This window comes from Dermacentor andersoni, chromosome 11 (genome assembly GCF_023375885.2).
Source record: "Dermacentor andersoni chromosome 11, qqDerAnde1_hic_scaffold, whole genome shotgun sequence".
Classification (NCBI taxonomy): domain Eukaryota; kingdom Metazoa; phylum Arthropoda; class Arachnida; order Ixodida; family Ixodidae; genus Dermacentor; species Dermacentor andersoni.
In genome coordinates, this window is record NC_092824.1 from 126,370,015 (window position 1) to 126,946,730 (window position 576,716).

Genomic DNA, 576,716 nt, shown 5'->3' on the forward strand with positions numbered 1-576,716 from the left:
GTTGTGCTACGCACATCGCTGCGATAATTTCGTTCCGGGAGGGCCGAAATGCCTTGTTGCTGTGCGGTTGGGTGCAGGAACCGGACGAACGATGGCAAGAAGTTATTTTGCATCGCGCGCGGCAACCAGAACCTAACCAGACGAAAAGTATGGTTACATAGAATTGCACGGACGGACTTTGAACCGTCGGTAACAGCACGACTATGCGAGTCAAGTAACATACAACGATACAAAGGTGCGATAGAAAGTATACACGTGCGTGTGTCGAGCGGTGATAGTATTTCACTCGCGTGCATGAATGTTGAGGGCCGAAGTTTGTGGAGATTATTTATTTTAGTTCGCTGTGAGCCCGCTGAATAGATCGGTATGACCTAGGATGCGGAGGACCGAAATGCCTTGTTGCTGTGCGGATGGGTGCCGAGATCAGACGGAGGACGACAAGAAGTTATTTTGCATCCCGCGCAGCAAACAAAACCTAACCAGATCGGATCGGAAAACATTTATTGGGCTCTAGAAAAGAGATCTTCGCGGCTTCAGACGGTCAGACGGCCTCTTCCATTTTCTGATGGATTCTTCTGTCTGCAATCACAGGGTTGGTGCCCTAGTCCAAGGCTCCACTGAGTATGGCCAACCCGCGAGCTCGCTCTACTAGGCGCTTTTGGCCGTTCAAGCTTACGCTGGAAAGCATACTCTCCCACTGTTCCACACTCGGGTTTTTAGTTTTATAGATAGTTGGGGACTCAATATTTTGACAGGCCCATGATATGTGGTATAGATACTGCACAATACCTTCAGTGAACTAAGAGAAGCACTACTATGCTCTCAGGCACGTAGGTTGATGCAGACCCCCACGGGAAGGGTGCTCCTGCTAAGATACGGCGGCGGCAACATGATCCAAGAGATCGAACGTACCGAGGCCATTCCGGACAAGTATCGCAGTACACTGCGAGTCGCACCGATACGCAAGAATATGGACCGGAACCTGCACAAGGCGCGTAGAGAAACAAGAGCGGAGTACGTGCAGAGAACCTTGGCGAACAAGGACAACACAAGGTATACGGACGCGGCAACGTTCGTCAAAGGCGGAAGACAAAACAGCAGAGCAGTGGCGTCGGTGGTTAATTCGGACCTCAAGGAGATCACCAGCGCATCACTAGAGGACTGCACGGTAGTCGAGGCCGAAGAGGCAGCTGTGGCTCTGGCAGCACTGGAGGGCTATCGATCTGGCAGGTCCCTAACAATAATAACAGACTCTCAAGCAGCATGCCGTAATTATACAAACGGCAGAATTGGGCGCAGAGCACGCCACATACTCTGCTCATGCGACCCGGGAAACAAAGTTCAGCATACCATAATCTGGGTACCAGGGCACACTGGCATAACAGGGAACCAAGAGGCGGATAGCATAGCTCGAGGCATACCAACCAGGCGTCCGAGACATCCAGCCTTGAGGAACCCGAGTCAGTACCCATGGGCTACTCAGATATCCTAAATTATTATAAAGGGGTCAGACTGAAGTACCCACCCCCAGATAAGGATCTAAGCAGAGAGTATGCTGTTGCATGGCGACAACTGCAGACGGGTACTTTCCCGAATCTAAACCTTCTGAGAAAAATTTTTCCTACACAGTATGAGGCTAAGTGCCCATGGTGCGGAGAGAAACCTAACCAGAAGGTGATTCTGGTTGCATAGAAATGGACGGAAAGACTGAACCGTCGGCAACTGCACGACTATGCGAGGAAAATAACGTAGAGCGATACGAAGGTGCGAGTGAAAGTATACACCTGTGTGTGCAGAGCTGCAGTATTATTTCATTCGCGCGCATGAATGTTGACGGCCGAAGTTCGTGGAGATTACTGATTTTAGTGCATTACGAGCCCGTTGACTTAGCAAGTGCAGTATGACCTAGCATGCAAGTAAATAGTGGGGCTGTTTAAGGCTAGTAGCGCCGCTCAGGACGAGCAAAAAAGGACAGAGGTAGGGGTAATCAAAGGGAGCGGAAAACAGGGTGAGCGCTAACTTCCAACTGAGGTTTATTTCGTGACACAAGACTACTTATACATTCGCAAACCATGTGACATCAACAAAGAAAACCAAGCAAGAAAACCGATAGCAACCAGGTGGCAACACATTCATACAGCCTGTGACTGCAGTCGGAGATACGCCAATTCACTTCTTGATAATGATAATGAGGGTGAGCTAACACATGCATGGCCCAGACCAATGATAGCCTTTGCTTCGACGATTTCTCTTGTGAGCTGATTACGACTGCGACCAAGAATGACGCATTCCTCTAAGATAGGTTCGCAACCACACGTTTTGCAGTGCTGCGCGAGAAACCCCCCAGCTGTAATACAATTCTTGGCATTGTAACCATGCTCGCGCAGCCTGTCATTCAGGCATCGGCCAGTTTGTCCAACGTAACGTTTTCCGCACTTGAGTGGAAAAGAATAAACAACACAATGTGCGCAATTAACAAACTTATTTTTGTGGTTCTTGTCGCAGGAAAGAGGAGCTACCTTATTCGGATTAGTGAGTTTGCAAATCCTCATGAGCTTATTGGGGCAGAAAATACTACACGAACGTTCGCTCGCTGGGCGATTTTCTTAAGACTGTGTGAGACGGTGTGAATATAAGGGATGACGCTAGTCCTACCCCGAGTGGTTACAGGATTATGTGCGTGCTGGTTGTCTTTTCTACACTGTCTAAGAATTCGTTCTGCTATTGACACTTGTAGGGACACGGGATAACCAGCCTGCGAAAGCCGTTCGCACTGAGAGGCAAAGCTAGACGAAACACTATGGTGGCACGACTTTTTCAGAGCATTATTAAGGCAAAGGTTAGCAATGCCTCTCTTCACCAACTTAGAATGGGCGGAATGGAACGGAAGAAGTGGTTTGTTAGCGCGAGGTTCATAGTACCAACATGTATGACTATCAGAACAAGATAAGCGTAAATCCAAAAACCGGATCTTATGATTCTGTGGGAGTTCGTAGGTAACGTCGAGGGGCGCAAGGCATTCTTGGATTATTGGCATAACCGAGGCAACCTCAGTCTCAAGGTCAGCCGGTGAACACTGAACACAAAACAAAAAATCGTCCACGTAACGAAATATTTTAAAAATGTTAGTCTGATAAAGGTTGACTGACATGGCGACGTCTAGGCGTGCTAAAAATAAATCACTGAGGAGCGGGGCAATGCAGGAACCAATGCATACTCCGTTTTTCTGCAAATAGATGGTGTCATTCCAAGTAATGAACGTAGACGACAAATAAAAGCTCAAAAGTTTTAAAAAGTGATCACTAGACAGCCCAGCACTATTTTGAAAACGGGTGACGCCAAATTCATCAATTGTCTGCGAAATAGCTGACATCAGGTCATTGTGAGGAATAGAATAGTAGAGGTCCTTGACATCGACAGAGAAGACACGAAAGCCTCGATCAGAGTTGTCCTTTAAAAATTCAATTACTTCATCGGAGTTGCGTATTAACAACGGGTCATTCACGGGTAAAATGGCTAGCTTGGCCTGCAGAAACAGTGTGACAGACTTCTGCCACGTGTCCTTTTCTGAAACAATAACCCTCAACGGGACGTCAGGTTTGTGCGTTTTCGCGCTAAAGAACACCTCCAGGTGATCTCGTTTGCTGCTGGCAATGTTTCTCAACACTTTGTCCAAGTTGCATTCCCTGCAAAGTTTCTTAGCCTTAGCTTTTACCTTGCTTAAGGACACTGTATCCTGACGGTTAAAAACCGCGGAAATTGCCAGACCAGCTTTTGCGTGAAAATTCCCTTCTGAGAGTACACAGAACCCGCCTTCTTTATCTGCCGGTAACACGCAAATCGAATTGTCACGCAGATAGTTAGCTACACGTCTCAACGAAACCTTCGGAAGTGCCTGTCTAGAGCGGGATATGGCCCCTACACCTTCGGAAATAACGCGCGAAACATCCTCTTCCGCCGCGAACTTGGAAATCTGCCTCACCATTGAAAGCATCTCTTCCGGTAGTTTACTAGACTCCACCGCGAACTTAGGTCCCAACGCCAAAACGTTGTGAATGTGTTCTGGTAGGTCCAAGTTTTCCGGCGAGTGAACAGTGTTTCCAGGAGTCGCTCTTCTCCCGGAACAACGGCCACGAAGCTCACGCAACTGGCACTGCCACAAGCACTCGGTTTTCTGGTCAGCGAAGCGTAGAAATTTCCGCAGTGTCAGACCCAGCGAAGAAGGTTCCGTAGAAGCCTTGAGCTGAGTGGAGAGCACCTGGCGGTAGAGCCGAGCCTGCCTGTGCATCTCGGATTTGAGAATCTTGCAGATTCTGCTGGAATGTCCGGATGAGGGAATGAATCCACCAAACAGGGAACCTACTTCCAGTGGGATAATCTTGCGGCGAGCACAAAAGGCCAAGGTACGGGCTTTGCACACGGTAGCCGCGATGAGCGAAACAGTAGCATACGGGTCACGAGTAGTAGCAAGAGAGGGGCCCGTTGAACTAGAAATGAAGGTCAAAAGCGTGGCAGTTTGGGCGAGTTGGTATGTCATAACTGTTTAAGGCTAGTAGCGCCGCTCAGGACGAGCAAAAAAGGACAGAGGTAGGGGTAATCAAAGGGAGCGGAAAACAGGGTGAGCGCTAACTTCCAACTGAGGTTTATTTCGTGACACAAGACTACTTATACATTCGCAAACCATGTGACATCAACAAAGAAAACCAAGCAAGAAAACCGATAGCAACCAGGTGGCAACACATTCATACAGCCTGTGGCTGCAGTCGGAGATACGCCGATTCACTTCTTGATAATGATAATGAGGGTGAGCTGACACATGCATGGCCCAGACCAATGATAGCCTTTGCTTCGACGATTTCTCTTGTGAGCTGATTACGACTGCGACCAAGAATGACGCATTCCTCTAAGATAGGTTCGCAACCACACGTTTTGCAGTGCTGCGCGAGAAACCCCCCAGCTGTAATACAATTCTTGGCATTGTAACCATGCTCGCGCAGCCTGTCATTCAGGCATCGGCCAGTATGTCTGTATGTATAGTGGGGCAGAAACACACTAACTCGCTGACAAATATCCGCATTGCGTTACCTGCGATAAAAAATAAAATTCAGCAGCGAATTCTACTTTTACACTTTCCTGTGTTTGTGCGCGCGTTGTTAACTGCGCTTTACAACATGTCCAAAAAATAATTTCCAATATCCTAATCGTATTTTGTGCATTGCATATGTGAATATATTGCTAAGTGCCTGCATTACTCTGTTTTTAAAAATGAATACTGCATAGCCACAGCTACTGGCCGTCAAATAATAAACCGTAATACAGTATATCAAAGTACATTACATACAGCTGCGAGCTCGTTCCTTCCAATTTTCCCTTACACTCGAAGATGTTTCAGTAATCGGCAATGCCATTTTACTGATGAAAAACACACAATTGCAAATGAACATAAGAAAAACGCCACAAGCGATACACGGATTGCCAGCAAAACACAGTGCAGTAATAGCTGGGCCAATCCGCGTGCGTTTCGTATAAGGGCCCTCTAATTCTTACGGGGCTTTAGCGGTGCACGGAGGCGAAAAGGGATAAACACAACAATGCGCGTCATGATTCGAGTTTACGCGGCGACGTCGCACGGTTCACGAGAACAGTCAACCGCATTCACACACGCGCACACACTACGCTTGATATTGGTGTGCCGCGAGATCAGATCGCGCTGGCAGCCCGATAACGCTCGGGAGACACGCTGACACGATCCATACCGCCTCTTCATCATGTCACGACAGTTGCACTGGCTCGTAGCATTGAACCACAAGACGCAGCAGTCGTCGTGTAATCGCTACACGAAGACACACTCAGCGGCTAGAAGACAGTTGGCGCACTCGTTTCCACACACACACAGGGTGTTGTTTAGTTGCCGTGAGGGTCACGCGCTTTGAGAATCGCACGTTTGAGCGACGTTATGTCCAAAGTTTTTCGGTCTAAGCGACTGTCAGCCTTCATTTTTACACGACTTCTTCGTTCAATGCAACCGCTATGTGTACGCAGCACACTTACATGCAAATGATTTCACAGAGCATACGGGATTAAGCGCAAGCAATCACCAAGGCTCGCGCGGTGATTGAGCGCAAACGAACGAAATGTAAACATGCGGAATCGAGGCGATCAAGCCCTCATTACGCTCTCTTGGGCTATTTTCTTGGAGCGCTCATTTGAAATTAAAGGACTAAATTTAGCAGTTGGGGTCCTTCTTTCGTTTTTCGCCACAGTCAGGCACCAGTAGGTTTTATTTCCGCGTGTATGCAGATATTTTTTCACCTCACGAATGCCGCGGTTTAGCGTGGGCGCCGTCTGCTACAGGAACTTCCTAGGTTGCGCGCGCGGCAGATGTCGCTACCTTGAAAATTATAGAGGGACCTTAAAGCGATCTAGAGTCACTGGAAAAAATGTGACTCTAAAAGCGATCGTGTCACAAGCGCCACCGGTGTCGGATTCGATGGACCAGCGAGCTATGCCTGCCGGCTCCTGGCCATCGGCGGCTGTCAACGGATCCGATACTGCTAACGCGGCCTTGCGGAAAGACGTCTACAGTGTTCGCATAGCCGTGTTTATATTGTCATCGTTTGTTTCAAACAAGATATACATACGGTTGCTTTCACTTTCTGTTCGAAGTTACGCAGCATTCCTAACTTCCACGCAGGGGCGCCGGTTCTGGGCGGAGCTACCCGTCGCTCGCTCATTCGTACTATGTGTCCCGAATCGCCGCATGCGGCAAGTCGCACACGACGCGCCGTACGACAGATCGCACGGAAAGTCGCACCATGTGTCTTGCGGAACAGGTTGCGATCGCTGTTGCGCTCACCGACGACAATCTTTCTCACATCTACAGCGACTCCATAGCCGCTATCAGGTTTGTTCGATTCAGAAAAAGGTGCACGGAACCTCAAACGAAAAAGTGCAGGGGGTGCCGGGCTGCACCCACTCGCTGCAAGGTTCAAGGGTGCAGTGCACCGCGGCGGCACCTTGCCTTGCACCCCTTTCAATCGAGCACGGGAGTGCAGGGTGCACTGCTGCACCTCGGGCAATCGAGGGTCTAGGTGCAGTGCACCGTGAATAGGTGCAGAAGGTGCAGAGAAACTTGGCTGAATCGAATAGACCTATCATAGCTTTCCAAAAGGGCATGGTCTGCGCAAAGGCTCTCAGAATTGTCGCAAAGAAATAGATCAAGAATCACGTCATATACTGGTTCCCGGCACACTTAGGACCACGCGGCTTCACCCGACCACTCGGAGAACAAGGACGCCCCCACTACATACAATAAAATCGCTAAACACTACTACCTACAACGTAGAGAGTATAGCACGCCACATCGTACGCTCACTCGAGCTCAAGCGGTTACACTCAGAATGCTACAGACAGACACATATCCCACGCAAAACAGACTACACCACTACATGCCTGAGCTCTACGACAAGTCTTATTGCACCAATTGCAATACATCCCTTAACGTCTACCATTTACTCTGGCCGTGCTCGCAAGCTCACATAAACTCCGAACCGGACAAGCGCAACTTTGAAGAAGCAATGCGGAGCGATCGAAGAACTCGCTCCCCAACTCTGGGCTGTCCAGCAGGTCCACGACGCCGCCAGGAAACTCAACCTCCCGGTTCCGTCGTGGGAGACGCCCACTCCACGAGAGCCCAAAGCTCTCGTGGCCTGCAGGACCTTGAATAAAGTGTATTTCCTTCCTTCATACTCCCTTAAACAATGGCTCATACCACCGTAAACGCGGCCTGCCCATTACGACGACAGAATTGAAATTCTACGCTGGAATGATGAACGGCAACGCAGTCATCTGTGGATGGTGGTGGTGAAAAGCATTTATTGGGCTATATATACACAGAGAGGTGCTCGGGGAGAGACCTCTAGTTGGTCGCGCCCCTTGCAATACTGGGCGGAGTCTCTAGTTCCGGGACCCCGTTGGTCTTGACCGCTACGCAGGTCCGCCGAACTAGGGCTTTTTGGGCCGATAGTTCCTGGCAGCCGAGTAGGGCCGCGTCCCAGTCCTCTCGGGAAGGGGTGATGGGGGGGAGAGAAGGATTTCGCCTGCATGCCCAAACCATGTTGAAGGTGTCGGCCACCTCCCCACAGAAAGAGCAGCGGCCGTCAAAAGAACCTGGGTCAAAGTGCTTGAGAACCGCCGGGCACAGCAGGGTGTTTGTAAAGAGCCTAAGGAGAGTTCGTTCGCCAGCTTTACCCAGTCCCTTCATAGGAACCGGGTAACGGCGGTGTTCGGCACGATAGTGCTCAGTAATGTCTTTAAAAGATTAAAGAAGAGGGTTGTGATCTGGGTCAAGGTCCTCCCAAGTGATGCCTGGTGCCCGGTAAGCGAGTGCGCGGGCTGCCTCATGGGCGGCTTCGTTACCTGGCATGCCTTGGTGGCCGGGGACCCATATTATTGAGCGATGAGTTGGATCGCAGTCGCGAATACAGCGGCGAAGAATTTTGTCAGCGAGAGGAGTGATCCATCCCAATTGAAAGTTACGACAGGCTCCACGGGAGTCTGTGAGGATGAATTTAGAGTCGGGATGGGAGGCTGCGAGGGGGATCGCCACCTCCTCCGCATGCGTTGAGCTGTGTGCTTTGAACGAGAGGCCGTCCACTTGCCTTTCCTCGTGTATGATTGCAGCCGCGTACCATCCCCTCCTGGAGTGGTTGGGGCCTGCAATATCGACGTAGAAGACGTGTTTCTTAGAGCCATAGTGGCGGTGCAGGGCATCCGCCCGCGCCTGGCGCCGGCCATTATGGTCCTCCTTGTTCATCTTAGTTGGAAGGGGACGAACGTAGAGGGCGCGTCTCCACAATTCGGGCACTCGAACCCTTTCCATCGTATGGTGGTCATGTTTAATATGTAACCGGTCTAAGAGGCGGCGACCGGACACGGTCTGGGCGAGACGCGTGTATTGGTTAACGAGATGCGCCTCGCGAAGTTCCCGATAGGTGTTTACCACCCCCAACGCGAGAAGACGCGCGTTGAAAGTGGAGATCGGGAGGTCGAGGGCTCTCTTGAACATTTTGCGGAGTACTACCTCCAAGCAATCTTTGTCATGTTTCCGTAAGCGTAGGTATGGGGTCGAGTACAGTACTCTACTAGTTACGAAGGCATGTGCGAGCCGCACCGCATCCTTACTTCGCAACCCTCCTCGCTTGTTGGAAACGCGGCGAACCATCCGGCCCACCTGGTCGCCGACCTTGCGGTGTTGATCAATGAAGAGACCGAGTATTCGAATCTCCTCCACTTCTCGGATGGGGCCACTGGCGAGAGAAAGCTGAATTAAGATTTGCATTTCGGGCAAGTTCGAATATGCACAAATTGAGACTTGGACGGGGAGCATTAGAGGCCGCAGTACGTAGCATAGTGGTCTACTATGCTCGCCGCTGCTTGCAGGCACTCCTCCATCTCTCCTATTTTTCCCGTAGCGGCCCAGATGGTGATGTCGTCGGCGTACAGCGCATGCTGAACACCATCGACACCCGCCAGCTGTGCCGGGAGGTGTGCCATGGCAATGTTAAAAGAAGCGGGGACAACACAGCGCCTTGTGGTGTGCCCCGTGTTCCCATCTCAAATGGGCCGTACTCGGTCTCTTGTAGGCGTATATATGCCAAGCGGTCCGTTAAGAAATGTTTGATATAGTTGAATGTACGAGCGCCGCAGTTGGTCTCGCTAAGGTGCTTTAGTATGACGGCTTGCTTAACATTATCAACGTCACCCTTGAGATCGAGTGCTAGAACTATCTTGTCGTTATGTGAGTGTTCTGTGGGTTGGAGGATCTCGTGATGAAGCTGTCATCTGTGGAAGACGACGACGACGAACGCGGGAGCAGTGGCACGAGCGCGTGCCGTGGATTTCACAGAGAGTTCCCGGTCGGCACGATGAATCGCTGTTCCACGCCTAGCGAAGCGTCGCATTGCTGGGAGCACAGAAAAACTTGCGCGCCGAACTGTCGTCATCGTTCCTATAGCCGCCTATGCAGCCAGGTACGCAGCACGTCGGCATCTTCTGCTGATATTCTTAACAAACTCGGCGAAGGCTAGTTTCGCGGATGACATGCTTGCTGAAATGCGCCGTCAAGAATACACCACCACTACTAGCCACCCTACCACCACTGCACCGCATGCATAGTCCGGCCCGCCCGCGTAGCCGGCTATTGAGGAGGTGAAGCCGGGCGCGACTGCAGCGCCACGAAAGCGCGGGCGGGTGGCGGTTCCGCAAAACGGCGCCGAGTTTGAAAACTGAAGCTAGTCTAGTAACGTTGTGCGGTCCGGTTCCTTCGTCCTCTCGCTCCCGGTCTCTCTCCAGATTCACCTACGCAACATCCCTGGAGCTCCGCTCGGGTCGCCGCTTCTACCAACTGCACTCAACCATGTCGCAAGACCAGCAGACCAATACCACTACATCCACCTTGCCTGCTCCTGCGGGAAGCGCTTCCCATGGACAGTCGCCACTCCCCAGAAGGACCCACCGGTGTTTGCTGGGCTTCCAGGTGACGACGTTGAAGACTGGTTGGAGCTATACGAGCGCGTGAGTGACTTTAACCGCTGGAACGAATCAGCAAAACTTGCTCTTGTTGCCTTCTACCTAACCGGCGTTGCGAAAACATGGTTTTACAATCATGAGCTCGATTTCGTCAACTGGAGCACCTTTAAACACCACCTACGCCAGATTTTCGCGAACTCGTCTGTCCGCTCCGATATCGCCAAGAAGAAGCTTGCTGAGCGTGTTCAGCACTCGGGCGAGTCGTACCCTTCGTACATAGAAGACGTCCTCGCCCTTTGCCGGTGCGTGAACACCTCGATTGCAGAGAGTGCCCGTATACGCCACCTGCTCAAGGTGGCGTACACGGGCATTCAATGCTCTTGTAGTGCTAATCCCACTACCGTCGCAGACATAATCAGTACATATCAGCGTCACGATGAGTTTTTCATATGCTCCGCCTGCACCCTGACACATCTGATTTCAAGGCGTCCAACGACAGCGAGCTCCGTGCCTTGATTCGCTCCATCGTCCGTGAGGAACTGCACGCCCAAGCTTCGTCAACCCCTGCTGAGGTCCATCTGATGCCTCCTGGTGGCGGCCTACGCCATATTGTGAGGGAAGAGATAGCTGCTGTGACCTGCCCGCAAGTCCCGATCCCGCACCCTATCCCTACACCAACATATGCTCAGGTTGCCTCTATAGTGCCACCCTCCCAGCAGCCACCACAACAGGCACCTGCACCGCACGTGTCCCTGAATACTGTCACTACAAGACCACCAGCTGTTTCGTCTTACAACGCATGGAGCCCACCTCGACCGGTTTGCTACTACTGCGGCATCCGTGGCTACATTTCAAGGTTTTGCCGACGCCGTCAGCAAGATGAAAGACGTGGCTATGACGAGTTTAAAAGGGATGAGTTTTCGGGCCCTGTACCACAACGTCGGCGTCTTTATACGATTACTATCCACGACGTTCCCCATCTCCACAGGACTTCAACACTGCCGGTTCATTGCGTTTCCCGCGTCGTCGCTCTCCATCACCGATGCGGCGCTCCTCTTCTCTTCTTCGACCGGCTACTTTGTCCTCCGATCACCGCCCGAAAAACTAAATGTTGCAGCTTCAGGAAGGAAAGCTGCATCCTTTGGACAACGTGAAACTCCTCCGGAGCGCCCGTCAAATGCAATTTTGGTGTGTGTTGAAGGTGTCCGAATCGAAGCCCTGGTTGACACAGGTGCATCGCGTTCCGTTATTAGTACTGACTTGTGTTCTCGATTGCGAAAAGTGAAGACGCCGTGTAATGGCCCTCCCCTTCTTTGTGCTAATGCAGTTCTTGTTCAGCCCTCCGGTATTTGCACTGCGCGTGTTTTCATTGATGGCATCCTTCACCACATTCACTTCGTCGTGCTGTCTTCGTGTACCTGCGTGATGATTTTGGGATGGGACTTCTTGTCCTCCGCCTCAGCTTTCATCTCTTGCCGTCAGCGAACTATTCATCTGACGGACACTGAATCTTCATCCCCTATCGATGCTCATAGCCTACGTTTCGTCACGTCTACCGACTGTTTCATTCCCGCGGGCAATGAGCATATTCTCACACTGACTTCCGCCACTATTCTTTCTTTATGGTGATGTGTTCCTTGCGCCGAGCGGTCACTGCATATCTGCAAACCATATATATATATATATATATATATGTGTGTGTGTGTGTATGTGTGTGTGTGTGTGTGTGTGTGTGTGTGTGTGTGTGTGTTAGCGTTTATCTAAGCTTACAGTACCATTTTTTTGCTCGTCTTTTTTTGAGTAATTAGCCGAGATAAATTAATCAGCTTTTTAAATATAGCTTAAAACGTTCAGGCGTCAATAGAAAAGTTGTGGAGCTCCACAAATATTGCCCAACCCAGGCACTTCCAACGAGATGGACTTAGCGTGGCCGTTTTTACTCGGGAGAAACGAAAGCCCGGGGAGTTTTAAAAAATACCACGTGACAGCGCACTCTGTGCGCCCGAATGCGCTGCGATTACATCGCTCGCTTTGCGCTTTTCGTGCAGCCCACGACCGAGCTTCGCGTTCTGCTTGGTTCCTAGATAAACGCCAGTGGGTTCGCACGGCAGTTGAAATACAGCGCGGCTCCCGTTTCTGCGGCGATAATAGCAGTCTCACGCTAGCAGAATGCATGCGGAGGAAAAATGACAAGGTCATGAGTTCGAATTTGGGAGCGAGATCCCAACAAGCATACACGTATTATAACAAGCTTGATAACGTCGTGTGAATTACGCTGGTTGTCACAAAAGGAAAAAGTGTAAACTGACACGGAAGGTTGCTTTTTAGCTTCCTGTGCATTCCTTGTCGGCAGAGAATTTGTAATTTCATATTACTTACGTGCCTTTTCCACGTCGTACAAAGGCCTCACACAGATGGCTCTTTTCGTGGATAACGGTTGTAGAGATTTATTCGTTGTGATGTCTGTCTAAAGAATGTGTTCAACCAAGTCGCCCTCTGCCATAATGCAGTATTGGCACCTTTTCAGTACGTCTGATGTAGCTTTTTGATGACAAAAACGGTATCTCGCTGCAGACCTCAGCAATCTCTTTCTTTAGCGCATGTGGTGTAGTTGTAGGTTTGCGGTACACTCGGTCTTTCACATGTCCCCACAAGAAGTCGAGAGGTGTCAAGTCCGGTGACCTTGCAGGCCATGCCACTGGTCCATGCCGCCCGACCCACTGGCGTTTGAAGGCTTCGTCAAGCCAGGCTCGAGCAAGGCTGCTACTGTGGGCTGGTGCACCGTCGTGCTGATACCAAGTTCGCTTTAAAAACGCAAAACGAAGATCACAGCGAAAATTTTCGACTGTGCCTTCCAAGATGTCGTTCACGTACCACTGAGCAGTGAGCATGTCGTAAAAAAATATGGGGCCAATAATTCTTCCGTCAAAGATACTGCACCACACACTGAATGACCATTGGAACTGGTGTCTGGTCTGCGTCACCCAATGCGGGTTCGTATCGCTCCAGTAATGCGCATTATGGATGTTGACTTGAGAATTTCTGGAGACGATTGCCTCATCTGTCTAGGGCACTTTGTCAACAAAATCCGGCATTTCGTCGCTGTTCACAAGGATCCGATTTGAGAAATCGAGCTGCCATTGAAAGTCGCTTTCTTGCAGCTTTTGATGCAGTTGGAGGTGATACAAATGCATATCAGCCTTCTTAAGAACTCTTGACACTGAAGACTCGCACGCTGGAATGAGGGTTTGCAGTCATGAAAGCCAAAATGGCTCCTTCGGCCTCTTCACTGATGGTTCCCTTTCTGCGCCGCGTCTTCTTTAAGCTACCTGTTTCTTTCAGCGTCAAGTAACTCCTCATAATTGTGTTCGTGCTATGTCTCCCCCCATATTGCCAATTTTTGTATACCTTGGCAGCTTTCCTCTTGTTGCCCCGTGCCGCTCCCAAAGCTAAGACCATGTTCGCCTTCTTATCGCTTGAGTACGGCATGCTTTAGACTCTGCAAACAAATTTTTTGAAATGGTTACGCTGCACGACAGTAATAGACGGTCGAGCTCACATGCATCTAGCCGCTGGCACAGCTTGGAAGAAAAGCGGCGTTGTAACAAATGATGCTCTCTCTCGCACAGGTTCCAGATGTATGATGCATGTATTGTGTGTATTTTTTTCTATTCCGCATCGACATGAACGCTGGAAAAAAAATGGCTCTTCTCGTCATATCGGTCATAACGTCATCTCGTCATAACGAAAACTGCCAAAATATACTTGTAAACTATAGTTCGCCAGTCAACAGAATGCCAATCCGAAGCCTGTACTTCCCATCATTCCCATGGTGGTTGAACGATCGCAGCGCCAGATTTCCCCCTAGGTATACTAATATGAAACTCTATGATGGGAATGATGGGAAGTACAGGCTACGGATTGGCATTCTGTTGACTGGCAAACTAGTCTGCAAGTATTTTTTGTCAGTTTTGGTACAGTGGCTAGAATAGGGAAGTGTGACGACCGCCGAGCCAATGTTACTAGATTACCTCTAGTAACGGTGCGCCGAGCTGACTGGGTTCTGTCATGGAGCGAGCAAAAGAAAAGCTCACGGAAAATGCCCACGTGCGCAACCTTGTCGTAGTAGCAGGTGGGCTAAATGACGTCCTGAACAGGAAAGGGCCAGGACTAGCCCAGCGCTTGGCGAAGGGGGTGGACGACTTGCGCGAGCTATCCCCTCAGGTGCAGATCGTGGTTTGCACGGTGCCGGAGGTGCCTGTGCGTGACAGTCACGTACAAAGAGCCGTAATGGCTGCCAATGAGGCAATATGGAAAATGAGCCGAGAGAAAGGCTTTGAGGTTGTCGAAGTAAACAGGGAAGTGAGAAGTTGTGGTGGTTTTAAACGAGATGGGATCCACTTCAATTACAGGCTAGCACGAGAAGTGGGCTGGCGACTTGGGGGTCGCGCTGTTGCTTTTTTAGGGGGCCCGCGGGCGCTCAGGAGGTCAGAGTAGGTAGTAATAAAGAAGGTCCCCTAGGGGAACATCAGAAGAGCATCGCCGTCGATAACAGAAAAAGGAGGAAAGCAAGAACAAGAGCTCGCCATGCAATAGGCTACATAAACATGCAGGGCGGCAGAAGAAAGGAAAAGTGGGCAGAGATTGAGGAGCAGTTACATAGAGAACAAATAGGGGTGTATGCGGTTACAGAAACGCACCTTAGAGACTCAGAAGAGCCGCCAGTTATTGAGAATTATGTATGGGAAGGGTGCAACAGAACTAAGTCGGAAAGAAAGGGAGGGGGAGTCGGAATGCTCATCCATCAGGGAGCCAAATGGAAAAGAGTAAATTCACAATGTCAAGAGCATCTTTGGTTATCAGGTACAATGAGTGGGAAAGAAACTTGGCTTGGAGTTACGTATTTGTGGACCGGAATAAATTGCACAGAGAAGAATAAAGAGTTAGTGGAATGCATAAGCGCTGATATTAGGGGTTTCGGGAATGGTGCTGAGATTGTCCTATTAGGTGACATGAATGCCCACATACAGGATTTAGATGGCTATACCGACAATAACGGGAAGTCAATGCTAGACCTTTGTGAGCAACATAACCTCGTGATCGTGAATACACGGCCTAAGTGTGAAGGACAGATCACGTGGGAAGTGGGAAACCGGCAATCGACCATTGATTACTGTCTGATGACAGAAGGAATTCATGATAAGTTGAGAGAAATGGTCATCGATGAGGAAGGGTTTAGCAGCATAGGGAGTGACCATAAACGCATCATTTTGAAAATGGGATATGTAGTTGGGAAAGAGAGCAACGAAAGCAAAATGGCCAGTCCAAATTTGAACGCTGAACAAATAGCAAATATAGTCACTAGAGTGGAGGAAGAAATTGGCAAGTCTCCAAGTAAGGGGTGGGAATATGGTGAGCTTCTAAGTGTAGTAACGACAGAAATACGGAAAGAGAAACAACATGTTCATTGGAAAGGAAAAAAGAAACCGAAAAGCTGGTGGAACAAGGAGATACGAGAAGCCATCGCCGAACGACAGAAAGCATCTCGAGAGCACAGGCAGGCAAAGAAGGCGCAGTTGCCACAGGATGAAGTAACCAGTAAATGGGAAATATACCGGGAGAAAAAGTCTATGGTTCAAATACTGGTGCAAACAAAATTAAAAGGTGAAAGTGAACGTTGGTTGTCAGAAATACGTGAGAAAAAGAAGGCCGCTCCTAGAATATTTTGGAATCACATAAAATTATTAGGCAGGAAGGCAACAACAATACAACAACATATCCTAGACGAAGATGAAAACAGACTGGAAGGAGAAGCAGCAATAAATTACATCCAAAAAGTAACAGCCGAATCCTTCCAAGGCAAGGACAAGGTTGTACTTGAGGAAAAAAAGAGCATGAAAGAGACCCAAGGGGGAAAGGAGCTAGTGCTTACAAATTTAAACTGGAAGAAAGCGGAAGAGAAAATTCCTAAGCGCACAGCCACAGGGCTAGACGAGGTTCCCGTTAGGCTGATAAATGAACTGGGACCAAAAAGTAAGGAAGCTCTCGTGAAAGCAGTTGAAAAAACTTTAAAAGATAGACGAATACCAGACAGTTGGCGACAAAGTAGAATGAATTTAATTTATAAAGGTAAGGGGGAGAAAGACAGAATTCACTCGTATAGACCGTTGACCATTACATCGGTAATATACAGGCTAGCAATGCAGGCAATCAAATTAAAGCTTCAAGCATGGGCAGAAAATAATGGCATTTTGGGAGAGCTTCAGAATGGCTTTAGAATAGGTAGGCGTTTGGATGATAACTTGTTTGTTCTTACTCAGTGTATTGAAATATCAAAAGCAGAAAGCAGACCGTTGTATGTGGCCTTTTTGGACATTACAGGAGCATACGACAACGTAGACCGCAGCATTTTGTGGGATATTCTGGAAGGGGAAGGCTTAGGTAACGATTGTATACAGCTTTTGAGAGAGATCTACCTAGAAAATACTGTTTGCGTTGAATGGGAAGGGATGAGGAGCGCGGAGAAAGTTCATATCAACAAGGGACTGAGGCAGGGGTGCCCTTTATCCCCGCTGCTGTTTATGATGTACATGGTGAGGATGGAGAGGGCGCTAGAAGGAAGTAATATCGGGTTTAATCTCTCATACAAACAGGCAGGTACAGTAATAGAGCAGCAACTCCCAGGTTTATTTTATGCGGACGACATTGTGTTGCTCGCAAACAAGCAAAGTGATTTGCAACGTCTGGCTAATATCTGTGGACAGGAAGGCAACAATTTAGGTTTGAAATTTAGTGTTAGAAAATCAGGTGTTATTGTATTCAATGAAAACAGTGAACAGACAGTGGAGATACAGGGCCAAGAAATACCTCGGGTAACAGAATATAAATACCTTGGTATATGGATAAACGAAGGCAACGGATATATGGAAACACAGGAAAAAACCATAACAGTCAAGGGGAAGAGAAATGCAGCCATAATGAAGCACAGAGCGCTATGGGGATACAATAGGTACGAGGTCCTCCGAGGTATGTGGAAAGGGGTAATGGTTCCAGGACTTACTTTTGGAAATGCGGTTGTTTGCTTTAAATCAGGGGTACAATCAGGACTCGACGGGAACCAAAGGTCAGTGGGTCGCCTCGCATTGGGCGCGCACGGGAAGACTACAAATGAAGCTGTGCAAGGGGATATGGGCTGGACTAGTTTTGAAGTGAGGGAAGCTCGCAGTAAAATTGAGTATGAAGAACGGCTGAGGAATATGGAGGAAAGTAAATGGGCTGGGAGAGTGCACGTTCAGGTATCTGTACAGGCAAAACATTGATTCACAGTGGAGGAAAAGAACTAGGAAGCTTACCAGCAAGTATGTGGCCTGTGGGGTGGGCAACACAGCAACAAAGGTCAAGCGGAAAGTCAGAGAGGCTGAATTAATCTCATGGGTGGCGGCAATGGAAAAGAAACCTGCCATGAGTAACTACTTAAGGGGAAAAAACGAAATTAGGAAAGAAACCATTTATGATAACTCAAAGGGAAGCTCATTACTTTTCGAAGCGAGATCGGGATGCCTTAGAACACGCACCTATAAAGCAAGATATAAGAAGGAAGAAGAAGCATGTGCTTGCTGCGGTAAAGCTAGGGAAACGACGGAGCATATTTTATTAGAATGTGAAGACGTCTATCCAGCGGTCGATTTAGGCACTGGCCTCCTTGAAGCCCTTGGGTTCAGCGGGAGCAGTGGTAAAGCAAACAGGTCCGCAATAGACATCAGTAAGAGGCGATTGGAGGATTGGTGGAAGAAAAGTAGGGAAACGACAAAAGACGGAGACGTACAAAAGCACAGTTCGCAATAGGGTATCAGAAAATTTGGACGTGGTAGTTCATAGTGGGGTTTTTTTGTTTTTTCATTGGTTAACCTAGGTAGGATATTAAGCAGCATAGTAGCAAGAGCTTGGTGGCGCAAGCCACCGCCCCGTTCCAAAGGGGACGCTCATAACATCCATCCATCCATCCGCCTGTTTCGATAGCGTCGTGTGCGCGCAGTTTTCGTGTCAAGTGCACGGTCATTATGTTTCAACCATTGAGAGGTTCTTGGCACCAAGTACTGGGTTGTTTCGCTTCCAGGGAAAATGTGAAGGCTGCACTGCTTTGGAAGATCATAATGGAAGCCGTGCTGCTTACAGAGAAAGCCGGCCTCATGGTGGATTTTATCACCTCTGATGGAGCCTCGTAAAATTGATCCATGTGGCGCAAGTTTGGGATATCGGGGACCTCATCCTCGATAAAGTCATCCGAGCCACATCCCGTCGAGATAGGGAGGCGCCTTTTTTCATTTTTGATTTTCTACATTTGGTGAAATGTGTCAGGAATGGTTTTATTAATGCTCCCTACAAAACACCAGATGGTGCTATTTACATGGAGCACATCAAGGCGGCGTACGATGAAGATAAATGCTCTGTAACATTGAAAGTGATGCCTAAAATCACGATGTCGCACATTCTCCCCAACAACTTTGAAAAGATGAAAGTAAACTTCGCATTCCACCTGTTCAGTGCTGAAGTTCTCCGTGGGGTATTCTTCAACAACAGTGAGATATCTAAGCATTGGGGTAAACTGGCACCAACACAAGCATTTGTGCTCATGAAGGTAAAATTAATTGAGGCCATGACAGCACGCATCCCATCAAAAGGGCTGAAAGTTGGTTCTCCCCAGGAAAAGAACATAACCGATTTTCAAGAGTACCTAAATAAATGGGAAGCTTCCTTGGGCAGTTCCAAGCTTGGATTCATTTCCGCAAGCAACCCTGAGGGACTGAGAGTTACCTTGGATGCTACTCTGGGCCTTCTAAAGTACCTCAATGAGAAACTTTTGTTTCAAGTACGTCCTCACAAGCCGACTCAGCCAAGACTGCATAGAAAAGTTGTTTGGCATTATCCGTCAGTTTTCAGGATGCAACGATCACCCGACAGCTACCCAATTTTTAATCACAGTGAACTGCCTAAGCTTCTGTGATCTGGTAAAGGCACCAAGCAGCGGGAACTGTGCAGGAGGCTTGCTTACCTCTCTGTTAGCCGATGGAAGTGAGGCCAAACAAGTAGATTCACTGCTTGACAAAGGCAAGCTCGAAGAAGCTTAAGTTCTGAGGTTCTCAAGAAATCAAAGATCATTCCTGATCATGTGTATACCGAAAATAGAAGCGATGCCCGACTTGTCTTTTACATAGCAGGGTATATGCTGCCAGGAAAACGATAGTAAAAAGCGGCTGCAGCGACTGCTTTAAAGAGCTTCTCGTATCACCGCAGAAGGCGAACAGAAATCTCGCTGTGCTTACAGATTTTTTGATAATGGCGGCCTCCTTTACCCTTCGGAGAAGCTCTTCGCCTTTGTGGATGCCCTTCAGATCACCTTCACGACATGGTTCAGCTACAATGAACTACACCAAGACAGTATGGATGAGCTGACCTCCTGCCTGCAGAAAAATTCTGTCGTGGTCGGCTGTGCACGCCATGGTATCATTCTTACGAACCAGTTTATAAAGTTCTTTTTCATCACACGCCTTCACTTCTTCACGAAGTCCCTGAACAAGGAACGCGCATCTTCTCGCGAGAAAAAATAAAGCCTCTGAAGCTCAGTCGTCTTACATGAGCATTCAGTTGAAAAGGACTGCTTCGCGTCTGTATTTCTATATTGTGAGCCGGAAATTTAGTCTTGTTATGGCAATAAAAGTATTTGTGGCCCTCACTCTTTTCTTTAGGGCACTGCTTAAGATCCAGGGCGAACGGAAACGCCATAATCGTGAGTATGCGACTGCCCGTACGTCGCTTGGATTCCGTTAAATGCATGCCGCATTCGTTAGCTTAAAAACTTCTGCGGAAGATTTTGCCACTTCCTTGCGCTACACCATGTTATTTTAGGCTGTGTAGCAGCATGAACGCGAAATCGAATAAAGAAATGCAACCAGGCGCAGCCTAGGTATAGTGAACTAGAAGACCATAGCCTAGGCAACGCTTCTCCAAGCGCCTGACGTGTAAGTAGGGTGCCTCGATGTCCTCCTCGCCCGCCGCGGCGGGCGAGGAGGACATCGAGGCACCCTACGTGTAAGCGGGTTACAGCGCCACCTGTCCCGTTCCCTGCAAAGCGTCACGACGAAGCAGGCGCGCTCACCACACTTCTCCTATTCTAGCCACTGTAGTTTTGGTATAGTGCCTAGAATATACTGGCTAGTGTGCCGTCCGCGGCCTCCCGGGTGGCACCCATGGTGGCACCGGATACAATGAATGCCGATGGCTGCCGCTAGGAGCGCTGCAGTGCAGGTGGGTGCCGCGGCACCATCCGGTCTTCGTAGCCCGCCGTGTTTCCACTGCATCGGCAAGCGGGCTGTTTCAAATGTGGGCAGCTGATTATTGATTAGGGTTTGTTTTAATTACAACAGGCTTCTTTAGCGCTTGCGCGAAAAGCTTGTGCTACCTCAGCTCGGCTTCGGGCTGGGAACCTCATGTAAGACGTAATTTTTAAGGCAGAATTAAGCCTTAGATCTCCATGTTTCAAGGTCGTGTTGTGAGGTACAGAACATATCACACGATCCAAGGAAGGCCAGAAGCGAACCAAAGCATGTCCAGCCGTGTATAAGAGATGATTAATGATTAGCAAATTTAATTATTGATTAGTGATTGGATTAAGGTGAATTAGGGGGATTAAGGTGGATGAAGGAGGATTAGGGTGGATTACAGTAGGCTTTACCAGGCGTTCGCCTTCGTGTCTCTTAGGCGATAGGTAAGGACGATAGGTAAGGTTTTTTTATTCTAGCGATGATGGCAGCGAAATTTTTTTAAAGGGCCCCTGAAACGGTTCGGACAAATTTTGTAGACGCATAGGGTACAGCTTAAGTAGAACATTCACACCACAATTTAAGTGAAGCGTTACGTATTAATGGAGCTACAAGCGATTAGAAGTTACCCTCCTTCCTAGTCATGCTTTTCCTCCTCAACTCGTTCGCCGAGCGATCGGGGCTAAGCTCCGTCTTCACTGGTTACGCGTCACGATGCGACGTCACATCGTCCACTTCCGGTTGTTTTGGAGCCCGCCCCCGCCCGCGTGAAACCTCTCCGCTAGCCGCTTGGCCGTCGACCCCAAGCGAGAGCTATCGAAGCAGCGTGCGCTGCGAGCATTCTGTCGTAGCGCCGAACGTGTTCTGTCGTAGCGCCGAACCACAGACAAGCTGGTCATTTCGGCAAATGACTGGAGGCATAAACTCAAGCTGATGAAGGAACTTTGGCCACAGAACACCTATACAAACTTAGAGAAGGGAAACTGTACCTTCCACAGTGCTACGGAAATAAGCGTAGCGGTGGCGTCGTGAACTAAAGTATGTGACCACGGGTGGCGCTGTACAACAGGAAACGGAAACGGGGTTTTGCACACGCTTCACCAGGTTTGCACACGCTTTACCAGGTGTTCTGTGGCTTTACTGGGTTTCTGGCTGCTGCGCCTCGATCGTGCTCCCGCCAGTTTAGTTGCTGTGTAGCAAACGTAGCGCCTACATGTTTATGTAGGCGCTACGTTTGCCACACAGCAACCAAACTGGCGGGAGCACGATCGAGGCGCAGCAGAATACATGTAGCGCTGAGTCATATCGAGTTAAGGCACACTCTGAACTGACTTTTAAGGGCATTCCGAGCGGTTTTTCGTTTATTACGCCGCCGTTACGGCGAGTTGTGCCGCCGCGCTCCAGCTGTTGCATTTCGTGTAGGGCTACTGACAGAATGCGGTTTCCAGGTGGCACGATGGCCTCGACTGGAATAAACGCACACGACACCAAAGATTGAGTAAGCCTGAAAATATTTTATTTGCATTTTACAAGTGCAACAAAAAGCACACGTCTACGCATCCACACAAACGCGGTTACATAGTCAAGAACATAGTCAAGAGATGGCTCATTAATAAGGGTAGCACAAACGCACAAGAAAGAAGACCTAAGCTACAAAACGTACGGTCGGCTGCTAAGTATATTAATTTCCCTGTCACCGCGTGTCACTTTTATACAGCATCTTTACAGCACTACCAGGCCGGGTAGTTTGGCGGAAAGAACGCAACAGCTTATACGGCCGTCAGCTGCCTCTTCCTTACGGGTGTCATAATTATCCTAATCTCCGCATCAACGTCGTGCAAGTTCGCATACAGGTATCTGTATCTGAACCACATGTGCCAGCTTAATACACGTGTAGTGAAATTATGATAACCACTGCGTCTTATCAAACGTATTGGTTTTGCAAATGCGCATTACAGCTGACGGAACGACATACTGTAAGTGAAGCACAAGAGAACAAGGACAAAAGGAGGATACAACACTTGAAGAAATGAAGAATTAGTAGGCATACAGCAAACAAGCGATGACGGAGAACACACAATGATGCATCGGGTGTTCTGCGACATCGGTTTGCGTACTTACGGTGTTATGGAGATCAACGGCAGAAAAACGTACCTTCAAGCGTACTCCCTCAACCTCCGCCGCATTCATTATGATAGTCAACGCCTAAACAAAATGAGGCACTATTCTTTGCCAAGAGTAGACCTTCTTACAGCAAGTCTATGTAATGACTCGCAGACGAAACCAGCATGCTTTCGAAAATGTTTTACCGCCGTAGTATTCGAACGCCAACGGCCAGGAAACACATCGATACCAATAGGCTGTCGGGGGTTAATCGAGCACAAAAACCTTGACGCTATGACTAAAAAGCAGCTTCAACAATCAAATTAAAAGAAAATCAACTGCCTATTTGCCTGAGGTAAAAAAGCATCCTTAGACACCTCGATTGTTCATGTCAATGGTTTGTGTAAATTAAAAAATTCAGCATGTTCAGCGCCCCTAGCAGAGAAAGCACAAATTAAAGTATTCGACCAAATTACAGTAGCTCCACTTGCGCGCTTATGCTGAAACGCGCCTCGATTGATTTTTCGCCCTCTGTGGCCATTTGTTGAACTTGAGAGTGTGCGGGGCCTGCTTTGGCGTAGACGTACGTGCGGCCTGATCGGTTTGCACGGTCCAGCCACTTGTTGGCGCAGCGCTTAACCAGCCAAACAAAGCGCTAATATTGCTCTAACCAAGTGTAAAACATTTTAAACATTTATAAAAACAAAGTGTTGATGATTACACTCCTGCGAAAAATACACACCAGCAGCCAAAGAAGAATACACTTCGTTACTGCTACTGTGTATGGTTGAGCTCTATGCCACCAGGTGGCTGCACCGTGCAGACCATTCGCATTTGCGATTCTGCTCATCCCATGGCTCATCCCGTTACGGCACAGTCAAGCGGCCAGACCCTGTCCCCTTGCGCTTGCATTTGCCCTAATACCGGACTTGCGAAACGCTATTGCGTTAGTAATTTTCCGGTGTAAAGTGACGGCCACAAACGCGCAAACCCTGGCGCCGATCGGATAGCGGCAGTCCGATGCGCAGCAGCCAGCTCGCTCGTATGCTGCCTTGCAGAGGGACACGATGTCGCAGCTTGACATATTGCCAGTCGCTACGTTTGCAGTCCACAAAGCAACAAAGTCGAATCATAGTGCTCGCGAAAAGACTGAGACCGACTCTGACCGCGGAGCTCTCGTCAAAATGGAGTACGTTGTAACACAAGCAGACGACACTTGCTGTGCGCCGGAAGTGCTTAATTGTATTGAAAAGTCGCTCTTGTGCATTCTCTTTATGTTACTTTCTGTTTATAAAAACAAATGAACTAACATTGCAACTATTACGAAGATCATTTGTTTACCATAAAGTTGGAAAAATTATTGATCACGCGCCCTGGTCAGCCAATCGGATAGCTCGCCCCACTGACGTCATATGGGTGATTTTCGTCATATGGGTAGGGGCGGCTTAAAATTCCGCCGAGCAGCATGCTCCGATCAGCAGCGATGTGCATTTTTCAAATCTTATAATAAATTACACGCTTTACGCGGAGCACTTAGATGTGTCAATTAATGATCAGAAGGACCTACTCTAACGACTCAGTACGCTTGTAGAAAATCGTCAAAATCGTTTCAGGGTCCCTTTAAGGGTAAGGTTTAGATTGCATTTTTTATTATAATAAAGTAAAAGAACTTTAAGGTTACGTTACTGTTCTATTAATGTTATATTAATGCATAACCATTCGAGGCCGTTGTAACCGATCATCTTCTGAAATGACTCGAATTTCGCTGTTCTTTCTTTTTATTTTGTTTGCTGCTGTTTCTGCCTATTTATCTTACTGTTGTCCTCATAGGCTTGAATGTTTTTGATTGTTTGTAAATAATGTACCCATCCCCTCATAATGCCCATTGGGCCCCGAGGGTATGTTAATGAGTAAATAAATTAGCCTGTAAAATGAACTGTGGTGTTCTGTGTACTATACATTTTTTATACTAGGTAAATACGTGCAGATTTCTTTTTATTTCTGATATACGTGAACAAAAATAATGAACATATCTTTTATTTGAGCGTAACAGATTTTATTCAAGCGTAACAACAATCAAGCGCGGGCACAGGACAGCACTAGATATGAGATTAATATAATGTACACATACATAAAGAAGGTAGATCTAGTGGCAGTGACGCAGTTTAAGGAGCTTCTGCCGTTGCCTTTGCGTTTTCCTCTCTTATATATATAGTTGATGCCTTCTACTAAAACCGAAACCTCAAGAAAACATAGAACTTTACAACTGCTGTCAAAGCTGGTTTTTCATGCTCTGGGCACCCTAGTCGTGAAAAGGCCAGTGTCTGGAGCTGACCTGAAAAATCGGCTAGACTCGCTACATGTAACTTGTTTTTGTTAACAGTAAAAGCACCTTCCATGGCCCTCACAGCGGTTGACAAGATCTAAGATAGACAACGTCTCCATTGACAAAATCGGTAGTGCAATATATGAAGCAGCGTTGGCACTAGCTTCAGCTTTACTTACGCAAAGGAATTAAGCTTGCACACTGTGGGGTCAAGAACTTTTGGCAGTGATCTTTCGTGCAACATAACCTGCAGTATAGTAGTTCAAAGCACTGCTGCTCCTTCTTGTTTTTTTTTTTCCTGGCACTCGCAAGGTACATGCTTAGGATACTCAGGAAATATCGTTGGTATGGCGTAGGGTTTCAGGCGTGTTTTATCGCTGGGAATATCGTGGACAACGCCGTTCACGGTGATAGAGAACACACGCTGGACTAAACTGTTTTCTAAATGTTTTTCACAAACCAGAGCAGTTGGTGCCATCCTTCTGTCCGTTCTCCTGGTCATTCTTGCCCATTCTGCTACCGATTCGTATCAGGTGGTGGAGTGAACAATGATACACGCCCGTTGTTCGAGCGGTAACCGTTTCTACACAACGGCACAAAGCAGGTCCTCTTCTTGCACTCTAGCTTCGTCATTTTTTCACCGCCGCCGCATAGTTCTCGTAATGACAAGCACACGAATACAGCAGCGACGCACTCACTGTTTGACAACACCAAGAACAAACACGCAACGCTGTAATAACACTGAAAACGCAAACATAGAAACCGACGCAACCGCTGCGAAACAGATGTGCGAAGCAGACGACACGCGCAGTCTGCACCCACCCGTATGGCAGCGACATCTGCCGGCCACTGTGGGCATTCATTGCAGCCTGCGCCACGTTCCTCCATTGAAAAGAGCGCGTGCACGGCACACTAGCCAGTATATTCTAGGCACTAAAGTTTTGGTTTCGCTCCAAGCGTAATTCCTGTAACCTGCAGTGGGACAGCGCAACGCAAAGCTATCTGCCTTTGTTCGGTTGCCCGAAGTGGCGATAGCGCGCTGGGCCAGCGGCTGGGACGATGTTGGTATCGCGGTATGGTGTCCAAGCCCTGACGAGAAAGCGACGGCGTCGTAAACGTTGAAAGAACGCATTTTGGCCGTTTTGACCTTGGTTTAATTTGTTGAGAGTGTTAGGTTGGCGCTGTAGCGTTGCGTGCTTTATGAAACTTCAGAATATGAAAAAGAAGGCACTACTGATACAAGGCATAGGCAGTTATACTTCTAGTGGCTTGACAATCAAATTTTATGGAGGGCTTTATTTTGGATTGCTCGTTTATGTGCTCATTGAAATGCGTGTTTTAGTAATTGAGAACACAAACTTACTTGTGGTAGGAAAGGTTGCTGCTTCATGGCTGTAGTCTGTCGCAAAATGAGTAAGTGCAAAGCCACGCCATAATGCTTTGGAAGCGGTACGTCAATATAAAATATAATGAAGCATACTCGTAGGAGGCCACAAGCGTCCTGGCTAGCACTTCAGCAGATGTACTTAAATGTACTTGATGACGTTCAGTAATCGTGACAGCCGACGCAGCCTTTCGAAAGAGCGAGATTTCGCAAGTGCCTGTCGTCGGCGAGAAAAGTCTCGCGTTTGCAGCGAGCAGTCTTGTTGCGAAGGTTACGCCTCCGTGTCGCCCTCACCCCTGCGGTAACCTGGTCGTGGTCGGCACAGACCATGCCTCCATCAGCGATTCCTGCCCCTTCTGTCCCGCTCCTGTCTGCGAGGTGGACACTGGGCACCTCCTCTGGACTTGCCCTTCTCTACATGCCCTCCGCCAGAAACACCTGCTTCGATGTGGACCACCCCCAGGTGGGCCGCCAGATGTAGAAAGTTGGATCTTGGGGCCCCACCACCGGACATTGCTGGACTTCCTCCGCGAATCCGGAGTGTATCTACACGTTTAAATACTTCTTTATGCGAAAAAGCACGCTGTCGCAAAAAAAAAGAAAGAAAAAAAAAGGTGTCGTAGCAGACGACACTTGTAGCATTCCTCTCAAGGGCGCAAACATTTTTATTTCCATAATTACTTGATGAGTATGTTTATATAAGTACATGCACGGTTGTTATTGCTGTTGTAAAAATAAATGAATAATTATTCTCGGGCGCCTAATCGGGAAGAGAATCGCAGAAAAATGCGTACCCTGGTGTGCCCTGGTGGCAAAGCATAGTCATACAAAGTTTATGTAACGTGTTGTACATCACATAATGTACTGTAGAAATAAAATCAGATTTTGCGCGATAATATTTGAGCTTACATCTCCGCAAGCAAACACCACTAGTCTAAAGATCGAAGTCAATCCGAAGCCTGTACTTCCCATCATTCCCATGTAGGTTGAGGCCAAGTTGAGGCAACGTTCATGAGAGCCCTCGTAGATACTAGCGCCACATTTCCCTCTAGGGTATTTATTTAAAACTCTATGGTTCCATCTCCCTAGCAGAGCTGTGAAATTGAAGCACTGAAGTCTGTTTATCAAACTATAGTCACTATAGTGTTATCAGGAGTGGACTGCGTGGAGTCTGTGGGGTACCGTCTTCTACTGGTGTGATTTGAGTCAACGTCGACTTTTAAATGCACCTTAAGTATAACTACTGGCGTGCGTTGCAGATATAGTGCCATCTTTAAAGTATTGTGGTTTCAGCAAAGAAAGCAGTGCGTGAACATAATGCGTAGTGACGACGACAGGTGCAGTGACAGGCCTCGGTCGTCGAGCCACTCGAAAAAGTTCCGCATGAATGAAGGAGATTGGCTTTGCGTCGATTCGCAGTAAGTGGCATCGCTCGCAGTTGATGCTTTTGCGATGCTTGCCTTCCGCCTTTGCACGGCAAGTGCTTACACTGTTGACAAGGCTGGAACTCGGTGTTTACTACACGACCTTCTCTGTCCGCGTTGATGTTGTTTAGGACAGCAAAAAAAAACATTTGTTGTTTGTTTTAAATGCGCAGATGTTGAGATCTCCCAGTGTGCCACATTAAACTGGATGGAATGGAACTGTCTCACAGGCCCAGAACTTGCGGTTCAGCCTGTCTCGTTGTGGTGATGACTTCGGAGAAGAGCACGTCGTTGTCCCCAATCAGCACAACGCTAAGGGGAGGCGCTCCTCGAAAATAATATTTGTACTAGAGATTTGAAAGTACACCCACCTTTCAAACATCACAAATATGTCATTAGCTTTTGTGTAGCTGCTGTAGTTCGTTTGTTACGTCTTACACAATGGCAAAATATTTGATTTTGCGCACACTTTATTGTGCAATAAGTTTTCGTAAAAAGCTTTAACTCTGTAGACCGCAAAGTGCCGTTGGCTATCCAAACGGCGTGTACAAATTACTCGGAACTATGAAAAAAAAAAAAAAAAAAGACACTTTAACTAATTTTTTTTCTTCATAATTTCATGAAAGTAGCCTTGTACTCTTATAATTATACAAAATTTGGCGTTTGCTTTTGAATGTGTGTATAGTGCTTATACCTACTTGAAATTGCGAAATCTCCAAGTAGCACTGTCGAAAGCACAAGGTTATATTTCAGGGAACTGTGAAAGAAATTAGTTGAAATGTTCAAATTATTTTGCATGGTTCCAGCAATTGTACATACTGTTTGGCTAGACATCTGCACTGTGCGATCTACAAAGAGCTAAACAAGCCGTAGCATGTTTTTTTTTTTTTTTCTGAAAATTTAATGCATAATAGAGTACCCTGAAAGAGAACTATGTTTTGCCATTCGGCATCACATAAATAAACACTATTAACAGCTACACAAAAACTAATGACATATTTGAACTATATTCTGCCATTGTGCATCACATAAATAAAAAAAGAAACTTGACAGCTACTCAAAAACTATTGGCATATTTGAAATGGGCATCAAAAACTATATTTGGCTGAATTGTGAAACCTCTAGCACAAGTAATAAAAAAGTTGTTTTGAGGAGCGTCCCCTTATGGCACAGCATAAGCCTAGTAGGGTTTCTAATAGTTGGTCTCTCTTCACTCCTATATTTAAGCAAGCATAGCTAGGTATTTACTAGCTAACTCATTAACCTGGTATTGTGCTTTATGTAAGTATGAGAAGGATGCTAGGAGAAGGGTCACTGAACATTTGCACCATCATAGCTTAAGTAGCTGCAAATATAGAAAGAACATTCAGTGGAGAACTGGAATAGTTATAGTTATATGTGACTTCATTTCTGATGTGGTCATATGTCCTTGAGCCCTTTACAAAGAAACCTGCGAGTGAGAAATTATGTCCTACATGCAGTATGTCCTCCATGCAGCACTCGTAGCAGCCAGAGTATGCTGCATTGTTGTGAAGAAAGTGAGATGGAAAAATCAGTGTGGCAGAATCAAGGAGCTGCTCGCATTGCTATTAACAATTAGCTTTGAATTGCAACACTCAGTATAAGCTTAGGCTGCATGGGCATAAAAGGTAGACTTTCTGTATTGCATGTGCCCCAGTAAAGGTGCCTCAAGGTATTTTTCTGCCCAGATCCACTTAGCCAACACAAATTATGGTGCTACTAATGATGATGATGACGATTTCTGTACAGACATTGCTTTTGAAATGTGGCGGTGACAAATAGTCAAGTAGCCTGCTTGAACTAATAAGTTTACTACATCTATTGAATCCTAGCATTTTGCCTATCACTCCTTGATCTTATCTTTCCTAATTAAAACTCTACATTGTACAGTTACATATTCCTGTAACTACCCTGGTTGGCTCTATCAATATTTCCAGTGCTGACCACTTAATGCTTCCATCTGCTTTGATTCCCAGTGCTTCTTGGAAGTTGCTTACAGGTCTTGCTTGGTGAATATCTTGGCATCAGGACGTGCTGAGTTGTTTCTAGACTTTGCTACAGCATACACAATCCTCAACCTGTTGTGAATATTTGCTCTGGTATGCTTCTGTCTTCAGGTAGCCAGCTCGGGCCTCAAATAGCAAGGCACTGCCCCTTGTGCTATCGTGCATATTTTCCTTCCCGATTTCTTTCTTGCCATATTTGTAAATCTGCCATGAACTTTTTCTTTCCATCCTTTGCATCCAGTTTACCATCTCAGTTTCTCTCACTTTTTTATTGATAATTCCAGATTGTCTATTTCTGTGTTCTAATACTGTGTACTTGATTGACCTTGCCGGGAACCAAGGGGTCTCAGTGGAATGCCAGAACAAGAGGACCAGTGCAGCAGGCTTTATAACAGAACTACGCTTGCCGTGCTTGCGCATCAAGCATGAGCCGCCTATCTTTATTTTCCTCGTCTTTCACAGCCGGCACCAAGGCACCGGCTGAGAGCGCCAGCCTTAGCATTCCCGCATTGCAGAGTCAGCGGGCGCTACAGGGCCCCCTACCCAGACGGAAAGGGAAAATGTACGTGGGGACGAGGTGGAGATGGGACTATCTTGGTGTCATGAGAATCGCTGGATACGCCAGTGATATCTGCGGTGAGCTCCATGGGAGGTGTCTCGAGGTAGGCTGGTTTGAGGCGGTCTAATGGGGCAATTAATAGGATGATGGCAGACTTCGACGTATTGTGGAGGATCCGCTTGCTATTCGGGAGTCTTCCATCTGCACCTGACCTAGACATTCCCAGCCCACAGCAAATGTAGAAGTGCCAAGGGAGGTGATGTTTAAAAGTGCGTCAGCTGCCTCGTTGTCGGTGCCTTTGATGCGTCAGATATCGTTTATGAACTCTGATATATAGGCCATTTGGGAAAGTTCACATGCGACGTACTTGGAAGAGCTCCTGCGGAAAATGTACACCATAGGCTTGGGATTGGTTAGAATGTAAAATGGCTGGCCCTTCGAAAAGTGCCAGAAGTGCTGGATGGTGCAGTAGATGGTGAGCAGCTCGCGGCCAAAAATGCTGTAGTGAGTCTCGGCAGGTTGGAGCTTTCAAGAAACCCAATGGATGCCACTCAGAATCAATTTTTTGTTGGAGAACAGCGCCGATGGTTGTGCTGGTATCATCCACTTGATGCGAGTGGGCACATTAGTCCTAGGGCGGATGAGGAGTATTGAATCGGCGATGTCTTGTTTAGCAGCCCTGTAAGCAGCTTGAGCTTCTGGAGACCAGGAAATCATGGATAAGGAGCTTTTGCTTGTGAAAAAACGGTCAGCAAGTGGGTGCAGAAGCTTGGCGCAGTGCAGAATAAAGCAACATGAGAAATTCACTAGGCCCAAGAACACACATAGCTGGTGAAGGATAAAGGGTGTCTGAAAGTCTTTCACGGCCTGGACTGAACGTGAGAGGGGAATGGATGAATTCCCAGCTCCAAGATGTGGTGGCCCAGGAACTCGAGCTCGGAAGACACGAAGACTCATTTCTAGGGGTTGACAACCAGGCTAAATAGTTAAAGGTGTTGAAAGAGTTCCCGGAGGTGATGCTCATGATCGTGTGGAACAATACTCAAAATGAGGATGTCGTCAGTGTAGGCGAATACAGCAGGGAGGCTGCGTGTTACCTTGGTAATGAATCTTTGGAATGTTTGAGCTGCGTTGGGTAGCACAAAGGGCATGTGCACATACTAAAATAGGCCAAAGGGTGTGGTAATGGCTGTATTCAGGATGTTGACAGGCTCAGCGGGGATTTGGTGATATGCCTTGACAAGGTCCACTTCGCTAAAGATCTTGCATCCTTCCGAGTGGCCTGTAAAATCTTGGCTGTGTGGAAGGGGATAGCTATTGTGGACCGTGTCAGCACTGAGTGTCCAGCAGGCGCCGCATGAATGCCGGTCACCCGGTTCTTCCTTGGGCACCAGATGGAGTGGGGAGGCCCAAGCGCTAGACAAACGACAAATAATACCCAGCTGGAGCATGTGATCGAATTCCCATTTAGCAATCACTAACGCTCACAAAGAGGTGACGGGTGGACCACGCATGACAATGTGGTGGGTTATGCTGGGCTTGAGTGGCTGATTTAAATTACTGGGCCTCGTGACCTCGCCAATGTCTTCAAGGATTCTAGTATAGGAGCATGGTGGGATCAGCATGCGGATGCCAGGGATGGAGAAGTGTGTCTTGCTGTCAATCATGTGATGGCAGCGCATGCTTACGTTTACGTCGAAATAGGTCAGGCAGTCACAGCAGAGGATGGGTTGATTGACGTTGGATACGATGAGTACCCATTAGAACGTGCGCCATAGGCCAAGGTCAAGAGTGAGGCAGTGCAGACCATACATGGCAATAGAGGTAGAGTTCACTGCACGAAGCGTAGGTCTAGGACACTTAGAAGTGCTGTCACCTCTTGGGGATGGCAGTATGCTGACCTCAGCACCCGTGTCTACGAGAAAGCACAAGCTGGAAATGCAATTCATGACTTAGAAAAGGCGGCCAGATTGTAAGGCGAGGTCACATGCCACCGTCAGTTATCTTGCGGCGTGTTTCCTGACTAGTTGCATGGGGACTTGCACTGGAAGGCACGGTGCTGGAAAGTGTGATGATACCAGCAGACATGTGAGCTTCGAGGACTGCGGGAGCAGGCAAGATGAGCAGCGGCAAGATGTGAGGCAAGTCATGCTGATCATGAGAGGACATATGTAGGGCATTGATGGAAACAGCGAGCTGTTTGATCTAGGACTCACAACATGACTGAGGACTTTGACATTGAAAAGAGGACAGCGACCGAAGGCGAAGTTGCATCTATGGACTTGACCAGCAAACTGAGTGAGGCGGTCGAGGGTTAAGTCCCCTGCAGTGGCCGAGACAAGGTGGGTGCACTGCGGCAAGCGCTGTTGGAGAAACTTCCTCAACAGCGCACTGTTCCAGTCGACATTGCTTGTGCCCAGGATCTGCTGCATGCTATAGCAGCTGGGAGGGGCGGCAATCTCCAAGCTCCTCGGAGGTGAGCAGGTGCTGGAGGCGCGCTCTCTCGGATGCCGTGGTGCGGTCCGAAATATTCTGCTTAAGTTGCTGGTATGAGGCATAGCCAAAGGTGCAGTGATGATGTCTGCCACCTCTTGAGACGCCTCGGGAGACAGGTTGCAAAGTAAGTGGCAAAACCGAGAAGTCTCCGAGGTGATGTGAGGCAGATCCAACATGACTTTGACCTGGGTGAACCAAACCTGTGGGTTCTTGGGCCAGAATGTGGGCAGGCGGAGCTGGAGAGCTTGAGAGGTGGTGTCAGGCAGAAGATTGCTTGAGGTTAGTAGGTTGCTGTTGTCAGTCATCTCTTAGGCAGGAGTCACCACTGTCGGTAACTGAGGGGTCGCAGCGGTGCACCAGAACAAGAGGACCAGCAACAGAGGACCGCAATTTTAGAACACAACTGCCCGTGCTGTGCTTGTACATAAAGCACGCACCAGCCATCTTTATTTTCTTCGTCCTTTGAAGCCGGCACCAAGGCGCCAGCTGAGAGCTTTGACCTTACGGTCCCAGCGTTGCAGTGTCGGTGGTTGCTACAACCTTCTTGACCTTGTCCTCCATTCCATGTCCGTGCTTTTGAGGTACAGGTATTGGTGCTATTTAGCCACCATTTTGTTTCATCCATGTTCCTGTGTCTGTCTTCAAAGCTAATTTTGCTTTGCGTTTCCCCGACTTGAAAAGAGGTCCAACCCATGCCACCCTGCACTCGCTGATTTGTGGTTTTGCCAAGGCCAATCTGCCCACCGAGCTTTGGTTAACATTCAAACCCAACAAGATCTCTGGATTTATGCACAGAATAGCATTTGCGAACGTTAATGCTGGAACTATTCCTCGTTTCCAAATTACTTGCACCACCTCATATGTATTATAGTCCTAAAGTGCTCCATGTTTCATTATACAGTATTGGCAGCATTTTCCTTCCCCTTCATCCTCAGATGATCCTAGTGGAATTTTGAGTAGGCTTTTCGTTTTTCCTTTGGTAATGTATTAACCCAGAAATTCCTTTTATATAGATATTACTTGCTGTTGAATTGATACCACATCATTACTCATCTCTTCACTAAAAACAATAATTCCCAATTTCTCTGTGCTAAAATTAAGGTAGAGATATATTGCTTCATTGCCACACATGTTTCCAAGTCTCCATAAGCCCTTTGCATTGTCTGCTAATTGAAATAGGTCGTCCACATAGATCAGGGGGGGGGGGGGGGGGTATTTTGTAAGAGTCCACCTAGTGGACTGTCCCTGTCAGCCGCTGCTGATTGGCTAGGGCCGCTCGCTCCTCTCCTCCTGTCTCGTACAGCTGCATCCAATCAGCAGCGGCCGAAATGGACAGTTCACTAGTTGGACTCTTACAATATACCCCCCCCAGCTCAGAAACCCTTTGTTGCACCCTGTGCGCATTGCAGATGTAAGATAAATGAAAACCTAATTTACCGTTTTCCAGTTATCTTTGTATACTGTTAGCATAAAGTGTGAACAGTAATGGGACAGAGCTAATTCTTGCTTCATTATATAGTGAATTTCTACTAGTTCTTTGCATTTCTGGTCTTCCCATAATATTTGTGTACATTTGAACAGTCATCATTAAAATGAAAGGGCGCATCTAATTTTTTTTCTAACGCCCTTAGGGTCTAAACACGTATGCCCTCCGTGAAAGTGTTCTGTGGTATTGTCATTAAAAAAAAAAAAAATTTCTGTTCCATTTAATATTGATGACGACTGTACCTATGGGTGATTCCACAGGAGATGAAACATGCATGTCCGTTTGATATTTTTTTCTGGTCTGTTTTCTTTTTGTCATGTAGCAATATTCAAACTGCACGGAAACAAATATTTTATTCCCTGAAAGCGTTCCCAGCAAGGCAAAAAAATATTTGAAGGTGGTGGCGCTGAGTCCTCCTATTGCTTACCAAAATATTTTCCAATATCACGGCCAAATTAAATGCAGACTAAAAACGCTGCGTCGAAAATTTTTTGTGCTCATATTGATACGCTTCACAGTAAATTAGTTCCATGCATTATTTTATGTTCACAAACTAAGATTTCGTAAAAAAATTCCAAACATGGCCCAAATCAGAAAAATTTTGTAAGTTTGATGTGTTTTGGCGCGATTTCTATTTCACACAGAAACTTGAAAAACTTCCCAAACATAAGCGTTCTCTTTGCAACATTTATGCAAGATATTGTACGATGGGGTGTGTTTATTTAAAGATGAATTGATTAAAAGGGGCCACGCCGACACCGAGTCGCTGCAGAGACACACGCACTTTGTTCTCCTCTTCCTCTGTTCTTCCTGTAGCTTTAGCGTAACACTTCTCCCTTCACAGACGAGGCTCGCTGGGCGAGTATTGCGTATACTCGGAGTCACGGGGATGACAGCGTTTAAGGCGTGCGACGTGAACAAGCTGCGTCTTCTTAGACCGGTAGCCATTAGAAACGAGACAAGCAATCGAATAGGTCACATCACTTAAGTGATTGGTGATGGCGAAAGGTCTGGTGTAACGAGCCAGAAATTTCTGGCACAGGCTGCGCTTGCCAAGTGGTGTTTAAAGCCATACAAGTGTTGTGCTAAAGCTACAGGAAGAATGGAGGAAGCTTGAAACATCAAGAGCCGTGGCCGTTGGCATCACTGCGGTTTCAGCATAACGTGTCAGATGGTCGACACAGGCTATAATCTAATGGTTGTTGTTAGTTGAGCATGGGAATGGACCGAGAAGGTCCACCCCGACCATTTCAAAAGGAAATGGCGGCACCACAGGGTGAAGGAGTCTGACCGGAGCAGTATTAGGACACTCGAATTGCTGGCACTTGTTTTAACTGGCTACATACTTTTCTATATCCCGTCGCATACTAGTCCAGTAGAATCGGTCCTGAATGCAGTGGTATGTTCTGGTGAAACCTAAGTGCCCAGCGGTTGAGTTGTGCATAGCACGGAGCATGTGGGTTCTCAAATTCTCAGGGACCACTAAGAGGAGGCGGGCGCATCAGCTGCATAATTCTTCTTGTAGAGTGGGCCATCTTGGATGACAAGGCCATTATTAGTTGAGCACCTGAGGCGAAGAGGGCATCCAGGTTGCGGTCGTCATGCTGCTCTTCCCGGAAAGGGGCCAGGTTGGGAAAAAGAATGTCGTCGATGGCGGCCAGAAACGCATCGAAATTGTCGGCGTCACATGCACTTGTTGGTAGAGGGAGACTTGAAAGATAGTCGGCATCTGCATGATGTCGGCCACTCTTGTAACGGACTGCAAAGTCAAATTCTTGCAAATGTAGCGCCCATCGAGCAAGGCGGTCAAACGGGTCGCGGAGACCAACCAACCAACATAGTGAATGGTGATCAGTAATGATCGTGAAGCGGCGCCTGTAGAGATATGGGCGGAACTTCTGGACTGCAAAGATGACAGCGAGACACTCTTGCTCAGTGATGGCGTAATTCTGTTTGGCCTTGCTCAATGAACGGCTGGCATAGGCAATGGCATGCTTGGCGTCGCCAAAACACTGGACGAGGACTGTTAATTATTACAAGGTTCTGCTCCTTTTACTGATCCAGCACTTGAGAACTACTGTAATTCAATATATCTGACATGATTTTCCATGTGTGCATCCATATCTCTAACTAATATTACCTGACTGGTTTTCTGAAGTCATTATTATAACTTATAATACAGTCAATCAATTCTTTATTTTGATCTCCGTTATCACTAGTTGTTTGTATGTAAGCCTCTGTCAGCTTCGTCCTTTTTTCTGCAAACATATAGCCAATCCATAAATGCTCCCTGCATGTCTTGATCTTAATCTATGCTTCTTCTTCTCCCGGCCGCGGCAGCCGCATTTCGATGGGGGCGAAATGCAAAAACACCCGTGTACTTAGATTTAGGCGCACGTTAAAGAACCCCAGCTGGTCGAAATTTCCGGAGTCTTCCACTACGGCGTGCCTCATAATCAGAGAGCGGTTTTGGCATGTAAAACCCCATAATTTAATTTTTTTCTATACTTCTTCATACCTCATCTATAGCTTCATCTAATGAGCATGCCTAAGCCTTTGCCTTTCCTCCACCCAGTCATTCTGTTGCACCCCTCTCATACGAAACCATCCATAAGAAGTGGCTGCTCAAAATCTCATAGGTGCATTTCAATCAAGGCATTCATGTTAACAACTTCATCATTCAGCTGCATTTGAGTTTCTAGCCATTTATCGTGCTTTCAAACACCCAGCATGCTTATGTAACAATTTGTACGATCCCTTTACTTATTCTTTGTGCGTTGTTTTTTAGCTCTTTGCACTGACAGCTGTATAACAGTATAACAGCTGTGTCTTTCCAGTACTCGCATACGGGGCAGAAACCTGGAGGCTTACTAAAAGGGTTCTACATTAATTGAGGGCGACACAGTGAGCTATGGAAAGAAGAACGATAGGTGTAACGTTAAGGGATAAGGAAAGAGCAGATTGGGTGAGGGAACAAATGTGAGTTAATGACATCTTAGTTGAAATGAAGAAAAAGAAATGGGCATGGGCAGGACATGTAATGAGGAGGGAAGATAACCGATGGTCATTAAGGGTTACGGACTGGATTCCAAGGGAAGGGAAGCGTAGCAGGGGACGGCAGAAAGTTAGGTGGGCGGATGAGATTAAGAAGTTTGCAGGGACAACATGGCCACAATTAGTACATGACCGGGGTAGTTGGAGATGCATGGGAGAGGCCTTTGCCCTGCAGTGGGCGTAACCAGGCTGCTGCTGCTGATGATGATGACTTTAATTGTGCTCCTGACTGGTGTCATTTAATAATTAATCTTCCTTTCTTTGTGCCTGGGGCCTGCCCAAAAAAGCTACTGCCCATACTGTCAATCGACCTCCAAGTGGTGCAGCTACATGCTTGCTAAAATATATCCCGTCATGCACAAAAGCACTGTTGCGGCACAATCGGTGCACTTCCTGGGTCATGTCAATGATGTCAGTGCCATGACAATTAGTGCCACCTGTGGCAGAGTTGGGTGCATTCTGATCTGCAGTGCACCCAGATGGAAGCCTTAGTCACAAGCAAGGGATGTAAAATTTACCGGCTGAATATGTTGCTTGAACAGCTAGTGCGTGTAGCAAGCATAAATGGAAGGTTGCCATTTGTAATTTGGCTTTAAAAGGGAATGAGAGGTTATGGTTCTTTCAGCACCTGTCATGCATTGGGCCCTGTTCATTCAGAACATTCAGTGATAGCACTTAAATAATAATTATAGGGACACTCAAGGCATCATCACACTGTTGATGCTGCTGTCGTGTGGTCCTAATATCAACGGCACTTGCACAGTCTGCGTGTTGAGGGTTAGAAAGCCTCCAGAGACGTGTAGTGTGTTTGACTGCAATAACGGCAAAAACAAGTGGATGGAAGGTCATGCTCCACTCAATTGGCACTGCCAGAGCCAGGGCATTGTGCTGGCTTCTGTTGCTGGCATAGGGGTTGTGTTCAAGTACATTAGCGCGCCCAAGCAGCTGTGTGTATACCACACCTTAGTGCACACTCTGGTCTGAGTTAGACCGACAGTAAACATCAAGCCAAATCTGTTTGATAATTTCATTGGGTGCTGAAAAATGCAGAGGGTTTTTTGTCGGTCTCATCTTGTGGACCATTGAGGTGCAACACCTGAAATTCTGCTGCCTGCATTCATTATCATTACACCAGCATCGTGACAAACCTGGTATCTGCCAAAGCACAGCTCCTGCTATGGAGCAGCAGTTGTCTTGTGTGCTGCGTTGTGCCATGTTGTCTCTACGCAGTGTTACTACAACACTGTGTGACGAGCTTGAGTGCAGCATCAAACCTTGTTATTTCTTTCAGTGCTTCATCTTCAAGCAAAACTGCCATTTCACTTTTTTTTTTCTAACACATTATATCAGTGTTCTGGGCATCCCTTCAAAATTTATAGTTTCACCATGTTGCCAGTATTCCAATTCGCAAAAGGACTATTGTCAAAAAACACCCGTGCACTTTTCTTTGTGATGCTTCTCTCTCACATTTGCAAGTTCTCTTTCAATTTTCTTAGTTGGCATTGACTAAAAAAGAGCACACATAACAGCTGCAGAAAGAGATCCAGCCTCATGTCTTCTTTTCAAGTCATTGCCAATGTAAATGACTGATGTCATGCTTAGGGAAGATGCTGCCCTTAAAGGTAAACTTTTGAGCCAGTGTGCTGATTTTGATGAAATTTTCCAGGATGAATAAACACTGCCATTGTAATATATTTGAAATTTTATTGCTGCAGTACACATGAAAAAGAAGTAATGTTCGTCAAATTGTACAACTAAGCATGTGAGCTTAGAAAAACTATCACTTCTAAAGTGATCAAGATATACTTAATCTTTTTTTCTTAATGAATACTTTATGGATGTCCTATAATACAGGGTAAGGGCACCATCTTGCCATTTTATGTATTTTTTGTAAACATTGCATCATTTAAAAACTGCTGTTTCTAGTGTATGTCAGAAATTACTTTTTTTTTCTGTTGGAAGCACTTTATAAATTTAATATGTACGCAGGCTTCTTCCTTATATAATTTGTCTTGAAACCACCTTGCAAGCTTGTTTTGGTAACACAGTTTAGAAAGGATAGTTGCCCTGGATTCTAAGTTTCAGGTAAAAGTTCAAACTGAGAGAAAGACCTTTCAAAGTTGTAAAGCATGCTACTTTATTTCCTGAGTGGCGCTCTACCTTTTCTATCATTGTTCTTTCTCTACACCTCTTTTCTTTTTTTCTCATGTGCTGGAACATGTTCACCAAAGACCTGTTACCCATCATTGCTCAGCAGCAGCTGCTTCAATCATTCTCCTGTTTTGCTCAGTTTTACAGCTGCCAGAAGCCCTTAACTGCTGTTGTGAGATGCTCCCCTTAGTGGCTTGCTCAAAGTGCTTCCTTGTCTGTGCTCCATATTCCAGTTCCAGCTTCTTGAAAACTCTGTCAGAAAACTGTCAGAAAACTCTGTCAATGTTACCTGCACCCTTGCTGAACTCAAAGGATCGCTAAAGCCACATCATAAATCAAGTTAAAGTGGTTAAAAAAATACTCAGAAATGTTTAAGGCACCAATATAATCGATAACGGAGCTTTAGTAAGCAAGAAATTGAGGTTAATGTAAAACACCATTTGAGACTACTGGAATATTCTAGTGCTAGCCCAATCTAGTGCTAGCCCAGTGAAATAGCAACTCCTCATTATAATTATGCCACTTGTACTCAACCACGGAAAATAAAAATATTGTTGCATTGCATTATAAGACGGAAGAAAATGCTAGTTGTCCAATTCTATTCAGTTCTTAGAAAAAAACCTCATTGATATTACTACTTAACGTCATGGCGGATGATCAAAAGGTTTAGTTCTAGCTCGACCCCATGCCGCCCGCACTCACAAATTTTGGTAGTTTGGGTATCGAGTAGTGCTGCACTTGTTTTGCTGTCTTGCAAAGCTCACACTAAAGAGTCAACCACATGAACGCAGTATTCAAGCGACACAACAGACAGACCATATAGCGCTGTCGCATCTTGCTGTGGGTCAAAATACATGAGTGTGACAGTGTGAAAAAAATGTAGCGGCAAACTTTCATTGCTGTCTGAATACATTGCACACAAGTAAAAAAAAAATCCAAGACATGCTGCGAGGCCAACATTCTAACCACGCTAAAGCATGCATGTGTACATTGTCTTTTTGTTGCACTAATTTTCCTCATCAGCAGGAGAAGGTAGACGGTTGTGTGTTTTTGCTTGGTTTGAGTATGTTGTCCTGTGTAGTGGGTTCAGTTCTTTCATTGTTTTTCACAATCTGTTGCACCAGGCATAACTTTAAAGTGCCTGGATAAGTGCTTTTCAAGCGTGCTAGACATGAAATAGCTTAAGTTCTCATATCTGATAATCATGTGAGTTTTTGCATGGAATCTGCATTCTCTGAAGTTCACGAAACACACTGAAAAATTGAAAATTCTTAATCTTTTCTGGAGCTGTATGCTTTTTATGATTCTCAAGCTGCATGCAATGCAGTGAAAGTAAGTTTTCAATCAACAAAATTGATTGGTGCCTGAAAGAGTTAACCACAATGCAACTTCCATTTATGGTTGCTGCAAGCTGTTGTGAAGTCAGGTGTCCGAGGGCCACGAAGGTTCCATGGCTGGTGCCGTGCCAGGTGCTGGGAGAAAGAGAGGTCCAGAACGATGTCCGAGCAATGAGAAAAAGGGTTTTGCACAGTGTATCTACCCAATTTCAAGACTGGCAAGACTGTAAGATAAGCTGTGGAGCCATTAAGCGGGTATTGTGTGTAGGTTTTAGTGCCGAGTGCATTGTGCATTGTGTGAAGAATTCACGAATTTATGTTCCAAATTTTGTGAGTTACAGTGATTTCAGTGAGCTATGTTTGTTTGTTTGTCATGGATAGTAAAGTTCAGTAGAGAGTAGCCATTAAGTTTTGTGTAAAACTTGGCGAAACAGCCACGGAGGCCATGAACATGATTCAAACAGTTTACAACAATGATGCTTTCTTCATCGAATGTTTTCGTATGGCATCGTCATTTTCGTGAAGGTCGGGAGGCGGTCACAGACAAGCACAGACCTGGCTATGTGGTGACTGTTCAGACTGACAAAAATGTTGAAAAAGTGCAGGAAAAGCTGGCTGAAAATCACTTTCAGTTCTTCAGGATGGTTGTGGCGGACCTGAACATTGGCAATGATACTACAAATATTCAGAAGATCGTGGAACAAGATCTACAGAAGAGGAAGATTTGTTCCAGATTTGTGCCTCACAGTGTGACAGCAGAGCAAAAATACCGGATGTCTTCGTGTCAGGAGGGGGTCCAAATGGCTGAAAATGAGCCAGAATGGTCTAAGAAAATCATAACTGGTGATGAATCACTCTTCCACACATATAATCCTGCCACAAAGAGAATTCCCCACTACCAAAAAAAAATGGATCCGCATCCATAAGTCAAGTGTGAAGACAATGCTAGTGGTGTTTTTCGACTGGCAAGGTGTTGTGCATAAAGAGTTCATTCCAGAAGGCCAAACTGTGAACGCTACGATGTACAGAGACATTTTAGCATGCATACTGTAGAGAATGCAACAGATTCGTTCGGAAATTGTTCATTCAGGTGACTGGCTCTTGTTGCACAACTATGTATCATGCCACAAAGCCATTGAAGTAGAGACATTTTTGGCAAAAAAACAGGTGCCGTGTTTCAACCATCTGCCCTACTCTCCTGACCGGGCGCCAGCAGACTTTTTTTCTTTCCGAAGGTTCAAATGACATTGAAAGGAAAACATTTTGACTCAATTTCGGACATTCAATGGGCAGCACTTCCAGAGAAGAGGACTTCCAGAAAGGAATTCAGAAACTATGCAGCCTTGCAATTGCTTCTGTATAACAAGGAGGGTCATATATTGAAGATTAGCAGCCAATCAAGGCAACTGTCTTCTGCATTATTTTCTGGTAATGCCAGGCTTGAAATTTAGTAGATAGACTGTGTATGTACAAATTTACATGATAATCATTTACAAGAACAGCTCCATGATTTTCTGAGCCCACTACGTGCTAACATCTTTGCATGTCCGAAGCACCCTCTTCCACACTCCAGCTCCCATTTTTTACCAGTTCGTTTCCCCCTTTCACTCGTTGAGGGAATTCAGTGTCCTTCTTCTCTGCCAATTGTAACTGTCACACAGTCTGCATAATCACACCCTTGGTGTCGCACCACCCCACTGGACTCTGCCTCTGGTGGCCTGCCCTAGATGCAATGAAGATGCAATGTCATGTGAAACCGGCTTCGACACTGTTCCCACAAAGTCGACAGTGTAGGCTCTATGCATGTAGCACATGACCGATGACCCACTAGAGTTCGGGTTCTCAGAACTCGTCTCGTTCGTCAGCTCTGGTTCCTCAAACAGACGAAGATGAGACACATAATCACCGTCAATTAGCTTCAGGCGACGCTGGTTTTGTCGCCAGCTCTTTGGTGTCAAAAGACGAAGCCTGTATGGCATTGCATAGCTGCAAGTTTGCCAGTGAAGCATCCTTTGTCCATATGGGCTGCCATACACAACAATGCGCTATCTATTCAAGCATAGATAATCAGCTGCCAATTTTGTTTCTTTATAGTGATGAAGGCTTCCATATGGAAGTCAAAACTGCATATTGTCAGCGTTCATTTTTACCTTTGGCGACACACATGCCATTATGATTAATCCCAAACAGATGAGTTAATAATTATCAAACCTTTTACTTCATGTAGCTCCTAGAAGCTTTAAATCTACAAATTGACCACTTGGTGATTCTTTATTCTGCACCCAAAGCACAATACACAAGCATTCTTGCTTTAATTTGGAGCTCTCCACTCTGGAGTCCCTCAAAACCCAATGAGCAGTTTTGGGACATCAAGCCCTGCAATTAAATTTAATTAAAGATCTGGTATTATTGAGGAAAGCTGATCCTTTTTGGCACTGTCACTTGGGCCATTGTGACATACACTTCCATAAGTATGCACTTAATGTATAGTGCTGCCACGTGTTCCTTGATTTAGAGCCACTGTGGTTAGGAGATGAACAAGAAGAAAGGTAACTGAGGGGCCCAATTTTTATTAATCATATAATAAGAAGCCAACAAACAAAGATACCGAGGACAACATAGGGGAAATTACTTGTACTTACTAATGGAAATAAGGAAATGATATATTAATGGAAATGAAAGTGGATGAAAAAACAACTGGCCGCAGGTGGTGTTTCGTTTTCGTGTGCAACGAACAGACTGGACAGCTGGGTTGTCAAGAAGCAAAATCACCCACGCCTTTATTCTGCATCATTATTTATAGTCGAAGGTAGAAAGGGTTAGTAACAGTGAGGGGCAGGTATATGCACGTGGCAATCAAGCATGTAGATAGCACATGAGCTTTCATCAGATACGATACATCCTCTTTCCAAACAGTAATTACATGACGAAATTAATACCACTGGCTCGTCTGCTGGAACTGCTGGTCATAACCCAGACGCTCTGGCTGCTGCGTCTGTCGTTGGCTGCGTCGCAATGGTTGAGGCGACGGCTGTTGAGCTACCACGGGCGAGGCTGCAATAGTAGTTGACGCCACACCTTGAAATGGGGTCTGGTTGTCGGTCATATGTCGTCTGATGAGCCAGCCTCATATGATTCCTTTGTCGCCAGAAGATGCGGACGGTTGCGTCTCAGCAGAGTATTGCTCTCTATGCGCACATAGAAGGATCGTGGGCCGGCCGATCCGACCACCTTGGCTTTCCTGGCCCATGATGTTCCATTCAAGCGTACCGCATCATTGTTGCTGAGGCCTGGTAAGGTGCGCCTATGACGACTTCTCTGCCGGTGTTTCTTGACGAGAGTCGCCGACATTGGATTGAAGTCCGGCAATGGTGTGCGCAGCCGCCTTCCTTGCAGCAGTTCCCCAGGAGACCGGCCATCTTCAACAGGACTCGCCCTGTAATTTAACAAGCCCAGCCAAAAACACTCTCCTGAAGCTTTCGTTTTCTTTAGAATACATTTTGGCCAATAGACCATTTGCCTTGCTCTAGCTTTGCACTTTACCTGGCCCAGATGGCCTGTGTGGATCCATTTCAATATGTCGCCGCGCATGCTTGCCGGTATGACTACTTTCGTCCCTTTCAATAATATGCCGTTTACTACGGACAGCTCGGCGGCCACTGGTTTCAGGAGGCCATCGACAGGTTCTCCCTTCGCAAGCTTTCTTAACGCAGTGCCAAGATGTGGATCAAAAGCCGTTTCCTGTGCAAGTTTTCTAGCTGTCATTTCACTTGCGAGTGCTTATAAGACCGTGATGGCATGGATCTCGATGTCACTCGTGTCTGAAGCTGCCTTGAGTCCTGGAACAGGAGATCGGGACAGCATATCAGCAAGGGCCATTTGTTTGCCAGGAATAAATGTTAGCGTGTAGTCATATTTCATCAGTCTCAAGAAAAATTGTTGCACTCTGGGTGGCATATCACTTATGCCTTTCTTTGATATGTTTATCAGCGGACTGTGGTCACTCTCGAGGATGAGGGGGCGGCCATAAACAAAATGATTGAATTTTTCGCAACCGATAGCTAAAGCCAACGCCTCTTTTTCAATCTGCGAATATCTTTGCTTCGATTCTGTCAAAGCTCTTGACGCGTAGGCGACTGGCTGCCAGCAGTCCCCATGATGTTGCAGGAGCGCCGCACCAACACCACTCTGAGAGGCATCTGCTGTTACTTTTGTCTCCAGACTCGGATCAAATATAGCAAGCAATGGTGCATTACTTAAATTTCGACATAGCCTGCCATTCTTTTTCATGGGTTGGTGTCCAATCGAAGATGCTGCCTTGTTTGACTAGTGATCGTAAAGTATATGTACGCTGCTAGAGTGACGGTAGGTACTTGCTGAAGTAGTTAACGACTCCCAGTAGTCTTTGTACCGCCAATTTGTCCCGAGGTTTTGGCATTTTTAAAAGACTGTCAACGAGATCTGGGTTTGGCCTAATGCCCTTGTCGCTAATGATGTCACCCAGGAACAGTACGGTCTTGCAGGCCAAAGCGACACTTGCATGCATTGAAGGTAAGGCCTGCTTTTTCAGCTGCTTCTAATGCTCTGCGCAGCCTCTCGTCGTGTTCGGCCCTGGTCCCTCCCCAGATTAACACATCGTCTATGTACATGCGCACACCGGGCAGGCCATCAAAAACCTCGTTAAGGGCTTTTTGAAACACTTCGCTAGCCGAAGCTATACCGAACGGTAGTCGAAAAAAGCGATAGTGGCCGAAGGGCGCCGCGAATGTGCATATCTTCGATGACTGTTCGTCTAATACGATTTGATGAAATCCTGCATTTGCGTCGAGACGCAAAAAAAACTTTGCGCCTGCTAAGTCTGCCATGGTCCCAAAGTTGCAGTGCTGCGCTTGTTTTTTCAACTCGCGTAGAAACTGCTCAAAAGGCTCCGCCTCGCCTATCCCAGGTACCATTTGCTTGAGCTGGTAGCCTTGCATCCTACTTCTGACACCATGTTTCGTTCTCGTGTGCAACAGACTGGACAGCTGGGTTGTCAAGAAGCAAAATCACCCACGCCTTTATTCTGCATCGTTATTTATTGTCGAAGGTGGAAAGGGTTAGTAACAGTGAGGGGCAGGTATATGCACGTGGCAATCGTGCATGTAGATAGCACATGCGCTTTCATCAGATACGATAAAGGTGGGATACGAACCCACATCTTTACATGACGCGTGCGATGCTCTTACCAATTGAGCTACTGCGGCACCATTTCCCCGTCTACTTTCTGGGGTATTTATGTTTTGCTGCTAGAACTAATCCTGGGAGTGTTGGGCAGCACCACCACTCAGTTGTTTTTTCATCCACTTTCATTTCCATTAATGTACTGTTTCTTTATTTCATTTAGCAAGTACAAGTAATTTCCCCTATGTTGTCTTTGTTATCTTTGTTTGTTGGCTTCTTAATATGTGGTTATGGGAGTAATTCAAGGTAGCTCTGTCTATATTCTATTCATTTCTTGTCCTCGTGTGCATATTTTGGGCTGATAGCTGTCATGGATTTACAATTCCAACTAACCCAGATCAACATCTTATCATGGGAATAAAAATTATCCACAAGGACTGTGGAATATCATAAGTACCTTTGTAGTTAGTTGCCAGCTCTTGTCATGCTGCCGGTACTCTCTTGCTGTGTGTAACCATCCCACTTGATTGTTGTCATCTGCAGTGGAAGGTGCGACAAGTTCAGGCTAGTACTCATTATGTTTCTGCTGCAGGTGTGGCAACGTCAACTTTGCACGCAGGACCAGCTGCAATCGTTGTGGTAAAGGTGGGTGGCCTGAAGTACACTCATAGTGAATGCACATCTGCTAGCTATGTGTGCACTTGACACTGTAGAGTCTGTGTCTTTGGTATTGCCTCAGAGGTGATCGCGTGCTGCTGAGCACATCATAGGTTTTATTTTAATGTGAAGCATTCTTTGCTTCATTCCAGGCACTTTGTGGTAGATGGGTACTTCCTGTGTCGCCACACTTCAGACTTCTGTAATAAAAAATATGCATGACCGACAGTGGAATTGAACCTCGGCCTCCGAGAACGGCAGACCAATTTTCTAACTACAGGCCACGATCACACGCATACTCCTCCTGTGCAAAAGCCGACTTGCTCTTTGGGATGTTAGACGCTTGCATCACATGCCAGTTCCTCGTGTTCTTTTTTCATGACAGCTCATGCTTTGAGATGCTGTGTTATACTGCACCATCTCCGGGATTGGCTGACGTGTTACCACAAGAGGTTGTTCATTGTATGACCCTTGATCCTTTTTTGACTAAGCTGTCTGATCATATCTTTGTTACTGCGGGATGAACTGTGGTTTTTACATTGTGTTCTATTGTCGCCAAGGAGTGCATTGTCTATATCGCTGTACGTGTGTATGAATAAGCTTGTTTTTAAACCAAAGCCAAGACCTCTTGTAAACGATTATCGTTGAACCCTGTGTGAATGATGATGTATTTTTCCCTTTTATGAATGCACCCTTTCCTACCAAAGCCTTCGTTAAGGCTAGCAGTATGTCCCAAACAAGTAAACAAACATTCCCCAGTACTTCCCTTTTCACAGCAGCTATCACTATGTAGAAACTGTGCAGCGCTGTGCTTCCCTCATGTTTCTTTCTTAATGTTTCCTAATGTTTCATCGTAGTGAAAATGTCCTCATCTTTTTAACATACATCATAAGGCATAGCCATAGGTATGTATGATTGTATAACGTGTAGTAGCTGATGACGTCACAATCCATGTTTCTGTCACTTAAACTCATCTTGTACTTATGTAGAACCCAACTAGTGATGTGTCCTAAGCTCGCGTCGAATGGCCGGAGTACAAAATCATGCCGTTGGTGTCACGCAATCATCACCATCGCCTTGCTGCTGTCGTCACGCACATGCTTGAGTCGGACAAATAGCTGTTCATCTTACACAAACACATTGGCCCACCCAGTAACGCTTGGTGTAATTCTGAATGATTCTGGGTAACCATCTGCCAGCGAAATGCTTTGCATAACATTGATTCCTGCAGTGCATGGTGTCTGGTTAACGTTTTTTTCAGTCACAGTTGCATTCTAGTGGATATGTAAAAGTGCTCATTTACACGGATTTAGGCGTGTTTAAAATGCGCTAAAAAACACGGTGAAAATTATACAAGTGCCCTCAACTAATGTGTCGCTTATAGCTTTGGTACTTCGCCAGTCCAATTTGAGGGGTGTAGTTGAATACCGAGTAACTTGTCAAATTGTACACACTTGTCTAGTAGGTGCTGTGCGGAAGCATTGAAAGAATTATGTTAAGATGCCCAGATATCCAGGGAAAACACGGGGAAGGCGGGAGATGGAAATTCACAAGAATAAGCAGAAATGGCATATAAGGACATCAAGAGAACAAGCTATAAGCATGGTGCACCATTTGCTTCGATATCACACTTGCATGGCCACTTGCTGATATTGTTAAGTTAAGGTGCTTGTGCAAGCAAAGGCCCTAGGCCGTCATGGTAATATCTTGTGTGGCTGAGGAACAAGTAGCAATGCCAAGTTGTCGGAGGAGGGAATGCTGGCTGTAGAGGTCAAGCATTTAAAGGAGCCCTGAAACACTTTCAATAATCATAAAATGGTCTCACTATTACTAGCGCTCTAGGAGCTACACAGCAGAGAAGCCAAGAGGGCAAAGCTTCGGCCAAAAGAGTGTCACGGCGACAAAAGTGCGGGCTGTGGAACCTGGTGGTGGCTACGGCAGGCTGCGCTGTGCAGCGTGTCGCTGTCATCTTGGAGGCCAAGCGCAGCAGACGCAGCTATACGCAGTACAAAGATGAAATGAGTTTTTATGTCTTTGAGATCACAGACCCATGCATTTTTTATTTATTTGACTAAAATTTAGCAATTAAGTATTACTGAGAATGTTCTTGGGATCACAAAATCAGCCACTGGCGTTTTTTCGCCAACTGCTTATGATGATTACATTACAGATGCGAGAGCAAGCAACCATTCACTGCTTTTGACGTGAGATTGTTAATTTCCTGCTGCATGCAATGCAATAATATTTGGGTCACATGTTCCCAGAAGCCTCGCTAACAGAAAATTTTTTTGCTATGTTAAAAAAAATTGCGGCACAACTATCTCACAATGTCTGTTGATGGTAATGCGTTAACATTGAATCAGTTTAGCAACACAACGTGTTGTCTCCATCGCAACGAGTTATGTATGAGGCATGTACTGCAGTGCGACGCCTCTTTCGTGCTTCCCTAAGAAGACTTCACACCTTCTAGAGCCACCGCCACAAAGCCTGCGAGTAGCCTCCGAAATGCATGGTGCGCTGGTGCATGCGAACGCTCAGAAACGTGTCATACGGCAACTGAACTCCTCTCCCCCGCTTCATTCTGGACTTGGCTGACCCCGTTCGAAATTTTAAAAAATGCATGCGATTTTCCAGGTGCTATAGAAAGTGTTTGATATATGCAATAATTCGGTATATCGAGGTTTGACTGTATATATAGCAGTGATGCTACCGCTGCGCCAATTGTGCCGAACTACACCGAGAGGCAAACTCTGCTACATCCTGCTACAGTTCAGCAAAATGTTAGAAATCTATGCCCACTCTGCTCCGAAAAACTTGCTGTTGCCTTAAAAAAAAAAAAAAAATATATGGAACTATGCCCTCAAGTGCCCTTTTACCGCACCAGCTAACGTGGCTGCATTAGCTCTGCGGTTGGCCAAGTCAAGGGATTGTATTGATCTTTCTTCCGTGGGTTGCTGTCTATATTCAATACCTTACAAGCCGACGTGTGCGGATTGCTTTGGTAACTGGACAACCTCAATTTTCTAAAGGCAGCAAGCGGTCGTGTTGACGCCAAGCCAGACCCTGCGCTCCTGTTTGACCAGTGTAAAACAGCGACCAAAGTTTCGGATGCTGTATGGTGTCTCGCTCGATTTTCCTGCTCATTGGGACAGGCATGGCGGCCGTGAACAACTTTTCCACTATTCAATTTGTCGCCTATCCCCCACTTTTCCTGGCATAGTGATTTCATGGCCTAAGAATGACTTTTGGCTGCTACCAAGAACTTGGTCGACTTGGCATTAAACAGCAAATTTCGCCATTGGATACTCAAGAAGCACCACCGGTTAAACCTTGCTGTATCGTATATGGCCCTGACAAAATCTGCTGCCAGCTGACATGGTGGCAGGCAGGTCATTGTGGTGAAATGGCCTCTAAAATGTGTTTGGACCAGTAAACTGCTTCTTTGATTGGGCATGAGATCTCGGGCTTGACTAGTGGCCAGAAACCGAGATTCGGTCCGCAGGTGACATACCGGCATCTATGGCGAATGCTTTTGCAAGTTTGCTTTTGCGCTTACTGGGCGGGAGGGCGAAAGCTTGCATGTAAGCAGAAAGCTCCAAGCTGAATTCGCTGATCACAGCCTAATCCGACAGCATTACATGTGCACAGTCAAGGGTCACATGCGTATATCTGCACTTTGTGACGGTGCATGACGCACATCGAGCTGCATGACAAGCGAAAGCGAACTGCTCCAGCAGTGTCGACCATCGTAGTATTTCATGTAGTTGGTTGTCAGTGATTCACAGAACAGGGAGAAACAAGTAACTATTTCATACCGCTGGCGGTGCCCTTGCTCAAAAGAGTGCTCCATCTTAAAGAATACATTTATAGGAATAAGATAGCGCTGAATTCTGCATGTAGCAGAATTCAGAAGTGTTGGTTCTGGTTGCAATCACTTTCAAGTTGCAATCACTTTCATTAAAGGGAAGCTGAAGAGTCTGTCGAATTCAATAAGACACTCATATACGGATGCAGGAACCTTATAACCATGCACGTAAAATTTCGGGCGGAATTTTTCACTTAGGAACGACGTAATCGCCGGTTGAAATTGCGCTGCCGCTCCGCCCCCCGTCGAGCCCCGCGCTCTGCTGCTGACGCTGACTATGTGAGCGGAGACTGGATACCGCAGCATAGTGACGTCAGCACTGGTGTTCCGCTCCTTCGCAGTCTCCGCGACCGTGTCTGACCACGCTTGTTTCTGCGTGCGTGCCGTCATAATCTCCCTCGCTCGAGCCTGCATTCCTTTGATTGTGTGTATGTAGAGTGGTAGTTGACGTGCGCAGCATCAATTGAAGTGGTGGGCCGATCATGTCGGCATTCTGTGCAGCCTACGGTTGCACGAACACCAGCGGCCGCGACAATGTTCCATTACTTCCCACAAGACAAGAAGCTTGCAGCTAAGTGGGAAGTTGCTGTGAATCGAAAGAATTTCAAGCGCTCAAGAACAACAGGGCTGTGCTCTAACCACTTCCGCGACGATGATTCCTACCAGAGTTTATCAATAATGTGTGAATGAGTGAGAGTACAACTTTCTGCTAGCAGGCTTTCTAAACGCAGCGCGAAAAGGTCGGGGCAAGGAACACACAAAGGCGGGACGGGTGCGGGCGGATGGATGGTAACTGGTCTTGGAAGACCTTATGAATACACGAACTCGTCCAAACCTGGATTTTGATTTATTGCTAGCTCCTTCATGTTAGCATGCTGAACGGAAGGTACATGTTCATCTCCCACCCTTGACGCAGGTTTCGTCGCAAACCGCCGTTAATTTTCTATTCGCTTGTGTGTTGTGAAACAGCCAACATGCAGCTACCATATGTGGGAGATACGGGGTTCTCCTCCGTACTCTTGGGACAAAGGAACGACAACACACAGTAGTGCAAACAGTCACAAGGGCATTTATTGCACCTTTCATAGATCAATGCCTGCTAGCCGAGTTGCTATCCCCAAAACATGCCGATGGGCGCGCGACAAATCTAGAAGTCCGATCGACTTACCGCGACCGCATTGCGAGCGAATATGTTCGCCCCATGCTGGATCCCAACGCCTGGTCGTTCGCGTGTACGGTCACGCGAATGGTGTCCAAGGCAGCCACGCGAGACGGTCTCGCAGAAGCATGGGTCGGCGCGGCATGGCACGTCCGTCCCGCTTCCTTCCCGAACCCAAAGAGACCAAGCGCCTTCCCTTTCGGCGCCCAAGTAACCCCGCAGCAGCGCGACACTCTCGCCATCTCCCGCACTGCGCCTCAACCACTCCGACCGCCGCGGGCGAAGCCGCCCTGCTGGAGACAAGCTATGCGGGAAAACTAGATCTCAGGGGAGGCGTGAGTCACGCATCCCCACATCCCCCCAACCTTAAATCACTACATATTCCGGCGAAACATTTCACACAGTCTAACATCAACATGTGCTTCGCGAACAAGGTGGTACATGCAACAGTGGCCGCGCCGGGGAAATGTCCACACGCTGTCCATAACATGCGAGCCGACTGTCCTTGGGGTACACCGCTGGCGTCCGCCGGTCACAGCAGCAGCTTTGCGACTCGACGGCACGATCCCAGGCCAGGACTCCGGAGACGACGACGCAGAAGTCAGTACGAGCAAGTGTCGCTCGCGCCGACGCGCCCTGCTGTCGAGAGCCGCAGTAGCTGTCGGTGACCGCCGGCTCTTTTGTCCGCCGCCGAGGGTTGTGAGCTGGATACAGGAGGCCGCCGAAGTCGCTGCGCCGAACTGTCCACAGCATCACCATGCTGGATCCCAACGCCTGGTCGTTCGCGTGTACGGTCACGCGAGTGGTGTCCAAGGCAGCCACGCGAGACGGTCTCGCAGAAGCATGGGTCGGCGCGGCACGGCACGTCCGTCCCGCTTCCTTCCCGAACCCAAAGAGACCAAGCGCCTTCCCTTTCGGCGCCCAAGTAACCCCGCAGCAGCGCGACACTCGCGCCATCTCCCGCACTGCGCCTCAACCACTCCAACCGCCGCGGGCGAAGCCGCCCTGCAGGAGACGAGCTATGCGGGAAAACTAGATCTCAGGGGAGGCGTGAGTCACGCATCCCCACACATAATGCAGTGCAAGTGTAAAATTTTCATGTGTTTGAAAGCCGGCGTACGCCAGGACGCTGCGCTGCCCCTCGCGCACAGAGAGAAAGCGGCTGTCTCGCGTAGCCGACGGAATTCGCCGCCTTTACGGCTCCGGTTACAATTAGCGTGCGGACGGTGCGCTGATGAAGGCCACTACACGTGCTACAAGAGCCGGAAAACTTTGAGCCGCATGTAAACCGTCTGTGTAGATTTCCGACAGCTTTGGGGCAGCGCACAAATGCCGACGATCGCATCCCTCCTTACGTTCCACAAGGAGGCGTGCAGGAACATAACAGTACAGTTGTTTGCCGGGAAATGAACTCACTGGATCGCTGAATACAGCTTTGCAAAAGACATACTCACCAAAGAACATTTCTAACACGAGGAGATGCTAACACTTCGCTTTCGTTCGCGTCGAAAGTACTGCTTGCTACCAGCATCTTTTGCTTCTTGGAGAGGCCGGCTACGTATACATGTAGGGAACAACGCCGAACTCCTCAGAGAAACGCAAGCTCTCGAAATTTACCATTACCGTCTCACCAGACCACAGCGCCAAACCATCTTGCACCGTGCTTCATGTGTGGCGGCAGCGGCCGGTCCGGACGGACACCAATGTTTACGTCACGAGGCGCCCGACCAATCACAGGCGGAAACGAGGCACGCGAGCTGCTTAGTCTGCTGCTGCACTTTTCATCGAAATAAAATCTCTTTGCACTTTCTTTCGCTCAATTTCGATGCGATGTTCGAATTCGGAGGGTTGAAAACCATTACGTACAGCTCCTCACTCATTTTTTCTGGAAAACTCTTCAGCTTCCCTTTAACCTGCTCCGAAAGTCCATTTTACTCCTCCAATATGCATTTTTTGGCTGCTCCAAAAGCTGCTCCGCAATGGGTTGGGCCAGCAGCATCACCGATATAGGTACGGTTTATCTAACGGAGAGAGAGGGTAAGGCAGGTCTACACGACTACACGGTTCTGCGCCTCCAGCTCTTGGAGTTCTGCACGTCCCGATGGTCATTTTCCTTAACATCATTGCAGCTTTGGACTGTTTTTCACCCTGCCATTCTCGCAGCTTTGGCTAGCCTTGGGCTCAAAGGAAAGCTATACAAGTGGATAGAAGACTATTTAACAGAGCTGAAAATATTTATGAGTACTTTGAACGGACCTGCACAGTCTCACGCACTGGAGAAGGGCGTACCCCAGGGTGCTGTGCTTAGCCTGCTCCTATTCGATCTCACCATGATACACATAACAAGTAACCTGCCGCGAGAAGTACACATCACAATCTATGCCGATGATATCCGCATCTGGGGTACATCACGTTCACGCTATATCACTCATAATGACTTCAAAAAGCTATCCATGTATTTGGCTCCCCAATGGTCTTCACCTCTCGCCAGAAAAAAGCACAGCCATGGCTTTCACAAGAAATAAAATGACCAAATATTCTCTCTTACCCAGTGGATGACCGCTGCCACATGTACGTTCTCAGCGATTCCTTGGAATTGTGTTAGACAGAAATCTCTCTTGGTCACCTCGGATAAAAAAATTACGTACGAGAATCGCTGCAGCATCACAAGTTTTCAAATTCATGGCGGGAACCTGATGGGGCTGCAACTGCTGCTCAATGGTACTACTTGAAAAAGCCTATATTGAAGGCACATTGTGCTATTGCCTACCGGTGCTTCAGAGATTATTACTGGCCAACAAGAGGACTCTGGAAGTCACGCGGAACAACTGCCTGCAGATTTGCCTGGGCCTCCCGAACGGCTCTTCAGTGTCGGGAAGAGTAGCGGAAGCAGGATGTCTACCGCTAAATGTCATCGCTTCCCAAGAAACAATGAGTACCCATCTTTTGCATGTTCTCCAAGGGAAGAAGCACTTCATTTACCGTGTCCACATAACCCACAGTAAGTCTGGCTTTTGCCAAGCTGTGCAGCTCTTGCACCTTCCTCCGATTATTCAGCCACAGAAATTACTGCCTCCGACTTTTCCTCCCTGGACACTTTCACCTCTAGATATAAACCAGTTTATACCCGGCATAAATGGGACAAAGAGTCGCATGTCACAGGCCACGCTGCAGCAGACCACTCTTCTCTACTTAGCCGAGAATTATACTCAGCACACCCACATCTACATTGATGCCTCAACCACTCGGGAGACTTCATCCTGTGGTCTTTATGTGCCCTCAACAAGACAAATGCTTTCTTATCAGCTGCAGCAGAGGACATCCTCAAATGACAGCAGAGCTTTGCGGAATCAAAGAAGCTGTCCTCTATATTTTGCGCCGAGCCGTGATCAATGGGCAATTTTCACTGAGTCTATAGGAGCACTACAAACATTGTGCAGTCTGTTAAAAAAACAATCATTAGCCTGTTTCTTTCGACATTGCGTACTTGCATCACTTGGCCATTGCATCAGGCCACTGTATCAAATTTCAGTGGATACCTGCTCATTGTGGTATTCTGGCCAACGAAAAAGCAGATGAAGAGGCACGCAAAGGTCTTCAGCACCAAAACTATAAGCGCATTTATTTCACTAGATCTGATGCTTCTCAACTAGCTAAAAGATTTGCTTCTGAAGAGAAGGACCGACTGTGGAGCTTGCCAACCCAAAATTACCCTTTCCTTTGCTCAATCAACCCAAATCTCAGATCCAGACTCCCGTCCAGCATTCCTTGCCATTTGGAAACTCTATACAGTATCATCATCTTCACCTGAACTCCGCCTATGGAAACGGCTTACGGTACCGCTTCGCTCAAGTGACAAGTCCACACTGCAACAACTGTGGCTCAAGTGAAACCGTGGAGCATATCCTGTTTGAGTGTCGAGCGTATGCCGACGAGCGTGCATTCTATGAACATTTCATGCATTCGCTTACACAGGGACCTTTGTCATTTGACTGTGTCCTAGGCCCTTCAGAATTTCTCGCACAACAGAGGCATGCGATGACCTTTTTATTCATATACTTAGGAAACATTGGTCACCTCGACAAACTGTAGTTCTCCTCTGTCACCCTTACGTACCTTTCATGCAGTGAATTCTGTCACCTCATTGTAGGACGATGCACACACTGAAGGACTTTACCATAGCACGCCGTTGCCCATGAGTCAGAAAACTCAGTGCCCACTTTTTTTTTAACCTATTCCTTTTTTTTTGCTCCTCTCTCTCTCCCCGATTCCCTTCCCCATGCAGAGTAGCATGTCAGCGATGTCTGTACACCGGCTAAAATCTCTGCCTTTCATTAAAGGGTTCTCTCTCTCTCTAGCTCTTAAAGCTTCAAGTCAAATGCACCAAGTCAACACTGTTGATAACAACGCACCTGTAGATGTGTTTGACATGTGGCCAGTCGACACCGTGGTGCCTTTGCTGCCCTTCACCGTGATCGTCAGTGTTTGCAGCAACTGCTCCGTATGGAGTTGGACACCGGTGTGAGCGTTTCTGTCATTGCAAAAAAACGTCTTCAGGAGCTGCTACTGTCAGTGACTGCCATGCCATCAGATGTGCTCCTATGGAGCTACTCGGGTGAGCTCACACAAGTCCAAGGCAAAGCAGATGTTGCAATAGAGTCATGACAGAAAAGCTGTCCTACCTTTATTCCTGACTGGGCAAGGTTCACCAACACTGCTAAGTTGCAATCGGATTCGAGAACGGGGCGTTGACATTGCTGTCTGGGAAGCAGATGTTCATGCGGTTTCTGATTTTAAGGATGGTATTCAAGCATTTCCTGAGGTATTTGAACGGAGCCTTGGAACTTTCAAGGGCACAAAACCACAATTGATGTTCCTTTCTACTTTGATGATCGCGAAACTTCAGAATACGTTCAAAAATTAACGCCTGGTGGGGAAAAAGTGAACTGCTTAGAGAAAAAAAAATATATAGTTCTCCTTCACCTCTGATAGCGCAGTGTGTCTGTGAGCAGTGCGGAAGGTTTTGAAAGTGGCATCTCAAACCATTGTTAGCAGGCTAATGATGCCCAATGGGCACCGTATGGAAAGTATTAATATTCGTTAAAAAACTGGACAATTTTGGCTTCAGAGGTCTTTCTCGCATTTTTTAAAGAATTACTTATCCAATGGCACTCTGTACGTTAGAATAGATGATTACTTGCAGTGTGCCCCAGGGATCAGTGCTGGGGCCATTATTGTTTGACATCTACATCAATGATTTGACATGATTGCCCATGAAATCTTTTTGTATGCTGATAATACTGTGCTTGTTTTACCGTGTACAAATTATGATGTAGGAGCTCATGCTTTACAGCAGGATATTATGTGCTTGTTAGATTGGTTTAAAGAAACTCAAATATTTATCAGCTAACACAAAATTTAACCTACTATGTTTCCATAGTTCTTACAAAGCATTAACGTCTTGACATCCTATTTTCCTGCATGACCCCAGGGGTGGCTTTCACGAACATTTAATAACGAAAATACTAAGGAATTTAAGAATGTGTTCTCAAATGTTCCATAGACAACACCCAGTCCGCATAAGAATGCATTCTTAAATTAGTTACTATTCTCGTGCAAGCCGCCCCAGCTACCAGAATTGTTATTGCCCTCCCATCATTTTAATGCCCAGTGCTAAATATCTGGGTCTTCATTTGAATGACACTCTATCCTGCAATACCCACATTGAATACGTAGCAAAATGTTTAGTTTGTCTTTACATGTATAACTTAAGATCTATTTGTAATGTCCCTCTGAGGAAGGCTGTTTATAAGGCTTTTTGAGGATATGTTATTATGTATGGTTTAACAATTTACGGTTCTGCATCTTCTTACGAATTCAACTCATTAAATTCTAGTCTGCAGAAAATAGGGGTTCTCCTGGCATATGGCACATATTGTAGAGAAGATCCATTAGACATTATGCACTACTTCAGCATGCGTGATGTACAAAGACAATTGGCATTCATTGCTATTGCTAAAGCTACTACTCTACTACTTTCAATATTGAAACTATTCAATTTGAAAGTCGCATCTTTGGAGAGGCTTGCTGCTTATAGGACACCGTGGCATGCACTGCAAACATAACGCATTATAGTTGCAGCCAATGTTCCATGAGGGTTGTGGTGCAGGTGTTTTTCTGAAGGCCACACAGTTTTCCATAGTGCTCCTGGAATTCCACACTGTGGGTACTGGAGCACTTCCTGCTTTTTTTTTCCCTTTTTCTGTAGAGCTCAAGGTACATGTGGCTATGCATATCGCACATCTTTGAGCTTTTCCATTATTTTCTTTTTCAGACACTTTACTACTTGTACGTGAAGGACTCATGCTCAAGTAATTTGTGATGCTCTTCACTGACTCCATACATTGTCTTTTCAGCAGCACAAGCCATTTCCAGCAGCAGAAGTTTCATCTATAAAATTCTGGCACTCAGATGGAAAGCTGTAGATTTTGGTCCCAGCTTAACATCCAACATGAATTTTGCCTTGCATATGTGATAATTGGATGTGCATCATTTTTCGGCGAGGCTTGGAGATACTAGCATGAAAGCTTGATGTCAGCCCCAACACCACTCGTACCCATTGTAGTTTTGATATGTGCCTGGTGGTTAGAGCCACAGTAAAGGCAGTTCAGTTCAGTGTGATGTCGCACGGCGCACACTGCTACGGTGGCGAAAAGAGGATGCTCTAGTGTCTAGTATCCAACACAGTCAGCGTGACTGGCAGTGCACAGCACACTTTGATGTGGCTGGCATGGGAATAAAACATGTCCTATCAGGCCGGAGCAGCTAGACCATATTGCATTGCATGCTAGCTTCGCTGACTGGCAGCATGCCAGTCTACAGTTAGGGGGGGGGGGGGCATTGCTGGCATGACGCATCTGATTTTGGCGGCAGCTACCTGGCATGCTGGAAACACCAAACTATATCCATGCGTTAAATCTGTATGGTGCATGTTTCAGAAAAACTGGATCTGGCATCTAAGCGGCAGCTGGGTCACGAGATTGGCAAGGCAGCAGCCGAGAAAAGTCGTGGTCTGTTCAGTGCTGACGACTGGCAATGTGGCCGCTGTGGCAACGTGAACTGGGCTCGCCGTCAGTCATGCAACATGTGCAATGCTCCCAAGTTTGGCGAAGTGGAGGAACGCACAGGTAACAGTGCTTTGTGCAAGAGTTGTAATGCAATGTCTAAGGTACCATTCTCTTCATGTTGCAGGCCTTGGAGGGGGCTACAACGAGCGTGAGAATGTCGAGTATGTGGATCGGGAGGAATCAGATAGCGAGTATGATGATGTGAGTGTTTTCCACCAATCCACATTCACTGTTAGTTTTCTATCAATGGCATTCAGCTGTTCTGAAAACTACATGTGTGTAGTTGTATGTTGTAAACTTGGCAAATTTGTACTGGCAGTGCGGGCATAGCTGTATTGTGTACTCATCACTGTGATGACCTCTTGAAATTGACTCGCTTAGGGAGATTTGGACACGATTCATATATGATGCTTTTTTGTTAGGTACCAAGACTGTCTCATTGCAAAGCTCATGGCCCTTCTACAGTGTTTTAATTGGAGTATTCATGACTTTTTGAAAAGCCTTGTCTAGCATCCCTAACTTCTTGGTTACTGGGCCATAGGAAATCAGTTCAGTAAAGTTTTGTTTACACATCTGTAAACATTGCCATCATAACAGTTTTATGAGCTGTGCCATGCAACATACGAAATTAAGATTGCACTTCAACGGTCGGTTGACACTCGGGAGTGTATTCTTCTGGAATAAAAGTTCGACAGGAGGTAATATCATCAAAACTGGCCTCCAGTGATGTCTGTGCTGCTTTAACAATGGCTTAAACATTGACCCTAGGATCAAAGATAATCTGAGAATAGTTGGTGGGAGTGCCCTTGCTCTGTCTTGGACTGAAATTCAAGATGTCAGAAGAGCAGTTGTGACCAGAAAAACACATCATAGCCATCCTTTTACTTAAAAGTTTTGTTTAATGTGCATTTGCTGTTTTTGCACACAACAAATCCACACTGGCAACCGACGCATCTGACTTTAGTCAGATGCGTCTGACAAAAGCTGACAAAAGCTGTGCAAAGAGATACCTGGGCATGGTGGCACCACTACAGGGCTAGACAGAAGTGCTGCTAAAGAATAAATATCCCGTCGTCAGTAAATTGCATTGTTTTCTGTAATATAAATAATAAAGAAGACAAAAGAAAAGAGCCTGAAGTCAGTGAAGATGTCTGAAGCAGTGAACAAGGCACAGTTGTCGGAAATTTCGAATCACTAAAAAAGTTGAGGGGGTGGGGTGCTTACTCATAATTTTACGGTAGTACCCATGCACATTGAGGACTAAATAGTGAATTTACCAGCGTGGTACAGAGGACTTTTATTTTACTTTACTAACGTGCACTCTCGTTATAATGAAACTGGATATAGTGAAATAATGAATATAACGAAGTAAATGAAGTTCCCCTTAAAATCCCCATTGAGATCCATGTATTTAAAACCTCGTTTTAATGAAGTGAAATTGTCCTGCCAATAGATATAATGAACTACATTCCTCCTCGCAACCAAAAAATACCTGACCGTTGCGCGCCATATACATTGCTTTTTGCGAGATTTGGCACTTGTTTGCCATGGCAGTTCAAAACTCCCGCCTCCCCATGTCGAATATGCCATTGAGCAATACTGGTCTTTCTCACTGCACACATACACACTCGGTTTGTATTATGCCTCCAAATTTTCTAGGCTTTCATGCTGTGAAAGCAGAATTGAATTATGCCACACAATCTTGGATGACATTGTTTACATGGCAATGGTAAATCCGTGACCTTTATGCAGTTCAGGTACTACGTTGTAGCCCCTTGATTCTCCTGAATGCTGTGTGCAGTGCAGTGTGCAAGACTTGTTTCAGTAGGTTGGCACTGGCTATTGTGCAGGGGATGAGGTTCTAGAATGGGTTTCCATGGTCCATTGTTTAGGAGATGTGAGATGTTTGTGGGTGTGTGTAATGGTGGTGCAGGTGTAGCGACGTGGCAGACAGCTCGAGAGAAGCTGTGCATGCGCCTGTGGAGTCTCTGTGTGTGTTTGAGCAGTGTCTTTCACTCTCATTGCTGGGATGGAAGGTGCGGAAGCACGTACGGTGGTGATACGCATAACTGTGATGCGTACTGATTGCCGAAAAGCAATTTGCATGGCACCCGTGTCGTCACCGCTGATTTACCAGCACTTTTGTGTGTGAGGTAGTTCAACGCATGCTGATAGTAACGAGTGCATGGCCAACTGCACACCATGTGCAGTGCAGTGTGGAAGGGTGCACAAAAGTGTTCCGTCAGGCCAACAAAACCTGTTTTGAGTATGTGACCTGGTAAGCTGGTGCGAGGTGCATCAGTACCAGCAGACAGTGGGCGAAAGGGTGCCTTGGAAACACTTGCACCTGCATGGCTGGGGCACCTGTAGCCTGGGACAAGGAGCAAAGGTAGTTGAATGCTGGGGTGTAAGGTAGATGCCGAGTGCAGTGATGTCTGTGACCAAGTGTTGGATGCGTTGCTGGCTGAGGGCAGCAGCACGCAGGCTGCTACGGCAGTGCCATTGAGAGTGGTTCGTGTGCAGCTTGGTAGCATGCCCTGTGCTTAGTGTCGTCCGCAGCAGGCTCATGTTGGGCGCACATCGGGGACAACAGAAGACAAACTCAGATGCCTTTGAGGAGCTGAAAGTGCACATGTCTTCATTTATGTGCTCTGAGTGACCCGGGCAGGAGAAGGTGCAGAAGAGTCGGTCAGGTTGTCTGTCTGTAATGTCAATGCTGCAGAAACTGGCAGTGTCCACCTTGGTAGACCAGATGGGCTGAACTGACACATGAACTGACACAAGAGGTTGGCACTTGGCTGGTGGTGGATGACACTCTAGAGGGTAACAAAACGCTTATGATGCTGCGTGTAATTGCAGTGGACTCGAATGGTGCCATGCAGACTTGATAGTGTTCAGACAAGGAGTCACTATGCACCAGAACCACCACGCTTGCCTATGTTTCGTATGGCATCCGTGGCACAATCGAAGGTGGGATGTCGAACGGCGAACACTTCGATGGTTCAGGAGCAAGTACCGCAACGAAAGCAGCAGGTGTTGGAGGGCTGGTTCAGGAGTTTGGCATGCCGAAGTAGGTCGGGATGTGTCCCATTTCAGGTGGTCATAAGGTGTTGTGCTCGGAAATCGTACTGGCAGGAGGCAAAAGATGTCAGCTGGGAAGACGAATGCAGGAACCTCATACTTAAATGGCTGGATTATAATCAGGTTCTGAGCCAGAACAGCCTCTACTGCAGTGAACCAGCTGCTGACATTCTCAGGTTAGAACTGGTTATGCAGTGGGGTTGGCCAGCCTGCCATCGACGTGTCATCAGGAAGAAAGCGAATCATGTCACATCCGCATCATGTCCGCAAGTCACCAGTTGTTAGCGGCTGGTAGATGTGGGCCGTTACCTTTATTTGTAAGCGGCGGCGATGTACAGCAGCGGCTGGCCAATGGAGCAGCAGCATGGCATCATCCTGGACAGGTCAACGGGAACGCTCTTCAGTCTGAAGCTCATGCTTACCCAATCACCCTCTTTGTTGGAGGCCACCACGAGCAGCTGTTGGGGCGCTGCTACATGTCCTATTATTCACCTGCTGCATTCTAAACCTTACTATAAAATTCATTGCAGTAAGTTTTGGTACTTACTGCTACTCTTCCAAACGTCCGCAAATTGAATGTATTTAGTGAAACTACAGCACTTACAGCATTATTACATATTCTATGGGGTTTTATGAGGAATAAATAAAAAAAAATGCATTTGTGAGTACAATGTGACACCTCTGCCTCAGCACAATTAACCGTAGCATATGACCTCTGTGATTGCAGACAACTATTGATTCATCACAGTCACAAAGACCATGCCCTGTACAGGCAACTTCGGCCATCCTTTTGTAGCTCTGAATAATAGTGTTTCTTAAGCAACTTTCGTAGCTTCAATGTCACTAAAATGTTGCCAATTTTTCTGTTGATTTCAGCCGCCCATGTTGTCATGAAAAACTTGTTGATTGCTAAATAGAAAAATTTGTTGCCAAACAGACCAAAAAGTAGCTAAATGTTGTTGCAATATTGCTAGAATGGCAGCACTGTTCAGGATTGTTTGTTGCTTTGATTGTTACGTCTAAATTTGACATAATAGTTCTGCAGAAACCCGGAAGGGGAAGAGAAGTAATTAATTAAGGGAAAATGAGACATCCACCCAATCGTAGCAATTGCTACAAAGGAAACCCATGCGGGTTCCTAAAAAGAAAAGCCTCACAGTTGAAGAAAAATTCGTCCTGGTCCGGGACTCAAACCCGGGACCACCGCAGCAGAAGGAACCCGTATTTTGGGGGGGAACCCGTATGGGTTTCCTTTGTAGCAATTGCTACGATTGGGTGGATGTCTCACTTTCTCTTAATTAATTACTTCTCTCCACCTTGCAGGTTTCCGCAGAACTATTCCGTCAAACTCTTGCCTTTGCTTCGAGTTGTTGACAAATTCGACTTTACCCTGCCATCTGCTAGCCGCCTGGTTAGCTCAGATGGTAGAGCAGCTGCCCCAGAAAGGCAGTAGTCTCGGGTTCGAGTCCCTGACCACGATGGATTTTTCTTCAACTGCGAGGCTTTTCTTTCGAGGAACCTGTATAGGTTTCCTTTGTAGCAATTGCTACGAGTGGGTGGATGTCTTATGTTCCCATAATTAGTTATGTTTGAATAATATGAAGGGCAACTTCTTTTTTTCCCTAGTAGGCTGCTTTTATATCCATTAGTGTTTTCTACCATATACAGTAAAACCTCATTAAACCGTACCTGCTTAAGCAGTAGTTTCGTTTTAAAAGTAGGAAAGTCAAATCCCCGACACAGTGGTCATTGAATATAATGTGTTTTGTATCTGCATAAACCGTACCAGCTTATTGCGTACGTATCGGTTAGCACGTAGTATTTCCACTTTTTGTCGCATAAACATAGCAGTGCATCATCTCCATCTCCATCAGGCGGCCCGCCAGAACAACAAGCCTCAGAGATCAGAACAACGGCCTCCAAGCGCCCTGTGCGTTTGCGTATGAAGCCACATCAACATCAACATCATTTTGGCGCCGTGCCAGAGAGCGTTGTGGCGTCGTGCAAGCATGTACTCGCGTCATTGCCGAAACTTGGATTAAAAGACTCCGGATGCTCAGCATAGAAGAAAAATTAGGCATTGTTCGTGCTATCGAAAGTGACACAAAGAAGTCTATGCTGGCACGCGGCAGGGATCTGCTGTCGACTACGGTGTGTGGCATTTGGAATGCAAGAAGTTGCTTGGCAGCACTGCTGCGACCACGAAGAGATGTCGGCTATGAGGTTCGACTTTTCACCATCGTTGCCTCTGTTGTTGCCGAACTGTCACCTAGCAACAGTGATGAGAACGACACAGAAAGCGACAGCATGGATGATTCAGGCCCGACAGGGGCAGAAGTTGCGCGTTACGTCAGCCTCATGACTGCAGTCATCGCGACGAGAACAGCACCCCGCAATGAAAAAGGCACCCCGCAACTTCTGCGACGCTACTGCGCCCATGCACAGAGAATATGCAACGCCAACAAGGAATCTGCCATGCGAGTGTTTACCGAGGGGGCTGGCTGAAATGCTCGCTCACAGCTTCTGAGGCCACTGTCATCGCTACTAGGCCGCCAGGGCATCAAACGAAAATAACACTTTTGTCGTGCGAAGTGAATAAATACACGGCATGTTTTATCCCCTTTCATCGCGCTTGCTCTGAGTTCCATTTTTGACAGGTAAGTGGGCGATCTCATGCTATTTCGGATAGACAGCACTACCATTTAGTACGTACTTTTTCCAAGCTCTGGCCAACTACAGTTTAACGAGGTTTCACGTATATATATATATATCTTGTTACGGAGGGATGAGACAAGAGAGAGGAAGATTGGAGACACTGGCTGCTGCGTGTTGTTGGTGGTCAGCCATCTTAGTTGTTCTGACTCATCCTGTATATATTGACACGTGCACTTGTTTGTCTTTATCGGGCGACACGTCTCACCACCTAACAAATTTTATCGCACAGCACGGGACGCGCCTGCATGTATCAGAAGTTATCGATGTTATCGATGCTTCTATCCGCCGTCTGTTGCCGCCGAACCTTGTGTTACTTGATTTCATCGTGTGACGCGAATGGTGTAGAACTTTTTGGAAGACACGCGGGTCCCAGCGATTAGTCTGGAACATTGTATAACTGCATTGTATTACTGCTGTATAAAAGCCGACGTGCTTGGCTCGCTGATCAGACTTTCGCCGATTGCCGAGTGTATTCGCTGCTATCGTTCTTTGAGTGTAGCCTGCTTTTGAGGGCACAAGTTTGCCCAATGAAATGCTAGTTTCATTAATCACAGTTTTGCTGCCTTATTCACCGTCACTACCACGTGACATCTGGTGGAGGTGCTTTACGTTCATGTACTGGACGCCCCCGACAAGCCATAATCCAAGCCCGGACCGCAAAGACAACACCAACATCGTCCTGGAACATTGAGCAAGCCGCCGGCTACAGCAGCTGCCCCCGGAACACGGTCTTCTACCAGATACGACCAAAAAGGCATCCAGAATGGCAGCCGTAGCGGCCCCAATAATTCTGCAGCAGCCCAGGGAACCACCGATGTTCCGCGGTTCCACATTTGAGGACCCGGAAAGCTTGCTGGAGGCGTATGAGAGGGTCGGTATGTTAACAGCTGGGACAGCGACGACAAGCTGTGACATGTCTATTTCGCATTGGAGTACGGCGCCAGGACGTGGTTCGAGAATCGAGAAGCCACCTTGACGACGTGGGACCTGTTCTAAAGTGGCTTCCTGCAAACATTTACAAGCGTCGTGAGAAAAGAGCGAGCCCAAGTTCTACTGGAGACAAGACCACAGCTGCCGATTGAGACGATCGCGATCTTCACAGAGGAAATGAGCTGTCTATTCCGCCACGCCGACCCAGAAATGTCCAAAGAGAAGAAAGTCCGCCTACTGATACGTGGAGTAAAGGAGGAACTTTTCGCTGGAATGGTAAGAAGCCCTCCGAAGACCGTCGACGAGTTTCTTCGTGAGGCGACGAGCATCAAGAAGACACTGGAAATGCGGAACCGGCAATTCGACTGCCGCACCAAGTCAACAAACTACACCGGAGTTCAATCACTGGCCACGGACGACCTGCGCAAGACTATTACGGCAGTCGTACGAGAGGAGCTTCACAAGATCTTCTCTTCACCGCAACCTCAAGTGGCCTCCATCGCCAAATTGTCAAAGTAGTAGTCCAGCGATTGCTTGGAGTTCTCGAGGTGCAACCACAATCATCGCAGCCCCAGCCAGAAGCGATGACCTACGCCGCCGTTGCCCGCCGTCAAGGTCCCCCTCCGTGACCGCGCCAGGGCTGTGTAACGCCACAATTCCGTCGACTACCGTCGCTGCCGCCAGCATGCCCACCCGTCACCCAGCGCAGCTATCCGAGGAAGACAGACGTTTGGCGTGCTCCTGACCACCGCCTGCTCTGCTACCACTGTAGAGAAGCGGGTCACGTCTACCGACGATGCCTATACCGGGAGATGGGACTGTGAGGGTTCGCCGTCAACGCTCCGCGCCCGCTGCAAGGTGAACGCCCTCGCAATATCACCGACTACCTCGCCACTACGCAATGAAGCTCTCAACGACCGTCTAGTTCGCCATCACTAGGCCGCTACCTGTCGCCGCAGCGCCGACCATACACTGGCCCAGCCCGGGGCCGGTCAACGAGCCCATATCCCGAAAACTGAAAGCAGCAACCGATGGAGGTGTGGTTGCACTGCACGGCAAGAATTACTGTTCATGACCGGACTTACCCTGCCACCTTCGTTATCCTCCAACAGTGTTCACGAGACGTCATTCTCGGCATGGACTTCCTGAACCAACGCGACGCAATCATCGACCTGAAGTCAAAGTCGATAACGCTGTCGGAAGATCGAGCGATACCGCCGGAGAGCTCTCGTAGTCACCACGCCTTAAGCGTGCTTGAAAGTCAAGTCAGCATCCCGCCTTGCTCCAGCATTGTCATTTCCATTCAGTTCAGTTCAGTTCAGTTTTATTTCCTTAAAGACCCCTGTGCTAGGGGTATTACATAAGGGGTGGGTACAGTTGATAATGCAAATATAAACACAGGTATACAGAAAAAATTGTACATGGAAGCTACATTTTCGCAAGTGCATAAAAACAAATAACAACACGTGAAAAAAGCAGGTTATTGATTAGCCAACAAGGACACATTTTCGAGAAACGATGTCGGGCAAGTGATAGCAGCTACGTGGTGGGGAAGGGCGTTCCAATCTGATGCTGTGCGGGAAAAAAAAGACGAGGAAAAAGTAGTTGTGTGGGAGCGTGGGCGTAAGACTTGTAATGGGTGCCTAGTTCGTAGCGATATGCGTGCGGGTGGTGTGATATAAGGCTCGTGAAATAAGGAACTGTAAAAAAACTTATGAAAGAGGCAAAGGCTAGCAGTAGCGCGGCGACGTGCAAGGGGCTGTAGATCAGATTTTGCTCTTAAGGATGATACGCTTACGTCGTATGAGTAGGATGAATGGATGTATCTGACGACGCGGTTTTGAAAGGACTCGAGCTCATTAACTAGATAGACTTGATATGGATTCCAGATGGGTGATGCGTATTCAACTTTCGGTCTGATAAGGGATTTGAAAGCTAGGAGTTTTACGTTCTGCGGGGCGTCACGCAGGTGTCGTCTCATGAAGCCAAAAGTTCGGTTAGCTGATGAAAGTATGTTAGAAATATGCGTACTCCAACTGAGATCACGAGAAAGTGTGACGCCCAAGTACTTAAACGATTCTACTGATTCTAAGGGAACGTTTACTATAGTATAAGAGGACAGGAAAGGGTTACGGCGACGGGTAAAAGATATATGTTTACATTTGTTGGGATTAAGAGTCATCAGCCAATTTTCACTCCAAGACTGCACGTTGTTAAGATTTTGTTGTAAGGTGTTTTCGTCAGTAGCATTAGAAACTGGATGGTAAATCACGCAGTCATCGGCGAAAATTCGTATCTTACAAGATACGTGTTGGGGTAAATCATTAATGTAAATTAAAAAAAGAAGAGGACCGAGAACTGATCCCTGAGGGACTCCAGAAGTTACAGGGAGAAGAGTGGATGATTTGTCATTTACAGAAACGAATTGGTAGTGATCAGTAAGGAATGCTTCGAGCCATTGGAGTACGTCACTGTGTAAGTTCAAAGAAGAAAGCTTTAGTAGTAAGTGGCGGTGAGAAACTTTGTCAAAAGCCTTTTCATAGTCCAGAAAAATAGCGTCAGTTTGTTGGTTAGAGTCAAGGTTTACATGTAAGTCGTGTAGAAACAGAGCTAGTTGCGTTTCGGTAGAGAAACCTTTGCGGAACCCGTGCTGTGCCGAATGAAAAAATTGATTTGCGTCCAAATGATTTATGATCAGGGAGTAGATGACGTGTTCCATGATTTTGCAAGGAAGACTAGTTAGAGAAATGGGTCGATAATTTAGCGGTGTGTTCTTATTACCAGACTTGTAGATGGGAATGACCTTCCCCACCTTCCAGTCGTGAGGCATGGAACCTGTAGAAAGTGACTGCGAGAATATAAGACACAAAAATGATGAAGAAATATATTTTGTATTTTTTAGCAGTTTAGAGTTTATACCATCTATACCTGCTGAGGATGAAAGTTTAAGGTTTTCAATTATGCGCAAAACACCATCAGGATAAAACACCACGCTCGGCATGCTAGAAACTATGTTGCAGGGGACATTAGTCAATGGAACGTTATTATCATTAGAAAATACTGACGAAAATGCGTTGTTAAATATGAGTGCGCACTCAGTTTCAGGCACGATTTCACCCATATCATCAACAAGAGTTACAGTGCGTGTGTTACTTGGGTTGATAACTTTCCAAAATTTCTTGGGGTTGTCTGTTAACATTTTAGGTAAGTCATTATTGAAAAAAGACCATTTGGCATTGCGGACAGCACGTAAGTATTCACTCTCAGCGGCGTAATATTTATCCCACCAAAACACCTGCCGACGTAGAAGGTGTCATCGAGGGTGACCAACGTCTATTGCTAAACCGTGCAATTTATGTCGCGAGAGGGATCTCTCAACTGCACGAAGGAAAAACTAAACGGTTGGTGACAAACTTCAGCCAGGAGTTCAAACACATCAACAAGGGCACTACGTTCGCATACATCGAGGTAATTCTGGAAACCAGTAATGCATTTGTCCTCTTGGATTCTGCCGCATCTACCCCGACGACCATAATTCCCGAACCAGACTACGACATTAATCCAAGTCTCCCCGTGATTAAGCAACAGCAGCTCAGAAGTCTGCTCCGACGATACAAACGCTGCTTTTCGACGTAATCGAGGATTCGACAAACACCAGTCGCAAAGCATCGCATAATCACCAAAGAGTGCACTCGACCCCTCTGCCAGAGCCCTTACCAAGTTTCGACGCGAGAACGTGAAGCTATAAGAGAACAAGTCGACGATATGCTGCGCGACGTCATCCAGCTGTCGAAAAGCCCGTGGGCATCTCCTGTAGTCTTGGTAAAGAAAAAGAACGGAAGCCTACGTTTCTGCGTCGATTGTCGTCGACTTAACAAGATCACGAAGAAGGACGTATACCCCTTTCCACGGATAGACAATGCATTAGATCGACTCTGCAACGCAAAATACTTCTCGTCGATGGATCTCAAGTCTGGCTACTGGCAAATATAAGTAGACGAGAGAGATCGCGAAAAGACCGCCTTCATCACGCCAGACGGCCTCTATGAGTTCAAGGTCATGCCATTCGGACTGTGCTCGGTGCCTGCAACGTTCCAGCACGTCATAGACACGGTGTTAGTAGGATTGAAGTGGCAGAGCTGTCATTTTTACTTGGATGACGCCCTCGTCTTCGCCAGAAATTTCGACGATCACCTTAGGCGGCTTGTGACAGTACTAGTGGCCATCAAGTCATCAGGGCTCACTCTGAAGCCAGAAAAGCTCCGCTTCGCTTACGATGAGCTTCTGTTCCTAAGCCACGTCATCAGCAAGTTCGGACTCCGCCCTGACCCGGAGAAGACTGCTGCCATCGCAAAGTTCCCACAGCCCATCGACAAGAAGGCTGTGCGTCGATTCCTTTGCATGTGTGCCTACTACAGGCGCTTAGTCAAGGACTTTTCACGCATTGCTGAGCCGCTGACACATCTAACAAAATGTGATGTTTTTTCAAGTGAGAAACGCCGCAATGCATTTGAAGAATTCAAACGACGCATGCAGTCCTTGCGCACTTCGACGAGGACGCCGGTACTGAAATCCACACTGACGCCAGTAGCCTAGGCCTCGGTGCCGTCCTAGCTCAGAGAAAGGACAGACGAACACGTGATAGCTTGCACAAGCCAGTCGTTGTCAAAAGCGGAAGGCAGTTATTCTACAACTTAAAAGGAATGCCTCGCCATAGTTTGGGGCTACAGCGAAATTTCGCCCTTACCTATATGGCAGGCCATTCAATGTCGTCAGCGACCATCACGCCTTGAGTTGGCTAGCGAATTTAGAGGACCCTTCAGGACGGCTGGCGCAATGGCACCTATGACTGCAAGAATATGATATCACTGTAACCTACAGGTCCGGACGAAAACACTCTGATGCCGATTGCCTATCACGTGCATTGACTCGCCGTCGCAAGATGATGAGGATGACGCCTTCCTCTGCATATTAAGTGCGGGAGACTTCGCTGAACAGCAACGAGCAGACCTGGAGCTGAAAAACCTCGTCAAGTATTTGGAAGGGCACACCGACGTTGTCCCTATGACATTCAGGCGAGAATTGTCTTCGTTCTCGCTTCAAAACAACCTACTCGTTAAGAAGAACTTCTCACCAGTTTGCGCCAACTACCTTCTTGTTGTTCCCTCAGGGCTGTGTCCAAAAGTATTGCACGCCCTACATGACGATCCAACAGCTGGACACCTTGGATTCTCCCGGACACTATCGAGGATACAGGAAAGGTATTATTGGCCGCGCCTGACCGCTGACGTCGCCCGTTATGTAAGAACATGCCGAGACTGTCCGCGACGCAAGACACCACCGACAAGGCCAGCGGGATTACTACAGCCAATCGAGCCTCCTTGCCGACCATTTCAGCAGATCGGTATGGACTTTTTGGGACCCTTTCCGACGTCCACAACCTGAAATAAGTTAATCGTCGTGGCGACGGACTACTTCACCCGCTTCGCTGAAACGAAAGCACTGCCGAAAGGTAGCACAGCCGAAGTGGCGAAATTCTTTGTCGAGAACATCCTGCTGCGACATGGCGCCCCAGAAGTCCTCATCACTGACAGAGGAATGGCCTTTACAGCCGAGCTCACCCAAGTCATTCTGCAGTACAGTCAGACAAAACACAGGAGGACAACTGCCTACTACCCACAGACGAATGGTCTTATGGAGCGGCTGAATAAGACCCTCGTCGACATGCTAGCAATGTACGTCGACGTTGAACACAAGACCTGGGATGCCATCCTGCCATATGTAACATTCGCTTACAACACGGCGGTGCAAGAAACAACACAGATCATGCTGTTTAAGCTGGTTTACGGCAGGAACCCGACAACGACGCTCGACGCCATGCTGCCGCCCATCACCGACGAAGAGAACCTTGACGTCGCCACCTATCTCCAGCGCGCCAAAGAAGCCTGACAGCTCGCCTGCCTACGGATCAAGAACCAGCAGCGTACCGACAGCCGACACTACAACCTCTGACGACGCTTCGTCGAGTACCAGCTCGGCGACCGTGTTTGGGTTTGGACCCCGATACGCCGATGAGGACTGAGTGAGAAACTATTGCGACGCTATTTCAGACCCTACAAGGTCGTTCGACATACTGGCGCACTGGACTATGAGGTCGTGCCAGACAGCATTTCACATTCACAGCTGCGCCGCGCACGATCTGAAGTGGTCCACGTGGTGCATCTTAAACCATTTTACGGACGCTGACGAACTTCCTTATTTTGTTGTTCTCTTTGCTACGGATATTTTTCTTTAATACTTTTGTTTGCAGCATCGGGTCGATGCTTTTTAAGAGGGGGGTATTGACATGTGTACTTGTTTGTCTTTATCGGGCGACACGTCTCACCGCCTAACAAATGTTATCACACAGCGTGGGACGTGCCTGCATATATCAGAAGTTTCTGGAATGTTATCGATGCTTCTAACCGCTGTCTGTTGTCGGTGAACCTTGTGCTATCTGATTTCATCGCGTGACACAAATGGTGTAGAACTTTGTGGAAGACACGCGGGTCCCAGCGATTAGTCTGGAACATTGTATAACTGCATTGTATTACTGCTGCATAAAAGGTGACGCTCTTGACCCGTTGATCAGATTTTCGCCCATCGCCGAATGTATTCGCCGCTATTGTTGTTTAAGTTTAGCCTGCTTTTGAGGGCACAAGTTTGCCCAATAAAACACTAGTTTTGTTAATCACAGTTTTGCTGCCTTCTTCACCGTCACTACCACGTGACAATATATTGTAAATATAGTTTTTATATACTCGCAACACACACACACACAGATATATATATATGGGCACGTTCAGATAAGAACGGTAATCGAGGACCCATGACCATTTTTTGTTTTCAATGAAATTTGTATATGTGATGGGTAAATGTGTCCACACAAAGGAATGAACCTTAGTTTTGCAAGAAACTTCGTAGTTTTCTTGGAAAAAAATTGTATGTCACAAGAGGTGGAGAATGTCGTTTTTGCCACTTCGCAAAGTTGCAAGTTTGGAGCCTCACTGCATGCACAACAAATTTTTTCCGCCCATAAGTATTTTTTCGTTACCTCTTTGCAACTTGTTCTATACGAGCAAATAAAAAACATTTTCTTGCTGTGTCAATCTTCTAAATAAAAAATGGCAAACTTCGCTTCCGGAGCTATGCGGTGAAATAAAGGCACTTTCCAGGGCAGCCGTAGGGCAAGATGCGTAAAGATGTCCACACTGAATCTCTTTCTCAATATTTTTCAGCTACTTTTACTCACTTTAGGCAAGTTTTGTAGCTCTACACGTGACAGATATTTTTTAATATGGCCTCAAAATTGGCCGAAGTTCAAGAACATTAAAAAAGTGACAACTTTGACTTGGATTAAAAAAAAAACAATAAAAAACATCATCATCGAATTTTATTGAAATGTGCCTGAATAATCCTCAATACTCGATAATTATAAGGCACAGAAAAGTGTTGCATTATATTGTTTTAAAGTATGAAAATGAATACAAAACTGAGTTCATGTTGTTGTTATCTAGAGTTGCTTATTACTGCCTCTTAGAAATAGTAACTGTCAGAAATTTGTTTTAGCACTCATTGAACTTGGTTTCTTGCAAAACTAAGGTTCATTCCTTTGTGTGGACACATTTACCCATCACATATAAAAATTTAATAGCAAAAATTCCACTTACATCCAACAAAAATAGCAGCGACTCCCGATATATCGAACGTCAAGTGGCGGAAAAATCCCCCAAGAAGTTGGCTATCCCTCGCCGTTGTGGGGAAACCCGGCGGCGCGGCTCCATCCAACTGCTCTCCCTACCGTGCCCGCGCTGCATTGAGCGAGTCGTCAACACCCCCCTGCAAAAAATAATCCTGGCCCACACGCAGTGCTTGCTCAGATAGCCAATCAGAGGCTCTTGTGCTCTCGTCGTGCAAGATGGCGAAAGTGCAAGTTGTCTTGCTGCTTTTCTGGTTCATTGTGTATGCGTCTTGTGGGCCTTCTCCCGCATTGTTGCCGTGATGAAGTGGCAGAATTCGCCTTTCATCGTGAAGCTCGAAATCATAAATCGGGTCGAACGCTGTGATAAGTCGGATGTCCCCGCAGTGTGCAAGATTCCAAGGAACACTCACAGCACGATCTTGAAGAATAAGGGGGAGATTCGGGTTAAAGCGGCCAAACTCTCGACCCAGTGCCCGTGGCACCCGACGCGTACGCACGGCCGTGTACGAGTGGTTCATTCGAAATCCGCCTCTTTCATGGCGCGACGGCGTATGCGCCCTGCCCTAGCGGATTAGTCGCGAAACGTTTTGAAAGGGTCGCACGCCAGGAAGTCCCCCGCCAAAAAAAAAAGAGCCCTCGGACGCGTGCTGCTGCAAAAACACTTGTGCCGTGTACCGCGTTGGAAGTCTACTGGTATCTCGATGTCAGTGCAGTGCCGAAAACGTGCATAGCGTAAGACCGCAACTCCACTTTAAAAGAGAAACCGGCCAGGGCATCATCCAAGTTGTCTGGACTACACCGTGAGCCACCTTTATTGAATGGCACGCTAATTTAACTAAAAAAACTGTGCGTTACACTTGGGCGACACATTATTATTAAGTAGATCACGTTGCTGACGAAGTCTTTTTGCAGCATCGGTCCTCACTTGCTGGTCGTAGCAGCGCGTTCAATACTGCACGTACTCGTAAGGCCCGGCAACACTGGGTCGATACAAGACCGAGAAAACGCTCACACCCATGGAGGAAGGAAAGTGAGGAGAGGGCCTACCCCCCTCCGCACGTTAGGAGAAAAGTGTGGAGGAAATGACGTAGTAGGTTCTCCTTTTTTGCTGTTTTTTTATTTCTTTGCTGTAGCGGCCACGCCTTTCGGGCCACAATGGCGGCTTTGTTATGGTTCTGTGCACTCACACGTGTTGCTCCGTAGGTTTTGTACCGTGGCAAAGGCACCATGCGGGTAAGTTTGCGTTGGTCTCCGTGTTTTGTTGCGCTGCGTTATCTGGACCGTGCTCTACGGTATGTTGCTGTGGCCAGGTGGGACAGGAGGAACTAAAGTTCGTGAAATGAATACGCATGCAACACTGTACATAATGTACCACGGCACAGCAATTGCAACGGACGAAGGAATATCCGCGGGAAATTTTGCACTCTTTGGCGGAATCAGGCCAACGTGCCATGGCAAGCCGAAACCGATGCGTTTCAGAATCTGTACAATGAACGCCTTGCAGGTCAATGATTCCTGCTTTTGACAGCGCATATCGTGCATTTGCTGCATGTAGAACGTACGTTATGAATGCATAGTTCGTGTTCAGTAACAACTTGCATTTGTGCATGTTAAAACACATGTTGCTTAACTGTTGCTTGTTCCTCGCAGTACTCGCGACAGCACGAAGACTTTTAAGCAGAGGGCGTTCGAGGTTCATGCACACCTGCACAGGTGTACCTCAATACATGCACTGATAGAGCGTTAAGCAGAATATGTGAATTTTGCTGTCCTCGGCACCGTGCGCCTGCCAGCCGACGCTTCATCCTGGAAGATGGGAAAGAAGCAGCTGCTTTGACTGAAGGAACGAATCCTCCCTATCACAGGCGTATCTTATCTGTGCGCGCGAGAAGCGCAGGGAAGTGAAGGTTAGCGGATGCGCTGCAAGAGTCGTCAAGGCTCCACAGAACGTACGCCTGCGAACACATCAAACGGCTGTTCCATGGTCGCACGTAGGTCGGTTCTACGCGCGTACTGTTCTGCACCGTGCGCTGGCTCTCGCAAAACTTTGGTTCCGTGAAGCTTCACTTGCCGTGGTAAGAAGGCACATCAGGCCGCAGTCAATGAATCTAAACGCAGAGTCAGAAATAACATTCTGCCTCCTCGCCGGCGCGCTGTCGTAGTGATGCGCGGCCACCCGAATTTTGTTCAATAAAGCACGACGATTCCTCAAGTGAGAATGTGTTTGTGCTCATAAACTCCAAAAATGGGTCGGTGTGTCGTACGTGTCTCCAGTGCATTCTTCCAGTGCAGTGAGAATGCGTACATTTTTTTTTTTCATATCGCCACACGTCTAGCTCGCAAGTCCGTCTGAGAGCCCCAGGATGCCTAAGCAGAGAAAAGCAACTAGAAGGCAGGGATAGGTGACCTTTCTTTAAATGGGCAAGAACTGGGCAGCAGCCGGTACCTGCGGCTGATAAGAACAGTTCAGTTCGCTGGCCTTTTAAGGCATGTTTATTTTCATAAAAGCCGGTAAAAGCAGCCGATTCGACCTCATGGCCCAATTTGCGAAGTTAATTATGAACTTCTTTTACCATGACTTCGGCAATGGCAAAGCAATAAGACATCGCGATTGTTTAGTATTGCTGCGGAGCGCGTGTCCGAGCAGCCTGGTTGCGCGCAGCGCGGTGTGGTTTCGCGAGAAATGTAAACATGAGAGGAGAGCTGGCCCGATAGGCGGAGCAACGCCATGAGCAACGCCAACTTCCGGCTTCACTTTAGCTTCACAAAGAGACGTCAGGGCCTCTCCTGAGTTTCCTTCCTCCGTGGTCACACCAATGATTGACCGACTATTGTGTGTCACTGGAACCTTTGTATCATACCAGGTCAACAACGACGCAACCGACGAGTGCAAGTTGTACTGCGACAGGCTTTCTTGTCGAAGGCACCTGCAAAATCAGCGTGCCCACCATCGTTCGATTGAACCCAGGGCGATCGGCTGTCGAACCAACAACGCAATAGCAACAGCGTCTTCACTTGTACGTATATATAATTAATCGTGCTCAAGATTAGTCAAGCACACCTACCAAGTTGAAATGCACAAGCTTTAACCCTCTCAAGCCGTTCCCACAAAGGTTGAGCTAATGTCGATCCTGTTCAGTGAAGGTTAACCTGATGCCGTCGAGTTCGTGCACTCGCTACCGGCGGACCTGAACGGAAATGTAAGCAGTTAGGTCGAACGAAACTGCTTTTATAGTTCAATTCTGGCTTTAGCAATTTGAAATCAGCTACACGTCCCTTCGCACGGCGCATACACAATAAGCTGTAAGCGGCGACACAGCGCTGTGCCAATATCTGTACGTCACCATACCTGTAGGCTGTCGGCCGGATTCGCTACGTATATGGGTGGGCCTGTACGTGTTGCTTTGCCGACACATTTCTCAATTTCGGAGATGCACTGTTTGCCTCTGCGCCAAGTGGCAAACAAGAGACTGTGTATTCGGTATACAGCAGCATGAACAACCGCCTCGCTCATTTATACCAACACTGTGTGACCGATGCCATCCATGCGTTTTCGTGAGAGAACAACATGGCCTACAAATGAGCACTTATGCGAGCACAGTTTTCTCCAATAATGCTCTATGTCACGCTAAATCTGTAAGTATCAAGGAGGTAAAAAAAGCAACAATAAGTTAACAGCCCGTAATATATGTATCTGGATCACATTTGCCGTTGTTTAAGTGGTTCAGCCACTCATATTGACGTGTCTCAGGGTGTAACAACATGGCACGTATGCGCAGATATGCATTTTTTGCTACATTTTGACACTATTTCATATCAGCAATGGACCTTTTCCACAATATTTGACAATGACAACGACCTGCGGCTGTAGATGTCGATGTAAACAAGTGCATTGCTTTAATAAATCTGACGCAGAAGGCTGCGCTCGAAGATTTTTTGAATATGTGAAACATCTAAATAATGTGTAAAAAGAATACAATAGGTGATGTCCAAGTGCCATTCTCCCAGACGGCGGAAGGACATCATTCCTGAGTACTACGCATAATTTCATCAGCAGCCACCAGCGCTATTTATGTACGGAAGCCAGCACTCTAGTAATGGAACTTCAAGCCATCCACGACGCTGTGCAAGATGTGACATCTAAGCTGCCTACCATCAAGCAACTAGATAACTTCACTGATTCTTTAGTGGCTATTCAGGAACTCAAGAAGGTTGATAAGGCGATGGAAATCTGCGAGACAATACACACTATGAATAGTAAAACAGCTACTTGCGTCAAGGTACAGTGGATTCAAGGCCATTCAGCGAACCCTCACAACATTGCTGCTGACCAGCAGGCACACTGCCCTCCTAATCCTGATCTTCCGCCTATTCCCCTCCCATCTCAACCCCTTAACTCGCTCCGAGCCCATAAAAATTTTCTCCGGCAGGACACACACGCTCTTATCCCACCGTGTGTCTGCTCCCTCCCCCTTCACCTTACTAGGGCGGAGGAAGTTATGCTTAGGAGGCTTTGGGCCGGGGTGGCCCTTACACCGGCTGTTATCTCAAGGTGGAACTGGTCTACGTGTCTGGGTGCTACGTGTCCATACTGCTCCGTTCCTGTGATGGAAGCAGATGCATACCACCTAATATGGACATGTACTGGTTTAAAATCGGAACGCTCGCGTCTCCTACTGCAAGCTGGCCTCTGCTACAGTGTGACAACCAGCTATGACCGCTGGATACATGACAACAGATTCCACAAAACACTGCTTCAATTCATACACAACACAGGCCTCACAGCACACATATAATACACTTATACGCACCAAGAATTATGCCTTAAGGGCAAGTCTTTATCGCAATAAAAAAAAAGAAAGTGCAGAAATCAGTGACAAATCCCAAGGCAGCCGTGCCACCAAACGGAACTCAGCGTGCCTCTATCGGCCGCACTGTTTGCAGAACAGCGCACTCAGGCCTGCTCACCCAGTAGTCATTGAGTGCTACATGGCTTCAGGAACAACATGCTGTCCCGACGAAGCAATTAATGATGACTCGCGATCCACGAAACGCACAACCGATGCGCATTCAACGTGGGCGCAGGTACACAAATCAACCGGCGAAAGCCCCGGGACCCTTCCAAAACGTTTTCAGCAGCGTGCGGCAGAGGGAAGCACAGGAAAATGAAAGAGGCGGATTGTTTCAGCCGTGCCAGCTTCCGCGTACTTGGTGATGACTGTAAATTCTGATGAATGCAACGAAATCATTGCCGATGTTGCCGAACTTTGGAGCGAGCTGTCAGAATTTCCGGAAGATGTTGGCGAATCAACGGTGGACGAGTTCGTGAGTGCAAATGATGTTGTCGAGACCACGGCAGAGCCCGAAAACGAAGACTACATTGCCGACATCGTACCGAGCACAAGTGAAATTGGGCACAATGAGGAAAGCAGTGATGGTCCTTTGCCCACATCCTCTGAAGTGATTGGTGCGCTCACACTAGTCCGGTGCTTCTGCGGGAATGCGGAGGGTTGCGGCCTCAGCTGCTCCGACTCCTTAGACAATGTGGAGAAGTGCGTGCGTCACAGGCAGCGAAATTGCCGAAGCAGAAAAAAATGCAGGACTATTTCATGCGAAATTAAGCTAATTCCACCAATAAAGTGATTTTATAAATGGTATGTGCTTTTATGACATCCAATTATTTAGCAGGCTTATATCAAATTATGCTCTATATTGAACTGATGGGCGTTTTTTTGCGAGTTCGATATAGCCGGGTTCGACTGTACATTATCCAGGGTGTCTACCAACCAGGAAAACCGGGAATTCTCAGGGATTTTGAGTAGTCTGGAAAAAATCAGGGAATTTGTGCCTCTATCAGGGAATATTAGTTGTAATTTTATTGAAAGGGTCGAAAGTCTTAGTGATGCTGGCTCGAGTAACTGTCAGCAATCGTCATGAATCGTTTTTGACGCCCTGTCGTCGGCTGGAGGAGTTGCCAGTGTAGAGTCGACCGACTTTCCGGATTCTCGATAATTTGGACGGCTTCGTGGCACCAATTCATTCATTCATTCATTCACCACGTACCCCGTGGAGTCAATATATCAGAACATCTGAAATTTCGGACGCAAGAACTCTTCGCCGTCCGATTTTCTGAACATTTTGCCGTGATCGCAGGTCTGAAACGGCATTAATCAAGCCACCACCACTGCCATTTTCATTACCTCGCCATCACAAACCAGCGCTCTAGCACGCAGATCCGCTGGCAGCCGTAGCCACCACTGCGGCAACGCTAGGCCTAGCTGCTTCGACGTTTGCTATGAAGCTCCTTGCTGTTGGGTGCCATGCTTTTTATTGGAAGAATATACTGCTGGTCAGCAATGGCACGGACTCCGCCGTTTTGGTCCTCGCAATTGGCTTAGAAGCTTGGAAAGCACAGTGCGTTGCATAATGCCGGTTCCCAAAAGTCAGCTTCGCCTCTGTACAGAAATGTTACTTGGTGAAGCATATGCAAAAGTATTGCAATGAAGCATAACAAGCGTGGGAAGGGGCTATTGCCACGGGACACAGTATGTATTCCTTAATTATACACGTGTGCACCCGGTATTGCTTGTCACAGCACAGTATTGCCTGTCACAGTACTTCAGAGTGTTTTCAAATGTGCCTGTGGCGGTTTGAGCCCCTAAGGGCAGTAAATGACATTCATTTATTTTTTCCAACTGGCCGATTTTTGTAACGTTTTCGCAGCCCCTAGGGAGTTTGAAAAATTGGCTGTTGGCTGTGCAACTGACTAAGAAGATGCTTTAAATGGTTAGTGGGGCGAACGAGTGGTGGAAGGAGGACAAGAACAGAAAGTACCTGCGCATTGAGGAATGAACGGGAAAGGAAGCCTGCTGGCGCCGTTTTGAAGGAGCTTCAGCTCAAAAAACAAAGTGTTTGCTGATGCCGAGATGCAGGTGTCCCTCATCTAAGCCAAAATAAGCTCTTTAAAGCAGTGAAACACAACACTGAGGCATTGTGTGGACAGTTGTCAGGTCAGGACAGTTGAGATTGGCTTACGAGCAGTTGAGAGAGAATCTCAATTGTAACTAAGTTCGGGCCTTGTACCACTGAGCTTGCTATCAATTGATAGAAATAGTTCATATTCGAAAATAATTGCTTCTGTATGCATCTCCTTTTTATTTGTGTTTGAGAATGTCCGACTCCATTTGCAATTTTCTTCGAAGACATTTTATTTGCTGTGCATTTTACTTCACTTCTATTTTCTTTTTGAATAACATAAACGCTTCTCCTTAGTATTCAAATTGGATTAGGTCGTGTTTAAAAATTTTTTTCATATGCTTACTAGAGAGTGACAGCATCGGGCAATATGGTTTCATCCCATCTTGACATAGAACATAGTTCTTCGTCACTCAGGGAATTTCGCTAAGGCACTCAGGGAAAACCTGGAAAACTCAGGGAATTTGGAAATGCCAACTTGGTAGACACCCTGTTATCATCAGCACCGAAATTGTCGAAATTAATTTCTAAATAGTCCAAGATGCTCGTATCATCTGCTAGGTTGAAGTCTTTCACAAAAATAGAGTCCTTCTTTGCTTTAGCTATTTTTTTTTATTATTTAATTGTTGCAAACACGAGTTTATGGTCAGAGATTCCATCCATAACAGTGACCTCAAAACACTCTATTTTAAGAGTTTAAAAATAAGTCGAGAATGTGGCTTGATGTGGCAGGAACTCTAGTAGGCGTATTAACAAACTTGTTCACGTCACATAAGAACGCAGTATTAATTAATAATTCTGAGTGTTTGTTATGACCGCCAGTAGCTACATATTGGTCCGGTCAATGTTAGGCAGGTTGAAGTCCCCACCCAAAATAAATTTGCCTTGATCACCCTTGAAGTGCTGTACATAGTCGCAAAGTTCCTCAAGGAAAGCAAGATCAGCATTCGGAGGCCGATACCCCACACCAACACAACCCTATTACCAAGAAATTCGGCCTTGCAGAACAAGCTTTCATGGGCCGGTATGCCTGGCAATAAGGTTGTTTTTATGTGTTTTTTAACCACTATCGCAACTCCACTGCCACGAGTTTGTCGATCACATCTAAAAATTTTGTATGATGGGGGCACAATTTCGCTGTCCTTGACATCAGCATGTAGCTAAGTCTCGGTAAGCAATGCTATGTGAGGATCGAGGTCGAAAAGGAGGGTTTCAAAATCGGTCACCTTGTTGACAATACTTTGGTAATTTAAGGATACAAGCCGTAATGGAACAACTGTTTAGGTTTGTCACTTAGGTGCGTTGGCGCCTTTACGCCTAGTGGCTACTCTGCTTTCCTTCTGGATGCCAGAATCAACCAGGACACTCGAAGCGGTATATATAAATATACACAGGGTGTTTCCGCTAACTTTAGCCAGAGTTTTAAAATATGCTGATGCACTCTAAGACAATGCGACCAAATGCATGTTGCTCACTTTTGTACGTAGTGTGTCACGCTACATTTTGTATTTTGCTTAATTATATAATTCGTCAGATTAATTAACCAACTTCTGAAGCAATGAACCTAGGAAAAAAATTCCAGTCAGAAAGTTGCAGAGCAGTTTGCAAAATGTCAGAATAAACAGTTTGTGTCTTTCTATCTGTTAAGTATTAGTATTTTTCAGCTTACTGATGATGCCCATGAAATACAAGAGAACACCACATGACATGCCCGCTTGCACGTCATGATTGCACTGCTTCCAAACGTTCCATACACAAACAGCCATAGGCTGCTACCGCTTAAAAGGTGATGGGGCAGCAACGTAGGCGTTGGCTGTGCCATTTACGCGTGATGTGCTCCCTTCCCGACAGTTCGTTATAGTGATAAGCAGATGCAGCGGTTATCGCTTGTGCTGTCAGAAGCAACAGGTCCATCATTTCGTGATAGCTGTAAGCAAATTGAACATCCCTAAATAAACTCAGTTTCCAGAAGGCTGAAAATGGTAGAATAACAGTATCCTAAATGGCCAGGTGCAGTCTTTCATTGAATTTACGTTTATTTTGCATGCACTTTCACAGCAAGGGCTCGAAGAGGTCACCTTCTTCAGTGATGCAACACTGGGATCTTCTGAGAAGGTTTGCTGTCACTGCCTTGAGCACCGTCGGTAAAATGCTGCAACACAGTTATCTTCTCCTGTAAGGCTTCTGGACTTGTTTTTATCGGGTAAACGTGATCCTTTATATAGCCCACAAGAAATAAGTCAATAGGTTAAACATGATTACAAAGACGGCGCCGAATAAAACAACACACGAAGAAGGGGGACACGAGACAGCACGTAGGCGCACTAACAACTGAGTGTTTTATTTCTTGACATAGTAATATATAGCTGCTGTCAAGGATCAAAACAACAAGAATAAACAGGGCAGTCATCTGCATCGCACAAGGAAGCCAAGATACAGAATAACCTTTAAGTGTCACTCTCAAGATACGCCACTTCCTTTGTCGAAAGCGAAACTGAGGCTTCACTGATACAATCAACACTGCGCTTTTTTATCTCAAGCGCTTCCAATATCTCCCTAGTCAATTGATGGTCAGCTCTGTACAGAACACTGGTTCTATCGAAATCTGGGATGCACTTGTGAGCCTTACAATGCACACTTATATGACCGGAGAGCTGGTTTTCCATCTTATATCTATGCTCATGTAATCTGTCATTCAGACATCTGCCCAATTGGCCTACATATGAAGAACCGTACGACAAGGGGACCGAATAAACTACTTTCTGTACACATCCTACATGTTTCTGACTCAGTTGTTAGTGCACCTACGTGCTGTCTCGTGTCCCCCTTCTTCGTGTGTTGTTTTATTCGGCGCCGTCTTTGTAATCATGCTTAACCAACTAGCCCACCAACACATGCTCAAGTCAATAGGGTTGAGGTAGGGTGACCTTGCCGGTCACAGGACTGGCCTGTTTCTCCCTATTCATTGCCCTGGGAACGTAACATCAAGCCAGGCTCGTGCTTGACTGCAGCTGTGGGCTGGGGCCCTGTTGTGCTGATACCACATTGCATCAAGCCAGGCTAGTGGCATGTTGCAGCAGAAGTCTTCAACCGGCCCTTTGAGGAACTCGTATACCTCTTGCTGGTCGGAGTGTTGGTAAAAAACACTGGGCCAATGATTGTGCTGTCATAAATTCTGCACCAAACATTAAAGAACCGCTGATATTGGTGGCAGGATCTTTCTAGCCAGTATGGATTTTGCTCATTCCAATAGTGTGTGTTGTGGATAGTATGTATTTACTTTGCAATTTCTGGAAAAGTTCGCCTCGTCAGTCCAGAGTACCTTTGTGAGAAAGTCAGAATCCTGCTCTGTCTGAATCAAAACCCAGTTCGTAAATTCGAGTCTCTTTTGGAGGTCCCTTGACTCCAGGCATTGATGCAACTGTAGATGATAGTGGCACAGTCCCGAGTAATCCATCAATTTCCAGGAAATGAGGCGGACCTCCTTTTGACTCTCAAAGCTCAGTACTTCCCCACACAGCCATCGGAGCCTCTGCCACCCTACACAGGCACCCCAAATGAGCTCCTATATGAGGACATTCATCTACATGAAGTAACAGCGGCGATAATGGGCTTGAGACGCCACACAGCCCTGGGAATGGACCAAATCACCAATAAGGCACATGTCGATCTTGAAAACCCCTCGCTACTAGAGCTTACCGCTCATCTTAACGAAGTATGGAGGGAAGGAAACCTTCCCGAGGACTGGAAAATGGCCTAGGTTTGTCTGATACTGAAGCCAGGCAAGCCACCAGCCATTGAGAGCCTACGACCAATCTCCCTCACTTCGTGCACATCGTTCGTGCACATCTTAGAGCACATCGTTCTCAACCGACTACAACATTCCTGGAGGACTCGGGGAAGCTTCCAACAATGATGATAGGTTTCTGTCCACACCTCTCGACTCAAGACACCCTACTTCAGCTGAAAGAGGATGTGATTGTACCAACGACACGCAACTCCCCCACGGCTATCCTCACCTTAGATCTTAAAAAGGCGTTCGATAACGTCAAGCATACAGCAATCTTACAGAGGCTAAACATGCTGGGCTGTGGGGCCAGGATGTATTCCTATATCAGAGATTTCCTTTCAGATAGAAAAGCCATCCTAAAGGTCGGGGACCAAGCCACAAGCCCCTTCCTACTGGGTGGGCATGGCACACCACAGGGCGCAGTGTTATCCCCTCTCCTTTTCAATATCGCCCTAATAGGCCTTCTGCCGCTCCTCGATAACATCCTGGGGATCAGGCATGGCCTATGTGCCTACGACATTACCATCTTGTCGTCCAGAGGGTCCATCGGGGTAATGAAGAGCCGCTAGCAGGAAGTGGCAGATGTGGTGAGCGACTATGCTAAGTCATGTGGCCTCAGCTGCGCTCCCCAAAATTCGAGCTACTCCTGGTCTCACCGCGAAAGAAGCCTGCATCCGACTCGCCCACTATCAACATACAACTGGAGGGACACACCAGCATTCTGTTTCAGAGCGTAAAAATATTGGGAATGGTTTTCCAGTCGGATCGCACCAACACAATATTAATTTACAAACTTAAGAATACAACAGCCCAAGTTATCCACATGATCCGGCCAGTTACAACCAAGGCAAGAGGCATGGGGGAGGTGGACACGCTTCAGCTTGTCCAAGCCTTCGTCGTGTCTCGAATAACCTACGCTATTCCATACGCACTACTTAATGCAACGGAATTCAAGAAAATCAACACAGTGATCAGAAAAGCATATAAGCAGGCGATGGGCCTGCCGATCAGTACCTCCACAGAAGGCCTACTACGACTAGGAGTGCACAACACGGCTGTTGGTAACGGAAGCGGGGAGGTCCATCCTCTTACGCCTGGAGCCTCTCTGCCCCTCTCAGCCATCTGCCGCCTCAGACTGCGAGCTTACACCTTGCAATCCGGAGCAACATCACCATATGTCCTCTACCTCGCAACATGCATCCAGTGCACCACGCACAGCAAAGAGAGGCCCAGGCCCTGGCCATACACAACCAATACAGTACTTTGCCCTCTACAGCCTACATGGATGTGGGGTCTTACCCCAGACGTGCAGCCACAACAGCCACCGTAGTCGTCAACAAAGAACATCGGAGCAGCATTTCGCTCACCCGAAACAATCCCCTCCAAGCCGAGGAAGTGGCCATAGCCCTCACGCGCTCCTAAACAGAGGTTGAGGTCATAGTGACCGACTCCCAACAGACGTGCCGCCACTTTGCTAGCGGCAGAATTCATACCACTAAGCTCCAGATCATCAATCAATAGCCAATAACGAGATCAGTCATGATCATCTGGGTGCGAGCTCATCACGGCATTCCTGGCAACGAGGTCGCCAACCACGTGGTTGCCACGTATATACGTGACAATATTTGACCCACCGAGCCGATGCCGAGGAATCTGAACCCGAGCGCATGCACGCTCCACTCTCGTACCAAGACATCACACAACACTACAAGCTAACTCACAGAACATATGCACCCCCACACAAGTCGCTACCTAGAGAGCAGGAGCAATTCCTCTGAGCTCTACAGGTTAATACATTCACCCAGCCAACCAGAAATCACCTCATAGCCCCTACACAATTCTCTCCGCAATGCCGCGTCTGCGGAGAGCCCGGGTTTCTCAGGCACATAGTAGGGGGTTGCAGAGCGGCACCATTAAATCCTCCGAACCCTTACCACACCAATAAGCTTTGGGAGGGAGCCTTGGCCAGCTCCGACCTCAAGGATTAGCAATGGCTGATTGCGAGGGCCCAGGACGCAGCCCAAGCTCAAGGCATTCTGGAATGAGGACACCTCTCCAAAGTGTCATTTACCTAATAAAAATGTCTATTCTTTCTCTCTCTGACGTAGTAGTTCTGCGGAAACCCGCAAGGTGGAGAGAAGTAATGAATAAAGGGAAAATCGGACATCCACCCGTTCGTAGCAATTGGGTTTCCTTTGTAGCAGTTGCTACGAACGGGTGGATGTCTGGTTTTCCCTTTATTCTTTCTCGCTCTCCAGCTGTTTACAAAATCCTCCAGGCAGTTGAGTTGGACACACCGATCTGTGCGCTCATGCTACGCGTGCTAGCGTGTGGATTAGCCGCCATGAATGGCAAAACGTTGTAGCAAACCTCATCATTTCTGACAAGCTCTCTGCCTCTTTCTTGTGAAGCTGCCGGTTTGCTTCAGCGACTCGTAGCTGTTGAATATTGTCATTGGGCTCGATCGCGTACCCAGGCACCAGCTTCGAAATATTCTTGCAGCCTGCAGTCTTTGTCTGCCTGTAGCTCCTAGGGCAAGGTTCATGTCTGCTTGTTCCTCGTTGGAAAAAGGCATCACAAAATTGCTGGCGCTTTAACAGCTGATGTATGATAGTCTGTTTATCACTGTCTGGAACTACCAGCACCACTACCTCCATCAGTGGCTTATGCAGCGCAAGCGATAATGGTTGCTAGCTTAAATCAAACAGCCAATGCTTGCATCTTTGCCCTGTCGCTTTTCAAGCGGCAGTGCACCTATGGCTGTTTCTGCATGGAATGTTTGAAAGCAGTGCAATCACGGCACGCAAGTGGGCATGTCACATGGTGTTTTTTTTTGTATTTCGCAGGCATCCGCAGTAAGCTGAAAAACACTAACACTTAAGGGGACCCTGAAACGATTTTTACGATTTTGTACAAACATAGCGAGTCGTTAGAATAGGTCCTTCTGATCATACATTGACACATCTAAGTGCTCCACTTAAAGCGTGTAATTTATTATAATGTTTTAAAGATGTACATCGCTGCCGATCGCAGCACACTGCTCGGCAGAATTTTCAGCCGCTCCTACCCATATGACGTAAATCACCCAATAGACATCAGTATGGCGAGCTATCCGATTGGCTGCCCAGGGTGCATCATCGATAATTTTTTCCCCTTTATGGTGAAGAAGTTATGTTCGTAATAGTTGGACTGTTGGTTAATTTGTTTCTATAAAAGGAAAGTAACAAAAAGAGAACGCACAAGAACAATTTCTCACTACACTTATTAAGCACTTTCGGCACACAGTAAGCATCGTCTGCTTGTGTTGCAACGTGCTCCATTTTGGCGAGAGCTCCGTGGTCAAGAGTCTGTCTCAGTCTTTTCGCGAGCACTATGATTCAACTTTGTTGTGTTGTGGACTACAAATGTAGTGACATTGTATCCCTCTGCAAGGCTGCAGACGTGCAGACTGGCTGCAGCGCATTGGACTGCCGCTATCCGATCGGCGCCAGGATTTGTGCGTTTACGGCTGTCACTTTACACCGGAAGATTACTAACGCAATAGCATTTCGAGAGTCCGGTATTAGGGTAAACGCAAGCGCAAGGGAACAGGGCCTGGCAGACACCATGCAGACGATGTGAATGGTCTGCACGGTGCAGCCATCTGGTATCACAGAGTTCAACCACACACAGTAGCAGTAACGAAATGTATTCTTCTTTGCTTCTGGTGTAAATTTTTCGCAGGAGTGTAATCATTAATACATTATTTTTGTGAATGTTTAAGATGTTTTATACTTAATTAGAGCAATATTAGCTCTTTGTTTGGCTGGTGAAGCTCTGCGCCAATGGGTGGCTGGACCGTGGAGACTGATCAGGCAGCTCACGTACATCTATGCTAAAGTTCCTTCATCACCTTGAGTTTATGCCTCCACCGTTCCGTCGAAATGCCCAGCTCGCCTGTGGTTACCAGAATTTCAGACACGTTTGGCGCTGCGACAGAATGCTCGCAATGCACGCTGCTTCTATAGCTCTCGCTTGGGGTCGACTGCCAGGAAGCTGGTGGAGAGTTTGAAGAGGCTTCGCGCGCGCACTCCTACAGAATGGGAAGTCGACGACATGACATGCCATCATGACGCAGAGCCAGTGAAGGTGGAGATTAGCCCCAATCACTCGGCGAACGAGTTGAGGAGAAAATGCATGACTGTGGAGGAGGGTAACTTGTAATCGTCCGTAGCTCTCTTAATATGAGACGTTTCACACAAATTGTTGTGCAAATGATTAACCTTAGCTGTACCCTACGCATTTACAAAATTTGTCCGAACTGTTTCAGGGGCCCTTTAATAGATAAAAAGACAAACTGTTTATTCGGGCGTTTTGCAAACCACTCTGCAACTTTCTATTTGGAATTTTTTTCCTAACTTCGTTGCTTCGGAAAATAGTTAATTAATCTTGATTAATTATCTAATTAAGCAAGATATAAGAAATAGTGTGACACACTACATACAAAAGTGAGCAACATGCATTTGGTCGCATCTTCTTAGAGTGCATTGGCATATTTTTAAACTGGTTAAAGTTAGCTGAAACGCCCTGTATACAGTGTTTTATGAGAAACCCTTCTCATTGTATGAAATTTTCACTCGCCCAAGACCATGCACTCCATTTCAGACCAATCTTTCACAGCAGCTTGAGTGCTGTCTGATCTCTTGAGTTTTTGAAGACCATCTGTGCAAATACACTCGTTCATTATTGTAAAATGCTGTACACTATCATACTGTGTTGTATGGTATTTTATTTGCATTGTATGTTACATTACTGTGAAGTACTGTACAAGTACTGGTGCGTGATTTTGTAGTGAAGCCATTTCCCGATGATAATGCATTTTGGCATTTTTCACGTTTGTGAGTGGCCGCGTTTGACACTCTGCCCACGGCCAGAGCGGAGAGTTTCTTGACAGCTCAAATACGCGAAAAGAATCGAAAGGCATTAGCTTTGGCAAAGGCATCACTACAGAATCGCGGCCCTGTACAAGTACTGTACAAAGCATGCGAGGGCTCCACAGTTCAAGATACATGACTAGGCAAACTTGCTTACAGAATGAAGCTGATCGAGCATGACAATCAACTGCTAGCTTGGATGTTTTCTAACCTGACAAACATTGCTTTAGGAGCCTAAGAATGCAGCAAGATAGGAAATATGCACTTGCTGCAAGGAGTCAAAATAAATTATCCCTGTACCATAGGCAGATGCTCATTTTCACATTTGCAAAACTACAGCTTTCCTGCATTGTATGGGAATCACCATGGTTAATAATATGTGGCTAGAACGAACAAGGCTTTTATACAGCAGCCAGAACAGCTTGAAATAATTCATCATACTTTGGTAACATCGCAAATAGACACGGACAAAAGGAAGAAACACGACAACACAAGCACTGCATTTCTTCCTTTTGTCTGTGTCCATTTGTGCATTTGCCACAAGTACGATTAATCCTAACCAACTTGCCCACCTTGCTATCTTGCTTCAGCATCTTGAAAGATCGGATCCTATTCTTTTTGGTTGGCATTTTCACCATTTGTTTCCTTCAATGTGCTTTCTCCCTACCAGACGAGATGTCATCAAAACAAATATTTTATGGCTAATATTTATGCCACTAAATCTGAATTTTTTGATTTGGTCAAATTTAACAAAATGTCACCAATTATTATTTTCATTCACACTTTTTGGAAGTTTTATTGAAATTTCACATAAGAATTTTCGAAAATTTAGTGCATTTATGTCTGCTTTAATTCTATTTAAAACACCTACAATTAGGCTGCAATGTTATGTATTGGGGTATATGTTATGGCTAATATGTCTTGAAATAAAACAATAGGAGTACCAAAAATAAGCATATTTATGGCAGCAAGGAAAGGGGAGGTTTAAAGGAGCACTGTCACACATTTTTGAAGTAGTAGAAGCTCCAATAGACATTTCTGACACAAATTACACTTGGCAAATAAGTTTCAGGTTGGGAAAAACAATTTCTTAATTTGATGCTAAGGTTGTTTGTGAGATGTTGGAACTAGTGTCTTCGAGGTTCAAAAGGTTTCCTTATGCCCAAGGTATGTTTGCACTTTTTGCTGTCTGAGTCTCGTTATTGTTTGTTTTGTTCTTTCTTGAAATTGCAAAGTAGTTCACTGCTAGAATTTTTTCCTGTTTTCTTGAGTCATCTTATTAGGGCCCTGTTTCCTGTTCTCGTGTGTGATGACGTCATGTAGTAGAGTGAAGTTGTGGTTCTCAATGTCTGCTTTGCACTGTAGTAATATTGTAGCCTCATAAAATGTCATGACTGTTAAAGCCTCGTGCAAGTATTTTATTTGTATTATTGTCATTTTTACATATAGAGTATAGCCATTGTTTTCTGGTTGGGCTGTGTCCTTGGTTTCAGTGTGAGTTTGTCACTTTGAGCTAGATGCACATGAAATTTTAACTGTGACATTTTTGGCTTGTTATTGCATCCAAGCATTTTGTAATACTCCCACGTGTCTAGCAATTTAACGGTCATTGTGGGTGCTGCCAGTTATTGATTGCTCTTTCTGCTTGTGTCCCGCTAGATTGATAGTTCTAATCGAAGGTGTGTTAAAACCAAACAAATGTCCTCAACAAACATCTTGACTGAGCATATTTCGGAAAAGCATGGTTCATCCCATTTCTTGTAGTGGAACCTAACACTAGTATATAGAGAACCTATTTTGGTTGCACCACAGATGTTGTCAGATGAAATTGAAAGTGTGGCACAGATCTCTTTACTTAAATGGAGCTCAAAGATACTTCAACATGTGGAAAACAGTCTACATATCTGAGAACGTGTGATAAAATGCCTTATGTTTTTCCTGTAGTCGCCCTTGCCTTGTCGCTGCTGTGCTTACTGTCATCAGCCCATATGTCTGGTGCTCATGCAGTCTTTGTCCGTGTTGTCTGGCCTGGCTCTTTACTCATTTTTCTCATCGCCAGTTTGGCCGCCGAAAGAAGCGGGCTCGACGAGATGATGACCGGGCAGCCAGTCCCCCCTCCCGGCGATCAGAAAGGGAGGATGAAGAAAAGGAGAATGATGACAATGATAAGGAAGAGAAGGAGGAGGAGGAGGAGGAGGAGGAGGATGATGATGATGGCGGAGGTGATCTTTCCAAGTATGACCTGAGTGGCTGGGATTCTCCTCACAGGTGAGGGGCTGTAAATTGCAGCCTTGGCTGCTTGACATGGGATGCACCTTGCCAGGCAGGCAGTTTCACCTTTACTCAGAACAGCTGTCAGGATATGAAGATGTTTTGACAGGTCCATAAGTTCCCCACATCGATGTGCATTTGGTGGTGACACTACAGCAGAGAGAAGTTTAGGCAGTCAAGCAAACAAGAGTATGGTGACATGTCCTTGCCTTGACTGAAGGGCGTGTGAAGGTTCAAGTGTGCTCTACTGCTCGACAGCCTGTGTTCAGCTACCCAAAGTACATTACTTTAATCACAAAAGGTCTTAGAATGTTTTCAGAGATAATTAAAAAAATTGAGGAGCCATACCACTCTGTGAAGGTTGATCACCAGCGAAGCTATAGCACATCACACAGGGTAAAACAATGGTACATGTATTTATTTTCATCATTTGGTAATGATAGTGATGACAGCTTTCTGATTACTGCATCGTAATGCATCTTGATTTATTATTATTATTATTATTATTATTATTATTATTATTATTATTATTATTATTATTATTGGCGGAGTGCTTGAAGCCTGCTCCACCTCCACTATGAGTCGGCCCGGCATTGCACTACCTCCAGGATTGGCCCACATTTTTGCCTACGAACAAGACAAATGCATTGCGGGGTAGAGTAATACAGCCTCGCTGTAAAGCTGATGTGTGTTAGACTTGCCACTCATTTCGTGGCTAACATAAGTTTTGAAAGGTAAGTGTTAAGGTAAGGGTTGACGAAAGTAGGTAAAGGTACTTCAACTCAAAGAGCAGTTGAATCTCGTTGCAATGAAATTGTTTGTACCTGCAAAATAATTTCCTGTAGTGGGAATTTGTATTGAAAGTGGTAATAAATAGTCATGAAAAGGGGAAAAAAAGAAGTCCAGACGTTAGGATGGATAGTTGGGCGTGTTGGTTAAGCATGATCTGAAGCGAAGGCGCTAAAACGACGGAGGACAAAGAAGAAACACACACACACACACAGTTGGAAGTGGCGCCCTGTGTGTGTGTGTTTCTTCTTTGTCCTCCGTCGTTTTAGCGCCTTCGCTTCAGATCAAGTCCAGACGAGTACAAATTTAACGCGATAGCGTTAAGCGCCCTGTGTTGCAGAAAGTGTAGTGTCGGCACTGACATTGGCGTCCTGTGAGCGAAAATTACCATATATATATTATATGGCACTAACATTCTTCTTCTATCACAAAAGTTGCTCATACCTTGTCTTGCATTCTTTTCAATGTTATTCCTCAGAATTTTGAGCATGACAACCCACACACGTCATGAAACAAAATACTGGCAGCGCATGTCTTTTATGTTAAATCTTCTCAGACCGAAATATTGAAAGTGCGAAGCAATAACAGATCGACCCATGCGGGAGGCCACATTCCTACCAGAAAGCTTGCCTTTGTGCATAGTGTTCACCGCCAGCGTTTCCCAGTAATCACAGGTGGCTGATTATATAGCCATGAGGAGAGGGGAACGAAAAAAGAGGGGCACTGAATATGTGAATGCGCACGTGCGAGAACACTGAGGATAAAGGGAATCACGCTTAATCTAAATGTAAAACTTATCTAAAACCATGCTTTCATTCGTGTATATATTCAACGACGAGGTACTGACACAGTTGTCCCCTCTTTTCTTAATCTCGTTGGCCTCCAACAATTCATGCGCAACAGAATCTTTACTTTTATACATGATCGTCGTATCATGAAGCCTTGCTTTACATATGTACTTGTTCATCCTCATTCCCGCAGGCCTTGCAATGAAGCGGCAAGTTTGAACCATATCCATTTTTCAATGAAAGCTTATGCTCCCGCAGGCGTTCATTAATACATCAGCCAGTTTGGCCGATATACTCTTTTCCACACTTCAGTGGTATGTGGTATGCTACCCCTTCTTCACACTTAACAAAAGGGTTTGTATGTTTAATAGAACACCCTATTTTTTTAGAGTCATCCGGACCAATCAGGCAGCACAAAGTAGCAAGTTCTCGCGGCGCGGAAAAAACCACAGGAATTTTGTATTTCACGGCGACGTGTTTCAGATTATGCGCCACTTTATGAGAATATGGTATCACCACCGCTTTTGCTTTCTTTTCGACTGTTTGACCTTCTTCACTTCTCTTTCTTTCTTTTTTCAGTTTTTTTCAATAACACCTCCGAAACTGCGCTTAAAACCAAGCAAGGAAAGCCAGCCTTCCTCTACTCCAAAATCTGGTCGTCAAAGCTTGCTTGTGCCTTATGACAGCACAATTTTTTCAGCGCAGATTCGAGGCGCATAGTGGCAACTGCTCGTTTAACCCTTTCGCTGTCGGACCTTTCTGGCCGTGACGCACCCCCAGTGTCGGCTTGGTTTCAGGGAACGAGCATAACAGGGAATGAACATAGCAATTTATTTTTCATTATGATTGGTATACAAATAACATAGTCAATGCAATATGCACATTTCAGTGTTCTGCAGCTGTTGTTAGTAAACATCATCATCATCATCAGGCTGACTATAAAATCTGTTCAACATCCGAATCTGACGATGCGGAACGCTCTTCCTCGCATGCGACTCTGTCCGAGTCCGAATACGAGCTCGGCTTGTATTCTGAATCGGAATTGAGCCACCGCTCCAATGAGCAGACGAAGGTCCCACGCGCCGAGCCACCTGAAAGTAACCACGCGCAGGGACGATGCGCTTTCAGTCGCCCGCACAACGGAGAGAAATGGGACGTTGCGTGATCAAGAAGACGGAGGGAGATGGAAAAAGGCTAAATAAAGTTCGAAGGGCTTTACGTTTACTGCTGCAAGTCGGAAGCGAGGGTGCGGCGAGAGAGCGAAAGCAGCAATCGAATCACCTTTTTTGGAGAGGCAACGGCACGTGCGCCTGAACTTGACGCGCCGTAGCAGACACACCAACAGAACAAAAATAAGAACCTTCAAACCAGCGGAGATGGCAGAACAACCCTTGAACCCATACCCACACGCGCGCGACGCATGATCCAGCGAACGCAGAGCCACCGCGCCACTCAGCAAAGAGAAAGTGGGGAGTGGCAGTCGCGCCGTACTCTTCAATACATGGATTAACACAGGTCGGGGCGAATGTACGAACTTGTAGAAAGAGTCAACAGATGGCGTGGCCAATTCCAGGAGCGCCAGCTTTGCGCTCAGGCGCGAAATTTTGAACGCACGATAGAGAACGTACCGGTACGTCAGTGACACTGTGGGCGGGAAGCGCGATGACGTACCGGTACGTCCGTGACAGCGAAAGGGTTAACAGTCTTGGAGTGTGTAGACTCATACGGCAACAATTCGTTGCGTGCACGGGGTCGGTACATCCAGCAGGAGCCTTCGTCAGTAAGGGTTATGTCAAGATCTAAAAACTGCAAGCTGTTATCCTTGGCTAGTTCGAAAGTAAAATCTAAGCCTTTTCCTTGCTGTTTAAAATCAGTTAAAATGCCCTAGTATGCGAGTAAGTCATGGGAGATTGTTCCGTCAGTAAAATTAAAAAATCGTCAACATACCTAAAAACCTTGAGCACTTTGCCTCCGTCGAACACCTTCGATAGCGCTCTGTCGATGCCCGCAAGGAAAATGTTGCAAAGTACGGGAGCCACGCACGAGCCAATACAAATTCTATTCTTTTGCACATAAAAGTGGCCTTGAAAACACACAGCTGTTGAGCACAAACAAAACTCCAAGAGTGCCATGAGGTTATCCACGGAAATTCCTGCAGTATTCTGAAAGGATACCTGCCCATTCATCTCAATGCAGCTCAGGATGGCAGCTAACAATTCTTTTTGCGGAATAGAATAAAAAAGGTCAACAACATCTATTGAAAACAAGCATCCTATCGATTGGGACTCAGGTAAAAAGGCTATGATATCAAAACTATTCTTTACCATGAATGGGTCATCTATAACGAACGTGTTAAGCTGCTTTAGAAGGTAGCGGCTAACGTTGTTTTGCCAGGAAGCTCTTCCTGTCTGTATTTCTTCTTGTGTGTCGTCACTTCAGCGCTTCACCTATTGAAAGCTATGCACCAACTAGCCCCTCAACGTGTTTTGCTGCAGTACCTTTCCCAGTAAACATTATGGTTACATAAGCTGCAGTTGCCGAGAGTCGTGAGAAGCAGTCGGGGATCTTTGAATGCTATCATGTTCCACTCTTAATGGCGAAGCTTAAGCATCCTCCAGATTATTTTCTTCAACTGCGAAGCTTTCTTTCTGAGAAACTCATATGGGTTTCCTTTGTAGCTTTGTGCTACAGTCAGATGGACGACAACTTTCCCTTTCATTTTATCCACCTTGCGGGTTTCAACAAAACTGATTTGCCAAAACTGGTAAAAGAAAAAAAAAAAACGCAAATCTTGGCCAGTGCTGCATGGAAAGATTTGTTTACACAGGTGAGCCAGTGCTCACTCCTTTCTATTTTGTGGCTGAGGCACTGCGGTGCAGTTCTTAAAAGAAGCTTTAGCTCAGGGGCTCCTAAGTATGAGGGAGAGAAATCCTTTTTCTTGGCAACCACTGCACCCAATTTGATGAGGTTTGTGCCATTTAAAAAAAGAAAGTTAAAATCTGGTGATTGTTGGCAGCTATTCTTTATTTTGGCCATCAATTCTGAATAACAATTTTTGAATATCATAAATTTTCAGAAAACAAAAGAATCAAGTGCACAACTCTATAACTCAGCAATAATAAATATCACAATATTGTATAATGCTACGAAGAGTACATCTAAACCACACAAAATTCATGAAGTATATGTGGTTCTTAAGTACACTACTAATATGTGAGAACTGTTACAAAACCCTTGTAAACATTGTAATGAATTCCTCTAAGATATAAATTAATATTGCTATGTGCTACTCAAAGAAGATGATGTCAACCCTTGGATTTGGCGGGACATAACCATAAGCGGCCACTGCCTGATCTGATGATGACAATGTGGCTTCCTTCATTGTTGGCCAGTGCTTGCTACCCTTATAAATACACTCTGTAAATAGTTTCCCTACTTTTCTTCCACATAACATTTATTTGCTGGAGGTGCGGTGTACTTCTGATGTCGGAGCTTCGCAGACGACGCCACCTCAAATCTATTGCCATGCCGCCAGGTGAGAGACACGCCGCCACCAGCTACACCTGCGACCACTGCCCAGTTTATTGCCCTCTCACAGCCCCACGATCCCAGGACCTTTTCCGGGGCAAACAGCATTGATGTGGTTTAGTAGCTTAGCATGTATGAGTGTGTCAGCCAACAGAATGGCTGGGATCCAACTACAACGCTGGTAAACATCATATTGTTTTGGATCCATGAGGACAATCTCACCAGCTTTGACACGTTCAAGCAGCAGCTCCGGGACCTTTTTATCAACCCGTTTAGTCGACAGTCTGCTGCTAAGAAACAACTGGCGGTGGTGCGTACCCAGACGTCAACTGACCCAGCCTTACTTGCACATACAGGACGTGCCGGCCTCATGTCTACTAGCTGACCAGAATATGTCCGACGCTGACAAGATCACCCACGTTTTGAAGGGTATCGCGACGACATGCTCAATCAACTTGTCTTCACCAACGAGACCGCCATTGACAGTGTGACGAAAGTGTGTCATCATCTAGAGCAAATGAAATGCTGGCACATCTTGCTTCAGTTTGAGCGTCTGCCAAATAACGCTGCAACATTTTCCTGCGAAGGAACTTCTTGTCAACCATTCACATCAGACGACATGACTTGCATCGTCTGACGCAAACTCAAGGCTGCCTATCCGGCTTCATGGGTTCTCTGCTAAATGGGTTTCAGTGGTATACATGCTTGTGTTACTTAGACGACATAATGGTGTTTTTGCCTACGTTTGATAACACACCTCGAATGCCTCTCAGCGATTCTTGACGTGATCCACTGTGCCGGACTTCAGCAGAACTCATTGAAGTGCCATTTTGGCCATCGCCACATTACGATCATTTTCCATATTGAAGATGCTACCGGTGTGCAGCCTCACCCAGAGAAAATTCAAGCCGTGAAAGACTTCACTGTGCCCAAGTCTGCCAAATATGTTCACAGATTTGTGGGGCTCTGCTCTGATTTTCTCCGGTTTTTTAAGAAAATTGTGGTGATTGCGAAACCGCTCACAGATCTTCTTAAACAAGACGCCCGTTTTACCCGGGGTCCTCCAGAAGCCGCGGCTTTCTCCAAGTTAACCTCACTCCTCACAACTTCTTCAATGTTGGCCCACTTCGACCCATCAGCCCAAACTGAAGTCTGCACTGACATGAGTGATTACGGAATGCAGTTGAACTTTGCAATAATGAAATCAATTAATCAATTAATCAATATTTATTTTTGACAAAACAAATACAAGATGGGTATAAGTACACATTCGGAGGTCCCGAAGTAACAACTGTCGGGGGGACCTCCTAACAAAACATGAAAAGGGGATAGTAAGATCGTGGCAAACAGTGAGTCAATGTCATATATTATACAGTTTCTACATCGGAAATAAACGATAAGATAGGAAAAAAATCTGTTAGCAATATCACAGGTATATTCACATAGTTAAAAAGAAGAAAAATAATTGAATAAATCTTAAAAATAACATGCAACAATTCAAACGAGGATAAATGGCACGTAACGCTAACAACGAGGAGAAGTATCAATTAAGGCAAAATTTAGTAACACGGTAATTGAAAAGTACATTGCGTAATGTTAAAGTGAACAACATACTAATTAATTCAAGGTTTGTTAAGTTATGCTACGCGTCAGTTAAAGTGTTCATGAAATGCTCCTTCGTTCTACGCTTGAATGATAATAATGTAGATGTCTTCATGTCAGATGGTATAGAATTCCAAACAGAAATGCCTGAAAACGCGACGGTAAATTTCCCATAGTTAGTTCTTGCTTTTGGAAGAAGAAGATTGAGTTGAGCTGAAAATCTTGTGTTGTTATAATTGATAAGGCTAGAGCGATTAAAACCTGGAATATTAAACTCGGTATTTATAAGACGAAACATAAGTAGCGACAGCTTATGATTGAATAACATGCGTAAAGGTAAAACATTTAGGGAACGGAATATTGGAGCAGAGGGATATGTATGCGATTGGAATGCAATTAATCGTAATGCCTGCTTTTGCAAAACTTCTAACTGATGAAGATGTGTGGTATATGTATTACCCCAAGATGACAGGCAGTATGAGAGATGACTGTGTATATACGCGTAATATAAAGACATGAGAATGGTTTGCTGGAAAAAAGAGCGAGTTTTTATTATGATGTGAATACCAAATGAGATTTTTTGAATAAGTGATTGAATATGGCACTGGAACTTTAGGTTTTCATCTAGTACTACACCAAGAAATTTAGTAGACGTGGATCTTGCAAATACATTATTATTTAGAGGCACTACAATAGAGTCAATGTGCAAAGATTTAGAAGAATGGAATACCATAAATGTTGTCTTAGATGGGTTGATGGTTAGCTTGTGTTTTACACACCATGAATGAACATTCGTTAGGTCGGCGTTAAGTTTATCCTGCAATGCAAATAAATTTTTATCAGATGCGAAAATGGTGGTGTCATCAGCGTAAAGAAGGCAGTGCGCATGTGTTAATATTTCTGGCAAGTCATTAATGAATATGAGAAATAAAAGTGGCCCAAGTATTGATCCCTGAGGGACACCTGTATTTACAGTTTTTGATGAGGACAAGACACCATTAAGTTCGACTATATATTGTCGGTCAATTAGGTAGTTGCGAATTATTTGTAAAGGCGGTCCAGAAATGCCATATGATTCAAGTTTACTTAAAAGAATACGATGGTTAATTGTATCAAACGCCTTGGTGAAATCAATAAAGAGAGCACCAACTAAGAGGCCTTGATCGATGGCTAATTTGACCCTCTCAGTAAATGTAATAAGCGCTAATTCAGTTGAAAAATTGTCACGAAAACCAAATTGATCAGGAGTTAAAAGATTAAATTTGGATAAGTATTTAGTTAAGCGATTATGTATAAGTTTTTCAATGACCTTACTAAAGAAAGACAAAATGCAGATAGGACGATAATTGCTCGTGCACTTATGGTCACCTTTTTTAAATACTGGGATTCAACGAGGAACGTGAAAAAATTCGCTTTCGCAAGAATTTCGTTGTTGCAAAATTAGACAGCACAGGTAGGTAATGCGTCACAGAAGGAAACTTTACTGTCAAGATTCCGTTAGCCTACTTTGGCAAGCTTGCAAGAATGAAGAACCACATCGCCTACAGTATAAAGTGCGCTGCATGCGTCGATCAGCAATGGCAGCACTGCCATGGAGCAGTATACTCGGTCAATTGCTTTTGGAGAGACGATCACTTTTGCGAGATCTTGTGTAACTCGGCACCGGACGCTGAGCAACAGCGCTGCACGCATGCAGCAGCATTTCTTCAGTGCACGCTGTCGCATGTAAGCACTGACGCATCTGGTGCCGAGCGCGAAAGTGATCGTATCTCGTATACCTGAAGGCAGTCGTTGGAGATTCTGGCCCCTTCACGCAAATCTACGTCAGTTGCCGAATCTGCATGAGATGCCTGTCGAGTGGCACCAAAATCAGCATTCTTGAAGCAAGGAATGCGTATTCTCAGACGATCGCTCAATCACAGCCCGATGCATGGCACTTCATGCTGCAGCTGCCATATCGAGCGCCGTGAATAATTCCAAGTCGGTGGGGCGTTGAATTGCTTGTTTTTGTGGCATTTTCCTTGCCGAGGCACGCATTATAGGTGTGCAAAAAACGTCGTCGCATGTCGGTAGCAACATGCTGCTCTTCAAACGAGTGATAAAAAAAAACAAGATGGCGGCCATGACGTATTTCTGGTGCGATTGCTTCCGGCACTTGGTTGTTGTTGTAAACAAACATGGCGACACATGCGTGTAATGTGGTGGTATTTTACGCCGTTTTAGTGCAAAGCAACCACATTTGAGCACATTTTAGAGCCTGTTAGCCTTTCGCGAGTAGGTAATATGCGGGGTTACGATCTGACAAATTTCGTTGATGTGAAATTGTAGTATAGCGACATTTCGTTGTCGAGAGACACGAAATGCATTGAATCCTATGGCCATTTGCCTGGGATACAAAAATATTTCGTTTTCGCGAGAATTGTGTTATCATGGGTTTCGACTGTAGTTCATGCCTTTGCCTAGCGCTAACGTGGAGCGAACTGTATCATCGCTTATGCCAGGAGGCTGCTGTCTGCACCGAAGTGAAATTGCTCAATTACAGAACGTGACTGCCTCTCTCTTGTATGGTCATATCATATTGACCGCTAATAAAGACGACGACAGGGGAAAAGAACACAAAATGATGACATGGGCGGTAACTTTCAACTGGCACACACACACACACACACACACACACACAGTAAAACATTGTTAATTCGAAGTCATCGGGACCGCAAAAGATCTTCGAATTAAACGGGTTTTCAGATTACCCGAACACAAAAAAAAATGCAACCCAGGCAAAAAATTGCACTGCAGGAATGTGCTACGTTTATTCGGTGATTTTTGGATTAAATAAAGTAATCAAAGATGCTGGTTTGCCACGTCCTGTAGTTCGAGGCTCCTAGGGTTATGTTTTCTAGTTGGCCAACTACGTGCAGCATTTGAGAATTTCCACCGTGGCACTCAATAAAACTGCGGATAACGTTCAGCGATCCTATAACTTCCCCGAGAGTGGCTGCTCGGGAGGGCTCGATAGCATCGTCATCATCGCTGTCATTGCATATGGTCGCATCAGTAGTAGCTTCACTCTCCAAGTCTGACTAGCATGTTTGTTGATCATTTTCAAAGTTCAGATACTCAGCGAAGCCAAGTGCACGGGATTCGCTATCCTTTGCGCAGAGTGCATTGATGCAGTTGCAATACTTGGCTCCTTCTTCATCAAGTGCACATGAATAATTAGCATCGATGGTGCTTTGCTTCGAGAAGCTAGCGTGTTCAAAACACTGCATGGTCAAGGTGGGTTCCACTTGCTTCCATGCATACACAATAAGACATATGGCCCCGAGGAGGTCGATGGAGTACTCCTTGCCATTGTCGTAGCAAAGGAGCATGCGCTTGAGCAGGTGGTGGCAGTAAATCTTCCTCGTGTGGTGAATGACGTCATGGTCCATTGGCTGCGAGATCGACGTGGTGTTCAGAGGAAGAAATACCATCCTGATAGCTTTCAGGTGTGGGATGTCACCATGCGCCGGGCAATTATCAACAACGAAGAGTACATTCCTGCCTATGGCCGCAAACTTGAGGTCAAGCTGCGGAACGTAATCTTCAAATATTGTGCTTGTGATCCAGGCTTTCTTGTTGTGCCGGTAGATAAGCTCATCCCGTGGCGACAGATGTGCATTTTTAAAGCAGCGAGGCTTCCCACTCTTTCCAACTACGAGTAGCGGCAGCTTGTGTTTACCGCACATGTTCGAGCCAAACAGAACGGTAATTCTTTCCTTGCCCTGCTTTCGACCCTTGACCGCGATGTCCTTCGCTGCCTACATTTTTGTGGGCAGCATCTTGTAAAAAAGGGCTGCCTCATCAAGGTTGTACACATCGTCTGCACCGTACTCGCTAAGCAACGGAGGCAACGTGTGTTTCTTCTAGTCATCGACGACGCTCTCGTTTGCGCTGCCGCTCTTGCCACAGACTGCTACGAAGGTCAAATTATTGTGCTCTTTAAAAAGGCTGAACCATCCATTTCTACACTTGAACTCTTCGTCCCCAAGTTGTAGAGCCAAGTCGTTGGCCTTTTCCCGCAGTATCGCTCCATTGACGGGAAGGTGGGCTGCGTTTGCCTTCTGCAGCCAGCAAAGTGAAGCTGATTCCACATCTTGGTACATGGAAGCCCGTACTCATGACCACTTCGAAGAATATGACTTGTTGTAGGCCTCCAGTACCTTCGACTTGTTCTTCAATATTGTGGACGACGTCCAGAGGGGCACGCTGTGCCTTTCAGCCAACTCGGTCTTGGAACACATGTTATTACCTGCTTCTTGGATCAAGCAGAACTTCTGCTGCAGCATTAAAGTCTGATACTTTGGCATCTTCGCTCACTGGCACTTCTGCACAGTTCAGAAAAAAAAAAAACACCACGCTAGCTGCAACACTCCTAACCACCGTACACAAAGAAACGGCACAGACCGGCGTTGCACGCACACACATCGCTGCAGGCACGGAGGGAGAATGGGCGAACAGCAGCCAGTGGCAGTGGCACGGAACATGCTCTGACATTGCGACCTCTGCGACTGCAAGGAGCGTGCAGAATGGGGGACGAGAGCACGTGACAAAAACCGGTATGCCCTCTGTGTTGCAGTGAAGCACGTCTTCTCATCTGCAGGCGTGCGTTTTGACGGTGTTTGGGGCGTACCGTGGACTGATTTTTGTGCTAGCAGTACTACGAGTCAGGCGCTTTGTCTATGAATAATCGCGATTACTATGTGGCATCGCCTCGCGGCTCCAAATGGCCTTCGTTTCGTCGGGTTTGCGGTGAAATGGGAATCGGAAATTGCTGCATAGCACCCCAAATCTTCGATTTAACCGGGTTGGCCTAGGTCACCGGTTCGAATTATCCGATCAGATTTACATTGGAAAATACAGACCGCCAAAAACCTTCGAATTTTCAGGATTTCGAGTTAACCAAGTTCGAATTAACAAGGTTTTGCTGTACATGAAGTAAACAACTAGGCCAAACTGGAGTTCTTCTGAAGCTTGTATGGTGAATTGCAAAATTTTGCCCATATCTATTCGGCCGACAGTTCACAGTAGTTTCCGACCACCATGCCCTTTGTTGGCTCACCTCTTTGAAACATCCTACAGGTAGAATCGCTTAATGGGCACTGTACCTGAAAGTGTAGACCTACACGGTCATATAGAAGGCGCACAAAGGTGCTGGTTGTTTGTCCCACTACCTTTTGGCCGGCTGTGACTCTGCATGCACTGAATCCCTTGATTGCATCTTTTCCATGAGCCAGTTCCTTAACTTCACCAACGAACACCGTCGGGATGCGTACTTCAGAGAAATAATCCAGCACCTGTCATCCTCTCCCAGCAACGCCTCTTTGTGCATGTTCACCCTGAAGGATGCTACCTTATAGTAATAATAACAATAAATAAATTCTTTATTTGTGAATTTACAGGGTACAAATAAGTGTTAACGTGTAGATATCTCCATAACGAGTACCCTGACGGTCCTGATCTTCTCCTAGTTATACCATCCCACCTGTGCTCTACAGTTTTTCGTGATCTTCACGACGCCCCAACCGCTGGCCACCTTGGTGTTTCTCGCACACATGGCCTCATGTGCCGTCGCTTCTATTGGCCTGGCCTAGCTCGCTCGGTGTAGCGTTATGTCAGCACCTGCAAGCTCTGTCAGTGCCGAAGGAAACCGTCTGCGCTTCCTGCTGAGTTTTTTTACCCCATCGACTTGCCACCTGAGCCCTTCTGATGTGTTGGTTTGGACCTTCTCATACCCTTTGCTACATCTGCTTCAGGGAACAAATGGATTGCCCTCACTACCGATTACACGACGTGCTATGCAGTGACACAAGTGCTGGTAACCAGGTGTGTTACAGACGTGGCAGACTTTCTGCTCCATGATGTAGTTTTAGTACACGGTACCCCACGTCAATTGCCGACTGACCGAGGCCGTACCTTTCTTTCTAAAGTCTTTGATGATGTCCTGCACTGCTTTTCCATGCACACAGCATCACCACATCTAACCAGCTCAGATGAATTGGCTCACAGAGTGCTTGAATTGGACCTTAACAGACATGCTTTCAAAGTACATGTCGGCTGACCACTGTATCTGTATCTGTATCTTGAGAGCAATCTGCGTTGGGGGCAGAGTCTAGTTGCATCGGCGGCTCGTAGCTTTGTGCATGCTGTGTGTTCTCAATGCTCACTTTGCGCAGAAGCAATAGACAGCATGAATGTCACTTTGCTCGCTGCTGTTGCTGCATTTCCTCACGCCAGTGTTTTGACAGTGCGTGTCCATAGTCATCGGGTGTGATGTGTTTATGTTTGCTGTGCGTGCTGACACCATGCTTACTTAGTATTTTAGTTAGCAAGCGAATGTTTACAAGTTGATACGACCGATAAAAGTACTATCTTTGCTTCATACGGCTGTCTGATAATTTGCTATCACAATCGATGCTTCGCATTTTGGGCGAAACTGCATCTTTTCTTTTTAATTTTTTCTTTTTTTGTGTTACATCTTGGAGGCTATGCTCTTTATCTACGAGGTGTTCTGCCGAGAAGCGCCACCAGGTAATGTCTAACATGGTGGCCGGGACGCGTATCGGCACACAAAGTGCCAAAAAGCATAGCCTTTCAGATTCGTGGCTATTACTGAAAGGAAAGCATCGCTGGGATACGTGTTTGGGCGCCACCTTATGCGTATAGTGAAACTCAGCAGCGTGCAGGCGGTGCATCTACGAAAGTACAACGGAGACCAACGTCGCAGCAGGTTCTGATGTGTTTCGAGAGTGCATTTTAGAGTGCAGCTCTAGTTCCTGCAGCGAGCGCCGCTGCATGCGGCCCGTCACGCTATGGCGCTTGTGCTGCGCCAGCTGAAATGCCGTCTCCTCTATAGTTGGTTACAACTCAAGTCTGCAGTGAAGCCCCGCCCACGCCCTCATAACTGCCAGCCACTGTTCCTCTGCGAGTCTGAAAATATTTTGTACAAACTTTCCCTGTTACCTAAATAAGGCGGTAACGACAAAAATGAAATTATAAGCGCGTAATTTTGTACGTTTTCATTCGTCTGTTATAGTGTAACGGTGAAAGCCTAACTGTTTAGTGAACTGAAATGAAACGCTTGCTTTGCTGCAACTATTTATTGCCAAGTTTCGCTTCAGTTGGCAGTGAAATTTCATAGCTAAAATGGGGTCAGCAGGGAAATTAACTGTACCACGTACTTTTGAAGAGTGAAACGCTCAGACTCCATACACTCTGGCCACGTCTGTTGCACACCTTATAACTTCCACCGATGAAAAGACTCTTCAAGAACAGCAGACGCTCCAGAGGTATCAGGTATGACACCATATTTAAATGGTCACATGACGGCGATTTTGTTTGCGTCTGTAATTGGCTGGCGGAGAAACAACCCTGTGCGGTCTGTGTGCCTTGGTTGCCAACTGCTGCTTTTTTTAAAGTTGTATCCTACTATAGCATAGATTTCCTTACAATATACTAGAGGGAATTCTGACACTGAAGTCGTTGACCCATCATGGGAGTGATAGGAAGTACATAGATTTCTCTGATCTTCGTGCTTGTGGATTCAGACGTTCTTTTGGCTTTGTGTATTAGGTTTTATATGCCTTCATTGTCATAAATTTCAGAGCAATCTATATTCTTCGAAGTGCAGAATATGCTGTGAACACGCACAGTCACTACTGATTGCAACAATTGAGATTGTCGGGCATTTCACATTCCTTGTCGGTGCATGCATCCATGGCCTAATGGTTACAATATCAGGCCTCTGTGCTAGAGGTCCTGTACTCGAATCCTGCCGTCGGACAGTTTTAACAATGTTTATTTAATTATTTATTACGCAGTACATTGTTGAAAATGACTAGTTCACAAAGTCGCAAAGTTGTTTGTAGCCAGCAGGACGAAGTTTAGGCAAATCCATGTACTCCCCATAATTCCCATGCTAGTGCAACCGCTCCCATTGCAGCTCCCATAGACACAAGCGCCAGAGTTCCCTCTAGTAATTATTGTATGCAACTGTATACGCTCTGGACCTCGATGCATGCGCCGTCGGCTGTTCTTCTCGAAGCATGCGCAGAACAATCCCCAACCCGCATGCCGCCTTGAATGGCTGCCTGCAACTATTCCGATGCGGCGCTGGCACTTTTTGTGGGTCGGCGCAGTCGGCGTGATGAATGCGCGGATGGAACAAGAGCCATTTGAACTTCGGGCCACGTTGGCCACGCCCGGTTATGTTGGCTGCGCCAGTGCTTAGAACTATAGACATTGTTCTTGCCAACATGGCGTAGTGTGTGCGCGCACGCACTCACGCTACATCGAACTACATATGCGCCTTAATTGAGAGATTTTTTTCTCTGACTTTCATTAGATCGAATTTTGTATAATTCGAATTTTTGTAGCATCCCTGTGGAATTCGAATTGATGAGCTTTTACTGTACTTTGGTCCCCCTATTGATGTGTGGACCTTGCTGAAAAGCTCCTTTTGTGAAGCAAGGATGATATTCCATGTCTTTAGCTTGCCGGAAGGTGACACTAGAAAATACGAGGTCATCAAAGGCAAGTTTGACAAGCACTCCATGGCTGCTTGCAACGTCGTTTATGAAAGCACTTGCTTTCACCGCAGAAGCCAGGATCCAGGCGAGTCCGTCGACGACTTCGTCACAGCTATGTACACGCTTGCAGGCAGGTGCGACTTCGGCACTTTAAAAGAGAGAATGCTTCGCGACTGCTTTGTCGTTGGCTTCAAGGATGCGAAGCTCTCCGAAGCACTGCAAATCGATGCCAACCGCACGCTGGCAAGCGCCATTGCCAAGGCCTGTCTCAAAGAAACAGTACACGAGCAACAACAGCGGTTGCAAAACAACGATGGTTTGTCCGTTACGACAATGGAAATGGACATGGGCACTATCGGAAAGATGAGTGCATCTTCGCAACCTCTTCGAAAGGAGCATCTCGCGCATTATGTAGGGGGCATGGCAACTCAAAAAAAGCTTAGTGGTGCATTGAGTGCATTGATGTTGCCGAATGACTTCAATTTTAAAAAAGAAGAAAAGAAAGGGAAGATGTGGTGTTGCATCGAATGCAGCCAGTGCTCCAATGAATGTGCACCAGAATGCATCAAAGTACTCCATCGTGCCACGAAGCGACGCCTGCATTCCAACACTGCTCCAGCATGTAAGCTTGCCGGTGACATCGCCACCCACCAGGATATATAAAGGGTTCGCTAAAAATAAACGGGGGCTTCTTGCTTTGGGGCTTGGACTGTTGTCTGTTGTGTTCTTCCAACAGTGCGTCTGCCCCGACATGGTGGCAGTAACGCTACACTCTTCGGCATGTCTGGCTGTGACAGAAATAGGCACATCCTCAGATGCATCCGGCTTGTATGCAAGGATTGTGTCGATTGTGTGTGACGGGTGGTGGCGAACCAATAAGAAAGGAAAAAGGGTGAAAAGCCAGTGATGCTCTGAGTAGCGGTATTGTATGCGTAGGTTGTGAAGGGTAGGATGACATCCCAATTTGTGTGGTCAAAGGCTACGTACATCGCGAGCATGTCGCCAAGCGTACAGTTAAAGTGTTCTGTGAGGCCATTGGTCTGTGGATGGCAAGCAGTAGTTGTGTGGTGCACAATATTGAGGCTGGCTCTTTGAGGATGGCTTCGACAACTTCTGACAAGAAGCCACATCTGCGATCACAGAGCAACTCCTGTGGTGGACCATGACGCAGTATGAATTGGCAAAGCAGAAAGGAGGCCATAACGTGCACTGTTGCCACTGGGAGGGCGGCAGTTTCGGTGTATCCTGTGAGGGGGTCAGCAGCCATGATGGCCCAGCGATTACCAGCAGATGTCAGGGGAAGTGGCCCATACAAATCGATGCCAACGGACCCAAACGGCTGGGTAGGGCAAGGTAACGGTTGCATACCGACTGGCGAGAGGTGTGGTGAAGATTTCCGGCACTCACAATCAGAACACAAGCGAACATACTTCTGAACATAACTGTACATCCCGTGCCAGTGGTATCACTACTGTTGAATGTGCTGGTAACTTTTGAACACGCCCGAGTGTGCACACTGTGGATCAGAGTGAAATGACGCACATATTTCAGAACACAGACTGCTGTGTACTACTAGTAACCACTGGTGGCCATCGGCGTTGTAATTGCGTCGATGGATTAGGTCATCAGGAATGGCAAAATGGTGTGCTTGACGACGCAAAGCGCAAGTGGGTGGTTGCGTCGATGGATCGGAGAGCAAGTCTATCAGCAAGGCGATCGAGTGGTCCTTGCGCTGTTCGAAAGTTATGGTGCGAGGGTCGATGGAATAAACGTGAAGCTGCGATGTGGAGCAGCGGGCATTGTCATTGGCCAAGACAGAGCGTGAGAGAGCATTAGTGTCAGAGTGCTGGTGGCCACTACAATAGAGTACGCGAATATCATAGCACTGCAGGCAAAGTACCCAACGGGCAAGGTGGCCTGAGGGGTCCTTCAGTGACAATAACCAACAAAGTGCGGGGTGGTCCGTGGTGAAGTCAAATGGCCAGTCATACAAATATGGCCAGACCTTAGCAACAGCCCAGATGATTGCCAAACATTCTTTTTCTGTCACGGTGTAGTTACTCTCAGCTTTCATAAGCATGCAACTTGCATAAGCCACAACATATTTGGAAAACCCATGTTTGAGCTGCACAAGAACTGTGCACAAGAACTGTGTGCACCTCTGTAGGGGCCGTTGGGTTGCAGTGGCGCAAAATTGGAGGTGATGTCAGGAAACGGCACAGGATTGCAATCGCCTCGGACAACCACGAAGTGAGGAGTCCGCTGCCTCCAAGGAGCTTCGTCAGGGGCGATATGATGGTGGTGAAGTTTCGAATTAAGCATCTAAAGTAGAAGCACAGACCTAAAACACTGCGCAGGTCTTTGACAGATGTAGGTTTAGGGAATTCGGCAACAGCCCGGAGTTTGGCTGGATCAGGGAGAATACATAACCTAGTATGGTCAGCTGCCTTGCTGCAAATCAGCACTTCCTTAAATTTAGTTGTAGGCCGGCATTTCTCAAGCGCATAAAAACACGCCGGAGGCATTGAAAGTGCATGGGGACATCCAGAGCAAAAACAATGTCGTCGTCAAGGTAGCACAAGCATGTATGCCATTTCAAGTTGCGCAGAATGGTATCCATCATGCACTTAAAAAAGTTGTGGGTGCATTACAAAGCACAAAGTCCAAACGGCATGATGTTAAATTCATACAAGCCATCAGGCGTGAGAAAAGCTGTCTTCAGTCAATAGTCATCTGCCATAAGTACCTGCCAATACCCTGAGTGCAGATCGAAAAATGAAAAGAATTCTGCTCCTTGTAAGGTATCAGTGATGTAATCAATTCGTGGTAGCAGGTAAACGTCCTTGCGAGTAATCTTGTTGAGGCACTGCAAGTCTGTACAGAACTGTGTTTTTTCGCAACAAGGCTGACAGGTGATAACCATGGACTGTTTGAAGGTCAAATCACTTCGTGTCGAAACGTGTAGTCGACTGGCTCGTTAATTATACGATGTTCTGCGGGAGACATGCGATACGGGTGTTGCCACAGTGGCGGTTGGGAACCAATGTCGATGCGATGTATAACAGTGGATGTCCGGTTCAGGGAAGGTTGCCTGGCATCGAAAGAAGAACAGAATTCTTCTAACAGGCACAGAAGCTGGGAACGTTGGGCCGGCATAAGGTTATCAGCAATGGAGGAACTGAATACATCACAGGGTGATGGAGCAGACATAGAAATAGCACTGAGCATACTGTAAGTGGCGCACTGCGTGTCACCGAGCCCGTCCATAACTTGTGCGGCTTCGATGGCTTCCACGCTGCCAAGACATCCCCCTCGCAGCAGCCTCACAGTGTATGGGGACGGGTTACTAACAAAGATAGTGCTGGATCTCTCAGTGATTTCTATGGTCACAAAAGGTAACAGCAGACCCTTTCGGGTGCAAAAGTGGTAAGATGGAGAAAAATGTGCAACAGTGTCGGAGATGCTGCTGCATAGACAGACACAACAGTTGACAAGTTCGGGGGAACTATGGTGTCTTTGATGAGTAGCTTGTTCAAAGCCGAAGGACTGTTGGCCAGTGTCAAGTCTGACAACGGCGAGAGTTCTATTTTGGTGCGTGCTCAATAAATCGCAGCATTGTGGTGGGAGAGAAAATCCCAGCCTCAGGGGAGGTCATGCGAGCATGAGGAAATTATGATGAATTCAGCGGTGTTTAGAACGTCCGCAATGACGACACGAGCGGTGCAAGCCGCTATGATGTGAATACACTGGGCGCTGGCTGTATGGAGGGATAGTCCAGAAGAGAAATCGTCACTTTTCGAAGCAAACAGCTAAGTTTCAAGGTCATAACAGATACGGCAGCTCCAGTGTCCACAAGCGCAGATACGTAAACACCATCTACAAACACATCTATCACGTTCGATGGGCTTCATTGAGGGCTTTCAGATTTCGATAGCGTCGCAGCCCGTGCCTTGTGTACTGCAATGACCAGTTTTCCTCTTCTCAAATGAAGGGACAAAGCTGCATCGGCGATAGTGAGCGACGACATGGAGAAGGCGAATGGCAAGTGATGGGCCTCGAGTGTGCAGATGGCAATGAGTCTGAAGGCGGGTCATCATCACATAAGCAGGGAGAACTGACAAGATTACTTGTCGGGTATGATGCAGCGCTAGAAGGCTGCACACGATTGCAAAAGCATACCACATGGCCAGCTTAGCCACACGCAAAGCATATTGGTCGATTGTCCGAAGTGTCCCACCTATTCACTGTAGCAGGTCCCATCCATGGCACAGGAGGTGCTGTACAGTGCGGCTGATATAATGGTTGTGCAGCGGGCTGCCGTCGGGCTCTAGACACGACGTTGGCAAAGCTGAGAGGCGCACATAGCGAAAGTGATTGGGGCCAGGCGGTGATATCAGCGTAGCTGAGTGGTGCAGGTGCACGAATCTGAGGGGGCCAAGCGACGGCGTCTGCAGAGCTGAGAGGTGCAGCCACAGGAACATTTTGGTGGAGCTCAGGCAAAGTGGCATTGATCTCGTGCTCAATGGCGTGGCGGAGTGGAGGCATAACACGCGAGGTGGGATCCTGCATATGATGTGGCTGCGCAAAAGTCGGCAATCATAGTTGGCTGGCAATCTCCTCACAGAAAAACGCCTTTATTTCCTCTAGCAATGCAGACTGGTCTGAAATTGTAACCAAACCAGTGAGGGGTTCGTCGTCAAGCGAGGAAGAGCGACGGGTCAACAACCCTTGCCTCCGTAACTTTTTATGGCTTGTTAGGAATGGTCGTACGGGGTGGCAACGTGCCAGCTATTTCAGCCCGCTGCACGTGTTCCAATCCAACCAGACGGGGCGCACTTCAGAGAACTGCGAATAACCGGCAGCCACGTGGCGCAGGGTCAGCTCAGGAATGTGCTACCCGCCAGCGCCACCCTTGACGGAGCAGAGTTCTACAAAGCCCTCTGACGTCGGCTCCGGACCTTTACACCTGTGTGTGTGTGTAACACAAGTATGTAAGCCCGCTTCCTCCAAAAGGGCGGGTCATCTTCGGTGATGTCGAACGGTGATGTCGAACGATGACTGGACGGACGTTTCCGTTCGCTTGGAATCAGTGGGGGGGGGGGCAAGTGCTTATAAGCAGCGGTTGTCGGCTGCGTGAGTGTGCTCGTTGTCGTGCTAAAAATGTACTTGCGAGCTGTGTGCTCGTTGTCATGCTCGAGATGTACTAGTGAGCTGAGTGCTCGTCGTAGTGAGCTGTGTGCTCATTGTCATGCTCGAAATGTACTCGTGAGCTGTGTGCTCGTAAGCTGTTTGCTGTATGCGTCATCTTGCGGGCTCCATATGGGAGTCACGCTAGACTGTCGATATATGTCTTGTTTTAAATGTAAATCCTGCAAATAAAGCCTGCTCGCCTAGTCCTGTCGCCCCAAGGTCCTCCCTACAACTACGACCGCTCCAACTCCTACAAGCTTTGGCACCATGTGATGATTTCGGCCACAGAGCGAGGATTCTTGGCGAGCAGCATGTGAAAGGCATCGTCTTCTATAGCTTTCAGCACATTACTGATCTGATGAGACTCCACCATGGATGAGTTCGCTTTCTTGCATAAGTCCAGAATGTTTTCAGTATAACTAGTGGATGATTCACCCGGCTGCTGAGATCGGGCCTGCAAATGCTGCTCGGCACGCAGCTTACAAGAAGCAGGGCAACCAAATACATCGACAAGGACAGTCTTGAAGGCAGACCAGGTCAGGAAATCTGCTTCTTGGTTGTGATGCCGTAGGCTGGCGACACCTGCGAGGTAGAACGGCACGTTGTTCAGTTTTGCTCGTTCATCCCACTTGTTATGCGTGCTGGCCCCCTCATATGTAGTGAGGCAGTCCGCCACATCGTTGTCAGCCGCGCCAATGAAAATGGCAGGGTCACAGTGACGGTGCACATCAGGACACACAGTCGGTACAGGAGGAGGTGGTTGCTGGGAGGCATCCTGAGGCATGGTAGATGGCACGGTACGAGATCGATGTTCCAGGGTGAGAGTTTTGAGAGCACGGCACTCTCCGCCAAATGTTAAGGTAAGGCTCAGACTGTCGCCGCTGTGCTGCTCCTTGTCCGATCAAATAAACACCTTAATATTTGGTAAAAGTGCAGGGTACGGACTCGTGAGTGCGAGCAGCATTCCCGAGCAAAAGCACGGAGAGGACAACTAACTATACCGTTACAATCCTTCCCTACACTTTATTGGATAGCTCTCGACTCACTAAGTATGTTGTCATGCTGCACGACACAGCCGAAGGAAGAGAAGGTAGAGGTGTGCACGAGGAGCTGGCCGCTGCCTGTCGGCCTTGCATTACGGTCCTGTCCCTTGCTCTACGCTATCTATCATCTTGTAAATAAACCCATCCCATCCGTAACAATTTTGGTGGAGGTGCGGGGTAGATCATACTGGACGGCTGAGCTGTGCTACCCCTTCGACGCAGCAAATGGTTGGCCGGAGCTGCCACCAGGAGACGCTGACATGAGTGATTCGGATGGAGGCGACATTCGCGAAGAAACCACGGCAGAAAGCATTCGCCCAAGGCAAGCTGGCTACTGGACACCTTATCGAGAAGCACGCACATTCTCAGGCAAAGCAAATGAAGACGTTGAAGACTGGTTGAGACACTACCAGAGGGTGAGCCGCCACAATGAATGGAGTGCATCGGCGCAGCTCTCTAACGTTGCCTTTTTCTTTGCCGGAACTGCCCTGATGTGGTTCGACAATAACAAGGGCTCACTCATAACTTGGGACAGCTTCGCCGAAGAGATAACGAAATGCTTTGGTGATTTGCTTTCGAAAAAGAAAAGGGCTGAGCAGACACTTTCACGACGAGCACAGTTACCAGGAGAGACATGCACTACCTACATTGAGGAAGTTGTGAAGCTTTGCGGAATTGTGAACGCATGTATGTCGGACGAGGATAAGGTTGGACACCTACTCAAGGGAGTTGCCGAAGATGTATATAAATTTTTTATCTCCAAGGATGACCTCACTACCTCTTCCGACTTAAGGTGTCACTGTCGTACGTTCGAGGTGCTTAAAACACGCCTCATTCTTCCCAAGTTTGATCGGCTGGACAACGTGACCAACGTAGCAAGTGTAGACGTATCTGTCTCTGACGGCCTTGCAGCTTTAGTACGACGAGTTATCAGAGATGAGCTGGCTCATTTTCAAGGCCCAGACGCCAACCATGTGTGCCACCAATGCTCCGTTGAAGAGCGCTACTGCGAGGCACCGGCAGCCTGGCCACAACCTGCCTACAGCGACCATCTCGTTTACGACAACACCCATGCCCAGAGCACCATGGTCCAGCCGCAGCCTACGAGTTTTGAACGTCGACACGACAGACTGCCACGATGTGCATCTCCAGCCCACAACACACCTTGGAGATTTGTGCCCAACTTCAATGAAAATTGCAGGCCGCCTGTTTGCTACAGCTGCAGGGCTTAGGGACACATCGTGAGGTATTGCAGCCATCGCCCACAGCGTGATTCGCAAGATCGTGCATATTCACCCCGCAGGCAAGAAGCTGCATGCTGGCAACCATTTGTCCCTTTTCATCAGCTACCTTGAGAGTACACGCCAAGGAATGACACCCCATTATCTGACCACAGCCCGACTGACATGTCGATCGCCATCTCTGCCTCGCCACTCAGCTACGCCGCCCGAGCTGGGAAAGTAGTTGGTGCGACTGATGAGGTGAGGTCACGGGACGGTCATTTTTTCAAATGCCTCCACCTATCGTGATGCTAAAAAACTATGTGTGTGTTTGTGCCGATGGTGTAAATACTGTGGCTTTGGTAGATACTGGTGCTTCCGTGTTTGTGATGTGTCCTTCTTTCAAGAATCGCCTAGGACCGAAAGTGATGTTAGCTTGGGACGTAAATAGTACCATGTTTTGTGGAGTTGGCAGTGAACTGTTATGTCCTGTTGGAGTGTGTTGAGTTGTCATAACCATTGGTGTAAAGGCATTTCGAAAGGAACTTACTGTACTCGCATGGGCCACGCATGATGTAATTCTTGGCATTGACTTTTTATGGGAATCTGGAGTAACATTAGACTCTAGGGCTGGTGGAATTTCACTCAGCAGCGATGTCAGACCACCAACGCTCGATGACGTTCCATCCGATTGTCAAACAGTATTTTCTGTGTCCACTGATGTACGTGTGCCTGCGCAGAAGGCAGTGTTCAACCCAGTGACCTCGTCGCGCAGCGCGTGTTGGTTTTTTGCTGTGGATTAGTTGAACCCGAATACGTCAACACGCTAAAGAAGAATGTACTTGTCCCTCGCTCACTTACCGAAGTTGTAGAAGGTTGTGCTCACATGTGGACTATGAATGTGTCCTCTGACTCAGTTATTTTGCCTGCAGGACTGAAAGTAGCACGCTTCGAGGAAGATGGTATTGTGAGCATCCGTGCAGTTGCTACTTCCATGGATGCAAGCTCGTCGCTCAGCGACCACTCTTCAAAATTTAAGAGCATGATTAATAAATCGCTTCCCTCTTCTGACCAACAAGCGCTCCAAGAGCTCTTTGCCCGCATGCTTCAGTGTTTGACTTTGCACAAGAGCGTCTACATTCACCACCGCATCAATACTGGAACAGCGTTGCCAATACGACAGAAGTTGTACCGCATTTCCTCAGCTGGAATGCAAAGTGATCGCCGAACAAGTTATAGACATGCTACAGAAAGGTGTGATCCAGGAGTCCAATAGCCCATGGGCGGCTCCAGTTATATTTGTCAAGAAGCAAGATGACTCCTGGCGATCCTGCGTTGACTACAGGCACTTTAACGCAGTGACAAAGAAGGATGTGTATCCTCTCCCATGTATAGATGATGCCATTGACTGTTTACATTCTGCCTCGTACTTCTCCTCTGTTGATCTGCGCTCAGGCTACTGGCAGATACCTATGCACCCCCCAGACTAGGAGAAGACTACCTTTTATAACATTGGATGGACTCTTCGAGTTTAACGTAAGGCCCTTTGGTTTGTGTAATGCTCTGGCAACATTCGAACGATTTATGGACACGATTCTGCACGGACTTTGATGGGAAATATGCATGTGTTACCTGGACGACGTCATTTACGGCAAGACATTTCACAAGCACAACCAATGACTGGAAGTTGTCGTTGACTGCCTGTGGCAAGCTGGACTGATATTAAACTCCAAAAAGTGCCATTTTGGCAAGTGTCAAACCCTTGTTTTGGGTTTCCTCATCGACAAAGAAGGCATCCGCCCAGGCCCGCAGAAGCTTCCAGCCATTCGCGACTTCCACCAGCCGAAGACGGCGAAAGACCTCCACATTTTTCTGGAATTATGTTCTTACTTTTGCCGTTTTATTAAGCACTTTGCCCGGCTAGCTCAGCCACTCACGGCACTCCTTCACAAGGACACACCGTTTACGTGGACTACTGAGTGTGTCTTCATTCCGTCAGCTAAAATTTCTGCTCACCTCAGCTTCAATTTTGCGCTTTGCACTTTGATCCTGAGGCTCCAACTGAGCTTCACACTGATGCTAGTGGTCTGGGTGTTGGAGCAGTACTCTTACAGATACATGACGGATGCCAGCTTGCCTACGCAAGCCGTACTCTTACCAAGGCTGAGCGGAATTATACCGTAACCGAATTGGAATGCCTCACGGTAGTCTTTGCCACCCACAAGTTTCGACCATTCTTGCATGGCCGCCACTTCATGATAGTGACAGACCACCATTCTCTTTGTTGGTTGGTTGGACTACGCAATCCATCTAGCCAATTAGCTCAGTGGTCATTACGGCTTCAAGAATACGACTTTTCCATCACTTACAAGAGTGGTCGCAGTCACACCGATGCGGACTGTTTATCTCGCCTTCTGTCAGCAAGCATGCAAGATACGGACGATGACTTAGATGAATACCTTCTTACCATCTCTGAACAGTTTCCTGATGCGACTGCCTTCAAGCGTGAGCAAAAGCATGACCCTTCCATTTGTGGGGATGCGCGACTCTCGCGCGTCCCCTGATGTTTTTCCCGCATAGCGCGCCTCCTGTAGTGCGGCTTCGCCGCATGGCCCGCGTGATGCCCGCGGCGGTCGATGTGGTCGGGGAGCGGTGCGAGAGAAGGCGCGAGTGTAGCGCTGCTAACGCCGCCGACAGGCGGGGCGACTTGGGCGCCGGGAGACAAGGCGCTTCCTCTTTCCCGGCGGGTCGGGGGACAGCGTGGACGTCCCGCATGCGCGCCGACCCATGCTTCTGCGAGACCGTCTCGCGTGGCCGCCTTCGAACGTGCCACCATTCGCGTGACCGTACACGCGAACGACCAGGCGTTGGGATCCAGCATGGGGCGAACATATTCGCTCGCTATCCGGTCGCTCGGTGAGTCGGACTTCTAGATTTGTCGCGCGCCCATCGGCATGTTTTGTGGATAGCAACTCGGCTAGCTGGCATTGATCTATGAAAGGTGCAATAAATGCCCTTGTGATTGTTTGCACTACTGTACTGTCGTTCCTTTGTCCCAAGAGTACGGAGGAGAACCCCATATCTCCCACGCATTAGACCTATTCTTGACGCCACTTGGTCACCAGCACGGGGCTCACCTTTCATTATTATTGATGGCTTATTGTATAAGACGAATTATTCGGCTGACTGCGCTCCACTTCATCTCATGGTTCCCCAAACATTGAGACCTATAATCCTTCAGGCCACGCACAATGACATCACGTCAGGCCACCTTGGCTTTGCTCGGATGCTCCACCGACTGCGCAACCGTTTCTATTGGCCCAAGCTCTGGAAGACAGCGAAGCAGTACGTTTCCAGCTGTGCAATTTGCCAATGACATAAGCAGTTAACAATGAAGCGGTATGACCTTCGAATAGAAGATGAAGAAGTGTGGGAACCGGGGGACAGAAGAAGAGAAGAGAGAAGTGAGAAATAAATGTAAACGAGATGGACGCCAGTTCCACAGCAATGCTTTACGTCTACTGTGTCGTTTAACTAGGAACGCTACATTATTTTGGCGCAGCCGACAACTCACTCCAACACGTGGGTGACATTTTTCCTCGAGGAGACCTCCACAGAGAAGATCATCTTTTCGAGATACCAAGCTCAAAACGAACCAGCACTGGAACTACCTAGCGAACTCAACTCGGCAGAACTCGTGAACCTGGTTTTAGAGAAGGCTTCCATGGACATTGCTGAACTACATCGGAAGGGTGTGGTGAAAGTGAACTTGCGTCTGGCGATCTTCGACGAATTAGTTCTTCAACCGATGCGTCGAAAGGACTCTGGATCACGGTCTTCGACAGAAGAGGTGAGCCTCGTTTTGAAAGCTCTTCAGCTACAACAAGAACAGATTGCGCAACAAAACCAACTGGTGACGTCACTTATAAGCTCTCTAAATGCTGAGAAGCCGGCGACTAATTTTGTAGAACCCGATGCGTTCGACGGCATGTCTTCAAGCCCAGAAAGTTGGCTTGAATTCTATGAATATGCCGCTGGGAAGAACAAATGGCACTCTAATGAGGACAAGATTACCAACATGCGTAGTTATTTAAGAGGTGTTGCACGGAAGTGGTACGATCTGCACATTATTGAAGATGTTGGCAACTCTTGGAACCAGTGGAAGGAAAAATTCTTGACGACATTCCGAAGCAACCCAGTGCAAAGATGGGACGCCGCGCTTAATTTCAAATTCAAGCAGGGCTCCCCCGTCGAGTATTTCTTTGAAAAACACCTCCTTTTAAAGCTGGCCGAGCCTATGCTTCTTCCTTCTGCCATAGTAGCACTAATAATGCACGGATTGCCCGCAGAAGTCCTGAAGCTAGTGCAAGCACGATCACCTAAAACTATGGACGGGCTCCTGGAGTGCCTTCACGACATACCATCTACTTCAGAAGAAAATATAACCGCTGGCTCAAGCAGTCGCTTCAGACGGACCGGCACGGATTGGTCAAGCCGTAATCCGCGAGAACCGAGCCGCCTTGCAGGCAGTACAGAGAACTTGGGTTGGCGTGCTCCCAGAGGTCGAGTGAATAACGTCAACGACGACCCTGTCCCTCTACTTTCAGACGCTCAAGAGTCTCCGGCGACAAAAAACTAATAAACAAGGGTGATCAGTCCGACCCGATGATCACAACTGAGACTGTTTATTTAACTTGCTCTAGCCTACTTCACATTTCTGTCAAAGTGGGAAATAGACATATGATGGCTTTGGTTGACAGCGGTGCATCTGTGTCTACAATAAACGCCAAGCTGGTAGATTCAAGTCACCTGCATATTGGAAGAGTACTACAGGTGCAAGGGTAAGATGGAAAAGTGACAATGCATAATCAGTGGGCCTCAGTAAACATCGAGTTCCAAGGTGATGGAATAGAGAGTGAAGTGCTGGTGATAACGGGGGTGATGTACGACTTTCTGCTATCCAGACCAGATATAAAGAAACTAAAAATCAATGTATACTGGGACAATGCAGTTTTAGTGGAAGGACTATCAAGGGAAGAGACACAGCAAGATAGAAAAGATAACCTGCGAATTGTCAAGTGCGTGGAGGATATTGCAACGACCTACCCTGAACTTGTATGCATAGGAAGCTATCCACAAGCGATGAAGTCACACAAGGTGCCTTTCGAACTAACTGACAAGACCGTCATCCGAAAATCACCTTATAACATGTCAAGAGAACGCAAGATATGGTTGAAGAAAGAATTGCAGGAGATGCTAGACGCCGATATAATCCGGCCTTCGGTGTCACCCTTTGCTTCTCCCATAACTATTGCGCCTGTGCACAGATTACAGACTGTGCACAGATTGTGCACAGATTACAGGGTTCTCAATCGCCAGACAGAACTTATACCATTTCCCATGCCGAACATAGACACGATTATAGATGAGACAGGTGGTTGCCGGAGTTTTTCACGCACTGACTTGTGCAAAGGTTTCTGGCAGATCCCGCTAACTGAAGAAACAAAAATGTACACTGCTTTTATCACGCCCTTTGATCTGTACGAGTATAACCGGCTTGCTTTCGGCTGGAAAAACTCGCCAGCATGGTTCTAGAAGATTATGAACGAAGTCCTGAAGCCTTTCCTAGGTGTCTTTTGTAACGTGTACATAGACAATATTATCGTCTTCTCCAAAACAGAGGCTGAACATCAGGAACACCTTTCTCAGGTATTAAATGCCTTGAGCTTGGCACAATTCAAGGTTAATTTTAAGAAAAGTGCATTCTTTCAAAGAAAAGTTGTGTTTCTTGGAAGAGTATTTGATGGGACTACCAAAAGCACGAAACAAGAGTCCGTCGAGAGAATATCCCAACTGGTGAAACCATATGACGTCCACTCATTGCGTGTGTTTTTGGGATTAGCAGGACATTTCAGACCTTTCATAAAAGACTTTGCTATAAAAACAAGATGCCTCACACGCCTAAGGCAGAAAGAAGTTCCATTTGAGTGGGATGAGGAACGTGAGAGAGTCTACCGTGATCTGGTGCACAGACTCTCTGCTGACCCTATTCTACGCATACCAGATTTCACTTTACCCTTTGAACTGAATACCGACGCCTCACATTATGGAACAGGTGCAGTCTTGTACCAGAAATGTCCAGAAGCATCTGGCCGAGAAAAGCGACATGTAGTAGGCTACTACAGCTACACCCTCAAGCCACCTGAAGTCAACTACACCACTACTGAAAAGGAAGCTCTTGCTGTCCTAAAGCAATTCAGTACTTCCGTATGTACCTAGAAGGTGCGAAGTTTACTTTGCTCACGGATCACCAGGCACTCACTCATCTCTTGAATATGACCCAACCTAAGGGATGTATCGCCAGATGGGTGAACTACATGCAGCAGTTTGATTTCACCATCTCCCACAGACCTAGACCCCTTTTGACTGATGCAGATGCATTGTCTAGACTGATGATACAGGCCAAAAAAGAACAATCGGAAGAAATCAATGAAGTAAAATTGTGGGAAGGCACTGAACAATTAATTTTTATGGCAGGTCGCTATCAAGTCCCGCCAACGCTGGTTCCCAGGGTGCTTTATTTGTACCACGATAGCCCAGAATCTGGAGGACACGACGGATTTTGGCGCACCTACAACAAACTAGTCAAGAGATTTACGTGGCCTCACATGAAAGAAGACGTCAATCAATACTTTCGTTCATGCCACATTTGTCAAGTCAACAAAGTGAAATATAAGCAGCCTACCGACGCCATGATAATACCTTGCCACTCGAACGTGTCTTTTGAAGTTAAATAAGAAACAAGAAGGAGTCCGAAAAACGCAAGCTTTTCTTCTGGCCATAGATGAGTGCACCAGGATGGTCGCGGCACGGGCAGGAAAAGAAGATGCGAATAGTGTCATCGCCCTCCTCCAACGGGATATGTTTAGGACAACCAGGAAGACCGTATGTGACAACGGTCCAGCGTTCAAGAGTGAAAAACTAGCAAGATGGGCTCGAGACCACATTATATCAATCAAATTCTGTGCGCCATACCATCCCGCGGCGAATGGGCTTGCAGAGCGTGCTATACGAGATGTGAAACAATACATCAGGATGTACGATAGTTTCCCGGGTGGATGGAAATGCTCTTTAGAAGCAGCTGTAAGACATCACAATCGCTCCTACACCAGTGGCTTGGGATGCAGCCCGCAGTTCGCTTCTTCAGGAGAGACCCCTATTCTTCAGGCTGACCGGGAACTGGGGCTGTTAGAAAATCTCAGGATCATCGAGGAGAGAAAACAAAAATCGCAGGAGGAGAGGTACCGTAAACGAATCAAAAAAAAATTTTGACAAGAGACATTGCTCAGATATCCCAGACATTCAAGTCACCGACCTCATTCTAGTTAGGAAAGGAGTAAGAGAATCCAGTGCCAAATTTTATGGTCCTTACTCTGTGACAAAGACAGCCACTCAGAAAGGAATATTGAAGACTGTGTGGTACATTGGTGAACGGGGCTCAGTTGAATGTGCTTCGATTGGAAACGTTTTCAAGTATTACCCCAGGAGGGGTTAGCAAAAGAAACCTGGAAGGGTGAAGCGGTATGAGCCTTCGAATAGAAGATGGAAGAAGCGCAGGAACCGGGGGACAGAAGAAGAGAAGAGAGAAGTGAGAAATACATGTAGACGAGATGGACGCCAGTTCCACAGCAATGCTTTACGTCTACTGTGTGCTTTAACTAGGAACACTACAAACGACACCTTCTGCGAGTACCCTGCAGCCAGTTAAGCTGCCGGCCTTGCCATTTGAAAAAGTTGGTGTCGACTTGCTGGGTCCCTTCCCCAAGTCTACTACCGGACGTCGCTGGATTATTGTGTGTGTGGACTATTTGACCCGGTATACCGAGACGGTAGCACTTGCTTCGGCTACAGCAGCCGACATTTCATCTTTCCTGCTGTACTCCGTGATTCTCCGTCACGGTGCTCCACGTGTTGTGATTAGTGATCGTGGACGGCAGTTTAGTGTGGACGTTGTTGAAAAACTACTACGTCTTTGTAGATGTGATTACCGGCACTCGACCCGTTACCACCCGCAAACAAACGGCCTTACTGAGTGCAAAAATCGTACCCTGACCAACACGCTTGCCATGTATGTCTTCACAAATCCCAAGAATTGGCATTCTATTTTACCATTTGTTACATACGCTTACAATACTGCCAAGCATGAAGTCATGGATTATACGCTTTTCTTTCTTCTGTATGCGCGCAACCCCCAAAGCTTTTTCAACACTATCCTTCCCTTGTCTCCACATGATGACTCTTCCATAGGCCAGACTTTATGTCATGCCGAAGAAGCCCGTCGACTGACCCGCCTCCGGACTCTCTCCTCTCAAGATCGTGTGAAGGTTCGTTATGACGCTCGACATGTGCTCATCACATTTGCTCCTGGGGACTTCGTTTGGCTTTGGACACCGGTACGGAAAAAGGGGCTGTACACAATATTTCTGTCCCGCTACACCAGCCCATATGCCGTACTGAAACGTTTGAGTGACGTGACATAATTGCAAGAGTGACTTCACACAACCGGCAGTCACGTAAAACGCAAGTCATGCACGTCGCCCGACTCAAACTGTACCACCATCGGGCTACATAACTCGCTCGGAGAGCTTTGTCTGCTCCCGGAGAAGCTGTCACGCTGCACAACACAGCCGAAAGAAGAGAAGGTAGAGGTGTGTGTGAGGAGCCTGTTGGTCTTGCATGACCGTCCTGTTCATTGCTCTACGCTATCATCTTGTAAATAAACCCATCCCATCCATAACAATATTATGAAGTCTCGATTCCCCGAGAGCACAGCACATATTTAATTACATTAACTTTTAGTACAGCCATTTCAAAACATGCGCCAAGAGCAGCACGCTTCGGATGTGAAAAAGGTTACGTATTTCGTTACCGAAACCTGTTGTGGCAGTCTATCATACCAGATGCCACTGACGCGCACACACATTCTTTGGCCATGGTGCCTAAAGCTGAGTCCATTCAGTACTCGATGGGACAATAGGGGGAAAAGCATCCCGAGTGTTTCCAAGAAAAGCGAACAATCGGAGGGGCCAGTTTTTCAGCCTTCGGTGACATGGTCATTGTGCACCCTTCAACCACCACACCCCGCCACCTCTGCATTCAGTGACACGAGCACTAGCCTTTTTCACGTCCATAGCCGTGCTGCACTTTACGACCATTTTGGGCAGGCCATGCAAAAGATGCTGTAATTATTCATAGGTGGTGCTCTCGAGGAATGGAAGCCTCGTATCATAACTACGGAGTCGACAGCTACCTAAAAAAGCAAGAAAAGGGGGACACCAAGTTTGCGTGTCAGTCCTCCCTTAAGCTCTGAGCACATTCGCGAGTGTGTGTGGCCATGAAGTGCATGTGCCATTCCTGAAAACAGCTGCGGCATATGCTGTGTTTATAGCTTGAAATATTTACCATGAGAATTTAACGGAACACTCATTGTGCAGTGCTTAACATCTTTTGTAGTTGGGTGCACAGGTACAGGGATGACTACTTTTGCTAGGTACTTCTATGCATGTGCATCACTGGTGCACAATTGCACAAATTTGTGCCATAGCCCTTTGCTCCTGTTACATTTCCTTTGCCTTGACTCACACCCTCTATCATGCAATCATGTTCATTGTGGGACACCGGCACTACACCAAAGTCACCATCAAACAATTCGATAAATGAAGACTTTTATCGCAATAGGGTTGGCAGCGACAGCTCTGGACGCAATGTGCTACGGCCCACTAGATTTACTAGTACTGGCGGAGGAAAAGGGCAGGCTTGTGCTGCGAGGAAGCTGCCATGGCGGGCGCCTACTGCTCTCGATCACGCGTGCCTCACTCCTTTTCTTATTTACACAGAACCTTGTTCATACGTTCTGGAAGAAAATGCAAGAAATACTTTACTAACCAGGCAAGCTACATCCAACGTAACTAAAGAATTTGGCAGCCTCAACTACAATCTACATCTACATAATTCGAGTTATATGAAGCATTGCGCCACGTAACGCCGACACATGCTGAGCTGGTAGGGCCAGCAATGCCTGAGACACACATTGTTCTTGCGACTTCGGCAAGCTTATGTTTGCACTCCTCAAAGTTGACCTGGGGCAACGGTCTCTTCTTTTGGGGCAGTTGGGCAGGAAGTTTTGATGTGCCCACTCGGTGAGAGATGCCGATGCGGAACGACCTAGTGGTGGTTGAGCAGCCTGAAAAGCACTTTGTCATTTTTCTATTGCATACTGTTTTAAGACAGCAACAGGAAACCAAATCAAAATTGAACTACGTTGCAATGCTACAATACGATTCCGTCAGAGCGAAACATGACGCTCACTTTGTGCTGCCTGCAGCAAGGAACGGCGGTACAGTTCGGTTATCGCCATTTAAAAGCATACGGTACGCTTCCATCGGCACTACACCAAAGTCACCATTAAACAATTCGATAAATGAAGACTTTTATCGCAATAGGGTTGGCAGCGACAGCTCTGGACGCAATGTGCTACGACCCACTAGATTTACTAGTACTGGCAGAGGAAAAGGGCAGGCTTGTGCTGCGAGGAAGCTGCCATGGCGGGCGCCTACTGCTCTCGATCACGCGTGCCTCACTCCTTTTCTTATTTACACAGAATCTAGCGACCAGATAACTTATCGCACAATGCAGTTTGGTGATGTACTGAACATTGGTGCTGAAAGATCATGTTTCCCAAGAACATATTCACTGCTAAAAAAGAAGTGTAACTGTATTGCGTCATTTTTTGTGTTCCCGATCACGAACGTTGGCACCGGGAAATCCTACTAAACAAGATTTTATCAACCAGGTTCTACTGTATTTGGTTCCCTGTTGATTTAGTTTGCTGCAGTTTGAATTTTGAATGTGGAATATACAATTAATCCTTGATGTAATGAAGTCTGTAAAATGGGCAGTTCGCTTCATTATCTCAAAATTTCATTATGGTGAAATTTGATCTTTTATGCAAATAAGTAAAGTCCCTGATGGATTTTTCTTATATGGAAGGGGCCGCAAGATTTTTCTTAATTATCGGGCAATAAGAGTGACTGATTTGGATCATTTTTTGTGTTGTTGATCGTGAATGTTGGCGCCAGGAAAGCTTACGTAACGGGATCGTATCAGCGAGGTTCTCCTTTATACAAGTGTATATATGGAAGCAGAATGCAAAAGCACTTGTATACCGAGCTTTGTATGCATGTTACGAAGCCTGAGATGGTTTAACTTAAAGGGACACTAAAGGAAAATATCAAGTCAAGCTAGATTAAAATATTAGGCTTATGTAGTAACAAATTTGTCATTCATAATGAAAATAGAGCTTTTGTAAGCGAAGAAATGAGGAAAATTAAAAATCTGGGTTATGCCATGTGTTGTCCACTATGGTACCTCTCATGTGCAACGTCAGAGCTTCACAATCACAGAGAGCGGCCACTATGTATTGCGTACCGCCACTGCAAGTGGCATCGCATTCCTCTGTTTTACAATTGCCGAGGCAGGCGGGCAATGTGTGGCAGCCACTTGTCCCACTCCGGCTGCAGAGGCTCATATGACCATATCCGCTATTCTGAACCAAAACAGAGCCCAGAGTGAATCACGCAAGCAAGCGGAACACCTGCTGCTGCCAAGCAGTACGCTTGGTATGTAAAGTAAATAAAGAGTTTACGAAAGACATAATGGCATAAACAGAGGTCATGGGGAGATGACGTGAAGTCCTCTGCTTTAGCACAGGTGGTTCAAATCGAGGGGCAGCAGCGAGACCTTCTATGGCAATTTCCAAGTGCAACAAGGCGATATGTTGGCATACAGAACACGATGATATATTTCTAGACGAATACTCTATGAATCTTATCTCGACTGAAAATTTTCTTTTAATGTCCGTTTAATCTGGAGTCTCCTACTAGGATTAGCTGCGAGCAAGGGCATGTAAAAGATGGCTTATATGGTTGTGCAGCAGCTGACTTGGTCATTGTGCAATGCAGCCCCGGCTCGAGTGGCAAGCCAGAAGAGGAACAGCTCCAGGAGGAAAAAGCAGCAGCTGGAGGAGCGTCCAGGTCCAGGTTTGCAGCAGCTGCGCTGGCTGGGAGCATGTGCAGCTGTTGCCTGCCACTCCAATCTGTAGCCCTAGTTGCATGTACACATTATATTCCGGCAGAATGTATCTTGCGATGAAGGTTGACGTTAATGCGATTAGCATTGAAACAGTGTAGCAACATCGTATTGCAGACGCCGTAACACGTCATGCATGCATCCTGTATGCAGCTGAGCTCCTCTCGCACTTCCGACCGAACATGCTGCATCATCTAGTTGTAGCACTGCAAAGTACATGCATGGCGCGTGTGTGAATATATATTCAGAGAAGATTGTCTAAATATAAATGGAGTGGGTTGGATTCTGCCCAGCACCTGAAAAATGTTCAAGGATCTTTCTTTTGATTGAAGAGCAGCACATACCCAGTGCTACATTTACAGTTACCCAAGTTCGTGTCAAATAGTTTTGTGGCGGAGCAGGAAAAGAATGCTGCCCGTTGAAATGCAAGAACTAACTACAGTCGCCGACGGACTTTTCGGACGCAAGACATTCGGACTTGATGGAACATCCGAACTTTGTAAATGCGCCATCAGGGTTCCCATAGAGCTAATGCATTTTCATGACCGGATTTTCGGACGACGTTAGGCCCCAAAGTTCTATTTTCTGGACTAAATCATTCATTCCAAGTAGAGTGCATTAGAATAGGGGAGTGGGTCCAACGGAGGCCACAGCAAGCGGCGAGATTGAAGCAAAAAACGTTGAAATTTGTGGCGGCGCTGCAGTCGCCTTTTTCTTGAAGCCCCTCCTTCCTCTGACGTTCCGGCCAATCCGGTGCTTTGGCAGCCCGGCAGAACTGCGCCTACCGACGGTGGTTACGCCGTCGTCGAGCTGTCATCTGCTCATCACGCTGTCATCTGCTCGACGCACCGTCGTGCTTATGTTTTTCTACGTGACTTTTTGTTCCTAGTGTGTGCAGAAAAAAAAGCATACAATAATATCACTGCTTTGCCATGAATTGAGGTTCCTCGCTTCCGTCAAACGATGCCGTCTGCACTATGTCTACGTGCGCAGACGGCCGTCGCATATGTCTCCGGTTTGTCTTGTAACTCGGTGACTTGGCAGAGTGTTCGAAGAATGAGAGGATGAGCACACCTCGATGAAAGAACTACTGTTGTGTAGTGGATTGCAAAACCATATACAGTAGATTGAAAGGTCAGGCCAAGGTCTCGCTCTTTGGAGTCCCCAAAGATGAAGAAAGGCAACGTGTGCGGGAGCACAATCTTCACCACACCGATTGGCCTTTTGGATGCCACTGATTCCATTTGATAGCTGCACTTTGATGCAAAGTACATACTTAGGCAATATGTGCATATCATTGAAGGCCAGGAAGTATCTACACAGCGTGGAAAGCCTGCGCTTCGGTCTGATGCGGTATCCATAATCTTTTGCTGTACTTTCCGGAGTATCTCTATGAACAGCCCACACCCGAGAAGCCCACACAAAAGAGAACGGCCTCATATGCAACAGATGGAGGCCAGTCATCAAAGTGCAGAGAGAAGTGCATTCTCAAAGAGAACGCTCCCGCTCTCAGTTGAACCATCATTGAGATTGGAGGCATGTGACAATGAAAACCTGCGCGAGCTCGAAGACATAGATAACCGGTAAAATGCTTCCTAATCCAAGCAAATATAAACAATGTGTTTTGCTTTATTCACCCAGGGGACCTGGGAAACCAGCTACATCTCGGGCATATGACGCATAAAAATAGGGAAGAAAACGGCTATTCCGTAAATATTTTCAAAACGCACAATTAACCTACAAAAAAAAATGTGCTCCAGGTAACGAATAATGTTGCCTACATTCTCCCTAAATGTCAAATTGCATGGTATGGTAAATGCGTGGTATGGTAGCTCGCCTGATGGTTGAACATAACCACTGAGGGGTTGTACACACGCTGGAGACCACTCGAGGCATACTTGGCCGTGCGTAAGTTGTCTTTGCACATGTGGCCGCCGTGACACGTTCATTACAGCAGCACCGGGTGTGATGTAGTTACTCGGCTTGTTGTGAATGAGTACTTTACTGGATGCTAGGAAAGGCGGCAATGACTGCAAAGGGTGGCTGATCCTCGTGACCTTCAGTCTCGCATTATGGCAGTCGGTTGAGCCGCTCTGCGGACTTTGGTTCTGGTCAGTGTATTGTCATCTTTACATGTGACATGAGGGTGGAGGTCGTGGTTTCACGGTGAGTCAACCAAATGACAGGACAGACACGGTGAATCATGGGCAGCCACTACTGCCATTCCGCTCACGCCAGTGTACAGTGAGTCAGTTTCAGCAACGCTGAAGCCACTGATAGGGCCCGAAGCTTGAGAGGGTTTGGCTTTTCACATTGCAAGTTCTGGGTGCTGAAGCGGGACACCTTGGAAGTCGGCTGTAATTGTGATGGGCTGAGTGTAAGGTGTGTCACCCTGGTGAAATGTCGACTGAGGCAGCTCGGGAGACTAGGGAAGTGCAGGAGAAGTGAGGACGGGACCTGGGCGCAGTTTTGGCTGACGCATTCTTGGAAGGTGATGCCGGGGAAACACTCGGAGCTGTACAAAAATCAGGTAGACTGTGGTAGAAGTGCCAGACCACGATGAGTAGTTGCCGTTGGGGTAGCACTCAACATAGCTGGCGCTTTGGTGGTCAAAAGTACCTGGAGTTGTGACTTCACAGCTGCGAGAATGTGTCGCGGCACTTCCCATTCTCGTAGGGCCAGCATGAAGGTCTGCAGCAAGTAGTAAGCCTGGGGCCCTGGACACGGGACATGTCGGTGCAGAACAGGCGGGAGCATAGCTACCAGTATTTGGTACTTGTCTTGCTGCGATGTGGTGCTATAAAGGTAGAAACTTACCCCCAGTTTGAAAAGCCAGATGATAAAGCTTCCAGGCCAGAACTTGGGGAGCTGCAGTGGTTCCAAGATGCAGTACACGGAGGTTTCTTGTGGTCAGAACGGCATAATAATAGATGGGTCCAGGTTTTTATTTATTTCAGTACGCTCAGGGCCAGAGGCATTACAGAGAGGAGGGGCATACAAAATCGGCAGCAGTTTTCTTAAATTTGTTGATATCGGTGATGGCAGCCATGAAGGCAGGGAGGTGGTTCCAGTCATTTCCAGTTCGAGGAATAAATGAATTTATGCAAAGGCTAGTTCGGCATTGCGGTATTCCTACCTTGAAGTTGTGGTCAGTACGTGAAGATATATAAGATGGAGAGAGGAGTAACTTATCTTTGAGAATGGGGTTGGTATAATAAATTCTGTGAAAAAGACATAAGCGAAAATATTTACGGCGCAGAGAAAGAACGGGAAGACCAAGTGCAGATTTCATTGCAGATACATTCTCTGTTCGGGAATAATTGAACCAATAAAACGGGCAGCGCGGTTTTGAACAGACTCTAAAGCGTTAATTAAGGTTATCTGATTAGGATCCCAAATGGAGCAAGCATATTCTAGTTTAGGTCTGATTAACGTCCTATATAGATGAAGCTTAACGGTGCTGTTAGAAGCTATGAAATGGCACCGTAGGAATCCGAGCGTGCGGTTAGCCTGGTTAAATATGTAGTTGACGTGCATTTTCCAGGACAGATTGTGTGTTAAGTGAATACCCAGGTATTTGTACGATGAGACAGAGATAACGGAGTGTTATTAAGAAGATAGCGAAAGTGTATTCAGGAGGATGGCTGGAGATACGCAGGTGTTTGCACTTAGTGGTGTTAAGTGTCATGAGCCATTCGCTGCACCATGAAGAAATTGCGTTCAAGTCCGATTGCAAACATGCTTCATCAGAGGGATTACTAATTGAACAATAAAGCACACAGTCATCTGCGAAAAGATTTATATGGGAGATTACGTTATCAGGAAGCTCATTAATGTAAATTAAAAACAGTAGAGGACCTAACACAGAACCTTGAGGTACTCCGGAAGTTGCGGAAACAAGAGGCGAGTCATAATCATTAACTGAGACATATTGACTATGGTTGGAAAGAAAACATTTAATCCAGCCTAATACCTGATCGTTAATATTAAGAGCACCGAGTGTAATTAATTATAGATTATGAGAAACAGCGTCAAACGCCTTAGCAAAGTCTAAAAAAACGCAATCCACAATAACGTTAGCATCCATAGCGCGAAATAAATCATTAGTGAAGGATAGGAGCTGTCTCGCACGAAAAAAATTTTCTGACGCCATGTTGACATGAATTGAAAAAGTTGTTAGATTCTTGGAAGGTAATAAGATGAGAATAAATAATGTGCTCAAGAAGTTTACAGGGAACGTTGGTTAATGAAATGGGCCGATAGTTTAGTATTGAAGCTTTACTACCTGATTTATGCAATGGAACCACCTTCCCCACCTTCCAATCAGGAGGGATGGTACACTTTGTAATGACTGTTGAAAGATTGCACAAAGAATCAATGGTGAGCAGGTAGATGTACTTTTCAAGAGCTTCGTTGTAATGCCGTCGATGCCTGAACAAGATGAAATCTTCTGTTTTTCAATTAAACATGTCAAGCCAAGAATCAATGAGTATTGGATCCATGGGTAAAAAGTCAGATGTACAAGGATGAGGGAAAACATTCGGCAAGGTAGAAGAAAAACACGAGGCAAAAAAATCATTTAACACTTTGCAGTAATCACTCTGGTGTATTGGAGTGTTGTGATCATTGCAAAGATCTATTGTATTCGGTTTATTCCCGCTGACCACTTCCAAAATTTCCTCGGATTACCTCTAAGAAGGAGCTGGAGTGTGTGCTGGTAGAAATTTTGTTTTGCTTCATACGAAGTTTGTTTATAATCCGTCTTAGCAGTGGCGTAAGTGTGCCAGCGTTCGGCCGTTTGAGTTGCCTTGGCCCGCAAGAATAGTCTTTTTTTCTTGTTCAGTAGGCGCCGCAGACGCACGTTAAACCACGGCACATGAGAGTTGGATATAATGTGTTTCTGAGGGATGAATTCATTAATTAAAAAATTGACTTTATCTTTGAATAAGGTCTAATTTTCATCAATGTTGCATGTGTGGACACTTGGAATGAAGTCAGTGACAAAATTCATTAGTTCGCGGTTTATAGACTCAAAGTCAGCGTTTTTATAGTCTCGGATAACTTTTGGCGTTTTGGTAGCGGGAACAGATATGCGCAGTTCAAAATAAATGAGGCAATATTCACTCAAACCAGGTAAATATCTTAAACATGAAACAAGCTGCGGTGTAGTAGTGAGAAGGAGGTCAAGAATGTTAGCAGATTGTTCAGTAGATCGTGTAGGCTGAAGGACAAGTTGCTTAAAATTAAAACCCATACAGAGGTTGATGAAGAGAGAGCACTCAGATGAGCAGTCAGATGAGGGAGGAGAGTCATGCCAGTTAATTGCTGGAAAATTGAAATCACCAAGAAGGAAGAGTGGACATGAGGGGAACCGGACAATTAACTCATTTAATACGTCATGTAAATCTGAATTAAATGTTAAGGGCGAAGTGGGCGGGCGATAGCACACACAAAAAATAACATCACGATATCCGTGAGTGACACGCGTGCACACGATTTCCAAACAAGTAGCAATATCTATAACACAACAACTCAAGCCGTCACGTACGGCGATAACACTCCGCCACCAGTACGCGAGATACGATCACAGCGAAAAAATTTGACAACTCTTTCACATTCAAAGATTTCATAGTCTGCAATATCGCTCGAGAGCCAAGTTTCAGTCAAGGTAACAACGTCAGCTAAACACGAGTCAATGGCTGAAGACAGGTCATCAGGTTTATTATGCACACTGCGCACATTGGAAAAAAGGAAGGAAATTCGTTTAGCCACGGGGTGAACAGATAGCTACAGCAACGAAGTATTAGCGGCGAACGAGGCATTCCCCATAGTATTCGTGGAAGCCGAAACAGACGTGCCTCTGTTCTCGCTGGAACGACTTTCGGAAATATCTACTTCACAAACGCGATCGGTGGTTGAACAACAGACGTAGCACTTTTTCTTGATGAACAATCGGTTCAACCGCAAGAGATACTTCTCTCCCGAAGCCTTACCAAAATCAGCCAACTTTTTGCGGGACTGGCGTGTGGCGCGCGAGAAGTCTTTACTAAATGATACTTTGGAATTTTTGAACTTTGTACGTTGCGATATAATCTTGTCTCTTAATTTGGGAGAACCGAATTTAACTATAATGGGTCAACATTTCTACGAGACGTACAAGCCCAGTCTGTGAGCACGATGAATACCTTCGTGGGGAAAAGATAGATCCAGCTTTTCTGAAAGAATTTTTCGAACGTGTTCTTCAGACTCTGCCCATGTTTCAGAGCTAGTGCCCGGGATACCGAAAAAAATCAGGTTATCTCGACGGGAGCGATCCTCGAGATCGTCTAGCCGTGAATTTATTGCACCTGACTCCGCACGAACTGCTTCGTATATAGCATCGTTGAGCTCAGGAACACGTTCACTGTCCAGCGACAGTACCTGGGATTCGACAGCCGCAAGCCTGTTAGTAAGGTCGCATACTTTCTGCTCTAGCTCAACTTGGTTCGCCTTAAGCTGTGTTAAAGTATCCATCAACTCACTGTGACGGGCATCCGATTTTTCAGACAGGGCAGCAATAGCAGCTAGCACATCGGCATTTGGATTAGTATCAGTTGGTCCCGGGTTTGACTCAGTGTCGCCTGCTAACATCAAAAGTTTAGCAACATGAATACAATCACATACTGTAGAAACTAACACTAGTGGGCAGGGGAAGAGCAGCGTACAAATGTTGCTGGTACATTTAGCGTGCAAGGAAGAACAGTCACCAACCTGTACAGCAAGGAAGCAGAACGGATTGTCAAGCGTGCGCATGGTAGTCGCTCTTTCCTGCCCACTGAAGAAGTCGTTGGAACTGCAGGCTTTTATATGTTCGGTTGACGCCGATGATGTGCCGGAGCCGCAAGGTGGCGTTGGTCGCAGTATAACGTTGGCGAGAGCGTTAAAATCTTTGGTACAATTTGCTGCCATAGAGCACGGTGATGTTGCAGCGACGTCGGCATATCCCCGGGCTGGTGCAGATAGCCACATGCCAAGAAGAACAGGAATCTGTACAGCAAGGAAGCAGAACGGATTGTCAAGCGTGCGCATGGTAGTCGCTCTTTCTTGCCCACTTACTTGGGCTTACTTGGTGCTTGTTGAGTGCCTGGTGCAATCTTCTGGAACGCATCTTTCCATGGTCCATTGTCACCACTGTGGCGGAGCAGCAAAAAGATGCTGCCACATTGAAATGCAAGTACGAAATACCTTTGTGGACTTTGTCGTCGTCGGAACGTCAGCACATTGGTGCCGCGACAGTTTCATTGATGAGCACCACATACCCAGTGCCACATACCCTGCAATCAAATTTGCCGTGAAAGAGGTTAATTGAGGAGCGGCACATACCCAGTGCCGCATATCCAGTGACCCAAGTTGGTCCGGTGGTTGGTTTCAAACTCGGTTTCCTCAGCACAGCAGCCCGATGCTCTCTCATTACACCACAGACTACCTAGTGACCCAAGTTGGTGTCATAGCAATTAGAGACGCAGATAGGAAGACTAATAGATAGCCAGTGAAAAATGGCCGAGGTATCTTAAGTATCATGATTACGTTGTGCTGAGTTTTACACTGGCAAAAAAAAATTTTTTTAAATAAGGAAACAAAGACGCAGGCGGATGAAGTGCAATGCTAATCACATTAAAAGGCACAAAGTAGGGTGACTGGCACTACTGAAGCATGCTGAAGCATGCCTTTGTGATGAATGGCAACAAAACTGCATATGTTTGGGGTGTGCCTCATGAATGACACGCAGCAGGCAGTGTCACGCAGTCGGGACCAAAGATGGCTGAACCAGGCTTACTGCGATGTGATATTGCCAATATCAAAGCTCCCTGGATGTTTGAAGGAACCACAGTTCCAGGTTTTGCATATAGAAATGATGCAGGCAGATGGCACAAGTGTTGACAAGTAGCCATTGAGAAAGGTCAACCCTGGAACTTGCAAGGGGAACTTCGTGGTGTTCCATTCTGGGTCACCAATGTGTAGAAAAAAAATTTGGAGGACACTTAAGCTTCGCCTGTGAAGAGTCGAACGCGATCGATTTCAAAGATACCTGACTGCTTGTCGCACTTCCTGGCAACCGCAGCTTTCTTGCAAATGCGCGGAGGCGAGCGTGATGGTGTTGTTGCAAGGAACCGAGCGGGCCGTGCCACTTGAAAAGGGGTTTGTGTTTGAGTTTCAGAATTACGTTTTCTAGTGTATTCAAATTAAACTCCGACGCTATGATGTCTGTAGGTTGTGTTTAGAACGTACAATTTTTCTGATGTATTTTACTTTGAGGAATCAATTAGTTCAGTAATGCCATGGTTGTGGTTCAGAATGATTTTTCGCCAAGCAATGTCCAACGCCAACATCGGATTTTTTGCAACACGAGGCCCGTAACGCCATCGCATTAAAATGATGAGACTCGTGGAGCGCTAGGCAAGAACTGATTTAGTGTTAACAGCGTGCACACTGTCGAGGTGTTCTCTTGTGCCATCCTCTTTGTCGTCGGTGCTGCGGTGCACCAGAGCCACCGCACCATCTTTACTTCTTATTCTGCTTGTATATTTGGGCACCTACCCAGTGGCACATAACTGGAGGTATAGCCAGGCATGTTCACATGCCCTACCCCAAGTTGTATAATCGGTAAACACACAAGCAAGATAATCATGTAATTGTATAATTGTAATCATATATATTATCAATAATATATACCATATTAACTCGATTTTTACGCAAATATTTTCCATAATTTGTTTTGCTTGGACTCAACCCTCATGTTATATTCGAATAATGGCAAAATTGACTCTTTTAAAACAAATATTCAAAATGTCGTGGTTTTTATCATTATGTTGGCAACCTGTACACCTTAATTCAATCCATAAACAAGTTCATCCAGGTCAAGAGTAGGTTTTTGTTGGAATTGACACCATTTTCACTGTGCTTGTGACTGGTGTTACAGTTATGGTGCTGCAGCACCCTGTGGCTTGTCGCACTTTGACTTCGTTTATTTGGGACATTATGGCAACATAGCGCATTCATTATGACGCCCACTTCGAGAGACGAGCAGTTTTGATGGCCGAGAGGGCGGGAAACTCCACCGTGGCTTGGCGGCTCGACATCGAGTGAATGATTCGCGGACAGAAAGACCAACCGGAGGCCCTCTTTATATCCGAGGCCAGTCGGAAGAGCTCTGTGCACCTCCTAGTGGCCTGATAGCATCCCCAAATGAAGTGGTTTTGTGGCCCTTTGATAAGTATTAAACAAGCTCGAAGATGTTTTTTTCGGGCGATCACTTTCGAAGATAGTTTCAATTTCGTGAGGCTTGGCTCGTCCCGCCACTGAACGCCTCGAAGTATACGGCTGACAGCGCTCTTGGCACTGATAGCAAGCTTGGCACAGTGCCAAAAACACTTGTCAGGGATGCTTTTGGTGCCAAGTCATGCGAGATTTCACGATGCTATCCCTCAAAGGGATTGCCCAAGAGAACTTGTTTCCAAATTGTGATTTCTTGAACAAAAATACCGTTCTTCCTTTCATCTCGCATTACATTCGCAGTATTTTTTTTTTTACTGAAAAGTCAACCCTCGCGTTACAATCGTGGTTGCATTACATTCGAGTAAGTACAGTAATAAGACATTAAGTACTTGTCCAATCGGCAAGACAGGCAAAGGAACACTCACTATAAAATAATTACAAATGTAAGTGCATTGTATACATAAAGAAGTAGCATTATCCACAGTGTGCCTGATTTGTATATTATTGGGTTTCTGCGATTTACGTACACTGTGTTAACATACTTAGTAAGTTTGATGTACCTAATCTTTAAATACACTAAGAAATATTGTCAAACATGGCGGTATCCACAGCTCCCGCTTCAGCGTGAATCCTCGTGATTGCTGTGCTCTCGCTATCGTTTGTTGCCAGTAACTGTTGGTTTGGGTGACCGTAGGCCTGACGAGGTGCATCGGCATAGAAATGACAGGCTGGTTGCAAATGAATAGATTGCTTTGCTTAAAAATGTATGACCCAAGGCACCAGATCGTACCTTATTGTTTAACATCTCCTTTATGTACGCATTCCTGTACATTAAAGGGGCCATGAAACACCTTTCTAACTAATCATAGAATTATATCACTATTAAATTACATCGCCTCATGAATCTCCTGCTGCAAAAAATTTTCGAATCCTTCATGCACAAGTGAAGTCAGATGTAATTATCAAACCAATCTGCAGCTTTCTGTTTCCTTTTGTTTCCGCTAGCATGCTGGAAGCTACACAGGGAAGAAAGGAAAGGGGTGGAAAGGAGCAATGCCCCTCTGGCCTTGATCAAAAAGTCTAATGCGAGACGGCTCGTGGAGGTACCCCATGGCAGCTGCGGTATCTACGCTACGCTTTTTATCTTCGAGGCCATGCATAGCAGACTCGGCAAGGTGCAACTGTCATGTTTAGACCGGCAGGGCAAAGATGAAATAATTTTCCCCCTTTTTGAAATTGCAGGCATATATACTTTATTTACAATAATTGTTTTATTGAGAACGCTCATGCGATCACGAAATCACCCAATAGCTGTTGTAGGTCCAGCTGCTTGCGATGGCTGCATGATGACAGTGCAGATGTGAGAACAAGTGATATTGCACTGCTGCATGCAGTGCAATAACAGTTGGCTCATATGTGCACAAGAACCTCTCTAACAGATTGCCAAATTTTTCTTACTGTTCACCAGGAACTACAGGTGGCAGCACCGTCGCCGCGTTAGTGTGGATAGGCGGTAGACGGCGCGCACTGAAATGTACATGGCGGCGTTCCGCTGTGAACCATGTGGCCCTGTTTTCTGGTAATGAAACGCGCTTACTGCAGTAAACTGATTTTGTATTACCCTCCGATGCCTCATTTTTGCACGAAAAGCGCAGAATGTTTCTATTTACTTAAAAGAAGTGCGAAATGTCATTGAGCAGGGAACTGGCACTTCATGAGGCAGCCTCTGCTTTGGCACTTGGGGCTTTTTGTGCAAGTTTTTTTTGCGTTCCACCTACTCTTAATATTTTTGCTCAAATTAATAATTGCCACATTCTCTGCGAATTTTTGCACTGGTTTAAAAATGTCTGTGTTTTTGTAAATAAAGGTAAATTAGCAAGTTAATGCACACTACATCACCAATTATACACATGTATCTTCATTTTTTTATTAGCTGTGAAATGCAAACAGTGAATGAGTTCAGGTAGGCAAGCTAGGCAACTGCAGTGAATGACAGTACGTTAATATCATCAGGTTCCTTCAGACAAAAATGTTTTTATTGCCATTGCATGATTACGCGCATGACAGCGATGCAACAAAGTTCTAATTATTTGAGGAGCTAGAATCATTAGGTTCGCCTATTTCAGCTACTAATGGCCACTCTTGTATCAAGCTACAATGAAGAGCAAGAGGAAATTATAATAGCCGCCTTTCAATTCGGTGTGTGGTATGACATCCTACGTCTGTAGACCGCCGTGCCACATATGATCATCATATACCTTATTTTAGCGTTGATTTTGTAGTAGAAAATAAGTACAAAAGCTAACAATTTAATTGCGAGGCAAAATGAAGTCACCGTAATGGCATCAGAACCACATATTATAAGAACATCTCTGGTTGCATACTCACTAAGCAAGAGTCATGCAGTTATCATAATGCAGTTATCGTAATATAAAGTGTACGATGTGGTAATCACATGAGTTCATGCTTACAATTGTTTTTTCTATTGCTGAGTGATGTTCACGCCATCCTGTTCATGCTTCGTGGTATCGCAGAGATTGTGGAGTATTCATCACATTGTGACAGCATGACTAAAGTGCGTTTCGGCATTCACGTCTCGTTGCTACCACTTCATCTGCCTAAAATGAGGTAAAATGCTCTTTGTGATGTACGTGAAGCGACAATAAAATTTATAGATTGCTGTGAGCAAAGGATGGAACAATCACACATTGTATGCTCTATGTGGGCAGTCACTGATCTTGCTACAGTGCAAGGATGATAGCACAAGGCAAAGTACATCCTCAGAAAATGAAAACTAGCATATATTACTGTGTTACAACCACAGAAGAAACAATCTTTAGAGATATTCACACCGTACATGCATATGTAACCATGTAGCGCCTAGCAGATGGTGCGCAGCGCAATCTGCATTATTTGTGCTTCAAGTGCCCACCAGGCGGCTACTCTGCTTGATCTCGCGAACAATCTTTCGAAAAGTGTTTCAAGGCCCCTTTAAGCTAATAGTGGTAAACGGATGTTCTGCAAAGGTGCTTGCGTTTAACATGCGTAAGGCATGAGACGCTGTTCTATATCTCTAGTTTCTGGACATCTAATCCTGTACTGTAGTAGCTGCGACTGCACACCTTTGTTGGAAAAAAAAATTTGCGTTCTGTGCAGATCTGCTGATGAGTTGACAAGAGAAATTATGGAAACTCTAGAGATGAGAAGATCTTGAGACTCTTGTGTCTGCGTGCCCTGTGTTATCAGCATGCATGTGCTTCTTATCGGAACCTGGCGTGAACGTGCTGTAGTTACGGCATTTCCTTCTCTTTATACCCATATGCAGCTGATGTGTTGATGTGTATCATCGCTTTATTGCATTTATTGTGTGCGATCAAGAAATAAACTCGTTTGCAAGCCGCGTGCATAATTTTCATGCCTGCAGAATTCCCTAGCAACTTCCCTAGCAACTTCCGTCAGTTCAATTCGGTTCTGCTAGCATTTGCATTTTTTTCTTTTCTTGCATTTCTGCATTACGAATTTTTGTAATGCTGTGCTAATTACCTTAAGTACCTACCATTCTGAAGCTCACATTCATTATCAAAATCACATTAAAAGGTCAATTTTGCATAGCATATCTGAAAATGGTACTTTCATTGATAATGGGGTAGTATAAGAATAGAATAAGTCTGTCATCCACTGGCCTGCAGAGGCAATCTGCATTACTGAAAAACTGAACAAAATCTGTATACTGAAAATAGCTTTACATAAATTTGCAAGGCAAAAAAAGGTTCATGAAAAAAAAATGAAATTTCCATCCCCTGATGAATGGCAGTAGTAGTACCGTTAATCAACAGGAATTGTACGGTGCTCTTACCATGACATCATCAAAATTAAAAAGAAGAATCGCCTTGTTTATATACGTAATGAAATTGTTGTATTTCTTACTTAAGCTTGTTACATGGTGTTGTTAAGAAAGTAAGGCAGGTGGGAAAATGGCCTCCTTAAAAAAGAAAAGGGGAAAGGCGGTGGCAATAGCGACTAAAGGCTTAGCTAATGCGATCCTGTGGTATATCCGTGTTTTATTGTAGCTGTGGTTGTAGCTCTACCATAGGGGCCTTTCTTGTGTGTGAAATTGCATAAAAATGTTTAGCTGAAGGTGGGGGTGGTCCTAAGATTTCAACGGGATCAAAAATGATAGCATACTTAGTTGCCATGCGAAAAGACTTAGATGGAGTAAAAAAATTGAACACCATGGCTGTCTCCACCATTTTGCACTGCAATGAAGTACATGTTCATGGCAGCTCGCCCAGATATGCATGCTGCAACAAAAATGCTGGGTCAGGCAGTTAATAGCATGGCACTTATGCCGAGCGATGCAGACACCTGGTATGGCAGGATGAGACCACGTGTGATGAGTGGTTGAGCATCGTTACTAGATTAGGTTGGTTTGAGGTGTTGTGAAGCCTTTCACACGCTGCTTTCAGTTCCTATTGTGTGAACTCTGCATGAAACATGTCGTTTTTCTTTTTTTCTTTTTTTTTGTCTGTTAAACGAAGGCCTTCGAGCTCAAAACACTTTAAAAAATACTGGCTGGCCTCAGAGCACCCTAAATAAGTTACTGTAATATTTTCTCTATGAGCCAGTGTCTATTTCGGCTGTGTGTATGACGTCAGGATGCAGACGGGGGTCACTTGGGAGCAGGAGATGGGCCCAGCAGCAGCACCGTAAATTTTACATCAAAATTTTATGTATAGCCATCGGATCTTTCTCAAAAATATATGGAATGAACTTCGGACATTCTCCATACGTAAATGCTGGGCATAAATGTTTGTTCTTGCATCATTGTTTAAAATTATTTATAATGTTACGATTGACAGGTAGCAACAAGGCGGCGTCCTTGCGGTTGTCACTTTCTTAGCCCAGCTTTTGCTAAAGAGTCAGTCAGATACTATCTCTATGGCCAAAATGCCACAATGTTCTGCTTCCATCTGAACTCCTCCTGCGTCATGACGCGCACACAACCTGGGAAACAAACTCAAAACTGGTTTGGATATAATAAAGTTATTGTAAATTATTTATGCGTGCTCTGGTGCTTCCCTTTATTTTTCAAGGCTTTTCAGATTGAGGACATTCCTTTGACGCAAAAAATGCCAAGTCTGAAACGTTATGTCAGTGCTTCTTTAATCTCGTCCACAGTGATGCTTTCCACTCATGCTTAACTTGTGTGCTTCTCGTCTTTAATGACGCGCGTGGCAGAATAATTGCGCGAAGATTGAGACACAGCTGCAGCGTCGGACGTCTGTTTTGTGCTGCTGGCGCAGGGACATCCGGGACTGAGGAGGCAGGAAATAAAAGCTGTGGCAGCAGAGACCCCCTGGTGGCTCGTTGAACAGTCCTGCTAACGGACGACGCTGAGGGTTCGCTCGGGCTGCTGGGCTGCCTCGAGCAACAGGCAGCACCCACACGAGCCGAACAAGTCGTGCAGGGCGGCCAGCCGCTGCCTGCAGTGATTTGCGCCATGTAATTGTGGTCGGACACACGCGCGCTCGCTGCTTCGATTATCCGTCCCTGACAGTCCCGGACTGCCTGACGATGCTTTCAGCCAATGGGCCTCTCGGGCAGTCCTGGACAGTCCAGACGCCAAATCGAAGAGGCCCGCTTTCTTACGTACATGGCGCCCGGCAGCGGGGGTAGGCCGGCCAGATACATGAGCGGTCCGTCTCCGCGGCCAACGCTGAACAGGGAGTCGGCCACCACTAGGAGGAGGCCGACTCCCCTGCCCCGGAGCATGGCGGGAGTCAGTAGCAGCATGTTGCACAGCGCGCTGCCGCAGTGCACCACCAACAGGGCGGCCGTGGTGGGCTCGCGCTGCTGCAGCGCGCACAGGGCGGCGGGCAGCGCGTGCCAGCTGGACCCGGCCACGGCGGCCACGCACAGCGGCCACGGTAGCGCGGCCAGCAACCGCTGCAGGTCGCGGCGTGATGCGGTGGCGCCCACCAGGACGGCCACTAGGAAGGCGTGCAGCGCCAGGCCCGCCGCTGCCAAAGAGGCACCGCCCCCCCACCACGCCGCCTCCTCGTCGGCCACTCGCAGCGCCAGTGACAGGGCGCCCAGAGGGCATGCCCTGCAGCAGTTGATTATGCGGTGTACAGGGCGTTTCCACGAAGATTATATGTAAAAATAGCTTTCAAAAGAAAGGTTACGGCGCCAAGCAGACGACGACCAAGTGAGAGCCAAACAGCGTATACGGGCGCCCGTAATGACGTTTGTGTCTCACTTCGTCCTCGGCTGCTTAGCGCCGTAACCTTTGTTTTGAAATCATGAATCAACTAGCTCAGCAACAAGTTTTGATAAAAACAGCCATTTAGAAAAGAAAAAAAAGACGACGGCGGTGGCGGCCATAGAGTGACGTGTAATACGAGGTATATAGTTGCTAATTAGCAGTATAAACCCCATGCAAGCGACCTTGCGTGCGATAGCGATGCGATGGAGATGGCAGTCGCGTTCGCTCGTCGCCTACAAGTCGTAGCCCATGCGAGCGACGATGTTGAGCGACGTCTCCCCGGTGTTGCCGGTATGAGGGCAGCAATATATGCGCCGAAACTGGCGTCACGTGTGCTTTATCAATTTAAGGTGATCCCCAGCAGCCGCGAAGTCCCCAGCAGCCGCGAAGCAACTGACCACGGCGGCGGTCAGATCTGTGACGCTGCAGAGGGTGCTAAGAATACCTGGCTCCGGACAGGCCGCCATTGGAATCTGAACCTGGCAACGTTTAACGTTAGAACGCTATCTAGTGAGGCGAGTCTAGCAGTGTTATTGGAGGAATTAGAGGGTAGTAAATGGGATATAATAGGGCTCAGTGAGGTTAGGAGGACAAAAGAAGCATATACAGTGCTAAAAAGCGGGCATGTACTGTGCTACCGGGGCCTAGCTGAGAGACGAGAACTAGGAGTCGGATTCCTGATTAATAAGGAAATAGCTGGTAACATACAGGAATTCTATAGCATTAACGAGAGGGTGGCATGTCTTGTTGTGAAACTTAATAAGAGGTACAAAATGAAGGTTGTTCAGGTCTACGCTCCTACATCTAGTCATGATGACCAGGAAGTCGAAAGCTTTTATGAAGACGTAGAATCGGCGATGGGTAAAGTCAAAACAAAATACACTATACTGATGGGCGACTTCAATGCCAGGGTAGGCAAGAAGCAGGCTGGAGACAAGTCAGTGGGGGAATATGGCATAGGCTCTAGGAATAGCAGAGGAGAATTATTAGTAGAGTTTGCAGAACAGAATAATATGCGTATAATGAATACCTTTTTCCGCAAGCGGGTTAGCCGAAAGTGGACGTGGAGGAGCCCGAATGGTGAGACTAGAAATGAAATCGACTTCATACTCTGCGCGAACCCTGGCATCATTCAAGATGTAGACGTGCTCGGCAAGGTACGCTGCAGTGACCACAGGATGGTAAGAACTCGAATTAGCCTAGACTTGAGGAGGGAACGAAAGAAACTGGTACACAAGAAGCCAATCAATGAGTTAGCGGTAAGAGGGAAACTAGAGGAATTCCGGATCAAACTACAGAACAGGTATTCGGCTTTAACTCGGGAAGAGGACCTTAGTGTTGAAGCAATGAACGACAATCTCATGGGCATCATTAAGGAGTGCGCAATAGAAGTCGGTGGTAACGCCGTTAGACAGGAAACCAGTAAGCTATCGCAGGAGACGAAAGATCTGATCAAGAAACGCCAATGTATGAAAGCCTCTAATCCTACAGCTAGAATAGAACTGGCAGAACTTTCTAAGTTAATCAACAAGCGTAAGACAGCGGACATCAGGAACTATAATATGGATAGAATTGAACAGGCTCTCAGGAACGGAGGAAGCCTAAAAACAGTGAAGAAGAAACTAGGAATAGGCAAGAATCAGATGTGTGCGTTAAGAGACAAAGCCGGCAATATCGTTACTAATATGGACGAGATAGTTCAAGTGGCTGAGGAGTTCTATAGAGATTTATACAGTACCAGTGGCACCCACGACGGTAGTGGAAGAGAGAATAGCCTAGAGGAATTCGAAATCCCACAGGTAACGCCAGAAGAAGTAAAGAAAGCCTTAGGAGCTATGCAAAAGGGGAAGGCAGCTGGGGAGGATCAGGTAACAGCAGATTTGTTGAAGGATGGTGGTCAGATTGTTCTAGAGAAACTGGCCACCCTGTATACGCAATGCCTCATAACCTCGAGCGTACCGGAATCTTGGAAGAACGCTAACATAATCCTAATCCATAAGAAAGGGGACGCCAAAGACTTGAAAAATTATAGACCGATCAGCTTACTGTCCGTTGCCTACAAAGTATTTACTAAGGTAATCGCAAATAGAATCAGGAACACCTTAGACTTCTGTCAGCCAAAGGACCAGGCAGGATTCCGTAAAGGCTACTCAACAATAGACCATATTCACACTATCAATCAAGTGATAGAGAAATGTGCAGAATATAACCAACCCTTATATATAGCTTTCATTGATTACGAGAAAGCGTTTGATTCAGTCGAAACCTCAGCAGTCATGGAGGCATTACGGAATCAGGGTGTAGATGAGCCATATGTAAAAATACTGGAAGATATCTATAGCGGCTCCACAGCCACCGTAGTCCTCCACAAAGAAAGCAACAAAATCCCTATAAAGAAAGGCGTCAGACAGGGAGATACGATATCTCCAATGCTATTCACAGCATGTTTACAGGAGGTATTCAGAGGCCTGGAGTGGGAAGAATTGGGGATAAAAGTCGATGGAGAATACCTTAGCAACTTGCGATTCGCTGATGATATTGCCTTGCTTAGTAACTCAGGAGACCAATTGCAATGCATGCTCACTGACCTGGAGAGGCAAAGCAGAAGGGTGGGTCTGAAAATTAATCTGCAGAAAACTAAAGTACTGTTTAACAGTCTCGGAAGAGAACAGCAGTTTACGATAGGTAGCGAAACACTGGAAGTGGTAAGGGAATACATCTACTTAGGGCAGGTAGTGACCACGGATCCGGATCATGAGACTGAAATAACCAGAAGAATAAGAATGGGTTGGGGTGCGTTTGGCAGGCATTCTCAAATCATGAACAGTAGGTTGCCACTATCCCTCAAAAGGAAAGTGTACAACAGCTGTGTGTTACCAGTACTCACATATGGGGCAGAAACCTGGAGGCTTACGAAAAGGGTTCTGCTGAAATTGAGAACGACGCAACAAGCTATGGAAAGAAGAATGATGGGTGTAACGTTAAGGGATAAGAAAAGAGCAGATTGGGTGAGGCAACAAACGCGGGTAAACGACATCTTAGTTGAAATCAAGAAAAAGAAATGGGCATGGGCCGGACATGTAATGAGGAGGGAAGATAACCGATGGTCACTAAGAGCTACGGACTGGATTCCAAGAGAAGGGAAGCGTAGCAGGGGGCGGCAGAGAGTTAGGTGGGCAGATGACATTAAGACGTTTGCAGGGACAACATGGCCACAATTAGTACATGACCGGGGTAGTTGGAGAAGTATGGGAGAGGCCTTTGCCCTGCAGTGGGCGTAACTAGGCTGATGATGATGATGATTTTACTGTAAAAAACAACATAAAATATTTGTGAGGGTCTTGCAGTAGGTTCTTATCCTTGCACGTATAAAAATTTAATCGTAAATTTGCTCCTTCCCTGCGACAATCTGTAGTATTTGAGGGATGTACATCCAGTTTCGGCTTCGCGTTGTTAAATAGTCGCTCATAGCACTTCTGGCCGACGAGCGACGAATTCGATTTCTAGAACCGTGCGATGGAGCGACAAGACCGAGCGATCCGTTCAAGCGAATTAAGGCCCGTTTTGTCGCTCGAAGCCGTCGCTCGTCGCGCTCAGAATCGCACTCGTGGGGTTTAGCCTTCAAACTTTATTTCAGTGGGCTCTTCGTAAAGAAAAAATTGAAGCGAGCTCTCCGTACAAGCTATATCAACTTTTGAATGTGGAAAGAGCGATTACCTGCGGAACTTTGGCACGGCGAATTTCGGCTATCGGAGCGCGCGAAACTGAAACTGATCGGAGGCTGCAGCGCACGCATAGCCGCGTCCCTCTAGGTCAGCAGTTCTGGGAACGTCCGCGGTTAAGCGCATTTTCTTTTTCAGGTCAGAAGTTCAAAGGTTAATTATATTTCTGTTAAATCGCAACTAATTACCCCATATCACCCCATGGTCGCCACCGCTGACGGCATGTACTTTTGGTACGAAACGGCTATTTTGAAATTTTTACTTTGTTTTCATAGAAACACCCAATATATAACGAGGTCGATAAGCGAAAAGAGCACCATGCGAGCAGGCCGTTGAGAAGCCGCGCCAGCGAGTCCCCCGTGTCGGCCAGCAGTGTGCGCAACGCCCGGTTTCCACGCTGGCGCGCCAGCGCACATCCCAGCAGCGCCGACGCCGACGCTACGCCCAGCAAGTTGCCGCGGTCGCCGCGCACCTCTGCCTGGTAGGTCGGGTTGCGGCCTGGCTCCCGCTGCCCCGCCTCGAGCACGAACGACTGCAGCAGGTTGTCGGGTACCGCATTCCTGCGCGGCGCATTTTAGAGCTGCGCGCTGCCCGCGGAACGGCCGCACCTAAACCAGTCGAGCGGCTCGACCCTTGGCTCGGCCGACCCGGTTGTCGATGGTGCCCAGCTGGCGAGCAGCAGGCCCATGATGCTGGCGGACAGCTGCAGGCCAACTGCAGCGGCCAGCAGCCGGCCGGCCGGCGGCACCAGCAGCAGCCGGCAGGCGAGCAGCGGCAGCGTGGCGGCGCCGGAGACCCGTAGCAGTAGCTCTCCCGGCACGGCCAGCTGCCGCCGGGCAGCGCGTGGGACCAGCAACACGCCGATCGCCGGGCCGACCACCGTCGCGGCCAGCGCCACGGTCTGCTGCTGTTGGTTGCGTCGGCACTTCTGGGCGCACGTCGCGGACGACACCATGTTCTGGCTGGTGTCTAGGCTGCTGCCGCTGGCCATGGGCCGCGTGCAGCCATACTGCGGAGCGCGCTTCGCGCCAATCGCAGTGCACGGCAGGCCTGTTACTTCGTCATCACAGACATACCCGGTATATAATGAAGTCAATAAGCGGAGAGAGGTGACGCGCCATGCGAGCACGCCGTCGAGCAGCCGCGTATCGGGTATGTTTCAAACCTCTTTCCTGGGTCTATCCCGCAGGCAGTGCATAGCCGCGCCAAAATAATGTGATCATTTTCAGGTTCGAGCTTTGTTATTGTTTCGAACTTTTAATTAAGCCTGGGAAGATTTGAGATAAAGTGCATCGTTGTGCACTCTTTACAAAATTACACCCTTTGGGTCGTATCTTGCCACAAAACGATAATCGTCATCTGTCTTGTCCGCGTTTCCATTCTTTAAAGCTGCGAGCCCGGTATTTCCAAGTCGCGAACGGCAGAGCATTCTCGATAGGAAAGTAGCGAGAGCAGCGTTTTCAAGAAAGGAACGCAAGCAAGACAGGACGATTATAGGTGTGTGGCAAATATACAACCCAAAGTGTGTACATTTGTTTAAGGGTGTGGGTGTTTTGTTTAATGGCATTTGTTCCTGGGCTGCTGGGCTGCCATTCTCAAAATTACGAGAAATAATTTTTTGTCATGAATGTGAGACCGGGGGGAGGGGGTATTCTGTAAGAGTCCACCTAGTGGTCTGTCCATATCGGCCGCTGCTGATTGGATGTAGCTGTATGAGCGAGGAGGAGACGAGTGGCCCTGGCCAATCAGGAACAACCGAAATGGACAGTCCACTTGGTGGACTCTTACAGAATACCTCCACTGGTATGAGCAACTTTAGTGATTGAATGGTGTGGCATTATAGCCCGCGTATATTGCATGGTGTATAACATACATACGCCGAAACATGCGGAACCTCACGGCGACGGCGACGACGACGGCAGAAATTCGCTTGCACTGTCCGTATAATCGCAATAAAAATGGTGCTGGGCAGGCCATGTAATGCGTAGTGCATATAACCGATGTTCCATTAGAGAATTGGTAATAAGGGAATTGGGAAGCGCTGTCGAGGACGGCGGTAAATTAAGTGGGTCGATGAAATTGGGGGAACTTGCGGGCGCAACTTGCAATCAGCTAGCGCAAGATAGAGGTGATGAGAGATCGCTGGGAGATGCCTTCATTCTGCAGTGGACCTAGAAATAGGCCGATGATGATTTAAACTATTGGCGAAGGGTGAGGGGGCCAGGATAAAGTATCGTAATCAGCCGCGACCAATGATCGCGTGCTTCACGGCATGAAACTGTTGGATTATCAAATATCGGAGCTATTGAATCGTCTAGAAGCTGTCGAATTTCATTCTGTAACAGCCCCCTCATCCCGACATGTTGGGGAAAACGACCTTCAGAAAGGCCAACAGCTGGGCGAGTCGATTTGTTGGCCAGTCCCCCATAGTGGATAGGAGCCACATATGTGATAGGAAGAAGACCAATCATTTTGGCAGTGGTTGTCGTGTGTGGTCTTCTCTTCTTTTTTTTTGTTTTTTGCCTCATACATCAAGAAAGAAAAATGGCATTGTCGAATGTGTAGAGACATTACAATCCCATTACAAAACTGCCCTGATTTTTTTCAATCTGCATGTGTCATTTCTAACGTCTGTCCATTTTATCTTAAGGATGTTTCGGCATAAAGCTGGAACCGCGTGGCGCGTTTGTGAATTGAATAGAATTTATTTCCATATTGAATGGGGGAAAGTCCGAACTAAAAAGTGAAAGTGAAGTTACGCCCGCACCACCGCTGACGCGACAGCACCCACACGAGCTAGAGCCCCGTGAACTTGGCACGGCGGGCGCGCAGGGGTGCGCCGCGTTTGCCGGGTGTTCCGCTGAGCTCTTCCGCGGAGATGCGCACTTGCGCTGCGCTCTCATTGGCGGGCGCGGCAACGCGACGCGGCGCGTCCTTTATTTTTTTGGTCATATGTACCGAAAGTTTGAACTCTGTAGCATGATCTTGGATTGTAGCGCGAAGTGACACGGACAAAGATTGGAGGAAGACAGGTCAGGCTGTCCGTGTCACTTCGCGCTACAATCCATGATCATGTTACCGTATCAACTCGCCCAACTTTCTATCCTTTTGAACTGTGTAGGTTATATGCTTTGAAAATATTGTTACGGGGTTAAAAACAGTCAGACGTCTATTTACAGGATATTTACAATAATCGTAGCGGCTGACAAGATGATAGACAGCGCGCAAAGTCCAGAGCGTCGTCGTCTTCCGACCAAGCTGACAACATATTCTTCGTCAGCGTGTCACATGACCCCCGGCGGCGGAAGCACCAGCTCGCTGCTGGTTAGGAGGCGGGCGAGTGATACAACTTAAAGGGAAGCTGAAACACTTTTCGAAAAAAAAAAAAAAGAGTTCTCTGCGGCATTCTACAGTTTTGAGTCCCCTGAACACGAATATCTGTTTCAAAAAGGGCGGAAACAAACGCAAGCGGCTGTTTTTCCAAGAAAACGCGCACCAGTGCCTCAGGGCATCGCGCGAACGCCGCTGTTGCCCGTGATTGGCCGGGGCCGCTGTGACGTCTTTCGCGGCATTCTCCGGTCGGCGCCGCCGTTTCAGAGCGTAGCACGCTGTTCTGTTCTGGCTTCATAGCTGAGTTGTAAGCATTATGGAACGTTCTCGCTGTCTCGGACAGCTTGTATTTTCGCCGTACATGTTCGAACCGACAGCCGATACGGAAAACGATGGCGGCAACGGCGGCAGCGGCGGCAACGACGATGTTGAGTGTGCCAACAGCGAGAGCGATATGTACACCTTCTCGCGCGTTGGAAATCTTAGTTGGTACGTATGTTCTTTTTTTTTTCATGTAGCTGCAGGTTCCAATGCCGGGAGAAAAAAGCGCTAAAGTGTCATTGGGGACTTGCTGCTGGAAGAATGCCGGAGCACTAACTTCTCATTAGATTGTAAACACGGGTGCAATTCCGCGATGTCAAGCACCTTGCCGCTGCTTGTCTAAAGTAGTCCCGTGGTTTTTTTAGTGTTGATACACGATCGCGAAAATAAGTGCCGCGTTTCAAAGCGCGCACATGCAGTGCTGCGGGGTACAGTCATGGAAGTTGCTTATCATACAAATCCAGGGATGGCCAGAGGTATTATATTGGCAATATTCATACTATGGTTCGACGACTTTGCGATTGTGGCTCGATCAAGAATCGGTATACGTGCTCCATGCTAGTGTTGACATAAAGATAGTAGGCAGTTTTAGCACCGCCATGTGGTAAACACGATAACTGCAACCGTACGTCGAATGTCACTAGGCAAGCCTATACTCCATTTCATACCTCAGGTGCAACGCTGTGGAAGCTACGCACGAAGTCCGGTCACCAAAATTTATTACTGCGCGCGTTTCCGTCTATGCTTCGCAGCGTGCCAGCGGCGTTTGCTCGCGCGAGCATGCACGTGAAGCTGCCGCGACGGGCTGCAATTAAAAAAATACCGAAAAGAAAATTGATTTAAAAGAACGTGTTAGCAGCCGTATAAGTACACGGATTGTTTCTATGGGTAAATTCTTTCTTTTTTTCATTCAGAACTGAGCTTATATATGGAAAATTTTCTCAAAAATCGGGTCAAGAAACACCGAACTTTTTCTAAGTGCGAACGCAGCCACTGCAAGAAGTATCTCAAGCCTCCACAGCGTTGCACCTGATGTATGAAACGGAGTATAGCAACGCTAGCAACAACGCATTTCCGCATTTGTCGTAAGGCTATCCGGCTACGCTAAAACTGTGTTACCAGACGTTAATGGCTGCGAATGTTCGCAATTCTCGAGTGCATCAATGTGGGCCTAATCAGGCTTTCATTAAACTAGGTGCACCTGCATGTGCTGCGTATTGATGGAAGATGAAGAGCTCAGCACAATTGATTTCATCGGCACGAACTTATCTCTCCTCACCGCACGGACCCACTGCGCTGCAAGCTTCTTGTCCTTCGGGAACCTGTGAAACACCACATCGTCTCGCCCGCCTGTGTTCGCGCAGCCGAATGCTGCACAGAACGAGGGCATGTTGGGTGCCCTTGGCTGTAGGCACTCACGCAGCACAGAAGGAAAGAACAGTTTACGAAAATCGCAAAAGAAAACAAACGTGAGCGGCGGCGGCGGCAGATCTCATAGCGTCGTTCAGTAAAGCGCAGGACGGAAAGAGGCATGCCAGCACATGCCAGCACGCCGGTCCGGCAGCTCGGTCCCCGACAGTGACGTCACTCTCGCCGGTTCTCTCTGGCAACCACCTCACCCGGCGCTCCGGGAAGCGATGGGGGCGTGTCCGCGGGGGTGATTTAGAAAGCGATTTCCGCCCCTTATATTAATAAAATGAAAAAAATTACGGAACCGTAAATTGTTAGGTCTGTTCTTCCCAATCCCAGCAATTCATGGAAGTTGAAAACCGTTTCAGCTTCCCTTTAACACGCGCGACATGGACCACGTCGGACGAGAACCGGCGTATTCAGCACGGTATGGCCGATGGCATGGACAACGTCGGAGCAATGCTGAGCCACGGTTGGCTCAAGAGGGGCGATTTCGCACGTGACGTCAGTTACTTTACGCAAGACACGGTAAGGGCCAGAGTAGCGTGAAAGTAACTTCTCCGAGAGGCCAACGCGTCGTGACGGCGACCAAAGGGGAACCAGGGTGCCCGGTGTGTAATGGACGTCACGATGGCGGGCGTCATATAAACGCCGCTGATTGTCCTGCGACTCCACAAGTCGACGTCGGGCAATATGGCGTGCTTCTTGAGCTTTGAGTATGTCTTCACGGGCGTACTCGGACGTGGAATTGAGGCTAGCAGGCAGAATGGTGTCGAAAAGTAGCGTAGGGTCGCGGCCAAACAAAAGGAAGAATGGAGAGAAGCCGGCGGTATCATGGCGCGACGAATTATAGGCGAAAGTATAAACGAACGGCAGCGCAACGTCCCAGTCGCGATGGTCAGTGGAGACATACACGGACATCATGTCAGTAAGGGTGCGGTTAAGGCGCTCGGTTAGACCGTTCGTTTGTTGATGGTAAGCAGTAGCAAGTTTGTATTTAGTCGCGCACGAGTGCAGAATGTCGTTGACAACTTTAGAAAGAAAGTAGCGGCCGCGGTCTGTGAGGAGCTGTCGAGGGGCGCCGTGGTGAAGGATGACGTTCTCTAGGAGGAAGTCGGTGACATCGGTTTCACAGCTTGTCGGAAGAGCCCGTGTGATTGCATATCGGGTGGCGTAGTCTGTTGCTACAGCAATCCACTTGTTTCCCGAATCAGACGTAGGAAAAGGGCCTACAAGATCAACACCTATACGGAAGAATGGTTCTGATGGTACGTCAAGTGGTTGAAGGCGACCAGCAGGGAGTTGTGGTCGGCTTTTTGCGTCGTTGACAGAGATCACACGCAGCGACATAACGGCAAACGTCACGGTATAGACCAGGCCAAAAGAAGCGCCTAGGTCCGTGACACGCCAAGGTGACCGGCAGTCGAGACATCATGAAGCTGGGCGAGAACAGTCTGACGCAGATGCTCAGGCACAACGAAGAGTCGGGCAGGGCCGTCCGGGTGCATGTTAGAGCGGTACAGTATACCATCTTGAAGTTCAAACATGCGAAGGGAAGGATCGGGCGTCGTTGAAGTGAGCCGTTGAATAAGGTCTTGTGATGAGGCGTCCCGACGTTGTTCGGCTCCAATATCGCGAAAAGCAGCCAGAGAGAGAACGGCGACAGGTATGCCGGCCGCAGAAACGTCAGGAGGGTCGACAGGGTGGCGCGACAAGCAGTCCGCATCTTGATGTAACCGGCCGGTCTTGTACACAAATGAATAGTTGTATTCTTGAAGGCGCAGAGCCCAGCGGCCAAGGCGCCCTGAAAGATCTTTGAGGGACGAAAGCCAACACAGAGCGTGGTGATCAGTGATGACTGTGAATTAGCGGCCGTACAAATAGGGGCGGAATTTACCCACTGCCCAAACGAGAGCCAGACACTCGCGTTCGGTGATGGAATAATTGCGCTCAGCAGAGGAAAGAAGGCGGCTGGCCTAGGCAATAACACGTTCTCGCCCTTGTTTCTGTGCCAAGATAGCGCCAATACCGTGGCCACTGGCATCGGTACGGACTTCTGTTGGAGCTGACGCATCAAAGTGAGCGAGAATGAGCGGGGACGTAAGCAGCCCAATCAGCTCGGTGAAAGCACTATAGCTTGCTCAGGGCCCCAAATGAATACGGCGTCTTTCTTGAGGAGCTGATTGAGAGGTCGCGCAACGTTCGCAAAATTTCGGACAAACCGACTGAAGTAGGAGCAAAGGCCCAAGAAGCTGCGAACTTCCTTGGCACATCTTGGCACGGGAAAGTCTTTCACTGCCCGTATTTTATCGGGATTAGGGCGTACACCAGAAGAATCGACGAGATGCCCGAGCACAGAGATTTCCCGACGACCGAAGTGGCACTTGGACGAATTTAATTGTAGCCCCGCCTGACGGAAAACAGATAGGATCGTCGATAGGCGTTCGAGGTGTGTCGCAAAAGTCGGAGTAAAAACGATCACGTCGTCCAGGTAACAGAGGCAGTGACCACTTGAAACCATGTAGGAGGGCGTCCATCATCCGTTCAAATGTGGCCGGGGCATTACATAAACCGAAGGGCATCACTTTGAACTGATACAGGCCATCGGGAGTAATAAATGCTGTCTTCTCGCGGTCCATGTCGTCGACGGCAATTTGCCAGTAGCCGGAGCGAAGGTCGATGGACGAAAAATATTGTGCTCCATGCAAGCAATCCAGGGCATCGTCAGTGCGTGGTAGCAGATAGACGTCTTTCTTTGTTACCTTGTTGAGGTGTCGATAATCGACGCAAGATCGCCAACTGTTGTCCTTCTTTTTAACTAGTACAACAGGGGATGCCCATGGGTTGCAAGAAGGTTCGATGATGTCTCGAGAAAGCATCTTGTCAACTTGTTGGATGATTTGTCGCTCAGTAGGTGAGACGCGGTAGGGTCGCCGATAGATCGGGCTCGCATCACCGGTGTTTATTCGATGTTTTACGACAGATGTTTGTCCTAGAGGGCGCTCTCCAAGGTCGAATATGTTCCAGTATGAGGCAAGGAGGCAACGTAGTTCATTAACACGCTGGGACGGAAGGTCGGGAGCAATCATTTTTGTTCGGGCATTCAAGTCTGAAGGGACGGGGGGCGAAGTAAGAGTTGAACACGAGGAGCTGTTACAAGTTAAAGTCGAAATGTTGTAGTCTCTGGCCGGCGTTTTTTGCGCCAGGGATATTCCGCGCGGGAGTACTTGTGTACAAAGTCCAAAGTTCACAAGTGGAAGGCAGGACGCGTTGTCCGAAATGGTAATGACAGTGTGAGGAAAAGCGACGTTATGCGAGAGCAGGACATCCGGATTAGGGGATACGATGTAGTCACCGTCTGGTATAGGTGGAACGGGGGAGACACCTATGTAGGTAAAGGCACGGTGTGGGAGGCGAATATGCTCTGTGGAACATAGCCGTATCGGAGCACTATCGGGAGGGTCAATAGCAGCAGGTAGAGCGAGTTGCACAACACCAGCAGAACAGTCTATCAAAGCGGAATGTGTAGACAGAAAGTCAAGGCCCAGAATGAGGTCGTGAGGGCAATGCTCTAGAACATAAAATAAAACAGAAGTATGATGTCCGGCGACACTCACGCGAGCCGGACACATGCCAATAACGGCTGGTGTCCACCGTCGGCGACTTGGACCACAGGCGACGGGGCAGGAGTCAGGACTTTCCTGAGACGATTCCGAAGCTGAGCATTCATCACAGATATGTGCGCGCCAGTGTCAATCAGTTTGTCGCTTGCTCTTGACGCCCGGGACGGTGATGTTTACGTCGAGGAGCGCGGAGGCGTGCGGCGAAGGCGGCAGGGGGAGGAGTTGAGGCAAAGAAGCTGTGCGAGTGCTGAACTCGGTGGCACGCTGGCCCATGCCCGAGCCCTCGAGGGTGTGGAGGCGGCACACGAGACGCTGACCCTGTGGCGACCGTTGCAGACGCTCGATGTGGTGAAGCGCTTGTTTCCGCGCGCGAAGTGAGGGCGGCCAGTTTCCCGCTTCGGCGAGAGTTGCCCCCACTTGCGAGAAGCGGGGAAGCGCGTACATTTGGCGAACTGCGTTGCGATGCTCGAGGTCGACGGCCTTCCAGTTGGCTGCACTGGCGTAGGTGAGTGGGAGCGCGTAGAGCGCTCGCGACGTTGCGATCGAGTTGTAAACTCGGAGCGCAAGATGCGGTGTGCAGCCGCGGCCTCGGGCGAGCAGGGAGCGTGCGGCGCCTGCGACTTTCCTGGAGTCCCTGCAGAGTTGTGTGGTGGCCGCGTTAAAGTTGAGGCGGCAGTCGATGTGGAGGCCGAGGTATCGGACTTTTCTCTGCCACGGGAGGGGGCTTCCGCGCAGCGAGAGAGTTGGCACTTCGAAGCGTGCACGGCTCGCACGGGGGTGAATTAGTAGCGCCTCGGTTTTTGACGCCTAGAGCTGAGGCCCTATGCTGCCGAGATATTCGTCCACGGCGTTGATCGCCGACTGAAGTGGTTGACGCACTTGGTAGCCATAGTCCGTGGGCCCGCAAGCAAAAAGAGCTATGTCGTCAGCGTAAATCGCCACACGGACTTCGAAGGCTGTCACCTTCGGTATGAAATAAGGGAGCCTTGCCAGCGCCAAGTTGAAGAGGAAAGGGCTGAGGACACTGCCCTGAGGAACACCAGAGGTCACGCTACGGGGGGTGCTGAGCGCGTCACCCACGCGCACTCTGAGCGTTCGGTCGTTAAGAAAGGCCGAGACATAGTCCAGTAGGCGGCCGGTGATACGCAGCTCGCGAAGCGCTTGTATGATGGTACCGGGCGGGAGGCCGTCGAACGCGCGTTCCACATCGAGCAGCACCAGGTATCCGGCTTCGTAGCGGCTTGCCGCGTCCTCGAGCGTAGCGACAACGTCCGCGAGGGAATCGAGCGCAGTTGGCGGAAGCCGCTTTGTTCAGGGCCAAAGGCGTCTAGGGCGGAGGCAATCCATTCAAGGTGGTGCAAAGCCATGGACTCCATTGTTTTGCCGGGTACCGAGGTAGCGAAACTGGGCGATAGGAGTTGATGTTCGAGGCTGGTTTGTCGCGCTTGAGAATGGGAACGACGATCGCCTCTTTCCAGTCGGCGGGAATGATGCCGCTGCGCCAGACCGAGTTGAAGACCTCGAGAAGTGACGGAAGCTGAGCTGCGTCAATGTTCCTCAGGACTTGATGAGTAACGCCGTCCAAACCGGGAGCGGAGCGACGTTTGCGTCTGTTCAAGACTATGCGCAACTCTCTGAGCGTGAACTCAGCAGAACACAGCACTTCTACATGCTCCAGAATTACGCTCGTTGGGATATAGCGCATAGGAGCGAGGCGTTCAACCATGTTGTGTGGCGGAAGTTCGACGGCGGCTGTGACAGGGCACACTGACGGCCGAGCGAACGTATCCGCGAAGAGTTCGGCTAATTGCTCGGCACTCAACCCCCGGGCCACTGCGATGGAGAGTGCAGGGCGGCGGGCGATCTTGGGACAAGTTGGGCGGCGAGAATGCGCCAGGGGCATGCTTTGTCGCGAGTGTCCTCCAAGGAGAGGCAGAGACTCTGCCAGCTCTGGTTGCGACGCTGCCTGGCATGACGACGGCACGCGGTATCAAGGCGGTTGTAAAGAGTCCAGTGCTCCACCTTGTCGCTTTTGATGGTGCGGCGTTCAGCTTGTCGGCGTGCCGCGCGTAAGTTCAAAAGTTTGATGTCGGGCGCCGGCGTTCCAGCGGGTACCGTACATGACTTGGTCGCGGCGACAACGCACCTCGAAATGTGCGCGAGGAAGTCGGTGTTCGCCGGAGGGGGCGGCACAGAGCGTCCTGAACAGAGACCAGTCGGTGATGCGATAGGTACAGGTCCGGTCGCGGCTCAGACCGAGCGGGTCAAGCGAGATCGGATAATGATCCGACCCCTGAGTGTCAGGGCTGCGTACCCACTCATAGTGGCACCGTTCGCTAACCAGCGATAAGTCTATCACACTCCCGCGCACCTTCCGACGCACGAAAGTGGGACTGCCGGTGTTGATGATCAGCAGACCAGAGGAGTGGATGGAGTTCAGCAGGTTCCTGCCATTAGGCTCACAGCGGCTGCTGCCCCATGCCGTGTGGTGAGAGTTAAAGTCGCCGCACACAACACAGTCACCGTTGATGCGCGCGGTAAGGCTCTCCACGAAACACTTATCCCATCGCTGCACGGGTTACACGTACACGCTGGCGACACAAGTGTCGGCTCCCCTAACGCGCACAGTCACAGCCACACACTCTACGGAGGTGGGAACGATGTCGGCCACACGAACGACGGCTTGGGCAAGGCGCGCACGGACGTAAATAGAGGCGCGGGAGCGACCGGGTGGATGGAGCGGATCACAGCACTGCACGTTGGCGCAAGTCACTGCACGTTGGCGCACTGCACGTTGGCCCAACTGCTTCCTGCCCTACTTGACTTTTGTTGCGAAACGCAGATGAGAACTCGGCTGTAAGCCCCGCATTGCTTCTTCAACCTTCTTGTTATTTTTTTCCCGCCTTCTTTTCCTTCTCTCCCTGATCTTTTTCTCCCCACTCCCCTTTCCCTGTGCAGTGCTGTTGAGGTGTCCTCCTCTGAGAGACAGTTTCGGCACTGCACTTCTCTCTTCCTCTCCTTCAAAAGTCACTACACACACAGTGTCAATCAGAGCCGTAGCAGGTACACCATCCACGTTCACTTTAATGAGGTTCCGATGTGTGGGCAAGGTCAGAAGAGTATTTTTGCGTCGGGTCGGTTTGGCAGCATAACCTCCAGGTGCTGCACCCTTTAGTTTTCCGGAAGGGTGCGCCGGAAGGAGCTGGGGGACAGTGATCGGCAAGATGGGGGCGATCGGGAGAAGCGGCGACGTGGCGAAGGAGAGCGGCTAGAGCGGGTAGGCAGAGAAGTGTCGCCAGAATGTACTGGCTGCGTTTGCGGGGGGAAGCGAGAAGCAGCACGAGAGCCGTGGGATGGGAGGTAGGGCCAGGGGGCCGAAATCCACGAAGACCGGCAGTGACGGGAAATATGGCCGATACGGCCACAAGTGAAGCATTCAGGCTTGTCGTCTGGAGTGCGCCATTCGGCCGGATTGCGATACCGCGTTGGAGCATTCAGGCTGCGGGTGCGTATGACGGTGCTGGACGGACTGTAGTCAGGTCGATAAACTGAGCAGACGTTGGTCAAGCCAATGTTGGCCAATTCCTGGCGCACGACGGACTGTATCAGTGAGACAGTCGCCTGAATATTGTCGGGGCCATGGGTTGGGGTTGTGACAGGAGATGCGGCTTCTATTTCACGTCGGATGATATGTAGGACGTCATCAGAGCGATCGGGCATGGGCGGACTGCGGAGGTCTTCGCAGGTGGACGTAGCAGCCGTGTTGGTAAGGCGGGGAAATGGCTGGGCAATGCGGCGACTCTTGGCTTCTTCAAACTGCCGGCATTTGGTAATAATGGCTTGCACAGTGCAATAATTCTTGAAAACAAGGAGGTGGAAGGCATCATGTGCTATGTCCTTAATAACGTGTGCAACTTTATCAGGTTCGGACATCTTCGGATCCACTTTGCGGCACAGAGCGAGCACGTCCTGGGTGTACGTGAGGTAGGATTCAGTGCACGTCTGGACACGCGAAGCCAGGTCTTCTTGGGCGGCGTGCTGACGTCCAACAGGCTTGCCAAACAAATCTTTCAGCTTCTGTTTACAAATGTCCCAGCTGGTAAGTTCCTCCTCGTGGGTCTGAAACCGTACGCGTGCCGTGCCCGCGAGGTAAAATATCAAATTAGCGAGCATGATGGTCTGATCCCAGTGGTTCCTGGAGCTCACCCGCTCATGTAGTTGAAGCCAGTCTTCAACATCAGTGTCGTCGGCGCCAGAAAATGTTCCTGGGTCGCGGGGTTGTGCTAGAATGACGGTGGGCGTGGGTGCCGTCGGGCCCGAAGCATCCTCGCCTTGTGCTGGCGTGGTGGTGGTGGTTGTGGTGGTGAATTGTAGCAACAGGCGGGTTTAGCCTGGCGAACAAGGCCGGCAATTGCTCCGCCCGAGCGTCTCGCACAATACCGCTGAAGGGTTTCACCATATGTCCATCAAACCAGTCTCTCTTCAGAATTCGATGAGGAGACGTGAAGTTTCTTTGCGGGCTATAACTGATCCCTCGGGAAATATAAGGTGTTGCAGGCGCGCATGCGGAAGGTCCTTGTTTTGCAGATTCTTCAGGAGAGCGTCCCTTTCATCTTGGAATTGCTGGCAGGACCACAAAAAGTACTCAATGTCTCCTGTCTCGTTGCATGCCGTACAGCTCGGAGAATTGATTCGTCCCGTCTTAAATAACCAGGCCGGTGTACTAGCAGATCCTGTCCTTGTTCGATATAGAAGTGAGGCTTCCTCTCGGTGCAATCTCTTGGTTACGCAGGGCATATGCGGTGGAACCCAAAGCGACGCAAAGTGATTTCGAATGTCAGATTTTTGCTATTGATTACTCTTTGGAGCCTTGATTTTGGGAGGATCATAGAGCGCTGCGTATGCAAGCGCATCAGCTTTTTCGTTTCCTGGGATACCAATGTGGGAGGGAATCCACTGAAACTTTACTGTGAAGCCTTTGTTGTTGAGTTCTTTCACGATGGCTAGGGATTTGCGTGGGAACTTGGATGGCAGACCACGGTATACTTGTTGTAACGCGGCCTTTGAGTCCGTGAGGACAACCACATTCTGCGGAGGCAAAGTCTTTAGTTTGCGCAGAGCAGAAGCTATTGCTACGCCTTCCACAACTGTCGACGAGGCTATACAGTCCAGACGGCCAGACCACGTATATCTTAGAGAGGGAATATAGAATGCAGCTGCGCAGCGGTCTTCGTCTGCCTTGACAGAGCCATCTGTGTATACCTGTAGGTGATTCGGGTAAGTCCTGTTCAGGTGTTCCAGGACTAATGTCTTGGCTTCTGCAGATGGAATGCAGCTCTTTGACAGCAATCGTGGTACACTTAAGTTGCATGTGATGTCCTCGAATGTCCAGGGTGGTTCTATCCTTTTCCTCGGTCTCGAGCAGCGCAATCCTAATACGCGAAGCGTGTTCAGTGCTGCATAAAAGTGTGAGCGCGGCCTGTTACCTATACGTCGTAAGACGGCTCTACCGGGCGTAGACTCACTCAATCGTAGTAGCTGGATCATAAGAGCCTGGGAAGCCTTAAGTCGTAGAGGGCGTGACTCAGCTTCGTAGAGCACTTTCTTGTTTGACGCTGGCTGAGGGACTCCAAGGCAAAGTCGGATACCTTTTCTGTGCATTGCTTCTAAGCGATCGTATTGGCTGTCTGAGGGTGACATCAGAGTTAGCTGATACAGGATTCGACTGGTAACCGACGCTGTATGTAGCCGTAGCATCGCCGTCGGGTGGTTGCCCCAGCGTATGCCAGCGACTCGCTTGAGCACATGTAGCCTGGGTGACGATGACGCCACAACGTGGTCAACACCGCGGCGCCAGAGTAGCCTGTGGTCTAAGGTAACGCCCAGAAATCGGACGTTGGTGACTTGTGGAATCTGGTATCCGTCCAAATTCAGCGTCAAGCGTGTAGATTTTCTTTTCACTCCAGGAAATAGTATGAATGATGATTTCTCTGCTGATAGTGATAATCCAATCGTTGCCAAGTGGCCCTGAATGGCTTTTACTGCTCCATGGGCTATTCGTGCGAGGCGGCGATGCTGGTAGCCGGAGACCCATATGCAGATATCATCGGCGTATATAGATATCTTCACTGGTGTTCGATAGTTTAGTGCTCTTGGGAGGCTACTGTTAAATAATAAGGGAGATAAAAACACTCCCCTGTGGCACACCGCGAAATATACGTATTTCATCGCTCAAAGTGTCGCCAAGACGAACTCTGATGCGACGGTCATTGAGGAACGTATGTATGAAACGCAAGAGATGACCCGTGACGCCTATAACTTGTAACTGGCTGATGATGGCTCTTTGAGACACGTAGTCGTAAGCCTTAGAAACATCCATGAAAACAGCAAGTGTCGACAGGCCATCCGCACTGTAATGTTCTATGTGGCTTAGCAGGTCCAGCACGTTGTCTTGAGCGCTTAGACGCTGCCGTAACCCAGTCATGCACGATGGTAGTTTTCGACCCTGCTCGACATACCAAGTGAGTCTTGTGCACGCAATCTTATCCATTAGCTTCGCTGCACACGAGGTCAGTGATACCGGTCTGTATGAGTCCAGAGCTGCAGGATTCTTTCCAGGCTTCAGAACCGGTACCACCCATGCTACCTTCCATAAATGTGCAATAGCCCCACTGGCCCAGACTTGGTTAAAAAATGCCAGCAAGTCACGCCGTCTCTCAACCGGTAGGTTAGTCAGCATCTGATTACTGATAAGGCCAGGTCCCACCGCACAGCGACATCGGAGGCTGCTCATAGCTAGTTCCGGCTCTGAGTGTGAAAGGAGCATCCATTAAAGACGACGGTAGCGGCGGAGGCGGGTTGGTTGTGCCGGCTGACCTGCCGGAAGATTATATTTCAGCGAAGGCATTCGCAAGACAAGCGAGTGTCTTGCCTAACTTCAATGCTAGGGCTTCAAATGGCTTGTTTGGTCGAAAGTTTCCAGCAAGGTTATTAACGACCCTCCATATCCTTGGAACTGGCGTGAAGACCGATAGGCTTGCACAAAATGATGCCCATTGATCTCTTCTTAGTTTCCTTGTATAACGTCGAATCACTGCGTTAATCCTGTTATATATAGTCTTCATTGGTGGGTCGCCCTTCGTCCTCATCAGCCTCCGTTCCGCTCTTCTACGGGCAGCGCATAGATTTTTGAGCTTTAGATCCGGATCGGGGAAGTTGTCGGGTAGCTTCAGCTCAGCGGTAGCTAATCTCTTGCTACGTAGCATGTCCGCGAACAGGTCTCCAGATGATTCGCTTAGGCCGTCCCTGTACGTATCCCAATGCGTCACAGGACAGGATCTTCGGCCGTTGGTTCTATATCCAGCAATGTTAACGAAGACAAGAAAATGATCACTGCCCATTATATCTTTACTGGTCGTTGACGATGCGAGGATGTCCGTTGATTGTAACGTCAAGTCAATGACACTGTAAGAGGCCGGTGGTCGAAAAAACGTTGACTGGTTGTCATTTGCCACGCAGAATCCCTCGGTACTTAAAGCACTAACAATCTGCTTTCCATGTGCATCAGTCGCCTTGTCGCCCCAGAGAGTATGGTGCGCGTTGAAGTCCCCACATATAATCCTCGGAGCTGGGCAGCGGCTGCAGAGGTCTCATAATTTCTCCCATCGAGACCTTCAGGCGAGAGCTCACACGGAGGCCACGCTGAGGCTTCGGTTTCCCAGCCGGACTTGTCCAGCAGTGACTTCCAAAGCACTGCTGCAAAGCTCTTGAACTGGTAGAACGTAATGTGGTATTTCACGTCTCACATATAGCATGGCGCTTCCGTTCGGAAATGTCGTAATACTTTGGCATTGTAGATGCAGCCAAGGAGCGCCCGCTGCGTAAATCCGGCCGTCTTGATAATGATCCCGCAACCTCCACCAAAAATGTTACGGGGTTAAAAACAGTCAGACATATATTTACAGAATATTTACAATAATCGTAGCGGCTGACAAGATGGTAGACAGCGCGCGAAGTCCAGAGCGTCGTCTTCTTCCGACCAAGCTGACATATTCTTGTTCAGCGTGTCGCAATATTTGCGAAGTACATGCTTTTTCCCCAACTTTTATGCGTTATACAAAGCATTTAGTTGCCTTTCGCGGTTTCCTCGGTAAACTATGCCAGGCACGGTGTTTATATTTCGTTGAAATAGGAACCGTGTCCTGAGTGACGAGCGATAAATGCTTAAGAGGAAGCTTTAGCTCGGGCCCAACTCCGACGCGGCCTATTCAAATACATGTAAAAACGCAAAAACGGTTTTCTGAGATAACCCCTGGACCGATTTTAATGAAATTTGTTGCTTTTGAGAGAGAAAGTTAAATTCTAGTGACTGTTGGAAGCGGAATTTTGATTTAGGGCTTGCATTTTGTTAAAGAGATTTACAAAATTTCAGAAGTTCGAAAAAAATAGAAGCACGAAGTTTACAAACTAATAGCTCTGCATCAAGAACAGATATCGCGGTTTTGTAAACGGCATCCATTAGATCATTCAAAGCGGACAAATTTCATATGTCATTTTACATCTTACGTGAGTTTGTTACGTTGTTTACGAGGGTTCTGCAAAAGTTGTAATTACATATTAATAATTTTTTTGAGATTCATGTATAAGATGTCAAATTTGTCCGCTTTAGATGTGCTATTAGGTACAATTCACAGAATTGCGGTATCGCCTATTCTTGCTGAGTTAGAGAGTTGTAAACTTGATAGTTTCGTTTTCTGAAAATTTGCGATTTTTGCCAATTTTTAATAAAAAATTGACGACCTAAATCGAAAATTCGAAACCAACCGTCACTAGATTTTAAGTTTTTCTTTTAAATGCAACAAATCCCGTCAAATTTGGTGCTGTGGTTGCCGAGAAAGACGAATTCTCCTTTTACATGTATTTAGATAGGAGCACCCGAGCTAAAGCTTCCTCTTAATCTGTGTGGGCTCATTGCGGCCCTTGTAGAATGTTACTTATTCAAGCGTTCCAAGGTGTCATACTGCCGTTATTCAAGATGTTTCCCCGATAAAACTTAGACCGCTGCTCTGACCTAATTACAATTACAACCGAGGTCAAATTTTGAGAACATGGGGGGAACGCTATGCCAAGTGTGTGTGCGATGTTAAATGCATGTTGATTGAATGCAGCTTTTGAAAAAAAAATCAAAAGCGTTCGAAAGTGTTGAGCTGCCGTTATCAGCTGCGTTTCCCAAATGTTCAAGAGAATTGCATTTCACATACTTTATATCTAGAAGGAATGGATGCAGCTTAAGTGCAATATATGCCGCGAAGTTTTAACGTTTCTGGTTTATTTAGAAGGGTTACAAATAATCATTGAACCCTCGGGTTTCCTTTCTTTTTTTAATGCGTATGCATATTGGGTTCGCCTGGTGTCCTCAGTGAACAAAGCAGCTTTGTGTTTGGTGACAGTATTAAAAAGCGATGCATGTAGGCAAAGTGGATAACTGTAGGAATAATTACGTGCGTTCTAGAGCGAGTATGTCTAACGAACGGGGCAGAATTTAGCCCGTTGCCCTGGCAGAAATACAAATGCCACCGATATCAAATTTAGCGAAAATGGGGGGAACACTATAAAAAAAATCTGCGAAGATAAACGAGTTAGATCAAACACACAAATTTTGTAGATGTCTTCAGTTTTAGAACGCGTGATACGGCCACTATCAGCTGTGTCTCGCATTGTCCCGATAGCTGTAGGTTACATGTTTAGATTTCGCGGAAATGGGAGGGATAGTGATGGTAAGTGCGATGTAGGACAGATGCTTTGCGTTCCTGGTTCAGTCAGAAGCTTTGCGAATAATTACAGTACCCTCGTGATCTTTTTCTATTTTCATGCATCATAAGACGTTGGTAATTGGTTTCTCCGAGGTCCTCAGTGAACTAATCAAGGCACCTTGGGAATATTTGGCAAAAATAAGGGGCGCGTTATGAGTAATGTGTAGGCTAAGATCAAAGTGAAGGGGCATAATGGCATTTTCAGTAAATTACGCATGCAAGCAATCAGGAGCTTTGTCAATGTGTTTTACGACTAAAGCACAATTTATGTCGCTGCTTTGGGAAAACTAGGAACGAACCGAGATCAAGGGCCCTATAAAGTAAAGCTGTTACAATGTGTTCATATGTTCATATTCCAATTTCCTGATGTCCAATTTACGTAACCACCGACGCAAGCATCGCGTGGTAGCCCGCGGCGTTGTTTTAAGCGCCCAGTCAAACGGCCTCCCCTCTCTCTCTCTCTCTCTCTCTCTCTCATGGGCGCCGCCATAATGTGTTTAATAATTCGTACGCAGTTGAGCCATCTGTGGGCATTTTGCATGCTGGCTTGGGCGGGCGTGCTGGGTTTCGCTCTCGCACAGTATGTTACGTGGCGTCTTTTACGTGGGAAATGGTTCTGTGAGACGCGCTCGAGTGATTGAAGTCTGCATGTTGGAGTTTTTGTTGGCGTTGAGGTGGATGGGGCACCCATCGCCATATGCGCATGCGTCTTTGAGCCTACAATAAGCCTTGGAGCTGAGCTACGCATTTTTAAAAATTTAGGTTCACGTATGTGACCTTACTGCTACATTCTCACTGTAACTACGAGCTGTGGTTTAGCAGCAGTGAATACCCGCCGTGGTTGCTTAGTGGCTATGGTGTTGGGCTGCTAAGCACGTGGTCGCGGGATGGAATCCCGGCCACGGCGGCCGCATTTCAATGGAGGCGAAATGCGAAAACACCAGTGAACTTAGATTTAGGTGCACGTTAGAGAACGCCAAATGGTCCAAATTTCTGGAGTCCCCCACTACGGCGTGCCTCGTAATCAGATCGTGCTTTTGGCCCGTAAAACCCCATAACTTAATTTTTAGGATTGAATAAAGGAACATACGCGACGATCGGAACAGCGTGAGTGCCTTTCTGCGACGGAATAAGTGCTGCTGTTTATACGTTTACAAGCCCGCAAGTTGTCATTTTAGACATAGCGCGACTACCTGGTTTGGTGGACGTCGTTTAGGCCCTCGAATAAAATAGATTTATTGCGATAGCAATTACATGGACACCCCGAGTGAATTTTTGCCGTCGGCGTCGGGGTGAAGTTTGGAATATATTTAAGTATGTGAGTGCTATATATGCCACGCCATTATGACATGCGGTATATACGGGTTATACTGCCACACCATTCTATCACTAAAGTTGCTTATATCAGGTCCTACATCCTTGACAAAATTGCTCCTCAGAATTTTGAGGATTGCAGCCCGCAAATAAATGTCGTGAAAGAAAACACTGACAGCCGCATGCATTTTATCTTAAATAATTTCAAACCCAAGTATTAAAAGTGCGATACAATAATAGAGGTCAAACCTGAACATGATGTATTTGTATTGGTGCGGCTGTGCATTACCTCGGAGATCGGCCCAGGAACGAGGTTTGAAACATACCCGATACGGAAAAGTGGTAGTAAAGTCGCAAAGAAAGACGTTGACTTTAATTAATAAACATAAATGAAGTTGTCCAATGGCAGGATTCAAACGCAGAAGCCCTAGCACAACAGCTCCTTTTTACTTACTCGGCTTACGTTTAGGCCAGTTCTGCCACTACAGCTACGAGTCTTACACTTAATGTAATATACTAGCATGTTGCTATCGCATTCATTTCTTCGCCCTTTGTCAAAACTGATATTTTTACTCGGTAATAACCACAAACCGTAGTGTGAATCACTCTTGTCGAGCGTTGAGTGGCCGGATGTGGACTGCCCCAGCATACGATGCAGTGGTAGAGGCTGGGTGGAGGATGCGGCTTGACCATGCCCATGTGCTTAAGAATTTGCAAGTCACAAGGGCATGAGAACCCACGTTTCTTTATTTTCGATCTTGTTAGTCTTGTCTACGACGCACTCGCCCGTTTTACGGAATTCTTATGCGATCCCCTTGGATACTGCTGCTTTAAAAGGCGAGGCTATGCCAACCTTGTGCAGTGATCCCTGTGTTGAACCACGCCATCTGCCTCATACCAGTGGCTGACGTAAACATAGCACTGTGATTTCAAGTCTGGTTGACTTAAAATACTTCAGAACAATGCCGGTGGCTGACCCTAATGTCGATGGAGTGTTTTAGTTTGGCGTGTTTCCGCTCCGCTCAGCAGCTGAGCTGAGCGGAGCGGAAGCGAGAATGCGCATGCGCCCCTCCGCTTAGCCGAAAGCGGGCTAGTGGAGCCACAAACACGATCCGCTTACAAGCTGCCTGAGCGGAGCGTGTTGCGCAGCGCATTCGCTAGCGTTGGCATCAGAAAGGATTGGATTGGATGCATAAGCAAGCTCGCTTGCTATCACGTGGGTTTCCTCAAGACGGCGCTTTATTTTCCACTGGATACGTGGAACGTAAATGCGGCTTGAGATTTTGTGGCGCATGGATGTGCTTTTCAGGGCTCCGCGGCGGCGATGAAATCAAGTTTTTGTGCACGCTTTGAGCTTGCTTCCGTTTTTGATTTGCTCATTTTTCTTAGCCTTTAAATAATAATTGGGTAGCTTTTTTTATCTCTCTCGTGTTTCCTGTATATTTGGTATTCCAGGATAGTCAGCGCGTCCTCTCGTGCCACGTGTTTCAACACGTGCAACCGGGTGGGACGTTGTCTTTATAGCCTTCAAATAGTAGCTTGAAAGTGACAGCACTAATAGTGCTGTCACTAATAGCTATTAGTAGTTTTAGTGTGTGCGTTTTGGTAGGAAAGTGAGAGTGGCCGCGTGGTTGAACACGTACGAAAGCGTGTCATACCTTAGCTCTGCGGCATTGATTGTTTTTAAAACGTTGGTCAGAATTAGTTTGCGACATTTTAAGGATTTAGATCCTGTGCATATCGGTTTTTCCTAGAAGGCACATGCTCTGCATTATAGCATAGCCATTTCTTTTGCGTGTTGGTAAACAAAGCATATTTAGCGCCAGCAAACAAAGACGGAAGGGAGACGACACCACAATGCATTGTGGTGTCTCCCTTCCGTCCTTGTTTGCTGGCGCTAAATATGCTTTCTGCATTAGAGTATTTGCATTAGAAAAAGCCGCGCAATATATGGCAAGAAAGCCAGGAAAGCGGGCGTTCTGCGGGCTGTCCCTCAAGGCAGATAAGGGGACGCATGAGAACGGAGAGGGAATCGAGTCAATCGGCACACACTGTGATGTCGATGCTAGGCTGAAGAAAATGGAGGCTTTCCAGGAAGAGCTTGTCAAACTGGTTGAAGAGCTCAAAAATGAGTTAAATAGGGAGCGTGACGCACGGAAGGTAGAGGAAAAAGGACGAAGTAGCCAAGGAAAAGCTGAAAAGGGCCGCCATTGTGTACGAGAATATGCGTGACAATGGAACGCAGACCCCCGACGCGACAGGCGAGGGGGGGGCGGTCAGCGAAATACGTGGAATGCATGCATAGTGATGAAGGGTTAGTTGGAAAGAGCGGCACCCACCTTGAGGCCGCAGCGCGAAAAAAGCAGGAGCGCAGGGGTAGGTGCCCCTTGTCGAGGCCGAATCGCGCGGAAACGGTCAAAGGGAAGCAGGAAGTAAAAAAAATGAAATTATGGGGTTTTATGTGCCAAAACCACTTTCTAATTATGAGGCACGCCGTAGTGGAGGACTCCAGAAATTTCGACCACCTGGGGTTCTATAATGTGTGCTGAAATCTAAGTACACGGGTGTTTTCGCATTTCGCCCCCATCGAAATGCGGCAGAGCCATGGCCGGGATGCGATTTCGCGACCTCATGCTCAGTGGCCCAACACCATAGCCATTGAGCAACCACGGCGGGTCAGGGAGAGGTAGGAGAGAGTGAAATGGTGATTATCGCCGGCGACTGAAATCTGGCTAGATGCTCAGAAGCAATTGTGGAGAGGGTGAAAGGCGATAAAAGAGTGGCGGTAGGGACATTTCCAGGGCGGACACTGGGTTCTGTCATGGAGCGAGTAGAAGCAAAGCTCGCGGAAAATGCCCACGTGCGTAACTTTGTCATAGTAGCAGGTGGGCTAAATGACGTCTTAAACAGGAAAAGGACAGGACTAACCCGGCGACAGCGCTCGGCGAAGGGGGTGGACGACTTGCGCGAGCTATCTCGTCGGGTGCAGATCGTGGTATACGGTGCTGGAGGTGCCTGTACGTGACAGTCGCGTACAAAGAGCCGTAGTGATTGCTAATCAGGCGAAATGGAAAATTAGCCGAGAGAAAGGCTTCGAAGTTGACGAAGTAAACGGAAGTGAGAAGGTGTGGTGCTTTTCAACGAGACGGGATCCACTTCAATTACAAGCTTGCACGAGAAGTGGGCTGGCGACTTGCTGGTCGCGCTGCTGCTTTTTTATGGGGCCCACGGGCGCTTAGGAGGCCACAGTAGGTAGCAATGAAGAAGGTCCCCTAAGGGAACCTCAGAATAGCATCGCCGTCAATAACAGAAAAAAAAAAGGAAAGCAAGAAAGAGAGCTCGCCATGCAATAGGCTACATAAACATGCAGGGCGGCAGAAAAAAGTAAAATTGGGCAGATATTGAGGAGCAGTTAAATAGAGAACAAATAGGGGTGTATGCTCTTACAGAAACGCACCTTAGAGACTCGGAAGAGCCGCCAGTTATTGAGAATTATGTATGGGAAAAGTGCAACAGAACTAAGTCGGAAAGAAAGGGAGGGGGAGTCGAAATGCTCATCCATCAGGGAGCCAATTACAGGGAAAAGAGTAAGCTAAAAATGTCAAGAGCATCTTTGGTTATCAGGTACAATGAGTGGGAAAGAAACTTGGCTGGGCGTTACGTATTTGTGGACCGGAAATAATTGCACAGAGAAGAATAAAGAATTAGTGGAATGCGTAAGTGCTGATATTAAGGGTTTCGGGAATGATGCTGAAATTATCCTATTAGGTGACATGAATGCCCACATGCAGGATTTAGATGACTATGCTTACAACAATGGAAAGTCATTACTAGACCTTTGTGAGCAACATTACCTCGTTATCGTGAATACGGGTAAGCGTGAAGGGCAGGTCACGTGGGAAGTGGGAAACCGGCAATCAACCATCAATTGCTGTCTGATGACAGAAGGAATTCATGACAAGTTGAGAGAAAAGGTCATTGATGGGGAAGGGTATTGCAGCATAGGGAGTTACCGTAAACGCATTATTTTGAAAATTGGATATGTAGTTGGGAAAGAATAAGGAGTGCAAAATGGCCAGTCCAGATTTGAACGCTGAACAAATAACAAATATAGTCACTAGAGTCAAGGAAAAACTTGGCAAATGGCCAAGAGTGGGAATATAGTGAGCTTCAAATTGCAGTAACGACAAAAATACGGAGAGAAACATGTTCGTTGGAAAGTAAAAAAAAAAAACGAAAAGCTGGTGGGACAGGTAGATACGAGAAGCGATTGCCGAACGACAGAAAGCATCCCGAGAGCACAGGCTGGCAAAGAAGGCGCAGTTGCCGCAGGATGAAGTAGCCAGTAAATGGGGAAATATACCGGGAGAAAGAGTCTATGGTTCAAATACTGGTGCAAGCAAAGATAAAAGGTGAAAGTGAACGTTGGTTGTCAGAAATACGTGAGAAAAAGAAGGCCGCACCTAGAATATTTTGGAACCACATAAAGTTATTAGACAGGAAGTCAACAACAACAACATATCCTAGACGAACATGGAAACAAATTGGAAGGGGAAGCGGCATTAAATTGCATCCGAAAAGTAACAGTCGAATCTTTCCAAGAAAATGACGAGGTTGTGTGTGAATAAAAAAGATCGTGAAAGAGAACCAGGTGGAAAAGGAGCTGGTGCTGACAAATTTCAACTGGAAGAAAGCCGAAGAGAAAATTCCTAAGCGCACAGCCACAGGGCTAGACGAGGTTCCCGTTAGGTTGGTTAATGAAAATGAACTAGGACCAAATAGTAAGGAAGCTCTTGTGAAAACAGTGGAAAGAACTTTTAAAAGATAGACGAATACCAGAAAGTTGGCGACAAAGTAGAATGAATTTAATTTATAAAGGTAAGGGGGAGAAAGATAGTATAGACCGTTGATCATTACATCGGTAATATACAGGCTAGCAATGCACATGTACTCATTCAAATTAAAGCTGAAGGCATGGGCAGAGAATAATGTCATTTTGGGTGAACTGAGAATGGCTTGAGAATAAGGCGTTTGGATGACAACCTATTTGTTCTTACTCAGTGTATTGGAATATTAAGAGTAGAAAGCAGACCGTTATATGTAGCCTTTTTAGACATTACAGGAGCGTATGACAACGTAGGCCGCAACATTTTATTGATTATTTAAAATACATTACAGGCCCTATGGGGGCATTTTGTAAGGTGGGTTACAAAATCAAGGCAAAAAAAGAAAGAGTAAGCAGCCTTCTAAAGTGTAATACAAGAGATACGCCTCAATGCAGGGCTCGTCAACATTACTACCAAGATCAAAACACGAAAAAGGAACAACTGAATTAATGAAAGGCCACAAAGGTACACTTAAGAAAATAACACGAGTAAAACTTAACGTAATGCAGTAATACTAGAAAGTAAGATACACGAAAAATGAACATATCAGGGAGTACAATTCTTGAAGGGATATTTAGGGAAAAGGACGCAAAAAAAGCAATAATATATACTGGGCATACAAGTGAACACGTGACGCAGCATAACATAGCAATTGATAAGAGCGAGATAGCAATGCATCAATATCAAGAAGTTCGAAGCACATTGTCAAGTGTAAGAAACAAGATAAAGTGATTTGTAAGTGCTATTATGAAAAATGCTCGTGCAGGAGATGACGAAATTTTTCCTGATCTGACTCGGAAGCAATGTGATCAGGCAGATTGTTCCACAAGCGAATGGCCGTAGGGAGTGCGTAAAAGTTAAAAGCATGGGTCGTACCGTACATGCGCGCAAAACTTAAGTGGTTATTTAATCGGCGAGACGCGTTCGAGGCGATCTGGATATGCAGTGTGGATTGTGTGGCATTATAAACATATTTGTGAAACAAGGAAAACAGAGCGATATTACGGCGAAGAACTAAAGGCTGTATGGAATGATCTAGTTTCATCTGCGTTACGCTGGAGTGATGGCTATAATTACACGAAATGAAACGGGCAGCTCGGTTCTGGACTGATTCAAGCATGTCGATTAAGTATGTAGGATGTGGGGACCAAATGGATGATGCATACTCGACCTGTGAACGAACAAATGTCTGATAGGCCAATTTGCAGATGTTGGAAGGTGAATTACCCAGATTACGACGTAGGTAACCTAATGTCCTTGAAGTTTTTGCGCAAACGGCTGCAATGTGGTTTGTCCAGGAGAGGTTCTCGGTTGGGTGAACACCCAAATATTTATACGATACTGTATGTAACAATTCTTTATTATTGATGTATAAAAAATGTGAGTTGTCACGCTCACGACTAAAAGAAATTACCTGACATTTTGATACATTTAAAGCCATTAACCAGGTGTTACACCAGTTATGAATTAGGCTAAGGTCATTTTGAAGGGCCAGGTGGTCGTCAGTACTGTTAATTGATCTATAAGTAATGCAGTCTTCAGCGAAAAATACGTAAGCGAGAAGAAACATTAAGTGGCAAATCATTTATGTAAATTAGGAAGAGTAAAGGGCCCAAAACACTGCCCTGAGGCACACCAGAAGTAACGTGAGTAGGAGACGAAGCAATATTATTAACTACTGTGTACTGTTGACGATTCGAAAGAAAATTACGAAGCCATGTTAAAGTGAAGGAGTCAATTCGAAGTGCAGTTAAATTTGCAATAAGGCGACAATGAGCTACACGATCAAATGCTTTGGAAAAGTCAAGGAAAATGCAATCGGTTTGCTGGTTATTGTTCATGTTAAGGTGCAGGTCAGTCGTGAATTCGAGTAACTGTGTCTCACATGATAATCCTTTCCTGAAACCATGTTGATGGCGAAAAAAGAAATTATTGGACTCTAGGTGATTATAAATATGAGAAGCAATTATATGTTCGAGCATCTTGCAGCAAATGCAGGTCAATGCAGGTCCAGGTTTTGTGCGATATTCTGGAAGGGGAAGGCTTAGGTGATGAGTGTCTACAGCTTTTGAGAGAGATTTACCTAGAAAATGCTGTTTTCGTTGAATGGGCAGGGATGAGGAGCGAGGAGAAAGTTGATATCAACAAGGGACTGAGGCAGGAGTGCCCTTTATCCCCACTGCTGTTTAGGGTGTACATGGTGAGGATGGCGAGGGCGCTAGAAGGAAGTAGTATCGGGTTTAATCTCTCACACAAACAGGCATCTGCAGTAGTAGAGCAGCAGCTTCCAGGTTTATTTTATGCGGACGACATTATGTTGCTAGCTAACAAGCAAAGTGATTTGCAACGTCTGGCTAATATCTGTGGACAGGAAGGCAAGAATTTATGTTTGAAATTTAGTGTTAGAAAATCAGGTGTTATGGCATTCGATGAAAACAGTGAACAGACAGTGGCAATACAGGGCCAGGAAGTACCTCGGGTAAGATAATATAAATGCCCTGGTATATGGATAAACGAAGGGAATAGATGTATGGAAACAGGAAAAAATAAGAGTAAAGGGGAAGAAAAATGCAGCCATAATGAAGCGCAGAGCGCTATGGGGATACAATAGGTACGAGGTGCTCCGGGGTATGTGGAAAGGTGTAATGGTTGCACGACTTACTTTTGGAAATGCGGTTGTTTGCTTGAAATCAGGGGTACAAGCACTACTCGATTGGACCAAAGGTCAGTGGGACACCTCGCATTGGTCACTCACAGGAAGACTAGAAATGAAGCTGTGCAGAGTGATATGGGCTGGACTAGTTTTGAAGTGAGGGAAGTCCGCAGTAAAATTGATTTTGAAGAACGACTGATGAATATGGAAGAAAGTAAATGGGCTGGGAGAGTGTTAAGGTATCTGTACAGGAAAAACAATGATTCACAGTGGAGAAAAAGAATTGGGAAGCTTACCAGCAAATATGCGGCCTGTAGGCTGAGCAACAAAGAACGCAAAGCGAGAAGTCGGAGATGCTGAAATAATCTCATGCGTCGTCTGCTAGCGAGCGCGCGTCCGTGGCGCGGACGCTGGCGGACGCCCAGTTTTTCTCGCAGAAAGCGTAAGAAATTCTGTGCAGTAACATTTTTTATGGTTTTACTTGCTTTGGTGCGCCCCCGACTCTTGTCGGTCGGTAGCAATTATAGTTTTAGCCAGGTGAACGGCTATTTTTAACACTGTTTTGTAAAGGTAACACGTAATTTTTGCCACAGCTATAAGCCGCCTATCTGCAACATGAAGATACGGAAGACAGTTTTATTGATATCGTGTCATTCTACGCGCGCTTCTTGTTGGTGGAAGATTGATCAGGGACAATGATCATATATAACAGTATTATTGTGAAGTAAACGAGGTTTATTAACTGTGTGGCGTGAAGAGATGCAGATGACCAATGCACTTGTAGGTAAATCTAAGTGTGCATAGACATACATATCCGCGACGTATATTTAAAAGAAAAAATATATATATACTAGATGCACTGGCTGAAGAAAAGAAGTCCATACCGAAGTAAGCATGTTTCTTTTAAAAGCTGCACCAGCCCCCAGGTGAACCAACAGACTTTCTGAGAAAAGGAATCTACAATTATAGCCACGTACAGACGAAACATCAACAAAATCTTGCATGCATATGACAAAACTGAAGAAGCCTTTATTGATGAGATAGTCGCAAGGTTAAGCCAGCAATTCACCCGGATTACACAGGTGCCAAAAACACAATTAGACGAAGAGATTAGCGAAGCGGAATTGAGAGCAACTCTACTTAGCACTACATTCGCGCCGGGACTGGACGGAATAATAGACAAGACAATCCGAAATCTCGATGATGCCGCTCTAGAACATCTTGCCAAGTATATAAACGAATGCTAGCAATCCGGTACAATATCACAACAATGAAAACGGCCCAGCTTATTCTAATACATAAACCAGGCAAGCGGCTACAGTTGGAGAACCTGAGACCCATTTCACTCACGTCCTGTGTGGGCAAACTCGTGGAGAACGTTGTCCTAACGAGACTGACCCACTATCTCGAAGATAACGACCTTCTCCCGCCTGCAATGTTGGGCTTCCGATGAAATTTGTCTACACAGGATGCAATGCTCCAGCTTAAGCATCGAATTATAGATAACACAAGTTGGAACACCCAAGCTATCCTCGGACTGGATCTAAAGAAAGCTTTTGACAGTTTTACCCACGAAACAATATTAAACAGAATAAATGAGCTAGGCAGGCTTAGACCAGCGAGTATGCAGTTATATACGAGACTTCCTTACTAACAGAAAAGCACACATTAATATACGCCCCAAGGTTCAGTAATATCGCCGATGCTGTTTAATCTGGCTCTTATCGGATTACCAGCAAAGCTACAGGAAAATGATGGCATCAACCATACCATCTACGCTGACGATATCACCCTCTGGGTGAGCGATGGCAACGATGGACAGGTTGAAAACACATTACAACGTGTAAAAGAAGGAGTTGAACAATACCTAGCAGGAACCAGACTGGCGTGCTCGGCAGAGAAATCTGAACTCATTTATGTACCATCGCGACGTGGCCGAAAACCACGCAACTACGAGGAACGCACGAAACAATCCGGAAATTCACCTAACTACGGCAGATGGTATGCCCATACCCAAGGTTCACAAGATCAGCGTATTGGGCCTCATCATTGAAACGGCTACAATGGAGAGACCATACGTAAATTAGACAATATAACATCTTAAGTCATGCGGCTACATAAACGAATAGCCAACAAACATAGTGGAAGGAAAGAAAGCAATCTGCTTAGACTAGTCCAAGCGTTTGTAATAAGCAGAATAGTATACGTGGCATCGTACCTACGATGGTACTCGTCAGAAAAATACAAATTGGACTGCTTAATCAGAAAAATCTGCAAGCAAGCAATCGGACTCGCCATCAAATGGCGGGCACTCAATAAAGTTATTTGAATTATTGGACGTTAAAGGAGTACTGACACAAAAATTTGAAGTCGCGATAACTTGTGAGATCGATTTAGTTTGTCACACACACATTGTCTATAAAATATCAGCGGCGAATATCGCTTAGAACATTATTAAAATCAATTTTGAAGTACGGGCGCGCAGCCAACCGCAAAACAGCACCTCGCGACATTGACATCAACCGGGATTGTAAATACAGCAGGAGGCGCTGGTAAATAGCCAAGAAAACACTACGTCATGTGGCTACGTCACGAATTTTCGTTGGCTGTCATGCGGCTTACATGTGCTCTTCTCTGCTGTTGGTTCTAGCTGTTGTAGTGGGACGCTCTCCGTGTCGCTGCAACTGCAGTTTTTGTCGTGTCCGTCGGATATTTCCCACACTATCAGCTTGACTGTGCTACCACAACGTTCAACGCCGATTTGTTGTGTCTTACCATTGATCGTGGCCGATGCAAGGGTTTTGTTGAGGTTCGTCCTCGCCATCGCCGGCCGCAATATCTCAGTCGCGAAGTGATTGGCGACGACTAAAGCGCGAGACACATGGGGCGATTTTCCGTGCGATCTGTCGTACGGCGCGTCGTGCGCGACTTGCCGCATGCGGCGATTCGGGACACGTGATACGAATGAGCGAGCGGCGGGTAGCTCCGCCCAGAACCGACGTCCCTGCGTGGAAGTTGGGAATGCTGTGTAACTTCGAACAGAAAGTGAAAGCAACCGCATTTGCACAGCTATCTTGTTTGAAACAAACGATGACAATATAAACACGCCTACGCGAGCTCTGTAGACGTGTTTCCGCAAGGCCGCGTTAGCAGTATATCGGATCCGTTGACAGCCGCCGATGGCCAGGAGCCGGCAGGCATAGCTCGCTGGGTCATCGAATCCGACACCGGTTGCGCTTGTGGCACGATCGCTTCCAGCTGGTATAACGAAGCGCCTATGTTAGTCGGCACAACGTGTACACAGTTATGTCACGCTTAAACTGCAGCACATTTGATTTCATTGGCGCCGACAGAAGCGAACGAGCATGCCAGGCGAGCTTGCGATCGCTGGGAGACGATGTAGGCCTATAGCTCGCCGGCCGTGTATCCGGGGCCGACGGTCCTTGCGATGCGTCCGCAGCTCGTAATAAAGCGCCTAAATTTGTCAGCACAATCAATGCATGAACATGTATGTTTCTCTTAAGTGAAAATACGGTTAGTTTTCCCGGTGCCGTTAGTAGCGATGAGTAAACAGGCCAGTCAGGCGAGCCGCTTCATATACAGACGATTGCTGGCGCGTCTGCGCTTACCGCGTCCGAGTAGAAATCACGCCAACGATTTACTATTTCGCCCAACGTTTTATAACTCGCACTCTTTCGAGGTCACTTTATTCTAGAAGTTATTTCGTGTCAGAAACAAATTGTAGCCCATTTATATGCCGCCGTCAGCGGCGAAAGAGGGCCGCGTTTCGACCAGGGAGAGAAAAAAAACCAGTCGGAGCTAGGGTGGCTCACCCTATCGGAGCGGCGAGGTGCCCGCTCGCCGGCTCCACCCCGCCGGGTCTACCACGTGGCCATGACGTTCACGCTACCGGCGCTGTCATTGGCTGCGGTCGTCCGACCGATGCGGCAGTCGCACGACAATATTCAGCAAGTTGGTCGCGCACGCTGGCTGCGCGTCAGAGCATACGTCATGGCTTTTTGCGAACAGCAGGTGACCACTTTGTTTACATTCCCGTTTGTCCCGTCTCGTTGCTCTCTGGAACCGAAACTTCGACTGGTCGCTACAAAAAAGACTGCAAATAATTACCTGTCACGCTCTGAAGTAAATGAGGTTTCGTGCCGTGATTACTGGGTCATTAACTACTTATTAAAGCAGAAAAGCCACGTGGATTTTTTTTTTTTGTGTCAGTACTCCTTTAATATGAACAACACTGCTACGAAAAAGATATTGCCCATGTACTCCGACTGAATCGTGGAGACTGGGAAGTCTTTACCATGTAATCACCGTGGCTTGTCTGGCGATCTCTTTCAGCGTGCCAGCAGGCGAAATGAATGATAAAAATAATAGTCCAGTGGAATGGCGTTTGGTATTCAGAATCCACTATTAAAAATATCCAATAGCCGTTTCCTTTCGAACGTAAGGCATAGCAACACTTGAATTCTCGAAGGTGAGGGGCCGATGTAAGTGGGGACTCATTCCGAATAATTGTGCTGCTAGAGAGTTGTCAGGAAGGAAGCGTGTACACCACGTCTCGAACAAGTAAGTAAGTTTATTGCCTCGCCTCGGCCTCCCCACCTCTCCGTATCCGTGATGATGATGTCGCTCTGTCCGATGGCGCCATCTTTCGGCCTTGCGGTGGTTGTCTTCGCCACACAGTCCTTACACGTATCCCCACCGTAGAACGTAAACCCGTCGCGGGCATGTCCAGTCGGGGTTCATAATACGCTGTCAGCTGGTCAGCATGGGCTATCCCGGGACGGCGCCCTGTCGTTGGGTCTCGGGATGAAGTCATTAGCACCGGCATTCTTTGTAATCCTATAAGGACCTGAACGTCTTGTTGCAGCTTCGATGACACGCCTGTTGCTGCATTACTTAAAGTATGGCTGTCCAGGAAAACAAGGTCGCCTGGTTTCAGGGTAACTGGCCGCCTGTGGTGGTCGTAATATGCCTTTTGTTTCGCCTGAGCGGCACTTTGCTGTCTGTGAGTAAATTCGAAGGCCTGGGCAAGGCACTGGCGAACTTCGGAAAAGGCATGGTAAGCCGCAGCAGGCGATTCAACGTTGTCCTTGGTGCCAGGTGGTTCCCGTGGAGTGCGCAGCTCTCGACCATAACACAAGAAGGCAGGCGCGTAGCCTGTCACAACACACTGCGGTGCGGAGAGCAAAGGCAATTTCGGGGATGCGAGAGACCCACTCCCTATGGTTTGCGGAGTAGGCCCGGTGGCATTCCTTAACTGTACCGTTATGGCGTTCTACCATTTGTTTAGCGGCGCGGTAAGGCACGGTATGACGGTCTTTTATGCCCCATTGCTTCAGGAGGCCCTGCCAAAGCGTACTGACAAATGGGCGCCCGTTGTCGCTGGAAATTTCTACTGGTACTCCATGCCGAGAGAAGGCTTGCCGCATACAGTCAACAATGTTTTGGCTGGTAGCGGCTCTTAGAGGAAACAATTCAGTGAACTTGTCAACCACCACCAGCAGGTACTGGTGGTGCCGTGGTGTGAATGGTAACGGTCCAATGACATCTACACTAAGTTCCTCCATCGGTGTAGTGGCCCACTGGCTGCTCATAAGGCCCGCTGGCTTTTGGCGATTTGCCTTGGAGCGCTGGCAAACTTTGCAGCGTCTGACATATTTAGATACATCTGCTCGCATACGCAGCCATACGAAACGCGAAGAAACACGCTCCAATGTTTTTAAAACCACATGTGCACTGGTGGGGTGGTCATGCGCCATGTTCAGCACCATAGTCCGCAAGCGCTCTGGTAGCCAATTAAGGCACCTTTCGGTTGCCGCTGTGCTGAACGAGCAACCCAGTGACTCCAGTTCTGTCGAAGCAGCTAAGTCCTTGATTAGGCGTGATTGTGGGTCGTTCTCTGGGAGCGTTGTACCTTGCATGACACTTTTCAACTTGGGGAACAGTGGATCACGACATTTCTCAAATCAGGCATTCTATATTTTTGAGGAGAGTCACATCGTCTGTGATAGACAAGGGGGCAACTGTCTCGAACGTAATGTGTTGCTCAGGGTCTTGAACGATAATCGGGAACAGAGTTTCGGGTAGAGTCTGGCTTGGGTTGTCTGGATAGTTCAAGGGGGCTCTGCTAAGGGCATCTTCTGGAATGTTGGCAAGTCCCCTTCTGTGTTTGATCTTGCAGTTAAAACCTTGCAGCCTAAGGACCCGCCACCTGACCCTTGATGAGGCTTGATTTGTCTGAAAAATCCATGAGAGCTAGAGAAGAATGGTCACAACGGATTTCGAATTCCGTGAATTCGACGTAAGGCCTGAATTTATCGACTGCCCAGACCACTGCCAAGGCCACTCCCATTCCTGAACAGAGTACTGTTTTTCTGCCTTGGTGAGCACCCTGTTTATAAACGACACGGGTCTGAGTTCCTCAGGGCTTGCCTGAAGTAGCACAGCAGCTATTCCGATACCACTGGCATCTGGTTCCACCACAAAGAGCTGGTTGAGGTCAGGGAGGTTTACCACGGCCTGTGGCCAGGGGGAGCGTGCGTACCTCTCTTTTGTGACTGGCTGGTATGGCTTCAGCGGCCGCCGTCGCTTGTCCCAGAAGGCTAACGCTGGATCCCGTGTCCACGAGCGCCTGAAATGTCGTTGCTCCGATAGGGATGTCGAGAAGGGGTTCCTTTCTGCCAGCAGTACGTGGCCGCAACCTGAGGCGCGCTGTCGTAGATGCCTGCCGGCGTAGCATCTACGAATGCATGTTTCCCGAGTACCGATTCTCTCTGCATTCGGCTGGCACGTGCCCCAGTTGATGGCACTGAAAACACCTGGGCGTCGCATTTTGCCTACCCGTGGCGCATTGGCGGGCAACATGGCCCATCCCTCCGCAGCGCTGGCAGCGGACTTGTCGCGTGTTGGGCCGCTGCCAACGAGCGGCCGGTGGCGAGGTATGGGCGATCGGCTGCGTCAGCGTAGGGACGGTAAGAGCGGTATGAATTTGATCACGGAGGTAGGACGGTTGGACTGCTGCGGGGTGTAGTGGCCAGTGGTACGCCGGAGACATTGTGGCTGACGTAGTGGTGCCCACGGTGGCAGTCGCCGAGATGGACCGCGGTCCGAAAGCGTTAGCGACTGCCCTGTGTGGTTGGAATGCCAAATCTCTTGCGACCTGATTTGTTGGTTGTGGTGGTGGTTTGTAGTGCCATCGCTGCCACGCTCTTTCCATCAAGCCATCCGGCTCCGTCGCGAGCTCCCTCAATGTTGTAAAGGTTGACCCTTCTGCGAGATCTTGCAAGTGCGGGTGTATTTGGCGGAGAACCCGCTGGACCTTTCCCTCTTCTGGTACGGTTTCACCGATGCGGTCGTAATATGCGTAATTGAACTCCTTCAGGTTCCCTGGGTGTTGGGTGCGTTATTGAAGTGAACTCCACGCGGAACGCATGTGTGAACTCTTCCCACGTGGCGAAAACGCCTACAAAGCGCCACCACAGCTTAGCGCTGCCCTCCAAGGCGGCCGGCACCACGTTACTAAGCCTTCTGGCAGAGTCAATACCAGACACGAGGCAAAAGTTTTCTAAACGTTCGAGGAACACCTCCGGCGACTGTAGGTTGCTGAATCCCGAGAACTTCGGCGGCTCTGTTGTCACGTATGGCGTGCAAGTCGCGGCAGGCGGCTGCAGCCACCGGCACCCCTAGGCCTACCGGCGCGGTAGTCACGGTCATCACTCGTTGCCGCAGCAGGGAGGCGACCTGTTCCCGCTGGATGGGCGAACCGTCTGTCTGATTGACGAAGTACTACACTACTTCCTCTGGAACGTTCACGCTATCCATTTCCAATCCTGGACGAGCCCCCACTTCTCAAGAAGGAAGCGTGCACACCACGTCTCGAACAAGTACAACCCTTTATTGCTTCGCCTCGGCTTCCCCACCCTTCCGTATCCGTGATGATGATGTAGCTCTGTCCGGTGGCGCCACCTCTCGGCCTTGCGGTGCTTTTTGGAAAGATTGGATGTGCTTTGTAGACGATCACAAGGAAGAAGATAGGCGCAAACTAACAACTGAGGTTTATTCGAGGGAAACACCTTTCCAAATACAATGAACCAACTTGCCCAACAACGCATCCTGCTAAATTGCGCTGGTCTTCGCCACAGTGTCCTTACAGAGTCGTGGCTGTTGCGCAGAGGCGCACCAGTTCCCGAGAACGCACTGATGCTAATCGGTTCTGCTAACAAATTCCTAGCTATTGGTTCAAAATAAACGCCCCGTTTCGGGGCAGCCTGTAAGTCTGCCAACTTGATTCAGGCAAGGGGAAAAAATTGGCAGTCTCGCCATGTCTGGGAGGAAGAAGAGGCCGAGGAGTGCGGACGTTTTCATGTCGGCTCCGGCTTTCTCAAATGTTTTCGCAGATTTTTTCTGTGATTAGCGACCTAAAGTTTTCACCAAACCATTCTTGAAGTTCTGCGGACTCTGTGGACACCTCGTCTTCAGGTGAGACTTTCCATTTTCCTGGGAACCGCACCTTTTGTCCACCCGCCACGTCGGCGCCGCGCTAATCCTAGCTCGTCGGCCGTTAGGCCTCCGACTGCGCCGGCTGCGTCTCGGCGGCGTGTCGCGCGTCGGCGCACACCGTTTACATCTCCCACCAGTGTGAGCCCGAACCTCTGTCTTCGCTATGGAGATCCAGGTCGCCGACCAGGATATTTCGCCAGGAGAAGTGACCGCCCAGTCTGGCTGGCTCTGTCCGATCCCGCCGCTCAAAACGCGGCACGGATAACTCGAGCTTGACCGATGAATCATCTGAAACCCCATGTAACTGGCCCCGCTCTCGGCCGAGGCAGCCCGTTAAAGCTCAAGTTTTGAAGGCGGGCCGCATGCCGCCGCTTCCGACGGAGGATATCAAGGTTGTCATCTTCCCCAAGGGCGCCCTTCATATAGCCAAGATCGGCAGTCCCATGGTGACCGCAGCCATTCTCGAAGCAGCCAAACTCGCGGACGAAGAAAGCTTATAGGACACCGTCTACCCGAATACGCAACACTTCATTGTCGTCAGCACACCTCACCGGAACCATGCAGATCGGTACGCTCGCATCCGCTCTATCCACTTACGAGGCCGAGGACGCAACCGTCATCCCACCGGCTAGCGGTTTCAAATTCCGGCAACGGCGCTCTATCCAAGTGAACGGCGTCACCCATGAGGTGAATGCCTACGAAACCGCAGCTGAGCACAGGACGAAGGGGGTCATCCGTGGGATCCCACTCACGGAGACCCCCCAGCAGATCCACAACAAAATTGTCACTGCCCGAAACCCGACAGCCTTGGCAGCCAAGCGCACCGCCTCTACTACAACAGTGATCATCGCTTTTGGCGGACTGCATGTGCCTTATCAGGTCCGCTACGGCTCCACGTTACCCCCATGTTCGCTATATCGGAAGCAAATTGACATTTGTTACCAGTGTGGCCGCCTCGGACACCGTATGGACGTTTGTCCCTACCCAAATAAGATATGCCGGGGCTGTGGTGTCCGCAAACTCCTCTCCCCCCCTACCACAACTGTAGCCCTAAGTGCTCGCTCTGTGGTTGTCCCCATCTCACCGCGGACAAAAGCTGTGCTGCTCGTTATAAAACCCCATACGTCATCCGCAAACGTATCGGCGAACGACGAGCAACCAGCCAAGCAACCTATAAACAAGCCGGCCCCTCCACCTTCAACACTAGAACCAGGCCACGCTCCCGCACACCGTCAAGGGGGAGCTGTTCCCGCTCCAGAACTCCATCTCGATCCAAGAAACGCTCAAGATCCCGGTCTGCATCGGCTTCACGCATCACGTCTACCAACAACAAGGTGAGCTTCGGAGAGGCCCTCAAGGGCACCTCGCGAGAGGGTCGTAAGATCACCAACACACAAGCCACCTCCCCTCCTCTTTCACCAGATAACCCAGAAATAGCTCAGCTTAAGCGCGAGAACGCCATCCTACGCGATCTCCTAACTAAACTCACACAGGAGGTTAGAGACCTCAAACACCAACAGTGGAGTTCGGCGTTGTTTGTGCGGACGGCTGCATGCAAGGGTCGCGCGGGGTGGTCAAAAGAGACGCGTGGTTCGACACCAAGACGGCGGCGATTTATAGCCATCGGGGGTGGGGGACCCGCGGTCTACGAAGAGCGCGTAAGCGGGGTGACTGTGTGTCGGGCTTCCGCCAGTCGGTTCGCGGAAGCAGTGCCCTGGCCTTGAAGTCAACCCCTCGTCGCTGAACCGCTCTAGGCCGAGACATTCGCAAACTGTCCAGATGCCCCAACGGAGCGTGGAAGTGCTTTCTTCGGGGAAGTGTGTCTTCGGGGAAGTGTGTCGGCCTGGACGTATTGGAACTCCCGATAGTGTCACCTTGGAGCCCCGTTGTGTGTACACTGCGCGCACCGCAGTGTGATTGGACGAACGATGGGGCGAGGGGGTTGCTGGGGAGGCTTTTATGTACGTGCGGGGCCGTTGGAAGGGATTCGGTGGAGATTCGGCTAAGAAAGAAGACCAAAATTCTAACCTTTCACTCGTAGTTTGATGTCCGTGTAAATACTTTCCTTTCTATCGCTTGCATATTCTATCTTAATAAACAGTTAACCTCATTGCAATCAGCGTCACTGGCTTGCCTACTGTAATGTGACTTCGCGACATCCACAACATCTTCAAGTTTCCCTCACTGACATCGAGGCGAACTTCAACTGGCGCAGTCGGCAGGATCGCGACGTCTTTCTACTGAAGGCAAGTGACGTGTTGGGTGCTTGGGCGAAGAGCAAGCAGGCGGGGGAGCATTTGGAAGCCCCAAGAAAGGACACGACATCAGCGTCGGAAGGACGGCGCAGAAAGCTACGAGCAAGGCTGCAAGCTGCACAGTCTGCAGCAGGCTCATTGTTGCTGAGCGGAGCTGCAGGAATCTCAGAGACGCACACCACAGTAATGCCGGAGATGCCACAGGTGGAATAGCGACGTAGCGCAGCTGAGTTCGAGTCAGCAAGACTGACAGGGTGAATCGCAGGAGCGCAGAAGACGTCAAGTGTTCCACAGCGACGCAGCGCCGCGTAGTTCGAGTCGGCAAGGCTGACGGGGTGAACCGCGGGAGCGCAGGTGACGTCACAGGTGGCACAGCGACGCAGCGACGCGGAGTTCGTGTCGGCAAGGCTGACGGGGAGAACCGCAGGAGCGCAGGTGATGTCGAGGGCGGCATAGCGACGGTGGCGACGTGGAGTTCGAGAGCAGTGAGCAGCCTGGAAAAAGGAACTGGAAGTTTGCGGAATAGTTTCGCACCGGACAACTATCAGCGGTTGCTGCGACAGAGAGCTGTCAGGAGCACCCAGGAGGGCCAACACCCCGGAGAGGCAGTCCAGGCGGCGGAGACAGGAATGGTCAAGGTAGGGCACTTTTCTGTTGTCTCTTGGTCCACCTTGTCGGGCTAGCGCCTAAGTGATATTCTCGAGTTAAAGGGAAGATTGTAGGACATCTCACGATGGCGGAGAGCGACATGGCTGCCGCAGGGGCTGGTCAAGAAGGGGAAAATGTACCCATTCGACAGGGTGAGCAATTGCTTACAAAAGAAGTGTTTGAGCTTGAGAAGCTCAGACTTATGCTAGAGATGGAAAAAATTAAGCTCGCTCAAATGCAGCTACAGCCGCTGGTGGATGCACAGCGCGGACAAAGGCAGTTGTCGGGTATCAAGCTGGGGGAGTATGCGAAAGAATTGAAGGCAGTTCTTGCTCCAATGCCAGAGGCGGATCCCACAGTGCCCGCATGGTTTAAAAGCGTGGACACTCTCTTTGAAACATTGCAAATCCCCGAGGATATTCGTGGAGTGATATTGCTGCCGTTCCTGAATGAGAAGATGAGAGCATTTGTAGCAAGCGAGTCGGACGGTAGCGTAATGCCATACCCTGAACTGAAAGAAAAAATTCTAAAGGAACTCAATATGACTCCTAATGAGTATCGGCGCTTATTCCTTTCTGTAAAGAAAGAACAGGATGACTCATGGCATCAGGTGGCGACCAGGTTAGAAACTTTGTTCTCATACTACCTAAAGAGTAGGGATGTCACAACCTTGAAGGATCTAAAAGATTTGGTTATCGCCGATAGGTTTAAACAAATATTATCAGAACAAGTAAGGACATACGTAATGCAGAATGAAGTCACGCACTGGCTTGTTGCTAGCGAAATTGCCGAGTTAGCCGAGACATATGAGGAAAGCAGACGTGTGGGCTGGACCCGAGAGCGTTCGGATAAGCCACTTTGTGAAGGAGACAGACGCGTGGGGAGGACGAGTGGCCAAACAGGGAATGCAGGCAAGAAACTTCGAACGGGAGCTATCCGATGCTTCCAATGCAAGAAATTTGGACACTACGCCAGCAATTGTCCAGACCCGCGGCACGGTTTCGAGAAGGTGCAGCCCGAGGAAGAGAACAGCAAAATCGTAGCGAGGGCGGGGATAATTGTATCTGACAGTTTGCAGCCGCAGGTGGAGCAGTGTGATAAGGTAAACCACCAAGCCGCGTCGGAGGTGTTAAACTGGGTCGATTTGGAAGTTGGGGGGAATTCCGTCAGGGCTTGTCGCGATTCAGGTGCAGAGATAACTGTGTTGAGGACAGAGACGGTACCCGAGGCTTGTAAGGGCAAGAGTTCAGGTAAAATTAAGTTAAGAGGAAGCTTTAGCTCGGGCCCAACTCCGACGCGGCCTATTCAAATACATGTAAAAACGCAAAAACGTTTTTCTGAGATAACCCCTGGACCGATTTTAATGAAATTTGTTGCTTTTGAGAAGGAAAGTTAAATTCTAGTGACTGTTGGAAGCGGAATTTTGATTTAGGGCTTGAATTTTGTTAAAGAGATTTACAAAATTTCAGAAGTTTGAAAAAAATAGAAGCACGAAGTTTACAAACTAATAGCTCTGCATCAAGAACAGATATCGCGGTTCTGTAAACGGCATCCATTAGATCATTCAAAGCGGACAAATTTCATTTGTCATTTTACATCTTACGTGAGTTTGTTACGTTGTTTACGAGGGTTCTGCAAAAGTTATAATTACATATTAATAAATTTTTGGAGATTCATGTATAAGATGTCAAATTTGTCCGCTTTAGATGTGCTATTAGGTACAATTCACAGAATCGCGATATCACCTATTCTTGCTGAGTTACAGAGTTGTAAACTTGATAGTTTCGTTTTCTGAAAATTTGCGATTTTCGCCAATTTTTAATAAAAAGTTGGCGACCTAAATCGAAAATGCGAAACCAACAGTCACTAGATTTTAAGTTTTTCTTTTAAATGCAACAAACCCCGTCAAATTTGGTGCTGTGGTTGCCGAGAAAAACGAATTCTCTTTTTACATGTATTTAGATAGGAGCACCCGAGCTAAAGCTTCCTCTTAAAGGGCGCATTTGGTCAGGTTGTTGACGCGGACCTGCTTTATCTACCACTATCCCTAGCCGGAGAGGATGGATGCAGACACCAACAGGTGCTGATTCTGTGTGCAGTCACTGATGTGTTGTCAAAAGGCATAGGTGCATTGTTAACGCCAGAGGCACACGAACTTCTGGAAAGTGCGAAAATGGAGCTGGATGAAGAAGCGCAGGATAGAGCGACTCTCGAGCAAGCGTTTATCACCACAGAAAATGCACTCGTAGACTGGCCAGAAGGGGGTCCAGAGCTCGATGACGACGAAGAGGCGGAGGAGGATGTTATGATTGCGTCCGTCGGCCTGGCTGGAAACGAAGCTATGGGTTCGGATGATGCATCTCCTGCTGCCAGCTTCAGGGTCGAGCAGAAAGAGGACAACTCGCTGTGTGAAGCATGGAAGCAAGCAGCAGACGGTACGCATGGAATGAAAGTACAAGATGGTATGCTTTTTCATGACGAGAGGATTAACGGCCAACTGCACAGGCAATTAGTGTTGCCCGAATCAAAAAGGAAAGAAGTTTTAGAGCTTGCGCATGATAGACCCAGTGGCGGCCACTTCTCTCAGAAAAAGACGAAGCAAAGGCTTAGGAGCGCATTCTTTTGGCCCACTATAGTTGCGGATGTAAAGCGCCACTGTCGAACTTGTCATACTTGCCAGACATTTGCACGACCGTCATTTAAAGACAACGTGCCTATCACCCCATTGACGAGGCCTGAGCGACCCTTTGAGGTTGTATACATTGACTGTATAGGGCCACTTGACCCGGCATCGATGCGCGGGCACCGCTATGCCTTGAGTGTGGTGGATTTATGCACAAGGTGGGCGGAAGTGATTCCCTTAAGGAGCCTCACTGCGAAAGTGAAGTGTCAGGCGTTGATAGAAGTGTTCTCGCGGTACGGGACGCCTGAACTGATTTGCTGTGATCAAGGCACCAACTTTGTGTCAAGGTTAACACAGGAACTCATGGAGCGGTTAGGGGTGAAGATGCGGTTTTCCACTCCAGAGCACCCGCAAAGCAACGGAATTGTTGAAAGGTGGAATGGCACCTTTAAGGCAATGCTCCGACACGTTGTCCATGATCACAAAGGGGACTGGGACCGCTACGTTCCGTGCGTGTTATGGGCGTATAGGGAAGTGCCTCATGATATAACAGGAATTTCGCCATTCGAATTGATGTTTGGCCGAGCACCGCGTGGGCCGCTTGACATCCTTCGGCAAACATGGACTGGAGAGTGGACACTACCTACGGGGTTGAACAAGCCAGCGGCGCAGTACTTGAGGGATCTCAGGACTAAGATGGCAGAAGCATCGGCTAAGGTTAATGAACATTCTGAGCCGATTCAAAGAAGGTACGCTGAGAAGTACAATTTGAGGGCGAGGGAAAAGCAATTTGTCATAGGTGATAAGGTTCTAGTGTTGGATGGTGGTCAAATAGGCAAACTGCAGCCAAAATGGAAAGGGCCAGCGGTAATAAAGGAGAAGAAGCGGGACAACAGTTACGTTGTACAGTTTGAAGAGGGAACGAAGTGGGTGCATGCGAATCGCCTGCGGCCATACATGGCGAGATCCTATAATGTAGGCGTAGTGTTTGAATCGGACGAAGAGTTCGGTGCAGTAACGCATGCCCCCTGTCCTGCAGTGAAGGAAGAAAACGTACAGTTCCAAGTGGAGAATGAGACATTAACGGCGCGACAGTGTGACGAGCTACTTAGAGTTTTAGGAGAAGCTCAGGAGGTATTCTCTCAACGACCAGGTAAATGCTTGGTAGGTTCACATAGAATTGCACTGCTTCCAAATGCAACACGGGAGAAAGCACACCTGTACAGGGTGCCAGTGGCATTCCGCAAGGAGATTGAGCGACAGGTTGCTGAACTGCAAGACTGGGGCTTCGTGTATCCGGTAGAGAGCTCCTTCGTACACCCAGTAGTGTGTGTAGCCAAGAAAGACGGCTCATTAAGGATGTGTGTTGACTACAGGAAATTAAATGCAGTGACAGAGCCTGACAGCTTTCCTATGTCGAATATGACTGAGTTGTTGTACGAGGTAGCGCGTGCCAGCTACATATCTGTGCTAGATATGACTAGGGGGTATTGGCAGATAGCCCTAGAGGAGGAGTCGCAGCGACTCACCGCTTTTGCTACACCTAAAGGTTTGTATGCTTGGAGAGTCATGCCGTACGGGTTGAGAAACTCGGCCGCAACTTTTCAGAGAATTATGAATGATGTCTTACGTGAGCATTCAGAATATGCCATGGCATATATTGACGACGTGGCTGTATTTTCTACAACCTGGGCAGACCACATGCTGCATTTGGGAAAGGTGTTGGCCACTCTCAGGCAGGTGGGTCTGACGGCGAATGCTAAGTGCAAGTTCGCACAGACAAAGGTGAAATACCTTGGTCATGTCGTCGGATCCGGGACGCATTCCCCCGATCCAGATAGGGTGAGTGCCATCTTCAAACTGCAGGCGCCGAAAACCAAGAGGGATCTTAGGAGTGTGCTGGGCCTTTTTAACTATTACCGTGAATATGTTCCCGAATATTCTAAGGTGGTGCGCCCGCTAACTGACTTGACAGGCCGTAGGATACCTAAGGTGATCCCGTGGAATGAGGAGGCAGAGAATGCATTTTGCGCTGTAAAGAACGTATTAGCATCACTGCCGCAGTTAGTGGCGCCTGATCATGATAATGAGTTTCTGTTGACAACCGATGCCTCCGAGATAGCGGTAGGGGCTTGCCTATCGCAGCTTGTGGAGGGAGAACAAAAGCCAGTCGCATTCTTGAGTAAAAAGCTAACAGCATCACAGGCAAAGTGGTCAGCCATAGAGAGAGAGGCCTTTGCGGTCGTGTGGGCGCTGGGGAGGCTGGACACCTGGCTATTTGGAGCAAAAATAAAGGTGGCCACCGACCATAATCCGCTAACGTTTCTGGCCGGCTCCGCATCCACCAGCCCAAGGCTGATGCGCTGGTCACTTGCGCTACAGAAGTATGAATTAGAGATAGTTCACATAAAAGGCACGGCAAATCGATGTGCAGATGCGCTGTCGCGATTAGATGACGGTGAGGGGGAGTAAAAGCCTGATACGGGAAGTGCGCAGCCACTGTGGCTTTGCTAAGTGCTTGTGTGTATAGGCTTGTGTGTATAGGCTTGTGTGTGAGTGCATGCGGGTTAGGACGCACGTGCCCAATTCTAGTGTTCGCGGGTGCTGCTGTCGACAGACCTCACGGTCGACAGCGAAGCTATTTTTGTTGTTTCTACCGCGGATGCATGGTGGACCTGACAGCAGATTTGTGCCCTTCCATTGTTAATTGCAAGGACCATTCGTGATGTGCTGTGTGGTGTGTGCGGGTGGTGTGTGTGTGAAATGTCACGCTGACAAGTATCCCCGTGACATTCTTGGTGGGGAGGAGTGGAGTTCGGCGTTGTTTGTGCGGACGGCTGCATGCAAGGGTCGTGCGGGGTGGTCAAAAGAGACGCGTGGTTCGACACCAAGACGGCGGCGATTTATAGCCATCGGGGGTGGGGGACCCGCGGTCTACGAAGAGCGCGTAAGCGGGGTGACTGTGTGTCGGGCTTCCGCCAGTCGGTTCGCGGAAGCAGTGCCCTGGCCTTGAAGTCAACCCCTCGTCGCTGAACCGCTCTAGACCGATACATTCGCAAACTGTCCAGATGCCCCAACGAAGCGTGGAAGTGCTTTCTTCGGGGAAGTGTGTCTTTTGCGAGCTTGTGAGACAAAAGGGGACTCGTTGCACTGCAAAGGATTTGTGGCAACGGCCTGGACGTATTGGAACTCCCGATAGTGTCACCTTGGAGCCCCGTTGTGTGTACACTGCGCGCACCGCAGTGTGATTGGACGAACGATGGGGAGAGGGGGTTGCTGGGGATGCTTTTATGTACGTGCGGGGCCGTTGGAAGGGATTCGGTGGAGATTCGGCTAAGAAAGAAGACCAAAATTCTAACCTTTCACTCGTAGTTTGATGTCCGTGTAAATACTTTCCTTTCTATCGCTTGCATATTCTATCTTAATAAACAGTTAACCTCATTGCAATCAGCGTCACTGGCTTGCCTACTGTAATGTGACTTCGCGACATCCACAACATCTTCAAGTTTCCCTCACTGACATCGAGGCGAACTTCAACTCCAACCCCTACACCTATCGCACAGAACGTCCCTGCCCCTAGTCAGGAGGCCCCCACGACTCCGGCCCCCAAGAAGAGTCCTGCAAGATGGAGCCACGGGCCAAGTCCGCTCTGAAGTTAGACATGCTCATCTCACTTCAAACAACTATTAGCACTTTCCAACATGCACTGGACTCCATCCAGCACGCCTTCATTGGTATTGTCCAACGAGTGAACAACCTGGAAACTCATATTCTCACGCCTCCTAGCCATGCCGCCCCCATCTGTGACCCTTCCGGGACCCGGTGGCGACATCCACCATCTCCCATCATGACTCACACTAATCAAGCCGCCCTCATTTGGCAGTGGAACTGCTGAGGCTTTCACCAGAAACAACCGGTACTCAATGAATACGTGCGCCTACATACCCGCCGCCCGGATGCTATCCTACTGCAAAAAAACAATGCCCCCACCACGCTCCCTGGTCATCAAACCTTCCATACCACCCACCCCCCTTCGCCGGGTCTCAACCCTAGTACGGCGTCATATCCCCGTTATTCAACATGATCTCAATATAGTCCTCACATCGAACATCTATTCCTCGAATTAATTCCCAATCGTAAACGGAAAGAATGCATCTTGCTTCTGAACATTTACAATAGCCCCAAGGACAAAGCAAAGTGTCGCTTTCTCACCCTCTTTAAGAAGGCTCTTCACGTAGCTGGAAGGCACCCCCTACTCATTGGCGGCGATTTCAACCTCGCCCATACAGGCTGGGGCTACGTTCGCACGGAAGCTGCAGCTCGCAACCTCTGGCAAGATTACCACGACTTAGGCCTCACGCTCATCACGGATCCCTCCTTTCCCACACACCTCGGTACCTCCACTACCCGGGACTGTAGTCCCGACTTCAACTTCATCAAACATATCGACAATGCACACTGGACCAATATCCAGCAAGACCTGGGCCTCGACAATTATATCCTTGCTATCTCTTTACCCCAACTCGCTGCCGCCCCTCCCCGCACTAAAGAATTTAACATTACCGGCTGGGATGTTTTTCGTAAGGTACGCATTGGTGCTACCTCAGCAGAAAACATTGCCGACATTAACACCTGGATGCAAGCGCTACGCACTGATGTTCAAACGGCCACTCTAGTGGTAACTACAGATGCACCACTTGAACGCATGGATAGCCACCTCGTCCATCTGGAGGCTAAGGCCTCCATTTTAGCTCGATGGAAGGGGCAGCGCCTAAACCGTCGCCTCAGGAGACCTCCAAACTCAATACCACCATCGAGGAGCATTGTCAAACCCTCAGCCAGCAACAATAGACTACGGAATTACAGGACCGTTTATTGAGTTTATCTATAAGTACGGTCATTGCGACAGACGCCTCACAGTGTGAAGAAAAATCTGGAATTGGCATTTTCTCTCCCGCTCTAGACTGGTCATTTGCAATCAGGATTCCGGACTTCTTTTCCGTATTTTTGGCTGAATTCATAGCTGTAGTTCTTGCCTTACGCAAACTAAATTCGTCAATATCGACGGTAGTAATAATAACAGATTCTTTATCCTTATGTTCCTCGCTCACAGCAAATGGTGTCACTAACCTTTTACGTACATTTCATTTTCTAGTGCCTGCCCACATAAATTTAATTAGATTGCTTTGGGTGCCTGGACATAAAAGATTAGTCATGAACGAAATGGCTGACAGTCTCGCGAGAGCGGCCCTCAGTGGCCCTGTATTACCATTACTTCCTCCAATAGCTTACATAACGACTACTAGATTCAGGAGATATACAATTATTCAAGACTTTCTGAACCCAGCTGTAGCTAATTTTTCAGAATATCGACACCTCCTATTCCCTTGGCCCAAAAATTCATTTCACACCAGAAAAACTGAAGTCATCTTCACCCGATTACTTTGTCGAATACCAAAATTAAACTTCTATCGTCACAGGGCTGGTCTGGTGACCTCCCCTCTGTGCCCATGGAGTCTGTGGAGAAGATGAAACAATAGATCATTTTTTCATATTCTGCCGCCGTTTTAATTCTTTAAGAAAAAATATTCTAGAATCAAGATTTACACTGCTTGGTTTAAGCTTTTCAATTATAAATATCCTTTCTCTAGGAGCCTCCTCTCTTGGAAAGTGCCACAGGGATATTTTATCAACCGTGGAGGAATTTATAATTGCTACAAAGAGATTGCCTTGGATTCTTAAACATTTTATTTTTGTTCGTTTCCTCCAGTTAGCTTTACCAATTTTAGTATTTCATAAAGATTGCCTAATTTCATCCTAACCTTGGCCAATCCCCCACAGTGGGTGTGCGCGATCGCATAAGGAATACCATACCATACCATACCATACCATCGCGCGTCGCCGCTTACGCTTTCGTAAAGTGCAACCGCTTGTATCTTCATTCAGCTTGTATACTCCAGCAGGGTATACGCGACAATTTGGTGGAGCTTGCTGGGTACGCTCAACTTATGCAGGAGACACCACTGCGCAGCAAGAACCTCGCCCCACAGTTGGAGTTCACTCCAGTTCACCACACAAGCCGGCGAATCCGAGGCCTCGCCCCAGAATTCGGAAACCTCCGGGAAAAAGTTATGACTGCGAACACTGCGACTTCTACGGAACGGGTGACACCGACTTACCTAACGCTGCTGAACCCCCAAGTGCCGACGGCCTTTCATGGCGACACATTTGAAGACGTTGAAGACTGGCTGGCGGAGTTCGAGCGCGTGGCTGCGTTTAACGAGTGGGACAACAACGCCAAACTCAGGAACGTCTACTTCAGCCTCCAGGATGGTGCTCGCATGTGGTTTATGAACCGCGAAAGTGTCCTGTCATCCTGGCCTAAATTCCAGCGCAAGCTACTGGATACTTACTCCAGCCCCGATCGCCGGGAAAAAGCAGAGCGGGCGCTTCAGTCACGCGTTCAAAAGCCCTATGAGAACGTCACGATGTACGTGGAGGACATGACGCGTCTCTTTCAGCGTGCCGATCCGACCATGTCGGAAGAGAAGGAGGTGCGTCATCTGATGAGAGGCGTAAAGGAGCAGCTCTTTGGCGGTCGTTTTCGGAATACGCCCAAGACTGTTGCGGAGTTCCTCACCGAAGCCACCGCGATAAAGAAAACCCTTCAGCAACGGTCGAACTTGTACAACCGACAAGTAAATGCCGCTTGTACTCCGGATACGCCGGTAGGCTTCGGGTGCGACATCGCCTTGCTTTGCGAGCTGATTCGCTCAGTGGTCCGCGACGAGCTGCAGAAGCACCACGGTACGTCGCCACCTCCAGTCAGCTCCCTCGCCAGCGTCGTACGCAACGAAGTACAGCAGGCACTGCAGGCATCTCTTTCTAGCAGTGAAGCACCACCTCTGCCAAGCGAATCCCGGCGCAAGACTTACGCAGAAACATTACTGAGCCCCGTCCAAGCTTTCGTACCTACTTATGTGGCGCCGCCAGTCGCGTTGCAATCGGCGCAAGCCGCTCCGACAACTCCGCTACCGTACTTCGACGATCGCCGAACACCCGCGAGGAAATCAGAGGTTTGGCGAGCACCCGATCTACGACCGCTCTGCTACCACTGCGGCGAAGCTGGTCATGTGTATCGGGAGTGACCCTACCGACGACTCGGACTGTGAGGTTTTTCTGTCGATTCACCTCGACCTAGGTTTGGCCAGAGGCCTCCTGACATCGCAGAATTCATCGAACAGCAGCGCAGGCCGGGTACACCGCAGCGGCAGTCACGCTCACCCTCATCGCGGCGATATTTCCCTGCTCGTGATACCACTTCGAGGACGACGCAAGGGAGATCACCAAGTCCACGCCGGGAAAACTGACGTCAGCGACCTTCCGAGGCGGGGCCGCTGATACTCGATGCGCTCAAGACCTCGTATCGTGCCGACCGCAGAACAACGAAAACACGATGACGCCAGAACCAGTTTCCGCGAACAAGATTTCACTGGACATACCTGTGTTGATCGATGGCAAAAAAATGAGTGCACTTGTAGATACCGGCGCCGATTACTCTATTATTAGTGGAAAACTGGCGAGCGTTCTGAAAAAAATGTTACGTTGCCCTCGAACGGGGCACCAGTTCGTACGGCAGGTGGCCACGTCGTCCACCGCTTGGCCTATGCACGGCCAGAGTAGAAATTCGCGGGGCTGCTTTTCTCGCCACTTGTCTAGTTCTACGCGAGTGTTCCCGCGATTTAATTCTTGGGATGGACTTTCTCCGGGAATATGGCACCATTATTGACCTCCGCCAGCGCTGCATCACTTTCTCGGCACAAAGGGCAACATAGACCGACGCCATTGGACACAGATCCGCACTTCGCTTTTCGGACGAGAGCATCACGATACCGCCGCGTGCGAGTGGTATGGTTCCGGTCAAGTCCGACGAGCTACAGGACGGTGAAGCCATTGTAGAAGGCAACATTTCTATGTTGCTGACACAAGGTATTTGTGTAGCGCGAAGCCTTGTGGAACTTCGTGATAGCCAGACAACGGTACTCGAGTACCGTTGTCTGGCTCGTTACCAACTTTACCTTTGAGCATCGGCACATTTTTCGTGGCACTGCCATCGCCTACGCCGAACCATCAGCGGACATCGTCGAGTGCTTTGCTTCTGAAGTGGACACAGAGGACGGTTCGCTCAGAGATATCGATGTAAACTCCGAGCTTATGGACGACCAAAAGAGCGCACTGCAGGAACTCTTGAACGAATTCCGTGCGTGCTTCGCTCGAGCTACTAAGGTGGGCCAAACGCCAACCACGAAGTACCGAATAACGACATCCGCCGCCGCACGTCCCAACAAACAACAGCCATATCGTGTCTCGCCGAAAGAACGTGAGGCAATTCAAGCCCAAGTCAAGGAGATGCTAGATGATGGTGTCATTCAGCCTTCGCACAGTCCGTGGTCCTGCCCGGTCGTCCTATTAAAAAAAAAAAAGAAAGAAAAAGAGAAAAAAAGACGGAACGCTTCGTTTCTGTGTTGATTATCGACGCCTCAACGATGTTACCAAGAAGGACGTGTACCCACTACCACGTATCGATGACTCTTTAGACAGGTTGCGGCGAGCTAAGTGTTTTTCGTCTCTCGATCTAAAGAGCGGTTACTGGCAAATTGAGGTCGATGAACGAGACCGCGAAAAAACTGCTTTCGTCACTCCAGATGGCCTTTACGAATTCAGAGTACTTCCTTTCGGTCTCTGTTCGGCACCAGCAACTTTCCAGCGAATGATGGACACCGTTCTCGCTGGTCTGAAGTGACAAAGCTGCCACGTCTATCTCGACGACGTGATTGTTTTTTCGGCGACATTTGACGACCACCTGAAACGACTGCGGCAAGTTCTCGAAGCCATCCGATCGGCTAACCTCACCCTTAAGCCTCAGAAGTGTCATTTCGGCTACAAGGAGCTGATGTTTCTCGGACACGTGGTCAGCGCGGAAGGCGTTAGCCCCGATCCTGCGAAAACTGCCGCTGTAGCCTCGTTTCCAACACCGACCGACAAGAAAAGTGTCCGACGCTTCCTGGGCCTTTGCGCATACTATACCGGCGTTTCATCGAAAATTTTTCGAAGATGGCGGAGCCGCTGACTCGCCTCACGAGGGACGATGTATCGTTCGTCTGGTCCTCAGAGCAAGACTGCTTTCACCAAGCTTCGACAGCGTCTGGTGTCAGCACCAGTTCTGGCCCACTTTGACGAGGAGGCGGACACGGAAGTTCATACAGACGCCAGTAACGTCGGTTTTGGTGCGGTGCTTGTACAACGGCAGGAAGGTATTGAAAGAGTGATTGCCTACACAAGTCGCACACTATCGCGTGCAGAGACCAACTACACCACTACGGAGAAAGAGTGTCTTGCCGTCGTATGGGCGCTGGCCATATTTCGACCTTACCTCTACGGCCGCCCATTCAAAGTCGTAACCGATCATCACTCGTTATGTTGGCTTGCAAATTTGCGGGACCCTTCTGGACGACTGGCACGGTGGAGTCTACGTTTGCAGGAGTACGACGTGACCATCGCGTACAAGTCGGGCCGCATACACGAAGACGCTGACGCACTCTCGCGCGCCCCTATCGACACTACCGACCACGACATTGAGGACGACGGCGCTTTCCTTGAGGCCGTAAGTGTTGCTGATTTGTCCACACGGCAGCGTGCAGACGACGCACTACGGCCTATATTCAAACATCTAGAAGGACGAAACCCATCAATACCCCGCCATATCGCTCGAGGATTGTCGTCTTTTTGTTTACGACATGGTGTCTTGTACAAGAACTCCGCTGCCACCAACAAGACCTACCTTTTGGTCGTTCCAGCAGACCTCCGTGCCGAAGTTTTGTTCGTCTGTCATGACGAGCCTCCGTCTGGCCATTTGGGTTTTACGCGAACGCTTGATAGAGTGCGCAAATTCTACTACTGGCCGAAACTCGCCGAGTGTGTTAAGTGGCACGTCCAAGCCTGCCGTGAATGCCAGCGCCGAAAGTCGCCAGCTGTGAAGCCTGCGGGATTGCTGAATCTGATTGACCCACCTGCCAAACCTTTCGACCAGATCGGCATGTATCTTCTGGGCACGTTTCCACTGTCATCTTCTGGCAACAGGTGGATAATCGTCGCCACGGACTATTTAACGCGGTATGCTGAGACAAAGGCGCTGCCTCGAAGCACAGCTTCCGAGGTTGCCCAGTTTTTCATACAGAGCATCGTCCTACGGCATGGCGCCCCATCGCACGTCATCACAGACCGAGGCAAAGCCTTTACAGCACAACTCATTGAAGACGTTTTTAAACTCAGCTGCACCACACATCGAAGGACAACTGCCTATCATCCGCAGACAAACGGCTTGACCGAACGACTGAACAAAACGATGACTGACATGCTGTCTATGTACGTAGACGTACAGCACAAAACGTGGGACGAGATACTCCCTTACTTAACGTTTGCCTATAATACTGCTACGCAAGAAACAACACGCTTCACGCCATTTTACCTCGTTTATGGCCGTGAAGTTCAGACTATGTTAGAAGCAATGCTGCCGTGCGCCAATATCGATCATCTCGACCTCGCCCAAGATGCCGAACTTTTCGTGCAACGCGCGGAAGAAGCCCGTCAGCTTGCCCGAGTGCACATGAAGCAACAACAGGGCATCGATGCGCACCGTTACAATCTCCGCCATCGATATGTCGAGTTCCAACCTGGTGATCAAGTTTTGGTCTGGACTCCCGCGCGCCGAAAAGGACTATCCGAGAAGCTTTTGAGTCGCTACTTCGGACCTTACAGAGTGTTGCAGCGAATTAGTGACGTGAATTATGAAGTCCTTCCTGACGGAAGCCAGCCTTCCCGACGTCGACAACCGCAATCTGAGATTGTGCACGTTGTGCGGTTGAAACCTTACTATAGCCCCTATTATTCGACGTTTTCAGCCGCTTCGGTTAGTTTTTGTTGTTGCTCGTCCATCAGTGCCTTGTGACTATATCGCACACCACATTGATTGTGACTATAGCCTTTGTGTTCGCCCTAGAGCATCTCGGCGCTCTCAGGTCAAGCCTATGTATGCTTTCTTCTTCTTTCTTTCTTTTTTTTTTGTTTTGAAGAGGGGGTAATGCCACATGGTGTGGCGGAGCAAGGGACTGAAGAAGAGGAGAACGAAGTTCGTCTCGGCATCGCGCGTCGCCGCTTACGCTTTCGTAAAGTGCAACCGCCTGTATCTTATTCAGCTTGTATACTCCAGCAGGGTATACGCGACAATATATTTGAAGTCCACTCATGTTATGTGGGAAGGGAATGTGTACCTCCAGAAACGCGACGTCTGTATAGGGTCATGTATTGCGCCAGCATTTAGCGATTTGTATCTTGCCTAGAAAGATAGATTACTTCAGAATGCCCTAACCAGAACAAGCGTCCGGAGTCTTTCGTTATGTTGACGATTACTTAGTTCTGTGTGATGGCTCTGGCGCGAATTCAGATGACGCAATTTCGGAGGCAGTAACATGCTTTAGTCATGCGCTTCAGCTGCTTGCTGTCACCCACGAGGTCCCCACGCAAGGTTCTTTGAGATTCCTTGATCTCAGACTCGAGCTCTCCAAGGGGAAGGTCTGCTGGGCCTATGAACCCAGAGGCGACAAGGCGCCACTGCCATTCCAATCAGCGCATTCAAAACTGATGAAGAGAGCAATTGCAAACTTTTGTCTAACAAATGAGCTAAAAAAATCATACATCCACGCAATGGAACAAAGTTTTCGTCGGCAGGTTGACCGCTTTACTAGGGCTGGTTACCCGTCGCACCTTCTTGTGTCTGTTGCAGAAAAATTAAGCAAGAACCTGAAGCTCGAGCGTTACGGCGGGGCTTTGCACTTACCCATTTTGTGACACTAGACTACAGCCAGGAAGCAGCACCCTTTCCTACCACAAGTAAGTTTGTGTTCTCAAACTCCTAAACACGCATTTCAATTAGCACATAAACGAGCAATGCATAATGAAGCCCTCAATGAAATTTGGTTGTCAAGCCACTAGAAGTACAACTGTCTTGTATCAGTAGTGCCCTATTTATAATATTCTGAAGTTTCATAAAGCACGTAACGCTACAGCGCCAACCTAACACACTTAACAAACCAAGGTCCGTACGCTCAAAACATGTTCTTTCAACGTTTACGATGCCGTCGCTTTCTCGTCAGGGCTTCGACACCACACCGCGACACAAACAATCTCAGCCGCTGGCCCAGCGTGCTATCGCCACTTCGAGCAACATAACAAAGGCAGAGAGCTTTGCGTCGCACTGTCCCACTGCAGCTATGCACTGCAGGTTATAGCAATTGCGCTTGGAGCGAAACCAAAACTGCGAAGAAATACTTGTAGACTAGTTTGCCAGTCAACAGAATGCCAATCCGAAGCCTGTACTTTCCATCATTTCCATCATGGTTGAGGTTGATAAAACCCCCCAATTTTTCAAAAGTAGCGCCATTCTTAGATCTTTCCGCCACCCGGCTCACCCTGGCTATGGTGGCTAGAGGGTGGTGGCTAGACAAGCCACCATACCCTGGCGCTTCCTCCTCCACGCTTCCTGTCTCCAGCCTCCTCTGCTCCCCCATTCGCCAATCTGTGTCACGTGGAAGCAGGCGCCGCGCTTTTGTATATTTTTTCTTTCCAGCGCGCTCCGACCTCCATTGTTGGGCCTGCGCGACGAAAGTACGGGAGGCGGACTGACGGAATACGTTAGCGTAATAGAATGTGTTAGGGACGAGAACATAATTGCGATGCCGTGCTGCTGCGCCTTCGGTTGCCGCAACAGACACAACGAGGGCAAAAAGAAAAATGTGGATTCACAGGATTGGGCGGGTTGACGTCGAGGAAGTGGCAAAGAACGCACGGCTTCGGGAAGTAAGTGCCACGGCTCCACACAACCTCTTCTTTTGAGCCTAGTTGACACCTTCCGCTTCGAAAAAGTGTATGTGTTCATGCTCTGCGTGGTTTTTAGCGCGTTGAAGTTGACTTCTTTTTCGAATGTGCTCTCTTCGTTTCACGTAGTTTCGTCTTGCGGTGAAAGTGCACGCACCTGCAGCTGGCCTGTGACATAGAAGCGACTTTATACTGGGTGTGTTTTGAGCTCCACCAGAAGTTAGCACATTCTCGATGCTTTCGCAAGGCTCACTATGACTTATGGATGCAGTCTTTTAGCTTCGAATGTACGCCAGCATGTATTGATTTGGTTTGTAATGATTAACGTTTTTAACGTCCCGAAGCGACTAAAGCTCTGATGGAGGTCGTGGTGCATGGCACCGGATAACTTTATCTAGGTCACCAGGGGATGTTTAACGTGCACTTTGATCGTAGAGTCGTACGTGGGCCGGTAAGTTCCTCGTTGGCGTTTCATAATTCTCGCGTGGGCGCACTAGCGCTGCTTTAGAAGTTGGCGCCTCAGCGCGATTGTATTTCTTCAATATATTTTATTTACTAGTTGTAACGACGTGTCATTATTTCGTACTATTGACGGCGCCTCCAAGGCACCAAAGCTGCAACGGGAGCACCAAAGCTAGAACCGGGGCTGGATGGGGCTCGCCGAAGCCTGTGCATGCCGAGCCAATTTTGTATGCGAACACTCCCTGTGCCGCCTGCTTTATTGTAATGTCACGTGCTCTTCAGAGGCCGCCGTTAGCCGTTACATGTGCCCTACTGGAGCAGTACTTGTAAAAAAAAAAAAATCTATCATCACGATTACCAAAGCACCCCGCAATGAAAAAAGCGGCCCTGTTGCCAAGCATCGCTGACCGCAGACAGTCGGAATCTCTCACGCGCCGCCGAACAAAAGTATCCTGCAGGTACGTAAATGAACCTACGAAACCACGTACCGATACTTTCACGCTGTCAAAATCTGAAACTTTGGTAATTACGCGCGTGTTTGAGCACACCGCGTGCTTGCGTCGTGTTTCAGCAACACGAACTCTCAACGTGCGCGCACTTTACGCCTTAAATACGCCTTGAATAATAGTCATTTTGTCTATTTCTTCCACAATTCTAACACGACATTTTTAAGGCCAGTTACCGACTGACGAAGCAACATCTGTATTAAACCAACTGCTCCGCAGGGCTCGAACAAGCTTTTCCGCGGATTTCTTCCCGTAGCGTGTTAGCCGTCGTCTGCTCTGCAGGCCCACTACCGGCGGCGCCACCGTCGAGGCAACGCCTCCTTTAAAAAGATGCCTGCCGCGTGCGCCGAAAACCTGCTGCCCTTACCTTTCCCCTTTTCCTCCTTTCTACTTGAAGTGGTAGCTAGTGATCGTTGCGGTGGTCGCTTGCAACACATGCGCGCATCACCGCATGGCAGCGCGGCCGCCACTACCGCCGCGACACCACACCGCCCCAGTCCCCTTGACGGAGATAGGGACGTAAGTGGCGCCATCTCTTGACTACTGACTGCAACCCAGGCGCGACGGCTACAATGGGTAAGCGAGCGACGCCGCAGGTATTACTATACTGCTGATCTTTCTAGAGGAGGCGCTGGTCGAGGCCGCGCCGAGCGGAGGAGGAGGGAAGTGAATGGCGCTACTCTAGTTCTACTAATGTCATAGAGTTTCTATAGTGAGAAACATAAAGTTTCCTACAAGAAATCCTACACAAATTTTTGTAGAAAACTCTATGGTGAGAAACTCTATGGCTAATTTGGTGGAATCTATGGAATAGGTGGTGCCCAAATCTACGGCTCATAAGGTAACGCTCTATGGATTAAACTTCTGATCTTAAAGGCTATGATTCTGTTGGTTTAACGCGCCTGACGCGATTTTTGGAGCCGAAAACACACGTGTATAACACATACACACGTCCTCTGGAATTTATTTGAAAGTCTTTGAGGCTATGCTTTTGCTCGTTGAAGGCACCGTACACGATTTTGTGAGCCGGAAATACGTCATAGACGTCAAGTTTTGGACAGCACCTGTAGCCTTTGAGATCTGTTCTCACTAATCATAGGTAGCCGTCAGGGAGCCATCGCTGGGGCGTGGATTTGGACATAGCGGCGCTAGCATGCGTGCATTGCATACATACAGTGATTGTTTGTGGTTCGAATGGTTCGATCATAATCCAGCAAAGACTCCCATCACTTGGAACGGTGCGTGAAGCGCTGTGACGTCTCGATAGTTGAGCGGGTGTCTCCACCGGTAGCTTCCATGTCGTCCCGTATGCCCTGTGTGTGCACGCCGAATACAGGGGTTCTCGTGGCGATTTGTTCAGGTGTGCACTGGCTTTCGGCAGTCCCGTCCACGGCTCAATCCGTCCCGTTCACGGCTCCATCCGCCCGCGTGAGCAGGGAACAAGCAGTCCGCAACACTTCCGTTGGTTGTCACCACTCGATCACCAGGTCAGCGTCACGCTGTCATATCATTTTTCATTTTTGAAAACCACGCTTGAAAGTGCAAAACTTGATCATTTCTAGCTTACTTGTACCATTCGATTTATTTCTAGGCTTGTGTTGTGTTTATGCAATATTTTGTATGTTTATATTTCGGTAATTTGCATTCAGAAGATTCAAATGAGTGTAGATTGTTAGGGTGTGGACATGACGTGAACAGCAAGTTTAATGTAAAGCTTCAATGGTGATCCCGGTCAGTGCTCTATAGTGTTTCCTACCCGCCGTGGTTGCTCAGTGGCTATGGCGTTGGGTTGCTCAGCACGAAGTCGCGGGATCGAATCCCGGCCACGGCGGCCGCATTTTGAATTGGGCGAAATGCGAAAACACCCGTGTACTTGGGTTTAGGTGCACGTTAAAGAACCCCAGGTGGTTCAAATTTCCCGAGTGCCTCACTACGGCGTGCCTCGTAATCAGATTATAATTTTGGCACTCAAAACCCCATCATTTAATTTTTAATTTCTGTATAGTGTTTCCCTGTACTCGGAGGCAGGCTTGCAGACGCTCATGGCAAGGGTTCCTACCCATCTGCTTTGATATTCAAGCCACCGAGCGCAGACTCGCCCGCGTGTAAAACAAATTATAGTTCGATGTGGAAAGCGAATTCGCCGCCGGGTTACACAAGAAATTTGTTCCTGGCTGCATCATCCATCAGTGCAATTGGTAGTCTGACGAGCTGGTATGAATGCAACTTTTAGTGTGCCTCGTGTTTTGCAACCTGTGTTCAATAAGTATGGTGAATAATTGATTTCATGATTAACTTGAGGAAAAGGCGGTACTTGTATGTAATACATCTCATTGTCTTTCAAAATGATAGCCTCCCATTGTTAGGCACTTTTGTGAACGCGTGTAGAGGCATCATATACTTTGGGTAAAGGTAACTTGCAGGACGCAGTTGAGTTCAGCGTTCACTGGCCTACCTGGCCATTGCATGGCTTTCATGCTGTCCCCACCATTATGGAAGCACTTGCACCACTCATGCAAAGTACACACACATTTAAAGCGAAGCTTTCATTTCCTCTTCTCCCTATTTTCTAGGCGCTGCTCTGATGGTCTTGCCATGCATGCCGCTGGCTTTCTTGCTACACCACCAGATGGCGTTCGCTTCCGCGCATCCCTCAGTCGGCATCGCTGCAGGCCGGAAGGCGTAGTTTCTGTGTATGGGACATGCTGTGCTCGCTTTTCTATTAGGACTATTAGACTTTTCTATGTGACAAAAATGGAGGTGTGGGGGTATGCAGGTCGCTTGCCAGGCTGGGATAGTGTAAACATTACAATCGTCCTGAAGAGAGCCTGAACAGAGCGCTTGGAGCTGGTGTCTTAACAGCGTGCTGGTCACGTATGCAGAAGGAGCTCATAAGCATACGCCAGCAAAATGGCTCCAAAGCATACACTCAGCGTCAAGGACACCCAGGCCTGAGAGAAGCATTGTGCGGAACCTGAGTGTCTTCGCTACGAAGCGAAATGTGGGGCAGACTGAATATGTATACAATGTATACATCATAATCAGATTATCTTGTGTCTATTGCAAGATGAAGGTCTCTCCCTGCGATATTTAATTAGCTCTGTCCTGTGCCAACTGATTCCAACTTGCGCCTGCGAATTTTCCAATTTCATCACCCCATCTTGTTTTCACTTCCCTTCTCTTGGCACCCATTCTGTAACTCTAATGGTCCACAGCTTATCTATCCTATGCATTACATGACCTGCCCAGCTCCATTTTTTTTCTCGTAATGTAAATTAGAATATTGGCTACTCCCGTTTGCTCTGTGATTCTTACCACTCTTTTCCTGTCTCTTAATGTTACGCCTAACTTTCTTCGTTCTATCGCCCTTTGCACGTTCCTTAACTTGTTCTCGAGCTTCTTCGTCAGTCTCGCAAGTTTCTGCCCCATATGTTAGCACTGGTAGAATGCACTGATTGTACACCTTCCTTTTCAATGATAATGGTAAGCTTCCAGTCAGGAGCTGCCAATTGCTGCCATATGCGATCCAAACCATTCTTATTCTATGAATTTCCTTCTCATGATCAGGTTCCTATGGGTGGGCAGCGCAACCCGGACGAAGGACGAGAGGCAGAACACAACACGAGCGCAGCGCATGTGGCGCTGTTCTGCCTCTCGTCCTTCGTCTGGGTTGCGCTGCCCACCCATAGGAACATGTTCAATCACCAACTCGCCCAGCTTGCCGTCTTAATTCATGATCAGGGTTCCCTGTGATTAATTGACCTAGGTAAACGTACTCCTTCACAGACTCTAGAGGCTGACTGGAGATCTTGAACTCTTGTTCCCTTGCCTACCTATTCATCATTGTCTTTGTCTTCTGCATATTAATCTTCAACCCCACTCTTACACTCTCTCTGTTAAGGTCCTCAATCATTTGTTGTAACTCGTCTCCAGTGTTGCTGAACAGGACAATGTCATTTGCAAACCTAAAATTGCCGAGATATCCGTCTTTGATCCTTACTCCTAAGCCTTCCCAGTTTAATAGCTTGAATACTTATTTCAAACTTGTAGTGAATAGCATTGGAGAAATTGTGCCTCCTTGTCTGACCCCTTTCTTTATAAGGATCTTCCTACTTTTCTTGTGTAGAATTAAGGCAGCTGTGGAATTTCTGTAGATATTTTCGAAGCTGTTAACCTAAGCAGCCTGTACTCCTTGATTATGTAATGCCTCTATGACTGCTGGTATCTCTACTGAAACAAATACCTATTTGTAATCTAGGAAAGCCATATAGGGAAGCTAATTGTACTCTGCAAATTTCAAGATAACCTGATCGATGACATGGATGTAATCCATTGTAGAGTATGCCTTCCCAAAGCTTGCCCGTTTTCTTAATTGACTGAAGTCAAGTGTTGCCCTTATATTATTGGAAATTATCTTGGTGAATATTTTGTACAATACTGAAAGTAAGCTAATGCACCTATAATTTTTCAATTCTTTAATGTCTACCTTTTTGTGGATTAGTTTAATGTTGGCATTCTTCCAGTTCTCTGGTATCCTTGAAGAGGATAGACAGTTCCTTGAAGTGGATAGACAGTTCGTATAAAGGGCCGCCAGTTTTCCAAGCATGAAGTCTTCTCCATGTTTGATTAAATTGACTGTTATTCCATCTTCTCCTGCCGCTTTCCCTTGTTTCATTTATTTATTTAATACATACTGCAGACCAATCTGGTCCAAGCAGGACGGGCAATACAATTTACAGAGTATCTGTTTTACACAAAAGGAGAACAACAAGAAAAGAAGCATGGTAGTACCAGAGGAAAGAACACAAAAAGACGAACATCTAGTCATATAGTGCGTCATAAGGTTCTGTTAGGCTATTCCAGTCGGACACAGAACGCGGAAAAAAGGAAAACTTATAAATGTCTGTTCTTGCGAAGTAAGAGGTTAGAAAGTGTGTTTCGTAATGTCGCATAGGTCTTGTGGCCAAAGGGGAAAGAAACTGTGTCTGATCAATAGCCATTTTACCGTTAAGAAGCAAGTTTAAGAAATTCAAACGACATTTTTTTCTTCTCAATTCAAGTAGCTCAATGTTGTTAGCTTTCATGAGCTCAGAAGGAGAATCAGTATACCTGAATTTGGAATAGATAAACCTGACAGCTTTTCGCTGAATCCTTTCTAACTTCTTAATGTTAAGCTTAGTATAAGGATCCCAAACAATAGAGCAATATTCAAGCTTAGGTCGAATGAATGTGAAATAACTAAGAAGTTTGACATCAGGAGGAGAATTACGAAGTTTATGTCTTAAGTAACAAAGTTTGCGGAAAGCTGAAGAGCAAATGTTATCAATGTGCAGATTCCAACATAGGTTATTAGTGATTGTCACTCCTAGGTACTTGTAACTGGTAACCTGTTTCAAAGGATGAGATGTCAGGTTATAAATATATTTTAGAGGAGTTTTCTTAAGCGTTACACAAAGATAAACAGTTTTATCGGTGTTAACAGTCATGCCAAAATCTGTGCACCACTTAGATACATTAATGAAATTAGAATTCAACTCAACCTGATCATGTACACCTCTGATTTCATGAAATAAGACATCTGCAAATAACCTAATTTGAGTTCCAGGAGTAATTACGGAGACAATGTCATTTATATATAAAAGAAACAGTAAGGGTCCCAGAACACTTCCTTGAGGCACACCTGATGTTACAGGAAGACTGATGGAATCAAAACCGTCAATTGAAACAAACTGCGTTCGGTTATGTAAGTAATCTGAAACCCAAGAGACCAAAATGTCAGGAAGGTTAATATTTACAAGTTTGTTGAGCAATTTATCATGAATAACTCTGTCAAATGCTTTACTAAAATCTAAGAACATTGCGTCAATTTGTCCACAATTATCTATGCATGCTGCAAATGAATGTACTACCGTGACCAATTGTGTTGCAGTAGAGAAATTTCTTCTAAATCCGTGTTGAAAGCTTGAGAGTATAGAGTTTTCCTCAACGAATTGAGTGATGCGTTTTGCTACAACGTGTTCCAACAATTTACAACAAGAAGATGTTAAGGATATTGGGCGATAATTTTCTAATAACAAACGGTCACCTTTTTTATAGACGGGTATAACTTGAGCTGTCTTCCATTCATCAGGTAGCCTCGCACTTAATAGTGAACATCGAAACAAGATCACAAGAAATTTAGCAATAGTTTCGGTATAACGACGAAGAAAAATATTGGGCAAACCATCAGGACCGCAAGTCGATTTTGTTTTCAGATTTAACAGCATTGCGACTACACCGTGATATGAAATAAAATCAACCTGGTATGCTGAAAAAGCCCCTTGCCGCAGATTCACGGTTGTACTTGCCTTTGAAAACACTCCAGTAAAATAAGTATTAAAATACTCGGTGATGACTTGTAGATCTGTAATAGAGATGCCATCAACCGAAACCTGCGTCATGTGCCTGTCAGCATCGCTCAAGTAATCCCAAAATTTTCTTGGTTCATTATTCATAAAGTTGGGCAAAGTTGTTGTGAAAAAGAAGTCCTTAGACTCGTGAATTGCACGTGTGAGATCGTTTTTGATACCATTAATGATAATAGGATTTGGAGTAGACCTTTTAGCCCGTTTTAGTTTCCGTTTCAGATGAATAATTTTTCGCGTTACCCAGGGTGTACATCTATGCACTTTCGCTTGTTTGGTACGAACGTATTCAAACAATAATTGCACATATCAGCAAACTTTTTCCATAGCAAACATACATTATGATGCTCTTCAGCAAAATCAATCAGGCAATTTTCCATATATGTAATCACAGAAGCATTGTTAGCTCTGTCGTAATCTCTAAAATAGCGTAAGCTACTAGTTTTATGAGAAGCAAATTTCACTAGGGGAATTGACATATATACAAGACAGTGGTCTGATAAACCTTCTTCAACTATGACGGTGTGTTCAGTAAAATCACGGTTGATAAAGGCCAAATCTAATATCGAGCAAGATGAACCCTGGATGCGAGTGAGCTGTTTGACAATTTGAACCAGGTCATGAGTGAGCATAATATCAAAGACAATATTCATATTTTTGTTGAAATTGCTAGTTCCTTTCAGTCGCTCCCAGTCGACGCTGGGCAAATTAAAATCACCCAGCAAAAAAACTTTCTTATTGCGACAGAAGTACATACACTCTCGCAATTTAATTAGGTAATCAGGAGTACAATCAGGTGGCCTGTAGCATGCTATCAGGATGAAGCTATGACCCCAGCAAGATATTTTTAAGCATAAACACTCAAGGTCGCGGAAGCAGTCGAGTACCACTGCCTCGATTGAAGATTTAACAAGGATTGCTACGCCCCCGCCCCTCGTTTCTCTGTCTCTTCAAAAAACTTTATAAGAAGAAGGAAAGACTAAGTCGTCTGCTATGTCGCTGTGCAACCAAGTTTCAGTAAGGACTGAAATGTGTGGGTCATGTTCAATTAACTTTAATTCCAGGATATCTTTCTTGTTAATAATGCTCCGGGCATTAATATTTAAAAGTCTCGGGTACTGTTTCTTTGGCTTAGCACGAGTAACATGACTAACGGTTTCATTGTAGAAGTGTGATGAAGTGCTGCTTTGGATACTACTGCTCAAGTTTTGTGCTGCATTTGCATGCAACTGCGCGTCAAAGGGCGATTTGGTTTGTTGTTTTTGTTTTTTTGCAGAAGTACTTTATCATTTTTGTTCTCATCCCACACATAGGCCACGTTATTGATATACAGTTTATCAAAAGCCAAAGAAACCTTATCATGCTTTTCACGGTTTGTTTTTGCACTTGCCCATAACTTTCTTCTGACCTCACGTACTCTAAGCGAGAAATCTTCACCAATAGAATATTCAGTATTTTTTAGTTTATAACCTTTCTTTAGAATTTTTACTTTATTACGCGAGTCCGTTAACTTGAGAATCACTGGCCTTAACTTTCTAGTGTTTGGTCGGCCCAACCTGCGAATGTGCTCTATATCAATGTCATTAATTTCAAGAATTTTCTTAAAGATACCTTCATTGACGGCCTTTTCAAGTGATTCGGTATCCTCTTTCTCAGATTCCGGAAGGCCATAAATGATTAAATTGGATCGTCTGCTATGGTTCTCTAAATCGTCAATTCGCGCCTCAAGTGACTGAATTGTGTTACTCATGTGTTCAATTTGATTCTGGCATGAAGAAACTTTCTCTTCCAAGGCAGCCAGAGCGTCCAATTTAACATCAATAGCGGATAATCTTATGTCTTTGATTTCTTTGATGTCGGACGCCATGAATTTCAGTTGATTCGCAATTTGTGATAGGTCAGGACCAGGATTCGACTCAATATCCCCTCCAAGTAACAACAGCAGTCGGAGTGAATACAGTACCACATGCGATGCAAAACTCATCAATGGGCACGGCAGCATCAGCAAACATGGGCTACTAGATCGAAAACATTTATCATGATGCCTTCTCACCTGCGTAAAGAAGAGAAGCGGATTGTGAAGCAGCCGCATGTTGTGGAAGCTGCCGTGCCCAGTGGCAAGGAAATTTGCTGGAAGTCCTTTTATAGCATCTCGGCACAGTGACGCCCCCTGCAGGTCCCACAGGAAGCGCTCAGTGCTTGCTGACCTGATGCGATGATACAGGTAATCCGTTGGCATCCATATCGGATTTTCATGCACGTGTCGTGGTGGGGCGTCGCGGTCATGCGCAAAGGCGGTGATCGCAATGACATCCCGGCAGTTGTCATACGGTTGCATCAGAAGGCCAAGAAACTGCGTAAAGAAGAGAAGCGGATTGTGAAGCAGCCGCATGTTGTGGAAGCTGCCGTGCGCAGTGTCTTGCAAGGCCCTTCTAACTTCATCTATAGTTATACGAGGAGTGTCTGCAACCTGTTCATTACTACTTAGAATGGAGGTATCGTGAGGAAAGCACAATTGGGTAGTACGTGTTGAGAAAGACATAGGGACAGTTTTGCAAAAATTTATGTTCATCTGCCACTCGTTACACAAAGTACAAAAGTTGGAAAATGCTTTATTCAGAACGACGCGATCTTCGTGACTAGTAATTGTGTTATAGATAATGCAGTCATCGGCGTAAAAATGGATTTTCGTTGATAGCACATTGTTAGGCTGGTCATTTACATACAGGAGGAAGAGAAGTGGGCCTAAAACTGCACCTTGCGGTACACCAGAGGTAATGGCCACCGTAGGTGATTTGGCAGAATTGAAACAAATGTATTGCGACCTATCTGAGAGAAAACTGGAGATTCAGGCAACTAGGCTACGGGTATTTAAAATAGTATTTTGTTTATGCAAAAGCTTGGAATATACAACTGTATCGAAAGCTTTGGAAAAGTCTGCAATTATGGTATCGATTTGAAGGCCTAGGTCAGGTGCATGGCAGATGTCATAAGCAAGTCCAGATGTTTGTGTAATGGTGCTTGGGCCACTACAAAATCCATGCTGAAAGACTGTTAAAATATTGTTGGCTTCAAGAAACTCAGTATGTTTGTAGATGACATGTTCTAAATGTTTACTGCAACTAGAGGCTAAGGAAATCAGCCTGTAGTTGGATAGATCTTGTTTACTCCCAGACTTGTGCAAAGGAATAACTTTTGCAACTTTCCATGCTGATGGAATGGTACTTGTTTCAAGGGATTTATTAAATGTCACTGCAAGAAACCCGCTGGACCAGAATGCATACCGTATGAGAAAGGAATTATGAATGTTACCAGAACCCCAACCCCTTTTTAGAATCTAACTTTAAAGCCATGTTTAGGACACCTGGCAAAAATACATTTAAGTTATTAATTGCAAGCCATGATTCTGAACTGAAAGGTGAGATTTCAAAGTTGTCTGCAGATAAGACTGACTGAAAATACGAGTTGAAATCTGTTGCAATAACACGACGATTAATAGTGGAAACATGGTTTATTCTGAAGGATTGAAACATTATTTACGAGGTGAAATCACACCCCAAAATTTTTTAGGATATTATTTTAGCAAAATAGGTAAGGTGATGGCATAAAAGAAATCTCTGGCGGTTTTAGTTTTTCGTCGAGGTTCATCGTTAACAGCTTTAAACCGTGTGGCTGCAAGAGTGTCGGCAGTGTATCTTTGTCGCCTAAGTCTAGCAAGGCGGCAGGAAAGGTGAAGGATATCTCTAGTCATCCATGGCACGTCAATGTTTTTTTTCTTGGTTTTAAGTGGAACAAAGCGGCTGACGCATGTGCATATAGCAGCATTGAAAAACTCAGCCAAACTATTTAGATCATGGTAGACACTGCGGCGCTCAAAATCTGCAAAACAATTGGCTAGAAAATTACTTATAGACTGGTCATCAGCTTGTGTGAAGTCACAAAAAGTATGAAGAACAAATTCAGGGTTAGGAATAAGAACATTGTTAGGAACTAGTACAGCTAAGGGGTCAACAATTAGATGCACGTCACATGTATAGCCATTTTCAACAAGATTTCTGCTAAGAAATACAAGGTCTGGAGAAGAGGGGCTTCTGCTATTCTCAATGGCAATTTGTTTTAAGTTACACGAGAGGGAAATCATTGTTCGTTCTTTACAGGATGAAGAATCATAGCCAGTGATAGACCAAGATTGCCTTGAAATGCATGGTGCATTAAAATCTTCCAGCGGAACTAAGTTGGAACATGACATGCATAAATGATGAAGAAATGCTCCTAAAGAGTTCAGTTGCTCAACATTAGACCCCAGAGGGGGATAAATTACACCAATAATGACAGAGCAGTTGCCATGTGACATGTTACACCACACAGATTCTACTTCATTAGGACAAAAAAAAAAAAAATCAGGATGGTAATATCAGACCACAAGAATAGATCTATGCCATCACCTCTTTCGTGTGTTCTGCTGCAGCGCACAACGATAAAGCCAGGCGAAGTAACTTCAGCATCGAAAATGTCGTGGTCAAACCACGTCTCGGTAACACCAATGATGTGAGGCGCATTAGAAGCGGTCAAGGAGACAAAGTCGGGAAACTTATTAACTAGGCTTCTGGCATTCACATTAAGAATTTTAAGGTCTTCATGCCATATCTTCTGTCGTCGCTTTGTACCATCCAAAGCAGACTTGGGGGAAGTATAAGAAGAACGAGTTGAAGCCATAACAACGGGATTAGTTTTGTGATCCCAGTCATAGCAGATGTCGATGAACACATGATCAAACCTTACACGTACAGCGTGACCATTTTTGCTGTGTGAGGCAGTGGAATCCCACAGTTTCCTGCAAATGGACCGTACACAAGCAGAAAAAGCTTCACCAATGCGCATGTCCGAGTTTGTAAGTTTGCGACCATTTCTTAATACTTCAATCTTATCGGGAAAGTCAAGCAACTTAAAAATGATTGGACGTGTGCGACCCTGCTGGAGTCTTCCAATTCTGTGGTATCTTTCAATCTTGGGACAACCGATCTGTAGTTTTTCTGTGAAAAATGCAGCAATACTGCTTAGCAATAAACTATTGGTTTCTTCAAGTTGTTCAGGAAGCCCGAACAAGATAAAATTATTTCTGTGCAAGTGGTTTTCAAGATCATTCTTATTCAACCGGGGGAGTAGTAACATCACTGGCTTTAAAGAACTGAGAAGATTCAAGAGAAGTCGTCTTAGTAACCAGGACACGTCACCTTGACTTCATTACTTGAGGAAGTTGTTTCTAAAGCGGCCACTTTAAATGATGACACATTAAGGCTCAACCAGACGTACGCGTTCCAATGCGCCGCACGCGTCGCACCACGCCTGGGCGCGTACGGCGTCAGGCGCGGAGGCTGTTTCGCGTGTCGGCGCGCGGCGGCGTGGAGACCTACAACCGCTAGAATTTTTGCGCCCGCGCCGGAAGCTGCCGCTCGCGTCAGTAGCATGACACACCTCACATGACCACGGCAAGCCAACGTCACTTCCGGAACGACTCTTCGCGCGACGTTCAGGCAAGCCCGGGTCACCCTAGCGTTGTTGCTGAGTTTGCGGAGCTTGCGGGAAACATGGCGGCGGTCCCGGCTGCCCGCTTCGAATTGAATTTGGCGTTGCTTTTGTAAAATGCACTTCGTTCGTAGCGAATGACTGTGTAAACGGCTTTCGCTTAGTCTCAGGCCGCTTCGACGACAGAGTATTATGGATAACCTCGTGGTGTTTTCGAGATCGCTTCTCGTTTCGAACGAGTCGAAGCCTAACGAAAGAAACATTCGAGATGTCAGCGCCACCTTTTGCTAATGGGACGAAATAGCCGGCATATGGCAACGGCATATGGCCTCTGAGATTCGAAGATATCGCCGGTCAACTAAAATTGTAGAAAACGTGCGCTGCTTAGCGTACGCTATATTATAGCGTATAGCGTACGCTATAGTTGCTGACGCTAAACTAAAACTGTCTAATATGTAACACATTGCTTAACGTGGCCGTTAAGCGAAGGCTAGACTGCCTTGAACATGGCAAGCTAGCAAGACTGCGCCGCCGCGACGAGACGCGCGGCAACTCGTGCATCGTTTGGGTGCACGCCCTCTTCCTCCGTCGGGCGCCACGCGACGTCGAGTCAGCGCGGCGTGTGCGGACGCATTGGAACGCGTACGTCTGGTTGAGCCTTTAGATCGAAAATTTTGTCAGTTAAAAATAAAAGGGAATATGCATTTGCCTGGGCATTGTCAAACTTGCATGTGCGTTCCTGACTTCCGAGAAATCAAGATCATGAGTGAAAGACGAGATACCACTGTCTGGGAGCTGATGGAAGCATTATATATATCTCTAAAAGGGAAAGCTTGCATAAATGACACATCTATTTCTTTAATGGATAGTGAGAAGTATTTTTTGCGTGGCTTGCTATATTCTGTCGTTGTGACAATGTGATTACATGTTCTCGCGCACGTGCGATTAAGGGCTTATATTCATGAATGACGAAAAATAAAGGTAGCTGAAAGTTAGTGCTTTCATGAGCCAATAAAGAAAGAAAGAAGAAGAAACAGCAGAAGACAAGAAGAGGACAAGAAATCTCGAGGAGTCGGTGGGAAAAAAGAAGTTAGAAAATAAGAGCGTCCCAATAAAAAGAATACAATATATGAAAGAAGAAGTGCGAAAGTGCACACAGAGCTACATGGCCAACAGGAAAAAGAGACACGTAGCCGAAGAGGGCAGCCCAACTACATTCTGGAATGATGAGGGGCAGAAGGAGCTGGAGGCCAGACAGGGCAGATGGAGCTTGAAGATGGCGGCAACCCAGTAGAAGCTGCTCTTCAGCTGCTGCGGCCGCGACTCGGGAGCTGTGCAGGCGCTCTACCGGAGACTGCACAGCCACAGGCTGATGGAGTCATTTCCCGGACTACCTGCAGCTACAACCCGCAGGCTAAGAGAAGTCGACCGGACGATCCAGGCGCATCGGTGGGCCCAACGACGTGTCGTCGGAAGCAGCGACAACTAGGTGATGCGGCTATGTCGATAGACTTGCTGTAAATATGTTGAACTTCATAACACATTATTTTTGAGGACTTCAGACATTCTCAATTAACTCGCCTTGTGGATAGTTTGTCGTGTGTTAGGTTTTTCCTATTTGGTTTGTAACGCGTGCTTTCTTGATATATGTATTTTTCTTATGCTCACGCCGCCCCGTAAAGGCTTTTCCTAACTCAAACGTTCTTTTCGTCGTGTTTACCACCATGAGACTTTGACACGTTTCCCTTACTATGTCACTGTGTTCAATTTTGTGCAGTACGTACATTTATTTTTTTTCGTTATGAACCAACTCACCCAACAAGCATTATTGAGCCTCCATTATTGAGCTGACTTTTTGGCCAGGGTGCATCATAAATATGGAACGAGCTACTGAAGTCTGCTGCTAAAGCACCCCTCATTGGGCCCTTAAAAAAGATACACTAGACCGTAAAAAGCTATTCGGTGAGCATTCTGCTACAAGAACATTTAAAAGGGGTTTAATTGTAGCCAAGGTAGAATCAGAGAAGTGCATAAACCATGGATGCGAGGAGCTGAATTGTTGGTGTTCGCATGCACTGGCGTGCCATGCAATTGCTCTGGACAGTGGCTTCGTGGCAGCAGTGTCGCTAGATGATGCCAAGTGTTGGGGAAGCGTGAAGGAGGAATCCTGCTGCCAGTACATAGCTATACATAACTCATTTTGATAGTGGCAATACATTGTGTTGCTATATTGAATCAATGCATTGCATTGCTAATGCTAATGCATTACCATTGACAGTCATCGGGAAATTTTTTTTACAGCCACCACCCCTGCAACCCCCACCTCCTCTATTTTCTTCTGCCTTCTTGCTGTGTGGTTCATTTTCAGAGGTGCTTCTGTGCTTTCTGTATTTCATATAAATTCCCCAGCTGTTCTCGCTGCTACTTTCCATTGGTGCATTGCGAGCGGCAAGTATGTGACGTGCAAACACCATGCGCATGATGTTGTCCAGCTTGCTCATAGCTGGAGTGGCTTTTTCAAGGAGAAGAGTGCAGGGCATTTGTTTAAATTTTTCACTCTTTTCGCGGCATAAATTGGTGTAGTATTGAGGGTGTGCAAATGTTTTTGTCGAAGTCACTTGCTACGTAAGTAGTACTTATAAATATCCCCTGCTTGGCCAGCAAGGATTGTCTATTGTGCCTTGCCGTGCTGTAGCAGATGACTCGCGGGATGCATCATACATGCTTGCATTACAGGGAAGCCTGGCGCTGGGCAGTTCCCTCCATAACAAGATTCATCTTATGCTTCTTACATCGTGCCGAGTTTTTTTGGACTGTCTAACCTTGTCCAATGTGCAGAGCCGTTACAATACTATTACAAGATCACTCACTTCAATTTTTTCTAATGGCGGGTGTCACTTCTGACGTTCTCATTTTATTTTTAGCCTGTTTCTACATAAGCGTTCCTCAAGCACATGGTCCTTGGCAGGAACAAGAATAGTAGAGATGTCATATTTAAAGAAAATTGAGGCCACATTTGGGTGATGTGTACTGAAAGCTTGAACTCTGTAGGTTACTTTTGTGATTTGAAAATAGTTACTCAGCACTGGCTTTCTACTCATTTTTATGTGTTATACAAGGCGTTTGGTTGCTTTTCCCCGGTATCCACGGTAAAATACGCCAGGCATGGTGTTTACTGATTGTTGAAGTAGGGAAGCAATATATGTTCTCAGTGATGAGCGATAGATGTTCATCCTGTGTAGGTTCATTATAGCATTTGTGGAAACTTCCTCATTCAAGCATTCCAGGGTTTTATATTTCTGTTATTTGAATTGTTTCGCAGACTCCTAAACCAACTGCACGAGATACAAACTTCAAGTTTCATGAAAATAGGGAGAAATTTAAGTGTAATAAGCGTATTTTTTATATTTTCGTGCATAATATGAGTTTCATAGTTTGATTCTTCGGTGAACTAAACAAAGCATGTTGTTCATATTTGGGGAATATTAGGAGCACAGTAAGGGTATTATGTAGGCAACAATCCAAATGGTTGGTTTAAATGCACCTTTTGCAATGGAGTATGTATGCAAGTGGTTCAGAGCATGTTTTGCTAGTTGTGTAAAACTTGGGACTGCTGCCCCATGGCATAATTACGACCTTAAAACTGAGGTCAAATTTGTCAAACATTGGGGGAATGCTATACGCAAAATTTGGGTGGGAAGTTAAATGCATGTTCAACAAATACAACTTTTTTAAAAACAATAAAATTCTTAGGCAAGTGTTTGGAAGTGTCACATTGCCGTTTATTAGCTGCGTTTCCCAAGGTTCCTAGAGAACTCTGCTTTTTGGAAATTTTATACTTAAAAGAAATGGGTGGCAGTTTAATTCTAATGTGTCACAATGTTGTAATGTTCCTGGCTCATTTAGGAGCTCTACAATTTTTTAACCCTGAATATTTATTTTTTCATGCATGATAGGTCCATGTGGTGTCTTCATTAAACTAAATGGGGCAGCTTCTTTATGTTTGATGTCAGTAAGGACCGGGTAATGAGTGATGTGTAGGCAATGCTCAAAATGGACGGGTAATTAAGGCTTTGGTTATAAGTTACATATGCAAGCACTCTGGAGCCTTAGAACCTCTCTTATGAATCACTGGCTTTTAAAAAATTCCTAATAAGTGTTTCAAGGTTTCAAATAGAACAGTCATATACACACACCACAACGACAGCATGAAGTAATTACAGGAAACTGAGTCTCTTTACAACTGCTCAAAAGAAACATCTTCGCTGGAAATTGGGTTGTAAAGTGCAAGGTCGCACACATCTGCTGTCTTTTTTCTTGTGAATATTGCAAGTCCTTTATGTTGATTATAGTTTGTTGTGTATGACCTCAACAATACTATTGCCTTAACTAGCGATAAATTTTTGCTCTAGACCTAATTGTCAAGTACTATCTTTTTAAAATTATTAAAGCTTTTTGTAGATAATGTGTATCTTTTGTATGCGCTGTACTGCTGCTGTGCAGGATACCACTCACCTTGTGAAGTGTACACAATGATGTCATAAGAATAGGGATGTAAATTCAACAGTGAAGTTTGACGCAAGCCTTGTAGCACTCTTGGCTGCTTCTTGGGGATGATTGTAGCAGTGTTCGCAGAGTTCATCATCTACTGGTGCTCTTCTGGGTCATACCTCGATATAACAAATTATTGGATATAACAAAGCAAATCTAACATGTTTCTCACTGATATCAGGTGTAACAATATTGGTTATAACGAAGGTATTTTTCTGTCATATGCAACTACGTTTTAATGAGGTACGACTGTACTTGCGCTAAGGAGCTTTACATTTCTTAACAGAATTCGGTGCTACAGTTTGTGGAGATGGGTTTGCACAAGGCTCACCCTATGAGTGACGGTCAAAAAAGGGCACGATGCTCCTCCACTCCGCAACGCGCATAGGTGCTACGGCAGGGTTCGTCGACTCTACGACACGGCACAGAGTAGGCTCCAGAGTCAGATCGCCAACAAACGTGGGTTTGTTCACCCAAGGTACAGCACAGTGTGACAGTCGCGGCGCTTATGGGCAAAAACTCACCGCAAGACAGATCCAGTACGCGCGCCCGCTGCGCTAGGCTTAACTGGTAAGCCAGTTAAGCCGAGAACGAGAAGTCGCAGAAGCAAGGGTCCCATGTAGCGAACTCGTTGTGAGCCTGTGAGCATCTCCCGCGGTAATAAAGCGCTCAGCAGAAGAGAGCTCGGGTGGAGAGGATGGCTTGGGCCGTCACTCGAGAGGCCAATCAGGGCGCGTCCCAGTGGTTCGAGCCGGGGAGAGAGAAGCATGGTTTACACAGGAAATTAGCTTCGGCGCGCTAGCCGTGTCCGCCATGTTGCTGTTACGGCGGCGGTTCCCAGATATCGAGCTAAGCACAATGCGCGAGTTGGGGGACGAGGCGCGGGAAGGCACCTCGATCCCCACAAGCTGTGGATAACGATAGCTGAAATTGCAGCTGTGATGCTTATATGTAGAAGAGTTATAGTTGAGTGCACAGGTGGCAGACAAGGTGTGCAATAAGGTGTATTCGGCTCACTGCTCATATTTTCTTGCAGTTGGCTACCAGCACATCTGCAACGCTGGCACCAGGAGAGAGGTGGCGAGCATGTTGGGTCGCAGCTGTCCTGAGGCTGTGGTGAGCTGGATTGTTTGATCTTGTAGCGATATGGAAAGCTTGAGACAGCTGTACTATAGGAAGAAAGTAAGTGCTTAATACTGTGGCTCTGACTGTTTCGTGACTTAATACTTTGTTTCTGACTGTTTCTGACTGTTTGTGCTACGTGGTGGGATAAGGAATGTGTGGCTGGGCCTGACATTCAGGAGACTTAAAATGCCTAAAAGGACTTCTTCTTGGGCAAGTTGGTGCTTAGATTTCCTAGGTATACTTTGTGGCACAAAATACATTTCTTGAAAAGGGACAGAAGAAAGGAACACAGTGAAGCGCCAAACTACCAACTGAAAAAACAGCCTGAAAAAACATATAGAAGAAAAGACAACTTCCGCTCATGCGCAGGGACCCAAGGTGTGACAGAACAACATGGTCATGATAACATACTTTGGATAAAGCACATTTCTGCGGAATATAATATGATAGATGTATTGCCGACACAACCAGACCCTTTCTTTTTAATTGTGAACGCTTCCAACAACTCCTTTGCAGTTTGGTCCCTACTTTTGCCAAGAATCAATGCTTGTTCAAAGCATGGCGTACAACAACAGGCTTTACAGTGTGTAGGAAGATGCGCCTTGTCACACTTACCGATACTATTAGCGTGCTCCCTCAGTCCGTCATTAATACAACATCCCGTTTGTCCAACGTATGACTTGCCGCAATCTAGGGGTATATTGTAGACCACCCCTTCAACAGAGTCCCTGAAATGTTTGGCATGCTGCTTCTGGCAGCCCCGCGGCCCCTCGCGTGTGATCCGGGGGCACAATTGACGTAACTTGTTGAGAGCTGAAAAGACAACCGGAATGCCATATCTGGTAGCTACCTTCTTGAGGTTGTGTCTCACACGGTGCGCATAAGGTACCACTTCTGGTTTTACTCGCTCCCTTTCGTTCGAGTGCGTTTTCCCACTCGCAGCGGTAGTTTTTAGCTTCTGCAGGAGGGACTTGACCACGGAATTTAAGACAGACTGAGGGTGGCCTGCTGTTAAAGTCCCTCAAGTTGATGGCAGAAACTCGCCTGCATCACACGCACACATGACTTGCGCAGAGCCAATTCCAGGCAAAGTAAGGCGATTCCACACTTTACAGTCTTAGAGTGTGCTGAGTCATATTGTAACAATTCTTTTTTACCTCGAGGGAAGTACGCACAGCAAACGTGATAAGTGTCACTCCGACGCGGCCTATTCAAATACATGTAAAACGCAGAAAGGCTTTTCCGAGATAACCCCTGGACCAATTTTAATGAAATTTGTTGCATTTCAGAGAGAAAGTTAAATTCTAGTGACCATTGGAAGCGGAATTTCGATTTCAGGCCTGAATGTTGTTGAAAGGATTTTATAAACTTTGCAAGTTTGAAAAAAATAGGAGCACGAAGTTTACAAATTACAAGCTCTCCGTCAAGAACAGATATTGCGGTTCTGTAAACGATATGGCAGGCATTCTCAGATCATGAACAGCAGGTTGCCATTATCCCTCAAGAGAAAAGTTTATAACAGCTGTGTCTTACCAGTACTCACGTACAGGGCAGAAACCTGGAGGCTTACGAAAAGGGTTCTACTTAAATTGAGGACGACGCAACGAGCTATGGAAAGAAGAATAATAGGTGTAACATTAAGGGATAAGAGAAGAGCAGATTGGGTGAGGGAACAAACGCGAGTTAATGATATCTTAGTTGAAATCAAGAAAAAAGAAATGGGCATGGGCAGGACACGTAATGAGGAGGGAAGATAACCGATGGTCATTAAGAGTTACGGAATGGATTCCAAGGGAAGGGAAGCGTAGCAGAGGGCGGCAGAAAGTTAGGTGGGCAGATGAGATTAAAAAGTTTGCAGGGACAACATGGCCACAATTAGTACATGACCGTGGTAGTTGGAGAAGTATGGGAGAGGCCTTTGCCCTGCAGTGGGCATAACCAGGCTGATGATGTTGATGATGAAACGATATCCATTAGATCATTCAAAGCAGACAAATTCGTTGTGTCAATTTATATGTTACGTGAATTTGTTACGTTGCATAGAAGCGTTTACAAAAGCTGTATTTACACATTATTAAATTTTTTGAAATTCAGGTGTAACATATAAATTTTCCACACTTTAGATGTACTGTGAGGTGCAATTCACGGAATTGGAATAGTATCATTTTTCATTGCTGAGTTACGGAGTTGTAAACTTGCTACGTAGTTTCGTTATCTGCAAACTTGCGATTTTTGCCAATATTTAGTAAATAATTGAGGACCTAGATAAAAAATCCAGACCAACAGTCACTAGATTTAAGTTTTTGTTTAAATGCAACAAACCTCATCATGTTTGGCACAGTGGTTGCCGAGAAAAACGTATTCTCCTTTTACATGTATTTAGATAGGAGCACCAGAGCTAAAGCTACCTCTTAAGCACTCCCCATACGTACGCCGGTCCCGAAGATAATGAAATGCCAGACTGACCCGTGGCGGAGGTGCAGTTCACCATTAAAGGACCCACATACACAGCTTCGTTGGTCATCCTTCTTCACAGAGTGGAAGGGCACTGAGTTTTTATTTTGAGATAAAGAGCTTAAATAAATACCAAACTGCACACACATGCACCGAACATTTCTTTTATGAAATAACAAAAGCCTTCATAAGAAACAACAATAACAAATAAAAAAACATCATTTCCATGATGATGCTTCTCACTTCGCACTAATATGCTTAGGTCTGCTAATCGAACAGATGCGTAGAAGACATGCGATCGAATGCATCTGCTGCTTCTCGGCGTGTGTTTCTAAGACTTGAGGTGCCTCAGAAAGACCGCTCCTGTGACCCTGAATAATGTAGGTTGCTGACAAGGCTTCTCTATCGTAACAGGAACATGTCACTGTTATGGCAGTCAGTGCTGGAATGGCAGGGGATGAGGCACTGAATATAAGGAAGGGCGTTATTACAACATACAGCCTCAGTTCATGCATTGTCGTTCCTGCGAATGAGGTTATTCATGAAACCCAGTTGTGAGGAATGAACCTCACATTTATCATTTAATTTTTATTTTTTACTTATGTGTGTGGACATTGTGTAATCAAAGAAAAAGGAAGAAGGTAAGCTGAGGGCAGGTGGCATGGACACGCATGAGCTCAGGAGAGAAAAAAGAAACCAGGAAGACATGCAAGTGAGCTCAAGCTCAGAAGCCTGAAGACCTGCAGAACCAGTGCATGGTCCCTGTTCAAGAGGTACTGCTTCCGTTCCTGTCGTGGGCCTACCGCCTGGTGCAGCTGCTGAGGGGTACCTGCTCTAGAGTTGTTGCGGAGGCCAGTGCTAAGGCCGAGGGCTAGGCCTACTGGAGCACCGTTGCTGAGGCCCGTCTCTGTGACGAGGCCTACCGAGGCACTGGCTGTGGGGTTTTTGTGTCTGGGTTCATATCAGCTCGAGGTGCTGCCACTGCCTAGGCTTATTGATAACAGCATGGTCGATGTGCTGCACACAGTATTGCAGCTGCGTGCCATAGTCTGCAAAGCTGCAAGAACTGAGCCACCGGTGCTTTTGTCCATGAGGGCGACGCGACGCCACCAGTCCCTGTAGTGATTTTTTTATTTTCAGATATGTCATTCCTCCAGGTTTCTGTGCTAACAAAGTTGCAACACAACCATGCATACATTCAGGGCCATAACTAGGGGGTGTTAGGGGGTCCTGTGCACTAGGGTCATCTGGCCGGCTCGGCTTGTTTCTTCCTTTGTATGTTGCGCTGTACCAGTTTTAGAATGCAGCTTTAGTAGGGGGTCCTGACTGCCGTGAAATTTTTGCGTGCTTTAACTTTATGGGTTATACTAAAATACTTACATGCCTTCACAGCGACTGCCAGTTGCCAAAATTTTTCATGCACTGTAGCTTTCCTAATATTACTTCCCTCTTCTTCCTTTTCTCAAGCCTTCCTTTTGACAAGACCACCTCAGCGCTTCCTTTCTCACCCACCCGCCTGCCTTGCTCAGCATTGCACTTCACCCTCTTGTTCCTTCGTGTCTCATTTTACAGCGTAAGCTGTTATGGGCTGTAATAGTATATCAAACTTTGTTGCTGGGCTAGTTGGTTCATGCTTAACTGAATAATGGTAAACACAATTCCAAGACAGGACAAAAGACAGACACACAAGAACAGGACAAGCGCTAACTAGCAACTAAATTTTATTCTGAAGACTAGCCTACTTAAAGGGACCCTGAAATGATGTTGACGATTTTCTACAAACATACTGAGTCGTTAGATTAGGTCCTTCTGATCATTAATTGACACATCGAAGTGCTCCGCGTAAAGCGTGTAATTTATTATAAGGTTTTAAAAATGCACATCGCTGCCGATCGCAGCACGCTGCTCGGCGGAATTTTAAGCCGCCCCTACCCATATGACGGAAATCACCCATATGACGTCAGTGGGGCGAGCTACCCAATTTGCTGACCAGGGCGCGTGATCGATAATTTTTCCAACTTTATGGTAAACAAATGATTTTCGTAATAGTTGGAATGTTAGTTAATTTGTTTTTTTAAAAAGAAAGTAACATAAAGGGAAGGCACAAGAACAATGTTTCAGTACACTTAAGCACTTCCGGCACACCCCAAGCGTCGTCTGCTTGTGTTACAACGTACTCCATTTTGACGAGAGCTCCGCGGTCAGAGTCGGTCTCAGTCTTTTCGCGAGCACTATGATTCGAACTTGTTGCCTTGTGGACTGCAAACCTAGCTACTGGCAATATGTCAAGCTGCGACATCGTGTCCCTCTACAAGGCAGCATACGAGCGAACTTGCTGCTGCGCATCGGACTGCCGCTATCCGATCGACGCCAGGAATTGCGCGTTTGTGGCCGTCACTTTACACCGGAAGATTACTAACGCAATAGCGTTTGGCGAGTCCGGTATTAGGGCAAACGCAAGCGCAAGGGGACAGGGTCTGGCCGCCTGACTGTGCTGGGATGAGCTATGAGATTAGCAGAAGAGCAAATGTAAATGGTCTGCACGGTGCAGCCACCTGGTGGCACAGAGCTCAACCATACACAGTAGCGGCAACAAAGTGTATTCTTCTTTGCTGCTGGTGTGGATTTTTCGCAGGAGTGTAATCATCCACACCTTGTCTTTATAAATGTTTAGAATGTTTTACACTTGGTTAGAGCAATATTAGCGCTTTGTTTGACTGGTTAAGCGCTGCGCCAACAAGTGTCTGGACCATGCTGACCGATCAGGCTGCTCACATATATCTACGCTAAAGTTCCTTCATCCGCTTGAGTTTATGCCTCCAGTCATTTGCCGAAATGACCAGCTTGCCTGTGGTTACCGGAATACGGGACACGTTCGGCGCTACAACAGAATGCTCGCAACGCATGCTGCTTCGATAGCTCTTGGTCGACGGCCAAGCGGCTAGCGGAGAGGTCTCGCGTGGGAGGGGGCGTGCTACAAAACAACCGGAAGTGGACAATGTGATGTCGCATCGTGACGCAGTACCAGTGAAGGCGGAGCTTAGCGCCGCTCGCTCGGTGAGCGAGTTGAGGAGGAAAAGCATGGCTAGGGAGGAGGGTAACTTCTAATCGCTTGTAGCTCCACTAATACGTAACGCTTCACTTAAATTGTGGTGCGAATGTTCTAGTTAAGCTGTACCCTACACGCCTACAAAATTTGTTCGAACCGTTTCAGGGGCCCTTTAAGTACACAGCAGACCAGGATCGTGCAAGTGCACTGCCCATCAAGTCAGCCAATGCATATCAAGAAGCGCATCAATTACAGCATAATTTCTAACTGCTTTTCCTTGTTACGCAAAACAACCAACATATCGCTAATACAGGCACTTTATTTCTTTCTAATATGATATGCCTCCATGATTTCTCTGGCCAGAGCATTGCCACTCCTGCCTAGCATTCGAATATCGGAAAAAAGGTAGTGCCATGTAGTGTCAATATGTACAAACTTTGCATTGCGATTCTGTTATATTCCACAAGGTGTCCTGACTTGTAGCAGTTGCATATAGCGGTTGCATGCAGCATGTGGCTGACCGTGGATGTAGCAGGCTAGGTGACTACTTGTCACCATTATCAACAGCAACGTACCATGCAACAGGTCAAGGGATTGTCACATGTGGGCCACATAGTTTGGATACCTGTTTTTACTCTTCGGCCCTTCCTCGAAAGGGACGAACCTGAAGAAGCCATTCATAGAGCTACGCATACAGCTGCAACCTAGCAACGGGCTCATCAGACCGCTGTGCAGAGAGCAGGACAACCCACAGCTCACCGTCAACGCCGAGCGGACAGTTCAGATCAATCTCATGAAAATGACACAAAAATACTTCGCCACAAATACCTGTAGGGAGTGGTGCCAAGAAAAGAGCTCCTATTTAGTTGCTCCTCCTGCTTACGCTGTGTCTGTGCTGTGTGTGCCAAGGGATGAACCTGAAGAAGCCATTCGTAGAGCTATGCGTACGGCTGCAACCTGGCAATATCGGGCTCATCAGACCGCTGTGCAGAGAGCAAGACAAGCCACAGCAGAGCCGTCAACGCCGAGTGGACAGTTCAGATCGTTCTCGTGAAAACAATGCAAAGATACTTCGCCACAAACACCTGAACAACTTATTGAAAGAATCCACACCTAGTTTTTGGCGCATGATAGCCTAAGCTGCTTATGTGCCATTAAACTCAGCTCAACTCAACTCAACTCAACCTGTAGTGGGTGGTGCCAAAACTAGAGCTCCTATTTAGCTGCTCCTCCAGCTTCCGCTGCGACTGTGTTGTGTGTGCCGTGTCGGCTTGTGACTGTCTTTTTTTTTTTCTTTTTTGTCTTCAACCCCATGGCAACTCCTTTATTGGCTCCCAATACTTTCCCTGTCCATTGTCGCTCGAGAAGTTCTTAGCCTGTGTGGACCATGCTTGCCAGCTTCGAGTCCCTGTGGAAAACGCATACGTTTCTTTCAATGGCAGTGGTGAGCCGCCTGCAGTCATTTGTGGAACAATGGCGCACCAATGCATGTCACTTCTCCCCGTTCCCTGGGTCCTACCACAGAAAAAAAACAAGCCTGAGCAAACATTGAAGGATAGCTGCGATTGTGGTGAGAGGAAGGTATTTCAAGCAATTCCACATGGCAGCGAGCACACACTGTCAAAGGATAATTGCTGCTGCTCGGTATGCACGGATATGAAGCACACAGTGAAAAATATGCGCCAACTGTTCCCACGCCATGTGTAGCAGTACGCAGTTCACATGAGTAGTTCAGGCTTTGCAGGTCTGTCGATAGATAGCAAGCACACAGCTCTGTCCATATGGGTGGCATGCGGAAAACAAAAAAGAAAGCCTGCAGGGCGGCATGAGGGGAGAAAGAAAAAGAAGGTGGCTTTTCCTTGCCTTCTATGTAAGATTAAAAACCATATAAGAGAAAAGAACAACCATAAACTTGCTGCAGTGAAGCCAACATTTCCCTTCCTCCTGGATTATTAAAAAAAAAAGACTAATAAAAGAGTAAAATGCGGAGCCCAAGGATATTCTGCAGTTTTAAGTGCAATACAAGCGCGGAGCAGGAGACAGTGTCTGGGGTAGATTTTTTGCGCGTTAACTCTCTCTATTTTCCCAACGTTTTCGTCAGGCAATTGCAAACGGGTCTCTTTGGAGTCGGCCACTTCTGTTTGCGTGCACAGGAAATTAGCAAAATGAAAAGGCCCACTGCAACCAAGCAAACAAAACTTGCCTCTTACTTCAAGAAAGTCCAAATAGATGAAACAGGCAGAGTAGAAGAGCTACCTCTGTCAATGTGCAAAACTGCCCCTTTCTCTGAACAGGCGGAAAGCCAGGCACGTCGGAATTTCTGTAGCGACTTGGGAAAACGGAGCATGTGAATGCTCACGAGAACGAATCACAGGAGGCCCTAAAGAATGACAAGCACGATAGCCACCGAAAAGTGATGGCCGCCGCCGTGCAGCTCCAAGTGACCTTTGTTCTGCTGTCAGTGACGGTGCGAAGTTAAGCCTTCACCACGAAGTAATACCGAAGCAAGGCGAGTGGCACAGCACCTACACATTCTGGTTCGCTTGCCCTCGGTGCAATGAGTGCAAATGCTTTTGACTTGGGGCTTTTTGTTTCAAAGACGAAGCATTTACTTGATCCAGAGATGATAGACAGGCTGCTGATTTATCTCTGGACCCTTTCAGCTAACTATGAATATTCAGAGAAGCTTCAGGGAGCATTATGCACATATTGCGTAGTCTTCACAGGTGAGTGTGTAGGAATACCAGCACTTGGGCTGCTTTGTAACTAATGCATTTACAATTGCAAGAAAGCCATGCACACGCCTTCAAGAGCCACGTATCCAGCAGTTGTCAGGCCATGTCATCAACGGTATCTGAGAACTTTCTAGCAATCCAATCTAGCTCAGAGCATGACATGTTAACATAACTTTACCATGGCCTTAAAAAGCAGGCAGAAGAAAACCCCAAGAACTTGCTACCAATAAAAGAAACAATCCTTTTTTTGTGTGTGGCAAGCAAGAAGTTCTGCTTAGCGGCACATACAACTCTGGTCCAATAAATATGTCTCAAGTGCTGCCATTGACAAACGACGGAAATTTCTGCACACTGCTTAGGTCAAGGGCCATATGTGGAGATGGCTCCATGAGAGCTTATATTGAATCATCTCCGGCGAGTAGCCTGTAAACAAGCCCAAAAATTCAAGATGAGTTCATTACCCTCTGTGGTAAAACCACACAGAGATAGTTGACAATGTCAACTCATGTTCATGTTTTTCAGTTCTAGCTGACGAGGCCACTGATATATTTCGCACTGCCCACATTTCCCTATGTGTGAGGTTTGTTCTTTCTAGAAAAAGGTCGAGTGCGGAAACAGAATTCAATATGAGTTTTCAGAAGTCGCTCTCTTTGCTGCAAATCACAAATGTTGAGATGGCCCTACTATGCATCACTGGAAGGCAGATACAAAGAAGCAACGTACCTTCTGCTACTAGCGAAAAACACCACCGGAGGAATGTGTATTCGTTTTTTCTGGCAGACTTCGAAAATAGATTAAGAGGCCGTTTCAATGCCGATAGAAAGGTTGTGGTTGGGCTTAACATGCTGCTGCCAAAATTTTTATCGGCTAGGCTTTCTGCTGTTGCTGACACAGTGAAGCTTTATCTTGGCGACATTCCTTCAGCTGATGCCATCGAAGCAGAGTTGATGCTGGGGATGAGAAAATGCTGCCAAATCGAAGAAAAGGATCACCCAGCTTGCGCTTTGCAGGCCTTGGGGACGTGTAACTACAACTTTTTTTCTTAATGTCTACAGCATGCTTTCTATCCTGGCAACCTGTGTCTACGTCGACCCCAGAATGGACTTTCTTGACACTGAAAAGGCTGAAGAGCTATCTCTGGAATCATATAAACCAAGACAGATCGACTGGGCTAGCATTGCTCAGTGTCCATCAAGAAATTCAAGTGACCATGGAACAGGTTCTCACAGACTTTTGCAAGTTGCCGAGAAGGAAGAACTTTCTCATTTAGACTGCTCTCAATATTTCAAGAGTCCATTACAAGCTAGCCCCGACTAGCCCAAGCTGCAACCCTTCTATGCTCTCTGCAATTCAGACGAATTTTCTCAGCAAGCGGAATGTGTGAATGGTAACAAAAGTTCTTAGTGTAGGGCTTACTTGTTTGTTTGCTTCTAAGCATTCATACCTTTCTTGTATCGTGGTTACATTGTTGTGATGGGTTAGGATCGTCACGTTGCAAAGCGTGTGACGCAAAGAAGATGGAGGAGACGTTGCATGATTAGCAAACACACGTCAATTATATTTAACGGCACATAAGCACGAAGAACACCTTCAACTAGAACCACGCATGTCAGGCTGTTCGTAAACAGGACAAAAAAAAAAGAAGAAATGTGGTCTCACGAGGTTGCGATTGAAGTCTAGAGCGTGGCGAGATTCCAAGAGTCTTTGAGGTGGAACACTCGCTGGTAGGATGATGACCGGCGTGGAAGAGCAGACGCAGCAGCACGGGTCGGAAAAGGTGGACGCGTCCCACAGCTCCGTAGACTGTAACAGTCCACTCCGAAGTCTCGAGCAAGAAGACGGCCCAAGGCACTCGTTTCGATGACGGACGCCCAGTCACCCGAACCTCGCGCGTAGAAGCGGGTTCCAAGATGTCAGCAGGCCGACCTGAGGCCTCGTGCAAGGCGACGACCCGAGGCGCTCCTCGCCTCGATGACGGACGCTCGCTCTTCCGAACCTCGCGCATAGATGCGGGTTCGAGGCTGCAGCAGGCCGTTCCGAGGTTTCGTGCTGTGCAACGACCCGAGGCGTTCCCTGTCCCGAAGACGGACGCCCAGTCAAGTGAACCTCACCGGTAGATGTGGGTTCCGTAGGCCCAGCGGCCCTAGTCATGCCGGCATTCCAACGATCTCCGTTGCGCAAGCTCCTTCTCATTCGCTGCACGAGCCTCCCTTGTCTTTCTTTTCCTCTTGTTGAGGATGGCTGCAATGGCGTCTGCTCTTGCACTCGGTACTTTGTGCGTACTTCTTCACAATCACCCCCTACTGAAGAAAGTTCTTTCGTTCAAAGAACTTGAGGGTACTTGATATCCATTGGTCTACCGTAGCACACACGCACCACAAAAGCATTAACACTGCACCATAGTTCCGAGCACCGCACACTCATTACGTTTGAATACACATAAAAATTACCACAGTGCTACAGTTTCGAGCACCGCACACTCGGCATAACGACAACATTTACAAGACACAACACCACGATATAGGGGGAAAAAAAAAGAATCCACGAAACTAACCTACCAGGAAATGTTGCTCGATATTATAGTTGCACCGGTTTGAAGTGCATGCTTTTACAACACCATCTTTTAACACCATGTTTAAAATACCCATGAGAGAGCAATTCCGACAGACTCACGTCGGCCGCCGATTCTTTTCCTTGAAAGGGTCTGCATGTTGATCGTCATTTTCGGTGTCATCAGTCTGACAAGCAGCTGACGCTTCCGGTAATGGCGGTCATATAGGTGGCTGTTCCTCATACTTTTTCAGTAGATTTATATGGAACAATGTTGTCCTTGTCCCGAGGTCAATAACGTAATCGACGTCACTTTTCCTCTCAATTACCGTGAATGGCCCTTTCCCCATTAGAACCAATTTGTTTTGTCCAAAGGGAGCAGTAGCAGAACCTTGTCTCCAACAGCTAAATGACGTGGTCTGGCCTTCAGGTCGTAGTGTTTCTTCTGTACAAGTTTTGCTTTTTGAAGCTCCTCCTTGGCTAAACAGCAAGCGTCTTCAAGACGCTTCCGTAGCTCAACTACATACCCGTATGAGGTTTTTGTGTCATCATCAAGATGATCACCTGTCCATAATTCTTTCAATATAGCCATGGGCTCTCTGATATAACGGCCATACAACAAGTCAGAAGATGCAAAACCCAGGCTTGACTGAGGAACTTCGCGATAAGCAAAGAGCAATGGTGCCAAGTACTGGTCCCATTTTTTCGGGCTCTCTTTACACATTCGTCTTATCATTTCTTTAAGGGTGCCGTTAAACCTCTCCACAAGGCCATTTGCCACCGGATGATATGGAGTTGTTGACAACTGCGTAAAAGAGATAAAAGAAAGAAGACGGCTTAGCTCCTTCATCAGGCGTGACAAGAATGATGTGCCTCTGTCACTGATTATCTCCTGTAGGATTCCTACACGAGAGAACATCTCCAGGAGTGCCTCAGCGATTTTTTCCGTTTCAATGCTAGGCAGTGCCACAGCATCAGGATACTGCGTTGCCATATTGACCATTGTCAGAACAGACTTATTCCCTTTCTCTGAAATGGGAGATAATGGTCCCACAACGTCAATGGCAACTCTCTTAAACGGGGTATAAATGACGGGAGTGTTTCCCAATGGTACTTGACCTATTATATGTTTGGGAAAGGTCCTCTGGCACGTATCACACGATTTAACAAACCGCATGATGTCTGATTGAACTCCAGGCCAGTAGAACTCTTCGCACACACGGTCTGTGGTTCGCTTTATCTCCTGATGTCCTGCAAGGATCCCTTCGTGAGCCATTGTCATTACAAAATGATGAAGGCTTCTGGGCACGACAAGCTGCTCCCTTTGTTTCTTTGACCGCAGTGTGTATTTTCGGTAAAGAATTCCCTCCTTTACAAATAATTGGACGTCGGCGAACCTAGTCTTCATCTCTTTGTCCACTGCTTCAAAGCATTTACATAGACTGCTGTCCTCCCTTTGTCTGGTTCTCAAGTCGATTGGGCTGATGTCTAGGAGGTTTATAGCTGGTACTGGTAACGAATGCGAACTTGATCTTGTCTGTCTGGTTGTCGCTGCCACCTCTGACTTGTCCCTGGTTTCTGTAGCAGCCACTGATAAAGTGTCAGCAGAGATGGATTCATTGGTAGAACAGTTTCCACCTTCTGCTCTAAATGATTCATCCGCAGCGCTCGGTGTATAAAGATGTCTTTTCCATTCATTGTCAGGATTGGAGGCATCCGTACACCTTTCACATTTCCCAGGACAATATCATATAAAGGATTGTTTATGCATAAAACCCGAGTCTTGCCTGTGAAGAACGGTGACGCGATCTCCACGGTTGCTTCAGGTAGCTTCAACAGTCTTCTATCCAGAAGACAGACCTAGGAAATTTTCCCTGTGAGCTTACTGTCTGGTACGAGGGACCTTTTGACAATAATAGAGTCGCATCCTGTATCTCGCAAGACAGTAGCGGGATGTCCTTCAAACACACCTTCGGCAGTAGGCATAGATTTTTCTTCTCGTTTATGCGTTTCCGTTCTCCCGTGTTCCAAACTTCCGGGAACTCGACGCAAGGTCTGCCTCTCTTCGGTTACTGCCTTGGACATGTCTACTTGCTGCATTGAGCACGAAGCCTTCTCGGTACTGTTGGGTTTTTTGGGGCAGTCACCTGTCTTATGCCCAGTGCGGCGGCACTTTTCACAGAAAGATGTATTTGTATTTGGACCCTTCGTATTGGTCCAGCAATCAGCAGCTCTGTGACCGTGTTTACCACAAAGAAAGCAGTGGGGTCTTTCCTTCTCTTCTTGTCGCTCAGGAGTTCGAGCTTGACCTGGTGGCTTGCTAGGTTCTCTCTCGTTTTTACCTTTGCCAAGGTTCACTAACCCCTGCATCTCCAGGTAATGATCAGTAGCTTCCGCTAGCTTGTCAAGTCCCTGACAGTTCCTTTCTCTCAAGAAGACTGCCAGTTTCTCATGGCAAGTCAACAGGAACTGTTCTGAGACAATCTTGTCCCGCAGAGCATCATATGTCCGGTCCGTATTGGCCATTTCTTGCCAGTGATCAAAATATCCCCATAGATGACCGGCAAGCTGTCTACCAGTTTCGGAATTATCGGGTTTCGCCGACATAAACTTGCTTCGGTAGCCTTCCTCCGTGAACCTGAAGCGTTGCAAAAGCATCTGTTTTAGTGTCTCATAGTCCATGGCATGATCCGGTGCCATCCTGCCAACAACACTTAGAGCTACGCCTGTCAAACAGAGGCTCAGCGATAGGGCCCATTTGTCTTGTGGCCAGCCCTGGCTCGTTGCAACGCGCTCAAATCTTTGAATGTATGCATCCAACTCATCGCATTCTTCGTTAAATGCTGGGATTAGTTTGTGCAGACTTTGGTAGCTCTCGGTAGCACCTGCATGCATGCTCTCTGTAAGCTGCCCAGTAGTCATGCTACCCGCTGTCGCATCTAACTCCCTCAACTTTAACTTGAGCTCGAGCACTTCCCTTTCTGCCTCTAATCTAGCTAGCGCTTCGGCATCAGCTTCTTTTGCTGCATTGCATTCAGCCAGACGTGCTTCACGCGCTTCTCTTTCGCGTGCGCGCTCTTTGTCTACCCATTGTTTCAGTGCTGGGCCAGTCAACTCCAGTTCTTTTCCAATTGCCGTAAGTTTGTCTGTCTCCATCGTCACCCGTCAGACACGCATATGCAATGTGCTGCTCTTCTTGATAGCGTTAACAGCGGTCCTGTCGCGGACGCCAGATATGTGATGGGTTAGGATCGTCAAGTTGCAAAGCATGTGACACGAGGAAGATGGAGGAGACGGTGCATGATTAGCAAACACACAACAATTATGTTTGACGGCACATAATCAAGAATACCTTCAACTAGAACCACGCATGTCAGGCTGTTCATAAACAGGACAAAAAAAAAAAAAGAGAAATGTAGTCTCACGAGGTTGCGATCACAAGTCCGGAGCGTGGTGAGATTCCAAGAGTCTTTGAGGTGGAACACTCACTGGTAGGATGATGACCTGTGTGGAAGAGCAGACGCAGCAGCACGGGGTCGGAAAAGGTGGACGTGTCCCACAGCTCCGTAGACGGTAGCAGTTCACTCCGAAGTCTCGAGCAAGAAGACGGCCCAAGGTACTCGTTTCGATGACGGACGCCCGGTCACCCGAACCTCGCGCATAGAAGTGGGTTCCAAGATGTCAGCAGGCCGACCTGAGGCCTCGTGCAAGGCGACGACCTGAGGCGCTCCTCGTCTCGATGACGGACGCTCGCTCTCCCGAACCTCGCGCGTAGATGTGGGTTCGAGGCTGCAGTAGGCCGTTCCGAGGTCACGTGCCGTGCAACGACCCGAGGAGTTCCCTGTCCCGAAGACGGACGCCCAGTCAAGTGAACCTCACTGGTAGATGTGGGTTCCGTAGGCCCGGCGACCCTAGTCGTGTCGGCGTTCCAACGATCTTCGTTGCGCAAGCCCCTTCTCATTCGCTGCACGAGCCTCCCTTGTCTTTCTTTTCCTATTGTTGAGGACGGCCGCAATGGCGTCTGTCTGCTCTTGCGCTCGGTAGTTTATGCGTACTTCTTCACAATTGTGTTATTATGTCAGGAGCCATTGGTAAACAGAGATTGGTATCTCGTCAAAAACAAGCAGAGACTTGCGAAACACTTACCATATGCACAAGTAATGGATCTGCACGCCCAGCAAGATGCAAATAAGATGTAATTAGATCTACCATCACCATTTGTGATAATTGCATGCATTCACCTGCATAGAAATTGCAGCTAGCTTTTGGAATTGCAGCGAATAACACATTTTGCTGACTGTGGAAAACTATTTCGCCCACAGCTTGCAGTATATAGGCATGGTGCACAGTAACGGCAGAGCAAAGGCCATATGTACAAGTAATGGGTCTGCACACCCAACAAGATGCAAATAAAATGTAATTAGATCTACCATCGCCATTTGTGATAATTGCATGCATTCACCTACATAGCAATTGCAACTAGCTTTTGGAACCGCAGCGAAAAACACATTTCACTGACTGTGGAAAACTATTTTGCGCACAGCTTGCGGTATATAGGCACGGGGCACAGTAACGGCAGAGCAAAGGCTGTTAGTTTTTGTTCATGAAACATAGGCTGTGGTGGCCCCGGCTTTGGTGGTATTATAGTTCAAACATTTATTTCTTGCTTTAACCAGAAGTTATGTTAAAACACCAATATCTTTTTACTTATTTAAGTGTAGCTCATTTAAAAGTACCCTTTAATTATTATATGTAAGTGACGTGCTTAATTGATGCTCAAAAATAAGCCATTATGACTCTTTCAAAATGGTAGCCATTCTACACACAACTCCCCCCCCTGAGAAAGGAATCCTGCGTACGGCCCTGCATACATTAAGAAACTGCTTTAACCTTCGATAGCATGCGTTTCCATGAATGACATTTGCTTTGCTCCTACCCGATGCAACCACGCACACAATTAGAGAGCCAAAAAGCACTTGTTGTGCATTACTCCCACGGAAAACAGCAGCGGCAATTGTTAACTTCGGCGGCTAGTTTTTCCCCGTTGTGTTCGGCATGGGGGGGACGTGGCAGGCTGCTCCAAAGAGCACGGGATCGAGCAGCCATGCTTTATCTGTCAATTCTAAAATACCTAAAATACCATGCACTTTGTTTTTTGACACTTTTATTTGCTGTACATAGGCTAAACTTAGACATCATTTTGAAAAATGTTGGTCACCCACACCTACCCAAAGCATGTGGCTGCGGTGGAGTGCATTCCAAGCAATAACACATTTAACTGCACTGGAAGATATCTTGCACAACATGTAGCCAATCGGAGTTTGGCTCATATACGCAGATGGAATGCTGGGTCGCTGTCTACCCCTACCAAGCACGGCGGCCTGATGAGCTGTCTGTGGCGGCTGGTGAGCGATTCCGTGTTTGGCCTCAGCAACAGCTGCAGCCAGGCTGGCTGCTGGGTTGCAGCCTGCGCACTGGGGCTCAAGGGTACCTGCCCGCTGCATATGCACGCCCCACAGGGGGGCTGGATGACAGCGGATATTCCGAGCAAGGTAGAGCTCACTCATTTGCCTTTTAATGTTATTAGCATTCTTTTGGAAATTCACCCAGTTTACAATATGTTGGTTTGCTAGGTAGTCACTGGGTAAACTCGGGTCACTGAGTAGTCCATGGTCAAATGAGTAGAGCACCGGACTGCTGAGCTGAGGGAAAAAGGTTCAAAACCAACCGTCAGACCAACTTGTGTCATTGGGTGTGTAACCCTGGAAATGTGGTGCCCTTCAATGAAGCTCTTTGATGCCAACTTGTGTCACTGAATATGGGCCACTGGGTACATGCTACTCTTCAATGAACCTCTTTGACACCAACTTAGGTCGCAGGGTATTTGCCACTAGGTATTTGCCCCTCTTCATAAAACCTCTTTGATGCCAACCTGGGTCACTGCATATGTGCATCATCTCATAATCATTATATAGAACATACCATGAACATTTACCTGCCAACCATAGCTGGATTGCTAATAGTATCGATGTACTACCATTGGATGGACCTCCACACTCACATTTGTGTATTAACCATTTCACGGGCGATGGAAGCATACCTTTAACCTGCTGTACGTGTGTAGCAAGGTTGTGGGAAGAATTATTGCCACCACAGGAATGTATCACGATCTTGCAGAAAATTTGTTTAGATTAAAACAAATGAAGTGGGGCTCTCTGTTGACGCAAAAGCATCTCATCTACAGCATTTCCTGCACTTCGAAACAATCTCAGTAATTCTGTCTGCTTGATCGTTTTGCACAACTTGCAGCTTTAAAAGGTGTCTCTTTGAAACAGTTTTCTTAGCAACAAAAAAAAAAGTCATTTGTTCTGAATTTTCTCAGTCTGCTTTGCTCTGATTATCTGCAACACTGCAGCATAGAAGCAGAGAAGTGGACATGGTACATTTGCCAGGGCTGTTCTGTGGCGCTTTTAAGAGAAGAACTTCAGAATAACTTCAGTTTGGCCTAGTTGGTGTTTACTGCATATCATATTGACCGCAAATAAAGACGGGGACAGCGGGAGAGAACACAAAAACGACAGGGGCGGTCCCCTGCTTTAGGCAATATTATGGAACGTTGTCACGAAATCACACAATAATCCTATACATGGATGAGTAATCCGTAGCCTGTCTACACATATACAGTTTAATTGCAATATAACAAAGTCGATAAAATTGGCAATTTACTCTATTATTTTGAAACATTGTTACAATGAAATTTGACCTTTCATGCAAATAAGTAGTTTCCGACAAATTTTTCTTACACAGAAGTGACTGCAAAATTTTCCAAATTATCGTGCGATCAAAAAAAGCAAACTTGAGTGAGAAAAAAAATTTGTTTTGTTGGATTTCAGAGTCGGCGACAAAAGATGTTGTTTCTTGCTGTGTCGATGATATCTTCACATAGCCTACACAAAGCGTAGCCAGCCACGTTCTCGCGTCCATTACCCCCCCCCCCCCCCTCGGGGCTGATAGTGTCGCCCGCAGTGGGACGATGCTGTCATGAAAAGTGCTGGCAGTAAGTGCTTCATCTGCCTCTTGCTTCAACGCCTATGCGAAATTCTAGATTATGCAACCTCCACTACTGAAGGCGTGAGAAGACAGTGCACATGGTTCCATCCATGCCATTTCAGCATGCCTGCTCTTTGCACATGTGGCAGATTACCACTAAAACAGGGTGCATGGGCTGTATATGCTGTCAGCTGCACTGACAGCTATGCCTAGCCACGGCTTAAAAAGATGTGCGCCAGCCTGCGCCCCACTAGAGTTACTGTAAAGGCTCCCTTTAGGGAGCTTAAAAAACACTAATTCGACCATTCGACCATCTGCATCCGCAGAAGTTTGCATGTATTGTCTAGGTACTATTACTTTGCCGTGATTTTTTGAATATGTGTCACAATGAACACGGCACATGGCGCTGCGGCTTTGCTGTCTAATGTTCTTTCAATCTTTCAATTTTTTCTTTTAATTATCTCGCAACCTCGGACCAGTGCTCTCGCTCGGCGATTCGCTAGCAGCCGTTGTAGTTATTTTCTGTTGTCTTTAGGCCTAGCTGCTTCGACGTTTGCTATGCTTCCTGCTGTTCTATGCTGTGTTTTTCATTTAAAGGATTCGCCACTGTTTGTAATGGCGCCGGCTCTGCTGTGGTCATCCTCGCCTGTGACATCGAAACGGGGAAAGCGCGGCAAGGTTCTAAAGGTTGTTTCACATGCTGCAACTGGAAGGACGAAAATTGGTCCAGTCGCACGCATCGCAATGCTATTTAGAGGGACCATTTCACATGATTGCGATTTCAACAATGTGACTGGTGCGACGCCAAGGGTTGCTTACTGCCAGGTTTTGTGGCACACATTGCATAATTCTTTTAATGTAATGGACAAAACTTGTGCATTACAATATTGTTGACCGGTCCTTATTGGGAGCAAATAATATGTGTGTTTTGTAATTTAAAAACATCTTGAAGTTTAAATTTGCTTTGGAGTGCGCAGCGGTGGTTTCTGTAGGTCAGTGCAAAGAGGCACGGCATACGTAAACAGCTAGTTGTTCAGCACTGCGTGTTGTCTCATCATGTGCCTTCTATATATGTCCATGTCATTCTGCCTGCCCTACAACAAATTACAAGGTGACCTATTAACAAGCCCATATAGCTACCCTCACCACATATGCAGTATTCGAAATCGGCTGCAGCGAAGTCGTTGTGTCAGCCCAAAGACATCCTCACACTACCCATCCTCAGCGTCAACTTCTGGAGAAATGATGTGTGTAAATTGCTCGTGATTGTGCATTGTGTTTCTAGTTCAGGTGCTCCTGAGGTTGTGTTTCTGAAGTGAGTGGTAGTCGTCTTTGCAGCTCTTGAGGCAAGGAATTTGTGCCATAGGCTGCACCTCTACTCTGTCTAGGTGCTTGTTTGTTTGCTCTTTCTCGTAGAGGTATTCAAGCTTTGTAAAATTGAAAAGACCTGTCGGTACCCATATGCCTGTGTTCGTTGAGGCTTCTTTTTTTTGTGCTGCTTGTAATTCATACTGTACAATACCTTGGACACAAGTACAGCACCTGCCATTTTCCATAGTAGTATGGGCTCATCAACCCCCATGATTTTGAGATTATTCTTTTCACCAGGTGTACAATTTGGGTCCAGGTGTGGCATAATTGTTTCACCCACGTGCTGGCTCTGCCGTCTTGGTCTTACACTAGCTGAGGACTCGGAGATGTTGACTTGTGGGCATATTTGTCCGGCTATGTAAAGCACAACATACAATTTGGCGTAGTTCTTGATTCTAGTCTTATTTCTGGCATTGATGTAAGCTAACTTATCAGAAATCTGGATATCAAACAGGCTAAGAAAGTCTGCAATGTTGTCGCGAGCTTGTTGAATCATTCTTGATTTCTGTATAAGATAGCTTTCCCATAGACTGTAGTACTCCATTGATTGTAGTATGTCTCGTAGTATGTCTTTATTGTTGGTATGGGTGGGCCAAATGTACTTCCAACTCTCACCTGAAATTTTCTGTCAAAAAGATATGGTTGAACTTGAGTGCCCTACCATGAATTTTCTTGCTCATCATTCTTCCTATTAGAGTAGCATGCGGTACTCCATTAAAAGCCTCTTCACTCTCTTCATTCTTTTGTAAGCAGTATTACACAATAACCTCTAATAGAGTTTCTGCTGGTTACCCCACACTCATATCTGCCAGAAGAGACTACTTTTGAAAAAGGTTTCTTTCTGCTGTGCGCATGATGTAGTATGAGCATTCTTGTCTTTTGACATTTATACATCTGTAGAACCAGCTACTTGATAGAGTACTTACTATGCCTGATCATGCTTATTTGTGCAGTGCTGTTGAACAATACATATTGACGCAATTAATGTTTTCCACATTTGAAGTATCGGAAAGATGCTTGTTTTACAATTGGGCCCTTTGCTTTCGGTTGTTCTTAGTATTGCTTGTTAGATTTTGCATATGCATGCCCCCCTTACACAATGACCTTTGGGTTAACTAAAGGGTGATGGATGAACTGAATCTTTGTGCAAGGGCTTTCTTTTTACCTGTGACTCGTATCGAAAGGAAACTGCCACAGCTGGCAATTCAACCTCTCACCTTATGTTAGCAGAATACCATAACCACAGTGGCAGCTAAATAAATTGAAAAACAATTTAATTGTTGAGAGAATGTGTGTTGTTATTTTTTTGCCAGTATGTAGGTAAAAATTGCAATAAATGTGTGTCATTGCAAAAAAGCTTTTTGTGGCCCTTTATTGAATAAACTGCATATTCTGTAAAGTTAAAATGCAGAATTGTCTTTTAGAATTCCAGGGTAATATGTCTTTGCGAGTAGCATAGTGCTTTATTACTTATAAAGGTAGTAATGACAGAGGATATTGTTATATGAGTTTACACACTAATAAATGTGATCACAAACTTATTAGAAACTGTTATTAGAACCATGTTTGGCACGGATATTACTGCACACTTGATTAGCTATGGATATGCAAGAACCATTTATACTTAAAGGATGCAATTATTCACAGGAAGAGATACAACTGGCTGACTTCACTGCACAGTTTTTATTTGCTTTTGTTTCACCTAAATAAGAACAGGCTGTTTGCCTGCTATTCGGATTGTTGCAAGAGTATTCCACAACATTGCAGGAGGGTGCATTGTCACTGTGCCACTATAGCAAGTCAATAATGTTACGTAAGTGTTTAATTACCATTACAGCAAAGGTTAATGCAGGTGCCATAAGGATGCAAAGTTTGCAACATATTCAAGGTTTATTGGTTCCTGTGCAGGAAAAAAAATTATCCATCACAGAAGAGATACAATTTAATCTGCATGAAATATTTGAAAACAAATTGACGATGCTCTTTATTCAAGCCATGGAGTTAAATATGTTATCGTAGAAAATTCATTACGATAGCCTCCATGTTAGGCATGTCAAATTTAATGAGCAAGTGACGTAAGATAACCTTTCAAGATGTATCGGCAAATTTACTCATGAAAAAACAAACAGGAAAAGAACACAATTAACGGTCGCACGTGCACTGCAATGTTGAAACTTCAGGTACTTTGCAATCTTGTCATTTGCCCTTGCTGAGGTTGCAATTATTATTATAAACTGCTCCATACGCACAATTATTGTGTGCTACTCAACGAAAGAAAATTGTGAAGACCCCAAAAGGCCATGTCGTCTCATGGGGACCATACATCTCGTAGTATTAGCAACTCGCAAAGGTGTGTGGCGCAAGAGAGTGCTACTTCTGTGGTTTCCGGTGCAGCAATGGCTTGAACAGAAAGAAGAGTTGTTGCATCCAGGAGCCATCGTCGCTTTGTCTTGACACAGAGGCCATGGTCAGTGAGAAAGTTGGTACTGATGGTGTAATTGACATCAGCAAACATGAAGAGGCACCGGAACGTTCTTCAGAGGCCCAGATTCAGCGTGAGAGACCATTTTATGGCTTGCAAGTGCAGGATTGGAGCACATATACAAACCGCTCTTCTAGCTGGCAGGATGCTGACCTGAACAGCTGTCACTGAGTAATTGCTGGTCGGTGACCTTGTCCATGACGTAGAAGAGACAACATAGAGCAGGGCTGTGCCTGCCGTCCCGTGGCTGTTAGCGGTCGGCTAGATTATTTCCTGACCACGCGCAAGGAGGAAGGCAGCGACGTGCCTCAGTGACGATGATACGAGCAGATGGCTGTCTGATGTCTGTCTTGGTAGTGCTGGCGCTTGCTAGATGAGCTGTGGTGAGGTGACTGTAGAAAACAGATTGATGGTAATGCTGCGAGATGACAAAAGAAGTGGTTGCCTTGAGCACGCTCTAATTTTTTCCTTGTTCTTGTTCCAAATAAACCAGAAACGTATTGGTTCTGTGGTCTTTCTGGTCCTTTTGAAACATAGTGCCGTGACCAGGACACCTGAAGACAGATGTGACTCCTTCAATCCCCTTCGCCTCAGCGAGTTCAAGGATGGGACAGCGATGTCTGGCTCAACACTGAACCATCACGGGGAGGACCATGACCCATGATCATTGGGAACCCAGCTACAGAGGCAAAAAATATCCTAACACGATTTTAAACATGAACAGAGAAGTTCTGTCAAAGAAGTGCAAGACGCTTAAAGCAAACGTGACCATCGCCAAGCCACCCACTTCGTGCTACGGGACGCCATCTTGTACCACCAAAACTATCAGCCAGACGGTCGCAAATGGCTGCTAGTCATCCCTCGCCATTTGCGTTCCGACGTATGCACGTATTTCCATGCAGACCCACAACAAGCTCATGCTGGCGTCCTGAAAACCTACGAGCGGCTCCGCCAGCGGTACTACTGGTGCGGCATGTATTCTTATGTCCACAAATACATTCGGTCATGTGCAGCCTGTCAGCGACGCAAGACATCTTCTCATACGACAGGCCCTCTGCAACCTTTATCGTGTCCTGCACGTCCTTTTGATCGGGTTGGCATTGACCTTTATGGGCCTCTTCCATGCAGTGCTAACGGAAATCATTGGATAATTGTTGCAGTAGACCACCTCACAAGATATGCTGAAATTGCTGCACTTGCTTCGGCTGCTGCTCGCGACGTCGCTGCATTCATCTTACGGCATTTCGTCTTACGGCACGGCGCACCGCGAGAACTGCTCAGTGACCGAGGCCGTGTCTTCTTGTCCGAAGTTATTAATGAGCTACTCGCCGAGTGCCGCGCTATTCACCGCACCACTACGGCGTATCACCCACAGACTAACGGTCTAACGGAACGATTCAACCGCACTCTTGGGGACATGCTCACCATGTATGTTGCATCTGATCATTCCAATTGGGACGATGTCCTCCCTTTTGTGACGTACGCATACAATACCGCCGTTCAGGCTACCACAGGCTCCTCACCATTTTTCCTTCTTTATGGATGTGAACCATCCACTACCCTCAACACCGTACTACCATATCACCCGGATGCCTCTGAATTCACCCCTCTTTCCGAAGTTGCTCGCCATGCTGAAGAGTGCCGCCAACTGGCTCGCTTGTTCACGTCGGATACCCAAGGTATCCACAAAAATCGCCACGACAACGATCAGCCCACACAGTCCTTCGCCGTGGACTCTCACGTCTGGCTTCGGCTGCCCTTCCAAGTTCTAGGCCTTAGCCCAAAGCTTGCTCCGAAATGTCAAGGTCCATACCGGATCGTCGTGTGTACTTCGCCTGTGAATTATGTGGTCGAACCGGTGACGCCATCTTCGGACAAATGCCGCCGTGGCCGCGAGACCGTTCACGTCAGCTGCCTGAAGCCGTACCACGACCCCCTTATCGTATCATCACCTTAGGTCACCAGAATGGCTCCTCTTCGCCACGGGGGAAGTTGTAGTGGGTAAAATGCATGTGGCACAGTGCAGACTGCCACCACTGCAGCGCGAGACCCGAGCTCGGGCTGTTGATGCGAAGTGCTAGGACCCGTGATCTAGAGCTACCTGTGATCCCTCGAACGAGCTGCAATAAACCCCATTTCAAAACATATAAAATGGAAGACTTCCCATACACTAACTGATACGTCGTCAGAAGACGACAACGCTGAAGTGCGCGTGTGAAGGCCCTGGCAGCTTTTGGCACGAGCGTGCCTCACGGAACGAACATCTCGCCAGTGCTGGCTCCTACGCCGGAAGTAGTGTCTGCTACTATGTGCCTTTTTCCATGACTTACTAAGTCGTCAGCAGTCAACCATGGCTGTACCAACGTAACAATTGGCGACGAGGAAGACTCTGGACTCACCGACACTTCACCGATGTCGAGGATCAACATGGCTACGCCTGACTTTGGTTGGCTACCCGAGTTCAGTGGCAGCTCCGGCTCCTGGAGATCCTGATATGGGAGGCTTCAATTCTTTTTCAAAGCTAACAAAATTACGGACGCTTCCAAGCAACGTGCTCATCTGCCATTGTTGTGCAGGGAACAGACTTGCGACGTTGTGTGCACTCTCGTACAACCCAAGCAGCCCAGCCAAGTGAATTATGAGAAAATAGTCGAGATGCTCACGCGAATTTTGATCCTCAACCTTCTGAAGTATTCAGCAGGGCACGCTTCCAGTGACGTGACCAACTGCACGGTGAAACAGTCAGTGATTACGCGGCAGCACTGAAGAAACTAGCAACTGATTGTAATTTTGGAACCAGCGTAGACACGGCTGTGAATCCCACAATGCCGCCTCTTGACTTAATGTTGCATGACCGTTTCCTTTGTGGTCTTCGGAACAAACAGGTCCAGCAATGGTTGTTTGCAGAAAAGGACTTGACATTCAAGAAAGCGTTTGACTTTGGACTGCGTGCTGAAAACGCCGTCGAAGATCAGAAAAACCTGAAGGCGGAATTTAAGGGCATTCACGAAACCAGCACAAGCATCTACAATAAAGAAAAGCAAGGTAGCTCCAGTACTACATATACCCAAATAAAGAATCAGCGCTGTTAGCGTTACGACGCACAACATGGTCTGGATACTTGCAAGTTTCGGACAGCTTCCTGCAACTACTGCAACAAATGCGGACACATTGAAAAAGCATGCATAACAAAGCGGTAAGAAGCAAGAACCAAGAGGAATAACAATATCGAAAATCCACTGTTAGATATGGAGCTGTTTCCTGCGCCTGCTTCGAGTTCCCCCGGACCACATCGAATCGCAGCACATTCCAGAGGATCGCTCGAGCCAACAAGTTCACGTGCCAACAAGTTCGTACGCCGCGGTAGCTATTCAATGCTTGAGTTTTCCAGAAAACGAAGGGATCGCCCGGCATTGTTGCAAGGAAAGTGGGTCCCGAAACAAGACGGCTGTGATGTTCCGGGAAGGCCTGGCAGCGTCGCACCGGTCGCCTTTGAAGAGGGCATTTGCCACCTCAGCGGGGCCGTACCACCGGGAGCAGGTGAGCCTCGGACAATGGAGCCCAATCGTGCCCCTTCTCCGCCTTTGAAGAGAGCATTGCATCACAGCAAGGCAAGACCGCGGGGAGCCGCCGGGTGTGACCTCACCGCACGGGTGCCTACCATTGGCCGAAGGTGGCGTCATCGGAGCGGACTCTCCCATTGGCCGAACTTGACGCGACTTCCAGTCCTCGAAGGGTTTAAAAGAAGCATTCCAGAGAGACCAGAGCATTCCCTGATTCCCCGATTTCACCTCTCTCGAACTTCTTGCGGCGGGCCGCAGCGTCCGAGTTGCTGCCGGCCCGTAATGACTGTACAACTGTTACTTGTCTCTCACCTCACTGTATATAATGTAAAATAAACCTCCCAAGTTTGGTTTTTCATCGCGAAGTCCGTCCTCAACCCCTACACCACGACAAGGAACTTCGACAACAGCCTCAGCACCAGACGTGGCACTTTATATGAACTGAACTCCTTAGGCGACGTGACCAGCACACAGAAGGTCATGGTGCAGCTATGCATACATGGCAAGTCCTTGGATATTGAGGCCGACACAGGTGCAGCCTGCACTCTCATCGGTGAAGCCACGTTCAAAGCCAAGTGGAAACGTGACCCACCACGGCTTCAGACAAACAACATTCTCCTACGCACATGGTCAGGTCATCCCCTTTGAGTTCTCGGGTGTGCAAGGGTGGAAGTAACGTACAGGGACAAGATATTTACATTGCCGCTTGTCATTGTCAAGGGAGCAGGGTGTAACCTCCTTGGACGAAATTGGTTTCCTCATCTGGGTACACAGATAGCAAGAGTCAATGACATACCAGACAACGAACTTGTTTCCAAGCTTCTGGACAAGTACCAGTCTGTGTTCGACGAGGACATCTCAGGACATGTTGGCCTTGCGGTACAAATCGAACTTGTGGAAGGAGCAACGCCAAAGTTTCTAAAAGCACGTCCGGCTCCCTTCGCGCTGCGGTCGGCTGTAGAGGTTGAATTGGATCAACAGCAAGATCAAGGCATAATCGAGCCTGTGCAGCGTTCGGATTGGGCAACGCCTCTCGGTACTCGTTCGAAAAAAGAATGGTTCATTACGAATTTGTGGTGACTACCGTTGTACAGTGAATCAGGTATAGAAGAAGGCAAATAATTCCCACAACAGATAAGGTCCTCAGCCATTTGAGGGGCAGCAAGGTCTTTAAGAGGAAGCTTTAGCTCGGGTGCTCCTATCTAAATACATTTAATAGGAGAATTCGTTTTTCTCAGCAACCACTGCACCAAATTTGATGAGGTTTTTTGCATTTAAAAGAAAAACTTAAAATCTAGTGACTGTTAGTTTCGAATTTTTGAGTTTGCTCGTCAATCTTTTATTAAAAATTGGCAAAAATCAAAAATTTTCAAAAAACGAAACTATGAAGTTTACAACTCTGTAACTCAACAACGAAAAACGGTACTACAATTCTGTGAGTTGCATCAAATAGTACATCTAAAGCGGACAAAATTGATATGTTAGACATGAATATAAAAAAATTTAATAATAGGGAAATACAACTTGTGCAAGACCCTTGTAAACAACGTAACAAATTCATGTAAGATGTAAAATGACATATTGAATTTGTCCGCTTTGAATGATCTAATGAATGCCGTTTACAGAACCGCGATATCAGTTCTTGATGCAGAGCTATGAATTTGTAAACTTCGTGCTTCTATTTTTTTCAAATGGTCAAATATTTGAAAATCGTTTTAAGAAAATTCAAGCCCTAAATCGAAATTCTGCTTCCAACAGTCACTAGAATTTAACTTTCTCTTTCCAATGCAACAAATTTCATTAAAATCGGTCCAGGGGTTATCTCATAAAAACGTTTTTGCGTTTTACATGTGTTTGAATAGGCCGCGTCGGAGTTGGGCCCGAGCTAAAGCTTCCTCTTAACACCCTGGATTTAGCACAAGCTTACCAGCAACTTCACGTGACACTACAGACAGCAGAGATATTGACCCTGAACATGCTGAAAGGGCTCTGCTAGGTCAAACGGTTGCCCTTTGGAATCTCTGTAGCACCAGCCATTTTTCAACGGTTTATGGAGGCTATGCTGTCTGGCATCACAGGCCTTTGTGCACTCTTAGATGACATGATCATCAGTGGAAACGACACCGTGCTAAAAGTGACGTGCTATTGTTTGAAGCATTGTCGAGACCACTATTTACAGCCACTGAGATAGCATGTCCGACACAACAAGACAGTATCCTGCAAAGGCTGTACAAGTCAGTACAGAATGGTACAGTGGAAAAACTCACTGGAGGTGACTTCACTCCTTACCGACAAAGAGTGACTGTACTGGCAGTTCGTCGTGACTGTCTCACGATTGGGTCACGGGTGATTATACCAAGCTCAGCGCGATCTCACGTTTTGGAACTTCTACATGCTGGTCACCGAGGAATGGTAGCCATGAAGAAGTGAGCAAGAAGCTACGCATCGTGGCCCAGAATCGACAAGGTTATCGAAGAAATGGTACGACAGTGCCGTGAATGCCAATCAATCCAGAAGAGTCCACCCAAAGTTCCTATTCCCACCTGGGACCGCCCCCAGACACTTTTGAATGCAGTGCACGTTGATTTCGCGGGGCCACTACACAGGCACACCGACTTAGTTGTTGTGGACACGTACACAAGGTGGATGGAAGTCAGTCACGTGACGCAACCAACATCCGCAGCTGTCATTGATGTACTCCGAAGTCTCTTTGCTGCTTTCGACATTCCCTGAAAAGTTGTCCTCGACAATGGAAGAGCCTTTATTTCTAGCAAGATAAAGCAGTTCCATGCGTCAAATGGCATACAGGCCATCACATCAGCAACGTATCACCCTGCGACAAATGGCCAGGCAGAACACTATGTGGCAGAACTGAAGAGAGCGCTCCAATGGATACAAAGTGGTCAGTACAGTGTCGACCTGTGAGGTTCCTGTATCGGCATCATACGACAGTTCATACAGTTACAGGAATGACACTTGCAAGAGCAATATTTGGACGAGAACTTTTGTGTCCTCTCAACCTACACAAGCCGGAGACGGAAATCCAGGTCCATGAACACCAGGAGACACTGAAGCAATCACGTTGCTTCTCAGTAGGGGAAAAAGTGCGGATCCGTCAGTTTTTAAAAAAGCCAGACTGAATTGAAGGTGAAACACTGCCCCGCATCAGGCCACAATCCTGGCTTATAAAGAGTGTCCTCGAAAAGTTTTGGCGTCACCTCAACCACATAAAAAGAAACGAATCAGACTAGGCAAGCAACCCAAGCGTCGACGGATTGAAGCATAGCAGACGAATTATCAGACGCTATGCCAAAAGTAACAAGTTCTGCTATTTCTCTGGTACCGGACGCACTCGATACAAAAGACATTTCCTCTCAACCATCGACCTTGACGTCAAGAGCAGCTAGAACGACGTGGCAACTGTGGCCACCAGAGGTTAGGCGGCCTCCAGACCACTATCGAGACTTCGTCTAAGGGGGGAAGAACTCATGTGTCGTCAGAAGACAACAGCGATGAAGTGCACGTGTGAAGGCGCTGGTGGTTTTTGGCACGAGCATGCCTCTTGGAATAAACGCCTTGCCAGTGCTGGCTTCTACGCCGGAAGTAGTGTCTGCTACTATGTGCCTGTTTTCTTGACTTAATAAATTGGTGGCAGTCAACCACGGCTGTACCGATTTAACACTAACATAGCTAATATTGTTAACCTAAATGTGTCTGAAAAAGGAGTGAGCATCTTTTTATTTTGGAAAAAAAAAGAAAAGAAGAAAAAGCACATACAGGGTGTTTAAGCGAACACTTTCAAAATTTTTTAAAGGTTGCCTGTGGCAGATACCTCAGTTCTAGTTTATGTACTCGAAGCGGCGGACACTACTTGCGGAAAAAATTGAAATGCAAAATTGACTAAATAACTTTTAGCTAGTTATCTTATGACCCATATTGCAATTTACAAATTCTAGCAGTGGACTTCGCAAGGCAGATCGATGTGGAACAAATTCTTAGGACGACACTAGTTTAGAGATCTGAATTCCCGAACTTTGCAGAGAAATGCATTGGTGTTCCAGTTACTTGTGTGTTTCAGTGCATGAAACGACGTTTTGTTAACAAATTAACTGGAACGCCAATGCAATTCTCCGCAGAGTTCGGGAATTTATATCTCGAAACTGGTGTCATTTTGAAAATTCGTTCGAAGTGGATCCGCCTTGTGAACTCCACGGCTAAAATTTGTAAATTGCAATATGGGCCATTATGTAATTAGTTAGAAAATTTATTAGTGAATTTTTCTTAATTAGTCGAATTTGGATCTCAATTTTTTTTGCAAGTATTGTCCGGCGCTTCGAGTAGACTAGCTCATGAACTAGAGTTGTTCATGAACTTTTAAATATTTTTGAAAGTGTTTGCTGAAACAGCTGAAATACCCTGTATACATATACTAACGGATACACATGTGTTTGCATACATGGGCACATCAGGAACAAACCAATTTCAAAAAGGCATTTATAAACAGGTTAGATCACTGAAAAAACAGTTCAGAAGAGACAACTTTTTATCAGTTTTGTTTAGCAAAATACTTCAAGTTTAGTGGTGAATACGTCTGTTGATGATAGACCCATGCACTCACGTGGTAGCTTATTCCGGAGTTCTATGGCAGATGGAAAAAAATATTTGAATGTGTCAACAGCTTGATAAAAAAGGCCTTATACACTTAGCATGGTTGGTTCTGCTTGAGTGTTGGTAAGTTGGTGTGAGGTAGTCGCTCTTGTTGATAGCTATGTCGTCATGATAAAGGGGCTATAAAAATTTCATAGCAGCAATACGTCGGCGGCTTTCCAGGGTTTGTATGGCGGCGCGGTTTCACAGTGCAGTTACGTTGTCACTCCGGGAGTACTTGGAATAAATGAAGCGAAGGGCCTTGTTTTGATTTCCTCTAAATGTTTGGTCAGATAAGCTTGATGTGGATTCCAGACACTATGTGGCTATATTCGAGGACGGGACGCACGAGAGATTTGTAGCTTGATCAGTTAATATTGGGTGGTGCTGTGGTTAGTTTTCTACAAAGGAAGCCTGTCTAAACGCCTTCTGGCATGTATCTTTAATATGTGTGTCCCATTTCAGCGTCACCGTTATTGTTACCCCCAAGTATTTAAACGATTTTGTGCAGGCAACAGCAGATCCCATGATATTATAGGGAAATTATAATGAGTGAGTGAGTGAAACAACTTTATTCGGTCCACAATAGACACGAGTAAACTCAACATCGCCTGGCTAGGGCCCACTCAGGGACCATCAGGTGAAACCTGACTGCCCTCTCGCGGGCCCTCTGGACTGCCAGGATTTGAGAGGTCTGGTCCTGGGCCCTAACAGGCTTTATCATTTCCTCTTGGGTAAAAGGGGGACTGGCAGAGGCGCAGCCCCGCAGGACATGCTCGAAGTTCGCACAACCACCACACAGGGGACAGTCTGGGCTTGGGAGCTGTTCGGAGTACATTGCGTGGAGTGCCACGGGGCTCAGGTAAGTGCTTGTTTTTAGAAGTCTGAGAGTGACTGCCTGGGCCCTGCACAGCAAGGAATGCAGCAAAGGTCTTCTTGTTGGATAATTATGCTTGAAGATCTCATTGTACAAGCAGACAGTCTCAGGTCGCCCAGGAGAGGACGCGTTACCCGGCGCTCGATCAGTCAAACCTCATGCAGCCAAGTGCGCCTCCTTGTTGGGGTTGAGCAAGGCACCCTCACTGGTTCCAAGGTGCGCAGGGAACCAGGCCAATGAGTGATGTGTGAGGTCTTTAGCATTTTAGATGATACATAGGGCCTGGGGAGCCACCATTCCCATCTGAAAGGCCTTGACCATGGCCTTGGAGTCTGAATAAATCTTGTCATTTACATTGTCCGTCAATACAAGAGCAATTGCAACCTGCTTTGCAACACTGGAACTAGAAGTGCGGATGGTAGCACAGCTGAGGACTTTGGAATCACAGTCGATGACCACTGAGGAGAAGGCTTCTTCTTGAGCGTACGAAGCAGCATCTACAAAGCATGTTCGATCCTTGTCCAAGCGGGCACTGGCGAGCAGAGCTTTACCCCTGGCTCGTCTTTGTCCTTCGTTGTAGGTCGGATGCATATTGCGTGGCATCCAGTGTATGAAAATCTTGGACCTAACATCGTTGGGTAGCTTCACAGCGTCGGGACCGACAACTGTGGGGTTATGTCCCGGCTTACCAAGTTTTGCTCGGCCCGCTGGGGTACCGAAGAGTCTAACGAACTGAGCAAATTCTTGGGCTTCAACAATTTCCTCGAACGTGTTGTGGATTCCCAACTTGAGGAGGAGGTCTTTCGTGTGCGTTCGGATGGGAAGGCCAAGGGCAAGCTTGAAGACTCTTCTGATTAGGGCGTTGATCTTGTTGCGCTCCGACATGAGCCAATTGTGCATAGCCACTGAATAAGCGAGGTGGCCTAGCACGAAGGCGTGGATAATCCGGACCAGATTGTCCTCCCTGATTCCATGGTACCTGTTGGCGATTCTTCGGGTCAGACCAAGGGCGCTTTCGGTCTTGGAACAAATGCATTTGAGGGCGGCTCCATTGGCCCCGTTCGACTCGATAAACATTCCTAGAACCCTGATAGTGTCCACCCGCGGAGCTGGGGAGCCATTATCGGTGAATAACGTAATGTGGCTCTCCGTTGCTGGCTTCCAGGACCAGTGAGAACCCTCTCTGGGCCTCTCCTTGTGGCGCAAGAGCTCGGATTTAGCGGGTGAGCACCTTAGCCCGGTGGGGATAAGCTACCGCTCCGTCATATCGATGGCCTCTTGCAAAGCACCCTCGACCTGACCCTTAAATCCGCTGGGGCACCAGTTGGTGATGTCGTCCGCGTAGATCATGTGGTTAATGCCGGTATCTTGTTCAAGGCCTTCGACAGGTTGATCAGGGAGATGTTGAACAGCGTCAGGGAGATCACTGCCCCCTGAGGTGTTCCCTTTGGCCCAAGCTGAATTTCGTGGGTCAAAAACTCGTCAATCTTGAGTGTAGTGGACCTCAAGGAAAAAGAGGAGCGCACGAAATTGTACGCCCGCTTGCCGACGTGAAACTCTGTCAGGCTCTTGAGAATAAAGGCGTGCAATATGTTGTCAAAAGCCTTTTCCAAATCCAAGCCGAGAATTGCCTTAGTGTTGGCAGAGGTGAAGTCACTGATCTGGTGCTTGATCAGCCTCATGGCGTCCTGAGTCGAAAGCCCTGACCGAAAGCCAATCATGTTGTGTGTATAGCATTCGTTAGATTAGAGGTGGTCAATGAGGCAGTTAAGCATGGTGTGCTCGGCCATCTTCCTGACGCACGACGTCAGGGAGATGGGCCTTAGATTGTCAATGCTTGGCACCTTACTTGGCTTGGGTATGAGTACTTGTAGGCTGCTTTCCAGCTCTTGGGAATGAAGCCACTGCACCAGATTTCGTTCGTCTTGTGTGTAAGAAACTCGATTGAGTCATCGTCAAGATGCTTGAGCATATTGTTGGTGACGCCGCTGGGCCCAGAGGCAGATCTGCTGTTGAGAGATGCGAGAACCTGCTTGACCTCAGCCACGGTAAAATTCTCGTCCATTGATGGCGCGGTGCGCACTTCGTACTCTGGAAACTGGAGGGGCACCGGATCTTCCGTGGCCACCAAGTACTTGTCTATGAGCTGCTCCATGACCACCTCATCTGGAGTCGAGTCGGTGGCCAAATAGACAGCTTTTGCCAAACCTCTCTTATGATTGGACTTGGTGTTACGATTGTGCAGTAGGTGCCTGAGGAGTCTCCAGCTTTTACCGGTCTTGAGCTGGCCCTCCACCGAGTCGCACAGCTCGTCCCATTGCTGCTTGCATAACACCTTGCTATGAACCTCTGTCGTCTTGCTCATTTCGGAAATTTTCTTGCGTAGTTTTCTGTTATGGCGCTGCGTCTTCCATTGTGCGAGCAGTGCCTGCTTGGCTTCCAACAGATGTGCGAGCCTACTGTCCATCCTGTCCACCTCCAGATCGGTTCTCACCTCTTTGGTGGCTCTAGCCACATACTCTTTTATCTTGTTGCACCAAGAGTCTACGTCCATATCCTGGTTGAGGACGCGCTCGGGGTGGTTGGCTTGGAACAAGTTCCAGTCAGTGAACTAAAAGTTCCTCGTCTTGTTACCGGCAGCCTTAGTGACCGCTTCGATGATGCACTGATGGCTACTGAGGTCCATGGCTATGTTGGTCCACTTGACGTTTTCCAGGTTTTTGACAAAGGTAAGATCTGACTTCCACCGTGTCCATGGCCGAAGGGCATGCGACAGGCTGAGAAGCCGGCGGTGTGAGCACCAATCTTTGTATTTTGGTCATCTCGGCGGCTAGCTGACTGATTTCCTGCTTGAACTGAGCGTTTTCTTTCCTAAGACTATCATTGGCACGCCAAAGCTCTTCGAGCTCGTTCATGAGACGCGGGTCGTGCGAGTCTTGGGAGTTGGACACCTGCGTTTGGTTGTCACGGGTCCTATCAGCCCACGTTAGAGAGGACTTGCCTTTACCGCCGGTGGGGGGTCTTCAATCGTGACCTGTTTGACGAATCGCTCCCGGTGCGGGACTTGGAGCGCACTGGAGAAGGTGATGTGAGTCGCGATCTTGAGGTAGAGCAACTTCTGGAGCCCTGTTGGCTAGTAGAACGGCCTCTCAAGCGCAAGCGTCTTCTGCCCCTAAGGCTGGTGCACGATGAGACTTGCAGATCGGAAGATCGAACGATCGACGGCGTGGGGAGGTGCTCTTGCTGCCTGCCATGCTCGAAGCGTCGTCGGCGAACGATGTATGGTGTCTTGAATCTATGCGCACATTCTTTACCGGCGGTAAGGTGCGGACCGCCGCAGATCTTGCATTTTGGGGTGCATTGGTGCTGCTCATTGGGGTTTGGCAGGCCGCATCCCCAACAGACGACGTCGCTCGGTGTTGGACAGACATCGGCATGATGCCCGAGTCTTCCGCAGGTATGGGATATGTCCACTTGCTTTCGATACAGAGAACATTTTATCAGGAGCATTCCGTACTTGACAAAATTCGGTGCCTGGTGCCTGTCAAAGGCGATGATGAGAGTCCCAGTCTGAGCGATTCTCTTGGCTGCTAGGGCAAGAGGGTTGTTCTGGTTAACAATCTTGCCATCCAACGTCGCTGGGTCGTCTTGTAACGGTATGCCACCTATGATCCCCTTGCACATGGAGTGCAGGGCTGTCTCTGATGCACAGAGTTCATGGATCTTGCCTGAGATACGAATTTGCTTGACGCGGCCATTGGTCTGCATTCTCCCGTCTGGGAGTGCTGGACATCATGATGTTTTATTGGATATTTTTTTTACGCCTTATCGACATACAGGCAGTCTTGCTTAAGTTGATGCCCATGCCTGATTTCTAGTACCAAATGGTGATACTAGACAATGAGGAATTTAAGTTTACTTGATTGGCCTGTGTTTGTATTGTTGTGTATATGATGGAGTCATCTGCAAAAAGACTTAATGTCACTCCCGGCTCAGTATGAAGGTGCAATTCACTGACATATATTAATAATAATGTAGGACCTAATACAGAACCCTGTGGAACCCCTGAAAGAACTTCTAAACATTCAGATTGTGCTCCTCCCTCTTTAACATACTGCAGTTGAAAAGGGATGCGCTTATCCATGATACTATTTTGTCTTTAATTCTGATGGAACTAAGTTTGTTAATTAACTTCGAATGCATTACCCTGTCAAACGCCTTCGAAAAGTCAATGAATATTGCATTATCTTGAACTTAATAGTTAATTGCAGCCGCAAAGTCGTGTACTATTTCTAGAAGTTGCATCACTGTAGAAACACCTTTGTGGAACCCATGTTGTTTGGAGTACAGTAAGTTGTGTTCCGATTCCAATGGCGGCCTGTCCGGATCCAGAGATTCTTAGCACCCTTTGCTACATCACAGGTCTGACCGCCACCTTGGTCAGTTGCTTCACAGCTGCTGGGGACTGTGGCCAAGTACTGCACCAGGGTGGCCAATGCTGCTCTGGTGAGGGATTGCGTTACCGGTTCTGGTCACTGGGATCAGGCTGCACTCCAGGCCTGTTTATGCAATTTTATCAACACGCAGATGTTTTCTTTTTCTTTAATCCAGTGGAAAATTGCGTGACACCGGGATTTGAACCACGGTCCTCTTGCATGCGAGGTGGATGCTCTACCTCTACGCCATCGCTGCATCCCTGGAATCTGAACCTGGCAACGTTTAACGCTAGAATGTTATCTAGTGAGGCAAATCTAGCAGTGCTTTTGGAGGAATTAGCGGGCATTAAATGGGGTATAATAGGGCTCAGTGAGGTCAGGAGGAAAAATGAAGCATATACAGTGCTAAAAAGCGGACACGTCCTGTGCTACCGGGGCTCAGCAGAGAGACGAGAACTAGGAGTCGGATTCCTGATTACTAAGGATATAGCTGGTAACATACAGGAAAATATATAGCATTAACGAGAGGGTGGCAGGTGTTGTGAAGCTTAATGAGAGGTACAAATTGAAAGTTGTACAGGTCTACACGCCTACATCCAGTCATGATGACCAGCAAGTCTAAAGCTTCTGGGTCTGTTCGATTCGCCTGCACCACTATGAACCAGTTCACAGTGGTTCACGAGTAGTTCAAAAATTGTGCAGCTCAATTCCTGAGGTGCAGACCCAGGGAAACACTCGAAACGAATGCAAAGGTGCAAACACGGTGCAGGCGTTATGTTATGTCAGACTAATGTGCACGAAGTGCACAAGTTTGAGAGGCCCTGAACTGCAGGTATGATCGGCTTGTGGGGCGCAAATACACACCACACTTGCGTAGACACATCAGACGTGCATAAGCATTGTTTTAACGGAGCTCGCGCCCGTGTGCTGTGTTGTCTGCTGCCCCGCTGCTTTGCACCTATATGCCTGCACCAAGTCGACAACGACAGTCAAGTGGGTGCAGCAAAATCATGAACCAGTCCTGCACCTTACCTGCACCTTTTGAAACGAATGTCGTGGTTCAGCGGGCGCCATTGCTGCACCGCTGAAATGAATGGCAGGGTGCAGCACCTCGTGAACTGGTTCAGGTGGTGTAGGCGAATCGAACATACCCTTTATGAAGACGTGGAATCGGCGATGGGTAAAGTCAACTGATGGGGGCGACCTCAATGCCAGGGTAGGTGAGAAGCAGGCTGGACACAAGTCAGTGGGGGAATGTGGCATAGGTAATAGGAATAGCAGGGGAGAGTTATTAGTAGAGTTTGCAGAACGGAATAATTTGCGGATAATGAATACCTTCTTCCGCAAGTGGGATAGCTGAAACTGGACCTGGAGGAGCCCGAATGGCTAGACTAGAAATGAAACAGACCTCCTACTCTGCGCTGACCCTGGCATCATACAATATGTAGACGTGCTCAGCAAGGTGCGCTGCAGGGGCCATAGGATCGTAAGATCTCGAATTAGCCTAGACTTGAGGAGGGAACGGAAGAAACTGGTACATAAGAAGCCGATCAATGAGTTAGCGGTAAAAGGGAAAATAGAGGAATTCTGCATCAAGCTACAGAACAGGTATTCGGCTTCTACAGAGATCTACAGAGATTCCACAGCCACCCTAATTCTACACAAGAAAAGTAGCAAGATACCTATAAAGAAAGGGGTCAGACAAGGAGACACAATCTCTTCAATGCTATTCACTGTGTGCTTGGAAGAAGCATTCAAGCTATTCAAGCAAACTGGGAAGGTTTAGTAGTAAGGATCGATGGTGAATACCTCAGCAACCTTCGGTTTGCCAATGATTGTTCTATTCAGCAACACTGCAGACGAGTTAAAACAAATTATTGAGGACCTTAACGGGGAGAGTGTAAGAGTGGGGTTGAAGATTAATATGCAGAAGACAAAAATAATGATAAATAACCGGGCAAGGGAACAAGAGTTCACGATCGCAAGTCAGCCTCTAGAGTCTGTGAAGGAGTATGTTTACCTAGGTCAACTAATCACAGGGAACCCTGACCATGAGAAGGAAGCTCACACAAGAATAAAAATGGGTTGGATTGCATACGGCAGACATCGTGAGCTCCTGACTGGGAGCTTACCGTTATCATTGAAAAGGCAAGTATACAACCAGTGCATTTTACCGGTGCTGACATATGGGGCAGAGACTTGGAGACTGACAAAGAAGCTTGAGAACAAGTTAAGGACTGCGCAGAGTCATGGAACGAAGAATGCTAGGCATAACTTTAAGAGACAGAAAGAGAGCGGTTTGGATCAGACAGCAAACTGGTATAGACGATGTTCTAATAGACATTAAGAGAAAAAAAATGGCGCTGGGCAGGTCATTTAATGCCCAGATTAAATAACCGTTGGACCATTAGGGTGACAGAATGGGTACCAAGAGAAAGGAAGTACACTAGAGGACAGCAGAAGACTAGGTGGTGCTATGAAATTAGGAAATTTGTGGGTGCTAGTTGGAAACGGTTGGTGCAGGACAGGGGTAATTGGAGATCACAGGGAGAGGCCTTCGTCCTGCAGTGGACATAAAATAGGCTGATGATGGTGATGACTGTATTTCCCTGATGAGATTTTCTGAGTTGAACAGTTCAGTTGGCAACAAATTCTAATCGGGAACAGTTCTGGGAAAGAAACTATGCTTAAACCCTTCAGTGGGTGCAAATATTGGAACTAGTAAGTGTCTGTGAAATCGCCTTGTTTTCATTCTAGTAACTGGCTTAATACAATCAGGTAAATCAACATTTGCCTTTCTTGAAGTAATTTTGTGCAAGAATGCTAGGCAAGCAGCTTTTCGGTGAGCCTCCAATGTAGAAATATTATGTTGTTGCATGAGTGAAGGTGACGAATCATACCTTTTATACCTTCCAAAAATAAATCTTGTGGCTTTCCTCTGAGCTCTTTCCAATTTTTCATAATCTTTTTTAGTGTGAGGATCCCAAATCACTACTGAATATACGGCCTTGGACCTAACACAAGCATTATAAGCTAACAATTTTGTACTTATGGGACCATTTTAGCTTTCTCTTCAGAGTCTGCAATTGCCTGAGGCACAGATGTACAAATGCTTGAAATAGACTAGACCATGTAAGTGTCTGTTAGAATGACACCCAGATATTTGTAGTTAATAATTTCGGACATGAATTGTTATGAAGACTGTATAAAAATGCAATTGGGGCCTTGTTTTTGTTATATATAAAAATACAGTTTTTTTCATGTTTAGTTGTATGCCCCACTCTTGGCACCAATCATCTATTGACTGCAAAGCCTTCTGTAGCAAAAATTGGTCGGTTCTAGACGACAGTTCTTTAAAAACTGCACAATCATCCACAAACAATCTGACACCCATTTCCTTTGGAATTACTTGAACTGTATCATTAATATAAACTAAAAACAACAGTATCCCTAAAACACTGTCTTGCAGAACACCAGTTATAAATCTCAACACATGAAGAAGCATCCACGCGCTTGAACGAATTCAGTTCTCTTATGCTATGATATCACAAGGTCATTTGCCTTGCTATGGTCGTGGCGCATTGACAGCGAATCCTCATAGTCCCATCTCTCAATTTGAGCACCGGTAGTAGACATGGCCCACTTCTCCACATTCATTGCGCAGCAGGCAGTGGTCAGGAGCACATCAAATGTCGGTCTTCCGGGGCAGTGGGTGGGCCGGCATGCGGGAGGTGTGACAGCAGCAGTGGTGTCTGGTTATAGAATTGCAGCGTCATGCAGCCTTGACGCGGGCGGCGGTGCCATAAGTCATTGTTTCCATCATAGACTGTGGCGGTTCAGAAACTTCCAGTGGCTGCTGTATCTCCTCTCAGGTGATGTCAGCAATTGAATTCACTTAGGGCTGTAACACTGGAAACATTTTACGTAGTTCCTTTATGCACAACTGCTCTTACCATTTCCTGCAGGTCATTGGAGCAGAGTGCTTGAACGTCTGCACTGTCTGACATCGAGTGGCAATTGTACTGTTTAGTAGACATTTCTAGTGTCTTCTGAATCGTCGTAGTCTCCATTAGAAATTCTGCATTAGAAATTGGGCGGGCTGTGGATAAATTCAGCAAAGAGGTCTTGTTTTACTCGATGGATGAGAAACTGAATTTTCTTGACCGGTATTTCCGGGTTGGCATGGCGCAAAAGTCAGGTGACGTTCTTGTCACGCAGCTGCACTCGTGCTTGCAGTAAACATTCGTTCCTTTCTCTACTGATGATGCTTGTGAATGTCTTTAGGAAATCGCTGCAAAACAGGTCCCATGTTGTCAACCAGGACTCTTGATTTTCTAACCAAGTTCCGGTGGCTTCTTCCAGGGAAAAATAGACCTGGTGCAACTTGTCTTCAGCGTTCAACTTATTTTTGGTTGACACTCTTTCTAATGTCTCTAGCCAGGTGTCCCAATCGTCTGATGAAGCTCCATAGAAAGCAGGAGTTTTCTGGGTTGTTGAATCACGATCAGTGTAGGCGGCACTGTGGCTATCATCGTGGCTGTTGACTTCACCTTGGTCTTTCTGGTTTTCTTGGGTAGAAGTTCATATTCCGAAGGCAAGTTTTGCAGCCTGAGGCTTGCTGAGGTCCGGGGCGGCGTTGATGTTCTCTCTGTGGTACAGGCTTAGACCACGGCTTTGATGGAACATCCAGTACATGAATGCACAAGTGCCTCGACCAGATGTCACATTGTAGTGACAGTGAAGAACACAGTAGTGAAACTGAATTGCAAAACTAACTCTTTATTGGGCGAACCTGTGCCCGCAAAAGCAGGTTGTACTCAAAGCACGAGGATAGCGACGAGCACAGTTGGTGATCGTTGAAATGTGAGGTATCTATGGGCTAGAAGTGTCAGCTATTTATACATGACTTGTCGGCAGGTATAGCATAATCTCTTGTGCTCACGTACCTTCCAGAAAACACCACACAATTCACATTGCATATACAATTTAATTACACAAGTTCCTGCAACAAAGCAGTTAGAATTGGCTACAACAATCACGAATGTTCCAATATGTACAGGCGCGTCTTGCGACACGCGATAGCATTTAACATTTGTTAGCTGGTGACAGGAAAATGATAAACATGGACACGCATCAACAAGGTCATAGACAAGCTAAAACTCATTATCCTTTCCTACATCCTTAGCTATTAGCCACAGTGTCTGCATCTTGGCGGGGCAAAAATGGGGTGTCATGCTCACAAAGTGTGAGGTGCCGTACTCAGTGCCATTTTGATTTGTGCATGTTGTTTTGCTGCTGCAGTGTCTTGCAGCCCACCAGTGACTGAAGACCCCTCGACGCATCTGCTGCAGGACCTGTTCCTAGTAACACCAGTACTGTGCAGCCACTGTGAGTTTTCCACCTCTGTGGGCTTGCTCTCACGAATTGGCATGCGGCTGTACTTCATTTGGTGCTTATCTGTAAAAATAATGGATGCACTTTGCCGGTGCATTCCCTCCCATGGCACATGCTGATTGCAGGGCACCTGTAACAGCCCTACCTTAGTAGAAAACACAGAAGGGGCTGCCAGCAGAGTAGGTTGGTGTTGGGTAGATCCACACACGTTTACACAAGCTTCTTTCACCAGGACAATGTGGGAAAGGATGATGAAAAGTGCTCTTTCTGTAGTGAAAAATAGCATGTTTATGAAAAATGGCATTATTAATAATAATTCATCACTTCCCGGCCCAACAAAGTTACTGGTTAGTTTGGGGTCCTTGTTTGAAATTAGTCAGTCTTGCCAATTGTGAAGAGGAACAGGAAAGTCTAAAACAATTGCTTTAGAAAACTATGAGTGGGATGGGCATGAAACGTTAAACCTTTAAAGAATATACAAAGATGTGGTTTAATTGGCAAAAGGTCATAAGTAATTGATCAAAGTTTCACTAATTGGAACACATGGCATAGATCAGAGAGAGCCTGAATAATGGTTATGGAAGGGGCCGTAACAATAGAGCTTATTAAACTGATATGAAGCTCAGGACATATTGTCAGTATTGATGTTATTCACTGCACTTGTATCTGAAAGGAAAAGGGGAACCACATAATACAAAGCCACCACTGTACTATACTCTTAAAATATGATGCCAAGATTGAAAAAAAAAATTTAGAATAAGAATATATAGAGTATCAGTCTATCTTATGGAAATTTTCTAGGCAAATGGAAGCGTTATAAGACCTGCAAACATCTTTATAATCTATTATTTAAAATTTTTTAAACAAATCTGGATCTCATGCCAGCACTTCCAACTTAAATTTAGCTCACCTTAACAAAACTATTGTTGGCAGTCACATAGGAGAGACATTGACCTCTGCAATGAAACAAGATTAATGAGAACTGAAGATTTCTGGAAGTGTAATCAAACAACAACAAAAAAATTCTCCTCTGATAGGTACTCCTTGCTTTAATATACAGCCATAATGCCGCAGAGAGCTCTCCACATGCCAGTTACGAGCACTCAGTGAGTGATTATGGGATTTCAATGATATTGCAAAAATTTCGCTTGATTTGCTTCCAGTGGTGAGCTGTTCCATAGGAGTGCTCCAGTGCTTTTTAACCTCCTCTTTCCATATACATTATGCATTTTTGGCAAAAGAAAATTTCCTTTAAGTGCGCTGTGTCTATTGCCTCTGGAGTATAAAAATATTGATGAACTCGAATGGCAGTTAGTGATTATGCTATTATGAGTACTTAATGTTATTTTAAAATTCAGTAGCAAATTAAAAGGCAGTATATTTAAACTTTATACAGCGGCATTGATTTAGCATTGTAATCCAAAAACGTCATAAATTGCAAGGTCCTTTTCTAAAAAAAAAAAAAACAGTAGGTTCTACACATAAAACGTACATCTTACCCCAAGATGCAATACAGTAGAATAGATGGCTATGGAATATGTTAAATTGCTCTCAGAGTGGCACTGTTGAAGTAATAACGGCATTTGTACAAAACAAGCTTTGCTTAACTTTTTACAGAGCAGTGCAATTTGAGGCTTCCAATGAAGATGCTTATCTAGTGTGACAACGGAGTATTGAATTTAACTCGCCCACTCAAGTATATTATGGTTTAGAGAAAGCGAGTGACATTCACTTAAAGGTGCTGTCCATGAAGAACTAAAGAGAATATATTTTCTTGGTATTCAGAGTTAGCTTATTTGACACGACCCACTGGTTGACACTTAGGAGTTCATTATAAGCCACTTGGAATGTTTTGTCCAGGGAGTCTAGGGCACAAAGTAACATAGTCTCGTCTGCATACATTGCAGCAGAGAAGTTTTCTAAGGCATTAGGAAGATAGTTTACAAATACAGAAAAAAAAATATTGGCCCCACTACTAAGCCTTGTGGGACACCTGTAACAATGTCAGAAACGTCGGATTCAATACCTGCAATGGCAATTAGTTGTTTTCTGCTATTGAGATAGCTGCGGAAAAATTCAAGAGTTATACCTCGAAAACTATAGCATTCTAACTTATTTAGCAGTATGTCATGATCCATAGTGTCAAATGCTTTTCGCACATCTAGAAGTATGCCTAGTACACTTTTGTTGTTCAAGTGAGAATTTATGCAGTCACACAAAGCTAATACCGCTGTATTTGTCTATCTTTTAGCTCAAAAATCATGGCGGCAATTAGACAAAATGGATTCACGTTCAAGAAATGAAGTGATTCATTGGGCGACAAGTTTTTCAAAGACAGTGTTTAGACAACCTAATACTGATATAGGATGGAGTTTTCTAACAAATTATGGTCCCCATTTTTGATAGCGTGCTGTCCCCAAAGCGTGCTGTGGACCATTGACCAGGATATTTTCCCTAGTCCCTTTAACCATACACTTCCCCCAGCTTTGTACTTTGTTCTTCTGGAAGTTTCTCTGTCGAGAAGCATCATTCGAATTATGGATGGTATACTCTTTACTCTCCCAATATTCTAATCGAAGTCGCAAGAAGCCTACATAAATCCTACAGTAAGTTAACAGCCCCTTAATACAATGGAATATACATGTACTGCGCGACAAACTAACATGCACAAATTATTGTTCTTTTTTTTTTCATCTTCATTGGAATCGTTAATTCCTTTCCCCCCTCCCTATGCAAGGTACCATGTCAGCGCAATTGTATAAACACCGGCGAAAATACCAGCCTTTATAATATATGGCCTCTCTCTCTCGCTCTCTCTTTGTGGAAAAATCGAAGCTGTCTATGCTGGTAAAACCAACATATGTTTTTATCAGCAACCTGAAGGAGCCTGAATGATGTTTTATGACCTCCTGATCAACTAACATTACATCAATTATGAAATAATTTTAATGGAAGAATTTACGGCAAGTAGGGTGTTTAGAACGCACGAGTAAAATGAATTCAAATTATTTGGGGCAAAATATCGCAATCAAATCTGCTGTTCGTGCTAAAAAAAAAAAACAGTCAAGGAAAAAGGAAACCACCGATGTGGCCTCACAATTTCTCTCCACAGTAAAGCCGCTCAGAAATACTGACAGAGAACTAAAGGTCATTTGGTGAAGCATTTTATCACGGTGTGGCCACTGAAATGAACCAGTGCGACCAGCCAGCACACAGTTAGGACAGTTTTGTTATAGAAGCAATCTGAGGAAGTCAGGTTACTCCAAGTTAAAAATGGCGCATCGCATGCAATTGAAAGTTATCTTCGAAAATGTGCTCAGATATACTGTTATACCAACATATTTGCCATAGATATAATCTATGTAAAGTTGGTTTGGTTATCAAGGCAATTTACTTAGGGACACAAATGTACTGGATGCTTATTTGAGATCCTCATCAACCTATTCATAGGGCTGCTAAGGTACAGTTAAGTTTCCTAGTTTCTCTCTTTAAAAATGTTTAATTGCTATATTATAGCTACGGCACCTGTGGATATGTCGAGCGTGAATAGTTAGCCTGCTAACAAGTATTATAAATATTCCTTTGAAATATTCTGGCCTAAAATTGCAGCAGCTTTATGTATCGATATCAAAAGAAATATAAGCGGGCACGCACCACACCTTCTTTCTTTGGAAACAAGCACCATTAATTTTAACAGCAAATGACAGGCTAGTTCCAGGCGCAGTCCAAAGCTTTATTGCGATAAAGGTATACCGCAATAACGACAACTAATTTGCAAGCTAGCATGAATGCATTTCTTCTTGCATTTAAAGATATACGCGGATGTCCACATAGGTGCGTTTTACGTAACATAAATGAAGGTCTTGCGGGTATTCGTGGATTCTAAATAATCCTGCAAGATTTTTTTTTTCTTACAAAGTTGTACTTAAAGCGCATATAATATTTTTTCTGGGTTAATTGGTTACGAAAGCGTGCATCACACATTGGATACACAGCATTGAGGGAGGTGGCATCTTCATGATGTCACTAAATAACTTTCAGGTTTAGTTATACATGCCCGAGGGGAGAACACGTCTAAGGTCCTCTACACGCACATTTTCTCAAAGTTTGTCGGGTAGACATGTTTCCGCATTGGGTTCCACAGAAGCTTGAATGAAGGTTTTTCTTCTGTTATATCCAGTAGCATTCTTAAATATTTGGGACTGTAGTGCTGTCCGCCGTTGCACGGCACTCTATTGGTGGACATCAACTGGTTGTGGAGGTTTTTTAGGATATGGCAGTGGTTGAAAGCGAGGAACAACTTCCGATTGATGTGCTTCAAAGAAATGAATCCGAAAGCCTTGACGGTGCTGTATGTGCTTTAGCAATATCTAAAGAGAAAACTATTTTTATCACGTGATTGTTCTACAAAGTAATGTTAAATAGTTTTCGGGCTCCCACACTCTAGCTGTCAAATTTTTCAGTTCACTAACACAAATGTAGATGCAGTCCGAAACTCTGGCGTGTAGATCGTAGTTTATTTCTAAGGTCATGAGACCAGCACTGCTTGTATTCTGAAGAGATTAATTTCTTAATTATATACTTGCACTTGTACAACATATGATACATGTGTGCTTTATATAAATGAATTACAGCTAATCTGCATAACTTTTCTATAATGCAAACTGAGCATCAGTGTGCGTTGACTTATATTTACAAATCTCCCAGACATTAATTACACTGAAACGTGAGCTACAAGCAAGTATACCGCATAACTTAGGGCACGACTGGAATTATTTGACCACTTCCATATATGGCAGACATCTTGCAGTTAGATGCGTGGTTGTCGGCTACAAGTCGGATAACTTGGAAACCTGCTTCTTTCAAGTGCTAGTCGGTGCAATTGATCCCCTTTTATAGACTGCATGAAGTAATATCTGACCGGGAGGCTGAAAAACATGAAGGCACAGGATATTTCGTTAAATCAGTATTGCACGCTAAATGTTCAGCTAGTTCTTTCCGAAATTTATGTTGTTGAAAGAAATTGAAATATTATGTTTTACATCATGATGGCTGTTCTATCGCAATAAAAGCCGTTGCAATTGTGCTAGTAAAAGTAATGGTCATCTTAGGTGTAGTGCGTCGACAGACCAGCGAACATAAAGGAGAAAAGGTGTGCACGTGGCCAGCTCACTTTCATTTATGAGTTCCTTCTCAAGACCTTCCATTTCAATTAGTCCATGAACCCTGTCTCCATTTTTTTCGTACGTCGCAGCCTGCTTTAGCGACATTTCATCCTCGACTAAGGAACCCATCTTTTCCTAAAAAAGCAAACCGCATTTCATTGCATCAGATACCTCGTCCAATAGGAACGTGATTGCGCACAATGCAAACAATGAAAGAAAGAAAGATAAGTAGGCATGACTGAGTCCCGTGCGTGCTAAATCATATATCAAATGGACAGGCTTGAAGCCTCCATTATCTTTTGTTTGATCAGTGCAAATAAGCACGTCATCGCAAACTGAAACTAAGCAATGTACAATCATGCTGAAAGGAAACTGGACCATCAGAAAGTACTTCACTAGCCGTTGTCTACATATAACATTGAGGTGGTTCACAGATGTCCAATGTACTGGGGCCAGAACGCCCTTAACGCCCGGCCATGTCCTCATTACATGTTTCACGTTGAAATAATCTGATTTAGCTAGTGCTTTCTTTCCCTTCCTGTTCACATTTCATTCTGCCGTGATAGCAGCGCATGGCTTAGGGTCAGTCAAGCACTATCACGTTAGGCACTTTCTTTGTTTTCTTGTATAATGTAATAGATTATATTCCTTTCTGGAAGTGACATACTCGTTTGGACAGGCATGCGCTTTGCTGGTGCAATCTTTGTTTCATTAGTGAAGAAACAACTTCTCCATTGCAGCACCCTACGTATCGCTTGAGTGCCGTATGGCTTGGAAGAGTGAGGCATCCTGACGCCCGCAACATTTCATAGCCGCATGGCGACTTTGCATGCCACAGTATTGCCTGTCGGATTGTGGCTTCTGTCCAGTGGTGGTTTTTCATTCAGGCTTTGCCTGTTCCTTTTAAAAATGGAGCTTTCTGATCGTTCTCGTCCAGCTTTTCCTGAAAATAAATGAAGTACTAGTCAAAAACGTGTAAAATGTTAAAGAACAAATAAAGTCATTTACTGTAAAACCTAATTTTGCGCTCCCATCTGTTCATGAATGATGGACTTAGGGCATATTCACGGCTACTAAACTTCGCTATTCTAAAGTGTAAGCGAAACTTGAGGTTTGTATCATACAGCTCAGTGGACCGCGAGAATTTCTTGTCGTTTCTTTTTAACCATTTCTGCCTTTCCGAAACAGTCCACTCTGTTTAGACTTGTACTTAAATTCAATAACACATGCTCTTTATGCGTCAATTCTCGTTCGACCAATATTTCAGGGTGCCTGCAGCTAGCACATCTAGCCAGCAATATAATTTTTAGTTTCCAATATAGTGTCCTTATTTCTTGCCAGAATTTCGCGTGCCCTTATATTTTGTGGTATTTTTCAATCGCGAAATTTTCGTAAATAAATAGCACGTGATTTTAAGAATTTTATAATATATACGACCCCAGGCATAGATTTATATACCTGTAGCCTGATCACGCCAGTCACTTTGGCAAGTGCATGGACCTTGTAGAATTCTTTCTTTAACTGCTTGAGCTGTGTCTTGAAATTATCATTTTTTCTTTCCAATTTATGACAGTTCCTGTGCAACGTCTTAGTAGCGGTTACTAGTGAACACATCTTCTTGCATCTGGTAGAGTGAATATACAGAAAATCTTGGGACGTTTCTGGTACGGATGCCACTGGTGCTACCTCGTCTGGTGATGGTGGTGCGCTGGGCTTTCTCCTGCAAATAATAACAAAAAATACTTGATTGATATATGTTCCACCTAAATGAAGAAATGAGAAATGCAAGCAATAATAAATTTAATCTTTGTAAAACTAATAATTCTGACTGACCTCTTGTTTTCATGGATTGGAGTCTGCACAGTTTGCACCTGCACCCGCTTTAGCGCACAGCGCTTTTTCCACAAGGCTGAAACATGACGAGGAGAAGGTGTAAAAATGGATGGCACTGCTCCAGGTTTCAATATTTTCCTCTCCAAGCCTGGTTTGTAGTCATCAGGCGTAAAGTGTAGGCTGCACACCTTTGAACGGTCACTGGTTTCCCAAACTTGACTGCCTGAACCTGAATATAGTTCTGGACTCTCTAAAATATCGTTATAAGCACTCATTTTTTATTGTTTTACGTGCAGTAACAAAAAACCAATCTCTCAGTCACACGTATTCACAGAGTTCGCAAATGTGAGAGTAGTTTCCTTTTCCGATTGGTAAAACTAGCTTTTTCACTTTCATTTTAAAAGAGGAAACTGCCGTCACGTTGAAAAGCAAAATAATCATTATTTATTTAAGCCCTTACGAGCTCATTGAGTGAATTATATATATATCTTCAGTTACACTTATCTTCTCCACAGCCATTACGTGGCCGCCGTGCCATTCGGAAAAGCCACCTTAGCAATGTAGGAAGAGTTTTAATCTTTGTATAGCGACATGAGCGTGCGTCACACAAAGCAGTAGTATTTTAAATCATTCGGTCACCTGTTGCAAGCCTTCGATTCCTTTCCATGTGAAACAACTCTGGAAAAAAAAAACAGAAATGAACTCGCCTTTCCTTCCGACTGCCTCAATCCATTTTTTGCTTACGTCCGTGGCAGGAAACTTGTGAGAACTGATGCTAGATCCTTTGCTTTGTTCATGTTTACATAATGGCACACAGCAGTATACCATAATGTGATCGTTACGTTATCCCATCCGTAATTAACTCAAGAAAGCTGCATGCAGGCAAGTCTGAAGCTACATGCCTTCTGCGGTGTCTGCATAATCTTGCAGTTTGTGTGTGGTCTGTGTATACATATTCTCTGCGTGATTCTTTTAAATTTTCTCGTTCATATTAAGTATATCAAATTCTGTATTATTGTATTTCATTATTACTTTGTTGCACCACATTTTATCCTTTGAATCTCTGTGTAATCAGATTATTTTTTTTATTCTTCAAAGGCGATGAAACGAAAAGTTACCATCTGCCGGCTGTACTCGTTTTCCTTTCTTGCACAGCTCTTTCTACTCTATCTCTTCATTGAAATGCAAAATACTCATTTGAAAATTTTGTTTTATTTCTTTATTTTCGTGAATTGGTGCATTTACAAACAATGTAGACACTTTGTGGCTGCCAATATAGAGGCGCGAGCACTGGAACAGATCGCAGAAGGAGACGTCAGCTAACAGGTTATAACTAGCATCACTCTACTCGTACGTTCTGTCCCTAGTGGCAAAAGGGGTGAATTAGACCAGGCTTGTTGGAGCAGGGAGATCTGTGTAGGTCTGGAGTTCCAGTAGGTCGTGGTTCCGAGCAACCGAAAGCACTGCCAAACGCTGCCGGACTACTTGGCGTGGTAACACATACGTAGCAGCCACGCGTTCGCAGCTTTCCCTTCATAGCCACAGGAGTAGCTACGAGTTTGCGGACAGCCCACGACTTCCGGTCTATGAAAAACTAATGCCATTTTCACAGCTCTCGGACTGGCGGGCAGAGCTTCCGAAGCTGTTTGAGAAAATAGAATGTGGGACAGCTGTCCCTAGCAGTCCAGGACTGTCAGGGACTTATAGTTGAAGAGCCCCAGTGTAGGCTAAGGTGTAGGCATCCGACAACAAACAAGCAGGCTGGGTTTGCAAAGGCGTAGCGCCATTTTGTTTGGGCTGTCGATGCTGATATTACAATGATAGGGAATATTCGCTACACTGACAATAACGAAGTGCTGGTGTCATCATGTGTCACAGAGGAAGTTGAGCTAATATTCCAAGAAGATAAAATTATCTTACTCACGCATGGAATTATCTTACTCACGCATGGTTCTGGCTGTTTCAGTCTCTGCACTGTATTATTTATGCCCACTATTCTTTTCTTTCTTACAAAAGTAATCCAGCGCTACATTTTTAGACTAGAAGACAGAAAGACATGTCAGGACGAGTGCTGACTCCAACTAAGTTTAATGAAAGAGACACACGTTACATTTATGAAGACTAAAGACACTGAAGCGCATGCGCATTCATAACTGCAGGAAAAAGCCTATAAACACGCCGACAAACAGTAGATTAAGCGGAACAGACTGCATATTATCTCCCTTTGTTTAATAATCTGAATTCACTGGCTCGCAGCAAGACTGATGTGGTGCTGACGCACGTGTCGCTTCTCTGCATTATAAAAAAGGCTTCTGAAGGTTCACAAGGTAATCTGACCTTACATAGTTAAAAAGTCTGCTCAGAAGACTGCCCGCAGTCTGCTCTGATTGGCTGCTCCGCCCGAGGCCTCGACCATGGCTGATACCGTGCGGCCGCGGAAGATGCGTGGGGTCTCTCGCCCGTTCATGTCGTTCTCCACCTTTCGTTGTTCCTTCCACCGTTTCGTCGACACGAAGCAAAGTGGCGCTTCGGAGCCGGATTGGAAGGCCCACGTAGCGACATGGCGGCGTGAAGGCAAACGGGAACCTGGCTGTGGAGACGCAGGCAACGACCGCACTTGGCAGGATGCGGAGGTGGTAGAAGCGCTAGATTGGACCACGGGTCGTGCTGTGGTCTCAGGAGCGAGTGCGACCGCAATGGCTTCCCGAACGGCTTACGACTGGAGGTGCATGCGGCGGCGGCGACGGCTCCCGTGAGACCTGGACGAGTCGGTCGACGTCTTCGAGGCGTGTTGGGATGGGTTCATTGTAGGCGTATATGTAGCACCAGCCTGACAATTAACACTTCACACAACTAATCCGCACTCCGATGATGATAACAACACACCCACAGCAAATCTCACAGTCCGACGACAATGTTCATACACAGAACACGAAGTTCACACTGCATCCCTCAGCTTGCCAATCATGCATCGTTCTGGCGCATTCACCTTTGCAGGCGGCTGCCAGAGGGAAGGAGGAGGCTCACGGAAAGGGGCATATTGGGCTTATGGTAGCCTCATGCGTCCCTCCGGCCAGCGCTGAAACGCTAACCGTGCCTTTCATGTCACTCGAGCTCCACTGGAGGATAAAGTTCCCCGGGCACGAGCAGTAAGGCAACCCCCCATTTTGGCTAGGTCCGCTTTCACAGCTCACACCGGCGGGCTCGCGGATCACTTTGGTTTTTGCACGGCCCTCAGCAGAAGCTGCGCACTACGAAAAAGCGTCTTATTCGGCTAATGAGTGCCTTTTTTTTTTTTTTTCGCTTTAACGCGTGCGTTCACGCTATAGCCACACCTCTCCGCTTGCCAGCTCGGCGGGCAATAAGGTTCCTCTGCCTACCAGCGAGAAGCGGCGACTAAGAGCGTTTTCGCAAGTTATACCGGCGAGTGCGCGGATTGAGATCCGCCGTCGTGCTCGGTTGCGCTTGCTGTGTCTCTTCCTCTTCCCGGTTGCTGCTGCTGGCAACGAAAGGTTTGAGCTCAGAAACGTTCACTGGACCGCCGGATGGTCTACCGTTTGAGTCCACCAGCTTATACACAAGAGGTGACATTTTGGTCTCCACTCGGTATAGGCCCGACCACTTGGCCGACAGAGAGACTGAGATGCCCATTGTTGCGTCACTCAGCACATGATTGCGCCTGAGGACGAGGTCACCTACTTGATAATGTACCTCTCTATGCTACCGGTCGTATTTTGCCTTTTGTCCAGCGCGTGCTTTCGCCAGGTTGGTGCGGGCATGAGAAAGGGCCTCGCTCATCCTAGCGCGCACTTGCACCGCGTAATTGGAGAGACCCGACTCAGCGGCGCTCGCCCCGCTGCCGGTTCGCAGAACGCGATGCATAGGGTTTGGCAGCTCTCTCCCGAAGTTGAGGAAAGCGGGCGTGTACCCAGTCGAACGGTTCACCGATGTGCGCTAAGAGACCTATCTCGCGGAGACAGGCGTCTCAGTCCCTATGTTGCCGGGCGAAGGCCGCGAGCAAGGGCTTCACATTTCGGTTCATACGCTCGGTGAGATTGGTCTGAGGGTGATAAGTCGTTGTTTTGCGGTGCTTTTTATGCCAAAGGCTGCACAGACATCGACGAACACCTTGGCTGTGAAATAGGACGCGTTGTCAGTGATCAACTCCGCCGGAAAGCCAAAGCGGGTGAATACCTCGAGCAACTTGTCCCATATGACGCGTGCCGTTAGCTTCCGAAGGGGAAAAAGTTCAACCCACTTCGTGAAATGATCTGTGACGGCCAGCGGGAATGTGTGACCTTGCCGGCTTCTTGGGAAAGGTCCCATAACGTCACAGGCCGCGATTTGCCAGGGTAGCTGGCTGTCGATCGGCTGCATGAGGCCGGGGGGTTTGCCACCACGGGGCTTCACACTCTGACACACGCGGCATGAGCGAGAATAATGAAGTACGTCACGCTTCATGCCTGGTCAGGTTGCGGAGCGGCACAACTTAAGATAAGTCTTACGGCCACTCGCGGTTGGCGTGTCCGGCCAACCGCGAGTCATGGAAATAGCTCAAAGTGGCCCTCCGTAGACTGCGGGGGATCACCACTTTAAAGGACTCATGAGGAGCCTCTTCAAATGGGATATAGCGCTGGAGCACTCCATCAGCATCCAGCAGATACGAATCCAACGTGCCTGCAGCAATACCAGCTGTCAATTTGCGCCCATGCATCGGCGTTGCCGCCTCGCTCCCTTTCGGAGTCGTGCTCTTTTTCGAGCTCGTCAGCGATTTGCTGACAAAATGGGTCTTTCCGCTGAGCGTCCAGCAGCTCCTGCCTGCGGAATGCGATACCCATGGACGTTACAGGGTCCAGCAGGTACTGTAGGAGTCGTCGGACGATCTCGCCGCTGCCACCATTTGAAGGAGTTGAAGGTCGTAGAGAGGAACTCGGTGAACAGGATTTATTTACATATTAACATTTTAGACAAGACATACATCGACAGTCTAGCGTGACTCCCATATGAAACACGCAAGACGACGCATACAGCAAACAGCTTACGAGCACACAGCTCACTAGTACATTTCTAGCATGACAACGAGCACTCAGCTCCCGACGACGAGCACACCCTAGCAGCCGACAATCGCTGCTTATAAGCTCTCTGCTCGACGTCATAGTTCGACGTCATTCAACATGACCCGCCTTTTTGGAGGATGAGGGCTGTCGACTTGGAGGAGGATGAGGGCTCACATACACGTGCCGCACATACACACAGGTGAAAAGGGCCGGAGCCGACGTCAGAGGGCTTCGTAGAACTCTGCTTTGTCCCGGGTGGCGCAGCCAAGTACCACATTCCTGAGCTGACCGCGCGCCACGTGGCTGCCGGCCATTCGCAGTTCTCCGAAGTGCGTCCCGTCCGGCCGGATTGGAACACGTGCAGCGGGCTGAAAGCTGGCACGTTGTCACCCCGTACGGCCATTCCTAACAGTACGCACTTTCGTCCGGCGACGGCGGCTTATAGGCCGCACTGCCGCCTGAACTCGCTCCTTTCGTGCCATTGGAGACAAGGGCTCCGGCTTCGTTCGGAAGCGTTGTCGCGGAGGGGTACCGGTCAAAAGTGTCCGGGTCTGAAACGGGGGCGCGCGACAAGGCGTCGGCCACCACGTTTGTGCTCCCCTTCCGATAGCGAACAACAAAGTTGTAGCGCTGTAACGTCAATGCCCAGCGCGCGAGGCGGCCTGAGGGCTCGTGCAAGCGCTTCAGCCAGGTGAGCGCCATGTGATCTGTTTCAACAACAAAAAGCACTTCGTCGACGTAGTGATCGAACTTACGCAGAGCGAACACTATCGCTAGACACTCACGTTCGGTCACGGAATAGTTACGCTCTGCGGGCGTCAACGACCGGCTGGCAAAGGCCACTGGCCGAAGAACGTCCTCATGTTCTTGGAGCAGCACCGCACCTATTCCCAGGTCGCTCGCGTCAGCTTGGACTACGAACTTCCTGTTCAGGTCGGGCATATTCAGCTCGGCTGTGTCCACAAGAGCTTTAGAGAGAGCCCTGAAGGCAACGTCTTGCTCCGGACCCCAGCTCCAGCTTGTAGACTTCCTCAACAACGAGGTCAAGGGAGCCTGTAGAGCGGCGCAGTTGGGCACAAATTGGCGGTAGTAATTCACCATGCCCAAAAAGCGTCTGAGGGCCTGTGTGTTCGCCGGCGTTGGGTACTCGAGGATAGCTCGGACCTTGTCCTCGCTCGGCAAAACACGGCCTCAATCTATTGTAAAGCCCAGCAGTGAGACACGGGTCTCTGCGATCTGAGCTTTCTTCGGGTTCCGAGTGATCGCGGCAGCGTGCAGCCTTCCGAGGATGTCCTCCAAGTGGCGGAGGTGTTCCTCAAAGGGGCGAGAGAAGAGAACAATATCGTCTAGGTAGGCTAGGACGTATTGCCATTTTGCCCTTCCCAGAACTCTGTCCATCAATCTCTGCAAAGTCGCTGCAGCGCCCGAGCAGCCAAAGGGCATGCGAGTGAACTCGTACAAGCCTCTATGTAAGGTGAAAGCGGTTTTCTCCGCGTCCCTTGGCTCCATCTGCACTTGCAGGTAACCTCGGCTAGCATCTAGAGTGGTAAAATAATGTGCACCACCTAGTCTCGCCACGATTGAGTCAATGCTCGGCATATGGTAAGCATCCTTCCGAGTGACTTCATTGAGTCGGCGGTAGTCCACGCAAAGACGAGAGGAGCCGTCTTTTTTCGGGACCAGCACTACCGGAGAACCCCACGCACTATTAGATCGGCGGATTACGCCAGTCTCGATCATTTCGTCCATTGCGAGGTCGATAGCTTTCCTTTTGGCCACACTCACGGGCCTAAGATTGCATTTCCACGGTAGCGCGTCGCCTGTGTCGATCCAGTTTCGCACAAGAGTGGTGCGTCCCGGCCGATCTGTAAACATCGCGTGAAATTGGTTCGGCAGCGATGACAGGCGCGCCTTCTCACGTCCCGACAAACTGCCAGGCAAAAGGCTGTTTCACATGGCGCGATTTTCAGTCGGCGACACAGCGAATTCCGTCGCTCAGCGACCGCCGCGACGTCGTGGGCTCAAGGCGGCAGCGAGCGGTTTGTTTCGCCGCGCGCGCTTGCGATCGTAGGATTACATGAAATCCTATCCGCTAGCGCTGCGCTCGGCTCGGGAGAATGAGTCTCGCAACGAGCTCTGCCCGCATCGCTGGCCGACGAGGGGCCGCGTACAGCGGGTTTTGTGACAGCCGGAGTCTGGGGGGTCAATGGGACTCGCCCCTCCTCCTACCGTGGTGTCGCGCCTGGGGTTCTAGGTGCCACCGAAGCGACAGTGAAATGCGCAAGAGGTTTCAGGGGCGCACAAGGGCCCTCCCTGTATCCTTTGTTCGCAATGTCTATCAGGATCCCGGTGCGGGCCAGAAAGTCTCGGCCTACTATTACGGGGACGGACAGACCAGGGAGGTACACGAACCTGTGACGGCGTACACGCTCCTCCCAGCGCACAACCAATCTCGCCGAGCCACACGAGGTAGCGGCACCGCTCGCGAGATGGAAGGCGGTGTTGCAGGCTCGCAGCCGGACTGAGTGCCGGCGTAAGTGAGCCAAAACTTCCTCCCCGAACAGCGAGGCTGTGGCGCCGCTGTCCAGTAGCGCTGCAAACGTTCGACCAGCGATCGTGAGCGCAAGGAAGGGGGCTGGCGACGGGTCATCAATTCCGAACCTACACGCCATCGGGCCTAAGGAACCCCTTGTTTCAGGCACCGCCGGCGAAGGCAGAGTCACCGGCGGCGCACGCCGTTTCCCGTCGGGCGATTGTGCCCTTCGTTAGTGCGTCGGTTTGTGCACTCCCGGGCAATGTGGCCCATCTCATTGCACTTGTAACAGACGACGCTGCGTGCAGGCGGAGCTGCTCGCGGCGCGCTGCGCGCCGGCGGTGGTTTCTGTTGCGCCGCGTGGGCATTGGTATCAGTTTCCACCGCCGGGCCGCTCCGGCGGTCCTAGTTTCGAGCTCGGCCGGGCTAGGCGACTGTGCGCGACCGCCTGGCATACGAGTACGGGTCAATAGCGCGGTCAGAAAGCTCCCACGCGCCTCGCTCCGTTTCTCCACCGAGGGCTGCCGTTGCGTCGGTTTGCCGGAAAGGGGCGGGCGTAAGCTCGTTGCCGCCGTTCCAAGCGGACCGGGGTTCAAGGGACAACGACGCTGGCGGCGGCGGGCGGTAGGCCCGCGCGGCCAGAAGGTCACCCTGAATACGCTTCGCTTCAGCGGCCAAATCGTCCAGGTCGTGGAACCGGCCGTTTCGAAGGTAAGCCGCGAAGGTTGGATGGGCTTGCCGAATCACCCGCTCCACCTTCTCAGAGTTCGACGCCGATCGAGTGCTCTGCTAGGAGATAAAGCTCCTGCATGGCTCTCACGTACTCGAGCAGAGATTCGTCCCTGTGTTGGGTTCGAAGCTCCAACTCGCGCCGCATGCGTCGCTCATAGTCAGGCGGGAGGAACTCATGGCTGAACAGCGCCCTAAACTCCTCCATGCTACGAGCGCGGTAGGCGACTCCGACTAGGCGGTACCACCGCGCAGCTTGGGCGGTCAGCGAGACAGGCAGTATGGTGCCTATAATCACGTTGTCTTCCAGCCTCATCGCTTTCTGGTATTGGCCTAGAGACTGCAGGTATTCCGTATCGCTCATGCGGTCTGAGTAACCGCTGTACGTCGGAATATGTACCTTGAAGTTGCTCGGCAGGGCAGGCCTAGTGGAACTAGGGTCCACCACGGGAGGCCTGACCCTAGCCTGAGATTGCGCCATTTCCACCAGCGATGATAGCAACTGCGCGGCTGCGTTGTGCAGCGGCGATTGGTCCGGGCGAGGCTCACAGGGTACCTGCCGGGATGTGCCCGCTCGTGGCCCTAAGGGACCGGCGAACGGCGGAGAAATGTCGTGCGGGCCTATGGGAGGCCGACGCTATGGGAGGCCGGCCGACGGTGCTGCGAAAAGGTTGCCCTCCAGGCCAACTGAGGCCGGATAGCGGATCGCAGTCGCCGGCGGAGCGGGATGGCTCCTGCTCGGCAGAACGCCGAAGTAGCTGAGCATTTAAAGGGTTCTCGCTGCTTGGACCGTAGGGTGCCGCTGGGCGAACGTACTGACCAATGGGCGTCCCTAGGGGCTCGCACTTGGCATCTGACAGCATGGGGTTGCCACGAAGAGCATCCCTGAAGCTTACAGCATTGTCCGCTGCCTCAAACGACAGAAGGTCCGCAACCAAGGACTCAGGCTGAGACGGGGGCCGCAAAGGGGCCTGCTCCGACGCCATGCCGGCCCCACGTTGGGCGCCAGATATGTGGGGCTTCGGGCTAACGTGCCCGGACCCGGCTAGCTAAGGTCTGAGGAGACACGTAGCTCGTCCCCACTCCGCAGCGCACGCAAAGGGGCGCCGCGGCGGGTTCGCTGACTCACCGGCAAGGCGTAGAGACTACTCCAGCCGTGGCACCAACGAATGGGGGTTTATATCCTGTTATGTACAAAATGCGCGTACAATACAGGAATACGGCACTGGGGTGGCAGTCGCAGACTACAGGTGAAAGCTCCCGGGAAGTCTACTCCGCCACGCTGGCTCATCCGAGCAGGTTCGCCACACAGAAGGGGCCGCATTGCTCAGAGGGACGCGGGACCAAGAGGGTCCGCACGCCCGACAGCCAAGAACACCGAAAGTCAATCTGTCCGGGCGAAAGCGCCCGCGCACCTCCGATGCTTAAGGAGAGAGAAGCCGAAGGGAGGGCGAGAGGGGCCCGCTCCTCAGGCACTGTTCTTACGCGCGGCGCACGGCGTAACGTGAGCCGCGCGTGCAAGCAGCAGGCTCCGCGTCGCGCCGGCGCCAACGGCCGCGGGGAATGTACGCTATCCAAAATAAGGCTTGGAACTGCGTGCCCCCAGCGATCGCGCGTGAACAGGAGACAGGGGTCCAAAACGTGACACATGTACACAGGCTCTAACTTGCAACAATCTTTATTTCGAGCAAGGGATCGATACATATATACAACTTTTTCGCGTACATCATCATACATGCGCTATTTGCAAAAGTTCCTTGCACACCATTGCGCAGGTAAGATAACTCTTTGCGGAAAAGGGCAATCGATGGTTTTGACACACAGTTATCCCCAAGCCTATCAATCATTTCTGCTTCTATAATTTCGCGAGTTATCCTACCTCGGGCTCTTCCCACAATGGAGCAGTCTCTGTATGCAGGAGCACACGTCGAGTGGTCACCATCATCCACCCCGGCAACAGCGCACTTGCAATGCCTGCAGTGAGCGTCAAGGAACCCACCCCGCTTTTCTGCTACATTATACAGGTGTTTCTTTAAACGCTCGTTGAGGCATCTTCCGCTTTGCCCCACGTCGTTCTTCCTACACTTTAAAGGAAGGTTGTAAACAACTGCTCCCACACATTCAACAAATGGTTCCTGGTGTTTCTTTTTGCACGTGCACTTGTCAGACAGGCCTGGTCTGGTTAGTCTGCACAGACATTACAATATTGTTGAAGCTGAAAACATAACCCTAACATTCGCATGTTGACCTAATTTCTTTAAACGATGCGATAGGCCGTGGATATATGGGACGACACCAACGCTCCTCTTATCTACATAAGGCAGGCTGGTGGAATTCTTTAATAGCTTCGACTTGAGCAGACCCTCAGCAACGCTAATAAGTACATGTGTAGGGTAACCTGCCAACCGAAGACGGAGGATCTGATCGTTGAAGCTTTCGGTCATCAGCTCCAAGCATGATTTACAAAATGCGTTTGATAAGCACGTCTTTGTGATTCCCCTCTTAACCAACTTAGAGCGTGCCGCAGGCACGTACCCAGGATTTTTTTTCGGGGGGGGGGCCCACCACCTCCATCATCATAATCATCATCATCATCATCGTCATCATCATCATCATCAGCCTGTTTAATGTGCACTGCAGGACGAAGGCCCTGCGATCTCCAATTACCCCTGTCCTGCGCCAACTGATTCCAACTAGCGCCCGCGAATTTCCTAATTTCATCGCTCGACCTAGTGTTTTGTCGTCCTCTATTGCGTTTCCCTTCTCTTCGAACCCATTCTGTAACCCTAATTGTCCAACGGTTATCTAACCGGCGCATTATATGACCTGCCCAGCTACATTTTTTCCTCTTGATTTCAATTTGAATATCGTCTATACCCGCTCGCTCTCTGATCCAAACCGCTACCTTTCTCTCTCTTAACGTTGTGCCTAGCAATCTTCGTTCGATCGCTCTTTGCGCTGTCCTTAACTTGCTCTCAAGTCTCTGCCCCATATGTCAGCACTGGCAAAATGCACTGATTGCACACCTTACTTTTAAATAATTATGGTAAGTTTCCAGTCAGGAGCTGGCAATGTCTGCGGTATGCGATCCAACCTATTTTTATTCTTCTGTGAATTTCCTTCTCATGATCAGGGTTCCCTGTGATTGATTGACCTAGGTAAACGTACTCCTTCACAGTCTCTAGTGGCCGACTGGCGATCCTGATCTCTTGTTCCTTTGGCCGGCTATTTATCATTATCTTCATCTTCTGCATATTAATATTCAACCCCACTCCTACACTCTCTCTGTTAAGGTCTCCAATCATTTGTTGTAACTCGTCTGCATTGTTGTTGAATAGAACAATGTCATCGGCAAACCGAAGGTTGCTGAGATATTTGCCGTCGATCTTTATTCCTAAGGCTTCCCAGTTTAATAGCTTGAATTTTTCTAAGCACGCAGTGAATAGCTTTGGAGAAATTGTATCTCCCTGTCTGACCCCTTTCTCTATAGGTATCTCCCCTGCTTTTCTTGTATAGAATTAAGGTAGCTGTAGAACCTCTGTAGATATTCTTCAGCGAAGGACGAGTCAGTAAGACGAGATACTATTTACAGATTATATTTACAACAACGTTTGCAGCGCTGACCGGTTAGATTCACAGCGCGAGCCCAGTTCGTTCTTCCTCCTCTTTTCTGGAGTGATGGCGCCCACGCGCATCGTTCAAACAAACAAATACCACACGCATGTAGCAATACTTTCCAAGCTTTTTACGTAAGCGTTCTGTACTCCTTGATTACGTAGTGCCTCTATGACTGCTGGTATCTCTACTGAATCAAATGCATTTTCGTAATCTATATAAGCCACATAGAGAGGCTTATTGTAATCTGCAGATTTCGCGATAAACTGATTGATCACATGGATGTGATCCATTGTAATGTATCTCTTCCTGAAGCCACCCTGTTCCCTTGGTTGATAAAATCCAGTGTTGCCCTTATTCTATTGGATATTATTTTGGCAAATATTTTATATAATACTGGGAGCAAGCTAATGATCCTATAATTTTTCAATTCTTTAACGTCTCCTTTTTTGTGGATTGGTATGTCTGCATTCTTCCTGTTTTCTGGGACCCTTGCAGTCGATAGACACTTCGTATAAAGAGCCGCCAGTTTTCCAAGCATTATGTCTCCTCCATCTTTGATTAAATCGACTGTTTTTCCACCTTTTCCTCCTGCTCTTCATCGTTTCATGTCTTGCAGGGCCCTTCTGACCTCATGGCTAGTTATAGGAGAGTTTCTGTATCCTGTTCATTACTGTTTCTAAGTGAGGTATCGTGACTCCTCTGGGTACTGTATACAGGTCAGCTTAGAATTTTTCCGCTGCTTTTACTATATCTTCGAGATTGCTGATGATATTATCCTTCTTATCTTTTAGTGCATACATCATGGTTTGTCCTATGCCAGGTATCTTTTTTACTGATTTCAGGCTGCGGTCATTTTTTACGGCTTCTTCAGTCTTTCTAATGTTATAGTTTTGAATATCAGTTATTTTCGGCTTGTTGATCAGTTTTGACAGTTCCGCGAACTGCGTAACGCTGTGCGGCCGCCAGTCCCATACAACCGCGTAGAGCGCAGGACTCTGCGATTCTAGACGTACTGCGCTCACCGCGATAGGTTAGAGAAACACCCACATAAGCACAGCAGAGAAGTGGCTACGTGAGGCGGTTCAACCGATAACTGTGGAAGCGTCATTCAAAACAAGTAAGTGTTTTCCACTTCTTGCGGCCATTTCTCTACTTCCTTTTTAAATAAAAAGATGTTGATGCATAAATATTCTTATAAACAACGGTTAACTTTTTTTATTATTCGCTTTTGCTTGCAGTTTGGTTGTTGCCTTGGCTCTCTCCCTTAGTAGATCGCTTAATTTCTCAACTCCTTGCGATTTTTTGTTTCCAGTTGCCAATTTTGCACGAAAAGTGCTATACAATTAGGGAAAAACAGACGAGGTAACGGGCGACAGTCATCTTGCTTATGGGTTTAAGGGTTATTGCAGGGTTTCATGATGGACGCTCTTGCACATTATCTTATTTCCCACCTTATCTAACCCATATCACGTGTATATGGTTCCGGGCATCTGCCAGCGTCGCGGCGAGCCCGGAACTCGAGGAAATAATGAAGCAAAGGGAAAAGTTAAACGCAATTGGCGTTTTTTCCGGCCGCAACTCGTTCCATGAGAGTACAGACCAGCTGAGTAACAGCCGCATCCCTCTCTTGGTCCCAGGATCAGCCTAAACAAAGAAGGTTCAACTAACAAAAGCAACAGCTATGCGCGTGACGGTTGAATAGATGGTGACAACTGAACGCATCTCGAGTTAATCACACGGGTGCGGAATCTATGAGAAAACTGTCCTTCACATTACAAGAGATGCCGATAACTACCGCCATCTAAAAGGAGTGAAAAAGGCAGCATAATGCTGACCGATGAACAGCTGCCAAGTATCAACATTGATCTGGCGGTGCTTTAGGAATGTGTGAGGAGTGGTGGCGTGGGTGGGGAGGGGGGGGGGGGTATGCCACTTGATTTCGGGGGCGGGCCCGGGCCCCCCCCGGGCCCCCCCTTGGGTACGTGCCTGGCGTGCCGACTGGTATGGGAGCAGTGGCTTGTTCACGCGAGGCTCGTACTTCCAGCGTACATAGTCGCTGAACGTCTGGTAGACAGTAAGTGTGAGAAGGTGAGCAGACGGGGCCAGTGCGAAAAGAGTCATCATCTGAAGAAGACATGCCTGTTCTTCCTTGAATATAGCCAAGGTTTCTTTACCATTAGTTAGTTTTGTCCCCGTGTGATTTATCCGCTGTTATTCGAGCCCTAAGGTTTAAAGTTGTAGCATCATCGTTCAATTCGAAAACTACTACAAGGTCATTTGTGTACAAAAGCAAAATTGTAGCAGCCGTCATCGCCTTCCATCGTTCCTACGCGCTTCGCCCTTCTTTCAAGCAGAATCAAAATGCTGCTTTCGTCTTTTATTTTTCGTGGCCTTAGACACTTCATCGCTTTGGCAACGCTCGGCCAGTAGCATGCATTTGCATAGTCATGCGATAAGAGCCGCATGCCCAGATACCTGCACCAGGCATAACGCCCTGTCGCGGGCCAGTCTCGCTGCAGCCTACCTTGTTCATCCATTGCGAGCGGGAGAGCAGCACAATAACAGATCGCAAGTGGCCCGTCACGGGGTATTTTTTTTTTTTTCATATTTCGCGGGCTTTCCTTGGAACGCGGAAAAAAGGACCACGTGAGATTTCCTAGGTATACTTTGTGGCGCAAAATACATTTCTTGAAAAGGGACAGAAGAAACGGAGACAGTGAAGCGCCAAAGACCCGGAGCCCACTGTACGAGAAAGATGTTCCAAAAGGACTTCTTCTTGGGCAAGTTGGTGCTTAGATTTCCTAGGTATACTTTGTGGCGCAAAATACATTTCTTGAAAAGGGACAGAAGAAAGGGAGACAGGGAAGCGCCAAACAATTGCCGGGGAAGAGAGATCCGGAGCCCACTGTACGAGAAAGATGTTTTAAAAGGACTTCTTCTTGGGCAAGTTGGTGCTTAGATTTCCTAGGTATACTTTGTGGCGCAAAATACATTTCTTGAAAAGGGACAGAAGAAAGGGAGACGCTTCACTGTCTCCCTTTCTTCTGACCATTGATTACTGTCTGATGACAGAAGGAATTCATGATAAGTTGAGAGAAATGGTCATCGATGAGGAAGGGTTTAGCAGCATAGGGAGTGACCATAAACGCATCATTTTGAAAATGGGATATGTAGTTGGGAAACAGAGCAAGGAAAGTAAAATGGCCAGTCCAAATTTGAACGCTGAACAAATAGCAAATATAGTCACTGGAGTTGAGGAAGAACTTGGCAAGTGGCCAAGTAAGGAGTGGGAATATGGTGAGCTTCGAAGTGTAATAACGACAGAAATACGGAAAGAGAAACAACATGTTCGTTGGAAAGGAAAAAAGAAACCGAAAAGCTGGCGGAACAAGGAGATACGAGAAGCGATCGCCGAACGACAGAAAGCATCTCGAGAGCACAGGCAGGCAAAGAAGGCGCAGTTGCCACAGGATGAAGTAACCAGTAAATGGGAAATATACCGGGAGAAAAAGTCTATGGTTCAAATACTGGTGCAAGCAAAATTAAAAGGTGAAAGTGAACGTTGGTTGTCAGAAATACGTGAGAAAAAGAAGGCCGCACCTAGAATATTTTGGAATCACATAAAATTATTAGGCAGGAAGTCAACAACAATACAACAACATATCCTAGACGAAGATGAAAACAGACTGGAAGGAGAAGAGGCAATAAATTACATCCAAAAAGTAACAGCCGAATCTTTCCAAGGCAAGGACGAGGTTGTATTTGAAGAAAAAAAGAGCATGAAAGAGACCCAAGTGGAAAAGGAGCTGGTGCTGACAAATTTAGACTGGAATAAAGCGGAAGAGAAAATTCCTAAGCGCACAGCCACAGTGCTAGACGAGGTTCCCTTTAGGCTGATAAATGAACTGGGACCAAAAAGTAAGGAAGCTCTGGTGAAAGCAGTGGAAAAAACTTTAAAAGATAGACGAATACCAGACAGTTGGCGACAAAGTAGAATGAATTTAATTTATAAAGGTAAGGGGGAGAAAGAATTCACTCGTATAGAAGGTTGACCATTACATCGGTAATGTACAGGCTAGCAATGCAGGCAATCAAATTAAAGCTTCAAGCATGGGCAGAGAATAATGGCATTTTGGGAGAGCTTCAGAATGGCTTTAGAATAGGTAGGCGTTTGGATGATAACTTGTTTGTTCTTACTCGATCAGTGTATTGAAATATCAAAAGCAGAAAGCAGACCGTTGTGTGTGGCCTTTTTGGACATTACAGGAGCCTACGACAACGTAGACCGCAACATTTTGTGGGATATTCTGGAAGGGGAAGGCTTAGGTAACGATTGTCTACAGCTTTTGAGAGAGATTTACCTAGAAAATACCGTTTGCGTTGAATGGGAAGGGATGAGGAGCGCGGAGAAAGTTGATATCAACAAGGGACTGAGGCAGGGGTGCCCTTTATCCCCGCTGCTGTTTATGATGTACATGGTGAGGATGGAGAGGGCGCTAGAAGGAAGTAATATCGGGTTTAATCTCTCATATAAACAGGAAGGTACAGTAATAGAGCAGTAACTCACAGGTTTATCTTATGCGGACGACATTGTGTTGCTCGCTAACAAGCAAAGTGATTTGCAACGTCTTACAAATATCTGTGGACAGGAAGACAACAATTTAGTAATACTTGTTGGGGGGGCTAGTTGGTGCATGTTTCCAGAAGAGGGTTATAGCGCCGAAAAAACAACACACAGCAAGCGAGACGGGACAGGCGCCCGTGAACTGTTGGAGGCTGTTGGAGACGGGACAGACAGCCCGTGAACTGTTGGAGGCCTACTATATTGAAAGAAACTGTAGCGATTGTGTTAGCGCCCCGTCTATCTCCATTTATAAGAATGAAACTGCCTTTTTAGATACACGGGCGTGAGATACGTGTGTACCTCACCTTTCTTTATCCGCTTTTTGTAAATGCCTCGTGCGCATGTGTGGTTCTTGCTACCCATCTTTGTTTGACCTTATATTCATTCGCATACGCGGTGAATAAACAGTTGGAAGGATGCGCCTGTCCCGTCTTGCTTGCTGTGTGTTGTGTTTTTTTCGGCGCTATAACCCTCTTCTGGAAGCAACAATTTAGGTTTGAAATTTAGTGTTAGAAAATCAGGTGTTATGGTATTCAATGAAAACAGTGAACAGACAGTGGAGATACAGGGCCAAGAAATACCTCGGGTAACAGAATATAAATACCTTGGTATATGGATAAACGAAGGCAACGGATATATGGAAACACAGGAAAAAACCATAACAGTCAAGGGGAAGAGAAATGCAGCCATAATGAAGCACAGAGCGCTATGGGGATACAATAGGTACGAGGTCCTCCGAGGTATGTGGAAAGAGGTAATGGTTCCAGGACTTACTTTTGGAAATGCGGTTGTTTGCTTTAAATCAGGAGTACAATCAGGACTCGACGGGAACCAAAGGTCAGTGGGTCGCCTCGCATTGGGCGCTCACGGGAAGACTACAAATGAAGCTGTGCAAGGGGATATGGGCTGGACTAGTTTTGAAGTGAGGGAAGCCCGCAGTAAAATTGAGTATGAAGAACGGCTGAGGAATATGGAGGAAAGTAAATGGGCTGGGAGAGTGTTCAGGTATCTGTACAGGCAAAACATTTATTCACAGTGGAGGAAAAGAACTAGGAAGCTTACCAGCAAGTATGCGGCCTGTGGGGTGGGCAACACAGCAACAAAGAAGGTCAAGCGGAAAGTCAGAGAGGCTGAAATAATCTCATGGGTGGCGGCAATGGAAGAGAAACCTGCCATGAGTAACTACTTAAGAGGAAAAAACGAAATCAGGAAAGAACCATTTATGATAACTCAAAGGGAAGCTCATTACTTTTCGAAGCGAGATCGGGATGCCTTAGAACACGCACCTATAAAGCGAGATATAAGAAGGAAGAAGAAGCATGTGCTTGCTGCAGTAAAGCTAGGGAAACGACGGAGCATGTTTTATTAGAATGTGAAGACGTCTACCCAGCGGTCGATTTAGGCACCACTGGCCTTTTTGAAGCCCTTGGGTTCAGCGGGAGCAGTGGTAAAGCAAACAGGTCCGCAGTAGACATTAGTAAGAGGCGATTGGAGGATTGGTGGAAGAAAAGTAGGGAAACGACAAGAGACGGAGACGTACAAAAGCACAGTTCGCAATATGAGATCAGAAAATTTGGACGTGATAGTCCATAGTTTTTTTTTTTTCATTGGTTAACCTAGGTAGGATATTAGACAGCATAGTAGCAAGAGCTTGGTGGCGCAACCCACCGCCCCGTTCCAAGGGGGACGCTCATGACATCCATCCATCCATTCATGCAGGCAGCGGCGGCGCTGTTGTCGCTCTTTAGATCGGTCGGCCGTGGCGGGCGCCCTGCGGCCGAGCCGGCCAGGTGCGCCGCAGCAGTTTCAAACAGTCTGCAGAGCTTCCAAACAGCTTGTTATAAGAGGAATCCGGCAGTTTGTCTAGCTAGCTACGGGGTGCTGTACACGGAGATATAAGCACAGAATGTAGCATGGCCATTGACTTATCTCTAGTGGCATTCAAACCGTGGAGGTAGCACCCAAGAGCCGGTTTACTTCGCGATCAGACCGCGCGTTAATCTTTATAAACCGTTTCAAACATAGTCGCAGGAGCGAGTATATGCTCACGTTTACAAACGGTTGCAACCCCCTTTTACGGTGTTAAAGCATATGCAGCACTTGTCATCCACAGTGTCATCCGCATAAAATAAACCTGGCAGCTGCTGCTCTACTACTGCACCCGCCTATTTGTATGAGAAATTAAAGCCGATATTCTATCTAGATGGATGGATGGAGGGTAGGAGCGTTCCTTTTGAAACGGGCTGATGGCAGTTGCCACCATGCTCAGCTTTTTATTTTTGTTTAACTGTTTTGTAAGTTATTAAAATTCGCCATTTTCTTTAAATACGTCTTCCTACACTTTTAACGTCGTCACCTCTCTGCTTTTGAGCCACCAATCCTCCAATGACATTTTGCTAATTTCCACCGCATATTTATTTACATTACTATTGTTATCCCTGAACCCTAGGGCCTCGGGAGACGTGACTGTGCCCCATCGACATCGGGATGGATACCATCACATTTTAGTATGAAGTGTTCTATTGTTTCTACAGATTTACCACACACATTACATGTATCTTCTTCATTAAATTTCTTTTTATAGCTCCGCCTTCTAAGACATCCTAACCTAGCTTCAAAGAGTAGGGCACTGCCTCTTGAGTTATCATAAAACGCTTCCTTCCTGATCTGCTGTTTCCAGTATCGATAGTGTTCCATACTATGCTTCTTGTCGATTGAATTTGTCCAATTTTTACCTTCCGCGTCTTTAACCTGTCGTTTAATGCTGTGTTTTTCTCCGTCGTCGTGTCTCGCATACTTACTGGTTAGCTTCCTTGTTCTTTTCCGTCATTGTGAGTCAATGCTCTTTCTGTATAGGTATTGAAGTACCACGTTAAAGTCCACCTGGGGTTCTTTAACGTGGACCTAAATCTAATTACACGGGTGTTCTGGTATTTCGACCCCATCGAAATTCGGCCGCCGTGGCCGGGATTTGATTCCGCGACCTAGTGGTTAGCAGCCCAACACCATAGCCACTAAGCAGAACCGCAGGTCGCGAAGTATTAGTCACAACAAAGCAAGCACGCTTACGGCGTCTAACTCAAAGTGAGTTAACAAATTATTATTTTATGCCACTTAAGTGAGCAAATACGGCCGTGGACGTCTTCCAACTGTCATTTGTCGCTTCAGTTACTTGGAGCGTGCCTTGCACCTCACAATTGTAGAGGTTTTTGCGAATAGGCAGGTAACTGCTTTTTTCTCCGTTGAAAAAGTGCGTCGAGCATATTCTGGTATTGTCATTCGGGCTCAAATGTGAGAGGGCATTACCGCGAAAGCATCATAGAGAGTAATCAGGTGAGATTAAACAACATCAAGACTGAACAAATATGCACTAGCGTGCACAAGAGAGATGCGAATACTCGACGTGGGCTGCAGTGTACTCCAACCTTAGTTCTGTTGTTCTAAGCGCGAGAAAACATCAGTATTAATGAGCTCGGTTCCAGCATTCGCATCTTGATCTTGGCGCAGGAAGAAGCACTGCGTACAAAGCTCCAGCACGGAGCGCTTACGAAGCTAGATTTGACAAGTAAAACCACTGCCCGTTCGTTTTGGAGCAAGACGAGCTAAACTACTATCTAAACTGATTTACAACAGCGGGAATCAGTTCACGCATTTATATTCAGTTGGCGCTTTATTGTGTGTTTTTACGGATGCCGCTGCTGGTCTGTTTTAATTTGTTTTTCTTGTTTTTGCATTTACGTCTTAGTACGTTTAACAGAAATTGGCAAGACTGACACGAACCGCGACGATCCACTTCAGCCGCCAGGTTGCTTCCCCCGGTTTTGAAGGGAAGCGGTACAATTTGATGCCGACATCCCCTTCGCGGTTTGTACAATCCTTAACGCATCAGTATCTGCGCTTGTTCTTTTTGTTCACACTTCTCACGAAGGAGTTGCCAAGAGGACGCGGTGATCCCATTGGAAAATTGGAAAAGCAGGCTTTCAGGCGGGCCTGAGCGCACTACGGGCAATGGTGAAATGACGGTGAGGGCCTACCCGCAGGTGCTCACCGCCGCTGTTAGGTGGCGCGACATGCACAGGCAAACTAAAGCCCCTTTAACTTCGTAAAGTACTGCCACGCTTTGAAGAATGCCGCCTCCTCGTCGCGCGCTCTGGCCTAGGCCGACGCCGCGTTGCTATTGGCCTAATAGCATCACGTGGGCCCTCGCGCTATGCATTAGCGCCATTTTTGCTTGAGAAGCGCCTACGGAGTGGCGAGGATCGCATGTTGGCGCCGTTGCTACACTCGAGCAGTGTAGGCGGCGCCACGGTCGAGGAGGTGTGAAGGCGGAGGAGGAGAGTGTCGCTACTTTACGAAGTTTAAGGGGCTTTAAGGCAAACTAAGGCCCCTTCAACTTCGTAAAGTAGCGACACTCTCCTCCTCTGCCTTCACTCCTCGTTTCTGCTCTCTTTCACGCTCCCTCCTCGACCGTGGCGCCACCTACACTGCTCGAGCGTAGCAACGGCGCCAACATGCGCTCCTCGCCACTCCGTAGACGCTTCTCGAGCAAAAATTGCGCGGAAGCAAGGCGCGAGGGCCCACGTGATGCTATTAGGTCAATAGCGACTCGGCGGCGGCCTCGGCCAGAGCGCGCGAGGAGGAGGCGGCATTCTTCAAAGCGTGGCACTACTTTACGAAGTTTAAGGGGCTTTAAGGCAAACTTCGTTGCAGGGTGCCGATTACTAAAGTGCCTTACCTATTACAACTCAAGTCTGCAGTGAAGCCCCACCCACGCCCTCATAACCGCCAGCCACTGTTCCTCCGCGAGGCTGCAGATAGTTTGTACTTCAAGCTTTCCCTGTTATCTAATAAGGCGGTAACAAAAATTAAATTATAAGTGCATAATTTTGTATGTTTTCACCTGTCTATTATAGCTGAACGGTGAAAGTCTAATCCTTTATTGAACTGAAATAAAACGCTTGCTTCATTGCAACTATTTATTGGCAAGCTTCATTTCAGTTGAAAATGAAGTTTCATGAGTAAAACGGGGTCAGCAGTGAAATGAACTTAACGCGGACTTTTGAAGAGTGAAATGCTCAGACTCCATATACTTTGCCCATATGTCTGTTGCATACCTCGTCGTTTCCACCGATGAAGACTCTTCAAGAACAGCAGAGGCTCCGGAGGTATCAAGTACGACACCGCTTTGAAATGGTCGCATGACGACCATTTGTCGAATGGACGAATGTGTCGCTTAGTAAACGAATCCCAGAAGAAGGCAGCCTGCAAAATAAAGCGCCCACGTTGAATGTGACGTCGGCGTTGTGTATAGTATACCCCTCGCCTGTGGGAAATACTATATTGGCCAAACCGGGTGCTGTCTGAATGAACGCTTGCTAGAGCATCGCAGGAATGCTACTTCACTAAGTGGCGCTGGTCATTTAGCTGAACACATTCGCCGTTGCTCGCACAAGCCAGCAGGCAAGGCGTTTTTCGAACAAACACGTGTGTTGCGCAAATATAGCAATCAGAAAAACCGGGAAATTTTTGAAGCATTTTGTATCTCCAATGAAAACGATTACTGTGTCAGTGCTCCTTCTGTTGTACTCGGGAAAAAAAGAACTTGATTATCTCAGGGCAAACGGGTGTGTCGAATCAGCTAGGTAGGGCGGGAGATGAGCAAGATTGTACTGAGTGATGTAAAAAAGAGGGGAATAAAAGAGAGGGAAAGGTTTTTCACCTTTTTTCACTTTTTGCTTTTATTCCTTTCTTCTTTTGGTTTGACACTTCTGATGACTGTTGCCTAGACCAAGGAAATATTCTTGGGTGGTCCTGCGCACTAGCAGCCCCCCCCCCCATTACCTCCCCCTGTGTACATAAAGCCCTGTATTCCTTGAATAAAATTCAGTTGAATCCGGCGTTCGTGTTGTCTTTCTCTTCTCTTCCTTGTTCAATTGTGCGCTGGAACGATGTTTCATATTGCTAATATTATTTCGTATAAACGCGTTCTTTTAAAAAATGATGGCCCCAAACACAAATGCCAACATCACCCGAGAGCGATGCAAATACTATGAGCACGCGTTATAAACAAAAGATTTTCATGGCGCCAAACGACGGGGGAAATGTGGCGATACGCATTCCTCTCGGCCGCCATTGCATATGGCTGCTCATTAGCATAATTCGCGCTGCTCGTCGCACCACAAATTATGGCGGAAAATCTCAGCAATGGCGACCCAGCGCAACGTCACGCATCGTCAAAATGACGTTTACAAAACAGCCCTTCCTGTGACGCTCCTCACGGGATATTCCTTCAGCCAATCAGCAAGCTGGGATGGCGCATATCTTGGATCGCCACCACATATTCGCGAAATTGCAGATGCATTGCACTGGCTTCGGTACGCTACCGCTCACATTCTTTTTGAAGCGCTAACGTCGCAATAAGCTGCCAAGGAAAAAAAATTTATTAGATCATAAAATTTGCAGCTCCACGTCACGTTTCGTCATCTTGATGAAAACGCAAAATTGCATTTTGCAATACTTCCGCTTCCCGGCACCAATTTCAAAGCACGTGACTTCTCGACAGCCAATCGGAGAGTAAACATGACGGATAATGGCGGCCGTGCTATGGTGGCTCTAGCCGTGCAGCCGCCATGCGTGTCGAGAATAGCGCCCTAGAAGGCTACTGCACTATACTCGTGTCCTAGACGACGCACGTTGCTCTGGCGGCTCTGGCGCCATTTCGTAGCCACCATCGCCGCTCTACGCTTTTCCTCCTGTTCCGCTTTCCTCCTCGTGTCTTTCATCCCCCCGCGGCGCTCCGCATTTGCTTTCATCTTACGCTGTGCTCGTTCGCGCGGTTGCGAGAGGCAGCGCCGGCGCTCGCCGCAGGAACGTACGCCTGATTATCCAACTTTTCAGTGGCCTACATAGAGCAGCAGCGAGAGCTTCAGGAGTGCGGTTGCTGTGGCAACGTTGATGTTCGGCACACCAGTTATAGTGTACTAGAATTATTCTAGTACACTATAGTCCCAGTGCTCTTTTGCGAAAAACACCACGTGACCTCCGCCACACACTCAACTGATGCGGGCTAGCCAGGTCCCCTCCTACGCTCATTTTTCTCCATGATGCGGTTCGCAGACATCGAGCTAAGCACAATGCGCCAGTTGTGGGACGAGGCGCGGGTAGGCACCTAGATCCCCACAAGCAGAATATAAATCATGTTTGCATACAACAATCGAAGATCTAATTTAGCTGCACATTGTAAGTACGTACACCACCTATATGTCATCCAAATTGGTGTCACCACGCGCGCACGCACGCACGCACGCACGCACGCACACACACACGATGCAAAATTGACTAATTGACAAGAATTCACAAACTTTTAGCCAGTTATCTTTTGACCCACATTGCGAACTCCACGGCTATAATTTGTAAATTGCAATATGGGCCATAATGTAATTAGCTAAAAACTTAATTAGTGAATTTTTTTAATTAGTCGATTTTGCATCTCAATCTTTTGTGCAAGTATTGTCCGCCGCTCCGAATAGCCCAGCTCATGAACTAGAATCGTTATATCTGCCACAGGCAACTTTTAAAGATTTTTGAGTGTTCGCTGTAGCGCTCGTCCTGTCGTCTTCTCTGTCTGTGTCCCTGTTATTTTGCGCTAGTTTTTTAATAATGATGACACACCAAGTAGCCCAGCTTTCTGCCTTGGTCGCTGAAACACCCTGTATATATAGAGGCAGCAGCCCGTCAAGCAAATGGAAAGCATGCATAGGGGTAATTAGCTGAGGTTGAAATTGAGATGTAGAAAATAATGAAGGGGTAATGAAAGTGGGCGAGAAGATTACTTGTTGCCGGTTGAGACCGAACCCGTAGCGTAATGCGAAGGTTGTGGGTTCGTTCCCGGTTTCCATCATCATCATCAGCCTATTCTATATATCTCCACTGCAGGACGAAGGCTTCGCCCAGCGGTCTCGCAATTACTCCTATCCTGCGTCAACTGATTCCAACTTGTGCCTGCGAATTTACTAATTTCATCACCCCACCTAGTTTTCTGCCGTCCTCGACTGCGCATCCCTTCTCTTGGCACCCATTCTGTAACTCTAATGGTCCACCGCTTATCTATCCCACGCATTGCATGGCCTGCACAGATCCATTTTTTTTTTATCTTGATGTCTATTAAAATATCGGCTATCCCCATTTGCTCTTTGATCCATACCGTTCTCTTCCCGTCTCTTAAAGTTCCGCCTAACATTTTTCGTTCCATCGCTCTTTGCACGGTCCTTAACTTGTTCTCGAGCTTCTTTGTCAACGTCCGAATTTCTGCCCCATATGTTAGCACCGGTAGGATGCATTGATAGTGCAGCTTTGTTTTCAATGATAGTGGTAAGCTTCCAGTCGGTATGTGGCAATGTCTGCCGTATGCAATCCAACCCATTTTTATTCTTCTGTAATGTTCCTTGTCGTGGTCAGGGTCCCCCGTGAGTAATTTACCTAGGTAAACATACGCCTTCACAGACTCTACAGGCTAACTGGCGATCTTGAACTTGTGTTCACTGGCCAGGCCATTGAGCTATGTCTTTGTCTTCTGCATATTAATATTCAACCTCACACTAACACTTTCTGTGTTGAGTTCCTCAATCACTTGTAGTAATTCGTCTTCAGTATTGCTCAACAGGACAGTGTGATCTGCAACCGAAGGTAGCTGAGATATTCGCCGTTGATCCTCACTCCTAAGCCTTCCCAGTTTAACAGCTTGAATACTTCTTCCAAGCACGCAGTGATAGCATTGGAGAGATTGTGTCTCCTTGTCTGACCCCTTTCTTTATAGGTATCTTCCTACTTTTCTTGTGTAGAATTAAGGTGGCTGTGGAATCTCTGTAGGTATTTTCTAGTGTATTTCACAGGTACGCCTGTGAGATACACCTCTCCTTTACTTGGCAAAAAAAAAAAGAACGCATCAAATGGACTCGCGCATAAAAGATGCGCAGGAAGAACACTGCCAAGAACAAATAAACAAGCGGAAGTGTAAAATAAGGATTTCTAATAGCGTTTCTTTTTAATTGGCTCTGGAAGAATTATACAGATATATATATATGTATATATATATATATATATATATATATATATATATATATATATATATCAGGGTGTAGACGAGCCGTATGTAAAAATACTGAAAGATATCTATAGCGGCTCCACAGCCACCGTAGTCCTCCATAAAGAAAGCAACAAAATCCCAATAAAGAAAGGCGTCAGGCAGGGAGATACGATCTCTCCGATGCTATTCACAGCGTGTTTACAGGAGGTATTCAGAGACCTGGATTGGGAAGAATTGGGGTTAAGAGTTAATGGGGAATACCTTAGTAACTTGCGATTCGCTGATATTGCCTTGCTTAGTAACTCAGGGCACCAACTGCAATGCATGCTCACTGACATGGAGAGGCAAAGCCGTAGGGTGGGTCTAAAAATTAATCTGCAGAAAACTAAAGTAATGTTTAACAGTCTCGGAAGGGAGCAGAAGTTTACAATAGGTAGTGAGGCACTGGAAGTGGTAAGGGAATACATCTACTTAGGACAGGTAGTGACCGCAGGTCCGGATAATGAGACTGAAATAATCAGAAGAATAAGAATGGGCTGGGGTGCGTTTGGCAGGCATTCTCAGATCATGAACAGCAGGTTGCCATTATCCCTCAAGAGAAAAGTGTATAACAGCTGTGTCTTACCAGTACTCACGTACGGGGCAGAAACCTGGAGGCTTACGAAAAGGGTTCTACTTAAATTGAGGACGACGCAACGAGCTATGGAAAGAAGAATGATATGTGTAACGTTAAGGGATAAGAAAAGAGCAGATTGGGTGTGGGAACAAACGCGAGTTAATGATATCTTAGTTGAAATCAAGAAAAAGAAATGGGCATGGGCAGGACACGTAATGAGGAGGGAAGATAACCGATGGTCATTAAGAGTTACGGAATGGATTCCAAGGGAAGGAAAGCGTAGCAGAGGGCGGCAGAAAGTTAGGTGGGCGGATGAGATAAGAAGTTTGCAGGGACAACATGGCCACAATTAGTACATTACCGGGGTAGTTGGAGAAGTATGGGAGAGGCCTTTGCCCTGCAGTGGGCATAACCAGGCTAATGATGATGATGATGATGATATTTGCCGAACAATCACAGTTGATTGATTGACTCTTCATGGTTTATCACATGTACATGTGATGGGAGGCGAAGGGAAAAGCCATTCAAGAATAGCTTGAGGGAGTCCTTCGCCCCCACGCTGGCAAAGACAACAGCAGAGGCACACACGTCCTGTTCACATGGTCGTACACTTTTACAAAACCATCATATTAAGCACAACATTGCCATAAACCTTGACAAAACCATAGAATTAAACACATTAGTTACTGTCCTACGTAGGGCATCATTCGTTAACATACTTTACTTCACCTCAGCATCGAATGACAGCACATTTCATAACAATGTACGCTTGGTAATAGTGACATTGAAACAATATAATTAAATAGCAATCGTAAACAGCTCTAGTGGTCAATGTTAGGCTAGAAAAAATGTGTACAAGTCAGATAATGTTGCTTCGCGAATATCGATTTGTTTTTTATTAAAATCATTTAGTAGTCGTGGAAGTTTGTTTTGGAGCATTTGCCGACCATAGCCAGTGTGACAATATGGAACATTCCATATTTCTGTTGTTCTAAAGGCTTATGATGCTTCCTTCAAATGGAGATTCACCAAACCCATGGAGATAGAATTATGACAGTCATAGTTAAGGCGATATTCACGCAACAATTTATGCTCATAGTCACTTTTCTTTTGGATCCCTCGTTTTCCGCTCTACCAAGTGCCAAAACCGACTCGTGTTGTTATTTGGAAAGTTGCGTAACGATGCATGGTCACCAGTCCCGTACAACCACGTAGAGCACAGGCCGCAGAGGTTCTAGACGTACTGCGCCCACGGCGGAAGGTTAGAAAAACATCCACATTAGCACAGCAGAGAAGTGGCTACGTCAGGCGGCTCGACTGATAACTGTAGAAGCGTTATTCAAAACACACGGAATTGTTCTCCGCTTCCGGTGGCGTTTTCTCTACTTCCTTTTTTTAATAAAAAGATGTTGATTCATAAATGTTTTCACAAACAACGGTTAAATTTGTTAATTTTCGCTTTTCCTTCCTGTTTGGCTGTTGCCTTGGCTCTCTCCATTAGTAGATCGCTTAATTTCTCAACTCCTTGTGACTCTTGTTTCCAGTTGCCAATTTTGCACGACAAGTGCTGTACAATTATGGAAAAGCCTGACGAGGTAACGGGTGATAGTCATATTGCTTATAGGTTTAATGGTTATTGCGGGGTCGGATGATGGGCGCAGTCTCGCATTATTTCATTTTCCACCTTATCTAAGCCACATCGCGGGTATATGGTTCCGAAGAACTGCCAGCGTAGCGGCTAGCCGTCACTCGAGGAAATAATGAAGCAAATTTAAACGCAAATGGCATTTTCTCGGGCCACAACTCGTTCCACGAGCATACAGACCAGCTGACTGCGAACCGAATCCCGTTTCTGCCCCTGGATCAATCAAAACAAAGAAGGTTGAATTAACGAAGCAACAACGATGCGCGTGATCGTTGAATAGATGGTGATACAAAATTGTGTTGGGCATTATAAATAAAATTAAATAATATAATATTAAAACACTAAGTTACGCCCTGTCTGCTGCAATAGATGGTGACATCTGAACTCATCTTGAGTTAATCGCGCGGGCACCGAATCGATGAGAAATCTGGTCCTCACACCCCAGGAGCTGTCCATAACTACCGCCATCCAAAAGGAGTGAAAAGATTGACAACCATTCCACTCTATGAAGCTAGAATGGCAGCGAAAGCTGACGACAGTCAAAGCTCTCAAACGAAAAGCAAAGTGCTTCACCTCCGCCGCAGTTCGGCTTAGATAGGTGCCTGGTAAGTAAGTAAGTAAGTAAGTAAGTAAGCGTATTTGGAAGAAGTATTCAAGCTATTAAACTGGGAAGACTTAGTAAGGATCGACGGCGAATATCTCGGCAACCTTCGGTTTGCCGATGACATTGTTCTATTCAGCAAGACTGCAGACTAGTTACAACAAATGATTGAGGACCCTAACAGAGAGAGTGTAAGAGTGGGGTTGAAGATTAATATGCAGAAGACAACGATAATGATGAATAGCCGGCCAAGGGAAAAAGAGTTCAGGATCGCCAGTTCGCCTCTAGAATCTGTGAAGGAGTACGTTTACCTAGGTCAATTAATCACAGGAAACCCGGTTCATAAGATGGAAATTCATAGAAGAATAAAAATGGGTTGGGTTGCATACGCCAGACATTGTCAGCTCCTGACTGGAAGCTTACCGCTATCATTGAAAAGGAAGGTGTACAATCAGTGCATTTTATCGAGGCTTACATATGGGGCAGAGACTTGGAGATTGACAAATAAGCTTGAGACCAAGTTAGGGACCGCGTAAAGAGGGATGGAACGGAGAATGCGAGGTATAACGTTAAGAGACAAAGAGAGCGGTTTGGATCAGAGAGCAAACGGGTATAGCCGATATTCTACTGGACATCAAGAAGAAGAAATGGAGCTGGGCAGGCCATGTAATGCGCAGGTTAGATAACCATTGGACCATTAGGGTTACAGAATGGGTACCAAGAGAAGGGAAGCGCAGTCGAGGACGGCAGAAAACTAGGTGGGGCGATTAAATTAGGAAATTCACGAGCGCTAGTTGGAATCTGTTGGCGCAGGACAGGGGTAATTGGAGATCGCAGGGAGATGTCTTCTTCCTGCAGTGGACATTAAATAGGCTGATGATGATGCTGAAAGTAAGCTAGTAAGCCTATAATTTTTCAATTTAACGTCTCCCTTTTTGTGTATTAGTGTAATGTTGGCATTCTTCCAGTTCTCTGGAACCCTTGAAGTCGTAAGACATTTCGTATAAACGGCCGCCAGCTTTTCAAGTGTGATTAAACCGACTGTTATTCCGTCTTTTCCTGCCTATTTACCCGGTTCATGTTTTACAAAGCCCTTCTAACTTCATCGCTAGTTATAGAAGGAGTCTCTGTACCCTGTTCATTACTACTTCGTATCGAGGTAGCGTGGCTGCTCTGGGTACTGGTGGTATCTAAATTCACGGTCTGTAGTGCAGCGCCCTCTGGATATAAAATGCGGATCTTAAGCGCTACGCTTTTGCAGGTTAAATGCGCCGTACGCGTTTGGGGAAGCCGGAAACACGTCATAGACACCGGGTTATGGACACCACTTATTTCTGACAGAGGCGACCTACAGGTTCAGCAATGGTGCCACATGCGCGTTTCGGTCTTCGAAGTCTTTTTTTCTTCTTTCTAGTCAGAGCAATGCGAGGGCCCATAACAATGCTGCTGGTACATTTGTTATATTACCCACCGTGGTTGCTTAGTGGCTACGATGTTGGGCTGCTAAGCACGAGGTCGCAGGATTGGATCCCGGTCACGGCTGTCGCGTTTCGATGGGGGCGGAATGCGAAAACACCCGTGTACTTAAATTTGGGTGCGCGCTAAAGAACCCTAGGTGGTCCAAATTCCCGGAGTCCTCCACTACGGCGTGCGTCATAATCAGATCGTGGTTCTGACTCGTAAAACCCCATAACTTAATTTTAACATTTGTTATCCTGTATAGGTAGTTACCAAAACCCGACGTCCATGACCTGTTTCCGGCTCCCAGAATCGCACCCGGCACATTCAACCAGGCATGATGATTATTATATTTAATAGCATCCCCTCTGAAACGGGGCAGTGACAGATAATCACGTAGCCTGGTTGAGATAATCAGGTATACTATTCGTGTTTATTTCTCTACCGTTTTTCTATACATCTCCTTAATCTTATTTTTTTTTCCTTCAAAATCTACCTTTACCGATAGCAGTGACTGCAAGAGATCCGGTCTTATCTTTTCCCTGCTTTTTTTTTTTTTTTTTCACCAATGCTTTAAACGTCTCTTGCTTGTCTCGACTGCTGACTCGTCGTCGCTTCCGTCCACATTAAAGACAAGCGCTTCTGGAAGGTGTACGTTATCTACGGTTCTCACTGGGTGAATCTGTTCGCATTCCATTAAAATGTTCCCAGTGGTCTCCGGATTTTTGCTGCAGCATACACAGGTCTGATCTAGTTGCGGATATTTGCTCCGGTATGTAGTCAACCGGTTCGAGTCTCGAATAGCAAGGCACTGCCCTTAGTGTTATGGTACAAATTTTCCCTTCCGATTTCTTTCGTCTCATTCTTCTAAATCTCCAAGGTTCTTTTTGTTTCTATTCTTTGCATCCAATTAACTGTCTCACTTTCTGATGATTCCTGGTCGTCTATTTACAGTTTCAACTACTCTGTACTTGGTTGCCAACTTTCTTGACCTCTTCCCTCATTCTCTGTCCACGCTTTTCAAGTACGTATACTTGTGCAATTTAGCTGCCCATGTATTTTCATCCGTGCTCCTGAGTCTTTCTTCAAAACTAATTGTGCTCTGTGCTTCTCTTACTTCAAAAGAGGTCCAAACCACGTAACCGTGCACTGCCTCATTTGTGATTTTACCGTGGTCTCCCAAAGTCAACCGGCCTACCGACCTTTGGTTCACTCTCAGCCCCGTCAAATAGCCGATTTTAAGCATAGAATGGCATTTGCGAACGTTAGCGCTGGCACCGTTACTCCTTTCCAGATTCCACGCACCACCTCATACTTATTATGGCGTCACATCTCTGTGTGTTTCATAATTGCAGCATTCCGCTTCCCCTTTATTTTCAGATTCTCTTGGTGGGTGCTTGAGTAAGTCTTTTATTCGTTTATGTGTACACGGAGGTATTTATATTGCTTGACTATGGATACAGCTTGCTGTTTAATTGACACCACGTGATAACACGTCTCTTCATTAAAGATCCTAATACCAGATTTCTCTGTGCTAAACTTGAGGCCTAGATTTGTTGCTGTGTTAACACATATATTCCCAGTGTCTGTAATTTTTTTTTTTTTTTTCCGCTAGTAGCGCTGTGTCGCCCGCATATATCAATCCAGGGAGCTTCTGTCGCACCGTTTGCCCATTACGCATGTAGGATAAATCAAACCCTAATTCGCGGTTTTCCAGTCGTCTTTCTATGCACTTAACATAAAGCGTGAACAACAATGGAGACAGATGGCATCCTTGCTTCAGTCCTTGGTGAATTCCCACCACTTCATTACGTATACCTTTCGACCTTCCCATACAACTTGTATTCAGTTGTCTCTATGTATCTCTCTCAGCAGCTGCACGAAGTCGTCATCTATGCCTTCGTGCTTAAAAGCATCCCCTAACAATTCCGTCTACGTTGTCATAGGCTCCTTTAATATTTAGAAATGCCGTCGATAAGTGTCCATTCTGAGCTACTGAACATCTTAAATCCAGAAAGCGCCACCCTGTGGAACGTGAATTTGAATACCAATTATTGAAAGAAACTTGTAAACCTTGATTTGCGTTCGCACACCGAAACACTGGAGGCGAAGAAAGCGATTGTAGTGGCATATTTCTAACCAAGTTTTCACAACAGCTAATTTTAATCCTTTTTGATTGTTTCATTGAAATTTATTTCGTACGACGTTCCCCCAGTTATGACGAAATCACTCGCGCCCATGAGCTCACGCATGCCGTCGTTAGTGCGCAGCGAAATGCGCTGCGCGCTTGCCTTAACCTGACTACCATCTCTGCTTGCGCGCAGGCGACGACTACATCTGGGGTCTCGGCTGCTTGGGCAAGCGCTGTCAGGGTGAGTGCAAAGGGGAAGGGGCCTAGCAACTGGGGCGCCAGGCCGCCGGTTGGTCGCCGGTCACCTGACCGGCCCGACGCTGGCGCCGCCGCCTTGGTGGGCCTTCTTCTCGCTCGCCGAATGGCGTTGGACGGCGGCGACTGAATTGTGCCGTGGGTGTGCTGTGCGTGCAGAGTGCGGGGCATCGTTCCACGCCGGTTGCTCGGGGTTCGCCGGGCTGCGTCCGTGCCTGCCTCCGAGGGATCCTGCTGCACGGCCTGTCTGTTGCCAGGGTTCCGTGGTGAGTTGCGCCGATGCAGTTACCGTGCACGCTGTCCGTGTCACGTAATCGAGGCCGGCAAGGTCGAGGCGCGCAGAGCTAACATTCGGAGGTGCTATCGTTTAGAACGGCCAGTCGGCCATGCTTTCACCTAATGGGAGCTATCCGTGGGTGATTTGATTCGGCCTGCATTCCTTGAAGCCGAACGGCTCAGTTGGAAAGACTTTCCGGGCTGCTCGCCACAAGGCGTTTTTGAGTCTGTTCTAAAGATCTTCGTTTTTGGACGATTGTGCTGCCCTCGAGGATGGTCCGATCGGATCACTTGCGCAACGCAGTCAGGGGCGAAAGCTCCGCGAGATCCACGGGAACGGCGACCGAAAAGCGCCTCCGCGCCGCCTGATGGCGCACTGTTGGGACCCGTTGTTGGCATGTGCCCTTTCGTGCTCGTATGGGCATGCTAATTCTCTTGCGTTCGTGAAGCACGTCTGGGTCGTTTTTGGTTACTGAGCAAATATGTGCAAGAACGTTACCGCAGCCGTCGTTATACGAGGCTCGCACTGTCAGCTGGCGCACACCAAAAGCCTACTGCCCGCTAAATTGGACCCTTGTGGTGCGTTCCTTGATGCACATGAAAGTACGGCAAAAGCTGTATACATACTCTCACTGGCAAAATTATTGTACAATGTATAGTGTCGGGCTACTCATTGCGAACCCCTTTTATAATATTAAGTGCTTTCTTCACTCATTTTCATTCGGTTTGACCCCCCTTTGCCCACCACATAGGGTTGTGAAAGGGTGCTGGCGACCTGCCATGCTATCTGCAAAGATGGTAGCAAAAGGTTGCAACCCTCATGGCTTTAAAGCAGTTTGATGGGCTTTCAGATGTATCAGGCGGTCCTATAATATAAAGTTCCTGGTGCTTAGTAATATTGCTGCCAGATAACACACGTGTACTTCAGTTTGCACGAGTATCGCTTGTCTTGACCAGAGGTATAGAGTTGTTGCCGGTTTAGACAGTTCTCACGATGCTGACCTTTGGAAATGCTTGAATTTTGGTATGTTGTTACCTCAGCGGATGTTGAGATTGTAGATCATGGCAGTTTGTGTGCAAATACTTAGGTAGAACTATATATATATATATATATATATATATATATATATATATATATATATCAGTTTAATGATTTCTTCCATATGCACTCTACTTTCATTTCTTGCCATTTTTACTTAGGCTAACCTAAATCAATCCTCACTGCTGTTTTGTCTTCTCAACCTTGTGGTGTACGCTAATAAATAAAAGTGACTTGCCATCCCGGCCCTGTGTAAGTAGATGTCCAGCGAACTTGTTGCAAAACCACCACTGCGACTGCTGAGGGGGGTATGCAATGCTTAAGTGATGGTTCGGATGCTTGTTTTGAGCTTGCTCTTTACTGAAACGTATGCTGTTTGGTGTGTTCTGTCGGTGATCTCTATGATTGTATGCACTGTTTGCTTCATTTTGCTGAGTGTTGTAGCCCCTGCATTACGAAGGGGATGAGCCATTGCGTTTTTGATTGCTTAAATGGGTGTATAAGCCATTGCCGATGAAGATAGTTTGGACACGAAAAATGCCAACCACGGAGAGGCTAACAGCTTCGCTGTAAAAAAAGTATGCAGATGTCGTGTGGGGCACTGTAGGAATCAATATTATGCAAAGCATTGTGCAGGTAGCCGCTGTCCAGCATTGTTTAGGGTTCTGCAATGCATTACCAGATGGACCGGCATGCTTGTCGTAGGGCTGGTTGCTAACTCATTTATTCCACTCATGTGCACCCACATGTGCGACATGTGTAAGGTGACCTTTATGTGTGTTTGGGATGACCAGAGTTGAAATTTCTGTAACATGCTCCAGTTTTGAAGAAATGTCCCGATGTCAAGTATCAGCTGCATTCATGCATCTACCAAATTCTTTGCACTTGGTTTTCACCAATGTTGTTGTTCTGGAATGTCGCAATTTACATTGGGTGTCCCAGGAAACGACAGATTTTCTTAGTTGTGCATGTTTTGCCGTAATGTTTCCAGTGATTTAATAGACGTGCTTGTTGCACTAATTTCACATTCAACAGCCGGTAATATTAGCCTTGTCAGGGAGCACTTGTGGGTACCTTGTGCCCATGGCATCCGAATCGCTTTGTACTGTGAACTGTCCAATTCCTTAAAAATTGCAACAACTGTGAAGGTACCATGTTCTTTCATTGCATCAGGTGTCATGCAGTGGCCCACCACATTGGAACTCGTAAAGATAAAGGTTGACCTTCTCGCAACTAAGTAGTTTAATTTTTATTCCAGGCACTCGGTTACAAATCTTCACTAAGCCCTAGGGCGCGGAATCAGATCCCGGCTGCGGTGGCCACAATCTGATGGCGTGAAATGCAAGAACACTTGTGTAGTGTGCATTGGGTGCATGTAAAAGAACCCCATGTGGTCAAAATTAATCCTGAGTCCATCACTACAGTGTGCCTCATACTCAAATTGCAGTTTTGGCACGTAAAACCCCGCAATGTAATTTTAGGTACAAATCGTCAAAGATTTGCCATTAGTCCATCGGACTATTGCATCTTGGCATGCAATACTTTGTGTCTTACGTGTACTGTAGAGTGTGGTGAACGGGGTTCTAGTATATCAAACTGTGAAGTTATTTAAGAGCTCTCGATGGGGCTGGCTATACAGTTCCTCAATTTAGCATATGCGGAGCCCGTTCAGACTTCTTAGCTCCTTCCCTCCGAGCATTATATGCATTTGACGTGCAGGCACACTTATGTGGTTTGAAGAACCATTTATAGGTATGCATTTATACTGGAGCAGAGCTCCTGTCTCCAGACAATTTTAAGAATACCTTGCAGGACAAGACACAGGTTGAGTGAGCAACCGCTTGAAATGTTCTTAATTTATTTCAATGTTAGTGAATAAAGCAGCATGTGTTTAGGTGGCCAGAACATAAACATTTTGATACCTATAAAAACAAAACGAATGTATCTTGGTGCTCCTTGTGCTGTCCCAGAACATGTCCCAATTATGTGAGGCTTTATGTCCAGATTTTAGTAATGTTGTCCAAGGTTTCCCAACTCTGGTGGTAACACCCTCGCCCTGTGAATATGTGCCACTCGTGGCTGAAAAGTGAAGCAGCTGCGGTAGTGGCGATCTTGCTCAGAAACCTGAGGTCTGTGTGCATGCAGTCCCTGAGCGAGTGGAGCAGTGAAAACGTACTGGAGTGGCTGGCAGCCGTCAACATGCTGTCTTGCGGTGGGGAGGCGCTGTGTGAGCTAAAAGGTGCTGACTTAGCCGGCTTGGATCGGGAGCGGCTGCGCAGCCTTGGTTGCAAAGAGGAGGCCACACAGGATGCCTTGTTGCGCTGTTTGGCAGAGCTCTGCCGACCGGCTCCTTCACCCCCAACACCCACTGCTGCTAGCCAGCTTCATCAGGTGTGTATTAGTCATGCAACATGCTCAGAGAAGTGGCTATCTTACTGCACGCTTCGTGCACTTTAATTTTAAGCCTTTGTTCAGTAGAGTGTAAGCGCTGTTCAATAATGCGGATCAGATGACTATACTCGCAGACAACTTTCTGTGAGAATGACGGGGAGGCTATGGGTGCGGACCTTTTGTATGCGTCACATTGCACCTAGTAGATGGGCAGCATTTGACAGCACCTTTAGTTTCTGCGAACATACTAAATCTATCAAGCTTCTGTGGCCCACCATGGTTGCTTAGTGGCTGTGGCATTGAGCTGCTAGCACGACGTTGCAGGATCGTATCCCAGCCATGGCAGCCGCATTTTGACGGGGACGAAATGGAAGAACACTCATGTACTTAGATTTAGGTGCATGTTAAAGAACAACTGGTGGTCCAAATGATTCCTATGGCATGCTTCATAATGAGATTGTGATTTTGGTACGTAAAACTCCATAATTTAATTAATTTTAATCAAGCTTTTGCACACGCAGTGAGTGATATTGCATTTGCCCAAAAGCGAAACAGATAAGCAGAAAAAAATGTCAGATTTAACACTCACTGGGGCATTTTGTCTTATATTAATATTGTCAATATAAGATGTTTATGTTTCAACTTTCCCATCTTAAACTAACACGCATGATCACTTTGCCTTTATAGCTTTCCCTTTATTGCCGCAGAAAGTTGTTCATGAGAAAAGACAGATCATGGAGCCATTTGAGAATTCATAGAGGCAGTAGTAGTCGGAATTGCTTCAGCTGCCATCTGTCTTCTTCTCAACAAAATAAATCCTGTTACTTTAGCAGTAGCTGCCTTTAACAGGCGCTTTTTCTGGAATGTAATTGTCATAAGGCTATGGTGCATCCTTCCGTGATCCTGATCAGGATATGTGCCAATAGAAATTTCATTATTCTTTATTCAAGAATTACCCCGCATTGCCCGAAGACGTTATAGCAGGGGGGTTACAGGAGGGAAAAAAACAAATCTTCATTCGTACAGCACACTTGCTCTTCACACAGCTGATTCCACTCCACAATAGTTTTGACAAAAAAGGAATCCGCAAACAAGTACGTCCTGGCACGGTACTCACGAATTTTAAGTGAATGGTCATTACGCCTAGAAATATAATGTGGTTCTTTCAAGTAGCTTTTACTGCTAATTCCAGTCTTATTATTAAATATGAGGTATAAAAACTTCAGTCTCAACTTTTTCCGCCGAGAGGAAAGCAGTTCCCAATTCAATTCGAGTTTCATTTCAGTACAACTTTCTCTCCGCCCATACCACCCCAGGACGAACCTAGCAGCTCGGTTTTGAATTCTTTCCAGTTTATCAATCAAGTTTTTTTTCGCGGGGTCCCAGACGGCACAGGTGTATTCTAAAATTGGTCTCACACATGTTAAGTAAGCACTTTTCTTTAGGTTCAGCTGTTAACATTTCAAGTTCCTCTGAATAAAATTGAGTACCCTACCAGCTTTTACAGTGACGTCATCCACATGAGCAGTCTGATGATAGCGTCACACCTAGATACTTGTATATAGGTTCGTTTTTTATCGGGGTATTATTTATCTGGTAAAGACTTACAATCCCTTTCTTCTTTCTTGTAAAACATACATGAACACACTTTTTTAAATTCAAATTCATCTTCCACGTGGAACACCAAGTATTATTACATTCTAGGTCAAATTGTAACGTTATCAGTGTTTGAAGAACATTTCGCATGCAGGATACAGCAACACGTTTCCTTCATTCAGCCAATGAATTCTCATTTGCTCAGGCACTCTGACGATTGCAATTTGTCTAATGTAAAATCAGTTTAAGGACAGGACTGCATCCCAGCTCCTAGAGGTACAGTCAACCACAAAATTTTACGCAACACGAGATCTGAGAATAAGCGGAACATCTGCACAGCTTCACAACGTAGCCTGTATTTGCATTTACAGCCTCTACTAGTTATGTGTGAACAAGAGTGTGCTGTTCGGTTTTACTGGTTATTCTTACATGCTGCTCGGATATTGAATGCCTTTTGAGATCCTGTGGTCCACAAACATATGTGGTTGACTGCACATATACTGTATTTACTCCATTATATCTAGTAAGTAACCCACCTTCTTTTTTCTTGGAAAATTTATTGAAGATGACACGCTTGTTAGACTTAAGTGTAAATGTAAATTTACAACAGTGACAGGTTTTCAACACTGACATCAAAAAATTTTCTGTAATCCAACTTTGTGCAAGCTTCCTATTAGAATACAGTACAATATTCTAGACACTATAGTTTGGCTGTCATTGTCTGCAAAGTGTTTAAAAAGGCATACAGTGAGAACTTGATCTAATGAAACCTGATTTTACAAAGTTCCCCATCTAACGAAGAAATTTCCATTCCCCAGCAGGTACCCATAGGGTTCAATATTGTCATCAACCCGAATTAATGAAACAAACTTTGCCGAACTCGATTTAGCAAAGTATTTCCTGAAATAAATTAGTTAAAAAAAGCAGTGATTTCTCATTTTGACACATACAGGTCATTTTTAAGCGTGCACTCTAAAGCTGGCGCTTTAAACTAGGCGCCCTAGTCATGGTTACAGCTTTATTTTTATAAGGCTACACGCTGCATCCATGCATGGAAAATCAGACGCAACACGCCTTGGTAGTGGCGGTTGCCTTCAATATTTCATGGTTTATTTATTATTTATGAATACTGCGATCTTGTACACAAGATCATAGCAGGTGGGAAACATTGTGTTAAGATACAGAATTACAGACACAAAGAAAACAAAATTGCACATAGAATTTCAACAAGAGAATACAGCGACAAGGTCAATTAACAACAATCAATTCAAATGCTCTTGAAATGAATGTAATGATGTCTGTCTGACAACATCATCCGTGAGGTTATTCCAATCACTGCTGGTCCTTGGAAAAAAGGAATATTTAAAACAATTAACTCGCGGATTTAATGGTGTTATAGAAAGAGAATGGCGATTTCTAGTTTGGTACCCCGAGGAATAGGTAAGGATATTGGAGGTGTCAACTTTGAGATTATTATTAATTAATTGATAGAAAATCTTTAAGCGACATATGCGATTTCTGTTAGGAATAGAGGGTAAACCGCTTTTTTTGAGGAGGTCACTGACTGATGCTCGCCCGTAAGTGTTATATATAAACCTTACTCCTTTCTTTTGGATTCTTTCAAGTTTATTTATGTTTACCTTTGTAAAAGGGTCCCAGATAATTACTGCATATTCTAAGATTGGTCTAATAATAGTGTTGTAGGCAAGGAGGCGTGTACCAGGGGTCGCTAGCTTAAGCGAGCGTCGTAAGAAAAAAAGCTTTCGGAGAGCGTTTGCTGAAACATAGTCGACATGCCTGGTCCAAGAAAGGTTATCAGAGATCCATAGACCTAGATACTTATATTCTGTGACTTCATGAAGAAAATTATTATTAGCAGTGTAGTAATATAGAAGAGGGATATTTTTAAGTGTTATTCTCATAAATACGGTTTTTTCAAAGTTAATTGACATTTGCCACTTCTCACACCAAGAAACTATTTTTGCAAAATCATTATTCAGCCTAATTTGATCATCAGTCGAACTTATTTTCTCATACAGCACGCAGTCGTCCGCATATAACTTAACACGTACTGACAGGTTTTTAACAATATCATTAATAAACATTAAAAACAGTAGGGGGCCGAGGACGGATCCCTGGGGAACACCAGAATCGACAGGAACGTAATTGGAGCAAGTTCTATGCAGTTCGACAAACTGACGGCGATCAGATAGGTACGATTGTATCCATGTTAATATCTGTTTATTATTTATAATAAAACTGAGTTTGTGAAGTAGTTTCTTGTGCGAAACCTTATCGAAAGCTTTTCGAAAGTCCATAAAGATAACATCAGTTTGTTTTCCTTCGTTGATTGCTGTCGCAAAATCATGGATTGTTTCGAACAGTTGAGTGCATGTGGAATACCCTCGCCTGAACCCGTGTTGAACAGCTGCCAGTACATTATGCTTGTCGAGGAAATTAGTTAGATGCTTATGAATGATGTGTTCCAATAATTTGCACGTTGTCGAAGTTAATGAAATAGGGCGATAATTTTCAATACACGTCTTCTCTCCACTTTTATGCAAAGGCTTAATTCTAGCAGTTTTCCAATCACACGGTAGAACACCTTCTTTTAATGATCGAGTGAATAGGACGCACAAATACTTTGAACACCACTCTGCATACTGTTTAAGGAAGGCATTCGGTATATCATCTGGTCCAGGTGATTTCTTAATATCCAGTTTTAATAATAGATTAAAGGGACATTAAAGGTTACCAGAAACTCAAGTGAAAGTGGTAGAGCAATGTTCTAGAACGTCTAAGGCGTCAATTTAATCGCGAACAGAGCTTTAGTAAGCGAGAAATTGAGGTAAATGCATGACACGATTTGAGACCCCCCAGCGACATTCCGGTACTAGCCCGATGACGAAAGGACTCCTCATAATTTGTGTCACTAATACTCAACTACTCGTATTAAAAATATCATTTCATTCGATTATAAGACGGAAAAAAATGCTACTTGTCTACGTCTGTTCGACTCTAAGAAAAAATAACATTTTGACGTTACCCTTCAGTAATATGGGTGTTCGAAAGGTTTCGTTTTCGCTCGACTCTGCGCGCTCGACTCTGCGCCGCGCACGCTTTGGAGTTTCAGTACTTTCGTTATCGCGTCGTGCTGTGAGGGTTCTGCTGGTTCGCGACACTTTCATTTGGAACAAGCAGCGAGAATGCCACGTCCATGTGATGTCGTGGGAAGCCCTCGTTGCTTTCCCGCTCCGGAGAGCCTGTGTCGAGGCCGCCGTCGTAGTACGCAACGACGCTGGCAGTGCGAGCCCTCAGCAGCAGGTCGCGCTCGTCGGTGCTCAAATCGCTGAAGTTGAGCCCACCATCGCGAGCCAATCTGTCGGTGTCAGGGTCCATTGCGACGAGCGTCGAAGTTTGCGCCATAGAATGAAGTACCAGCTTATGGGCGTCTTGCGCTGGAGTTTGAGGTATAGTAGCGGCGCCTGGTGGCGGTGCGGGAAACGACATCTGGGTCGCGCCAGCTTGGGTCGTATTGAGCCCTGGCCGTGGCGAAGCACGTTTCTAGGCCGAGTTTTGCGTCGATTCGCACTTTTTTATGCCCTGTTGCGAGTGCGAAAAGGCTCGTCACTTCTCACAGATCCCGCCGACCACGCTGTGAGCTCGCCGCAGCCTATAGTTTAACGAAAACGGACCCTCCGTGTGCCGTGGGACGTAATTCGTTTCTCCTTCCGCTAGCCACCATACTCCCGCTTTCGCTCGGCTGTCGGCTCTGTCTTGGCTCTGTTTCTGGCCGCGCGTTTGCGTTTTGCGCAGAAAAGCCGTAGCGCCGTCTGCGGACGCCGTTCTACTCACCGTTGGCGCAACGTCACTATGAGACCATGATGTCAGTACTCCTCGATCGGAGGGCGGGCGATTTGAACTGCGCTAGCGGTACGCGGACGCTTCAGAACGCATTTTCTCTTAAAATAAGTCTCTCCTTGGCACGAAACAAGCGTTTCGAGGTTTCTGTGATGGTATTTCAACAGTCCACGTTGACTTAATAGTAACCTTTAGTGTCCCTTTAAAAACACCCTCTTCAGAAATTATAACATCAGGCATGGAAGGAAGGGACATGCTAAAGGGTGGGAGATGCCCGTCATCTTTCGTGAAAACTTTCTTAAAGGTGTTATTAAATGCTGCTGAAACCTGGACATTGTCACTTACATGTTGTCCATTTATAATAAATGCATCGGTAGAACAAGAAACTGGTGCAATTGACCGCCAAAACTTTTCAGGTGCAGTTTTTATAAAATCCGGAAGTTGTTTATTGTAGTATTTTTCTTTATCTTTCAGAATGCACTGTTTTAATTTCTCTGAAACTTCATGAATTTTTGCCTCTAAAAAGGCTGAGCTTGATGTTTTTATTCTTTTCTTTAATCGCTTTAGCTTGCGCTGCAATTGCAAAGTTTCTCGCCTAATCCAAGGATTGTGATTGTCTGACTTCTTGCATATCACTGGTACAAAACGCTGAATGCAGTCACGAACAATGTTTTTTAAAACAAGCCACAGGTCATCCACGCTACAAGTGCTGTGCAGAAAACTATAATAATGAAGATCTAAGATATCAATAATCGATTCATTGTCAGCACGGGCAAAATTCGGAAAGTGTCGAATATCACCCCTTTGGTCCAATAATATGTCTTCTATTACCAAGATAACGGCTTGATGATCAGAAATACCGGCCACTACTTTACATGAAAGGTTTTCTTTGATATTGCCTCGTACCAAGAATAAATCCAATATTGATGAAGAATCTTGTTGGATTCTAGTAGGGTTCTTCACAATTTGTAAGAGATCGAAATGAAACATGATATCAAGCAGAGCATCTCCTACAGCGTGCGGAGATTGAACAGAAAAAGTAGCCCAGTTTATGTTTGGTAAGTTAAAATCTCCAGCTAAAATTAACTTATCGTCTGGTTTCGTGTAGCAATAAAGATATTTCTTAACTTCATCTAAGACAGCGACAGAGGAACCGGGAGGCCTATAAATAGCACCAAGGATATATCGGAAATTGTTAGCATATACTTTACAAAAGACAGCTTCAACTGTAGCAACATCAGGCAGTTTTAAAATCTGAAATGTGCTTTTGAACAGTATAGCCACTCCGCCACCTCTTCTGTCGCGGTCTTTCCGAAAGACTTTATAGTTTCTTGGCACAAACTCGGAATCAAATATTTCTTCATCTAACCATGTCTCTGTTAGCACAGCTATGTCCGGATTATGCGTTAACAGCATACCTTCCAGATGGGAGACTTTGTTCACAACGCTACGACAATTAATACTAATTATTGTTAATGTCCTCCTATTTTCCTTTTGTGGTCATTTCTTTCTTTAAGAAATTTTGTAGCGAGCATTGTTCGCTGAGTCCCAAGCAAACATCGTACCATCTACACACAGTTTGTTAAAAAAAAGCTTGACCTTAGCTCCGTTCGATCTCTCTTCCGCTGAGCTTTCCCACAACTTCTTTCTAATATTTCGAACGGCAAAAGAAAAGTCTTCCGTGATCGAAAATTCTGTTCCCTTGAGCTTATAGCAAGCTTTTAGGACGGAACCCTTTTCGCGGTAGTCTAAAAACTTAATGATTACTGGGCGACCATTCTTGCTCTTTCTTCCAAGCCTGTGGCATCTCTATGCCTTTAACAGTAACATCTAGTTTTTCTTGGAACAGCCTCTCGTTCACCTTCGTGATAAGAGATTCAGCAGTTTCATCGCTCTCTTCTTTTATTCCGAAAATAATCAAGTTATTCCTCCGGCTCCTGTTTTCTAGTTCATCAACCTTGTCTTGCAGGTATGTCACTTTATCTTCCAGCTCAGTCGTTGTTGATTTTAACTCGCAAATTCGCTCTTTTAGTTCATTCAAGGACGCCATCTGAACCTCTAACAACTTCATCTTTTCGTTCAGTCCTGCGATATCTGCTTCAATCTTTCCTTGATTTGTCAAAATGTTGTTGATGGAAGCTGTCATATTACTCTGGCCCGAAAGAATCATCTCCAACATTTCCTTATCAGTAGGACCTGGATTTGACTCGATGTCGCCACAGTTCAAAAGGCTCTTCCTAAATGAACACACATCCGAAAGTAAATTTCTTATACTAAGTGGGCAAGGCAGCAGCAGTAGGAAACGGTCATCACTGCGATAACATTTGGCATGTAAGTATGCACTAACCTGCACAACAAAGCAGAATGGTCGCAGATGGCTGGATTAGCAGCAAATACAATGTCACAGTAGGTTTTGTGTGTCGCTACATTACAATTTTATATTCCAAACGACCGAAACATTTACGAACTTCCCTATTTAACTAAATAATCCAACCGTGGTCATAACTTTGTTAAATTTAGTTTCAGCTGTATGTAACAGACATCACCAAAGATAGGATTTTCTTGGCTGAAATTGGGCATGGCACACAGATGACATGTACTGGTTGGGATGGTAAGCTCTGTGTGTCGATCATTTTCATTGACAAGTTCTGGCTGGATTAAAGCAATGTCGAAACAAGCAGTATGTTTCTACTGTATTTTCTGGACTACTAGTAGCACCTTTACATAAGGTGCACCCTCGACTTCACACGGGTTCTGAAGAAAAAATTTGTATAGAAGTTTTACCGGTGTGTAAATGCATCTATTTTAACTCTATTGGCATAATGAGATGCTATTATGCATGCTTGTACACTCATTGCAATACAGTAAAACCTTGCTAATTTGACCCTCGTTAGTTTGGAAAATCGGATAATTCGGACTCTTTCTTTGGTCCCAGCAGGCGTGTGCATTATTTAATTCAGTGAAAGTTTCGTTAATTTGGACGTATTTGGCCGCGCATCGGTTCATTCGGACAACTCTCAGAGCTCAGCTACTGCTAGAGCACTGCAAATGTGGGATGCGAGAGAGCAAAAATGGCGTTAATGTCCACCAAAACAAGTCCGCATCGCCATAGTCATCAGTGGAAATGGTACATGAATGGCAGCAACACAAGAAAGATTCGTGCCTGCCTATTTGTGCCCCTAAAGCCTTTATTCTTGCATTTACTGTCCCACATAGCACCGCATTGGCTGCCTTCATGGCTGTGTAGTTGCCGTACATGATCGCGTCGATGGCGACCATGGTTTGGAGCAAACAGTAGTTTTGCCTTTATGACTGCGTAGTCGCCATCCATGATCGCATCTATAGCGGTCGCTGTTTTATCCGCAGTTACATCAAACAGTACTTTAATTTTGACTCGGTGCATGCGTCGGCCACGTGCCTTCAGAACCGCAAGGTCGTCGTCCATGATTGCATTGACAGCAGCCATGGTTTCGTCCGCACCGGTTGCAGCAAACAGTTCCATTTTGACAAGCTTTCGAGGATGAAGAGCACCAGCTACATCGCGATGGATGGCAATCAGCTCACTGGCGAAAAAATAACCGGGATGTGCGCTCGGTAGTAAAAAAGCTTGTCTTAGGCCCTACCACTGGCATGCGTCAACACGCTTTAACATGCACTGACAAGCGAATGCGTTGCTTTGCATCAGTTGGAGGGAAAGGGCGTGCAACCACTGGCTGCAAGCTCTGACGTGCGCTGACGCTTGGTCCTCAGGTGCGGCGCACTGTTGCTGGATTGTTTTCTCTTCAACCATCCAAGTCCGGCCTAAAACAGCTTGCTTTAAACTAAGCTTGAAACAATAAGTTGATCTGTGTGCTCATTTAGATATAAAAAGCACGTTTGATTAAAGAATGTACTCCCGCCACAACTGTTTTTACCTTTGAAGTAACAATAGTGCACCAAATATTGACATCAACGCTCGCGCTGACGCATCGTCTGTCTACAAGATCACTTTGCAAACACCTGCACGACCATGCCATATCATATCAAAAGCTGTTGTACGGTTTCATTTTTGGTAACTCATTTGCACAGCCAGCTATGTATTGGTAGAAAAATTTTCACTGCGTTAAGGCCATGTTCTATTGTAACTGCTTTGAGTGAATGTGACGAAGCCGTTGCCGGTGTTGCCAAAGTTTGGAGCGAGCTGTCAGAATTTCCAGAAGCTGTTGATGAATCAACGGTCGATGAGTTTGCGAGTGCAGATGATGGTGTCGCGACCACGGAAGAGCCCGAAAATTGGGCGTGCAAAGTATAATTGAAAAATATGTGTTAGAAATATTGTCACGTAGTAGTGACAGTAAAAAATCATGCAGAGTCAGAACTGGGAGTTACAAATTTAACTCTTTATTAGGCAAACTTGTGCCCAGCAAAAGCAATGCTTAATCACAACAATAGTGGCGAGCAAAGTCTGCGGTCATCGAAAATCTCATCTGCGGGTCAAGCGCATCGGCTTTCATATATCAGCCTTTGAAAGTACCAGTGTATTCGCTGGTGCCCATGTGCCTTCCAGAAACTACTGCACAATTCATGTCATGTATGCAGTCAGTTATACATGGTTCGTCTCCAACAGACAACCAACAGAACCATCAATAACATTCACGAAACTTCCAATACATGCAGGCACGTCCTGCACCGAGCAATAATGTTTAACATTTGTTAGCCAGTGAGATATGGTTACCGGATGCAGATAAAGTATCCATGTAAGTATGATTATGCTTGTTGGTGCTTGAAAGAAAAGTGAAAAAGTGGGTTCTGAGAAAATCAGCAAAAAGAATTGAAACACCTGTAGAACTGACAAAAGAATATCTAGAATACCTAAAATTTACGTCAACATTACTAAAATATTAAGCATCAACACCGCATCGGGAGGCCTTCACATTGAGTGTATTGCTACAAAAATTTTTGCTGCGTTAAGGCCATGTTCTATTGTAACTACTTTGAGTGAATGCAACGAAGCCGTTGACGGTGTTGCCAAAGTTTGGAGCGAGCTGTCAGAATTTCCAGAAGCTGTTGACGAATCGACGGTCGATGAGTTTGCGAGTGCAGATGATGGTGTTGCGACCACGGAAGAGCCCGAAAACGAAGACTACATCGCCGACATCATACTGAGCACAAGTGAAAGTGGGCACAATGAAAAAAAGCAATGACAGTCCTTTACCCACATCCTCCGAGGTGATTGGTGCACTCGCACTAGTTTGGTGCTTCTGTGCGATTGCAGGAGGTTGCGGCCTCAACTGGTTCGACTCCTTAGACATGTGGAGAAGTGCGTGCATCGCAGGCAGCAAATTGCCCAAGCAGAAGAAAATACAGCACTATTTCATGGGAAACTAAGCTAGTTTCATCAATAAAGTAATTTTATAAATGGTATGTGCTTTTATAACATCAAACTCATTAGCAGGCTTATATCGAATTATGCTCTATATCGAAATGATAGGAGTCTTTTTTCTTTTCTTTTTTTTTTTTTTTCCAGAGTTCGATATAGCCGGTTTCGACTGTAGGTACATAAACAGGTTATTTTCACAACTTATGCGCTTCAAGTCACCACAGAAGAAATACCAGTTTATTGTTTTCAGCCTACTATGATGTTTTGACTGCGAAAGGCATTTCAGGGTGTCTACCAACTGGGAATACCAGGAATTCTCAGGATTTTTGAGTAGTCTGGAAAAACTCGGGGAAAACTCGGAGAATTTGTCCCTCTAGCAGGCAAAATTAGATGTCATTTTATTGAAAGGGTCGAAAGTCGCGGTAATGCTGGCTCGAGTAACAGACAGGAATCGTAATGAATCGTCTTTGACGTCCTGTCGTCAGCTGGAGGAGTTGCCAGTGTACCGACCTACTTTCTGGATTCCCGATAATTTGGACGGCTTCGTGGCACCACCACGTACCCCATAGAGTCAATATCGGAATGTCTGATATTTCGTACGCAGGAACTCTTCGCCGTCCGATTTTCTGGACGTTTTGCCATGACCGCAGGTCTGACACGGCATTAATAAAAGCCACCACTGCTGCCATTTTGATTACCTCGCTGCCTCAAACTGGTGCTCTCGCACACAGATCTGCTGGCAGCCATAGCCACCACTGCGGCAACGCTAGGCCCAGCTGTTTCGATGTTCGCTATGAAGCTTCTTGCCGTTGGGTGCCCTGTTTTTTATTGAAAGAATTCACTGCTGTCGGCAATGGCACGTACTCCGCCTTTGCAGTTCTCGCAGTTGGCTTAGAAGCTTGGAAAGCACGATGTGTTGCATAATGCCGGTTCCCGAAAGTCAGCTTTGTCTCTGTACAGAAATGTTACTTCGTGGAGCATACGCAAAAGTATTGCAGTGAAGCATAACAAGTGTGGCAAGGGGCTATTGCCACGGGACAGAGTGTGTATTCCTTAATTATACACAAGTGCACCTGGTATTTCCTGTCACAGTACGCGCACCGATATGCCTAATACGTGTACCGACAGGCCTTCAGAGAATTTTCGCATGTGCCTGTGGCGGTTTGAGCCTTTAAGGGCGGTAAATGACATGCATTTATTTTTTTCCAACTGGCCGATTTTTCGGACATTTTCGTGGCCCCTAAGAAGTTCGAAAACTCGGACGTGGACTGTGGAATTGACCAAGAAGATGCTTCAAATTGTCCGTGGGGCAAACAAGTGGCAGAAGGACAAGAACAGAAAGAACATTGAGGAATGAACAGGAAAGGAAGCATGCAGCGGCCGTTTTAAAGGAGCTTGAGCTCAAAAAACAGTGTTAGCTGATACCGAGATGCTAGTGTCCCTCATCCAAACCAAAATGCACTCTTTAAAGCAGTGAAACACAACACTGAGGCGTCGTGCACAGGCTGAAAGTATGTCAGGACAGTTGAGGTTGACTTACAAGCTGTTGAGAGAGAACCTCAATTGTGACAGTTCGGGCCTTATACCACTGAGCTCGTATTAAAAAATATTTGCTTTTGTATGCATCTCCTTTTTTATTCGTATTTGAGAATGTCCGACTCGGTTTGCAATTTTTGTTGAAGACATATTATTTGCTGTGCCATTTTACTAACCCCTCCCTTCTATTCTCTTTTTGAATAACATAAACACCACTCCTTAGTATTAAAATTGGATTAAGTTGTTTTTTTTTTTTTTTTTTTTTTTTCGTATGCTTACTAGAGAGTGACAGCATCAGGTGATATGGTTTCAGCTTGTCTTGATAAAAAACATAGTTCTGCATGGCTCAGGGGATCTTGCAAAGGCACTCAGGGAAAAACTCGGGGAATTTGGAAATGTCAATTTGGTAGACACGCTGCATTCAAGTTCTATGAGGCACGCAATAATTGCTGTGGCATATTATTTTATTGGACAACACTGGATACAGTAGGCAACCATTATAAAACTCGGAAGAAATTAATAAGGCAACATATATGATCAGGCACATAGCATTTTATTGCACTGTCTTAATTCATGCCTTTTTTTAATTGCAGGAAAGTTACTGCACTGATATAATATACTAGCACATACTTAAAAAGCACGATCTTGTATTACAATAATAATCAATCAATGAAATGTCTATTATAGTGCCCAGTAACAGCTGGAGAGCCTTTGTACTGGTGCACTTGAAAAGCAATATGTGAGACAAAACGTACAGAAAACATGAATGTGGTAGACAAAACAATGCAAGATAGAGAAACAAATAGCGAAAAAGAAAGCGAGAAAGGATAAAAAAGAGTTAATCATACCTGATTTTCTACAAATACACAAAACACAGGGAATGAACTCTGAAGTATGTCAATACAGGCACAATTCTTATTACTTTTTTTTTAGAGTTGAGCCATATATAAGACAGTCTTTAATTGCACAAGTCCGGGCTGAGAATGCATAATGCTGCCTGGTATTATTCTGGATGCATTAAAAAAAATTCTTTTAGGAGGTCGATGCTATTGTGAACACTGTTGAGTCTCAAATAGCTTTAAGTCGTTGGCACACAAAGCCATGCTGCTCATTTATTTAAATGTTCTTAACACTAAGAGAAAGCAAGGAATCCAATACCAATTGAAACACTTTGGACGCAGCGCAGAGGATAGATATAGGCCGGCAGTCAGTAACTGCACGTCTAGCACCCAACTTGTGCACACGCACTATTGAAGATGCTTGTGAGAACAGGGAACAAGTATGCTTCCATACATCTTAAATGCCACTTTGTCCCGTTGATTAAAAACTTGCTTTCACCGCATTTCTTGCATATTAAGAATTGCAGAAAGTTTCAGTATTCAGTTTTGTCAAGTTTACAGAATGCGAGCTCCGTGCGAAAACTCTCTACAGGTACCTCAAATATCAGAACACAAAACTGTTTCGTCTTTACAAAATCTTGAAGAGCACTTATCCAGCCTCTTGAAAATTATGCCCAGTGCATGACATTGTGAAAAACATACTGACACTGAGTAAAAACACCCAACCGTCTACCTTCCCACTCATTTTGCTAAAACATTGTGAACATTATTCAAAATTGTAGCACAGTTCTAATAATAAGTGTTTCAAGATGTATGCAGCGCATTTTAAATACCATTACTTTCATCAGTGCTTTTTCTGTTGATGCACTATCTTGCTGTAACTAAGCGAAAGCCGTTTACACAGTCATTTGCTTCAAATGAAGTGAATTTGGCAAAAGCAGCGACAACAGGGACTGCCACCATGTTTTACGTAAACTGCATAAACCATGCAAAGGTGGTAACACTAAATCTGAGAAATGGTGTGCGTACATTAAACACTATGAGTCGTTATTACACTTGTGCTAAACACGCTGAACTAAAAATGCCTATTGACAACTCACAGGGGGACCATGACCTGGAGTGTGGTAGCTTTCCCCCAGGACTCGAGCAATGTGACAGCTGCCGGCACTTGTTGCGTGGCCTGGCCCATCAGGGACTGCTGTGTCGTCAGTGCGGTTTAGTGTGCCACAGGGCATGTGCGGCTACTCGAGGCCTGCCTGCATGCCGGCCACCTGCGTCACGGCCCCGACAAGCCCTGCTGGCACTGTCTGCACTGTGGCGGGACTTGGGGGGTGACCACCCAGGCACTGAGGTGCCACCCGTGTTGTCCCGCTGCCTGCGTGAGGCTGAGGCCCTGTGTCAGCGGACAGGGGCCGACCTCTATGAGGTGTATGCGAGTTCAGGTGTGCCGGACCGTGTGCACGAGTTGGCCCTGCGGCTGGCCCAGGACCCCCATGCTGATCTGCCAGGTTACGACCTGGCCTGCTGGGTGGGAACCCTCAAGAAGTATCTGCGTGAGCTGGCCAGCCCTGTCATTCCGGTGCATTTCTACGAACGCTTGCTGGAAGCAGCCAGTGAGTGTGACAATGAAAACCCACTTGCATTTTTTTTTTTTAATGACTGGCATACAGTCCGAACGATTGCTAATGATAGAAATTAGATCTAGGTGTACATCTACACATCCAAGGTATATTGAATTGACAATTGTGTTGAAGGGCCCCTTACCAGCTCTGGCCATATTGAGCTGACAAGCGCAGTCCATATAGCGCACACTGGTGATCACGCTGCAAAGTATTACACTACTAAGTGCCACGTAAAGAGCTGAAATTTCAAACCAACGCCCTGTGCCCTTCACCTTGTGGGCACCGCACTCCCTGCCAGAGAATCGATGTCATCATCATCATTAAATCAGTTTATTGTTATTACATCGTATGTTAATTACAGCATATAAGATATACAGACGAGGGTCCCAAAGTACGAGACTGCAGCGGGACCCTCGTTGAAAATTACATTTAAATAACACAAGGATTAGCAGCAGTGCGAACAATAGATATATCAAGTAAAAAATAACAGTAAGCATAACTGAATAGAAAGCATAAATATGCATGATAGCAAAAAATGAAGAAATTTAGAAATAAATACTGTGCATAAAAACACAAATCTAGTACAACTCTACAAGTAAGATTACCAAAAATTTAGCAAATTTAATGGGATGTTGAATGAGATTAAAGAAACTTTGGATGTTAGAGACAAGGGTAAATGATTCCACACTGTGATCGTGCAGAAGGATGATTATTTACTGTAATTAGTTGAAACTTCGGGTCAATAACATAAGTGCGCCTATGTAAATTGCAGTGCTGTGACGCCACTCACAGTGACACAATGATTTTGATAATTATTCAAGGCAACATCAGTTATTTGTTTGATCCGTTGCATCAGTAGATGATCTAATGTTTAAAGCAATAATAACTACAAACCGAATGTCTGTGAGCCATTGTTTTACTCCATGCTATAGCAAGAGTTACATACTGCCGTTTCGTCTACTTGTTTCCACGTCATGCAGTCGCACGTGCAGAAAACAAAACTTATGTTCCATTTTCTACCAGATTACAATGCGCAATCATGCTTTTTGATTCACTTGTGTTTGCCTCAGTGCTCGTCACGAAATGCAAGAACACCCATGTCCCATGCATTGGGGGATCGTTAAAGATCCCCTGGTGGTCAAAATAAATAATAAACGCCGAGATGCAGGTGTCCCTTATACAAACCAAAATAAACCAAATAAAGCCGTCGTACGCGGGCTGATAGTATGTCAGGACAGTTGAGGTTAACTTACAAGCTGTTGAGGGAGAATCTCAATTATGACAAAAGTTCGGGCCTCATACCACTGAGCTTGCTATCAGTTGATAGAAATAGCTCATATTTCAAAATATTGGCTTCTGTATGCATCTCCTTTTTATTCATTTTTGAGAATGTCCGACTCGATTAGCAATTTTTTTCAAGGACATTTTATTTGCTGTGCATTTACTAACCCCTCCCTTCGATTCACATTTTGAATAAAATAAACACTACTCCTTAGTATTCAAACTGGATTAAGTCGGGTCTTTTTTTTTTTTTTTTTATATATACACATGCTTACTAGAGAGTGACAGCATCAGGCGACATGGTTTACCGTCTTGACATAAAACGTAGTTCTGCGTCGCTCAGGGAAATTTGCAAAGGCACTCAGGGTAAACGTAGGAAACTCGGGGAATTTGGAAATGTCAACTTGGTAGACACCTTGAATACTTTTTGTTGGCTTTTTAAAAAAAGTCTATTGTATGTGTTGCTGGATCACCTGGTGGAGTGGTTAGCCTAGGCATGGGCCACAAACCTGTTTGCGATTATTGCGGAGACGCTTCATAAATGCAGACTATCAAATGCACTGTGGACCATACGAAGGATGACATGTGGTTCCTAATAGACAGCGATAAAGTGATGATGATGGTACAGGGTGTCTACTAAACGGGAATCCAACAATAATTGAAAGTGAACAAGTCGCACTAATGCTGGCTCCAGTAACAAATGAATCTCAACAAATTGTATTTGACGCCATGTCGTCGGCTCGAGGAGTTTGCAGAGTACAGTTGATGACCAATTTTCCAGACTCCCGATTTTTCTGACATGCCCTATAATTCGCACAGCTTCGCAGCGCCACCACATACCCCATAGCGTCAATGTGTAAGAATGTCTGAAATTTCACATGCAAGAACACTTTGCCAACCAATATTTGGGACTTCTTGCCGGAACTGCAGGTCTGGAATGGCATTAATCAAAGCCACCACTGCCGCTATCTTGATTATCTCACCACCTTGAACCGGCGCTCCAGCAGGCAGATCCGCTGGCAGCCGTAGCCACCATTGTGGCAACGCCAGGCCTAGCGGCTTCTACGTAGGCTATTAAGCTTCTTGCCGTGCGGTGCCAAGTTTTTCATTGAAAGAATTCACCACTGTCGGCAATGGCACTGGCCCCGCCTCTGTAATCCTCGCGATTGGCTTCGAAGCTCAGAAAACAATGCATTGCATAATGCCAGTGCTTGACAGTCAGCTTCGCCTCAGTACAGCAGTGTTAGGCGGCAAAGCATCTGAAAAATATTTCGGTGAAGCTTAACAAGTGTGAAAAGGAGCAATTGTAACGGGACACAGTATGTATTTCTTAATTATACATGTGTGCATCCCCATCTCCTGTCTCACTATGAGCACCGATGTGCCTAATAAATCTACTGGAAGGTCTCCAGAGCTTTTTCGGACATCCATGTGGCGATTTGAGCCCTTAAGAGCAGTTTGACAGGCATCCCTCTTTCTTTCTTCCTTCCTTCCTTCTTTTTTTTTATTATTATTTTTTTATTATTATTATTATTTTGACGTTTTCACGGTCCTTTGGGAGTCCGAAAAATGGATGTTGACTGTACAACTGACCAAGAAGATGCTTCAAATGGTCCGTGGGGTGAAGGCGTGGTGGAAGGACGAGAACGGGACAGGATCCATGCATTGAAGAATTAACGGGAAAGGAAGCGTGCCACCGCCTTTTTGAAGAAGCTTGAACTCAAAAAACAGTGTTGGCTGACGCCGAAATGCAGGTGTCCCTCATCCTAACAAAAATAGACTTCAAAGCAGTGCAACCCAGCACTGAGTGTTGTGTTGTACAGGCTGAGAGTATGTTGGGGCAGTTGAGGTTGACTTTCCAGCTGCTGAGAGAGAATCTTCGTTCCGACAAAGTTCAGGCCTCATACCAAAGAGCTTGCTTTCAGTTGATATAAATAGCTCATATTCGTAAATATCTGCTTCTGTACGCATCTACTTTTCATTGGTATTTGAAAATGTTTACCTCGATTTGGAATGTGTTTTGCCTTTATTTTTATTTTTTCAAATATATTCAATAAGTCTTCAAGTACAGTGGCAAATAACTTCCAATAAACAGCAGTGTCTTTTGGCATTATTTCTGCCTCTTGTTTAATTCGACCAATTTGGTTTGACCCATCAAGATCGAATTAACGGAAGTCAGCTATTTTTATTTTTAACCTTAAGGAATTTGCAGTGTAGGTTTGTTCTATTTCATTCGTGTACTTGAATCGATACCAGGCCACTGGTGTAGAGTGATTTAGCTTTGCAAAATAAGACATCTAAAAAAAAAAGAAATGCAATCTCTGTAGCTGCTTACTGGGTGCAGTGCCGCATAGTCATAAAATAATCAATCTTGATCAACTGTACAGCAAAATACAAAATGTTGCGAAAGCCCACAACATAATAGCCGTGTTAATTCAAACACTTGTGCAAAAAAACATAGCTTCTAAGTTTCCGCCCTTGGAAATAATATAACTTACACGGGTATGGCATTGTTACAACTTGGTTGCAGACTGTACAGAACAGAACATCTTTTGTAAAGGCAACGCCTGTGACACAGGCATGAATCATTGTGAAGTTTAGTCTATCAGTCTCTCATTTGTCCCTTAACCTCAACAGGCCAGTTTCGCACAGGTGCAAGCCATCTTACATGCACAACTTAATAGAATGAAGTGTGTTTTCGAAGCATTGGGCACTGTGGGCCTTGGAAAACAAATCTCAGTGCACCTGCACGTGTCAGGTCACAGTGCATTCAATAGGTTGTGTAATTTGAGCGACACAGGAGATGCATCTGTTTGCATCATGTGAGGGTTGAAATGCACTATCTTTCACTCCAATAAATTAAATTAGTGTGTGAGGCTGAAAACTTTTTCTAAATCTCTTCATTCTCCTTTATTACAAGCTGTTATATTCTTTATTTAGGGCTCGGACTGAACCACAAAATATGCAGAAGTCTGTATCCAAACCCAACCCATAAGCTTTTTGGTTTGACTCCCTGCTGATAACCATTTTCTTGTTTAGGCTTGATCCCTTTAGACACTCTAGCTTTAACTGTTCATCATTCAAGCTAATTGATTCATGCTGCAGAGGCTGGTGACGAGGCAGGTGTAGTGCGGCTCGTCGGTCAGCTGCCTGCAGTGCACTGCCGAGCCCTGCGGGCGCTGATGGCCCACCTGTGCCGTATCTGCCGGCTGGCCCACAGCCGGGGCCGGTGTGAGCGTCCCCTGCGGCTGGCACATAGCTTGGCCTTTGTGGTTCTGCGACCACCCTGGGAGCAAGTGGTGGCCATGGCGCGCAATGCACGGTGGCATGGACGTGTACTTGAGATACTACTGCTGCGTGGGGACTGGGGAGAGCCTTTGCCTGTCTTCCAGAATGGTCGCACGCCTGGTGGGTTTTCACTCTTCGTAGGCCAGGACTATTTCCCTGGTACCAATGCTTTTGCCATGCAGTAGTAGAAGAGCTTCTGTAGCATAGTGCGATTTGTGTGCAGCGCTGCCACCTCGGCGGCCATCAAGGTCCAGCCAGCAGCCACCAGTGGACCGGAGCCTCCTGGAAGCCGAGTGGTATTGGGGTGACATATCCAGGTTGGTGCTTTAAAATTGTACACATTCATTGCATTCATTCAGTGCATGTCCAGTGTATTTCTTCTTTGTACCCATCTTTGTGAGCGCTGCTCATACCAAAAGATGGACAGTTGGTGCCCATTCGCTGTTGCTTACTACCTGTGTCTTGCAGGGAGGAGTGCTCCGAAAAGCTCAAGGATGCCGCTGACGGCACATTTCTGGTTCGGGATGCACTGGATCGGGGTTCGGGTGACTACACACTAACTCTGCGTGTGGGTGGCAGCAACAAGCTCATCAAGATTTATCAGCGGGCGGGCAAGTATGGCTTCTCCGAGCCTCTCACCTTCAATTCAGTGCCAGAGCTGATCAGCCACTACCGGCGCGAGTCCCTAGAACACTACAACAACTTCCTGAACGTGCGGCTGCTCTACCCGGTGTCGAAGTACCACCAGCCTGATGATGAGGACCAGCGCGAGTGGAATGTTGAACGTGTGGGCCAGCGTCTCATGGAGACCAACCGTGAGTTCCTGTCACGCAGCCGTCAGTTTGACCAGTTCCACGACCAGTTCAACAGGCTGAGTCAAGAGCTGCAGCTCAAGGGCCAGGCACTGCAATCATTTGATGAGGCGGCTGCCATGTTTGAGGAACAGGCAGACCTATTGCAACACTTTGGGCGGGACTGCTGCAGTGGCGAGCAGGAGCGCCGGGCTGTCGAGGAGAATGGAGCATTGCTACAGCGGCGACTGGCACTGTTGCGCGAGGCCCAGGGCCGGCTCGCTGATGAGGTGCGTGCCTCCCAGGCCTACTACAAGCAGCTGGAGCGCGAGATCAACGGCCTCAAGCTCGAGGTAGCTCAAGCAGCCAAGCAGCGCGAGAAGTGCCAGGCCTGGCTTCAGGCTCGTGGCGTGCCCAAGGACCGCATCAACAAGCTGCTGCAGGACTCTTCAGGGCAGCAGGAGACCTCAAGGTGAGAGTTCATGTTGGCTTCTTCATAGAAAGGCAGTACACAGAAAACCCAATGGGCAGTTCAAGAAAAATATGCCCTCTACAAACTGGTTTGAGCATTATGAGGGTGTGAGGACATACCATAGCACTGTCAGGCCGGCTGTAGTGATTACGTAAGAGGTTACAGTAAATTCTAATTACCGTATTTACTCGATTGTATCAAGAGTTCTTTTCTTTTTTTCATCATTTTCGTTGCTTGAACTCTACCCTCGCGTTGCATTCGAATAATGGTAAAATTTACTATTTTAAAACATGCGTTAGAGCCTCGTTCATGCATTTTCGAAAAGACTGGAGAAAAAATGTACGAACCCGGAAAACATACGATCCGAAGTACAGGATCCGAAATTCGACACTCGCCTATTGTTGACATTTACGTAATGCGAAGCGTTGCACGGATCGTTCTGGCAGGAAACTGAAACGTCGACACCCTTCGAGCTGGTGCTGCTCCGGCGGCCCCAGACACAATTTTTTGGTTTCCTATTGCATGGTGTTTTAAGAGGGTGACGAACTGAAGCGGCCAGACGCTGCCCAAGCGAAACGCCATGCCCACAGAACACCGCCTGCAGCAGAAAATGGCGGCACGTTTGAATTATCGCCTACTAATAGCGTACAGTGGCACTATGTACACACTGCACGCTGTGAAACAGATAGGTGAAGATACTTGTCGCAATGTGTTCGGCGGCGATAGCTGCGAATGCGCCGTGCAACAACCCGGGTAAAGATTTGCTGGTACCGGAATAAGAAACTGCGCGCGCCGTCGGTTTGAACGATGCTTTAGATTGCCAATTTCTACTTATTGGAGCCGTTTCTTATTCGTATGAAGCCATCCAGTAGTTAGTACAGACACTGCACTTTCAGAATCTGTTTTAAATTTTTGCACTTCGGCAATGTCGCGATTTCTTACGGACCTTTTTACGAACTAATGTGTGTATGTTGTAGCGAAAAGAGGCATGGCTGTCACCTTCTGCCGCGCTCGAGAAAAATGCACGCCGCTTACGATTACGCCGCACTAGCATCAAAATTTTGTAATCAAATGACTCCCAGCCCGTGACGAATTAAATTACATCGCCGGCTTCGCCGTCCGACAGTGCTGAGCGGTAATAATTAATCGAAAATGATGCCGCCTGTTCACTAGTGTGCTTTGGTTTGGAGACCGAGTTGTTTTATTCCACTAAAGTGTATTTCTGAAGGTCCACCGCATGTCCAACATGTGGACCCGGCTTTTGCAACCAGTTTGCAAGAGTTTCGGTGGCGCTTCTCTCGTAAAATCTTGGCAAGGGGCGCTGCAGGTGTCACTGCGCAATTATCGAAAGTTGCCCGCTTGGCGTCGTCCTGCACTGCTGTGTCACGAGAAAAGTGTTCTGCTCAAAACTACGCTGCACCCGCACCTGAATTTACTGGTGAGAACTCAAGTTATGATTCCAAAGATGACGGTGAAGCAGATTCAAGCTCTGACGGCGATGTTTTGAGTCGGCATGGGACATCCGCAGCTGTTCACCGGCGAGTTTCCTTAACGGCCTTGAATGGTCTCCTTCCTCGCGCGCGCTTATCTTCCTATCTTTTTTTCATCACCTGAGAGCTCTACTGATTATCTTCAAGGTGTATATTTCGCTTGGTTATGATGTGCTGCTATCGGCAGCAAAGAAACTTCCGTTCACGCCAAGAAAGCCGTCCATAGCACATCTCAGCCCAGCACTACGGATCGGCGCAAGACAGTTTACAATGCTGTGGGATATCTTTCTACTGTCTTTTTTTTTTTCTGCAGAGTTGATAAAGACAATGTGCAAAAATGCAAACAGATGTGCTTGAATGCATAATCTTGTAGTTGCCCAGCTTTGCTGAAAACGATCGGTCCTGGAAAAGGTGCACGACTATAGACAAACTAGTGAAGTACATTCTTTGGACTTCTCATCGGACCATCCTCAGAAGATGCCAAAAAGGCGGAACTGCAAAATGTGTTACGTGGACTACAAAGTTGAACAAAAACCATACATTTTCTGGAAAAATTGTGGAGGGCACCTATGCTTCACAATATCCAGGAACTGCTTCACTGCATGGCATGAGCAATGAACTGGTCTTAGTTTCTTTTTTGTATTCGAAGAACGGGGGTGTACTGAGCCTGTATTTTTTCAGGCACTATTTCTGGGTTATTTATCTTTGAAATATATATTCTGAATTTTCTTTGCTATTAATATTTTTGTAGATATCATTTTTTTATGTTTGTTTTTATCAACTGGCAGCAAAAATGGTGCTTTCTAAAATTTTTGTTTTTCCAAATAATTTTTTTTTTGCAACATGTTTTTTAGAAAGAGCATTTCATTATGCACAATATGCTATGCTGCAATGAGTGCTGGAATATTATTTTGTAGTGCTAAATAATTTTTTCACGAGACCTATAAAAAACTACCAATTTCTCGTGGTAACGAAAGAGTTAAGAGCGCGTTAATCCTGCTGGCGAAAATAAGCGGCTTATATCAAGCTGCTGCCAGGTCGCAAGCACCATCGGCCGTGAATGCGAGGGTCAGCAAGTTAGGCCTACTGCCTTGGTCGGCGGAGCCGTCGGAGAATGGCGCTTCTTTACGTAGACATGCTTTTATTGACCGTGTTCACGTAAAACGAAGTAGCATCATGCAAAAATGTTTTGTGTTGTACTTGACTGGGATACAAAGTCTTCTGAGCGTAAATGCGTTTCCAAATCTGAGTGGAGCGCACCTGCCACTCGCTCACATGCCCATTTTTATATTTGTATTGGCGATCATCATATGCATAGTACAGAGGCTCGCATGCAAAATCATACCGTGTGTTTCCAGTGGTGATTTCCCTCCTAATTATGTAATATACATATCTTCACTGTGTCACCGTGACCAGGTCTAGTGCATCGCCTCGCTGCCCGTGCCAGCACCTACCGGACACCCTAGCATCTGGAGCACCATCTCATTTGTTTGTAAAACTGTAGGAGGCCTATGTTTGCTTTAAAGGTCCGCTCACCAAGCCACATAGAAAATTTCGGTTATACGCTGGAAGTTGCGTTCCCTCGAGAGAGTGTTCCACTGCGTGAATTTTTCAACCCATGATTGCGAACTCACGATTTTAGGAAGCGAGCATCACCACCAGCATAACTCTCTCCACTTGCCCCATCTTGCCTCTGCAAGCAAAATTCCTTCGTTCCCTACATTCCTCCCGTGCCGAAGGTCAAGGATCACGTGATGCATAAATCACAGGCCCCGCCTTCCCTTTTTTCCCCCTCCCTTTATTTATTGCGCGGCGCATTTCCGCTGACAGTGTCGCACACAAGCTATTGCGTTAGTCTCTTTTCGCGCAGCGCACGATTTTGCGTGCTGTGCACAAAAACACCTGACTAGCGGTATAACACAACACGAGCGCAGTGTTGTGTTCTGCCTCTCGTCCTTCGTCCGGGTTGCGCTACCCACCCATAGGAACATGTTCAATCACCAACTCGCCCAGCTTGCCGTCTTAATTTAGCGGTATAAGTCAGTGCTGCACAAACACCGAGGCAAACACAATTGGGTCACAGAGTATGATCACGTGCTGGAACATGGTAGAAAATGACATAGTTTTGTTGTCGACACGCACGACTGAACAACGTGGAAACAAGCAGACGAAATGGAAGTACGATCGTGAGCAATATGAGCAGGAACACAACACGAACATGTGGCAAACAGCTTCAAAACCGAGTTAGCGCAATATGTGGATGGCTCTGTTGAAAACAGAGGGAGAAGGAGGCGCTCTTTCACTAACTCTTTGCACTCTCACCATGCTAGCATTGCTACGAAACGGCAGCTGATTTCGTTTCCCCGGCCGCTAACCATGATAAGCCTGCCTTGGTTGCTTAGTGGCTATGGTGTTGGGCTGCTAAGCACGAGATCGCAGGATTGAATCCTGGCCACGGCGGCCACGTTTCGATGGCGGCGAAATGTGAAAACACCCATGTACTTAGATTATATGAACGTTAAAGAACCCCAGGTGGCCCAAATTTCCAGTGTCCCTCACCAGGTTTTCACCAGGTTTCGCTCTTTCTGTACACCATTTTTTTCATGGGTGCCACCATATTGCTACTCAGTGGTGCCATCTATGGGCAGTCGGCATGCTGGCTTGGGCTAGCGCTCCGTCTCTCATGGCAGTTATACGCTCGGCGGTAGTTTCTGGCGTTTGTTTTCACGCTCATGCGGTCTATTTAGTATGACATGCTTCTTCTACGTGGTAAACGGTTCCGTGAGACGTACTGAAGCGGTTTAAGTCATTATGGCTGGACTTTCTGCTGGTGTTGAGGCAGACAGAGCATGCAGCGCAATGTGTGCATGCATACTTGAGCCTACAATTAGCCTCGGAGATCAATTGTGTATTTCTGAGTGTTCCATTCACTAATGTGACCTTATTGCAGTGCTATCGTCTAGTTCTAAGCTGCGGTTTAGGAGAAATGAAACATACGAGACGATCGTAACATCGTGGGTGCCGTTCTGCTACAAGAGAAGCTGTGCTGTTATACTTTGACAAGCGTTCTAACTGTTAGCTGCAGATTACATTGCGTGACTACTTGGTTCGGTGGATGAGGTTTCCAGCCATGAATAAAATAGTTTTGGTTAGAATAACAGCATACCTTACAGTGTGAATTAAGCTTGTCCAGAAAAGTGATAGCTGCTGGATTACAGATATCTTTGTTCTATACGACGCATGGTTCAAGCATACGACATCAACGTTTATAGATCTATAAACGTTGTGCGGCGTAACTATGAGAGGTCGTATTGCGGCATTAGCCCGTTTTCTTTTTTTGAAAAAGAGGATGACAACTGAATTTTTTTTTTTCGGTTGTGTTCGTTCCATTCTCTACGACGCACTCACATGTATTATGGAAATTTTGTCCTCAAAAATAGCCATTGCATTCTTTTTATGCGATCCCTTACAGATATCATGGTGTTCCAGGGCAAAAAAGGCAATGCCGAAGCACATAGCTTATATATGTATCATGCTGGTTCACCAACCGCAGTGATCGATGTGTTGAGCAGCACCATCGGCCTCATATGTAGTGATTTCAAGCCTACTAGACTTGAAATTCGTGAGAACGATGCCATTGTATCACAAACATTTGAAAGCACTTGCCGATTTTTATGTTTTAGTCCCTATGCCAAGCGATTGGATAGTGAGCAGATTTACCATTTCATGCTGGTAATAGAGAGACACCGGTTCTCTTCAGTGAATTAAAACCGATATATGTGAAATAGTTCACAACACATACACACTCCGGGACTGATAATGCGCGTTGCATCTTTGTGCCCCCAAGAGATATTTCTGCGTACTGTAGTTACTGATGCCTATATGAAACGGTAGTTATGACCTTATATGAACAAACATTGTGTAAATTTCACAAAGTACGATCTAAAACATCTCAAAATTGTTCTGCAGCACGCAATAGCAATACCTTCAAGCAGCGCTGCACTGGATCGCACAAGCCAGAGAGGAGGAAATGCTCGCTGCGCGCCCTTTCCTCCTCACCTGGTGAAAAGATCTTATAGCCACGTTTGTAAATTGTCTCCGTCACCCCCACTTCTATGGTTCTTCTCAGCCTTTTTGCTTTCATGAAGCCATTGCCTTATTTGTTGATCAGTGTGATATCCCCATTTGTTATGTTTTTTTTTTTTTTTGCCTTTTTTTCTTCACACGATTTTATGCCTTCCTCCTTTGCCTTTACACTGGTTTTCTGTTAAGGGGGGAGGTGGGTCTTAAAAATTTTTTTCTTATTTTTGGGTGAATCTTTAATAAACTCCACTGTCTGGGGTAATTTTTCATGCTGATTTCAGATCTGTAATTAGATTTCTGATAGCTGTAGCAGTTCAAAAAATATTGAGGTCTGAAGTCAAATTAATTTCAAACTCGTTACGGGGCTTTTTGATGATTCCGTCTTGCTAAACCAAAAACTAAATGCATGACACCATTGCTAAAGACCTACTGTAGGGGGTGATGCTATTTTTATTCATTTGGAAGCATTTTGCGGACAAGAAAACAACGTTGCATTTATTATGAAAATTTTTTTCTAATTAGCAGCGATTACTATACCTGAATGTAATTTTCATGACGGCGCAAAAGTAATAAAAGTAGCATCACCCCCCAGTTTATTTCAATACGAATAAAATGATACCACCCTTGTCATTTTTGGCCAAGAACAACCCAGAAAAAACCCCCGTAAGGCGGAGTACAGTGTGCAAAAACATCGAACTGAAATAATGCATTTGAAGTTTCAAACAAATGTAGCTTTTGCTGAAGTGAATCTACAGCAATACAAATGGCACCATTTTGAAGCTGTGTTTTGTAAGAATGGCCATACTAAATGTGTGACTGCACACTCTCAAAACAATAGCACACTGGCCACTGAACTAGCACAAGAAACTTTATTAGGCACCACGCTCTACAAAGAGCATGGTGCCTGGGTTTCAAACCGAAGTGTAGAACTCTGTGTGGGCATGAATATAGTTCCAGTGTTGTACATGCAGGCTGCCTGATTGATAGCAGTCTCCATTACAATCAGTGAGGCACTTTTTTTTTCATTTGGTAGAATTAACCATGTTACTGAATGAAGGCTCCGAGTGTAAGTAGCCTTCCAAGTCATCTTCACCTGACAGTGGCTGTGGAACTTAGGATCAGAGAGTCAGTGATAGATATGCAGCTGCTAGGTGCTTTCCAGAATTTTACTTTTGTATGATGCCTCGATCACTTCTGCAGCCAGGTGTGTACCAGCCCAAGGGGCCTAGTGAACAGAGCTCATGATGAGGTTCTCTTTATGAAGGGGTGGTATGATAGATATTGTTACGAGCTATCGTGACAATATGATAATAGAGTGAACGCGCAATGTGCTTGGTTGCGAGTCCGAAGTGCCGATGTGCGAAATGTATAGCTGCAGATACAAGGAGCCGACGCGCGATGTGCTCAGTTGCGCAGTTCAAGGTGCCGACGCGCGAAATGCCTAGTCGCGGGCTCGAGGACTCGACCCTCGATGCGCTTATTCGCGCAGTCCGAATTGCCGACGCGCGAAATGCCTAGTCGCGGGCTCGAGGACTCGACCCTCGATGCGCTTATTCGCGCAGTCCGAATTGCCGACGCGCGAAATGCCTAGTCGCGGGCTCGAGGAGTCGACACTCGACGCGCGAAATTCCTAGCCGCGGGCTCGAGGAGTCGACACTCGATGCGCTGGTTCGCGCAGTCGGAGGCGCCGATGCACAAAATGATTAGGTGACGGTCCGAGAAGTCCGCGCGCGATGTGCATGATCGCCGAGTCGGAGGCTCCCTATGCGCGAAATGTTTAGCCGCGTTTCCGAGGATTGCGCGCGCGATCACGAGTTTGTCACGAATTCGGAACACCGAGTGCTGAAAGGCTTAGCCGCATGTCCGAGGATTCCGCGCGTGAATCTTGGTCGCGAAGTCCGCGTCGCCGACGCTCGGAATGCTTAGCCGCGAGTCTGAAACGTCCACAAGCGTAGGGATCGGCCACGCTACTGCGATGTCCGCGTAGCGCCCGTTTTGACACGTCGAGATTACGGCGAGTGGAGACACCAAACTCGCGAGGTGCAAAGAGCCGAGCAGACGACGCGAGCGCCGGACCAATGGCGAACCGCGCTGGAGTCACGTGGCGGGCGCGGCCAATCGCAGACTCCGGCACGACCTTCAATCATTTGCTTTTTGTGCGCTTGTTTCTGTATGGAGGAGATCGCTGAAGCGGCAAATTTGAAGACGGAGAAATGCGCTTTCCAACGAGACCAAGATGGCGGCGCTCGGTCGCGCCGTTCCGGAGATATTGTGGCGTGAAAAACGCTGTTCTTTCTTGATTTCCGCGAGATTTTTCGCCACCTTCGCTAATGAAACGAATTTTTTAGAGTACTTCTAGGTGGTTTACAGGGATGATATTTGGGTATCGCACAGAAAAAGGGTTATAGAAACTGAAAATGTGATTTTCAAAAAATCGGTTTTCTGGCCATTTTTCGCGATCTAAAACCCGCGTCCCCCCTTAAGTGCCATATCCGTTTCTATCACATGCTCGCGGTCTCTTCCTGTATTCTCTTCTTATGTTAGCTCTCTCTTTTGATGATACTGTAAGAATGTCTCACAGTTATTTTGGTGATCGCTTGTCTCAATCTTGGTCTACACTGTTACCCAGCAGGTAACTTTTATGGTTTTATGTTTATCAGCACATGTGAGAGTGACAATGTGGACACATGTACAGGTTCCTGACTGAAATGTATGTATGTTGCTTGCTTATCAAAAAATAAACAGTTGGCAGTCAGCACTCGTGGTGTGGTGTGTGTTTCTTTCTTGTGTCCTCGTTTTTTCATGCTGCTAAAAAGAAACGTATAAAGGGCATTTTAAAATAACCGATCCAATCTTTTGTGGCAACGTACATGGTGCATGGTGATTTTTTGGCCGTATAAAGAAAGCCCATGAAATATAAAATAAAACCACATGACTGTGCTCGTGCGCTATCGTCTTGCACTCAACTGTGCGTTGAGCCTATCGCCTATCAGGGACGATGGTGCTACCTTTCCGTGTGCCACCATGAAAGATGCTGACGCACTGTTAAGCCAATGCCTAGAGCCTCGGCCGCTCACTTCACCATGGTCCGCATGCACGGTTCTTTCGCACGAAGTGCGGCTGATAGCGCTGCAGTACGGCAGCGCATGAGCGCAGTTGCGTAGTTTTTATTTCATATTTCGCTGACTTTCATTAAACGCCGGAAAAAATCGCCACGCAGCATTATGTTGCCACAAAAAATTGGATCGGTCGTTTTCGAATGCCCTCTACAACGTAACAAAATGCACTTGGCCCTGAAGTGCAATATAAAAAAAATAAAAACCTAAGGAGTGCCACAATATAAAACCCTAAGGAGTGCCACATGACGGCAAACCTATGTCGTTGCTTTCATTCAGTTGGGGTCAACCACTTTTTTTAAATCCTTGGTTCAAGTTACGTGAAACACTTCGTATATTCAAGACATGGGGAAGGGATAAGACATTAGTACTGTATGCCATAAAAATGTCTTAATACATTCTCTACATTAATGCAGGAGAGGTGCAAGTGGCAGCTTGGAAGAGGCGTCTTCTGACAGTAGCTGGTTTGTAGCCGACTGTGACCGAAGCCAAGCCATGCGCCTGCTTGAAGGTCGCTGCGATGGTACTTTCCTGGTGAGACCCAGCAAGAATCCAGGACAGTTTGCACTGTCCATTGTGGCTGAAGGCAAAGTCAACCACTGCCTAATTCTACGCACTGAGCGTGGGTATGGCTTTGCAGAGCCACTCACCACACATCCCACACTGCGTAGCCTGGTGCAGCACTATGCGCACAACTCACTCGAGGAGCACAACCCACTGCTCAAGACTACCATGGCCTACCCGGTGTTTGGCTCCAGCTGAGGCTGGCTCCCCTCTTGTACAGTACAGGACACCTGCTGCATAATGTGTACATAGCCTGCTTTTTTTATCACCAATGTTCTCTAGTCAAATAAAGACCGCTGTTTTCCTTACCTGCTTATTCATTCGCTCCAGTGTAGAAGTCCTCAACCAGGTACACATAGCTGCACAGGGCCCAAAGGCATTATACAGCTGTTACAAAAACTGCTGTACAATGTACAGGGAGTGTCGATCAGTGGCGCAGATCCACATACTCTCTCACCTGTAAACTGTTTACCTGATTAAAGGATCAGCTGAAACATGTGTACGCTATATGTCTACGGCTTGTCAAATATGACTGGCTCTATCTGAATGATGTAACTGTTCCAACCAATTTCTGGCATTTTGGGGCTCCATCAGACTTTTTACAGTCCGGTGGAGCATTTCATACAGCTCTTGGCATGTTTTTTTCTGATCTTAGCAACCTATGTCCAGTCCCTGCCTGCATACACAAAACTGCTGAATGGAAATCCTGTGCCGAAAATAAGACTTCGCACCAAAGCAGAGAACAGCTTGTCATGGAAGTTGTGAGCAGTAGTTACGGATATGGTGGCATTAAGCGGCACAAAAAGGATGGTGCATCAAAGGCCATGTTGTGGCCCTGGCACAGCATTGAACGTGGCTCTGACTGTGGTTTTTCTTGATCTTGGGTAAGAGGCCTTTTCCATTTCGCCATTCTGTGCTCCACTGGACTGCATTCCGTCTTACTTGGTGAATTATGGCTGTGCATAACTGTTTTTCTGTCAAACGAATTTTGGCAAGAACCAACAGTTTGACATGTAGGCTGCAGCGAGTGTTGTAACCTGTACCATATTGGGAACTGCTCGAGGTATTGAAGGTCATTTTGAAAAGTATAGTGTCAAGCATTTTATCGACGTAGGAATGTGATGAATGAAAGCAAAAAGAATTCCAAGAGTCTGATACCAGTGAGCATGAAATGGTTAGGGTAACTGCAAGTGAGCGAGATGATTTAAGCGCACAGGCCAACGATTTACCTAAGTGAAAAGCTTTTGCAGCATGAGTCAAGGCTGGAGAAAAAATAGATGAGCAGTGCAGTTTGACTGGAGTAATGAAAAAGGGAGTTGAAATGTTTTCTGCCAAGTACAACGAGCTTTTGGCAAAGTTGCTGATCATTGTGCAAATTAATGAACTGCCAAAAACAATGAGTTACCAGAAGAACTTCCCGGAACGAAAAGCAATATAGCTCAATTTAAAGACTCACTAAGCCATGAAAGCATGCTCGAGATGTAGAAATGTTGAAATTCATGGAATTCGTGAGGCGCCTAAGCAAGATTAATTTGCGCATTGATGGAACTTAGCTCGAGGCTACAATTATTGGCACCAAAACATGAGGAAAGGCTCTATTCTCGACACATGGCGGCCGCACGGCCGCCATTATCCGCGATGTTGGCACTCTACTGTCGAGAGATCATGTGTTTTGAAATATTTTGGAGGAAGTGGGAGTTCTGCAAAACGCTATTTTGTGTTTTCATCATGATCACTAAACCTGACATGGAAGTACAGCGAGGCATGGCACTTGCGGAGGCGCCGGATGTTTGCATGCATGCGTGAGTAATAGTGGGTGCGAGAGAGAAAATGTGGGGACTTTTGCTCCTTTTATATATGACTGCCTACGGCACTACAGAGGAGATTAGTGCGTGTTTGATGCATTTGTCCCTAGGCGTGCCGGCATGGCGGAGTGGGGTCGAGTTCGTTTACGCTCCGACGCTGACTGCCGGGCACGGTGAAACAGGTGGTAACATCGCAGATGTTTCTGCGGGAGCAGTAGGGACCGTGGGAGAGGCCGGTCCGCATATATTGAAAATCTAGAAGGCAGAGCGCCTTAGCAACCGCGGTTGAACGCGAGTGGCTGAAGGGCGCTGGTGATGCTCGACGCCCCTGCAACCGCTATGACAACACGGCATTGCCCCCCTTAACTGCTTCTCAAAAGTAGGCGGTTTTTCATGTGTTTAAGTGGCAGTAATTTGAAGTAAAGCTGATTGAGGCTTACAGCTGTTTGCAGAATACAAAAAGTAATTGGATAAACTTTATTAAACGTCCTGCAGGACGCGCGTCAGCGCGCAGTGGACGTCTCCCACGCAGGGACCAACAGAGAGTAAAAGTAATGCCAATATATGCAGGGTGTTTCAGCAAACACTTTGAAAATTTTTAGAGGTTGCCTGTGGCAGAGAGCTCAATTCTAGTTTATGAGCCGATCTACTCAAAGTGGGTGACACTACTTGCACAAAAAAAAAAAAAAAACGATATGCAAAATTGACTAATTAACAAGAATTCACTAATTATCTTTGTACCTAATTATCAACACCCATATTGCAATTTACAAGTTCTAGCAGTGGACTTCGCAAGGCGGATCCACTTGGAACGAACTCTCAAGACGACACCAGTCTCGAGATATAAATTCCCGAACTTTGCGGAGAAATGCATTGGCGTTCCGGTTACTTGTGTGCTTCAGTACATGAAACGACGTTTTATTAACAAATTAACTGGAACGCCAACGCATTTCTCCGCAAAGTTCGGGAATTTATATCTCGAAACTGGTGTAATCTTGAAAATTGGTTCCAAGTGGATCCGCCTTGCGAACTCAAGGCTAGAATACGTAAATTAGAATATGGGCCACAATGTAATTACTTAACTTAATTAGTGAATTCTTATTAGTCAATTTTTTATCTCAATATTTTGTGCAAGTATTGTCCGCCGTTTCGAATAGACCAGCTCATGAACTAGAATTTAGATATCTGCCACAGGCAACCCTGTGTATATATTTCCTTTTCCGTGCAACTCGCTTCAGAAATTAATTGGTGTTTGTTGCTTGAGGAATATACATAACGAATCTGTTCGGCGAACTGACACAGGCTGCTCGACCCAAATTTTTTTAGTGAAATATGCCTTCTGGACCGTATGGCTGCATCCAGAAAGGAGCCGAAGCGTCATTAGTAAGTATTATGGGACATATTGAAGATATAATTACCCAGTGGAGGTTCAAAAATCAAGTGAAATATCTAAGGCTTGTGGTGTTTTCCTTACGAAGATTTGCGAGGTTCTGTTTTATGTACAGATGAAGCGAATAGTTCTCAGTTTGTATATTTAACGCTGGATCGAGACATGGTGAGGCAGAAGGTGCTTGAATTTCCCGTTTCTAGGCACCCTAGGCTGCGCTGTAGTACCTCGAGTATACTTAAGGCATTGCAATTGGGGCTGTAAAAAGCTGCTTCATGGTTTCAATTCGAAATTGTAGTAAACTGATGGTTTTCGTGAACAATGCGTGCCTCGCCCATAACGACAGTCGGTTGCAACAGTTGACTGAAAGGTGTGCCATATTGCCGATAAAGTCTACTAAGGGCCACCATGAAGCATTTCATCGTTTGCAACTGATTGGCTCTCGATCTTAACCACGAAACTTTTCTTTTAGGTGATTGCTGCTATGGTGAACTAACTATGTAAATCAGGGGCGCAGCCGGAAGCGGGGGGGGGGGGGGCTTATGGCGCTTCAGCCCCCCCCCCCCCCCCGAAATATTTTAGTGCTGTCCATGCACCGCCGACCAAAGCAACCCCCTGTGCCGGAAATCATTCTGCATTTTGTCTAGAATGTGTTTTTCACGCTCGAAAAGACATTTCACCGTGAACATTGCGAAGTCGGGCTGGATTTCGCGGCAGCGCCAATGTACCGGGAGTCACGTAATGCTCAAGGAGCCCCATTTGAGCACAAAGTTTCAAGGGCTTTTTGATGGCAAACGGGCTCGCCGTGGCACCTCGCGGAGGCTGCGGAATCTACGGAGCGCATGTATGTCAATTCCAAAACTTTCTGGGTATAAATCTCAAACTTTGATGTGAAAGGTGCATTGACATTTCCAAAGTTGTGCTTTAGATTTCCAATTGAGGAACTTTGTGGGTTTAATGCTGTTATAAACATTTGACGACAAAGGGCATTGTCTTTTCTAAAGTCTTACATCGGAACATACAAAGAGACAAGCCAAATCAACACACTATCAGACAAGTTGACAAAGCACGCAGCGAGGTCCGATAAGACGAAGCGTTGTGGTGGATCATTTGTGCCGTCATGTCACATAAAAAAATGCCACCATTTCTTTCACCTACGCCAAAGCAACCATGTCAAGACGCTAAAGCCAGCCAAGGTAACTACGTACTTACTTATTTTTACTGCTTTGACAGTTAGCCGCGCGGACACATTGAGCCTCTTCAATTTTTTTGTTCTCGTTACCCTACCCGTGAGCAGCCAAAGCCAGCCAGATCGCATACGTTTTTCTCGTGTTGCCCCGACCACCGCGCGGCGCACTTCGGTGTACGTTCGGTTTGCTATGGCCGAGTGGATTTTCACCTGGCAGAGTTTTGGACGCTTAGTGGCTAGCAGACGAGAAAAAGAAACAATGGTTGCTCGCCGCCATCACTGTGGGGACTCGACGGATTGCACCGCGTTCGCTTGAGCGCAGCCTCTCCATTAAGTCTTGTCTCGCCGGTGTAGGATACTGAGCGGTATGCATATGGTTTCGGGTAGACCAAGCGTCTCACGTTTTCTTCGATATTCCTTCGTATTTGAAAAGATTGAATGCGCTTTGTAGACGATCACAAGAAAGAAGGCGGGACAGGCGCATCCTGCTAAGATATTCCTTCTGTAGCCACATTAGGTGCCCAAAGTAGGCATTCGATTGCAGCCAACATACTTTCCTTTGTGTTTCTTCATTTCGGTGCCCCCGCACCACAAAGGAAAAAAAAAACATTGTTGCGGCGCAGCGAATTGTCGCATGGTGAAAGTTTGATTTTGTTACTTCTTTTGCGGAAGGTAATGGGCCACGGGACGCTTCAGTTGCCGGATACTCTTATTATATTATTCCGACACCAATTATATGGACACGCCAGGCGCATTTCTGCCGTCGTCCTCATGTTTCATATAAAGTCCAAGGGCGATAACATCGTGACCGAGAACCGCATGATGTACACGGTCGTCCACTTCCAATTTGAACACGGCTCCGGGCGGCCGGCGGGGCCGGCGCTCCGCGGAGCGCCGCTCGTGGGCCACCCGGAGCCGTGTTCAAATTGGAAGTGGACGACCGTGTACGTACGAGTGAAAGCGTAAGGGTGGGGGAGGGGGGGTTGAATCAGTAAGCCGACGATGTTTACTCAGTCTTGTGTGCCCAAAGGAGAAAAGCGGGGAGCAAGCGCGTCGCGCGCGATACACACCCGAATACATACCCGGAAAAAAAAGAAAAGCGCACGGACGCTCACTGGATGGATGGATGGCGGCTACACCCTTTGTAACGGGCGGCGGCTGGCGCCACCTAGCCTTTTGCTCCCCCTCCTGTTTTCTTTCCTTTATATCCTCTTCTCCTTAGATTAGTTTTCACACCCCTCCTCCCCCTAAAATAACTATCTAAAAAAGTATAGGAAACATTATCTCCCCGATTTATGGTATTATCTCTCCCTTGACTTCCTCCACCAATACTCTAGCCTCCCCTTCGTTACTGCCACTCTTTTCTCGTCTATTTGCCCTCGTTCCCCGGGAAAACCTAATGCCCCTTCCATACCTGCCACTGTTCCCTCTGCCAGAGTCAGGCGAAGGTCTGTGCACCAAAGGTCCACGTCTTCAAATTTAGCCCTGTATGTTTTCGTTCTCAAAATGCCGGTCCTAGCTTCGAATAATAGTGAGCTGCCCCGCGGGTTATCAAATAAGAGCTCCCTCTTAATCTCCTGTTTTTGTGACCTATACATAGATAGCGCTGGCTTTCCGAGCATTCTGTCTTCCCACATTTTTCTTTCCGTCTCCTTGACCTCCTTTCCCACACTAGAACCACGTTGGACCCCCTCCCTCGGCTGTAGGTATCTATTCCTCAGCTTCCTCGTTCTGAGCGTCCACTTTGTGTTCAAATTTTTCATGTATAGATATTTGTACACTTTTCCTGCTCACCTTTTTTCCTCCAGTGCTGGGAGTCTGTGTTCATATTTCAGCTTATTTATTGCCTCTCTACCTTCGAATTACGTCCATCCCATGTCCCCCAGCACTCCCTCATTAGGGGTGTTCCCGTGCGCTCCTAAGGCCAACCTGCCTACACTTCTCTGACTCGTTTCCATGCATGCCTGAACTTCCGATTTCATGCACAGTACTGAATTTCCGAATGTGAGGCCAAGTACCATAACCCCTTTCCATACGCTCCTAACCACCTCGTACCTATTGTAGTTCCATAGTGCCTTGTGTTTCATTACAGCTGAGTTTCTTTTCACTTTTCCAATCAATAATTTTTTTCCTGTTCTTCCAAGTACTTTTTGCCCTCGTTTAGCCATATGCCCAAATACTTGTATTTTTCAACACGATCAATCTTGGTGCTTTGTATTTCCAATGGTTCCCCCCTTTCTTCATTGTATACTATTATCCCAGACTTCTCTCTACTGAATTGCAGTCCCAATTTTTATCCCTCCTCTCCACATATGCTCATTAGTTCCTGTAGCCCTACTCGGGTGTCAGCAAGCAGTACAATATCATCTGCATACATCAGTCCGGCTAGTACTTGAGCTACCTTCTGCCCTTCCAGCATATAGCTTATGTCGGTTCCTATTGTGCTCTGTTCTAGTCTATTTTCCATTTGGCTAATGTAAATCATAAAAAGCAGGGGCGACAATGGACAGCCCTGCCTGAGACCTCTTCTTATTGTAGCTGGCTTTGTAGTTTCCCCTCCCATGTTATCTCTACCTCATTATCTGTATAAACTTGTTGTAGGAACCCAATCATCTTTCTATCTAGACCATATTCCCTCAAGTGGCTCCATAACTTTTCTCGGTTTACATTATCATAGGCTCCTCTAATGTCTAAAAAAGCTATCCATAGCGGTTTCTGCCTGGCTGCCGCTTTCTCTATGCACTGTGTTATAACAAATAAATTATCATGTAGCCTAGCTTCTGTTCCTTCTAAATCCATTCTGCAGTTCTCCCAAGATCTCTTCACGTTCTGCCCATTCCTCCATTCTCTTTTTCACCATCTGCATTGCTACTCTGTATATGACTGATCTGACACTTATTGGCCTGTAGGATTTAATGTTGTCCTTGCTTCCCTTACCTTTGTAAACTATGTAAACTAGATGTCACGTGGTAGTGACGGTGAAGAAAGAAGCAGTACGGTGGAATACAAAACTAGCTTTTATTGGGCGAACCTGTGCCCACAAAACAGGCTACACTTATAGCACAACGAAAGCGGCGAACACAGTCGGCGATCGTCGAAAATCTGATCTGCGGGTCAAGCGGGTCGGCTTTTATAGAGCAGTCGTCGAATGTTCCAGACTAATCGTTCGGACCCGCGTGCCTTCCACAAAGTTCTACACCATTCGCGGCAGGTGATGAAATCTGATAACATAAGTCTCGGCGACAACAGACAGCGGATAGAAGCATCGATAACTTTCCAGAAACTTCGGATACATGCAGGCGTGTCCCATGCTGTGCGATTACATTTGTTAGGCGGCGAAACGTGGTTGCCCGATAAAGATAAGTACACGTGTCAATACCCCCCTCTTAAAAAAGCATCGTCCCGATGCTACAAATATAAGAGCGAAACACAAAAGGACACTTCTTAAACATAAGTAACAAAAAAGAAATAAAGTCCAAAGGTCAGTTATGCGAAGCCACAAAGTTCGTTAACGCTGGTAGTAGGGCTTGAGTCGCACAACGTGGACTATTTCAGGTCGCGAGCGGCGCCGCTGTGATAGCGAAATACCGTCTGGCACGACCTCATAGTCCAGTGCGCCAATACGTCGGATGATCTTGTACGGTCCGAAATAGCGACGCAAAAGCTTCTCGCTCAGTCCTCGTCGGCGTATAGGGGTCCAAACCCAAACACGGTCACCGGGCTGGTACTCCACGAAGCGTCGTCGGAGGTTGTAGTGTCGGCTGTCGGTCCTCTGCTGGTTCTTGATTCGCAGGCGGGCGAGCTGTCGGGCTTCTTCGGCGCACTGGAGGTAGGTACGGACGTCAAGGTTCTCCTCGTCCGTGACGTGAGGCAGCATGGCGTCGAGCGTCGTCGTCGGGTTCCTGCCGTAGACCAGCTTGAACGGCGTGATCTGTGTCGTTTCTTGTACCGCCGTGTTATAAGCGAATGTTACGTACGGCAGGACGGCATCCCAGGTCTTGTGTTCGACGTCGACGTACATCGCTAGCATGTCGGCGAGGGTCTTATTCAGCCGCTCCGTAAGACCATTCGTCTGCGGGTGGTAAGCCGTTGTCCTCCTGTGCCTTGTCTGACTGTATTTCAGAATGGCTTGGGTGAGCTCCGCTGTAAAGGCCGTTCCTCGGTCGGTGATGAGGACTTCTGGGGCGCCATGTCGCAGCAGAATGTTTTCGACAAAGAATTTCGCCACTTCGGCTGCGCTACCTTTCGGCAGTGCTTTTGTTTCAGCGAAGCGGGTGAGGTAGTCCGTCGCCACGACTATCCACTTATTTCCGGTTATTGACGTCGGAAAGGGTCCCAACAAGTCCATCCCGATCTGCTGGAATGGTCGGCAAGGAGGCTCGATTGGCTGTAGTAATCCGGCTGGCCTTGTCGGCGGTGTCTTGCGTCGCTGACAGTCTCGGCATGTTCTGACATAACGGGTGACGTCGGCGGTCAGGCGCGGCCAATAATACTTTTCTTGTACCCTCGATAGTGTCCGGGAAAATCCGAGGTGTCCAGCGGTCGGATCGTCATGTAGGGCGTGCAATACTTCTGGACGAAGTCCTGACGGGACAACAAGAAGGTAATTGGCGCGGACTGGTGAGAAGTTCTTCTTCACGAGTAGACTGTCTTGAAGCGTGAAGGAAGATAATCCGCGCTTAAATGCCCTGGGAACAACGTCGGTGTGCCTTTCCAAATAATCGACGAGGCCTTTAAGTTCCGGGTCCGCTCGTTGTTGTTCGGCGAAGTCTTCCGCGCTTATTATTCCAAGGAAGGCGTCGTCATCCTCGTCATCTTGCGGCGGCGGGTCAATGGGGGCGCGTGATAGGCAATCGGCGTCTGAGTGTTTTCGTCCGGACTTGTATGTTACAGTGATGTCGTATTCTTGTAGTCTCAGGCTCCACCGTGCCAGCCGTCCTGAGGGATCCTTTAAATTCGCTAGCCAACACAAGGCGTGATGGTCGCTGACGACTTTGAATGGCCTGCCATATAGGTAAGGGCGAAATTTCGCTGTAGCCCAAACGATGGCGAGGCATTCCTTTTCGGTTGTAGAATAATTGCCTTCCGCTTTTGACAACGACCGGCTAGCGTAAGCTATCACGTGTTCATGTCCATCTTTTCTCTGGACCAGGACGGCGCCGAGGCCTAGGCTACTGGCGTCAGTGTGGATTTCGGTATCGGCGTGCTCGTCGAAGTGCGCAAGTACGGGCGGCGACTGCATGCGTCGTTTGAGTTCTTGAAATGCGTCGGCCTGCGGCGTTTCCCACTTGAACTCGACGTCACATTTAGTTAGCTGCGTCAGCGGCTCAGCGATGCGTGAAAAGTTCTTGACAAATCGCCTGTAGTAGGCACACATGCCAAGAAATCTACGCACTGCCTTCTTGTCGATGGGCTGTGGGAACTTTGCTATGGCAGCTGTCTTCTGCGGGTCCGGGCGGACTCCAGATTTGCTGATGACGTGGCCTAAAAATAGAAGCTCCTCGTAAGCGAAGCGGCACTTTTCCGGCTTCAGAGTAAGTCCTGATGACCTGATGGCCTCTAGTACTGTTGCCAGCCGCCTAAGGTGAACGTCGAAATTTCCGGCGAAGACGACGACGTCATCCAAGTATACGAGACAGGTCTGCCACTTCAATCCTGCTAAAACCGTGTCCATTACGCGCTGGAACGTTGCAGGCGCCGAGCACAGTCCGAATGGCATAACCTTGAACTCGTAGAGGCCGTCTGGGGTGATGAAGGCGGTCTTTTCGCGATCTCTTTCGTCGACTTCTATTTGCCAATAGCCAGACTTGAGGTCCATGGACGAGAAGTATTTAGCGTTGCAGAGCCGATCCAATGCGTCGTCTATCCGTGGGAGGGGGTATACGTCCTTCTTCGTGATCTTGTTCAGACGACGATAATCGACGCAGAAACGTAGGGTTCCGTCCTTTTTCTTTACCAGAACAACAGGGGATGCCCACGGGCTTTTCGACGGCTGGATGATGTCGTCGCGCAACATTTCGTCGACTTGTTCTTTTATAGCTTCACGTTCTCGCGCCGAAACTCGGTAAGGGCTCTGACGGAGTGGTCGAGCGCATTCCTCGGTGATTATGCGATGCTTGGCGACTGGTGTTTGTCGAATCCTCGATGACGTCGAAAAGCAGCCTTTGTATCGTCGGAGCAGACTTCTGAGCTGCTGTTGCTTAATCATAGGGAGATTTGGATTAATGTCGTAGTCTGGTTCGGGAACCATGGTCGTCGGGGTAGATGCGGCGGGATCCGAGAGGACAAACGCATTACTTGTTTCCAGAATTTCCTCGATGTACGCGATCGTCGTGCCCTTGTTGATGTGCTTGAACTCCTGGCTGAAGTTTGTCAGCAACACTTCAGTTTTCCCTCCATGCAGTCGAGCGATCCCTCTTGCGACGCAAATTTCACGGTCTAGCAGTAGACGTTGGTCGCCTTCGATGACGCCTTCTACGTCAGCGGGTGTTTCGGTGCTGACCGAAATAACAATGCTGCAGCGAGGCGGGATGCTCACTTGATCTTCGAGCACACTCAAGGCGTGATGGCTACGAGGGCTCTCCGGCGGCATTGCTTTATCTTCCGACAGCGTTACTGACTTAGACTTCAGGTTGATGATTGCGCCGTGTTGGTCCAGGAAGTCCATACCGAGAATGACGTCTCGTGAACACTGTTGGAGGATAACGAAGGTGGCAGGGTAAGTCCGGTCATGAATGGTTATTCTTGCCGTGCAGATCCCAGTCGGCGTGATGAGGTGTCCTCCAGCGGTGCGAATCTGAGGGCCTTCCCATGCGGTCTTAACTTTCTTCAACTGGGCGGCGATGGGTCCACTCATGACGGAGTAATCAGCGCCTGTGTCCACTAAGGCGGTAACTGCGTGGCCGTCGAGAAGCACGTCGAGGTCGGTGGTTCTTTGTCTGGCGTTGCAGTTAGGTCTTGGCGTCGGATCGCGGCTGCGTCGTGTTGAACTGAAGCTGGAACGTCGCGTCGTCAAGTCGTCTTTCGTCGGTGTAGTCTTGGCTTCCTGACTGCGTCGGGACGGCGGCGGGTCGTTATTATGTCGTCGAGGTGGTCTCTTAGTCGTCTTCGTCGGCGGCGGAGGATCTTCGTCAGTTCGACGAACAGCAACCGCACCTCCATCGGTTGCTGCTTTTAGTTTTCCGGGTATGGGCTCGCAGAGCGGCCCCGGGCTGGGCCAGTGTATGGACGGCGCTGCGGCGACAGGTAGCGGCCTGGTGACGGCGAACGGGACGGTCGTCGAGAGTTCCACTGAGTGCCGGCTAGGTAATCGGCAATGTCACGTGGGCGCTCCCCAAGCTGTGGACGCGGCGCGTTGACGGCGAACCCTCTCAGTCCCATGTCGCGGTATGGGCATCGGCGGTACACATGGCCGGCTTCTCCGCAGTGATAGCAGAGCGGGCGGTGGTCGGGGGCTCGCCAAATGTCCGTCTTCCTCGCATAGGTGCGCTGGGCGACGGGTGGGCGCGCTGGCGGCGGCGGCGGACGACGGAATTGCGGTGTTGCAGGACCTTGGCGCGGTCGCGCAGGGGGGCCTTGACGGCGGGCGACGACGGCGGCGTAGGTCATTGCTTCCGGCTGCGGTGGTTCTGGTTGCACCTCAGGAACTCCAAGGGATCGGTGCACCTCTTCTTTCACGATGTCGGCGATAGAGGCCACTTGAGGCTGCGACGAAGGCAAGACCTTGCGCAGTTCTTCGCGCACAATGGCCCTGATGGTCTCGCGCAGATCGTCCGTGGCCAGTGATTGAATTCCTGCGTAGTGGGTAGAGCTTGTGCGGCGGTTGAATTGCCGGTTCCGCATTTCGAGTGTCTTCTCAATGCCGGTGGCCTCGCGAAGGAACTCTGCTACGGTCGTCGGTGGGCTTCGTACCATTGCGCCGAAAAGTTCTTCCTTCACACCACGCATGAGCAGGCGTACTTTCTTTTCCTCGGCCATATCCGGGTCGGCGTGGCGGAACAGACGGCTCATTTCTTCCGTAAAGATGGCAACGTTCTCATTTGGTAGCTGCACTCGGGCGTCCAGCATAGCTTCGGCCCTTTCCTTGCGCACGACGCTTGTAAAGGTGCGCAGGAAGCCGGTACGGAACAGGTCCCATGTTGTCAATGTCGACTCCCTGTTCTCGAACCACGTTCTCGCGGCGTCTTCTAGGGCGAAGTATACATGCCGCAACTTGTCGTCGGAGTCCCAGTTGTTGAAAGTCGCGATTCGCTCGTACGTCTCCAGCCAGGATTCCGGGTCTTCAGTTGCTGCTCCATGGAAGGTCGGTGGGTCCCGAGGTTGTTGCAGGACAACGGGGGTCGCTGGGGCAGCCATTGGGGTTGTCTTGGCCACGATCTTCTTGGTCTTCTCAGGTAGAAGTCCGTGTTCCGGGGGCAGCTGTTGTAGACGACGGCTTACTCGATGGTCCGTGACTACGTTGGTGCTCTCTTTACGGTCCGGGCTTGGATCACGGCTTGTCGGGGGCGTCCGGTACATGGACCAAAAGCACCTCCACCAGATGTCACGTGGTAGTGACGGTGAAGAAAGAAGCAGTACGGTGGAATACAAAACTAGCTTTTATTGGGCGAACCTGTGCCCACAAAACAGGCTACACTTATAGCACAACGAAAGCGGCGAACACAGTCGGCGATCGTCGAAAATCTGATCTGCGGGTCAAGCGGGTCGGCTTTTATAGAGCAGTCGTCGAATGTTCCAGACTAATCGTTCGGACCCGCGTGCCTTCCACAAAGTTCTACACCATTCGCGGCAGGTGATGAAATCTGATAACATAAGTCTCGGCGACAACAGACAGCGGATAGAAGCATCGATAACTTTCCAGAAACTTCGGATACATGCAGGCGTGTCCCATGCTGTGCGATTACATTTGTTAGGCGGCGAAACGTGGTTGCCCGATAAAGATAAGTACACGTGTCAATATCATTCTGCTTGATTTCCAGTCCTGTGGAACATCTCCCCCTACTACTATTTGTTCAATAAGTTGTCGTAATTTTAATTTACTTTTCTGGCCTAATATGCTTATCAATTTCATAGGTATGCCATCAGGTCCTGTCGCTGTTCCCACGGGGACCTTGTGTTCAATTCTGTCCCATTCCTTGTCATCCCTCTGTACTCCTCTAATTCTGTCCTGCTGTTGTCATTGTTCACCATTTCGCTACCCACTGGCTCTTCAAATGCTGCCTCTATTGTTAACCTAATATATTCCTGAGCTTCCTCTCCCTCTACCTTTGTTCCTTCTGGTGTGGTCAGTGAGTGCTGAACCACCTCTGTCTTCTTACTCTGTTGCCTTATGTGTTCCCAAAATTTCTTAGAGGCATTTCTGTCTTTTTTTCGTATCTCTAACAACCACTGTACCCCAACTTTTGCTATCTTGGCTTGAATTAATGCCAATGCTTCTCTTGTCATTGCAAGGTAATCCTCCCATTTTGTCTCCACCTCTTCTGGTGTGGCTCCCCTTTGCTGCTCTGTGTTTTCTGCACGCATCTTTGCGTTGCTCTGTGGCCTCCTTAACTTGGTCCCACCAGCTTTTCGATTTATGTTTTCCCTGCTTACTTCCTAGTTTCCTAATCTGTCCCTTCTCTAGCTCTCGTTTAAAAATACCTATTAACTCGTCGTATGTCCATGCCCTTTGCGGTTGCTTGGATACCATGCGTTCAATGTTTTTCGCCACTTCTTGTAGCTGCCTGTCATTCAATTTGCTCATACCTTTCCTTTCTTTAGTTTCTACCAGTGGTACTGTCCTTCCCAAACTGATTTTGATTCGTTCGTGATCACTCCCCAGGCTTTTTGTACCTTCCTTATCAATTTCCATACATCCCAACTGTTCATACAGCTTGTGGGACATTAGGCAGTAGTCGATTGTCGAGTGGGTGTTATTTCTTTCCCATGTTATTTTCCCGTCGCACTTAATTTCAGTATTAACTATCACAAAATCATGAGCCTCACAAAAATCTACTAACATCTGCCCTGTTGCATCTCTCGCCCCGTCGAAAGTATTCCAAATGTGCATTCATGTCGCCTAGGATGATTATCTCCCGTTTCATAGCTAACTCCCTGATGTCCTTGGCCATACATTTGAAATGTTTTGCATTGTCCTCTTTCGACTCATTCCCCGTTTTCAGATACACAACTCCCAGGATTGTCTCAACATTCCCTACGGTGCCCTTGAGCCACATGTGCTCACTGCAGCTCTCCCTTACCCTTTCCCAGTCCTGTCCCTTCACTAGCGCCCCAAGCCCTCCTCCTCTGCGTTCTTTCCTTTTTCTGTTGCACCCTACCCAGGTGTATCCTGCAATGAATGGTGGCTCTTCCTCATCTCTTAATGGGTTTCGGCAACTCCATATACCTGAAAATTTTCCGTTTGTAATTGTTCTTCTATTTCGCCCCACTTAATGCGATTTCTTCCCCCCTGCATGTTGATGAACCCCACATTTACTGCCTTCTTCTACTTGGTATGATTCGGAGGGTATCTAATAGAAACCGAGGCCTTAAAGAGGACGATGCCATGCGCCTGGTACGCGCGTTCGTCGTGTCGCGGGTTACCTACTCCGCACCGTATCTCCAGTTGACGAAGGCGAATAGGGACACCCTAAACACGATGCTTCGTAAGGCAACGAAACAAGCACTGGGCATGCCCATTTACTCGTCCACTCAAAAACTGCTAGACATGGGCGCCCACAACACGGTGGAGGAGCTCATCGAAGCCCACCTCTCTAATCAGAGAATCCGGCTCAGTCACACGGAACACGGACGAGCCGTCCTACGCAAAATAGGATGGCAGATCGAGCCAGTACCCATAAAGACGGCCCTTACGGAAGACTGGAAAACAATCATTCAGACAAAACCCCTTCCCCGGAACACGACGCCGGGCAAGGACGACGAGAGGCGCACCGCACGAGCTAGAGCCCTAGCCCGGAAGCTGGAAGAAAACCCCACGGTCCTCTACGCGGACGCCTCGCTCCGAAAACACAGTGACCGTGCAGCGGTGGTGGTTACATCAAAAGACAGGCTGATCGTCAGCGCGTTCCTGAAGACAACAGACCCCGCAGTTGCCGAAGAAGCGGCCGTGGCCCTCGCACTCGCACAGCCGAGCGTGGACACCGTAGTAACCGACTCACAGACAGCCTACAGAAGCTTCCGCAGGGGGGTAATCTCCTCCGCGGCCCGAGCCATTCTAGCCAAGCACAAGCGTCCGGGAAGAGCCATAGAGCTCGTGTGGGTCCCGGCTCACTCGCAGGTAGCAGGCAACACCATCTCCGACTACCATGCCCGAGAAATGTCAATCCGGGCCGAGCACGAGCCGGAAGAGCTACCGCACCCGGTTACCAGCTTTCGGGACATTACCCGGATGTACCGAGAGGAAAGGTGCAGACTGTCAGAACCGCACCCCAATCTCACCAGGCAACAACAGACGATCCTGCGTCGAGCGCAGGCGGGATCGCTTGCGCATCCCGTACTCATGAACCGCATGTACCCTGCGGAATACGATATCCTCTGTCCTTTTTGCAGAAGAGAAAAGGGCACCCTGCCGCACGTCTTGGCAGAGTGCACAGAACTCAAGACCCCCCCTCCTCCCCATCCCACCAACACCCCCAATCCCCAACCCCTTGAGCGATGGGAGACCTTGTTATCCAGCCCCGCCCTACCGATTCAGCTCGCACTGACGGACAGGGGCCAGGAGCTGCTGGAAACATATGGGTCCCGTAACTAGGGAACCACCCCGTCTGGTGCCTGCATGCACCACCGATTTATTTCGGGCCCAGCAAATGTTGCTTCATCATCATTCTTCCTCTTCCTCCTCCGTGCTCCTGTCCTGCCCCCCCTCCCCTGTCCTTTATCTTTTATGTTTTGGCATGCAGGGTCACCCTGCTTGCCTGCAAAAAAGCCTGAGCCCTACGACCCACCCTCGTTCCTACCTGCCATCCCGCTGGTGTAGCGTAGTGAATGCCATCCGGGCCGAAAGGGGGGGAAATTCCCCCCCCCCCCCGATCATTCTGTTCACATCCACATCACACCTGAGGGCTCGCCCTAACTCCCTAATCATTACATTGGCCGCCACTACCTGTTCTTCAATGAAAGGGCCCTGTCCCCTGACCTCTGGGACAGTACACAGGGCAATGTGCACCGCCTCAGAGGTCGCCCTTAAAGGGACACTAAAGGTTATTATTAAGTCAACGTGTACTGTTGAAATACCATCCCAGAAACCTCGAAGCGCTTGTTTTGTGCAAAGAAGAGACTTATTTTAGGAGAAAATGCGTTCTGAAGCGTCCGCGTACCTCCAGCGCAGTTCAAGTCACCCGCCCTCCGATCGAGGAGTATTGACGTCATGGTCTCATAGTGACGTTGCGCCGTCGGTGAGTAAAACGGCTCCCGCAGACGGCGCTACGGCTTTTCTGCACGAAACGCAAACGTGCGGCCAGAAAGAGCCAAGACAGAGCCGACAGCAGCGCGAAAGCGGAACTATGGTGGCTAGCGGAAGGGAAAGCGCACGACGATAAGCTGGTTTTTTATTTTATGACGCCAACTTCGACGCTCGTTACAATGGATGACCCTGACAACGACACATTAGCTCGCGATGCTGGGCTCGAGTTCAGCGATTTACGCACTGATGAACGTGACCTGCTGTTGAGGGCTAGCGCTGCCGGCGTCGTTGCGTACTACTACGACGACGGCCTGCTTTGGAAGGCACCTCACGCGACTTCAGTAAGTCGGCGTTGAACTCGTAATCCTTTGGACGAAAGTGCAGCGAGCACACTACGTGATTTTTCGGCTCCTTGCCAGCGCGCTGTGGCAGAGGTACGGCACTTCACCACTTCGAACGGAGAGGTTCACTCGTTGGCACACAGTGATAAGTAACGTTCTATTCGCCGCTGCAACTGCCCTTGGCCAAGTTCCGCGGACCGTTCGCGCATCCCACGACATCACATGGACGTGGCATTCTCGCTGCTTGTTCCAAATGCAAGTTTCGCGAGCCAGCAGGACAACCGCAGCACGACGCGATAAAGAAACAACTGAAACTCCAAAGCGCGCGCGGCGCAATGTCGTGCGCGCAAAGTCGTGCGCGCAGAGTCGAGCGGAAACGAAACCTTTCGATCACCCATACTACTCAAGGGTAACGTCAAAATGTTATTTTTTCTTAGAATCGAATAGACGTTCCTCCGTGGCAGACCTGAGCCCGGGTCGCGTGAAACCTTGCCGGACGTACAAGAAAGTTGTATCCATCCATCCATCGAATAGAAGTAGACAAGTAGCATTTTCTTTCTTCCGTCTTATAATTTAATGAAATGATCTTTTTAGTACGAGTAGTTGAGTACTAGTGACATGAATTATGATGAGGAGTGCTTTCGTCATCGGGCTAGTACCGGAATGTCGCTGGGGGGTCTCAAATCGTGTCATGCATTTACCTCAATTTCTCGGTTACTAAAGCTCTGTTCGCGATTATACTGACGCCTTAGACGTTCTAGAACATTGCTCTACCACTTTAACTTGACTTTCTGGTAACCTTTAGTGTCCCTTTAATAACTACACTTCACACGGCACGTACACGACAGGTGGCAAGCGGCGACACAGCGCTGTGCCAACATCTTGTACTTTGGTCGCCGTTCCCGAACGCTGCTGGTCGCATTCCCGTAGATGGTGGGTCAGTGCAATTGGTCAGTGTGTGTTGTTATGCTGACACATTGCTGTTATATTCAGTTTCGTTATTCATTTCAGTTCTTTATTCCCCAGGGGGCGCTTCTGTTCATTATATATATTGATTGTATATGTTAAATAAACGGCTTTTTTACATCGGGACGGCTGGAGTCTGACTTCCACCTTCGGTCAATACCACATTGGCAACGAAGATGTCGTGAACGTACCCCCAACCCCGCTGCGCCGTCCGTATCCGCCCACCATGAGCTTCACCGGGCTTGCTCCGCCACCGTTTTTCCTTCCGACGCCCGGCCGTCCGTCATTGCTATGGGAGCAGTGGGAGCAGATGTTCAACGTGTACTTGCTGGCATCCGGAGCCGCCACATTCAAGAAGGAGCAACGCAAGGCTATTCTTTTGCATTGTTTGCGGGCGGAGGGCCAGCGTATTTATCAGACGCTACATGCAGGGACCAGGGCCGCAGCACCGGCAGCGCCAAGTGCCGCAGAACTCGCCGATGACGTGTCTGTCGTGGCCCCTCCTGACGAATACGACTCTGCACTCGCCGCATTACTGCACCAGTTTTCGACGTCGCGCAACGTTATCATCGAGCGTCATCGCTTTCACCGCCGCAACCAACACACAGGCGAGTCCGTTCATGACTTTGTTGCCGCTCTACGGGAGCTAGCGTCACATTGTTCGTTTGCATCGCAAGATGATGCTCTGCGGGATCAATTCGTTGCCGGCGTAGCTTGCAATCGCGTACGTGAGCGGTTACTGCTCGAGGGTTCCACACTTCCATTCGAGAATTCAGTTCGAATTGCACTTCAGCATAGAGAAAGGGATTGAACAAGAGCGGACACTCGGCGAAAATTGGAAACAGGAAACACGTCACGCTATAGTATTAACATCGACGAATTGGGGCCGCGAGCATCGAAAAAAATTTGAAATGAGATTAACAGAAATTGTTTCATTTTTTTTTTGCTCTTTCCCGGAAAAATTAAAAATATCTGCGTATAAATTAAATTAAACTTTGCGGTTTACTTCCGTTGCCTAGCGACAGGCGAACCGGCGAATGACGAGCCAGATGTTTGCGTCATTCGTCAGACACACCGCCGAAGCGAGCGAGACCGGCTGCGCATCTGAGCGTTGGACTGTTCGGGTGCCCGTCTGCCTGTTTTTCTATTTTGGGATTTAGCCTGGTTTGGTGGCCTCCCGGCGAATTATTGCGTTCATTCGGAACTTCGACATGGCAGCACTGCACTATTGGACTACGGCAAGGTGAGAAACTTCGTTCGACAGTCTGCGACGCACTTCAAGCAATTAGGCTTACTGCCCGGCACCTAAGCTAGACTTGTGACGCAGTTAACGAAAAACAGCGTGGTCGTCGTGGAGCAGTTAATTTGAATTAAAGAATCGTACTGGGAGATGTTTGCGACGCTTCCTATAAGCCCCAATATTATTTTAACTAATTTCGGTAGTTTTTGGGCACGCTATTCGCACAGGGTGCTGTGACGCAGTTTCGCGTGTACTGAATTTTACTGCGACAAGTTTTGCCGCTTTCTCTGACTGCCAACATTATTGAAACTAATTTCATTACTTTTTGGGCTACCTTTCGAGCGCAGTAGGCGCGCCTGACGCTGTGACTCGGTTAGCGAAAATAAGCTCGGCCGTGGTGCGCGGTTTCGCGCTTTAATGCACTGACAAGTTCATGGCGCTTTTCTTTCTCTGACGCCCAACATTGTTGAAAATTATTTTCGATAGTTTTACGTTATGAGGCCCGCTCGCCGCGCCTGTTGTGACGCAGCGAAAAGCAGCTCTGCCGTGGTGACAGTTAGTTTGGCGCGTACTGAATCTTACTGCGACAAGTTAGTGGCAATCTTTATGTCCCCGCAACAATTTAAGCCTTCTTTCGGTACCCACGCTTGTCGAAAACGCGACGAGCAATCGTCAAGAGTGATAACACGGGAGTGCGTTGCTTGCGCCTGCAGAACGCACAAGAGATAAGCCAAGGAGCTCAAACGCCAGGAACTAGTAACTCGAAAATTCTGTCTTCTGAACGGCACCCACGCATTTTGTCTTGAGTGCGAGTATAAGGAATTCTGCGAGCGTCCAGCATGCTCTGGTTGAGAGCCTGTGTTGTGGCCACCTCTGTGTATTCGTAGCGTACTATCGCGTCGGTTGTAGCCAAGTTCGCGAAACGCCGCATTGCCCGCGCATTGATGCTATTAAAGTGCAGGAAATAAGTATTGGGAAGAGGGAAATGCTTGGAATTAGAATGTGTTTGTGGTATGTACGGTATTGCTTGGGATGAGTCGGGCATTTTCTATGCCGCGTGTGTAAATACGAACTGCTTTTGTTTGTAATGCCGCCCACTCACCACTTTCGCACGCTTCGCCTCTACAGGCATTATTCTTACATGTTAATACCAAAATAACGCTTGTAATTTTTTCAGCTCACGTCGTCTGGTGGAGCTTCCTGCGGAAACTACTGCTGCTTACCTTGTGCCACAATGCTGGATGAGTGCACAAAAAGCCCGCGACGAGCATTTACAAAAGAACAAAATAAACGTTAATTTTTCCTCATTTCACAAGGTGTCTTGCGTCTTTATGAAATTGCACGTGGCACATATTCAGTGGAGGCTTGTGAAGATCGTTCGGAATCAATTTTATTTAATAAAATGATTTGCAAATATTTAATAAATAAAAAAATAAATAAATATATATATATATATATATATATATATATATATATATATATATATATATATATATATATATATATATATATATATATTGCTGCGAAAGCAAAAAAAAAGCGGAGCCGGCGTGACGCGCACCAGCTAGTATTCAAAACGCGCGCGCACAAAACCGAAACCGGAAGTGTGCTTCAGGTTTTAACATCCACCATAGAGTTTCTAAAAATCCCCTAGAGGGAAATGTGGCGCTAGTGTCTAGGGGGGTTCTCATGCGCGTTGCCTCAACCTACATGGGAATGATGGGAAGTACAGGCTTCGGATTGACTTCGGTCTTTAGACTAGTGGCGTTTGTTTCTGGCGCAGTAAACAAAGCTATACTCAAATATTATCGCGTAAAATCTAATTCTATTTCGGGACCACGTCGCGTCAGCGCCGCAGTGGCCAGCGCATGGCAAGAATTGTCCGTTTTGCGGTCGCAAGGGCCACTTTCAAAGGGTATGCAACCGCAAGCTAACCCAAATGCAAGGCCGAGTCCGTGAAGTTGAATTTCATGAAGATGTTTCGTCATCTAACAGTGCTGAGCAAGTTTTGACTGTGCAACGTTCCGCGCGTAGCGGAATTCATATCCAAGTACAAGTCGCGAATGTCACCTTGAAATTCCTTGTAGATTCAGGGTCGTCTGTTTCAATCCTGTCGGAGCAAGTATTCAGTCGATATTTTCAGAGCATGTCGTGCCGCTCCTGCCTGCTCCGCATGTTACTCTGTTTGACTACTCTCAACGGCCGATTCCCGTGCTAGGTTGTTTCCAGGCAGACGTTCGGTTTAAAGGCCGCACCGCGTCGCTACATTTTTATGTTGTTCACCGAGGAACTTGTCTGATCGGTCTTGACGGCATTAAAGCCTTGGATCTTCGCATTGAGGGTTCTGCTCTCAAGTGCTTATACACGTCCGTTGCTCCGCAGCCGACTGTTGTTGACCCGCTATCCTGTGCTATTTCCACACCGTCAAGCACGCAGCCCCGTAACAAAGCGCTTCCGCCAGCCTTAGCACATGAGTTCAGTTCACTTTTCAGTCCAGAGTTGGGTCTTGCTAAGGGGTTCACGCATCGCATCAAGACACGGCAAGGCGTGCAGCCTGTAACTTCGAAGCTTCGCCGTCTGCCATATTCTCTCCGGTCACCAGTATCAAATGAGCTTCAGAGGTTGCTGAGCTTTGACATCATCGAGCGCATCGATGCTTCTGAATGGGTGTCCCCTATCGTTATTGTTAACAAGAAAGATGGTAGCATCAGGATATGTGTAGACCTTCGAGAGCCGAACTGTCAAAGATTGATGGTGGGGTAGTCGCACTCTCCGAACCGGAGGGGATGGGGCGACAACAAACCCACCCCGCGTGCGTTTAGTGAGGGTTCGACTGCTGACCGGCGATAAGGTCCACGCCTGATCGACCGTGAACCAGAGGCATGAGACGGGGGGCGACGTACCACTAACACATTCAATTTAATAAAATAAAATCATGGGCAAAACATAATAAAAGAATAAGAACATACAAATTACAAGCCGTGGGGCCTAGTTCGCGGAAGGCGTGCGGGTCACACAGCACACGCCCTGACGCCACTCGCGCGACACTAAGCCCACCACGTGGGAGCTCCTAACACTCGCGAATAAACAAAAAATACGCGACAGAAATAAAAAATACACGCGACAATAAATACGGCAAGCACTACACTAACAGAACATAAAAGAAGTAACACGCGATGGATAAATAAATGAAAGATTAAACGCGATTAGAAAAGAGAGTCCGGCGGAAAGTTCTGAGAGCGGGCTGGAACACGAGGCTTAACTGTGGCGTGCTTGCCGAGATCCCGGTCTGAAGAGCGTCGGGCTGCTGGTACCTCGCTGCCGAAGATCCTGACGGACTTGCACCGTCTGTCGGTCGAACGGCGAAGACTTCGGCCTGGAGGTTTCAGCCTGCCGACCACATCTTCAGCTGTCTCCCGGTGCACGACCACCCTGCTCCGTCTTCCAAGCCACTCTGCCGGCTCGCCGAGCCGCCTCGTCCCTCCGTCGCGCTCAGGCGACCCACGTGATCAACCCGTCGGGCGGGTTCAGGGACAATGGGGAGCGCTCTCCCTCATCGCCGTGCAAGCAGCGTTGCGGCTGCGGTGGCAATGTCGGCCCACTCGAGAGGGGCGCGGGCATGCAACTCTGTGACACCACCCCGACGACAAGAATGTTATTCTAATAACATTCGAACTAACACAGAGTCATGTACGCGCACCTTAAGGAGACCGCACTCCCCACGCACTCGAAGGTCACGCGCACAATCACGTCGTCGTGTGGGTCACGGCACTTCGCACAAGGCACCTGTCCGCGCACATCGCCGCCTCGCTCTCGGCCAGTCAGTGCAGTCCACAGCCCAACTCAAACGCAAAAGAACAGAAAACTAGTGATAAAATAATGGTCCCGAGAATCCCCAGCTCCAAAATACATGCGATAAGGTATTGTCCCCTTGGGCCCTGTGAGTGGCGCAACCCACGGCAGAGCCGGTACGCGCACTCTACAGGCAACACACATCACACACACAAAAGAAAACAAAAAAAAACAGAGATCGGTGAATGGAAGGGCAGAAAAATTAATTCGTTAACAAATGCAATCAAACATAAAAAAAGTTACGTGGCACTATCAACAAATCGAAACTGTCAACACAGTGCCGGCTGCCCTGCTTAATACCCCCTGCTCTTCAAACGGACTCGCTGCGGTCGCATTCCTGCCGTCCCCCGAGCTTTCCCGACGCATACGTGGGGAGACGCACTAGCCGCTCTACAGCGACATATCACCTCGCGCCCCGGTTGCCTGCTTTTGGCTCGGTGGTTGGGGTACACTGAACCTTGCTCGGTCCTCACCCACGCGCAGCGCTTGGCCAACCGGGTGCCACGAAGTGCGCGGCTTAGCAGCATCTGCCGCAGCGAATATATCGCTCGCGCTTTCTTTCGCGGCGACGAGCAACGCTTCGCGACCGCCAAGCTCCGTCGGCGCCTCCGTGACCTCTGCGCCGTTTTGCGCGGCCTCTTCCTCACCCTCTGCAATCTGCTAGCGGTCCGTACCTCGTACCTCCGCGGTGTGCGGCAACCCGCCAGCCTCCGCCGCGCCACACACTTCGCCGCCTCTCTCGGCCTGCGATGGCACAATTTGCCTGCGCGGCGGCTGACGTTTTTCGTGGTCGGCTTCTGACCATCGTTACCCGCCACACCGCCTGATTCTCGGAGCACCGGCCTCACGTTCGCTTCGAAGGCCCCGGCGCCCAAGGGCTGAGGCACGAGGTAGGATTCGGGCTGGGCACGAACCTGCGCAAGGCTCACTCCAGAGGGATGAGGTTGGTCAGCGGCGACGGTCGAGCCCGGCAGGCACTCTGTGTTCCGAATGCTCTCGTCACGGTCCCCCCTCGCGCGCAACAGCGCAATTTCCCTCTCTAACTCGAGGACGCGCTGGGAAGACCGTGCCGCATCGCACTCCTCCGCCTCGCGTTGTCGTAGCTCTCGCGCTTTCCTGCGCTCGCGACTATCCGCCTCTTCTTTGGAGCGCATGTCGCGCACAAACTCCCGGAGCGCTGGCCCCTCAAGGCCCATCTGCCTCCCGACGGCCACGATGCGCTCCAATTCCTCGAGGAGTCCATCAGCCATATCTCGGCCTTCTCCCGCTCGCGGCGATACGCGTATGTTCCGCCCGCTATACCTCGTGGTCACGGAAGATCGTGGTCAGCAAGTCCTGTCGCGCGGACGCCAGTTGTCAAAGATTGATGGTGGGGTAGTCGCACTCTCCGAACCGGAGGGGATGGGGCGACAACAAACCCACCCCGCGTGCGTTTAGTGAGGGTTCGACTGCTGACCGGCGATAAGGTCCACGCCTGATCGACCGTGAACCAGAGGCATGAGACGGGGGGCGACGTACCACTAACACATTCAATTTAATAAAATAAAATCATGGGCAAAACATAATAAAAGAATAAGAACATACAAATTACAAGCCGTGGGGCCTAGTTCGCGGAAGGCGTGCGGGTCACACAGCACACGCCCTGACGCCACTCGCGCGACACTAAGCCCACCACGTGGGAGCTCCTAACACTCGCGAATAAACAAAAAATACGCGACAGAAATAAAAAATACACGCGACAATAAATACGGCAAGCACTACACTAACAGAACATAAAAGAAGTAACACGCGATGGATAAATAAATGAAAGATTAAACGCGATTAGAAAAGAGAGTCCGGCGGAAAGTTCTGAGAGCGGGCTGGAACACGAGGCTTAACTGTGGCGTGCTTGCCGAGATCCCGGTCTGAAGAGCGTCGGGCTGCTGGTACCTCGCTGCCGAAGATCCTGACGGACTTGCACCGTCTGTCGGTCGAACGGCGAAGACTTCGGCCTGGAGGTTTCAGCCTGCCGACCACATCTTCAGCTGTCTCCCGGTGCACGACCACCCTGCTCCGTCTTCCAAGCCACTCTGCCGGCTCGCCGAGCCGCCTCGTCCCTCCGTCGCGCTCAGGCGACCCACGTGATCAACCCGTCGGGCGGGTTCAGGGACAATGGGGAGCGCTCTCCCTCATCGCCGTGCAAGCAGCGTTGCGGCTGCGGTGGCAATGTCGGCCCACTCGAGAGGGGCGCGGGCATGCAACTCTGTGACACGAACAAAGCTATTGTTGCAGACAGTTTCCCGTTGCCCCACACAGAGGAGCTGCTTCACGCTTTGGTAGGCGCTACACATTTCTCCAAACTTGACTTAGTTTCCGCTTACCATCAGGTTCTCTTGCAACCTGACAGCAGGGATCTGACGGCTTTCATCACACATGACGGCCTTTTCCGTTTTAAAAGAGTTTGCTATGGCTTGGTTTCTGCCCCAGCGGCATTTCAGAAGATGATGGCGACAATCCTTGACCGCTGCCCTGGCGTGTTGTTCTACATTGATGATGTCATCATTGTTGGCAAGACCGCAGAAGAACACCTTGAAGACCGTGCTGCAAAAGATCAAGAACGCAGGTCTGAAACTGAACAACTAATGCCTTTTCGACGTTCCAGAACTTGCCTTTCTAGGGCACAAGGTCACTGCACGTGGTATCTCGCCAGTTCCAGAGAAGGTAGACTCCATAGTTAACCCACCAGTGCCAACTGATGTTGCCACCCTTCGTTCGTTTCTGGGTCTCGTAGAATACTACTCAAAGTTTGTTCCACACTTGGCACAAGTGGTTGAGCCTATGAGAGTCTTACTCCGCAAAAATGAGCTATTCATCTGGTCTGCCGAAGCAAACAGCAGTTTCAGGAGGGTCAAGGAAATGCTTTCGTCGAGTGCAGTCCTCCAGATGTTTGATCCGTCATTGCCAGTCATTGTGTCGACCGACGCGTCCGACTGTGGGCTGGGGGCAGTCCTGCAGCAACAAAGTGGCCACAAGCTCCGCACAGTCGCTTTCGCATCCCGTACACTGTCGCCTGCGGAGAGAAAATATTCAGTCGGTGAACGAGAAGCTCTCGCATGCATTTGGGCGTGTGAGCGATGGCACACGTACCTTTGGGGTCGCCATTTCACAATTCGAACAGACTACCAGGCACTGGTGTCCTTGCTGTCGTCACAAGGACATGGGAGACGCCCACTCGGAATCGCACGCTGGAGTGCACGACTGCTTTGCTACAATTTCACTGTTGAATACCGCTAGGGGTCCACAAACACTGTAGCAGATGCACTTTCTCGGCTACCAGCACCTACCTCGGAGGCAGAGATTGCTAATGAGGAATAAATTGTCTCGTTCATTGAGCCAGCCTGCGTGACAAAGAAGTTCAGGCAGGCCGCCCTCGACGACAGTTGCCTGGAAACCACCAAGTCATTCGTGCTGAGTTCCTGGCCGCCAAAGAAGTCCATACCAGAAGAGGCGAAACCGTTCTACGCCATTCGGAAAGGACTTTCTGTTGTCGATAACCTGTTGCTGCGTGGAGAGCGCCTCGTTGTTCCGTCCTCCCTCACGGCTCGGATCATCGGCACCGCGCACGAGACACATCCTGGTATCACGCGCACGAAGGCGCGACTGCGTGAGCGGTTCTGGTGGCCACGAATGGATAAGCAAGTGGAAACGGCAGTAAAAAACTGCCATATCTGCCTGGAGGCAGATAAGTCCGCCAAAACATAACCAGCACCGTTGCAACCTGTTGAATGGCCTGAGCGACCGTGGCAAAAGCTTGTCCTAGACATTGTTGGTCCTTTGGAGCATGCAGCTTACAACAGCAGATTTGCTGTAACGCTTGTTGACTACCATTCTAAATGGCCAGAGGTGTATTTTTGCAGCGAAGTGTCCACGAGCACCGTGAAAGACTTTTTAACAACTGTTTTTGCCCGTGAAGGCTACCCAGAAGAGATAGTTTGTGACAATGGACCTCAGTTCACTTCGCGTGAGTTCATCACTTCCCTGCAAAACAGAGGCATCAGTCTTTCACATTCTTCGGTATACTACCCCCAAGCCAATGGGCAAATAGAACGTTTCAATCGCACATTGAAAAACTTCATTCAAGTCTCACTCCTCGAAAGACGACCACTCCGGCAAGCTGTCACAGAATAGATTGCCATTTACCGCTGTACTCCGCACGCCACCACCGGGGTCGCCCCAGCAGTTCTGCTGCATGGTAGAATGCCCCGAACCAGGCTGGATGTCGTGGGTTTGTCGGCACCAGCATTTGCGGAAGATCCAGCCGAGGATTTGGCGCGGCTTCGTCAAAGGGTTCGGCGTCAGCAACAAAGCAGCAAGCACTACACGGACAAAAGGAGAGCCGCCAAGAAGACGAAGGTAGCCGTAGATGACTTTGTCCGTATCAAAAAACCGTCCGTTCGTTTCAAGGGAGACTGCGCCTTTTCTTCACCAACTGAGGTGATCAAGCGGAGGGGACCAGCCTCTTTCCGACTTGGAGACGGCCGTACGTGGAATGCCTCCAAGCTTTCCAGGGTTCCGGAGAGAGGCGCCTGGCAACCAGGCCAGCCTGCCACGCCGCAGCCGCGGTCTCCTGATGCGCTGCAACCTGCCACGCCGCAGCCGCGGTCTCCTGAGGCGCTGCAGCCTGCCATGCCGCAGCCGCTGTCCCCTGATGTGCTGCAGCCTGCCGTGCTACAGCTTCCTTCTCCCAGGAGGCAGGCACTGTCTCCTGGCCTACCGCAGCATCAGTCTACGAGCCCGTCGCCTTCGTCGCCAGTGCGACGTCCAAAGCGGCCGACCCGAGAGCGCCGGCCACCGGCCTGGCTCCAAGACTATCAGACCAACTAGTTGGCGGTCTGACGTGTACATAGTTTGTAAATATGTGTAAATAAGTACAGGGTGCATGCCTTGGGGTTTTTCTTACTAATACCTGCTAACAGCTAATCACTAAAAATAGGGGAGGGAGTGTGTTATATTCAGTTTCGTTATTCATTTCTTTATTCCCCAGGGGGCGTTTTTGTTCTTCATTATATATATTGGTTGTATATGTTAATTAATTAATGGGGTTTTACGTGCCAAAACCACTTTCTGATTATGAGGCACGCCGTAGTGGAGGAGGACTCCGGAAATTTTGGGCACCTGGGATTCTTTAACGTGCACTTAAATCTAAGTACACGGGTGTTTTCGCATTTCGCCCCCATCGAAATGCGGCCGCCTTCGCCGGGATTCGATCCCGCGATCTCGTGCTCAGCAGCCCAACACCGTAGCCACTGAGCGACCACGGCGGGTCGTTGTATATGTTAAATAAACGGCTTTTTACATCGGGACGGCTGGAGTCTGACTTCCACCTTCGGTCAATACCACAATTGCTTAATTCCAGAGAAGCACTGTTTACCTCTGCGTCAAACGGGAAAGAAGAGAATGATCATTCGGTACAGCAGCATAAACTCGCTCATTCTTAACGGTGTCAGCAATGGCATCCGCGTTTTCGCGAGAGAACTACACGGCCTATAAGTGGGGGCATATGCCGAGCACAGTTTTCTCTAATAATGCTTACTGGCACGCACAAACTAAGTATGATGAAGTTAAAGAAAAGCGAGAATCGGTAGTAACAGCCCGTAATATATATCTATATATGTTGTAAGGAAGATAACGAACGTGCGCACTGGGTCGGCAGCATCGGCAGCATCAAGCGCGCAGCAGAAGCTCGAGCTTCTGCTGCGCGCTTGATGCTGCCGATGCTGCCGACCCAGTGCGCACGTTCGTTATCTTCCTTACAATATATATATATATATATATATATATATATATATATATATATATATATATATATATATATATATATATATATATATATAATGTGTGTGTGTGTGTGTGTGTCACAGTTGTAGTTGTTTAAGTGGCTCGGCTGCTCATATTGACTCGTGTTGGGGAGGAACAACGCGGCTCATATGTGCAAATGTGTATGTTTTGCTACGTTTTGAGATTGCTTCACATCAACGATGCGTCGTTTCTTAATATATCCGAAGCTAACAGCGATCTGTAGGTGTAGATGTAAACAAATGCACCGCTTTGGCTAATCCGACGTGGAAGGCTGTGCTCGAAGGCGTCTTGAATATGCAAAATGTTTAGTGAATGTCTAAAAGGAATACAAAAAGTTATTTGCAAGCACAGACATCAGCGACAGCGAACTCCAAGGCAGCCGCGTGGGCAGACGGTACTCAGCGTGCCCTTAACAGGCCGCGCTGTTACCACAGCAGCGCACTCGGGCCTATTCACCCAGTACAATCGATGGGCGAACGACATGCTGCTCCGGGGAAACCATTGATAATTAATCGCGATCCATGAAACGCACAACCGACGCACACTGAACTGGGGCGCAGGTGCACAAATCAACCGGCCAAATCCCCGGCACCCTTCCAAAACGTTTCCAGCGGCGTGTGTGAGAGGGCAGCACAGGAACATGAAAGACAACACCAATGCAACACCATCCTAGACGAAGATGAAAACAGATTGGAAGGAGAAGCGGCAATGAATTATATCCGAGAAGTAACAGCCGAATCTTTCCAAGGCAATGACGAGGTTGTATTTGAAGAAAAAAGGGGCATGAAAAAGACCCAAGTGAAAAAGGAGCTGGTGCTGACAAATTTAAACTGGAAGAAAGCGGGAGAAAATATTGTCACGTGGTGTTGACGTTAAGAACACAGTAGCAATACTGTGTAATGCAAAACTAGATTTTATTGGGCGAACCTGTGCCCACAAAACAGGCTACACTTATAGCACAACGAAAGCGGCGAACACAGTCGGCGATCGTCGGAAATCTGATCAGCGGGTCAAGTGCGTCGGCTTTTATACAGCAGTCATCGAAGGTTCCAGACTAATCGTTGGGACCCGCATGCCTTCCACAAAGTTCTACAACATTCGAGTCACGCGATGAAATCAGATAACACAAGGTTCGGCGGTAACAGACAGCGGATAGAAGCATCGATAACTTTCCAGAAACTTCGGATACATGCAGGCGCGTCCCGCGCTGTCCGATAACATTTGTTATGCTGCGAAACATGGTCGCCCGTTAAATATAAGTACACGTGTCAATATTCCTACGCGCACAGCCACAGGGCTAGACGAGGTTCCCGTTAGGCTGATAAATGAACTAGGACCAAAAAGTAAGGAAGCTCTGGATAGACGAATACCAGACGGTTGGCGGCAAAGTAGAATGAATTTAATTTATGAAGGTAAGGGGGAGAAAGAATTCACTCGTATAGACCGTTGACCATTACATCGGTAATGTACAGGCTAGCAATGCAGGCAATCAAATTAAAGCTTCAAGCATGGGCAGAGAATAATGGCATTTTGGGAGAGCTTCAGAATGGGTTCAGAATAGGTAGGCGTTTAGATGATAACTTATTTGTTCTTACTCAGCGTACTGAAATATCAAAATTAGAAAGCAGACCGTTATGTGTTTCCTTTTTAGACATTACAGGAGCCTATGACAACGTAGACCACAACATTTTGTGGAATATTCTGGAAAGGGAAGGCTTAGGTGACGATTGTCTACAGCTTTTGAGAGAGATTTACCTAGAAAATACCGTTTGCGTTGAATGGGAATGGATGAGGAGCGAGGAGAAAGTTCATATCAACAAGAGACTGAGGCAGGGGTGCCCTTTATCCCCGCTGATGTTTATGATGTACATGGTGAGGATGGAGAGGGCGCTAGAAGGAAGTAATATCGGGTTTAATCTCTCATACAAACAGGCGGGTACAGTAGTAGAGCAGCAACTCCCAGGTTTATTTTATGCGGACGACATTGTGTTGCTAGCTAACAAGCAAAGTGATTTGCAACGTCTGGCTGATACCTGGGGAAGGAAGGCAACAATTTAGCTTTGAAATTTAGTGTTACAAAATCAGGTGTTATGGTATTCAATGAAAACAGTGAAAAGACAGTGGAGACACAGGGCCAAGTAATACCTCGGGTAACAGAATATAAATACCTTGGTATATGGATAAACGAAGGCAATAGATTTATGGAAACACAGGAAAAAACCATAACAGTAAAGGGGAAGAGAAATGCAGCCATAATGAAGCACAGAGCGCTACGGGGATACAATACGTACGAGGTCCTCCGAGGTATGTGGAAAGGTGCAATGGTTCCAGGACTTACCTTTGGAAATGCGGTTGTTTGCTTTAACTCAGGAGTACAATCAGTACTCGACGGGAACCAAAGGTCAGTGGGTCGCCTCGCATTGGGCGCTCACAGGAAGACTACAAATGAATCTGTGCAGAGTGTTATGGGCTGGACTAGTTTTGAAGTGAGGGAAGCTCGCAGTAAAGTGGAGTATGAAGAACGGCTGAGGAATATGGAAGAAAGTAAATGGGCTGGGAGAGTGTTATCTGCACAGGAAAAACATTGATTCACAGTGGAGGAAAAGAACTAGGAAGCTAGCTTACCAGCAAGTATGCGGCCTGTAGGGTGGGCAACACAGCAACAAAGAAGGTCAAGCGGAAAGAAGGTCAAGCAAAGAGAGGCTGAAATAATCTCATGGGTGGCGGCAATGGAAAAGAAACCTGCCATGAGTAACTACTTAAGATGAAAAAGCGAAATCAGGAAGGAGGCCATTTATGATAACTCAAAGGGAAGCTCATTGTTTTTCGAGGCGAGATCGGGATGCCTTAGAACACGCACCTATAAAGCGAGATAGAAGAAGGAAGAAGAAGCATGTGCTTGCTGCGGTAAAGCTAGGGAAACGACGGAGCATGTTTTATTAGAATGTGAAGACGTCAACCGAGCGGTCGATTTAGGCATCACTGGCCTCCTTGAAGCCCTTGGGTTCAGCGGGGGCAGTGGTAAAGCAAACATGTCCGCAATTGGCATTAGTAAGAGGCGATTGGAGGATTGGTGGAAGAAAAGTATGGAAATGACAAAAGACGGGGACGTACAAAAGCACAGTTCGCCATAGGGGATCAGAAAATTTGGGCGTGATAGTTCACATTGTTTTTTTTTTTTTTTTTTTTCATTGTTTAACCTAGGTAGGGCATTAGGCAGTATAATAGCAAGAGCTTGGTGGCGCAACCCACCGCCCCGTTCCAAAGGGGACGCTCATAACATCCATCCATCCATCCAGTGGCGGGATCTGATCGGGGATGAACCATGGTGCCACTACTACGAGCCTGACACACAACGGCAAAGCTTACAGTGAAAACATTAGAATTCACCACGCCCAAAGAAAGCAAAGGCCGTCATTTCCACCGGAAAGGTGCTGACTTTTTTTTTTTTTTTTTCGGTCGTCAGGGGCCATTACTGATAGAATTTGCTAAATCTTGAGAGGCTATCAATTGTTTACGATATGGTGAAACGCCGGAACGGCTGCGTGTCGCAATCAAGAACAAACGACGTAGAAAATTGAGTAATGGTGTCATCTTGCTCCACGACAATGCCCGTCCCCACCTCGCTGATCTGGTTAATACAAAACTGGTAAAGTTCAAGTGGGAAACTCTGTAACATCCGCCATAGAGCTCAGACCTGTCGCCTTGCAACTTCCACATTTTGGGGCAACCGAAAAAAACAGCTCAAGGGAACCAGATTCGTGTAAGATAATGGCGTGAAAGAGCCAGCTACAGACTTTCTGAAGCAGCAATCCAAGGAGTTTTATGAAACGGGAATCACGCGACTCGTTAGTCAATGGGACAAACGTCTAAATGCTCATGGAGACTACTTTTAAATAAAGTACCCCGTTTGTCATATATTCGCATTGGCTCACTTTCATCTGACTCGCCCTCGTACATTTTGCAGAACTCCTGATTTTTATGCGTGCTCTCTGTTGCGACTATAATTTCGGTGCAATTACTCACGATACACGACCGGTCACAGCTGCTACTGCGTAATACATTGAAACAAATGACAGCATCATTGAGATTTTTCACTGGCCGTTGCATATGTACAAGAATGTAAACACGGTTCTTGAATGACAAAGATAAATTACAAAGAATGACATTAACATATTTGTCCTCAACTTGTTCATTTCATGGCCTTTACATTTTTCATGTCAATGGTATGCACTGCTTTGCTAGTTTCGAACTGATATAGTTCTGAAGTTCGCGTGATGTATTCTTCACTTATTAAATAGACAAAAAACGTGGAAGCATTGATATAAGTTATCTTGGGCAAAATTTATGGCACATACGAGTATCTTTTTTTATGAAAAAATACATATCTTGCTTGTTATGACAGTGCGTAGCGTTCAAGAATTCGTTTGCAGCATCTTTGGAAATAGCAATGCAATTATTATTCATGTACTTGATCCCTCGACGAATTGTTTAAGAGGAAGCTTTAGCTCGGGCCCAACTCCAACGCGGCATATTCAAATACATGTAAAACGCAGAAACGCTTTTCTGAGATAACCCCTGGATCGCTTTGAATGAAATTTGTTGCATTTAAGGGAGAAAGTTAAATTCTAGTTTCTGTTGGAAGAGGAATTTTGATTTGGGGCCTGAATTCTTTAAAATATATTTCTGAAAATTCGAAAGTTCGAAAAAAGAAATAGAAGCACAACGTTTACAATCTAATAGCTCTGCATCAAGAACAGATATTGCGGTTCTGTAAACAGCAAAGCGGACCAATTTGGTATGTCAATTTGTACCTTACATGAATTGGTCACGTTGTGTACAAGCGTACTTCAAAAGCCGTATTTCCATAATACTACATTCTTTTGAGATTCATGCGTAACATATCACTTTTGTCCGCTGTAGATGTACTATTATATGAAACTCACAGAATTATGGTATCATTTTTCATTGTTGAGTTACAGAGTTCTAAACTTGATAGTTTAGTTTTCTGAATATGTGCGATTTTGGCCAATTTTTAATAAGGAATTGACAACGTAAATGAAAAATCCGAAACCAGCAGTCAATAGAATTTAAGTTTTTCTTTTAAATAGCTCTTCAAATTTAGTGCAGCGGTTGCCGAGAAAAACGAATTCCTCTTTTACATGTATTTAGATCGCAGCACCCGAGCTAAAGCTTCCTCTTAAGAAGGAGGCCGAGTTGCAACTTGAGACCCCCCGCAGAACGAAATTTCTGGCTACGCCACTTATGTAAATGCTCCATATGACGCACCGTCGTGTTAGCAGCCATGAGCAATTCGTTTTATGGGGGCCTGTTTCAGAGAGCGGTGAAAATAGCAGCAAACTTCTTCATATGAAATGTGCACCTAACTCTTTCTTTTACGCATTAAAGGGACACTAAAGGTTACCAGAAAGTCAGGTTAAAGTGGCAGCGCAATGTTCTAGAACGTCTAAGCCGTCAATATAATCGCGAACAGAGCTTTAGTAATCGAGAAATTGAGGTAAATGCATGACACGATTTGAGACCCCCCAGCGACATTCCGGTACTAGCCCGATGACGAAAGCACTCCTCATAATTTGTGTTACTAATACTCAACTACTCGTTCTAAAAATATCATTTCATTCGATTATAAGACGGAAGAAAATGCTACTTATCTACGTCTATTCGATTCTAAGAAAAAATAAGATTTTGACGTTGCCCTTCAGTAGTATGGGTGGTCGAAAGGTTTCGTTTTCGCTCGACTCAGCGCCGCGCACGCTTTGGAGTTTCAGTAGTTTCGTTATCGCGTCGTGCTGTGCAGGTTCTGCTGGCTCGCGAAACTTTCATTTGGAACAAGCAGCGAGAATGCCACGTCCATGTGATGTCATGGGAAGCCCTCGCTGCTTTCCCGCTCCGGAGAGCCGGTGTCGAGGCCGCCGTCGCAGTACGCAACGACGCCGGCTGCGCGAGCCGTCAGCAGCAGGTCGCGCTCGTCAGTGATCAAATCGCTGAAGTTGAGCCCAGCATCGCGACCCAATCTGTCGTTGTCAGGGTCCATTGCGACGAGTGTCGAAGTTTGCGTCATAGAATAAAGTACCAGCTTATGGTCGTGCGTTTCTCCTTCCGCTAGCCACCAGACACCCGCTTTCGCTCTGCTGTCGGCTCTGTCTTGGCTCTGTTTCTGGCCGCGCTCTCTGCGGACGCCGTTCTACTCACCGATGGCGCAACGTCACCATGAGACCATGATGTCAGTACTCCTCGATCGGAGGGCGGGCGATTTGAACTGCGCTAGAGGTACGCGGACGCTTCAGAACGCATTTTCTCTTAAAATAAGTCTCTCCTTGGCATGAAACAAGCGTGTCGAGGTTTGTGGGATGGTATTTCAACAGTCCACGTTGACTTAATAGTAACCTTTAGTGTCCCTTTAATAAAGTGATCATATTTGCTAGAACTCACCAGAGTAATAAGAATCATGACAGCTTCGCTGGGCAGTGTCTTTCTAATACGGATAACATGTTGACACCAAATACGAATATTTTTCTTCCATGTGAAATACAATCTCTCTCATAGCTAAGTACTAAGGGAATGTTTAGTGTTTGGCGAAGCATCATACACAACTTCGCGCGTTGAATTTGCAGACATTCTTTTTACGTAAAATTTATGCGCAGACACGGCGCATATATGCATTGCAAAGCCAGTAGACCCCTTCAACGCTACATAGCTTGCGATATACAAGCAGCAAATTTTCTCCTTTCACACGCTTTTGAAGAAGTAACCGTGGTTCAGGCATGGCAGCAGAAAGAAGCCGACGTATCCTTCAGTAAGTACGGCTCGAGCCACCCATACATGCCCATACCCCAAGCAAGCACAAAGGGAACGAGCGCGCGCGGCAGCCGAGGAAGCCGGAGTGAGCGTCTTGGCCGTAACGTTACTAAATAAACGTTCCGCGAAGGGCGCCACTCTATGGGCGCCACTTGGAAGTTCTCGCCGCTATGCAGAGGGAAAGTGGGGGAGGGGGAACGAGCGTTCTTCTCCGGCGGCGGATGCTGCGCCGTATCTTGAAAGCGATCTTTCACGTGGCCAAAGCGCCCGGGCGAGCCTAATCTTCAAAGCGATCTGCGATGTTTGCAGAGTGCGCGTAATGCCGGTAGCTTCGTATGCGCTGTGCTTTGGGCGTTTCATTCGCGCTAAAGTGACAGATTCGCGTAGGTCAATTGGCGGCTGGCGGCCGCTGCCGCGATTCCCAAGTCCAGAATTTTCACTGCGAGTTTCCGCACTCATTGAGCGAGATGTATTCATGTTTACCTGTAGCGCGCGTGACACCGTGCTTGTTAATTCAGTTAAAGCACGTTGGCAGGTTAGTTGGTTTGAATTCATGTTAGAATGTGTAAGTGCGACTGAACAAGGAAGTAGAAAGAAGCAGACACACAAAGACAGCGCTGTCTCTGTGTGTCTGTTTTAGCCTACGTCCTCGTTGAGTCTCGCGTACACACTCTGTAATTGTTAATTTAGTTAGCAAGCGAATGTTTGCAAGTCTACACGGCCGATAAAAGTATTTACTTTTTATGGCTATCTACTAATTTGCTACGCAATCTGCTCCGCCTTTCGGGCCAAAGTGCGACTTTTTTTCTTTGAAATCACATTGAACGAAGTGTTTACTGCACAAAACAATAATTGGATGTAGAATTAGGCTCCCAATCCTTGCGTCAAATCACCTTGATCCACTGTTGACTCAACTCCAGATTTGCAGGGATATTGTGGGACACCTTGGTCCTTATTTTTTGCACTTGGTCCTTCTTTCCCGCACTTGACGTGCACATGTGCACATAGGCACACAGGAGTACCGCATGATGAAAGCTCGAGGGATCAAATACATGAATAATAAGTTCATTGCCATTGCCAAAGATGCTACAAATGAATTATTCAACGCTACGCAGTTGCAAGACAAATAAATGTATTTTTTCGTAAAGAATATACTCGTGTATGTCCTAAAAATTGTGCCCGAAATTCCTGATATCAATGCTTCCATGTTTTTGTCTATTTATTAGGTAAAGAAAATATCACACGAACTTTATAACTATATCAGTTCGAAACCAGCAAGGTAGTGCGTGCCGCTGACATGAAAAATGTAAAGGCCGTGAAATGAACAAGTTGACAAATATTTTAAGGGAACTTTGTCGTTCAAGAACCTTGTTTATATTTTGGTGCGTATGCAACGGCCAGGGAAACATCTCAATGACGCTGTCCTTTGTTCTAATGCATTGCGCAGAAGAAGCTGTCACCGCTCGTGTATTGCGAGTAATTGCACCGAAATTATAGTCGCAACAGAGAGCACACATGAAAATCAAGCGTTCTGCAAAATATGCTATGGCGAGTAAAATGAAAGTGAGCCAATGCGAATATATAACAAACGGGGTACTTTTTTTTTATTTAATACGTCTTTATTTCTGCGTTTAATAGGCCAAGCCTTGCGGCAGAAAAGGGGTGCTCAAGCTGTGGGGGAGGGTTACCGGTGTTCTCTTCTTCCTCGAGGTGGAGTGGTCCCGAGGTCGGCTCTGCAAAGAGGCGGCCAGGCCCTTCCTTGTCCCTGAAAAAGTCCAGAAAAGCACTCCAAAGCTGGACTGAGTCCTTGAGCCCGATGTGCGATGGCGGGTCGAGCCACTCCTGCAGGGTGCCAGGTCGGTTCCCGCCCAGGGAGCGTAGTGTCCTTCCTCGGACCGTGTCAAAGGCAGAGCAGCTCCACAAAAGATGTTCGGCCGTACCTCTGGCCGGGCATGCCGGGCACTTAGGGCTCGGGTATGAGTGCGGGTTGATGAGGTGTAGCCTTGCTGGTGACAGAAGCTGGCCGGTCTGGGCTCGGCGAAGAAGAACCGCCTCTATCCTGCGAAATGTGTTGGGTGGGCGGCGATATAGTTTCTCAGGGTTGGCCAAATGCTGGAGAATGTTGCGGCGGTAGCTCTGTGCGCGGTGCCATGTCTCGGCCCTATCCATAGGGGGCGACGTCGGGTGTGTAAAGGCGGCAGGGGCCCAGGAAGCGGAAACGACAGTGGGTCCAGGCAATGGTAGTGTGGGGCACGGAATCAAACGCCTTTTTGACGTCGACTCCAACCACTACCCGGAGCTGTGCGCTGCTAGGGTATGCGAGAACGACCCTATGAAGCCTTCTGAGAATATCTTGCGCGCAGAACCCACGGCGAAATCCTACTTGCATAGGGGACAGAATGTTATGTTTGTCCAAGTACCATTCAAGTCTACGTAAAGCCATGCGTTCCATCATCTTACAAATGTTAGACGTTAAGGAAATTGGCCTGAGGTCTTGTAATGACCGACTTGGCCTGCCTGATTTTGGAATCGGTATCACCACAGATTTCTTCCAGGCGGGGGGAAGATCACTGTTGACCCAATGTTCATTGATCACCTGAGGTCTTGTAATGACCGACTTGGTCTGCCAGATTTTGGAATCGGTATCACCACAGATTTCTTCCAGGCGGGGGGAAGATCACCGTTGACCCAATGTTCATTGATCACTTTCAACAGGGCCAGTTTATACGATTTCGGAAGGTTCAGGAGCGTTGAATAACGTACTCCATCCGGTCCCGGGGCGCTGTTGTGGTTGGAGTCATACAGTGCTGCCTCTAGTTCATCTAACGTGAAGGGGACGTCGTATTCGTGGGATTTGTCTGATGAGGGATCCGCAGGCAGGGCACCCACATTTTCTGGTTGGGGAAAAAAGACCTTCCCTGCTTGAATAGCTAGGTCAGCCGGGGAGACGTTCAGTTTCAGAGCTATGCTTTGAGACGGTGAGTTTGGTCGCTTGCGTCCGAGGATAGCGCGAAATATGCGCTAGGCCTCCGATAATATATATATATATATATATATATATATATATCAAAACGTTTATTTAAAAGAAAAAAAAATGCAGAAAGCGAGTGGGTGGAGCCCCTAGTCCAGGGCCCCACTGGCTTGAGCGGTCCGCCGTGCTTGGTCGAGGAGCGCTAGTTGCATCTCCTGATCCTCGCTGGCGAGCCAAGTCTCCCACTGCTCCCTTCCGGAAAGTTTGCCGGCTATTTTTGGTGTATTAATTTTGGGTGGCCTGTTCTGGCAGTCCCACGTAATGTGGGCGAGAGTTGGCCGGCCTCCGCACCAAGGACAGAGAACGCTGTAAAGCGTTGGGTGAATGGCATTTTTCAAATAAAGGTTTGGAAATGTGTGCGTCTGTATTCGGCGCCAGTCATAAGAGTCCTGCCTGGATAGGTCAGGGTGTGGTGGACTGTACTTTTTTCGCTCGCGCCGCTGGTGCTCAAGGATGTCTCGTGGTAAAAAGGGGTTTTCGTCAGAGTGGTTGGCCGCTCGGTTGACAAAAGCACGAGCTGCGCCGTCCGCTCTCTCATTGCCCTCGAGTCCTGCGTGACCCGGGCACCAGATGATCATGTGTTTCTGCGTTAGGTTGGATCCTTATAGGTGAGTGGTGCTGTGTGGTAGCCTCCCGGTGAGGAATAGTCTACATGCGACTTGGGAATCTGTAAGAGTTATCGACGATTGTCCCAGAGCGTCCTTAGTTTTAATAGCTAGCGCGATGGCTGAAGCTTCTGCGGTATTCGCAGATGCAACTCTAGCCGTGGCGCAAGTCACAAGCCCTTGATTTGCGGCCGCTCCTACCACTACGAGGGCGTATTTGTAAGCACCACATCGAGCGACATCTGTGTAGACTGTATCCGGGTTTCCACCGAATTGCTGCATTAACTTTGGAGCTCGAGCACTTCTACGTCCCCAGTGGTATTTCGGACCCATGTTCTTAGGGATTGGGGCTACTATGATCCTTTCACGAAGGACTCTGGGCAGAGATTCGAGTTCTCCCGCATACTGTGGACGAGTAGGGTAACCCACGCGGCAAAGTAATTTTCTGCCAGAGGAGGTTAAGCTAAGCCGCTCCCGTTGAGATATGAGCGTCGCTGCCCGTAGCTCCTCGTAGTTATTGTGAATCCCGAGGGCCAGCAGGCGTTCAATAGAGGTTCCCTGTGGTAGGCCGAGAGCCGCTTTGTACGACGTTCTAATGTTCGTGGGGTCCTGGAAAGGGAGGCTATATGTGAGACGACTTAGCACAAAAGCCTGAACGAGCCGGATCGTCTCTGTTTCCTTGAAACCTTTTCGGTGATAAGTTACTCTACGGATCATACGGGAGATCTGTTTCACCGTAGTCCTAAGGGTTTTAATGGTGTGGTCTACTCGTTTGTTGCTTTGCAGCCACAGTCCGAGGACTCGCATTTTCTGGACCTCCTTTATCTGGCTGTCTCCTAGAAAGAGGTTCACCGGCTTGTAAGCTTGACGGCCTCGACTTCGTATCCTGATAAATTCTGATTTATCGGGAGCGCAGCTCATTCCACTGCTGCGAGCGAAGGTTTCAACAACGGTCGCTGCTTCTTGCTGGATTTCTTCTTTTTGTCCTAACGAGCCGCTGGTTGCCCATAGGGTAATATCGTCTGCATATATCGCGTACCATAGCCCAGGTATGACGTCGAGTATTTTGGCTAAGCGTCTTATGCCGATATTGAAAAGAAGGGGGAAAGTATCGCCCTTTGCGGTGTACCTCTATTGGGCATGGGAAAAGGGTCTGAGCGCGTAGTGCCAATGCCTATTGTCGCGATGCGAGAGGTCAGGAAAGAGCGGGCGTAATCATAGATTCTTTGTCCACAACCGATGTCACTTAGCTCAGATAAGATAAGTTCATGTGAAATAGTGTCGAATGCGCTTTTTAAATCAAGAGCCAGGACGAGATGTTCCGCACCAACCATGGTGTTGCAAAGAACTTCTTCGCGAAGTAGCGGGAAAACATCCTGTGTCGACAAATGTTGGCGAAAGCCGAATATGTTTGTGGAAAATAGGTTGCGGTCTTCCATGTAAGACGTGAGACGTGTGTGGATCACCTTCTCAAATAATTTGCCAAGATAGGAGGTTAGTGATATCGGCCTGAGATATTGTAGATCATGAGGTTTTCCTGCTTTCGGAATAAGCACGATTTTGGCCTCCTTCCACTGTTGTGGAACTACGCCCCTCTCCCATATCTGTTCATTAAAATACCGGGTAAGCTGTTCTAGGTGCTCGTCGCTCAGGTTCCGGATCATAGCATTTGTGAGCTGATCAGGTCCTGGAGCAGTATTTCTCTTCGCAGCTTGCGCTGCCGCGAAGAGTTCTGCCTTAGTTATCGGAGCGTCTAGCACCGCGTTTTCTTGCCCTTGGTATGGCAAGGTGCATGGGGGAGTGATTACTGCTCCTACGTACTTCTCTTTAAGCTTAGTGAGGAGGGCCTGATCTGTTCCTGAAAATTCTCCGGCAAGTTTTTGAAGAGTGCGGTTATTGGCCGTTTTTGTTTTTCCTGGTTCCATTATGCTGCGAAGTATCGCCCATGTCTTGGAGGTGTGTAACGTTTCGCGAAGTGAGTCGCAAAAGCTCGCCCAACTCGCTGTCTCTAACTGCTGTGCGTAAGCGCTTGCCCGCTCTGATATTTCAGCAATTCTGTGGCGCAGTTTGCGATTAAGTCGCTGTTTTTTCAATCGTTTAGTTAGCCCCCTTCTGGCTTCCCAGATATGTAGCAGATGGTTGTCAACTACCGGCGTTTCCGCTGTGAGCGCTAGCCGCTTAGATGTTGCTTTATGAGCGTCTCGTATGTGTGTTGCCCACTCTTCAGCGTTCTCTGGTGATATCTCCGGCATGGGGATGTTGCGATAATTTACCCAGTTCGTGATTACCACCTGGCCACAGGGTCGCCGAATTGTCGGGGAGCCTACCGACACACTGATAATGAAATGGTCACTGCCTAGATTCTCTCCTAGATTGGTCCAGACTACCTCGTTGACATTATTTGTGAATGTGAGATCTGGAAAGGTGTCTGCACTGACGCTGTTACCTAATCTTGTCGGGTTTTGAGGGAGAATGATGAGTTGGAGATCATATGCTTCGGTCGCTCGCTCGAGCTCCCGGCCTTTGGGGGTGTCTGTTCGGTAACCCCAGCTGGTGTGAGGAGCATTGAAGTCCCCAAGAAGCAGTAGTCTATCCTGGGTGCCGGAGTGACACATGACGTACCGAATGATGACCTCAAAATCGGCCTTCCTTTCTTTAGGCGGGCTATACACGTTCGTGATTATGGTTTTTGCCTTGCTACGCTTCTGCGGTAGTATTGTTACAATTTGATGGTTGATGCTGCTAGTCGCCAGATAATCTATACTGATTGCTATGTCCTTGAGCACCATCGTCGCGACCTTAGGGTAGTCTGGGTGGGATATCGTGTAGTAGCCAGTCAATCTGGCTGGCTTGTTACCGATCTCTTGCAAACAAATAACATCAGGTTTGACTGGCACCGTGTTAATGTATTGTTGTAGAGCTGCCGCCCGTTTGTGGAAGGTGCGGCAGTTCCATTGCCAAATTTCGAGATATTCGTGATGTACTCGCGTTCTACTCGCCATGAATAGTGCTTTCGCTGTCCGAGGTCGATATGGGTCGCGGACAGCAGTTAGATTGAGCGCTGGGGCTAATGCTGGCTCGCTTACGAGCCGCGCTCTTTGCACTGGCCATAGATTCATCGACGTAAGTTTTTAGGCTTTGAAATTCTGCGTACATCTGCTGCTGAAAATTTTGCATAGTTTGTAATTGATGCACAACTTGTTGGAGTGTAACCTCCACAGAATTCGGCGTCGTTATAACCTCGAGAGGCGTGCCTGCTGCTTTAGTATGTGCTGTTTTGTTCGTTTCGGTACAGCGACTACCTTTGAGGGAGGCCAACTCTCGCTTAATTTCTGCCAAGCTCTCGCGGAGGAGCTTGTTCTCGTTAATGATCTTCCGATATTCGGGATTTTCTGTTATTGGAGCAGTAGGAGAAACGACTCGTGCCCAGCTTACCGTGTTATCTTGTGGCGCTTGCTTGGTCACAGTGCCGAAAGCCCCCGATTTAGGCGATATTGGTGATTGGGAATGAGGTGGGTTTTTGGGATCAAAGTTTTTTCGGGTCCGCGATCTTGACCTGGATCGACGGCGAGTCTCTGATACCTCCGGCGAGGGATCGGATGCGGATTCTCCATCATCGAAACTGAACCAACGTAGGCGTTGAGGTGGCTTCGTTGAGCTGTCCTTCCGGGTAGTCCGTTGAACGCCAGTCCTCGGCGTTCTTTTGCTTTGGGGTTTGAGGCGTTTTTTACAACTTAGGTATCCTGTCATGTGACCCTCCCCACAGGCTGCACACTTGGGAGCGCACTCATGTCCGGCTACAGGGTCCCGTTGTCCACATGTACGACATACTGGAATGTCCGGCTGGGGACAGACGTCCGATCGGTGACCAATTTGGTGACACACTTTGCACACCTGAGTGGTAATTTTGTAGGGATAGCAAGCAAGTTCTCCGCCGTTGTAGTAGACGTACCGCGGCGTAATACCTCCAAAAAAGGTGATAACGGCCGTTTTAGTGTTACGGAACATGCGCGCTTGGAGAATTTCAACCCCTTGCGTGCGTATCGTAGATTCGCTTTTAGCATTTCAGGCGTCGTGTGCGGGTGCAAGCCGTGAATGACACCCTTGGTTGTCCCGTCACTTGTCGCTACGTAGGCGTTGACCGAGTAAGGCCGGCCGTTGATGTTAAACATTGCAATACGTCTAACGTAGTCCGCCACTGTCTGGTGCGGCGTGCACACGATAAAGATGTTGGAGCCCGGCTTGATTCTGAGCAGAAATTGCTCACCTGATATTTTCCCGTTGCATGCAGCAATCACGGCATCCGCCAGTAGTGGACTAGCCAGGTTCTTGACCGGTAGCCCTTGATGCGGTCGCACCACTATCTTGAAATCATCCTTTGGCAGTGGGGGTAACCGCCTGTATGCTGGTTTGTGTTTAGATTTTCCGGTTGCTTGACCAGCGGAAACTTGCTGATTCTTCAAGGTCCCCGAATATTCCAGTGCTCTGGTCTTCTTCTCTTTCGCATCCTTTTTTTTTTTTTCTGCCGAAGCGTGAGGACCGTCTGCCAATCCCCATCTGTTTGATTTTGGCTCTCTGTCCCGGCGTTCTGGTCGCTGGGTCCTTTTGGTGTCGTGAGGTTGTGAGCAGCGGAGTCTTGAAAATCCATGCTGTCAAAGTCCTGGCGGCGCGTGTCCGTCACCCGCGAGGGTCCGGGACGCGCAGGTGCGTCAGGCGGTTGATTTTCAAGAGCCATCGAGCGGTCGGTGGGAAACGGCAAGAAAGCCGCTTCCCATATGGCTTCCGGCGAAAGCGGCCCGGCCAAGGGCGGTCGGTGAAGGTGGCGTCGTCTCCGTGGTTGGGGAGCGCGCCGACGACACGTCCGTTCCCTTCCAAGGCGAAACTCTCTAGGGGTCAGCTGGGATCGGTCGATGCCGCTGGCCTTCACGGACACATTGGTACAAGCAAAACTTACGTTCGAGGTAATTAGCACTGCATAATTGGCTAGCAATCACGGAGCCGATCTGTGGCTAGGGACGAGCGCTTCTTCTTCGTCGTCTTCCTCCCGGCCTTCGATAAGTTACCTGTGCCATTAAGCGAGTGGCAGAGCAGCTGCCAATGTCTGAGAGCGAGTTGCATAGTATACCGCTCAATCTCCTGAGTAATGCGAGAAAGCGCGCGCCTACGACGAACTGTGCGACCAGATCGACGATACGCCTTGAGAGCACGGAGCCTACGATTCCACAGGCTCAAAAGATGGGAGTCCGGCTTCGGCGCATCAAATTTAACTGAAAGCTTTGTTGTAGCTTTCTTCTTAGCATCGTTAATTTGACTGATGGTCTGATCTAAGTGGGTGGCAACGTGATCTTCACCGAGAACTTGCCGGAATTCATCCCATGAGACGAGCTCCTCTATGCGATGGCGCTGTTGAAGTTCCCGAGATTGCCGCCTTCGAGGTGTCCATGACACCACCACTGGGTAATGGTCGCTGCCCATGACATCTTCAGCCCGCGTCCATACAATTTCTTGGGGATGAGAAACTAATGTCAGGTCGGGAGATGTATCTTGCTGGCCTCCGTGTTGGCCAAGGCGAGTGGGTAACGCTAGTTCGTTGACGATGGTTAATTTGGCTTTGGCAATGTGCTGCCATAGGTGTCTTCCACGCGCATCTTACCGGTGGTGGCCCCAGCATGTGTGCATGGCGTTGAATTCGCCCCCAACTATAACGCGATCCTGTGGGTATATTCTTAAGTAATGTGCCACAAAAGATATATCCACTCGATATGTTGTAGTGCCGAACGACCTGGCATAAACCGAAAACACCAAGGCTTGTTCATCACCTTCTAGAGTGAGGCGCACACCCGCTACCTCCTGCGTCTGCGTGCACCACGCGGAAGTATCAAGCTCTGTGTGGGCCGCGTGTGAGAGCACAAGAACGCATGCTTGCCCGTTGGCTACTGCAGGCGCTCTTCGCGATTTTGGCCCAGGACGTCGGTGTTGAATGGAAGGGGTGCAATAAGGTTTGTACCCTATTAGATTAGGGCTCTTAGTACTAGTCTCCTGAAGTAAGATAGCTGTCAGAAGCATGCTCATGATGGACAATCTCCTCTGGAGCTCTGCTCGTTTACGCCGGATTCCCCGGCAGTTCCATTGTAAGAACCAAGCAGTAGAATCCGGAGCAAAAATCTCATGAGTTTTCGCACTAGTACCCGCCATTGTTAAACTGGGAGGTCCGCGAAATTGAAGCTAATGAGTGCCCAAGTCCGATCTCTTGCCTTGGAGAAATCTGCGGCGTACCCAAGAGTGGAAGCATGCGCTTGATAACCTCGGTGGTAACTAGTTCGACTATTTGCCTAAGCTGGTCATTGTCTAAGCGTACGGTGCGTGAGTGGTCAGTATCGGGATGCATTTCTGCACCTTGTCGTGTATTGCAGAGGGCTTCAGCATAGGCCCTGTGTACGCGTGCGTACTTGGGTACCGTCACCTGTTGTTCAAAGGGTGTTGTTTGTGAAGATGAAGGAGTGGCATTCGTTTGACGAAAGCTCTCAGGTTCGGTGCATCGTTTACGAAGGTCTTGCCTCTTAGGTTTACGCCTACTATCTGTTGTCTTCGGCAGTGGCTGGTTTTGTATCGGAGGGAAGTCCTTTGGAGCAAAGACATATTGCCCCGAGAATGATGGCCGCGTACTGGCAGGGCTCTTTTGCGCAGCCTGCGTAAACGTTTGGTTCCCTCGACGAAGCTCGGCTCGTTGCTGACGCTCCTTTCGTTGGGACAATCGGATACGTCGCAGAATGCCGTTCCTAAGGGTTTTCGTAGCGAGTTGCCGAGCAGGGCACTTCGGGTGTGTGGCTACATGTTGACCTCCACAATTGCGTCATAGGGGTTCTGCCGGACAGATTTCGAGGTTGCCATGTGCAGGGCGACCGCAGACCGAGCATCGACGTTGGTCGACTACAGGGCACGAATTTTTTTGGTGCCCGATGTTGTGACAGGTCTCACAAATGGCAGCTTTAGGATGGTAAGGTATTACCGGTAGGAGAGTGCTGTATAGGTGGATTTTGCGGGGCAGTTTAGAGCTCTCAAACGTGATAAGCGCTGCTCCGTTCTTACCCATGGGCCCGGCACTCACTATCTTGCACGAATAGCACTTGAGGTTGGCCATAAGCTGTTCGCTTGTAAGCCCATTGGCACGATAGATGACGCCGCGGATCTGGCCCGGGCGAATGGTTTCATAAGCCTGTACTGGTGTTTCCCTTCCAGAAATTATGAGAGACTGAAGTCCGAGAAGACGGTCCCTAGCATGAGTGTGCGAAACGTCAACTGCAAACTGATTGCTTCGTTCAAGAGGGCGTACTTGAAAGCCTGAATGAAAATGAATTGTCTGTAGCTCGTCAGCAATGGCTCCGTGCAGCCAGTGTGCTGGCAAAGTGCCTAGTAGTCCAGGCGAGGTGAGCTTAATTATCACAGTGCGTTTAACACTGATTGGATCGGTGGATGTAGTTTAGTTCTTTCGCCGGACATATTGCCAGTCATCCTCTTCAGTTTGCCCATTATTAGCAAAGTGACCTAGCCTGCCTGACAAAGTGGCCGTGGAAGCTGACGCACAGCCCTGCACTCGGAAAAGCGCATTCGCATTGCAAGCGTTCTTAGCTGCCTTGGAGCTGGTAAGTTGCCCGCCGTGCTGTTTACTCGCGAGGCGTTCGTTGTGTTGAACTATATGGGGAGCGCCGAACGGCCCCCTTGATTTCTTGGCAAATTTCGCACATGGAAAATTGCAAGATCCTACCTGAGAACGGCTCTTTCCAGGCGCGTTTTCCGTGGCAAGAACAGAAAAGGGATTGGAGACAGGTATCGTCGCAACCACTTGGTTGGATTCGTCATCCGCATTCGTCATGCTTGCGTCGGCGTCAAGCAGTTCGGAAAATTCCGTCGCGTTATCTGTGCCGCCGCTCTGAAGCGATGCTGCCGTCGCGTCTTGCTGCAGCTGCTCCGAAGCCATGTTGGCACCGGCGGCGGGCGTGTCCGATGATTCCAACTGGTTTTCTGGACCAGTCGTTGACGTGGAAACGTTCGAAACGTTATCCTGGGATGTCGAGGAACATGAAGGTGGCGGCCCATTCATCTTTGGGAGCCTAGCCCAAAAACTTCCGGGCCCGAAGCTTCAAAAACGTCGGAGCGATGCGAACGTGCGTCTGATCGGGACGGCTGCTCGCAGCGCCGACAAACGGGGTACTTTATTTAAAAGTAGTCTCCATGAGGATTTATACATTTGTTCCACTGACTAACGAGTCACGTGATTCCCGTCTCATAAGACTCCTTGGGTTGCTGCTTCAAAAAGTCCGTCTTCTTTATTTCATTTTCTTATTATTTTTAATGACGCTCGCTGATTGCGGCCGCAGTGTCGGCTTTCATTCTACGATGTTCTTGTACGGTTCCCTTTGAAGAACAAATATTTTTCTTCTTCTTCAAGCAGCGCGTGTATCTCGTGTGTATTTTCGCGCATAGTTTTCCATCAGTAGGTCTTGCAAAACGCGGACGGAAAAACATATGTAAACTTACTGCTTGCCGATTCGAAGAATTAAAACATATCTGCCCCACCAGGCGCGCTGTACTCAGATTTACGGGAAGTAAACCTCGCGTAGCACAATGCGGAGTAATTGGTACGGGTTTTTTTATTGCGGTCGGACTTCGGGCACCAAAAACAATTTTAGGTAGCCATTATAGTGCTAATGTTAGGCCCGTAAGCCGTTTGAATTTTTTTTTTCCCAGTCCATGCTTAAAGGGACCCTGAAACGATTTTGATACCGCGAGTCGTTCGAGTAGGTACTTCTGATCATTATTTGACGCACCTAAGTGCTCCGCGTAAAGTGTGTAATTTATTATAAGATTTTAAAAATTTACATCGCTGCCGATCGCAGCGCATCGCTCGACTGAAATTTAAGCCGTCCCTACCAATCTGACGTCATTTACCCCAATGACGTTAGCAGGGCGAGTTATCCGATTGGCTGCACAGGGCATGTCATCAATAATTTTTCCAACTTTACGGTGAACAAAAAAAAATGTTCTTTGTAATAGTTAGAATGTTAGTTAACTTGTTTCTATAAAAGGAATGTAACAGAAAGAGTGTGCACAAGAACAATTTGTTACTATTAAGCACTTCCGGCACACAGCAAGCGACGTCTGCATGGGTTACAACGTGCTCCATTTCGACGAGAGCTCCGCGGTTAGAGTCGGTCTTTTCGCGAGCATCGTGATTCGACTTGTGGCCTGCAAACGTAGCGACTGGCAGTATGTCAAGCTGCAACATCGTGTCCCTTCCCTCTGCAAAGCAGCAGACGAGCGGACTGGCTGCAGCGCATCGGACTGCCGCTATCCAATCGGTGCCAGGATTTGCGCATTTGCGGCCGTCACTTTACACTGGAGGATTACTACCGCAATAGCGTTTCGCGAGTCCGGTATTCGGGTAAACGCAAGCGCAAGGAGACAGGGCCTGGCTGTTTGACCGTGCCGTTTCACGGGATGAGCAGAAGCGCAAATAGGAATGCTCTGCACGGTGCAGTCACCTGGTGGCACGGAGCTCAACCATACACAGTAGCACTAACGAGATGTATTCTTCTTTGATGCTGGCGTAAATTTATCGCGCGAGTGTAATCGTTAGCACGTTGCTTTTGTATATGTTTAAAATGTTTTACATTTGGTTAGAGCAATATTAGCGCTTTGTTTGGCTGGTTAAGCTCTGCGCCAAGAGGTGGCTGGACCGTGCATACCGATCAGGCCGCCCACGTACGTCTACGCTAAAGTTCCTTCATCAGCTTGAGTTTATGCCTCCAGCCATCCGGCGAAACACCCAGCACGCCTGTGGTTACCGGAATACCAGACACGCTCGGCGCTGCGACAGAATGCTCACTACGCACGCTGCTTCGATAGCTCTCGCTTGGGATCGACTGTCAAGCAGCTGGCGGAGTGTTTGGAGAGGCTTCGCGCGCTCGCTCCTGGAGAACGGGAAGTCGACGACACAACGTGCCATCATGACGCAGAGCCAGTGAAGGCGGAGCTTAGCCCCGTTCACTCGGCGAACGATTTGAGGAGAAAATGCATGACTATGGAGGAGGGTAACTTGCAATCTTCCGTAGCTGTCTTAATACGAGGCGCTTCACACAAATTGTGTTGCGAATGATTAACTTTAGCTGTAGCCTACGCGTCTACAAAATTTCTCCAAACCGTTTCAGGGGCCATTTAACAACAACCTCCTCCCCCACCCCCCGAATGAAAGCAGCGGCACGGTAGCCTAATTAGCGGCTACATAGGGGATATGGCGCTGCGCTGCTAAACTTGAGCACACGGGTTCAAACCACGTCGCGGCATTCGATCGGAACGAAATGAAAAAAAAAAAAGAACACTTGTGTACACTGTTTAGGTGCACGTTAAAGAACTCCAGGTGATACAGGGTGCCTCATAATGATATCGCCAGACGTAAAACACGAAAATTTGTTCAATTAAAAAAGAAAAAGAAGGTAGCTGCGTCCTTCGGCTTTATGCTAGGGGTGTAAACGAAAGAAATTATTCTCGAGTCTGATTTCTGAGAAAAACCTTATATTTCGTACCTAAACGTACTGCCGTTCGAAACTGTACGTCCGCTCAACTAAGCAGCTTCTGCATTATAAGCGACTGTTTTCTGTTATCCGGTGCACTATCATAATGACAATGATGAAGCAATTAAAGGAACCGCATTCCTCACATACACGTAGAGATAATTGTAGACATGTGTGTTCGTTGAAGAAAAGTGTAGGACCACATTGGGCAGCCAGTTTTATTGGGTTACAGACATGGTGACACTGTACCAAGTTAGCGGATTTACAGGCTGCCCCAAAACGGGGCGTTTATATTGAATGACAGCTATAGGAACTTGTTCAGCAGAATCGATTAGCACCCGTGCGTTAATTCTCTCAGGAACTGGTGCGCCTCTGCGCGACAGCCACGACTCTCCAGCAGCACAATCATTCCGTATTAGACTCCTCACATGCATCGGCCCCTCATCTTCGAGACTTCAGAAGTGCCGTTATGCGTTACATTTGAACGCAAACGGCCGTTCGATAACTTTTAATAGTGAATTCTGAGGACGAATATGATCTGAATAGCAAATACCATTCAATTCGAGTATATGTTTATAGTTCTGTTCGCCTGCTGACACGTTGAAGGAGATCGCCAGACAAGCGGCGGAGATTCCATTGATAAAGACTTCCCGGTCTCCCCGATTCAGTCTGAGTACATTGGCAATATCTTTCCCCTAACACTGTTGTTCAAGTTAACGTACAATAATTGCCTCGATTCCTTTTCTCGGAAAGTCGATTGGTTCACCTGGGGTTACTGCAGCTTTTAAAAGAAACACGCTATTCAGGTCGGGAGTTCTCACTTTTTCAATCGATGCATTTAGAATATTTGATCATTTTTCTCTTACATATATGTCGTGGAGATATATGTCTATGTACCCTTAGATTTACCTAGAAGTGCATTGGTCATCTGCATCTCTTCGCGCCACGCAGTTAATAAACCTGGTTTATTTCACTGTAATAGTGTTTTCTTTTATCCTTGTCCCTGATCAATATTCCACGAACAAGAAGCGTGCGTAAAATGACGCGATATCAATGAAATTTTCTTTCGTAGCTTCATGCTGCAAATAGGCGGCTTCTATGGCCAAAATTAGGTGTTACCTGTAGAAAACAATGGCAAATATAGCACTTCATCTGGATTAAGCGACATTTAGTACCGGCCGACAAGAGTGGCGGGCGTACAAAAGCAAGTAAAACCGTAAAAAAATTTTACTGCACTGACTTTCTGCGGGAAATCTGGGCGTCCGCCCAGTCCGCCCAAAAGCGAACGCGCGCTCGCTAGCAGACGACGCACTTCACAACGACAGCAGAATTGCAGACGTCATATTGTATAACCCATCCCTCAAATATGTATACGTAGCAAAATTGTGTCACTATAAATTTGCAGTTGAAATAAAGCACCATTATAACAACGTACGCGCGCAATCGGTCTCAGCGCCCGCAGTGAAATTACGTTGACTCTGCCGCGAAGCGCGTCTCCGCCCCAATCCAGTTCGTTCGCAGCGCACTCGCAAAATTCTTCCACACTCGGCGCCTCGGCGGGAAATCGCCGTAGTAAGAGGCGACTGGAGGATTGGTGGAAGAAAAGTAGGGAAACGACAAAAGACGGAGACGTACAAAAGCACAGTTCGCAATAGGGGATCAGAAAATTTGGGCGTGGTAGTTCAGAGTGTTTTCTTTTTCCTTTTTTCATTGTTTAACCTAGGTAGGATATTAGGCAGTATAGTAGCAAGAGCTTGGTGGCGCAACCCACCGCCCCGTTCCAAAGGGGACGCTCATAATCCATCCATCCATCCATCCAGCCGTTCGGCCCACCCGACCATTGTCGGTAGTCGGATACAACTTAATCTGCAGTGAACCACAAAAATAATATAAGCGCCTAATTTTATACGTTTTCACTCGTCTAGTCTAGTGGAACGGTGAAAGCCTAATTCTTTATTGAACTAAAAAAAATTATATTATGGGGTCTTACGTGCAAAAACCACTTTCTGATTGGGTTTTACGTGCAAAAACCACTTTCTGATTATGAGGCACGCCGTTGTGGAGGACTCCGGAAATTTTGACCACCTGGGGTTCTTTAACGTGCAGCTAAATCTAATTACACGGGTGTTTTCGCCCCCATCGAAATGCGGCCGCCGCGGCCGGGATTCGATCCCGCGATCTCCTGCTCAGCAGCCCAACACCATAGCCACGGGGCAACCACAGCGGTTTTTGATTGTACTGATATAAAACGCTTGCTTCGCTGCAACTATTTATTGTCAAGTTTCACTTCATTTGTCAATGAAGTTTCATGAGTAAAACGGGTTCGGCAGTGAAGTGAACTGCACCGCGGACTTTCGAAGAGTGAAATGCTCAGACTCCGTACACTTTGTCCATGTCGGTTGCGCACCTCATCGCTTCCGCCGATGAAGACTCTTCAAGAACAGCAGACGCTCATGAGGTGTCAAGTACAACGCCATTTTGAAAAGGTCGCTTGACGACGATTTTGGTTGCTTCTGTGATTGGCTGGCGGAGTAACACAACCCCACGCTATGGTGGCTAGAATGCTACCCACGCGGTCCGTGTGCCTTGGTTGCCAACTGCTGTTTTTCCAAGTTGTATCCTACTATAGTACACTCTACTCTAACTCGCTAGAAGATGGCAGCGGAAAGCGAGGATACTAGACGAAGTAACGTTGAGCGGAAAGCACCTGCCGGTTCATTTTAGGTCATTTCTGAAGAATTGCAAGCGAATTTTTGATAGAACGGTGTTAGGGCGAGCAAAGAAACAAATGGCACGTGAAATCTTGGAAGCTTCCTTGATAGCAGGACATGGCCCAGATACGTGCGTCAGTAAACGATCAGTTTATCTTTCAAGAAATAGCAAATTTTTTGGTGTAGATAGGGGCTTGGCGAGGGAGTGTTCTGGGCTGGTGCATGCACATTTTTCGAAGAGGCAGCATTGTGTGGTTTAAATAAACTAGTTTTTAGTCGCCGTTTGTCCTGTTTTCTACTTCAGTGTCTCGTTCCTAGAGCAGTTTAATTTCCCAAATATTGTCTTACCATCTAGCCTCCCAACACACTCTCCTTGAGTTTAAATAGTAATTTGCTTCTTTTCATTATGCAAAAAAAAAAGGTGAGGCGTGCAGACAGGACACAAGAGAAGAGAAGTGGACAACACGTAAAAGTGTTGTCCACTTCTCTTCTCTTGTGTCCTGTCTGCACGCCTCACCTTTTTTGCATAATGAATCCTTACCAACTAGCTCAGCTTTCTGTCGTTCTTGCTTCTTTTCTCGTTTTACTTTCTTCTTCTTCGGTTTTCTTTCTTTTCTTTAATTTTATTTTTGTGCACAGGTGTATTTCGAGCGTATTTAGTATTGCAAGATAGTTAGAGCAACCTTTCGTGACACGTGTTTCAACGCGTGTAACCGTGTGGGACGTTAAATGGACTGACAACTGGCCAGAATGTGTTATGAGGCATTGATGGAAATGAAATGACCATTATTTATAGTAATAGAATTCAGCACGCTGTTCGGGATTTAAGTAGGAAATATAATTTTAAATTGGCAAAGAAAGTAAGAAAAACCAATAGGTGGCGAGACCTGGCGGTGAAATCCTGATACTTCGAAATGTAGTCAAGAGATTACTGTACGTAAGTCGACTGTCATTAGGTACAGTACAATTATTGATTAAAATTGCCGTTAGTATATTATTAGACACTTGCGCCTTATTCTATGTGTATTACCAAGGAAAGAATCCACGCTAACTAGTAGCGCCCACGTCGCCCCACATGCATATCGGCGCACACGCTGTTGTAAGCATAGAGTTACTAGAGTTACTATTGGGGGCGAGCTCCACCACTGGAAAAGCTGGCACCACCGTCGGCGTGACGTGACATGAGGAATCACGTGGACACAGCGGCCGCGTCGGCTGCTTCGGAAGCGCCGAAGCGAGCTGAAAACGAAAGTTAAAGTCCCACATGCTCCGCGGTTCTGATTAAGTGGTGAGGCGTTACCGCCTTGGGCGTCTGCTTGACAACATTTGAAAGTACTATAATAGATAGTGGCTGCCTTTGGAGGCGTGCAGCATGGTAGGCTACTGCTCGGTGCCGCAGTGCCGAACGTACGCAACGGAGCCCAGTGCCAGCCTTATTCACACGTAGCCGCAGTGCACGGAGCTGCGTGAAGCTTGGCTGGCGAAACTCAGAACCGGCAGACAGCCATCGGCTACAACTCGGTATGCTGCAAGCACAGACGCGAGGAGGATTTCTGCTACGGCGCCGGGACTGCGCGACGTTCGGTGAGTAGCAGAAAACGCGCACTGAGACGCTCGCCCGCGCTCGCTGCACGGCTAATGTCATGACGGTTTGGTCTATGAACTTGTTGATGCTAGATACTGGGAAGTTCACTGGAACGGAAAGGGAGGGGTGAGACGCACATTAAAAAAAAGGCATGGCATATGGTCACGTTTGTGTTATGAATTAATGCACTGGATTACGAAAAAGAAGCAGAGGGAAATCGCACGCTGGGAAGACGGATAAACATACAGTGCGACGCAATTTGAGAAATAATATTGAAATGTCCAAGAATTTAGAAGACAAAAAAAGAGTGAATCGTCGCGACGACACATCAGTCGCCGTAGGCGCCATAACGAAATTATTTTTGAACACTTCTGATAGCGTCCACGCAACAATGGTTGCTATGTGCTGTCAAATGCTCATATGCTGCAGCCTAAAGCTCACGGCACGGTGCGAAAAAGCGCTCACAGCGAAAGCGAAAGCGCGTACATGCATGCATACGCGCAGTCGGTCGCTGCGAACCCGTGCGATCGCTGCATTGAGGCTTCGTTCTGTTATGCCCCATTTGGTTATACAGACAGCCCACCTATAAGAACATATTTCACATAGTTTACTCTCAGCGTTTGCCTACTTTTCACGCAAGAAGCCGGTTCGGAAGACTCCATCGCGGCGACCGCGCGCAGTGGCGTTCACTGTACGTATTCGGCAAAGAGATAGCGTTTGTAAACGATTCCGTGCTTTCAGTTTGCCCAAGATTATTATGCGAAGCATATTACGAGAGCTCAACCCAGCTCCTCAGGCGCGGCGGTGTCGCCTTCAATACCACGTGACACCGTGACGTCACGACAGAGAAGAAACGGGGCTCCAACTCGCGCCGTCGCTCGCGGCGTCGCCTTCAAGGCTGACCACGTGACACCGTGACGTCACGACAGAGGAGAAACGGGGCTCCAACTCGCGCCGTCGCGGCGGTATATAAGCAGCTGCGCTTGTTTCTTATGAGGTGGCTTTGGCTCAACTCTCGCAAGATGGGCTGGGTGGGAATCGAACCAGGGTCTCCGGAGTGTGAGACGGAGACGCTACCACTGAGCCACGAGTACGATGCTTCAAAGCGGTACAAAAGCGCCTCTAGTGAATGCGGTGTTGCCTTAGAAACGAGCTTCGTTGCCGCGCCGAACGCTGCGTTGCTCGACGCTCACCGCGTCCAATGCGGGGCGCGTAGTCGCTGCTCCGTAGCCCATTGTCTTACACCCCTTGGCGGGTCGACGGGAACGCTGTCGCGTTCCACTCTTGAAGGCGAAGCAGAGTAACGCATGAGTTGTTTCTTCGTCTAGCCGAACCAAATATAGCCAAGCAACAGCAGTTCACCAGGCTAAACAGTGGTTCAACAACTAAAATAAAGGCTATTATGCTTCGCATCCTGGGCTTAACCTTAGCTAAGCCACAGCCATTTTTTTTATATCGACAGTCAAAAACGTCCCTCAGTTTGAGAATACTTACAAACATGTCCAGGAGGGCTGCCGCGTGGTGTTTTTATTGAGCGCCGTAAGCGGAACCTATGAGGAGCGCGCCGCGTGATCACTCATACTACGGAAGGAAGGCGCTTCCGACAGATGGGGACTCCCTAACTCCACACCCCCAATACTGACTCTAGAGGACAAGCTACCCATAGGGCTTATGCATTGAAATCGGGAACCGCAAGAGCGCCGCCATGTTGCTACGCGCTGAGGTTGCCAGCTCCTGAGAGGCTTGCTAGACTTCGTGAGAGTAGTCAGTTTTAATCTGGCGACGGTAGCAGCGTAGCAGCATGGCGTTTCGCTTGTAGTGGTGATGTGGTGTGCGTGCGTGCAGCCGTGGGTTTGGGCTTTATAAGTTGGTTCTTTATTCTATGTTGCGGGATGGTGTGGGTGTGGTCGATGATGGCCGTGCAGGTGGCAGTTATGCAACCGATGATGATACTGTTGAAGTTTCCGGCGGTATGCGGTTTTCAGCGGTCACGCCTGTTGCAGGAGTGTCACTCGACGAGGTTACGAGGTAGGAGCTCGAAGCTGTAGTTAGATTCGTCGTTGGCGTTCTGTAATTCTCTTCGCACGGGCGCGGTATGTTGCAAAAGCCGCTGGGCGTTTTTTTTTTTTTTTTTTCAATGCGGGGTGCTTTTGTCGTTGCGACGATAGATCGTTTTTTTTTTAATTACAAGTATTGATCCAGCTGTACGACACATGTAACCGACAAACGGAAGTCTCAAGAGAGCACCTGAGATTATAATAAAGCAGGCGGCGCGGGAACACCAGGGCACCCAAGGGACAGTGGGGGGATCAAAGCTCGAAGCAGAACGGTACGTAGGTTGGGGCCGCCGAGGCAGGTGTGTGCCAGGGAGTGTTCGCACGGACAGCTCCCCTGGCGCGCGCAGCGGTGCCTCGCAAGATCGAGATACCTTAAAGGCACCTGCGCCCATGATCTTTCTTTTACCGTGCAGTGCAGTGAGCAAGATTAACCAGAATAATATGGAGGGCATCCGGCGCAGTCGCGAATGCGAGTCGTGGCATATGTAGCTCATGTCGCCGGGCGTATGTAGTAATATCAGAGTTAGTTGTATGAACTTTATGCATAATACGCTTTGTTACGGTACCTTAAAGGAATGGGTCTAGAGGACGATGATGTTACCTTTTTTCGTGCCGTCCTAATCTTATACACCCCCCCCCCACCCTAGAAACACACACACATACCCCTTTTTATTCTATATGTATACATACAATTCCTTACCATGACGGATTGACCAGTTCAAGTTGTCAACTTGTCAATAACTGTCATAGGCATTACTGTAATAAACACAATTCCACGATGGGATTGTTTACTTTTATCTTTTATTGTAACACTGAAATCTACATAGAACCTTATTTTGTATATGTGAGAGAAGTATAGGTCTTTTGCACATGTGGATGTCACAAGCTTAATCCAGTGTGCAATACACAGACAAAGCAGCTGCTACAACATGAACTGCATGGAGGGCCACACAACACATACATAATTAAAGGTGAAAAATATAGAGGAAAGCTTCAAAGTACGCTCTGTAGCACTGCAAAGTATAACATGTATGTGTAAACTAAGTGTAAGGTCGCTCTGATTGTTCGTGTTCTTAAGTGTCACGAATCGGCCACGTGCTGTGTGTATAGAGAGGGGGTTCACTTCCCCCCCCCCCCCATGTCAGCGGGGCAACCGTTTCTGTGTTATGTGGGGTCACGGACCGCGCGGTGTTGGGTGACGCGTCGCGGCAGGCGCCAGGAGGGCGAGTGCCGATTCCGGGAAGTCGGTATTGTGCGCACGGTGTTGGCAGTCCGCCGACGGTCACACGAGTCCGCACAGACCAGCCTTGAAAGGGTCCGCTGTACACGGTATTGTGGGTCTGGCGCCCGAGTGCCTGACTAATTGGAGGCGCCGCCGAGGTTAAGAAGGGCTTAGCAACCTTGACCCCGTGCCGCACATACGGAGCAGGGATCTATTCTTCTACGCGTCCGGAACGCAATCGCCAGCCTTGTTGTTGGGTGCGACCGCCTGTGTGGTGTCGAAGGCCAACTTACAGTGCACGCTGTAGGGATGTAGTGCACACGTGAAGAGTGCATTCGGACGGCGGCGTCTTGTAAACACGCACTCGGAGAACTTTGTCTTGTAGACAATAAGTTTGAAGGACAAGGAGGGCCATCCGTCTCCCACACGGCCAAACTTTGAGTACAGCGGCACTACGTGGTGTCGATGCCCCTGCTTCCGAGACATTTGCGGCCTAGACGCCGTTGGGATTTGAGGCGGTCCAGCGATAACTTGTTCGGGCCTGGCGTGTTTTGCTGAGCCCGTCACTAACTACGTAGAAACGAGAGGGCAACGGAGTTTTAGGGAAGAAGGAAAAGAGCTTTGTTTTCCAATATGTTTATTTTTAAGAGTAAGCCCATACCTGTGGGTTGTGGCTTAACAAACGGTTGACTCTGATTGGCAACTGAACCTGTGGGACGGGCCAACGGCCCTACTGCCTTTTTTCTTTGTATATTTGGGCTATAAAAATCCGGACGACATGCTGTCCCTCAGACTTGGCTGAAATCAGGATTGCTGATAGATCAGTGAGGCTCCGTACTATGTACGTTAAAACGAGTCTGGGCTCTAACAGTCATTGAGACAGTCGAAGAGTGAGACTTTGTTTCTCAATTGTTCAAGTTTGTAATGTATTTGTTTTACCTGCCATGTATATAGAAAAGTTTACCTATAAATATTTCTTGTACATCTGATCTCATCGCTTCCTGCCTGCGTTTGATCAACAACTGCCGATCATCGTCCGAGAAGCTTCAAGTTCCAACGGTGAAGCGAGGACAGAGAACGAACGAAACTTTACTGGCGCAGCCGACAGGATCGGCAAGCCCCACAACGAGCAACGAGCAGCGAGCCAGGCATTGTCTAAGCAAAAAGAAAAGGCCATTCAAATGCGGAATTGTGGAAATAAATGCAGTTATTATGTATGCTTCTTGCACTGTTCTTGCCTAAAAGTTTTCAAAGATAGTGTCCAGAATGCACTAGTACTTTGCTTTTTCTTTTTACCTACAGGTGTTGCTGTGATATCCTTAGTATGGGCACGTTGCAAGTGCTAGGCGGCGCCCTGTCTTTCCGACCCCTAGCGCCATCTGACGAATAGTTGCGCGAATGTGGTAGGATTACTCACGGCGTCAGCAGCTCGCGCTGCGTGTTTGGCGCCCTGTCAAACGGTAGCGATGGCGCGAAACAGCGTGCCGATATTAATTTTAACCGGGTTTCGGGAATTACAAGATCTTCGTAGCTTTTTTCGTGAAAAGAATTTAGAGAAAGGAAGTCGTCTATTTGAAGTGGGGCACGTCTACGACGTGAGGGAAGTGTTGAACTCGCCTGATCGGAAGTGACTGCTAGGTTTATTCCGCAAACGAAAAATAATGCACCAGCAAGATGCGTGAAGCTCAGCGTAAGTTACTTCGTTATCTACGGTGTGGACGCATGAAATTATAGGCGACATTGATTCTTGAAGATCGGCGACAGCAGACAAATCCTAGCGGGGAGCTGCGATTTCCGTGCTGGCATCGCAGGGAAGTGCAAGAACGCCGCGGCAGTTTCCCTGCACATACAGGACGGCAAATACGAATCCAAAACATCTCATCCAAGAACGTGGGGCGTACGAACGACTCGAAAAACCTACCAGAGGTATTCTAACGTTGCTCTCCCCAAACACAAAAAAAGGGGATGAACTTACCAGTGTGTTAGACTACGCTGGGAAAATATTTTCGCCCAAGTTACTGGAAGTGCGATACTCTTACGTTGCGATTTTTCAGAGCGTGCAAAGGAGGTTCCAATAAACCACGTTGTCAAAAATTTTGGTGATCTCAACTGCCCCTTAGTTGATATGCTGGGCGCAGAAGTGTATGCCAGCTCAGCCGGCTGCAAGCCCTAGCGCTGTTTGAATGGGAGAGGATTGGGAAATAGTTCCAGAGCTTTACTGAGGTACAGTGTGGGAACAAACTACTTTGTTTGCTGCATATCCTGGTACGCACTGCAGGCAGTGGCGTAGCAACGGGGCCAGGGGGGGGGGGGGGGGGGGGGGTGTCATATACGTCTGAAGACACGCGGAAATTGTTGATATCCTCGCCTTCCTCGAATAAACCCGGGGGGTGACAGAAGACCTATGGGCCTTGGGTGCCAGACGACGTAGCTACGCCACTGACTGCAGGTGTCCCGTTGCGGCCATCATTGCTGTAAAAGCAAAGAATTCAGCGTTATAACGCACTTGGCATAACGCCGGAACATAAAACAGCTTATGCCGTCGGACGAGTGCTATCCAGTGTTGACGCCGACGGTCGGCTTGGAAACCTGTAAAACTTTGTTCCTCGTGAGTTGGTGTACGTGCTGTTGCAGCCCACTACTCAACAGCTCGGATTGCACTTCGGCATTGCTCAGAAAAGGCAACAGCTACGCGCGAAACAGTGCACAGACAGGCTTTCCGAACGCAAGCGGGCCGGTCGTATCCTGCCGGTTCCGCGCTCGCCGCCGCGAGGGGCGCCCTAGTAGGCGCGGGAACTACGTTCGCAACCAGCATTGTAACACTTGGTGGAGGCACTTGAAATGGTAGCCAAAAATATAAAGAATCATCATTGTCTGCATGAATGCTTTCAATTCCTAAATGCAGGGGTAACTATCACTATTGGTGCAAGGCCCCCCACATCTATGCGGCAAGTGTCATATCTCGAAATTGAATTTTTCCTTTAGTGTTTCACAAGGTGTCTGATATGTCCACATAAGATTTGATCCGTTTCTTTTTATTTATACCAGTGTGGAGAGATCATCATCAAATTGTTTATTTTTGCGTGGCTTGTTTCTTCGTTTTTTTCTGAATTTATCAAGCAGCAGTCTCATGATGCTAAAGCGACTCATGCAACGACAATCATCAGCTTTCGTTTTGCAGAAAAACAACGCATTTCCTGACCCATCGTTTGCTATCCCATTACTCGCATAATTTTGCAAAGTATTCTACCTATATTGACTTGCTTGACCTCCACTAAAGAGTCTTGCATTTTCAAATACCATTTTTTCCTTAAAATCATTCCACACTTCTCATAATTTCTGTACCTTGAGCTTCTGATACTATGCATTCACCATTTTTGCTTGTTGTTTCTGACTAGAAATGTCTTCCTTAATTTAGAGCTTAAGTTTTACTTTGGAACACATAGAAGGGCTTGCTATTGCATATCTACATAACAGGGAAACATGTTTCACTAAACATTTGCAAAATACAATAGAAGATTGATGAATGCAGCTTGCAGTGTGATTTGACTGAATGAGCCATGAAAGTAACTCATCTCACTTGGTAAATTAAATCACATATTAGTGTGATGTACAACATATGTTGCACTATAACGTGGTGGGTTCTCTTGCTTATACAGCAAAATAATCGGTGCGCGAGAAAAAAATTATTTTTGCATACCCCTTGTACACACCGATTTAAGGAAAATGAGCTGAGCTGTCCACATGATCTACTTATTTTACCTGCGAGTATACTCAACAAAAATGTGTCCCAGCTGCTTAGTGGTATTCGAGATTATGTCAGTATTGCATATGTGCGTGTTGTCTAAAATAATTCAATTTTGAAAATGCTCGTAGGGATCTGATGTCCATATCCGCAGTTTATGGATGGATGAATAACTTTCTTGAGGTCCGTCGGTGCGCGCGATTAGTGCGCAGCGGGCTGCTCCCACGTCGGGACAGAGAGGCCATGCCCCTCCGCCGCGTCGCGGGCCCGATGGACAGCCCAGAGCTGTGCTTCAAGGTCCGAGCTGCGTAGAGCTCGGTCCCGCTCTTCCTTGGTTGTCCTGGCCCCCGGCGCCAGGGGGCAACCCCAGAGCATGTGAGCAAGGCTAGCTATATCCTTACAGTAGCGACACGCATTGTGAGGTGGCTTCAGACGGGCACCTACCTATCCGCAGTTTATGGATACATGTAAAAGACTCAGCATCAAGTGCAAGTGAACGGTCCCACAGCCCCGGAGTCGATCATGCAAATAGATTCGCTGCACACATTTGTGACCAGAAAATATATGCCACATGAAATAGCATGCAAGGAAGTGTTGAAAATAGTGCACAGTTAATAAAAAGCCTACGCTAATAATATGTGCGTTCATGCACTCGATTTCGTCCGTATTAAGCACTCACCTCTTGATTGCTTCGTGGCACAGAAATACTCGGCATCAGGCTGTATTTCTGCTGTGGCGTTTGTGGAAGCATGATTGTTGAAAGTGCAACAATTACACAAATTCTATATGACTTGCTTGTGCATTCGCCAGTACGATTCCGGTGCGCTGGTCCGCCTGTCCAGCAATTTCCTACTGAAGGGAAACCTGCAAATAAAAACACCGCACCACATGCTAAAAAAAAAAAAAAACCCACTCAACTGTGACGCTTCTCAAACGATTGTGATGCATCACAAGAGCTGTCTACTCGAGTGAAGTTCTGAACAAGAAGATACATTCGCTTACTTACGTGTGAAAGTAAATCCCAGAGCCCTTCGGGGGTTGGGTGCGGCGCAAAAGGCACGAAGGTGCCGTAGCGTCCGATGTTGTCGCGCGATCGCATGTCAAACCTAAACTGCACGAAACTACTACGCATCCGAAAAGCAGATTCGAAACCGAAATTCGCGTCATCCTTTATTGCATGAATGCGTACATCGTGATTTACGTAAGTCACGCACTTAGCAAGCGCTCTCTGTAAACTTAATATTAACGCATCACCTTCATAAAGCCATCAGGTATGCGTTTTTAAATGACAGAGCATAAGGTTACCTGTACTTGTATTCAGCTCTTTCAATAGTAACTGCACTGGCCAAATTGACCAGTAGCAACCGGGCGGCGCCCTAGAGGTTCGCACTTTTTCGGGCCAGCTTTTCCTCTAGTTGGTTATGTTAACTCTGCGGTTGTAAGTATTGGGGGCGAGGACTTACGGAGTCGTCATCTGTCGGAAGCACCGCCCTTGCGTATACATATAGTATGAGGGATCACGCGGCGCACTCCTCATAGGTTTGGCTTACGGCGCTTAATAAGAACACCACGCGGCAGCTCTCCTGTACATTTCTGTAAGTACTCTTAAAACGAGGGAACTTTATTACTGTCGAAATAATAATCTTGGCCAAACTGAAAGCGCAGAATCGTTTACAGACGCCATCTTTTTACCGAATAGGTGCAGGGAAAGCCACAGCGCGCGGTCGCCGCGATGGAGTCTCCCGAACCGGCTTGCGTGAAAGGTCGACAATCGCTGAGCGCAAACTATGTGAAATATGTTTTTTATAGTGGGCGGTCTGTATAACCAAATGGCGCTTAACAGAACGAAACCTCAATGCATGCAGCGATCGCACGAGTTCGCGGCTACCGACTGCGCGTCTGCATGCATGTCCGCGCACAATGTTTCGCTTTCACTGAGAGTGTTTTCGCACCGTGCTGTGAGCTTTAGGTCGCAGAATATGAGCATTTGACAATCCACAAGCAACCATTGTTGCGTGGATGTTATCAGAGCTCTTCAAAAGCAATTTCGTTTTAAAAAGGTACTTCGACGCCTACGGCGACTGTGATGTGCCGTCGCGACGATTCAATATTTTTTTGCTTCTAAATTATTGGGCGTTTCAATATTATTTCTAAACTTGCGTCGCGCTGTCGTTCTCGCGAAAAGGAGGACGGCAGCTGGCGTTTCTGCGTTGATTATCGGAGTTTGAACAAGGTAACCCATAAAAACGTCTACCCTTTGCCTCGCATCGATGACGCCCTCGACTGCCTTCATGGAGCCCAATATTTTTCGTCCATCGACTTTCGGTCCGGCTATTGGCAGATTGCAGTCTACCCTATGGCAACACTGGGGACGAGTTACAAGAAATGATTGATTACCTTAACATAGAGAGTGTAAGAGTGGGGTTGAAAATTAATATACAAACGACAAAGATAACGATCAATAGCCGGGCAAGGTAACAAGAGTTCAGTATCGGCAGTCAGCCTCTAGAGTCTGTGAAGGAGTACGTTTACCCAGGTCCATTAATCACAAGGAACCCGGATCATGAGAAGGAAATTCACAGAAGAATAAAAATGGGTTGGAGCGCATACGGCAGACATTGACCGCTCCTGACTGCAAGCTTACCATTATCATTGAAAAGGAAGGTGTACAATCAGTGCATTTTACCGGTGCTGACATATCGGGCAGAAACTTGTAGACTAACAAAGAAGCTTGAGAACACGTTCAAGACCGCACAAAGAGCGATGGAATGAAGAATGCTAGGCATAACGTTAAGAGACAGAAAGAGGGCGGTTTGGATCAGAGAGCAAACGGGTATGGCCGATATTCTAATTGACATTAAGAGAAAACAATGGAGCTGGGCAGGTCATGTAATGCGCACGTTAGATAATTGTTGGAACTTGGACCATTAGGGTTACAGAGTGGGTACCGAGAGAAGGGAAGCGCAGTCGAGGACGGCAGAAGACTATAGGTGGGGCGATGAAATTAGGAAATTCGCGGGCGCTAGTTGGAATCGGTTGGCGCAGGGCAGGCGTAATTGGAGATCGGAGGGAAGAGGTCTTCGTCCTGCAGTGGACATAAAATATGATGATGATGATTATGATGATGATGATAATATAGACCGCGAAAAAACTGCATTAGATGACCTGTACTAATTCAAGTTTATGCCGTTCGGACTGTTCATTCCGTTCGGACCTCAGCAACTTTCGGACGTATAATGGACTCTCGGCTGCGGGGATAGGATATAAGCGGTACATCTGTCTATGCTATTTAGACGATGTCATTGTCTACTCGCCTACATTTGACAACCCATTCACCCGTTTATCAGTCGTTCTTGTCGTCTTCCGTCGAGCCAATCTTCAGCTTGTTAGGGTTGTAGGACGATCTCACCGCTGGCATCCAGTTGTAAGGGTTTGTAGTCGGGCATGAACTATGTGGTAACTGGTCCATGCCGTCGTCCAACTCACCCACGCATGCGACGTGGTTGTAGGGAAGAACTTGCTCTCATCGAGAGCTAGGAGTACAGGATTTATTTACATATTTACATTAAAACAAGACATACATTTCAACAGCCTAGCATGAGTGTAAAAAGGAGCACGAAGCTCCCACCACGAAGTGCACAGCACACAGAACACGAGCCTTAAGCTCCAAGCACACCCCTAGCAGACGACAAACTGCTGCTTAAAAAGCCTCTATCCTCCCTAGATCCCTAGGGGAGGGAAAACTGCTGTCCAACCTTCGTCCAATTGGACCGTCCACAGTCGTTGGGGCGTAGTCGACCCGCCTTTGAAGGGGAGGGCTCACTCTCACATACGCACTTTGGTTTCCCAGAACCCACCGAGTTGGGCGGGTCCTCGTAGCCAAGCTGTCACGCTTGACACCAGCCGGCGCCTCTTAATTCCAGAGCTGACTTGTCCGGTAGCCGCCACGAGTGTCAGTGCACTGTGACGAATCCTGGGGCCCGAGGAAACGCACAGCAAAACACCCTTTGTTAGAGAAGCTCTCTTGCTGCAAATAGACCATGAAGGCCACGGCAAATCAGCCAACAATACACCATCCGCCAAACGTGGCCAGCCCTGCTGCCGTCGCCGGCTCTCCGAAGGAGGCGCATGGTGGATTAACGCTGCTGTGGTCTCCACTTCTCAGAAGGAAGCGCGTGGTCGGTTTGCGCTGTCGTCGTCGCCGGTTCTCTGAAGGACGCCATCCCCGCGGGTCGATCAAAATAACTGCAGCGGGCTGAGATAGGTTTGCAGTGCAGTAACAGTGCAGTGCAGGCCGATCGTAACAAGCTGAACTCTGCCAAGTGCCGTTTCGGCCGACGCCAAATAACTATGTTCGGTCACCTTGTAAGTGCTGCCGGTGTTAAACCAGGCTCCGACAAGCTGCGAACAGTGCAACAATTTCGCGTGCCGTGCTCAGTCAAAGATATTCGGAGTTTCGTAGGATTATTTTCCTGGTTTGTCGCTGTGTCCGAAACTTCGTGTACATCGCCCGCGCTCTCACTGGACTCTTGAAGAAGGACGTTCCTTCCGTGTGGGGACCCGAACAAGCAGCTTCGTTTTCTGCCCTCATCCGTCTACTGACTACACCACCAACACTTGCCCATTTCGACCCCTCATCGCTATACAGAACTTCGCACCGATGCCAGTGGTCTTGGAATTGGGGCTGTCCTTGGCCAAAAACAGCACGGCAATGAACGTGTCATCGCTTACGCCAGCCGCCTTCTTTCATAGTCCGAACGGAACTTTTCCATCACTGAACGCGAGTGCCTGGCTATAGTGTGGCCTGTCACCAGATTTACACCTTACTTGTTTGGTCGAACTTTTTCTATGATTACAGACCATTATGCCCCCTGCTGGCTCTCGTCGCTCAAGGATCCGTCTGGACGTTTCGGCCGCTGGTCACTACGACTCCAAAAACACTCGTTTGTCGTGCAGTACAAACCTGGAAAATTGCACCAAGATGCAGATTGCTTGTCACGCCACCCTTTATTAATTACGTATGGAGGTATATCACAATACAGAACTGAAGCGACGCTGGGAAGCTGCTCTTCAAGCTATAGAGAGCGACAACTGACATATGCTTGCACAGTATATAGACCCGAGCAAGATGGACTTCACGATGCTCGAGATCTTATCATTACAATTAACGCTGATGGGCACTTCTACGCGTTAAGCATATTATACACCTTAGTGCGGCCAGAAATGCGCCGAAATGTATACCGGCATGCGTCGTCTTGGCGGCGAGGGTATGCCCGTGACGCCGAGGTTGGTCTATTTGCCTTTCCGCCTCCTAAAATCAGATTTAGTCGTTGCTCAGGAGAAGCCACGAAGCGTGCGGCCCGAGAATTCCGCCGCGATTTCACGCATGGTAGAAGAGCGCGGCCGGGAGAAGATGTGCGCCCCTCCGGAAACAGAATAGGCGCTCTTCGTGACCCGCTTCGCGCTCCACTTCCTCGTCGCGGTCGTCGGCTGAGCCAGCCATCTGGGTCATGAGCGGGCTGGCGGCCGTGCAGGGATGCGCCGGTTGCGCCACTAGCATGACGGTCACCGCCGCGCGTCTGCCGCTGCTCCTGGCGCTGGCCGCCGCCGCCGCCGCTACACAGCCGCCGCCGCCGCTCCAGCTGCCCGATGTCAAGTTCAGCTGTCAAGGCCGAGCGACCGGTTACTATGCCGACGTTGACCTGCGCTGCAGCGTCTTTCACTACTGCGGCGCGCAGGGCGACCGGTATTCTTTCGTGTGCCCGCCAAAGTCTACCTTCAATCAGCGGCTCCTCATGTGCGACTACGAACCTGGTGCATTGGAATTGTGTCCCCGTTCGGAGAGCCTTTACAACATTAGCACGACTACGCCGCGCCTGCGTAAGCCGGTGACCAGGCCGCCCACGACGACGACGACTCCGGCGCCCAGCAGCTCGCCGTCGCCCACGCCAGTGGCTGTATTCGGCAAGCCTCGCAGCACCACTACCGTGCCACCGAGCGACGAAGAGGAAGACTGGCTGGACGATGACGGCGTCAGGAATGAGACGCAGTGGTCCAGCAACGAGACGCAGTGGTCCAGCAACGAGGCGCAGTGGTCCAGCAACGAGACGCGTTGGTCTCAGCCGGTACAGCACCACGAAGACGGCGGCTGGCAGCCATCGGAGCCACTTTTCGATCGCGACGCGCTTTTCGATAATCTGCGCTCGCACGAGAGCGCAGTCACCTACGAGGAACCTCGCAACGGCGATTCTGGGGCCAATTCTTTTGTGGTGTACGATCCGAGCGAGCTGGGTCGCCCTTTTTATTACCAGCCGGAGCCGGCCAGCTACGAGCCACCGAGGCCCCCGTGGCAGCCGATGGCTGAAGTGCTTCTGGGCCGACCAACGGGTAACTACTACAAGACGCCCTCAGGATACTTTGAGTACCGCCACAGGTCGTCGTCTCGTAGAAGGGCTCGCTCAGTGCGCGGAAAGCGCCAGCTGCTGCTGTCGCGGTTCTTTAAGCGGCAGCCGCTGCGCCTCCCGCCTCCCAGAGAAGAAGAAAGTGGCTGGCTGCCCAGCGTTCACTTCCCGCTCAGGGGTTTCTTTCCGCCCGATCCACCCGCATGGCCTTCACTACGATTGCCCCCGGCCAAAGGCGCAGCGCCACCACCGACTCCCTTCCAGGCTGAACACAGGCCACACGCGCACGTGTTTGGCCGGCCCTCGCTACATCCAGATCGTTTCCTACCGCCACGGCCACAACTGCCTGCGTTCTCCCCTGAGCTGCGACCGTGGTCTCAGCTGGGCGTTTCGTACCTGCCGGAGACCATGTTTGTGCCACATCATGTGATACCCAGCCGGACGGCGCCACCTCCTATGGTGGCGCACCGCCAGACGGCGCCACCTCCGATGGTGGCACACCGCCAGACGGCGCCAGCTCCGATGGTGGTATCCCGACAGACGGCGCCGCCTCCGATGTTGGTACCCCGGCACACGGCACCATATCCGCTGCTGCCACCACGGCAGACGACACCACCTCCCATGGTGCCACTCAGACAGGCTGCCTCACGGTTGCCCATAAAGCGCCCGCCGCCTAGAAAAAAGCCCAGTCGCAGACGCCGTCCCACGCCCCCGCCGCGTACCACTACCAGGTCACCACCCGCTAAGGACAACCGCACGTACAGTTGGTACGGCGGGTGGACCACCATTTCGCCTCCCAGGTCCGTACCAGCGAAACCTACATTGGCTAGTCCCACACCGCCAAGATCCACGCAGCTGTGGTTTCTGTCCAGCAAGCCGCCAAACTCATCTTCCCCTAAATCGACTCAAACAGCGACGCTCAAGCTCAGTGCGACAACACCCTTCAGTTGGGAGCGGCTGCGCACGGCAACGTCAACCACAACGCCTCGACCCGCGACCATAGTGCGCGTCTTTAGCAACAAAATCGGTTCATCGGTCATGGCTACGGCAGGTACACCGCGCACCACGACGACATCGAAGCCTCCGACTACAGCCGCAGACGTCAAGGACAACGTCATTGGCAACGGTCGAGACCGGGGATTTCCCTTCGAGTTTTTCACGGATGTCAACAAGTTGTTGGCGCGAACCACGCCGCAACCGCAGCCCGTGTACAAGCCGCAAGCTAGCCGCCAACCCGTCACCGAAGTGGTGACGGCAATATCCTTCAGTGAGTCCGCCCCGGCGGCGTGACGTGTGGCTACTGCCGAGTCGAGCAGTGCTCCTTTCGCCCGAGCTTCCCTGCTAAGCAAGTGCGTCGCAATAAATACGACCACTGCGCCTACTGCACAAGCGCGTGAGGGCGCTAAATCGCACAAATGCATCGCTGGCCGAAGCCGTGAAGAATCGCATTCTCAACGTTTGCCTCGAACTTAAGGCGTTCATGTCGTTCATGAGAACACTACTAGCGGCTGATGGAAGGACTTGACGGCTGTTTTGAAGTATTCCACATCGATACGGACGTAGGGGTTGCAAGGTAGAAGAAGTGGGCATTCGTATCAGTGACAAGCAGTAGTATGCTGATGACTTGTGGGGTGCCGGAACACTCAGAACGGCAGCAAGGTGCACCTCGGAACACTGCAGCCAGTTAAGAAAGAGGGCAGCACACTGTTATCGGTGCTACATACGAGGGGCAACTGGAGTGGCCCGTGACGCAAAAGTGCATGTGCATGCATAGTTTAGCAATTCTACTAGCAGTGAATGTCTTATATGACCATGCGAACACGGATAATGACGCTTCCAATATTATGACTGTCCTGAAGAGCCGTGCCTGTCGCTTTACGAGTTGCTAGTTTGGTCATGACACCTTGTTTTACAGAACCTTCTACCCTCAAAACATTACCGTTTTCTATGTCAATTTCTTCCTCCGGGTCACACATTTTCCCCGCTTCGCTCGGTGCGTCTCGATGTTACCTCTGGTTCATAATGTGTACAACACCGTCAGACCTAACTATACAAACGTTGTTCGAGCTTTACATTGCCTTTATTTTACTTCTTCAGAAAAAGAATTGCAGCGGATCCCACGCGCCTGTGGGAATCTGTGTTCGTGCAGTGAAGTTTTAATAGATTACGCAAATGTGCACAGAAATGTTAGTGTTATACTTGCACCAGGCCTATATTTGATTACATACCACTCTTTGTTTTAGTCTTTCTCTGCTTACGAGTACATACACAAACACGTACGCACACACTCGTCTGTCATGGCCGCCACGCGTCGATTTACTCGACTGAGGTTATATTGCTGGACACGCTTTTCGTGTACCATGGCTGCCACACGGCGTCGTTCAGCTTCGAGTTTTCGAGGCAGGGCACGTATTCTCGGGCGATCACTTTCGGCGATACTATCACTTTCGCGTGACGTAGGACACGGCGCGTTGTGTGATTCGAGCGTTTCTGTCTAACCAGCCAATGAGCTCAACCAGTTTTTCTCAACCATCCAATCAGCGCACCCTGAAAGTGTTATCTCCGAAAGTGTCCGTCCTAGAAAACGTCCCTAGGATATTTCCACCTCTGCAGCACTTATCTCAACGTAACGAAGACGCACTTGTTACTCTAGTCGTTTAATTCATTCGCACATATTGTCGACGTCGTCTGCTGCTACTCGCAAGAGTCGCAACTGGGCGAGTTGACCCGAGTCTCGCAAATTCAGCAAGTTCTCAACATGTTCCAACTGCCAACAGTCCTTCACATGCATATCGCATGCCATATTAGGCGTTCTGCCATATGCATAAGCTGTACAACATATCTTTAAAACCACCATTTAGTGCACTAGATCTATTCTCAATGTGTCAAAGAAAAACAATATAAATTATTAATATTAACACACCCCAACGTAAGTTATAGGACGCAAAATCTTCAAGATACAAACCAACCGAGTTATCCTCAACTCGAATAGAAAAGCTGCTGCGCGTTATTGTTCTGAGACGTTTACCCAGGATTATATATATATATATATATATATATATATATATATATATATATATATATATATATATATATATATATATATATATATATCAGAAGACAAAGATAATGATGAATAGCCGGGCAAGGGAACAAGAGTTCAGGATCGCCCGTGAGCCGCTATAGAGGCTGACGTACTCCTGACGTAAACGTACTCCTTCACAGCCTCTAGGTTGTGAAGGAGTACGTTTACCTAGGTCAATTATTCACAGGGAACCCTACCCTGGTCACAAGAAGGAAATTTACAGAGGAATAAAAATGTGTTGGAGCGTATAGACCGTTTTATAGATGGCCCCGCCATTTTGCGATCACAGCGCCGTCTATCATCCGGCGCCATGCTGGTATGTGGGTCGCGCTAGAGGGAGCACGACGAACGTGCTGTTGACGACGAGTGGTATGTCTTCGCGCCTTCCCTTAATTTTCCTTTCCCTTCAAGCGCTTCACTTTCGATCGCCATCGAGCCCAACTGGAATCTAATTTACATCTCAAATAGTTCCCTTCTGCAGATTTCGCAAACGAGCCAGTCAGTCACGATCGACGAATTGGATCTCAATCGGGCTTGATCGCGATCGTAAGTGCCCGAACGACGCCGATCAGATGGGGCACTTCCCATCGTGATAGAGGCCGATCAGCGTAGAATTTCTCGATCGCGTCTGGTTCCCCTCAACAACGACCGTAAAGAGTCTCAATTATACAAGCAAAGAATACGAACATTCTTCTTTCGCAAATACCCTGGACTGACTAACGGGTGATCGAGTAGGGTTAATTCGGGGGTTTTACGTGCCAAAACAGGCTTTCCAATGCGCCGATTCATAGCCCATTGGCTTTTTGGTCGTTTTTCCAAAAGAAAACTATGACGGCTTAGGACGCCTTTTACGGTGCGGTTTCGGCACAGAGCACATGCGATTTCTCTTGTACTTCGATCCCATTTTTGAAACGACAAAGTTCAACGGTGATGTTCCAACAAAATCGAGAAGTCACGAAGGACAACGACGACGAAGCACAGCTCGCGCGTTCTCGCCAGGCAAGTATGCGTTTTATCACCGGACACGGCCGGGCTAGAGGGGCGACGTGCGCGCTCTTTCTTTAAGGCCTGCGCGCCCGACGAGGGAACAATGGGCAATGTTGCCACGACACATAAAAAAATAGATTTTTTAGCGAAAAATTAGTAGAAATCAGTAGATTTTTCATTTCAATTTTTGCACTCAGTTTATGAACCCACGAATTCAGCGCTTATATTAGTACTCTGTTTTATTGTAGCTTCTAAGAAATAGTACAAAAATTGACCCCGAGATTCTTGTCGATATTTTTGAAAAACCCGGGGATCCAGAGAGCCATTGTCAAGCACAAATTTAAATACAATGAAGCCCTCCGATGGCCTATTCAAAGGCGTCAGATGGTAGTTAGTACCTGAAAGCTTTAGAGTATAATATCTTCCAGACAGGGGTAATTGGAGATCGCTGGGAGAGGCCTCCGTGCTGCAGTGGACATAAAAATAGGTTTATCATGATGATGATCCAGAAATAATAAAACATGAGTCCCGTATAGCTTACGCAAATAAACGTTATTGTGCGTGAACAGGCAACTTCAAAATGGCTATGTCGGATACAAATTTAGAAAAAAGGGGGCGTTTACTCCTCCGAGGCGGAGGCACACGAGCATCCACCAATGGGCGCGCACTCCGGACTAACGTCATGAGCCGGACGGCCGGTGACTCCGCCGACGGAGATGGCCGCCCGCGCTTCGAACTGGGCGAGGTCGCGTCAGCTGTGTGCTTCAGCCCCTCGTCAGAGTGAATTCCAGAACTGTATGTGATGGTCTATCATGCCGGAAATGTTACTGCGGGCTTGCAATGCGGCATTTGTGCCGCGTGCGTTTATTCTGAGCCGTGATCTGGCGAAGGAACATTGCAGCGAGCATCGCTGGCGCTGCGCTACGCAGCCTACGCTTTGCCTGAAAACAGGATCCCGCGGCGACCACTACGAACACACATCCTGCGTGTTTGTTCCATGTTTTTTTATTTCGCTCCCGTGTGAAGTTACGACGAGAAAAGTTTTCCAAAGACTGGTGCCTAGCAGAACTTTTTGTTGGGCTGGTGGGTGCATGTTACTGAAGTACTAAAGCGCCAAACAGACGACACAAGAAGAGACACGGACGAGCGCTTACTAACAACTGAGTTGTTAGTAAGCGCTCGTCCGTGTCTCTTCTTGTGTCGTCTGTTTGGCGCTTTAGTACTTCAGTAACTGGTGCATACTGTTAGGGGCGGGTGTGTTCGTGTACTGTGTCGCTGCGTTTTTCGTCGGACGGCGTGAAGTGATGGAGCAAAACCATTCTCAGGAGAAATCAGAAAAGTGTGCGCGCATGAAACAAACCTACGAGTGTCTCAACAGAAAATATTTGCAGAAGAAGCCTTCAACGCAAAGATTTGTCGCCGTCAACTTAGCGTGAACGATCATTGTCAGCAATGACATAGCCGAGCGTCTAGCGACGGGGTTCGAGCGTTGTGCAGCACCGTCGATAGATTGCTGTCCACCATTACTCACTGCACGCGCAAGGTGTAGAATGCGTGCTGTGAAATTTGAAAACACAAAACCAAAAAAATATAAATTTTATGCGATTTAAAACCAAGAGTACTTATTTAAAGCAATGAATGAAGCATTTTTGTACCTTCCTGCCTCGACCGTATTCTCGACCCACGTTTGTAATAGTTGCTATAAATGCATTGTTTTATATAAGTACTTTTTCAATAGCAACTGATTCATTTTAAGCTTGGGAAACGAGTAGTAGATACACTGTGTACATGTGAACAAGCGCAAGAGCCTTGCAGAGAAGAGCTGCTCTTTCTACTTTTGTCACTTGCAATGAAGCTAAAGAGCAGACGAACGGGCAGCGTTGTAGAAGGCACGGGGTTATTTTTCACTCGCGATCCGGCATGTGCTGTAGCACATGAGCGCTCTACTAAACCAGTCATCAAAATACAAAAGTCTTTATTTATACCGAGAATCACGCGTTTCAGGAGCACGATTTTTTGAGCGGGACAATTTTAGTCGCGGAGGCAATCGGCTGTCGCACTTCGGTCATCTGGGCGGGGCCTCCCCTTTTTTTCTAAAGTTGTATTCGACTATAGATATGCTGTGAAATTCCACAAGCGGCTGTGCCAGCAAAGCCGCATTAAATGCACTCATGCTTATCCTTGTGCCTGTCGTCCATTCTCCTTATCAGTGGCCTGTCAATGTTGAAGCTGTGACATGCTGAAGACGTCATCAGGCGTTTCGTGTGTAGAAGGCCACAGATAGTTTCCGTGCTAAGCTTGTTCTGCAGTTTTCTCTTCAGGTTGTTTAGTTCAGCAGTTGAGTGGGTACTTTCTGCTGTAGACTGTGACAGGCACAGTACAGCCGTCACAAACTCGGTCAATGCAGGAAAAGCGGCGCGCCCATCACAATGTTTTTGAGTAAACACGACTGCCCAGAACTCGTGCAACGAGGTACCTTCGCTTGTCGGGATATCAGCGTTTCTTAAATATCCAAAGAATGCAAGGCTTTGCCGGAGACTATATTATGAAAGGCTTGCGCCAGTGATGCAAGACACGGTGCCTTCCCCGTCATGGACACAGTAGGATCTAGGAGTTCGAGATGTTTTAAAACCGGCTCTTGAAAGGGGATACGCTTCAGAATTTGGTCGACGCTCTCAATGTAAAAATCAAGGCACATTAAGCGGAAGAACTGACGTTGCTCAGTGTTAACTGAACATTCTCTGGATGACAAGAATGCAGTTGCTTGACCGCCGACGTACATGTCTTCCAAAGACACAAAGCGTTTGGGGTTCTTGAATTCAACTTTTGCCACCTGAACTCCCTGTGTGCAGGATCGCTTGAGATAACAATCCATAATTGTCCTCACGCAGGCTTCTGCACTTCTCAAGAGCTTGTGCAACTGTGGAGCATCACTTTGCATTTGTTTGTTAAAATTGTCAAAGAGAGGCAGAACGAAGCTGCGTAACATGTTTTGCTCGGTAATCAGACTCGAGAATAATTTCGTTTACACCGCTAGAAAAAAGCCGAAGGACGCAGCTACCTTCTTCTTGTTGTTGTTCTTTTTTAATTGAAGAAATTCTAGCGTTTTACGTCTGGAGATATGCTTATGAGGCACCCTGTTCAGTTCTCACCACCTGGGGTTCTTTAACATGCACTGCAAGATTTGTCGGACGATCCCACCGCTGTTACCAATTGTAGGAGTTGTCGGACGATCTCGCCGCTGCCACCATTTTTAAGGGTTGAAGGTCGTAGAGAGGAACTTGGGAGGAACTAGGTGAACAGGGTTTATTTACATTATTTACAGTTTAAACAAGACATACATCGACAGTCTAGCGTGACTCCCAAATGGAGCCCGCAAGACAAAGCATACAGCAAACGAGCACACAACTCACGAGTACATTTCGAGCACAGAGCACGACAGAGCATCCTCTAGCAGCCGACAATAGCCGCTTATAACCACTCCGTTCGACGTCATCGTAGAAAGTCCTCGTGGTCGCCTTTGAGAGAAGGGGCTAGGGGTTTTACACACACACATGCCGCACAGGTTTCAATGCTCTCTCCGAGGGCCGACGACCTTTGCAGCGCAGTCGTCGTGGTATCCATTGTCTGGCGTCCCCGTAGTCAGATGGTCACGCCCGACCGCAGCCGGCGCCTCTAAATTCCAGAGCTGCCTTTTTCCTCTAGTCGCCACGTGTCTGGACAGACTGTGACGAATCCTGGGGCCCCCGTACCGCCAAGCACCCTTTTGCCAGGGAGGCTCCCCCTGCCGCAGAGAGACCATGCCGAACCGGCAAATTAACCAACAATGCACGGGGCGCCAAACGTGGCCAGCCCTGCTGTCGTCACCGATCCTCCAAACGAGGCGCATGGTGTGTTAGCGTTGTCGTCCTCGCTCGTTCTCTGAAGGGCGCCGCCACCGCGGGTCGGTCGAAGCACGTGCAGCGGGCTGAAATAGCTGGCACGTTGCCACCCGGGCCGGCCATTCCTAACAGCACCTAAACAGAATTACGAATCGAATTCCGCGACCTGGTTTGGATCCGTGAGCTCGAGTTTAACAGCGCAACGCCATATCCACTTAACAGCGAAGGTGTTAAGGGCTACTTTCCTCACTATCGCGTCCGCGTGCAGAAAAAAATCCTGAAGATAGTACAATACCCGGCCGACCCACGGCAGGGGTGCAGTAAGGGGTCCACATACACAGCCTGCTCGTCTGCTCTTTAGCTTCATTGCAAGTGACAAAAGTAAGGGGTGGGAATATGGTGAGCTTCTAAGTGTAGTAACGACAGAAATACGGAAAGAGAAACAACATGTTCATTGGAAAGGAAAAAAGAAACCGAAAAGCTGGTGGAACAAGGAGATACGAGAAGCCATCGCCGAACGACAGAAAGCATCTCGAGAGCACAGGCAGGCAAAGAAGGCGCAGTTGCCACAGGATGAAGTAACCAGTAAATGGGAAATATACCGGGAGAAAAAGTCTATGGTTCAAATACTGGTGCAAGCAAAATTAAAAGGTGAAAGTGAACGTTGGTTGTCAGAAATACGTGAGAAAAAGAAGGCCGCACCTAGAATATTTTGGAATCACATAAAATTATTAGGCAGGAAGTCAACAACAATACAACAACATATCCTAGACGAAGATGAAAACAGACTGGAAGGAGAAGAGGCAATAAATTACATCCAAAAAGTAACAGCCGAATCTTTCCAAGGCAAGGACGAGGTTGTATTTGAAGAAAAAAAGAGCATGAAAGAGACCCAAGTGGAAAAGGAGCTGGTGCTGACAAATTTAGACTGGAAGAAAGCGGAAGAGAAAATTCCTAAGCGCACAGCCACAGGGCTAGACGAGGTTCCCGTTAGGCTGATAAATGAACTGGGACCAAAAAGTAAGGAAGCTCTCGTGAAAGCAGTTGAAAAAACTTTAAAAGATAGACGAATACCAGACAGTTGGCGACAAAGTAGAATGAATTTAATTTATAAAGGTAAGGGGGAGAAAGACAGAATTCACTCGTATAGACCGTTGACCATTACATCGGTAATATACAGGCTAGCAATGCAGGCAGTCATATTAAAGCTTCAAGCATGGGCAGAAAATAATGGCATTTTGGGAGAGCTTCAGAATGGCTTTAGAATAGGTAGGCGTTTGGATGATAACTTGTTTGTTCTTACTCAGTGTATTGAAATATCAAAAGCAGAAAGCAGACCGTTGTATGTGGCCTTTTTGGACATTACAGGAGCATACGACAACGTAGACCGCAGCATTTTGTGGGATATTCTGGAAGGGGAAGGCTTAGGTAACGATTGTATACAGCTTTTGAGAGAGATTTACCTAGAAAATACCGTTTGCGTTGAATGGGAAGGGATGAGGAGCGCGGAGAAAGTTGATATCAACAAGGGACTGAGGCAGGGGTGCCCTTTATCCCCGCTGCTGTTTATGATGTACATGGTGAGGATGGAGAGGGCGCTAGAAGGAAGTAATATCGGGTTTAATCTCTCATACAAACAGGCAGGTACAGTAATAGAGCAGCAACTCCCAGGTTTATTTTATGCGGACGACATTGTGTTGCTCGCAAACAAGCAAAGTGATTTGCAACGTCTGGCTAATATCTGTGGACAGGAAGGCAACAAGTTAGGTTTGAAATTTAGTGTTAGAAAATCAGGTGTTATTGTATTCAATGAAAACAGTGAACAGACAGTGGAGATACAGGGCCAAGAAATACCTCGGGTAACAGAATATAAATACCTTGGTATATGGATAAACGAAGGCAACGGATATATGGAAACACAGGAAAAAACCATAACAGTCAAGGGGAAGAGAAATGCAGCCATAATGAAGCACAGAGCGCTATGGGGATACAATAGGTACGAGGTCCTCCGAGGTATGTGGAAAGAGGTAATGGTTCCAGGACTTACTTTTGGAAATGCGGTTGTTTGCTTTAAATCAGGAGTACAATCAGGACTCGACGGGAACCAAAGGTCAGTGGGTCGCCTCGCATTGGGCGCTCACGGGAAGACTACAAATGAAGCTGTGCAAGGGGATATGGGCTGGACTAGTTTTGAAGTGAGGGAAGCCCGCAGTAAAATTGAGTATGAAGAACGGCTGAGGAATATGGAGGAAAGTAAATGGGCTGGGAGAGTGTTCAGGTATCTGTACAGGCAAAACATTTATTCACAGTGGAGGAAAAGAACTAGGAAGCTTACCAGCAAGTATGCGGCCTGTGGGGTGGGCAACACAGCAACAAAGAAGGTCAAGCGGAAAGTCAGAGAGGCTGAATTAATCTCATGGGTGGCGGCAATGGAAAAGAAACCTGCCATGAGTAACTACTTAAGGGGAAAAAACGAAATTAGGAAAGAAACCATCTATGATAACTCAAAGGGAAGCTCATTACTTTTCGAAGAGAGATCGGGATGCCTTAGAACACGCACCTATAAAGCGCGATATAAGAAGGAAGAAGAAACATGTGCTTGCTGCGGTAAAGCTAGGGAAATGACGGAGCATATTTTATTAGAATGTGAAGACGTCTACCCAGCGGTCGATTTAGGCACCACTGGCCTCCTTGAAGCCCTTGGGTTCAGCGGGAGCAGTGGTAAAGCAAACAGGTCCGCAATAGACATCAGTAAGAGGCGATTGGAGGATTGGTGGAAGAAAAGTAGGGAAACGACAAAAGACGGAGACGTACAAAAGCACAGTTCGCAATAGGGTATCAGAAAATTTGGACGTGGTAGTTCATAGTGGTTTTTTTTTTTTTTTCCATTGGTGAACCTAGGTAGGATATTAGGCAGCATAGTAGTAAGAGCTTGGTGGCGCAAGCCACCGCCCCGTTCCAAAGGGGACACTCATAACATCCATCCATCCATCCATCCATCCATCCATCCATCCATCCATCCATCCGTCCACATACACAGCCTCGCTGGTCATCCTTCACAGAAGGGAAGGGCACCGCGTTCTGTTTTTGTTAAGCGTGGACTGGACATAAAATGTCACACAGCTTACGGGCCAAAGATTAGCATATATAAACGCTACCTGGAACAGTTTCCGGCTCCCGAGTGCCGTCCGCAATAAAAATCAAAACAAAAAGAAAACCGTGCCAATTACTCCGCGTTCTGTTACGCGAGGAAGACGGAAACATGAATGGTATGTTGCACTGCAGTTTTTCTTCTATCAGAGTACTCCCCGTAAATCTGACTACAGGGCGCCGGATGGGTCCGATATGTGTTTTTTGTTTGAAGCGGCAAGCAGGACGTTTACATGTTTTTTCTGGCTGCGCTTCACAAAACCTACTGATGAAAAACTATACGCGCGAAAATACACACGAGGGATACATACTGCTTGAAGAACGACAAAAATGTTCTCCAAAGGGAACCGTACAATAATATAGTAGAATGAAGGCCGACACTGCGGCTGCAATGCACGCGCAGTCACCGAGCAGCATTAAAAATCAGTAAAATGAAATAAAGAATACAAAGAAATGAATCTATTCCCGAGGCGTAAATACATCTCATATCAAATTATAAACACCATTTGGGCGGTCTGATCACAAACAGTAGCGCGCGAAGCAGTACGAACGACCCCGCCGAGCAGAATCGCCAGCAGTTTCCAACGGCGCGACCTTGATGTGGCCCTCTTCAGTTCGATCGCAGCGCCGCCATAGTATTTTTCGTCGTCGCGCGCCTCACCGCAAAGCATGCGCCGATCCAGCCGCTCGCTCCACTCAACCGTATTCTAGTACACTCTAATTTGGGTAACGCCGTCACCTCAAGTTGCTTATGATTATTTGTTTGCAAGCAGAAATTAAAAGTGTTGTTGTTTGCAAGCAGAAAGGGCATAGAGAGATTTAAGTTTCCTTCCTCGATCAAAGCGCACAAGGTCTTTGCAGTGTGTATTTGGTGACCTTCGGGCCCGTTGCCTGAAAAGATCATCAACTACCTCAACTAGCGCCCCCAAATGATCTTGCTACATGATGCGGTTCAGGCAAGGCTTATGCACAGGTAGTACGGTAGTCAACAGACATGTCCGAGTCCAGTGTGGAGCTGCAAGAAGTGGGTCGTGTGTCTGACCTGTCTGCTCTCTCGCCAAGAGAACGGCGCGAGTGCTGGCCGGTTGCTGCGATTGCTCGGAGGGTAAGTGTCTGCGCCCTGTGCTTGCAGCCTGGCTATGCCTCACTGTGCTAGGAATAGAGTGCTACTTATTTAATTGCCAGACCATAAGCGGATTACATTGTAAGCTACCTGGTCCAACTATTGGGGTTTTGCACGTAATGCGAAGCAGTGACGTGCAAATCAAAGGCTTGCGGGTATAATGAACGCAAACTGTGTATATTGCTTGTACATCCGCTTAATCTTCCACTACGAAGGAGAGGTCACGTCGATGGCGCACAGGCTTGGCACGCATGAAAATTACGGCAAGGTTCAGAGTGGTGTTGTAGAAATTGCGGGGCGCTTTTTTCGTTGCTGTGTGCTTTCTTCGTCACAATAGATTGGATTTTTTACGAGTGCTGCTGATCCAGGAGGGCACATGCAAGCGGCGAACGGAGGGCTCAGGAGACCACCTGAGATTATAATGAAGGAGGCAGCGCAGGATCAGGCCCCCAAGGGGCAGCGGCGGGATCAAAGCCGGAAGCAGGAACATTCCGGGTTCTAGCTTTGGTGATCCCGTTGCCGCTTTGGTGTCCTGGATGCGTGGTCAATAACACGAAATAATGACACGTTGTTACAACTAGCAAAAAAAATGCTATTGAATAAATGTTATTACGCCCAGCCGCTAATTTGTGACGCTAAGTTCATCACTACCGCGCCCCGCTACTTCTACAACATCTACAAGAACCGTGGATAGTTATGAGACAAGCGCTGGGTGCTGCAGGAGTGCCCTCACACCTCAAGCCTGCTTAGGATGACGAAATCCCTTGGTTGGCCACATTGCACTCGGAATTTTAAAAATATCTACTGAGTACGTGTACATTTGAGATTGACCAATTAAATCAATTTAACGCAGTCGCACCCCGCGATTAACGAATATGTCACGCAGTTAGGCACATACTTAACACTGTTGCGCAGAGCGACGAAGGGACAGGACTTGAGTGAGAAAACAACACACGACACCTGAGCGCAAACTTATACCAACTGGTTTATTTTTCCGCAACCGAAGCGTACCTATAGCCTACACGCATGCGCAGGGGTGCTTTTCCCAGTCTACCTACGCCCGCTATCGTCAGTGATCATTCTAATCTCTTTATTGCTGAGTAAGATAGACGACGCGCAGACACATCGGCCCTGTGGGTCCGTCTTGATGCTGTATACTCCCACAAAAAGCTCTTTGGCGCCCGTTCCCTCGTTTCGCTTCGCCGTCGGCCTAGCTGTGACGAAGGTTGCCAAGGTCATCATCCGCGCTCTGCTGTAGCTGCACGCGCTCCTGCTGCCATCTCTCGCGCGTGGCGCGAGTCTTGGCTCTCCCCTTGTCCTCCGAAGCCGGATCACGTGTTCTCGCCTATCCTCTCGCCCCCTTCTAAGGTGCCTCGATGCGCGCGCCTCCGCTCGAGGAACCCTACCCCTTCTAGAGTTACTGTATATGCTACCTTGGGTAGCATATACAGTAACTCTAACCCCTTCTAAAGTCCCTCGATAATTCCAAAGTACAGACAGGCTTTGATCCAGCCGACAACGCCAGCGATAGGCTGATCGGTGACATGTGACCTTGCTCCGCCCCTTTGCCGCCATGAAAGTTCCTGCGTGCCGGGCGAAGTGCGCGCGTTTCGCCTGTTGTGCTATGCACATCGCTGCGAAAATTTTGTTCCGGGAGGGCCGAATGGCCGTGTTGCTTTGCGGTTGGGTGCCGAAACCGAACGAACCATGGCAAGAAGTTATTTTGCATCCCGCCCGGCAACCAGAACCTAACCAGAAGAAAAGTATGCTTGCACAGAATTGGACGGAAGGACTTTGAACTGCCGGTAACTGCACGGTTATGCGACGCAAGAAACACAGAACGATACAAAGGTGCGATAGAAAGTATACACGTGCATGCGTCGAGCTGTGATAGTATTTCACTCGCGCGCATGAATGTTGATGGCCGAAGTTTGTGGATATTATTTATTTTAGTTCGTTATGAGCCCGCTGAATAGCCCAGTATGACCTAGGATGCAAAGGACCGAAATGCCTTGTTGCTGTGCGGGTGAGTGCCGAGATCAGACGGAGGACGGCAAGAAGTTATTTTGCATTTCGCGCGGCAAACAAAACCTAACCAGAAGATAAATGTGGTCGCACAGAATCGGACGGAAAGACAGAACTGTCGGTAACTGCACGACTATGCGAGGAAAGTAACGTAGAGCGATACGAAGGTGCGAGAGAAAGTGTACACATGTGCGTGCAGAGCTGCGATAGTATTTCATTCACGCGCATGAATGTTGACGGCCGAAGTTTGTGGAGATTATTGATTTTAGTGCATTATGAGCCCGTTGACTTAGCAAGTGCAGTATGACCTAGCATGCAAGTAAATAGTGGGGCAGAAACGCATTAACTCGCTGACAAATATGCGCATTGCGTTACGTGCGATAAAAAATTAATTTCAGCAGCGAATTCTACTTTCACACTTTCCTGTGTTTGCGCGCGCTGTTAACTGCGCTTTACAATATGTCCAAAAAATCATTTCCAACTGTGCATATCCTAATCGTTTTTTGTGCATTGCATATGTGAATAAATATATTCCTAAGTGCCTGCATTACTCTGCTTTTAAAAACAAATACTGCATAGCCACTGCTACTGGCCATCAAATAATAAAGTGTATTAGTATAATACAGTTTATCAAAGTACATTACATACAGCTGCGAGCTCGTTCCTTCCAAGTTTCCCTTACACTCGAAGAAGTTCCAGTAATCGGCGACGCCATTTTACTGATGAAAAACGCACAACTGCAAATTAGCATAAGAAAAACGCCAGAAGCGATACACGGATCGCCAGCAAAACACAATGCATAGCTGGGCCAATCCGCGTGCGTTTTGTATAAGGGCGACTTAATTCTTACGGGGCTCTAGCGGTGCACGGAAGCGAAAAGGCATAAACACAACAATGCGCGTCATGATTGAAGTTTACGTGGCAACGTCGCACGGTTCACGAGAACAGTCAACCGCATTCACACACGCGCACACACTACGGTCGGCGTTGGTGTGCCGCGACATTAGATCGCGCTGGCAGCCCGAACACGATCGACGAGACTCGCTGACATGATCCATACCGCCGCTTTAGAATGTCACGATTGTTGCACTGGCTCGTAGCACTATACCACAAAACAAAACAGTCGTCGTGTAATCGCTACACGACAAACACACTCAGCGGCAAGAAGACTGTTGGCGCACTCGTTTCCACACACATACAGGATGTTGTTTAGTGGCCGTGAGTGTCGCACGTTTCAGCGACGTTATGTCGAAACTTTCCGTCCAAGTTACTGCCAGCCTTCTTTTTTTACCCGAATTCTTCGTTCAAGGTAACCGCTATGTGTACGCAGCACACTTGCGAGCAAAAGAATTCACAGAGCAAACAGGATTAAGCGCAAGCAATCACCAAGGCTCGCGCGGTGATTGAGCGCAAACGAACGAAAGGTAAACATGTGGAATCGCGAGGCGATCAAGCACTCATTCCGCTCTCTTGAGCGTTTTTCTTTCAGCGCTCATTTGAAATTAAAGGACTAGATTTAGCAGTTCGGGCCCTTCTTTCGTTTTTCACCACAGTCGGGAACCAGTAGCGTTTTATTTCCGCGCGTTTGCAGATATTTTTTCACCTCACGAATGCCGCGGCGCCGCGGTTTTGCTTGGGCGCCGTCTGCTACAGGAACTTCCTAGGTGGCGCGCGCGGCAGATGTCGCTTAAAGCCCCTTAAACTTCGTAAAGTAGTGCCACGCTTTGAAGAATGCCGCCTCCTCCTCCAGCGCTCTGGCCGAAGCCGACGCCGCGTCGCTATTGGCCTAATGGCATCACGTGGCCCCTTGCGCCGGCTTCGTTTGTTTACAGTCGCGCTTCAGTGCCATCTTTGCTCGAGAAGCGGCGCTTGTTGGCGGCATTCCTTCCGTTCCTATTCTGTGTTGTTTTGCTCTTGTGAACGCCTTGAAGGATGTTTTGTGGCAAGTGCGACGTCGCTTCACGTCATTTTCTGTTACCATGACCTGCTGCGCGTTTGGATGCCAATATGGTTTTAGCAAAGGCAAGAATACGTTCGCGATACCGTCCGGTAAGCGCAACGGGTTAAGAAGAAACACATGGCTTCACCGAATCGGGAGGGAGAACTTCCGACCAACTTCCTCCGCGCGACTATGTGATGTAGGTTGTGGCTCTCTCAGAGTGTTGTATGTGCCAGGCTTGCGTATTGTGCTGCGGGCAATAACGTAGTAGATATTGCACAGTTCACTGTGCATGTTGTCATTTGTACGCACGCTTTAACATGATTTTTACGCAACGTCTGCTTTGCTTATATGCGCACTACGTGGTCGTGTTAGTCATATTTGGTGCGCTTAATCGTTTTGAACGCCAACCAGCTTGAGTTCGAAGGCACGCGAGGTTGCGTGCGATAACGCGATTACGAAATTTTTAAGATTCAGCGCAGTGCTTTTGATAAAATTTCAGTCTCGATCATGAAAGCGCCTCAGGAGAGCAATTCTCTGCCTTTCGTGGTTACTTACTAGCCCTCTTTAGATAGACTAGCTTTGTTTGCCACATTTGTTCGTGTTCCTCGTTGGCGGTCGCCCGGTGGATTTGCGATACAGAGGCACCGATGAAAAGCGTGCGTGCTCTCCTGAAACCGTGTTACGCGGTGCGTTCGTCGTCGAGCGACCGCATCATAGGTAATTGAGACGTATGTGCTAATTCGCGTAAGCTTTAAAGTGTGCGAAGCTTAAGATGCGGCGGTGGAGCACTCGCAAAGAAAACGTGCGGTCGCCCGCCCGTTCCCTGGCTTGATTAGTCGTCGTTCGTGCTTGTCATTTGCTCGTTCGTTCGCACGCTCGTTTAGTCGTTTGTTCGCTCGTTTAGTTCGCGCGCTCGTATAGTCGTTCGCTTGCTCGTTCACTCTACAATTAGTTTCTACAGTCACTATGCCTAATTGAGACGCGCTTGCTGTAGGACTCTTAGGCTGGTGCGTTTATTTACGCAATGAGACAATAAATGGTGCACACGGACTTGTGACTGCAAAGGCAAATCTGTAATGCATCTATGTGAAAATAAACTGTTAACTTGTAACTCGAATGCCGTTTCATATCATTTTAACCTATGGATAAAACATCATTTCACTTGCCGCAATTTCGGCCGCGTCATGGCGGGGGGATTCTTTGCGCGATCATGACTTCACTAATTAAGTCATGTCTCGCAAATGTTACTTCGAAGTGAATGCAACCGTCCTCAATGCATGCGCCTCAGTGCAACTCGGTTCGCGACACGTACGTCACTTAGTAAACGGACGAACCAACGCACGATGAAGTGTTATTCGTGATAAGTCATTAACCTGAAAAAATTACTGAAGGCCACAGTGGTCTTGTTTGAGATTGAGTCAAGCATTGTTTCGCGCTCCCGCTTCGCGCACGAATGCTAAAAACTCATTTTATTTTCTTGTGTACGCACAGTCGCGACTCGATGATCGGCCGCGGTATTTCTGTCGGCGTTGAGACACGAGAAACATCATAGCACCAGCGCCCACCTCTTAGGCTTTGCGCGCGCTTAGATTGGCAAGCACGCACGTTGGCGGCACTGTAGCTTGTAATACACTTTCGAACCTCCAGAGCAGTGATCTCCGTCAGCCTTTGTACGTCATAGCTGATACACGCCGCGAATTCACATGGTAAGGGCGGCGCGGATTCTTTAGGCTGAGGGCTTGCTGGAAGCCAAGAGGTTGTCATTCGATGGTAAACGTGTTATTTATAACCATCCGCAACAAAATCTTGCGACACGCCCTTGACAAATGTTGCGTACCTAATTGTACGGCACGCGATACATTCGCAGTCGTCAACGCACAGCGTTAACACTCCTTCAGATACTTTTTTTAAGAAATAGTTATCAAAAAATGAAACAAAAGCTGCCGTTACTGAATTTGTATAACCATCCGACTAGAAATTCTATGCTGTACACGAAGTTACGCGGAGCTGAAAAGCCAACGTGAACGCCTAAAGAGCACTGCCTTGCTATGCGTGCATTCACTCAGCGAAAGGTCGTCTGCTGCGCTCAAGCATCGTAGGCGGCGCCATGGTCGAGGAGGGAGCGTGAAAGAGAGGAGAAACGAGGAGGAGTGAAGGCGGAGGAGGAGAGTGGCACTACTTTACGAAGTTTCAGGGGCTTTAATGTCGCTAACTTGTTATACCTTAACCCCTTCCTCCGCGCAGCGCCGTTGCGGCGACTCTCGCCACTACCGTCCACTCCGCCCTCGCCGTCCCTTCTTCCGCTGTCGCGGCACTGCCGCGGTGCCGGCGGCGGGCGCTCCTTGCCGCCTCGCGCGGGATCCACAGCTATCTGCTCCTCCGTCTCCGCGTCGTGTAGCTGTACAGCTCTCAGCCGTGTCTCTCGCTTCCCCGTTGTGGGGTGCGTTCCTCAGTGGCATTTGTCGCCTCTGGCAGTGCTTGTGCCTAGCTGTCCTTCTCCCGCCTCCACTCTTGCCTTATACCTCCCCTTACCTGGCGCAGTGCCGTTGCGGTGACTCGAAAGGCGTTTCGTCGATCCCCTTCCACTACCCACACCAACCTTGTGCGGCCACATTGAGGGCCTGTCTGTGCGTGAATGAGTGTGACCTTCCCTCAATACCCCGGTTCCCCACCCGTTTCCTCATCCCACCTCAGAAGAAACATTAAGTAATAATTGCTTATCTCCCCCCTCCCCCCTTCTCCACGTCGCCGGAGGCTACATAGCGGCGGATCACGGTGTGTGCTGCCCAGTCCGAAACGCAGAACCGCCTCCGTTCGGCACTGCATGCGTGTTCTGTATGCTGTAGCATGTTGTTGAAATAAGGCAGCTGCTGCGCTCAAAGATCGCATTACCAGGAGGCGTAATCGTCGGCCAATGTTTCTTCTTCTGTTCCAACTTTTAAGCAGAATCACCCTTTTGTGGAAGATAGCCTTGCACTTGCATGAAGCGCAATGAGTGGCTAGTTGCCCTGGTGCTTGTATCAGGCAGCAGGGGCGCGATCGGAGATATTGTGTTCGATACGCGTTCTGTTCAGTTGCTGCAACGTCACAAAGTTGCAGTATGCAAAATTTGTGACAGCGGGGCGGAGAGAGCAGCCAATCAGGAAGCGGTGACCTCCCCGGAAGTTTACTTCCGTCGTTTGTCGTCTGCTTGCAAACAGTATACTACAAAACCAAATGTTTCTCGTCTTCCAAATGAATTAAATCTTTATCTAAAAAAAATGTATTTTTTCTTCTCAAGCCCAAACACGTTTTCAAATAGTAGTACGTGTGACTACTGCAATTTATAACTATTAGGTTCTTTGCGTCGTCCCTAGGTGGTGTCGCGCACAGCGAGAAGAAAAAGGAAACGACGGGAAGAGTGGCGCACTTCTCAAGGGGCAGCACGTGAGGGGCAGTGACAACATTCCAGTGGCTCGCTGGCATCAATGATGTTGTCGATTTCTCTGTACAACCAACGAATTATTTGTATCGAGAAACAAAAACGACGCCGGAATTCACTTTCTGCCATTTCTTCAAACGCGTTTCGCACCGCCACCCGCTCTCCTCCTTCCTCTAGAAACGCCAGCGCAACAACCTAAGTTCCCAACGGAAGCGCCATTTTCTCGAGCGCCAGCTCCCGTCGGGTTCGGCGCCTAGCAGACGAAATGCTCGGTGGGAGGATGATTGACAGGAGCGTGTCGTCATTTTGACGTCACCCAAAACGTGGCCGCGCCCAACACCACCTAGAAGACTTCTAGGTGGTGTTGCCGCGCCCCGCGGCTGGCGACGTCGGCGCGGAGTAGGCCAATCGCGCGCGCCCGTAACCGAACGAACGCGCCGAACAACCATCTCCGATCGCACCCCAGTTCTAACGATGTTCGCGCAGTTATTTACGAACCTGCCTGTTTAGCCCACGTAATCAGCGCCGCATGCAAGCAGGTGCATAAATGACAGACTGCGCGAACATCGTTACAACTGCAGCCTGATACAAGCACCATTACTAATCAACTATTAACCTTTAACGATTCACTATTTAACTATTAACGATTGGCCTTAATTGATTGATTGGATGTGCCTTAATTGCTTGGAATTCTCACACAAAGCTGCCAACTGTAAGATCGGCAAACTCAGTCAGTTCTGTCATATTTTGCTTTGAGACCATTCATCTCTCTGAATTGGCAGCTTCTGAACACCGGCTCTTCATGCCAAGAACACGTCAGTGTGTGTAGCCTGTTGAAGTTGACAATGCTGAGTATGTACCCAACATTAGCTCAAATAATGGGAACTGAGTGCTGTAGTTACGAGCTGTGTGTTTCTTGTTTGCATTTGTTAGCACTTTGTTCACTTCACTTTGAATTACCCGGCGTTCCGACGCAGAAACTCGATACGGTCGTCGGTGAATAGGCGTAGCATCGCCACTGAGAATCCGATGCTTGACCGCGAGCGTCTGGCCTAAAGGGCGATCGTCGAAGTCGAAAATATATCGGTAGGACGATAATACTGGGCAAAGGACAGGTCCGTCGCAACCATTTTCTTTATGTTGGGATCGGCGCCCGAGGCTGGCGCAAGGAGCATGCTAAGCTCTCGATAACCATCGGTCGATAACGCTGCCACGTATTGGTCGCAGATACAATCAACTGTGACAAGGCAAATACCTTGCGGTAGAATTTTCTTTGCCAGTCCAAAGTTACAGACAGGCATGCGAGTGCGGTTCGCAGTAATAGTAAGTATACTGTGAGGCACGGTAACGTCATACTGTATTGGAGTGTCGGGCAGAGGAGTGACGATGTACTCGCCATCAGGAACTGGTGGGAAAGACAGCAGTTAAATGTAGGCTATTGACTTTGGCGGCAAGCGAAGAAAGCCGGTGGGGCGTAAGCGGCAGTGGAGTGCGTCAGAAGGTTCTGCGAGCATCGGCAACTCAAGGCGAAGGGTACTGGACGAGCAGTCAATAAGAGCAGAATGCGCGGCGAGAAAATCGATCCCGAGAATGAGGTCGTGGGGGCAATGAGCAATTACAGTGAAGAGGACGGGAGTGTGGCGGCCGGCGATGCTGACACGTGCCGTACACCTGCCGATGATAGGCACAGTACCGCCATCCGCAACGCGGACGATGCGTTCCGACGCTGGGGTGAGGAGCTTGTTCAGTCGTCGGAAGGCAGCACTCATAATAGAAAGATGTGCCCCTGTATCGATGAGTGCCGTGACAGGATAGCCGTCAACGTCAAGAAGGTTTCGGTTCGTAGGTAACGTGAGCAGAGGATTTGAGGGCAGGGTCGACAACGCAGCTTCACCTCCAGAAGCTGCAGTGCCATAGTTTTCCGGCTGGATCCGGGAGGCGATAGGCGGTGAAGAGAAGCGACGGGGTTGGGGCGAACGAGACTGATGGCGTCGAGGTGAGGGCGAGCGGCTGTAGCGAAGGTTCGGAGCAGGAGCAGCGGCATTGGGTTCATGGCGGGCGGTATAAGCAACAGAAGGTCCAAAGGTGCGGGAATAGGCGGTGGCGTATGTACGAGGAGATGGTGGCCATCGGTTGCGGCAGTGACGAGCGACGTGGCCGATGCGACAGCAGTGGAAGCAGATTGGCCTGTCATCAGGGGTACGCCATTCGGACGGGTTGCGGCGAGATGTGCCTGAAAAGGACTGCCGGGGACGAGGAGGGCCGCTAGAGAACTGGGGAACGCTGGGTTGAGACGTGGAACGCACGGAGTTCAGACCCATGTTCTCAATTTCCTGTCTGACGACGGCCTGAATCATCGCAATGGTGGTTGCTGGCGGATCGGGAGGCGTCGTAGAGAAAGCTGGCGAACAGGCGACCTGGAGTTCGCGGCGAACAATACGGATGACGTCGTGACAGGTGGTGGTCTGACGCGGTCGACCCTCACATGTCTACGTAGCAGCAGTGTTGGGTAGCCGCGTAATGTGGTGTGAGATACGGCGGCTCTTAGTTTGTTCAAGGCGACGGCGTTCTTTTATGATGGCGTCGATAGTCGAGATTTCAAAAAAATGAAGCGCCAACGGTAACGGCACACAAAGAAGTAACAGAAGACAGGATAGGATGTTCCTTCTTTGTGTGCCGTTACCGTTGGCGCTTCATTTTTTGAAAGCTGTGCACCAACTAGCCCCACAACGTGTGTGATAGTCGAGACGTTGCCGAAAACAAGCAAATTGAAAGCGTCGTCGGCGATGCCTTTTAGCACATGTGCCACTTTATCTGCTACGGACATAGTATCGTCGATCAGCTTTGCGACATAAAGCCAAGTCGTCGAGGATGTAGAAAACGTAGGGTTCTGTAGATTACTGAACACGAGACGCAAGAGCCTATCTCGCGGCAGCCTTGCGCCCAATGGGGTCGCCGAACAGTTCCCGTAGCTTTTCTTTGAAACTGTCCCAACTGGTTATCTCGTCGTCATGCGTTAGGTGCCACACGCGTGGGGTGCCGCCGAGATAAAAGATGACATTGGCGAGCATAATCGTTGGGTCCCACCTGTTATTAGCACTGGCGTGTTCATAGAGCTTGATCCAGTCGTCATCACTGTCCCTCCAGGCCAGAGAACACACCTGGGTCGCGATGTGGGGCAGTCGTGACGATTGGAGCAGTCGGACAAGCCGAAGCCGTTGCAGAGACGGGCTCGTCACCAGGAGGCATGGTGACAAACTCGATGTGCCGACAACTTCGGAGTTCCGTGGTGAGGACGGGGATCGCTGACCTCCACCAGAATGTTACGTGTGGAAAGGCACAGACGAAAGAGGCTATTTACAGGCTATTTACACTGTAGCCACGCAGCCAGGCCGACACTCACTCGTGCCAAGGGCACCGACCAACTTCGTTCTCGCGGCGCTTCGTCTCTTGAGCATCTGTCGATGATATCGCAATATATATATATATATTGCGATATCATCGTATATAGTCATCATCAAACAGGATTTAAAACACACTTTGCATTAGGGCCAACTTGCAACACCAAGTGCACTTTCTTTTAACAGAAATACGACTGACTTGCGACGTCCATATGAATGGAACCTTTACATATTAATGGGATCTGACAACAATACCAGACCTCCCAGCTAGTTCGTGGGTGCTAGCTCACTTGAGACAAACGCTGCAGACATATATAAGCATGGCATTCACTTATTACAGATATAAATGCATCGAAGATAAACTAAAAAGTAAAAAATACAAATACAAAGTGCTAAATCAAGATGGGAGCCGACAGATAAAGTAGCACACTGTTGTATAAGCGTTGCAAACAGTGATAAGGTGCCTCGGAAAGGCTGGCCTGCGTTTCGGTAGGTAGGCTTCGTCAGAGGCGGCCTTGTCGTCCTCAGCGGGTTAGCTTTAACAGATGCGGTCATTGTCATCGGTCGTTGGCTGTAAAGGAAGAGACTGAAAAGAAAATGAGCGCCGCGACGTTTGACATTTCTAGACATGGTTTCTAAGATGAGGGGAAAAGAGCAGAAGAGTGGGAAGGCGGCCACATGGAGACTGGAGAAAGGACGAAGGGTTGGTCTTTTAAGGGACGTTAACCATGCAGTAGTCTGGCGTAGATGTTGTCGCAGCAGCAAACAGACGTGGTGCGGCCCTGCCAGGTGCTGGAGGTGCCTAAAAAAAAGATATGTTGTCGGTTGGGGCTTTCGAATGTTTCAGTGGCGTTTTAAAAAGTAATAATAAATGAGAAAAATAAAGTCGCAATTTCGCCCGAATAGCGAAGCATCAATTGCGATAGCAAAGTAGTAGACAGCTTTACGATGTAAGGATAGTAGTTTTATCGACCTTATAAGCTGGGAAACATTCGCTTACTAACTGAATTGACAAGGGCGGTGTCAGCGCGCGCAAGAAAACATGAACGCATCGCACTCGATGAGCGCTGACACGCTGTCAAAACGCTCGTGTGAGCAAGCGAGGCAGCAACGACCAGCGAAGTGACCTTCGTGCGGTCTCCCGAGTCAGCGCAAGAGTGGCGAGAAAACAGCGCGCGCAAAGGTATGAGCTGTCTGGAGATCCCTTCCAAGATACGGCGCGTGCGACCGCGCCAAGTGCGCACTTGTTGACGGAGTCGAATCCGCCCCCCTCCCTGAGCTGCGATCGTCAGTTCCCCTTGCGCCCGGTCGCGTAATGCACATTTGCTGCCGGAGCACAACGCCGCCCGCTTCCTTTTCTCCCTCCCGTCCCCTACGGCCTTTCGCGCGACGGAAGACGGCACGTTTGCTATCCGCTTTCTTCCTTCGCGCGCGCCATATACAGTCGCGATCGCCGGCTTCCCCTCGCACGCTTTCACTCGCACGTACGACGTTCCGCGTGATGCGACGATTTTATCGGCCTTGGACTTTATAAGGAACCTCACGGCGATGGCTACGCCGACGGCATAACTGCGCCTGTATAGTGCTCATATAATAGCTGTCTCACTAAAAGAGGAATAACACAACAGGAGCGAATTGGCAGAAGCTGGAGGTGGAAGGTGTGCATGGAAAAAGGGCTTGTGTAGTTGATGGAGGCATAGAAGCATGGAAGAAAATACCAAATTGAGTGGTAGGGGAGGGGCAGGGAATAGCTGGAAACGAGGGGTATGTGAGCTTAAGAATCAAGGTTAGCTGATGGCAAAATCGTGTTTTTTTGTTCCATTGTTAATCATATCAAAGTTACAAGTTTACATTACAGCTTTTAGCTATTCTAAGTTGTCACGTGCAGACTTCATTCCCGTCGTGCATAGGCATATAGACTTGTGTTGAGGTATGATTCTGTATATTTCCTCTTGCACAGTGAAAAGAAATTTGTAGTATATAGAGCCTTGCTTCATTGAATATATGGCCATGTTCATTGAAGTGGCTGGCTTCCGCTTTAAGTAAATTGTATTTTATATATGCGCAATGGTCGTTGAGTCTTGTATGAAGTTTGTCCAGTCTCACCTATGTGTTGTTTGGTAAAAGTGGCACACTCTTGACTATAGACTACGTTGCTTGACGTGCAGGTGAAACTCGAAGTTACATCGTGAAGGTAATCTAATGCTGTACGTTTTACTGTAGTTGTAGATTGTATATGTTTGCATATAGAGAACCTGGAGTGGCCACAGGGACTGAATGTTGGCTTCGTCTTTGTCCTTATTTTGGCATGTACAAGAATGCCCTCGTAATTAGTGTTGTGCCTCTAAGCTATTCCGGGTCAGGAAAGAAATTAAGTTTCTGGTTGCTGGTGAGAATTGGACCATAAGCAGAAAGTTTTCATTTTTACGGGGCGGGGGGGGGAAGGGGGGACTATCTTTCAGAACCCCATATATATATATCATCATCATCATCATCATCAGCCTGGTTACGCCCACTGCAGGGCAAAGGCCTCTCGTACTTCTCCAACTACCCCGGTCGTGCACTATCGCCATGTTGTCCCTGCAAACTTCTTAATCTCATCCGCCCACCTAACTTTCTGCCACCCCCTGCTGCGCTTCCCTTCCCTTGGAATCCAGTCTGTAACCCTTAATGACCATCGGTTATTTTCCCTCCTCATTACATGTGCTGCCCATGCCCACTTCTTTTTCTTGATTTCAACTAAGATGTCATTAACTCGCGTTTGTTCCCTCACCCAATCTGCTCTTTTCTTATCCCTTAATGTTACACCCATCATTCTTCTTTCCATAGCTCATACATATACAAGGGCGGCGGGTTTGTTACATTATATAGGTATATGTATATAGGTACTCTGACGAAGGCTGGTCCACCAGCCAAAAATGTTAGGTAAACACGTCTTACTTCCAAAAGGTTCGTCATCTTTTTCCTGCATATATATATATATATATATATATATATATGCAGCCGCGGTGTGGTATATAAGGTTCCGTTGTCTTGTGGTAAAGTGTATGTAGGGCAGTCAGGCCGCTGTGTTAACGAGCACCTTAGAGAACATGAACGATCCATACCAACAGGCACAGGTTCCCATTTGGCTCAACATTGTAAAATATGCAAGTGCAAAGCCATGTTTCATGATAGTACGATTTTGAAGAAGAGCCGTTATACCACCGCCCGAGAGTTATCGGAGGCTTTCTTCATACAGTCATTAGGGTCACAGTGCATTAGTGTGCCTTCTTTAACCTTGTACAGTGCTGAATATGGTTTTTTGAATTCTGTCGCATGAGTGCGCTCTTGTGATTGGATATTGGTGGTTCCTGCACATGGTGCTCACTGTGCATGTTCCTCTAGATTCTGCTGTCTATAAAGGAGTGCCGCAATAAAGTGATGTAAGTTGAGAGTAGCGCCTTGTCCTGGGGGAGGGGTCGTCTTTCTTGTGCCCATTGTTTTACGCTAAACAAAGTAATTATGGATGCGCACCAACTAGCCCGCCAACGCATTGTGCTGAACATATTGATTCTCTAGGCATTGGCTACCTCCTTCTCCTTCAAAAATGTAATGAAATTTGTCCTGTGTGTATATTTAAACATATTGCATATGTGCATAGTGCTTACAGTATAAATTTAAAACAATGTTGAAGTGAGAAAATACAGATGAGGCAGCCGCTGCTGGTGCTTCTAATGCACTTGTCCTTTCAGGATTTGCAGAAATAAAGCAAAAGTATGAATTAAATGCCATGCATGTCAGTGCCAACAATTATGTACTAAGCTATTGGCCACAATAAAATTTTAAGTTAAAAGGTCAAGGCAAATCAAAACAAGCCTCAAATGATAAGGGTGAAAAAGCTCTAGTAATGACGTTTGTGTGTGGGGGGGAGGGGGTAGGTTTCGGCATTGCTCACCCCCCTGGTTAACCCCCCCCCTGAGAACTTGGGAGGGCGCTCCAGCCCCAGAGCCCCCCCCCCCGTAGTCGGTGCCTATGAATTGGACAGTAGTTATTGAGGATGTTGTTCATGTTTGGGGGTGCATTTGGGAATGTAATAGTAAGGAAAGGCATTGTTGTTCTTGTGATGTTAGGGTGCGGTTGGAGGACCTCGGCTCGCTCAAGTTTGGTTGCATCAGTGTAGGCTTTCTTGAATGGCGCTGTTCGGGTGGTTCCTTTTTGATAGGGTTTCTTTAAGTGATCGAGTCTATATATTCTATGTAATCTTGGTTTTCAATGCAAATCCAACATAGTCATGTGGCTTGCCCTTTAAAGATACCTTGTTTGCAATGTCTGGGATCGCAGATTGTATATTCTAGGTAATGTGTCTTGTCAAGAGGTTTCCTATACAGTTTTGTCTTTACTATACGATTGTCGGTATATATTGTTGTGTCCAGAAAATTTATGTGCTCAGTTGAAGATTCCGATGTGAATTGTATTGTTGGTTGAAAAGAATTTAGGAGTGTTACAAGTTTATCTAGACTGTCCTGACCATGTCCCCAAATTATAGATATGTTGTCTATGTATTGTAGGTATGTGTGGAGCTTGTCTGGGCAGCGAGATAGGAAATTGGTTTATACAGTCCCCATCAATATGTTCACCTCGGTTGCTGCAAAAAATGACCCATGCATGTAGTAATCCCCTTCAGCCCTAAGTGAACATAGAAATCCAGCACAGAAATTCGAAACCATTTGCATTCAAAAGCTTCAATGCAGAGATTAATATGCACAAGGCAGGGGTAAGTAAGAGGAAGCGGTTTATCATCCTCACCCAACATGGCCCTTGGTCATAAGATATTTCATTTTCAGTGGCCCTCATGGCAGAAAGCCTTACCCGCATATTCTGAAATGAACCTTGACTCGCTTTTCCTCCACTCCAGCGAGTAAACTGCAACACTGCCCCTTGAATTAACAAAATGCTACGCTTCTCAAGAATTCTCACCTATGCAGTGTCAATGAAGCGCAGTGATCACTTCTGTTGAGGGGTGGCACTGCCATGAACTTTATTTAGAGTCAAGGTGGAGTGGGTTTAGTGGAGGAATGTTCTAGAATACAGGGGTTGGAATATCTGCATACGCATAAGCATTGTAAATGTGCAATAATCCTGTCCCATGTAAAATGCATGCATGTGCTATTCCTTTTGAGCGAGGATGCTGAGTTCAGTCATTTGGACTGTGTGCACAGGAGGAGTGGCCAACAAGTCAGCTAACACAACGGATCTGCTTGCAGCAGCAAGGTGAGCAGCTGCCTTGTTGATTTGCATTGGCCAAAACACTGGCACTTCTACAGGAATGAGCCAGCAGATGGTCGAGGTGGGCCTGGCAGCCGTGGGTGAAGACCTGCAAGCTGTTGCTGAGGCCTTGCACACCTGTCAAGCAGCCCATGCACAGGTGATTGCACTCTAGATGTGGAACGGCCATTTTCATACACCGTATGACGGAACATTGACCAAGTATAGCATGGCTACCATGGAAATTGCTTGCAGTAGCTCTGATCTGCACATTTCTCAGTTCTGGAGACTGTGCCGATATGTAATGAATATTCGTGTGGCTTTAACAGGACACTACAGAATCAATTATTAGCAGATATGTGATTTCCACTGGGTGCAAGTCTTATCAAAATCAGAACAAGCTGAAGGGCTCACAAAAAGATAGAGAGAAAATGATCAACAGTGAGTTAACGAGTGAACAGTGAAAGCCTTAACCTGTGGTCAATGTTTTGACGAGGGGACTTGTCTTTAGGATAACAACATTGGGACGTTTGTGGGCCTGAAGAAGACAGGCCCAATTGTCGAAATGTTTGCTCCAGCCCCTTATGAACCTATTGTCGATTATGTAGAAAAATCACTTCATAGCCTGCGGGTTTGCGGCGGACAGTGTCGATGGGCCTTATACCAGAGGCATTACCTTTGAAGTGTGAGGCTTAAGTAGAGAAAATGGTTGATTTAGATTGAAGCTACTTGAATTATAAATGTAGTTCTCCAACTTGATCACCTAATATTTCAATTGAAGGTGCCCATTCAGTGGAAAGCATGACATACATTTTATGACCGTTGTGTAAAATGGGTGTTGCATGTCTTGTAGGGTGCTAAATATGATGCATAAAGGTACCATCACACTAGGACAACAGTTTTCCACTTTTGGTGTGCTAAGGGTACCCAAAAATCAGCTGACTGCTGTGTCAGCAGCCAGTTTGTTGGCACTAAGTCACACAATTTTGCTGACACACTTCAATCACACAATAGGCCCATTCCCACTGACACAATGCACTCCCCACCCCTTCCTTTGGATGGATGGATCAGTGGATTTTATTAGCAGCCCCCTTACAATACAGTACTAGTTTATTTTGATCACGAACACATAGTTGTCAGGGGGATTGACGTAAAGGCAAACAACTGCCTCACACAGTGTCCAGACCCCTCCCTCTAGGTGGCAGGTGGCACACTATTCAGCATTGCAAGAAAAACTGAGAGAAAAGAAGAGGCATTATATAATGTGCTACAAGGGTGCAAGCAATATAAGTATGCTTCACAGACATGTGTTGTATATAAAAAACTATATTCTAATAAATACAATATAGTAACATAGAAGCAAAACTGATGATGATGATGAGAGGAATACAAACTCTTCAGATGCGATTTTCTTTGAAACTAAGCATTTTCTTCAGACGAAACATGCACTTCAGGGTTTCAGGAATGGTAATTTAACAGTCCACGTTGACATAATATTTGCCTTTAGTCTACCTTTAAAGTTAGCATTCTGTAATGTCGACTCGTACAGAAATATTCTGGAAACATATTGCACACCCATGTGCACTGCTACCGATGTCTTCTCTGTTGCGCACCAACAACACAGCTCCTTTTCTCCATTCACAGTAAATGCACTGTTAAAATATGTGCCGGTATAGTTCCTACTACAGTCATGCTGAGGTCAGCATATGAAACAAAACAATATTTTTGATTGCAGTGAAAACGCAACTGCAACATTATTTATTATTTTGTTTCAGAGTGAAACCGAAATATTTTTGGCTGTTTTCGGTTCAAGGGGAAAGTTGGCAGTACAAAACAACAGACGTGAGGCAGCGTCAGAATTGGCGCGTCAAACCCGTACAGACCCCTGTGTATATGCGGACCCCTGTGTAACACAAGGGTCCACATAAGCGCGTGTCTCAGACGGGGATAGTGCAAGTGGTAGCCAGTCAAGTGCTCCACTAACTTAAGACTGCTGCTCAGTGTACTAGGAGATCGGCATCATAGTAAAACCTAGGGCTTGCGCCCTGAGGAGCTTATCGTTTCATTTTCTATGGGTACAGTGCTTCAGTACAGTGCTATGGGATTGGCCACCCTGGTGCAGTACTTGGCCACAACCTCCTATATGAACACAACAATCAAACCCTGGCCCTCAGTCACCAGCAGCTGCGAAGCAACTGACCACGGCGGCGGTCAGACCTGCGACGCAGCAGAGGGTGCTAAGAATCACTGGCTCCGGACAGGCCACCATTGGAATATGAACCTGGCAATGTTTAACGCTAGAACGTTATCTAGTGAGGCGAGTCTAGCAGTGCTATTGGAGGAATTAGAGGGCAGTAAATGGGATATAATAGGGCTCAGTGAAGTTAGGAGGCCAAAAGAAGCATATACAGTGCTAAAAAGCGGGCACGTCCTGTGCTACCGGGGCTTAGTGGAGAGAAGAGAACTAGGTGTCGGATTCCTGATTAATAAGAATATAGCTGGTAACATATAGGAATTCTATAGCATTAACGAGAGGGTGGCAGGTCTTGTTGTGAAACTTAATAAGAGGTACAAAATGAAGATTGTACAGGTCTACGCCCCTACATCCAGTCATGATGACCAGGAAGTCGAAAGCTTCTATGAAGACGTGGAATCGGCGATGGGTAGAGTGAAAACTAAATACACTATACTAATGGGCGACTTTATAGCCAAGGTAGGCAAGAAGCAGGCTGGAGACAAGGCAGTGGGGTAATATGGCATAGGCACTAGGAATAGCAGGGGAGAGTTATTAGTAGAGTTTGCGGAACAGAATAATATGAGGATAATGAATACCTTCTTCTGCAAGCGGGATAGCCGAAAGTGGACGTGGAGGAGCCCGAACGGCGAGACTAGAAATGAAATAGACTTCACACTCTGCTCTAACCCTGGCATCATACAAGATGTGGACGTGCTCGACAAGGTGCGCTGCAGTGACCACAGGATGGTAAGAACTCGAATTAGCCTAGACATGAGGAGGAAACGGAAGAAACTGGTACGTAAGAAGTTGATCAATGAGTTAGCAGTAAGAGGGAAAATAGAGGAATTCCAGATCAAGCTACAGAACAGGTATTCGGCTTTAACTCGGGAAGAGGACGTTAGTGTTGAAGCAATGAACGACAATCTTGTGGGCATCATTAAGGAGTGTGCAATGGAAGTCTGTGGTAGCTCCGTTAGGCAGGATACCAGTAAACTATCGCAGGAGACGAAAGATCTGATCAAGAAGCACCAATGTATGAAAGCCTCTAACCCTACAGCTAGAATAGAACTGGCAGAACTTTCGAAGTTAATCAACAAGCGTAAAACAGCTGACATAAGGAAGTATAATATGGATAGTATTGAACATGCTCTCAGGAATGGAGGAAGCCTAAAAACAGTGAAGAAGAAACTAGGAATGGGCAAGAATCAGATGTATGCGTTAAGAGACAAAGCCGGCAATATCATTACTAATATGGATGAGATAGTTCAAGCGGCTGAGGAGTTCTATAGAGATTTATACAGTACCAGTGGCACCCACGACGATAATGGAAGAGAGAATAGTCTAGAGGAATTCGAAATCCCACAGGTAACACCGGAAGAAGTAAAGAAAGCCTTGGGAGCTATGCAAAGGGGGAAGGCAGCTGGGGAAGATCAGGTAACAGCAGATTTGTTGAAGGATGGTGGGCAGATTGTTCTAGAGAAACTGGCCACCCTGTATACGCAATGCCTCATGAATTCGAGCGTACCGGAATCTTGGAAAAATGCTAACATAATCCTAATCCATAAGAAAGGGGACGCCAAAGACTTGAAAAATTATAGACCGATCAGTTTACTGTCCGTTGCCTACAAAGTATTTACTAAGGTAATTGCAAATAGAATCAGGAACACCTTAGACTTCCGTCAACCAAAGGAGCAGGCAGGATTCCGTAAAGGGTACTCAACAATAGATCATATTCACACTATCAATCAAGTGATAGAGAAATGTGTGGAATATAACCAACCATTATATATAGCTTTCATTGATTTCGAGAAAGTGTTTGATTCAGTCGAAACCTCAGCAGTCATGGAGGCATTGCGGAATCAGGGCGTAGACGAGCCGTATGTAAAAATACTGAAAGATATCTATAGCGGCTCCACAGCCACCGTAGTCCTCCATAAAGAAAGCAACAAAATCCCAATAAAGAAAGGCGTCAGGCAGGGAGATACGATCTCTCCGATGCTATTCACAGCGTGTTTACAGGAGGTATTCAGAGACCTGGATTGGGAAGAATCGGGGATAAGAGTTAATGGAGAATACCTTAGTAACTTGCGATTCGCTGATGATATTGCCTTGCTTAGTAACTCAGGGGACCAACTGCAATGCATGCTCACTGACCTGGAGAGGCAAAGCCGAAGGGTGGGTCTAAAAATGAATCTGCAGAAAACTAAAGTAATGTTTAACAGTCTCGGAAGGGAACAGCAGTTTACAATAGGTAGTGTTGTAATCTCAGCGCTGACACCCGTTGTTGCAAATGGGTCGCAAGCCCCAAGGGTAGCGTTGGCCTGGCGGCCTGGGGCACAACTGGAAGCATCCGAAGGTCCCGGCAAAGCATGAGTCGACTGGTAACAGAACAACTTGTTTATTCTAGCATCGCAAAAGAGCGGGCGGTCAGGTCGACCGAAGTGGAGAGACGGGAGAGCACGTAACTCAACGGAAGAAATCGGAGCCTCTCCCTTGGCGTCCGGGGGCAGCTGCTTTTATACTCTCGCGGTTGAGGGGAAGGAGGAACGCCTCGTCAGAGGCGCACGTGATGCGGGGCACGGACAGGCTGAGAGACATGTTGAGACGAGTGTAGTGACGCATCCGCCGAGCCGGCGCCGGTCAGACCTCCTCGCTTCACACTTGGGGAGCTCCTCTCCCCGGCTGCCGCGCTTTGACAAGCGTGGGCACCACCATGCACACACACACACACACGCACACTTGAAGACACGTGGCACTGAAACATGCCTGAACGCGCGTGGCGGGGAGGCGTATCGGCGGCGCTGAACGGGCCAAAATGTCCGCCGCTTTGAACGAAGCCCCGGTGTCCGTTGCATCCGCGCCGGCTATACCGCGCGTCGTAGGCGAAACGTAACAGTAGTGAGGCACTGGAAGTGGTAAGGGAATACATCTATTAAGGACAGGTAGTGACCGCGGGTCCGGATCATGAGACTGAAATAATCAGAAGAATAAGAATGGGCTGGGGTGCGTTTGGCAGGCATTCTCAGATCATGAACAGCAGGTTGCCATTATCCCTCAAGAGAAAAGTTGAAGAGAAAGAGAACAGCTGTGTCTTACCAGTACTCACGTACGGGGCAGAAACCTGGACTTACGAAAAGGGTTCTACTTAAATTGAGGACGACGCAACGAGCTATGGAAAGAATGATAGGTGTAACGTTAAGGGATAAGAAAAGAGCAGATTGGGTGAGGGAACAAACGTGAGTTAATGATATCTTAGTTGAAATCAAGAAAAAGAAATGGGCATGGGCAGGACACGTAATGAGGAGGGAAGATAACCGCTGGTCATTAAGAGTTACGGAATGGATTCCAAGGGAAGGAAAGCGTAACAGAGGGCGGCAGAAAGTTAGGTGGGTGGATGAGATTAAGAAGTTTCCAGGGACAACATGGCCACAATTAGTGCATGACCGGGGTAGTTGGAGAAGTATGGGAGAGGCCTTTTCCCTGCAGTGGGCATAACCAGGCTGATGATGATGATGATGATGACAGTGCTTTATTTCCGAAGTTTTATTGTGCTGCTTTATTTCCGAAGTTTTATTGTGCGTTTATGTTCTTTTAAAGGCCATATACAACAAGATTATGGACCACGTAAAAAGCACTGTTTTAGATAATTTAGACATACAGTAGCCTCTGTAAACGCTCGCAAAAATAGTTGTTTTTCATACTTAAAGGGGAAAAAATATGCAGATCCCACGTACTGTGGGAATTGATGTAAGCGAAGCTTTGTCTGCTGTTTGCGTTTATTGACGTTATTTGGCGGTGGTATATTGACAGCATACGACAGCCATGACGGGATGTGAAATGTTATCTTGCCTGCTCCGCTTGTGTTTGTGTTCTTGCTCCGCTCGACGCTTTATGCGAGCTTTCGTCTTGTCAGCAGTAAGTGCATGCTTCGGCGCCATTCTAGGTTGTAGCGTTGTAGCTCACAAAACTGCCTCCTCTCTCTCTCTCTCTCTCTCTCTATATATATATATATATATATATATATTTACCACCTCCTCGCTCTACTGTCGTTGGTGTTGTGGGTGAGCACAGAGACAAGTGCGGCAGCTCCTGCACAGCATTTGTGAGGGTTCATGCCTAGATAGGCATCCAGAGGGCACTCTGCAGATGCGATGCGGCGTAAATCTTGACACGAGCTTCTCTGGTCGTCTTTCCTTTGTACCAAACTCTTGTCATGTACTAATGCGATAACGTTAAGGGCCCCGTGTCGCAGAAAATCCAGTGTCGACACCGCGGGCATCGCTTGGCGAATAATCATTCTGAGCCACAACCGCGCAGGCCCTCCACGTGGCGCATACTTTGTCTTATATTGTCTACAAAGTTATTCCTCGGAATTTTGAGGATGACAGCTCATAAACAAATGTCATGAAACAAAACACTGACAGCACATGCGTTTTATGTTTTTGTGACATGGCCACATCTCAACCAAGTCCTGATGTGGCCTGCATTAGTGGCCTGCGTCTCAACTACGTCCCGACGCGACCTGCGTTAGTGGCGTGCCAGACAACAACAGCAGCAGCAGCGGGAAGGTCGAAGGAAGAGGCAAAGAAAGCTTCGCTTTAAAAAAACTCCACCATTACCAGTCGCTGGAAGGGACGTACTTTGTAGACTGTACAGAACCAGTTCCTGGGTCGTCTGCTTCCCTTGCTTGTGTACCATTACCTTGTATCCGTGAACAGGTACCGCATGTCTGCTAGCCACAGAGTTAGTATACTTTGCTAGCTGCTTCGTGCACTGTGCCAACGCCGTTAGCACCCCTGATGTTCTTTTAATGCTAAGCAATTTCCGAGTCCAGCAAGCTTTCTCTATCTGATTGTCTACGTTCAACAGCGGATGATGCATCCTGCCTCCGCTCAAAGAAGAGTGCATTGGAGTAGCCAAGCTAAAGGTGCAGTGTGTCTTAACGCGGACACGATCCACGCGTGGCGCAGTTCAGCTACATCGGTGAAAATTGTACACTGTATAGTCTAGTGTGGCTGGCGTAGGAATAGAACATTTCCTATCACATGCCAGAGCCATTTGAACAGGATGCATCGACACACTAGCTTGGCTGACCAGCAGCATACTGGCCTATATACAGTTTGGGCTCACTGAAGTGAGGGTGTTGGATTTGTGCCTTCGACAAACAAAGAAGCACTCTCTGTGTGCTGGTGCTGCGGCAAGTGCTGCGGCAAGTGCTGCGGCAAGTGGTGCTGTGGCAAACTGATTGCCATGCTACTGCTGGTCATGTTTAAAGTGCAGGGTAAAATTTTAGCGATCTTAGCATCTTCGGCATGACGTGTCCAACTTCACTAGCCGCTGCCTGGCATGCTGGAAACGCTGGACTCATCGATGATGATGCTGATGATGAAGTGGTATGTACCTTTCCCATAGTTTTATGCAATAATTACTAGAGGGAACTGGCGCTGCAATCCATTGCTACCGATTGCTACGGGAGCTGCAATCTGACTGATTCAGGCAGCATTGGAATTGTGGGAAGTGCATGGATTTGCCAAAACTTCATCTATTTAGCTTCAAAACGGCTCTGCGACTTTTTAAATTGGTCATTTCCAACAAAGTACTGTGTAATAAATAATTAAATGAACATTATTAGAATTGTCCAACAGCAGAATTCGAACACAGGACCTCTAGTGCAGAAGCCCAATATTGAAACCATCACGATACCGGCACATGCATCGTCAAGCAGCATGGAACTCCTTTATGAATTTCTTGCAAGCAAGCTAGTGTGTTGAAATGCATGGCGTGTTTCAGTTTGGCCACCTTGACAGGTTGAGCCGCTGAAATTAGTAGCGATCGTGCATGTTCGCAGAGTATTCTGCAGTTAGAAAAGTAAAGGTCACTTTGAAATTTAGGACAACGAAGACAGATAAAGCGTAATAAACAGAGCCACACTTACGTCTGAATCCATAAGTAAAAAAAATTGGACAAATCTATGTACTGCATGATTTTCATGGTGGCTGAGCGATTGCAGCGCCAGAGTTCGCTCTAGCAATTATTGTATGAAACTCTATGGTGTTTCCCTTTGAAACAGGTGGATATTACAATGATGGCAGGGAAAAGGGGGAAAAACATGAAGCAACAAAAAAAAAAATCAAGGCCATGCCACCCTGCGAAGGTAGCTGACCAGCGGAGCTGTATACGCCATGGCAAGAAAAATTGTGGTAAACACTTTATTGCATCACTCATCTTTACATAAAAATGACAGTCACAATGGCTTTGTGGTTGCTATGATATAGACTGATCAGCATACTCGCAACTGCAGACACATTCTTTGATAATGTCACATCAATGCACGTATGCCGCTGGTTGGTCGGTTGGACTGGATTGGTGTGGCATCACAAATCGTATGTCTGCAACGCGAAACACCTAAGCCACTCCCTTTTTGGTCCCAACACATCCACATTAAAATCACCTATGAAGACCACAGGGGTAGTGTCATCACAACTAACCCACACATTGTGAGTAGCCATGAACCTTACGGGGCTATGAGTCATTGCATTCTTTGTTTCCTTATGGGGGTGTGATCCATTTATGATGACAGTTTTCAACATGCTGTTCTGTATGTTGTATGCCTGATTCGAAATAATGCAAGCGCTGTTCGCTTCACTTTACTGAGTGCTTGTAGCCTCTGCCTTACGGGGCTATGAGCCATTGAATTTTTTGCTTGCTTACAGGGGTGTCAGTGCTTACCGAGGTATGAGCCATTGATGATAATAGTTGTGTGCGACCACAAAAATTTATAATTCACTTATTGGGAAAAATAAATACTATGTTTTTATCGTTACATTGCTTTGAAAATGTTTGCATGCGAACCAAAACCATTACAAACCGTTGTGGATCATTTTTTGTTTGTTCCAGAGCGGAACCGGAACACAACTTTTTTCAGTGGAATGAAACCAGAACAAAAAACATTTTGTTCTGGCACCCTGGCGCCACATGCTTTCCTCTTCACACATGCTGTCAAAAATTGTTGATGTGGGAAGTAGCTATCAACACAGAAACTGATTCCTGGATGAAATTAAAATAGTAAATGCTGCAACCTTGGAACTTTTACTGCCACTGTAGCATTATAGAAAGAGAGAGAAACAACTTTATTATGAAGCATTCTAGAGTCTTAGTCTGCAGATTTGAAATAAAAGCATGTAATTTGCATTGCACAGCCCCTTTAAGTGCAAGCTTGCTTTGTAGTGGTTCAGCCCTTTTAATGAGCATGAGGTTTAAAATGTTTTCTTCTTTTTTTACAGCCTTGCTTAGACCAGTTCTGAGCTAAATTCAGAAATCATAGCTGCACTTGTGCGCTCTTAGACCAGTCTGAGTATTACAGGCCGCTGTCACTGCAAGTTCTTCAGCTGCCACTCGAGCCCAGACGTTCCTGCACATGGCCCAGATACAATTGAGCTGCCAGCAGAAGGTATGCAAAGGTTTGCACACTATAGTGGTTCTCAGTGAAATAGTTACTTGGTTTTCGTTTTTGAAAGGGAAGGTGCCTTGCAAAAGAAATTATATGCATCCTTCCATGCTGTAGACGTTACTATTCTTTAGCCACACTCACATTAAACCCCAAAATTTTGTTCTAGTTGACCTTTAAAGATGTGTGAGTGCTATTGTTTTAGCTTTTTGCTAACAGAAAAATTACGTCACAGGTTTGATGGCGGAGAGGGTCATTTCAAACCTTGTGGAAAAGGAATGACAGTTCAGTCACCATGAATAAAGTTATCATTATCAGCAGCAGCCTGGCTACGTCCACTGCAGGGCAAAGGCCTCTCCCATACTTCTCCAACTACCCCAGTCATGTGCTAATTGTGGCCATGTTATCCCTGCAAACTTCTTAATCTCATCTGCCCACCTAACTTTCTGCCACCCCCTGCTACACTTCCCTTCCCTTGGAATCCAGTCCGTAACCCTTAATGACCAGCGCTTATCTTCCCTCCTCATTACGTGTCCTGCCCATGCCCATTTCTTTTTCTTGATTTCAACTAAGATATCATTAACTCATGTTTGTTCCCTCACCCAATCTGCTCTTATCTTATCCCTTAACGTTACACCTATCATTCTTTCCATAGCTCGTTGCGTCGTCCTCAATTTAAGTAGAACCCTTTTCGTAAGCCTCCAGGTTTCTGCCCCGTACGTGAGTACTGGTAAGACACAGCTATTATAACTTTTCTCTTGAGGGATAATGGCAACCTGCTGTTCAGGATCTGAGAATGCCTGCCAAACGCACCCCAGCCCATTCTTATTCTTCTGATTATTTCAGTCTCATGATCCGGACCCGCGGTCACTACCTGTCCTTAATAGATGTATTCCCTTACCACTTCCAATGCCTCGCTACATATCGTAAACTGCTGTTCTCTTCCGAGACTGTTAAACATTACTTTAGTTTTCTGCAGATTAATTTTTAGACCCACACTTCTGCTTTGCCTCTCTAGGTCAGTGAGCATGCATTGCAATTGGTCCCCCAAGTTACTAAGCAAGGCAATATCATCAGCGAATCGCAAGTTACTAACGTATCCTCCATTAACTCTTATCCCCAATTGTTCCCAATCGAGGTCTCTGAATACCTCCTGTAAACACGCTGTGAATAGCATCGGAGAAATATCTCCCTGTCTGACGCCTTTCTTTATTGGGATTTAGTTGCTTTCTTTATGGAGGACTACGGTGGCTATGGAGCCGCTATATATATCTTTCAGTATTTTTACATATGGCTCGTCTACACCCTGATTCTGTAATGCCTCCATGACTGCTGAGGTTTCGACTGAATCAAATGCTTTCTCGTAATCAATGAAAGCTATATATAAGGGTTGGTTATATTCTGCACATTTCTCTATCACTTGGTTGATAGTGTGAATATGGTCTATTGTTGAGTAGCCTTTATGAAATCCTGCCTGGTCATTTGGTTGACAGAAGTCTTATGTGTTCCTGATTCTATTTGCGATTACCTTAGTAAATACTTTGTAGGTAACGGATGGTAAGCTGATCAGTCTATAATTTTTCTAGTCTTTGGCGTCCCCTTTCTTATGGATTAAGATTATGTTGGTGTTCTTCCAAGATTCCGGTACACTCGAGGTCATGAGGCATTGCGTATACAGGGTGGCCAGTTTTTCTAGAACAATCTGCCTACCATCCTTCAACAAATCTGCTGTTACCTGATCCTCCCCAGCTGCCTTCCCCCTTTGTATAGCTCCCAAGGCTTTCTTTACTTCTTCCGGCGTTAATTGTGGAATGTCGAATTCCTCTAGACTTTTCTCTCTTTCATGAATAAAGTATTTGTCCATAAACGTTGCTCTCAATAAAACTGAAGAGTGCTCCAAGTAAATGGAGACGGTTATTGCAGATTACTGATCATGATACAACACTCAGGCTAGGTCCACGTAAGGCTAGGCACGGTGTGCAAAGGTGTCGCTGAAATTACGGCTGGTTCTAGAGTGTTTTACCAACTCCCTGCTTCGTGTACCAGTGGCCAGAGAGGACTGAAAAAAATTAAGTGGTGGGCCCGTGCTCTAAATGCTTGAAATTTTTTTCCCTTTTTCCTTTGTGCCATGTACCGTACACCCAATGCAGATGATTTGTTTTTGAATAAGCTATAAGATTGACTATTAGGTTCGCGTAATAAAAACATATTGATAACTGGTGATTTTAATTTACCATCGATTGATTGGGAGAACCTACATTATGGCTGTTCTTCTACTGGTGATTCTATTCTTGACATCATGTTTTTGCTCAACCTTAAGCAAGCGGTGACTGAGTATACTCGAGGCAGTTCAATATTGGATTTACTGTTTCTCAGTGAAATATTCATTGACGGCACCGTTGTAATTGAGCCTGGTATTTCTGACCATAAGCTAATCTTCTTTACCTGGGATAAGGTTTTAGGTCGAACTAAAGAAACTCAGTCAGCCACTGTTGTAAGGAATTTTCTAAGGCTGACGATGTCGCTATAATTGATTACCTTGACACGCATATCGAAACCTTATCACACGATGTTGAGACCTCATGGCAACTCTTTGTTAAAACCATACATTATTGTCTTGATAATTTTGTACCCAGCAGAAAAATGTGTAAGCACCGTGTAAACCCGTAAATTAACCGAGAAATTATCCACATGAAGCGTAAAATTAAAAGACTACACAAGAAGCATGCAACAATGACTCCCCAGTTTACAGAATTAAAAGATAAGCTACAAACAAACTTGACAAAAGCAAGGAAATATTTTTATACTAATACATTGACAGATTTTCTTCAAACTAACTCCTCAAAAGTTTTGGCGGTACTTAAGTGAGTCGAAAACCGGGATTAGCAAAATGAATGTCGATGGTTTGGTGATAACTGACTCCTGTGCTATTGCTGAACATTTTAATGCATATTTCCAGAGTGTTTTTACTAAAACCGATAATTATGAATTTCAGAATTCAGTCGTTGAAACTGATACTGACATAGAAGTAACGAGGGAAGGTGTAATACATATGCTGTTAAAAAAAAATCCTAAAAAATCTGCTGGGCCTGACGGTATCCCTAATGCCTTTCTTCATTGGTACGCTGAGTATTTATCCGGGTTTTTAACTGCTCTTTTTAACTGTTCACTGTCTTCAGGGGAAATACCGGCTGACTGGGGTATAGCACGCGTTAAGCCGATTTATAAAAAAGGTGACCACTTGTCGTTTGAGAATTATCGTCCTATCTCTATTACAAGCAGTTGTTGTAAACTTCTCGAGCATGTTATTGCCAACTTCATTCATGAATTCTTTAGTGATAACAACGTACTATCAAAATTTCAACATGGATTTAGAAAAGGGTTATCTACTGTTACACAACTAGTTACAGCTGTGGATGAATTTTCACGAGTGCTTGATGCATCAGGACAAATAGATGTTCTCTTTCTAGATTTCTGTAAAGCCTTTCATAAAATGCCACACGGGAAATTAGTGTACAAATTACAGTGCTTGGGGTTACCAGGAAAAATAGTTAAATGGATTTGGGCTTATCTTCAGAATAGACAACAGTATGTTGTAATTAATTACTCATAATCTGCTGTTCTTCATGTCACGTCTGGAGTCCCACAGGGAAGTGTATTGGGACCACTTTTGTTTTTAATTTATGTTAATGACTTGGTTGATGTTATTCCCGAAAATGTGTCTGTACATTTGTTCGCGGATGATTGCATCATTTTTAAACAAATCGTATCACCCAGAGATCACATTGAATTGCAACATGCACTGAATGTTATTGACGACTAGTGTCAAAAATGGGGCATGCAACTGAATACTCAGAAAACAGTAGTACTGCGTATCACCAGGAAACTAAATCCTAGCCAGTTCTGTTATTCCCTTAGAAACAAATAGTATCTCCAGGGTGTTTACCAACCGGGAAAACCGGGAATTTTCATGGATTTTGAGTAGTCTGGAAAAACTCAGGGAAAACTAGGGTAATTTGTGCTTCTATCAGGGAAAATTAGCTGTAATTTTTTTTAAAGGAAACGAAAGTCGTGGTAATTCTAGCTCAAGTAACAGAGAGGAATCGTAACGAATGGTCTTTGACGCCTCGTCGTTGGCTGGAGTAGTTGCCAAAGTATAGTTATGGTGGCTAGAAGGGAGAGGTGACGCCAACGGCGGATGGAAGCCGCTCCTCCATTTCAAGCCTGGCGTAGGTGGCGCTGTTGGCTGTAATGCGATGCATGGTACGCGCAGCTGGCTTTGAGCATACGCAAGGACGCAAGCTGCCGTGCACGCAACGCGTCGGCCTTTCAGTGATGTTGTTGCAAGCAATGGTTTAGCTCATTAAACGCTAGTCGAACGTGACTACGGCTTACAGAATGCAATTTCAAGCCGTGGTGGTGCAGTGGTTAGGGCGCCCGATTGTTGTGCCCAAGGATGAGGGATGGCATCCCGGCCGCGGCGGCCGCTTTTCGATGGAGGCGAAAAGCAAGGCGCCCGTTAGCTGTGCGATGTTAGTACACGTCAAAGAACCGCAGGTGGTCGAAATTTCCAGAGTCCTTCATGCATAAACTGCGGCATGTCCATAGCCTGAGTAACTATGGCACGTGAAACCCCACAAACAAAACCATTAAAGGGCCCCTGAAACGGTTCGGACAAATTTTGTAGACGGGTAGGGTACAGCTTAAGTAGAACATTCGCACCACAATTTAAGTGAAGCGTTACGTATTAATGGAGCTACAAGCGATTAGAAGTTACCCTCCTCCCCAGCCATGCTTTTCCTCCTCAACTCGTTCGCCGAGCGAGCGGGGCTAAGCTCCGCCTTCACTGGTCCTGCGTCACGATGCGATGTCACATCGTCCACTTCCGGTTGTTTTAAGCCCGCCCGCGCGAAACCTCTCCGCTAGCCGCTTGGCTGTCGACCCCAAGCGAGAGCTATCGAAGCAGCGTGCGTTGCGAGCATTCTGTCGTAGCGCCGAACGTGTCTGGTATTCCGTTAGCCACAGGCAAGCTGGTCATATCGGCAAATGACTGGAGGCATAAACTCAAGCTGATGAAGGAACTTTGGCGCAGACGTACGTGAGCGGCCTGATGGGTCTGCACGGTCTAGACACTTGTTGGCGCAGCGCTTAACCAGCCAAACACAGCGCTAATATTGCTCTAACCAAGTGTAAAACATTTTAAACATTTATAAAAACAATGTGTTGATGATTACACTCCTGCGAAAAATACGCACCAGCAGCAAAAAAGAATACGCTTCGTTGCTGCTACTGTGTATGGTTGAGCTCTATGCCACCAGGTGGCTGCACCGTGCAGACTATTCACATTTGCACTTCTGCTCATCTCGGCTCATCCCGTTACGGCACAGTCAAGCGGCCAGACCCTGTCCCCTTGCGCTTACGTTTGCCCTAATACGGGACTCGCGAAACGCTAGTGCGTCAGTAATCTTCCGGTGTAAAGTGACGGCCACAAACGCGCAAATCCTGGCGCCGATCGGATAGCGGCAGTCCGATGCGCAGCAGCACGGCCGCCTCGATCACGCGCGCACGAGCCCCGCCGTGCGCGCGTGATCGAGGCGGCCGTGGCAGCAGCCAGTTCGCTCGTACGCTGCCCTGCAGAGGGACACGATGTCGCAGCTTGACATATTGCCAGTCACTACGTTTGCTGTCCACAAGGCAACAAAGTCGAATCATAGTGCTCGCGAAAAGACTGAGACCAACTCTGACCGCGGAGCTCTCGTCAAAATGGAGTACGTTGTAACACAAGCAGACGACACTTGCTGTGTGCCGGACGTGCTTAAGTGTACTGAAAAATTGTTCTTGTGCATTCTCTTTCTGCTACTTTCTCTTTATAAAAACAAATTAACTAACATTCCAACTATTACGAAGATCATTTGTTTACCATAAAGTTAGAAAAATTATCGATCACGCGCCCTGGTCAGCCAATCAGATAGCTCGCCCACGTGACGTCATATGGGTTATTTGCATCATATGGGTAGGGGCGGCTTAAAATTCCGCCGAGCAGTGCGCTGCGATCGACAGCGATGTGCATGTTTAAAACCTTATAATAAATTACACGCTTTACGCAGAGCACTTAGATGTGTCAATTAATGATCAGAAGGACCTACTCTAACGACTCAGTACGTTTGTAGAAAATCGCCAAAATCGTTTCAGGGTCCCTTTAAAATCGAGTGGTTGCCTCTGAAATACATCTGCTGCGTAACACATCGGCGTATCTAAAGCGTTATTCGCGAATCCTTTCAGTTTCAGAAATTGAAGGGTCCGAATGAGTCCCGTGTGGTCAAGATAGTGCATGACGACAGTAGGAGACGCAGGCCAAAAGAATTAGGATGCATGTTTCGGGTCCGTGCGATTGCATTTTTTTAAATAACGTTGTTTATTGCCTCAGGGCATAAAGGAATATGTAAAAAGGAAATTAAAAGGGGTATTAAATGAGAGAAAGAAAGGTTGGCTGTTCTTTGGCCGGTGTCTTCCACTCCTTAAGTTTCAGTAATATGAAGCGTCAGCTTACTCCTAAAAAAATGTGAATGGGGTTCAGAACAGGTAATACAAAGCATAGCAAAAATTTATTGCACATCGTAATAATAGCAAAGCACTGCACATCATACATTCAGGGTAATTCGAAGTACAAGATATCACATTTACGCATGCTTCTGTGTAATTTGAAAGAAAAACATTGAACACCCACGAAGAAATGGGGAGGCAAGGATATCACTTTCCACTAAATAAGAAATTAAGACGTTCCATTTTGAACAAATATGCAACTTAGAGCACCCTCCTAAGTTTAGAGCACCCTCCCTGCTGCCTCGACGACTCGTAGCCGGACGTGCAGCCAGGGGCGAAGAAGTGACGCTGCTTCGCGTTTTTTTCCTTGGAATTCATCTGTTCGGCGAAGTCCGGCACTCGCATTAACATGTCAGCAGCGACACACATATTGCCATAAACGAGAGAACACTTTGGCAGCCGCGAAGAAACAGGAACGCTGTCGCGGCGGCCAGACACCGCGGGAAGCTGCACACGCGCGCAACCGCGTGACTGCATCGCCAAGCTGACCGCAGCGCCACCGCGGTCTTTGCGGCAGCGCATGAATGAGAGGATCGCGCTTTCTCGGCGGATATGCCGGCGCTGGCGTCACCTCCCCCTTCTAGCCACCATAGTATAGTCAACGAGCGACTTTCCGGACGGACGGCTTCGCGGCTCCACTACGTGCCCCATAGGATTAATGTATAAGAACGTCTGAAATTTCGGACACAAGAACCCTTCGCCGTCCGATTTTCCGGACTTTTTGCCGTGACCGCAGGTCCGAAACGACATTAATAAAGCCACAACCGACGCCATCTTGATAACCTCGCCGCCTCGAATCGGCCGATCCACTGGCAGCCGTAGCCACCACCTCGGCAATGCTAGGCCTAGCTACTTCGAGGTTCGGTATTAAGCTTCTTGCCTTTCTGTGCCGTGTTTTTTACTGAAAGAATTCGCCGCTGTCAGCAATGGCACCGACACCGCTTTTGTGGTCATCGCGATTGGCCTCGAAGTTCGGAAAGCACGGCGCGTTGCATAATGCCGGTTTCCGAAAGTCGCCTTTGCCTGATTACAGCAATGTTACGCTGTGAAGCATAACAAATGCGCGAAAGGCCAACGGTCACGGGACACAGTATGTATTCCTTAACTATGCACGCGTGCACCCACTATAGGCACCCTGCAATGCAGTTTGGCTGCACATGTCGCGCCACCTGGCAGCGGCGGTGAGCACCCGTGGGTAGGCCCTCACCGTCATTTCACCATTGTTCGTGGTGCGCTCAGGCCCGCCTGCAAGCCTGCTTTTCCAATTTTCCAATGGATTCCCCGCGGCCTCTTGGCAGCTTCTTCGTGAGAAGTGTGAACAAAAAGAACAAGCGCAGATACTTCCGCGTTAAGAAATGTCACAACCGCGAAGGGGATGTCGGCATCAAATTGTACCGTTTCCCTTTAAAACCGGGGGAAGCAACCCGGCGGCTGAAGTGGATCGTCGTGGTTCGTGTCGGTCTTGCGAATTTCTGTTTAACGAACTAAGACGGAAGTGCAAAAACAAGAAAAAGAAATGAAAATGAGCCAGCAGCGGCATCTGTAAAAATACACAATAAAGCGTCAACTGCATAAAAAATGCGTGAACTGATTCCGGCTGTTGTAAATCAGTTTTGATAGTTGTTTAGCTCGTCTTGCTTCACAACAAACTTGCAGTAGTTGTTAGGTGTCAAATCTAGCTTCGTAGCACTTGTATGCGCTGTGCTTCTTCCTGCGCCAAGATCAAGACTCGAATGCTGGAACCGAGCTCATTCGTGCCGATGTTTTCTCGCGCTTAGAACAACAGAACTAAGGTTGGAGTCCACTGCAGAACACGTCGAGTATTCGAAAATTAGCATTTCCCTCGCGCACACAAGCGCATGTTTGTTCAGTCTTCACGTTGTTTAGTCTCAGCTGATTGCTCTCTATGATGCTTCAGCGGTAATGCCCTCTCACAGTCGAGCCCGAACGACAATACCAGAATATGCTTGAGGCATTTCGTCAACGGAGAACAAAGCACTTACCTGCCAATTCGCCAAAACCTATACAATGTGAGGGGCAAGGCACGCTCCAAGTAAGGAAACGACAAATGACTGTTCAAAGACGTCCACGGCCGTATTTGCTCACTTTAGTGGCATAAAATAATGATTTGTTAACGCACTTCGAGATCGACGTCGTAAGCATACTTACTTTGTTGTGACAAATACTTCGCGACCTGCGGTGGTTGTTTAGTGGCTGCGGTGTTGGGCTGCTGAGCGCGAGGTCACGGGAATAAATCCCGGCCACGGCGGCGGAATTTCGATGGGGTCGAAATACCAAAACACCTGTGTAATTAGATTTAGGTCCACTTTAAAGAACCCCAAGCGGTCCAAATTATTCCGGAGTCTCCCACCACGGCGTGCCTCCTAATCAGATCGTGGTTTTGGCACCTAAAACACCACAATTTAATTTAAGCACCTCACTGTGATGTCCGTGCTGTTTAATTCTTTGACATGGTATATGTGGTTGTAGTAAAAGATTTTAAGTCCTTTCTCAAGCGTCGGTGGTCCAAAATGGGCCTCGACGTTTTCGATTGCATTAAAACCGCAATTTAGAACGTCCGAAAGGTTTCAAACGAGCGCCGCAAAAGCATGCCTCCGCAACAGCGGCCGCCTCGGTGTTTCGCGCAACTGACACGGTGGCGCTGACGGCTGAGCCAATCGCCACGCCGCCTAACCATTGCAGGGAGCCTATCCCCCGTTGCAGTACAAGTACCGATATGCCTAATAAGTGTACTGGCAGGCCTTCAGAGGTTTTTCGGACGTGCCTGTGGCGATTTGAGCCCTTAAGGGCTGTAAAACACATGCATTCATTTTTTTCAGACCCTTTCGGGGCCCGAAAAATCGGACACTGACTGTACAACTGTCCAAGGGGATGCTTCAAATAGTCCGTGTGGTGAATGCGCAGCAGAAGGAGAACAAGACACAGGACGTACGCATTGAAAAATGAACTGGAAAGAAAGCATGCCGCCGCTTTTTTGAAGGAGCTTGCACTCTAAAAGCGAATCGTTGGCTGATGCCGAGATGCAGGTGTCCCTTATCCAAGCAAAAAAAGAAAAAGAAAAATATCTCTTTAGAACAGTGAAGCGCAACACTGAGGCACTGTGCACGGGCTGAGAGTATGTCAGAATTAACAGTTGAGGTTGACTTACCATGCAGCTGTTGCGACAGAATCTCACTTGTGATAAAGTTCGGACCTCAACCCTGTTACCTTGCTATCAGTTGATATAAATAGCTCATATTCCAAAATATTGTGTATGTATCTTTCTTATTCGTATTTGAAAATGTTCGACTCGACTTGCAATGGGTTTTACTGTTTGTTTTGAAGATATTTTATTCGCTGTGCATTTTACATAACCTCTCCCTTCTGTTGTTTTTTTTTTTTTTTTTAATAAAATAAACACTACCCCTCACTATTCAAACGGGATAAATTTTCTTTTTTTCATTTTTTTTTACCATGCTTACTAGAGACTGACACCATTGGGTGACATGATGTAGGGATTGAGCCCGTCTCGACATAAAACAAAAAGTTCTGTGACACTCGGGAAATATTGCAAAGGCACTCAGGAAAAACCTGGAAAACTCGGGGAACAGGGAATTTGGAAATGTCAACTTGGTAGACACCCTGATCTCGATTGTAGGCAAATATAAGTACTTAGGTGTCACTCTCACAAGCACCTGAACTTGGTCAACCCACATTTCTGATATATAGTGCACACCTGCACTACGTAAGTTATGGTTCCGTAAAAGAAAGCTGGAATTTGCACCTTTGCAAACAAAGCTTTTAGCCTATAATACCTGTGTTCGTTCTAAGCTTGAGTATGCCTCTATCATTTGGGATCCTTATTTAAAGAAAGATATCATGCAACTTGAACGTATTAACAGAAAGGCTGTTAGGTTTATATTTGGCAAATATCGTAGACTTGATTCCCCATTCGACCTAATGCAATTAAACTGTATTCCTACTCTAGAAGCCCGCAAAAGTTTAGTCGCCTTTCGTTTCTTTATATTTGTGTGTTTGGTAACATAAGAATTGATCTGCCTGACAGTATAAAATCTCTAACACTACTACGTTCACGCCATGGCCATGAATTTGCACTAATCACAATCTTTGCCCGAGCAAAATCTTTCAAATTCAGTTATTTTCCTAGAACTATGGAAGATTGGAATTCATTGCCATCTGATATTTTTGGTTCCAATAATTTTCCCGCTGAGTTGGAGTGCCACCTTCTCTCTTAAACTTTCTTTTTCTTTTTCCTTTTTTTTTCTTTCTTGCTTTTGCTGTCTGTTGTTTTGTACATTCATGTTGGATGTAACCCACACCTGCTTGGGCCACCACATTGGCCTGCAGTATTTTGAAATAAAATAAATGGTCTCTATGCCTAAAACATGTTGCGCCGCGACTAAATAACTAAATGGACAAATGCAATACCTTCGAAATAAATGTAACTACAAGCTTTATTTTGATCTTTCAGTGCTGCCTGTGAAACTGTCATTGCATTAGCCTTTATTACGTCAGGGCAATAGTGTGCTGATAGTGTTAGCTTTTCTGCCACACCGCTTGTAGTAATCAGCTCGGTCGCTTCACCTATAGTGCAGCGCTAAGACTGACTGAAAACCTGTTGAATGTGAAGAGCCACTGCCAATCACAGCACTTTTGTCTTTGTAAGGGTAAGGGTGCTGTTGATACCACAAGTTAATGTTGTTGGTGAGTGACAAAGTACTGTCTTTGTGCGCAGTGTCTATTGGCCTGGGAGGCCACCCTGCGGAATATGACTGCACGATCCTGCTCAACCTAACATGCCCATCGGAGCTGCAGGGTATTCCTAACCTCTACAACACAGTAGCTGAAAGAAATGTCTTGTTTTGCATAGCTTCTCTTCAGAAAGCATAAATGAACATACTTATTGTTATTTTGGCTGCCATTTCGTTCTGATGCTAATATGAATGCACCTTCAAACGATTTGCAAGTTATATTTGCACAAACCTACTTTTGATTTAAAAGGGCCTTGACACGGTCACCCAATTATTTTTAGTTCAAAATTGTTACTGATAGTAGAGTGGCCACTATTGTTAAGCTTGAGAACTTTCTCAAGCACAACAAAAAGAATAAACATAAGAAGAAATAAAAACCACAGGACAAGGCACTTACTCGCAACTGAAAAAATTATTCAACAGGCTTTACATATATATACACAAAAAAGTGATCACGCATGCAGACCAAAGCAGAGGTAACGAATCAAAATAATAACTTATATGCATGCTAACAATCAAGAAAAGTAAATTCGTTATCGTGTAGCAACACAGAAGGGTGGCTGATGCAAGCATCTCCTCTTTTTCTAACATCATAGGTCTCTGCTAATTCTCACATAATCTAGTTATTGCTTTAAAAACAACCTGTTTCATTAAACATGGCATAGCACTCGCACTCTTTACAATGGCCGGCCAGATGTGATGCCCTAGATTCTCGCATAATCTCTTTATTGCTTTTAAAAACAACCTGTTTCATTAAACACGCCATAGCACTCACACTCTTTACAATGGGCATCCAGATGTTGTGCCCCAGATGATTAAGCCATGCATGGTGCTCTCTTAGATGTACGTTGATGGAGTCACCAGATTGGCTCACATACATCTTCCAACATCTCAACAGAATCAAGTATACAATGCCTGAAATTGCAAAAACATTTTTTGTTTACATGTACATTCAGGGGGACTTCTAAGCACATGCAAGCAAAGATGTTTATTTCTTGCTGAAAACAGGACATCAACTTTACACCTCGCATCTGCAGGCTTTAGTTCATGAGCTGTCCTATCGAATGACCGAAATTTTTTTTCAGATCATCTTTGTGGCTGTGTGGCTTTTGCTCGATGCTTTTCATTACGTCACTGAGCACGTGCTGGTGGGCGAGTTGGTTATGCATGTTATGCATTTGGCACTTTCGTTGTAATCTTTCATTAAGTGTTAACATAAACTGATCTGATAACATTCTGTGGATAGCCAGCCTGTTCTAATTTGTCGACCTTATAATGTAAACTGAATTTCATTAGATCCTGACACAATTTTTTTTATGATTCCTCTTTTCACCAGTTTTGAGTGGCCTGACCTGTAATCAAGGATAGGCTTAACAGATTAGTTAATACCAGTAGACATACTTTTAAAAAACCAATCTGTAATCGAGAAACTGTTGCTTGGTTTTCATGGGGCAATAAAAATGAAAAAAAGTTTTCAAATATGTACAGCATCGCGGGAGCAATTATCAGAATTATTGAACACTAGAAAATCATCCACGTATATATATATACAATCTTCACAAGTCAAGAAATATGACATTCCAGCTCTGTATTAATCATACCTAAAAAGATTGTACTCAATATCAAAGTGACTGACATGGAAGTTCCAGAATGTTGAACATAAAGCCCTTTGCCCCAAGACACAACGGTAGTGAAAGGAGAGCAACTCGGGAAAGCTTGGGACGAAAATTTCACTATTCAAGCAAATACATTCATCATCATTATTCGCCGTGATGCATTTCCTCGCGCAGGCCACTGTCTTGAGTACAGCCATTAATTCACTGTGTGGGATAGAATAACATTAGTAATGCAGTGCAACTTTTAGGATTATGTTTTCAATAACTTCCACCACCGCTTCGGAGTTGCTAACATGATAAGGATCCAAAATTGTCAAATGCTCCAGGTTCTTTTGCAGATATTGTGAGACTATGCTTTGCCACATGTCCCTGTCAGACAAAATGGCTCTGAATGGCATATCAGGATTGCGGGTTTTTATAGAAAAAACTTCTGAAGGTCAGAGTGCTTCGCAATTTTGAAAGCAGAAGCTAAACATTCAAAATTCATGCCATCTAGAATAATAATTAGCACATCCTTGTGGACAAAGAAGGATTTTTATTAATCTTATACGAGGGTACTTTATCAGAAATAGCTTCAGCAGTGCTTAATAACTTGGTGCTTGTTCAGCAAAAAACTTGTGCGAGAACTGATCGCATGACGACTCTCGGCACTGACAGTCCGACCGACAGCTGAGGGCTGAGAGCTGAGGACAGCTGACAGCACCGTTCTTCATCACGACCTCGTCGCCCCAGCCCCAGTCACTCTGAATGCTGTTCTCTTCCCGTTATGCTTTGCTGGTACCACCATTGCTATGGCTCTCATGCAAACCAGTGCCACTAGCCCTGCTCCTACACAGGAAATGTTTGGGCCGAACACTGATGGCGACCGCTGTTCCCGACCCCGGATCCAGTCGCCTTTTTCACGTCACCGACCGCATCAGCAAAGTCCGCTATCTCGTTGACACTGGCACCGAGATTTGTGTCCTTCCTTATACGTTGGCTGAGCAACGCCATCCTCCCAACTCGTCTCCTCTCACTGCAGTCAGTGCATTGACTATCCGGACGTACGGACAAAAGTCGGTCACTCTTGACATTGGCCTCAGACATACGTTTCGCTCAATCTTTGTCATTGCGACCGTGCGCCAGCCCATCATCACAGTTGACTTTCTTTGGCACTACAAGTTGGTTGCCGACAAGCAGCCCAGTGCATCTTGGACTCCAAGACGAGCTTAACCGTCCAAGGAGTTTCCTGTTGCGCTCCACCACTTCAGCTTCTCCAGGCGCACATGGCTGTTCCCGACTCATGGTCAGCCGTTGTTGGCGAGTTTCTGGACGTCTTCTGACCCTCCTCCTTTCAGTCCGCGGTCGCTCAGAGCGTTATACATCATATCATCATCACTGGCCCTCCGGGGTTTGCCCTGGCTCATCGCCTTGTGCCGGATCGTCCGTCTCCAAAGAGGAGTTTGGACACATGCTTGACCTTGGCTTCATTCATCCTCCTCCAGTCCGTGAGCCTCGCCACTCCATGTCATGCCCAAGAAGACCGGCGCCCCTGCGGCAATTACTGTGCTCTCAACAATGCCACTGTCCCGGACCGGTACCAATACCTCGCATTCAGGATGCGTTGGCACTGCACCCCTGCACCATTTTTAGCAAGGTCGGCCTGGTGAAAGCCTACCACCAGATTCCTGTGAAAGCGCGAGACACATGGTGCGATCGGTTGTACGACCATTCGCATCGGCAGTCGCACTCAACAGGTTCTCAACCAAATCCGCCGCACGCGGCGCCGAATCGCACGCCGCGTATGCGACCAACTTGCTGTCGTGCGTGGTCGTGCGACGGCCGCACGGTCAGACGACCGCAGCCAATGACAGCGCCGGTAGCGTGAACATCATGGCCACGTGTAGACCCGGCTGGGTGGGGCCGGCGAGCGGGCGCCTCGCCGCTCCGATCACGTCTATTTTTTTTTCCTCTCCCTGGTCGAAACTCGGGCCTCTTTCGCCGCTGACGGCGGCACATAAATCGGCTACAATTTGTTTCTGACACAAAATAACTTCTAGAATAAAGTGACCTCGAAAGAGTGCGTGTTATTAAACGTTGTGCGAAATAGTCGTTGGCGTGATTTCTACTCGGACGCGGTCAGCGCAGACGCGCCAGCAATCGTCTGTATACGAAGCAACTCGCCTGACTGGCGTGTTTTATTCTTCGCTACTAACGGCACCAGGAAAAGTAACCGTATTTTCACTTAAGAGAAACATAAATGTTCAGGCATTGATTGTGCTGACGAATTTAGGCGCATTATTACGAGCTGCGGAATCATCGCAAGGACCCTCGGCCCTGGATAGACGGCCGGCGAGCTAGGCCTACATCGTATCCCAGCGATCGCAAGCTCGCCTGGCATGCCCGTTCGCTTCTGTCGGCGCCAATGAAATCAAATGTGCTACAATTTAAGCGTGACATAACTTTGTACACGTTGTGCCGACTAACATAGGCGCTTCATTATACGAGCTGCAAGCGATCGTGCCACCAGCGCCACTGGCGTCGGATTCGATGGCCCGGCGAGCCATGCCTGCCGGCTCCTGGCATACAGTAGGTCGTGCTCCTGGCCATCGGCGGCTGTCAACGGATCCAATACTGCTAACGCGGCCTTGCGGAAACACGTCTACAGTGTTCGCATAGACTTCTTTATATTGTCATCGTTTGTTTCAAACAACAGAACTGTGCAAATACGGTTGCTTTCACATTCTGTTCGAAGTTACACAGCAGTCCGAACTTACACGCAGGGGCGCCGGTTCTGGGCGGAGCTACCCGCCGCTCGCTCATTCGTACCATGTGTCCTGAAGCGCCGCATGCGGCAAGTCGCACACGAAGCGCCGTACGACAGATCGCACGGAAAATCGCACCATGTGTCTCGCGCTTAATCCTCATCCCAAGACTGCTATTATAACATCCTTTGGCCCGTTTGAATATCTGCACATGCCTTTCGGTCTTCATAATGTGGCCCAGACCTTTCAGCGTTTCGTTGAGCAGGTATTACGTGGCTTGACGTGCTGCTTTGCCTATCTTATGACATCCTCATCTACAGCACCACAGCCAAAGCTCGCAAGACTCTGCAAGTTTGGTCTTGTCGTTAATGGTCCGAAGAGCCCGTTCAGCGTTACAGAGTTGGATTTCCTCGGCCATCGCGTCACTGCACACAGCATTCGTCCACTCCTGACCCGCATCACAGCCATCTCTGACTTTTCTCAGCCATCCACCACCAGGCAACTGCCTGAATTTCTTGGCCTCCCCAACTATTACGCTCGCTTCATTCCTTGCAGCGCCAATAAATTGCAGCCTCTACACAAAATAAGATATGCCGTACCAACAAGCCCCTATTGCTATCCTCATCGACTACACAACCTTCTCTCAGGTCTCAAGACACCGAATATTCCCGTGGCCTGGAAGAACACTGCCGAGCACACGTTTAGAGGCACCAAAGAAACCATTGCCGGTGCAATGCTCCTTGTCCACCCTAAATGCGATGCCCCAGCATCTGTCACGGCTGATGCATCGGACACCGCTGTCGGTGTCGGTGCAGTCTTGCAGCAGTTTGTTGCTGGTGCTTGGCAGCCCATCACCTTCTTTTCCAAGAAGCTGGTGCCCCCTGAGCACCGCTATAGCATGTTTGGCCGAGAGCTGTTCGCCATCTACTTCGTTGTGGAACACTTTCAACATTTTCTCGAGGGACGCTTCTTCCATGTCCTTACCGAGCATAAACCAGTGACCTCCGCCTTGGTGTCCAGCAGTACCGTTGAATGTGGATGGGATGTACAAGATTTTTACAGCTGCTCAGTAGCATTTAGCATGTTTTGTCTCATCACCACAAAAATTATTGCCACGACACTCTGCATATATCAGCTCGGTGCATCATTATATGGTACTAACTAAAAGGACCTACTATGATGTAGCTCATGTCATATTTGCTTATTCAATCGACAAGGTAACATAGCAAATGTATTAGCAACATTGCAAAGTTACTCCAGGTGTTCCTACAGGTTGTGCATATTCAGAACGAACATGATCTCTCATTTGTTAACCATTGATTTATTCATAATCAGTGCACTCAATTAAGCCTCAGGTTTTATTCCCACAACTGTTTTGTCATAATATGGTTATCTGACAGTGTGTGGATGCACATCTGCATGACAGTCTGCTCTTGGCACCAGCCTCATTGCCACTGTGAGTGGTTGATGTCACAGTCTTGCATCTTGCGCCTCAGATTGAGCCATGTTCCAAGGAGGCCAACATCAACCAGTCGATGCCGTTCAAACAATGGCTGTGGTTGCAGGTACGTGCAGCGTGCTGCATACAAGTCGCATCCCTCACCATGATCACTTTCCCACACAACTGTTGCCAGCAGCAAGTCCCAGGAACGCAAAGCACCATGGCAGCAACATGCCTCCAGGTGCCGCACATGTGCCTCAGATTCTGGGTTGCGCGTTCTGTCACTCAGCAGCAGCAGGTCATTTGCACTGGAGCCCAGTGCATCAAGGAATGAATCTGGGTCTGGCTTGGTGGCCACCAGTACGCACAGTGCCCCACTACCTGCATGGGGCACAATCATCCTTTTGTCACTCACTCACTCGGTACGTAAAACCATGCAAAATATCTTATTCCAGTGGTTATCCAATAAGTAGTAAAGCCACAAAAACCGGAAGACATTTTAAGAGAAACTCCACTGTATTGGTAAATTATGGTTCTATAATACCAACAAGGCCACTCTTACTTTTACTGTAGGCTTCGCAAGCCAGAAAAGATGCAAAAATCTATACAGATGGTGATGCCACCTTGAAGGTTCCGCACGAGCTCGTCATTACCTATTGCATTTTGACAGTGCGTGCATGGCCTAGTCAAGTTTTTAAATTGTTACCTAAAGGAGCCAAGGATAGAACTTTGAAGTTTTGGAAACTTCTACTGTGACACAACAAAAACAGAGAGAGAGAGAAAAGAAAAAGATGCACTTAAAGCACCCGCACTAGAGGTTCAACACAAAATTTGAAACATCATAGGTAGAACTTTATTTTCTCATCTAATAATGAACCTCTTAGTGTATAATTAATGAAAATGGAGTGTTCAGAGAGTACTTATCAGTCTAAACTGTTTTTGTCTTTCTCCTTAGTGCTCCTTAACTCCACTTTTCCTACATGACACCTGCTCCTCACCCAGATTTGCCCCATATTCACAAATTGGCATAGACTGAAAGCTCTTCCTTAACCCCAGCGAGCTAGAAACTGCTTCAGCAATGCTCCTAGGCGATGTGCTCAGACTGTTTGAGATCTATCTCGATTCTTTGTGTACTTTTACAGAATTTTGGCTTGCAGAAATGTTGACAAGTGTTTCTGAAATCTAGCGATGACCTCAGTCGACAGGTATCGCTGCTCTCTGCTTTGTTGGATACTCACAAAAGCATTTGTGCCAACGAGGGTGAAACTAAAGAATTTTACTTCTGTGAGCAAATTGGGCTTTTTGGTGATTAGTGACACCTCTGATGTGGCCGACATCACACAGGGAACTACAAAAACTAAAGAAAGTCACCGACGATTACGATACTCCTCAACGCGAAATTTGAGCGCAGCTCTATATGACTTTTCATTTCATGTCTCAATATTTTGTATTATCATTATATAGGCACACGGTTAATATTAGGAAGAGAAAGTGGTGTAGCTGGGGCAGACAAACTGTATGTATCGTATTGCACATTGAAATGTAGCGACGTGTGGCACGACTGCCTAGCTAATTGGGGGATCGCAAGAGGCAGTGCATGGGTGACGCGTGGGCCCCATTCACAGCATGGCCCGAGACGGAGGTAGCAGGCAGCGAACATGCATTTTGTAGATCAGTGGCTCTGACATCGGGTGGAGATGTTCGGTTGAGAAGAGGTTGTGGGTGACAGGTTTGAAAATACCATCAAGGTAATGCACTTCTGGTAAGAACCTGTCTGCTGGGCAGGTCACCCCTTTGACGCACTGTTTGACAGAAAGCCACTGCAAGATTCCTGACAGATTAACACCACTTCACTGCCTTTAGTACCGCAGGATATTTCGGCCTTCGTCTTGGGACAACTACACGCATGGCAGATAAATCCAGGCCCAGGCTGCCCCCTCCCCCGCAGGTCTCCAATTTGGCTACACTTTGTGTACTTGTTCTCGTTACTGCCATCGTAGCCTCCTAGATAGTTTTTTGAGAAGCTATGGTACTGTTGGTGCCACATTAGTACATCTAAAAGACATGTTTTTTGCCGCAATTTAACACACACAAAAGGAAGACACATAAAGACAACACTGGTTTAATTGGGCTGTGACCCATGAATATATGTACACATACACACATTGTGCTGGCTGTTCACAAATCTACGTTACCCAGTGGTCAAACAATCTAGTTTCCGATTTGTAGAGCACGATAGATGTATCGCTAATGCAATTTGTACCTTTCTTTTTTATATAGTAAGCTTCCATTAGCTCACGTGCTGTTTGAAATCTACTTCTGCCAAGAATCCTAATATTAGAAAAACTCGGTTTGCACATGCAGGCCTTGCAGTGCGCAGGCAAAATGTGCCACGCCATCTTTCATTAGATTTAGTTCGTGTAAATTGCGGCAAAAAACATGTCTTTTTAGCAAGCACCAACTAGGCCAACAAGCAGTTCTGTTGCAACATATTATTAGTACATCGTGCGAGCACAGCACGGAATTGACCTGCATGCTTCACAGCTCCCTTGGAAATTGTAGTTAAATACAGCGCCGCACAACTTGACCTTTCTTGTATGCTGAGGAAAGCTGCCTAGGCCACCCTCTGGAGAAATTGTGGCAGCAAACAGAAAACATCTTGTGCCAACACCAACTTTCTCACAAATGCTCTGTAGGTTACCTGGGAAAAAATACTGAAATTGGCTGTTAGGACTCATAATTATATAGTTCAGAGTGCAGTTCTTAATGTTACAGAATTCCCATCTACTGTCAATACATCGGCATCTACATGGGAGTATGGTTACAAAAAAACAGCTGTAACTTGTTTTATTGAAACTATCCTGAAAGAAATATGTCAATTAACCACTAAGACAACTCTAACATTACGCCAGGTTTCATTTAGTTGTCACGATTGTGTAATTCACAGCGAACTTGTAAATATTGTGGAATTCCCTTTTATTTTGTCAATACATGAGCTTCTACGGGAGGGAAACGAACAGCCCCGTGTTTGTCTGCTAGAATAAAACTTTAGGCCTTCCAAGTTTTATTCAGATAATTAACTAGGAAGTATGCTCAATCGCAAATAACTAAACAAATGTGTTTAGTTTCGTGCACTCCTTTGGACTGCGCCTCGGTCAACGCATATCGTCGCTCGCGTTGAGGCTGTTCAACAGCCACCTACATCTAAGCAGTGCTGTAAAAGCCCTTCGCGGTAGCTCTGTATGTACGACGTAGTGAGTGATGTAGTGTGTGCCTGATAAGGTGACCAAGCGGGATATTGGTACCACTTCACTCCACCGTTCACTATGGAAAGGCCATCTGCAATTCATACATCTGAAGAGCAAAGTCTCTACGATGAGCGACGTCGAGAGCAACAGCGGGAGGCGGACCATCATCATCGTGCCAACCCGGCAGCCCTAGTAGCAGAGCGTGCCCTAAGTAAGCAACAAGCAAGAGCCGCCGCCGCCGAGAACGAAGCCAATTGTCAGCAACTGCACCAGGGCACGGGGCTGGGATTCAACAGCGCATACGCATAGTTCCAGAGATACTTTCTAGATCACAACTTCAGATCAAGCTGTCGAGCATGTGATCGATTGTGATTTGATAACGACCTCTCAGAAATCGACTGCTTACGTTTGGAAGAGCGATGGCAGTAGGCGGTATGTATATTTACATATCAAAACTCTATACCAACATAATTTCACCACAGCAACTTCACTGGTCAACCACCTTCACAGGGTGGAATGGCTCCTCAGTTTTTTGACAAATGTGGATGCAGGAATGAAAATAGTATTTTCGTCACCGTAATAATCGTCGTCATACCACTGTACTTCGTGTAAGTGAAGTGCTGGCTTTGCGCATGGATGCAAATATTTTGTCAAAAAGCTTGTATACTACAACACAGCACTTCAAATGAAAGGTATTTTACACGTTACAATATTTTACCAATGTATCCTTCTGGCAACTATCTATGTATCGAACTTGTACCTCCACTCCTTCAGCTAGCTTACTGTTGTAAACAGTGCGCTAGATGGCAACATATGGCAAGGTTTTGCCCGTTAGCACTGAACTTAGCGTCGCAAGTTGGTAGGTGGGCCTTATTAATGTGAAAGCATTATAAGACCCACAAGGCAGAAAAGCCGGCTTGTTCAAGGGGACGTCATCAGCGCCTTGCATGCTGTCGGTAGCCATAAACATAGTGAATGGTATAACAATGTTTATGAGTAGTAATTATGGGCAAATAATGTTAGAGTAAGGTGACCTAAGCCAGAGGAAAGCTAATTAGCTGGCAAGGTTCTGACTGGTGTTGTACAAGTCGCGGGCCGCTTTTTTTCGTCGCGACGATAGATTGGATTTTTTACAAGCGCAGAGGAGGGAACATGTAACCGACAAACCGACGCCTCAGAAGAGCACCTGAAATTATAATAAAGGAGGCGGTGCAGGGTCTCCAAGGCACCCAAGGGGTACAAAGCTGGAAGTAGGGCAGCCCGTAAGCGTGCCAGGGGGTGTTCGCATAAAAAATTGGCTGTCCGCGATAGCGGGCAGCCGATCTTATACACCCCTGGCACGCGTCCGGGTTCTAGCTTGGGTGTCCTGGAGGCGCCGCCAATAACGCGATATAATGACACGTTGTTACAATTAGTAAAAAACACGAGTGAAACGAGTACGTTCAGCCACCAACTTGTGACGCTTAAGTTCAGCACCACCGCGCCCCGCGACTTCTGCAACACCAGTCAGAACTTAGCCAATTACCCAATTAGTGTGAAGTGGATTAAGGTTGGTACAAATTACGGCAAGGTGGAGTTACGAAGGGCACGTGACTGTATGTCACGTATCGTGGACGTAACCAAATAAGAGTACTTTCGCATTCAATTCACGTAAAGATACTTAATTGACTTAATCTTTATATTTTTCAACCGCCTTTTGTAATTACAAGAGCGTGTCATTATTTCTTATTATTGGCGGTCCCTGCAGGACATCAAAGCAGAAACCCGGGCTGGTCCATGGGATGGGGCTCGCCGAGACTCCAACAACCAACCACCCTGCTATAATAGCAGGATCAAAGCGCGAAAGGATGTAGTCTTGCTGAACCCTTGACCGTCAGTGTGTCATTGAACTGTAGCACGATGCGATCAACTCGAAATATTGCGCGAAATGTTTAGCGAAGAAGCCGACTCCAGATGCGTCGAGGTCGGCAGCTAAAACCGTCAAAGCTTAACAAAAGCTGGATTCTACAGCAGCGAACCTGCCAGCATGAGAGCTGCCTTGCCTGGCCGGCTCCTTGAATCCTTCACAATGTCCTTCACAGCAGCGCCGTAGTCTTGCAACAGGCTCTTCCAGTACGTGCCTGCGATATATACCTCATTACAGTGCATATTTCGTAAGGAACAGCGTCTGGCCAGCCATACGTCGTACTCACCTAGGCGTGACGCCAGTCTCGCGGTCATCATGCCCAACAAACGCCCGGCGCCTACCAAAGCATAGAATGAACATAGAGTTTCTCCATAGTTTCTCACTACATTATTATAGAGAGAAACTGAACTAGCTTATTTGACTGTATACTTTAATTCGTATTTTTTCAACTAGGGGCGCTCAACGCGGATAAATATTTGATAAATGAACATATATAACCGAAAAATATAGTTAACATGTCATTTCTTACAAAGGAATTAGACAATTGTGTTTATTTCTGTTATCAGGGTATGTGATTTACTACTTGAATAAAGGTTTTAGACCTCACTGACGTGCGTTAAGCAGCCATAAGTTTCCAAATCCCCCACGTTTTCCCTTTCGCGCCTGCGCACAAACGTCGGGCGATGCCTCAAATGAACGCCTCGTCAGTGAACCTGACCTAGCAGACGGTCTCAAAGACTGACTGTGGCGAAACTTTGTTTTGTGTTCTAGCTTTCCAATTACTTTCTACGTCTTACTCTGTGGCGTCGGCAAACGCCTGCCTCGAGTCAAAAGGGATTAGGATCACTTATTATTATTCACGACGCACTGTGAAAGGTACAGCTTCCCTTGTCGAAGTATATGTTAATTCTGTGGCTGAGCCATAGCTAGTCATGGCTAGAGTCAATCACTCAACATGAGCTGTGCAGCTGAACCAAGGCAATCAAGGACTGAGCCTAGCCCATGCCGGTGCGCTAAATTTCAGTGTCCAATGAGTGCGCCTTTTGAGTGCAGTTCTATCCACGAGGGCGTTTCTCTCCGCAATGGCATCCACATGCCCATCCTTGGCTTGGGTGAGTACAAACTTGAAGCTGGTAGGTAGTGCTGAACTTAGCGTCAGAAGTTGGCGGCTGGGCGTGATTATATTTTTATCGTCCCGACGAAAAACGCGCCCCACGACTTTTGCAACACCTGTCAGCACGTTGCCTTCGTTATCTCCGCAGGTACATCGCACAGTGGCGGGTACTGCCACTCAACCGTGGTATATGCTTTGCGCCACTGTGGATACCGGCTCGTGGACACGGCCAAGCGCTACGGCTGCGAACAGTATCTGGGTGAGGCTATCGCGGAGAGCGGCGTGCCACGCGAGGAGCTCTTCCTCGCCACGAAACTGTGGCCGCGCGACTACCAGGGCGCTGGGGGCGACGGGCCACGGAATGCATTCCGGGGATCGTTGGAACGGCTCGCGGTTGACTACCTAGACCTGTACCTGATGCATTGGCCCGAGTGCCCGACTGAGTGCGTGGACCGACAACGCACGCTGGACGACACGTGGCGCCAGCTAGAGCTCCTTTATGATGAGGGTCTGTGCCGCGCCGTGGGCGTCAGCAACTACGAACGAGACGACCTTGAGCGCCTTCTAGACGTGTGCAGCCTGGTGCCGCACGTGAACCAGCTCGAGTTCCATCCACACCATGCGCCTGAGGAACTTCTGCGCTTCTGCGCGAGCCAGGGCATCCTCTTCCAGGCAGGCAGTGGGTGTTCGGGTGTCAGCCCTTTACGCTGAGGCGCTACTGCTACTGCAGGGCTACTCACCACTGGCCAAGGGCCGCCTGCTGGCCGACCCCGTAGTGTGCCGTGTGGCCCAGCACCACCGACGCTCATCCGCCCAGGTGCTGGTGCGATGGTCGCTGCAGAAAGGCGTCGTGGCCATCCCCAAGTCAACGCAGCGGGACCGGGTGCGCGAAAACGCACAGGTACGCTTTTGGCTAACCTCTGTGCTTTTGCCATTGAATAACAAATCCGTCTGTGCAAGTTGCGACTTCAATTTTGTTGATGTAAATGGGAAACAATAAACCACCGAAAACGGAACCTTGCAGAACTCCTCAGATGGTGGTACTTAATGGAGAATCGGGCTCGTTTACACCGAGAAACTGCAGTCTGTTACTAAGAAATGTTCGATCCAAGCAAGAATGTGTGGGTCGAGGTTAAGTTCACAAATCTTGAAACAGAGAAGGTGATAGGCAACTAAGTGGAAAGCTTTGCGGAAGTTCGGAAAGATGCAGTCACTGGCGAGCCCTCTGTCGAAAGCAGCAAGAACATCATTTGTAAATGCAATAAATTGTCCCGCATGAAACTTTTTTGTGAAATCCATGCTGAAAATGGCTAAGGATTGAATTGTTTTCCAGAAAGTTCACTAGATAAAATATTATGCTCGAGCATTTTGCATGGTATGCTAGTCAAGGATATCGTCCTAGTGGCGAACTGGCATCACCGGATTTAAACACTGGCACAACCTAACCATGCCTACCTTATAGTCATCAGGTAAGGGATGCAATGATACTGTGAAAAAATGCTTGATACAATTATAGAATATTGAATTTTGATGTGTCTTATAAATTTAGAATCAATACCATCAGCACATGACAATGGTTACACTTTTAATGTTTGCATGAACTTAAGCACGGCAAAAGAATCATTTGAAATAGGGTCCATACATGCATTTGTGCTGGTGCACAGGGGCCAAGTCAATTCAGCTGCTCGAAAGCCCCGAAATCTCATCATTCATAACAATATAGCATTCAGCACAAGGAACAGCTACCTGTTAGCATGAACAAGTGAAACTTCTTTCTTTCTTGTGATGCCGATAACACTCCAAGATTTCTTTGAATTTTGAACTAGCTATGATAAAAAGTATGCTTGGAGTCTTTAGCTGCATTCTTGAATAACTGAACGGCATGAAGGTAAGATGACTAGTATTCTAGAACACACAATTTTTAGCTCTGATAAACCTTTCTTTTTAATCAAGGATTTTACTGAAACATTAAGCCATGATGAGTGATGCCTACAGAGGATCATATGTTATGGTATACAGGGTGTCCTATCATGCACCAAGATTTAAAAATATGCAAATGCCTTGTATCTGGACAGAACCAAGATAATGTTGTTTGCCATGACTTCAAGATTAACTCCTAAAATATTATGATTAGATGGAAAGTGTCAATAAGCAAATTCTAAAGCAAGGGGAAAAATTCCCGATAAATCTTTCTTTTGCTTAATACATGCAAAGTGCCTCGAGCGGCCAGTGCACACAGCCGTACAGGCCTGGCCATTAGAAGCGGTGCCATACGCAGTCGTAAGTACGCCAAACGCTGAGATGGCCTGCAGTAGGGGTGTCATGGAACTCCTCAAGAACTGATGCCCGGAGATGGTGTGGTACAAGTAAAAATTCTGGTCCTTCAGCGCGTAAGCTGCGACGGTAGAGAATGTCATCGCGGAGCATGAACATGTGTAGCGCGGACTGAGAATGTCCAGAATTGAGACGATCAATGAGAACACATCAGCAGTCATCACGTCGTTCATCACGGATGTTGCGCACATCATAAATGGCCAGGACAATCTACAGGAAATTCAGGGCGGTTGACAGGATGATGGCAGAGGCAGTTGGCGTCCTTGTGCAAACGGCCTGATTTGTATAAAACTGCAAATTAATATTCTTAGAGCCCTGGAGCCCATCTACCCAATTGTCCAGTGGGGTCTTTAAAGGGACGCTAAAGTTATAAATGATTTCTTCTGCATCAGTAAATTACCGTTCTACAACACCAAAAACACCATTCTTGCAACGCTAAAACGTTTGGTAAGCCAGAAAAAGCGCAAGAACGAAATACGGGTGGCAACGCCTACTTAAGTTCCTGCACTTGGGGGCTGTGGCGTCTTGGATTTTGATGGCATCTTCTAGGGCCTACTAATTATATATAGCGGTACAGATTGACTACATTGTGTTCTAAAGGAACCAAATATTAAACATAGCAAGTTTTGGGAACCTTTATTCAGCCAAGGCGACCCAAATGCGAAAACATACTTTGGAATCCCTGACGTCACGCTGATGTACCAGCGCTGGGGTTTCGGCACGAAATTCAAACACTGATACTTGGACCTTCATTTTCTCATCTAATAATCAAACTATTTTTTTGAAATGACTGCCTGCAGGGTTCTCAAACAATGCTTCATTAGTCTAAACTGATTTATTGTTTCACTTTAGTGTTCCTTTAAGTGAGGAGAGCCAGCACAAGGCATCGTGATCTGTAACCACGAAAAATGTGCGGCTGTACAAGTCGGGCTGGAATTTGGCAACTGCCCAAACTAATGCCTGCCACTCCTGTTCGGTAATTGAAAAATTCCTGTCTGCGGGTGACAGGAGACAGCTGGTGTATGCAATTACGCGGTTTGTGTTACACTGCAATTGAACAAGTACAGCCCCAATTTCATGCCACTGGCATCTGTGAGTTCAGTGGCGGCAGGTGGATCATAATGAGCCAGCAATAGAGGAGCCGTGAGCAAGCATAAGAGGGTGGAGAAGGCTTTGTTTTGAGCAAGCTCCATGTGAAAGCAACGTCCTTAACTAAATAGGTGAGTGGGGCGAGTGATTTCGGCGAAATTCTTGATAAAACGACGGAAATACGAGCATAGTCTAACAAAGCTTCTTGCGTCTGTGATGGAAGACTGAACAGGAAAGTTCTGGACAGCGTGAATCCTGTCAAGGTCGGGTTGAATGTCAGGGGCACTGACAAGATGGCCACGAATGGTAATTCGACGTCTAAAGTGTCACTTGGATCAGTTCATTTGTAGGCCGGCGCGTTGGAAAATAGCCGTGAAGCAAGGACTCCATCATTCTTTCGAAGCTATCCGGGGCATTGCAAAGGCAGAATGGCATACCCTTGAATTGGTAGAGGCAGTCATTTGTTACGAAGGCAGTTTTCTCACAGTCCAGGTTATCTACCGAGATTTACCAATTGTCTGATCGGAGGTCTATCGATTAAAAGTACTTGGCTCCGTGCAAGCAGTCCAAGGCACCATCAATATGTGGCAAGGGCTCGACATCCTTGCGCGTGATTTTGTTGAGGTGTCTGTAATCCCCACAAAAGCACTGCCATCCTTCTTGACAAGGACAACAGGGGATGCCCGCGTACTGACTGATGGCTCGATAACACCTTTAGTGAACATCTTACAGACTTCTCATTGTATCTCTTGTCGTTCAGCATGTGAAACACCATACGGCCGGCGACGTATTGGCTTGGTGTCATCGGTGTAAATGCGATGGGTGACCACTGACGTCTGGGCTAAAGGGCAGCCGTTAAGGTAAAATATGGTGCAGTAGGTTCCCAAGAGACGGCGGAGGCCAGCAGCATGTGCTAGAAGGTCAGGTGCAATTATCTTGCTAAGTTAGTCTGTGAGAGTCGGTGAATTAGAGGTTCCTGTAGAGGGCGACGGAATTTCGGCCTCAAGAGCTGATATCTCACAATCATTCACAGGTGAGATGTTGCCTAATGACATGCGTCCGGCAACAATTTGAGTCGAGCAGTTAAAATTAAGGAAATGGAGTGAAGTTTGATTGCCTGTAACACCAAGCATGGCATGGGGAACGGCCAAATTTCTTTCAAGCAGTACGTCAGCAGTGGCACATAGTACACAGACGCCATCAGGAGCAGATGGTAACGGCAGTAGAGTAACTTACATAGTGGCTTGAGGCGACAGGCGGATGTCTTTGGGAGAGCATAACTGTAGTTGTGTGACTGGTCGACTACAGCAGCCGTGAGGCAGTTCAAGCTGAATGACACTAGACGCGCACTCAAACAGGGCTGAACGGGACGATAAAAAGTCTAAGCGCAGTATAACGTCGTAAGGGCATTGTTCCAAAACGGCAAACAGCCACTAGGTGCCCCTTGATGCCAGTGTGAGCAGTGCACATACCAAGCACAGTAGGCATTGCTCCGTCGGCGAAGCAGAGGGTGCGTGGTGCAGCGGGCAACTGTCCCCGCCATGATGCCAGGTATGGGAGCCGCTTCAGGCCACTGGGTGCATCGATCAATACACCTAAGCCTGTACTTATAACCACCGAATGGTGTCAAAGGTCCAACAATGTCCATATGAATGGTGTCGAGGCGTGCGACGGGGAGGAGACCACATGGTGGTGTAAAATGCCACGTTAACTGTCCAAAGTGCTGCTGATACCAGCAATGTGGCCATGACTGCGAAGAGAAGCTGTAGAAGGACGGTGGGAAGGTCTTGGTGAATGATATGGTCATCGCCCAAAACGTTGTCTCCGAAATATGTCACTGAGGTGTTGTCGTCCCGTGTTGTGAGGTTGCTTGCCACATCTGCAAGACGTTGAATGTCTGTGCGAATCTCAGCGATTCATCTTGCTTTGGTGAGGTAGGTTTTGAAGTGGAAAATCGGTTGGTCAGCAAAGCTACTGCAAGGGTGGCAGAAGTGTGCCGCTCGGAACTTGCAGCAGCTGGGAAGGCACTATTTCACATACCTTGTTGGCGAGGGTGGCCAGCGCAGACAGGTTCAGCTCCGATAGTGATGCCAAAACCATCTGAACCTTGGGTGGTAGGCACTAAATAAACAGTTCCTTTAGTAGACTGTTGTCGAAACATGAAACCCAAGTGCTCAGAAGTGCTTGCATTTGTCCGAGTTGACTTGGACGGCAATCACCAAGCTCGGTTGACGATAGCAGCACTTGCAGCCGCTTCCGTTCGGGAATAGCCATGCGCTCAAGGATGGCCTTCTTCAGCGTATCGTATGGAGTCCGGCATGGTGGTGCAGTTAGGATGTCGCACACTTTGACAGCGAGGTCATGGGGCAGGGTGCTAAGTAGGTAGCTATACCTTGCTTGCTGTGATGCTAGAGACCTGAAAATGGACCTCTACCTGAAAATTCACAGGGATTGTGGCGCGAAATACGTTTCGTGACAAGGGGACAGAAAAAAACACAGTGAAGTGCCGAACTACCAACTTTTTAATGACAGCCTGAGAAACAAAAAAACTTCTGCGCATGCAAAAAGAGCCAAGGTGTGATGTAGCACTAGATGGCCATGATAGCATATTGCCTGAGAAACAAACAAAAACAACTTCCGAGCGTGCAAAGAGAGCGAAGGTTTGACGTAGAACTACATGGTCATGATAGCATATTCTGAAAAAAGTGCATTTCTGCAGAATGTTTTCTGCGTATTAAGAAAGCGAATTAAAAGGATGAGTAAGCAAAGCAGGATGACTAAGCGAAGTAGACTAAACAAATTAAAGGGGGGGGGTGTACATCACGTGCCCATCTTTAATGCATTTGCACTTGGGCTTTCACCTTCAAGTTGTTTTGGGGATAACATAAGAGACGCTGTGAATCTTTTTCCAACGCCCAAGCGCTTGCTTTGCTTGTGCCTTTGGAGACTTGGTTGTCATGGGCACATCAGTGCTGTGGCAAATGAAAGCAAATAAGATAAAAGAAAATGGATGCATTTCCTACAACAGTCTGGCAATATAAGGAACTTCCATTTAGAGACGCTTTAAAGAAAACCACAGTGTCAAAATTAAGCCGCAGTCGGCCACTACGTAGTGCCTCATAATCCGATTAGTTTTGGCACATACAGCCCCATAATTCAATTAGTTTAATACTTCTGCCATGGTATGATGTGCCATGTGAGGCAATGACAATGCTCCACCCTCTCAAAGGTTATCAATATAGTGTACAACAACGCTTCATGCAAACACCTTCCCCTATGTGTTCTGTGCACTACAGAAAAACCAGCAGTGGTGCCTGTAAGGTAGCGGTTAACGTCAACTCACCACTCTCGTGTTGCACTAAACGTTGACGAAATTAAACATTTTCAGTCAACATCACCGCTAATCATTGTCAAAGCAAACAGCACAGAAAGCTTCGCTTATATCGATTCCCACAGTGCATGTGATCTGCGTAATGTATGCTATAACTGAAAGCCTGAGCACTTAAAACCATGAAGAGCTGGGTGAATTCTGGTTCAAATAACAGAATTTACATTTTGTCATAAAGTGTGGGCTGCCTTGAATTTGGCATATGTGCTGTGGTAGCAGAAAACAGTAAGCAACTCACATAGGAAATCACAAGAGAGTGAAGGATTCATGTGCTTTGCGATACTTATCTAAATTTTCTGCACTGCTGACAAAAATGTATCTGCCTGGTGCTAGTCTTTATTTTTCCACGTATCTGGTGCCACTCCTTTGTGTTTGTCTTAAATCTCTGTAGTGCTGTTCTTGCTTTGAGGCTGGAGCAGCTTGTGAATGCAGCACATCATGCAGGTATTTGACTTTGAGCTGAGCCCAGACGACATGGCTGCCTTGGGGACACTTAATTGTGGGCAGCGTTACATTGAGAGAGCAGGCGTGCAGTCCAAGATTGATTCACTCCTTCCAGATGGCTACAAGCTGGCTGGACGACTCAGCCTGCGCAACTACAGCTGAGCTATTGCGATGCGCTGCCATGTGCACATCATAATAAATATTGTGCTTTGTCACATGTAAAATGTGCTGTCCAAAGACTTTATTCATCAACACATTCCATTTTCCTGTTGCAGCATTTGGTTTCATCAGGAACTGAAGAACCTGAAAAAGCAAGTGCACCAGTCATAAGTTTGCAAGTCTACTGTCCTCTTGAGGGCTCACTCACACCAACATAAGGAACATCACTAGGATGTTCCAGAGACCAATCAAAGCCCTGAAGTAGCGAATGGTGCCAAGGAGATTGCAGATCTTGCTACCTGAAAGGAGAGATGGTGATGCAACATGCTGCCAATACCTTGTGCAAATGAATCATACCAGCTGTCATCTCCATTTTCTCTATGAATCCTTCATCCCGAGAAGTTGGCCTGCAAATTACAATGGAAGTAGCTGCTTATGCTGCCAACAAGAAATATTTGGCAATGAAAAACCCTACAGAATGTGCAGTTAGTGTAAAAAATACGATCATGGAGCACTGCGTTGGACAGTAGTAAGTTCACTCGCAGCATGGCATGCTCTGAAATCCATTTGCACATGGGAATTCAGTTTCAAACATATAGCAGCTGACAAAACCTTGTTCCATGGTATAGTCTTTCTGTATGCATTTCACGTCAGTGCAGTTAATAAACAGCTCTGTACTGGCTGAAATAAACTCTCACAGTTGCTTACACCAGAAATCTATAGACTGTACAATAGTTTTCCAATGCTATACTTTACCCCTGCTAAGCTTTTTGGTCAGTGTGGTGTATAGGCGCACCGAGGGCCGATAGCGTTGTTTGTGCTATAGTATAGCGCGTCACCTGCATTCACGAAGTGAAACGTCACTAAGTTTTTTTCTCTGTGTTTCGCACTTCAATCAGCCTCATTTCACATCCAGTTCATGTGCGCTGACATCCAAAAGCTTGGAAAGCATGACCAATTTTCTTTTTTTTTTGCCTGCTGCTCTGGTGCTGTGTGCCACAATGCGCCATGCACATGAAGTAGCAGGGTGTAATTTTACTTGTACTTCAAGGATAACAATCTTCACGACACATGGCTAACAATGCTTAGAAAGGGCAATGAACCAAAGTTGGGTTTCCAGCAAGCACTTACAAGAAGGCAACTTTGTGGACTAGGAATGCAAATGTTCGGTCAGTAACGGTGCATTCGATAGAAAAAATCTGAACAAGTTTCTGATCAAGAAAAAAAATGCACGAAAGTGTATGTACTTAGTTTTGCAAATCGTAGATTTGTCCCACCGTATGTGGTCTGTCCATGAAAGCTCTCCGTATGCTTAAAAGGTGACATGTCTGACAGATTGGCAACCAGTACTCCCCCCCGCGGAGCCGCTGGACCCAGGGAACGAAAGACATCCCTAATGCTTTCGTTATGTGTGACATGCAGCTACATATAGCTAATAAACCATCAAACATTCTGAAACTTTGGATTTGCCACAGGTAATTTGTTAAGAGGAAGGTTTAGCTCGGGTGCTCCTATCTAAATGCATGTAAATTAGAATTCGTTTTTCTCGCTAACCACTGCACCAAACTTTAACTTTGTTGCATTTAAACAAAAAACTTAATATAATGACTGAACCTAAAACGGACAAAATCGACATGTTACACACAGTGGGGTAGCAACGGGGGGGTGTTACATATGTCTGAAGACACCCGAAAATTGTCGATGTCCTCGCCTTCCTCGACAACACCCGAGGGGGGGGGGGGGGGGGGTGACAAGAGAGCTATCGGCCCCGGGTTACAGACGACCTAGCTACGCCACTGGTTACACATGAATCTCAACAAATTTAATGTGTAAATGTAGCTTTTGCAGAACCCTTCTACATAACGTAACAAATTGACGTAATATATAAATTGACACAACGAGTTTGTCTGCTTTGAATGATCTAATGGATGCCCTTTACAGAACCGCGATACCTGTTCTTGGCGGAGAGCTATTAATTTCTAAACGAGCTTATATTAATTCTTTAAACAAAATTCAGGCCCGAAATCGAAATTACGCTTCCAACAGTCACTAGAATTTAACTCTCTCTCAAATGCAAGAACTTTCATTAAAATCGCTCCAGGCGTTATCTCAGAAAAGCGTTTTTGCGTTTTACATTATTTGAATAGGCCGCGTCGGAGTTGGGCACGAGCTAGAGCTTCCTCTTGAGAAGCAACGTTCCGAACGACAAACGGGCTTTAGAGATTTATAAAAAGTAACTTTATGCAAAAAAAGAAAAAAAAAAAAAAAGATGCGACGTAACTTCTGTCCGTAGTACAAAGTACAAAAGTTGCTCAGCAGTTCAACGTTCAACGCCATAGCCACTGGGCTACCGCTGCGGGTACAAAAGTTCCACTACTTAGCCGTTTCCGAGTTTTGTAAAAGATAATTACTCTAACAACGTTTCTAAGGCTGTATTGCACAAATCTCGTTTACTGTACCGAACATAACTCTACCGGCACAATTTTCAAACGTAGGGGCAGTTACCTACGTGCGCAGTATTGCACAAACCTTGTTCACGGTACCGAACATAACGCTACCAGCACAATCTTTAAAAGAAGGGGCAGTTGCCGACATGCGCAGAACAGTATGGCGATACATGGTTTGTGCCACATACTGCTGCCAGCCTACCAGTGGTCGGCATTCTCCATCGATCAACACTGGGTGAAAAAGAAAAACGTAACTGTAGCTAACATTTCGACACGGGGTTTTGTCTTCGTCTCACCAATAATTGCGCCTTTACATATACGTCTATCGTGTACTCTAGAAGATCTATCTGTAGGAAAGTAAGGTCACGTTTGCCTTAGGAACCCTGAATGACACTTACAGCTTAAAGTTTATAACGGCACCGGCGTTCAGCAGCAACGTCCTGTAAAATAAAGAAAGAAGACGTAAAAGAAAGCATCTTGCTAGCTTAAAAACGTGAGTAGTTTCATTACTGCAGTCGCCGCTTACCCGAAGAGAATTATATCTGAGAGCATACCGCCACGGCGATCTTGATGAGCGTTGAACCGCAGTTTCCTTACTGCCGACTGCTAGCTTTCACATCCAACTGCTAATTTGCTATGCTTGCATCAGCACCCACGCGCAAAATAAACGCGGTAACGCTAACTAGAGTACTGCTGGAATACGGCCTACGCCGAGCTTAGTTGCAATGTTAGTTGGCAGCGCCAAGCTCTCCCTCCTCCTCTGTCTTCCGCATTGGATTGGCGCGGCTCGCTACGTGCACGTGGTTGTGCTCGCATTTCCGAGCCAATGCCTCCAACCACAACCATTAACATACCATTAATGTATGAAACTCTATGACCACAACCATATCACGACCACGTACATCCAACGCCTCCTATAGATCGGTACATCCCACATCATGTAACCTTTACTTTTAGGATGGTGATGATGATGACGTAGGCCTTGCGCAAGCCAAATGCCCTTGTCCATGGAGGAAAGGAGAGGCCCTACCCCCTCCGCGCGCTAGGAGAGAAGTGTGGAGGAAATGACGTAGTAGGTTCTCCTTTGTTTTGCTGTTTTTTTTATTTCTTTGCTGTAGTGGCCCCGCCTTTCGGGCCACAATGGCGGCTTTATTATTGTTCTGTGCGCTCACACGTGTTGCTCCGTAGGTTTCGTACCGTGGCAACGGCGCCGTGCGGGCAGGTTTGCGTTGGTCTCCGTGATTTGTTGCGCTGCGTTATTTGGACCGTGCTCTACCGGATGTTGCTTTGGCCAGGTGGGACAGAAGGAACTAAAGTTCGTGAAATGAACGCGCATGTAACGCTGTACGTAATGTACCGCGCCACGGCAATGGCTACGGACGAAGGAGTATCCGCGGGAAATGTTGCCCGCTTTGGCGGAATCATGCTAACGTGCTAACGATTGCAGCGGAGCGCGCGGGTCCGGGCAGCACGGTTGCGCGCAGCGCGGCGTAGTTTCGCGAGAAATGTAAACAAGAGAGGAGAGCAGGCCAGATAGGCGGAGCAACGCCATGAACAAACGCCAACTTCCGGCTTCACTTTAGCTTCACAAAGAGTGACGTCAGCGCCTCTCCTTAGTTTCCTTCCTCCATGCCTGCTAAACACGAGCTCACGGGATCCAATCCGCGGGCCGCATTTCGATGGGGGCGAAATGCAAGAACGCCCGTGTACCGTGCATGGACGTCAGACTCTGGAGTTATGGTGGCTAGAAGGGACCATACTGGAGTTTTGCAAGACGCGTAGCGCCACCTGCCGGTGCGAAGAGGCAGTAATTGAGTAGTGCAAAGCCCGACTCCCTTGCTAAGTTGCCTATGCAGCTAGCGACTGCGAAACAACGATTTAACTAGATTTTGGTCCATATTGCGAGTGTTTTGCGCATTTAACACCCAGACAGAGAGCTATGAATTTCTACGCTAGTCGGACGCGCCGCCGAACTGCCATTAAGCGCTTGCTGGCTCACTCTTCAGGCCACGGAGGAAGGAAACTCAGGAGAGGCCCTGACGTCACTCTTTGTGAAGATAAAGTGAAGCCGGAAGTTGGCGTTGCTCCGCCTATCGGGCCAGCTCTCCTCTCTTGTTTACATTTCTCGCGAAACTACGCCGCGCTGCGCGCAACCGTGGTGCTCGGACGCGCGCGCTCCGCAGCAACTAAACAATCGTTAGCACGTTAGCATGATTCCGCCAAAGAGGGCAACATTTCCCGCGGATATTCCTTCGTCCGTTGCCATTGCCGTGGTGCGGTACATTGCGTACAGCGTTGCATGCGCGTTCATTTAACGAACTTTAGTTCCTCGTGTCCCACCTAGCCACAGCAAAATCCGGAAGAGCACGGTCCAGCTAACGCAGCGCAACAAAACACTGAGACCAACGCGAACCTGCCCGCACAGCGCCTTTGCCACGGTACGAAATCTACAGAGCAACACGTGTGAGCGCACAGAACCAAAACAAAGCCGCCATTGTGGCCCGAAAGGCCTGGCCGCCACGGCAAAGGAATAAAAAATCAGCACAGAAGAGGAGAACCTACTACGTCATTGCTTCCACACTTCTCTCCTAGCGCGCGGAGGGGATTGGGCCTCTCCTTAGTTTCCTTCCTCCGTGCCCTTGTCCTTTGAAGCGGGCGATAGGATCCGGCTAGAGTACACTCTTTATTCTATGGTACACTCTAGATCCGGCCAACTAGAAAAGATATGGAAAAGATCACCTAAAAAAAAAAAAAAGACAGCGACACGTGCGTGCGCGTTCTTTATTATATGCGCTCGCTCGCGCGCATAGAATAACTTGTAGTCTGCAAATTAGTATGCTATGTGTTGCATAGAATTTGCAGTGTGCAAATTCTCTGGCATAACAAGTTTGTTTGTGCTGCCGCCACTCCTTCAGACGTCGCTTCGTTGTTTCTGGTTGTCAAGTGGTTCAAATGCACTCTAGTTTCAACCGTCCGTACTGCTCATTGCGTTTATGTCAGGCCATATAGCATGCATAGAGTCGTACTGTTGCCAGGCCGCTGCTATGGTGCCATCGTCCCATCTCGAAGCAGTGCATGTAGCAGTCGAACAGTGCTTTCTAGCCTCTTTAGGCCTACGGTGCTACGCAGTGCCTATGAAACTTGCGGATACCATCGCCATGGACCAAAACGTTCCCATGGACACAAGATGCTTCTTTGATCTATGATGGACCGGCGCCCTCCATCTTCTCGGTGCTCGCCCGGAATGTAACGAGGTGCTTCTGTTGCCAAGGTGAGCGTCCGTTTCCTGCGGGGTAGAGGCTCCTTGCTGGGGCACGCGAAACCATAGATGTTCCGGCCACCGTACTTGTACGTCAACGCACTCCCGACTGACGTACGGAACGTAAGGGCGGTGTGCGTGTCGTGTTTACGTTCGCTGCGATGTACTACTTGCTTTCACAGCTACGACGTCGGTAACTGCTCCGCTTTCGTTATGCCATCAGTGCGGTTATGACATATGCTGATGTTCTTTTTCTCGGCACCATAACGAGGTTCTGTTCGAGTGCGCAAAATGTTTTCGTTGCCCTATATTCTAACTGCGTGGAAACGAACGTCACAACTGTGCTGATGCACTGGCAGCATTAGTGCTGCTGTACCGTAAAAAAATCGCGCTTGCATTGGACGTGATTGTTTGTCTTGCGTGCCTGTGTGCGGTTCAAAGAGGTCAGCATACAACAAATCTTCGCAAGCTAAAAAATAAACCCCTTGATGTAGGGCGTTTTCATGTAATCTCGACTAAAGTGTCGTGGCATACTTCCAAGGCCTGAGGGCATTACAGGAAGGAGTGGTAAATAACCAATGTTTTGCACCGTAAAAGAAAAAAAAAAAGCAGTTACATAGCAAATAAAGAAAACATATTAGCAAAAGGCTTCATCAATGGCAGTCCTGAAGATGTCGGTGATGGCAGCGATGGAAGTTGGCAGGTAGTTACATTCTTTGCTAGTCTTCGGAATGAAAGATTCGCTGTAGGTATTAGTCCGACAAGGCGGCACACCAACTTAGTAGTTCTGGTATAGTGCCTAGAATATACTATTCTAGGCACTATAGTTCTGGTCTGAGCACCATGACACGTAGATGGGAACGGAAAAATGAATGTCGTTTAGAATCTGGTTACAATCATAGATATCGTGGAACAATGAAAGGCAAAAGCATTTACGGCACAAAGATAGTTCGAATAAGTCAAGTGTTGCTTTCATTGATGATACGCTGGCATGCTGAGGGTGATTTGATAGAATGAAACAAGCTGCGCAGTTCTAGACAGATTCAATAATTGCTGGAAGTGTAGTGTTTTTGAGGTCCCAGATAGTGCATGCGTAATCTAATTTAGGGCAAACAACTGTCACTGACGTTGTTATATATTACCTACTGTGTGTTACAGCATTTTGTCAGTTCATTGTTCTATTGTATATTTTATGTCTACTGTTTGACATCTGTTCAAATGTTGTGTTCCTAATGCTGGCTGCAGAGCTTCAACCTGCACCCTTATTTCTTTTTCCCACCCTGCGATAATCCCGATATGGGGATTGCAGTATCAACAAACTACAACGGGGGTGTTTGCCTAGCAACACTAGTTCTAGGTTGTAGCGGTTGGCTTAAACAGGTCGGCGCTATATCAAAACGGGGAAGCCAGCACTTCTCGTTGTCTTCTTCTCTTTCACTAGCACCATGCCCACTGCCTTCATTACAATCACTCCCCACCGAAAGAGTAGCCATCCTGGTGACCTAAGGAAAGGAGAACACAGGGGGGTCATGGCACTGCTTAAGCCGGGAGACGACAATTTCCTGGCCGCGACGACGCTGGTCAGAAGGCGCTTCTAATGGCTTGATAAGGTAGTTGACAGCGGATGTTTGTTTCACTGCCCGATAAGGACCGTGAGAATTGGAGAGCAGCTTGGACCAGCGCGAGCCAGACCAGGGAGCCAGGAGCAGAGCACATAGCCGTAGTGGATGAATCGTGGCGATGCTTTTGGCGCCACTGGCCCTGGGATGTGAACGAACGAGTGAGCTGGCGACATTCTTCAGCGTAAGCAGCCGCTCTAGAAACAGTCGTCCACTCCGAAGCATGTGGCCGGCAAGGTAGAATCGTGTCCATAGTGCTTAAAGGTTCGTGTCCGTAAAGTAGATCGAAAGAAAGGGGAAAACCCAGTGGTGCTTTGCGTGGCGGTATTGTAAGCGTAGGTGACGAAAGGCAGAATGCGATCCCAATTCGAGTGCTCAGATGAATTATACATGGCCAACATGTCAAGGGTGTGGTTGAAACGTTCTGTCATCCCATTAGTTTGAGGATGATATGCCGTGGTAGTGCGGTGAATGATGCGACACTCCTTTAGTAATGCTAAAATGACATCTGAAAAGAAAACGCGACCGCGGTCGCTCAGTAATTCTCGAGGTGCTCCATGGGCCATGGAGCACCTCGACCAGACGTCCCGATTTAGGCGGGACAGTCCCGCTTTTGCAGCCATGGTCCCGGTGTCCCACTGAGGTACTTGTGGGACGGCGTTTTGTCCCGCTTTGGCTTTCCCGAACGAAGCGTTGGTTGATAAATAGCTCTCAGGATCATCTCCTTTGAAACATGGGCGGTGCGAGCAACGCGAGCAAGTTTATTTTTTCCTTTTTCTGCTTTCCAAATCGTATGTTTTCGGAACGGCCTAGAAAGATACCTTGTCTCCATCACTAGTGGCTTTATCCGCTCTATCCATCACAGTACGGCAGCACTGCCTGACCGTGGCCTCCCCAAACTCTCGTCTGCTTGCATGGCTGGCTGGATATTGGATAGGCCGGACAAGGCTTGCTTCCGTGCTAGCTCGGAGGCTTGCGTTGTCCAGCGAGCCGCAGCCATAACCAAAGTCAACTGTCCCGATTTGTTGATGGCATGGTTGACGGCGCACGGCGCCTCGAAGTGGCTTTGTCAGCTTTGTTTTTGGGTTTTCGACTTGTTTCGTCGTGTCGGCGGCGACAATGCCCAAACGCAAGTGCAAATTCACGGAACAGCTGGGAAAAGAGTACCCCTTCATCAAGAAAACTAAGTCAGAGCGCGGATGTGCGCTGTGATGCATGTGGGTCAGACTTTTCAATCGCTCACGGTGGACGTTCGGATGTAGTAAAACACATCAGCTCTGTCAAGCACAAGCAGTGTGTGTCGGCGGCTGCTAGTTCCAGTGCAGTAACCTGGTTCTTCAGACAGGAACGTGCCGGGGAAAAGGAGCTCCAACTTGCTGCATCAGAGGGTGTATTCGCCTTCCACACAATCGCTCACAACCATAGTTTCCGATCAATGGACTGCACTTCAAAGCTTGTGCAGAAATTGTTCAATGAAAAATTTTCCTGCGCTCGCACAAAGGCAGAAGCGATTGCTTTGAACGTGCTTGCCCCGTTTGCAGAGGAAGAATTGAAGACAGACCTGCAGGAGGCTAAATTTATCTCAGTGTTCTGTGATGCTTCCAACCACAAGGATTTGAAGGTGCTCCCGATAATGGTGCGCTATTTCACCGCTGCTGCAGGAGTGCAGACGAAGCTCCTTGAGATTAACACCTTGCCAGGTGAGACTTCGGCAATGGTGAGCCAGTACATAATGGACGCACTCGAAGCCAACCAAGTCACATCAAAGCTGGTTGCTTTCAGTGCCGACAACGCAAATTGCAACTTTGGTGGTGCTGCGCGAAACGGGAAGAACAATGTGTTCTCGAGATTGCAAGATTCTATGGATCACAAGATCCTCGGAATTGGCTGCGCTGCGCACATAGTGCACAACACCGTTCAGACTGCTGCCGATTGCCTACCATTGGATATTGAGGCCGTGATTGTGAAAATCTACTCGTATTTTTACATTTACACGGTCAGGGTGGAGTCTTTCAAAGAGTTTTGTGATTTTGCATCAGTGGAGTACCAGTAGCTTCTGGGCTATAGCAAGACCAGGTGGTTGGCATTGATGCCAGCTGTTGAGAGGGTCCTAAAGCTCTATCCAGCTTTAAAGGCACATTTTTTGTCTATATACAAGTGTCCGTCTCTCATCAAGTCGTTTTTCGAAGACCCATGTGGAGAGCTCTGGCTCTATTTTCTGCATAGTCAAGCTGCTATGTTTGAAGCTACTGTACTCCAAATTGAAGGAGACACGAAGACAGCTGTGGAAGTATACCGTGCCTTAAGCCAGCTGCAGACCAAAGTGCAAGAAAGATTTGAGCAATCATTTCTGCCATCAAGTGTGTGCTCAAGGGCAACAGAGCTTGAAGAACAGGGACAAGTTCGAAGAGAACAGGTTGTGAATACTGTGGTGAAGTTTTATGCAACTTGCGCGTCATACCTCGACCGATGGTGCCAGCAGTTTGATGAAGTCAGAAGCCTTCTATAGGTCTCGCTTGGGTCACCCCCATGCTGGGATGACGTGCAGGTAACTGTAGAACTCATAACTTCAGAGTTCAATCATGTCACTGTTGATGAGAATGCCATGTTTGATGAAATCAATAATGTTTCAGATTATGTGACCGCTGAAAAAATTAAGGAATGGAAGGCGCAGAAAATATCTGTTGGGGAATGCTGGGTGGAGATTCTCGGGCATTTCGAGAAGAATGATGTGCCTTGTGAGAACTTGACGACCGTGCTGGAATATTGCATGTGCCTGCCAGGTACAAATGCACCAGTAGAGAGGGTGTTTTCTCTCATGAACAAGATATGGACTGCAGAGAAGACGCAGCTTAATGTGGCGACACTAAAAGCCATGCTTGTGCTAAAGGTAAATGTACGCATGACGTGCAAGCAATACTTTGCAAAAAGGAACATTTGCTAAAGAAAATACATTCCAGCCAGAAGTACTAAAGAAGGAGAAACTTTTCGCACGGGTTGATTTAGAAAAATGAAAATGGCTTTTGCGTGTTTGAAATAAAAATGTATGATTGAATGGTCTCTTCGTGCCTACCTACCTGCCTACCCCCCCCCCCCCCCCCCCCGCGTCCCACTTTGGGTTCTATAGAATATGCTCACATTATCCATGGCGTAAAATCAAGTTTTGAAGGATAAACCTGGCAATGTCTTTTGCTGTGGCAGATGCTAGGGCTGAAGTTTCAGCGTACCGCGTGAGGTGGTCGATAGCAACAATAACCGAGCGGTTGCCGCTTGGAGTGTTGGGAAGCGGACCGTATAGGTCAATGCCGACGCGGTCGAATGCGCGCGCGGGGCATGTTAAAGGTTGCAAGGGGCCGGTGGCATGTTGAGGTGGCGTCTTGCGTCGTTGGCATATGTGGCATGACCGGACATACTGGCAAATGAAATGGTACATACCGCGCCGGTAGTACCGAAGCTGGAGGCGAGAGTATGTCTTTAAAGGGAAGCTGAAAGCTTTTCCAGAAAAAATGAGTGAAGAGCAGTACGTCGTAGTTTTCAACCCTCTGAATTCGAATATCGCATCGAAATTGAGTGAAATAAAGCGCAAACATATTTTATTTCGACGAAAAGTGCAGCAGCAGACACTCCCAGCTCGCGCGTCTCGTTTCCGCCCGTGATTGGTCGGGCGCCTTGTGAGGTCAACAATGGTGTTCGTCCGGTCCGACTGCTGCCGCTACACACGAAGCACGGTGCAAGGTAGTTTGGTGCTGTTTTGCTGAGGCGGTCATGTAAAATTTCGAGAGCTTGCGTTTCTCTGAGGAGTTCGGCGTTAAGTGCAAACTCCACGAGAGCGATTTTGCGCGCGACGGTGACGGGCGACGGCTTTGAGCGACAAAACGGGCCGTCGCTTGAACAGATCGCTCGGTGTTGTCACTCGATCGCTCATCACTAGAAATCTAGAACTCGTCGCTCGTCGCCCGGAAGTGCTATGAACGACTAGCCAATAGTGCGAAGCCGGAACTGGATGTACATAACTCAAATACTACTGTTTGTCGCACAGAACGAGCAAACTATCAAATTTTACATGTGCAAGAATAAGAACCTAGTGCAAAACCTTCAGAAATATGTTATGCTCCTTTTTCAGTAAAATACATCAACTTAAATTGATAAAGCATGCGTCACGCTAGTTTCGGCGCGTATATTGCTGCCCTCATACCGGGAAGTCGTCGCTCAAACCCGTCGCTCGCGTGGAGTTCGGTTTGCAGGCGACGAGTGAACGCGACAGCCATCGCCTCGCTTGTCGCGCTGTCGCTGTCACGTGCAAGATCACTTGTAAGGGGTTTATACTTTATTCCCTACATGTACAAGCCGATTGCGAAGAGCCGGCCTCTCCAAGATGCGAAAAATGCTGGTGCAAGCACTGCTTTCCACGCGAACGAAGGTAAAGTGTTAGCATCTTCTTGTGTTGGAAATGTTCTTTGGCGAGTATATTTTTTTGCCAAGCTGCATTCAGCGTTCCAGTGAGTACGTTTCCGGGAAAACAACTGTAGTGTTATGTTCCTGCATGCCTCCTCGTAGAACGTAAGCAGTGATGCGATCTTCGGCATTTGTGCGCTGCCCCAAAGCTGTCGGCAATCTACACAGACGGTTTAAACGCGGGAAAAGTTTACCGGCTGTAGTGGCACGTGTAGTATAGAACCTTCATCAGCGCTCCATCCGCACGCTACTCGTAACCGGCGAATTCTGTCGGCTACGTGAGATGGTTGGTTTCTCTATGTGTGCGACAGAAGGGGTAGCGCAGCGTCCTGGCGTGAGCAGGCTCTCCAACACATGCAAACTTTACGCTTGCACTGCGTTATGGTAGCTGCATGCAGGCTGTTTCACAACACACGTGCGAATAGAAAATTCGCGGCGCTTGGCGATGAAACCTGCGTCAAGGGTGGGAGATAAACATGCACCTTCCGTTCAGCGTGCTAATTATTTTTTTGGGAGAACCCAAAGCACGCATTATTGATAAACTCATTATTGAGTAATTGTCACGGAAGTGGTTAGAGCACAACACTGTTGTTCTTGAGCGCTTGAAGTTGTTTCGCTTCACAGCAGCCTCCCACTTAGCTGAAAGCTTCTTGTCTTGCAGGAACTAATGAAACATCGGAACGTCGTCGCGGCCGCTGGTGTTCGTGCAAGCGTAGGCTGCACAGAACGCCGGCATGATCGGCCTACAAGTTCAATTGATGCTGCGCACGTCAACTACCACTCTACATACACACAATCAAAGGAATGCAGGCTCGAGCGAGGGAGATTATGACGGCACGCACGCAGAAACAAGCGTGGTCAGACACGGTCGCGGAGACTGCGAAGGAGCGGAACACCAGTGCTGACGTCACTATGCTGCGGTATCCAGTCTCCGCTCGCATCGTCAGCGTCAGCAGCAGCGCGCGGCGCTCGACGGGGGGCGGAGCTACAGCGCAATTTTAACCGACGATTGCGTCGCTCCTAAGTGAAAAATCCCCCCTAAAATTTTACCTGCATGGTTTATAAGGTTCCCACATCCATATATGAGCGTCGTATTGAATTCGACAGACTCTTAGCTTCCCTTTAATACACCAGCGTGGCTGCATTGTGGGTCGTCGTGGAACATGGCGCAGATGTCGCAGTGGAGGTGTTGGGGTATAACAAGCAACCACTTTCGGCCATTCGAATTGTAGTTGCGGCGGTATAGCAGGTTATACCGAATGATGAAGTGCGCAGCTTGACGACGAAGCGTCCGAGAGATCGGCGCTGGCGACTGGCTAGACAGGAAGTCAATAAGCGAAGAGATCCATGGGTCTTTGCGCTGCTCTGATGGCATGTCTGAAATGTTGAGGGCGAAGGCTCCGCAGGTGGAAATAGACGAGGAGACAGGACCAGAGGGCAGGGGTGACCGGGATAGTGTCTGCGTCTGAATGTGTTCGACCTGAGCGATAAACAACGCGGATGTCGTACTCTTGTAGGCGCAGTGCCCAACGAGCGAGCTGACTAGTTAGATCTTTTAGTGAAGATAACCAGCATAGGGCATCATAATCGGTCACAATGTCAAACGGACGCCCGTACACATAAGGACGAAATATTCTGATAGCCCAAATAATGGCCAGACATTCCTTCTCTTTAACCGAGTAATTCGCCTCGGCTTTGGTGAGGCTGCGGCTGGCATATGCGACAACTTACTCTTCGAAGCCATCATTGCGTTGTGCAAGAACGGAGCGAAGCCTGACTCCACTAGCATCCGTATGGATCTCAGTTGGAGCAGAGGGATCGAAGTGTCGCAGTACTGGAGGAAAGGTGAGAACGCGTCGCAGTTCTTGGAATGCGTCGTCGCACGCCGGGGACCTGGCTGATAGGTCAGAACTGCCGGTGAGAAGCTGCGTTAAGGGGGCGATGATAGAGGCAAAGTTACGGATGAAGCGTTGGAAATATGAGCACAAGCCGATGAAGCTGCGAAGCTCTTTCATGGTGGTTGGTTTAGGGAACTCGAATATGGCGCTAAGTTTTGTGGGGTCCGGGAGGATACCGTCTTTTGAAACTACATGGCCGAGAATAGTAAGTGTGCGAGCGCCGAAGTGGCATTTCTTCAAATTTAGTTGCAGTCCTGCAGTGGAGAGGCACGCAAGGACTTGCTCGAGGCGGCTGAGGTGCGACGCAAAGTTGGTGGAAAAAACCACAAGGTCATCCAAATAACAGAGGCACGTTTTCCACTTCAGCCCTCGAAGAATGGTGTCCGTCATTCGCTCGAAAGTGGCAGGCACATTGCACAGGCCGAACAGCATGATGGTAAATTCATATAGCCCATCAGGAGTTACAAAGGCTGTCTTTTGGCAATTGGTCTCTGCAATTGGCACTTGCCAGTACCCGAAGCACAGATCCAGCGAGGAAAAGAATTCCGCTCCCTGCAGACTGCCCAAGGCATTGTCGATGCGGGGCAGAGGATAAACATCTTTGCGCGTTATTTGGTTAAGGCGGCGATAGTTTACGCAGTACCGAATGGAGCCATCTTTTTTTTAACAAGGACAACCGGAGATGCCAAAGGACAGAGTGCTGGATGATGCCATGCTCCAGCATGTCGTCAACAGTGCTGGTCGATGATATGGCGTTTAGCGGCCGACACACGATACGGATGCTGGCGCAATGGTGTTTGTTGACCGGTGTTGATACGGTGAAAGACTGCGGACGCTTGGCCCAAGGATGGTTGGTTGGTCAATGTCAAATGAGGAACGAAAACGTTGGAGGAGCTTGATGATTTCTGCTTACTGCGCAGGTGTGAGTTCAGCGTCGACGGCACGAGCGAAGACGTCTTCAGGGGCATCGGTCGAAGTGGGAGGAGTGACGGCACAAATCGGAAGTGATGCCGTATCACCAAACGTGGTGATACGGCACTCGCCGCGGAGTAGGGATGATGGGCAAGCGGACGGATTGCACACATAAAGGGCAGCAGAACCGTCGCAAAAAGTGACGATAGCAAACGAAAGCAGAAAGTTCTGGCGGCGCGCACAAGTGGCCAACGGCGTAAACAGAACAGATGAGTTCGCAGCAGTTACATGATACAGGAGCCAGAGCGACGGAGAAAGGTGCGATATCGATGTCAGAGGCAGCAATAATGGTCGTCAGGGTCAAAGCATGGCACTGATAAAGTAAGGTCGGCACGAGCACAGTCGATAAAAGCTTGATTGACCGATAGGAAATTCCAGCCAAGCATAACGTCGTGCGAGGAACGAGGTAGGACGACAAATTCGATGACATAACGCTTTGAATGACGACCTGGGCTGTGCACGACGCTGAAGGCTGAACGCGATGCGAGGTTGCCAGACGCAGAGAAAGAACTATTGGGGAAATGGATCGGCGACGTGGGGAAGGTGACCGGCATGAATCGAAGGGGAGGCGACTGTAAGGCGAGTCCGGAGGAAGGTTACATGGGTCCTGACGCTGAAGTCGAGCAGGCCTGTAGCCCGAGGCTTGCTTGTAGCCTCGGGCTACAAGCCTCACTGTCAAGTAAACGGGGGCTGCAACGGCAGCAAAGTCGGGCTATGTGTCCCGGAAAATGGCAGGAATAGCATATTGGTCAGTTATTAGATGTCCACCACGGGTTGACGACAGGGGCTCCAGCGGCCGAGTAAGGGACGACAATCGGACGCGAAGGTTGTGGCGGCACATGGAAAGCGCCGGTGACCCGGTAAGCATCAGGAGCATCAAGGCCGGGCGACAATGTCAGCGTACGTTAGCGGTCCAGCTGCAGGCTGCGGAGGAGGGGCAGATGGCAGCGCTGCAGCAACTTGCGTCTGAATGATGTGACGAAGCGAAGGAGCCAAGGTTGTTGACGACTCAGGTGTGCTATTCGCCAAAGAGGGTTGGCGGGCGACTTCCTGACTGATAAACTGCTTTATCTCCGGCATTAAAACAGAGATGTCGGCAGCGTTGCGGCCGAAATGCAACGGAGATAGATCCGCGGTGTCCTGCTGAGCAGCGCATGTTGATGCACGCTGCTTACGCAGCTCGTTGTACTGCTGACAAAGCTGTATGACCTCTGCAATCGTCTGGGGACTCTTCGCGATCATCTAGAAGGCATGGTCATCGATGCCTTTCATGACGTGCTTGATCTTGTCAGCTTCGTCCATAGAGGAGTTGACGCGCTTGCAGAGCGAGAGCACGTCTTCAATATAACTGGTGAAGGTCTCGTCCTGGTGTTGAGCTCGACCACGCAAGCGCTTCTCAGCATAAAGCCGGCGAACTGCCAAAGACCTAGCCAATGTTGTCGTGAAAGCCGACCAAGTGGTAAAATCGGCTTCATGGTTGCGGAACCATAGGTTTGCCACGCCAGTCAAGTAAAACATGACATTTGTGAGCTTGGCGCGGTCGTCCCACTTATTATAGGCGCTTACACGGTCAAATTTGGCGAGCCAGTCTTCCACGTCGTGGTCGTCTGTGCCGCTAAATATAGCCGGATCGCGCTGCTCCCGGGGGCACGGGAGCAGCAGCCTGGGACGGTCCTGGTTCATCCATTTCAATAGCTGGTGGTAGCGTCCGACTGCGGAGTTCCAGGATGTCGAAGAGAAACCCAGCACCTCCACCAAATACAATGGGGGGTTCGCCTAGCAGCACTAATTTCTAGGTTGTAGCGGTAGGCTTAAACAGGTCGGCGCTATATCAAAACAGGGAAGCCAGCACTTCTCATCATCTTCTCTTTCACTAGCACCATGCCCACTGCCCCCAGCCTTCAGTACAAAACAAATAAATTATATAGATATAGTTTTACGGATGAAGATGATCAGCAAAAATTATGTCGTAACTAACCCAGCATGCGGTTTCTTGCGGTAGCAAGAAAGATGTGGATGTGGATTCTAAGGTACTTGTAAGAAGTCACAGGATCTAGTAGGAGTCCATCAAGAATATATGTGCTGCTAGTAGTGTGGCCCCGTTGAGATATTCGTATCACACATCATTTATTTATTGCACCATGATGACAAGTGGATAAGATCTTGAACTTCCTGCTGATCAGAGCGTCGGGCTTTTTTATAGAAGACACAGCCTTCTGCAAAAGGTTTTGTTGTTGGAAATGCAGTACAGTCAAGCAGGTTGTAACTGCAAATGAGAAAGAGCAAGGGTCCCAACGCAGATCCTTGCGGGACACTGGATGAGACAGGAGAAAAAGTAGACGAACAGTTCTTAACAGTCACAAATTGTGTGCAGTCAGAAAGAAACTTAATCAAGTGAATAACTTGGTGTCTAAGTTAAGTTTGCTTAATTTAAGAAGTCAGGTGCCACCCCGTCAGAAGCTTTAGTGGAATCCAAGAATATGCAATCTCTGTCAGAGCTCATGTCATTATGTATAAAGAGATGATTAGTAAAATATAATAGCTGCATTTTACAGGAAAACATTTTCCTGAAACCATGCTGGCAGTTAGTGAAGAAAGAATTGTCTTCTAGAAATCTGATTAAATGAGAATAAATAACATGCTCAAGAAGCTTACATGAGATGCTTATAAGTTGTATGGATCTGTAACTATAGGGAAAATGTACATTACCTGACTTATAGACAGGAACCACCTTCCCTACCTTCCAATCACCAAGAATTCTGGAGTGCAACTTCAGTCTGTTTATCTGCTTTCTGCTGAGAGGATGACTCTTTAATTACCATCATATGTTTGGATGAACAAGCACCGAATGTGTTGTCAATCACTGATTTTTATCAATGCACATTTTAAATTTCGCGTGATGTCGCATCCACTGCTTGAGCTTCGTACTTGTGCTGAGGGAAAGCTGACACATTTCTCAATTGCAGACATGCACTGTTTACTTCTGCGTCCAACAGGAAACAAGAGATGGTGCATTCAGTACAGCAGCATAAACCGTCTCACTGGATTATACCAATAGTGTCAGTCATGGCGTCCGCGTAGTCGTGAGAGAACAACATGGTCTATAAATGAGTACTTGTGTGAGCACAGTTTTCTCTAAGAATGCTTTATGGCACGTGCAAACTGTAAGTATGATGAAGTTAAAGAAAAGCGTTGATCAGTTATAAATTAACAGCTTGTAATATATTTATCTGTATCACTGTTGCTGTTTAAGTGGTTCGTCTGCCTATATCGACTCTTCTCGGGGTAAAACAACACGGCACATATGCACAGATATGTATGTTTTGCTGCGTTTTGACATTATTTCATATCAGTGATGCACCTTTTCTACAATATTTAATGCCAACAATCATCTCTGGGTATAGATGTCGATGTAAACAAGTGCACTGTGTTGGTAAATCTGACACCGAAGGCTGCGCTCAAAGACTTCTTGAATATGCCAAATGTCTAAATCGTGTAAAAGAATTAAAAAATTGAGATCCCAAGTGCAGAAATCAGCTACAACAAGCTCCAAGGCAGCCGTGCCGGCAGACAGAACTTGGCGTGCCTTTATCGGCCGCATTGTTTGCAGAACAGTGCACTCAGGTCTGCTCACCCAGTATTGAGTGAGTGCTAAATGGCTTCCAGGAATGACATGCTGCCTCGGAGAATCCATTAATAATGTTGTGATCCACAAAATGCACAACCGACATGCACTCAACATGAATGCAGTTGCACAAATCAACTGGCAAAAGCCTTGGCACCCTTTCAAAATGTTTCCTGCGGCGTGTGGCAGAGGGCAGCACAGGAAAATGAAAAAGGTGGATTGTCATATTTTTGGGCGGTGATGGGCAAATTGAGCTAGCTGGTGTGACCATTTGTCACTCTATGTCAATCCTTGGTCACCAGTCGCAGTCGATTGTGCGACCTCTGTGTGTTAAAGTTTTGTTGTTCGTCATTGCGGACCAGCCGTTCTTACTCCCCCTGTTCTTGAATGACAATATCATTATTACCTTTTCCCTTGCCCAAACCTTTCCAGCACTGCATCCCATACAATGCATTGGTACCATAAATAAAGTCAGGGAAACCACGGGGAAGGCGGGAGATAGAAATTCAAGATGATGAGCAAAACGAGAACAAGGTGAAAGCAGGAGCCAACGTTTCGACAAGTGGACTTGTCGAAACGTTGGCTCCTGCTTTCACCTTGTTCTCGTTTTGCCCATAGTCATAAATAAAGATGTTGTTTACTATGAGCCTGCGTATTGTTCATGCTATTGCCCTGGTCATAGCCCATTTACTACAGTGGCGACGAAGATCACAGATGCCAACCTTATGATGAAAGTGGGCCAAGACGAACTGCCGATACGTGAAGCACCAAAGAGAGCCATGGATAGCCTCCAGCTACTGCTGTTCGACGATACCAGAGATAAGTGGAAACCATATCTCATAAGGGCAGAAGCATATTTTGAAGCCAGTGACATTACCGACATGAACAAGCAACAGCCACTGCTTGTGGCTGCTCTTAGCATGCAAACAGTTCAAGTGCTAGCTGGCCGAATTGCGCCAGACACCCAATTTCATCATGTATGCCGAAGCAGTTGCAGCTCTGAAGGGCTGCTACGATGCCAAGTGTCACAACACACCAGAGAGCTGCAAGTTTTTTGCGCCTTGCCAACAGCAAGGGGAGTCAGTGCAAGAGTTTCTCGTCAACATACGGCGCATAGCAGACAACTGCAACTTTGGCAGCGCATTTGAGGGATTGGATTATTGGACATTCGACTAATCTATGCAAGCAATTACTAAGGAAGGGATAACGCTAGATGCTGCCGAAAGCCCGGCCATTTCAGCGAAAGCAGTGGACAACAATGCTAAAGATATGAGTGTAGAACCGCCAACATGCTCAAAGTGCAAGTCCGTCATCGATCATTTGAAGATAACCATAAGCAAAGCACAGCCCAATCTTGTGGTCGATGCGGGAGCATGAAGCATGACGATAACGCCTGCTGGTGGGTGAAAGCACACTGTTTTCTTTGTGGGCGGCATGGTCACGTAGCTAGGCTGTGCTGTGCCACGCCAGCAGAGGTAAATGTTTCAAAGCGTACACAACTGTAAAAGCATTGGCAGTCATGCTGACCGCGTCAAACAATGATGATAACGACAAAGCCAGCGGGGCACACGTCTGGACACCGATTTCACAAAGGAAAAATGGCTTGGTACGCCTTATAAGATGCACGTTTTGTTGGGGAGACAGGGAACTGCCTCTGGAAATCGATACGGGATTCCTGGTATGCATCATAGCTTCACAAGTTTATCACAGGCACTGTGCACAGTGGCCACGTTTCAAGGTGCCACGAATGAAGTCGTGCTATGCAGTCGTGCTACGCAGAAAAATTGCCTGTGCTGGGTGAACTCGAACTGTCGGTGCGATACAAAAAAAGTGTCCGTCCCGTGCATGCTAATTGTGCTTGACTGTACAGAACCAACTCTGTGTGGATGCGACCTGATAACTGTGCTTGACAAGAGGGGCATTTCACTGGACAGCTGACAGTGCCAGATTTTTTCAGCCGATACTAGGCCAACCGAGCAATTGGTGAACAGGCTGCTCGCGGTTATGAAGACATTTTCTCGGCAAACCTGGGTCTCATCAAAGGTCCTCCCACAAGCCTCAAGGTCAAGGAGACGGTGACACCTAAATTCTGCAATGCTGGTCATTTTCCTTACGCACTCCATGATAAAGTCTCACGCCAAATTGACCAGTTGGTGGCACTTAGTCTTATCACTGCTGCAACATGCAAAGTTGGCTATGCCTGTACTAGTGGTATTAAAAAAGGATGGTACTGTAAGGATATGCTGAGATTTTAAGGTCACGCTCAGACCTCCATGTGATCTGGAGCATTATCCACTTCTGGTATTCGACGACATGTTTGTTAGCCTAAGTGGGGGTCAGAGCTTCAGCATATTGGATTTGAAGGATGCGTACAGTCAGGTACTGCTCGACGACGCATTAAACAAGCTGTGTGTTATTAACACTGATCGTGGTCTGTTTTGTTATAACAGACTTCCGTTTTGGTATAGCATCCACACCGGCTATTTTTCAAAGGTGGATGCTATACTCAGGGGGTTACCAGCCGTCCGAGCCTACCTTGATGATGTGCTAGTGGCAGAACATAGCAGTGGCAATGGAGAGTGGCTTAAGGAAGTTTTGGAACGGTCCCAAGACCGTGGCATTAAGCACAGAGCCAACAAATGCAAGTTACAATAACCTTCAGTCACCATGCATAAAAAGCATGAGGCGTGTAGACAGGACACAAGAGAAGAGAAGTGGACAACACGAACGCCGACTATCAACTGAAGGGACCACTGAGGCGAAAAGAAGACACAAAACTCATCTGCGCAAGCTCTGGTATGGTATCACCATGTGTCAGTCGGGTGCATGTGCCGGTCTACGTGAGAGATAACTGTTAAGGCACTTAATCTCTTCCTTATGTAAAGTAATTGAAGGCTGACTCACTCACGCACTTCCAACATTATAGATATGCCATGCCTCTACCATAAGATGCGTATCTCCATTCTTGTGCCTGTACATTATCGTGCATTCGTCTAACTCTGGCGTGCAGTTACAATCTTGGCAATGTAGGAAAAGATTAGAAGACGATCCACCAGTTAATGACCTTTTATGTTCCATTAGCCTCTGATTGATACACCTCCCCGTTTGCCCTAGGTAGAACTGGCCACAGCTAAAGGGAACTTTATAAATGACACCCATACGACAGTCAGTAAAGTTGTTGTCCTTATTGTGCTTCACCGGACAAATATCTGTTCTTTTTTTGCCTTTTACCTGCTCCTTTTTCCTCTGCACAGCAGCACATATCTTACCTAGCTTATTAGGATCAGTGAAAGCAACATTAACATCATATCTACTTGCAACTTTTTTAAGCCTGTGCGATACTGAATGAATGTACGGAATAGCCACTACTCTTTTTTTGCTATTACTGCTTTCTGTAATCACGTCCGTCCTTCTTGAAACCGACTTCTATAGGCATTCAGCCACAGTGGCCACAGTGGCCACTGCTACGCTAGGATAACCTGCTTCTAATAGGCGCCGGATCTGTGCATTAAAACTGATGCTCATTTTGTGCATGCAGGATCTGGTGAGAGAAGACTTAAGGCATGACATGGCAATTCCATTTTTTACTACTTTGGAATGCTTGGATTGAAAGTTTAACAACGGCTTCGAACATCTTGAGGAGTACTGCCAACAAACGTGATTTTGTTTGAAGACCAAGGAAATGTCTAGAAACTAAGTTACGTGTTGCTGAGGAAATTCCTTGGTAAACTTAATCCTCTTTCATAAAGTTTAAATTGCTCACTTACTGAGGTAGCAGCGGAATCGAATTCTTCCCTATTGTAGAAAATCAGGTAATCATCAACGTAACGAAATATCTTGATAACCCAATCACCTAAGGCTTTCTCTAAGCAGCTGTCAACCCTACTCAGGTAAATATAGCTAAGAATAGAGGCAAGTTTCGAGCCAATACAAATGCCTGATTTCTGTAGAAACGGCATCTCTCCACCCAATCAGCATCAACTTTAGGTACATTGAAAGAATTTCTAGAAAATCTCCCGTGGAAACACCACATCTGTCGATAAAAGCCGACGCTTGCACTTGTTCTTTAATGCACTAATTTACGGAATTTAGCAACCCGTCGTGCAGCAAGGAGTAATACAGGTCTTCGATATCCATACTAAAAGCTGTACAATCACCAGGATTTTCCTCTCTTAAATACTGAACCAGTGCCTGAGAATTACACAAGCAAAAGGGGTCTGAAAAAACTAGTTAAGCTAAGCAGTTCTGTAGGTAACTAGTGACACAGATCTGCCATGTTCCTTTCTCTGACACTATAGCACGAACAGGAATTTCTTGCTTATGGGTTTTCGCCAAGAAAAACAGTTCTAAGGTGAGGGATTTTGCTTTCTTGACATTAGAGACAACCCTGTCAAGATTATGTCTTGACAGGAGGTCAACCGAACATTGCTTAACTGCCGAAGGCTTGAATTTTACTGGCTGTAAATTCTTTTCTATGGCTGAAATCGCTTTTTCTGAAAACATGTCATCTGGCATAATTACGAAATAACCTTCCTTGTCAGATATTACTGGTCTAAGTTTATGCACCACAAGGTAATTAACTAACAGTCAGACAGGGTCAGATGTCTTAAAATGAGAATTTGATTGTTTAATGCTTGCAATGCAATCTGAAATACAGCACGAGCGTTCTTCTTCGGGACTTACCTGGTTATGCAGCGCGGTATGCTTAAAACCTTAAAGAGTTTTATGTTAGGCTTAAAACAGTGCTTAGGACCTAAAGCAAGGGTTTTTCTATGGGTATCACTTACGATAGTGTCTCCAAGAACCAGTACATTATTTGACGCTGAATTATTAGAAAAGTGTTTCCTCTTACTTTGTTGAAGCTCAGGAAGTTTCGTCCTCCACAGGAAGTCCGTGTGTTGCACGGCTAACCTGTTCCAATTGGTGTAAAGGCGGTTCCAATGGCGACAGTCTCCCAGGGCCGTGCAACGAACCTTTAAACTCTCCTGGTAGAACCTAACTTGGCGCCATGATTCAGCGGAAAGAATAGCTCCAATCCTCCTGGCATGTCCAGTTGATGGTTGAAGGAAGCCGCACATCATTTGAACTTCCAATGGGACGACACGATTACGAGTAAACCACGTCATGGTTCTAGTGCAGAAGATACATATCACAATTAAGGAAGCTAACAAAGCAGGATTGTGTAGATAAGTAGGGGAACATGGAAAAGGGCTCAGAGTACTAGAAATGAAACTTTACATAAGGAAGAGATTAAGTGCCTTAACAGTTATCTCTCACGTAGACTGGCACATGCACCCGACTGACACGTGGTGATACCATTCTAGAGCTTGCGCAAGTGAGTTTTGTGTCTTCTTTCTTCTTTTCGCCTCAGTGCTCCCTTCAGTGAATAGTCGACATTAGTGTTGTCCACTTCTCTTGTGTCCTGTCTGCATGCCTCACCCTTTTTATGTATAATGAATCCTTACCAACTAGCTCAGCTTTCTGTCATTCTAACCTTCAGTCACATACCTTGGGCGTCGCATAAATTGTGAAGGACTGCACCCCATTGAGAAGAATGCAGGTGCCATCATGCAAGTGCCATGCCTAAAAAATGTCAGAGTTGTGTTCGTTCTTAGGCATGCTCACATACTGCGCATGATTCTTGCCGAATATGTCCACGGTGTTCTTGCCATTGTACCCGTTAATGGAAAAAAAATAGCGCGTTGGGAGTGGCGGCTGCCACTACAGACTGCATTTGAAAAAGCTAAGCAAAACTACTTTTGATCCAGAGAATGCACTACTTTTGATCCAGTTCGACCCTAACAAGGAGCTTAAGCTAGAATGTGACACGTCCCTGTATGGCGGGGGAATGGCTCTCTTTCACTCGGAGGAAAACGAGCACTGACCAATTGGATTCTGGTCCAGAATGCTAATGAAAGTAGAACAAAACTATTTGCTGCTGGAGCAAGAGGCGGTGGCTCCTATATTCAGCATTTCTCATTTCCGTGATTACCTTCTAGTCGACAGTTTACCTTGGTCACCGAGCATAGACCCCTGCTGGGACTACTGATGACTACTGAGGCCTGATCGCCAGACACCAACCATGGCGGCTTCAACGGTGGGCACTGTTCCTGTGTGGCTACCAGTACAAGCTACAGTGCGTGCCTGGAAGACATTTGATGACAGCAGATGCCCTCAATGGACTGCCAGTAGAGGCGACTGGTCCAACGTCGGAAGGCAAACTTCCCAAATACGTCTTGTCGTTGGAGGCCCTTGAAGAAGGTATTGCAATGACCCACGAATTACAGGAGCTAACCGCCAAGGACCTGGTGTTAGTCCACATCACGCGCTAGGTATTGCATGGATGGCCTCGAATGGCGAAGGGAATGGAGCGATCACTATTACCGTTCTTCAATCGCAAATTAGAACTGTCGTGGGCCCACCAACTACTCTACTGGGGCAGTCGGATAATGATACCGTCTCCAGCACAAAGAAGAATGTTACGCCTCCTACATGAAACACACCAGGGCTCGTCATCAATGAAATCAGTGGCGCAGTCATTGTTTTGATAGTCAGGTCTGGACACGAACATAGAGAACTTGGCTCACTGTACAAACTGTGTGCAGAACCTGCCCATGCCTCCAGCAGTCCCCTCCAGTAAATTGGCCAAAAACATCTGACAGGTGGTCTCGCATCCACATGGTCCAGCAGGCCAGATGGTCCTGGCAGTGGTAGATGCACACACAAACTGTGTTGAAGCCGTTCCCATGAGGCACGCGAACACAGCTTGTACTATTCGGTGTTTTCGAGGCATGTTCTGGCATTTCAGGGTACCGCGCACAATCGTGTCCCATAATGGCACACTATTCAGTAGTCAGGAGTTCACCACGTTTGTAGCAAGAAACAATATTGTGCACCTGCATACAGCACCATTCCATCTACAATCGAATGGAGCTGCAGAAAGAGCGGCTCAAACCACGAAGGGTGGGCTGCACAAGATGACAGAAGGGCTGCTGGAAGATAACCTGATGAGACTGTTGTTCAATTACAGGAGAACCCCCCAAACAGGAGGAAAATCTCCCTTCGAGATGCTGCTGGGCTATCAGCTATGTTCGTGCTTGGACATGTCCTGCTTGGACATGTCCTTCTGTCCTGCTCAGGACCAGGAGCCAGAACAGGTTTACAATAAAGGATGAATCAACATTTATACTTTCCATGCCTTTCCATTTTTGCCTTTCCCGCTGTTGCGAACCCTAAGACATGACACCACTGCAAAAACTAAGTTGCCTGGTAACGCAGACTCCAAAAACGCTTACAAATCTTAGGATGTTCTTCATGTGTCCATCAGCATAAATGCGTACATTCTCAGTGCATATGCTCAACTTGTTTTCCACAGATGTGCCTCTTCGTGTACTGTCATCCCAATCAATAAGCATTGTGTCAGCTGTAAGTACCTCTGCACTTGTGTATTAACAGGGAGAGCTAAATACTCAAGTGCAGCTTTGCAAGGTGATGTTTTGCTGGATGTAGACAGCAAATAACTAATTAGTCTCATGGCACAGCAGATGAAGCACAAATACACGATGGGAGTGCCTGTAAAATGTTTCAGGTTCACACAAATGACAGGACTTTAGGAACAGTGATCAACAAATCTTACTAGGAAATGGTGACTTTGAACTTTCTGTAGTAAGTACCAAAAATATTGCCTTTCAACAATAAGTGTTTGCATCACAATGTGTCGTGCACACCAGAATATGAAACAACTAAAAGGATTTTTCTGATAAAGCAGATGAAAACACATCCAACATTCGTCTTCTTGGAAAACATCTATTAAAGCAATTCCACTCTCATGTGGCAAGACATACGTTGGCCAGACAGGGCGTTGCGTCAATGAGCGACTCAGGGAATCTTGCAGAAATTGTGAGGCGCGACTAGATCGGACGTTAATTCTTGACAAAAGCAAGAATAAGCGTGCGCGGCTTGCCTTAGAGGCCTACCACATAAAAAGACAAGGCAAAAATTGCATCAGTGACACATCTTTGTCCCTGCACCCATCAGAATTTGAATTCCTACGCTTGCGTATGCGATAAGTTGGCAGATGTCAGTAATGTATTCTCTGCCCCTGCGATGTTGTGTGGCCTAGGCATATATATGCATCGACGACGAAGGAAAAAAAGAAGTTGTTAGTCAGCGCCAGTGTGTGTCGTGTTTTTCTTTTTGTGGTTCGTCTTAGGTGTTTGCGCTGTAACGTTAAGTTCAGTATTAAAGCAATATCTCCTAAGGAAGCCTTTGTCACTATACAAATACTCAAGAAGGAGCAATAAAGACAAATGCAACAAAAAATCACATCAAACTAGTTCAGAGCATCAAAGATTGCCCCAACACTGCCAGGCCTGCCTGACGGAAAATGTCTTGCAACAAGGTTCGGTAAGCACAATTGATATCCAAGGAAGTGATGTCAAGGCTCCTATGCTGAGCTCTGCTCTTCTGCAGGACCTTGGTGATGAAACTTTCATAAATGCCATACTTCTGACTACTGCTATGGTTTCCTGGAAAATTGGCCATCTTGGCTACTGATGAGGTCAGGACAACTCCATTGTAGCACAGTTTCAAGCTAGTACACTGCCTTACACTTATGTAGTCTCACATGAACAATTCAGGTCATATGACAGCGAGAATTTGCCGCAGAACCTGATGGCAACCACTGTATTTGGAGAGGTGTTTAAACAGGCTACAAAGAGTGCAAAAGAGCTGGAAGTGGAAGCAGTTTTTTTCGTAAAGTATTTAACATTGCCTATATTGAAAGGATTGTGAAGAAGCAGCTGCTTGAGTTGGTGGCATCTGTAAAGACACACTTTCTGTGCTATGAAAGGGCCGGTTGCGTTGTACTCAGGCTCCTGCCATACCACTGTGAATTTAATCCCATTGGGCTCGTGTGGGCAAAGGTGAAATAGTGGCGTCGCTGCGGACAACAGAGACTTCAAGCTGTCCATGGTCGAAGATGTGATGAGGGAAGAAATCAAGCACGTAACGGCGGAAGACTGGAGAAAGAACATTCACCATGTGATGGACCTGGTGGCAAAGTTCAGACTTGACACGTCTGGGAGTGATCACATCCAACACATCGTCATACAGATGGATGAGCATGACACTGAAGAAAGTCACTCCAACTGTCAGGTGTCTGGCATTGAGACACTCGAAAAAGCATAACAGCTTCTTATTAATGAAAGAATAGCCCTTATTAGAACTATCAAAATTTTGCCGGTGGGTTTGCAGCAGCGAACCATCCATCCTTTGACCTCTCAAATAAATAAATAAGCAGTTCATTTGATTGTTCATAATGGCATAGCCTTTAGCGCAATTCAAAAAGGCAGGGACGTGACAGAGACACAGAAATCACGTCCCTGTCTTTTTGAATTGCACTAAAGGCTTTGCCATTATGAGTAAACCGTACCAACTAACCCAAGAATCGGCCTACTTGAACTTCATTTGACTGTATATTCCTTTTAATGGAAGCTCAATTCTTGGTAATTCTGACACACCGTTGACTCAATTTACTCCACAGCACAGTCGTCGTTAATTTGATTAAGCCACTTGAACAAATAATAGCAGTGCAAGCAGAGGGACATGCCCCTGTTGCCCATTTCCAAGTAGTTGTGCTGCCCCTATTGTTCTTTACAGCCTGTTGGGATGAACAATGCCAATGCTAGCACTGCAAGAAGCAATCGTAAGTTGCAGGTCTTCTGAAGCAGCCATGTTGGAGCCATTGTCAAGCTTTACATGCCCCTAAAGGCCAACAAATGCAGGCAAGCAATAACAAAAACACACTGTTTGCTCAGTTTACTCCACAGCACAGTCATTGTTAATTTCATTGAGCCACTTGAACAAATTATAGCAATGCAAGGACAGTGACTTGCCCTTGTTGCCTGTTTCCAAGTCGTGCTGCACCTATTGTTCTTTACAGCCTGTTGAAATGAATAATGCCAATGTTAGATGGCCCAAAATACTCTATCCGGTAGCCACAGTCGAGCTTGACGGGCCCCATGGTGAAGTAGCAGTAGTCAAGGCACGCTTGAAAGGCACCTTTAGCAGTCTGTACTTTAAAGCGCAGTCATGTCATAGCCATTGTTGGTGAAATAGCAAGTCAAAGCGAAATTGACACCCACTGTTAGCAGCTTGCATGCCAAAGCACATTGATGTGCACTGATGTTGCATTGTTTAGTTTGGTTGTTTGGCTCAGGCAAGTAATCCAAATAGGAGAACGATTAAAAAAATGTCATTAGCTTGGTGAGACCCATAATACTAATTTGGGCAGCCACCGTCAAGCTTGATGGGCTGCATGGTGAAATAGCAGTAGTCGGGATCACCCTGAAAGGCACCATTAGCACTCTGTACTTAAATCACATTCATGTCATAGCCATTGTTTAATTTGTTTATCTGGCTGGGCAAGTAATATGAATGCAAGCATAATTATTAACCCTGAATAACTCTGCTAGACCTTTTTGTACCGGAAAAGTGTCGAGTAAAGTTGAATGTGCTTTATTGAGGTACTTTGTTCATTGCACAAGCAATAGGCAAAGCAACGGCCATATTCATACGATGAAATTGGTGAATTAATAAATGGTGAAAGTTGCAAAATCTCTAAGTGCACTACTTTGCTGGGCTGCATTCGCTGAAATATGGCTTTGTAACGATGAAAGTCTCAGACAAGAAATGACACCCCACTGCACAATGTTCTTCGTGTTGAAAATTTGTACCACCATATGTCATGGGCAGCAAAACCATCTGTTTACTAAGTCTGGAAACATGAAAAATACAACAACATAGCAAGGTGCTGTATCACAAATGGCATCCTTTCATGTGCATTTCTGACAAGCTGCCGCACTCATTCATGCATAAACATATTAACAGCGGTAAGAAGCGATGTTACTGCGCAACCCATGTGATACTTTTAACAAAATGTATCTGTACACTTTTCTGTTGTCATGGCTAATAGAACTTTCTTTTGCACAGGTAGGTTAATCACATTGTGACAACAACACTAGAGCCAAGGACAGAAAACACAGCGAGAAGGCAGATTGAGAAGACAAGGTAGACGAGAGAGAAAGGCTTTAATCTCATCAGATAAGTTAATGAAATTGTGAAAAAAAAGACAAAGCTGAAAGAAAAATTACGAGAACAAATGCTAATATAGAATAAAGGGACAGAAATAAGAAGAAATGCAAACACGCACAGAAGCACAATCATGTTCACACACACAAAAAGTTAGAATGGGGGAAATAAAAAATGTACACAAATGCAAAACACGCTTACGAATTTACAGACAGATGCGAGTACAGATATTAGGAGTTGGTTCACAAGCTGCTGTGCTTGCCTTGTATGTTTTTTTTTGTTTTTGTTTTTCATTGTAGTCTTAACACTGCCATAGGAATTTTTAGTAGCAACATATTATTACGATATTATCGAGCGATGCTCAAGAGACGGGCTGCCGCGAGAACGACGAAGTTGGTCGTTGCGGCCCGACACCTCTGACTAAGGGAATAGTCAGAGGTGTCGATGCTGATCTTTCTCTCGCTGAAACACTTGAGAGATTGTCTGGGACTGGAGTAATTGCTGTTTACCGATGCAATCGAGTGGTAGACAATAAGCGGGTCCCAACAGAATCAGTACGTGATTGCAACTTTTGCTGGAACTTTCTGCCCGTCAGAGCTAAAGGTTTGGCCCCTTGTGTTCAGAGTTAAACCCCTGGCGTCGCGTCCGATTCAATGCCGCAATTGCTGGCGATACGGCTATAGTATGGCAGGGTGTAAATCAAGACAACGTTGTTGCGCATGTGGGGGAGAACACGTTCAAAGTGATTGTAATGCCCAAGAAGAGCGATGCTGTCTCTGTGATGGAAATCATCCAGCCACTTATTTAAAGTGTTCTGTTAGGGCTGAAGAATTACAGGTGATTGAAATAATTGATCGTCGACGCTGCTCTAGGATGGAGGCCATAAACATTAATTGTGAAAGAAAGGGCATCTGGCCATGCGGGGATAATAGGCAGACAAAATCTTACCACGGACCGATCACTTACTGCAACTATAGAGGCCGCTGTGGAAAAGGCAGTTACAAAAGCTATGGAAAGGTTGGCAATGAGCCTTGGTGAATGTATCTCACAAGCCGTTTCTAGTCATTTATCTCATTTGATGCAAACTACCTGCCCAGCTCCTGTACCAACGCAAACAGTTGATCCTGAGCACCAAACTAACCATGAAAGATCAGACGCCAATCCTTGCTATAATGATATTGGACTTTCAACTCCCTCTTCCGCGGGCCCTACAACTTGTAATCTGATTAATACAGATTTGGAGATGACAGAGGTAGAACAAAATGCTCGAGCATATAAAAGAACCATGTCTTCTATTAGTGAAGACTCCTCCCCCGGTCCTCACTCAAAAGCTAAGAAAAGTCAGTCCAGTGTTGTGCTAAAGGATAACATTCTACAGAAGGCAGTTTCGACTGCGGCGCTTTCCAAAAAATAGGATCACTAAAAGTGCTTCAGTGGAACTGCCGCTGTTTATATTCTGCATCACTAAATTTAACTTGTTTAACTTCTCAACTTAATCCTGATTTAGTTATGTTACAAGAAACGTGGCTAAATCCTGAGAAATCTTTTCAACTGAAATTCTACAGGTCATTTCGATTAGACCGTCCTACAAGAGGTGGCGGATTACTTACACTTAATTTGCCATAAGGCTAAAATTTCATTTCATGTTTCTACTCCAGAGTGTGAAATCCTAGCGATAGAACTGATTCTCCCGGGATGTTGTCCTTTTACCGTAGTTAATGCATATTTTCCATCTGGCGTACAGGACACTAGCACACTGGATAGTGTTATTAACTCTTGTGGACGTGACATTGTAATCTCAGGTAATTTCAATTCTCACCATATCTCATGGGGTTTAAGAACAGATTTGTGCGGCACCCGATTGTGGAACTGGTCGTTGGACAATCGACTAACGTGTGTAAACTCCGGATCTATTACGTTTGTTAGAGGCCGATCTTACTCTTCACTAGATCTTACATTCTCTGGCCCGAGTCTCTCCGTAACTTCTTGGTCGACTATTGATTGTTCGACAAGCAGTGATCACCTTCCAATAGTATTTGACGTTGCACGTCCGGTAGCATTTATAAGTGACCAGGTTCGAACTTTCATAAATTACAACATTTTTAAAAAATGCTTACGAAATGTTCTTTCATTTCTGTCTGATCAGCTTACAGAACAAAAAACCACGATTATCTGTTCCGCTTTGGAAAGTTCTCAAGAAAGGCTCAATTTGAGATTAGATTGCATAAAAGAAATTCTTACAGTCCTTGGTGGAATGAAGAATGCACTCGAGACTACAGAAAGAGAAAAGCTGCTTGGAAAAAATTGTTGCATAACCAGAGTCCCCAAAATTGGAGTGACTATAAATTTTTTCGAGCTGTCTTTAAACATACAGTTTCTAAAGCCAAAGATGAATTCGACTGTAAGCATTTTGATTTGATTTTGTAGAAAAGTTCTTCCGCGTCAAATTAATATTGACTCTATAATCTTAAGTAGCGATGAAATGAAACAATCACCAGAAGAAATCGCGAAGGGATTAGAAATTAGATTTGCTTCTGTCATGCCAAGTTGTTCTCGCTTACGAAGGGCATCAGATGATTTTACAGAAATCTCCATGTTAGAATTGGCTGAAATCGTGGAGCGACTTCCAGATTCAGCTCCCGGTGTGGATGGGGTAACGTCTACTATGATCAGAATTTTATTTAAGGAAGCTCCTGATGACCTTTTAGCTATTGTAAATTACTCAATTCGCTTCTCATGGATTCCGTCTGTGTGGAAAATTGCTAAAATCATCCCTATTATTAAAAATCACGGAGAAGGATATTGACACGTGTACTTATCTTTATCGGGCGACCATGTTTCGCCGCCTAACAAATGGTATCGCACAGCGCGGGACGCGCCTGCATGCATCCGAAGTTTCTGGAAAGTTATCGATGCTTCTGTGTTATCGAACCTTGTGTTATCAGATTTCATCGCGTGACGCGAATGGTGTAGAACTTTGTGGAAGGCACGCGGGTTCCAACGATTAGTCTGGAACATTCGACGACTGCTGTATAAAAGCCGACGCGCTTGACCCGCTGATCAGATTTTCGACGATCGCCGACTGTGTTCGCCTCTATCGTTGTGCTATAAGTGTAGCCTGTTTTGTGGGCACAGGTTCGCCTAATAAAAGTTAGTTTAGTCGTTCACAGTGTTGCTACTGTGTTCTTCAACGTCACCACCACGTGACAATATACAATAGATAACATTAGGCCAATTGCGGTAACTTCAAATTTGGTTAAATTAATTGAAAGAATTCTATATGTCCGCGTGATTAAATTTATACAGAACAAGGACTTGCTTAGCCCCTGCCAAATTGGATTCCGACCATCATGTTCAATTTGGCATGCTCACGTGGACCTAGAAAGTAGAATAAAATTAGCACGCCGACAGAGGCAAATAGGTGCTCTTGTGACATTAGGCATTTCCAAAGCCTACGACAGTGTAGAACACTTAATTTTATTAGATATATTGCGAAATCTAGAGATACCAAAATATTTTTCAAACTGGATTGGTGAATTTTTAAATAGAAGAACATTTTACTGCAGTCTGAGAGGCGTTTCCTCGAGTATATATAATCAATCACGAGGTGTTCCTCAAGGAGCTGTCACTTCAACATTACTATTTAATATTCTGGTGTGTTCCATTCCTCTTCATCAAGATGTACAAACATACGTATACGCGGATGACATTGCTTTCTTCGCATCAGACAGTGATATTCACTCTCTATATTATCGACTACAAAACTACCTCAACGCCATAGAAACCTGGTTAAACAAAATTCGCCTTTCACTTAACGTTAGAAAATGCTCGATATTGGTTTTCCCTCTTAACAATCCCGTTAATATATCGATATCCTATCGCCTCGAGACTATACCTCAAGTGGAGTCGGTGAAATACTTAGGTGTAGTATATGACGGTTCCCTCAGCTGGCTCGGCCATATTGACCATATAGTTAAAAAAGGAGTGCGAGCAGTTGGTATGCTACGTAAGCTGTGCAACAGTCGGTCCGGAATGCGGAGAGATCCACTTTAATGATATACGAAATGTATGCGTGGCCCATTTTAGAATTTGGATGTGTTTTATATTCTGGTGCTCCAGCTTATAAATTACGTCCCCTTGTTCTACTTGAGCGGGAAGCCCTACGACTGTGTTGCGGATTACCGAAATATGTTGCCAATAACATATTACACCAAGAAGTCAGGTTGCCCTTAATATTGTGTAGATTTCGGTTACTGACGGTGCAAACAGTCTTAAAATTGTATGAATCCCCTATTACAAGATTGAAATACATATTCATTTCCCAGCCTGCACTTTTCTTCGGAGTACATTGGCATCGTTTTCATACACCACAGGTGGTCTTCGTACAAACATTGATAAATCCCTTAAATGTACGTCTCTGGGAGGTACCGCCTATTTGTGATGTGCGAGAGAACCTACAAATTATATATGATGACATCTACCCAAATAATGCAAAACGTCTCTCTTATAATATATTAAACGGCTTATTACAGGACCATTTATTGAGTTTATCTATAAGTACGGTCATTGCGACAGACGCCTCACAGTGTGAAGAAAAATCTGGAATTGGCATTTTCTCTCCCGCTCTAGACTGGTCATTTGTAATCAGGATTCCGGACTTCTATTCCGTATTTTTGGCTGAATTTCTAGCTGTAGTCCTAGCCTTACGCAAACTAAATTTGTCAATATCGGCAGTAGTAATAATAACAGATTCTTTATCCTTATGTTCCTCGCTCACAGCAAACGGTGTCACTAACCTTTTACGTACGTTTCATTTTCTAGTGCCTGCCCACATAAATTTAATTAGATTGCTTTGGGTGCCTGGACATAAAGGATTAGTAATGAACGAAATGGCTGACAGTCTCACGAGAGCGGCCCTCAGTGGCCCTGTATTACCATTACTTCCTACAATAGCTTACCTGACGACTACTAGATTCAGGAGATATACAATTACTCAAGACTTTTTGAACCCAGCTGTAGCTAATTTTTCAGAATATCGACACCTCCTATTCCCTTGGCCCATAAATTCCTTTCACACCAGAAAAACTGAAGTCATCTTTACCCGATTACGTTGTCGAATACCAAAATTAAACTTCTATCGTCACAGGGCTGGTCTGGTGCCCTCCCCTCTGTGCCCAGTCTGTGGAGAAGATGAAACAATAGATCATTTTTTCATATTCTGCCGCCGTTTCACTTCTTAAAGAAAAAATCTAGAATCAAGATTTACACAGCTTGGTTTGAGCTTTTCAATTATAAATATCCTTTTTCTAGGAGCCTCCTCTCTTGGAAAGTGCCACAGGGATATTTGCTCAACCGTGGAGGATATTATAATTGCTACAAAGAGATTGTCTTGAATTCTTAAACATTTTATTTTTGTTCATTTCCTCCAGTTAATTTAGATTTACCAATTTTAGTTTTTAATAAAGATAGCCTAATTTCATCCAAATCTTGGCCAATCCCCCACAGTGGGTGTGCGCCATCGCATAAGGAATACCATACCATACCTTAGCGCGAGTGAGGGTCGGCCTGGCTGTCTGGCTCCAGTCTAAATAGCCTGTAAATAGCCTCTTTCGTCTGTGTCTTTTCACACGTAACATTCTGATGGAGGTGAGCGATCCCCGTCCTCGCCACGGAACTGCAAAGTGGTCGGTACATCGAGCTTGTCACCGTGCCTCCCGGTGACGAGCCCGCCTCTGCAACGGCTTCGGCTTGTCCGACTGCTCCAATCATCGCGGTTGCCCCACATCGCGACCCTGATGTGTTCTCTGGCCTGGAGGGACAGGACGTTGACGAATGGATCAAGTTGTATGAACATGCCAGTGCTAATAACAGGTGGGACCCAACGATTACGCTCACCAATGTCATCTTTTATCTCGGCGGCACCCCACGCCTGTGGCACCAAACGCATGAAGACGAGATAACCCGTTGGGACAGTTTCAAAGAAAAACTACGGCAACTGTTCGGCGACCCCTTTGCAGCAAGGTTGCCGCGAGAAAGGCTCTTGCGTCTCGTGTTCAGTCATCTACAGAGCCGTACGTTTCATAAATCCTCGACGTCTTGGCTCTATGCCGTAAAGCTGACGATAATATGTCCGAAGCAGATAAAGTGGCACATGTGCTAAAAGGCATCGCCGACGACGCTTTCAATTTGCTTGTTTTCGGCAACGTCTCGACTATCGACGCCATCATAAAAGAATGCCGTCGCCTTGAACAAGCTAAGAGCCGCCGTATCACACACCACATCATGCGGCTACCCAACACTGCTGCTACATCGACATGTGAGAGTCTACCGCGTCAGACCACCACCTGTGACGACGTCGCCCGTATTGTTCGCCGCGAACTCGAGGCCGCCTGTTCGCCAGCTTTCTCCGCGACGCCTCCCGATCCGCCAGCACCCTCCATTGCGATGATTCAGGCCGTCGTCGGAGAAGAACTTGAGAACATGGGTCTGAACTCCATGTGTTCCACGTCTCAACCCAGCGTTCCCAAGTTCTCTAGCGGCCTTCCTCGTCCCCGACAGTCCTTTTCTGCCACATCTCGCCGCAACCCGTACGAATGGCGTAGTGTTGATCACAGACCAATCTGTTTCCACTGCTGTCGCATCAGCCACGTCGCTCATCACTGCCGCAACCGATGGCCACCACATCCTCGGACATACGCCGCCGCTTCCCGCACCTTTGGACCTGCTGTTCCCTATACCACTCGCGATGAACGTACCGCCGCTGATGCTCCTGTTCCGAACCTTCGCTACAGATTCTCGCCCTCACCTCGATGCCATCAGTTTCGTTCACCGCAACCCCGTCGCTTCTCTTCGCCGCCTATCGCCTCCCGGATCCAGCCGGAAAACTAGGCACTGCAGCTTCTGGAGGCGAAACTGCGTTGTCGACCATGCCCTCAAATCCTCTGCTCACGTTACCTACGAACCAAAACCTTCTTGACGGCTATCCTGTCACGGCACTCATCGATACAGGAGCACATCTTTCTATTATGAGTGCTGCCTTCCGACGACGACTGAAAGCTCCTCACCCCAGCGTCGGCACGCGTCGTCCGCGTTGCGGATAGCGGTACTGTGCCTACTGTAGCGAGGTGACGCAGCCGTGAGATATCAGACGCATCAACTCACCAGGGAGACGAAGATGAATGGGGATGAGCTCTGGCAGGGGTCAGTCCAAATCCGCAGGTACGACGACGAGAGTAGCATTTGAACAACTAGGTTTATTCACTTGGCATTCGCCGTAAGTTTAAACTATACAAGATATCTACAAACAAAACGGTGTCATACCCGTCGTCGTCGGCCTGCCTGACCAGCCTGGTCTCCCCTGGTGAAGTTGCGCCGTGTCTGCTGCTGTCTACTTGCTCACTCAAAAAACTACTCGAACTACTCCTTAAATAAGTTTACACAGCATCCAAGAGACACTTTTCTCCACCAATGAGGTATTTCGTTACCCCGACCAATCAGGCAAGCCGACATCATCCAATGAGCGGCAGAGTTCAAGGGGTCAAGAAATGGTCGCGTCAACACTCCGTACACAAAAGCACTCTGACCATAACTAATCGGCTTTTGACAGCCGAGCGTGGGACGAGGACGCGTCAGGTGCACGTGTGACGTCAGGCGCGGCGGCCGGGCGGCAGTACATGCCCGGCGCCGCCGCGTTATTTGGGGTACAAAGGTTTCCCCCCGCGTCGAGGAGCTCACAAAATTCCCGGAAAGCAAGCAAAGAGGCCCGCGCTATACTTTTTTCGCGACACTATCATCGCCATGTGTACGGCACGTGTCAGCATCACCGGCCGCCACACTCCTGTCCTCTTCACCGTGATTGCCAGGCACATACCCAAAAGCCTCCTCCCCCCCCCCCCCCCCCGATATTAACAGGCATACCCTCCCCCCCACGCCACCACTTCTCACAGATTCCTAAAGCGCCGCCAAATCAATGTTGAGTCTTGACAGCTATTCGGTGGTCAACATATTGCTGCCTTTTTCACTCCGTTTGAATGACGGTAGTTATCGGCGTCTCCTGGGATATGAAGGCCAGTTTCCTCATCAATTCGGTGCCCGCGCGATTAACTGGAGATGCATTCAGTTGTCACCGTCTATTCAACGGTCACGCGCATCGTTGTTGCTTCTTTAGGTCAACCTTCTTCGTTCAGACTGATCCAGGGACCAGGAAAGGGATTCAGTTCGTGGTCAGCTGGTCTGTATGCACGTGGAACGAGTTGCGGCCAGAGAAAATGTCAATTGCGTTGAACTCTTCTTTTTGTTTCATTATTTCCTTGAGTGACTGCTCGCCGCGACGTTGACAGCAGCGTTGCCAGATTGGAAAGTCGGCACGACACCAGAAACTCGCTAAAATTTCCCCAGATTTCACCAGAAACTAAAATTGCCTTAAAATGCACAAAAATGACCAAGAATTACCATTCGTCAAACACTCATTTTATTATTTATGTAAAATCATGATGAGAAGCCTTTAATCATCGCTTGGAGCATCGTAATTGTCTGAATGAAACCAGCGTAGCATATCATCTGTGATGATGAGGAGCCTTTAATCATCGCTTGGAGCATCGTAGATGTCTGAACGAAACCTGCGTAGCATATCGTCAGTGATAGTGAACTTCACGCATCACCCCTCTCTGGAGGCCAACGTTGTGCGAATTCGTACAATGGAATCCAAAGTTTTCAGCGACATCTTGTTACTGTACTTCGTCTTCACCACGTGACCTGACTGAAGACACGCTCCACCACTGCATTCGACACTGGGCAAGAAAGACATGCCAGTGCATACAATGTAAGTTCCTGGTAGGGCTTTTCCCCCATGGCATTTTTAAACTTGAAAATTCCAGCCCAAAACGTTGCAGAATCCTCAGGAAGTTTCCCGTCGAAGACGGCCTCCTCACTCCAAAGATGCATAACAATTCTCCTGTATTGCATTTCAATAACGTCCATGTTTTTTTGAACCAGATGTTGAAGGCGAAGTTGCAAAAGAGGAAGTCGTGCAGTTTGAGACAAGACTCGTGAAGGGTGAAGTCCACTCACGCCTTGAAAAAATGGCTTGATTGGAGGGAAGACGCTTTTCCACTTCCTTCAGCAAGTCAGTGAGAAAATCTTGGCAGCGTTACTTCCCCCCTTACACAGCAGCTTCGTTGAGGTTGGTCTTCTGGTGCTTGCAACGGAGGAGTTCACTGACAAATTGAGACCCAAAGTCTGTCATTCCCAATGAAAGTCTGTGCCCTTGCTTGTTAAAAATTCTTGACTTCAGCGTTCGGTGAATCAGATCAAGCTCTTTGTACATCTTGTCTGGATCAATGTTCACTGACTGGAAGAAGGCATTGACCTTTTCAAATTCTTGGACGATGGGAGACAAAAATATGACATAAATGTAGTTTACATCATCATGGAGAATGTCATGGATCAATCGAGCTTTGTACCTTACTTCTTGAGTACCTTCTTGCATGGCTAACGTAAAGTAAGCCTTCAGCTCATTCCAATGTTCGATAAATTTTTTGATGACACGCCCCCGAACAAGCCATCGTGTGCGAGATAGCTTCAAAAATGGCATGTGGCAAGACTTCTTGTCACTTTGTGCTTCTACTTCTTGTTCTTTCATGCTTTCAAAAAGTTCCTTGTAAGCATGGCGTCGGAGTGTATTGTTTGAAAACCATGCTGGGATTTCAGTTAGGAGGTAGCCTAGACTAGAAGGCAACGTTTCAAAAGCCTTTTGCACGCAGAGGGCCAGTGAATAGCATACACACTTGTTCAGGATGCAATTAGGCGACTCTTCATTGATTCGTGACCAAACACTGTTGTGTTCACCACCCATTACAGCAGCTCCATCAAAGGCAATGCCACCACTATCGCAAAGGCACATCCCATACTCATAAAGGCAATCTCTGACAATCTCAAAAAGCGCCTCACCAGTCGCATGAATCACTGGATAAAGCCCCAGGAATGCAGTCACAACTTCGCCGGATCTTTCGCTAAAATAACGGGTGCAGATTGCGAGCAACTTTTCCGCCGTGACATCCGTGGTCTCACCAGCATCATAGAGAACTTCTTGCCTTTGATATCAGCCATAACTTCGTCTCGAAGAGAGGGGGACAAGACAGATTTGATTAAAGCAGTGTACTTGGTACGGTGAAGACGTAGGTGCTCAAGAAAGCTTCCTTTGCCATTTTTTTATCACTTCCCCTAAATGGTCAATAGCCAAGGTGGGGCAGTGGCAGCAGGTTGCAAGCGCTAACTCCAACTCAGCACGTTTCAGCTCGTCCGATAGGTTCGGCTTCTTTGGGAAATTCAGCGTCTCAGAAACTGATGCAGACTTGACAGCTCCTTTGTGCTGAGCTCCCTGTGCATGTTTGGTTAGTGTGCCGTGGTGTGGTCGAAGAAATTTTCGACATAACTTGCAGAATGGAAGCTTGCTACCTTGTGATGTCGCACTTGTAAGCCATGGGAATTCTTTTTCCCAGGATTCGAGGTACTTCCTGTTGTATTCATAGGACTTGCGGGCTCTTTTTACTGTCTTGGCACAGTCTGCATCACCATCTCCCTTCGGAGTCGACTTGCTTTCACTGCTCATCACGACAGTGTGAAGCGGTTGAGTCTAGAAAAAGAATCAGGGCATTTGTGGCAAACGCTACGAAAAAGCAACATAAGTAAACAATTACCGCCAAACTTACCAAATTGCGATGTGCTTTGCCTGCGAAGTCCCGGGTGGATCTTAGGCCACCAATTTCATGGAAGCTAAATGCCTTTATACTGCGCAACAGCGTTTTGTGAAAGCGAAAAGAACGGAGCGTCCGCACGTGTATTGGCTGGCCACTTGACTCGTTGCCGGTGGCCCGGCGTTGCTCTTCCCGCGCTTTCCACGGTAATTTCATTCCTCCGCTAGAACAGACGGTGCCGCCTATTCAAACTTCTTATATCTGTATGTGCGTTGAAACCTAGTGCTAGCATCACACACTCGCATAAACCTTAGATACAGTAAGCTTTAGTTCACTGTACCCTAGCATTAGCACAGCAACACAGGGATTTCATGAGGAATAGACAAATACAAATATAGGCCTTAGAATCGTGCGGGCACAGGCGCTACCTAGCGCTAAATGTTTGGATGAGCAAGGCCGGTAGACGGTAGTTTCGGTAGACTGGTTTTCCCCAGATATCCCCAGATTTTGTCTGGTGTTTTCCCCAGATATCCCCAGATTTTGCCAGGCCAGCAAACCATACGTGGTTTGCTGACCTGGCCACCAGGAGCTCTTCATTTTCACCAGATTTCAGAAATCTGGTGGCCGATTTCACCAGATGGCAACGCTGGTTGACAGATCCTCGGAACCATATAACCGTGATACGGGTTAGATAAGGTGGAAAATAAAATAATGCGAGACAGCGTTTATCATCAAACCTTGCAATTACTCTTAAACTCAGAGGCAATATGACTGTCACCCGTTAACTCGTCTGGTTTTTCCCTAATTGTTCAGCTCTTTTCGTGCAAAAGTGCTAACTGGACACAAGAGTCGCAAGGATTTGAGAAATTAAGCGATCTGCTGAGGGAGAGAGCCAAGGCAACAGCCAAACAGGAAGGAAAAGCGAAAATTAACAAATTTACCCGTTGTTTAAGAAAATATTTCTGGATCAACATCGTTTTATTTAAAAGGAAGTAGAGAAAATGCCGCCCGAAGTGGAGGACAATTCCGTGTGTTCTGAATGACTCTTCTACAGTTATCATTCGAGCCGCCTAACGTAGCCACTTCTCTGCTGTTCTTATGTAGGTGTTTTTCGAACCTTCCGCGGTCGGTGCACTACGTGTAGAATCGCAGCTTCTTGCGCCATACGTGGTTGTACGCGACTGGCGGCCACGCGTCGTTACGTAACTTCCCAAATAACAATACGAGTCGGTTGTGGCACTCAACTTGCTAGAGCAGTAAACGAGGGATCCAAAAGAACCCCCCCCCCCCCCCCCCCGTGATTGTTCCAGAAACGTATATTTCTCAATATTTCTTCCAGAGCTAATTAAAAAAACGCTACTATAGTCGGATAAAACTTAAGTCTGCAATGAAGCCCTGCTCACGCCCTCATAACCGCCAGCGACTGTTCCTCCGCGAGGCTGCAAATCATTCGTACTTCAACTTTTTCTGTTACCCAAATAAGGTGGTAATTACAAAAATAAAATTATTAGCGCGTAATTTTATACCTTTCCCTTCGCCTATTACAGTGCAATAGCGAATGCCTAATTCCTTATTGAACTGAAATAACATGCTTGCTTCGCTGCAACTATTTGTTGTGCAGTTTCACTTCAGTTGGCAGTGAAGTTTCATGAGTAAAATGGGTTCAGCAGTGAAATGAACTGCACCGCAGACTTTTGAAGAGTGAAATGCTCAGACTCCATACATTTTGTCCATGTCTGTTGCGCACCTCCTTGCTTCCGCCGATGAAAAGACTAAGAACAGCAGACGCTCGGAGGTATCAAGTACGACGCCATTTTGAAAAGGCCGCATGACGACGATTTTCTTTGCTTCTGTTATAGTGCCTAGAATATTTCTGTGATTGGCTGGCGGAGTAACACAACTCCGCGCAGTCCGTGCGCCTTTGTTGCCGACTGCTGTTTTTTAAAGTTCTATTCTACTAAAGTAATCTTTATTTTACACTTTCGCTTGTTTACTTGTTCTTGGCAGTGTTCTTCCTGCGCTTTCCTGTGCGAGTTCATTTGACGTGGTTCTTTGTTCGCCAAGTAACGGAGAGCTGTATCGCACAGGCGTACTTGTAAAATACACCATATTTCATTTCTCTTTCGTGGGTTTACGCGTTTTGATGGCGGATGGTGGGCGTTATTCACATTTGTACTAGTAAAGGTACACCCCCCCCCACACACACATTTGCATAGAAAAGTTACTTTGGGTTGCACCCTCCCCCGAAAAAAAATTCTGGGTGCGTGCCTGCTCATTGCCCCCACGACCTCATTCTCGGCCTCGATTTTCTCTCCGCGCATTCTGCTCTTATTGACTGTTCTTCCAGTACCGATTCTCGCAGAACCTTTGACGCACCCAATGCCTCTTACGCCCCACCGGCTTTCTTCGCCTGCCGCCAAAGTCAATAGCCTACATTGAACTGTTGTCTTTCCCACCAGTTCCTGATGGCGAGTACCTCGTCACTCCTTTGCCCGACATTCCAATACAGTATCACGTCACCGTGCCTCACAGTATACTTACTATTACTGCGAACCGCACTTGCATGCCTGTCTGTAGCTTTGGATTGGCAAAGCAAATTCTACCGCAACGTATTTGCCTTGCCACCGTCGATTGTCTCGGCGACCATCACGTGGCAGCGTTATCGACCGATGAACCATATGGTTCTCGCGTGCTTAGCAGTCCCCTCGCGCCAGCCTTGGGCGCCGATGCCAACATAAAGAAAATGGTTGCGACGGACCTGTCCTCTGCGCAGGCCGAAGACCTTTGCCAAGTATTATCGTCCTACCGAGATATTTTTGACTTCGACGATCGCCCTTTAGACCAGACGCTCGCGGTCAAGCATCGGATTCTTACTGGCGATGCTGCGCCTATTCACCGACGACCGTATCGAGTTTCTGCGTCGGAACGCCGAGTAATTCAATATGAAGTGAACAAAACGCTAGATAAAAACATAACTGAGCCTTCTTCGAGTCCCTGGGCGTCACCTGTGGTGTTGTTTAAGAAGAAGGACGGCACGTGGCGCTTCTGTGTAGACTACCGTCATCTGAACAACATTACTAAGAAGGACGTCTACCCGCTCCCACGTATAGATGACGCCCTTGACTGCCTGCACGGTTCTAGCTATTTCTCGTCTATCGATCTTCGTTCTGGATACTGGCAGATTGCTGTTGACGATATGGACAGAGATGCAACGCCCCTGCCACCTTTGAGCGTATGATGGACTCCTTGCTCCAAGGCTTCAAATAGTCCACATGCCTCTGCTACCTCGACGACGTCATCGTCTTCTCGCCAACATTCGACACTCACCTTGAGCGTCTAACAACTATACTTGATATATTTCGAAAGGCAAAGCTACAACTTCACTCGTCCAAATGTCGTTTTGGCCACCGCCAACTTTCTCTTCTGGGCCATCTCGTTGACGCTTCCGGAGTACAGCCTGATTCCGACAAAACTTGCGCTGTCCGAGAGTTTCCGGCTCCGAAGACAGCCGCAGACGTTCGAAGTTTTGTAGGGCTATGTTCGTACTTTCGTCGTTTTGTTCCAAATTTTGCGGCAATTGCTAGACCCCTCACTAATCTTTTGAAGAAAGGTGCACAATTCTCGTGGAATACTGCAGAAGCCGCCGCCTCGTCACTCTTCTAACCTCACCACCCATTCTCGCCCACTTCGACCCTGATGCCCCTACAGAATTGCGCACAGATGGCAGCGGTCATGGCTTGGTTGCCGTCTTAGCCCAGCATCAGCGTGGCCAGGATCGCGTTATTGCTTATGCGAGCCGCCTCCTAGCACCATCGGAGCGCAACTATTCCATTACAGAACGAGAATGCCTTGTTGTCTGGGCGGTTGCGAAATTCCGTCCTTACCTTTACGGTCGCCCTTTTTCCGTAGTCACTGACCATTGTCACACTGATCTCGGGGCCGTGCGGATGTTGGGAGAGATGGAGTTGGGAGACGCAGGCGAGCACAGCAAACAGATTTTAATTTACCCAAACTCGAAATAGAAAAGTCAAAACTCGAAAAGGAAAAGTCAAAAGTCCATCGGCAAAAAATAAAACTGCACACTTGCATAGCCAAAACAATGTCCTCATCCTCGCCTACGTGCGTCCTTAGCGCGTTTCGCGCGAAAGTCCGGCAACACTGGCCTATGGCTACATGCTAATAAAAAGGAACGCTCTTACAAAGTTCCGTTGTCGCACGTAACTCCAAGTCCGATGTGCTTCGGCTCTTGATCCCAGTCGGTGCTCCTGCTGACTCCGCAAGCTTCGTTCTCTTGGTTTCGACCGGCCAGCTCCTCCGTCTCGGATGTTGGTGTCCCGAACTATGTCGGTAACGTGGCACTCCGGCCTCCCTGGTTAGGCCTGACGCCGGGCTCCGCCGCTACGTCTCCGAGTGCCGACGAGAAGCCCCGGGGACTGCCGTTCGTGCTGTTCTGCCGAAGAAGGGGGATACAATTCCTGGAGTGCCCGGCAGCGCCGTGGGAGGCTGCAGCAGGTCCAGGGAGCCTCGCTCGAACGTCGCTGAGGTCGACGGCCACACCCTGGGTAGCCAGCTTCACGGGCCAGTCCGAACCTCCATGGCTCCCGTCGCCAGTGCGAAGCTGATGCTCCAATCTTCTTGGCCCAGAGCCACGTCGACAATCCCTGCTTGGCGCCGCTCCTCCCCCTTATCACACCTCACGTCACGCGCCTCGAGGGCTCATGCCGTTCGGACCGGTCGGCGCACATCGTCCTTTTCTTTTTGTGCCCCATGCCTCTTACATATGACAACCATCATGCTCTCTGCTGGCTCTCATCACTAAAGACCCTACAGGCCGGCTTGGTCGATGGACTTCGAGGCTACAAGAATTTTCATATTCCGTGGTGTACAAGTCTGGCCGCCTGCACGTGTACAGCTTTTCTGGACACAAGGGTTTAGTTCGCGTGAGAGCCACCACGTGGCGTACTGACCTTAAACTTTTCAAACTTCCCGCGGTGACGCGTGATGACGTCAACAACAACAAAAAAAAAATTAGAAGCTATCCCTGCGCATTGAACTTCGCCGCAATGCTTGTCTCGCCGGCGTTATCAGTGTTCTTGATAAAGCGTATTCGCTCGTCGCCTGGAAATTACTCGTCATCCTAAGAGCGTTTAGTCGCGACGAGCAATGGTTTAGTCGCGACGAGCACCTATAATAGTGGAATGGCGAATTCCTAATTCTTTATTGAACTGAAATAACATGCTTGCTTCGCTACAACTATTTGTTGTGAAGTTTCACTTCGGTTGGTAGTGAAGTTTCATGAGTAAAACGGGCGCAGCAGTGAAATGAATAGCAGCGCAGACTTTTGAAGACTCCATACATTTTGTCCATGTCTTTTGCACACCTCATTGCTTCTGCCGATGAAAAGACTCTTTACGAGCAGCAGACGCTCCGGAGGTATCAAGTACGACGCCATTTTGAAAAGACTGCATGACGACGCTTTTGTTGGCTTCTGTGATTGGCTGGCGGAGTAACCGAACTCCGCGCGGTCCGTTTGCCTTTGTTGCCAACTGCTGCTTTTTCAGTTCTATTTTACTAACGTAATCTTTATTTTACTTTTGCTTCTTTATTTGTTCTTGGTGCTGCTTTCCTGCGCGAGTCCATTTAACATAGTTCTTTGTTTGTCAAGTAAAGGAGAGGTGAATCGCACAGGCGTACGTGTAAAATACCTTATTTCCTTTCTTTTGTGGGTTTATGCGTTTTTATGGCGAATGGTGGGCGTTATTCACATTTGTACTAGTAAAGGTAATCCCCCCCCCCCTCATTTGCATAGAAAAATTACCTTGGGTTGGGCCCCCCCCCGAAAAAAAATCCTGCGTACGTGCCTGGTAGGAGACAGGAAAGCCAGTGCCGAGGACGTGTAAAAGCACTTTATCAGCGCAGTCAACGCGACGTCGTTGTCGTCTGTTTTTCTACTCGCGCGCTACCTCAGCGTCGTTTTCATTGCCTGGCACAGGCCTGCGGCGACCATAGAGGATGTGGCAATATACTATTTTGTGCGTCATACTTTGCCACATTCATTTTTCAAACTATGCCAGAGCTCGAAAAGGGCGGCCAACTTACTACGTCCCTTTCCTCTATTTACTTCCGCAAAGTGTGTGTTTATTGCTGTGGTTACCAAATACGCCCAGCGGATATATGCTACCACTAAAGCCTTTCTGGCGGCTGAGCAACTGAAGTCGCAGGCTTTATTCAACATGGCGTCGACGTTCAATATGGCTATCCTCAATTACTTTTCGAGGACTTCGCTCACCGCCTTCTCTGAAGTGTCATCCCTTACACTACTCGCTCCTGCTAGACACAACACAAACACGCAACAACCTTAATGAAGTATCAATTACACGCTAGTTGACATGCTGTCGATGTATATTTCCGCTGAACACCGGGATTGGAGCGTGGTCCTGTCTATGGTGACATTATCCGTCTACAGCCTCGCTCAACAACACCGCTCGTTACTCATCACGGTTTTTTTTTTTCGTTTTTTTTTGTAACAAGAGCACAGTGTATTTCCTCTGAATGCGCTTTCGGCTTTAGGTGTGACCTTGCACGCCCGCTCATTCCGTTACGTTGACGGCGACCGTTGTCGTCAGGCTACCGCCTCATTCTAAGCTTCGCAGTCACCAGAGAGCACAGAAAGCTGTCTTCACAAACAAACCACCGGGATTCGAGCCCATCTCCCAAATGCACCATCTCGCGTTTGGGAGATGGGCACGCTAACCAATACGCTACCACCTGCCTCCACCAATTTCTGTTTATCTGCCTTCCCACTTCACGTTTTTGCCGCAGACGCAGGCAGAAAGGATACAGAAACGAAAAAAAAGATGTAGAGCTTGCTTGAGCCGCCAGCTGACACAACATGACCTTAACTTTGGCAGGTTATTCTCATTGGAGCGCATGTAGGCTTGCGGCTGCGTCCAGATTGTGGGTCGCCTTAGCTTTATTGTAAATTTGCTTTCACCGACTCTTTTCAGCTACAGCTGAAGCGCCGGACAAAAATGAGACCTACCGTTCAATACTTTTTTCTTGTTTTCTAGGTTTAAACCAAAAACGCTCATTTACGCAAATAGTGATTTTTTAAAGATATGGCATAAGGATACTATATTTCGAGGTCATGCTGTTGTTTCAATACGGGCCGGCACTACGTATCGACGAAAGGGCATCACAGTGCCGATGCACGCTGCAGGTTATACTGAATGAAGAAAACAGGAAACGACTGTTTTTCAGTTCTTGCAACATATTGTACACAGAACACAAGGCACCCACCACTATGGCATTTTATCTTTGACAACAGCGACACACAATGGCGGACTGATATACTCCCTAAAGGGGTTTCATTTTATTTTTTCATCACAGAACCGCAAGCACAGGTTGCGTCGCGCGTATACCGCAGCCACGTACCTGTGGCCCCGCTCCTTTTCCTCTAACAATGTGGCCCCCGGCGGCTTCACGCGCTCCCGCAGGTGGCCGATTGGTCTGTCACTCCAGAAGTTTAAATACATAACCTCTTTGCATAGAAACGACGGCATGATTGTTAACATATTGTTGGCTTGGATATGTTTGGCACGAGGCCCAAGACCCTGTCTTCTAACGCGTTCTTATGTTTGCGTTCGCGTCTCTGTCTTGAAGGGACGCGCACCGTAACATGCTGCAATGGTGCTTGCGTTGAGCGTATGTAAGGCGAAAAACGCGGTTCTAAAATGTCTGTTCACTAACTTGTGCAGTAAACCCATGTTTATAGTATTCGCGCAGTATAGTAGTAGTATAGTAAGAGTCACGAGTATGGCATCCGTAACCGCAAGTGTCACGTTATGGTCGTAACTTGTCGGGACAGCGTAGTTGTAATCCACAGACCATGCCACTAAGAAATATGTGGCTAGGCATGGCTAATGAATAATTGCTAAGATTGGTTTTCAGTAAAGGCTTGTTACCAAGAACGGCGGGAGCTTATACTGCCGCAAAGGACGGATGCTGGGCGGTGACTCCAATCATTTACTCGGCACATCACACATCCACACTGGAATTCAACTGGTTTCGCCAACTCTTGTTTATATTCTCTCGCCCCTAAGCTGTGACTTCGCCTGCCACCCGGGCCCCAGCTTTTCCTATTTGTCCCCCGCTTCTTTCCCAATCTGCTGAGACGTGCGTCCACTGATGCTTGCTCCTCCCTTTTCTCAATAAATGAAGGCATTCATTCATGCATTCCTAAGTTACTGCAGAAAATAGCGTGTCTTTATCTCCATACCCACCCTGTCTCTCACCTCGACTCTCCCATCGCAAAACAAAGTTGCTGTGTTGCAAATGGTTGGGCGTCACATATACAATTTTCTAGGAATGGCCAGTAGCACGGCGGGCAATTTTCGGTGGGTGACGAGATAGTGTATAGAACACCTTCTCTGCCATATCCACGCTCAGTGCTCTGCTTCGTGAGCTACTATTAGCCGCAACGACGAAGTACGAAATGAAAGAAACCTAGCTGGGCTGGTCGCGGGCAGCTCTTTTTGGATTCGTGATGCGTCGATTTCAAATATATATATATATTTCTTATCTAAGCCTAAATGACAGCGATATAGGCGAGGTGAGTTACAGTAGCTTGTTGGTTTGGACTAATGACGCTCTTGACGCAGCACTTTCGTCTTATGCGTGTTTGCGAACGGGAATGAAAGACAGTAGGGTAACACGCCTTCCCGAAATGAAACATTCGGAATAACCCTTTGTTTGGCGGTTGGACATATGTCGAGGGTCCCCGATACGAACCACCTGCAAGTCTGTATCACCTTGCAAAGGGGAACTGAGATGAAACGTTGTCAAACGGATAGGCTTTTAATTATCATAAGTATATCTTTATTGAAATTGCTTACCATGAGGTGAAAGCCGACTAATAAACATTTAAATTTTCTGTGTTATTAAAACATCCTGTTAATAAAAGGTTGCTGTGCTTTACAGCCCCCTAAATTAACAGGTAAGTAATGAAAAATAAATTGGTGCGGTAAATAAGTAAATGCAGATGCAAGAAAAGGCCTAGTCCGTTTACCAGTATTCACTCAATGAAGATGGAGCAACCTCTATACTCTCACGTTGTAGTAATGTCAAGAACAAAACACTTCCAAAAGAGTCAGTCACGAATGTAACTCATTATAAGGTGAGCTTGCGCTGGAAAAGAAAATAACACTCAAACATAACGATGGCTTCGTGCAAAGTGCTTCCTCTGATTCCGATCTACCGATCAAGGCGTCGGTTCGTCAGATTGGAATGCTCGTATATTGCAGCGCAATCTCGAGTCGTCAAATCTGATGGAGAATGTACGCCAGTATTCGCTTCACGCGCGCAATCTGATAAGATAACGCTCTTTCGCTATTGAATCCGTGACAACACGCTGGATATTAGAAACACATGCAGGCGCATCTTGAGCTAGCTGATAACTTTGGAACTGTGGTTAGACGCTAAAAAAAGCCCCTCCCCCATACAAAAAAGAATACAGTTGCTTTCATTATTAGCTGAAATATAGTGCTTGTAGTTTAAAAAGGGCCCCCAACACTGCACAGCGGCGCCGACGTACAGGAAATTCAAGAGCGAACCACTTTCCGATTGCTGATTTATCAAACCCGCATATCGTGGTTCAATGTAGCCCAGTAGTCCAGGGGCCAGTTCCATCACGGGTACTGTGCGGAGCTCATATTTCATGTCAGCATTAATTGTCACAAAATCACAGTATTTCTTTCTTTAGATCTTATCATTAGACAGCTAAAATACGTCCAGCGAAACCCTCACCTTAATATTTCAGTACTTTTCGTTCTAACGTACATATCCGTGCTGATCCATATGTTACAAAGTACTAAAAATGTACCCAATGCTTTCCTCCAGGAAGCTGTTTTTATTCCTTATGATGCCAGGAAACCGAGCCTGATGCCACCAACGCTCAGAAACCTAATCGGGAGCGCGCACAATGTTCTCGCACACCTTGTGGGATGTACCGTAGCGCTGAGGTGCTTCTTGTATAATGCATGAGAATCGGTTGTAAAGACAGACGTGCAAGGTTGGGCCATGTGCTTAAGCTCATGAAGTTGATTTGTGCCAAGTTACCTGTCCAAGCTTTCACACTTACTTTATAAGAAGTCTACAGCGCCATCAATATGTCGGCTGCTTTTAACTGCACGAAACAAAACTATTAAAACGATACAAACAATGTTAACATCATTTTGTCATTCGAGTGTTCAGATTAGTAACCTCTAGATGCGGAGTAAGTTGAGAAGTTGTTTGCGTAATTACCAAAGCTACGTTAATTAAATTTTCAGTAATGGTTCTTACGTGGCTAAAGAAAATGAGCAGTTTGGAGCCCGTCCTCGAGATTATGCAGCCAAGCGAAAGAATTCCGACTAAACATGCTTTTGTAAGAGCCATGCGAACAAAAATTTTCCAAGTAAACACTCTTGGAAGACGTAACTGACGCAGAAAAACAACATCTGTAATGTCACAGAAAGAACAGCACTTCGCGACGGGACACAAACGAGGAACCACACACAAACTGCGCTAACGTTAAGCGCTGTTCTTTATGTGATAATGAAGCAACTAGCCCGTCAGTCATTCCTTCCAAACCTGTAAAGTCAACCTGCCCACATCTAGCCTTTTGTGATGCTGTCATCAATGGTATGGCCCCGTGAACATGTTCCCCATGGCCACATAGCCGCGTTCCATTTTTATTCATGCTGCTTTCTCGAAGGCAAGCATATTAAAGTTTGTGTCAATACGGCAGTGAACGTGTGCCGCCGAAAGCTTGCTTGGTCGCAGAAGCGATGCATGACGGGATGATGGTGCAGATTTAGCGCGTCGCTGGCATCAAGACAATGCGCTGCCGCCGAGGGAAGGAAGATAACGAAAGTGAGCAGCTTGGTAGCTGCTCACGGAGCAGTGCCGATGGTGGCGGTGCCATCATGACGAAATCTGAGGCGGCGATATTGACGGCTGAGGCGGTTTTTTATTGCGAAGCAATACTACTTTAGGTCGCACTTCAGCCCGTTCCGTGGCGAGGCGGTGGTAGGCACCATTGACCTTTAGCGTGACCTCGCTGCGTGACGTCACACCACGTGACCTAGAGTGACGTCACACCAGCTGTGTAAAAACGGGGCCCCATCTCACGCCGTCGCGAGGCGAGGCGGTAGCCCCGGTAGCCACTAACGGCGGCCTAACTCCCGCTCCTCTCACCGGGGGCGCTACGGTCGGTGTGACGTCACACCAGCTGTGTAAAAACGGGGCCCCATCTCACGCCGTCGCGAGGCGAGGCGGTAGCGACCAACGGCGGCCTAACTCCCGCTCCTCTCACCAGGAGCGCTACGGTCAGAGTGACGCCACACCAGCTGTATAAAATAGCTCCGTTCCTCTCGCCAAGGCAGTCATACAGCCAGATGTTACGATGGTGCCTACGAACAAGGCAGCTCGGCAGAATGCAAAGAGGAAGCATCAGCGAGCTACGGAGACGGAAGAAGAACGAGAAGAACGACTTTATAAGCGGCGTGCCCCAGTATGCAGCTCGGCGACAACGTGCAACCTCCTCTGTGGAAACAGCAGAAGCAAGGGAAGAAATTATGAGTTTGCCCGACAGTGAGTCTCCTTCTACTAGTTCAGAACGCTGGAACGCGACTAAACGGCAGAGGCGTGTCCAAGAAACCCCGGAACAGAGGCAGCAGCGGCTCGAGAAGGAACGTGCGTTTCGAGAGAAGGAAAACGAAAAGCGAAGAAAACAGCGTGCAGAAGAAACACCCCAGCAGAGACAAGAGCGTTCGAAGAAAAGACAGGAGAAATCTCTCACCAAGGCTGGCCCGACTCAACCCGAAGGACACATTGCAGTAGAACGACGTGAAGAACATGCGAGAAGAGTAAAGGAGTTTGAGACGACTTTACTAAGGTCTAAGGTCTAAGAGGATGACTTCCTCTTAGATGATTCACTGTAAGCCGTAACACTAGCATAACCCAAGACTACCACCAGCCATACTACCAGCTGATCCGAGAATAACACACTATTGCTTCGCAATCACCAGGCTTAACCAAGCTAAGCCACGGCCGTTTTTTTTTTCTTTTTTTCTTTTATTCTTGTATTCCTTTTTTTTACAGCGAAGTCGTTAAGAGGAAGCTTTAACTCGGGCCCAACTCCGACGCGGCCTACTCGGATAAATGTAAAACGCCGAGACGCTTTTCTGAGATAACCCCTGGGCCGATTTTAATGAAATTTGCTGGATTCGGGAGAGAAAGGTAAATTCTAGTGACTATTGGAAGCGGAATTTCTATTTAGGGCTTGAATTCTGGTAAAAGATTTTCAAAATTTCGAAAGTGCAAAAAATACAGAAGCATTAAGTTTACAAATTAATAACTACGCATCAAGAACTGATATCGCGGTTCTGTAAGCAGCATCCTTTAGACAATTCAAAGCGGACAAATCCAATATGCCGATTTATATCTTACGTGAAGTCCTTACGTTGTGAACAAGGGTTGTGGAAAAGCTGTATTACCACATTACTAAATTTTTTTAGGTTCATGCGTAATATATCAATGTTGTCCGCTTTAGATGTGCTGTTAGATGCAATGTACAGAATTGTGATATCAGTTTTCATTGCCGAAAGACAGAGTTGTAAACTTGATGGTCTTGTTTTCTGAAAATTTGCGATTTTTGCCAATTTTGAATAAACAATGATGACCTAAATCAACAATTCTAAACCAACAGTCACTAGATTTTAAGTTTTTCTTTTAAGTGCAACAAACCTTGTAAAATTTGATGCAGTGGTTGCGGAGAAAAACGAATTCTCCTTTTACATGTATTTAGATATGACCAACAGAGCTAAAGGTTCCTCTTAAGGGCTACTTTCCCCACTATCGCGTCCGCGTGTAGAGCAAAATCCCGAAGATAGCGTAATACCGGCCTGACCCGCAGCGGAGGTGAAGCAAGCGTTCAGCTCTCCCCATACGTGGGCTGATCCCAAATGTAACTCCATGCCAGGCCACCTGCGGCGGAGGTGAAGCAGGCATTAAGTACTCCCCATACGTGGGCTGATCCCGAAGACAGTGCAATGCGGGGCCGACATACGGCGGAGGTGCAGTTCGCCATTAAGGGGCCCACATACACAGCTTTGCTGGTCATCTTTCTTCACAGAGTGGGAGTGCGCTGAGATTTTTTACTTATCAAACATCATGTCATCGACGGCGAAACCAGGGACACCAAAGCCGTCCTCGGGCTCGACCTACAAAGCGCCTTCGACAAAGTGACGCACTCTGCCATCCTCGCGCAGGTGTCCCATGTAAACCTAGGCGAGAGGTCGTACGAATATTTCAAAGACTTCCTCACTGGCAGAACGGCGGAGCTCAGAGCCGGCGACCTGAAGAGGGACGACAGGACATTAGGGAGCCAGGGCACTCCCCAAGGCTCCGTCATCTCACCCATGCTATTAACCCTTGTTATGATTCAAGTTGCCAAAAGACTATGCCAGCTTGAAGGACTGAAGCACACGATATACGCGGACGACATTACGCTGTGGGTGGACGGGGGCAGTGATGCCCGCATAAAATCCACACTACAGACGGCCGTCGACACGATCGAAGAAAGCCTGGAAGGTACGGGACTGCGTTGCTCCCCAAGTAAGTCGGAGCTCCTGCTTTACCAACTGATCAAAACGCACAGAATCAAGAAGCAAAGGAAGCACGAAAAGAACAAGATCCGCACCAGGGATGGTAACACAATACCGACGGTCAGCAAGATCCGAGTCCTGGGCATGACGATCGAAGCGCTCGGCAGGAACGGAGACACCGTCACCCGCATCATAGGTAAGGCGGCCAACGCCACCAGACTGCTCAAGCGCGTTACCACCAAGAAGGGAGTCATGAAGGAGGAAAACTTCATCAGACTTATACACTACTTCGTACTCTGCCACATAGTGTACGTGGCAGCCTCCCACAAGTGGATGAAAAGCGAAAAGAACAAGCTAGACACCCTAATCCGGAGGACTTACAAGACACCCCTCGGTCTACCCGAAACTACCAACACGAAGCGTCTCCTCCAGCTGGGCATACACAACACGCTCGACGAGATCGCCGAAGCGCAAGGAGCCGCTCAGTTGGAAAGACTGTCATCAACAAAGGCCGGCAGAAAGATCCTGTGCAGTCTAGGCATCGGTTATCACGAACAGCAGGGACCAAAATGCCCCGTCCCCGAACACGTACGACGGAACGTGCGGGTTGACCCCTTGCCGAGGAACATGCTCCCGGAATTCAACGAAGGCAGAAGACGCGCTAGAGCCAAGGCACTGACGGACCTGCACGCGGAAGACACCGGCGGCAGATACGTGGATGCAGCCGAATATGCCGGCCGCAACGGCTTCGCGATCGCGGTGGTCGACTCCGGAGGCAACGTGCGGGCGACCGCCAGCACATCGAGCAAGCACGTGGAGGAAGCAGAAGAAATAGCCATCGCCCTGGCCATCGTAGACCGAGAATGCCACATGATCCTCAGGGACTCCAGACAGGCGGTGAGGAACTACGCCAAAGGAAGAATTGCCCCAACGGCGGCACACGTCCTGCGCCGACAGGCAGACCGCGACAAGAGGACTCGAATCAAGTGGTTCCCGGCGCACGCAGGACAAGCGTCGGTGAAGCATGCCAATCGCAACGAAACGGCACACGCCAGAGCGCGAGCACTAACCGACCGCGCCCAAGACAACGGCTGCCCGCTGTGGTTCAGCGTCAAAGACCGGATGACCAGCTATAACGAACTGACCAAGGCTTTCGGCTAGCCCGCAGACTTCTCCCGCCGCCCTGCAAAGGGCTGAGCAGGTCGCAGGCCATGCTGTTCAGGCATCTACAAACGAGAACGCTTCCAAGCCCGGCGCTATTGCATAGGATGTACCCAGAATCGCACCCTCATGACAAGTGCAGAGCTTGCTGCAGGGAGACGGCCACATTCGAGCACATGCTATGGTATTTCTCGAAACATCCAAGCGAAGCTAACTCAGGACGTATACCGCCGCAGCTTGAGAAAGTAACGCGGAGCAACGACCAAGAAAAACAACTCCAGGCCGTCCAGCAGGTCATCGAGGCGCTGGCTAGGCAGGAGCCTGGCGAGCCGGCAACGGCGAGCGGGGATCCTCGCAGAGCAGCCGCCACGATGACGAGCACGCCTTCGCGCTTTACTGCAGGCTCAATAAACGATTTCCCAATAAACGATTGGATTTCCCAATCCAATCCAGTTACTTATCCGCGTTTGTCCTGCATGCGTCTGCGATGAAAACAAGAAGCAGGTATGCATAGAAAATCTGAGGTGGTGGCGGTAGGTAGTAGCGCAGAAGTTAGCACGCTCAGCCCCTGCACGTACTTATATCTGCATTGACATGGGTTCGTGGTAGTGATAGCGACCAAAGCTCTACTTTTTCTGCGCGCTCTAGCCATTATGAAACTAAGGATATAGTTAGCATGCCCAGCCACTGAATGCAAATTGCAGCAGTTACGAGTGGTGGAATCCCGCTGCGGCTGATTGTGAAGAAAGCTTCCTTTCTCTGCCCACTCTCGCGATGGTGAAGCTAAAATGAGGAGGAGGCCTGACGGACACAACGTTGATCGTCACCATAACAGAATGGATGGACGACCTGCGGAAACGACAAAGCACACCAAGTTTTTAGCACTTGTCCGAGAGTAAAGCGCTACAATGGCTAGTATGCCATCATGGGGATGGTAGACCGAACTGCTTCTCACTGTTAACACTGGTCTGATACTAAGAAAATACTCCGTTCGCAGACACCACGCTACACTGAAATTAGCAAAACAATATCAGTTTATAAACTGATAGTGTCAATCATCTGGTGTCCTTCTTGTGTGTGTGGAGGGCATAAAGGTCCTGGCAATGAAACGGTAGTATCTTTGTTTTTGCTGCAGTTGCACACGAACAAAATTCGTTTATGTGATCGGACAACGAACTACCAGCAGAGAAGACCAACCCGCAAATTAAAAATAATTTCTGGTTTCAGCTCTTCCAATATACTTTGCGCTTAGCTACTATCTGTAATGTTTTTTTTTCTTTTTGTGCTCTTGTGAAGAGGAAAACTCCACAATAATACAATGTCAACAACAGTACACAAGATAGACTGGCTTTGAAGCTGTGACCACGCACCGCACTTCTGTACATTCAGCACATGTAGTATTGGGGCAACACGTCTGAGCAAAATGATTAGGTTTTCGGTCAAAGCACTGTGACAGGCGGGAAGAAATTGTTGCCATGCCCGGTCGAAACAATACCATCTGAAATCTTATTATACATATTTTTTTGAAAAATAACTATAACCCTTTATACTTTTGCTTCGTATGAGTTATATACTAGCTTGCCTCGTCAACCTCAAAAATGTATTCTCTTTGCGGGAGAAGGCTTTCGTGAAAAACGACGCAACATAACAGTAAAACATGCAGCAAGGTTCCTATCCAGATGATTGACGAAATTGGGCACTCAGAACGTGTCGACTAGCGTGCGATTGAAAGTTGAATTATGATCGTTGTAAGCTTGTGTTGCGTCTAGCACGAGCGAGTAGTGTTAGTGATGACATTGGTGTGAAAATGGTCAGCTCGGTCTGCGTTTTGTTCTTTTGGATCTCCGCATTGAACGTCGCAGTCGTCACGATGAGAGCGCTCCTGTGACATTATTAGCTCAGTGGGCTGGGAAGGCTCGAGTGGTAGCTCACCTTGAGGGGTATTGGGTAACAATTATTAATATACGTACTTTTCGATGATGAAAAATATGCAGAAACACCACTGGTGTTGTCTAACTAATCGTAAACAGGCCCCCAAATTTCAATTGGCCCACCCCAAACATTAAGTAGGCCCACCCCCAAATTTCAAGTTGGCACACCCTCAAATTTAAATTGGCCCACCCCCAAATTTAAAGTCGGCCACGCCCGATTTTCTTTTCGCCCAGCCTTAAACTTCAAATTGGCCCAATCCCAAATTTCAATTGGGCCACCCCTAATTTTCAAGTTGGTCCACGCACGCATTTCCATAAATCGTCCCCCAAATTTCGAGTCGACGCACCCCAAAATTTAGGTTGGCCCACCACCATATCGCCCCCAAATTCAGATTGGCCGACCCCGCGATTGCCCCCCACTTTTAGGTAGGACCAACCCCATATCACCCCCAAATACAGATTGGCCCGCCTCCACAACAACACCAAATTTAGGTTGGCCCACTCCAATACCACCTGCAAATCGAGGTTGGCCCACCCCCGTATCCGCCCCAAACTAACGCTGGCCCACCCCTCGATCACCTCAAATTTAGGATGGCCCACCGCAAATCACCCACCAATTAAGATTAGTCCACCCATATATCACCCCCCAGTTCAGCTTGGCCCAGCCGCACATCACCCCCATGGTTAGGTTAGCCCGTCCCCATGTCACCCCCAAATTTAGGTTGGCCCACCCCCATATCAGCCCCAAACTTAGCCTGGCCCACCCCTCTATCACCTCAAACTTAGGATGGCCCACCGCAGATCACTCCCACATTTACTAAAGCGCTCGTCCGTGTCTCTACTTCTTGTGTCGTCTGTTTGGCGCTATAGTACTTCAGTTTACTTTAGCCCATCCCCATATCACCCCCATGGTTAGGGTGGCCCACCCCCCTATCCCCCCAAATTAGGTTCTCCCACCCCGTATCATCCCCAAATCCAGGCTGGCCCACCCCCCATATTCCCCCAAACTTAGGCTTACCCACCCCTATATCACCTCAAATTTAGGTTGGCCACCCCCATATCAGCCTCAAAATTGAGCCTGGCTCATTACCATTTCACCCCAAATTTAGGTTGGGCCCAGGGGCGTAGCCAGGGGGGGGGGGAGGGCTTATGGCGCTTTAGACCATCCCGAAATTTTTTCGTGCTGTCCATGCACCGTCGACCAAAGAACCCCCGGCGCCGGAAATAATTCTGGATTTTTTCTTGAATATCTTTTTCACGCTCGAAAAGACATTTCACCGCGAACATTGCGAACTCGGGCTGGATTTCGCGGCAACGCCCATACCCCGAGAGTCACATAACGCCAGGAGCCCCATCCGAGCACACATTTTCAAAGGAGTTTTGAAAGAATAGGGGTGCGGGTGGAGTAGGTGAGCCGATTATGGTGGCTCAGTCTTGTGTGCTCAAAAGAGAAAAGCGGGAGCAAGCGCGCCGCCTTCCGTCGCGCGCGATACGTCGGGGGAAGTGGATGGAATGGGGGCGAGATCTAGGATTCTCTGAATCTGATTGGGCAACATGTTTATTTGCCTTGTTTGACGCATTATATGCAGTGACTTTTTCTTAGATACGTAAATTTATTGGAGACTTATACGTAAATTTAAATATCTTGTTGCAAGGTTTTGTGTATACGTGCAGTGAACTTTGTTTCCAGTCACACTTTTTTGGCCCTTTATCAAGGATTTGTATATTTCATTGTATCTTCGAATTGCTAATGATGAGGGTGAGTCAAATGAAAGTGAGCCTACCCATCTCACGCAATAATGGTTCGGTTAGAGTTTAGAATTGGGGCGAGGCATGCGCGTAGCGCACAGGCACCTCCCATTTACAAAAGTAACACGCAGGTGTGAGAGTTAGTGTTCGTTAATGCTCTCATACACTGGGTTGAACATGGTTGCGTGACGTAATGGACGCTTCAGAAGTTGAGCAGCGTAGTGCCGTGACGTTTTTGACAGCTGAAGGTGTTTCCCAAAAAAGAAATTAGTCGCCATATGGCTGCCGTGAACGTTGAACATTGCATCACATTGGCCACTGTGAAGCGTTGCAGCTAATGGTTGAAAGAAGGACGTGAAAGTTGCAAAGACGATCCAAGACCGGGCCAAAGCCACCCTGGAATCACCCCCAACAAAATTGCAAAGGTTGATGAGCTGATGAGACAAGAACGGAGGATAAGAATAGATGAACTGGCAGAGCGTGTAAACATCTGTCACGGTTCGATTCACACCATAATTCATGAACATATCGGTTATCGGCTCTTGTGTGCGCAATGCATGCCCATGATATTGAACCACCGCTAGAAGAAGGTTCTGCGCTGCTTTGACTCATCTGATCTGGTATCGCAATGAGGGTGACGATCTTTTGTCTGCAATTGTCATCGAGGACGAACCATGGTGACACTACTTCGAGCCTGAAACACGAAGGCAAAGCTTACAATGGAAACATTCGAATTAACCATCCCCAAAGAAAGCATAGGCCGTCATTTCCGCCGGAAAGGTGTTGTTTACTTTTTTTTTTTTTCGATCGTCAGGGGCCATTACTGATGGAAATTGCTAAAGTCGGAGAGTCTATCAATCGTTTCCGATAATGTGAAACGCCGGATCGGCTGCGTGGAAAACTACGTGGAAAATTTACTATGGTGTTGGTCTGCTGAGCACGAGGTCGCGGAATCGAATCCCGGCCACGGCGGCCGCATTTCAGTGTGAACGAAATGCGAAAACACCCGTGTACTTAGATTTAAGTGCATATTAAAGAACCCCAGGTGGCCGAAATTTCCGGAGTCCTCCACTACGGCGTGCCTCATAATCAGAAACTGGTTTTGGCACGTAAAACCCCATAATTTAATTTTTAATTGTTCCACGACAATGCCCGTCCCCACGTGGCTGATGTGGTTATTACAAAACTGGTAAAGTTCGAGTGGGAAACTCTGCAACATCCGCCATACAGCTGAGACCTGCCGCCTTGCGACTTCCACATTTTGGGACAAATGAAAAAAAAACAGCTCAAGGAAAACAGATTCGTGTCGGACGATTACGTGAAAGAGTCAGTTGCAGATTTTTTGAAGCAGCAATCCAAGCAATTTTGTGAGACGGGAATCACCAGACTCGTTAGTCAATGAGACGAATGTCAAAATGCTTATGGAGACTACTATTAAATAAAGTACCCCGTTTGTCATATATTCGCATTGGCTCACTTTCATTCGACTCGCCCTGGTATATTTTGCAGAACGGCTGTATATACGTGCTCTCTGTTGGGACAATAATTTCTGTGCAACTACTCCCGATACGCGACCGGTGACAGCTGCTCCTGCATAATACACTGGAATAAATGAAAGCGTCATTGAGATTTTTCACTGGCCGTTGCATATGTACAAAAATGTAAACAAGGTTCTTGAATGACAAAGTTTCATTAACATATTTGTCCTCAACTTGTTAATTTTATGGCCTTTACATTTTTCATATCAGTGGCATGCACTGGTTTGCTGGTTTCGAACTGATATAGTTCTAAAGATCGTGTGATATTTTCTTTACTTATTAAATAGACAAAGACATGGAAGCATTGATATCAGCTATATTGGGCATTGTGTATATATATACACAATGCCTCATGACCTCAAACGTACCGGAATCTTGGAAGAACGCTAACATAATCCTAATCCATAAGAAAGGGGACGCCAAAGACTTGAAAAATTATAGACCGATCAGCTTACTGTCCGTTGCCTACAAAGTATTTACTAAGGTAATCGCAAATAGAATCAGGAATACCTTAGACTTCTTTCAACCAAAGGACCAGGCAGGATTCCGTAAAGGCTACTCAACAATAGACCATATTCACACTATCAATCAGGTGATAGAGAAATGTGCGGAATATAACCAACCCTTATATATAGCCTTCATTGATTACGAAAAAGCATTTGATTCAGTCGAAACCTCAGCAGTCATGAAGGCACTACGGAATCAGGGTGTAGATGAGCCATATGTAAAGATACTGGAAGATATCTATAGCGGTTCCACAGCCACCGTAATCCTCCACAAAGAAAGCAACAAAATCCCATTAAAGAAAGGCGTCAGACAGGGAGATACGATATCTCCAATGCTATTCACAGCATGTTTACAGGAGGTATTCAGAGACCTGGAGTGGGAAGAATTGGGGATAAAAGTTGATGGAGAATACCTTAGCAACTTGCGTTTCGCTGATGATATTGCCTTGCTTAGTAACTCAGGAGACCAATTGCAATGCATGCTCACTGACCTGGAGAGGCAAAGCAGAAGGGTGGGTCTGAAAATTAACCTACAGAAAACTAAAGTAATGTTTAACAGTCTCGGAAGAGAACAGCAGTTTACGATAGGTAGCGAGGCACTGGAAGTGGTAAGGGAATACATCTACTTAGGGCAGGTAGTGACCACGGACCCGGATCATGAGACTGAAATAACCAGAAGAATAAGAATGGGCTGGGGTGCGTTTGGCAGGCATTCTCAAATCATGAACAGCAGGTTGCCGCTATCCCTCAAGAGGAAAGTGTATAACAGCTGTGTCTTACCAGTGCTCACGTACGGGGCAGAAACCTGGAGGCTTACGAAAAGGGTTCTGCTGAAATTGAGGACGACGCAACGAGCTATGGAAAGAAGAATGATAGGTGTAACGTTAAGGGATAAGAAAAGAGCAGATTGGGTGAGGGAACAAACGCGGATAAATGACATCTTAGTTGAAATCAAGAAAAAGAAATGGGCATGGGCCGGACATGTAATGAGGAGGGAAGATAACCGATGGTCATTAAGGGTTACGGACTGGATTCCAAGGGAAGGGAAGCGTAGTAGGGGGCGGCAGAAAGTTAGGTGGGCGGATGACATTAAGACGTTTGCAGGGACAACATGGCCACAATTAGTACATGACCGGGGTGGCTGGAGAAGTATGGGAGAGGCCTTTGCCCTGCAGTGGGCGTAACTAGGCTGATGATGATATTGGGCACAATGTTTGGCACATACGAGTATATGTTTTTCTTAAGAAATGCATATATTACTTGTTTTGATAGTGCGTAGCGTTCAAGAATTCGTTTGCAGCATCTTTTTCAATGGCAATGCAGTTAATAATGTATTTGATCCCTCGACAAATTGTTTAAGAGGAAGCTTTAGCTCGGGCCCAACTCCGACGCGGCCTATTCAAATACATGTAAAACGTAGAAATGCTTTTCTGAGATAACCCCTGGATCGCTTTTAATGAAATTTGTTGCAGTTGAGAGAGAAAGTTAAATTATAGTATCTGTTGGAAACGTAATTTCGATTTAGAGCCTGAATTTTTTTAGGATTTTGAAAAATTCGAAAGTGCGATAAAGAAAATAGAAGCACGACGTTTACAAACATATAGCTCTGCATCAAGAAGAGATATCGCGATTCTTCAAACGGCATCTATTATAAAAATCGAAGTGGACAAATTTGGTATGTCAATTTGTACCTTACGTGAATTGGTTACGTGGTGTACAAGGGTTCTGCAAAAGCCGTATGTCGATAATACTAAACTTTCTTTATAGATTCATTAGTAACATATCGATTTTGTCCGCTGTAGATATACTATTAGATGCGATTCACAGAATTGTGATATTATTTTTCATTGCTGAGTTACAGCGGTTTGAACATAATAGTTTCGTTTTCCGGAAGTTTGCGATCTCTGCCAATATTTAATAAAAATTGACAACTAAATGATAAATTCGAAACCTGAAGTCAGTAGAGCTTAAGTTTTTCTTTTAAAGACAACAAACCTCGTCAAATTTGGTGCAGTGGTTGCCGAGAAAAATTAATTCACCTTCTACATGTATTTATGTAGATAGGAGCACCCGAGCTAAAGCTCCCTCTTAAGGAGAAGGCCAAGCTGCAATGTGAGCCACCCCCGAAAGAAATTTCTGGCTACGCCACTGGTTGGGCCACTGCCATATATCACTACCAAATTCAGCTTGGCCCATCCCTGTATCACGCCCAAATTTATGCTGATGCCACTTCCAATTTCAAGTTGGCCGTCCCAACCCCTTTTATGAAGACCTATGTATTCATATGGGAAATGCGTCAAGTTTTTTGGCGTTACAGACACGATTTTTCTACCAAATTGCTGGGGTACTCGGCAAAGAATCCTGCGCATTAAAAGCAACTGCACCGAACGAGCGACGCCATATGTTGATCCTAAATACTGACGGCTAGCCAAGCTAGCTTCTCTGTAGAGCGACCGGGGCTGACACAGCACGGGACATTTATTCAAATGGTTTTTTACGGCCACACCTACGGATTCATACCACTTGGCTGTAGGGAACACATTAACAGTAGCTATTAATCCACACGCTGCACATCTTCTCCTAGTTGGTGCATTTCTTATTTTGATGAATCTTTAGAAATAATTAACGTTCGGGCAGCGACTCAGCTTAGCAGACCCTTTGTTCCGCACGAATGTTGCATAGGAATGGCACTGGCCACCGGGTGGCATTGTGGCCCAGGTGGACCCAGTGACTTTAGGTGGACCTGATTCGCTCGGAATGTGTGCCATTAAGAACAGGCGAAAGTCGAAGAATACGGATCTTCCAGAAGAACGCAATAAGAATAGCCATTTTGTTCTCCCAGGTTCCACGCTGCAAAGCACGAAAGCTTCTTCTTTTTCTTTTTTTGCATAACACAAAGCTATACGTAAGCTTCTAGTTATGATGTCCAATGAATAAAATCTTCATAAATGCGATGACTTAACGAATGAACACGACACTGCTATGTTTTAGCAAGGAAAAATGGAAAACATAATATTTCAAGAGAACCACTGGAAAACCAGAACCGAAAGCAAATGATGAGTTTTGTGTTTCTGCCATCTGGTGGGAGACTATAAAACTAAGTCCTATGCGGCTTTAAAAAAAAAAAAAAAAAAACTGCGCCGCTGATAAACCAGAACCGATAGCAAATGTTGGGTTTTGTTTGAAGTAGTAGCTTAGCGCGAATAAAACCACGGACACAAGGAAGACAGCGCTTGTCCTTGTCTGTCTTCCTTGTGTCCGTCGTTTTATTCGCGCTAAACTACTACTTCAAATATGGACGACCAACTAGCCCAACAGTCAAAGCGCTTGTCCTTGTCTGTCTTCCTTGTGTCCGTTGTTTTATTCGCGCTAAGCTACTACTTCAAATATGGACGACCAACTAGCCCAACAGTCAACTCTTCTAGAGTTGGGTTTTGTGTTTCTGCCATCTAGTGAGACCACAAAACTAGGTCCCATGCGGCTTTAAAAGAAAGTGTGAAGCGGGAATCGAACCGCGGCCACCGCGAAGCGGAATTAAAGGTGCGCGCGATTCTACCACTCGGCCACGTCTTCCGATTTGTTTTTCTTTTTAGTACATGGAAAACTAAACTTAAAGTGTATTACAACGTTGACACAACTACACACTTAAAACTCAGGCAAACACACACATGTATCCAACAAGTGCATCCAGTCTGGCGGAGGGTCCTGCACAGCGTACATACTTCTTACTAGGCAGCACTTTCACGAAAGAAGGATTTTGTAGATCGCGGGCTTTCGGCATGGCGATCACACAGTATACTTCTCCACAGGCTATATAAGCCAAGTGTAATGAACATGTCATAGGGAGGACCACCCGTAACCCCTAAACGGCAGAAACCTAATTGAATATGGAGTTATGTCAATGTCCTTTTTAAGCGTCCGTTGTAGAATGTCCCCAAAAAAGTACAGCGTCCCTACAGTCTATGAAGCAGTGATCTATCGTTTCGGCACGTGGACAGAGCCGACAGTTTGTTGACCACGGCACAAAGCAACCCCTCGAATTTAACAAAGTTTTAACAGGAAGTGTTTCTGAATGTAATTTAAAGAAAAATGTTTTTACTCCAGGAGGTACACACATTTTTCGGACGCGCTTAAGTACATCCTGATAAGGTCGGCTTAAATAAGGTGCACGATACAAAGGATCTGGGAAAATAGAGTCCACCAGTGCCGCAGAAATTGCTTTTCGACTGGTAGTGAACACGTACTCCTGGCTGAATCTAACTTTCAAGAAAAGAAATGTGTCAACGAACCTCTTTGAGAAAGCCCCAAGGAGCCTGTGGGACATCTTTGACATTTGATGACACTACTATATTAGCAACATAATGAACCAAACGGAGTTGCAACATTTCACGCAAAAACGGATGGTCACTGCCTCGAAAGAAAAACAGGCGAGAAACAACTTGTCTGACAAAGTGGTGTACTAATCCGAGGCCACCACGTTCAAGGGGGAGGAACAGATTGTCGCGCCGCATCGATTCACAGCTCGAACTCCAAATAAATGTCGCAAATACGCGATGCAGTGCCTGAAGGCGAAGTCGTGAGCAGTGCAGTTCTTGCAGCACATACATAAGACGGGAAGTTAAGAACACGTTGCACACTTCAGCACGAATGAACACTGACAAATTCCGCCCTCGCCATGAATTCACTTTACGTTGAATTTTGCCAACTTCTCCCGACCAATGAGCGTTGCTATTTTTATACTGTGAGAGAGGCACACCTAAATAACGCAGATTCTCTTTCCATTGAATACCTGCGTAATATGGCATTGTGGCCCATAATCCAAACCAAAAACCTGAACTTTTTTCAAAATTAACCCCTGCACCAGACGCCGCACAAAATTCTTCTGTAATTGCAAGAGCAGTCTTCACACTCTTTTTATCGGTACAAAAAAAAAGAAGGCCACGTCGTCTGCATACGCGAGAACCCGAACCTCAGTCAGTAATTTAAACCCTTGGAAATTTTGTTCTTTAAGAACGATCATACAAAGTGGCTGTAAATACAAGCAGAACAAAAGCGGTGACAAAGGGCATCCTTGTCGTACTGATGATAAAAGCCTAATCGGATCGGAGAGAGAGCCATTCACTATCAGTCTCGTTGATCCATTAGCATAACATATCCTGACACCTCTAAGGAGCAGAGATCCGATATTTATATGCTCTAGTACAGTAAACAGGAATGAGTGATTCACCCTGTCGAACGATTATACCAGATCTAGCTGCACCATTGCCACTTGTCCAATCCCCTCAGCTACACACTCTAGCACCGATCTCGCAACATGAATGTTCGTCTGAATGGACCGGCCCCTGATGCCACATGTTTGATGACCACCGACCACAGATCTTATTACAACTTGCAAACGGTTAGCTAATACCTTAGCAAAAATTTTATAATTCACATTGCATAAGGAGATAGGCGGATATCCGTCAACCTTTTGCAATTTAGTCTCATCATCGCTTTTGGCTATAAGAACGGTGTGTCCTTCGTACATTGTGGCGGTTAGGTACCCTGCTTCCAAGGCCTATCGATACACCTGAAGTCAGTGGCGTAGCAACAGGGTGGGCCGGGGGGCCGTGGGCCCCGGGTGCAAGGGGCCATTGAGGGGGTGTCATATACGCCTGAAAACACCCCTTTTCCGCCGGCTTGACTGGGCGCAACTGGCAAAGAATGCTCCGGTATCCAGTAGCCCGAGCTGATGTACCCGATGCGCCGCGGCGCAGAATTGTCGGCTGCAGCTCTGTCAACACCCCACGAAATAATTGCACGAGTGTGTGGGCTAAAAAAAAATTTATTCGCAAAATGGTCGCCTTAGCGGAACGTTGCATGTGGGGTGCGCTCGTGCCGTGCGTTCACGCTGGGAGCAGGAGTCGCAGGAGTCAGAACGAGCAGCGAAGACGAACAAAGACATCAGCAAGAGGGCGTTCAACCAACGCGCCCGGCGCTGGCGTTTACGGCGAAGCGTTCATTGATAGCGACTTTGCATAAGTGCGGCCGTCAAAAGTCGCGAATGGGATTCTCTGGATCGTCTTCACACTCGGTGCGGCCGAAGAGTTTGGCGGCGTATGACTCGACAGGCTGTAGTCGCGGGCCCGCCGCGATGTTCGGCTCGCTTTTATTCCCCTCTTCCGCTCGCTCCGAGAAGCCGCTGCGAAACCTGCCGTTATGTTTCACGCTTTCCTTCTTACCCTCGAAAGTTTCAAAAAACAGTTGTTGTGTGACTTCATGTCACAAGTACAGTGTCTGTGTCAGCTGCACAGAATATTATTTAAGAAAGGTGAATCTTGTAAGGATATTTCCCGATATTCTATGAAGTTATGTGTCTTTGTGATTACTAGGAACTCGGTAGCGTGAAAAATATGGCAGATAAGTAATAACCATATCCTTAATAATCCCTTAATTAGTACTTATAGAGGAAGCACTTAAATTCGAGAATTGAGGACTCAAAGTCATATTGACTCAACAAAAACTTCTTAAACAAAATCGTTTCGGGTGCTACAACCTACAGTACTTTGGCATTGCGGGCGGCGCCCAGTATGGCAGCAGCGAAAGAAATATGAAATAGTGGACCAGTGACGTTGATCCCTCAATCCTCTCCATTGCGAGTGCGGACCAACAGTAGTGCAAGCTTTTGCTGGAATGGCTTCATCGCGGCCTTTTTTTTATGGTGACGCCAAGAATCGACGCGAAGCGTGCTCTGTTATGTTCTAAATCTTTTGGTGGTACCGCAGCTCGGATAATCACGTTTGTCCGTTGTTAGATCTGACGGACTATCCCAAATGCTGTCCCCCAGATTTTGGACCTTGCCGTTGGGTGCGGGAGTTGGCCGTGTTAAGAACGGCCAGCTGCAGTGCAAGTTTTGCCAACCAGTTGCGACTGTGGAGGCAACATTCCGGGAGCGTCGCCGCACACCTCTAGCCACGGCGTGACTAGTCGACTGTGTGTGAAAAACAATACGTGCGTCCTCGACTCTCCGTCGCTGGAGCCGAGTTCGACGAAGTCGCCATTGTAACTAAACGGGCTCGGCGGATCAACTATTGTTACTGAGCCGCGGGAACGTCTACTGACACCCCTTCCCACGCGCCGACCAAGACGCCAGTCAATGGGCGGCCGGCGGGCGCGCTGCAGTTCGGGGAATAAATGCCCCTACAGTGCCGTGTCGTCTCCCCTACGGTGCTTCGTCTCCCCTACGGTGCCTGGTCAACTCGCCTACGGTGCTTGGACGGCCGTTTCCGTCACCTGGGTACAGTGTACTGGAATAGGCAGTGGAACGACCGCGCTCTTTGGGCGACTATCGCGGCGGTGAAAGTAGCGGCGGCGCTGTGATCGGCGACTACGGAGAGGCGCGCGTCGAAGCCTACGCGGCATGTGGGCTCTAAAGGCTACTTCCGCAACTTCTTTCATTCATTCGCACCCAGGACGCGCCCGTTAAGGGAACAGGGTAGGCAAATTTTCCGAAAAAAATCGATTTTTTGTTTTTGTTTAATTTAAAATCTCTATTCTTTCTTTAACATGACCCAGTGTTTCATTTGCGCGCAAGCGAAATATTTACCTCAAAATCAACATTTTTCGAAACCTAGGCGGCATCCAGCCACGCCCCCTTTGACACATGCTCGGGATCTTTGCCTCTCCTAAACTGAAAAAAAAATTTTTTTCACCGCCTATTTTTCGTCACGCTTAGCGGAATGGCTGTCACGCATCTGGCAACAGTGAAAACCTAGCTAGCATATTTTATTTAGCCAAAAGAATCCTAAGACGCAGCTGGATTACTCGCAACGCACGGCGTTTTGCTCGTGCTTTGGCGTGTTTTCGCAGAAAATCGAATTTATTTATACTTTGGTGCTGGTTATTTAGCGGTAATGCAATGACGAAGCCAAAGAAGTGCTTCAAAAAACGTATCTTCCACGGAAACCGGCATAAGTCGACCTCCAATGACGCCAATTCTCCGCAACACAATCCAGCAGTGGGCGCCGCGGCCACCACGTGAGCGTCTGCATCGAAGCTTTCGCGCTCGGCGGAACGCTCGAAGCGGAACGCCGGTGTTTCAGCAGCTCTCAAAGCCTGAGCTTCTCCAGAAATGTCTCTATGGAAAAACTCAGAACGCGAATGAGGCGTTCAACAACGTTCTATGGGAGCGCGCTCCGAAGAATGTCTTTCTTGGCCTCAAGACGCTGAAAATATCGACAATGGATGCTGCGCTAACTTTTAATGACAGCAGCATTGCTCGATCCGACATTTTGAGGTCATTCGGAGTTTCTCCAAGACGGTTCACACTCCAGTGGTTGCGCGAAGTTGACCGGCGACGACTGTACTTTGCAGAGAGGGCTACGCCACTGGTAACTAAGGAGGCCCGGAAAACAAGGCAGCTAGCACAGAAAAGAAGTGTTGACGATGGAGGGGACTACCAGGCTGGTGGCCATTGAAAAAATGCGCCAGAATTTGTTTCTATAGTCCTATATTGCAGTAAAGCTCTTTCTTCCACTTCAAAGCCAATTATCTCAAAACACCAAATTTTGCTGCATTTGACCCTTTTTTTCAGAAACTACAAGAGCTAGGGAGGAAGTATTTTCCAGATACTGAGCAAACATTACAGAAAGTCTACTGAACCAGGAAAATAGATATCCTTGCAGGGAATTTTTGTTTGCAGGCTATTTACTGCAGATTTTGGCTCTAAAATTTGGTGGGTCAAGTAAAAAAATTAAAACAAAAAAACTAATCTTTGAAAAGAAATAATCCTGGTTCAGTAACACTGCCTAACATTGCTGATTACAATGCCACCAAGTTTAATGTTCTAACCCCAGCAGATCACGAGAAAAAGGGTCACGAACCTAGCCTAAAATGCATGGCAAGAATAGGACCTACCCTGTCCCCTTAAGCGAAACCAATTTTTCTAGCGCTTGAAATTTACTCTTTCTCTATTTTGGCCAAAACCGCGATGCAAAGATGCTTCGTTGCACCGATTGCAAATGACGGTACACGCCGTGCGCAGTGTTTACTGGCATGAATAGATGAGACGAAATAAATAAAACTGCAACAGATAATGATGATCTTCAAAGTTTTATTGCACACTTCCGTGGCAATGACAAGAATTCACATACTATTAGAATGCACAACACAAAATGTTCCAGGTCAAGACAATGCAGAAGTTACTGACATACACAAACATAGTGATATTAGAAATACATTAAGAGGTTTTCCATGGTATGACAAAATTGAGACTTAATACAAAAATGCACAATAGAAATAAACATGTTTAGCAGTGCCATGGTTAATAAGTACAAATATATAAACAGCGACACTCACTGAAGGATTTAAAGAAATTCAGAATACAGATAAGCAATTGTGCTGTACACATAATACAAAGGTTAATTAAACTGCAGCTATCATTCAGGAATGCCGGCATACCAGTCAAATTAATGGTGTAATATGCAATCAATTCAGCCTGCTTAACTTCAAGTGCTTAGATGAATTCCGCTTGGAGGTGCTGGCTATGTTCAGCCCCTTTACAAAAAAAAGTGGAGCCTGGTTGTGACATAAAAGCCGACAACACGGGGTGTCAAGTATTCTGCATGCGCTTTGCAACCAATTCTCAAGGGCCTGGCAGAATGAATCATCTCCAGGATATCCATTACACTCTCACTGTGCACCTTATTAGTAGAGAAACAACTAGTGAAAACATCCTCTAGGCGTGTAATAAATGTAAAAAGTTGAACTGAAGGGTACAACAAACCACCCTGATCTTTGAACTGCACAAATGCAGAAGCAGCCAACAAGCGCCCTTGCTCAGTTGACAGCAAGAGGCGGGCAGTGCAATCAGGACATTTGGTCGGTAGCACGCACGTTTTTGCCACATAGCTTGAAATGTAATATATTAACCTTGACTCGCTTCTCTTCACATGGTAAACATGTTCATCAGTTTCTGCTGGCAAAGATGTAGTCAGAACCTTTGTATTTTCATCTGTGTACAACTTCACTGTTTCCAAAAACTTTCCCTTAGTGGTACCCTCTTCTCTGTCGGTTGCCTCAAGAAGAGAGTTCATCACATCATCCTCCACATTGCTGCCCGTGACGCTTCGTGCCAAGTTGTAAAAAGAAAGACAATGAACAGTCAGTAGAAACTGCTGCGGCGTTGGATGACTGTTGCAGCCCGATGAAAGTCTCACTATACCGAAAACGTTCTCAACTTTATCCTGACTAAGTCTTGAAGTTAGCAAATATTTTAATCCCACTTTTTTGTTCAAGTAGTCGAGAAGCTCGAGCGTACTTGTCAGTGTTACCCTTAGTCCTTCTGCAGTTGAGTCACTGAGAAAATGCCTCTTGTCAGTGTGACGCTCCCATGTGTTCAGAAACTCAAGCATATCTTGCATCTTTTGTACACTGGTAGAATTGGGTGCTAGAGCTTCTGCTGGATACCTAGAAGTCATTACAGCAATCAGCGACTTCATTCTTGAAAAGAATTTTGCAGTAGCTTCTATGCTGCCACAGCTTCTCTCCAGTTGTGTCTGATAAAGAAAGAATGCTTGCAGAGGCCCCTGTCCAAAGAGCTGAAAAGCATAAGTCACTCTCATTTTTTCAATGTTGCTCGGTGCAACATGAACACTTGATATACCAGGCATTTCCCTCAATGCAAGTGCACTGTTGTCAAGTGTGAGGGCTTCCTTCACAAACTGTATGAAAACCTGTCCATACGTTGTCTTGAAAGTCGTGCCTAGAAGCCGGTTGCGAATATTGTTGACAAGATGAGGGAAGTCAGGAAGAAAATAAAGGAACCGGCTACTGTCAACTGGGTGTTGCTTCTTGCAGATAACTTCTTTCATTGATGCCTGACATTAAAAACTCTCCATCTTCCTATTCCAAGAGGCTGCATCACACGTTATATAGTCGATAAGAAGCCCAGCTTTTTCTGTGAGTACTGTGGCCTCAAGTAGAATTTTCGCAGGCAATTCACCCTTGACATTTTCATGGCTACCAAAGGCACCAAGCACCTGCGTCCAATTGCCTACAAGGGGCACAAACATTACAACAAGGCCATGATTGCATGGCAAGGTCTTTTGGTCCTCAGGTGTGTACGCTCCAAGGTCGACAAAACCTTCAATTTTTCCTCCTGTGGTCACTGAAAGGTGCTCGGAGAGCTTCATTTCATCAATGATAATGCCTCCATGCCTGTGAAGTTCATCTAGTGGCACCGTTTTCTTTTTTAGTGCGATCAGCATTTGTTCATTAAACCCATAACCACCCCTGTATTCAGTTGTGTATTTCCTTATAGTCGTTTCACTTGGCAGGGTTAGAATTGCCTGCTTTCGCATATATTTGTAAAGTCTTGGGCTACGCATTTTAAGTAGTACGCACTCCAAAATCCACTCTTTCTCGTAGATCATCCCACGTGGACTTTTCCTCTTTGAAGCTTCAAAGCACTGCCGAACAGCAAGCTGCTGCTTCGATGAAAAATGCTTAATCTTCTCGGCAAGCACTTCTTCTTTGGTCGCAGCACTATCGGCCTTCATCTTACTGAGATCTTCGCTGAGGTTAATTATTTTTGATGTAAGGCGCTTGTTCTTGCGCGTGCATGCTTGCAACTTCTGCGATGTTTTCTTAGGCGCACATTTTGGCGACTTCCGACTTAGGAGACGTGACCGGCGGGTCAGAAGCGCTTTTCTCAAATATTTGCACGCAACGCACGGTATTCCATCCTTGGTCGTTCTACCAAGGCAATTTATGCTGAAAGCGGCTTTCCACTTGTTTTCTACTTGGTTACGTAAGCGGTCTGTAAGACTGCTCATCAAAAGGACCTCGTCGTTCGCAGCAGCACCCTTACACAGGTACATCTCATTGGCTTGTTGCAAAGCATTCATTGCGTCCTGCACTGTTGTCAGCGATGACTCTGCCACCAGCTTTCCACGCAAAAATATCTTTACACGAAAACCACCAGAGCTATCCTCTGTGCAAAACACGGCCCTTTCAACTCTCACTTCACCTGTGACGGCGTTAGTGCACGAAGTGAAACAAATTCCTTCCGAGTCATGCATCTCATGCAGAACCCAGCGCTTATTAGGCGGGGTTACATTCTTAAGCGCGGCGACAGTCACGACAGAATTTACATCACTTTCGTGCTCGTACACACAAAATGTCTCACAAACATCGGTAGGCTCGTCTACAGTCTGACGCTCTGCAGCACTCGAGAACAGTACCTTTTTAGCTGATCTGTTGATCTCTTCAGCCTTGCGTTTTCTCTCGTTCCTTCTCGGCACCACGCGCTTGCTCAAATACGCCGGGGCATTTGGTAAGATTGTTGGCACGGCGTCTGACAAAAGCGTAGGCTTTCCTTGCGGTAGACGAACTTCGCCGTTGATTACGTGCACATAGTCCCTGACAACACAGTGCGGCTCAAAGTGTAGTTCGCAAATTGCACAATCCTCCGTAAGTTGTTTATCCGCTCTGTGCAAGTTCCGCTGCCATAGGCTCCGTCGTTCAGGGTCCTCAGGTGCCTTGAAAAGCGAGGGCTTCTAACGTCCGCTCGACTGTATCCAGTGCTACATCCAGGGGCGTAGCAATGGTTCAAGCGTTGCTTACCCATTGCTGAAGCAAGGAGTCACCGTTCACACACGAACTGTATCGAAAAACACGCACTAAATGAAGAAGCACGTAGCCGAAACAGCGTGCCTACACCAAACCTCGCGCATGTGTTGTCAAGCGGAATAGCGTAGTCGACGTAGTCGACGACTGCAGCGCCGCCGCTACAGCTCTGTCAAGGCGCAGTCCCTGGCGGTCGCTTCACTGCTCCATTCTAGTACACTGTAACCTGGGTATCGGGGGAGGAGCGAGTGTTTAAAAACCACTGTTGTGCGGCTGCTCAGGACACTCTCTCAAGCAGTCATGTTAGACTGATGTACTTTCTCAAACAGTCATGTTAGACTGATATAAATACTGTAAATAAACCCATATTCCTCGTTCTCGATGAGAAGCAGTCCTTCCCTTCATCAACGTTCTCAGCGTGGATAAGTTGGACGACGGCATGGGCCAGCTACCTTCTAATTCATGCCCGACTCCAATCTTGACAACGGATCACGAGCGATGGGATTGAACCCCCAATCATAACAGCCGAGGTTGAGGAGAACTTTGAGATGAAAACTGGAGGTTTATTTACATTATTTACAGTGAGAGGATCAAGAAATCAACAGTCATAAAGTCATTGCGGGCCGGCAGCAACTCGGACGCTGCGGCCCGTGGCAAGAAGCTCGAAAGAGATGAATGAAGGAATGCTCTCTTGCTGCTCCCGGTCTCTGGCTTTTAAGCCCTTCGGTGTCTCGAAGTCACGTCACGTTCGGCCAATCGGCGAGCCCGCTCAGGTGTCGTCATTTTCGGCCAATGGTTGGGGCCCGTGCAATTGTGTCACACCCGGCGCCGAGGGTCGCTCCTTGGGCCCCAATTGTCCGAGTGCTTACTTCTCTCTGCGGTATTGCCTTGCTGGCTTGCAAGCGCCGTCACAATAGGCGGAAGGGGGCGACGTTTCAGTGCTGCAAAGCAGCTTTGCTCCGGGAGCTGCGTTACCTGGAACTGTGCCAGGCTCTCGCTACACTTTCGGGAAGAGTTAAGCAGTGAATAGCTCCACCTGCGGCGCACGAGGTGGGGGACGCCAACTCGTTTGCACGTGCCGCGCCTCGGGAACGGGGTAGATCTGCTTCTGGGTTCCTTACTTAGGTGTGGCGCGATTCGATGTGGTCTGGTGAACTCGAAGGAGGCTCAGGAAAAGGTCCCGTATCTAACACCGTATAGCAGCAAATAAAAACAAGGCTTAATTGATCAGAATGAAGAGAACTCGTAATTGTCATAGCATTGGCGCCCGCCCAGCAAGGAGGCAGATGGCGTTTTCCGTTTTTCTAATATGGTGGGGGGATCACCGTCACTGACACACAATTTAATTTTCGTTTTCGTTCAGGGCTGCCCACAGCCAAAATACTGCGCCCCATAGTGGCTACGACGATTTTTGTGAAGTTGTTGTTGGGCAAGATATGAATGTCAGCCTTCAATTTTGCAAATGCAATGTTGCCGCTAAAATTGGTAATTAAACCTTTATAAAGATATTTTTGTTACTTGTGACGTGAGCCGTATTTGCCACGATGCCGCATTTGTATTGGCTGCCAAGCCTTACAGTCTGACAAAAGATGTGCACATGCGCTTATCACACGTTATCAGTGCAGCACCCTGTGTTATTTGGCGCAGAAAAAAACAGCGTGTATACCAGCTGCATTCGCCATCTCTATGACAGAAAGCGAAGGAGAGGGGGACCCCGGGGACGTGCCCGGTATCCAAGGCGGCTGTACTGGTGCTGAAACCCGGAAATTGTCGTTATCCTCGCCTTCCTCGACAACACCCGGGGGGGCATGACAGAAGCCCTATGGGCCCCGGGTGCCAGCCGACCTAGCTACGCCACTGCCTGAAGTAATAATGGCAATAAGAGGGAACGAAAACACTCATAAAATTCGGCAGTAAGGCCATCCGGGCCGGGCGTCTTGCCCTTCGCTAACGAATCGATGCATGCAGTTCTCTCATTAATATCAATGTTTTCATTTGTATAATCGTAATGATCCTGATTTAACTGGGGCAGCAACGATACAATTTTTTTGGCAGCATCTGTATCCAATGGCTTATGGTCTCGAAATAGTTTTTCATAATGTTCAAAAAACGCTTTAGTTATTATAGTAGGCTCATTAACAATGATTCCACCATACTCTATCTCTAGTATTTGTTTAGACAACGCGTGTCGGCGCTCATCACCAAGGGCCCTACTGCAAGGCTGTTCTTCCAGGAAACGCTGCTCTCGCGCACGCACAAGTGCACCTCTGTATTTTTCTGCGTTCAAAGTTTGCAACTGTGCCTTGACTCTATAAACCCGCCGTGGTTGCTCAGTGGCTATGGATTTAGGCTCCTGAGCACGAGGTCGCGGGATCGAATCCCGGCCACGGCGGCCGCATTTCGATGGGGGCGAAATGCGAAAACACCCGTGTACTTAGATTTAGGTGCACGTTAAAGAACCCCAGGTGGTCGAAATTTCCGGAGTCCCCCACTACGGCGTGCCTCATAATCAGAAAGTGGTTTTGGCACGTAAAAACCCCATAATTAATTAATTAATTTACCCTATAAATATCATCAATATATTGACCCGGATGTAGGCATTCAAGCTCATGCAATTCACTCAAAAGTCTATACAATGCTTTGTAATTCTTTTTTTCAAAGGCCAATATTGATGATTCTTCGATAGCTGTCATTTTAGCTTCCTGTTTGAATAATTCCCACAAAGCAAAGAGTGCCAAGTCCTTGCGGCATGACACATGAGCTATAAGCTCAGTAACACGATTGAAGAAACACTTACGCGAAAGTAACTGGTTATTAAACTTCCACAGCTCCGAGCACATACGCCGACTTTGGTAACGACGGCTGCCAGACGCTGACACTAGACAATGGTCACTGAAGAATATAGGGTGCACAGTGTTACCATAAATAAGATGTAGCGCGCTAAATGAAACATAAATTTGGCCATGTCTCCTGAGGCGTCGCCCAGCGGTATGCTAATGTTTTTATAGATACCACGTGAATTTGCATGACAGCGTTACAAAAAACGCTTTTGGGAACAGTGTTACGCCATGTGTGGAGAGTCGCGATAGGCATCAATCGAAAGCTGAGTCTCCGGACTACATACGCTACACTTGGTATTACGATAGATGCCGTAGTTTAATCACAGGCACCGTTATTGCCTCGAAAATCGAGTACAAATTTTCGTCGTTTCCATAGGCTTCCATTGCTGAATCTTTAACCGCTGTGGGAACGAAATTCTTACGTGCCATAGCGTGATCACTGCATTTGTCTCGTGTGTATTGTCTTCCAGAACACGTCTGTCACCTGCCTTTTTCAATAATCGACCTGCAGCTTTTGTTATTCGCGAAAAACCCGCTCGTTCCATTGAAAACGCGCTAGCTTCGTGCCAGGACCGCTTGGGGCGCTAGTTGGTACGTGTCCACTAAAGCTGGATATGCCAAGACGCTGACTGCTTGTCGCGTTACCCTGTTGACGACTCTAACTCCTCCAATAGTGCCAGTGTTTCTTGCGTATTCTCTGTATCACAGCTGCTTCATTTCGCCGACGAGCAACGTCGTGACGCCTACATCAGAGCACTCGATCATAACTCTCCGGCCGATGCTGCTCTATAGGCCTCTTCGTCCTCCGCGACGTTACCCTGTACCGTCGTAACCTTCATCCGGACGGCTCTGAGTTCCTACTTGTCATACCTAAACACCTCCGCTCCACCGTTCTCGAAGAGCTTCATGACGCACCAACGGCAGGACACCTCGGCGTATCTCGAACCTATGACCGTGTACGTCGCCGTTTTTCCTGGCCGGGCCTTGCCCGTTCCGTACGACGTTACGTCGCCGCTTGTGAACTTTGCCAATGACGCAAGAAGCCTTCCCAGGTCCCCGCTGGTTACCTGCAGCCGCTCGACATCCCTGCTGAGCCCTTCCATCGTGTCGGATTAGACCTTCTCGGCCCATGTCCGGAATCTACATCAGGAAACACGTGGGTTGCAGTCGCGGCGGACTACGCGACCCGCTACACCGTAACCCGCGCTCTTCCGACCAGTTGCGTAACTGATGTTGCGGACTTCCTCCTACATGATATAATTTTGGTGCATGGTGCTCCGCGTCAATTGCTGACAGACCGTGGCCGTACGTTTTTGGCCAAAGTCATTGACGACATCATGCGTGCCTGCTCAATACAGCATAAATTTGCCACCTCCTACCACCCTCAAACGAACGGCCTCACTCAGCGTTTGAACCGCACCCTTACAGACATGTTATCCAAATACGTTTCAGACGACCACCGTGACTGGGACCTCGCTCTACCTTACATTACCTTTGCGTACAACTCTTCCCGTCTCGAAACCGCTGGCTTTTCCCCATTTTACCTCTTGCATGGCCGAGAACCGACGCTACCAACGGACACTGTGCTTCATGTAAAATGCTTTACATATCGCTGCTGCCTGGTGTCATCTTCAATAAATTCAAGCTTGCAGAGTACAGAAGGCAAAATCACGGTCGTGAGCTTGTTGATCACAGCCAGTAGCGCATATTTTGAAGGCAAGAAGAACAATATTCCAAGTACAATTGGTTTGAAGCCGGCATGAAGTACATCCCTACAAGCTTCCGCCAAAGTGCCTGCCAACACTCCAGCTGCTTCTGTTGGTGAATTTTGCTTTCACATCACATTTCTTGGTTTCGAGATGTGTTCGTGAAGACCGTGTATAACTAAGTCGTGGAATCAATCTATATTTCTTCTCAAGAAATAAAATATAGATTGTCGTCCTCAACATGACTTTCACACACATTGGACTTATCTGTGGGGCATTATTTCTTTCGGCGCAGCATGTGTTTCCATATATAGAATTCTGCTGTCGTCACGGTGCGAAAGAAATAGTCACCACCAGCATTACGTTGCATATTGCCGCTCAAGCAGCCATGGGCAAAGCAGAGCTGCACAGGAAACTTCTTCCTGTTATGAGGTGCAGGAACGCTTCTGCGCGAAACTTTTCACCGGAAGAAACCGCTGCACATCACATGACACCAACAACATGACCAAAGTAGCGACAGATAAAGCAGCACCACCGAAATGAAAGTAGACGCGTAACCAGAATGGTATAAGTGACGAAAGATGCCATCGCAGCGCCACTAGTTTGCCTGACTACCACTTCGGCCACCTCCCGAGCTGAGCTGTGAAACTGAAGTATGTCTAAGAACGTTGATCCGGGCATCGTTGCGAGAACAAAATGAGATCATCCGGGCAACCAATCAAAACTTAAGAAAATCCCGGTCCCCAACCCTTTGTACAGGACCGCACTACATTCACTAGTTATTGCCCAAACAAGCTAAAAAAAGCTTGCTGTTCTTTCATGCTGTAGAGAATGACCAGCAAAGCTGTGTATGTGGGCTCCTTAATGGCTAACTGCACCTCCACCGCGGGTCGGCCCGCTAGTGCACTATCTTGACCCACCTATCGGGAGTGCTTAACGCCTGCTTCAGCTCCGCCGCGGATTGGCCCGGCATTGCACTATCTTCGGGATCGGTCCACGTATGGGGAGTACTTAACGCCTGCTTCACCGCCGCCGCAGGTCGGCCCGGTATTTCACTATTTTTGGTATCGGCCCACCTATGGGACTTTTGTTCTACACACGGACACGATACTGGAAAAGTAGCCCTTAACAGATTGGTTGGTAACAACTTTAAGTCCTGCAGACCTTTCGCCGACGGGGCCTTATGTCTCCCGCGCGGGGACGTCGAGGTGTTGCCTCGCCGCCGCCTCGCGGGCCTGCTGGACGGCCCAGAGTTGGTCACCGAGGCTGGGGCTGCGCAAGGCAGCGGCCCACCGCGGCGGAAGGGTTCCGGAGTTAGCACCGAGTGAGTTTTTGTTACCCTTAACAGCTTCACTGTAAAAGTATTGCTTCTGAGGTCTCCCTTGTAGAGCTGTGGTGAACGAGACGGACACACGTCTTTTCGGTAACTAGGTCTAGTTTATTGTGTCAAAAGAGAGAATTGGGCGGGCGCGCGCAGCGCGCCGGAAGTGGCGAGGGCTTTAGAGAGAGAGAGGAGAAAAGAGGAAAAGGGAGCATAGACAAGTGCGGTGCGCGCACCTAGTGCGAAAGGAAAGCAGTAAACAAAGTAATCAGAAAAGGGAGCTTGCGCACGATGTTCGGCACAGTGAGTCAGATCATGTGTCCGTGTGCCTTGTGTCCAGCACTCGCGAAGGTCCGCTTACGGGAGGCCCGCGGGACGCCCCGCGGAGTTGTTTATGGCTGCGGGGGTGGTGCGCAGCTCCATCGCCGCGCCGCAACAGATTGCTCCCCCGTTAGAGAGGAAGCTGAAGCGACGAACGATGCTCACAATGCACAAGTAGCAGCCCAGTGAACGCGACGAAGAGGTGACGAACCGAGCACTTGCAAGGCGGAGTCCGCATGTCCCGGGAAGGCGAGATAATTAAGCGCGGGTGCCTCGCTGAATGCTGGCTTGAGTCGCTCAAGCGCGATCGTATCTCGTGTCCCGTTTACGTCGACGACGATGTTAGAAGGAAAACGTTCTGAAACGGGGAATGGTCCGAGGTAGTGGGGCTGAAGCGAGCCGCGCCCTGGGCCGTAACGTACGAAAACATGTGTGGCTGTCTGCAAGTCCGCAAGTGATGTACACTGCAAGGGGTTTGTTAAAACGTATAGGCTGCGGACGGAGGTTTCGGAACACATCGCGAAGCTGGTCAACGTACTCGCTTGCTGTTAGAGAGGAGGTGAGGGTGTTTTCTTCGATGAAGTCGGCCGGCAGGCGAAGCGAGGTGCCGTTAACAAGCTCCGCAGTAGCGCAGGAGAGGTCCTCTTTGAAGGCAGATTGAAGTCCGAGAAGTGTGAGCAGAAATCTGTCAACCCACTTGTTGGGGCAGCCGTGCGCTGTGAGTGCTGCCTTGAGATGGCGATGAAATCTCGACGAGGCTATTTGTTTGAGGGTGGTAGGAGGCAGTTCGCAAGCGTGCTGTTCCGAGAAGTTGAAGCTCCGTGAAAAGGGACGATTCGAATTGCCGGCCTCGATCAGTGACAACTTTCGTTGGACAGCCAAATCGGGATACCCAAATGGAAACAAAAGCTGCGGCGACAGTAGCTGCAGACATATTGGGGATAGGTGTCGCTTCGGGCCAGCGGGTAAAGCGGTCGACACATGTCAGAAGATAGCGATAGCCTTGGCATGGGGGTGACTTCTAGTCAAATGGCACCACCAGTGCCTAAGGACCGTCGAGGATCTCTTGAGCACTAAATAAATAAAAAAAAAGAACCATCACAGGGCCCGAAGGGCTCTGCGAGTTAAGTTGCGTTTCCTACATTACGGGAAGACACGGTGTTACGTTTCGCCTACGACGCGCGGTATAGCCGGCGCGGATGCAACGGACGCCGGGGCTTCGTTCAAAGCGGCGGACATTTTGGCCCGTTCAGCGCCGCCGATACGCCTCCCCACCAAGCGCGTCCAGGCGTGTTTCAGTGCCACGTGTCTTCGTGTGTGCGTGTGTGTGTGTGTGCCACGCTTGTCAAAGCGCAGCAGCCGGGGAGAGGAGCTCCCCAAGTGTGAAGCGAGGAGGTCTGATCGGCGCCGGCTCGGCGATGCGTCACTACACTCGTCTCAACATGTCTCTCAGCCTGTCCGGGCCCAGAGTCACGTGGTCTCATCCCGAGACGTTCCTTCTTGCCCTCAACTCCGAGAGTATAAGAGCAGCTGCCCCCGGACGCCGAGAGAGAGGCTCCGATTTCTTCTGTTGAGTAACGTGCACTCCCGTCTCTCCACTTCGGTCGACCTGACCGGCCGCTCTTTTGCGATGTTAGAATAAACAAGTTGTTCTGTTACCAGTCGACTCATGCTTTGCCGGGACCTTCGGATGCTTCCAGTTGTGCCCCAGGCCGCCAGGCCAACGCTACCCTTGGGGCTTGCGACCCATTTGCAACAACGGGCGTCAGCACTGAGAATCTAACAACGGGGAAGGCGAGAGATAGAAATTCATGACGATGAGCAAGACGAGCACAAGGTGATAGCAGGAGCCAACGTTTCGACAAGTGGACTTGTCTTCTTCAAGGCGGCTTGAAGAAGACAAGTCCACTTGTCGAAACGTTGGCTCCTGCTTCCACCTTGTTCTCGTTTTGCTCATAATTTCCTACATTAGACACATGGCGCACATCTGCAGTATTTTCACACAAATATTGCAGTGGAATGTTGGGGGACTTATACAAAATCTAGATGATATTAAAGAACTTCTATATAAACTTAGTCCAAAAGTGCTGTGTGTGCAGAAGACACCTAAAATCTACGCAGACAAACTTTCCTAGAATAGCAGCTTGGGCTTGTTGGTTTTTCATCTTGGTGTAAAACCAACAGCGCTTGTGATGTCGTCTTCTCGTTTCGTGTCCCTGCTACGTTTTGCGCTGTTAACAAACTTTCTTAGACAATACACCACTTTTCGAAAAGACTGTGACGATGCTGTCACCTCGTCTGTGTGTGGGACTATAATTGTAGATAAAGGTGTTGCCTGCCAGAAAGTACAACTTGAAACCTGTCTTGAAGTAGTTGCTGTCAGAGCACTGCTGTTAAATAAGCTAGTCACAATCAGTTCCATTTACATTCTTTCCAGCTGCCAGCTGCCAGTAGCACAGAACACAATTTCGGAACCTGATTGAAGAACTTCCGGAACCTTATATACTCCTAGTAGATATAACTGCGCATAGCACACTGTGGGGAGACTCCCGTTGTGATGCGGGAAGTCACCCAATAGAGAATTTCTTTTTTTCTGAAGGTGCATGCCTCCTTAAGAATGTGCCAACATTCTATAGCATTGCACATGGAACATTCTCATCAATAAATATAAGCATAGCATCAGGTACACTCATTCCGTACCTTGAATGGAAATTCAAAGAACCCCTACGGAAGTGATCACTTTCAGGTTGTTCTGAAGCCAACAAAACCAGGTGTATGCTGGCCATATGTTCCTAGGTGGAAAGTCAATTCAGGAGACTGGACACGGTTTCAAGAACTTACTTGCCCATGGGTGATTTTCGTGCCTGTAGTGTTGATGATGCACTGGCATACTTAGCAATATTTTTGATTGATGCTGCATCAATATGTATCCCTTAAACTAGAGGTTTGGCTTCCAAACGACGCATTCGTTCGTTGAATGAGGCATGTATGGAAGCACGAAACAGAACAAGGCCTGGTGTCGCCTATGTGACTCTGCTACGGCAGAGAACCTCATAAACATTAAACACGTCAAATCACAAGGCAGGCAAACACGACATACTGCTAAAAGACAGAGCTGGATAAAGTACATTTCGGGAATTCATATTGTCACGTGGTGGTGACGTTGAAGAACACAGAAGCAATACTGTGAACGACAAAACTAACTTTTATTGGGCGAACCTGTGCCCACAAAAACAGGCTACACTTATAGCACAACGATAGCGGCGAACACGGTCGGCGATCGTCGAAAATCTGATCAGCGGGTCAAGCGCGTCGGCTTTTATACAGCAGTCGTCGAATGTTCCAGACTAATCGTTGGGACCCGCGTGCCTTCCACAAAGTTCTACACCATTCGCGTCAGGCGATGAAATCAGATAACACAAGGTTCGGCGACAACGGACAGCGCATAGAAGCATCGATAACTTTCCAGAAACTTCGGATACATGCAGGCGCGTTCCGCGCTCTGCGATAACATTTGTTAGGCGGCGAAACGTGGTCGCCCAATAAAGATAAGTACACGTGTCAATACCCCCCTCCTAAAAAGCATCGGCCCTATGCTGCAAACAAATGAAAGTAATAAAGAAAAGCACTCGTAGCAAAGAAAACAACAAAATAAGGATGTTCGTCAGCCTCCGTAGAAGGATTTAAGGCGCACCACGTGGACCACTTCAGATCGTGCGCGGCGCCGCTGTGAATGCGAAATGCCGTCTGGCACGACCTCATAGTCCAGTGCTCCAATACGTCGGATGACCTTGTAGGGTCCGAAATAGCGTCGCAGTAGTTTCTCACTGAGTCCTCATCGGCGTATCGGGGTCCATACCCAAACACGGTCGCCGGGCTGGTACTCGACGACTAAACCTCGTTCTCATCCAACAGCCTGAAACGGCATTTCGTCGGTGGAAGTGGACACGTGGCGCCTAACGGAATGACGAAGTAAATTTAGCGGCCCGCCGGCATTGAAGCGCTAGGCCAACGCCGCAGACAGCAATGAGATAACGCAAGCTGCTCGAGGGGCTGGACCAGCAGTGACCTCAGAGACGTGACGAAAGTTGGGGGGGGAGGGGGGGGGGGGGCGATATCGACGACACAGACGCTCCTTTTCCAGCCAGTTTCGTTTTCAAGCTTAAGGAGCCTGCCAAGCGGAATTACTTACTCGCGTAACTCCCAAATGAACTCCGCTATTCAAAATTTGATCCTTGGATAGGTAGCGTCGCGGATGGGCCCCTAAGTACTTATTTGCTGTAGCCACTTATTGTTGATAATTAGAAAGCTAATTAGCGTAACTTTGCTATTTGCGCACATTATTGCGGAAATTGCTCTGTATCTAGACGCCGCCAATACATACACTCGAATGGTAAACATAACGTTACCGTGATATATACGGTAACGTTATATATATATACGCTTTATAGGTGCGTGTTCTAAGGCATCGCGATCTCGCCTCGAAAAGCAATGAGCTTCCCTTTGAGTTATCATAAATGGCCTCCTTCCTGATTTCGTTTTTTCATCTTAAGTAGTTACTCATGGCAGGTTTCTTTTCCATTGCCGCCACCCATGAGATTATTTCGGCCTCTCTGACTTTCCGCTTGGCGTTCTGTGTTGCCCCCCCCCCCCCCCCCCCCCTACAGGCCGCATACTTGCTGGTAAGCTTCCAAGTTCTTTTCCTCCACTGCGAATCAATTTTTTTCCTGTACTGATACCGGAAAACTCTTCCAGCCCAATTACTTTCTTCCATATTCCTCAGTCGTTCTTCATACTCAATTTTACTGCGAGCTTTCCTCACTTCAAAATTAGTCCAGCCCATATCCCCCTGCACAGCTTCATTTGTAGTCTTCCCGTGAGCGCCCAGTGCGAGGCGACCCACTGACCTTTGGTTCCCCTGATTTAAAGCAAACAACCGCATTTCTGAAAGTAACTCCTGAAATCATTACACCTTTCCACATATCTCGGAGGACCTCGTACCTATTGTATCCCCATAGCCCTGTGTGCTTCATTATGGCTGCATTTCTCTTCCCCTTCACTGTTATTGTTTTTTTCTGTGCTTCCATATATATATATATATATATATATATATATATATATTGCCTTCGTTTATCCATATTTCATTTCCTTTCATTTTATTACCTTAAGAGCCCCATAGGGGCATTGCATAAGGGGTGGGCATACATATATTTACTATACATCAGTTTAAGAATAACAGAGCACAAGTTTTAAATACAACACACGTGAAAATTAGGTACTGTAGTGGGCAATATGCATGTGGCGCTGTGCGGACTGCCACCGCTGCGGCGCGAGACCCGAGCTCGGGCTGCTGATGCGAACGCCTACGTCTCGCGATCAAGCGCTACTTGCGATCTCGCGTACGAGCTGCAATAAACCCCCTTTCATTTCGTGGAGCTGCAGGGTAGACCTCGGAAACTATAACTCCGAAGCCGGGCGCTACCGACTTCTACGACCATGCCTGACGAAACCACCCAGGAAGATGCACCACAGCCTCCGGCGGTCATCGTTTCCGGTGTGTTGCGCCAGCGTGATCCTGCCATCTTTAGCGGCACCGATGATCCTGACGTGGAGGATTGGTTGTCATCTTACGAACGGGTGAGCCAGCATAACAAGTGGGACGACGTCACCAAGTTGCACAACATGCTGTTTTACTTAACCGGCGTCGCGAACCTCTGGTTCCGAAACCACGAACACGATTTCGCAACATGGGGCACATTCAAGACAAGTTTCGCAGAAGTGTTCGGGCGCCCCGCTGTGCGCAAGCTTCGCGCAGAACAACGCTTACGGGGGCGTGCGCAACATCACGGTGAAACTTTAACAAGTTACATCGAAGATGTCATTGACCTGTGTAAGCGCGTGAATCCCTCAATGTCAGAACAGGACAAGATAAAACACATTATGAAAGGCATTGATGAGGACGCCTTTCAAATGTTGTTAGCGAAGGATCCGCGTACCGTGGCCGAAGTTATCAATTTGTGCCAAAGTTTTGACGAGCTACGGAAACAACACATCTTAGCTCGGCGCCCACCGCCTACGGAAGATTCGTTAGCATCATTAATTATTGGCGACAACCACACAACTTTGCTGACGCAAATAAAAGAATTTGTCCGTGAGGAGGTTGCACGCCAGCTCTCGATTTTGCCGACCACGGAGAATCCTTCTCAATGTTTGGCTCCAGCGATCCGACAGATAATTCAAGAGCGAGTGACCGAAGCTCTTCCACCTCCGTGTCAGCCGGCTCCCGTGGCCGCGCCTCTGACGTATGCTGAAGCCGTTGCACGGGCGCCTCGTCTGCCGGGGTTCTCTCCTCCGCCTTCAGCGCCTCGCCCGCCGGTGTTCTCTCCTCGGCCTTCGCCTCGCCAGCCGGCGGATCCCTTTTTCAGTGCACAGCAGCAGGGTACAAATCCTTGGCGCACTGCTGACAACCGCCCAATATGCTATGCATCTGCGGTACCCCAGGTCATGTAGTGCGCTTCTGCCGCCGGCGCTTGCCGGCCTTCGTGGGCACCCCGCGACGACCCAGCTCCGACTTCCGACCTTTCCGTATGCCTTCACGACCACCACCGGAAGTCTACGCTGCTGATGACATACCGGCACCGCAGTCACAGCTCTACGGCACTCGTCGCTCGCCTTCCCCTCGTCGGCGCTCACTCTCACCCATGCGTCGTAGACCCAGTGCCAGTACTACTGAGGCGGAAAACTGATTTCCGCAGTTCCTGAGGCACGAACTGCGTCATCGTCGGAACATCAAAGTCCTCGTTTTTCCCCCGCTAACGTTATTGAAGTGTCCGTTGATGGCATCAAATCTCTTGCGCTCGTCGATACAGGTGCTGCTGTATCCGTGATTAGTGAGAAGCTTTGTCGTGCATTACGGAAAGTGACCATGAAGCCGTCGGTACCATTGCTTAGAACAGCCAGTGCACAACAAGTACAACCAGTCGCTATGTGCACTGCCAGGGTGCTGATTCGAGACATATTGTATTCGATTGATTTCTTTGTATTAACTTGTTGCTCCCACGATGTGATTCTCGGTTGGGATTTTCTGTCGCGCCATCATGCCGTCATTGACTGTGCACGTGCTGAGGTTCAGTTCTCCGTTCTGTGCGAGTTGCCATCTCACGACTTTCAAGTTCAGGATCTTAGCAGGATCTGTGTAACTTCAGATACTGACCTTCCTCCTCACAGTGCTGTATTTGTCCCTCTTTCATGCGCATCGCTTGCCGGAGCGACGGTCATGTTTACACCCGCTGCCGTCTTCATTCGCCGCCAGCCTATATTGTTGCCTTTCGCCCTCCTTACGGTTCACCATGGTGCTGCAGAAATACTGATTTCAAACCCAAATTCGTACTCTTTGGCTTTGCACTGTGGCGAGACTATTGGTACCATCGAGTCTGTGGACGCTGACGTTATTGTGCATTTCCCTATTACCGACGACGTAGATACTGCCAACGTAACAGCGCTGACACCCCATGTGCCATCTAACCGAGTACCACCGGATGTTTTTTGTCGCTCCATTGCCGATGACCTCGAGCCGACACAACGTGAGCAGCTAATAACTCTTTTAAATGATTTTCACGCCTCTTTTGACTGGAACCAAGCATCATTAGGCCGCACAAGTACCGTCTCCCACCACATTGATACGGGACATCACGCACCATTACGCCAGCGTCCGTACCGCGTGTCATCCACCGAGCGTCGTGTCATCACCGAGCAAGTTGAAGACATGCTTGACCGTGGCTATCAAGCCATCCTGCAGCCCTTGGTCGTGGCCCGTAGTACTCATTAAGAAAAAAGATGGCTCGATTCGTTTCTGTGTGGACTATCGTCGCCTCAACAAGATTACACGAAAAGATGTCTATCCTCTACCGCGCATAGATGACGCCCTGGATTGTCTACATGGTGCTGAATTCTTTTCTTCTTTGGACTTGCGATCGGGCTATTGGCAAGTGCCAGTGGATGAATCCGACCGCTCGAAGACAGCTTTCATTACGCCTGATGGCCTGTATGAGTTTACAGTAATGCCATTCGGTCTCTGCAACGCGCCCGCGACATTCGAAAGGATGATGGATAACATTCTGCGAGGCCTCAAATGGAAGACGTGCCTTTGTTATTTAGACGACGTGGTAGTTTTCTCCCCTGATTTCACCACTCACCTCTCTCGTCTACGCGAAGTCCTTACTTGCCTTGCCACCGCCGGCCTTCAACTTAACTTGAAAAAGTGCCGCTTCGGAGCCCGCCAGCTGACCATACTTGGCCATGTCGTTTCCAAAGACGGCGTCCTTCCCGACCCTGACAAACTTCGTGCTGTCGCAGAATTTCCACGGCCGACTACACTGAAAGAGCTCCGAAGTTTTGTCGGCCTTTGCTCTTATTTTCGACGCTTTGTGCGAAATTTTGCCTGCATCATCGCTCCCCTGACGAAGCTCCTGGCTGGCCCTGGTGACCTTCGCGATTGGACTCCGGCATGTGACCAAGCCTTCACCACTTTGCGTCGCCTGCTTACCTCACCGCCTGTTCTACGCCACTATGACCCGACTGCACCGACCGAAGTTCATACTGATGGCAGCGGCGTTGGTCTTGGAGCCGTCCTTGCGCAACGCAAGCCTGGCTTTGCGGAATATGTGGTTGCGTATGCGAGTCGTGCCCTCACGAAGGCAGAAACCAATTATTCTGTCACAGAGAAAGAATGCTTGGCTATAGTTTGGGCGTTAAACAAATTTCGCCCTTACTTGTATGGCCATCCGTTCGATGTTGTGACAGACCACCACGCGCTTTGCTGGCTTGCGTCACTGAAAGATCCGTCAGGCCGTCTTGGACGTTGGGCTCTTCGGCTCCAAGAATTTGACATTCGCGTCATCTATCGATCCGGGCGCCAACATTCTGATGCCGATGCACTCTCCCGATCGCCCATGCGATCCGACGAAACGCCACCCTCATCCATAGAGTGCCCGGTTGCTACACTTGCTGTTACTGACATGCCGTCTGAACAGAGGAAAGATCCGTGGATTGTGTCTCACATTGACATTCTTCACAGTTCTTCAACGGCTACATGCCCTCGAGCCCTTCGTCGCCAAGCCACCCATTTCGTGCTACGGGACGCCATCTTGTACCGCCGAAACTATCAGCCGGACGGTCGCAAATGGCTGCTAGTCATCCCTCGCCATTTGTGCTCCGACATATGCACGTATTTCCACGCCGACCCACTACAAGCTCATGCTGGCGTCCTGAAAACCTACGAGCGGCTCCGCCAGCGCTACTACTGGCGCGGCATGCATTCTTATGTCCGCAAATACTTTCGGTCATGTGTAGCCTGTCAGCGACGCAAGACATCTCCTCATACGACAGGCCCTCTGCAACCTTTACCGTGTCCTGCACGTCCTTTTGATCGGATTGACATTGACCTTTATGGGCCTCTTCCATGCAATGCTAAAGGAAATCGTTGGATCATTGTCGCAGTAGACCACCTTACAAGATATGCAGAAAGTGCTGCGCTTGCTTTGGCTGCTGCTCGCGACGTCGCCGCATTTATGTTACGGCATTTCATCTTACGGCATGGCGCACCGCGAGAACTGCTCAGCGACAGAGGCCGTGTCTTCCTGTCCGAAGTTATTAATGAGCTGCTCGCCGCTTGCCGCACTATTCACCGCACCACTACGGCATATCACCCACAGACTAACGGTCTGACGGAACGCTTCAACCGCACTCTTGGTGACATGCTCACTATGTATGTTGCGTCTGATCATTCCAATTGGGACGATGTCCTCCCTTTTGTGACGTACGCGTATAATAGCGCCGTTCAGGCTACCACAGGCTTCTCACCATTTTTCCTTCTTTATGGACGTGAACCATCCACTACCCTCGACACCGTGCTACCATATCATCCGGATGCCTCTGAATTCACCCCTCTTTCCGAAGTTGCTCGCCATGCTGAAGAGTGCCGCGAACTGGCTCGCTCGTTCACGTCGGCTACCCAAGGAATTCACAAAGATCGCCACGACAACGGGCAGCCCACACAGTCCTTCGCCGTGGACTCTCACGTCTGGCTTCAGCTGCCCTTCCAATCTCCAGGCCTTAGCCCAAAGCTTGCTCCGAAATATCAGGGTCCGTACCGGGTCGTCGCGTGTACATAGCCTGTGAATTATGTGGTCGAACCGCTGACGCCATCTTCGGACAAACGCCGCCGTGGCCGCGAGACGGTTCACGTCAGCCGCCTGAAACCGTACCACGACCCCCTTATCGTGTCATCCCCTTAGGTCGCCAGGATGGCTCCTCTTCGCCGCGGGGGCAATTGTAGTGGGCAATATGCATGTGGCGCTGTGCGGACTGCCACCGCTGCGGCGCGAGACCCGAGCTCGGGCTGCTGATGCGAACGCCTAGGACTCGCGATCAAGCGCTACTTGCGATCTCGCGTACGAGCTGCAATAAACCCCCTTTCAGTACATAATTCCATTTAGTACACATATAGATAGCATATCCCGTACATTTTTTTTTTATTCTGAAAAATGGTCTGTTAGTTGTTGCATGAATGTAGGTGCACAGGTTTATGGCGGCAATTTGGTGGGGCAGGTTGTTCCAATCTGTTGCTGCGCGAAAGAATGAGCCTGAAAAAGTGGGAGTATGAGTGCGAGGGCGGCCAGTTTGGTACACGTGCCGAGTGCGATGTGATATACGGGCAGCGGGAATAATGTATGGTGGTTGATTAAGTGAAGTATGATAAAACTTATGAAAAAGAGAGAGAGTTGAGATGCGACGGGCGATCAGCGAGTGTAACCAATCCGGATTCTTTTTTCAATGATGACACGCTGACATCATATGAATACGTTGAATGGATGAACCTTATGGCACGGTTTTGCACCGATTCAAGTGCGTTGGTTAGATATGCTTGATGAGGGCTCCATACGGCACATGCATATTCGAGTTTATGTCTGATTATGCTTTTGTAGGCTAGCAGTTTCACATGCTTGGATGCTTGCTTTAAGTTTCGTTTTAAGAAACCAAGAGTTTTATTAGAGCATGAGGTGACGCTAGTAATATGTGTGCTCGAATTAAGTCAAGTCATTAGTAAGGGTAACACCAAGGCATTTGTAAGACTGCGAAGTTTCTACGTCTACGTTATCTATTGTGTATGGCTAAACTAGTGGGCTACGTCGGCGGGAGAAAACCACTACTTTACATTTATTTGGGTTAAGTGTCATTGACCAGCAATCGCACCATTGTTGCAAGCGGTTAATATCCTCCTGAAGGGAGATTTGATCAGACATGTTAGTAATTGTTTGGTAAACGACGCAGTCATCTGCAAACATGCGAATATTGCAGGATACATGCAGAGGTAAGTCGTTAATATATATTGCTACGGAAGAGTATTTGCAATGACGAAGAGGCGAGCAGTTAGAAGACGACGGCGACGATTGGAGGCTAGCGCGGGCTGTTGCCTCTTGGCCAAGTGCGGCGCATTCCCTTGTAAATATACTTGTATATAGCTTTTCGCCTGCGCCTTCCTACGTAACATATCTAGTGGAGGTTGGCGTTCCCTGTACCTCGTCACGGAGCTTCGCAGTGGACGGTACGTCGAGGCTTCCTTCATGGCTCCCGGCGATGACAACTCGACTCAGCCGCCTCCGACACCTGCTGCCACTTCGACGACCTACATCACTCTCCCCGCTCCCCGTGATCCTGGCGTATTCTCGGGCAAAGATGGGAAAGACGTCGAGGACTGGATCAGCCTATACGAACACGTCAGCCGCAATAACCGTTTGGACCATACTATCATGCTCGCCAGCGTAGTCTTTTACCTCGGTGGCACACCTCGAGTTTGGTTTCGGACGCACGAAGATGAGCTCACCAGTTCGGATTCGCTTAAGCAAAAGCTGCGAGTCTTGTTCGGTAACCCATACGGTCACCAACTTGCCGCGCAGAAGGCATTATCCAGCCATGTGCAGACATCAACGGAGCCCTACGTCACGCACATTCAGGACGTTTTGGCTCTGTGACGCAAACTTGACGCACATATGACTGAGTCCGACAAGGTATCCCACATCCTCAAAGGCATTGTCGATGACGCCTTCAACTTGCTCGTTTTCAACAACGTGGCGACGGTGAATACAGTTATAAAAGAGTGCCGCCGCCTGAAACTCGCTAAAAGCCGACGTATCAACCAGCAGTTTGCCCGTCTGCCCAACACCCCAGCGACATCTTCCTGTGCCGGCGCTCCTCGTCCCAACAACACTGGCGATGTTACCAGGATCGTCCGGCGTGAGATCGAGGCCGCCTATCCGGCTGCCTTCGACTCCAGCCCCACCAACGCACCTGCAATCACGGTTTCCCTGATCCAGGCACTTGTCCGCCAGGAGTTCGAAAACATGGGTCTTCACACCATCTGCTCGGCCCACCGCCTTGATACCCACCCGGCTTCTTCCATTCCGCCCCGTCCCGCATCTTGTTACCCACCACGTTTCCGCAACACATCTGAATGGGGCACTGTTGACAAGCCGATTCGTTTTCACTGCCATCGAATCGGGCACATTTCTCGGCACTGTCGCAGTCGCTGGTGTTCCCCGACCCGGTCTACTTATACTGCCTACTCTCGTCCCCCAGGTGGCCCTTCTCGTCCCTATGCCGCACGCTCGGATAATGCCGCCACTGATTCTCCTGCGCCGAACCGCCCCTATTCTCGTTCGCCTTCGCCCCAACGACGACAATCTCGCTCTCCCCAGCCCTGTCGCTCCTATTCGCCGACTTCCTTCGGACGCCGCTCCCAGCCGGAAAACTAGACGATGCAGCGTCTCGAGGTGACGCTGCATTGCTCCCTACGCCGCCAAATCCTCTACTGACGTTGCCCACTCATCTGAACCTTGACTTGCAAGTCGACGGTGTTTCTGTATCTGCTCTTACAGACACTGGGGCGCATTTGTAGGTAATAGAGACTTTTAGCGTGTCCGGTATTCGGGCAAGCGCGGGCGGTTTTCCGGTTTAGAGGGGCGTCAACGTGAGCGGCCAGATTGGTGGCGCCAGCTGGTGGCGCAAAGCTCAACCACACAAACACAGAGCTAATTACTATATTCTGCTTAGCTGCTGGCTTAAATTTTCGACAGTGGCGTAATCGTGTTCACAATTACGCCGCTGCCAAAAATTTGCACGAGTGGGGAAGCAGGATATGGTGAGTTACTGCAGTTTTAGCTATGCGTTTGTCTGGTTGAGCTCTACAACACAAGGCGGCTTCACCGCTCACGTTTACGCCCCGACCATCCGGTAATCCGCCCAAACCGCTCCCGTTTACCGGAATAGCGTACAAGCTAAAGGTCTCTAATGAGCGCTGACCTTCGTAACCGGCTGAGGAAAATAATCACGCCCGCCACGACGCCTGTTGTCCGTGTCGCCAATGGCGGAACAGCCCTCGTAATTGGTATGTGTGCCGTCCGCGTCTCCTTCACCGGTCGCTCCACTATCGTGCTATTCACAGTCATCGCCCACTGTCCCCACGACATCATCCTCGGCTTAGGCTTCCTCTCCGCACATTCTGCTCTCATCGATTGTTCCGCCAGTACTCTCCGCCTTGACCTGCCTGTTCTGGATCCCGCTGAACCACACCCCAGTCGCCTCAGTTCCGTCGACTTAGTTCGCTTGCCACCTTCGGCACTGACTTACGTTGACTTAGTGTCATCCCCACCAGTGCCCGACGGTCACTACATCGCGGCTCCTATGCAAGACGTCCTACTTACACAGGGGATCACAGTACCTCATACAGTTTTATCTATTACGGCGAATTGCGTCTGCCTGCCAGGGGTCAATTTTGGCTTGACGACACAAGTGCTGCCACGCGGGATGTCTCTGGCCCAGCTTTGCTCATTCGAGGATCACTCAGTAGCATCTATTGCAGTCGACGACAATTCAGCCGATCCTCCTGTACCATCGCAGTCGGCAACTTGTACCATCGCCGACTTACAGAAAATGATTGCGCCCGACATGCCGTCCGAGCACGCTCGTGAGCTCTACCGCGTTCTGTTTTCCTACCACCATATTTTTTAGTTTAACGATCGTCCTTTGGCCCAAACTACAGCTGTTAAACATCGCATTAATACCGGCGATGCCCATCCTGTTCATCGCCGCCCGTATCGAGTGTCACCGGCTGGGCGTCAAGTTATTCACGCAGAAGTTCGCAAAATGCTTGCCAAGAACATTATTGAACCGTCATGTAGTCCATGGGGGTCACCTATTGTACTGATAAAAAAGAAGGATGGCTCATGGCGCTTTTGCGTGGATTATCGGCACCTTAACAGGGTTACCGAAAAGGACGTGTATCCCCTACCTCGGATTGATGACGCCCTTGACTGCCTCCACGGTGCTCGCTACTTCTCCTCCATTGACCTTCGCTCCGGCTACTGGCAGATTGCCGTGGACGATCTCGACCGCGAGAAGACTGCTTTTGTAACACCAGACGGTCTTTATTAATTCAAAGTGATGCCGTTCGGTCTATGTAACACTCCTACCACTTTTGAACGCATGATGGACTCCCTTCTTCACGGTTTCAAATGGTCCACGTTCCTGTGCTACTTGGATGACGTTATAGTATTCTCCCCAACGTTCGCTACGCACCTCGTGCGCCTCTCAGCAGTCCTGGACGTTTTTCGTCGAGCCGTTCTGCAACTCAGTGCATCGAAGTGCCAATTCGGCCGTCGCCAGATTAGCGTCCTTGGGCATCTCGTTCACGTGAACGGAGTGCAACTGGACCCAGGCAAGATCCATGCTGTTACGCACTTCCCTGTTCCGAAGTGTGTAAAGCATTTGCGCAGCTTCATCGGTCTTTGTTCGTACTTCCGCCGCTTCGTGAAAAATTTCGCGGCCATAGCACGACCACTAACCGAGCTTTTGAAAAAAGACGCCGCTTTCCAGTGGGGCGATAACGAGGCCACTGCATTCTCGCATCTAATCGACCTTCTCACAACGCCTCCCGTTCTGGCCCATTTCGATCCTTCTGCGCCTACCGAAGTCCGTACTGATGCCAGCGCTCACGGAATTGGCGCAGTACTGGCACAACGCCAGCGCGGCAACGACCATGTTATCGCTTATACGCCAGCAGGCTCCTCTCACCCTCGGAGCGCAACTATTCCATCACTGAGCGTGAGTGTCTGGCCCTAGTTTGGGCGGTTGCGAAGTTCCGCCCATACTTATATGGCCTACCCTTTTCCGTTGTCACAGACTATCACGCGATTTGCTGGTTATGCTCACTGAAAGATCCTACAGGAAGACTTGGTCGCTGGGCCTTACACCTCCAAGAATATTCGAATACTGTCACCTACAAATCTGGCCGACTACACAAGGACGCTGACTGCCTGTCTCGCTACCCGGTCGACGAGCCTGACGACGCCGACAGTAGTAGCGCCAACGGCATTTTCTCTGTGTCTGCCTTCGCTAACATCGCCGATGAGCAGTACCGAGACCTATCGCTGCGAGCACTTATCGAGCGTTTGCGCTGTACACCTACCGACGCATCCCTTCGCCGATATGTCCTCCAGGGCGGCATATTGTACCGAAGGAACTTCCTCCCTGGCCAGTGGCGTAGCCAGAAATTTCGTTCGGGGGGCTCACGTTGCCTCTCGGCCTCCTCCTTAAGAGGAAGCTTTAGCTCGGGGTCATCATCATCATCATCATAAGCTTGGTTACGCCCACTGCAGGGCAAAGGCCTCTCCCATACTTCTCCAACTACCCCGGTCGTGTACTAATTGTGGCCGCGTTGTCCCTGCAAACTTAATCTCATCCGCCCACCTAACTTTCTGCCGCCCCCTGCTACGCTTCCCTTCTCTTGGAATCCAGTCCGTAACCCTTAATGACCATCGGTTATCTTCCCTCCTCATTACATGTCCTGCCCATGCCCATTTCTTTTTCTTGATTTCAACTAAGATGTCATTAACTCGCGTTTGTTCCCTCACGCAATCTGCTCCTTTCTTATCCATTAACGTTACACCTATCATTCTTCTTTCCACAGCTCGTTGCGTCGTCCTAAATTTCAGCAGAACCCTTTTCGTAAGCCTCCAGGTTTCTGCCCCGTACGTGAGCACTGGTAAGACACAGCTGTTATACACTTTCCTCTTGAGGGATAGCGGCAACCTGCTGTTCATGATTTGAGAATGCCTGCCAAACGCACCCCAGCCCATTCTTATTCTTCTGGTTATTTCAGTCTCATGATCCGGGTCCGTGGTCACTACCTGCCCTAAGTAGATGTATTCCCTTACCACCAGTGGCGTAGCCAGAAATCTCGTTCGGGGGGGGGGGGGGGGGGGGGGGGGGGGCTCAAGTTGCAGCTTGGCCTCCTCCTTAAGAGGAATCTTTAGCTCGGGTGCTCCTATCTACATAAATACATGTAGAAGGTGAATACATTTTTCTCGGCAACCACTGCACCAAATTTGACGAAGTTTGTTTGTTGTCATAAAAGGAAAAACTTAAGCTCTACTGACTTCTGGTTTCGAATTTATCATTTATTTGTCAATTTTTATTAAAAATGGCAGAAATCGCAAATTTCCGGAATACGAAACTGTTATGTTCAAACCGCTGTAACTCAACAATGAAAAATATCACAATTCCGTGTATCGCATCTAATAGTACATCTACAGCGGACAAAATCGATATGTTACTAATGAATCTAAAGAAAAGTTTAGTATTATCGACATACGGCTTTTGCAGAACCCTTGTACACCACGTAACCAATTCACGTAAGGTACAAATTGACATACCATATTTGGCTACTTCGATTATTATAATAGATGCCGTTTGAAGAATCGCGATATCTCTTCTTGATGCAGAGCTATAAGTTTCTAAACGTCGTGCTTCTACTTTTTTTTTTCTCACTTTCGAATTTTTCAAAATCTTTATAAAAAATTCTGGCCCTAAATCGAAATTACGTTTCCTACAGATACTAGAATTTAACTTTCTCTCTCAACTGCAACAAATTTCATTAAAAGCAATCCAGGGGTTATCTCAGAAAGGCATTTCTACGTTTTACATGTATTTGAATAGGCCGCGTAGGAGTTGGGCCCGAGCTAAAGCTTCCTCTTAAACAATTTGTCGAGGGATCAAATACATTATTAACTGCATTGCCATTGAAAAAGATGCTGCAAACGAATTCTTGAACGCTACGCACTATCAAAACAAGTAATATATGCATTTTTTAATAAAAACATATACTCGTATGTGCCAAACATTGTGCCCAATATAGCTGATATCAATGCTTCCATGTCTTTGTCTATTTACTAAGTAAAGAAAATATCACACGGTCTTTAGAACTATATCAGTTCGAAACCAGCAAACCAGTACATGCCACTAATATGAAAAATGTAAAGGCCATGAAATTAACAAGTTGAGGACAAATATGTTAATGAAACTTTGTCATTCATGAACCTTGTTTGCTTTTTTGTACATATGCAACGGCCAGTGAAAAATCTCAATGACGCTTTCATTTATTCCAGTGTACTATGCAGGAGCAGCTGTCACCAGTCGTGTATCGGGAGAAGTTGCACCGAAATTATTGTCCCAACAGAGAGCACGTATATACAGCCGTTCTGCAAAATATACCAGGGCGAGTCGAATGAAAGTGAGCCAATGCGAATATATGACAAACGGGGTACTTTATTTAATAGTAGTCTCCATAAGCATTTCGACATTCGTCTCATTGACTAACGAGTCTGGTGATTCCCGTCTCACAAAATTGCTTGGATTGCTGCTTCAAAAAATCTGCAACTGACTCTTTCACGTAATCGTCCGACACGAATCTGTTTTCCTTGAGCTGTTTTTTTTCATTTGTCCCAAAATGTGGAAGTCGCAAGGCGACAGATTTCAGCTATATGGCGGATGTTGCAGAGTTTCCCACTCGAACTTTACCAGTTTTGTAACAACCACATCAGCCACGTGGGGACGGGCATTGTCGTGGAAGAAAAATTAAATTAAATTATGGGGTTTTACGTGCCGAAACCAGTTTCTGATTATGAGGCACGCCGTAGTGGAGGACCCCGGAAATTTCGGCCATCTGGGGTTCTTTAACATGCACTTAAATCTAAGTACACGGGTGTTTTCTCATTTCGCTCACATTGGAATGCGGCCGCCGTGGCGGGGATTCGATTCCGCGACCTCGTGCTGAGCAGCCCAACACCATAGTCAATTTTCCACGTCGTTTGTTCTTGATTGCGGCACGCAGCCGATCCATCGTTTCACATTATCGGAAACGATTGATAGTCTCTCCGACTTTAGCAAATTCCATCAGTAATGGCCCCTGACGATCGAAAAAAAAAGTCAACAACACCTTTCCGGTGGAAATGACGGCACATGCTTTCTTTGGGGGTGGTGAACTCTGAATGTTTCCATTGTAAGCTTTGCCGTCGTGTTTCAGGCTCGTAGTAGTGTCACCATGGTTCCTCCTCGATGACAATTGCAGACAAAAGGTCGTCACACTCGTTGCGATACCAGATCAGATGAGTCAAGGCAACGCAGAACCTTCTTCTGGCGGTGGTTCAAAATCTTCGGCATCCATTGCGCACACAAGAGCCGATGACCGAGATGTTCATGAACTATGGCGTGAACCGAACCGTGACTGATGTTCACACGCTCTGCCAGTTCATCTATTCTTATTTTCCGTTCTTGTCTCATCAGCTCATCAACCTTTGCAATTTTGTTGGGGGTGATTCCACGGTGGCTTTGGCCCGGTCTTGGATCGTCTTTGCAACTTTCACCTCCTTCTTTCAACCGTTTGCTGCAACGCTTCACAGTGGCCAATGAGATACAATGTTCAACGTACACGGCAGCCATACGGCGACTTATTTCTTTTTTGGGAAACACCTTCAGCTGTCAAAAACCTCACGGCACTACGCTGCTCAACTTCTGAAGCGTCCATTACGTCACGCAACCATGTTCAACCCAGTGTATGAGAGCATTAAGGAACACTAACCCTCACACCTGCGTGTTACTTTTGTAAATGCGAGGTGCCTGTGTGCTACGCGCATGCGTAGCACACATAATGAACCGAACCATTATTGCGCGAGGTGGGTAGGCTCACTTTCATTTGACTCACCCTCGTTCATTAGCAATTCGAAGATACAATTAAATATACAAACCCTTGATAAAGGGCCAAAAAAGTGTCACTGGAAAGAAAGTTCTCTGCACGTATACACAAAACCTTGCAACAAGATATTTAAATATACGTATAAGTCTCCAATAAATTTACGTATCTAAGAAAAAGTCACTGTATATAATGCGTCAAATAAGGAAAATAAACATGCTGCCCAATCAGATTCACAGGATTCTAGATCCCAGCCCCATTCCATCCACTCCCCCCGATGTATCGCGCGCGACGGAAGGCGGCGCGCTTGCTCCTGCTTTTCTCCTTTGAGCACACATGACTGAGCCACCATCATCGGCTCAGCCATTCCACCCACCCCCCTATTCTTTCACTTGCACATACAGCATGCGGCGCGCGGTCCCGACGGTATCGCCCTTAGACTTCATACGAAACATGAGGGCGACGGCGACAGCAGCAATGCGCCTGGAGTTTTCATATAATTGCTATCGCAATAATATAATAATAGTATCCGGCAACTGAAGCGTGCCGTGGCCGATTACTTTCCGCAAAAGAAGTAACAAACTGTCACCATGCGACAATTCACTGCGCCGCAACAATGTATTCTTTTTTTATTTGTGGGGCGAGGGCACCGAAATGAAAAAAAAAACGCAAAGGAGAATATGTTCGCCACAATCCAATGCCTACTTTGGGCACCTAATGTGGCTACCGAATAAATATAGAAGAAAACGTGAGACGCTTGGTCCACCGAGAACCATACGCATAGTGATCGGTATCCTACACCGGCGAGACAAGACTTTCTGGAGAGGTTGCGCTCAAGCGAACGCGGTGCAATCCGTCGAGTCTTCACAGTGATGGCGTTGAGCGACCACTGTTTCTTTTTCTCGTCTGCTAGCCAGAAGGCCAGAGAAAAGCAAACGCGCACCGAAGTGCGCCGCGCGGTGGTCGGGGCAACACGAGAAAAACGCATGCGCTCTGGCTGGTCCTGGCAGCCTGCGGGTAGGGTAGCGAGTACAAAAATGTTTAGGAGGCTCAATGTGTCCTCACGAATAAAAGTCAAAGTAGAAAAAATAAATAACGTAGTTACCTTGGCTGGCTTTAGTGTCTTGACATGGATGCTATGGCGAGGTGAAAAAAAATATGGTATTTTTTGTGCGACATGACGGCACAAATAACCCACCACAACGCTTCGTCTCATCGGATCTCGCTACGTGTTTTGTCAACTTGTCTGATAGTGTGTTGATTTGGCTTGTCTCGTTGTATGTTCCGATCTAAGACTTTAGAAAAGTCAACGCACCTTTGGCGTCAAATGTTTATAACAACATTAAACCTACAAACTTTCGCACTTGAATATCTGAAGCACAACTTTGGAAATGTCAATGCACGTTTCGCATCAAAAGTTTATGAGAACTTTATGCCCATAAAGTTTCGGAATTTAAATCCATGCGCTCTGTAGATTCCGCGGCGAGCCCGTTTGCCATCAAAACTCTTTTGAAAATGTGTGCTCGGATTGGGCTCCTGGCGTTATGTGACTCTCGGGGCATGGGCGTTGCCTCGAAATCCAGCCCGAGTTCGCAATGTTCGCGGTGAAATGTCTTTTCGAGCGTGAAAAAGACATTCAAGACAAAATCCAGAATTATTTCCGGCGCCGGGGGTTCTTTGGTCGACGGTGCATGGACAGCACGAAAAAATTTCGGGGGGGGCTGAAGCCCCATAAGCCCCCCCCCCCCTGGCTACGCCCCTGGTACCACTTCCAATGCCTCGCTACATATCGTAAAGTGCTGTTCTCTTCCGAGACTGTTAAACATTACTTTAGTTTTCTTCAGATTAATTTTTAGACCCACCCTTTTGCTTTGCCTCTCCAGGTCAGTGAGCATGCATTGCAGTTGGTCCCCTGAGTTACTAAGCAAGGCAATATCATCAGCGAATCGCAAGTTACAAAGGTATTCTCCATTAACTCTTATCCCGGGCCCAGCTGTTTCCAATCGAGGTCTCTGAATACATCCTGTAAACACGCTATGAATAGCATTGGAGAGATCGTATCTCCCTGCCTCACGCCTTTCTTTATTGGGATTTTGTTGCTTTCTTTATGGAGGACTACGGTGGCTGTGGAGCCGCTATAGATATCTTTCAGTATTTTTACGTACGGCTCGTCTACACCCTGATTCCGTAATGCCTCCATGACTGCTGAGGTTTCGACTGAATCAAACGCTTTCTCTTAATCAATGAAAGCTATATATAAGGGTTGGTTATATTCCGCACATTTCTCTATTACCTGATTGATAGTCTGAATATTGTCACGTGGTGGTGACGTTGAAGAACACAGTAACAATACTGTGAAAGACATAACTTTTATTGGGTGAACCTGTGCCCACAAAAACAGGCTACACTTATGGCACAACGATAGCGGCGAACACGGTCGGCGATCGTCGAAAATCTGATCAACGGGTCAAGCGCGTCGGCTTTTATACAGCAGTCGTCGAACGTTCCAGACTAATCGTTGGGACCCGCATGCCTTCCACAAAGTTCTACACCATTCGAGTCACGCGATGAAATCGGATAACACAAGGTTCGGCGACAACATACAGCGGATAGAAGCATCGATAACTTTCCAGAAACTTCGGATACATGCAGGCGCGTCCCGCGCTGTGCGATAACATTTGTTAGGCGGCGAAACATGGTCGCCCGATAAAGATAAGTACACGCAGTGGCGTAGCAACAGGGGGGGCCGGGGGGCCGTGGGCCCCGGGTGCAAGGGGCCATGGGGGGGGGGGGGGGGGTGTCATATACTCCTGAAAACACCCCTATTCCAGCCCGCTTGACTGGGCGCAACTGGCAAAGAATGCTCCGGTATCCAGTAGCCTGAGCTCATGCACCCGATGTGCCGCGCCGCAGAATTGTCGGCTGCAGCTCTGTCAACACCCCCCGAAATAATTGCACGAGTGTGCGGGCTAAAAAAATTTTATTCGCAAAATGGTCGCTAAACTACTCGCCTTAGCGGAACGTTGCATGTGGGGTGCGCTCGTGTCGTGCATTCACGCTGGGAGCAGGAGTCGCAGGAGTCAGAACGCGCAGCGAAGACGAACAAAGACATCAGCAAGAGGGCGTTCAACCAACGCGCCCGGCGCTTGCGTTTACGGCGAAGCGTTCATTGAGAGCGACTTTGCATAAGTGCGGCCGTCAAAAGTTGCGAATGGGATTCTCTGGATCGTCTTCAGACTCGGTGCGGCCGAAGAGTTTGGCGGCGTATGACTCGACAGGCTGTAGTCGCGGGCCCGCCGCGATGTCCGGCTCGCTTTTACTTCCCCTCTCCCGCTCGCTCCGAGAAGCCGCTGCGAAACCTGCCGTTATGTTTCACGCTTTCCTTCTTACCCCCGAAAGTTTCAAAGAACTGTTGTTCTTGTGTGACTTCATGCCACAAGTACAGTGTCTGTGTCAGCTGCACAGAATTTTATTTAAGAAAGGTGAATCTTGTAAGGATATTTCCCGATATTCTATGAAGTTATGTGTCTTTGTGATTACTGGGAACTCGGTAGCGTGAAAAATATGGCAGATAAGTAATAACCATATCCTTAATAATCCCTTATTTAGTACTTATAGAGGAAGCACTTCAATCCGAGAATTGAGGGCTCAAAGTCATATTAACTCAACAAAAACTTCTTAAACAAAATCGTTTTGGGTGCTACAACCTACAGTACTTTGGCATTGCGGGCGGCGCCCAGTATGGCAGCAGCGAAAGAAATACGAAATAGTGGACCAGTGACGTTGATCCCTCAATCCTCTCCATTGCGAGTGCGGACGAACAGTAGTGCAAGCTTTCGCTGGAGCGGCTTCATCGCGGCCTTCTTTTTTTTTTATGGTGACGCCAAGAATCGACGCGAAGCGTGCTCTGTTATGTTCTAAATCGTTTGGTGGTACCGCAGCTCGGATAATCACGTTTGTCCGTATAGCAGCAAATAAAGACAAGGCTTAATTGATCAGAATAAAGAGAACTCGTAATTGTCATAGCACTGGCGCCCGCCCAGCAAGGAGGTAGATGGCGTCTTCCGTTTTTCTAATATGGTGGGGGGATAACCGTCACTGACACAATTTAATTTTCGTTTTCGTTCAGGGCTGCCCACAGCCAAAATACTGCGCGCCATAGTACCTACGACGATTTTTGTGAAGTTGCTGTTGGGCAAGATATGAATGTCGGCCTTCAATTTTGCAAATGCAATGTTGCCGCTAAAATTGGTAATTAAAACTTTATAAAGATATTTTTTGTTACTTGTGACGTGAGCCGTAGTTGCCACGATGCCGCATTTGTATTGGCTGCCAAGCCTTACAGTCTGACAAAAGATGTGCACATGCGGTTATCACACGTTATCAGTGCAGCACCCTGTGTTATTTGGCGCAGAAAAAACAGCGTGTATACCAGCTGCATTCGACATCTCTGGGAAAGAAAGAGAAGGAGAGGGGGACCCCGGGGACGTGCGCGGTATCCAAGGCGGCTGTACTGGTGCTGAAACCCGGAAATTGTCGATATCCTCGCCTTCCTCGACAACAACCGGGAGGAGGGGGGGTGACAGAAGCTCTATGGGCCCCGGGTGACAGCCGACCTAGCTACGCCACTGAGTACACGTGTCAATACCCCCCTCTTAAAAGGCATCGACCCGATAATGCAAACAAACGAAAGTAATAAAGAAAAGCACTCGTAGGAAAGAAAACAACAAAATAAGGAAGTTCGTCAGCCTCCGTAAAAGGGTTTTAGACGCACCACGTGGACCACTTCAGATCGTGCGCGACGCCGCTGTGAATGCGAAATGCCGTCTGGCACGACCTCATAGTCCAGTGCTCCAATACGTCGGATGACCTTGTAGGGTCCGAAATATCGTCGCAGTAGTTTCTCACTGAGTCCTCGTCTGCGTATCGCGGTCCATACGCAAACACGGTCGCCGGGCTGGTATTCGACGAAGCATCGTATCATCCCAGAAGACTGGAAGATGGGGAAGGTCGTTCCTGTTTTCAAATCAGGTAACAGAGACTCTCCACTCAACTATCGCCCCATTTCCCTAACTAGCATCCCTTGTAAACTAATGGAACACGTCATCTACTCCCAGATAATGCAGCATCTAGACTCTATAAATTTTTTCACTCCATCCCAACATGGATTTAGAAAAGGCTTATCATGTGAGACACAGCTTGCCATCTTTCTTCACGACGTTCATTCCAACCTTGATGCTAACGTACAAACTGACGCCATCTTTTTAGACTTCGCCAAAGCATTCGATAAGGTACCTCATCAACGTCTACTCTTAAAACTTTCCACACTAAACTTGCATCGAGAAATTATTGCATGGTTAAAAGAATTCCTCACACATCGTTCACAGTCCGTTACTATTAACAACTACTCCTCTAACCGTCTACCAGTAACATCGGGCGTTCCTCAGGGAACTGTCCTTGGCCCCCTGCTATTCTTAATTTATATTAATGATCTACCACAAAATTTATCGTGTCATGTCCGTCTGTTCGCCGATGATTGCGTTATTTATGCCCCAATTACTAATACCGCTGATCAAGAATCCCTTCTGGACAATCTTAACCGCATTCAATCATGGTGCAATCACTGGTTGATGACGCTTAATCCCAATAAGTGCAAACTCATGTCTTTTCATCGTCGTCACAACCCGCATTTATTTACATACAAGATTTCCGATTCCCCTGTCCAACTCGTTTCGTCCTATACTTACCTCGGTATCACTATCAGCAATGACTTATCATGGCGCGAGCACGTAACAAAGCTAATATCATCTGCGAATAAAAAACTAGGCTTTCTTAAACGTCATCTTCACGACGCCCCTCAAAATGTAAAGCTACTTGCTTATAAATCATTAATCAGGCCAAAACTTGAGTATGCATCCGCCATCTGGAATCCACAGCAAGCTTACCTCATCGACTCATTAGAAGCTGTGCAAAACAGAGCCGCCCGTTTCATTCACCGCTCATACTCACCCTATATCAGTGTTTCATCTCTCAAGCTACATTCCCAATTATGCAGTCTTTCCCTCCGTCGCCGTATTTCTAGCCTGTGCCTATTTCACAAATTTTATTATTCCCAGCTCAGACAGCAGCCATACATCTGCGCACCGCCATCACGCACGTCTCGCCGAATTGGTCATCCGCTGAAAGTCTCACGCCAACGTGCCCGTACGACTACATTTTCCCAGTCATTCTTCCTCCGAACAGCAAGCGACTGGAACGACCTTCCCCATGAAATTGTAGCCATCACCTGTCCATCAACCTTCCTAGAAAAAGTTACATCCCACCTGTCATCATGAAAAAAAATGTTTTACTTTTTCACGTTAAACCCACCCCTTATGTAAAACCCCCTGCAGGGGGTCTTTAAGGAAATAAAAATGAAAATGAAATGAAAATCGTCGGAGATTGTAGTGTCGGCTGTCGGTACACTGCTGGTTCTTGATCCGTAGGCGGGCGAGCTATCGAGCTTCTTCGGCGCGCTGGAGATAGGTAGCGACGTCAAGATTCTCCTCGTCAGTGCCGTGCGGCAGCATGGCGTCGAGCGTCGTCGTCGGTTTCTGCCGTAAACCAGCTTAAACGGCGTGATCTGTGTTGTTTCTTGCACCGCCGTGTTGTAAGCGAATGTTACGTACGGCAGGACGGCATCCCAGGTCTTGTGTTCGACGTCGACGTACATCGCTAGCATGTCGGCGAGGGTCTTGTTCAGGCGCTCCGTGAAACCATTTGCCTGCGGGTGGTAGGCAGTTGTCATCCTGTGGCTTGTCTGGCTGTATTGCAGAATGGCTTGGGTGAGCTGTGCTGTAAAAGCCGTTCCTCTGTCGGTGATGAGGACTTCTGGAGCACCATGTCGCAGCAGGATGTTCTCGACGAAAAATTTCGCCACTTCGGCTGCGCTGCCTTTCGGTAGAGCTTTAGTTTCAGCGAAGCGGGTAAGATAGTCCGTCGCCACGACGATCCACTTATTTCCGGAAGTTGATGTTGGAAACGGTCCCAGCAAGTCCATCCCGATCTGCTGGAAAGGTCTGTAAGGAGGCTTGATCGGCTGTAGTAATCCCGCTGGCCTTGTCGGTGGTGTCTTGCGTCGTTGACAGTCTCGACATGTCTTGACGTAACGGGCGACATGGGCGGTTGGGCGCGGCCAGTAATACCGTTCTTGTATCCTCGATAGCGTCCGGGGGAAACCGAGGTGCCCAGCTGTCGCATCGTCATGTAGGGCGTGCAGTACTTCTAGACGCAGCGCCGACGGAACAACAAGAAGGTAGTTGGCGCGGACTGGTGAGAAGTTCTTCATGAGTAGATTGTTTTGAAGCGTGAAGGAAGATTATCCGCGCTTAAATGCCCTCGGGACAACGTCGGTGTGCCCTTCCAAATAATCGACGAGGCCTGTTATCTCCGGGTCCGCTCGTTGCTGCTCAGCGAAGTCTTCCGCGCTTATTATTCCAAGGAAGGCGTCGTCATCCTCGTCATCTTGTGGCGGCGGGTCAATGGGGGCGCGTGATAGGCAATCGGCATCTGAGTGTTTTCGTCCGGACTTGTAGGTTACAGTGATGTCGTATTCTTGTGGTCTTAGGCTCCACCGCGCCAGCCGTCCTGAAGGGTCCTTTAAGTTAGCTAGCCAACACAACGCGTGATGGTCGCTGACCACTTTGAATGGCCTCCCATATAGGTAAGGGCGGAATTTTGCTGTAGCTTAAATGATGGCGAGGCATTCCTTTTCAGTCGTAGAATAATTGCCTTCCGCTTTTGACAGCGACCGGCTAGCATAAGATATCACCCGTTCAAGTCCGTCTTTCCTCTGGACTAGGACGGCACCGAGGCCCAGGCTTCTGGCGTCAGTGCGGATTTCGGTATCAGCGTCCTCGTCGAAGTGTGCAAGTACCGGCGGCGACTGCATGCGTCGTTTCAGTTCTTGAAATGCATCGGCCTGCGGCGTTTCCCACTTGAACTCGACATCACATTTCGTTAGATGTGTTAGCGGCTCCGCCATGCGTGAAAAGTCCTTGACAAAGCGCCTGTAGTAGGCACACATGCCAAGGAATCTACGCACTGCCTTCTTGTCGATGGGCTGCGGGAACTTTGCGATGGCAGCTGTCTTCTGCGGGTCGGGGCGGACTCCACATTTGCTGATGAAGTGGCCTAGAAACAGAAGCTCCTCGTGAGCGAAGCGGCACTTTTCCGGCTTCAGAGTAAGCCCTGATGACCTGATGGCCTCTAGTACTGTTGCAAGCCGCCTAAGGTGATCGTCGAAATTTCCGGCGAAGACGACGACGTCATCCAAGTAAACAAGACAGGTCTGCCACTTCAATCCGGCTAACACCGTGTCCATGACGCGCTGGAACGTTGCAGGCGCCGAGCACAGTCCGAATGGCATAACCTTGAACTCGTAGAGGCCGTCTGGGGTGATGAAGGCGGTCTTTTCGTGATCTCTTTCGTCGACTTCTATTTGCCAATAGCCAGACTTGAGGTCCATCGACGAGAAGTATTTAGCGTTGCAGAGCCGATCCAATGCGTCGTCTATTTGTGGGAGGGGGTATACGTCCTTCTTCGGTGATCTTGTTCAGACGACGATAATCGACGCAGAAACGGAAGGTTCCGTCCTTTTTCTTCACCAAGACTACAGGAGATGCCCACGGACTTTTTGACGGCTGGATGATGTCGTCGCGGAGCATTTCGTCGACTTGGTGCCTTATAGCCTCACGTTCTCGCGTAGAAACTCGATAAGGGCTCTGGCGGAGAGGTCGAGCATACTCTTCGGTTATTATGCGATGCTTTGCGACTGGCGTTTGTCGAATCATTGATGACGTCGAAAAGCACTCTTTGTATCGTCGAAGTAAACTTCTGAGCTGTTGTTGCTTAATCATGGGGAGACATGAATTTATATCGAAGTCTGGTTCGGGAACTACGGTCGTCGGGGTAGATGCGGCAGAATCCGAGAGGACAAGCGCATTGCTGGTTTCCAGAATTTCTTCGATGTATGCGATCGTCGTGCCCTTGTTGATGTGCTTGAACTCCTGACTGAAGTTTGTCAGCAACACTTTCGTGTTTCCTCCGTGCAGCCGAGCGATTCCTCTTGCGACGCAAATTTCGCGAGCGAGCAGTAGACGTTGGTCGCCTTCGATGACGCCTTCTACGTCAGCAGGTGTTTCGGTGCCGACCGAAATAACAATGCTGGAGCGAGGCGGGATGCTCACTTGATCTTCGAGCACACTCAAGGCGCGGTGACTAGGAAGGCTCTCCGGCGGTATCGCTTGATCTTCCGACAGCGTTATTGACTTCGACTTCAGGTCGATGATTGCGCCGTGTTGGTTCAGGAAGTCCATGCCAAGAATGACGTCTCGTGAACACTGTTGGATGATAACGAAGGGGGCAGGGTAAGTCCGGTCATGAATGGTAATTCTTGCTGTGCACATTCCAGTCGGCGTTATGAGGTGTCCTCCAGCGGTCCGAATTTGAGGGCCTTCCCATGCAGTCTTAATTTTCTTCAAC

General features: G+C 47.3%; 7 protein-coding genes, 2 long non-coding RNA genes and 2 pseudogenes across 25 annotated transcripts; 8 read left to right on the forward strand and 3 right to left on the reverse strand.

Moving 5' to 3' along the window:
• Positions 1-18,994: 18,994 nt before the first annotated feature.
• Positions 18,995-19,983, forward strand: LOC140214010 (uncharacterized; annotated as a pseudogene).
• A 7,663-nt stretch (positions 19,984-27,646) lies between these two features.
• Positions 27,647-141,061, forward strand: LOC126539588 (zinc finger Ran-binding domain-containing protein 2-like). Of its 3 annotated transcripts, XR_008614329.1 has the most exons (8): positions 27,647-28,080; positions 46,949-47,001; positions 59,036-59,224; positions 59,289-59,365; positions 91,369-91,577; positions 126,328-126,405; positions 137,178-137,288; positions 141,013-141,061. XR_008614329.1 is itself a non-coding variant. In XM_050186474.3 (7 exons), exons 1-7 carry the CDS (start codon positions 27,980-27,982, stop codon positions 141,026-141,028), a joined length of 723 nt encoding a protein of 240 aa, XP_050042431.1. In that variant the 5' UTR covers positions 27,649-27,979; the 3' UTR covers positions 141,029-141,061. The 3 variants fall into 3 exon arrangements, 2 of the variants coding, with proteins under 2 accessions (XP_050042432.1, XP_050042431.1); XM_050186474.3 differs by lacking the exon at positions 137,178-137,288 and having other exon boundaries at positions 27,649-28,080; XM_050186475.2 differs by lacking the exons at positions 126,328-126,405; positions 137,178-137,288 and having other exon boundaries at positions 27,648-28,080.
• A 5,112-nt stretch (positions 141,062-146,173) lies between these two features.
• Positions 146,174-332,465, forward strand: LOC140214085 (phosphatidylinositol 3-kinase regulatory subunit alpha-like). Of its 10 annotated transcripts, none has more exons than XM_072285370.1 (13): positions 146,700-146,775; positions 198,931-199,037; positions 218,507-218,586; positions 234,722-234,935; positions 259,111-259,197; positions 298,492-298,539; positions 298,713-298,819; positions 302,014-302,259; positions 316,553-317,063; positions 321,459-321,761; positions 321,865-321,958; positions 322,110-322,904; positions 332,010-332,465. In XM_072285370.1, exons 3-13 carry the CDS (start codon positions 218,557-218,559, stop codon positions 332,353-332,355), a joined length of 2,781 nt encoding a protein of 926 aa, XP_072141471.1. In that variant the 5' UTR covers positions 146,700-146,775; positions 198,931-199,037; positions 218,507-218,556; the 3' UTR covers positions 332,356-332,465. The 10 variants fall into 10 exon arrangements, with proteins under 10 accessions (XP_072141462.1, XP_072141463.1, XP_072141469.1 ...); XM_072285369.1 differs by lacking the exon at positions 146,700-146,775 and adding an exon at positions 184,321-184,455; XM_072285367.1 differs by lacking the exon at positions 146,700-146,775 and adding an exon at positions 202,350-202,476 and having other exon boundaries at positions 198,919-199,037.
• A 2,744-nt stretch (positions 332,466-335,209) lies between these two features.
• On the forward strand, positions 335,210-449,400 carry LOC126517476 (uncharacterized). 5 transcript variants are annotated; one of them, XM_072285558.1, is made up of 6 exons: positions 335,210-335,345; positions 428,139-428,190; positions 428,244-428,344; positions 436,491-436,620; positions 437,784-437,870; positions 449,227-449,400. In XM_072285558.1, exons 1-6 carry the CDS (start codon positions 335,295-335,297, stop codon positions 449,379-449,381), a joined length of 576 nt encoding a protein of 191 aa, XP_072141659.1. In that variant the 5' UTR covers positions 335,210-335,294; the 3' UTR covers positions 449,382-449,400. The 5 variants fall into 5 exon arrangements, with proteins under 5 accessions (XP_072141659.1, XP_072141661.1, XP_072141657.1 ...); XM_072285556.1 differs by lacking the exon at positions 335,210-335,345 and adding an exon at positions 411,803-412,130; XM_072285557.1 differs by lacking the exons at positions 335,210-335,345; positions 436,491-436,620 and adding exons at positions 411,823-412,130; positions 447,311-447,419.
• On the forward strand, positions 349,056-352,800 carry LOC140214193 (uncharacterized). The gene is made up of 2 exons (XR_011891110.1): positions 349,056-351,488; positions 352,663-352,800. It is a non-coding gene; the product is annotated as an uncharacterized lncRNA (long non-coding RNA).
• LOC140214238 (uncharacterized) lies at positions 399,052-402,164 on the forward strand. The gene has a single exon (XM_072285594.1). It carries the CDS (start codon positions 399,080-399,082, stop codon positions 401,210-401,212), a length of 2,133 nt encoding a protein of 710 aa, XP_072141695.1. The 5' UTR covers positions 399,052-399,079; the 3' UTR covers positions 401,213-402,164.
• A 5,502-nt stretch (positions 449,401-454,902) lies between the features above and the next one.
• Positions 454,903-460,610, reverse strand: LOC126517473 (mitochondrial import inner membrane translocase subunit Tim29-like). Of its 2 annotated transcripts, none has more exons than XM_050167197.3 (3): positions 460,484-460,610; positions 460,334-460,411; positions 454,903-455,424 (listed from the first exon to the last, which is right to left on the reverse strand). In XM_050167197.3, the coding sequence occupies exons 1-3, from the start codon at positions 460,512-460,514 to the stop codon at positions 455,048-455,050; spliced, it is 486 nt and encodes a 161-aa protein (XP_050023154.2). In that variant the 5' UTR covers positions 460,515-460,610; the 3' UTR covers positions 454,903-455,047. The 2 variants fall into 2 exon arrangements, with proteins under 2 accessions (XP_050023154.2, XP_050023153.2); XM_050167196.3 differs by having other exon boundaries at positions 460,310-460,411.
• A 295-nt stretch (positions 460,611-460,905) lies between these two features.
• On the forward strand, positions 460,906-468,790 carry LOC126517471 (uncharacterized oxidoreductase ZK1290.5-like). Its single transcript, XM_050167194.3, has 4 exons — positions 460,906-461,309; positions 461,460-461,983; positions 462,042-462,212; positions 468,567-468,790. The coding sequence occupies exons 1-4, from the start codon at positions 461,153-461,155 to the stop codon at positions 468,726-468,728; spliced, it is 1,014 nt and encodes a 337-aa protein (XP_050023151.2). The 5' UTR covers positions 460,906-461,152; the 3' UTR covers positions 468,729-468,790.
• Positions 468,791-471,954, reverse strand: LOC126517475 (protein SMIM7 homolog). Its single transcript, XM_050167198.3, has 5 exons — positions 471,699-471,954; positions 471,571-471,612; positions 469,083-469,132; positions 468,934-469,024; positions 468,791-468,869 (listed from the first exon to the last, which is right to left on the reverse strand). Exons 1-5 carry the CDS (start codon positions 471,722-471,724, stop codon positions 468,854-468,856), a joined length of 225 nt encoding a protein of 74 aa, XP_050023155.1. The 5' UTR covers positions 471,725-471,954; the 3' UTR covers positions 468,791-468,853.
• A 4,770-nt stretch (positions 471,955-476,724) lies between these two features.
• On the forward strand, positions 476,725-479,132 carry LOC140214210 (uncharacterized; annotated as a pseudogene).
• An 18,370-nt stretch (positions 479,133-497,502) lies between these two features.
• Positions 497,503-505,953, reverse strand: LOC140214289 (uncharacterized). Its single transcript, XR_011891274.1, has 2 exons — positions 505,253-505,953; positions 497,503-503,270 (listed from the first exon to the last, which is right to left on the reverse strand). It is a non-coding gene; the product is annotated as an uncharacterized lncRNA (long non-coding RNA).
• Positions 505,954-576,716: the final 70,763 nt, after the last annotated feature.

Bases quoted from the DNA above. Each gene is read 5' to 3' on its own strand.
- LOC126517473 (XM_050167196.3), bottom strand. From the start codon at position 460,514: ATGATGACCGCGAGACTGGCGTCACGCCTAG. The intron at 460,412-460,483 runs GTGAGTACGACG...TATATATCGCAG, and splicing joins GAGACTGGCGTCACGCCTAG to GCACGTACTGGAAGAGCCTG. The intron at 455,425-460,309 runs GTTCGCTGCTGT...TGCCCCATGCAG, and splicing joins GGCAGCTCTCATGCTGGCAG to GTAGTGGGGCACTGTGCGTA.
- LOC140214238 (XM_072285594.1), top strand. From the start codon at position 399,080: ATGACGGTCACCGCCGCGCGTCTGCCGCTGCTCCTGGCGCTGGCCGCC.
- LOC126539588 (XM_050186474.3), top strand. From the start codon at position 27,980: ATGCGTAGTGACGACGACAGGTGCAGTGACAGGCCTCGGTCGTCGAGC. The intron at 59,366-91,368 runs GTGAGTGTTTTC...TCTCATCGCCAG, and splicing joins CAGATAGCGAGTATGATGAT to TTTGGCCGCCGAAAGAAGCG. The intron at 91,578-126,327 runs GTGAGGGGCTGT...TGTGCAATGCAG, and splicing joins GGCTGGGATTCTCCTCACAG to CCCCGGCTCGAGTGGCAAGC.
- LOC126517476 (XM_072285556.1), top strand. From the start codon at position 412,020: ATGTCCGAGTCCAGTGTGGAGCTGCAAGAAGTGGGTCGTGTGTCTGAC. The intron at 428,191-428,243 runs GTGAGCAGCTGC...GCACTTCTACAG, and splicing joins GATCTGCTTGCAGCAGCAAG to GAATGAGCCAGCAGATGGTC. The intron at 436,621-437,783 runs GTAAACACTTTA...TGAGTATTACAG, and splicing joins CCATGGCAAGAAAAATTGTG to GCCGCTGTCACTGCAAGTTC.
- LOC126517471 (XM_050167194.3), top strand. From the start codon at position 461,153: ATGAGCTGTGCAGCTGAACCAAGGCAATCAAGGACTGAGCCTAGCCCA. The intron at 461,310-461,459 runs GTGAGTACAAAC...TTATCTCCGCAG, and splicing joins CATGCCCATCCTTGGCTTGG to GTACATCGCACAGTGGCGGG. The intron at 462,213-468,566 runs GTACGCTTTTGG...CACATCATGCAG, and splicing joins GGGTGCGCGAAAACGCACAG to GTATTTGACTTTGAGCTGAG.
- LOC126517475 (XM_050167198.3), bottom strand. From the start codon at position 471,724: ATGCTCTCAGATATAATTCTCTTCGG. The intron at 469,133-471,570 runs GTAAGTGTCATT...TGTAATTTGCAG, and splicing joins GCCGTTATAAACTTTAAGCT to GCCAACTTCTCGGGATGAAG. The intron at 469,025-469,082 runs GTATGATTCATT...CTCTCCTTTCAG, and splicing joins GAAAATGGAGATGACAGCTG to GTAGCAAGATCTGCAATCTC.
- LOC140214085 (XM_072285361.1), top strand. From the start codon at position 146,383: ATGATGCTGGCGGACAGCTGCAGGCCAACTGCAGCGGCCAGCAGCCGG. The intron at 234,936-259,110 runs GTAGAGCTCACT...TTGCTGCTGCAG, and splicing joins CAGCGGATATTCCGAGCAAG to TGTCTTGCAGCCCACCAGTG. The intron at 322,905-332,009 runs GTGAGAGTTCAT...ACATTAATGCAG, and splicing joins GGGCAGCAGGAGACCTCAAG to GAGAGGTGCAAGTGGCAGCT.